The 576,716-nt window shown below is 43.2% G+C and overlaps 6 protein-coding genes and 1 long non-coding RNA gene across 14 annotated transcripts; 4 read left to right on the top strand and 3 right to left on the bottom strand.

The window, feature by feature from the left end:
- Window positions 1–51,118: 51,118 nt before the first annotated feature.
- On the bottom strand, window positions 51,119–52,313 carry LOC141107923 (uncharacterized). Its single transcript, XR_012235989.1, has 4 exons — window positions 52,146–52,313; window positions 51,905–52,037; window positions 51,473–51,772; window positions 51,119–51,318 (listed from the first exon to the last, which is right to left on the bottom strand). It is a non-coding gene; the product is annotated as an uncharacterized lncRNA (long non-coding RNA).
- Window positions 52,314–83,457: 31,144 nt separating this feature from the next.
- SMU1 (SMU1 DNA replication regulator and spliceosomal factor) lies at window positions 83,458–147,335 on the top strand. The gene is made up of 12 exons (XM_073598690.1): window positions 83,458–83,614; window positions 99,855–100,065; window positions 101,846–101,998; window positions 104,627–104,737; window positions 105,129–105,257; window positions 105,516–105,635; window positions 109,873–109,989; window positions 110,488–110,615; window positions 129,977–130,103; window positions 141,190–141,357; window positions 145,416–145,568; window positions 146,948–147,335. Exons 1-12 carry the CDS (start codon window positions 83,589–83,591, stop codon window positions 147,044–147,046), a joined length of 1,542 nt encoding a protein of 513 aa, XP_073454791.1. The 5' UTR covers window positions 83,458–83,588; the 3' UTR covers window positions 147,047–147,335.
- A 54,163-nt stretch (window positions 147,336–201,498) lies between these two features.
- On the bottom strand, window positions 201,499–229,093 carry DNAJA1 (DnaJ heat shock protein family (Hsp40) member A1). Of its 2 annotated transcripts, none has more exons than XM_073598700.1 (9): window positions 228,944–229,093; window positions 215,973–216,145; window positions 215,008–215,188; window positions 214,345–214,449; window positions 213,418–213,645; window positions 208,788–208,902; window positions 206,191–206,306; window positions 205,985–206,085; window positions 201,499–202,403 (listed from the first exon to the last, which is right to left on the bottom strand). In XM_073598700.1, the coding sequence occupies exons 2-9, from the start codon at window positions 216,102–216,104 to the stop codon at window positions 202,176–202,178; spliced, it is 1,206 nt and encodes a 401-aa protein (XP_073454801.1). In that variant the 5' UTR covers window positions 216,105–216,145; window positions 228,944–229,093; the 3' UTR covers window positions 201,499–202,175. The 2 variants fall into 2 exon arrangements, with proteins under 2 accessions (XP_073454801.1, XP_073454810.1); XM_073598709.1 differs by lacking the exon at window positions 228,944–229,093 and adding an exon at window positions 228,773–228,887.
- APTX (aprataxin) lies at window positions 229,093–294,715 on the top strand. Of its 3 annotated transcripts, none has more exons than XM_073598733.1 (8): window positions 229,093–229,245; window positions 251,759–251,893; window positions 254,948–254,989; window positions 264,226–264,531; window positions 264,681–264,740; window positions 266,417–266,643; window positions 266,741–266,844; window positions 293,541–294,715. In XM_073598733.1, the coding sequence occupies exons 2-8, from the start codon at window positions 251,822–251,824 to the stop codon at window positions 293,690–293,692; spliced, it is 963 nt and encodes a 320-aa protein (XP_073454834.1). In that variant the 5' UTR covers window positions 229,093–229,245; window positions 251,759–251,821; the 3' UTR covers window positions 293,693–294,715. The 3 variants fall into 3 exon arrangements, with proteins under 3 accessions (XP_073454834.1, XP_073454825.1, XP_073454842.1); XM_073598724.1 differs by having other exon boundaries at window positions 254,943–254,989; XM_073598741.1 differs by lacking the exons at window positions 229,093–229,245; window positions 251,759–251,893; window positions 254,948–254,989 and adding an exon at window positions 260,125–260,206.
- Window positions 294,716–298,556: 3,841 nt separating this feature from the next.
- ELP1 (elongator acetyltransferase complex subunit 1) lies at window positions 298,557–455,431 on the bottom strand. 2 transcript variants are annotated; one of them, XM_073598669.1, is made up of 37 exons: window positions 455,286–455,429; window positions 448,570–448,741; window positions 443,165–443,317; window positions 440,769–440,850; window positions 434,896–434,976; window positions 432,120–432,205; window positions 428,932–429,031; window positions 423,741–423,831; window positions 421,892–422,015; window positions 418,027–418,117; window positions 406,532–406,762; window positions 405,494–405,664; window positions 404,785–404,878; window positions 400,522–400,683; window positions 398,953–399,059; window positions 397,810–397,913; window positions 396,079–396,132; window positions 395,874–395,979; window positions 377,674–377,789; window positions 375,509–375,582; window positions 363,564–363,642; window positions 363,403–363,482; window positions 354,784–354,921; window positions 342,428–342,513; window positions 337,851–337,996; window positions 337,417–337,540; window positions 335,185–335,282; window positions 334,420–334,621; window positions 329,586–329,647; window positions 327,142–327,204; window positions 325,179–325,239; window positions 315,016–315,129; window positions 312,619–312,730; window positions 312,405–312,532; window positions 309,983–310,137; window positions 301,326–301,404; window positions 298,557–298,851 (listed from the first exon to the last, which is right to left on the bottom strand). In XM_073598669.1, the coding sequence occupies exons 2-37, from the start codon at window positions 448,717–448,719 to the stop codon at window positions 298,784–298,786; spliced, it is 3,972 nt and encodes a 1,323-aa protein (XP_073454770.1). In that variant the 5' UTR covers window positions 448,720–448,741; window positions 455,286–455,429; the 3' UTR covers window positions 298,557–298,783. The 2 variants fall into 2 exon arrangements, with proteins under 2 accessions (XP_073454770.1, XP_073454778.1); XM_073598677.1 differs by lacking the exon at window positions 354,784–354,921 and having other exon boundaries at window positions 455,286–455,431.
- Window positions 455,432–461,765: 6,334 nt separating this feature from the next.
- TBC1D2 (TBC1 domain family member 2) lies at window positions 461,766–544,833 on the top strand. 4 transcript variants are annotated; one of them, XM_073598632.1, is made up of 14 exons: window positions 461,766–461,868; window positions 482,787–483,235; window positions 491,888–492,032; window positions 494,366–494,498; window positions 505,041–505,132; window positions 505,744–505,934; window positions 510,211–510,591; window positions 511,365–511,475; window positions 518,636–518,826; window positions 519,053–519,523; window positions 522,481–522,601; window positions 531,510–531,695; window positions 536,855–536,976; window positions 544,187–544,833. In XM_073598632.1, the coding sequence occupies exons 2-14, from the start codon at window positions 482,813–482,815 to the stop codon at window positions 544,386–544,388; spliced, it is 2,769 nt and encodes a 922-aa protein (XP_073454733.1). In that variant the 5' UTR covers window positions 461,766–461,868; window positions 482,787–482,812; the 3' UTR covers window positions 544,389–544,833. The 4 variants fall into 4 exon arrangements, with proteins under 4 accessions (XP_073454733.1, XP_073454749.1, XP_073454741.1 ...); XM_073598648.1 differs by lacking the exon at window positions 461,766–461,868 and adding an exon at window positions 461,879–461,897; XM_073598640.1 differs by lacking the exon at window positions 461,766–461,868 and adding an exon at window positions 461,949–462,098.
- On the top strand, window positions 472,065–473,584 carry LOC141107731 (uncharacterized). Its single transcript, XM_073598659.1, has 2 exons — window positions 472,065–472,511; window positions 472,780–473,584. The coding sequence occupies exons 1-2, from the start codon at window positions 472,065–472,067 to the stop codon at window positions 473,302–473,304; spliced, it is 972 nt and encodes a 323-aa protein (XP_073454760.1). The 3' UTR covers window positions 473,305–473,584.
- Window positions 544,834–576,716: the final 31,883 nt, after the last annotated feature.

Here is a 576,716-nt window from a genome sequence, read left to right as displayed (position 1 = left end):
ATAGGAGATGACTAGACTGCGGATGCGACTGCAGGAAATAAAACAGAGACTGCGGATGCGACTATAGGAAATGACTAGACTGCGGATGCGAATATAGGAAATAACTAGACTGCGGATGCGACAACAGGAAATAACCAGAGACTGCGGATGCGACTATAGGAGAAGACTAGACTGCGGATGCGACTAAGGAAATAACTAGACTGCAGATGCGACTACAGGAAATAACCAGAGACTGCGGATGCAACTACAGGAGATGACCAGAGACTGCGGATGCGACTATAGGAAATAAAACAGAGACTGCGATTGCGACTATAGCAGAAGACTAGACTGCAGATGCGACTACAGGAAATAACCAGAGACTGCGGATGCGACTATAGGAGATGAATAAACTGCGGATGCGACTATAGGAAATAAAACAGAGATTGCGGATGCGACTATAGAAGAAGACTAGACTGCGGATGCGACTACAGGAGATGACTAGACTGCGGATGCGACTACAGGAGATGACTAGACTGCGGATGCGACTATAGGAGATAACCAGAGACTGCGTATGCGACTATAGGAGATGACTAAACTGCGGATGTGACTGCAGGCAATCAAACAGAGACTGCGGATGCGACTATAGCAGAAGACTAGACTGCGAATGCGACTACAGGAGATAACTAAACTGCGGATGCGACTATAGGAAATAAAACAGAGACTGGGGATGCGACTATAGGAAATAACCAGAGACTGCGGATGAGACTATAGGAGATGCCTAGACTGATGCGACTATAGGAGATGACTAGACTGCGGATGCGACTATAGGAAATAAAACGGAGATTGCAAATGCGACTACGGGAAATAATAGGAGAAGACTAGACTGCAAATGCGACTACGGGAAATAACCAAAGACTGCAGATGCGACTATAGGAAATAACTAGAGAATGCAGATGCGATTATAGGAAATAACTAGACTGCGGATGCGACTATAGGAGATAACCAGAGACTGCGGATGCGGCTATACGAAATAACTAGACTGCAGATGCGACTACAGGAAATAACCAGAGACTGCGGATGCGATAATAGGAGAAGACTAGACTGCGGATGCGACTATAGGAAATAACCAGAGACTGCGGATGCGACTATAGGAGATGACTAGACTGCTGATGCGACTATAGGAAATGAAACAGAGATTGCGCATGCGACTATAGGAGAAGACTAGACTGCGAATGCGACTACGGGAAATAACCAGAGACTGCGGATGCGACTATAGGAAATAACCAGAGATTGCAGATGCGATTATAGGAAATAACTAGACTGCAGATGCGACTATAGGAGATAACCAGAGACTGCGGATGCGACTATAGGAGATAACCAGAGACTGCGGATGCGATTATAGAAGATGACCAGAGACTGCGGATGCGACTACAGGAAATAACCAGGGACTGCGGATGCGATTGTAGGAGATAACCAGAGACTGCGGATGCGACTATAGGAGATAACCAGAGACTGCGGATGCGATTATAGAAGATGACCAGAGACTGCAGATGCGACTATACGAAATAACTAGACTACAGGAAATAACCAGAGACTGCGGATGCGACTATAGGAGATGACCAGACTGCAGATGCGACTATAGGAAATAAAACAGAGACTGCGGATGCGACTATAGGAGATAACCAGAGACTGCGGATGCGACTATAGGAGATGACTAGACTGCGGATGCAACTATAGGAAATAAAACAAAGACTGCAGATGCGACTATAAGAAATAAACAGACTGCGGATGCGACTATAGGAGATGACTAAACTGCAGATGCGACTACAGGCAATAAAACAGAGACTGCGGATGCGACTATAGGAGATAACCAGAGACTGCGGATGCGGCTATACGAAATAACTAGACTGCAGATGCGACTACAGGAAATAACCAGAGACTGCGGATGCGACTACAGGAAATAACCAGAGACTGCGGATGCGATAATAGGAGAAGACTAGACTGCGGATGCGACTATAGGAAATAACCAGAGACTGCGGATGCGACTATAGGAGATGACTAGACTGCTGATGCGACTATAGGAAATGAAACAGAGATTGCGAATGCGACTATAGGAGAAGACTAGACTGCGAATGCGACTACGGGAAATAACCAGAGACTGCGGATGCGACTATAGGAAATAACCAGAGATTGCAGATGCGATTATAGGAAAAAACAGAGACTGCGGATGCGACTATATGAGAAGACTAGACAGCGGTTCCAACTACAGGAAATACCCAGGGACTGCGGATGCGACTATAGGAAATGACTAGACTGCGGATGCGACTACAGGAAATAACCAGAGACTGTGGATGCGACTATAGGAAATAACGAGAGACAGAGGATGTGACAATATAGGAGATAACCAGAGACTGCGGATGCGACTATAGGAAATAACCAGAGACTGCGGATGAGACTATAGGAAATAACCAGAGACTGCGGATGCGACTATAGGAAATGACTAGACTGCGGATGCGACTATAGGAAATAACTAGACTGTGGATGCGACTACAGGAAATAACCAGAGACTGCGGATGCGACTATAGGAAATAACGAGAGACAGAGGATGTGACAATATAGGAGATAACCAGAGACTGCGGATGCGACTACAGGAGATGACCAGAGACTGCGGATGCGACTATAGGAAATAAAACAGAGACTGCGATTGCGACTATAGCTGAAGACTAGACTGCAGATGCGAATACAGGAGATAACCAGAGACTGCGGATGCGACTATAGGAGATGACTAAACTGCGGATGCGACTGCAGGCAATAAAACAGAGACTGCGGATGCGACTATAGCAGAAGACTAGACTGCGAATGCGACTACAGGAGATAACTAGACTGCGGATGCGACTATAGGAGATGACTAGACTGCTGATGCGACTATAGGAGATAACTAAACTGCGGATGCGACTATAGGAAATAAAACAGAGATTGCGAATGCGACTATAGGAGAAGACTAGACTGCGAATGCGACTACGGGAAATAACCAAAGACTGCAGATGCGACTATAGGAAATAACTAGAGATTGCAGATGCGATTATAGGAAATAACTAGACTGTGGATGCGACTATAGGAGATAACCAGAGACTGCGGATGCGACTATAGGAAATAACTAGACTGCGGATGCGACCATAGGAGACATCCAAAGACTGCGGATGCGACTATAGAAAATAACTAGACTGCGGATGCGATTATAGGAGATGACCAGAGACTGCAGATGCGACTATAGGAGATAACCAGAGACTGCGGATGCGACTATAGGAAATAAGCAGACACTGCAGATGCGACTATAGGAGATAACCAGAGACTGTGGATGCGACTACGGGAGATGACCAGACTGCTGATGCAACTATAGGAGAGGACTAGACTGCGGATGTGACTATAGGAAATGAAACAGAGATTGCGAATGCGACTATAGGAGATAACCAGAGACTGCGGAGGCGAATATAGGAGATAACCAGAGACTGCGGATGCGACTATAGGAAATAACCAGAGACCGCAGATGCGACTATAGGAAATAACAACTGCGGATGCGACTATAGGAAATAAAACAGAGATTGCGAATGCGACTATAGAAGAAGACTAGACTGCGAATGCGACTACGGGAAATAACCAAAGACTGCAGATGCGACTATAGGAAATAACTAGAGATTGCAGATGCGATTATAGGAATTAACTAGACTGCGGATGCGACTATAGGAGATAACCAGAGACTGCGGATGCGATTATAGGAGATGACCAGAGACTGCGGATGCGACTATAGGAGATGACCAGAGACTGCGGATGCGACTATAGGAGACAACCAAAGACTGCGGATGCGACTATAGAAAATAACTAGACTGCGGATGCGATTATAGGAGATGACCAGAGACTGCAGATGCGACTATAGGAGATAACCAGAGACTGCGGATGCGACTATAGGAGATAACCAGAGACTGCGGATGCGACTATAGGAAATAACCAGAGACCGCAGATGCGACTATAGGAAATAACAACTGCGCATGCGACTATAGGAAATAAAACAGAGATTGCGAATGCGACTATAGAAGAAGACTAGACTGCGAATGCGACTACGGGAAATAACCAAAGACTGCAGATGTGACTATAGGAAATAACTAGAGATTGCAGATGCGATTATAGGAATTAACTAGACTGCGGATGCGACTATAGGAGATAACCAGAGACTGCGGATGCGACTATAGGAGATAACCAGAAACTGCAGATGCGACTATAGGAAATAACTAGACTGCGGATGCGACTATAGGAGATGACCAGAGACTGCGGATGCGACTATAGGAGACAACCAAAGACTGCAGATGCGACTATAGAAAATAACTAGACTGCGGATGCGATTATAGGAGATGACCAGAGACTGCAGATGCGACTATAGGAGATAACCAGAGACTGCGGATGCGACTATAGGAGATAACCAGAGACTGCGGATGCGACTACAGGAGATAACCAGAGACTGCGGATGCGACTATAGGAAATAACTAGACTGCGGATGCGACTACAGGAGATAACCAGAGACTGCGGATGCGACTATAGGAAATAACTAGACTGCGGATGCGACTATAGGAGATGACCAGAGACTGCGGATGCGACTATAGGAGATAACCAGAGACTGCGGATGCGACTATAGGAGATAACCAGAGACTGCGGATGCGACTACAGGAGATAACCAGAGACTGCGGATGCGACTATAGGAAATAACAACTGCGGATGCGACTATAGGAGATAACCAAAGACTGCGGATGTGACTACAGGAAATAAAACAGAGACTGCGATTGCGACTATAGCAGAAGACTAGACTGCGGATGCAACTATAGATGACTAGACTGCTGATGCGACTATAGGAAATAAAACAGAGATTGCGAATCCAACTATAGGAAATAACCAGAGATTGCAGATGCGACTATAGGAGATAACCAGAGACTGCGGATGCGACTATAGGAGATAACCAGACACTGTGGATGCGACTACAGGAAATAACTAGACTGCGGATGCGACTATAGGAGACAACCAAAGACTGCGTATGCGACTATAGAAAATAACTAGACTGCGGATGCGACTATAGGAGACAACCAAAGACTGCGGATGCAACTATAGGAAATAAAACAGAGACTGCGGATGCGACTATAGGAGATGACTAGACTGCGGATGTGACTGCAGGAAATAAAACAGAGACTGCAGATGCGACTATAGGAAATAACCAGTGACTGCGGATGCGACTATATGAGAAGACTAGACTGCGGTTCCAACTACAGGAAATAACCAGAGACTGCGGATGCGACTATAGGAAATAACCAGAGACTGCGGATGCGACTACAGGAAATGACTAGACTGCGGATGCGACTATAGGAAATAACTAGACTGCGGATGCGACTACAGGAAATAACCAGAGACTGCGGATGCGACTATAGGAGAAGACTAGAGTACGGATGCGACTATAGGAGATAACCAGAGACTGCGGATGCGACTATAGGAAATATCTAGACTGTTGATGCGACTATAGGAGATGACCAGAGACTGCGGATGCGACTATAGGAAATAACCAGAGACAGAGGATGTGACAATATAGGAGATAACCAGAGACTGCGGATGCGACTATAGGAAATAACTAGACTGCAGATGCGACTACAGGAAATAACCAGAGGCTGCGGATGCGACTACAGGAGATGACCAGAGACTGCGGATGCGACTATAGGAAATAAAACAGAGACTGCGATTGCGACTATAGCAGAAGACTAGACTGCGGATGCGACTACAGGAGATGACTAGACTGCGGATGCGACTATAGGAGATAACCAGAGACTGCGGATGCGACTATAGGAGATGACTAGACTGGGGATGCGACTATAGGAAATAAAACAGAGATTGCGAATGCGACTATAGGAGAAAACTAGACTGCGAATGCGACTACGGGAAATAACCAAAGACTGCAGATGCGACTATAGGAAATAACTAGAGATTGCAGATGCGATTATAGGAAATAACTAGACTGCAGATGCGATTATAGGAGATAACCAGAGACTGCGGATGCGACTATAGGAGATAACCAGAGACTGCGGATGCGATTATAGGAGATGACCAGAGACTGCAGATGCGACTATACGAAATAACTAGACTACAGGAAATAACCAGAGACTGCGGATGCGACTATAGGAGATAACCAGAGACTGCGCATGCGACTATAGGAGATAACCAGAGACTGCGGATGCGACTATAGGAAATAACTAGACTGCGGATGCGACTATAGGAGATGACCAGAGACTGCGGATGCGACTATAGGAGACAACCAAAGACTGCGGATGCGACTATAGAAAATAACTAGACTGCGGATGCGATTATAGGAGATGACCAGAGACTGCAGATGCGACTATAGGAGATAACCAGAGACTGCGGATGCGACTATAGGAAATAACCAGAGACTGCGGATGCGACTATAGGAGATAACCAGAGACTGCAGATGCGACTATAGGAAATAACTAGAGATTGCAGATGCGATTATAGGAAATATCTAGACTGCGGATGCGACTATAGGAGATGACCAGAGACTGCGGATGCGACTATAGGAGACAACCAAAGACTGCGGATGCGACTATAGAAAATAACTAGATTGCGGATGCGATTATAGGAGATGACCAGAGACTGCAGATGCGACTATAGGAGATAACCAGAGACTGCAGATGCGACTACAGGAGATGACTAGAGACTGGATGCGACTATAAGAGATGACTAGACTGCGAATGCGACTACGGGAAATATCCAGAGACTGCGGATGCGACTACAGGAGATGACCAGAGACTGCGGATGCGACTACAGGAAATAAAACAGAGACTGCCGATGCGATTATAGGAATAGACTAGACTGCGGATTCTACTATAGCAGATAACCAGAGACTGCAGATGCTACTACAGGAAATAAAACAGAGACTGCGGATGCAACTATAGGAAATAAAACAGCGATTGTGAATGCGACTATAGGAAATAACTAGACTGCGGATGCGACTATAGGAGATGACCAGGGACTGCGAATGCGACGACAGGAAACAACCAGAGACTGTGATTGCGACTACAGGAAATAACCAGAGACTGGGGATTTCACTATAGGAGATGACTAAACTGCGGATGCGACTATAGGAAATAAAACAGAGACTGCGGATGCGACTATAGGAGATAACCAGAGACTGCGGATGCGACTATAGGAGATGACTAAACTGCGGATGCGACTATAGGATATAACCAGAGACTGCGGATGCGACTATAGCAGAAGACTAGACTGCGGATGCGACTACAGGAGATGACTATACTGCAGATACGACTATAGGGAATAACCAGAGACTGTGGATGCGACTATAGGAGATGACCAGAGACTGTGAATGCGACTATAGGAGATGACTAAAGACTGTGGATGCCACTATAGGCAATAACTAGACTGCGGATGCGACTACAGCAGATGACCAGACTGCGAATGCGACTATAGGAAATAACCAGAGACTGCGGATGCGACAGGAAACAACCAGAGACTGCGATTGCGACTACAGGAAATAACCAGAGACTGGGGATTCGACTATAGGAGATGACTAGACTGCGGATGCGACTATAGGAAATAAAACAGAGACTGCGGATGCGACTACAGCAGATGACCAGACTGCGAATGCGACTATAGGAAATAACCAGAGACTGCGGTTGCGACGACAGGAAACAACCAGAGACTGCGATTGCGACTATAGGAAATAACCAGAGACTGGGGATTCGACTATAGGAGATGACTATACTGCGGATGCGACTATAGGAAATAAAACAGAGACTGCAAATGCGACTATAGGAGATAACCAGAGACTGCAGATGCGACTATAGGAGATGACTAGACTGTGGATGCGACTACAGGAGATAACCAGAGACTGCAAATGCGACTACAGGAGATAACCAGAGACTGCGGATGCGACTATAGGAAACAACCAGAGACTGAGGATGCGACTATAGGAAATAACTAGACTGAGGATGCGACTATAGATGACCAGAGACTGCCGATGCGACTATAGGAAATAACCAGAGATTGTGGATGCGACTATAGGAGATAACCAGAGACTGCGGATGCGACTATAGGAGATGACTAAACTGCGGATGCGACTACAGGCAATAAAACAGAGACTGCGGATGCGACTATAGCAGAAGACTAGACTGTGGATGCAACTACAGGAGAGGACTAGACTACGGATGCGACTATAGGATATAACCAGAGACTGCGGATGCGACTATAGGATATAACCAGAGACTGCGGATGCGACTATAGTTGATGACTAGACTGCGGATGCGACTGCAGGAAATAACCAGAGACTGCGGATGCGACGATAGGAGATGACTAGACTGAGCATGCGACTATAGGAAATAAAACAGAGACTGCAGATGCGACTATAAGAAATAACCAGAGACTGCGGATGCGACTATAGGAGATAACCAGAGACTGCGCATGCGACTATAGGAGATGACTAAACTGCGGATGCGAATACAGGCAATAAAACAGAGACTGCGGATGCGACTATAGCAGAAGACTAGACTGCTGATGCGACTACAGGAGAGGACTAAACTGCGGATGCGACTATATGATATAACCAGAGACTGCGGATGCGACTATAGGAGATGACTAGACTGCGGATGCGACTATAGGAAATAAAACAGAGACTGCGGATGCGACTATAGGAGATGACTAGACTGCAGGTGCGACTGCAGGATATAAAACAGAGACTGCAGATGCGACTATAGGAAATAACCAGAGACTGCGGATGCGACTATAGGAGAAGACTAGACTACGGATGCGACTATAGGAGATAACCAGAGACTGCGGATGCGACTATAGGAAATATCTAGACTGTTGATGGGACTATAGGAGATGACCAGAGACTGCGGATGCGACTATAGGAAATAACCAGAGACTGCGGATGCGACTATAGCAGAAGACTAGACTGCGGATGCGACTATAGGAAATAAAACAGAGACTGCAGATGTGACTATAGGAGATGACTAGACTGTGGATGCGACTACAGGAGATAACCAGAGACTGCAGATGCGACTACAGGAGATAACCAGAGACTGCGGATGCGACTATAGGAGATGACTGGACTGCGGATGCAACTATAGGAAATAAAACAGAGACTGCAGATGTGACTATAGGAGATGACTAGACTGTGGATGCGACTACAGGAGATAACCAGAGACTGCAGATGCGACTACAGGAGATAACCAGAGACTGCGGATGCGACTATAGGAAACAACCAGAGACTGAGGATGCGACTATAGGAAATAACTAGACTGAGGATGCGACTAAAGATGACCAGAGACTGCCGATGCGACTATAGGAAATAACCAGAGATTGTGGATGCGACTATAGGAGATAACCAGAGACTGCGGATGCGACTATAGGAGATGACTAAACTGCGGATGCGACTACAGGCAATAAAACAGAGACTGCGGATGCGACTATAGCAGAAGACTAGACTGCGGATGCGACTACAGCAGAGGACTAGACTGCGGATGCGACTATAGGATATAACCAGAGACTGCGGATGCGACTATAGTTGATGACTAGACTGCGGATGCGACTGCAGGAAATAACCAGAGACTGCGGATGCGACTATAGGAAATAACTAGACTGCGGATGCGACTACAGGAAATAACCAGAGACTGCGGATGCGACTATAGGAAATAACTAGACTGCGGATGCGACGATAGGAGATGACTAGACTGCGGATGCGACTATAGGAAATAAAACAGAGACTGCAGATGCGACTATAGGAGATAACCAGAGACTGCGCATGCGACTATATGAGATGACTAAACTGCGGATGCGACTACAGGCAATAAAACAGAGACTGCGGATGCGACTATAGCAGAAGACTAGACTGCGGATGCGACTACAGGAGAGGACTAAACTGCGGATGCGACTATAGGAAATAAAACAGAGACTGCGGATGCGACTATAGGAGATGACTAGACTGCGGATGCGACTGCAGGATATAAAACAGAGACTGCAGATGTGACTATAGGAAATAACCAGAGACTGCGGATGCGACTATAGGAAATAACCAGAGACTGCGGATGCGACTATAGGAAATAACTAGACTGCGGATGCGACTACAGGAAATAACCAGAGACTGCGGATGCGACTATAGGAGAAGACTAGACTACGGATGCGACTATAGGAGATAACCAGAGACTGCGGATGCGACTATAGCAGAAGACTAGACTGCGGATGCGACTATAGGATATAACCAGAGACTGCGGATGCGACTATAGGAGAAGACTAGACTACGGATGCGACTATAGGAGATAACCAGAGACTGCGGATGCGACTATAGCAGAAGACTAGACTGCGGATGCGACTATAGGAAATAACCAGAGACTGCGGATGCGACTATAGCAGAAGACTAGACTGCGGATGCGACTATAGGATATAACCAGAGACTGCGCATGCGACTATAGGAGATGACTGGACTGCGGATGCAACTATAGGAAATAAAACAGAGATTGCAGATGCGGATGCGACTATAGGAATTGACTAAACTGTGGATGCGACTACAGGGAAAAAAACAGAGACTGCGGATGCTACTATAACAGAAGACTAGACTGCAGATGCGACTACAGGAGAGGACTAGACTGCGGATGCGACTACAGGAAAAAAAACAGAGACTGCGGATACGACTATAGGAGTTGACTAGACTGCGGATGCAACTTTAGGAAATAAAACAGAGACTGCAGATGCGACTATAGGAGATGACCAGAGACTGCGGATGCGACTATAGCAGAAGACTAGACTGCGGATGCGACTACAGGAGAGGACTAGACTGCGGATGCGACTATAGGAGATAACCAGAGACTGTGGATGCGACTATAGGAGATGACTAAACTGTGGATGCGACTACAGGCAAAAAAACAGAGACTGCGGATGCGACTATAACAGAAGACTAGACTGTGGATGCGACTACAGGAGAGGACTAGACTGCGGATGCGACTATAGGATATAACCGGAGACTGCGGATGCGACTATAGGAGATGACTAGACTGCGGATGCGACTATAGGATATAACCAGAGACTGCGGATGCGACTATAGGAGATAACCAGAGACTGCGGATGCGACTATAGGAGATGACTAAACTGCGGATGCGACTACAGGCAATAAAACAGAGACTGCGGATGCGACCATAGCAGAAGACTAGACTGCAGATGCGACTACAGGAGAGGACTAGACTGCGGATGTGACTATAGGAGATAACCAGAGACTGCGGATGCGACTATAGATGACTAGACTGCGGATGCGACTATAAGAAATAAAACAGAGACTGCGGATGCGACTATAGGAGAAGACTAGACTGCGGATGCGACTATAGGAAATAAAACAGAGACTGCAGATGCGACTATAGGAAATAACCAGATACTGCGGATGCGACTATAGGAGAAGACTAGACTGCGGATGCGACTATAGGAAATAACTAGACTGTTGATGCGACTATAGGAGATGACCAGAGACTGCGGATGCGACTATAGCAGAAGACTAGACTGTGGATGCGACTACAGGAGAGGACTAGACTGCGGATGCGACTATAGGAGATAACCAGAGACTGCGGATGCGACTATAGGAGATGACTAAACTGCGGATGCGACTACAGGCAATAAAACAGAGACTGCGGATGTGACTATAACAGAAGACTAGACTGCGGATGCGACTACAGGAGAGGACTAGACTGCGGATGCGACTATAGGATATAACCAGAGACTGTGGATGCGACTATAGGAGATGACTAGACTGCGGATGCGACTATAGGAAATAAAACAGAGACTGCGGATGCGACTATAGGAGATGACTAGACTGCGGATGCGACTGCAGGAAATAAAACAGAGACTGCAGATGCGACTATAGGAAATAACCAGAGACTGCGGATGCGACTATAGGAGAAGACTAGACTGCGGTTCCAACTACAGGAAGTAACCAGAGACTGCGGATGCGACTATAGGAAATAACCAGAGACTGCGGATGCGACTATAGAAAATGACTAGACTGCGGATGCGACTATAGGAAATAACTAGACTGCGGATGCGACTACAGGAAATAACCAGAGACTGCGGATGCGACTATAGGAGATGACTAAACTGCAGATGCGACTACAGGAGAGGACTTTACTGCAGATGCGACTATAGGATATAACCAGAGACTGCTGATGCGACTATAGGAGAAGACTAGACTGTGGTTCCAACTACAGGAAATAACCAGAGACTGCGGATGCGACTATAGGAAATGACTAGACTGCGGATGCGACTATAGGAAATAACTAGACTGTGGATGCGACTATAGATGACCAGAGACTGCGGATGCAACTGTAGGAAATAACCAGAGACTGCGGATGCGACTACAGGAGATGATCAGAGACTGTGGATGCGACTATAGGAGATGACTAGACTGCGGATGCAACTACAGGCAATAAAACAGAGAATGCGGATGCGACTATAGATGACTAGACTGCGGATACGACTATAGGAGATAACCAGAGACTGCGGATGCGACTATAGGAGATGACTAAACTGCGGATGCGACTACAGGCAATAAAACAGAGACTGTGGATGCGACTATAGCAGAAGACTAGACTGCGGATGCGACTACAGGAGAGGACTAGACTGCGGATGCGACTATAGGATATAACCAGAGACTGCGGATGCGACTATAGTTGATGACTAGACTGCGGGTGCGACTGCAGGAAATAAAACAGAGACTGCAGATGCGACTATAGGAAATAACCAGAGACTGCGGATGCGACTATAGGAAATAACCAGAGACTGCGGATGCGACTATAGGAAATGACTAGACTGCGGATGCGACTATAGGAAATAAAACAGAGACTGCAGATGCGACTATAGGAAATAACCAGATACTGCGGATGCGACTATAGGAGAAGACTAGACTGCGGATGCGACTATAGGAGATAACCAGAGACTGCGGATGCAACTATAGGAAATAACTAGACTGTTGATGCCACTATAGGAGATGACCAGAGACTGCGGATGCGACTATAGGAAATAACCAGAGACTGCGGATGCGACTATAGCAGAAGACTAAACTGTGGATGCGACTACAGGAGAGGACTAGACTGCGGATGCGACTATAGGAGATAACCAGAGACTGCGGATGAGACTATAGGAGATGACTAAACTGCGGATGCGACTACAGGCAATAAAACAGAGACTGCGGATGCGACTATAGCAGAAGACTAGACTGCGGATGCGACTACAGGAGAGGACTAGACTGCGGATGCGACTATAGGAAATAACCAGAGACTGCTGATGCGACTATAGGAAATAACCAGAGACTGCGGATGCGACTATAGGAAATGACTAGACTGCGGATGCGACTATAGGAAATAACTAGACTGCGGATGCGACTACAGGAAATAACCAGAGACTGCTGATGCGACTATAGGAAATAACCAGAGACTGCGGATGCGACTATAGGAAATGACTAGACTGCGGATGCGACTATAGGAAATAACTAGACTGCGGATGCGACTACAGGAAATAACCAGAGACTGCGGATGCGACTATAGGAGATGACTAGACTGCGGATGCGACTACAGGAAATAACCAGAGACTGCGGATGCGACTATAGGAGATGACTAGACTGCGGATGCGACTGCAGGAAATAAAACAGAGACTGCGGATGCGACATTAGGAGAAGACTAGACTGCAGATGTGACTATAGGATATAACCAGCGACTGCGGTTCCAACTACAGGAAATAACCAGAGACTGCGGATGCGACTATAGGATATAACCAGAGACTGCGGATGCGACTATATTAAATGACTAGACTGCGGATGCGACTATAGGAAATAAAACAGAGACTGCAGATGCGAATATAGGAGAAGACTAGACTGCGGATGCGACTATAGGAGATGACTAGACTGCGGATGCGACTACAGGAAATAAAACAGAGACTGCAGATGCGACTATAGGAAATAACTAGACTGCGGATGCGACTACAGGAAATAACCAGAGACTGCGGAAGCAACTATAGGAGAAGACTAGACTGCGGATCCGACTACAGGAGATGACTAGACCGCGGACGCGACTATAGGAAATAACTAGACTGCGGATGCGACTACAGGAAATAACCAGAGACTGCGGATGCGACTACAGGAGATGACCAGAGACTGCGGATGCGACTATAGGAAATAACCAGAGACTGTGGATGTGACTATAGGAAATAACTAGACTGCGGATGCGACTATGGGAGATGACCAGACTGCGAATGCGACTATAGGAAATAACCAGAGACTGCGGATGCGACTACAGGAAATAACCAGAGACTGCGGATGCAACTACAGGAGATGACCAGAGACTGCGATTGCGACTATAGGAGAAGACTAGACTGCGGATCCGACTTCAGGAAATAAGCAGAGACTGCGGATGTGACTACAGGAGATGACTAGACTGCGGATGCGACTATAGGGAATAAAACAGAGACTGCGGATGCGACTATAGGAGATGATGACTAGACTGCGGATGTGACTATAGGAAATAACCAGAGACTGCGGATGCGACTATAGGAAATTACTAGACTGCGGATGCGATTACAGGAAATAACCAGAGACTGCAGATGCGACTATAGGAGATGACCAGAGACTGCGGATGCGGCTACAGGAATTAAAACAGAGACTGAGGAAGCGACTATAGGAGAAGACTAGACTGCGGATGCGACTACAGGAGATGACTAGACTGCGGATGGAACTATAGGAAATAACCAGAGACTGCGTATGCGACTATAGGAAATAACTAGACTGCGGATGCGACTACAAGAAATAACCAGAGACTGCAGATGCGACTACAGGAGATGACCAGAGACTGCGGATGCGACTATAGGAAATAACTAGACTGCGGATGCGACTATAGGAGATAACCAAAGACTGTGGATGCGACTATAGGAGATGACCAGACTGCGAATGCGACTATAGGAAATAACCAGAGACTGCGGATGCGACTACAGGAAATAACCAGAGACTGCGGATGCGACTACAGGAGATGACCAGAGACTGCGATTGCGACTATAGGAGAAGACTAGACTGCGGATCTGACTACAGGAAATAAGCAGAGACTGCGGATGCGACTATAGGAGAAGACTAGACTGCGGATGCGACTATAGGAAATAAAACAGAGACTGCAAATGCGACTATAGGAGATAACCAGAGACTGCGGTTGCGACTATAGGAGACGACTAGACTGCGGATGCGACTACAAGAGAGGACTAGACTGCGGATGGGACTATAGGAAATAACCAGAGACTGCGCATGCGACTATAGGAGATGACTAGACTGCGGATGCGACTATAGGAAATAAAACAGAGACTGCAGATGCGACTATAGGAAATAACCAGAGAATGCGGATGCGACTATAGGATATAACCAGAGACTGCGGATGCGACTATAGGAAATAACCAGAGACTGCGGATGCGACTATAGGATATAACCAGAGACTGCGGATGCGACTATAGGAAATGACTAGACTGCGGATGCGACTATAGGAAATAAAACAGAGACTGCAGATGCGAATATAGGAGAAGACTAGACTGCGGATGCGACTATAGGAGATGACTAGACTGCGGATGCGACTACAGGAAATAAAACAGAGACTGCAGATGCGACTATAGGAAATAACCAGAGACTGCGGAAGTAACTATAGGAGAAGACTAGACTGCGGATCCGACTACAGGAGATGACTAGACCGCGGACGCGACTATAGGAAATAACTAGATTGCGGATGCGACTACAGGAAATAACCAGAGACTGCGGATGCGACTACAGGAGATGACCAGAGACTGCGGATGCGACTACAGGAAATAACCAGAGACTGAGGATGCGACTATAGGAAATAACTAGACTGCGGATGCGACTATAGGAGATGACCAGAGACTGTGAATACGACTATAGGAGATAACCAAAGACTGTGGATGCGACTATAGGAAATAACTAGACTGTGGATGCAACTATAGGAGATGACCAGAGACTGAAGATGGGACTATAGGAGATAACCAGAGACTGTGGATGTGACTATAGGAAATAACTAGACTGCGGATGCGACTATGGGAGATGACCAGACTGCGAATGCGACTATAGGAAATAACCAGAGACTGCGGATGCAACTACAGGAGATGACCAGAGACTGCGATTGCTACTATAGGAGAAGACTAGACTGCGGATCCGACTACAGGAAATAAGCAGAGACTGCAGATGCGACTACAGGAGATGACTAGACTGCGGATGCGACTATAGGGAATAAAACAGAGACTGCGGATGCGACTATAGGAGATGACTAGACTGCGGATGTGACTATAGAAATAACCAGAGACTGCGGATGCGACTATAGGAAATAACCAGAGACTGCGGATGCGACTATAGGAGATGACTAGACTGCGGATGCGACTACAGGAAATAAAACAGAGACTGCAGATGCGACTATTGGAAATAACCAGAGACTGCGGATGCGACTATAGGAGAAGACTAGACTGCAGATGCGACTATAGGAGAAGACTAGACTGCGGATGCGACTACAGGAGACGACCAGAGACTGCGATTGCGACTATAGGAGAAGATTAGACTGCGGATCCGACTACAGGAAATAAGCAGAGACTGCGGATGCGACTACAGGAGATGACTAGACTGCGGATGCGACTATAGGGAATAAAACAGAGACTGCGGATGCGACTACAGGAGATGACTAGACTGCGGTTCCAACTACAGGAAATAACCAGAGACTGCGGATGCGACTATAGGAAATAACCAGAGACTGCAGATGCGACTATAGGAGATGACCAGAGACTGCGGATGCAACTACAGGAGATGACCAGAGACTGCGATTGCGACTATAGGAGAAGACTAGACTGCGGATCCGACTACAGGAAATAAGCAGAGACTGCAGATGCGACTACAGAAGATGACTAGACTGCGGATGCGACTATAGGGAATAAAACAGAGACTGCGGATGCGACTATAGGAGATGACTAGACTGCGGATGTGACTATAGGAAATAACCAGAGACTGCGGATGCGACTATAGGAAATAACCAGAGTCTGCGGATGCGACTATAGGAGATGACTAGACTGCGGATGCGACTACAGGAAATAAAACAGAGACTGCAGATGCGACTATTGGAAATAACCAGAGACTGCGGATGCGACTATAGGAGAAGACTAGACTGCGGATGCGACTATAGGAGAAGACTAGACTGCGGATGCGACTACAGGAGATGACCAGAGACTGCGATTGCGACTATAGGAGAAGATTAGACTGCGGATCCGACTACAGGAAATAAGCAGAGACTGCGGATGCGACTACAGGAGATGACTAGACTGCGGATGCGACTATAGGGAATAAAACAGAGACTGCGGATGCGACTACAGGAGATGACTAGACTGCGGTTCCAACTACAGGAAATAACCAGAGACTGCGGATGCGACTATAGGAAATAACCAGAGACTGCAGATGCGACTATAGGAGATGACCAGAGACTGCGGATGCGGCTACAGGAAATAAAACAGAGACTGAGGAAGCGACTATAGGAGAAGACTATACTGCGGATGCGACTACAGGAGATGATTAGACTGCGGATGGGACTATAGGATATAACCAGAGGCCGCGGATGCGACTATAGGAAATAACCAGAGACTGCGGATGCGACTATAGGAAATAACTAGACTGCAGATGCGACTACAAGAAATAACCAGAGACTGCGGATGCGACTACAGGAGATGACCAGAGACTGCGGATGCGACTATAGGAAATAACCAGAGACTGAGGATGCGACTATAGGAAATAACTAGACTGCGGATGCGACTATAGGAGATGACCAGAGACTGTGTATGCAACTATAGGAGATAACCAAAGACTGTGGATGCGACTATAGGAAATAACTAGACTGGATGCGACTATAGGAGATGACCAGACTGCGAATGCGACTATAGGAAATAACCAGAGACTGCGGATGCGACTATAGGGAATAAAACAGAGACTGCGGATGCGACTACAGGAGATGACCAGAGACTGCGGATGCGACTATAGGAAATAAAACAGAGACTGCGATTGCGACTATAGGAGAAGACTAGACTGCGGATCTGACTACAGGAAATAAGCAGAGACTGCGGATGCGACTATAGGAGAAGACTAGACTGCGGATGCGACTATAGGAAATAAAACAGAGACTGCAAATGCGACTATATGAGATAACCAGAGACTGCGGATGTGACTATAGGAGACGACTAAACTGCAGATGCGACTACAGGCAATAAAACAGAGACTGCGGATGCGACTATAGCAGAAGACTAGACTGCGGATGCGACTACAGGAGAGGAGTAGACTGCGGATGCGACTATAGGATATAACCAGAGACTGCGGATGCGACTATAGGAAATAACCAGAGACTGCGGATGCGACTATAGGAGATGACTACACTGCGGATGCGACTACAGGAAATAAAACAGAGACTGCACATGCGACTATTGGAAATAACCAGAGACTGCGGATGCGACTATAGGAGATGACTAGACTGCGGATGCGACTATAGGAAATAAAATAGGGACTGCAGATGCGACTATAGGAAATAACCAGAGACTGCGGATGCGACTATAGGAGAAGACTAGACTGCGGATGCGACTACAGGAGATGACTAGACTGCGGTTCCAACTACAGAAAAATAACCTGAGACTGCGGATGTGACTATAGGAAATAACCAGAGACTGTGGATGCGACTATAGGAAATAACCAGAGACTGCGGATGCGACTATAGGAAATAACCAGAGACTGCGGATGCGACTATAGGAAATAACTAGACTGCGGATGTGACTACAGGAAATAACCAGAGACTGCGGATGCGAATATAGGAGATTACCAGAGACTGCGGATGCGGCTACAGGAAATAAAACAGAGACTGGGGAAGCGACTATAGGAGAAGACTAGACTGCGGATGCGACTACAGGAGATGACTAGACTGCGGATGCGACTATAGGAGATAACCAGAGACTGCAGATGCGACTATAGGAAATAACTAGACTGCGGATGCGACTACAGGAAATAACCAGAGACTGCGGATGCGACTATAGGAGATGACCGGAGACTGGGAATGCGACTACAGGAAATAACTAGACTGCGGATGCGACTATAGGAGATGATTAGGTAGCCAGTTTTAAAATGTAAACTTTCAGCAATGCACAGCTATACAGGGGGGTAAACAACATTGTCAGGGATGGTTTAGCATAAAAATGAGTCTACAGGCCGTGTATATAGGCAGAAAGACCTACCTGGCCAGCCAGGCTCACCTCCCGCTCTCAGAGGTCCGGGGGCGGAGCTTTAGGTGGTAGGGGCGGGGCTTTCTCCGGTAGGGGACGGTGCTTTCGCCGGTGTTCTGCCGAGAAAGTTCCGCTCGGCGTATAAGTTCCCCCCTCTACTGCGCCTGCGCAGTAGGTATCGGCGGAAATAGCCGAAGCAGAACAGCTGAAAATCAGCTGTACACGGCACCTGTAAGAGGGCCGCTCGCCACGCTTCGGGCATGGCCTCGCTGCGCTCGGCACTTTTAGATTCCCCCTCTAGGTCCACTTGGATGCTGGGGAAGGAACCTGGACCCAGAGCGCAGGCGCCGTGTACAGCTGATTGAAGCATTTGAGCTTCGGCTATCTCCGGCGGCTGAGAGTAGTATGTACTGCGCAGGCGCTGCGCCTGCGCAGTACAGGGGGGGAACTTATCCGCCGAGGGAACATTCTCGGCAAGACACCGGTAGGGGACGGGTTTTTTGTGGTCCAGGGCGGAGCTCTCAGAAGAGACGCTCTAATTACATACAGTCAGACTCAGATTACATGTGGAGGGGCAGGGTCAGAGCGTCAGTGGAGCTCCCTGCCCCGCCCCTCCCTGCTGACAGAGTCTCCTTCAGCCTAAGCCGAGCCCTGCTCAGGCAGCGGCTATCTGAACACCGGCGCTGCGCTCCAGCAGGCTGGCCGCGGCGCCAGGTGCTGTAATTAATCTGGGAGGATGGGGGTTTTCGTGCGGGGCGGGGGCGGCTTTTTTCCACTGCAGACTGAGCCTCTCATGGGGCCCCTCCTGACGTCGGGCCCTCGGTCGGCAACCGAGTCCCTGAATGGTCAGTCCGCCCCTGCATACACTGCTTGGGCTATAGTCCAGCACAGTTGCTGCTCTTAATGCCCAGCCTGATGCAGCAGTAAAAATGTGTCAAAGGAAATGCCTGTGTCACCAAACCTCTTAACGCCACCTTTTGCTCTTGTGTTCCTCCACAGCCTGCAGTAACACAAAAGGTGCTTTTAAAACCTTGCCTCCTCGTGTTGGGCGTCGGAGGACACCGACCCTGCTAAGCCCCGCCCCCTGCGTTGCCTACGGCTCTTCCCCTTTTTCTTTAAAAGAAAGCTTTTTCCCGCGCAAGCGGCGGACTACAGGTCCTCTGGGACCTACAGGAAGAAGCAGCATGGCGCGAGAGGGTCTGCAAGCCGCCGAGTGGCGCGCCAGTTTTCTCCTGTCTTTTTTTTTTCAAAGGAAAACTTAGAGCGCTTCTTCCCCCATGAAGAGGGGGAGACTGTCAGCACAGGGGGCGATAGTTGGGGAGAAGAACCCCCCTCAAGCTAACCGGAGGTCCTGCTATCTGGCTGGTGGAAGAAGCATCTCAGCTCCCTGACACATTGTGTTCTCTCAGCGTGAGGCAGTGAGTGCTCAATACAGCCCCCAGTGGTGACACATAGGCATGACAACATTCACTGATCTTAAAGGAGACATTCAAAAGAAAAAAGAAGAAAATTCAAAAAATTTCTTAGAAAACTCCACTTATCTTTCCCACCGCAGGGTTTTTTGTGATAAACCAACAGACACAATCTTCACCCTTCACGGTGGGTTCCGTTAAACCTTCAGGAGCTGGGGATCCTCAGGAAACCCACTATCCTGGACCTGTAACAGCCCGCCAGTAAAACGTTATGGTCTTACTACCAAAATTACTGGATCCCGGGGTCCAGCTCTCTAAAAAGAGAAGCATTTACAGGATAAAAACCTTGTTTCTTCGGATACGAGGCCTGGGCATCCTTCAATTTGGCCAGAAAAGACACTTTGAATGGATCTGGTCAGCATGGCTAGCCCTAGCAATGATTGCTCCAGTGAAGCTCAGCACAGCACATCTTTATTTGTGACCAACACCTTAAACACTGGCGAAAAAACTGAGGTACTCCCAGTAGTGGGAGGGGTTATATAGGGAGGGCACTTTTTGTTTTAGGGCGTGCCAGTGTCCATCACCTGAAGGTGGCCTATAATCCACATAGTAACTACTATGGCTCTGTGATTTGTGATGTACGATAAGAAAACATATTTCTCAATTTACATGAAGGTCAGGATACTATAACCCAGCCAGCACAGAGTTCTCCCTTACATCAGAGTCTGCAGGATGGTGACCAGAGACCACCTTCCGCAGAGCGAATACAGTAAGGTAAGGTGGGGATTACTAATATAGGGAGGAACCTTTATATCGGTGCCCCCTTACATTATTGTATTCACTCCCCTTTACATCAGTGACCCCCCTCAGACTGGCCTGGCGGCGCTGTCACTGACCTCCTCTCAGGTGCATCGTGCAGGGCTCAGTCAGATGGCTCCAGCTCGGCGGCTCTGGTTTTATTCTATAGTCTCCTCTCCACAGTCCACACGTGTCTGTCCCTTCCCGTAACCCCCATCCCGGCGGTGCTCCCACTCTTGACTCCTTTCTAGGATCCCCTCAGAGACTGCAGACATGATAAAAGACGAGATGGTCAGAGGCTGCAGACATGATATAGGAGGTGGACAAAGGCTGCGGACATGATATAGGAGGTGGACAGAGGCTGTGGACATGATATAGGAGGTGGATATAGGCTGCGGAGTGTGGACATGATACAGGAGATGGACAGAGGCTGCGGACATATTACAGGAGGTGGACAAAGACTGCGGACATACTACAGAAGGTGGACAGAGGCTGCGGACATACTACAGGAGGTCGACAGAGTCTGCAGACATACTACAGAAGGTGGACAGTGGCTGCGGACATACTACAGGAGGTGGACAGAGGCTGCGGGCATACTACAGGAGGTGGACAGAGGCTGCAAACATACTACTGGAGGTGGACAGAGGCTGTGGGCATACTACAGGAGGTGGACAGAGGCTGAGGACATACTACAGGAGGTGGACCGAGGCTGCGGACATACTACAGGAGGTGGACAGAGGCTGCGGACATACTACAGGAGGTGGACAGAGGCTGAGGACATACTACAGGGGGTGGACAGAGGCTGCGGACATACTACAGGAGGTGGACAGAGGCTGCGGACATACTACAGGAGGTGGACAGAGGCTGCGGACATACTACAGGAGGTGGACAGAGGCTGCGGTCATGATGGTGTCCTCCTCACCCCCTCACAGTAGCCTCCTCCTCTGCCCACCATCATATTACTTCTCCACATCATCAGTGTGCTGTGTCCTCTTCCTGTGCCCCTTTCAACTCTCCACAGGTCAGGGCAGTTTCAGTCACTCTCCTCCTCACCGTTACCCCTGGCTGCTCGACTCCTCCGCCTATGATGAGTGCTCTGAAGGACAGGAGTTGCCGACCGCCGTGGTCTCTCTCGCTCGACCGTTTATTCAAAAATGGCCCCGGGCAATTATGTTACTGCGCATGCGTCGCCCGGCCGAGCGCGTACAAGCTTTCTGGAGCCCGGCCAGCTTTGGAATGGCGCATGTGCAGTTGCATGGTTGGCTCAAGGCCATCTTTTTTACGGGCACCGGTGCCCGTAATGGACTACGGGCGGTTGGCAACACTGGTTGGATGTAGTGGAGCAGGATGGTACCATATCTTGGAGTCTGTGGCAGCCAAATGAAAAGAGAGGACTGAGACCAATACCCGTTGGATTTTGCTCCAAACAACTGACAGGGGCACAGAAGAGATACACGCCCCTAGAGAAGTACCTGTTTGGGATCTACACAGCACTTTAACATGTAGAGACCATTACAGGAAAGGACACAGTCACCATCCATACTGCATTGCCAATAGCAGGATGGGTGAGAGATAATGGACTGACCATTAGGGCAGCTGTAGCCCAGTACCAGACACTGATGAAATGGAAGTGGTACCTTCAAGAAAGAGGGGGTATTGCAGTTGGGGATGTTAAAGACATTTCAAAACAGTGCTTGTTAGCAGGGCTTGTTACTTTTACCAGCCAGAAGAAGAAATTCCTGTGCTGCAGTCATCCCCCATTCAAGAGACTCCACCCTTTGAGTTTCTGTCGGAAGACATGAAAGAGTCAGCGTGGTTCACTGATGGTTCAGCCATAGTTGGCTCGTCTGGGTGAAAATGGGCAGCAGCAGCCTACAACCCAAGTACAGACACAGTCCTGCAGGAGACCCGAATTGGAGGGTCCAGTCAGTATGCAGAGTTGAAAGCTGTAGTGACGACTCTTCAGGAGGATCCTTCTACCCATGTCACTATCTACACTGACAGCTGGGCGGTTTTTAAAGGACTGACAACTTGGATGCCCACGTGGAAGTCCAATTATTGGATGATTCATGGAAAGGTGATGTGGGGAGACAAGGAAGTGTGGGACTACATCTGGAAGGAAGCTCACTCCCGCACCATAAAAGTGGGGCATGTTGATGCACATGTGCCCCTAGTCCCAGACTTTGAGAATTATAATAGAGTTGCAGATGAAATTGCCAAAGTGAAGGCAGTTGTGCCAATTGATCATGTCTTGATGAACTTGGCCAAGTGGGCCCACAAGCAATCTGGACATTTGGGGCAGAAAGCAACATATGAATGGGCACAGCAGAGAGGATTGCCTATATCCATGGAAATGATAAAGACTGTAATAGGGAACTGTACAGTGTGTGGAGAAGTACGACAATGGGCATTGCAAAAGTACTCCACCGGGTCGATTAAGAAGGGTGAAAGGCCTGCGGAGATCTGACAGCCTGACTTCATCGGTCCCCTGCCCCTGGGAAAAATGGACTGAGATATTGTTGCACTGCAGTGGACACCTATTCAGGACTTTTGCTTGTTCAAACCTTCCAAAATAAACAGCAGTGATCTTCTGGGTAATATCAGTATATTTTCTCTCTTCCCTATTTATGTTCTTTGGGAGGGTCAGAAGTGGATACAGTCAGGTGGCAAAGTGTTGGTCAGAGATCCAGGCAAGAAGCTAGTTAGAGGAGACATTGTAGCTGAAGGGCCGGGGTCTACTGTTTATGTATTAATAGAAGAAACAAATAATCCGCTTTGTTTTCCACTCCACAGGCTGTCTCCGATTTGATCCATAGGAAGACCAGAGAAAAGTGATGGACAGAATGATGGAAGATCACAAGAGCCGTGGAGAGCAAGGTCTTTGATGTATTACAAGCCTGGACTTGTTTCTAAAGAACTTTAGAATGGACTTTCTAATGAACTTTTAGCCAAAGACTGAAAGACCCTCTCAGTGACAGACATATGGGAGGGGGTAGCATTCAACAAAATTAATGTGTAGAATGAGTTATTAGTAATGAAGAGATTTTTTGTTGTGTGTAGTCTGAGAGAAAAATCAAAGGCGGAATGTGTTGCGTTTGATATAAAATATACGATTTTTCTATAAGACTGTGATAGAAAAGCAATCAGACTAGTTTTTAAAAGAGATCAGGTTTGTGACAGAAACCATGAAATCAGCCCGAGACAGAAGTACAGTTAAATCACACTTGTTTAATAAAAAAGTAAATAGAAGAAACATAGTCAAAACATAGCCAGAGTTCAGGAACCAGAACGGATAGTCAGACAAGCCAAACGTCAGGGAGTCGGAAATGAGTGTAGTAAAACAGCAAGCAGGATCTGGACCCAGAAGGGATGTCAGCCAAGCAAGTCTTTTAACAGGAATGCAGGAGATAGTCTCTGTGATGTTGACTAAGGCAAAGGCAGAGATCCTCTGGGCTGGACGGCTTAAGTAGGCAGGACTGACGAGCAGGATATCATCAACAGCTGAGTAACTGTGGAGAGATCGGAGCTGGCAATTAGACAACAGATGAGCGACCACCTCAGAGAAGGAAGGGCTTAGCCCAGCCCTGACAGTTTGAGGATGTTTCTCAAACAAATGCCTTGGTAACAATGGGAACTGTTGACAGTTGGCAGTTCGGTTGCTAAAGTAAACGAGTTTGTAATCATTGTCAACAAACTAGTAAGTAAAAGCCGAAATAAAAGATTCAGTAGAGACTGATACTGGAGGCCACTCAACATGGATTAACACCAAAAGACTCTAATCTGTAATAAGCAAACAAGAAGTTGCCTGATCTCCAGAAGCCTCGTTGTCAATGGAGATCACGAACGCAGTAACTGGAGCTAAGTAATTTTTAAGTGTATTTCTACTGTTACAGACCATAGGCTGTTTATTTGCTTGGCATTTTGCTTGTTATAGATACAGTATCTGTCGGTCTTGTACTGTATTCCTAATATTGTAATAGTTTTGTATTTACAGCATTTTTGTATAGTAAAAGCACATTTACACACTGCAGAGGTGTCAGCTTCCTTGTTGTGAATGTTGTGAATGTGTTTTTCTTTACCATAGAGAGGATCCTGCAATCATCCACCTCTGTTGTCTTCCGTGGACGTCCAGTCCTTTTTATGTTGCTGCGGTCACTAGTGCTTTCTTCTTTCCTCAGAATGTACCAAACTGTTGATTTGTTGCTGCTATCTTTCTGATTGATTTGTTTTGGATTTGTTTTGTTTTTGAAGCCTGATTCACTTGCATGGACAGCTCCTTTGAACGCATGATGTTGGTTCACAGCAATAGATTCCAAATACAAATATCACACTTAGGCCCCTTTCACACTGGGGCGGTGGGGGCGTCGGCGGTACAACAGCGCTATTTTTAGCGCTGCTGTACCGTTGTTCTTGCAGCTGTATTCGGCCGCTAGCGGTGCAGTTTTAACCCCCGCTGGCGGCCGAAAAAGGGTTAAAATCCCTCGTACAGCGCGGCTATAGCCGCGGTATTGCCGCGGTATAGCCGCGCTGTCCCATTGATTTCAGTGGGCAGGAGCGGTGAAGGAGCGGTGAATACACCGCTCCTTCACCGCTCCAAAGAAGCGGTTTGCAGGACTTTTTTCCCCGTCCTGCCAGCGCACCGCTTCAGTGTGAAAGCCCTCGGGCTTTCACACTGAACAAACAGCGGAGGCTGTTTAGGGGCGGTTTGCAGGCGGTATTTTTAGCGCAATACCGCCTGCAAACCGCCTCAGTGTGAAAGGGGCCTTAGAATCAACTCCAGATCTTTTACCTACTTAATTGATGAAGAAATAATGAAGGAGTAGCCCACACCTGGCCATGAAACAGCTGTTGATTCAATTACTTTTGGTCCCTTAAAAAAAGGGGATATTCTTAAGGATAAGTTCACCTTTGTTCACTTTTTTTTTCTTTAAATTCTAGCTCCCCTATGTAAAAATATAGCATTCATGTAAATTTTTGCAAAAATATCATTAAAGGGGTTGTAAACCCTTGTGTTTTTCACCTGAATGCATCCTATGCAAATTATATAAATTTGGTAAATCTAAATGAGATTGTACAATCAGACTGTATATTGTATGGCCATGTTTATACACCTAAAAGTACTAGTTGCGCTTTCAGTGCCATTAATTGTTAACGGCACACCAAACACAGAAGCAAACACACACATTTTGCCATGTAAAAAACAAGGGGCAAATTCTGCAAAACGCACAGTAAAAAGCACGCAACCCACAAAACACCAAAATGTCCCATTAACCACATGTAGTGCAGCCAATTGAAATCAACAAGCTGCCCTATGTGTGTCAAAGGAAAAACGAGACACAAAACATGCGTTCCCACTATGCTCGATGTGAATGGGGCCTGAAAGTGAAATTGGTGCGGTAACACAAGAACAATGAGGCTCCATTCACATCTGTGCGTTTCCTTGCATTTCAGATATGCACTGCACCAAAAATCACAGTAAAAAACCCACCAAGCTCCGCTCTAAAATAGTTCTGAAGCTTCTTTGGGGGGACTGCTGTGTGTAGGGCAGCCTATTCAGGTGGATGGGCTGCCCTATGTGTGATGAGTAAAAATGCTCCAAACCCCCTCTCCCCTCGCTAAAAAAAAAAAAAAACGCATGTGAGAATGCTAGTTCCATGCAGAGATGTGAACAGTGTTTGACAGCTGAGTGTTTCTGTCCACTCCCTCCCATGTACTTGTATAGAGATGGCCATACACTATGCAAACTGATTGTATATTGTGTATTTTGTGAGAAGGGTGATCACTGATTGATTGCATTTTATTTAAAAAACGTGGAGGGTGGATGATGCAGGATGTGTGATAATGAGGTCAGCTGGTCAACTCCTTCCAGTGTCATGATCTATAGTCTGTCCAGGAAGTAAGACATTACAAATGTATACATCTGGAAACATTATATAACTATAGCTTGAATATGTTTTGGTAAATACCTGAAAAAAACAAAAATTGTGCCTGTGTCCAAATATATAGGGACCTAACTGTATATGCATATGTACATGTTTATGTGAATGTGTGTATGTGTATCAGTGTGTGTATGTATACATGATCCCCCATAAAGGTGTGATGTGTCCAGGTGTGTGGGGGGCCCCAGGAGCCAGTCTGGGCACATGGAAAATTAGTTGTCCCTGTGCAGATTGTAATGTGTGCAGACAGACAGATCCTCCCCATCATTAGACTGGGCTTCTCTACATAAGCCACCACCCACACCCTGAGCAGCCTCTGCACTGCCGGGGTGAATACAAAAGACAGTCAACCTGGCAGCCCGCGGCTCATTGGTCTCCAGATCAACCGCGGGCAGAGGGACAGGTGGGGGCAGTGTCTATCATCCTCAGGTAAATGGAGCCTGGGAATGCTTCAACCGCACTTTGTTGAACATGTTGAGGACCCTTGAGCAGGGCTGGCACCAACATGTGGGCAATGTCATCTGGGTCTACACTCATACTGTCCGCTGGGCCACTGGATACAAGGCCCTTTTTCCTGATGTTTGGGCATAGCTGGCAGCTGCCAGTGGACCTTTTGCTGGAAACTATGGAGCCGATCCTTATTCAAACACCAAACAACTGGGTCCAAGAGGGCCAAACAAGTGGTTTTTGACTGTCATAGAGACATGACGGGTGAAGCTACCCTTGACTTGCTACTGTTACGGCCAGGGGACAGAATGCTCGTCAAAAATAAGTTTCACAGAATAAAAAAGAACTAAAAATAGATCTTTTTCTTCTATTTTTTGCTATTTTATTCTGTGTGACAGTTTGTCATTCTGTACTTGTAAAGAAAATAAATCTTTAAATAAAATTTGATTACAAAAAAAAACAAGTTTGAGAGGGGCAACAATTTGGAGCACTGCTGGAAGGCTTATCCATGTCTGGTCAAGAAGCAGCCTTTACCATCCTCACCTTTGTATGATGTTGTGGCTGAGGGCCCAGGAAACACTCAGAGACACCACCTCTAAAACTTGCTGAGGCCCTGTCTGTTGAGTGGGGATTGTTCTGCTAAATCCACTGCTGACTGGGGGGGGGGGAGTTAGTACTATTTACATTCCACTAGTACAAGACGTTCCTCTAGAGTGGTACTTGCCCCTATAGAGGCTGGGCGCTTGGACTCTGAGTGTCCTGAGGAATCTGTGGACATTCCTGTGGACATTATTGTAGACCCTTTAGACGACACTGCCGCAAACCGAAGTGAGAGTGTCAATTTTCTGTTGACCTTGTATACACTACTGAGGACGCTGTTGCTGGCCTGGGTGAGGGTGTTATGTCTACCCATGATAACCCCAAGCACCTGAGGCCTCTGAACAACTTGAAGCTGTTGAGAACTCTCATGTTAATCTAGACGATAGTGGCGAGGCCAGTCATCCAATTGGATCCCACAGAGAACAGTTAACTGCCAGATATTTTGATTATGTAGCATGAATTTTTTTTGTTTTCCGTCAAATTTTCCCACTGTATTTTTGCTGTTGTTGATGCCAAGGACTACATCTGTTAAGGAAAGGGGGGAGTGTAGGCAGGTGCAGTTTGTCCTCCATCCTGTATGTGGTACTGTGCCACTGTGCAGATGGAGTAGGGGCTGGGAGGAACAGGGAAGCGCCAGGGAAGTGGTGATCCAATTGGACACTGCAACACTGAGTGACCTCTGGAAGCCATTAATAATATATATCAGTGCCCTGCTGCATTTGCTGGAGTAGCAAAGTGGCTAGGTTAGGGAAAGAAACACTGCTTGCTGGGACAGTGAACTAGCTCAGGCAAAGGTTCCTGTTAGAAAAGGGATAGATTAGGGACACTGCTGTCTGTTGTGTCATCCTCTGGACTTGCACCGCTCTTCCAATTGCTGTTTGCGCTGCCACCCTGCCAAACAGCCACCTCCTGCACAGATGCTGCTCTGATAATGTAAGCCATACCGAAGTGACAACCTTGCTGCTGGAAAGTTGCCACTAACATTGGTAAGAACTTCCGCACCTGTGCTGCCAGTGTTACTGGGGTTTATTTACTAAAGGCAAATCCAACTTTGCACTGCAAGTGCACTTGGAAGTGCAGTCGCTGTAGATCTGAGGGGGATATGCAAGGAAAATAAAAAACAGCATTTCTGTTTGTACATGATTGGATAATAAAATCAACAGCGCTTCCTCTCATTTCAGATCTTCCCCTCAGATCTAAAGCAACAGTACTTCCTAGTGCACTTGCAGTGAACTTGTAGTGCAAAGTGGATTTGCCTGTAGTAAATCAACCCCACTGTGTTGCTGATACCATACTGTTTGGAACTGTTATGCTCAGTACCTTGCCACTGTTACTGCAGACACACTTACTGCCATTCTTTCAACTTGGGTGACAGACGCGAGTAGAGGAGAGCCGATTGGCTGCTCTCCTGACGGAGGGGGGGGGTCTGTGCTGATTGTTTATCAGCACAGCCCCCCCTTGGATCCCGCCCAGGACCACCAGGGAAGCCGCCCAGGACCACCAGGATGGCCACCACACTGGACCACCAGGTATGCCCCCTAGACCCCCAGGGAAATACCAATCTGTGCCCAGGTAGCTGCCAATCAGTGCCCACTCCAATGCCTACCACTGCCAGTGCCACCAGGGATGCCTATCAGTGCCTCATATCAGTGCCGCGTATCAGTGCCGCCCATCAGTGCTGCCTATCAGTGCCACCCTATCAGTGCCCATCAGTGCTGCCTACCAGTGCCCATCAGTGCCGCATATCAGTGCCTATCGTCAGTGCCCGCTCATTGGTGCCACCTCATCGGTGCCATTGTATCAGTGCCTGTCAGTGCCGCCTTATCAGTGCCCATCAGTGAAAGAGAAAACTTACTTATTTACAAATTTTTTTAACAGAAACAAAAGCAAAACTTTTATTTTTTTTCAAAAGTTTCTGTCTTTTTTTATTTGTTTAGCAAAATATAAAAACCACAGAGGGGATCAAATGCCACCAAAGAAAGCTCTATTTGTGGGAACAAAATGATAAAAATTTAGTTTGGGAACAGTGTAGCATGACTGCGCAATTGCCATTCAAACTGCGACAGCGCTGAAAGCTGAAAATTGGTCTGGGCAGGAAGGTGTATAAGTGCCCTGTGTTGAAGTGGTTAAGCAAGGAAATGCAAACTTTTTTTTTTTTAATAATTTTTTATTGTGCACATAACAGAAGAAAGCATGCATCACATGATTGGGGTATTGCCCACATTATCGGCTGTATGCCATCACCCAATACCCAATTACCACCTTACCAAATTACAATAATTAAGCCAGACAACTTGTTTTTGGGTTAAAATGGCCATAGCAGCCTCTTTATTACACAAAAAACAAACCATAACAAAACTTTAATAAAAGAAATAACTGACTTGAAAAAACTGCATAGGATTATTGAAGGCACCCTTGACTGCTCAAATTTCTGTATCTGGCACTACCTCGCCTATTACGGCCCCCAGCCGTGCTTTATGCCAGCTCTGGGACAAATTTAGGCAAATTCACCAGCCAATACAGCCAACTATTACTCCCGCTCTTATTAGGGCAGGTACACCCCTACCATAGATGGGCCCAATCCATCTTTTTCCAAAGAAATTCACTATCCCCGCCTTCAAAAACCCTACGACCTCTGCCAAGACGCCCGGCGTGAAACCTTACGCCTGGGCGGCCCGCCACACCCACAGAGCTCTTTTAATGCCATCTTGCAAGCCCAGGAACCAAAGATCAATCCCTACTGCATTCAAATGAACCCCGTCCCCTCTCAAGTACAATCACGGATCCTGCTCCAATTCCCTGTGACGAATCGCCAAACCGCCGTTGGGGACAAAAAATTTTGCTACAGCCTTATTGATCTTGATCCTGGCTCTATTAATCCGCTCCACAGATACAGCCAAACGCCAGGAGGCCCTGGCCACCATGTCCGACCACACTACAATTGTGTCCGGGAACAGGGTACGCAATCTTAAGAGATCATATTTAATGTCTCTGCATAATTCCCTGGACGCCCGGAGCCCCAAATCATTTCCTCCCACATGAAGTAGAAGCACGTCAGGGGGCCTGTCAAGCCTGGCATAATGGTGCACTTCTGGAAGAACCCTCGACCACAACATGCCCCTGACCCCGATCCACCTGATCCTGACCTGTTCTCTGGAGGATCCCAACTGACGACCATCCTGCCTAACCTCAGCCCTATTAGCCCCCCAGAAAACGTAAGAATGGCCCAGGATCCACACCAAACATTCCGAACCTGTAAAGTAACACAAAACATAAACAACACAAATCCCCAGCACCAAAACACACGACAAGAAACCAACAATTGAACACCCACAACATGTAAGAAAAACACAAGAAACAGAAACACACGTAAAACATGATCACCTTCCCCCACTTAACCGTGCTTACCTACGACCTATCCAATTTCACAATAGATGAGGCCGCACATACAGTCGAAAACGTTGTGACTCCCATCTACCAAGTTGATGCACTAGCTTGTCTTTCAGGCCCCATCGGGCCGCTTCGGTGGCCGCTCCAATTCTGAAAGAATGGGAGGAGTAATTCTGTGTCGAAAAAAACCCGCAGCCAGGAGACACTTCTTGAAAACAGCCCCAAACTGAAACCTAGACAATGCAAACCCGTTACTATGTTGGAGCAAAGGACCGCGGTCTGTGCCCCTGACCTCCAACCATTCCCGAACTGCCCGAACAGGGCACAAGGGCAAGCCCCTTACCTCCCCCAAAGTAACCCATGCACCTTTACCACCTTGGTCAGTTTTGGACCTGCGAATTAAAAGAGACACCACTTCACCCCTAAGTACCACATCAGCCCAGTCCAAACCACCACCACCCCGTTTTGACTTGCACACCAATTCTCCAATTCTGAACGCCCCAAAAAACGCCAAAATAAATGCCATTCTAAAAAGCGCAGCCTCGTAAGGCGAGGAACAAACCTCACCCATGACACCTATGATAGCCCCTAGCATGCTGAATGAAACCAGGCGGCGGGAATCCCTTGTGTTCTTACCCCACCTGTAGCCCCGCAAAACCCGTTTTACCAAAGCATGCTTGGTAACATCCCTAACCCCAGACAATTGAAACCAAACAGCCAAGCCTGACATTTTCTGACCCAATTTGGATGCGGAAACTCCACCTTCCACATTCCTGCCAATGAATTCTAAGACCAAGCACAAATAGTCACCCTCGCTAGCACATCCACCTACCTCCCGTTCGAGTGCAAGCCACTCCCCCCAAACCTTCTCATATGCGGTCCACGTAGCAGTGCACACCGAATCCTTGATGAGCCTTGTTACCGTTCGAATGCGATGTCCCATAAGTGGTCTGGGCAAGGCCTGCCATGTCGCTCCGCTCCCGGCGCCAACATTCTGAATCTGTCCCACTGTAAGCGAGACAAAGCATCAGCCACATTATTGGTGACACCCGGCACATGAACAGCACGAACGTAACAATTCAGACACAAACATAACAGCACTAAATGCCTCAGAAAACGCACCACCGGTGGGGAAGAAGCAGAAATTTTGTTAATAGCCTGTACAACCCCCAGATTGTCACAGTGAAAAAGAACCCGTTTGTTCCTAAATTCCTGCTGCCAAATTTCCACCGCCATCACAATGGGAAATAGCTCCAACAGCACCAGATTACCCAGTAAGTCCGCCTTGCACCATGAGTCCGGCCATTCACCAGCACTCCACTGACTCCCTAAGATTGCTCCATAACCGACTGCCCCAGCCACATCCGTATAAAGCTCCAAGTCGCACGCAGAAACCATTTCATCCATCCACAATGACCTACCATTGAACTGTGCCAGGAACAACTGCCATACCCGCAAATCGTCTCTGTGTGCCTTAGACAAACGCACAAAATGGTGCGGTGCCTTGACCCCCGACGTAGCCGAAGCCAAACGCCTGCAGAAGATCCTGCCCATGGGCATAATGCGGCACGCAAAATTCAACTTGCCCAACAATGACTGCAAGGAACGCAAGCGAATCTTGTTGCTGCCGAGGGCAAAGGACACTGCTGCCTCCATGTCCTCCACCTTATCAAAGGGGAGCCGGCATTCCATGCGCACCATGTCAATCACAATCCCCAGAAATTTCAGCGTGGTGACCGGCCCTTCAGTTTTTTCTTGCGCCAAAGGTACACCGAATAACTCAAAAACGTATTGCAACGTGGCCAACAGAATATGGCACCCCCTGCCCGTCGAAGGGCCAATCACCAAGAAATCGCCCAGGTAGTGAATTTTGGAATGCAAACCGGACACATCCCTCACCACCCATTCCAAAAAGGAGCTGAATGTTTCGAAAAGTGAACAAGATACGGCACAACCATAGGCAGGCAGAGATCGACAAAATAATGACCCTCCCACATGCAGCCCAACAAACGGAAGCTGTCGGGATGCACCGGAAGAAGGTGGAAAGCCGATTCTATATCCGTCTTCGCCAAAAGAGCCCCCTTGCCGAACTTCCGAACCCAACTAACCACCTTGTCAAAAGATGCGTAAGAGACCGTACAAAACTCGCGGTCAATGGCATCATTAACCGACAAACCATGCGGATATGAAAGGTGGTGGATCAACTGAAAAGAATTGGGTTCCTTCTTGGGAACCACTCCCAACGGAGAGACAACCAACTCCGCTACAGGTGGGTTTCGAATGGGCTTGCCATCCTACCCAAAGCCACTTCCTTAGCCAATTTCTCCGACACCACCGAAGGGTGTTGTCGTGCCGACAACAAATTAGCAGGGACAGGAGGAACACCAGATAAAGTGCAAGGGATCCTAAAACCTACAGAAAAACCATGTAAGAGAAGCCGTGCCGCCGTTTGATCAGGATACCTACTTAGGAATGGAGCCAGTTTTTCCACCTTCACCGGCGTCCTCCCTCTTGCCAGCTTCACCAGACTTACCTTTGTTTTGTTTGAAGCATTTCGCAAGTGGATGAGATCCCCTGCAGCCTGAGCACTCATGTCGGAACCGGCATGATCCCCCGAATCTACAGTTCCCTTCATTGAACTGCCAACAGAAACCTTTCCGCTTTCCGGCCGATGGCGACGCGGTTCCTGCTCCCCCACCAGCCCCCCCTGAAAAGGGGGTGTTTGTCGCCCTCGCCTGGGTCATCAACTTCATCCACAAGCTGATATCCTTGTGGTCCCACCTAATTGATGGCCTGAGCGCCTTGCGTTGACGGAATTGTTCATCGTAACGCAACCAGGACACTCCCCCGGACACCCTCTGTGCCTCACCAATAGCATCCGCGTAACAAAACAGCGCGGAGCACTGATCTGGAGACTTCCCGCCGATGACACTGGCAAGAATATTGAACGCCTGTAGCCAATTCCCAAAAGTCCTGGGAATAAGCCGGTACCGCCTCTTCTCCTCTTCCTCCTTCTTACTCTCGTCCGGCTTGACCTTGTCCAGGTTAAACTTTTCTAGAGGTAACAGGGAGAATATCTCCACGTACTCACCTTTCCAAATCCTGTCACGCACTTCCTGTTTTAAGTGAGATCCCAGCGGTCCCTCAAAGCATACATATACTTCGCATTTAGCCGCGTCCGCTAATTGCACACCCTCGGTGTCCCACGTGGACTTCTTACCCTCCTCAGCCGCCTTGACTGAGCTCTGCGATGATGCCTCTGCAGATGACGTAGCCACCACCGCCTGCCCTGCCCCCTCCTGGGGGGACGTCACCGATACCCCTCCCGCTAGCCCCCCAGGCGAGCCCTGGCTGGCCACATCCCCTGATGAAATTATCGGAGACTGCGCAGCTGTCCATGCCGACGCCGGGGAAACAACCCCAGTCGCACTAGAAACCGTGGAAACAACCCCAGTCGCACTTGTCCCCGTGTCGCACCTGGCTAGCACCTCACTGAAACCTGCCATGAACGCTTGTAGCAGTCCAGCCACACCAGTCATCCCGGCTGCCATTGCCGGCACCACCGACGGCACCCCTAGCAATGACCCCCCCCTCACAGCCGTGTCCTGCAAAGCTATCTCCCGAATAGCAGAGTCTTGCCTTATGCCCATCACAGCATCCCCCCCATAGTTCGCTGTCCTTCCTCAGCCACAGAGCCCCCCTTCTCCTGTACCTGTCCCTGTGACAACATTCCTGCACTGACATCTGACACAGATGACATAACAGCAGACACATAAGACACACATGGATGATACTTACCAGGCTGCCCAGACCGCTCAGCCGTCACTCCGGATCCCTGCAGCTGATCATCCTCTCTTCTCCTTGGGCCCGGCATCTGCCCCCTCCTCTCCTTCCTCAGACGCTGACAGTTCTCCCTCCGACCGCTCTGCCTCTTCATGTATCACGCCCGTACTGCGTTCCGCTGACAGGCGCCGGCCGATGACGTCACCGGAGGCCGCCGCTCCGTTCTCCCTCGAGTTCCTCCTCCCCGTTGCGCTCTCTGCCTAGGGCTTGTGACAGAAGCTGTGCGCAGGTCCCGCTGAGCTGTAGGCTCGACGCCGGCTCCCCTCTGGTAACCTCCGCTTCTCCTGTTAACAGACCCGGCCATCCCAGGCATCAGGCCGGCACTGGGTGAACGCACTCTCCCCCGCAGGGCTGCGTTAATGGAGAAGGGGGGTGGGATTGTGTGGCTGACCCACTTCTTGCCCCCAGGGGACGCCTATGATGAGGATTCCTCCCAGCTCCTTTAGCCTGCTGAGAAGGCGTTCTCTTGGCTGCGGAAGCTGAAGGCTCCATTACTGGTCTCCCAGCGCGGCGACACCCCTCGGAGTCATTTCAGGGCTCAAACGCTCAGGAGGCCTTGACCTCCTAGCGCGTGTAATAGAAGGGGCAGGTGTAGCAATTACCTGCCCCGACTCCGGCAACAGTCCAGACAACTGATCATGTAGCCATTGTGGTCCATTGGCAACCGCCGCCACACGAATCCTGGCCAGCATATTGTCAAGATCCTCCATCTTAATTCAGTTAACTGCCAGACACAGCTAAACACTCAGAGAATCTCCTCGGTTGCTGTCCAAATTCCAAGTGATACTGACAGACCAACACCCACCTAGCAACCCATTAGGACCACCCAGCCACACCCTGCCCCACCCTATGATCCTCCAATGGGTACCTCTTATCATATCTCTCCTGATACTTGACCCTCCTACCAACTGTATCACTTTCTTAACAACCCCCACCTTGCTATAGCCTTATAGGGAAAACCCCATCATGCTGGCCCTACTCTTATGCTGCGCTTCAGCTCCAGGCCTATACTGTAGATAGGGTTACATCATCAATTACAAAGCAGAAATCACATGCCCATTACACCACCAGTGCAGATATCCATCTACCCTTCATACTCCATTTGGGTCTCCGACCCTATTCTACTTTTGTAGTATATGTGCATTTTTATTTATTTTTTTTCAACAAAACAAGAAAGAGAAATTTCTCATAACAATAAAACATCACACCCCCAATCTCAGTCCTCCACCCGTTGCTCTCCCAGGGAGAGACGACAGACCCCTCTGCACACCTCAACCAGAAAAGAGAAAAAAAAACCCTCCCTCCCTGGGATGTCTGCATTCAATGTTTTGTGCAATAATACATGAGAATACATGAGAATCCATGCCCTTCCACAGTAAGTGGAGAATGTCTCCTATCCTCCCTTCATCCTCTGTTTGACAACAAAAACAGTCCTTACTATCTAGTGTTCTGTGGCTCTTCCTCCTCCAGTGTGTTTTCAGAGTCCACCCATCTAAACCATACCTTCCTAAATTTCTTGGGAGCTCCCCTAGCTTCATAGGTCATCTTATACATCATCACGTCCGTATTTACTATTTTTATCCACATTCCCAGAGTCAATTGTTCATCATGAATCCAGCCTCTGGCAATGAGTTTCCTAAATGTATGGAGGAGGAAGGCACTTTCCTACACATGGTGTGTTGAGTTTCCTCACCCCAAAGTATAGAATCCTAAGGAACAATTTAGTGCATGCATTAATCTCCTCCTGATCAAAGACCCAGAGGAGGCAACGTAGAGGGGAGCAGATGTTAGGCAAAGCAAACTTATCAGAAATAAATTCAGTCACCTGCGACCACAGTGGTCTCACCTTTTTGCACTCCCACACCATGTGTAGGAAAGTGCCTTCCTCCTCCATACATTTATGACATACAGCAGTTTCCTTTCTTTGCATTCGGTAGAGTCTAACTGGTGTATATTACTGTTGATGAAGATACCGAAACTGAATAATTTTGTCCGTAGAGGAGATAACCGACACCAAATATGTGTCCAGAACCTCCTGCCACAGTTCCTCCGACAACTCCGGGACAATCATCTCCCACCGCGCCTTGGTCCTAGCCGTTAACATCTTTACCCCTGGACCCACTGCCCCATAATATCTAGAGCAGGGATCCTCAAACTACGGCCCTCCAGCTGTTGCAGAACTACACATCCCATGAGGCATTGTAAAACTCTGACATTCACAGACATGACTAGGCATGATGGGAATTGTAGTTCCTGAACACCTGGAGGGCCGCAGTTTGAAGACCCCTGATCTAGAGATTCACTACGATGGATCCAGGTCAATCAGAACCTTCTCCAAGTCCATGTTCTGAACCAGAATTGTATCCCTCCCAAACTGGGCGTTTGCTGCATGTCTCAACTGCGTATATCGAAAAAGCCAACTTTTGGGTACTTCAAATTGTTCTCTCAATATCATATTTTGCCCAGGTCTTTTGTCAATCAGGTAGTTTTAAAAACTCCCCCAAAGATCTATTACACTATAAAGGGCTATTCGGAGACAGCCATGAGGGTGTATCCTTCCGCCATTGGGAGCACAAGTGAAATACTTTCCCAGGCAGTGCCATAACTGATCCCACCCTCCTCCCCGGAATCCCCTTCCTATTATAGAGCATATTCTGCAAGGTTTCTTGAGAGGTAGCAACTGCTGCCTCCAACAATGTAGTGGCATTAGGCTTCTGTTCAACACTAAACGCATTTAGCTCCTTGAGGCGATTCAGTTCGCATTTGCAGCGCTTTACAAATCATTCATTCATTCATACATTCATTCATGCATTCTGTGGAAAAAGTCGCCAGTGCAAAAAGGCCACAAAATAGGAGAGGAGATCAGGAAGGGCCATCCCTCCCACTGTAACTGGTAACTTCAATATCACCAGGGATACCCTGGGTGCTTTAGAGCCCCAAAGTAATCCCACAACGATAGAGTCAATGTGTCTGAAAACCCGTAGTGTCACAAAAACCGGGGAGTTCTAGAGAATGTAAAGAAACTTAGGAAGGAAGATCATCTTAAACAAATTTATCCATCCCATCAAGTTGATTGGTAAATTCCGCCACCTCTGCACCCTTTCTCGAAAACTTCCCACAATAGGCAACAAATTGTTCTCCAGGTACCCAGAGATGGGAAGCTGCACCTCAACCCCCAGGTACCTGAAAGAGGTGGATAAAGGGATGGGACAATCCGGCGGAACTACCACCGCCTCATCAATAGGGAAAAGGGAGGATTTTTTCCAATCTATGCGAAATCCGGAGTAGTCTCCAAACTCCTGAATCCTTCTTAGTGTCTAAAGAGGCCACCATTCTAGTCCCGGAGTTGTCATGGACAGTTTGGAGATTCACAAAGAGTCTTCTAATGTTCATCTGTGCACATCTGTGTTCATCTGTCCCTGGATAAATCCCGTTTGATCTGCATCAACCAACTTTGGGATGACTGTAGCCTGCCTGCAAGTATTTTGGCCAGGATCTTTGTGTCAACATTCATCAGTGAGATCGGACGGTAGGAGTCACATTCTCGGGGGTCCTTCCCCCCCTTAGGAATCAGAACAACCAAGGCCTCCCTCATTGATGGAGGTAGTCTACCGTCCAATCTCGCCGCATCGAACACCCTAAGCAAGCGAGGAGCCAGACCATACCTAAAAGTATAATACCACTCAGAGGGGAGACCATCTAGACCAGGGGACTTCCTAGGAGGGAAGGAGGCAATTGCCTTCTCCCCCTCCTCTACCGTAATACTAGATTCCAAGGCATTGCTGTCTTCCTCTGTCAGCTTAGGTAGATCAATGTCATTATTGTAGGTCAGTAAATCCTCCGTCCCCAGAGGAGCACAAGACTTGTATAATTCTGCATAGAATTGAACAAAAGTCTTCAAAATATCAGCTGAGTCACAAACTTCCAGCCTGCAGTTGTCATAAACTGACTTAATACACACCGGAACATATTCCGGCTGCGCCAAGTATGCCAGGAGTCTGCCATTCTTGTCGCCAAATTCAAATATATGCCTGCGTTGAGCAAGGCTAAGTTTTGTGGAACGCTCAGTAAGGACTGTCTTGTACTCCCTAGTTCTCATGTGCAAAGTCAACAACCTCTCACTAGTGGGATCCCTAATATATTCTGCTTCTGCTAACGTCACCTCCATTTCTTTACACTGTATTGTAGAAGCTAACTGTTTCTTGAACCCATGTGCCTCTGCTATGAACACTCCTCTCAGTATGGCCTTAAAAGCCTCCCACTGAAGAGGAGATGACCCAAAGGTACCATTTTCAACCCAGAACTGTTTAATGGCCTCTGTACACTTAAGCTTTATATATTCCTCCTGAAGCCAACTAGCCTCCATCCGCCACAAGCGTATACCTGGTTTTGGTCCTAACATAAGTTCCAATAACATGGGAGAATGGTCCGATAGGGCTCTGGGTAGATAGGAAACCTTCCCAGCCATATCCATTCCCTTCCCCTCTGTCAGGATAGTGTCTATTCTGGAGAGAGTCTTGTGCGTGCCTGAATAACAGGAGTACTCCCCAACATCAGGATGATGAAACCGCCAGACATCTCTAAGTCCATGAGTAGACATCCACCCCGCAAGGGGGGCTGGAGTGTCAACTGCTGCCCCCAATCTATCCAAAGTTGGTGCAGATACAGAATTGAAATCACCCAAAATGAAGATCCTTCCCTCCGCTATCTCATAAATAGCCTGTATCATGTCATCCAAATGAGCTAGCGAAAAAGGAGGAGGGTCATATATGTTTACAATTGTTAGTAGTCTATTCATCACCTGTATCACCAATATAACATACCTCCCTTTAATGTCGGTCTGGACTGCATGAATGGATATAGGCATAACCTTAGTAACTAAAGTAGAAACCCCCCTCGCATAGGAGGAGTAACTGGCATGGTAAAGCCCCCGCAATGCGAGCCCTTTTCAGAGAGAGGAGCCTGGAGCCTTGGAGATGTGTCTCCTGAAAAAGTATTAGGTGAGGCTTGTATTTTTTAATGCAGTCAAAAACTAACGAGCGTTTAAATTTAGCATTGAGGCCCCTGACATTCCAGGCCAAAATCTTAAGATTTACCTTCATAAGTTAAAGATATGAGAAAACGGGGTGTCCTTCCCCCCTTGAGATAAAGACGGCCAAAAAAAAAAACTAGGCTCCAGGCTTCTCCTCCCACAAATACAGAGCACAGTATTCATGACCCCTTAACAGTCCCCCTTTAATCTCACCGAATGCAGACAATTCCAGCCAAATACAGACATAAAATCCCCAACAAACAGAAAGGTTGAGATCCCTCTTTTCGCAGTATACTCTCCGGTCCCTTTGGGGGTGCCTGGCCTGGAATACGGTGTGCCTGTTCAATGGCAAACATTTTTGTGAAAGTGCCAGGATCCATGTGATCAATCAGCCATTTCTCTAGAAACTCTTCGGGGTGCCTCCCCTCCGCTCCCTTGGGGAACCCCACCAGTCTTATATTATTCCTTCTCATGCGGTCTTCCATGTCAGCCATCTTTAAAGTGTGTTCAGACAGGGTCTTTTTTGTCACCTGCGCAGCTGTGTCTAAAGGCCTGATAATGTCCTCCAGAGAAGCAATGCGGCGGTCAGTAGCCTGCGCCTTCTCCCGCAGCTTCTGCATGTCATTTCATAAAGGAGAACTCCACTTTGAGCTCCTCAAAGTGATCGATCAGCTTGTTCTGGCAGCCCTGTATTGCAGCCATAATCTGGGTCAGGGGCAGCTCACCCCCCCCCCTCCACTCCCTTAGCAGTTCTGTCCCTGATGTCTCTCAGCCTCTCCAGCGATCTCCCCCTTCTCAGCAAATCACCCCTCTGGGGCTTAGGAATCACCCTGTCCGGGGGGGGAGATGCCTGCTGCGGGTCCTCCCCGGGTCTCTGGAGCGGCGGCCATTCCTCCTCCTCCTCCTGTGAGCCAGCGCCATTTTTAGAGCCCCAGGCATACCGCGCCAGCCGCTCTCCCATCGTTTTGGGCCAGGGGGCCCGTACTTCACCATCCCTGGAAGTTTCTGAGGGGTCCCTGCACACATCCCCAGCAAATCTGTAAAGGATTCGGGTGCCGCTAGTCCAGGATCACAGCAGGATTACCAGTCTGTAGACGGAGCTCCGGTCCTGCACTCCTCACATACCGCGTGCTGGCTCCGCCCCTAGGAAATGCAAACTTACCTTTTGTGGAGTATTCTGCTAGTAGTACTGTACCCTACGTGCTTAAGCTGCAATGGTAGCGAGTTGGGTGTTTGTAGGCCGTGGTTGCGATACTTCTCTTTGTGTCCGCAGCAAAAACTATCCAACATATTACTATTTAAGTGTGTAGGGAAGCGCTGCAAACCCCCTGCAACCGCGTGCAATGTATGTGCTTGCTGCACATTTCTTTGGCAAAAATGGGGTTTAAACAGGCAGTGATGAGGCATCACATCACTTCCTCACTGCCTGTCAATTTAAAAGTTATCTGAATGTGGATTGCTTTAGTGGTGGGTTTAAATTAATGTCTAACTCTCGCCTTAATGGCATGTTAATATTATTATAATACTAAAAGGTTATGGTTTTTATTGCATAGTTACATTGTTCCATCTAGGCACAATTTAAGTATGCTTATCTCATACCTGAGAAATCCCTGTAGAAGCTGCAGATCGCTGAATGGCTGTGCATGGTCTTATGTCTTATGCCTGTATGTGTACTCCATGTATAGCATTCCCGAGAGCAGACTTTGCAATCAGGGAATACATTAGTATACTTTATGTGGGTTTACGCAAGTACCACCCTATACCTGCATATAGCTACCTAGAACCATTCATGTCAGTGGGTAGCTGTATGCAGTATCTGGGCTTCCCAGGCATAAGCAATGTTTCCATCGTACATGGCCTCATATGCAGTATGCATGAGACCAAATAGTGCAATTGTTCATATGAGAAGAAAAAACATGAAAGGTAAGCAGTAGTGGCAGTAAACCAACAAAGCGTATCAGGGGAGGCTGGTTTACCACCTAATGCATAATTTATCCATATGGGTTGTTCTTTCCTTCTCTGCAGTCCATCTCTGCCTGCCACAGGTGCTGCTGATTCCTTCCAGCGTCCCACAAAGTTCCCATTAGTCCTCCTTGCCGGTGGGTTGGGCCAAAGTCTGGCTGATAATGCAGCTATTCCTTCCTCTCCCTGCTGCACTGTACTGTCAGCAGCAGGAAGAATTCCAAGGCCGTGTGACTCCAACACCTTAAAGTTGCCACCAGCCGGTGTTCTGACATATAGTGTCCTCCTATCAGATAGTGTCCGCCCCGTACTGCGCAGGCGCAGCGCCTGCGCAGTACGGAGCAGCAGGAGATGCCGAAAATGTCCGAAGTTGATCAGCTGACCATCAGCTGTACACGGCGCTCGGGCACCTGTTAGCGATGGCTGTGTAAGAGGGCCGCTCGCCACGCTTCGGGCACGGCCTCGCTGCGCTCGGCAACTATTTATTCTAACTCTATGTCCATGTGGATAGTAGGGAATGATCCTGGACATAGGGTAAGAATAAATGCGCAGGCGCCGTGTACAGCTGACGATCAGCTGTTGAACTTCGGAGACTTTCGGCGTCTCGTTTGTCCTCCGTACTGCGCCTGCGCAGTACAGGGCGGACACTTCTGGATAGGGGACTGTATTCGACAAGACACCGGGACACTCTGGAGTGGAGTGGGATGGGGGGGGGGGGTTGAACCCCCATATCCCCCCCTCTTATCTACATCCCTGGCAATCGCACAGATAGTGTTTCTCCAGGATGATCTGTCTTTTGTTTGGGTCTTCAGTAAATGACATATTTATAATATGTGACTATATCTGGGCAAATAATTGCTGTTTGTTCACTACCCCTTTTAACTTTTTTGAAGCATAATTGTCTTTTTCAGTAATTTGTTTCTTATTTCTTCTGATTACATGTCCAAAATGAGACATATATATGACCAAAAATTCTGATTTTGTACTTTTAGGTACATCTGTGTCTTCTTCATCATGAACACTAAGAGCCGGTTCACACTAGAAGCGGCACGACTTGCAGATCGCCTCACCGAGGCGACCTGCACACGACTGCCACGGCGACTTGCAAGACGACTTCTGTATAGAAGTCTACGTAAGTCGCCCCCAAAGTAGTACAGGAACCTTTCTTCTAAGTCGGAGCGACTTGCATCGCTCCGATTAGAACGGTTCCATTGTACAGAACGGGAGGCGACTTGTCAGGCGGCTAGGTCGCCTGACAAGTCGCCCCCGTGTGAACCGGTTCTTAAAGGAAATTTAGCAAAGAGTGTAATGCAGGTCTGTGCTGCATCTGAGGTCTGTCTTTGGGTACAAAAAAAGGAGAGGGTGGGGGAACCCGTACAAGTTTTTAGTAAAAAGCTACTGTATTTAAAAATGATCTACTTCTAAACTTCTCTCTCCAAAAAACACAGATGAAAAGATCTTGCAAGAGATGAGGTATTATTTTCAATTTATTTTGACAGCCTGTGTCTTCCACCTTCCCACTCTTCCCATGTTGCTGCCTCTGTCAGTGTCTTCAGCATTCCACTTTCAGATGCCTGGCTGTGTCACCAACAACTGAACCTGGTTACATGCAATTTTTTTTTTTTTTTGATAATACAGATGCTATCTAGAGTACACAATATGGTGAAATTGATCAGACAGGAGGGAGAGTAAGGTTGCATAGAAACAAAGTTGACATATAAAAACAAATCATAGGAGATCATCTCTTATGATTTGTAGGTTAATAAGCCAAATGTAAATCATGATCTATTTCCCAATCTATGCTGATTTTATGGTCTAAAATAACTTTATTTTAACAGGTCACTGGTATGATGCATGCCATGACTTCCCATGAGCAACTTGCTGTAAAAAAATGTATTGATTAAACATAACATGATGTGTTTTGCAATCTCATTTTACCTTTTTTTTTTTTTTTTTTTTATGTGAAGCCATGGTAAAGTTTACTTAGTCATACTGTATGGTATGTTTGGTTTAGAATCTCTGTATGGTTATCGTTGCTGTCTGTGTCTCTTTGGGGAAGTTTCCCCTTGCTTCCTCTAACAGTAATACAATATAGCACCTGCATGTTAAAATCAAAAGGTAGCGATCGTGGAAACCTAGGGGTTGATTTACTAAAATTGGAACACTCAGAATCTGGTGCAACTGTGCATGGTAGCCAATCAGCTTCTAACTTGAGATTGTTCAATTAAGCTTTGACATAAAACCCTGGAAGCTGATTGGTTTCTATGCAGAGCTGTTCCAGATTTTGCATGCTCCAGTTTCAGTAAATGCCCCCCTGATGTCTACAATTTTTCTTTACACCACAGCAGTGATGGCTGGTGGGTTTTTCTTTTGGGGGGTGGCAAACAACCCTCCCCCCCGCGGGTGGGTGGCGGCTCGGCACTACCACTCCCCCCATGTGGCACTGCACCAGGCGGGTGGCGGGCCAGCACTTACCCGATCTAGGTGGCGGGCTGTATTGTCCTCTAGCATGGTCCGCCCGCCGTGCGTGCGGCGGGGTGCGGACAGCAGCTCCAATGTCCCCTCCTCCAGCAGATTCCTCCACCATGTTACTCCTCTCTCTTCTGCCTAAGCGCTAGGCATCCAGTAGGATCGTCTGGCCTTTGGCCAATCGGGAAACAAGCCTCAAGACCTGCCTCCTGATTGGCAGGGAGAAACTTTAGTGTGAAAATAGCGAAAATTAATTTGCTATCGACACACAACTGGGTGGGCTACGAGCGCAGTTCTCTGCGCCCCGAGCCTACCCTTTTTTGAAGCCTATTAGAGCCTTTGACTCTAATCACGTGCTTCAAAAAAACACCCACCCCACATTGGAATCCATAGTCTGGCGCCCTGATATGTAGATGGATGGGGAGTGGCGCCCATGTGCCGTCTATGGACTGGCCACCACTGGGTTTCTTGACACATTCCTAATTACATATGAGTTGTGGTAAGGCATGTCTCCTATTAAGTATACTGTAGTCAAAATAATGAGGCTCAAGGAAAATAAGAGAGAAGTGTCAAAGCAATTGTAGTATAACTCTTAAAATATCCCGAAATAAATTGGTCCTTTGGACCGTAAGCAGGGTCAAGTGATCCCACAGTACAACAGATCACGATACTGCAAAACACAAGGAATACTTTCTTATACTTCTGGATATTATAGACAGCAAAAAATAGTTCTTGTGTGCAGGTGCTGGGGCCTAAGGCAGCTGTAAGGATACAGCCATCAGCCAGCAGGGGTTCTTAAAGCAGAGTTCTAGCCTGTAAAAAAAACTTCAAAGTTAGCAGCTACAAATACTGTAGCTGCTAACTTTTAATATAAGGACACTTACTTTACCAGGGATCCTGCGATGTTGGCAACCCAAGCCAATTTGTCCATTGGCTTCGGGTGCAGGCACTGGCATTGCAAGTAGGGTAAACTGGCAGTGAAGCTTTCAGGCTTTACAGCCGGCTTCCTACTGCAAATGCGCGAGTCGCGCTGCGCTTTCTGAATGGTCCTGTCCTCTTCCTCCCAGAAGGCAGCGGGGGAAGGAGGAGGACATGGTTGCACCCTGCATCAAATGCTTATTTGCAGAAGAAAGATTATATAAAAGGGAATAACAGACATACAGTGCATCCGGAAAGTATTAACAGCACTTCACTTTTTCCACATTTTATTATGTTACAGCCTTATTCTAAAATGGATTAAATTCATTATTTTCCTCACAATTTTACAAACAATACCCCATAATGACAATGTGAAAGAAGATTGTTTAAAATCTTTGCAATTTTATTAAAAAACAAAAATTTCATCACAAGTACAAAAATATGGAGAAGATTTTAGAAAAACACTGGGGGATCCTACATCAAGATCCCCACCTAAAAACTTCTCTTTCTGCCCGCCCAAAAGTTATCTACCGTAGGGCCCCTAACCTAAAAAATAAGATTGCACCAAGCAAACTAAAATCTACTCCAGTCATACTATCTGTACCTATGCTAATCCCCCTGGTGGGTATGTATCAATGCCGTAAGGCTTTATGCAAAACCTGCACATTTGTCCAACACGGACAGAAATCATTTACCACCAAGGGCAAGACCTACGTACTTAAAGAATTCTTCAACTGCTCGTCCGACTTTGTCATCTATGGCCTAACTTGTCCTTGTGGCCTAATTTATGTGGGCCGAACAATTAGGACCCTGAGACAAAGGTTCGGCGAGCATAGAAAACTTGTTGAAGGGGGCACGGACCCCCATAGTGTCCCAAGGCATTATGCTATGGCCCACCAGAGTTCCACGGTAGGCTTTAAGGTCTGGGTTATTAAACAGATCCCCAGATCCCTTCCGGCTGAGGAGAGATTCAAGAAACTCTGCGCCCGTGAGACCTACTGGATCTACACCTAAGATGTACTTTTGCCTGGGGGTATAAACTAGAGTATTGAGATTGCTACCATTCTATAAACCCATTATTGCTGTTTTTCATGAATTATGCTATGCCCTTTAGCTTTTTTCTGTGAGTATTCCAATCTGTTATGATTGGATTAGTTTTCCTATCCCCGTATCTATATGCGCACGTGTTTGAAGATAGGGCACATTAGAAGATAGGGCACATTTGCTCGATGCTACTGAAGCGAATGTACTCATGCGCACATATTTGGCCGAATTGTACCATATCGCTTACTATAAAGTCTAGTGTATTGTAATTTTATTTTTTATTTTTATTTACTATATATATTTTTTCATTTTTATTTTTAGGTTTATTTTCATTATTATTATTATTATTTTTATTATTTACATTTATTATTTTTATATTTATTTATTTTCGATTTTATTTTTATTATTATTTTTATTTTCATAATTTTTATTTTTATTTTTAATTTTATTTTTATTATTATTATTTTTATTTTTATATTTATTTATTTATTTATTTATTTTTTATTTTTCTTTCTTCTTCTTTCTATTTTTCCACCCCCCTAGTATTTTATCGTGACCTAATTCTTTCATATATATACAATTTATTTTCATATATATACAATTTATATATTGCCTATATGCGCATAGAGAGATAGGTACATATATCTCCCTCTACTTATTGTTTCTTCATTACTTTTTATTGTATATTCACTTGGTATATTGCATTGTGACTCTGAGAGTGCTTTTAAATAATTGTTGTTTTTAAATAACTGCTCATTTTATATAATTGCTCATTTTTTAAATGATTGCCCATTCCTTTCAAATAATTACTAATTTTTTAAAACATTTTTATATATTTTTTAAATAATAGTCCCTTTCAAATAATTGTTCATTTTTAAATTACCCATGGCCGATTCTACCTTTACATGAAATTGCATTTGCTTTGTAATGTGTGTACTATGGCCCCTCCTTCCCTTCCCCCTTGTCCATTTAAGCCAGTTACACGATCCCTCTATAGCTTGACGAAGGAGCGCGGCTACCAGAATATCGTAGCCCGTACGCTCAGGAAACGTGTCGCCTACCAGTGACGCCACGGCTGTGCGCCTGCTTTCCACCTGCGTTCCAGGCCTCGTTCGGAGATACATCGCTACCGCGGCCGGCTTCAGCGGTGAGCCATATGCACACTAGCAGGCACCACTGTGACCTACCTGATGAACAGCCCCATGATGGATCCCCCTTCTGGCTTTTCAGATGCTCTTTGTAACACTATCGAAATGTTTGTTGTTTGCACATTGTTTTTTTAATAATAAACGACTTCCCTACTACACCCAGAGGCGCCTTCCCCCTTGATTTTTTCTATAGATCTTGGAGCTTGGTTTCACTTTCAACTCTCTGGAAGGCAGCCCTGTTTGTGGATTTAGCCCGGGTTCACACCATAATTCACTGCGGACCGCACAGGAGCGCTGTGCGTCCCTGTTCACCGTTTCAGGGACGAATCAGGGCCGATTCTATGCCTGAATTCGGCCCTGAAACGCAGCCAAAGACGCACAGCGTTTTTGTGCAGTGCGCACCGCAGCCGCCCCAGAGATATGTGAACCGGCTCCATAGGGAGCCAGTCACATTCTCCTGCTATGCGAATTAGATGTGCGGAAACGCACATCTAATTCGCATAGGTGTGAACCCGGGCTGACACCAACACCCTCTCCTATAGACTTTTTATACAGACTTTAATGGACTATATATACTAATCCCTTTTCTGTCTATACATTGTATATATGGTGTTATAATTGTGATCGTTTGCTGCTTACTGTGATGTTTTTTGGGCATTCCCCAGTTCTTTGCGCCTTTCCTCGTATATAAAAAATTACAAGTACATAAGTATTTGCTCAATACTTTGTTGAAGCACCTTTGGTATCAATTACAGCCTCAAGTCTATTTGAGTATGATGCTACAAGCTTGGCACACCTATTTTTGGGCAGTTTCTCCCATTCTTTTTTGCAGGACCTCTCAAGCTCCATCAGGTTGGATGGTGAGCAACAGTGCACAGCCATTTTCAGATCTCTCCAAAGATGTTCAATTGGGTTCAAGTCTGACTGGGCCACTCAAGGACATTACCTTAGCCAATCCTTTGTTATCTTGGCTGTGTGCTTAGGGTTGTTGTCCTGTTGAAAGGTGAGGTCCAGAGCGCTCTGGAGCAGGTTTTCATCGAAGATGTCTCTGTACATTGCTGCATTTATCTTTCCCTCAATCCTGACTAGTCTCCCAGTTTCTGCTGCTGAAAAACATCCCCACAGCATGATGCTGCCACCACCATGCTTTACTGTAGGGATGTATTGGCCAGGTGATGAGCGGTGCCTATTTTCCTCCAGACACGACGCTTGCTATTCAGGCCAAAGAGTTCAATCTTTGTTTTATCAGACCAGATAAAATGGTTTTATCAGACCATTTTATCTCATGGTCTGAGAGCCCTTCCGATGCCTTTTACCAAACTCCAGGCGGGCTATCATGTATCTTTTACTGAGGAGTGTCTTCCATCTGGCCACTCTAGCATACAGGCCTGATTGGTGGAGGGCTGCAGAGATGGTTGTTCTTCTGTAAGGTTCACCTCTCTCCACAGAGAAATGCTGGAGCTCTGTCAGAGTGACCATCGGGTTCTTGGTCACCTCACTCACTAAGGTCCTTTTCCCCCAATCGCTTAGTTTGGCCAGGCGGCCCACTCTAGGAAGAGTCCTGGTGGTTCAAAACTTCTTCCATTTATGGATGATGGAGGCCACTGTACTCATTGGGACCTTCAATTCTGCAGAGGTCTACAGACACTTCCTTGGACTTCATGGCTTGGTTTGTGCTCTGACATGCACTGTTAACTGTGAAAACTTATATAGATAGGTGTGTGCCTTTCCAAATCATGTCCAATCAACTGAATTTACCACAAGTGGACTACAGTCAAGTTGTAGAAACATCTCAACAATGATCAGTGGAAACGATGCATCTGAGATCAATTTTGAGTGTCATGGCAAAGGCTATGAATACTTATGTACATGTGATTTCTTTTGTTTTTTAATTATTATTACATTTGCAAAGATTTCAAACAAACTTCTTTCACGTTGTCATTATGGAGTATTGTTTGTAGAATTTTGAGGAAAATAATGAATTTAATCCATTTTGGAATAAGGCTGTAACATAACAAAATGTGGAGAAAGTGAAGCGCTGTAAATAATTTCCGGATGGTGAGCTTGGTGAGCTTTTTGAGGAAGAGTGAAATGAAAAGTATGATTAGTTCTTATTTATTATATTTCCCTCAGAGCCCCCACCACATCCAATGGCCCACCAATGCCTTTAGCCTCTCCTTGGGATAAGGCCTTCTCAAGGTCTGCATATTAAGCACCTATATCTTGTAAGAAGACAAAATACCAGAGTATTCAGTTACAGTCTGTCAAGAGCATGCAGGTGGAATGTTGGGTAAGCCTCTGCAATTCTTGCAAACAAAGCTCTGCATGCAACTATCTTATTAAATGTGGACTTTGAGGCAAAAGTTCTGCTTGTTTTTATCCCCCCCCCCTCCACAGCCACATTTGGCACTCTTTTTAGGGGGTACCTGGTTTTGAAAAGGTATCCGCTCCCACTTCCGGTCTGAGATGGAAGTTCAGTCTCTCCTCCTTCCCCCGCAGTCTTCTGGGACACATCACAAGCCCCAGAAGACTGCGCAACCATTCACAAAGTGCAGCGCGGCTCGCGCATGTGCAGTAGGAAACCAGCTGTGAAGCCACAAGGCTATTGTGTCACTAAACCCATATCCCTAGTGAAATAGAAAAAAAATCACTCAAAAAGAGTGTGTGTCCTCTGTGGGAATTTACATTGGGTTGCTGGCACTCAATATTGGTACGAGAGTAAAGAACGAATTTCTTAAAAAATATATTTATTTATTTATTTATGAAAGCTATAAAATTACTAACTATGACATATACCAAAAACATCTAAAATGGATGCACAATGAGGATGTTGGAAATATACACGAGACATTAAACCAATTGTATCGGAAAGTAATAATACACAATAGAAATAACCCAACGTTTCGAGGTGTTTTGGAAGTAAACCTCTTCTTCAGGGGTAGTGGGTTTAATCACGTCAAAGTGTGTGTCTACAATAGAACAATAGAGCAAAAAGAAAAAAGAGAACAATATCTGTAAGTATGTACAGTGCAATAAGTAATAAAATATTAACAGTGAACATGGCCAAATTGAACAAATGCATAATAACCATATTACACAAAAGGTACATATATAGGTACTGACCATGTATATTATGGATAGACTCTCCAAGACATCTATAGCATCCAGTGAGAGATCGATCTGCCATAGCTCCACAGAGACCAGGAGACAAAAGAGACAAAGATAGGTGGAAGTAAGGGGGGAAAAAGACCAAGAGGCAGAAGAAAGCCCCAAAGATAGACCCTAGATCCCCCAGATGGGCAGTGGGCCACAGCTGTCACAGCAGTTCCACAAAGGGCACCCCAACAATGCACGTCCCACTCAGTAAAGGGGGTAAACCAGGACCAAAGATAAAGGAAATGGTTCTCCACCTCTTCCAAGTCACTAGAAGAAATATATAAAAAAAATATATAAAAAGGTTGCCATGTAACACAATCTAATAAGCCTTGCGGGTACATGTAACAAAAAATATATACATATGTCCAATAAAACTTGGTAAGTTAAATCAAGACATACCCTCAGTCCTGACACGCAGTGTATGTAACCACAGGTATAGAGAGACAAAAAGAGACCATGCTTGAGTGATCAGTCTAAGGATAGAATGAAGGTTATAACATAACCTCCTTCAGCGATGTTAGGCTTCAGGAATCTGAAGAAATCAAACACAAAAGAGCAAAGTATTAGCTCTCCACATCAGTGCTGAGCTTATATAAAGATCATAATTCGATCAAACAGTTTTGTCAGCTAATGAACTTACCAAGCTGGTTTCAGTGTCACACGCTACTCCATGGTTTGCTGCAGGCAGGAGCAAGTGTTTGCAAGGCACCTGTTTAAATACAAGTGTCATGCAGTAAAACGGCCCTGTGATAGGTCAGCTGTTATGTGAGGGAAGTACAACAAAAGACATGCTGGAATTGGCTGGATGCCCCCCAAGTGCAGTGGAGAGCGGCGCCACCCCCCCCCCCCCCCACACACACCACCCGGTAGATTGCATACAGAGGCACGTCCAATTAGGACGCCGCTATGGCGTGCCTATGTCACGCGGCTCCGTGAAAGCCAGAGCTGCATGGCACATAGGTGATGTTGCCCCCTCGTCACCGTCTCGCGATGCAGACCTGGTGTGTCCGTTGGCATGGTAACCAGCCATACAGACTGCCGGAATGGAAGGGAGGCCGAGTACGCCTAACAGGCACACACCGCCCCCCACCCCCACCCCCCCGCGCCGAGTGGAAACTAAAATGACAGCAGGAATTGAAAAGGAGAGATTGAAAAAAACAAAACAAACAAACCTACCCACCTTTGAAGTCCCCTGATCCATCAGCAGCCGAGGGGGACCAATCGCCCAATTATCTGGATAGGATTTCATGAAAAGACAATTATACCAAAAAGAGGATTTTACATCTATTACAGTGATACATTGTATTACAGATTCTGAAGATACATCTTACATAGTATAATGAAAATTAAACACCCAAAGGATATTCAAAAATAAAAAAATAAATAAAATAAATAATTATAAAGAAAAATTAGAAATAATCAGAGAAAACCACTGGGTACGCATAAGCCCTTAATTGACAGAGGATTTTCTTTATATTTTAGTGAGAGCCCAGGTGATGATTATATATTGCAATTAGGGCTGCGGAAATTAATGATTAATTCCTCGATTAATCGTTCATTTTTTTGATTGATCAAAATTTTTTTGATCGGTAGGCTGCCTGCCCTGGGGATATTTTGGGCCCAGCTGTGGCTGCAGCGCAGCGCTCCGCTCCCTCCTCCTCCACTATATGTCATACACAGTCTGCAGGCATCTCCCGCTGTGTCTCCCAGCTGAGTGTAAAAACTTTGGCCGCTCTGTGAGAAAGTCCAGCCCTCCTCCTAGATCAGCTCGTGTGATAGACGCAGTGTTCTGTCTATCACACAAGCTGATCTAGGAGGAGGGCGGGACTTTTTCTCACAGACTTTTCTCACAGCGCGGCCAAACTTTTCACACTCAGCTCCGAGACACACAGAGGGAGATGCCCGCAGACTATGTAATCCAGGCACAGGCACTGACTACAGTGAGGCCGCGATTATGGGCACGGTGAGACAGCATTATGGGCACTGTGAGGCTGCGATTATGGGCACGGTGAGGCTGCGATTATGGGCATAGTGAGACTGCATTATGGGAACGGTGAGGCTGCGATTATGGGCACGGTGAGACTGCATTATGGGAACGGTGAGGCTGCGATTATGGGCAAGTTGAGACTGAATTATGGGCACGGTAAGGCTGCGATTATGGGCACGGTGAGGCTGCGATTATGGGCACGGTAAGGCTGAGATTATGGGCACGGTGAGGCTGAGTTTATGACGTGTGACGTCCTAGCCATGCCCCGTATGTCCAGCTTCAGCCGTTGCCATAACAACGGTGCTAAATCAGCTAAAAGTAGTTGGATCTGTATGTGCGTTATAATTAATCTAAATTAGTCGATTAATCGATTTAGAAAAAAAAAACGATTAATCGCACACGAAAATTTTAATCAGTAACAGCCCTAATTACAATTTATTTCATAGATTGTATAGGTCAATGTTCAACAAACCTATTCAAAAAGGCCCTCTCATTCAAGGGGTTCCGGGTTCCCACTCCGGATGAGAAACCCTCCAAGAAAGGCCTGTATGAAATTGCTCCATTCAAGCCAGGTGGTTTAGTCGCATTTAAGCGAAATATCCACCTCTGTTCTGACTGCAGGAGTAGTTTATTAGTGTCCCCACCCCGTATCCATCCTATCCGATATCAGGAAGGATATCTTAGGAGTAATGCCATCATGTAGGTGTGTGACATGTCTTCCTAGTGGGAGACTAGGATTGCATGTCTTCATTGACAAAATATGTCAGTAGGCACGACGCCAAAATGGCTGGATAGTTTTGCCTACATAAAAACAAAAACAAACACGCCACAGAAGGTACACGACGCCCGCTGTCTGGCAGTTGGCATAATGTTTCGGGCGATATCATTCCCCATGGGGGACTATCACATTGTGTGCCGTATTCGTATAGCGGGAAAAAGTTGCAGCCACCCCAGGTAAACGTACCTGGGTATTTGCACGGATCTTTTCGACCTAAATTGTTGAACTCACTGGAAACCAGGTGATCTTTAAGGGATCTTGCCCGCTTAAAAATAAATGATGGATTTTTACTCACAAATGGGCCTATGATCGGGTTCATTGATAGGACATGCCAGTATTTGTTAGTAATTCTTTTAATTGTTTCATGTTAGTTGGATTGGTTTTCCTATTTTTCGATGATGGATTATATAGCAGATCCTTTCTCGGTCTCAATATGGCCCTATTGTATGCCTTTTTGAGACAGGTTTTTGAATAACCGCGTAGAAGTAGTCTCTCCCTTAGAGAGTCGGCCTCACTTTTAAACCTTAAATTGTCAGTACAATTTTTACATATCCTGAGATACTGCCTAAAGGGAATGGATGCCACCAGAGCTTTCGGGTGAAAGCTGCTGGCATGCAGTATGGTATTGCCCGAAGTTGGTTTTCTATAGAGGCTACTACCCATTTCATCTTTGTTGATCTTGACATCCAAAAAGGTTATAGAAGATTTATTCCATAACATTGTGAACGTCAAGTTAAAGTTATTTTTATTGAGTTGAGTCAAGAAACAAATCTAACTGGTCATGTGAACCTTCCCATATGAGGAAAATGTCGTCGATAAACCTATATCAAAGACTGATATTCCTCATAAATGGAGCCATCACCTTGGATTGGCCAATCATTCGTTCCCACTCCCCAAGGTATAGATTGGCATACGACGGGCACACGAAGTTTCCATTGCAACACCCTGTACCTGGAGGAAGTAGGAACCATCGAAAGTAAAGTAATTGTGTTGAAGAATAAACTCAAGGGAGCCCAACAAGAATTCCCTATTTTTTTGGTTGAATCTATTATCCTGAGAGATAACATGTCTAATAAATGTTAAGCCCTTATCATGAGGTATGGAGCTATATAATGCCTCCACGTCGATCGCCACTAGGATCGACATGGAGGAAATACACAAGCCATCCAAAACCTGCAACAGGTGCAGGGTATCCCATAAATAACTCGGGAGATTGATTACATATGGGCGTAAGTGCCCATCAACAAAGGTACTGAGATTCTCGGTCAACGACCCATTGCCAGATACAATGGGTCTGCCCGAGGGGCATTTCATGCATATATGCAATTTTGGCAGAGAGTAGAACATTGGAATTTTGGGTTTTTTCGTCCTAATAAATTCCCATTCGGGCTTTGTAATGATATGTTGACCAAGTGCAGAGTCCACCAAGGAATAACATTCCTGGTTAAATTTCTTGATGTTATTTGCATTGATTTTGCAATACCATTTTTTGTTTTCCAATATTTTCATGCACATGTCAACATACCCAGTGTTGTCCATAATAACAATATCACCCCCCTTATCGGAGGGCTTTATTGTTATACCCGAATGTTCCTTGAGTGTTTTTAAAGCTAGTCTTTCATCTCTTGATAGAATGCCCTGATCTGAATTATTGATCTTAATTTTGCATATCTTAGTACCTACTAATTTGACAAATGCCAGCACGTTTGAGCTGGTATTCAATGGCGGGAATTTGTCAGATTTCTTTTTGAATGTGGGCATTGGAGGGGTTCAAACTGCTCCAAAAGATGTTCCAAAACGATTTGATCAGTCAGATCAGGAACCTCATTCTCTTCAAGTAGGCTAACTAGTACATCAAGAGCCTTAAGCTCTTGTGATTCAAAGTTTGGTTCGGTGGGTATCTCCCTTGAGTACATTTGTTTGAGGATTAACTTACGGCGAATAGTTGGAGATCCTAGATGGCCTCAAATTTATTTATATTCTGATTGGGACAAAAACTTAAACCATGTGAGAGGACCTGTGATTCCAGATCAGAGAGCACATAGGTAGATAGATTTACCACATTTGGGTCCAAGGTTGATATTTCACAAGGAAATTGGGATTTGCTTACGCGATCTTTATTTCATTGTGATTCTGCACTAGTGGCTCCTCTGACTGAACTTTCATCCTGTATAACATTGGATGGTGGTGCTTTATTACCTATAGTAGATAATCTGGGAAAAAGTAAATTTGTATCCAAGTGGGGCCGTGTTAGTACAGTGTTCCTAAAAAGTGAAGCGCCTGCACCCGAAGCTGATTGCAAAATTGGCACAGGTGAGGACATCGCTGGATCCCTGGACAGGTAAGTGTCCTTATATTAAAAGTCAGCAACTATAGTAAAAAAATCTGATCAAACTTTGTACAGGCCACAACAACACCCATGTGAATGAGCCACAAGATCTCTCACACAGAGCTTTATTTATTACATTAATACAGTTTTATCTTTTAGATTTATCAGAGATTTTGTAAGTTATGTTGTGTCTGCTAAAAATTATTTTATTGTATTTTTTGTGAAAAGGAAATAGTCAGTAAACTTGCAGAAAAAAAGGCAGCTAAACGCGATATGATTTTAAAAAACATGCATAAAAACGCAGGTAAATGCATATCAGTTTTTACCTGCATTTTTTATTCACACAAGTGTGACTTAGCCCTAAGTGAAAAGTAGACATAGTGGAATGGACAAATGTTGAGTACTTGACCAGAGTAAAACTAATCACATTTATGGTTTCATATTGTGAGAAAAGAAAATCTGAACCCTGGTTATGGCAAAACTGTTTACTTAGGACTGGGGGGGTAATCTGTCTTCCGGTATTCAGTAAAGGTACTGAATGTTGTTAAGAATTATTTAATCTTTGCAAATACAATGTTGCCACCCAGTGGTGAGTTCACAAACAAAACTTTGCTCATTAGGTTTACCTGCAAGTCCATTTTAGCACTCTAAAATGTGGCACTATATATTTTGAAAAAAATTTAGAGAAGCCTCACCTGAGTGTGACCCTTAAAATCATTCCCATTCTTCCAATTTGGATACACCGATATTGAATGTTTATGCTTAATGCAAAATAAAAACAAGTAGCTCAATTGTGCTACTAAAATCATAATTGATGAAAAGATGAAATTGGTTCCTTATGGTGTGATTTACACAAGAATCTATGTATCTAAATCCAAATGTCTTTTTTTTTTTTTTAAAGGCGTAAGGAAGGCTTTAAACCTCTCTTAAAGTGGTTCTAAAGGCAGAATGCATTCTATGCATTAAGATAAAAAACCTTTAGCGTGCAGCAGCCCCCCTCAGACCCCCTAATACTTACCTGAGCCCTATCTCGATCCAGCAATGTTGTACGAGAGCCTCGGCTGCCAGGGACTCTCCCTCCTAATTGGCTGAGGCACAGCTAATGTTAGTCAAAGTCAGTGAGCCAATGAGTAGACAGGGGGCGGGGCCGAGCTGCGGCTCCATGGCTGAATGGACACACAGAGCAGCAGATGGGCTTGGGTCATAGCAAGCTGCTTGCTGTGGTGGCAGGAGGGAGGGGCCAGGAGCACCGGCGAGGGACCCAAGAAGAGGAGGATCTAGGCTGCTCTGTGCAAAACTACTGCACAGAGCAGATAAGTATAAAGTGTTTGGTATTTAAAAAAAAAACAAAAAAAAACAAGCACTCTAATATCACTTTAACCGCTTCCTGACCAGCCGCCGCAGTTATACTGCGGCAGGTTGGCTCACCTGTGTGAGCCGTCGTAGCTGTACGTCGGCTCGCAGGGTCGGGATAGCAGGCGCGCACAGCGGGGGTGCGGATGCTCATGGCCGACGGTTGCGATGACCGCCACTCATTCTCCATTGTCTGTGTGGACCCCAAGGGCCTGTCCACAGCCTGAGAACATCAGGCAGTGGAGGAGAGCATTGGCTGCTGGAGAGCGAGATGAAAGGTAAATAATTCACCTTACTCATCAAACTCTAGTCATAATGAGCAGGTGAAAGAGGTAATAAGTGTCATGCCGCACATCAATCACACACCAGTCACAATGCCCATCATTCAATCAAACTCCACTGTTTAAGAGAAACTTTGTATTAAAAGGATTATAGTGGCTACCATTGTCAACTTCTTCAGAAAATGCTTGTTGCCTAACTGCTATAGTATCTCTGGCTTCATACTTCCCAAGTCACTGGTCCAGCACAATTAACACCAAATCTGAAAAATAGTAAATTATTCGCGTTTGGATCACACAAAAAAATATATGTAATATGATTAGCAGCGAGCAGAATTTGTTAATCACATATTAACAAATATTATCTTAATATGCAGCGCTAAAAAATGTCCAATTCATATGTCCATAAAACACAAATATATCCAAAGAGATAGAGGAGGATCCCATCACTGGCTTTAGTGCAAAGATGATGATCTTAATCAGCACCTCTTTTTTTTTTTAAATCTGCTTACCAGATCATGTTGACCCTCAGATTATAAAGCAGTCAACTGCGCCTTTAAGATATCTCCTTTATGGGTCACACTCTGATCCCAATTAGGTTTAGGCCACTCCATCCACAGCAAACCTTCAGCTCAAAAAGAATCACCAGGAACTGCCAGAGCGCCAACTAAACAGTACATCACTTGCTATATCTCAAGGTATGTAGAGATACACCTCGCAAAAGCATAAATAAATCCCCATTATATAGCAATTTACTAAAAAAACGATTTAAAAAGTAATACACTCGGATTAAAACAAAGAAAAAGAGCTTTAGAGCCCATTCACACAGGGGCAACACAACTTCCAGCGCGACTTTGGGAGGCAACTTGGACACAACTTGAGTATGAATCACAGCGCGACTTGGGGTGACTTCAGCCCGACTTGGGGCGACTTACAACACGACTTGAAGTCGCCACCAGGACAGGGAACTTTACAAGTGGTCAATCAGAGCTTATCAGCTCTTGTGACATGATTCTTGTTCCTGTTTTCTTCCTTGTTCCCTGTTCCCTGTTGTTCTTTGTTCTGTGTCTGTATTCCTTTCTGTTTCCTGTAAGCTTCCTATAAAGTTGCCTCACTATGAACGGTGATCCGACTTGGAGGCGACTTCCATTGAAATCAATGGGTACAAGTCACCTAGAAGTTGGATTGAAGTAGTACAGGAACCTTTTCTGAAGTCAGAGCGACTTCAGTAGTGTGCATTAAGGTAGCTCTCATTAACTTACATTGATTTTATCATGTCGTGCGAGTTGGGGCGACTTCAAGTCGGATCCAAAGTCGCCCCTGTGTGAATGGGCTTATACTCATCCAGCAAAATGGCTATGGCATCAGGTGTGATGGCGTCACACACATATGCCGTACTCACACCATATGCCGCGGCCATTTTGTTGGATTAATAAAGCGCTGTTTGTTTTAATAAGGGTGTAATACTTGTTAAATAAATAGTTTTTTAGTAAATGACTACACTGTGGAGATTTATGGACATCTTTGGTAGGTGTCAGGGTAATAAGTAGTTTGTAAGGCAGAGTTCAGTAGTTTATAAGGCAGAGAACTCTGTCTTATAAACTATGGAACACAGTCTTACAAACTAGTGAACTACGTGTTATAAACTAGGAAACTCTGAAATTTGTGTTACCAACTATTACTACTACTAAACTCTGCCTTACAAACTACTGAACTCTGTTACAAATTATTGAACTTTGCCTTACTAACCACTGAACTCTGAATGCAGAGTTCAGTAGTTGGTAAGGCAGAGTTCAGAATTTTGTAGTTTGTAAGGTAGAGTTCAGTAGTTGGTAATGCAAATTTCAGAATTCAGTAGTTTGTGATACAGAAAAATAAAAAGCCTTACAAACTACTGAATTTTAAATGCTGAGTTGACAGATCAGTAGCTACCACTACTTAAATCCAGTTCAATAAAAAGAATATTACACATCCACAATTCAAAGTACAAGCAAAATGTGTTAAAATGTGCAACAGAGCAATGTTATCACCCAGTAAGATGTAAGTAAAAAAAAAGGTGCCAGAAACTGTACCAGGTTAAAAGCAATTGTGCCTTACTACTTTTTTAAATTAAGTTTTTTATACAGTACAAACATATAACACAAGGAACGGAGCAAGCAACATACCTACTCCGCCAAATGGCCATGCAGGGCCAATACCTGCGAACTAACATAGTTCAACTATCCAGAAACAACAATTTCTCGCCCCCCTTCCTCCCACCCCCCAAACTCTGACCATCAGCTCAAGTCCAAGAAATTAAAAGCATAAACACCCAGAAATGTAACAATTTAACAAAGTGTTACCATGTCATGCATCAGGCAGGGTGCTTAACACTAGCTGAGGAGATAGATAGGTAAGCACATATTCAGGAATTCGCCATGAGATCCCATGATTATCCACCCCATGTCATCCAATATTGGGGACTATATCACCCAACTATGCATATGTATTTAACCAACAGTTGAAGAAGAGTCAAGCCATGCCTGCCATACTTTATAGAATTTTTTTGTGCAACCCCTTGCCCTATAAGTTGCTCTATAAGATGAATCACAGAGTTTATCAGTCCCTTCCAATATGACAGAGTAGGAGCACCTGTCTTTTTCCAGTGCAGTAGGATAGCTTTCCTACCATAAAATAACCCTATATTTAGCAAGGTACGATGTGCCAGAGAAGGAACCAACTCCTCTACCAAGCCAAGAAGAGAAACCCTAGGTGACATAGGGATTGGAACACTGAGAACCTCAGAGATACAGGAGGTGATCCCAGACCAGAAACTCTGGATCTGTGAACAACTCAAAAGACATGTTCCGCATTGGCTGGGGAGAATGAACATCTCCAAATCTCACCATTAGAGGAGGGGTAAATGCGTGCCCACCTAGCCAGTGTATAATAAATTTGATGTAGGAATTTAAACTGGATCAGAGGGTCCCTGGCAGACACCAAGTGCTTAAAGGGGTGATCCCACATATCATCCCAATCTTCCCCCTAGATACCTTATTTCTCTCTCTCACCGTTCCTGGCATATGGATACGGCTGGAGGTATCTTTTTAAATAGAGATTTGTACGTTGCTGATAATGGTTTAATTAAGTCCTCATCTGACAAAAGATCTTCGAGGGCTGAAGGGAGATACTCCACCTTTCGGCTACAGAACTGCACCTGAAGTGCTTGGCGTAGCTGCAGATAGCGAAAGGAGTACGAGTTAGGTAAGTTATGTCTTGCCTTTACTTTATCGAAAGTTATGAGGTCACCCTCCCTTTTGATGTCTCCCAACAACTTGCTCCCTGGCAAATCATGGGATCTGCCAGGGAGCAAAAATGAGGGAGATTTGGATTCATTCACAGGGGAGCCGAGGGTGTAACTCCAACATAACTAGGAGATACCAGGGTTGTGGTAACTTCCCAAGCTTTGATAGTCACTTTCATTGACTCAGTCAGAGGTAGGATGTATTTTGGGCCCCTATACAATGCCAGCCGTAGACTCTCATAGGACCCCAACTGTGGCAGAATCCCCGTCATCTGCCAACAACCAACGCCTAGCAAAAACCATCTGACCAGCCAGGTAGTATTTTAGCCATTCTGGGAGCGCCAACCTCCCTGCCCCCAGGGTTCCTGTAGTACTTTGATGCCTATACGAGGTGACTGGGAGACCTTAGAAATGACCCAATTATACTGTTCAGTTCTTGAAAATATGCTCTGGGAATTAACAGTAGGGAATGACGTAAGAAGTATAGAATTACTGGCAAATCTTAATTTTGAGGAGATTGTGATGCCCTAGTAAGGATAAGGGCAATCGCTTTCATACCTGAGTTCTTTAAATGAGCTGTGCTATCAGCGGAAGAAAGTTTAGGGACATGTAATCTTGAATGTTGGCCATAATTTTAACACCCAAATAAGTGATAGAGTAAACCCACCACAGTGGAAGGCTACTATCTGCTAGTTTCTTTGCTTCAGGACCCAACGATAGTATGGATGACTTGCCCCAATTCACCTGGAGGAAAATGTGTTAAGTATCGACAAGGTCACTTGGAGAGATGGTCTCGGGTCCCTGAGGTCTCTGAGGCAGGTCATCAGCGTACAGTGCAAGACATTCTTGAATATTTCCCACTCTAATTGCTCCTACCTCTTCGGACCGCCGAAGTGCTCTTGCTATGGGCTCCATCATTAAAGCAAAAAGGGGGAAAAATGGGGAGAGAGGGCAACCTTGCCTAGTGCCCCTACCTATGGCAAAGAAATTAAAGACGGAGAATCCAAGCAAAATTGCCGTCCAAGGGTCACTATACAGCAAAGTGATCTAACGTCGGAAATTAGGACCAAAACCCATATTCTCCAACACCGTATGCATATATTGCCAGTCGACAGAATCAAAAGCTTTTTTGATATCTATGGAGACAATAACTTTAGCTGTGGAGTCTGGGGTATCTAGCTGCAGTTGCGTGAACAACCTCCTCAAAGTTGTGTCCGTCGACATCTCAGGTATGAAACTTGTCTGGTCAATGTCCACCAAGGACGGGATGACCTTGGCCAAACAGGATGCCAATACTTTAGTGAGGATCTTCAGATCCATATTGAGCAATGCTATAGGACGATAGGAAGAACATTTCTGTGGGTCTTTACCCGGTTTCAAGAGAAGAACCATATAGGCCTCCATCATTGAAGTCGGAAGGGCCCGGTGATCCAAGCAGTGAGCGAAAAGCATATTTAGTCTAGGAGCTAACTGCTTCATGTACAATTTGTAGAAGTCCGCTGGGAATCTGTTCAGACCTGGAGTCTTCTGGGATGGAAAAGCTAATATGGCCGCTTCAATTTCCAATACTGAAATACTATCATCCAGGAGATCAATATCAGAATCTGACAGTCTAAGAAGGGAAAGCCCATTCAGCAACTCGTCCAAGTCATGAGGGTCATATGAGGGGATAGGAGAATATAAGGTAGAGTAATAGAGCACATATTCCTCCAAAATACTGGCCGGGTCTGTAACCAGTGTCCCACCTGCATTTTTGATAACAGGTATGCTGACTGGAGTTTTTTGGCCAAGAGTTTGCCATTCTTGTCACCTTTAGCAAAGATAGACTCCGCCCACCACCCAGACTCAGTATGAGCAAGATTCGTAAAATGCAGTGACAAGGAACGCCGCATCTCCAGCAGGGATACATAAGTAGCATCTGATGGGGAGTCGGCATGCACCCTCGTACTCTCTCTTTTCTTAGCCAGGAGAAGCCCACCCTCTTGATTGTGTTCCTTCCTGGCTGCTTTAATTGCAGAGATACACTCTCCCCTCGCCACAACCTTGAAAGCATCCCACAACAATGGTGGCTTGGCTGAGTCCGCATTGGTTGACCAGTATGTCTCAATGGAGGATTGTACTTGGGAGGCCATCTGATCTTCCTGCAACCAGCCTGGCGACAGCTTCCAGCCTCCCCCTGGTTGGGAGAGTCAGGGTGACAGAGAGTGGGTTGTGATCAGATGTCCCCCCAGCCAAATATTCTGAATCATGCAAATACATTAGCAAGGGAGTATTGCCAAATGTCAAATCAATTCTAGCTGAGGATTTATGCGTGGCAGATAAATGAGAACATGACGTGACATTCGGATGCTTCCAACGCCATAGTTCAGTCAGACCTGACATGTATACCCAGGAGCAGAGGTCTATCGAGGATGGCCTACTGGCATTGGATGAGTCCAATACAGGGTCTAAAATGGCATTAAAATCCCCCATGAATAACATGGGTAGATGGTCATAAGGTGCCAGTGTAACCATCAAGTCATACAGCAATTGTGCTTGGAAAGGAGTGGGTAAGTATATCTTTACAAGCAAATTTTATGGTAATAGATGTCCAGTATCACAGCCACATATCGACTCCCCTGACCCATAAACACCTGGTGGACTGTACATGGGACAACCTTGCTGACCAAAATGGAAACCCCGCTAGCATACGTGGAATAAGTAAGTAGAGTGAAATGCCTTTTGAATCCATGGTCTGTGTAGGGACAGAATTTTACTCCCCTCCAGGTGGGTCTCTTGCAGGAGGACGACATGTGGCTTAACATGTTTAAGATACTGGATACACCGCCGCCCTCTTAAATTTGTTATTTAAACCCCTCACATTCCAAGATACTACCTTAAGCCTGCTATCCGTTGAAAAAACTTAAAGTGTAAGGAAACAAATAGTGACATGCTAGTGACCAAGAAATAGGATAATAAAACTCACAGAAAGACATGCATTTCCTAGCTATGTTTGGCTCAACATTCCTTTAGAGATCATGGAGCTGATCGGTAAAACCCTGCTGTTATACCAGAACTAAAAAAACATCTAAAAATCGTCCAGTATGCAGCCAGAAACTAAAAAACCTGGAAGGATCCAACTGTTGGCGTTGAAAGTTTGGCATTTCTAGATGAAAACTGGCATCTCCAACACGAGACTCCTTGCCAAACAAAGGGATAAAGCGGTTCAACTTTCTAACCGCAGGGCAAATGTGTATAACATAGCAAAAAGGAGTGCAAAGAGACTTCCTGTCCTGTACACACAATAGGATTTTCCGATGGAAAATGTGTGATAGGACCTTGTTGTCGGAAATTACGAGCGTGTGTAGGCTCCATCACACATTTTCCATAGGAGACGAAAGCTATTGGCTACTGCCCCGTTTATAGTCCCGACGTACGTGTTTTACGTCACCGCGTTCAGAACAATCAGATTTTCTGACAACTTTGTGTGACTGTGTGTATGCAAGACAAGTTTGAGCCAACATCCGTCGGAAAAAATCCATGGATTTTGTTGTCGGAATGTCCGATCAATGTCCGACTGTGTGTACAGGGCATAACAGTTCTGAGATGGTCTGCACTCTGCGAACTTCCAGGGCAAAAAGCACATGCAGAGAGCACAATTCCGGCACCTTCAGTAGGAGGAGAATTCAAAAACTAGTAGAGAAATCAGCAGGTGTCGTGGAAAGAAAACATACTCAGAAAGACATCATGGGTTATTATTTAGCCAGTCACAGGCCTCTTGCGGGGTATCAAAAAATGTAAGTGTACCCTTCCTTGTACTGCACCCAAAGTCAGCTAGGGTAGAGCACTGTATTTTAATTCTTTTGATCTTAGCCTCCTCCTGACATCCGTGAAGGAGCAACGTTTTCTCTGTGTCTCAGCAGAGAAATCAGGGAATAGCATGATGTGTGCATTTTCAAACTTCAAATCCTGATGCTTTCTTGCTTCAGCTAGCAGCATGTCACAGTCTCTGTAATTGAGAAACCTGACCAGGAAAGGCCACGGTGGTGAGCCTGAGGGCCTCGCTCCTGTGGGAACTCTGTGCACTCTCTCTACAACATATGTGGGTGGGAGATCTTCCAAAGAGAGCAGAGTTTTAAAGAACTTTTCAGTAAATGTGGTTGTTGCGGCCCCCTCAGCCCCTTCTGGCAACCCCACCACCCGCACGTTGTTCTTTCCTCTGTCTGTCCTCAGCATCATCCGCTCTATGTTGGAGTGATCTTATATCTCTGAGCTTGACTAGTTGGGAGCCTTGGGTGTGGGAGCCATCTTCCACCTCAGAAATGTTATCCTCCTCCATGGTAAGTCTACCTCTGATGTTATCCAGATCATGTCTGATGAGGTTGCATCTGGAGGCCAGATAATCAATGCGGCCATGAGCTGAGATTTTGCCGCCGCAATGGCTTTCGGATCAGTTTGGTAAAGGCCTCAGCATCCACCTCAACCTCCGGTGATAGCGGCGGGGAGAACCCCGATTTTTGGGCCACGCTGCTCACCTGCTACTCCATCCTCGTGTTCTGCAGCCTGGGGCTGGACACATGAACCAAGATGGCATGGACAGAGCTAACAGCCATGCTGTGCTGGGAATGGAGCTGCTGATGATCTATTGGAGGTTGTGAAAGCGGCTCTTTAAGCTTTTTGGACGCCGAGGATGGCATCCCCTTGTTCACTGAAATCCCGGCTAGTGTAGTAGGGCTAAAGATCCGGATAAAAGTCGGTTAGATAAGCCTAAAACAGGGAAATTTCCAGGAGGATAGCAGGAGCTCTGAGAAGACACGTCCTACCCCGAACACATCCGGTCAACCCCCCCCCCCCCGTGCCCTACTACTTATGCCTGCGCCACACAATACCTTATACCTCCAAGAGCTCAGAGGAGCTCTTGTGCAACCTTCTCCCAGTCATCTTCTCCAGTGCGTGCCCTCTGTGTCAGGGCTGGGCTCAGCCCTCCCCTCTTAGTGCTCAGCTGTTGGTTAATTGCCAGCACTCATCGTTCCACAGTGTCTCACCTGGTGATCATTTCCTGTTCCTCAGCCAGCCCCTTCTGGCTATTTAAGTTGCTTGGTTCATTTCTACCATGCCTTCGTCTTGGTCAATGTATCTGAAGATTCCCTGCTGTGTTCCTGTTAAAGACTTGCCTGGCTGACGTCCCTTCTGGTTCCTGATCCTGTTTGCTGTCTCTGACTATGCTGATCTCTGGCTTCCTGATTTACTGGCTTGCACTGCCTACCTGCTTTGATTACTGAACTCTGGCTATGTTTTGACTACGTTTACTCTTTGCACCATTTTTACCACTATATTAAAAGGTGTGATTTTTACTGCATTTTCTGGCTCCGCCTGATTCATGGTTCCTGACACTCTATACACATCCCTGCAAAAGAGTGGTACCCTGAGTTCCCAGAAAGTACCTGTGCAATGATCCCAGTAAGCTGTATGGGGCCTAGCAACTCATGACATCATAGGTTGGCAGAACGCAGGAGGTCGGCTCGCACAGCGTACTGTAGTTGTGCAGCTCTGATGCTAGTTTTTAAAAGCACCAGACCAGCATTGCTGTGAAAAAAAAAGAAAAGAAAAAACTGAGGCGGCATGGGAACATATTTACTGCAATTGGCTGCTTAGTTGGGGCAGTTTTTTATACCGTGGCACCAAGAGGACTTTTCACAGTAACCTGGTTGAGCAACGCTGATATATACCATAGTTTGTAGACTGTCAATTTCACACAAACTAAAAAACATACTCCTATTTGTTTTTATTTATTTTTAATTACCAAAAGTTATATAAAATTAATTCATTTGGATACAGTGATGCATGACTGAGTAATTGTTAGTCACCATATCACAGTGCTGAAAACTAAAAACGCCTGGACAGGAAGGGGGTTTACCATGCTTGGCTTTTCGTGGTTAAAGCTGAATTCCAGAAATTCTGCCACTGTGTCTGGCATACTATGAGTTAAAGCAAATCTTCACCCTCAGATTTAGGTTCCCTCCTCTCCACAAACAGTAAACTTTGTTTTCGTTTTTTTTTGTTTATTTACGTTATTTCTGTGAAAACACTTCTGTCCCAACCCCCCATGCACGTCACTTGTCTAGGAGAATGACATGCACTGTGCTCCCTATGCCTTCTGGGATATGGGACAGGCATAGTCCTTTATTGATAAAGGAGGAGGGGGTGGGTCTAGTGGAGTATCATCCGGTGGCCCGCTGACTGAATATGGAAAGCCAGCACCCTCCCGATGATGTCACAAAAATTGATGGCGGCGTGGGACCGAGCGGTGGCAGAAGAGAAGAGGATTCTGCAGGACAATGCTGGGCGGGTGAGTATCTGAAATAGCCAAAACCTGCAAGTAATTACTATGTGGGTTATAGGCCACCTTTAGGTGATGGATACTAGCACACCCTAAGACAGGAAGTCCACTCCCTATATAACCCCTCCCACTACTGGGAGTACCTCAGTTTTTGTAGCAAAGCAATATACGTGTATTAAAAAAGGGGGGGGGGACCTCTGTGTCCCATGATGTACTCCAAGAAAAGAATTTTACAGGTAAGCTGTTATAAAAATCCTATTTTCTTTATCGTTCATCACGGGACACAGAGCCATAGTAATTACTATGTAGGATGTCCCAGAGCAATGCCAACTGAGGTGAGGGAGACACAACAAAAGTAGAGCACCATGAGACCAGAGGATTTATACTGCTGCCTGCAGCACACTGCGCCCAAAGGCGATATCCTCATGCCTTTTTACATCAACCTGATAGAATCTGGTGAATGTATGTACAGAAGACCAAGTTGCAGCCTTGCAGATTTGAGCCATGGAGGCTTGGTGATGCACTGCCCACGAAGCACTAACAGCCCTGGTGGAGTGCGCTTTGATTTGAGAGGGTGGAATCTTCCTCTTCAAACCATAAGCTTGAACAATTACTTGCCGAATCCATTTAGAAATAGTAGATTTTGATGCTGCCTGTCCTTTTTTAGGACCCTCAGGCAAAACAAACAAAGCCTCCGTTTTTCAAATCTGAGCATTCGCCTTCAAGAAGACTTTGAATGCTCTCACCTCATCAAGAGAATGTAATGACTTTTCTTCCGTAGAACCGGATTCTGGAAAAAACGAAGGTAGAACAATATCCTGGTTTAAATGAAAACCTGACACTACCTTCAGTAGAAAGTTAAGATGAGGACACAATACTACTCTATCCTTATGAATAATTAAATATGGCTCTTTACAAGAAAGAGCAGCCAACTCTGACACCCTTCTTGCAGAAGATATGGCTACCAGAAAAACTAGTTTCCTTGTCAAAAGGACCAAGGGAATATGACGTATCATTTCAAAAGGTTGTTTCAGTAATGCCAACAGAACTTAATTCAAATCCAAATTAAGCCGCGTTACCCCCTGTATAAAGCTACAGACCAAAGAATGTGAAGCAAGTGGTCATTAAAACAATACCGATAAGGCCGAGACCTGGTCTTTGATAGTACTCAAGGCCAGCCTCATTTCTAACCCCACCCGCAGAAAGTCAAGGATTCTACCTATGACATACTTTCTGGGATGCCAACCCTTGGATTCACACCAGGAAACATATGCCTTCCAGACTCTAAAATATATGATTCTAGAGGCCAGCTTTGTTGCATTAATCAAGGTAGATACCACTGAACCTGACAGCCCACTCTTCTTCAGAATGTGGGTATCAATAGCCAAACTGTTAAATTTAGCTTTTGTAAGGTAGGATGGAATACCGAGACTTGTGAGAGTAGGTCTGGACGTGGTGGTAGGGTCCATGAATCCCCTACCGCCATCCTTATGATCTCTGCATACCAAGATCTTCTTGGCCACAAGAATCACCGACTTCCCTTCCTGCTTGTTCCTGAGAAGAAGTCGTGGAAGCAGCAGAATAGGAGGGAATGCATAAATCAGTGAGAACTGATTCCACGGGACCACCAAGGCATCTGTTCCGCATGCTAGTGGATCCCTTGTTCTTCACACAAAGTTGTCGATCTTCTTGTTGAACATGGACACAAACAGATCTACGTCCGGGATCCCGGGATTCTTTTTTGCTTTGACTACCTGAATCAGTTCCTTTATGGCGCTGATCTTTGCCTGGGGCAAGAAAAGCTTTTTCTGGGCTGCAACTATGATCAGACCTAAATACAGTATTCTAATCTCCTTGACGGTTTTAAGGAGGATTTCTCTAGGTTGAGAATCCAACTTAGGTATTCCAGGTAGTCGACTGTGGTGACCATACTTTGGTCTAAGCGGGCTACCGACTGGTCTATCGAGAGCAAATCGTTTAGATAAGCTATAATCGTTATACCTTGGGCTCTTAATCTGGCTAGAGGAGGGGCCAGAACCTTTGTAAAAACTTGAGGTGCAGTAGCTAGACCGAAAAGCAGTGCTACAAACTGAAAATTAAGATTTTCTACCTCGAAACATAGATATTTCTTGTGAGCGGGGAAATTCGGCACATGGAGGTATGCATCCTTGATGTCGATTGACACCAGAAGTTCTCCTCCTTGTAGGATGGAGTCTACTGATTGGATTGACTTCATGCGAAAAGAGCAGATATTCAGGAACCGGTTTAGATCGTTGAGATCTAGAATGGGTCTGACATTTCCATATGGTTTTGGCACCGTGAAAAGGTTTGAATAAAACCCCAATCCCTGCTCTTGCATGGGGACCACCGAGATCACTTTTTGAGACAAAAGACGGTCCAATGCTTGAAAGAGAGACTTCTTTTTCTTTGGATCCTTGGGAACGTTTGATCTGAGAAAACGAGGAGACGTGGCCTCTCGGAACTCTAGCTTGTACCCTAGAGCTATTGAGGAAGTCACCCATTTGTCCCAACACTCTTCCTGCAAGACCCGTGAGAACTGCAGAAGTCTTCCCCCACTCAAGCGAGCGGGGGCGCCGACTCAGAAAGGAGGCTTTAGTATTTTGTTTTGTAGGTTTCCTCCCCCAGGACTTCTTTTGTCCCTGGGGTTGACCCTGAGGTTTACCTCTTGAACCTGACAGTGGAGGCCGTCGTGACTGCCCGGAGGCTGATGCCCCTGGCACTGGAGAAGGAGCTTGTTTAAATTAAATACGTTTACTCCTTTTCCTAACTGGCAAAAGGGTACTTTTCCCACTAGAAATTTTTTGTATGTATTTATCCAAATCATCCCCAGCCGTTCACTGCGGAAAGGGAAACTAGCCAGGAGCTTTTTGCAAGGCGCTTCAGCTGACCAATTTTTCAACCATAGTATTCTACGCATATGTAGCCTAATCGTAAGGCGCGAGGCCTGAAGAATAGAATCTCTCATAGCATCTATTGCAAAACATAAGGTACCTGGTAGCTCGGCTAAATCCTGAACCTGCTGATCAAGGATAACCTTGAGCGCCTGTTTAAACTGGTCTTTCAAGGATTGACATACACCAATAGCTGCCACCGCAGGTTGAGTCACTGAACCTGCCAGAGAAAATGCGTTTTTTAACAGGAATTCCAATTTTTTATCCGTTGGAGCATTTGAGCATTGTCTACCGGACAAGTCAAACTTTTATTCACAGAGGATATAGCAGCGTCAATTGCTGGTATCTCCCACTTTCTAGTGAATTTTTCCTCCATAGGATAAAGTGTTGAAAACTTTTTGGGAGGAAAAAAAATGCTTATCTGGGTGATCCCACTCAGAATACATAAGCTGTTCCAGCAATGAATGGACAGGAAAGGCATGCACAGCTTGAGGAGGCTTTAGCAAACCCAAACAAGAAGTGGGCTTATCAACCGACTCAGTTAAGGGTAGCATAAAAGAGAAGCGGTACCAACTCAGTAAGAGATTGCACCATCAATCTCTTAGATTGTGAAACTGAAGGAGGTCCTTCCACGTTTGACCCCTCAAAAGAGGGGTCATCAGCCTCTTCATGGTCCCCTGTGGGAAATTCGTCTTCTCCCGCCCCCAGTTCCTCTGTTTGAGGGTCCCGGGTAGTGGAAGGGGACCTGTCGCGTTTTGTCGCACTCTGGGAAGATGCGATTAAAGCCGCTAACCTTTCCTCCAATCCTATCATGTCTGAGGAAAAACCCTCTAGTAATATAGACAGGGGCTGCAGTGTTGGAAACAGTTGCAACATTTGACGGCCCCGATGTCTTACTCTGACCACCCACCTCAGATCTCTCAAGGGAGGGTGCCATTGTAGAGAGGAGACTAAGCTCCTTAGAGCTTGAGGGAGACACTTTTGAGCCCTTTTTTGGGGTGTTTCTACCTCCCCTTCTGACCATAGCCCGATGCACAAATGCAGAGGTACTACCAGAAGAAATTGCACCCACTGCTTGAGCAAATAGTCCAGCAACTGCCGCTGCTATCAATGCTCAGCCTGATGCTTCAGTAAATGTGCAAGGGAATGCCTGTGTCACCACTTACATGCCCACTACTGCTCTTGTGTCCCTCCGTCAACTGCTGTCAGCAAAATGGAGCTTTTTAACCACTTAAGGACCGAGCCTCTTTCAGAGATTTGTTGTTTACAAGTTAAAAACAGTTTTTTTTGCTAGAAAATTACTTAGAAACCCCAAACATTATACATTTTTTTTCTAACACCCTAGAGAATAAAATAGCGGTTGTTGCAATACTTTCTGTCACACCGTATTTGTGCAGCGGTCTTACAAGCGCACTTTTTTTGGAAAAAATACACTTTTTTGAATTAAAAAATAAGACAACAGTAAAGTTAGCCCAATTTTTTTTTATACTGTGAAAGATAATGTTAAAGGTAAATTGATACCCAACATTTCACGCTTCAAAATTGCGCCCGCTCGTGGAATGGTGACAAACTTTTACCCTTAAAAATCTCCATAGGCGACATTTTAAAAATTCTACAGGTTGGATGTTTTAAGTTACAGAGGAGGTCTAGGGCTAGAATTATTTCTCTCACTCTACCGATCGCGGCGATACCTCAGATGTGTGGTTTGAACACCGTTTTCATATGCGGTCGCTACTCGCGTATGCGTTCGCTTCTGCACGCAAGCTCGTCGGGACGGGGCGTGTTTAAAAAATTTAAATTTTTTTTATTTTACCTTTTATTTTTTATTTTTACACTGTTTTTTTTTTTTTTAAATTGTCACTTTTATTCTTATTACAAGGAATGTAAACATTCCTTGTAATAGAAAAAAGCATGACAGGACCTCTTAAATGTGAGGTCTGGGGTCAAAAAGACCTCAGATCTCATATTTAGACTAAAATGCAATAATAAAAAAAAAAAAAATTTAATTAAAAAAAATGGCAAAATGGCCCTTTAAGAGCTGTGGGTGGAAGTGACGTTTTGATGTCGCTTCCGCCCAGCAATTGTATGGAGACCGGTGGGGGCCATCTTCCCCTCACACGTCTCCATACCTGACAGGAGAACAGACGCGATCTCCACCGCCGCTGCCGCCGGCTCTGGTAAGCGGCGGAGGGCACCGGATCGTGGTGGGAGGCCCCTCTCCCGCCACCGATAGAAGCGATCTCGTGGTGAATCCGCCGCAGAGACCACTTTTATCTTGTAGCGTACCACCCGCTGAAGAAGAGGATCCCGGGGTTTTGGCAGCTAGCTGCTGCCATAACAATGATATCCTCCTTCAAACGACGGCGGGCGGTCCTTAAGTGGTTAAATGTACTCCTGCGCTGGGTGTTGCCGCACGCTAACGCCGCGCCAAGCCAGGCCCCCTTTGTCTTCCTCCCCCCTCCTCTTTTCAAAAAGAGCGTTTTCCCAAGCGAGCACGGGCTTCCGATCCGATGGGATCGGCGTGTGTGTGTGTGTGGGGGGTGAGGAGGAGAGCTGTGACAAACCAACGTGCAGGGGCGGTGGAGAATGAAGCGGCATCCCCCAATCGTTCTGGCTACCCCCTACCTATCTAGGGAGAGGAGGAGCACTTCTGCAAAGGTGGGGTTTTTTTTTTTAAAGAAATCCCCCTCAACATCTTACCGAAGGCCTGGGATTGCTAACCGGAGGAAAGTCTGCAGCTTCTGCTGACACAGAGCGATCTAAGGAAAGCATGACAAGGTAAGTGCTCTATACAGCCCCCAGTGGTGACTTTAGGCATGACAATATTTACTTTTTAAAGGAGACAATCCATAAGAAAACTTTAAATTTCTTAGGAATCTCCATTTAACTTACCCTGCCGCATGGATTCTGTGGTAAAACCGACAGACCCAACCTTCACCCCTCATGGTGGGCTCCGTTAAAAAAACCTTTAAGGACCAGGGCCCCTTTTTATCAGGGGATCCACACCCCTGGATCCGTAAAGCACCCTGCCAGGAAAACTTTATGGCTGAAAAAACCAAAGCACTGGATCCAGGGGTCCAGCTCTCTAAAAAGAGAAGCGTTACGGGCTAAACCTCATTTCTTTCTCTGCCACGAGGCCCGGGTACCATTCAATCTGGCCTGAAAAGACACTTAGAATGGATCCGGTTGCATAGCTTGCCCCAGCAAAGGATTATTCCAGTGGAGCTCAGCACAGCATATCTTTACTCGTGACCAACACCTAAGACACTGGCGAAAAAACTGAGGTACTCCCAGTAGTGGGAGGGGTTATATAGGGAGTGGACTTCCTGTCTTAGGGTGTGCCAGTGTCCATCACCTAACGGTGGCCTATAACCCACATAGTAATTACTATGGCTCTGTGTCCCGTGATGTACAATAAAAAAATGGGGGGAGGGTGAAGATCTGCTTTAAGTCCAACGAGGTACACACCACTTTGTGGACTTATCCCTTTTATTTACAACTGACAGTTTTACGGAGCTCTGGGAGTACAGCGATTGCTATACTCCTGGCACTCTGACAGGAGAGGCGCTGTGTTCTTAGCAGCTCTGCCTGCCCCTCCCCTCTGCTGCCCATTCACAGAAGCCTGTGTAATTTGGAAATGGGTTTAGATATTCCAAAAAAAAACAAACACAAGAGGGCGCCTCCATCTAGGTGTAGCAATATATTAAAAAAGCATAAAAGACAATAAAAATGCACCTACTAGATCAGTGTTTCTCAACTCCAGTCCTCAAGGCGCACCAACAGGTCATGTTTTTAGGATTTCCCTCAGATGAAACGGCTGTGGTAATTGCTAAGGCAGTGAAAACTGATCAAATCACCTGTGCAAAATAGTGGGAATCCTGAAAACATGACCTGTTGGTGCACCTTGAGGACTGGAGTTGAGAAATACTGCACTAGATAACTTCCTATCAAACCATAGGATTCCTATCCTACCAAGTTTCCTATGATTTGATAAAGGGACCCTCCTGTTTGCCCTGAAACATGTAGCCACATCCCCTCCACTTGCTGTCATCACCCAACCAAGAGAGGTGCTGTTTGGAGCCGCAGCCATCTTTCCACTCCTGGAAGCGGCTGATGCTTATGTTTCAGCCTGAAGTCTGACAGCTGCACTTCCATCAATAACTCTGCTTCAACTAGCCACATACCTGCTGAGCTCTGCAGCCTCATGGTGATCCTATAGAGGTCTTCAGTGCCTTGCAAAAGCATTCACCCCCCTTGGCATTTTTCGTGTTTTGTTGCCTCACAACCTGGAATTAACATAAATTGTTTGAGGATTTGCATCATTTAATTTACAGAACATGCCCAGAACTTTGAAGATTTTTTTTTTATTAGTGAACAACAAATAGGACAAAATAACAGAAAAAGTCAATGTGCATAACTATTCACCCCCCTAAAGTCAATACTTTATAGAGCCACCTTTTGCGGTTATCACAGCTCCAAGTTGCTTTGGATAAGTCTCTACGAGCTTGCCACATCTTACCACTGGGATATTTGCGCATTCCTCCTTGCAAAACTGCTCCAGCTCCTTCAAGTTGGATGGTTTGCGCTTGTGAACAGCAATCTTTAAGACTGACAACAGATTTTCTATTGGATTGAGGTCTGGGCTTTGACTAGGCCATTCCAACTCATTTACATGTTTCCCCATAAACCACTCAAGTATTGCTGTGGCAGTGTGTTTGGGGTCATTGTCCCGCTGAAAGGTGAACCTCTGTCCTAGCCTCAAATCACACACAGAGTGGTACAGGTTTTGCTCAAGAATATCCCTGTATTTAGCACCATCCATCTTTCCCTCAACTCTGAACAGTTTCCCAGTTCCGACTGCTGAAAAATATCCCCACAGCATGATGCTGCCACCACCATGTTTCACTGTGGGGATGGTGTTATTTGGATGATGTGATGTGTTGGGTTTGTGCAAGACATAGCGTTTTCTTTGATGGTCAAAAAGTTCAATGTTAGTCTCATCAGACCAGAGCATCTTCCTCCATACATTTTGGGAGTCTCCCACATGCCTTTTCGCAAACTCAAAACGTGCCATTTTGTTTTTTGCTGAAAGTAATGGCTTTCTTCTGGCCACTCTGCCATAAAGCCCAACTCTATGGAGTGTACGGCTTATTGTCGTCCCATGTACAGATACTCCAGTCTCTGCTGTGGAACTCTGCAGCTCCTCCAGGGTTACCTTAGGTCTCTTTGCTGCCTCTCTGATTAATGCCCTCCTTGACCAGTCTGTGAGTTTTGGTGTGCGACCGTCTCTTGGCAGGTTTGCTGTTGTGCCATGTTCTTTCCATTTGGTTATTATAGATTTGATGGAGCTCCTAGGGATCATCAAAGATTTGGATATTTTTTTATAACCTAACCCTGACTTGTACTTCTCAACAACATTGTCCCTTACTTGTTTGGAGAGTTCCTTGGTCTTCATGGCAGTGTTTGGTTAGTGGTGCCTCTTGCTTAAATGTTGCAGCCTCTGGGGCCTTTTAAAAAGGTGTGTATATGTAATGACAGATCATGTGACACTTCGATTGCACACAGGTGGACATCATTTCACTAATTATGTGACTTCTGAAGGTAATTGGTTGCACCAGAGCTTTTTATGGGCTTCATAACAAAGGGGGTGAATACATACACACATGCCAATTATCAGTTTTTTATTTCTGAAAAATAGTTTTATGTATATATTTTTCTAATTTTACTTCACCAACTTAAACTCCTAAGGTTTGACCTCATATTATATGCCTTTGGTAAATCTGAAGAAAAAACTCAGCAGAAAATCTGATAGTGTGTATGGGGCTTTATACTATTGCATTCTGATCCATCACATATAATTCAGATTAAAAAAAAACATTGAACTAAAGGCTGTAATGTAACAAAATAGGTAAAAAGCCAAGGGGGTGAATACTTTTGCAAGGCACTGTATATTTGGTCTATGACAAGCATTGATCTACTTTTATCCAGTGAGTGCATTTTTATTGATTTTTATTGTCTTTTATGCTTTTTTAATATATTGCTACACCGAAATGGAGGCGCCCTCTTGTGTTTGTTTTTTTATATGTGCATTAGGATCTCAAGACCTAATATGAGAGGAGCTGCATCCATTTTACCTGGTGTTCCCTACTACTCTGCTGGCCCTCTTATGTGCCCTGTTTAATGACGGTTGGGTTCCAGTCAGCGCAATAGCTTATTCTTTTTCTTTGGTATCAAATATTACAAAGCACTCTGTGACTGGGCAGGAAAAGGGGATGGGTGGGCACAGCGGCTGCATGCAATTCTGCAGCCTCATGAGCTGAGACCAGAATGTCCAGAGTCCGAGTGCCTGAAGTACACTGATAGCTGTACTCCCAGTGCTCAGGAAAAATGTAAATAGTAAATTAACCATTTCCTGTCCACTGTATGTATATATACAGTAGGGCTGGGGAAAAAATCGATTTAAATCTTGAATCGAGTTGAGAGGTCAAATCGATTCAAAATTTAAGCAAATCGATTTTTTTTTTTTTTTTCACCGCGCCGGTCCTGAGGCGCTGCGGGCATGAGTTTATACGCAAGGGCGCGGCGGACTAGGCAGAAGCCGCGGCCTCGCCAAAAAACTCATGTCCGCAGCGCCTTAGGACCGGCGCGGTGTCCAAATCGTGAATCGAGTTTTTTTTAAGAAAATCGAAGATTTTTTTTTTTTTTTAAAGAAAATCTCCCAGCCCTAATATACAGTATCTCACACCAGTGAGTACACCCCACACATTTTTGTAAAAATTTTATTATATCTTTTCATGTGACAACACTGAAGAAATTACACTTTGCTACAATATAAAGTAGTGAGTGTACAGCTTGTATAACAGAGTACACCCCTAAGTGAAAATGTCCAAATTGGGCCCAATTAGCCATTTTCCCTCCCCGGTGTCATGTGACTCGTTAGTGTTACAAGGTCTCAGGTGTGTTAAATTTGGTGTTATCGCTCTCACTCTCTCATACTGGTCACTGGAATTTCAACATGGCACTTCATGTCAAAGAACTCTGAGGATCTGAAAAAAAGAATTGTTGCTCTACATAAAGATGGCCTAGGCTATAAGAAGATTGCCAAGACGCTGAAACTGAGCTGCAGCACGGTGGCAAAGACCATACAGCGGTTTAACAGGACAGGTTCCACTCAGAACAGGCCTCACCATGGTCGACCAAAGAAGTTGAGTGCACACGCTCAGTGTCATATCCAGAGGTTGTCTTTGGGAAATAGACGTATAAATGCTGCCAGCATTGCTGCAGAGGTTGAAGGGGTGGGGGTGCCTGTCAGTCCTCAGACCATAAGCCGCACACTGCATCAAATTGGTCTGCATGGCTGTTGTCCCAGAAGAAAGCCTCTTCTAAAGATGATGCACAAGAAAGCCCACAGTTTGCTGAAGACAAGCAGACTAAGGACATGGGTTACTGGAACCATGTCCTGTGGTCTGATGAGACCAAGATAAACTTATTTGGTTCAGATTGTGTCAAGCGTGTGTGGCGGCAAGCAGGTGAGGAGTACAAAGACAAGTGTGTCTTGCCTACAGTCAAGCATGGTGGTGGGAGTGTCATGGTCTGGGGCTGCATGAGTGCTGCCAGCACTGGGGAGCTACAATTCATTGAGGGAACCATGAATGCCAACATGTACTGTGACATATTGAAGCAGAGCATGATCCCCTCTTCAGGGACTGGACCACAGGGCAGTATTCCAACATGAGAAGGACCCCAAACACACCTCTAAGACGACCACTGCCTTGCTAAAGAAGCTGAGGGTAAAGGTGATGGACTGGTCAAGCATGTCTCCAGACCTAAACCCTATTGAGCATCTGTGGGGCATCCTCTAACGGAAGGTGGAGGAGCACAAGGTCTCTAACATCCACAAGCACCTTGATGTTGTCATGGAGGAGTGGAAGAGGACTCCAGTGGCAACCTGTGAAGCTCTGGTGAACTCCATGCCCAAGGGGGTTAAGGCAGTGCTGGAAAATAATGGTGGCCACACAAAATATTGACACTTTGGGCCCAAATTGGACATTTTCACTTAGGGGTGTACTCACTTTTGTTGCCAGCAGTTTAGACATTTATGGCTGTGTGTTGAGTTATTTTGAGGGGACAGCAAATTTACACTGTTATACAAGCTGTACACTCGTTACTTTACATTGTAGCAAAGTGTCATTTCTGCAGTGTTGTCACATGAAAAGATAAAATATTTACATAAATGTGAGGGGTGTACTCACTTTTGTGAGATACTGTGTGTATATATATATATATATATATATATATATATATATATATATATATATATATATATATATACCGTATTTATCGGTGTATAACACGCACCCCAAGTTTAGGAGGGAATTTTAAGAAAAAAAATGTTTTAAGGAAAAAAACTTACATTTAAATGCCCATCAATGCAGCCTTTCACAGCGTCCATCTGCATGCTTGTCCAGTGTCATTGGTGTCATTTGCAGCCTTGCAGTCATTTGCAGCCTTGCAGTCATTTGCAGCCTTATCGGTGTCCATTTGCAGCCTTGCAGCTTTGTCAGTGCCCATCTGCAGCTTTGTGTCCATTTGCAGCCTTGCCCAGGCTGCAGTTAAACTGCAGTGACCTGTCAGTGTCACTGCAGTTTGAAAATGGCGCCGCCCGCGCCGAAATACATAGCTCCGCTCACAGTCACACCCAGTCCCGCCCTATGATGGACACAGGGACTGGGCGTGACTGTGAGCGGAGCTAGCCAAACCTAGCACACTCGGCTATCTGTATATGGGCGGCGCTCGCTCCGCTCACGGTCACGCCCATCCCGGGCGGGACTACGAGTGGAGCCGAAAGTGGCCGAAGAGACGCCGCAAGTCACGGCTATGTATTTCGGCGCCGGCAGCGCCATTTTCAAGCTCGGCCGGCGATCACTCCGCTCACGGTCAGCGGGGGATCGGCGTATAACACGCACCCGCGATTTTCCCCTGATTTTAAGGGGAAAAAAGTGCATGTTATACGCTGATAAATACGGTATATATACAGTGGGGCAAAAAAGTATTTAGTCAGCCACCAAATGTGCAAGTTCTCCAACTTAAAAAGATGAGAGAGGCCTGGAATTGTCATCATAGGTATACCTCAACTATGAGAGACAAAATGTGGAAACAAATCCAGACAATCACATTGTCTGATTTTTGAAAGAATTTATTTGCAAATTATGGTGGAAAATAAGTATTTGGTCAATATCAAAAGTTCATCTCAATACTTTGTTATATATCCTTTGTTGGCAAGGACAGAGGTCAAACATTTTCTTGAAGTCTTCACAAGGTTGTCACACACTGTTGCTGGTATGTTGACCCATTCCTCCATCCATCTCCTCTAGAGCAGTGATGTTTTGGGGCTGTCACTGGGCAACACAGACTTTCAACTCCCTCCAAAGGTTTTCTATGGGGTTGAGATTTGGAGAATGGCTAGGCCACTCCAGGACCTTGAAATGCTTCTTACAAAGCCACTCCGTTGCCCGGGCGGTGTGTTTGGGCATGCTGAAAGACCCAGACACATTTCATCTTCAAGCCCTTGCTGATGGGAGGAGGTTTGCACTCAAAATCTCACAATACATGGCCCCATTCATTCTTTCATGTACACGGATCAGTCGTCCTGTTGCCTTTGCAGAGAAACAGCCCCAAAGCATGATGTTGCCACCCCTATGCTTCACAGTAGGTATGGTGTTTTTTGGTTGCAACTCAGCATTCTCTCTCCTCCAAACACGACGAGTTGTGTTTCTACCAAACAGTTCTACTTTGGTTTCATCTGACATTCTCCCAATCCTCTTCTGGATCATCCAAATGCTCTCTAGCAAACCTCAGACTGGTCCGGACATGTACTGGCTTAGGCAGGGGGACATGTCTAGCACTGCAGGATCTGAGTCCCTGGCGGCGTAGTGTGTTACTGATGGTAGCCTTTGTTACGTTGTTCCCAGCTCTCTGCAGGTCATTCACTAGGTCCCCCCGTATGGTTCTGGGATTTTTGCTAACCGTTCTTGTGATCATTTTGACCCCACGGGGTGAGATCTTGCGTGGAGCCCCAGATCGAGGGAGATTGTCAGTGGTCTTGTATGTCTTCCATTTTCTAATTATTGCTTCCACAGTTGATTTCTTCACATCAAGCTGCTTGCCTATTGCAGATTCAGTCTTCCCAGTCTTGTGCAGGTCTACAATTTTGTTTCTGGTGTCCTTCGACAACTCTTTGGTCTTCACCATAGCAGAGTTTGGAGTGTGACTGTTTGAGGTTGTGGACAGGAGTCTTTTATACTGATAACAAGTTCTGGCTCTCACAGGTCTTTGAGAGCCAGAAATCTTGCTTGTTTGTAGGTGACCAAGTATTTATTTTCCACCATAATTTGCAAATAAATTCTTTCAAAAATCAGACAATGTGATTGTCTGGATTTGTTTCCACATTTTGTCTCTCATAGTTGAGGTATACCTATGATGACAATTACAGGCCTCTCTCATCTTTTTAAGTGGGAGAACTTGCACAAATGGTGGCTGACTAAATACTTTTTTGCCCCACTGTATATATATACTGTATATACATCTTCAGAGAGGAAGGGTGATATCTAGGCAATTGCTGCAGTTGCTATACAGCTGCTGGATCACTTTTACAGACGGCGGAAGGGGAATACCATCTTTTCCATACTCTACCAATCGATCAGGGAGCCTGGTACTTCTTCCGCTAGTTGTGCTGAGGAGAGGAAAGGGCCCCCCTAGCCCCCTGCTTATGCGCAAATGTAAGCCCCCCCATGCATATAAAGAGATAAGTCCACCAGGTGGCTTGCACCTTTAGTTAAATGTTACACTCATACTTAGGGTGTAACATGTAACATAATTACCTACTGCCACCCTGACCTAATCCCCCATTGTGACAGCAGGCAGGGGATCCTCTCTCCGTATCCACTGTCACCATTTAAAAACAGTGCAGCAGTGCGGGGCTTCGCCCACACAGCCTCATCATTCTTTCACAGAATTCTGTGAATGAATGAACTACAACTACCATCTGCCAATGCAGCTGATGGCTTGTAGTTCTCATTGAGCGTCCTCATAAATAAGTAATCTTCCTGAACTATCAGAGGTATGGGCAGAGTGTGTACCGACATTCTGCAGGATCCTGGCACTGCATCCGTGATCTACTGATCATAGTTGCAATGCTTTATAAGCTCCTAAGAAAAAAAAATGAACGTACGCTTTTTTTAACCTAAAAAAAAAGGGGGCATTTATTTATTTTTTTAAAGGTGAACGTAGCCTTTAACTCCTAGTAACCCAGCATATTTTACTAAGTAGCTGAATTTCTGGAGTTCAGTTTTCAAGTGGTTCTAAAGCCTTAAGTATTTTACCTAAGTAAAAAATCCCCCCTCCCCCCCAGACCCCTGCTATACTTATCTAAGCCCGATCTCGATCCAGCACTGTACCCGAGAGCAGTGTCTCTCTCTCTCCTCATAGGACAAATAGGCAGCAGCAGAAGCCATTGCTGCTGCCAATTAAATTCTGTGATGAGGGAGCGGGGTTGCTGGGCCGATCCACCCTGTCTGTGTATATGGACACAGAGAGGGTGGTTTGGGAGCAAGCCTGCATGAGTGCCCAATGGAAAGCAGCTTCCTATGGGGGCACGTGTCGAATAGGAGGAGCAGGGAGAGTCAGCAGGGGACCTCAGAAGAGGAGGTTCAGGGCTGCTTTGTGCAATACCATTGAACAGATCAGGTAAATATAACGTTTTTTATTTTACTTAACTGCTTCCCACCCGCCGTATAGTAAAATGATGGACAGGCAGGAGCACTCTCGTTCTAGGAGGACGCCCTCCCATTCTCAGTGTGCAATCGTTGGTGCACCGTATCCATGGGACACAGTTCATCACTGATCACGGCAAAGAGCCTATGACGTAGGCTCTTTACCATGTGATCAACAGTGTAAACAGGACATGCCGGTTATTGGCATTCCTCTCCTCACGCTGACAGCGCGTGAGAACGGGACAGCCGGTAAACGGAGTTCCTCAGTGGGGACATCTGCACTGACAATCAGGGCACTGATCTTCAGTGTCCCGATTATCAGTGCAGCCCCAACAGTGCCTACCAGTGCTGCCAATCACTGACACCTATCAATGTCCATAAGTGCTACCTATCAGTGCCACCTATCAGTGCCCATCAGTGGAGAAACATTACTTATTTACAAAATATTATAACAGAAACTAAGAAAACTTTTTTTTTGGTCTTTTTTCGTTTGGCAAAAATAAAAAAACCCAGTGGTGATTAAATACCACTAAAAGAAAGCTTGATCTGTTTTAAAAAATAATAAATATGTCGTTTGGGTAGAATGTTGCATGACCGCACAATTGTCATTCAAAGTACGACAGCGCTGAAAGCCGAAAATTGGCCCGTGCAGTAAGGGGGTGAAAGTGCCCTGTAGGCAAGTGGTTAAAAAAAGCTTTATTATTATTACGTTAAACACTCACTTTACAGTTCTATTTGTGGCTTTATAAATGCAGCCAAAACATGTTGCAATGGGAAGAGCTCATGCTTATAATCTCGATAACTATGCCCCTTACAAAAAGATATTTTAAAATAACCAAGTAAAACAAGCCCATAAACTTGCAGCAGCAGTCACGTCTCCAAGCTTTACTCCTTCTCCCTCAGGCTCACCTTTACCTCCGTTTAGCGCCCTCTTCTGTTCACAGCGAATATCCTCAACGTGGCTGAAAAGCGGAAGTGACGTGTAAACCTGCAGACGGCGCAGTTGAGGTGACGGAAGGTGTGTGGTTTTCGGGTTGAGGTTTGCTGCTGCCTAGAGAGAAACTGCCGCAAAGATGTCCATCGAGATCGAGTCGTCCGAGTGAGTAAATTGGGGCGGTGTGATGGATTCTCCGATCACGTCGTGTTTGTGTTCGGGGAGGACCCGTCTGCTTCATGACTGGGGCTGGAATCGGCTCTGTTTAGGATCCTCTCGTGTGTGGTGTGTGCTTGGACGGTTGTCTGGGAATGGTTAGAGATCAAGCACATAAAACAAAAAAAACTTTCTGATATTCTGGTGAAAATCATGAAATTTTATTGGAATGTCGCCATCTTTCTGAGTAATAAGGAAAGGCAAAATAAAGCTGTACTCCAGGGAAAGATAAAAGTGCTCCTTTATTATGGGGCTGCCCCCTGGTGGTTTATGTCTAGAGGGCCTGAAAAAGCAGTCACACTTCATCCTCCACTCTCCGCACTCTTAGGCTAGGTTCACGTCAGTGCGGTTCTGCGCGGCACCTTTGTGTGGACACAGCGTATGGGCCGCAGTGCCTGCCGTTTCCTGCAGACCGCAGTTCACAAAATCGCCTACAGGTACGTGATTTTGCGCAGCCAGGCCGCCCAGCCGCAGTATATGTGAGGTGGGCAGTCTGGAAGCGGTTAAAGCCCCGCGCTTTGTGTGCGATTTACATGCACCCGCACTAATGTAAACCTAGCCTTAGGGCTAGATTACACTAGAGCGGCCCTCTGAAGAGCAATATGTTCAGATCACTCTTAGCATTTGATAGGCATTGTATTATTATTAAACAGGATTTAAGATAGCGGCAACAGTTTACGCAGCGCTTTATAATATAAAAAGGAGACAATACAGTTATAATACAATAAAATACAAGAGGATTAAGAGGGCCCTGCTCAGAAGAGCTTACAATCTAATAGGGTGGGGCAGGTGGTACAAAAGGTTGTAACTGTGGGGAATGAGCTGATGGAAGTGGTAAAAGATTAGTTAGAGACGTTATGGGTTTTCAGGGATCGCCTGAAGGTAGTAACAGTAGGGGATAGCCGGACAGGTGGAGGTAGCGAGTTCCAGAGGATGGGAGAGGCTCTGGAGAAATCCTGGAGACAAGCATGAGAGGAGTAAAAATGGAAATATTTGCCAGCACACCATGGAAAGTTCCATGGTGTGTTGGCAAATATTTCCATTTTGACTTGAACTAGTATCCAGCTGGTTGTTGCTGCAGCACCCACATTTCATGAGCTCATCCAGGAAAGTGTGCGATGGGAATATGAAGTACTAAGCATGAGAGGAGGAGACGAGAGAGCTTGAGAGTAGGAGGTCTTGAGAAGAGCGGAGAGGACGATTTGGGTGATATTTGGAGACAAGATTGGTGATGTAGCTCAGGGCAGAGTTGTGAATGGCTTTGCATCTTCACCTCCTGCTTTAAAGCGGGACTAAACCTATCGATTTAACAGCTTTTAAAAAAACGTTACTTTCCAAGCATACCGGGATTGCTAACTGTCACATTTGCTTGTGCTCTCAATCAAACGTCTGCACCTCCCCATCTTGGCTCTCACCGTACTGTTACACAGGCACGCTGTATACAAAATTACACTGATGTAAACGGCAGGGTGGGAGCTGGGAGGTACAGCCGATCTGCACTAAAATACCTCATTGGTCGAGGCCAGGAGTGCTTGCAGGACCCGTGCTGCATACTGCCAGGGGTATGCATCACAGGTTTTACAACCCGACAATACTTTGGCAGAGAGACTGTCCCTGTGGCAAGTTTGATGACTCTAGCTGCAGGCAGGTAAAAATGGCCGTATGTGGCCCATGGGCCGTACTTTGGGGTCCCCTGATCTAAACCATTCCATTGTTGGTCTGGCTGTATGTTTAGGATCATTGTCCTCTTGGAAGGTGAACCTCCACCCCAATCTCAAGTCTTTTGCAGACTCTTAACAGGCTTTCTTCTAAGATTGCCCTGTATTTGGCTTCACCCATCAACTCTGATCAGCTTCCCTGTCCATGCTGGGGAAAAACATCCCCACAACATGATGCTGCCACCACCATGTTTCACGGTGGGGATGGTGTGTTCAGGGTGATTTGCAGTGTTAGTTTTCCGCCACACATAGCGTTTTGCTTTTAGGCCAAAATGTTCAATTTTGGCCTCATCTGACCAGAGCACCTTCTTCCACGTGTTTGCTGTGTCCCCCACATGGTTTCTCGCAAACTGGACTTCGTATGGCTTTCTTTGGGGCTGGGTTTACACTAGTGCGAATTGGATGCGGGTTTCCCCTGCATCCAATTCGCATGTCAGGAGACTGTGACCAGCTCTCAATGGAGTCGGTTCACACAGCTCCGGGATGGCTGCAGAGCAGTTTGCAGAAGAGTCCTGTGTGTCTTCTGGTCCGTTTCAGCCAAAATTCTGGGCCTGATTCATCCCTGAAACGGAGAACAGGGACTCACCAGATCCCTGCTGTGAGCCACTCCGCACAGCAGTGTGAACTAGGGGTGCGCATCTTCACTGGCCTCACGATTCGATTCGATTACGATTATCAGGTCCACGATTCACGATGCATCACGATTACTGCGTGCGGTTTTCATCCAAAAAAATTAAGTAGTCAGAAGAACTCCATTTTTTAAATTTTATCTGTTCTTAAAAAAAAGACAACACTCCTTGCATGTAGCAAAGTGTAAACAGTGCAGACAACTTAAAGAGGAGCTCCAGACTGCCCCCAAATGACTACAGAAGATGGTCAGAGACTGCAGACATAATACAGGAGATGGTCAGAGACTGCAGACATGATACAGGAGATGGTCAGAGACTGCAGACATGATACAGGAGATGGTCAGAGACTGCAGACATGATACAGGAGATGGTCAGAGACTGCAGACATGATACAGGAGATGGTCAGAGACTGCAGACATGATACAGGAGATGGTCAGAGACTGCAGACATGATACAGGAGATGGTCAGAGACTGCAGACATGATACAGGAGATGGTCAGAGACTGCAGACATGGTACAGGAGATGGTCAGAGACTGCAGACATGGTACAGGAGATGGTCAGAGACTGCAGACATGGTACAGGAGATGGTCAGAGACTGCAGACATGGTACAGGAGATGATCAGAGACTGCAGACATGGTACAGGAGACGATCAGAGACTGCAGACATGGTACAGGAGACGATCAGAGACTGCAGACATGGTACAGGAGACGATCAGAGACTGCAGACATGGTACAGGAGACGATCAGAGACTGCAGACATGGTACAGGAGACGATCAGAGACTGCAGACATGGTACAGGAGACGATCAGAGACTGCAGACATGGTACAGGAGACGATCAGAGACTGCAGACATGGTACAGGAGACGATCAGAGACTGCAGACATGGTACAGGAGACGATCAGAGACTGCAGACATGGTACAGGAGACGATCAGAGACTGCAGACATGGTACAGGAGACGATCAGAGACTGCAGACATGGTACAGGAGACGATCAGAGACTGCAGACATGGTACAGGAGACGATCAGAGACTGCAGACATGGTACAGGAGACGATCAGAGACTGCAGACATGGTACAGGAGACGATCAGAGACTGCAGACATAATACAGGAGACGATCAGAGACTGCAGACATAGTACAGGAGATGGTCAGAGACTGTAGACCTGCTGGACATGGTAAGGGAGGTGCCAGACTGTCCTATCCAAGATGAATAATACCCCGCCCCCCTCACCACTAACCTGTCCCCATATAATACGATTACCATAGCGCTCCCCTGCCCAGTGTCACCACAGACCAATTCCCATCCTTCTTCCCCCACCTCTACACAGTGAACATGCAAATAGGGCAATAAATCAAAAAATTGTGTGCAGAGCTTTGTGGTGATAATAAATGTACAAAAAATCTTACTTATTCAAAGTAATTCCAGTGCTGAGTGTTCTCTGCTGTGTTCAAATAATTCACCAGAAATCAGGAATGGCACAGCAGAGAACACTCAGCACTGGAATTACTTTGAATAAGTAAGACTTTTTTTGTGCATTTATTATCACCACAAAGCTCTGCACACAATTTTTTGGATTTATTGCCCTATTTGCATGTTCACTGTGTAGAGGTGGGGGAAGAGCAGAGGTGTCCTCCATGCGGCCCCCTTACCTGGCTTGACATGCCGCGGCTCCACTCTCCTCCTCGGAGCTCCGTGCTCCACAAGCTGGCCACCGCCACTCTTAGCAGCAGCAGCTCCATGTCCCCGCAAACATCCATACAGCGTCGCTCCTCGCAGGGCAGCAGGGGGATGACGTAAGTCAGAGGCAGCATGAAGGATAAGCCGGCGCGGCTTACTTCCGCGGCTCTTCAGCGGCTTTCGGCTCCCTTCGGTCGCGGAGGCGGGGCATAATGCGGCGCGAGGATGACGTCATCCTCAATCGATGCCTTAAAGCTATAGCATCGATGCCGCATCGTGGAAGGTCGGATGCCGATGCATCGATTCGGCGATTAATTTCAGCAGCCCTAGTGTGAACCCAGCCTCAACAATGGCTTTCTTCTTGCCACTCTTCCATAAAGGCCAGATTTGTGGAGTGCACAACTAATAGTTGTCCTGTCCTGAGCTGTGGATCTCTGCAGCTCCTCCAGAGTTACCATGGGACTCTTGGCTGCTTCTCTGATTAATGCTCTCCTTGCCCAGCCTGTCAATTTAGGTGGATGGCCATGTCTTGGTAGGTTTGCAGTTGTGCCATACTCTTTCCATTTTCAGATGATGGATTGAACAGTGCTCCGTGAGATGTTCAAAGCTTGGGGTATTTTTTATAACCTTACCCTTTTAAACTTCTCCACAACTTTATCCCTGTGTTTTTCTTGGCCTTCATGATGCTGTTTGTTCACTAAGGTTCTCTAACAAACCTCTGAGCACTTCCCAGAACAGCTGTATTTATAACTGAGATTAAATTACACTCAGGTAGACTCTATTTACTAACTAGGTGACTTTTGAAGGCAGTTGGTTCCACTGGATTTTAGTTAGGGGTACCAGAGTAAAGGTGGCTGAATACAAATGCATGCCACACTTTTTAGATATTTGTAAAAAAACAAACTTAAAACCATTTATCATTTTCATTCCACTTCACAATTATGTGCCACTTTGTGTTGGTCTATCATATAAAATCCCAATAAAATACATTTACATTTTTGGTTGTAACATGAAAAAATGTGGAATATTTTTCAAGGGGTATGAATACTTTCAAGGCACTATAAATCCCCTTTCTTCCCCATTCTGATGCTTGGTTTTAATTTCAGCAAGTTGTCTTCACTACGTCTAGATGCATAAATGCAGTGAGTTGCTGCCATTTAGTTGACTGATTAACAATTTGAGTTGCCAAGCAATTGAACAGGTGTACCTAATAAAGTGGCCGATGAGTGTATTAACCACTTCCGGACCGCCGCACACCAATATACGTCCTTATTTTGAAGGGGGTTATTGTGGTTACAGCTAGCTGCCATAACCACGATATCCTCTGCTTCAGCCGGCGGTCCGGTTTTCGATAGGAGCGGTCTATCCGCAAGATCACTTTTATCGGCAACGGGAGAGGGCCTCCATTGCGCTCTGGTGCCCTCCCCCGCTTACTGGAGCTGTTGGCAGCGGCGGAGGCGATCAGATGTTTCTCCTTCCTTGGTATGGAGACGAGTGAGGGGAAGATGGCCCCCACCTGTCTCCATAACATTGCAGGGAGGAAGCAATGTCAAAACATCACTTCCGCCCATAGCTCTTAAAGGGCCATTGACAAATTTATTTTTATTGCGTTTTAGTGTAAATATGAGATCTGAGGTCTTTTTGACCCCAGATCTCATATTTGAGAGGTCCTGTCATGCTATTTCTATATTACAAGGGATGTTTACATTCCTTGTAATAGGAATAAAAGTGACACAATTTAAAAAAAAAAAAAAAAAAAACAGTGTAAAAATAAAAAATTAAAAGGTAAAATATAAATAAGAAAAAATTTTTTTAAACGCGCCCCGTCGAGCTCGCACGCAGAAGCGAACGCATACGTGAGTAGCGCCCGTATATGAAAACGGTGTTCAAACCACACTTGTGAGGTATGGCCACAATCGGTAGAGCGAGAGCAATAATTCTAGCACTAGACCTCCTCTGTAACTTAAAACATGCAACCTGTAGAATTTTTTAAACGTTGCTTCTGGAGATTTTTAAGGGTAAAAGTTTGTCGCCATTCCACAAGTGGGTGCAATTTTGAAGTGTGACATGTTGGGTATCAATTTACTCAGCGTAACATTATCTTTTACAATATAAAAAAAAAAAATGGGCTAACTTTACTGTTTTATTTTTTAATTCAAAAAATTGTATTTCTTCCCAAAAAAGTGCGCTTGTAAGACCGCTGTGCAAATACAGTGTGACAAAGTATTGCAATGACCGCCATTTTATTCTCTAGGGTGTTAGAAAAAAAATGTATAATGTTTGGGGGTTCTAAGTAATTTTCTAGCAAAAAAAACCCAAAAAACAGTTTTTTAACTTGTAAACAACAAATCTAAAAAAGAGGCTCGGTCCTTTAAAGTGTAAGTAAACCCTCCTATCATTTTCATTCAAGGAAGCTGCCATCTTTGCCTTTGTTTAATCTACAACTGCCATGATGCTTCACATGTGATCAGTTATGACACCAGCCATTGGATCGCTTGACAGTTTGGTTGAAAGCACAACCAATGTGAGTGTTACATTTCCGGCACGTGCCGGAAATGAAACAGTTTTATGGATGGGTTTACTTCCGCTTTAAGTGGTTAAAGGGGTTGTAAATGTTCAAGTTTTAAAAAAAACAAACACATCATACTTGGCTCCGCTGTGCAGTTGGTTATGCACAGAGTGACCCCGATCCTCCTCTTCTGGGGTCTCTTTGCGGCGCTCCTGGCTCCTCCTCTTTTCGAGTTTCCCGTCGGAGAAGCGCTCTCCTACGGGACACCCATGCGGGCGCTCTCCTGTGTCCTGCTGCTGCGCCTGACAGACAGCAGGAATCGGCTCTGCCCCCGCGTCATTGGATTTGATTGACAGCAGCGGTAGCCAATGACTGCGCTGTTATCAATCTATCCAATCAGGACACGAGACGCCGGACAACAGGGAGGGGGATGACGTGAGACGTCAGACGGCTGAGGGGAAGGGAGGAGCAACGGGCGTGCCGCCCAGCTGAAGCTCTGGCGGACCTCCTCTCCCCTCCTCAGAGCGGGATGACCGGACGAGACGCCTGAGCGAGGAGCCACGGGTGTAGCGTGCAGGGTGACGGCACGCTGAAAGCCGGTGGGCCCCCCGCTGGAGGAAGACAGTACACGGACGAAGAGACAGTCTCTGATGCCGGTTCAGTGAGCTCCGCTCTCCTCTCCCGCCCTCCCTCCTTCACCCCCCCCTGCATACAACATCAGCTTCAATTCAAGCAGATAGACGCTGTAGGAAGCAGGCGTCAGAAGCTGGGAGCCTCACTACGGGAGTGACAAGGAAACAGCCGAGCCCCGCCTGGTAACCTGGAGTGGTGACAGGGAGCCATATATGGAGGTGGTAAGAGACAACTAATACCTAATAAAGCCAAAGGTAAGAATGCCTTAGAGATAAGCCTGGTGAACTAAGCCTGCAGCTATCCTGTAAGAAACACCCGAAAGAGTTCATCCTCTAATACGGTAATAGGCTGGAGGGAAAAGAGGTTTCTTTATACCATGTTACACATCTCCACTGCATAACTATACCTAAACCTAATATAAAGTGCAACATTGTCAAGGGGGGCTGCGTTGGAGCTGCTGAGATACTGGGGTGAAGCAGTGGACTGTCGTGTCGGTTCCCTTTCCCCATATCGGTAACATACTAATACCTATTACAGGACTGTGATATCTTCAAGTCTGTATTTCAATGTCTAAGTACTTATAAGGCGGGCATAGTTTGGCGGAAAATATACCCAGGAGCCCTCTGCACTAGTTCCACATGTAGGTACGATTTTAGCCCAGAGATACAAGGCATACCCACTGTATCAACCCTACACCACTTCTACATCAGCACTCGCACTTTAAATACAACTTTCCTGGTTCCCCAAAAAAAAAAAAAAAAAAAAAAAGGAGGAAACCTAGGAGACTAATCGGCCACGGTTAATAGCGGGCTTAGCGATCAAACTCAGAAGGACTGGATATCGATAACAGAAATATGAGTCGCAGTTCATCTAAAGCCGGGAGGGGGGGCCCACCAAAAACCCCAAAAGATAACCTAGCTGGGAGCAATCCCGCCAGTACTATCAAGCAATATATGGTTAAAGGGGAGAGTCCGGTGAGTTCCCATCTAGAGTCGCATAAGGCATTTCTGGCTGATAAAAAGAAGAAGGGACGAGGCGAGAGGGAGGACCTGACTCCAGACCATTCCAGAGATGAGCCACTGACCGATGACACGTTGGAAGCATCTAGAAGCTGTGAATATAGCCATGATTCACAGCCCCCCTCGAAGGGAGACCTAGCAGAAATGCTTAAAGCGCTTGAATCATCAATTAAGGCGGAGATCACTCTGTTGAGGTCTGATTTAGGTAACCTCCTGACAAGAGTGGAAGAGGCTGAGGATAAGCTTGATAGGCAAGGGCGGGAGATCTCCGGACTAAAAGAACAACTTAAAACAACTCAACAAAACCAGATAAAAGCCTGTTATAGGCTGGAAGATCAGGAAAACAGGGATCGCAGACAAAAACTGAGACTTAGAGGGATTCCAGAAAATAGGGGTGAAGATCTGAGGCAGACGGTGGCGACTATCTTTAGTCCACTCCTGGGGCTAGGAAGAGAAGACTTCCCAAAAATTGAGCGGGTACACCGGGTAGGCAGGTTAGACACCAGATGGACTGAAAGAAGCCGAGATGTAATCGTGAGGTTTAGATTTTACGAAGACAAGGAAAACATCTGGCATAAAATCAAGGGTCATGCCCCACCGCAGTTTGAGGAAGCAAGAGTTCATGTTTTCTCTGACCTAGCCAAAGGTACACTGGCAAGAAGACGACACCTAAAACCCCTATTAGAGCACATGGTGAACCAAAATATTAAATATACATGGGGATTCCCAGCCTGTCTAGTGGGTACGAGAGATGGGAGAACCGCAATACTTAGATTTCCAGGAGAATTAGATGAGTTCTGCGAGAAACTGGGGCTACAGGCGCCTCCAACATTGGACTGGTCCATGGAACGTTGGATTGAACTGAGCATGGGTTGAGGGAATTTCCCGGCGGGAGGGGATAGAGGGGAGAGGGAGTAAAAGGTCATGTAGGGCAACAAAGTTTGTTGTTAGGGTAAAATACAAATCTAGAGACGGTACGCCTAAAACTCCACCTTCAGAGGAGGAGACCAATGGTGGGCCACAATGATTGTGACCCTCAATGGTCCAAGGGTTCGTTAGGGACCAAATGGGGGGGTGGGGGGGAAGGGGGAGAACAGGGGGAGGGTACTGGGGAGGGAGGGGGGGGGATGGTGGGGGGTGGGAGGTACCGGAGGGGCGGTGGGGGGGGAATGGTGAGGGGGTGTTTTTGGATTAGCGAGGTAGGTTTAACCTTAACCCCAAGAAAAGGGGGAACTCTCCAGGGTCTAAAGAAAAGGGATATTCCGAGAGGTCTTAAAAAGAGCGATGGCAACAATAAAATTTACAAGTTATAATGTTAAAGGTTTAAATTCACTTAAGAAAAGACTTAATATCTTTAATGAGTTAAAATTACTGGGACCAGACGTGGTGTTCCTTCAGGAGACACATATTTCACTCCAATCGAGACTTAGATTGTTTTCTAGGGAATTCCCGGTCTGGTTTCAAGGAGACACTATCTCAAATAGGTCACGGGGAGTAGCCATTGGCTTTGCAAAGAATACAAGGTTTGAGCTGGAGGAAAGGCTAGTAGATCCAGAGGGAAGGTTTTTGTGCCTAAGAGGTAGATTAAATGAGGAAAAATATACGCTAGTCAACATCTACGCTCCTAATAAAAATCCGTTGAAGTACCTGGCTAACATATTGGGGAAAATAATGGAGTTCAGGAGAGGGCACTTGATTTTGATGGGGGACTTTAATTTTTGCCTTAACCCGAGCATCGACAGCACGGCCCGCCCCCAGAGGAAGGACTGTACTTACTTAAAGAAGTTAAAGCAAAGGCTCTCCTTCTGGCACCTAGTGGACATCTGGAGGGTTCAACATCCATATAAAAAAGATTATACGTTTTATTCCCCTGTACACGGGTCCTATTCGCGGATTGACTGGGGCCTAATCGAGCATAGGGGTATTGATAGGGTTAAGGGATCCACGATAGGAAACATAACCTATTCAGACCATGCTCCCATGACCATAGAAGTGATGTCCGAAAGAGAACAAGCCGCGAGGGGACAGTGGAGGTTAAATGAGGAGCTGATAAGTGATGTCGAGGGGTATAACAGAATCAGACAGGAATTAGAGAACTTCTTCGAGATTAATGATACAGGAGAGACTTCGGAGGCCATATTATGGGAGGCTCATAAAGCCTATGTTAGAGGAGTGCTTATTGAAATGGGTACGAGGAGGAAAAAGAACAGACAGGAAAAAATCAAAAAATTAACTGATGAGCTCACGGAACTAGAACAAATACATAAAAAAATTTCCGGTCAGCGACCCCAAGAGATACATCATCGGATGGTCATTAAAAGATCGGAGCTAAAAACACTACTGGAACAGGAGTCTAGAACATTACTAAATAAGATAGCCTGGGAAAGATATAGATGGGGTAATAAACCCAGTAAGCTGCTAGCAAAAAGGGTACAAAAGGAAAAAACTAGGAATTTTATAGAAAAAATTCAAACTAAAGAGGGACATATAGAGTATTCAACTAAGAAGGTGGCAGAAACTTTTAGAGATTATTACAAGGAGATTTATTCAGCTCCCAAGCAAGACACTCCCTCTATGAACAAGATACTAAGAAATAACAACTACATTAAAAAGGCGGCGCTCCCCAAGATATCTGAGGAAGATAGAGAACTGCTAGAAAGACCAATCTCTGAAGAAGAAATAAATAAAGCTTTGGCAGGAATGGCACTTGGGAAAAGCCCTGGCCCAGATGGCCTAACAATACTCTATTATAAAACATATAAAGAGGTCTTAGTACCAAGGCTATGTCGCTATTTAAATGGGTTGGGCGATAGATTTGAGATGAGCAGAGACGCATTGAAGGCATCTATCACGACAATATTGAAAGAAGGGAAAGATAAATTACTGTGCTCGAGCTACCGCCCAATCTCCCTCCTGAATAACGATACAAAAATCCTCGCAAAAGTCTTGGCAGAAAGACTGAAGGAATTTATGAACCTCTTAGTTGATCCAGACCAGGCGGGGTTTGTCCCTAATAGGGAGGGAAGGGATAATGGGATTAGAGCCCTTCTCCTGACCGGGAAAATGAGGGAAGATGGACCCCCAGGACTACTCCTGTCTATTGATGCCGAAAAGGCCTTCTACAGGGTAGACTGGGGGTTCATGTTTCAGACTCTAGAGGCAGTGGGTCTGGGCCCTAAAATGATCAGTAAGATAAAGTCCCTATACCATCATCCAACCGCGGTAATTAAAGTCAATGGCACTGTTTCTCAACCCTTTGAGATGGAGAGGGGCACGAGACAGGGTTGCCCCCTGTCGCCGCTTCTCTTTGTCTTAGCCATGGAACCCTTTTTGGCCTCAATTCGAAGAGACCCTGATATTCGAGGAGTTGTGGTAGATGGAGAGGAGCACAAAGTCGCAGCATACGCGGACGATGTGCTATTTTTTATAACCGACCCCACCACGACGATGCCAAACATATTAAAAGCAATAAGGAAATACGGAGAGGTATCCAACTTTCAAATAAATATGAATAAATCAGAAATATTAAATATAAATATAAGTATTTCAGGGATAGAAACTCTAAAAAAAGAATTTAGTTTTAAATGGACCAAAGAACTAAATATCTGGGTATTAAACTAACTAATTCAATCAAGAAGACGTTTAACACCAACTATATGCCCCTACTAGACTCAGTAAGATCAGAATGTAATAGACTTTATTGCAAAGCCCTGTCCTGGATCGGTCGCATCAACGTCATTAAAATGGTTTTATTACCCAAGATTACGTACCTCTTTCAGATTCTACCAGTCCCACTGCCTCAGTACTATCTGAAGAGGCTTAGGAAAATTCTCATGACCTTTATCTGGAAAAAGAAAAAACCGCAAGTCTCATTTCAGACATTAAAACTAAGAAAATTGGATGGGGGCCTGGCTGTCCCCGATGTGCAGTTGTATTATAAGGCCGTAGTGCTATCTAGGATTGTAGAATGGGCGACAAAAAGTAAACGGAAAAAATGGGTGAAATTAGAAGCAGATTTAAGTAAAACACAATTAGGCACTATAGTTTGGAACCCCCCACACTTTAGATCACTGGCAGATAGTACACACATAATAACTAGAAATGTCTTCAAAATTTGGGACGGGGTCTACAAGAAGGTGAATGGGAAGTATAATTCACCCTTGATCACTTTAATAGACAACACATTGTTCACACCAGGAATGGAGAGTATAGGAGGAAAGGAAGCACTTTGGGGGAAAACACAATTGAGAGAAGTCACGAACGAAGGTAAAATCTTGTCTCTCCAACAGCTCACACATGGTAGGATCCCACGGGGCTTGGATAGATGGCGATATCTCCAATTAAAACATTTTCTGAAAAGGCTCCCGCAGCCAATTAGGTCGGGAGAGCAACTAACAGATTTTGAAAAATTGTGTGATAAGGAGGCGCCAAGAAATATAGTCTCCCAGATTTATAAAATTCTGTTGGCTTCAGAAAAATTGGAGTTACCGCCATATATAGTTAAATGGGAGAAGGATTTAGGCACTAAAAAGCACACAGATACAATTAAAAGAATTTTCAAAATGAGCGCCAATTCAAAAATAGATTCTCGAACGGCCGAAATGAATTACAAATGCATCAGTAGAAGCTACCTGACCCCTGAGATATTAAGTAAATATCAAAAAGGGCCAGCCACCTGCTGGCGAGGCTGCCAGGCTATTGGAACAATGGGACATATGTGGTGGGGCTGTCCTACAATCCAAAGCTTTTGGGGCAAAATATTGCCTCTTATTAAGGAAATTACAGGAATAGAGGTAGCAGATGACCCCTGGGAGGTCCTATTCCTCGGGGGACTAAGGGACCCAAATAACTGCAAACAGTCCTTAGTTCCACTGCTCCTGAATGCGGCAAAACGAACGATCCCAAGGAACTGGCAGAAGAGGGAAAGTCCTGAGCTATGGGAGTGGTTCGACGCAATTGAGGAGAGTTGCAATATGGAGACACTGGGGAGTAGATTGGAGGACTTAAGGAGTAAAAATTCGGACAGATGGGACGGTTGGAAAAAATTCAAAAAAACTTGGAACTACGCCAAAGAGATCCAATCTTTAGCCTAATAATGAATTAATAATAAAAAAAAAAAAAAAGGACACGAGACGCCAGCCAGAGCTGGTGTGCTCGTTCCTGTTGCGGGAATTACGGGGCTCAGGTAAGTATAAGGGGGGCTTGGGGGCGCTCCTGCAGTAAAGAAGGTTTTTCACCATAATGCATTAAGGTAAAAAACGCTAAGGGTTTACAACCCCTATGAGTGTAATTAAAAATATAGCTCTCAAGGAACTTTAAAATCGAAGGTTCCTGTTTCACATGCTTATGCACAAATACTAAGGTCAGTTAAAGTGGAACTAAACCCTCCTATTCTTTACAGCCAAGAAAGCTGCCATCTTAGCCTCTGTTTGATCTTGGGTTGCCACAGTGCTGCACATGTGATCAACGAAGACACCAGCCATTTAATGGCTTGACCGTTCGTTTGAGAGCTAACATAAGCACACTAGTAACTGTGGCAGTTATCATTAATGGTATACCTTGAATGTAACTATTTTGGGAAGCCGTTAGATCTGTGGGTTTAGTTCTGCTTTAAGACCCTATGAACCTACCAGCATGTCCTTCTAGTGTGGGAGGAATCCTTGTAAGCACAGTCCATGCAGATAGTATTCTGGCCAGGCTTTAAACTTTGGATCCTAGTGCTGCAAGGCAGAAGTGCTAACCCTTAGGCCACTGTACCGCCCTTTTTAACTTATGCTATTCTCAAATAGAGTTTTTGGGTTACTGTCTGTTGAAGCGTCCCCTACTCTTTCTAACAGGGTAAAGAGAACATTAAAGTGTTTGTTAAAAAATAGAGATCCTGGTCCCTTAAAGCTGATTTAACAGACAGTGCTTGTGCTATGTAATCTGCCCCTCTCTAAACTGTAAAAAGTGGTCAGTGCACGTGCCTTCGTCATCAGCAGCCCTGCTTTCCTCTCTCTCCCCCCTCACCCCCTCCTCCCTGCCTGTCAGCTCTGTGTCTGTGTCTCTGTCTGCGCCCCCATCCCCGCCGCTATTAGTAAAAATAAGTTTAGAATTGGTCACTGCCAGCCCCTGTATTGTAGTTGGGCATAGCACACTATAATTCGTTTTATAAAAACGAGGCTTGTAAATAGGGCTGGGAAAAAAATCGATTTGAATCTTGAATCGAGTTGAGAGGTCAAATCGATTCAAATCTTCTTCAAATCGATTTTTTTAGATTTTTTTTTTTTTTTAACAGCACCGCGCCGGGCCTGAGGAGCTGCGGGCACGATTTTTCAGGCGAGGCCGCGGCTTCGGCCTAGTCCGCGAGGCCCGACGCTGTGCATGGGTGGGTGGGTGTGTAGGCGGGGTAGTGGGCGAGGCTGTTGGTGGAACGCCGCTGTGTATTGGAGGGCTGTGATATCAGGAGGAGGAGGGGGTGGGGGGATCACAGGGACATTCCCGGGCTGCAGAGAGAGAGCGAGAAGGGAGGGTGAGTCAGAGCTGCCTGTATGGTGTATTTCATGAGATAGTGATACTGATAGCCATGTGATGATCACTGCCAGAAAGAATAAACCTCAGAGGAGAGAAGTCACATCCCATCACATCCCATTTCCATATATTCACCCTTCTTAAATATCATTACATAGCACTGTGCTCAATATATGAAAATACCCCCATATGGCATCACACAGCAATGTGCTCATCACTGTATACTGACACACTACATCACTGAATACTGACACACTACATCACTGAGTAATGTAGTGTGTCAGTATACGGTAATGTAGTGTGTGTCAGTATACGGTAATGTAGTGTGTGTCAGTATACGGTAATGTAGTGTGTCAGTATACGGTGATGTAGTGTGTCAGTATATACAGTGATGTAGTGTGTCAGTATATACAGTGATGTAGTGTGTCAGTATATACGGTGATGTAGTGTGTCAGTATATACGGTGATGTAGTGTGTCAGTATATACGGTGATGTAGTGTGTCAGTATATACGGTGATGTAGTGTGTCAGTATATACGGTGATGTAGTGTGTCAGTATATACGGTGATGTAGTGTGTCAGTATATACAGTGATGTAGTGTGTCAGTATATACAGTGATGTAGTGTGTCAGTATATACAGTGATGTAGTGTGTCAGTATATACAGTGATGTAGTGTGTCAGTATATACAGTGATGTAGTGTGTCAGTATATACAGTGATGTAGTGTGTCAGTATATACAGTGATGTAGTGTGTCAGTATATACAGTGATGTAGTGTGTCAGTATATACAGTGATGTAGTGTGTCAGTATATACAGTGATGTAGTGTGTCAGTATATACAGTGATGTAGTGTGTCAGTATATACAGTGATGTAGTGTGTCAGTATATACAGTGATGTAGTGTGTCAGTATATACAGTGATGTAGACTTGATGCACTTTAATATAATAAAAAAAAAAAAAAATCGGATTCGAATCGTGAATCGAGTTTTTTATAAAAAAAATCTCAGATTTTTTTGGGGGGGAAAATCTCCCAGCCCTACTTGTAAATACCAATTTAGCACGATCTTCAGGCCGGTCATGTGACTCTCGGCTGGTTTGCAGGGCTACTGCAGGAAGGGCTGAGCGGCCATGTGATCTCCCTGACTGACATCAGAGGGAGATCTTTGCCCCTCCTGCAGAAGCCATATATCGGAGGTATACAGTGGCCGCGAGTCACGTAACCAGCCTGAAGATCACCCTAAATCCGTATTTAAAGGCCTAGTTTTTTTTTTTTTTTTTTTTTTTTTTTTTTTTTTTTTTTATACAGTGTGTGCTATGCCAGGCTCTGATAGAGGGGCTGGCACAGCTTTACACTTTTGGGTTCACAAACACTTTAAACTGATGGAGGTTCTAACCTTAATCTCCACTGTATACAAAATGAAAATTTTGACTGAAGATCTACTTTGGACTAAAATGTGTTAAGGACGGTTTAACAAACAAAATTGCTTTGTCTCCTCAGCGTCATACGTCTTATCATGCAATACCTAAAAGAAAATAATTTGCATCGTGCGCTGGCTACATTGCAAGAGGAAACAACAGTGTCTTTAAACACCGTGGACAGTATTGAGAGTTTTGTGGCAGACATTAACAGTGGGCACTGGGATACAGTTCTGCAAGCCATACAGTCACTTAAGCTGCCAGACAAGACACTCATAGATCTATACGAACAGGTAAGGTTTTAGTCTCCCCTGCCCTCCAATGCACCTTTTTGAGAACAGATCCTAGGTTACACAAGCCGTGGAATGACAGCTGTGGCCCTGAAAGCAACATATTACACAGGGATCATTAGTGGCAGGAGGGATCAGGGATTGGATATTCCACAAGTTTGTCCTGCTTTCACTGTGGAAGCAGTTTCCTGTGGCTCTAGAGCCCTTTGCCGACTGTTGAAGCTGGCAGCAAGCCCACAGCTGTTGCTGCATTTAAGAATAATATACAAAGATCAACCAGGCGTAGGCTTCAACCTGCTTTTGGCTGAACATTTGTATATTATTCTTAGACATTATTTGACCAATACCCTGACTCTCTATTGGCAGTGGTTTTTGATTCCTTTAACCCATTCAGTTATATACCTCATACTGCCTGTGGGTTTAAGTGTACTTCAGATTTGCACCAGTATCTGATTTTTACATTTATTTTTCAATACTCGTGAGCTTGATTTAACCACATTAAACATTTAACCTTTCTGTCTATAGATGTACCTTAGAAGGCAAAAGGTCTAAGTAATTTTATCAAGGCTCACATTTTGTTTTTTTTTAATCTTTTTGTTCTGTATTAAATCTAGCTTAGCTGGTAGGGGCAAAGTGGGCTATTTTTTTTTTTTTGTCTGTCACACAGGGAGTGCGTTGCTCTTATTGTGTCTGCCAGCTCAAACTTGCTTTCTGAGAAGGAGCCGTGAGCTAGAGCAAACATGGTGTGGCATTGGGGGGATTTAAATCAAGTGCTAGGTGCGTTTACAATGAGTTGTGCCAGTCCAAAACTGTATTTTAGTGTGTGGGGTGGACCACTTTTATTAAATATAGGAAAAGTTCACAAGCACAGTAGTTTCCCAAGCAGGGGTTTCTTCCACACCATAATCCAAACAATGAAAATGCCGAGCCATCTTGTTTGCTTGTTGGCAGCACTGCTGCTTTTCTTACAGGTTTCCCTTGACTGTGTTGTCCAGCTATCCTGGATCACTTGGCTCTCTTACCCTTTAGACTCAGGGCCTTGCTGCATGGTCCACTTCTGGCCTATGGATTTGGGTTCCCCTTGCACCCTGATAAGAGCCGACCTGACTCCTGAAAAAGAGACCTCGTGTTTTCTGTCTGGGGCACTTCTGACCCCTCGGTGAGACCCTCTGTCTTGTGGCTTCTGTCTGGGGCATCTTTGGCTCCTGGGTGAAACCCCTTTGTCTTGTGACGTCTGGCTGGGGCCCCCTGGGTGAAACCTTCTGTCTCTCACACTGGGAGTGGTCTCCAAACTGGAAGCTCTAAGTATATAACGACCTTGCACGCCTGTGTATTCAGACAAATTGCAGGTGTCTAGCAAAACCCGGACACCGGTTTGAAAGTTCAGATTCAGAACTATAGAATCCGGAGAAAGCCAAATACACAGCTTTCTCCACTCAGAAATATTTCACATGTGTACTTTCATTTTGAAATATGAATGTAGAGGAGCCCCTTTAGAAATATCAGAATTTTGGGTGTTTTGTTGAACTAAAAGCTGGTGGTGATGGGCTTTGGGATATATCGTTGTTCTCTTTTCTTAGTTTGCATAGAGGTGCTCCCTTGAGGAACCGGAATAGAACGTGATATATATCGATATGTGATATGTTTACTCTGTTAATGCAAACTTATGTAATTTAAAAAAATATACATTTTTACATGTGTTTATATTTTTATATATATTTTTGTTTAACATCTTACTGATGTATGTGATATCTTACTTTTTTTCGTTTGTCACAATTTCCAGGTTGTATTGGAATTGATTGAACTCCGTGAATTGGGAGCTGCTAGATCTCTCCTGAGGCAAACTGACCCCATGATCATGTTAAAACAGACCCAGCCTGAAAGATACATTCACTTAGAAAACCTCTTGGCTAGATCATATTTTGACCCACGTGAGGTAGGTTTGATCAAAAGTAGGTTGACTTTTATATAGGTATATTTTAAGAATTGTACAACTGACATATAAGAGCCCCTTGTAACCAATCGGATTTCTGTGTTGTCATTTTTAATCACTTGACCTCTGGAAGATTTCACCCCCTTCATGACCAGGGCATTTTTTTGCTATTTATCTCTATGCTACTTTAACTGGTAATTGCGTGGTTACGCAATGCTGTACCCAAACGAAATGTATATAATTTTTTTTTTTCCACAGAAAAAGAGCTTTCTTTTGGTGGTATTTGATCACCACTTAGTTTCATTTTGTTGCGATAGATATAAAAATTATTTTTTTTTATACTTTATATCTCTATCTCATATACACACACAGACTTCTCTTTTAAGGACTCCTCAAAATTACATTTCAGTTCTGGATAGATGCTAGGCAAATTAGGCAACCAACCAACTTTTATTTTTATATTTTAAGGTTTTTCCAACAAATGTTTCATGTGAGTGGCGCAAGAGGTTTTTTTTTTTTTTTTTGTTTTGTTTTTTTTTTCATTAATTTTGTTTCTTATCATCCGCCTACAGCTGTTTCAACATGAACATACAGGAGGCTTTATAAAATTTGGAGGTAGAGCAGGAAAGTGCACATGGCACCTATGAGGCAAAGTGGGGTTATCTCTGAGATGTTACCATCCAGGTGTAACGGGCCATGATCACCTATCTCAAATAACAGGTGGACTGAACCTTTTTAAAATGATCTCTGTAAAAGAACAAGATGTCTACAAAGTAGTAAGACTTTTGCTTAAAACTACTGTAAAAATATTAAATACGTTAAAATTTGTCAGCCCATTAACCACTTGCAGACCACACGCAATGTACTGCAGATGGTCGGCCCACACAGGTGGTACCCGCATGTCTCTGCCTACTTGCGGGTTTAGTCGTCAAAACTTGGAGATCAATTCGTAAAAGCGACACGCTTTACACATACTAAGGCACACATTTAACACCTTGATCGCCCTAGACATTAGTCCCTTCCCAGCTACTGTCACTAATACAGTGACAGTGTATAATACTATCACTGTATTAGTGTCACTGGTGATGTCAGTTAGTTAGTCCCCCCCAGAATCGCATCAGTTAGTGTCAGATTTCCCGCTGCACTATTGCAGTTCCATCATAAGTCGCTGATCACCGCCATAAGTAGTATATAAAAATAAAAAATTCCGGTGTGTGTAATAAATATAAATAAATATATATATATATATATATATATATATATATATATATATATATATATATATATATATATATATATATATTTATATTTATTTTTATATCTCTATCTCTATCACACACCATAGTTTGTAGGCACTATAAACTTTCACGCAAACCAAGCAATATAATACACTTATTTGGATTTTTTTTTTTTAATCAAACATGTAGTAGAATACATTTTGGGCAACATTCATAAACCATTTTTTTTGGATGTGTTTTATAACCGACAGTAAAAAAAAAAAAAAAAAAAATTTGTGTGCGTTTTCCAAGAATCATACTTACCTAGATGGATGCAGCATCAGACCGATGCTGCACCTGTCCCCCGCCTACTCGAAGACTGAGAACCGAGTGATCAAAGACCACTGATTGCTTAAAGGATAACTAAACCTTCGTTAAAAAAAAAATAAATAAAAATAACAAACATGTCATACTTACCTCTTCTGTGCAGTTGGTTTTTGCAGAGTGGCCCAGATCCTCCTCTTCTGGGGTCCCTCAGCGGCGATGCTGGCTCCTCCTCTTCTCGAGTGCCCCGTTGGAGAAGCGCTCTCCCTTGGGGCACTCATGCGGGGGCGTTCCCGTGTCCTGTTGCTGTGTCTATTGACACAGATATCAGGTCTCGGCTCCCGCGTCATTGGATTTGATTGACGGCAGCAGGAGACCATGACTGTGCTGCTATTAATCTATCCAATTAGGACCTGAGTAATGTAAACATTCCTTGTAATAGAAAAAAAAAGCATGACAGGACTTTTTAAATGTGAGATCTGGGGTCAAAAAGACCTCAGATCTCATATTTACACTAAAATGTCATTAAAAAAAAAAAAAGCGTTGGGTGAAAGTGACGTTTGATGTCGCTTCCGCCCCCCAATGCTGTGGAGCTGAGCGGGGGCCATCATTCCCTCATTCGGCATCCAGGCAGTGAGGGTAGAGGACGTGATGGTCTCCGCCGCTACTGACGGCTCCGGTAAGCGGCGAAGGCAACCGGAGTGTGGCGGGAGGAGGCCCTCTTCCACCACCGATTTAAAAGTGATCTTGCGGCGAATCTGCTGCAGAGACCACTTTTATCTTAAAGAGAAACGCACGGCGTTCCTGAAAATACAGGGGTTATGGCAGCTAGCAAAGTATCAACGTACAGTTATGGCGATTTGCGTGAAGTGGTTAAAATCGGGTCTCCCATCTTTCCAGACAAGGATGTGTGGTGTCAGAACTGTTTAAATCTCATGACTGGGTGGACACAAATGCATATCCTTTGGCAGGTAAAACAGATCTCATTGGTTGGCTTGAGTCATGTTAGAAAAAATATAAACTCTTATATGACTAATGGTTAGTGCCTAAAATGACAAGTAAATTGAATATTTTTGTGTGCTTCCCAAAGGCTTATCCTGATGGCAGCAGCAAAGAAAAGAGAAGAGCAGCAATAGCTCAGGCCCTTGCTGGAGAAGTGAGTGTAGTGCCTCCATCACGTCTCATGGCACTCCTGGGACAGGTAATAACATATTGATGCCAACAAATAATCATATGTTTTTTTTTTTTTTTTTTTTGTTTTTGTTTTTTTTTTCCATTTCAAACTTTATCAATCAAATACATACTTGGGGAAAATTAAGAATGCGAGCCTGCTTTCACATGAATCTATGGTGTTGTAAATCTATTGTATTCTTAGTTGCTAGATATCTCTATCCTCTTTGTGATTATACGATTTGTCCTTTAAAATTAAATGTGTTTGGAATGCACAGTGCTATGACATAACATACATTTTATTACCTTTGGAAATTCTTCTCTTTATTAATTTTCTGTTGTAATTTTGGTTAAGAATAATTGTTCTCTATAGTAAGAGTGAATATTGGTCTTTGATTTCACCACCTTCATTACCTTCTCAGGCATTAAAATGGCAGCAGCATCAGGGACTTTTGCCCCCAGGAATGACCATTGATTTGTTTAGAGGTAAAGCAGCTGTGAAAGATGTAGAGGAGGAGAAGTTCCCCACTCAGCTCAGCAGGCATATTAAGGTAAGGCTGGCCAGGCATTTTGTTTTGTTTGTCATTTGTAAACTCTGGTGCCTTCATGTCCTTTTGAGTACCTATGAAGTACCCTTACACCTGCAAAATGGAGATTGGCAGTAGATCATACACGTATGTATGTAATGTAATTTCTCATCAAATGTATGTGTAATATAAAGATTCGCTTCTGGGGTGTGTAATTTTTTATTTTTTTTATTATTTATTACTTTTATATTGATAACACTGTTTAATTTTGTGTTTTTACAGTTTGGTCAGAAATCACACGTGGAATGTGCTCGCTTTTCACCCGATGGTCAGTATTTGGTTACCGGATCTGTAGATGGGTTTATCGAGGTGTGGAACTTTACTACAGGAAAGATCAGAAAGGCAAGTGCTATTACAGATTTCTTTTTCAAAGAGTACAGTGGTATAGATTGTGTATTGACAGCTTCATAGTTAGTCGCACCCTTCGTCACTGTCAGTTTTATTGAACACCTTGGTTGAAAATGTTAACAAAATATAACTTGTCTACAGAATACTGCTAGTACCAGTGTTCATTTTGACGTCAACTTTCGATTTAGTTTTAGTCATTGTCTTTCGCCTTAAATGCTATTTTAGTCAACGAAAATCTCCAGTTCATTTTAGTAGACTAAAATCTTATGAGTTTAGTTAAATTGTAATGCATTATTTAAGCATTTCTCTAGAATTGGCAATCTCATATACTCCTGGAGTTTAAATCTAATTACATGTTATTTATGGTATTAAGGCTCGAACATGCACTACAGACACAGATTTAGCCGTTGTAAGATAGAACGTCTTTATAAATACAGGTTTCGTTACAAGAATATTGCTTTTTTGACAAACAGAAGTGCAACTTAAAAATATAAAAAGCCCCCAAAATCTCTATTGGCTGTAAGGTTATTGTACATAGTACCTGAATATGTTACCAACGTTAAATATTGAGAAAAAATATTTTTTTTTCTTTCAGCAGCTTAGTAGATGCCCCCTACTTTATGTGGTAGTGCAGTGTTTAATTTTGACGTCAAATTTCGATTTAGTTTTAGTCCTAGTCTTTTGACTAAAATGAAATTGTTTTGGTTTTAGTCGACTAAAATAGTGTTCATTTTGTCGACGAAATTAACACTGGTTAGTACATGAATTCATCCCATACAATTATCAAAATAAACAATCACTTGAATCTAAGAAAATGAAATCACAGATATAACCATTTTCATTTCTGTAGAATTAAAAATAAAAGCTCTTGGCTTTCGTTGAGGGACATGGTGAACTGTTGAGTATACACCCTGCCACTTGGAGGTTGGATTGGTCCCTTCTGCACAGCCCCGATTTATCATGGTGTTCTAAGTAGATAGGGTGTCCTTTAGCTGTTGTGTGGACAAGACGTCCTCAGCCTTCTTTGGCCCAAAGGTCTTGCAAGTGGCAGTGTGATCAGTTGGAGCTAACATGGCTAATAATTGCCTGTAAAGTGTGCAGTATTTCTCCCATTGTATGGGAAGGGAAAAATAATCTTTACTCACTGTAAAAAGTGTTTTTCCTTAGGCCCCTTTCACAGTTGTGCGACTTTTACTTTGGACATCAGAATCGCTTGAGAAGTCGTACCCAATGATAACTATTGACATCTGTGCGACTTCAAGTTGCACTGACTTCAGAGTAGTCCCAGTACTACTTTGATGCGAGTTTAGGCCCCCACCACCATCTTCCGCCACTCTCCCGTCCCACCGGGAGGTCCGAGCAACCAGCTGGCTGAAGACCCGAACAAAGAGGATGCTTCATTCGGGTCTCTGATCTAGTAACCCGGAAGCGATGTCATGACATCACTTCCCGGATTACTGACATCTTAAAGGCGGCAGTTTTAAAATATAAAGTATTCAAAAAATGCCAATCTTGATGTTTTGAATACTTTAAAATACAGAGGAGGGGTTTGGGGTCTTATAGACCCCCCAATCCCTCCATAAAGAGTACCTGTCACTGCCTATTGCTGTCACAAGGGATGTTTACATGTGATAAAAAAACCTAAAATGTAAAAAAAAATGTAAAATGACAGTGTGTAAAAAAAGAAAGAAATGTACAAAATATCGGCAAAAAATATCGGCTATCAACAGGAGAGGTGGCCGAAATATCCGTATCGGCACCGAAAAAATGGTCTCAGTCGATCCCTAGGCCTAAAGTAGTTCATTTGGAGTCACAGGCCCAGCGCATATCAAGTCCTGGGTTTTCAGGCCATAGGCTTATTGTTTTTATGGCTACGTGAAATTACATTTTGAATTCTAGCTACTCCTGGGGTCAACTTATGCCCTGTAGGAGGGTCTAAGAGCGCTGCTTCTTAGAGTCTAACCACATACTGTGTTCCCCAACAAACTACTAATGAAAGGGATTCTATGGTGAGTACACAAATCCTTATTTTAAAAGAATGATGTTTTACATAAGCAAGAGTGTGATCGGACCCCTAGGACTCGGAATAAACTAGGTATAATAAGTGGGGCAGTTTCAAATCTGCTACTCCATAGGTAGTCAGGTGGTACTTATAGTGGATCTTTAGGCCAGAATAAAGATGGGCGAACATTAGGGGTGCGCATCTTCGCTGGTCTCACGATTCGATTACGATTATCTGGTCAACGATTCGATTCGATTCCGCAATGCATCACGATTACCGACGAGCTCCCACTTCCGCTTGGGCTGCCTAGGCGGCCCTTCTTCCCTGCAATCTACTGGGACACATCACAGTTCCCAGAAGATTTCCCGGCTGTGCAGGACAGCGCAGTGAGACATGCGCACCTGGCTGTGAAGCTGCAAGCTGTCACAGCCGGATGCCCACAGTAGTATTGCCAGCGCCGTGGACAGGCAGGGGAGAGAATGGAGGGTTTGGGTGGCCACGTTGCTGGATTGTGGGACAGGTGAGTGTCTTATTAAAAGTCAGAAGATACACTTTTTTTGTAGCTGCTGACTTTTAATAAACAAAAAATTAACTAGGCGGCCCCTCCCTGCCAGCGATCTTCTGGGTCCCAGAAGATTGGCTGGCCAATGGCAGAGCGCAGTGCGGCTCGTGCAGTCTGCGCTCGGCTGTGAAGCCATAAGCTGTCACGGGCAGGTGTCACTGCCCACAGTAGATATGACGGCGCCGAGGAGAGGGAGAGGGAGAGGAGCAAGGCTCCGTGAGGCCGCATCGATGGACCGTGGGACAGGTGAATGTCTGATTATTAAAAGTCAGCAGCTGCACTTTTTGTAGCTGCTGACATTTAATAAACTAAAAAAACGGGTGGAACTCCACTTTACGTAGTGCACTAATCCGGTGCACTACAAGGTATAGAAATTCACACACACGGCTGCTGGGAGGTCAGGAGGGATTACAATCCACAACTGACAAACAGCCCTGTGAAGTTCCTGTTCCTGTCCTGGGCAGAGAAATAATGTCGCACAGCACATGTAGGAGACAGTGTAAGTAGAATACAAACACACTTGTACTCTACATACAGCTGTTAAAATACCTGTGTGGTAAAAAAAATGCAGTTAAAATCCATTAAGTGCCCACCGCTGTATCTGCATTTTAAAATTTATGCAGCTTCATATCTTATTTTTGTCTGTGTAAATATATATAACTGTGTTTTTGTCAAAATGGCTTTTGTTAATAAATACAATTGTAATCCATTAAGTGGTGATCGCTGTGTGTGTGGTTTTTTTTTTTTTTTAAATATATGTAGCTTCATACCTTGTTTTTTTAGTCTGTGTGTAAAACTGTATAAGCCAGTCATGTGACTGCTCAGTCCAGCCCGCATCTCTCTCCTCTCAGTCTCAGGTCTCTGACTCTCCTGACGTCAGTGGGAGTTCTCACCCCCGCCCACCAACTGTAGCTATCAGATCAGAAGAGAGGTGGGCGGGGCTGACGTCAGGAGAGACAGAGAGGAGAGGGGTGGGCCAGACCGAGCAGTCACATGAGCGCCGGGATATACAGTTATATACACAACTAAAAACGAGGTATGAAGCTACATGTATTTAAAAAAAAAAAAAAAAAAACACATACAGCGATCACCACTCAATGGATTACTATTGCATTTAATAGCAAAAGCCATTTTGACAAAAAACGCTCGGAGTACACTTCCGGGAGGGGCGGGGCAAGTCGGGATGACGTCACACCCCACATCGATTTTTCGGGGGGCTTGCATCGATGCCGCATCAGGGACCCCTGAATCGTGATGCAGCGATTAAATTCCACACCCCTAGCGAACATGCAGGAATTGTAATGCAGAAGAGATATGCTTTGTCTCTTCTGCATTAGTTACTTTCCGGTCTTTCTGCCCCTGTACAATGAGCCTCACTGTACAGATTCAGTAATGCCAAATCTAAATGAACTCTCATGCATGCGCAGGAGTGACGTCATCCTCGCTTGGCCAATGACAGTGGCCGATGATTGAGACCCAGAAGCTGGCCCCCCAAAGGTATCAGTGGCCGGGTTGGGAGCTTGGGCAAGCCGAGGTGAGAATATTTCTGCTTTTAAGTCTAACAAACGTTGGAAAAACCTGAATATCAAATGTGTCAGTGGACAACTTACTGAATTCCTGATCTTGGATATAGGTTAGAATTCTAAAAATGTGTTTTGTTTTTTCAGGATTTGAAATACCAGGCTCAAGATAACTTCATGATGATGGATGATGCTGTATTGTGCATGTGCTTTAGCAGGGATACTGAAATGCTGGCTACAGGAGCACAGGATGGAAAAATCAAGGTAAAGTTATAATCCGCTGCAAAGTAAGTGGCCAGTTCTTAACAGAGGGTGGATTTTGCTACTCAGTCAGTTCTGTACTGGGAAGAGTTTACTATGCACCGTGTCTGCATTTTACCAGTAATTCATGAAAGGCAAGCCACGATGTGGAGCCTGCAGAGTAGTGTCCATTGAGTGTTTTCTGCTTCCCAATGCAGAGAATGCTCTATGGTTGGAGTAGAGTCTGTCGCATAATTGACAGGCCATGTATCCAAACTCATTACCTTCTGACTTTTTTCCCTTATTTTCCATTTGTTTTTATTAGGCTTTACTTATAGGAAATTTGTAAAGCACTGCACAGGTCTTTTATAAATGCTTGCATTGGTGGAATGTGTGTAGCAGCTGTATGGCTGCAATAAGACCATACTGCTTTTTTAGAACATGGCCCTTAGTGTTTTAGAACATGTCAAGATTTTGCCTGAAAAACTTCTTTTTTTTTTTTTTTTTGGAACTCTACTACAGGTGTGGAAGATTCAGAGTGGGCAATGTTTAAGGAGATTTGAACGTGCGCACAGTAAGGGTGTGACATGCCTTAGCTTCTCTAAAGACAGCAGTCAGATCCTCAGTGCATCTTTTGACCAAACTATCAGGTAACATACAGTTTTTTTCTGTTTGCTGTCTCTTATTGTTTTGGTCCAAAAAAAGGTTTTATTTTAAAGTAATATCTTTGCCAAAATCCTGTTTAACCACTTGCGGACGGGCAGCCCTCACAGGCAGTGATGTACCCGTACGTCGCTGCCTACTTCCAGGTTTAGCCCCCTTGCCGGTACACTCAGCGATTGCACACAGTAGGAGTCTGTCATCAAGTCCTGGCCAATGATTCACGGCCGGGGCCTGCTGATCGGCTGTGTGCAATCACAGCCCTGTGTTGACAATCAACACAGAGCTCTGTACAGAGGAAGCAATCTGTCAGTTTCTTATGAGGGAGGTCAAGGCCATAGACTGTTCGAATCTGGGCCCGTTCAGCAGGAACTGGACGATTATTTGAACTGTGTGTGGGCAGGCTGAATGTATCAAGTTCATCGATCAACTTGGGCGCAACCAGCATGCTTGGTTTACCTGCGATTGTTGCTAGCAACTGCTACAGCTGCTAGCAATAATCACTGTCTTCTCACGGTGGGCATGGATTCCCACATCAACACTGTATTGATGGGGAAATGGAGAACTTTGCTCCATGTATGGCTGGCCTAAGGGACCTGTTAGTAAAAAGCAGCACACTGTACACACATTACACCTAATTAGGCACACAGTCCCTTGATCGCCGTAGATGTTAATCCCTTCTCAGCCAGTGTCATTACTATAGTGACAGTATATATAGTATTATCACTGATCACTGTATTGACCATTTCCAGACCGCCTAACTGTAAATATGCGTCATTACTTTGACGTTAATTACTGGGGTTATGGCAGCAGCTAGCTGCCATTTGCCATTACCCCAGTATTTTTGTAGACAGCAGGCGATCCGGCCTCCCATTTAAAAGTTGTCCCAGCAGCGGGTTCGCCACTGGATCACTATTATAGGTGGTGGGAGAGGTGCCACCCCACTGTTGTGCGGTTGTTTCCCCGATTCCCGGGCTGTCAGTAAAGGGGGGAAACCATCCGAGCAACGTCAAATTTCACTTCCGGCCTTAAAGGGCCCCCTTTTTTTTTTTTTTTTTTTGTTCGTGTGTGTGTAACCGTAAAATTACTTTTTATTTTTTGCTTTCAAGTGTAAATATGAGATATGAGGCCTTTTTGACCCCAGATCTCACATTAACAAGGCCCTGTCCTGCTTATTTCTATTACAAGGGATTTACTTTCCTTGTAATAGGAATATCCATAATCAAAAAAAAATGGTTTAAAGGGACAGTGTAGCAAAAGACCTCCTCTGTAACTCTAAACGTAACCTGTAAAAAAAAATGTAAGCGTCGCCTATGGAGGTTTTGTCACTATTCCACGAGCAAGTGCAATTTTAAAGCGTGACATGTTGGGTATCTATTTACTCGGCGTAGCATCTTTCACATTCTACAAAAAAATTGGGCTAACTTTACTGTTGTCTCATTTTTTTTTTATTAAAAAGTGTATTTTTTCCAAGCATATTGTGCTTGTAAGACCGTTGTGCAAATATATGGTGTGACAAAGTATTGCAATGATCTCCATTTTATTCCCTATTGTTTCTGCTAAAAAATTATATATAATTTTTATATATAATTTCACAAAAGTACACCCCTCACATTTTTGTAAATATTTTATTATATCTTTTCATGTGACAACACTGAAGAAATGACACTTTGCTACAATGTAAGTAGTGAGTGTACAGCTTGTATAACAATGTACATTTGCTGTCCCTCAAAATAACTCAACACACAGCCATTAATGTGTAAACCTCTGGCAACAAAAGTGAGTACACCCCTAAGTGAAAATGTCCAAATTGGGCAAAAAGTGTCAATATTTTGTGTGGCCACCATTATTTTCTAGCACTGCCTTAACCCTCTTGGGCATGGAGTTCACCAGAACTTCACAGGTTGCCACTGGAGTCCCATTCCACTCCTCCATGATGACATCACGAAGCTGGTGGATGTTAGAGACCGAGCGCTCCTTCGCCTTCCATTTGAGGATGTCCCACAGATGCTCAATAGGGTTTAGGTCTGGAGACATGCTTGGCCAGTCCATCACCTTTACCCTCAGCTTCTTTAGCAAGGCAGTGGTCGTTTTGGGGGTGTGTTTGGGGTCATTATCATGTTGGAATATTGCCTTGCGGCCCAGTCTCCAAAGGGAAGAATCATGCTCTGCTTCAGTTTCAGTACATGTTGACATTCATGGTTCCCTCAATGAACTGTAGCTCCCCAGATCCGGCAGCACTCATGCAGCTCCAGACCATGACAATCCCTCCACCATGCTTGACTGTAGGCAAGACAAGCTTGTCTTTGTACTCCTCACCTGGTTGCTGCCACACACGCTTGACGCCATCTGAACCAAATAGGTTTATCTTGGTCTCATCAGACCACAGGACATGGTTCCAGTAATCCATGTCCTTAGTCTTCCTTCTGGGACGACAGCCATGCAGACCAATTTGATGCAGTGTGCGGAGTATGGTCAGGCTAACCCCCCCCCACCCCTTCAACCTCTGCAGCAATGCTGGCAGCATTTATACATCTATTTCCCAAAGACAACCTCTGGATATGACGCTGAGCACGTGCACTCAACTTCTTTGGTCGACCATGGTGAGGCCTGTTCTGAGTGGAACCTGTCCTGTTAAACCGCTGTATGGTCTTGGCCACCATGCTGCAGCTCAGTTTCAGGGTCTTGGCAATCTTCTTATAGCCTAGGCCAGCTTTTATGTAGAGCAACAATTCTTTTTTTTCAGATCCTCAGAGAGTTCTTTGTCATGAGGTGCCATGTTGAACTTCCAGTGACCAGTATGAGAGTGAGAGCGATAACACCAAATTTAACACACCTGCTCCCCATTCACAGCTGAGACCTTGTAAAACTAAGGAGTCACATGACACCGGGGGAGGGAAAATGGCTAATTAGGCCCAATTTGGACATTTTCACTTAGGGGTGTACTCACTTTTGTTGCCAGCGGTTTAGACATTAATGGCTGTGTATTGAGTTATTTTGAGGGGACAGCAAATTTACACTGTTATACAAGCTGTACACTCACTACTTTACATTGTAGCAAAGTGTCATTTCTTCAGTGTTGTCACATGAAAAGATAGAATAAAATATTTACAAAAATGTGAGGGGTGTACTCACTTTTGTCAGATACTGTGTATATATAATGTTTGGGGATTCTAAGTAGTTTTCTAGCAAAAATATAAATTTTAGCTTGTAAACAACAAATGTCAGAAATAGGCTTGGTCCTTAAGTTGTTAATGTCTCTAGTGATGTCAGTGGCAGTTAGTCAGTTCCCCCCAGTGTCAATTTGTGTCAGATTGTATGGCACACTCTCTCTCAGTCCCATTAGAAGTTGCTGATCACCGCCATTAGTAGTATAAAAAAATGTATATAAATTCCAGTTTATAGCCCATAGTTTGTAGGGGCTATAACCTTCATGCAAACCAAAGACCTGTAGCTGAATACATTTTGGCCTGCCTGCATATTATTATTATTATTATTATTAGTATTTTTTTTTTTTTTTTTTTTTTTTTTATAGCAGAAAGTAAATATATGTGTGTGTGTGTGTGTGTGTGTATATATATATCTCTCTCTTTATAAAAAATTTAGTTTGGGTACAGCTTTGCATGACCGTGCAATTGCCAGTTAAATAGTAGCGCTGTGCTGAATAGCAATAAATGTCCTGAACTTTCCGGAGGTCAAGTGGTAAACATTCTTCCCCTTCTTTTTTTTTTTTTTTTTTTTTGTGTGTGTAAATTTTAAGGATCTGTTCATATGTGAGTGATTTGAAATAGTGGCAGATCGCGGAATGCCGTGCGATCCCCGACACTTCCAGTGGCACCCCAATCACTGTAAAATCGCTAAAACAGAAGCTCTTGTACTTTTGGGCGACCGGTGTCCCGCTGTTCTGTTTGCGGGATTGTTGCCCGATTCGCGGCAAAATAGTACCGTGATCGGTGTGCCATTGCAAGTGCAAGGGATCGCATGGGCGTGCTGTATTTTGCCGCTTTTTCAAATCGCGGACGGAATCGTGGCGATTCGGAATGCCAAGACGTGAACGGAGCCTTAGGCCCCTTTCACACGATCAGCCTGCTTGGATCTGGCTGTCTGTTTTTTTTTTTTTTTTTCAGGCGGGCCACCCATTGACTTGTATGGGCAGGCGGATGTCAGCGGAGATTTGTCCTCTGACACCCGCATGCCATCTGATCCGACAAGATCTGCTCAAAACAGATGAATGGCGATACGTTTGCCATCCATCGGATAAAAACAGGCTGTCCGTTTTCATCCAATCTCCCCATAGCGAACCAGCGGGGCTCTGACAGGTCTGTCTTAGCACAGTGAGTGGAGGCGGTCCTGTCATCCGCCTGCTCAGTAGGGATCAATGGAGCAATCCCCCGCTTAGCTAGCGGAGTCCTTCTAGTGGATCCGCCCCGTGTGAAAGGGGCCTTACAGTGTTGTGTATTAGACCCCTTTCACACTGGTGCGCTTTGCAGGCGCTATAACTCTAAAAATAGCGCCTGCAAAGCGCCCTGAAAGAGCCGCTGCTGTCTCTCCAATGTGAAAGCCCTGAGGGCTTTCACACTGGAGCGGTGCGCTGGCAGGACACTCAAAAAAGTCCTGTTAGCAGCATCTTTGGAGCAGTGTATAGACTGCTCCTAAAACGCTCCTGCCCATTGAAATCAGTGGGACAGCGCGGCTATACCACCGGCATAGTGCTGCTGCAACAGCGCTTTGCGGTGGTTTTACCCCTTTCTCGGCTGCTAGCGGGGGGGTAAAAGCGCCCAGCTAGCAACTGAATAGCGCCACGAAATTGACGGTAAAGCGCTTCTAAAAATAACGGCGCTTTACCGCCGACGCACCCACCGTCCCAGTGTGAAAGGGGCCTTAGGAATCAAGGTTATGATTACAAACTTCAGTCAAAACGAATTCAAATGTTACTGTTGGGCCCCTTTCACACATGCTGTTTCCGTTTGTCCGTTTTTCATCCATCCGTTGATGGAAAGATGGAAAAACTAATGTAAATGGATGATGTTCCGTTTACATCAGTTTAAATCCGTCATCATCCATTTTTTGAATTTGATCAAAGCTCTATTTTGCTTAAGTTTAACCACTTAAGGACCGCCTAACGCCGATTTACGTCGGCAAGGCGGCACGGGCAGGCAAAATCACGTACATGTACGTGATTTGCCTCTCGCGGGTGGGGGGTCCGATCGGACCCCCCCCCGGTGCCCGAAGCGGTCCCGTTCTGTTCCCCGGCGATCCGAGATGAGGGGGAGGCCATCCGTTCGTGGCCCCCCCCTCGCGATCGCCGCCGGCCAATGGGAACACTCCTTTGCTGCTGTATGCTAAACAGCAGCAAAGGAAATGATGTCATCTCCCCTCGGCTCGGTATTTTCCGTTCCAGCGCCGAGGGGAGAAGACATCAATGTGAGTGCACAACACACACACACACAGTAGAACATGCCAGGCATACAAAACACCCCGATCCCCCCCCCGATCGCCCCCCGATCCCCCCCCAATCACCCCCCCCCCCCTGTCACAAACTGACACCAGCAGGTTTTTTTTTTTTTTTTTTTTTTTTTTTTCTGATTACTGCATAGTGTCAGTTTGTGACAGTTACAGTGTTGGGACAGTTAGTATTACCCCCCTTTAGGTCTAGGGTACCCCCCTAACCCCCCCTAATAAAGTTTTAACCCCTTGATCACCCCCTGTCACCAGTGTTGCTAAGCGATCATTTTTCTGATCGCTGTATTAGTGTCGCTGGTGACGCTAGTTAGTGAGGTAAATATTTAGGTTCGCCGTCAGCGTTTTATAGTGACAGGGACCCCCATATACTACCTAATAAATGTTTTAACCCCTTGATTGCCCCCTAGTTAACCCTTTCACCACTGATCACCGTATAACCGTTACGGGTGACGCAGGTTAGTTCGTTTATTTTTTATAGTGTCAGGGCACCCGCCGTTTATTACCTAATAAAGGTTTAGCCCCCTGATCGCCCGGCGGTGATATGCGTCGCCCCAGGCAGCGTCAGATTAGCGCCAGTACCGCTAACACCCACGCACGCAGCATGCGCCTCCCTTAGTGGTATAGTATCTGATCGGATCAATATCTGATCTGATCAGATCTATACTAGCGTCCCCAGCAGTTTAGGGTTCCCAAAAACACAGTGTTAGCGGGATCAGCCCAGATACCCGCTAGCACCTGCGTTTTGCCCCTCCGCCCAGCCCACCCAAGTGCAGTATCGATCGATCACTGTCACTTACAAAACACTAAACGCATAACTGCAGCGTTCGCAGAGTCAGGCCTGATCCCTGCGATCGCTAACAGTTTTTTTGGTAGCATTTTGGTGAACTGGCAAGCAAGCACCAGGCAGCGTCAGGTTAGCGCCAGTACCGCTAACACCCACGCACGCACCGTACACCTCCCTTAGTGGTATAGTATCTGATCGGATCAATATCTGATCCGATCAGATCTATACTAGCGTCCCCAGCAGTTTAGGGTTCCCAAAAACGCAGTGTTAGCGGGATCAGCCCAGATACCTGCTAGCACCTGCGTTGTGCCCCTCCGCCCGGCCCAGCCCAGCCCACCCAAGTGCAGTATCGATCGATCACTGACACTTACAAGGCACTAAACGCATAACTGCAGCGTTCGCAGAGTCAGGCCTGATCCCTGCGATCGCTAACAGTTTTTTTGGTAGCATTTTGGTGAACTAGCAAGCACCGGCCCCAGGCAGCGTCAGGTTAGCGCCAGTACCGCTAACACCCACGCACGCAGCATACGCCTCCTTTAGTGGTATAGTATCTGAACGGATCAATATCTGATCCGATCAGATCAGATCTATACTAGCGTCCCCAGCAGTTTAGGGTTCCCAAAAACGCAGTGTTAGCGGGATCAACCCAGATACCTGCTAGCACCTGCGTTTTGCCCCTCCGCCCGGCCCGGTCCAGCCCACCCAAGTGCAGTATCGATCGATCACTGTCACTTACAAAACACTAAACGCATAACTGCAGCGTTCGCAGAGTCAGGCCTGATCCCTGCGATCGCTAACAGTTTTTTTGGAAGCTTTTTATTGAACTGGCAAGCACCAGCGGCCTAGTACACCCCGGTCGTAGTCAAACCAGCACTGCAGTAACACTTGGTGACGTGGCGAGTCCCATAAGTGCAGTTCAAGCTGGTGAGGTGACAAGCACAAGTAGTGTCCCGCTGCCACCAAAAAGACAAACACAGGCCCGTCGTGCCCATAGTGCCCTTCCTGCTGCATTCGCCAATCCTAATTGGGAACCCACCACTTCTGCAGCGCCCGTACTTCCCCCATTCACATCCCCCAACGAAATGCAGTCGGCTGCATGAGAGGCATTTTTATGTGCTCCCGAGTACCCCTACCCAACGAACCCCCCCCAAAAAGATGTTGTGTCTGCAGCAAACGCGGATATAGGCGTGACACCCGCTATTATTGTCCCTTCTGTCCTGACAATCCTGGTCTTTGCATTGGTGAATGTTTTGAACGCTACCATACACTAGTTGAGTATTAGCGTAGGGTACAGCATTGCACAGACTAGGCACACTTTCACAGGGTCTCCCAAGATGCCATCGCATTTTGAGAGACCCGAACCTGGAACCGGTTACCGTTATAAAAGTTAGTTACAAAAAAAGTGTAAAAAAAAAAAAAATATATATAAAATAAAAAAAAATAGTTGTCGTTTTATTGTTCTCTCTCTCTATTCTCTCTCTCTATTGTTCTGCTCTTTTTTTACTGTATTCTATTCTGCAGTGTTTTATTGTTATTGTTATTGTTATTATGTTTTATCATGTTTGTTTTTCAGGTATGTAATTATTTATACTTTATTGTTTACTGTGCTTTATTGTTAACCATTTTTTTGTCTTCAGGTACGCCATTCACAACTTTGAGTGGTTATACCAGAATGATGCCTGCAGGTTTAGGTATCATCTTGGTATCATTCTTTTCAGCCAGCGGTCGGCTTTCATGTAAAAGCAATCCTAGCGGCTAATTAGCCTCTAGACTGCCTTTACAAGCCGTGGGAGGGAATGCCCCCCCCCCCCCACCGTCTTCCGTGTTTTTCTCTGGCTCTCCTGTCTCAACAGGGAACCTGAGAATGCAGCCGGTGATTCAGCCAGCTGACCATAGAGCTGATCAGAGACAAGAGTGGCTCCAAACATCTCTATGGCCTAAGAAACCGGAAGCTACGAGCATTTTATGACTTAGATTTCGCCGGATGTAAATAGCGCCATTGGGAAATTGGGGAAGCATTTTATCACACCGATCTTGGTGTGGTCAGATGCTTTGAGGGCAGAGGAGAGATCTAGGGTCTAATAGACCCCAATTTTTTCAAAAAAGAGTACCTGTCACTACCTATTGCTATCATAGGGGATATTTACATTCCCCGAGATAACAATAAAAATGATTTAAAAAAAAAAAAATGAAAGGAACAGTTTAAAAATAAGATAAAAAAGCAAAAAAATAATAAAGAAAAAAAAAAAAAAAAAAAAAGCACCCCTGTCGCCCCCTGCTCTTGCGCTAAGGCGAACGCAAGCGGCGGTCTGTCGTCAAACGTAAACAGCAATTGCACCATGCATGTGAGGTATCGCCGCGAAGGTCAGATCGAGGGCAGTAATTTTTGCAGTAGACCTCCTCTGTAGATCTAAAGTGGTAACCTGTAAAGGCTTTTAAAGGCTTTTAAAAATGTATTTATTTTGTTGCCACTGCACGTTTGTGCGCAATTGTAAAGCATGTCATGTTTGGTATCCATGTACTCGGTCTAAGATCATCTTTTTTATTTCATCAAACATTTGGGCAATATAGTGTGTTTTAGTGCATTAAAATTTAAAAAAGTGTGTTTTTTCCCCAAAAAATGCGTTTGAAAAATCGCTGCGCAAATACTGTGTGAAAAAAAAAAATGAAACACCCACCATTTTAATCTGTAGGGCATTTGCTTTAAAAAAATATATAATGTTTGGGGGTTCAAAGTAATTTTCTTGCAAAAAAAAAAAAACTTTTTCATGTAAAAAATAAGTGTCAGAAAGGGCTTTGTCTTCAAGTGGTTAGAAGAGTGGGTGATGTGTGACATAAGCTTCTAAATGTTGTGCATAAAATGCCAGGACAGTTCAAAACCCCCCCAAATGACCCCATTTTGGAAAGTAGACACCCCAAGCTATTTGCTGAGAGGCATGTCGAGTCCATGGAATATTTTATATTGCGACACAAGTTGCGGGAAAGAGACAAATTTTTTTTTTTTTTTTTTTTTTTTTGCACAAAGTTGTCACTAAATGATATATTGCTCAAACATGCCATGGGAATATGTGAAATTACACCCCAAAATACATTCTGCTGCTTCTCCTGAGTACGGGGATACCACATGTGTGAGACTTTTTGGGAGCCTAGCCGCGTACGGGACCCCGAAAACCAAGCACCGCCTTCAGGCTTTCTAAGGGGCGTGAATTTTTGATTTCACTCTTCACTGCCTATCACAGTTTCGGAGGCCATGGAATGCCCAGGTGGCACAAAACCCCCCCCAAATGACCCCATTTTGGAAAGTAGACACCCCAAGCTATTTGCTGAGAGGTATAGTGAGTATTTTGCAGACCTCACTTTTTGTCACAAAGTTTTGAAATTTGAAAAAAGAAAAAAAAAAAAAGTTTTTTCTTGTCTTTCTTCATTTTCAAAAACAAATGAGAGCTGCAAAATACTCACCATGCCTCTCAGCAAATAGCTTGGGGTGTCTACTTTCCAAAATGGGGTCATTTGGGGGGGGTTTGTGCCACCTGGGCATTCCATGGCCTCCGAAACGGTGTTAGGCAGTGAAGAGTAAAATCAAAAATTCACGCCCTTAAAAACGCTGAAGGCGGTGATTGGTTTTCGGGGCCCCGTACGCGGCTAGGCTCCCAAAAAGTCCCACACATGTGGTATCCCCATACTCAGGAGAAGCAGCTAAATGTATTTTGGGGTGCAATTCCACATAGGCCCATGGCCTGTGTGAGCAATATATCATTTAGTGACAACTTTGTGCAAAAAAAAAAAAAAAAAAAAAAAAAGTGTCACTTTCCCGCAACTTGTGTCAAAATATAAAATATTCCATGGACTCAATATGCCTCTCAGCAAATAGCTTGGGGTGTCTACTTTCCAAAATGGGGTCATTTGGGGGGGGGTTGTGCCACCTGGGCATTCCATGGCCTCCGAAACTGTGATAGGCAGTGAAGAGTGAAATCAAAAAGTTACACCCTTAGAAATCCTGAAGGCGGTGATTGGTTTTCGGGGTCCCATACGCGGCTAGGCTCCCAAAAAGTCCCACACATGTGGTATCCCCGTACTCAGGAGAAGTAGCTGAATATATTTTGGGGTGCAATTCCACATAGGCCCATGGCCTGTGTGAGCAATATATCATTTAGTGACAACTTTTTGTAAATATTTTTTTTTTTTTTTTTTTTTGTCATTATTCAATCACTTGGGACAAAAAAAATAAATATTCAATGGGTTCAACATGCCTATCAGCAATTTCCTTGGGGTGTCTACTTTCCAAAATGGGGTCATTTGGGGGGGTTTTGTACTGCCCTGCCATTTTAGCACCTCAAGAAATGACATAGGCAGTCATAAACTAAAAGCTGTGTAAATTCCAGAAAATGTACCCTAGTTTGTAGACGCTATAACTTTTGCGCAAACCAATAAATATACGCTTATTGACATTTTTTTTACCAAAGACATGTGGCCGAATACATTTTGGCCTAAACGTATGACTAAAATTGAGTTTATTGGATTTTTTTTATAACAAAAAGTAGAAAATATCATTTTTTTTCAAAATTTTCGGTCTTTTTCCGTTTATAGCGCAAAAAATAAAAACTGCAGAAGTGATCAAATACCATCAAAAGAAAGCTCTATTTGTGGGAAGAAAAGGACGCAAATTTCGTTTGGGTACAGCATTGCATAACCGCGCAATTAGCAGTTAAAGCGACGCAGTGCCAAATTGGAAAAAGACCTCTGGTCCTTAGGCAGCATAATGGTCCGGGGCTCAAGTGGTTAACACAAAAAAAACCGGATCAGACAAAAAACGGATGTAAACTGACAAATGGATAGTTTTGCATCCGTTTTTGCATTGGTAGTAAAAAAAACTGATAACCTGATGTGTAAAAGGGGCCTAAAGGAGAAGGCCTTGTGCAAACGGTATTACAAAGGGGACACTACATATGAAAAGTGAGGGAGATGGTGGCTGGTGCAGACAGGACTTGGTTATTTGGTAGGGAATGGCTATGATAAAGAGTGAAAAGGTCACAGACAGTGCGAGTCTGAGAAGAGAATTCCACACAATGACAAAGCTTGACCCTAGGTTCACACTACTGTGTTTGCGCTGGCGTGCTGTGCCTATGTTTCCGCTAAAAAAAACACCTTTTCTAAAACATGACTGCAAGGAAATTGCACAGTCTTTTTGGTTGCGGCAAGAGATGCAATTCCTGCACCCACAGCCACATACATAGGTGTGGGCCAAGATCGGGATATGAACGAGTAGAGTTACTACTAGTAGTAGAACTTGGTAACTACTACTATTGGTGGTAATAGTTACTACTACCACTAGTAGATACTACTACCGGTAGTAGTGGTGGTAGTTACTATGTGTAGTAGTGGAGTAATAGTAGTTACTACTTCCAGACTAGTTGTGGTTACTACTTGTAATGGTACTTTTAGTAGTGGAAAGTACTAGTAGCCACTACTAGTAGAAGTTAATAGTTACTAGTTAGTAATGGTTACTAGTAACTACTACTAGTAACTAGATGTAAAAGTAGTAGTCACTACTACAACTAGTAGCTACTATTAGTTACTAATAGTGGTAGTTGCTACTATTAGTTACTACTCCCAGACTAGTAGTGGTTGTAACAATTAATAGTACTTACTACTAGTAGTAGAAGTTTGTTGCTAGTAGTAGAGAAGAAGTTACTATTCGTAGCAGTAGTTAGCTAGTAGTTACTACTAGTTAGTATTAGTAGTTACTAGTAACCACTACTAGTAGAAGTTAGTAGCAGTGGTAGTAGTTACTACTACTAGTTGGTACTAGTATGTAGTATTAGTACTAGTATTATGTAGTACTAGTAGTAACTACTAGCTTACTACTAACTTCTAGTAACTACAACTACTTTTCTATTACTATTGGTAGTAGTATAAGTTACTAGTAGTAGTTACTACTGATAGTAATTACTAGTAACCACAGGTTGGAAGTAGAAGTTGCTACTACTAGTTAAGGTTATGAGTAGTAGTTGTTACTACTACTGGTAATAGTTACTATTGGTAGTTACTACTGGTAGTAGTTTCTACTAGTATAAATTAGTAGTTACTAGTAGAAGAGTGGTAGAAGTTACTACTAGTAGTAGAAGTTACTAATAGTAACTACTAGTACCATTAGTTTGTAGTGGTTACTGGTAGTAGCAGTAGTGGTTGTAATAGTTAATAGTAGTATTTTCTTTCTCGAACATCACGGGACACAGAGCCACAGTAATTACTGATGGGTTATATAGGTATCACTGGTGATTGGACACTGGCACACCCTATCAGGAAGTTCAACCCCCTATATAATCCCTCCCCCTTGCAGGGATACCTCAGTTTTTACGCCAGTGTCTTAGGTGATGGACGTGTAAAGATGTCCTGTGCTGAGCTCCAAAGGGAATATCCTAAGATCCTATACTGGGGCAAGCCAGGCCAACCGGATCCATTCAAAGTGTCTTTTCATGGCCGAATTGAATGGTACCCGGGCCTCGTGTCCGAAGAAACGAGGTTTTACCCGTAATGCTTCTCTTTTTAGAGAGCTGGACCCCGCAGATCAGAAAATGGCTTTAAACTTCCTAATTTCTGGCGAGGTGCTTTACGGTCCCAGAACTGTTGGATCCCCCTACTGATGGGGGCCCCAGTCTCTGACGGTTTTTTCAAACGGAGCCCACCGTGAGAGGTGAAGATTGGGTCTGTGTAAACAGCACCCTGCGGCTGGATAAGGTAAGAGGAGATTCCACAGAATTTTTGAGTTCTAGTGGCTTTTCTCCTTTAAGATAAATGCATGCTATGCCTATTGTGACCACCGGGGGCTGCCAAGAGCACAAACCTACACATGCTGAATGTCTGTCTCAGGTGTTGTAATCGCTGTGTATGTCCCAGCGTCTCAAGCAGGCTGCAAACAGGTAAGGTGGAAAGGGGGATTTCTCATGTTTGAATGTTCCCCCCCAGGCTAGAGAGGGGCCACAGGGGTCTAGAAAGTGGTTATACCACCCGGGCTCTGCGGCCTAATGGCCACCATCTCTCAAGATAGCCATTCAGGCAGATCTTGTTACCAGCCTCCCTCCCTCCCCCCCCCCCCCCCCCCCCCCCCCCATCCCCAGCCTTTCTCCGGAAGCATGATAGGAGAGTTGGCAGCGCGGGAAGCGCTCGTTTTTTTCAAAACTCGAGGGGGGGGGGGGGGGCGGTAGAGGAGGGGGCGGGACGTCAGCACTGAGTGCTTAGACTCCCCACTCAGGCCAGCTGCAGGCTATTAAAGGCACTCTGTACAGGTGCACTCAGCCTTCTGAGAGACACAGAGCTGACGGTCGCATGTAAGGTGGGACACAGGCATTCTCCTAGGCAGCATTTACTGAAGTAACACCAGACTGAGCATTGGGTAGCAAGGCTTTTAGCCAGACTACATCGCTCAGCAGGCAGTGTTCATTTGTATACCTCACACCTTGTTGCTTTGCACTATGGGTAGAAGAGGTTCAAGCACCCCAGGAACCAGAGACACTAGGGGATCTCGTTCAGGTTCTGAGGGCCCCCTGTCGGCAGCATCCTCCCCCCCCTAAAGATGGGCCAGGGGCGGCTAGCCAGGGAGAGCCATCGGGGTCAGGGGCTACACCTGCTTCTGGCACTTCAGCCCCTGTATATATTACACAAGAGGTTTTTTCCTCAACCATTAATGGTCTAGAAGAAAGATTAATGGCCGTGATTACGTCTTCACTCAGTGGAAGAAAACGCACTAGGCTTTCCTCTGTTCCCCAAGACCCTTAGAGGAGCTCTGGGATAAAGGAGATGAATCCCTTTCAGAGGATCGGGATGGGATGGATGATTCCTCTTCGGAGGATTCAGGTGGAGAGGGACCCTCTGTGCCCATACCTGAAACTGCTAAAGAATCCTCTTCTGCTTTGGGGTCACTGAAACCTTTCCAAGCAGCACATGCTTTTCCTGTTCATACTTTACTTGAAAAGCTTATTTATTCTGAGTGGGATCACCCAGACAAACGTTTTTTTCCGCCGAGAAATTTTTCAACACTTTATCCGATGGAAGAAAAGTTTATTAAAATGTGGGGAATACCGGCTATTGATGCCGCCATTTCCTCCGTAAATAATAGCCTGACTTGTCCTGTAGACAATGCTCAGATGCTCAGGGATCCTGTAGATAAAAGGATGGAATCCCTATTGAAGGATGTTTTCTCCTTAGCAGGATCAGTGGCCCAACCTGCAGTAGCAGCGATTGGAGTCTGTCAATACTTAAGAGACCATGTTAAGCAGGTCATCAAAGTATTACCTGAACAGCAGGCCCAGGGGTTTGCTAACCTTCCAGCGGCTTTATGCTTTGTGGTTGACGCCATTAGAGATTCTATCGTGCAAACCTCCCGTCTTTCACTGGGGTTGGTGCATATACGTAGAATCCTATGGTTGAAAAATCGGTCAGCCGAAGCACCATGTAAGAAGCTACTGGCTGGGTTTCCATTTCGTGGTGCAAGGTTGTTTGGAGAGGACTTGGATAACTATATCAAGAGAATCTCTTGTGGGAAAAGCACTCTCTTACCTGTCAAGAAGAAGAGTAAGCGTCCCTCTTTCAAACGGACTCTTTCCCCAGCGCCGGGGGCTGCAGTCTCGACGGCCGCCTCCATCGGGGTCCAGAGACAAGAGTCAACCCCAGGGACAAAAGAAGTCCTGGGGAAAGAAGCCTACTAGGCAAAACACTAAGACCTCTGCATGAGGGGGCGCCCCCGCTCACTCGAGTGGGGGGAAGACTGTGACAGTTCTCAGAGCTCTGGCAGGAGGACTTCCAGGACAGATGGGTAATCTCCACGGTAACCTTAGGGTACAAGCTGGAGTTTCAGGAATTCCCCTCTCCTCGGTTCCTCAGATCAAATGTTCCCAGAGACCCAGAGAAGAAGCAGTCGCTCCTTCTAGCGTTAGAGCGACTTTTGTCGCAGGAGGTCATTATGATAGTTCCCGCAAAGGACCAGGGATTGGGCTTCTATTCCAACCTTTTTACGGTCCAAAAGCCAAATGGGGATGTCAGGCCCATTCTGGACTTAAGGGATCTGAACCGATTCCTAAGGATTCAATCCTTCCGCATGGAATCAATTCGAACAGTAGTTCCCACCCTGCAGGGAGGAGAATTTCTGGCATCAATAGACATCAGAGATGCATATCTGCATGTGCCCATTTTTCCTGCTCATCAGAAGTTTCTGCGCTTCGAGGTAGGAGGGCGCCATTTCCAGTTTGTGGCTCTGCCTTTCGGGATAGCCACTGCACCTCGAGTGTTCACAAAGATCTTGGCTCCTCCTCTGGCCAGATTAAGGGCTCAGGGTATAGCTGTCATAGCATACCTAGACGACCTGCTCTTGATAGACCGGTCGGTAGCCTCTTTGAAGGGAAACTTGAGGACCACGGTCGGGTATCAAGAACACCTGGGTTGGATCCTCAACTTAGAAAAGTCTTTCCTAAAACCAGTAAGAAGACTGGAGTATTTAGGTCTGATTATAGATACAAGCCAGGAGAAGATATTTCTACCCCAGGCAAAGATCACTGCTTTGAGAGAGCTAATTCTGACAGTAAGGACCAAGAAGGGTCCCTCAGTCCGCCTTTGTATGAGGCTACTAGGGAAGATGGTGTCTTCATTCGAAGCAGTTCCCTATGCTCAGTTTCACTCAAGAATGCTGCAACACAGTATTCTGTCGACCTGGAACAAGAAGGTTCAGGCATTAGACTTTCCGATGCACCTGTCGCATGCGATGCGTCACAGCCTCAATTGGTGGCTCATACCCGAAAACCTGCAGAAGGGGAAATCCTTTCTACCGGTTACCTGGACGGTGGTAACAACAGATGCCAGTCTGTCAGGTTGGGGAGCAGTTCTGGAACAGGCTGCGGTCCAAGGGGTATGGTCCAAGACAGAGAGGACCTTACCCATCAACATTCTGGAGATCCGGGCGATACATCTAGCTCTAAAAGCCGGGACTATCAGGCTACAGGGTTGTCCGGTCAGGATCCAGTCCGACAATGCCACAGCAGTGGCTTATGTCAATCATCAGGGAGGCACCCGGAGCCGAGCTGCTCAAAAAGAGGTGAACCAGATCTTAGCCTGGGCAGAGATGCATGTGCCATGCATATCGGCAGTTTTCATCCCGGGAATAGAGAATTGGCAGGCGGACTATCTAAGTCGCCAGCAGTTACTTCCAGGGGAATGGTCTCTGCATCCCGACGTCTTTTGGGCCATATGCCAAAGATGGGGGGTTCCAGATGTAGATCTCTTTGCATCCCGATTCAACAAAAAGATAGACAGATTTGTGGCAAGGACAAAAGATCCTCTTGCATGCGGGACGGATGCGTTGGTGATTCCGTGGCATCGGTTCTCACTGATTTACGCATTCCCGCCTATTCTGCTACTACCACGACTCCTTCGCAGGATCAGGCAGGAAAGGAAGTCGGTACTTCTGGTGGCCCCCGCTTGGCCCAGAAGGACTTGGTATGCAGAAATAGTAAGGATGACGGTAGGTTCCCTGTGGACACTACCGGAACGCCCAGACCTGTTATCTCAAGGTCCAGTGTTCCATCCTGCCTTACAAACGCTAAATTTAACGGTTTGGCTATTGAGACCCACGTTCTGAAGAGTCGTGGGCTCTCAGGTCCTGTCATATCTACCTTGGTTAATGCAAGGAAGCCAGCTTCCAGGATGATTTATCATAGAGTCTGGAAGGCTTATATAACCTGGTGTGAATCCAGAGGTTGGCATCCCAGGAAATATGTCATAGGTAGAATCCTTGATTTTCTACAGATGGGATTAGAGATGAAGCTGGCCTTGAGTACCATCAAGGGCCAGGTCTCTGCTTTATCAGTATTATTTCAGCGGCCACTTGCTTCGCATTCTTTGGTCCGAAACTTTATGCAGGGGGTGATGCGTCTTAATCCTCCGGTTAAAGCGCCCCTAAACCCCTGGGACTTGAATTTGGTCCTGGCTGTGTTACAGAAACGGTCTTTTGAACCAATAAGTCAGATTCCTTTGGTCTTGTTGACAAGGAAATTAATTTTTCTGGTGGCCATCTCTTCTGCTAGAAGAGTATCAGAATTAGCAGCTCTTTCCTGTAAGGTGCCTTATTTGATTATACACAAGGATAGAGTGGTACTACGCCCTCATCCTAGTTTTTTTACCGAAGGTGGTTTCTGATTTTCATTTAAACCAAGACATGGTTCTACCTTCCTTTTTTCCAGATCCCTGTTCTCCGGAAGAGAGATCTCTACATTCGTTGGATGTAGTAAGAGCAGTTAAGGCCTATCTAGGGGCAACTACTCAGATCCGCAAGACGGATGTTTTGTTTGTGCTGCCAGAGGGTCCCAATAGAGGACAGGCAGCAACAAAAGCTACCATTTCTAAATGAATTCGACAGTTGATCATTCAAGCTTATGGTTTGAAACAGAAGATTCCTCCGTTTCAGATCAGGGCACATTCCACAAGGGCTATTGGTGCTTCTTGGGCAGTGCATCACCGGGCCTCTATGGCTCAAATCTGTAAGGCCGCAACCTGGTCTTCAGTTCATACATTCACCAGATTCTATCAGGTGGATGTGAGAAGGCATGAGGATATCGCCTTTGGGCGTAGTGTGCTGCCGGCAGCGGTAAAGGGTCCTCAGGTCTGATTGCACCCTACTTGGTCGTGGTTCCCCCCCTCAGGTAGCATTGCTCTGGGACATCCCATCAGTAATTACTGTGGCTCTGTGTCCCGTGATGTTCGAGAAAGAAAATAGGATTTTTTAAAACAGCTTACCTGTAAAATCCTTTTCTTTCGAAGGACATCACGGGACACAGAGGTCCCGCCCCTCTTCTAATACACTATATTGCTTGGCTACAAAACTGAGGTATCCCTGCAAGGGGGAGGGATTATATAGGGGGTTGAACTTCCTGATAGGGTGTGCCAGTGTCCAATCACCAGTGATACCTATATAACCCATCAGTAATTACTGTGGCTCTGTGTCCCGTGATGTCCTTCGAAAGAAAAGGATTTTACAGGTAAGCTGTTTTAAAAAATCCTATTATTGCTGCTAGTCCCAGACTAGTAATAGTAGTTTAGTAGCAGTGGTAGTAGTTCATTGTAGTTACTGGTGATAGTAGTTGTAGTTACAACTAGTAGTAGAAGTAGTAGTTACTACTATTAGTAGACACTAGAAGTATTAGGAGTTACTACTAGGGTTTATGATGGTTAATTGTAGTGTTAGTAGTTACCAGTAATAGTTACTACTAGTAGTGGTAGTAGTTGTTGTTTCCAGTAGTAGTAGTTGTTACTACTTGTTGTGGAGCTTTTACCGCCATTCATTTCCCTGTGGCAGCAGTACAAGATATGAGGTGTGGTTCTTAATGGTACTGGAGGAACCTGACACATTCTAAGATACAAGTAAGCTTGCATAAGGCCTCTTTCACACGGACGGCTGTCCTGCCGCTGTTAAAAGCATGTTTTGATATTTTGAAATTCCAAGACTCCAGGCACAGCGTTCACTTGCAGTTGTACATTGCAATTAGCTGCGTTTACATGCGGCTGCGTTTGGAACATTCTTGACATTTCAGATGTCCTTCCTGTTTTTCTTTCCTTGTTGCTGCTGCTATCCGCAGGAGAAATAGTACACTGCGATTATCTGTGATTGTGTGCAGATAGCTGCAATAAATGTGTCCTGGATGCAGACAAATTATTTTTTTTCTATCTGTAAAAAACCGTGTGTAACAAAACTGTTGCTAAACACAGTGTGTGAATGGGTACATAGGATAGCATTGTGTGAGTTTACATGTGGTAGATAACTTCATCTATCCGCAGCTAAAAGCTGAATTCTATCTCCCCCTGTGAAAGGGGCCTAATTCTTCCAGTCTAAGACTAGCCATAGATGATGCAATTTTGGTTGCAAAAAAAAAACATTCAGTGTTGATGGGGGAATCCCTCCTGCAGCGCTATTGTGTTCTGCCAGCGGGAAGCCAAAACACCATGAGTACTGCTAGCGGCAGATTGTATCTAAACTCTGAATTGATAGGATTTTACTGTTTTAATTTTACAATGTGACTCATCTGTATGGTAATAAGTTACAATGCTCTTTCTTTTATGTAGAATCCATGGCTTGAAATCTGGCAAAACACTTAAGGAATTCAGAGGACATTCCTCGTTTGTGAATGAGGCCACATTCACACAGGATGGTCACTATATCATCAGTGCATCATCGGATGGCACAGTAAAGGTATGGACAATATCATGCTATAAATCCTAAAACAAGATTTCTCCTTTTCTCCTTTTTTCCTGAGAGAGAAAAAAAAAAAGGCGGGTGCTTATTGAATCAGAATTGGCCATTAAAACATACCTTATGAAATCAAGAGGTGCCATTGTCACTGTGGTTAGATAGTAGGTGAGGTTGAAAAAAGACACAAGTCCATCAAGTCCAACCTATGTGTGATTATGTGTCAGTATTGCATTGTATATCCCTGTATGTTGTGGTCGTTCAGGTGCTCATCTAATAGTTTTTTTAAACTATCGATGCTGCCTGCTGAGACCACCACCTGTGGAAGGGAATTCCACATCCTTGCCGCTCTTACAGTAAAGAACCCTCTACGTAGTTTAAGGTTAAACCTCTTTTCTTTCTCGTACATCACGGGACACAGAGCCTCAGTAATTACTGATGGGTTATAGGGTATCACTAGGTGATTGGACACTGGCACACCCTAACCAGGAAGTTCAACCCCCTATATAATCCCTCCCCTTACAGGGATACCTCAGTTTTTACGCCAGTGTCTTAGGTGTTGGATGTGTAAAGATGTCCTTTGCTGAGCTCCAAAGGGAATATCCTATATCCTATACTGGGGCAAGCCAGGCGAACCGGATCCATTTCAAAGTGTCCTTTTTAGGCCAAATTGGATGGTACCCGGGCCTCGTGTCCAAAGAAACAAGGTTTTACCTGTAACGCTTCCTCTTTTTAGAGAGCTGGACCCCGCGTTTCAGAATTTGGTTTTCCTAGCCTTCTTTCTGGCCGGGTGCTTTACAGGCCCAGAACTGTGGATCCCCCTATCCGTAGGGGGCCCCAGTCTCTGAAGGTTTTTCCAAACGGAGCCCACCGTGAGAGGTGAAGATGTATGTCTGTATAACAGAACCCTGCGGCTGGATAAGGTAAGGGAGATTCCACAGAATTTTTTAGTTCTAGTAGGTTTTTAGTAGGTTTCTCCTTTAAAGTAAATGCATGCTATGCCTATTGTCGCCACCGGGGGCTGCCAAGAGCTCATACCTTCTCATGCTGATGTCTGTCTCGGTGTTTCACACTGCACAGCTCCTCCAGCCGAGCTCCAGGTAGGATGGGATGGGGGCTCTCCTCCGGGTGATTCCCCCCAAGAATAGGGGGGTCTGCAGGTGGTCTGTGAGGCGGTAGTATACCGCACTGTCGCCGCCGCCGCCATTGCCACGTGAAGGCCCCATCACTGCCGGCCTCTCTCCCTCCTTCCCCAGCCTTTTCCTCCATGCTTGTCCAGGAGGGTCGGCTCGCGCGGGAAGCGCACTTTTTTTGCGAAAACGAGAGGGGCGGGGCGTCAGCGCAGCCTCAGCATGCTCAGACGCCCACGTTGCCGGCTGCATGGCTATAAGAGGCACACTTTACAGGTGCACACAGCCTTTGAAGGGACACAGAGCTGACGGTCGCATGTAAGGTGGGACACAGGCATTCGCCTAGGCAGCATTTACTAAGGAAATACTAGACTGGGCATTTGGTAGTAGGGCTTTTGCCGGACTACATCGCTCAGCAGTCAGTGTTCATTTTGTGATACCCCCACCTTGCTTTGCACTATGGGTAGAAGAGGTTCAAATACCCCAAGAACCAGAGGCTCTAGGGGATCTCCTTCAGGTTCTGAGGACCCCCTTTCTGCAGCATCCCCCCCCCCCCCCCCCCCCCGAGGGGCCAGGGACGGCTAGCCAGGGAGAGCCGTTGGGGTCAGGGGCTACACCTGCTTCTGGCACTTCAGCCCCTGTATACATTACACGGGGGGTTTTTTCCTCAACCATTAATGGATTAGAGGAAAGATTAATGGCTGTGATCACATCTTCACTCAGTGGAAGAAAACGCACTAGGCCTTCCTCTGTTTCCCAGGACCCTCAGGCAGAGGATCTCTGGGATAGGGGAGAAGAATCCCTTTCAGAGGATTGGGATGGGACGGATGATTCCTCTTCTGAGGAATCAGGTGGAGAGGGACCCTCTTCGGCTTCCCAGGAGGAGAGAAGGTCTTAGTACAGATCCTTGCTGGATTGGTCCGCTCCACATTTAAGTTGCCCGTATCTGAATCAGTTAAAGAACCCTCTTCTTTGGGGTCACTGAAACCTCCTCAAACAGCACATGCTTTTCCTGTTCATAATTTACTGGAAAAGTTCCTTTATTCTGAGTGGGATCACCCAGATGAAAACTTTTTCGGCGGAAAAAAACGTTTAACACTTTATCCTATGGAAGAAAAGTTTATTAAAATGTGGGGAATACCGGCCGTTGACGCCGCCATTTCCTCCGTAAATAAAAATCTGACTTGTCCTGTAGACAATGCTCAGATGCTCAGGGATCCTTTGGATAAAAATATGGAGTCCCTGTTGAAGGATGTTTTCTCCTTAGCAGGTTCAGTGGCTCAACCTGCAGTAGCAGCGATTGGAGTCGCTCAATACTTAAGAGACCATGTTAAGCATGTCATCAAAGTTCTACCTGAACAGCAGGCCCAGGGTTGGCTAACCTTCCAGCGGCCTTATGTTTTGTTGTTGACGCCATCAGAGATTCTATCATCCAAACCTCTCGTCTTTCACTTGGGTTGGTGCATATGCGTAGAATCTTATGGTTGAGAAATTGGTCAGCTGAAGCACCATGTAAGAAGCTTCTGGCTGGGTTTCCATTTCATGGTGCAAGGTTGTTTGGAGAAGACTTGGATAAATATATCCAAAGGATCTCTTGTGGGAAAAGCACTCTCTTGCCTGTTAAGAAAAAGAGTAAGTGTCCCTATTTCAAACAGACTCTTTCCCCAGCGCCAGGGGCATCAGCCTCCAGGCAGTCGCGACGGCCTCCTCCGTCTGGGTCAAGAAACAAGAGTCAACCCCAGGGACAAAAGAAGTCCTGGGGGAAGAAGTCTACTATACAAGACACTAAGGCCTCTTTATGAAGGGGCGCCCCGCTCGCTCGAGTGGGGGGAAGACTGCTACAGTTCTCAAAGCTCTGGCAGGAGGACTTCCAGGACAGAAGGGTAATCTCCACGGTAACCTTGGGGTACAAGCTGGAGTTCCAAGAATTTCCCTCTCCTCGTTTCCTCAGATCAAGTGTCCCCAGAGATCCAGAGAAAAAGCAGTCGCTCCTTCTAGCGCTAGAGCGACTTTTGTCGCAAGAGGTCATTATGGTTGTTCCCACGAAGGATCAAGGATTGGGCTTTTATTCCAACCTTTTTACGGTCCAAAAGCCAAATGGGGGTGTCAGACCCATTCTGGATCCAAGGGATCTGAATCGATTCCTAAGGATTCGGTCCTTCCGCATGGAATCAATTCGGACAGTAGTCTCCATCCTGCATCGAGGAGAATTTCTGGCATCGATAGACATCAGAGATGCATATCTGCATGTGCCCATTTTTCCTGCTCATCAGAAATTTCTGCGCTTCGAGATAGGAGGGCGTCATTTCCAGTTTGTGGCTCTGCCTTTCAGGATAGCCACTGCACCTCGAGTGTTTACAAAGATCTTGGCTCCTCCTCTGGCCAGATTAAGGGCCCAGGGTATAACTGTCATAGCATACCTAGACGACCTGCTCTTGATAGACCGGTCGGTAGCCTCTTTGAACGGGAACTTGAGGACCACAGTCAAGTATCTGGAACACCTAGGTTGGATTCTCAACCTAGAAAAATCTTTCCTAAAACCAGTAAGAAGACTGGATTTGGGTCTGATCATAGATACAAGCCAGGAGAAAGTATTTCTACCTCAGGCAACGATCACTGCTTTAAAGGAGCTGATTCTGGTAGTCAGGACCAAGAAGGGTCCTTCTGTCCGCCTTTGTATGAGGCTGCTAGGAAAAATGGTGTCTTCATTCGAAGCAGTTCCCTATGCTCAGTTTCGTTCAAGACTGCTGCAACACAGTATCCTGTCGGCCTGGAACAAGAAGGTTCAGGCATTAGACTTTCCGATGCACCTGTCTCATGCGGTGCGTCAGAGCCTCAATTGGTGGTTAATACCCGAAAACCTACAGAAGGGGAAATCCTTTCTACTGGTGACCTTGACGGTGGTAACAACAAATGCCAGTCTGTCGGGTTGGGGAGCAGTTCTGGACCAGTCTGCGGTCCAAGGGGTATGGTCCAAAAGCGAGAGGACCTTACCCATCAACGTTCTGGAGATCCGTGCGGTATATCTAGCCCTAAAGGCCTGGACTCTCAGGCTACAGGGTTGCCCTGTCAGGATCCAGCCCGACAATGCCACAGCAATGGCTTATATCAATCATCAGGGAGGCACCAGGTGCCGAGCTGCTCAAAGAGAGGTGAACCAGATCTTAGTCTGGGCAGAGAAGCAGGTGCCATGCATATCGGCAGTCTTCATTCCAGGGATAGAGAACTGGCAGGCGGTCTATTTAAGTCGCCAGCAGTTACTCCCAGGGTAATGGTCTCTGCATCCCGACGTCTTTTGGGCCATATGCCAAAGATGGGGGTTTCCAGATGTAGATCTCTTTGCATCCCGATTCAACAAAAAGATAGACAGATTTGTGGCAAGGACAAAGGATCCCTTGCATGCGTGACAGATGCGTTGGTGATTCCGTGGCATCGGTTCTCACTGATTTATGCATTCCTATTCTGCTACTGCCACGACTCCTTCGCAGGATCAGGCAGGAAAGGAAGTCTGTGCTTCTGGTAGCCCCCGCTTGGCCCAGAAGGACTTGGTATGCAGAAATAGTAAGGATGACGGTGGGTTCCCAGTGGACCCTACCGGTACGCCCAGACCTGTTATCTCAAGGTCCAGTGTTCCATCCTTCTTTACAAATGCTAAATTTGACGGTTTGGCTATTGATACCCACATTCTGAAAAAACGTGGGCTTTCAGGTCCTGTGATATCTACCTTGATCAATGCAAGGAAGCCAGCTTCCAGAGTAATTTATCATAGAGTCTGGAAAGCTTATGTATCCTGGTGTGAATCCAGGGGTTGGCATCCCAGGAAATGTGTGATGGGTAGAATTCTTGATTTTCTACAATTGGGATTAGAGATGAAGTTGGCCTTGAGTACCATCAAGGGCCAGGTCTCCGCCTTATCAGTATTGTTTCAACGACCACTTGCTTCGCATTCTTTGGTCCGAAACTTTATGCAGGGGGTGACGCGTCTTAATCCTCCGGTTAAGGTGCCCCTAAACCCCTGGGACTTGAACTTGGTTCTGTCTGTTTTACAGAAACAGCCTTTTGAACCAATACGGCAGATTCCTTTGGTCTTGTTGACAAGGAAGTTAATTTTTCTGGTAGCCATTTCTTCTGCTAGAAGAGTATCAGAATTAGCAGCTCTTTCCCGTAAAGAGCCTTATTTGATTGTACACAAGGATAGAGTGGTACTGCGCCCTCATCCTAGTTTTTTACCAAGACATTGTTCTGCCTTCCTTTTTTCCAGATCCCTGTTCTTCGGAAGAAAGGTCACTATATTCTTTGGATGTAGTAAGAGCAGTCAAGACCTATCTGGAAGCAACTGCTCAAATTCGCAAAACGGATGTTTTGTTCGTGCTGCCAGAGGGTCCAAATAGAGAACAGGCAGCTTCAAAAGCTACAATTTCTAAATGGATTTGACAATTGATTATTCAAGCTTACGGTTTGAAACAGGATTCCTCCGTTTCAGATCAAGGCACATTCCACAAGGGCTATTGGTGCTTCTTGGGCAGTGCATCACCGGGCCTCTATGGCTCAAATCTGCAAGGCCGCAACCTGGTCTTCAGTCCATACATTCACCAGATTTTATCAGGTGGATGTGAGAAGGCATGAGGATATCGCCTTTTGGGCGTAGTGTGCTGCAGGCAGCGGTACAGGGTCCTCAGGTCTGATTGCACCCTAATTGGTTGTGGTTCCCCTCAGATAGCATTGCTCTGGGATGTCCCATCAGTAATTACTGAGGCTCTGTGTCCCATGATGTACGAGAAAGAAAATAGGATTTTTTATAACAGCTTCCCTGTAAAATCCTTTTCTTTTGATGTACATCACGGGACACAGAGGTCCCGCCCCTCTTCAAATACACTTTTTTTATTGCTTTGCTACAAAACTGAGGTATCCCTGTAAGGGGAGGGATTATATAGGGGGTTGAACTTCCTGGTTAGGCTGTGCCAGTGTCCAATCACCTAGTGATACCTATATAACCCATCAGTAATTACTGAGGCTCTGTGTCCATCAAAAGAAAGGATTTTACAGGTAAGCTGTTATAAAAAATCCTATTTTCTTCTCATTTTAATGAGTGGTCACGAGTCTTGTTAAACTCCCTTCGGCGAAAAAGTTTTAGCTCTATTGTGGGGTCACCAGTACGGTATTTGTATATTGAAATCATATCCCCTCTCAAACGTCTCTTCTCCAGAGAGAATAAGTTCAGTGCTCGCAACCTTTCCTCATAACTAATATCCTCCAGACCCTTTATTAGCTTTGTTGCCCTTCTTTGTACTCGATCCATTTCCAGTACATCCTTCCTGAGGACTGGTGCCCAGAACCGGACAGCATACTCTAGGTGCGGCCGAGCCAGAGTCTTGTAGAGCGGGAGAATTATCGTTTTATCTCTGGAATGAATCCCCTTTTTAATGCATGTCAATATTCTGTTTGCTTTGTTAGCAGCAGCTTGGCATTGCATGCCATTGCTGAGCCTATCATCTACTAGAACCCCCAGGTCCTTTTCCATCCTAGATTCGCCCAGAGGCTCTCCCCCCAGTGTATAGGTTGCATTCATATTTTTGCCACCCAAATGCATTATTTTACATTTTTCTACATTAAACCTCATTTGCCATGTAGTTGCCACCCCATTCATTTGTTCAGATCTTCTTGCAAGGTTTCCACATCCTGCGGAGAAGTTATTGCCCTGCTTAGCATAATAACATAATGCATAGGAAATTGAAGCTATACCAGTACTCACTGCAAGCCATCAGATATTGTTGAATGGAGGAGGTGTTCTTTCCGATTAAATTCAAGATGAAATGTTATATGAGACATAAGTTCTGTAATGTGCTTGGAGAGAATACTGTTTAGTCTGGACAGTACAGGCCACAGTGTGTTACATATGAAATGTGTTCACATATTTGTTGTGCAGTCTGGTTTCAGTAACCTCCAAGAAAGCTCAGGGAACCTTTTTATGAGTGGCCTGGGAAGTGCATACTCCATCCCTGAATGAGACCTGGAGTATGAAAGGTAAAATCTGCAATGACGGGTTCCCACTAAGGTTGGCTGCAAAATGTATTCAAATAGGTTGCCAGCTTGTAGAAGCAGGAGTTTTCTCTTCCCGTTTTTTATTTCTGTATGTTGATATAAACTAACTGAACATATGTATTGACCTGTACTACCTACCCACATTATATGTATTACTTTGTACAGAACCACAATAGTAACTGTTTTAAAATGCAGTAGGGAAATTAATTATTTGATCTTCTGCAGATTTTGTAAGTTTTCCCACTAACAAAGAAATGAAGGCTCTATAATTTTTATCATAGGTGTATTTTAAATGATAGAGACAGAATATCAACCAAAAATCCAGAAAAAACACGATACAAATGTTATTGAGTAAAAGAAGTATTTGACCCCCTACCAACCAGCAATAATTCTGGCTCCCACAGACTGGCTACAGTATGTGGTACACAGATTAGTACTGTCAATTTAAGAAGGTGCTCCTAACGACAACTCGTTATGTGTATAAAAGACACCTGTCCACATAATTTCTCTTTTTTCAAACCTCACCGTCATGGGCAAGACCAAAGAAGAAGCACAGTAAGGTCATGGAGTGGCCTAGTCAGTCTCCAGACCTTAATTCTATAGAAAATGTATGGAGGGAGCTGAAACTTCAAATTGCCAAGCGACAGCCAAGAAACCTTAAAGATTTAGACTCCTTTCACACTGAAGGCGTTTTTCAGGCGCTAAAGGGCTAAAAATAGCGCCTGTAAAACGCCTCCCCTGCAGTCCCAATGTGAGAGCCCGAGTGCTTTCACACTGGAGCGGAGCACTTACAGGATGCTGGAAAAAGTTCTGCAAGCAGCATCTTTGGAGTGGTTTAGGAGAGCTGTATACACCGCTTCTCCACCGCCCCTGCCCATAGAAATGAATGGGCACCGCTGCCAAAGCGCTTCCGCAGCGGCGCTTTTCAGGCGAATTTAACCCTTTCTAGCGGCCGAAAAGCGCTGCTAAAACTAGCGGCGCTTTACCGCTAACACTGCCGCGCTGTGAGTGTGAAAGGGGTCTTGGAGAAGATCTGTAAAAGAGTGGATCAAAATCCCTCCTGAGATGTGTGCAAACCTGGTCACTAACTACAAGAAATGTCTTACCTCTGTGCTTGCCAACAAGGGTTCCTCCACCAAGTACTATGTCTTGTTTTGCTTGGGGATCAAATACTTATTTTACTCACTGAACTGCAACTCAATTTATAACATTTGTGTTGCGGTTTTTCTGGATTTTTGGTCGATATTCTGTCTCTATCATTTTAACCACTTCCGGACCACCCGCCGTCATTATACATTGGTACTTTGCCGTTTGAATACCGTTGTTATGGCAGCAATTAGCTGCCATTACCCTGGTATCTTTAAAAACGGCAGGCGGTCTGCTTTCAGATAAAAAATGGTCTCTGCAGCAGATTCGCCACGAGATCGATTTTATCAGCGGCGGGAGAGGTACCCACCACCAGTGTCCCGAGTTCAATCTGCTCTTGTCCCCTCAGAGGCATGAAGTTGAGTGAGGGAATGATGGCCCCTACTATACTCCATACCATTGGATGACGGAAGCAACGTCAAAGATCACTTCCGCCCAAGGGTCTTAAAGAGGAGGACTTTTTTTTTTTTTTTTTTATTGCATTTACGTGTAAATGTGAGATCTGAGGTCTTTTTTGACCCCAGATCTCACATATAAGAGGTCCTGTCATCCAAAAATGTTTTTCTTTTTTTAAGGGACAGTGTAAAAATAAAAAGTCAAATAAGAAAAAAACCCCAAAAACTTAAAGCGCAAAAGTGAACGCATACCTAAGTCACGCTCGCATATGTAAACGTTGTTCAAACCACAAGTGTGAGGTATCACCGCGATCGCTGGAGCGAGAGCAATAATTCTAGCATGAAGAACTCCTCTGTAACTTGAAACTGGTAACCTGTAGAAATGTTTAAACTTCGCCCATGGAAATTTTTAAGTGTTTGTCGCCATTCCATGAGCAGGCGCAATTTTGAAGCGTGACATGGGTATGAATTAACTCGGCATAACATCTTTCACAATATTAAAAAAAATTGGGCTAACTTTACTGTTTTCTTATTTAATTCAAAAAAGTTTTTTTTTTTTTTATGCATTTGTAAGACCGCTGCGCAAACGGTGTGACAAAGTATTGCAACAACTGCCAGTTTATTCTCTAGGGTGTCTGGGAAAAAAAAAGAGAGAGAGAGGGAGAGATATAGAGGGGGAGGGAGGGAGAGAGAGAGAGCTAGAGATATATATATATATATATAGAGATCTATATATATATTTATATAAATAATGTTTGGGGGTTCCAAGTAAATTTTCTAGCAAAAAAACCCTGATTTTAACTTGCAAACAAGTGTAAAAAACAGGCCTAGTTCTTAAGTGGTTAAAATACACCTATGATAAAAAATATAGAGCCTTCATTTCTTTGGAAGTGGGCAAACTTACAAAATCTGCAGTTTTCCCCATTTACGGGCAGGGGGTTTATCAAAATATGGAAGCCCCCTTTAACCACTTTAAAGTGATACTTAAGTCCCATTTTTAAAAATGTAACAATAACAAATATGTTATACTTACCTGCTCTGTGCAGTGGTTTTTCTTATTATGGGGGCAGCTGAGCCGCTGCTCGGCGTGTCCGTTCAGACATGAAGTCGAGGTTCAGCCTCTGTCTCCTCATTGGCTCACTGACTTTGACTGACAGCAGTGGGAGCCAATGGTGCCATGCTGCTGTCTCGGCCAATGAGGAGGGAGAGTCCCGGGCAGCCGTTACTCTTGTGCAGCATTGCTGGATCGAGATGGGCTCAGTTAAGTATTTGAGGGGCTGCTGCACACTGAAGGTTTTTTTATTTTAATGCATAAAGATGAAAAAAAACTTCTGATGTTAGAAACCCTTTAATACCGGGCCATAGCTTTAAAGACAGCTACTGCGTGGCTCTTCAGACAAAGCTGATCGCGGTAAAGCACCAATCACAGCTGGTCTTTACCTTGTGATCAGCTGTGATTGGACACAGCTGATCACATGTAAACAGACTTGCCGGTTATCTGCAGTCTTTTCCTCACGCTGTGTCTAAGCAGCAAACCTGACAGATTGTTTACACTGATCATCAGTGCAGCCTTACCAGTGCCCATCTGTGCAGCCTCATAAGCGCACATCAGTGAAGAAGAAAAATTAGTTATTTGCAAAATTTTATAATGGTAACTAAGAGGTCCCTTCCCCTGACACCCCCCCCTGTTTTTGTTTTAGCAAAAAATTTAAGCCCCAGTGGTGATTAAATACCATCAAGAGAAGCTGCCTTTTTCACTTTCTTAAATAAAAATAAAGTGAAAAAAAAAATACCACAAAGAGAAAGCTTCATAAAAATGATACTCCATGTGGGTACAGTGTTGCATGACAAATGTCATTCAGGCTCGGCTGAACACTGCGGGTTCCCACATCGCGCCCAACTTGCTGGCAGTTCACACTGCCATATGCAAACTGCTAGGAGTGTCAATAGAGAGTTAATGACACCCCCAAATCGGTTCGCATATTGCAGTGCTAACTGTCAGTTCAGACAGGAATTGTATAACATAGGTCCGATTTGGTCCGAATGCGATGTGAATTCAGCCATACAATCTGTATGGCTGAGTTTGCATCGAACAGATATCCCATGTGAACTGCAGTGCGGTACGAATCACATCCAATGTCGGACATCGCACCAGTGTGAACCATGCCTCAAAGTGCGACAGTGCTGAAAACTGAAAATTGGCCTGGGCAGGAAGAGGGTGAAAGTGTCTGGTATTGAAGTGATTAACATAAGAGGGCCACCCGATATCCTCTTTCTCCACACTGTGTGAACGAGTAAGGGGTAATGCTATTCATAATGAGACATAATCAATTATAACACTTGTTTGCTTTTTTTTTTTTTTTTTTTTTAACAAAGATGTGGAACATGAAGACAACCGAGTGTGTCAATACTTTTAAGTCACTTGGAAGCACTGCGGGAACAGACATCACAGTCAACAGTGTCATTCTCTTGCCGAAAAATCCAGAGCACTTTGTCGTGTGCAATCGCTCAAACACAGTTGTGATTATGAATATGCAAGGACAAGTAAGTGGCATGTGTAAATGTCATCACACGTTACTGTAGTATGTAAGATCATAAGCCTGATCAATTTATTTGGCGACAAAATGTAACATTTATGATTGCTCTGCAAAGGATGGCGGCGATGATTTACCAATGGCAAGCAATCCTATTTAGGAATTCATAATTATCATATATCTGTTTAACTGGTTAAGGACCGGAAGGATTTGCCCCCTTAATGACCATGCCTTTTTTTTTGCGATACGGCACTGTGCCGCTTTAACTGACAATTGCGCGGTCATGCGTCATTTGTACCCAAACAAAATTTTATATTCTTTTTTTTCCCCCACAAATAGACCTTTCTTTTGGTGGTATTTGATCACCACCTGATTTTTATTTTGTACAGCGATCAGTGCTAAAAATAGCCATTGATTACTGTATAAATGTCACTGGCAGGGAAGGGGTTAACGCTAAGGTGCGATGAAGGAGTTAAGTGTTCCCTAGGGAGGCGTTTCTAACTGGGGGGGAGTGTAATGACTGCAGGAGAGAGATCGCTGTTCCTTATCACTAGGATCAGCAGATCTGTCTCTCCTCCCCTGACAGAACGGGGATCTGTCTGTTTACAGATCCCCATTCTGTCTCGGGAGGGATCGTGGGTGGCCGGTGGACATTGTGGCTGCGGGCCACGTGCATCAGCTGCCCGCACCCCCTGGAGCTCTTAAAGCGGCCGACATACAATGATGGCGATTCGCCCAGGAGAGCCAACCTACCGCAGTACAACTGTGGCGGCTGGTCTTAAAGTGGTTAAACAATGAGAGATTATTGGTTTCTAAAGTGTACACTCTAGCAGTGTTTGCCAACCTTTCAGACCTCTCAGACCACTAAACTTCACAATTTTGAATTCTGCGGACCACTAACAAATTCTAACACACAATTCTCCAGCTCTCTGATTGAATTGATTGGGTCTATCTCCTCACACAAGACCATCAAAAAAAAATAATGTTATGGCAAATGGATTCTGGAATTTATACAATTTAAAGGCTGCGCTGCTAGTGCAAATACATGATCATATTAACTGAAAATACCATAATTATGAATGAACACAAGTGAATTGTTTCATAACAAAAAAAAAAAAAAAAAAAATGCACATAAATCGCATGCAAAAAAAAAAAGAATCGCATGCAAAAAAAATGAGTGGAACATTCAGTAAACAAAAACGATTAAGTAGAGTCCATTTAGTCATAGATTGAAATGAACTGTAGGTCTTGTGGGTGTAGAAAATGGTTGGATAGAGGGAGAAAGACACCCTTCCTTCAAGTGATATAAAGATTATCTCCGTAGGGAGCGTGATGTTAAAATAGAGAGAAGATCCTCCACCTCAAGTAAGGTAAGCCCCTTACCAGATCCAAAGATCTCCTTGCACAGAGATCATGCACACATGTGGCTGTGTCCCCCAGCCACTGGGTCTCTGTCAGTGCGCAGATCGGAAGCCACCTCTCCAGGAAATCAATCCAAACGTGATTTATCCGCTCACAGACCATGGATAAATAGGAAAGAAATGCTCCATAGCGTAATGCAGTTAAAATCCACTTTAATTTATAAAAGAAAAGCACTTACAATTTGTGCAGTAAAGATCGCTTATAAAAACATGTAGCGCCGGCCGGCTTCAGCTGTTGCCCGTTTCTTCCGGGTTCAGCGTGGTATGGTGGTGACGTCAGCACGCCGCTCCTCCCTACGCCGTTTCGACAAATCTGTCGTCTTCCTGGAATTGTTTGTTAAATGTAATGGCGTGCTCATCATGGGATTGTAAAACAGTCATCGCACTACAAAATGCCCAATACTTTGGGACAACTGATAATCCTAATAGTTTTTTTTTTTTTTTTTTTTTTTTTTTACCACTCAGCACTATATGTAGTAATTGGCATCATTCAGTCAGCTGTAATAGAAAGCTAAAATATTGTGAGTGAAGCTTGCCTTCGGATAGGCCTGTTAGTGAGAAAAAAAATCCAGTAATCCTTTGCATGAGGCAAACTGCTGCCTAAAGCAAATATGTTGGCATTTCTGTTACTGTACCTGCAGCTGTCAGTAGCATGGACCTTTTCATCATTAGTAGCATATAGTATTTTTAAACCAGGATGATATTTACATAATGAGGAAATGTGAAAAGTACTGCTTATAAAGAGGCTAGTGTAGTGTTAATTACTCCCACTTTTTTTTTTCCCACTATTTAGTTGCAAAGTTTCAATGCACTTCTGACAGATGGTCCCTTGTGTGCTAGGTTCCTATACTTATACTAACAATAGAAGCCCATAGGAGATTTCTGATAGGGGTAATTTAAAGTTTAAAACTTCCCTATGAACAGTACTCTGCAAGTGAAGACCCATTGGGTAGTGGGCACAGAAATTACACACTGTTTACCTCATTAGGGTTGCCACCTCATCCCTTTAAAACTGAGCACATATTTATTACACAGTTTCTGTGGCTAATATGTGTTCGGGTTTAAAGGGATGAGGTGGCAAACCTATGCCTCATAGTGGATATACAGTGCTCAGCATAAATGTGTACAACCCAACAGAGTTGTCAGAAAACCTTTACTTTCCTTTCAAAATCAACATTTTCTATGGGACACTATACTACAAAATACTCCCACAAATTCAGGCCATTGATTGCAACCAAGATTTGTTAATTTGCACACACAAAGTATTCAAGACCATGTTGCAAACATTTACAAATCCTCAATAACAAGAATTCAACTACAGGTGAGTCTATTTATTAAACAGGTGTCCAGCAGACAATAAACAAAAACCCCTTCCCATTTCATGTCAGCAATGGCACCACATAGAACAGAAATGTCACAAGGCCTGAGACGGAAAATAATTTCTTTGCACAAGAAAAAGCAAAGCTTTACTTATCAGTCAGAATACTGTAGCAGAAGTGACAAAAATTTACCGTCCACTGAAGTTTCCACCTCAACAGGAGCGTCTTCTGATGAGAAAGGTTGAAGAAAATCACCATGCCAGTTCACTGCAGTTAGCTAAAAAAAATTAGAAAGCCAAACTGGGGTGATTGTTTCCCGTGACACAATACGGAGTACACTGCAGAGGAATGGCATGCATGGGTGTTGTCCACAAAGGAAGCCTCTCGTGCACAAAAAAGCTAGCCAAGAATTTGCCAGGGCTCAAGCTAAAAAAGACTACTGAGACTCTGTACTCTGGAGTGATGAGACCAAGATAAATGTTTTTGGAACTGATGGCTTCAAACTGTATGGCGTCGCAAAGGTGAGGCGTACAAAGAAAAATGCATGGTGCCTACAGTGAAACATGGTGGTGGCAGTGTCCTCCTTGTGGGGGCTGCATGAGTGCTACTGGTGTCGGGGAGCTACTTTTGATTGATGGTATCATGAATTCACAGATGTACTGCTCTATATTGAAAGAGAAGATTCTACCATTACTTCGTGCCCTTCGACGTTGCGCACTTTTCCAACATGACAGTGATCCAAAACACACATCTAAGGCCACTGTTGCATTTCTGAAGAACATGGTGAAAGTGATTCAGTGGCCAAGTATGTCTCTTGATCTGAACCCAATCGAACACCTATGGGGAATTCTGAAGAGACAAGTTGAGAATCACTCTCCATCCAGCATCTAGGCTCTAAAAGAGGTTCTTGAAGAATGGTAAAAGATAGATGCAATATGTCGCCAACTTGTTCATTTCATGCCTAGAAGATTTGGTGCTGTCCTTACAAATCATAGAGGTCATACAAAATACTGGATGTAGTAGTTTTTGTTGTGGCATGTATTCATTTTTTTTCATCAACTAATTTGAGTAAAACTGAAGATTTTGTAATCTAAGTTGTATTATTAACCTTGCTTTCATGTAATTAGCTAAACGAATGTTCTATAAAACTCAGTTTTTTGTTAAAATTTTTGAAAATTGTTCTTGTGTTCATTGAGATATTGATAAAAATCTTACTTTTCCAAAGGGGTGTACTCATTTATGCTGAGCACTGTATTTCACCAGTTCTGATAAATATTTGCTTGGTGTATCCTCTTTGCTAAGAATCTATTTTCCCCATGTTCCATCAGATTGTTAGAAGCTTCAGCTCTGGTAAAAGAGAAGGTGGTGACTTTGTGTGCTGTACGCTATCGCCCAGAGGAGAGTGGATCTACTGTGTCGGAGAGGATTTTGTGCTATACTGTTTCAGTACAGTAACTGGCAAGCTGGAAAGAACCTTGACTGTGAGTATAGACTTGATTGGTTCATATGCTATAATTATCTGTAAGCAATAGGTCATTACTTCAGTGGCCTGTTACTGTAGATGACCACAAAAGGCAGAGGTGCTAGCCCTTTCCCACACTATGCAAAACAAAGTTTTTATTGGAGTTTTTGGAGGTCAATTTAGCTTTTTGACACATATGCCTTTTGTAAGAATGTAATATTACTTTTGCAGTTGCACGTTATTTTATGCTTATGCTACATCATCCTTTTGCTGTCATAACCCTCTGGTGCCAGTATGCTACATTTAGACTGCCTGCAGTTAGCCATAATTATAATTAAAAAAAATCTATATATGTATATAAGACAATCATACGTACACTATGAGACAGACATTTCTGTAGTAATTCTTTCTTTTGTTGGAGATCTGAAACACCCAGCGTTTAATGCAGAGGAGGAATTCCTAACCATACCCACTTTAGGCTCGTTGTCTGTCATAAAGTTGAATGTAAAAATGGTGGTCCCTTTTTATATTTTTTTTTTTTTTTTATTGCTGTCTCACACCCATCTAGGAGGTGTTAATTTTAAAGGAGGTCTTGTGATAGAATTATTGCTCTTGAATGTTCATGGCGATACCGCTCCATTTACATATGCAGGCACGACTATGCGTTTCCTTCTGCATGTGAGCACAAGGGGACGGGAGCGCTTTTAAAAAGTAAAAATGTGTTTATTTTATTTTTACACTTTCCCTTTTTAATTTTTTATTTCTGATCACTTTTATACCTATTACAAGGATTTAAACATCCCTTGTAATAGAAATACGGTATAACAGGTCCTCTTTACGGAAAGATCTGGGGTCTATAAGTCCCCACAACTCTCAATACTGGAAAGCCTGAGAGGGAAGAAAAATCAATCTCAGGCTTTCCAGCCAAAAAAAAAAAAAAAACATGTTTAAAACTTGTTTACATCTGCAAAAGCTGGAAGTCGCTTCCGGCCTCTGAGGGTCATAGAGATGGCCAGGGTCCATCTGGTCCACGGCCAGCTCTATGGTAAACTGCCTCCGGCAGATTTATTCTCCGGCTCCCCGATTGCACTGGAGAGACCCTCCCGCCGCAATCTGCAAAAGCAATCAAGCAGCTAAACAGCTGCTAAGATGGCTTTTACATGTGAGGAAATCGCCAGCTGAAAAAGATATCTGTAGCTGCAGGCATCATTCAGATATCTCCACTCAAGGTCCAGGAAGTCATATGACATCCTATGGGTGGGAAGTGGAATACAGGAACTGTTTTCTAATAGCATATTTTATAAACAAAAAAAAAAAAAATACATGGAGTATGCTTTTTGAAAGCACTGGTTTTGTTTATAACTACATGTAATGTTGTTCTGCCTTTTATTATTTCAGGTCCATGAGAAGGATGTCATAGGAATTGCACATCATCCTCATCAGAATTTGATTGGCACTTATAGTGAGGATGGACTTCTGAAACTCTGGAAACCTTAATACAGAAGAATACCTTTTCTTTAATAACAGACTGTTTAGGCTGTGCCAGTATGGTTTTTAAAACCTGTAATTATATTTTGTGTTTGCTTATACAAAGAATGTGTTTGCTTTATTTGATATGTCTTTATATGGATCTGTTGACTTATTTTCAATGTGGCATAATGCAAAATGTTTAGGATTCATGCTGATGATAATTTTTTGATTTGAGTTGGGACATTATGTGAAATTTTGTACATTTTAACCTTACTTTTGTGCTACATTTTCCAACTCAATAAACTGTTTTTTTTTTCAAATGAAAAGTCTCTTGCGTGTCTACTTGCTAACTATGGCATCCCACAGTCTTTCTAACTTCTCTTCCTCCTAACTTGGGTCAGTGGTGCATTTTAAACACATCAGTTGTACATTAACGTATCGCTTCTAAGGCCCCTTTCATACGGGCACCTCCTTGAAGCAGAATCTGCTTGCTCAGAGCAAGCGAATGACAGGTCTGTGTCCGCTCCACTATGCAGAGTCGACACAGACACAATTCCACTTTCCTCTTGAGGAAATCAATCCGATCCGCCAGACAGATGGGGAATAGGACCACCATCTGTTTTTTGCGGATTGGATGGCGACGGGTGTCAGCGGACATATGGGCGCTGATGTCTGCAGCTCCATAGAAGAGACTGGAGGGTTCAATCAGGTCAGTCTGAAAAACTGACAGGCTGACCTGATCCCCCGTGTAGAAGGGGCCTAAGCATCTAAAAAAAAAAAAAACTGTTTATAGGCTTAAAATTCTCACTAGTAAGAGTGAACAAGCCAATTTGACTAAAGTTGCATATAGTCATGAATAGGTTGACAACATCCATCAAGTTCAATTAGAAGACCAAAAATAAATTTCGGGGGGGGGGGGGGGATTGGATACCCCATGGATCAACCTTCTGCAAAGTTATATTTCTGCTTTTTTAGGAAATACTACCTGTTATTAAATAGCAGTCCTTAAGCTCAGATTAAGTGACTTTTGCCTAAACGAAGATTATCGTAAAATATGGAACTTCGCGGAACATTAGGTGTCCTGAAGAAGATCTCCATTTTACAATTAATGTATGGTGGCGCCATTCAATTCACCTTGCTGTGTGCATTTGTGCGCAGTCATGTTGGAGCAGGAAGGGGCCTTCCCCAAACTGTTCCCACAAAGTTGGGAGCATGAAATTGTCAAAAATGTCTTGGTATACTGATGCCATAAGAGTTCCCTTCACTGGAACCAGTTGGGCCAAGCCCAACCCCTGAAAAAGAACCCCAAACCATAATCCTGTCCCCCCCCCCCCCGCCGCCACCAAATGATTTGTACCACTGCACAAAGAAAGGTCAATAAAAGACTCGGATGAGCGAGTTTGGGATAGAGGAGCTTGACTAGCCTACACTAGTCCTGACCTCAACCAAATAGAACACCTTTGGGATGAATTAGAGCTGAGACTGCGAGACAGGCCTTCTCCACATCAGTTCCTGACCTCACAAATGCACTTCTGGAAGAATGGTTAAACATTCCCACAGACGCATTTCTAAACCTTGTGGACAGCCTTCCCAGATGAGTTGGTATAGCTGCAAAGGGTGGGCCAACTCGATATTGAACCCTACGGACTAAGACGCCTTTAAAGTTCATGTGCATGTAAAGGCAGGTGCCCCATTACTTTTGACAATTGTCTGTGTGTGTATATGTATGTGTGTATATATATAATATACTCATAAGTTAACATACCCTGGCAGAATTTATGATTTTTCTCAAGTCATCTTCCAGGACGGCACACCTGAGAGATGAGAGGCTCCTCCCGACAGGAAACACAATCAATCAACAGCTGTTTTAAGTCCACACCCTTCCCCTTGATCCTCAGTTTTTGATTGTGTTTCTCCCTACACAGCGAAACTGTTTGTTTTTTTCCAAATGACCGAAGCCTGGGGCTGGTGGTCTCCCCCTGGGAGCCGGACCAAATGCCTGGGAAGCCTCTGGGTCTGGCAGGATATATTTATCCTTCCCGGGGGGTTCCCCTATCCTTTCTTCAGGGGGGGCAGCAAAAACTGGGAAAGCCCCCCTGATAGCTGAAGGCCCCTGGGTACAGTGGTGTACCCAGAACTTCAGGGGCCCTTATCCTGTCTCCCCCCTTACCTGTCCGGGCGTCTGTTCAGACGGGGGTGCTGGCCGTCGGTTCTTTCCAGGGGGATCGTATCCCCTGACTTCTGGGCCCCTGGTAGCTCCCGTGGGCTGCTGGGGAGGGCACCGCCTGAACGACTCGCGTTCTTACCCAGAAGGGAAGGCTGAGAGTCAGCAGGAGCAGGCGCCCACATACTCCTTTCGAGGAGGCACCAATTCACTATGGTAATTGTCTGCCTAAACCACTTCAGATGGGAATGAGGAACGTATGGCATTGCCCCCCCATGTGTATATACTGACTGGTACAGTGCAGGACACAGCCTAACCTTGCAGCTCCCTAAAGGGACAGCAGTTGGAGAGGGGGGCACTTTGGTGGCTATCCTCCTTGCGTGTGGACCATAAGGATGGAAAAGCAAGCCCGGTGGCTGTGGCAAAAGGGGGAAGACGACAACGGTGAGTCAAAAATCCCCAATCCCAGCCAGATGGTTTCTGGGCATTTGAGATCATCTCCCCTGGGGTCTGGATTCAAATAGCCCAGAAGCTTTTGCTAAGAACACCAGCCACAGCTCCCTCTTACATCAATGATGCTGTATGGTGGACAAGTGGTGCAGAGGAGCGAATGTGCCTAAACCACCTCAGATGGGAAAGAGGTAGGTAAGGCATTTTTTTTTCCCCTTCCACCTATATTTAGTGAGTGGTGCAGTGCAGTGCAGGGCCTGGGGTCTGCATAACAGAACAGCCCAGAAGCTACTGCTAAAAACCACCAGCCACAGCTCCCTCTTATAGCAGAGACACTGTGGTTATCACAATAGTAGGTTGCCAGCCTCTCCCTACATACCCGGTTGTGGTACATTAGTAGGGGTGAATATAGCAAAGGGGGTGACCTGGTAGAACAAAGAGTTCCTTACTGGCCAGGTATACCACTGAACAAATTATTAATGGTGCAATGGTTGAAGGATTCAGGAGTAAACTCCCTTGCTCAGCAGGTGCACTAGGTTATCTGGCCCTATTAGCCCAGCTGCTAGGAATCTGAAGTTGCTCCAAGATGCTTAAAAGCTAACCTAACCTTCAACAATGTGGCAGGGACCAAGCTTCTGTGTGGCACAGTAGGGGTTCCCTTGTGACAGATCCTCCTTTTGGGGGTTGCTTGCTATGGGTAACTTTTCATAAGCTCCAACCTCCCACTCCACTCTTACATTGTGGTTATATTTTAATGCAGGGGGTAAGAAAAACCTTTTTGTTGGTTTGGGCTACAGTCCACTCAGTGACAGATCTAAAAGCGATTTACCATAAATCGTTATCCTATATCCTTTGAATAAGGATTTTCTGTGCAAACATGCGAGAGCTAGATGGCTATATGATTGCTTGTTTAAGGCCTGCAGGTGGCTATTTACCTCCAGGCTAAATTGGTAACCACCCTTTCTAGGGGTCTTAAATTGGTCCCTAGGGCTGGGCTCATTGAGACTTTAGTTACTAATCAGCCCCACCCGTGTATGAGCTGGCTAGCGTTTGCTCAATCTACGGAGGTAAGGTAGGACAACAGCTACTATAGTAAGGTGTCCAACCATTTTAGGATTGGTTCCTTCACTGGTGGTGAAGGATTAGTATCTACAGCCCAGGCTAGGCCTATGAAATAAATTGCCCCTGTTTTGGTTATTTCATAAAGGGATACACCATGACTCCTTGGCTGCTCACCAGTAGACCTCAGTAGTGAAGGTTTGTCCTTGCTGGGGTGTTTGGTGGCACAGCAGAAATACACATTGAGATTTGTGACATCTCTGCTCATAAGGGGTATATTGCTGTACATCAGAAATGCACTGCACTGAAGCTTGTTGGGTGTCCTTTATGTCCTAAAGGTACTGCTTTGTTTGGCTACAGATCAGAAAAATACAACAGGGAAGGTGGTCTGTACTTTCTGGTTTTGTGCCGCACGGCAGAAACGCACATCATTGAGTCTGGTAAAGACATCTCTGCTCATAAGTGTTATATTGCTGCACATCAGACCTACACAAGATTGAGGTCTGTCTGTGGGGGTTTTGTGTCCTGTATTACTGCCTTATTGGTTGCTTATCAGAAAGGCAGCAGGAAAGATTGATCGTCCTGATTTGTCGGGCTCCATAACAGAAGTACAAATTGAACCTGGGCCAGGGGTAGTACATATACTGCCTTTGGTAATCGGTACAGCACCACAAAGTGGCGTCGTGCTGATTCAGACAGTGCTATTAACGGCAATGGCTGCCGATTTTAGGCATGCGATTTGACATGTTGAGTCGCATGCCAAATCGCTTAAAGATAGATGTGCTATCTCTATTCAGAATTGTTAGATTGTTGCACATCAGAGATATACACGACTGAGGTCTGTCTGTGGGTCCTGTATTACTGCCTTATTGGTTGCTTATCAGAAAGGCAGCAGTGAAGATGGATGGTCCTGATTTTGTTGGAAAATACAAAATTGAACCTGTGCCTGGGGTAGTACACATACTGCCATTGGTAATCAGTGCAGCACCACAAAGTGGCCCGTACTGATTCAGACAGTGCTATTAACGGCAATGGCTGCCGATTTTAGGCATGCGATTTGACATGTTGAGTCGCATGCCAAATCACTTGAATATGGATGTGCTATCTCTATTCAAAATTGTTGCACATCAGACACATACAAGATTGAAGGTTGTCTGTCCTTTATGTCTTACATTTACTGCCTTATTGGCTGCATATCAGAAAGGACACAACAGTGAAGGTTGTTTGTCTTTTTCTGATTTTGTTTTTGCTGCTCAGCAGGGAGACACATTGAGCGTGATGGCATCTCTGCTCATTATTGGTATATGCTACACATCAGACATACACAAAGATTGAACATTGTTTGTGTCCTGTATGTCCTATATTTACTGCCTTATCGTCTGTATATCAGAAAGGCACAGCAGTAAGTGGTGTTTCTCATTGATCTTCCTTGCTGTTTCTTAGGTATACACAGTAGGGGGTTGTTGGCTGCACTCCTCCAGGGAGCCACAGCATGGGGACCCCTTGTTTGTTCAACCTGAAAACTGCTTTTCCTGCAACCTGTGTAATCTTGAGGTCTGTGGTTCCGTAAGCAGGGACTGCTGGAGACGCTGCGACCTGGAGTCGCACAGTCACGAATGGTAGCCTTTGGAAGCCATAGTATATGACTTCTCAGGCGTCTTGCAGTCCCAAGTGGCAGGTTGGGTCGCACGGGTGTGGGAACCCTAAGCTTATCTGTCCCTCCTGCTGAGGTTTTGCTATGCAGCAGGGATACTCATTGTGGAGTTATTGCCTTATTTTGCAGTAGACCAGAAAGATCGCAGCTGTAAAGGCTGTCTGTTGTTTCTTTGTTTTTATGTTGCTGCACAGCAGAAATACTCAACATTGAAGCTTGTTGGTGCTTTCTGTTTTATATTGCCTTACCTTATGGCACTTCAGAAAAACCCAATGCTGTAGGTTGCTTGTGTTCTTTCTGTGTTGGTTCTATGTAACTGCACTACAGAACTGCATAACAGAAAGGATTGTCTTATAACTGTGCTTGGTGGTTCGTCATAAATACGCAACATAGAAGTTTGGGTCTTTCTGTCTTCTCTTTAAGGCCTTGTTTTGCTGTACATCAGTAAAACACCATTGTAAAAGGGGGTTCCCGTCCTTTTTGTATTTACCAGTTATGACCTAGCTAGCTGCACTTCAGAAATGCGCAGCATTTAAGGTGTGTTTGTGTCTTAATGTTTACATATTGGCCGCACATCAGAAAACCAGACTGTGAGGTTCAGATTTGGGTCTCTTCCCATGTTTGATATGTTGGTTTAGCTAGTCACACTCAGATACACAACATTTTTGTCTGTTTGTGTCCTTTCTGTTTAAATCTATTGTGCTATGTCCACAATCTATGATTTTTTTCTTTTTATTTGTGATATTAATAATACATGTATCACCTTTTGTATTTCAGCATTCTCTTCCGTGGAAGGGCCAGGAGTTCTGGCTGCAAATGTCACATGTCAGAAAGCCTCGACCCCTTACTTTCAGGGATGCCAGAGCCATTTCCTAGGGTTGAAGCCCGGTAGAGTTATGGGTCACTGGAGGAAGGCGATAATGAGTCGCCCTGTAATAAGAACTTAGGAAGTTCGGTTCAGAGGAGTTTTATGGCCTGAAGATGAAGTATAAAGACGTATACCCGACCAAATAGGTTACAGCTCGGTGCATGGCCTTCATTTTGCCCTTCTAGCAAAACTAGATGTAGCAGTATGAGTGTTCTCCTCCTGCTACGGATGTTAATCTCCTGAGTAGGCTCTCAGGCATAAGTAAAACTATAGATTGGGCATGCCTTAAACCCAGGGGTTAAGTTTTTGTTAATCTATTTCCCTTAAGTAGGTTTCCCTTCAGTCTTTGCTGACGTAAAGATAAAAATGAACAAAAAAGGTTGTCTGTCAGGGGCCCCCCTTTTGGCAGTTTTATTTCCCTGGACAGGGTTGGGTTAAGACAGGCTCCCTTATTGATCAATGTAGTGTCCTTGTCTTACAACACAGCTCTCCGATTAATCTTTTTAGTGGTTCTAAGCAGCACCTATAGGCAGAATAGGCCATTGTTGTTAGATGTGTGACAGGCAACATTGAAAACCTACAAGTTTAACATGTTTTCTGATTCCATCTTTAAGAGCCCACTCCACCTAGATCCTGCATCCGAAGCAGAGAAGGCAGGGACACCGGTGGAGTAGACCGGCAGATCAGCCGCATGATCCAGCTAAGATACCTTCATCAAGCATATGGAGTGAAGGTAAAGCTCACTGCAGAACCGAGGTTCGCCAAGAGGGTCTTGCAGTGGTCCCACCCTAAAGGTAGGCCTGAGCTACTTGATTATCCTCTCAGGTGTGCCGTCCTGGAAGATGACTTGAGAAAAGTACTAGTTACTTACCGGTAACTGTCTTTCTGGGAAATCTTCCAGGACGGCAGGCCTACTTCCCACCCGTTGGAGGAGGGAAAATTTTAGAACACTAGAAGGTGAGTACCTATGAGGAATGATTTCCCTTGTGAAACAGGTTCAGGAGTTACTTCTCTACAAACTGAGGATCAAGGGGAAGGGTGTGGACTTAAAACAGCTGTTGATTGATTGTGTTTCCTGTCGGGAGGAGCCTCTCATCTCTCAGGTGTGCCGTCCTGGAAGATTTCCCAGAAAGACAGTTACCGGTAATTAACTAGTACTTTTTTGGCCATTTTTCAGAGAATATGAATGATAACACAAAAACATTTTTCACTCATTGTTAATGTTCGGCTGAAGCCATTTATTATCAATCAACCGTGTTTACTCTTTTTAAATCCATAATGGCAACAGAAAGTACCCAAATGACCCTGATCAAAAGTTTAAATACCCTGGTGATTTTGGCTATAACATACACACGAGTTGACACAAAGGGGTTTGAATAGCTTTTAAAGGTAACCAGCCTCACCTGTGATCTGTTTGCTTGTAATTTAGTGCGTGCGTGTGTATAAAAGGTTAAGGCGTTTCTGGACTCCTGACAGACCCTTGCATTTTTCATCTAGTGCTGCACTGACGTTTTTGAATTCTGAGTTCTAGGGGAAAGCAAAAGAATTGTCAAAGGATCTGCGGGAAAGGGTAGTTGAACTGTTTAAAATAGGAAAGGGATATAAAAAGATATCCAAGGAATTGAGAATGCCATTCAGCAGTGTTCAAATTCTAATCAAGAAATGGAAAATGAGGGGTTCTGTTGAAACCAAACCACTGTCAGGTAGACCAACTAAAATTTCAGCCACGACTGCCAGGAAAATTGTTTGGGATGCAAAGAAAAATGCACAAATAACTTCAGGTAAAATACAGGACTCTTTGAAAACATGTGGTGTGTCTGTTTCAAGATGCACAATAAGGAGGCACTTGAAGAAAGATGGGCTGCATGGTCGAGTCGCCAGAAGAAAGCCATTACTACACATGCCACAAAGTATCCCACTTACAATACGCCAAACAGCACAGAGATGAGCCTCAAACCTTCTGGCACAAAGTCATTTGGAGTGATGAGACCACAATTTAGCTTTTTTGGCCACAACCATAAACACTACATTTGGAGAGGAGTCAACAAGGCCTATGAGGAAAGGTATGGAGGTGGATCGCTGATGTTTTGGGGATGTGTGAGCTGCAAAGGCACAGGAAATTCGGTCAAAATTGTTGGCAAGATAAATGCAGCATGTTATCAAAAAATACTGGAGGAACATTTGCATTCATCAGCCAGGAAGCTGCGCATGGGACGTACTTGGACATTCCAACATGACAATGGTCCAAAACACAAGGCCAAGTCGCCCTGTCATTGGCTACAGCAGAATAAAGTGAAGATTCTGGAGAGCCAACTCAGTCTCCTGACCTCAATATCATTGAGCGACTCTGGGGAGATCTCAAACGTGCAGTTCATGCAAGACAGCTCAAGAATTTACAGGAACTGCCAAGAGGAATGGGCAGCTTTTACCATCTGAGAAGATAAAGAGCCTTATCCAAAAATACCACAAAAGACTTCATGCTGTCATTGATGTTAAAGGGGGCAATACACGTTATTAAGAACTGGGGTACATAAACTTTTAATCAGGGTCATTTGGGTAGTTTCTGTTACCAATATGATTTAAAATGAGTAAACACAGTTGACTGATAATAAATGGCTTCAGCCAAACACTAACCATGAGTGAAAGAAAAGTTTTTGTGTTATCATTCATATTCTTTGTAAAATGGCCAAATCATAAATTCTGCTAGGGTATGTAAACTTATGAGCATGTGTGTGTGTGTGTATATATATATATATATATATATATATATTCGTAAAAGTGAGTACACCCCTCACATTTTTGTAAATATTTTATTATATCTTTTCAACACTGAAGAAATGACACTTTGTATAACCGTGTAAATTTGCTGTCTCCTCAAAATAACGCAACACACAGCTATTAATGTCTAAACAGCTGCCAACAAAAGTGAGTACACCCCTAGGTGAAAATGTCCAAGTTGGGCCCAAATAGCCATTTTCCCTCCCTGGTGTCATGTCACTCATTAGTGTTACAAGGTCTCAGGTGTGTTAAATTTGGTCTTATCGCTCTCGCCCTCACTGTGTCTACTGGTCACTGGAAGTTCAACCTGGCACCTCATGGCAAAGAACTCTGAGGATCTGAAAAAAAAAAAAGAATTGTTGCCCTACATAAAGATGGCTTAGGCCAGTGATGGCGAACCTTGGCACTCCAGATGTTTTGGAACTACATTTCCCATGGTGCTCAATTACACTGCAGCGTGCATGAGCATCATGGGAAATGTAATTCCAAAACATCTGGGGTGCCGAGGTTCGCCATCACTGGCCTAGGCTATAAGAAGTTTGCCAAGACCCTGAATCTGAGCTGCAGCACGGTGGCCAAGACCATACAGTGGTTTAGCAGAACAGGTTCCACTCAGACCAAGCCTCGCCCTGGTCGACCAAAGAAGTTGAGTGCACGTGCTTAGTGTTGTATGAGTGCTGCAGAGGTTGAAGGGGTGGGGGGTTGGCCTGTCAGTGCTTAGACCATACACCCCACACTGCATCATATAGGTCTGCATGGCTATCATCCCAGAAGGAAGCCTCCTCTAAAGATGATGCACAAGAAAGCCTGTAAACCGTTTTCTGAAGACAAGCAGACTAAGGACATGGATTACTGGAACCATGTCCTGTGGTCTGATGAGGCCAAGATAAACTTATTTGGTTCAGATGATATCAAGCATGTGCGTGGCACCAACCAGGTGAGGAGTACAAAGACAAGTGTGTCTTGCCTACAGTCAAGCATGGTGGTGGTGGGAGTGTCATAGTCTGGGGCTGCATGAGTGCTGGGGAGCTACAGTTCATTGAGGTAACCATGAATGCCAACATGTACTGTGGCATACTGATGCAGATAAATATCAATCAGCGCAATTACAATCATATAACTTCAAGCTGCTGAACACTCGGGTCAAATAATCAAATCCCACAAAGTAATCATATAAATAAGAACAGTGCAGCGCCAAATCTAAAAATATCAAATAACAAATCACAAGCACCAGTGATAGGTGTCCATATAAAGTGCTGATGTTGAACAATCATAAAGGTGACTTCGTGAAGAACCTCCACCGCTGGTAAAATTAGCAGCTCATTTCCCAAAGTGGACCCCTGTAGGAATAGGAAGGTCACAGGCCCTTCCCCAAATGGGGTGAGTAATGCTGTAGAATCACCAGGATAGGCTTATAGGAGAAACAAATCCTCTGCACGTTCCAAATCCCTCCAAGCACAAAAGAACATACTCTCTGGTGTCACGATTAAGCATGAAATAAAGAGAGTATATATTGCTCTCTGCTAGAATGGGTTTTTATTGCGTATAAAAAGAGAATATGCCTGTATACTTGGCACTGGGTTGAAAGTTTTATTCTCTTTTTATACGCAATAAATATCCATTCTGGCAGAGAGCACTATATACTCTTTTTTTTTCATGGTTAATCGTGACACCGGAGAGTTTGTGCTTGGAGGCATTGTGTGCCCTAAAATTAACTTAAGTTTTCTTTTAGGTTTCCAGTGCGGAAACTGACTTCATGGTGTGAACTAGAGCCATTGGAAACCATGGAAAACACTGTGCATGCATTTTTAGTGAAGAAAAAAAGCGCACGGAACTGCATCTGGTGCGAACTGGCCCTTACTGAGATTTTGCATTTTATAAACTGTTGTGCTAATCTCATGTGACATAAAAATTTGGAACTACCCCAAATGTATTCTCTAGGTGGTGTCCGTTTTCAGAAAATAGATAATGGTTGGAGGTTTTAAATAATCTTCAGGACTAAAATAATTTTTTTAATCATGTAAACCAAAAATTTAAGTGGATGTAAACTGATCAGTTTTTTCCTTGAAAAACGTGACTGAATTGATGAAACAAACGGAAGGCCTGTGTGAAAGGGGCCTAATTCAATTCAAAAAGTGAAACTCGTATACAGTAAAACCTTGGATTACGAGCATAATTAGTTCCGGAAACATGCTTGTAATCCAATGCACTTGTATATCAAAGCAAATTTCCCCATAAGAAATAATGGAAACTCAGATGATTCGTTCCACAACCATTTATTCAGAAGGCCTTCAGTTTATAGTCCATATAAAAAGAATATAGCAATGTGATAGGTTGTGTAACCATAAAATGTCCATCCACAAATGGCAGCCTCCACAAGGGAATTAGAAGCAAAATCCAGCTACAGAGTCTAAAAGAGAAGAGAGGCGCCTCTAAAGCCGCGTACACACGATCTGATTTTCCAACGGAAATGTGTGATGACAGGTTGTTGGCGGAAAATCCGACCGTTCCTATGCTCTATCGGACAATTGTTTTTAGATTTTCCGCGGACAAATGTTGGATGGCAGGCTTTAAAATTTTCCGTGGAGAAATGTCTGTTGTCGGATTTTCCTAGCGTGTGTACACAAATCCGTCGGACAAAAGTCCAAAGTACAAACACGCATGCTTGGAAGCAAGGATGAGCCGGAAGCAGTCGGTCTTGTAAAACTAGCATTCGTAATGGAGAAATCACATTCGTGTTGCTGAAAATTATGAAATCTAGAAATGCAGCGCACATTCTCTTCTTTATAATAGGATAATAATGAAGCTGCTTTGCTGGTGATACTGACGGAGTTATGCCAAACGTATTTAAAAATGTTTTTTTTTATAGTGATATCAAGAAGAATTTATTTTATTTTATTTTTTTTTTTGGGGGGGGGGGGGGGTCAAGTTACCACAACACCATTATCCCATAATTTTTCAGATCAAAGATACAACTATGTTGGTTTTCCTTGTTAATTGTACATTGTGTTTTTTAAATGTACCTGCCTATTCCCAAACTGTCATTTTAAGTAAAACACATAGCCAAGTATTTTTCAAATTAATTTTTTTTTTATTTAATAGGGATCACAAGAAGGTCTTATAAAAATCAAGAGGAAGGCAGCGATGAAATAAAACTGTTGGGATTGGTGAAGCCTTTGTACCCCAGAGCAGACCTCAATTCTGTGAAGAGCAAAATTGGAAACCTGAGGAGTACATTTAAAGGGAGCACAAGAATGTCCTTAACTCTGAGAGATCGGGAGCAGTAGTAGATGACCGGTATGTCCCCAGGCTGTGGTATTACCACAGCCTGCGGTTTTTGACAGACCAGACCGAACCCAGGCCATCGCTGTCAACGCTGCCTTCCACATCGGCCAATTTTTTTTCTTGTGCATTATATTCCAAAAATAAAATAAAGTAGACATGTTCTCTGCCATCCAAATCAAAATTCAATAACTTAACCAAAAAGTGCATTCTCTGCATACAAAAAAAGAAAATTCTAACTAAGCTCATAATTTTAAAAAAATCATAATTTAAAAAAAAAAAAAAAAAAAAAAAAAAAGCAAATTAAAAATTGTATGGATGAAAATCCCCAGCCCAGTAGGCTTGCTGGGTGTCTTGGGGCTGGAACTGCCATTGTCCGGCATGCTGCTGTGGTGGCTGTGGAGGTGGTGGAGGTGAGGCATGCAAATCAGAGATATGGGCTTTTGATGTAATTTCTCCCCTCCCCCCCTTGTTGAGGATCTGGAGGATTAGTTCCTCGCACATCCTCCTTTGCTCCACATTCATATCTCTCAACTTATTCGCTGTTACACAGCCAAATGCCTCAGCTGCATCTGGGGCCATACTGATGGCCATTGTTGCGTGGCTAAGGAAGGCAGCTGTGGCCTCGTCCAGGTTCCTGCTCTTCCTGGCCCTTTTAGCAGGAGGGGAGGGATCTGGGATTCTGTATGGATGCTGGCCACTGGCACCTCCAAACTGCCACTTTCCTGTGTATGAAAATGGGACATAGTTTTTTTTTTTTTGGTCATCAATCACAAATTTTGAGCTCATGACTGTTGCAAATTGAATGTGGAGAAATAGAAAAGACTATCATTCTGTCCCCAGCATTTTTCCTTCTTGTCCCAATCAATTTTAGCGACTACTGTCTATTGATATGGAAACCGCTTTGTTAAGGCAGAATTTTTTGAACAATAATGTCTATTTATGATCATTCTATTTTTGGATACAAATATGTTCAACAGTGCTATATCTGGGTCAAGCTGGGCTCCTCCACATCTTCATCCTGTGTCGAAGGGCCAGGGTGGACCTCAGGAGCTGTGGCCACATCCGATGTGGAAGTGAGTGTTGAGAATGATGGCTTGGGTTGGTTTGGTCGGACAAAAAAACGCAGGCTGTTGTAGTACCACAGCTTGGAGACATATATGTCATCTGCTGATGCTCCCTATCTCTGTGATTCCTGGACCTTCTTGTGCTCCCTATTAAACGTACTCCTCAGGTTTACAATTTTGCTCTTCACAAAATTGATGTCTGCCCTGGGGTACAGAGGCTTCACCAATTCCAGAAGTTTCTCCATCACTGCCTTCTTCTTGATTTTATTAGAGTAATCCCTACTTTTCACCTTCCACAGACAGGGAAACTCCCGGTATTGGTCGATAAATTGAGGCAAAAAGTTGGGTGCAGTGAATTTATCCACCATTTTCAATGATTTCTCTGATGCTTGCAAGACAGAACACAAGGCAAACCATAATGTCAGGCTTAACTCATAATCTGGTCCCAATACAGGCCTTAATCTAAGCAGCATAGGCCACTAACCAATGATGCAATTTACAATTGTACCTTCGTTTTATGGCTCCTTTTGCGTGTTGGCGATGGCGATCGTTCGTCCTCCACTCCCAGATCGTTCCTACGGCCATTACATTGACCGCACGTTATGGCATTATATACACTGCGCATCCGTGAAACTCCACTCTCACTGCATCATGACGCTGGGGCGTGACCATCTCTCTTCTGCATGCGACACACACGGCGGAACATTCGGGAGTGACAGCATGGCGGATTCCAAGAATTTGAGGTAGGCCCGCGGTGGTGGAGCTTATAGGAGGCACAAAGCCACCCCCATGAGTAAGGATGAGATGGTGGAGATGGTGCGCATCTTTAAGAAGCACGACTACGACTGCAAGCTGCGCAACTATGAAAGGCCCAACAGCCAAAAGGACCTCATTTTGGAGAAGGTCATCGCCGTTTTGGAGGGAGAATTTTCGTTGCAACGAACGAAGGACCAAACCTGAAAGCGATGGTCTGATCTAAAGCACTGCGAGCAAGAACAGATGGAGTCCATCCATCACATAATCAAAAAAAGTAAGCAATATTTGTATCTAACCAATATGTATATGTGTAAATTAGCTGTCTGTATATGTGCTTTCTCCAAGTAGGCCTTGAAAAATCGAGTTAATGTTTTCTGTAATCTTTGTCTGAATTTGTTTTTTAAAGATGAAATGAAATATAAAGCAGATATGAAAATTCCTTTTTTTGGGGGGGGGGTTTGCCATTGATTTATTTTTTAACCACTTCCCTCCCAGCCTATAGTAAAATGACGGCCGGGCGGTGGTTGCATTATCCTGACTGGGCGTCATATGACGTCTAGCAGGATAACAGCCGCCGCGCGCCCGTGGGCGTGCATCGCGGTGATCAGTGGTGCGGTGTGTTAGTCTGACACACCGCTACACCGATCTCGGTAAAGAGCCTCCGTCGGAGGCTCTTTACCATGTGATCAGCTGTGTCCAATCACAGATGATCACGATGTAAACAGGAAGAGCAGTTGATCAGCTTTTCCTCACTCGCGTTTGACAGACGCAAGTAGAGGAGAGCCGATCAGCTGCTCTCCTGACAGGGGGGGTCTGTGCTGATTGTTTATCAGCGCAGCCCCCCCCCTCGGATCCCGCCCAGGACCACCATCATGCCGCCCAGGACCACCATGATGGCCATCCACACTGGACCACCAGGTATGCCCCCCCAGACCACCAGGGAAATGCAAATCTGTGCCAAGGCAGCTGCCAATCAATGCCCAGGCAGCTGCCAATCAGTGCCCACTCACAATGCCTACCACTGCCAGTGCTACCAGAGAAGCCTATCAGTGCTGCGTATCAGTGCCATGTATCAATGCCCATCAGTGCCGCCTATCAGTGCCACTCATAAGTACCCATCTTTGCAGCCTTTCAGTGCCCATCATTGTCGCCTATTAGTACCCATCAGTGCCACCCATTAATGCCCATCAGTGCTGCATATCAGTGCCACCTACCAGTGCCCATCGTTGGTGCCCATCAGTGCCCGCTCATTGGTGCCACCTCATTGCTGCCACATTATCAGTGCCCATCAGTGAAGGAGAAAACTTACTTATTTACAAAATTTTATAACAGAAACAAAAGCAAAACTTTTATTTTTTTTCAAAATTTTCGGTCTTTTTTAATTTGTTTAGCAAAAAATAAAAACCGCAGAGGTGATCAAATACCACCAAAAGAAAGCTCTATTTGTGGGAACAAAATGATAAAAATTCTGTTTGGGTACAGTGTAGCATGACTGCGCAATTATTTAAACAGCGACAGCGCAGAAAGCTGAAAATTGGCTTGGGCAGGAAGGGGGGTAAGTGCCTGGTAGTGAAGTGGTTAAACTATTTTTTTTCTGTTCTTTCAACAGGGAGGAGCAAAAAAATGAGGCTACAGACAAGCCACCAGAGGGGACGACGGGAAGCTACCCTCACTCTGGCCCAAACAGGGGAGACAACAAGGCCATCTCCCACCCCCCCCCCACCCCCCCAAAATCGTAAGTGCCAAACATGCTCATTTAGCCACCAACAGGGGTGATTCTAGGTGGGCCAAACGCCATGGGCTTAGTGCAGAACTTAAGGAGTAAAGAACACTTTCTGGTTGCTGCCTGGCTCATCAGTGCCCATTAATGCAGCCTTGCCAGTGTAGACATGGGTAGAGGAGAGGCCCCGGGGATCACAGTCACACAGAGTCACGCCTGCTAGAATGATCCTCATATATCTCCTATCCCATAGGAGACAAGAGGGGTGGGGGGCAACTGCAAGAGTTTTTCAATGTTAGCACTTGTCCAGTGTTAGCCCTCTGTAAAGTTACATCACCTTTCCTTTTTAGATGCATTTTTAAGGGGAAAAAAAACACAGTGCAGCATGGTGTAGTCCATTAGTCATGAGCAAACATTGTCCCCAGTGCAAGATTGGTCAACTAATGCAGCAAAATGGATGCTAGGAACCAATGTGACTTGGGGTGGATTAATTAATGGTGTATTATTTCTTTTTAGAGGAAAGTGAGTGTGTTCAGCTGAACCAGGATGTTGGTTTTGAGGCGTGGGATCTGACACCTGGACCCAGTATAGACATTCCACTTGTTGATGTAACATTCCCTGACGCAAGTCAGACAGAGGGCCAAAGAGACCCAGAAGTGGAAGAAACTATTTGTGAGCCTCTTGTTTGCGCAAGTAAGTATTCTTTGAATCTGGCTTCAAATGTGTCTACATGTCAAGTGTTTAGATGTCCAAACCAAACACCCACTCCACACATTAGCAAACTATGTAGTGCATTAACATTAGGATGGAGAAGGAAGAGGTGGAAGGAGCCAGCAGTGTTGCTAGGTACCCGAGTTTTCTAGACACAGGCACCAGGGCCAAGATTACATAGTAGTTGCAGCGTGTACATTCCTAGTAGTGTAGGTGTACGAAGGGCAAGCAGGTTGCAAGCTACAATAGATTGGGTACGTAAGTATTTACACAAATTGACTAGTAACTTGACCATATTTCACTATGTAGGGCCTCAGCCACTTGACCATCGTTCCCTGAATACTTTTTTCTCTTCTTACAAGGTCACGAACTTCCAAGATGCACAATTGGCCGAATGAGTGCAGATATGATACAGTGTTTAAATGATCTTGAGCAAATAAAGGAGGCTGCCACTGCTTTACAGAGAAGAATACATGATTATGTCGACATGCTTGCCAAATTTTAAGTTCATCTGGCCTGAAGTTTTCTTCCACTTGTTGGCTCCTGTTTGCACTTTTCATATTTCATGTTTTTATGACTTTTAAGCCCTGGTTCACATTGATGCTACTTGGAAATCGCGCTCCTTCACTTGAAGGTGCACGATTTCCAAGTAGCAAGGTCATTGCGATTTCATGTGCTACTTGATAGACATTTGTGTGGCTTCATGCCCAGATGTCTATCGGCAAAAGGAGTGCACAAACTCCTTTTGCAAATTGGTGCAGCGCCGCTAATTCAGGGTTGCACCGATTGAAACAGTGCCATTGCCTCCAATAGGCTGCGACTTATGCGATTTTATCTCTCAAATTGCATGCCAAATTGCTCCAATGTGAACCAAGGCTTTAGTGTCCGAGGTCAGTGTTTTTCCACTCCACTTCTCTAGGTGCACCACCAGGTCCTGTTTTCTGTATTTTCCTCAGTATAAAAACTACTATGTAAATTACTAACCTTGAAAATTACATCATCACCTGTGACAAAAGCAAAAAATATAGAAAATATGACCTGGGAATGCATCTGGAGAAGGAGAGTTGGGAAACACTGCCCTAAGTAATGTTAATTGTAATCTTTATGTGTTTTTATGAGTCGCAAAGTCAAAATTTGAAGATGCCCATAAATGGTGACAAAATATTCTTATTTCCCTCATGATCCTATGCCTAAAATGTGTGTCTTTCCTTACATCTAGTTTGCTAAAGCCACAAAACACACAGTGGGTCAACATTTGCTAGCTCCCATCATGGGATATCAATGGACCCATTTTGGGGGTGCAACCCCTTCCTCTTACCTACTTTAGTTATGAGGAAGGGGTTGCACCCCCAAAACGCTGCCATTTATACCCTGTGATGGGAGATAACACATGTTGACACACTGTGTGTTTTGGGGCTTTAGAAACTAACCTGTTTGTACCAACACACATTTTAGGCAGGGGACCATAAGGGACATTTAACAGTTATGCCTCTTCGTGGACGTGGCTTCAAATTTTGGCTTTTAGAAGGGTGAGATCACTCCATCTGAGGAAGGCAACATTAACACAGTCTTGTGATACTAATGTCTCATATATGGCCTTCACTTTACCAAACTTGAACTTTGTAAGTTCCTGAGTTGGGGATGTGTATCTTATGTTTTCAAACATGCCTGTTTAGCCCCAAAAAAGGCAAAATAATGTCAAACATACATGTTTATACACCAAGATGTTGGTTTGTTATAAAACCTTAAAACGCACATTTGAATGTGCTTTGAGTAAAATGTTTTTTACTAAACAATGTGTGGCTTACTATCTCAATGCTCAATACCAGTGTATTTGTTAAGTTGGTGTAGTTACAGTGACAATATGCTCTAAAATGTGCCAAAACCCAGGCAATTTTATGGCCTCAAAGAAATTAAAGGAGTTGAAAAAGCATAATGTTTTCAAACTTAATGCATTAGATACATTAAGAACAAAAACATTGTGTGTGTATAGTAGACCCACAGCACAACATAATAGCTGAAGAAGAGATTGTCATCACATGTAGCAAATAAGGTACGTTTGTACTATTGTCTAAAATGGACAAAAAAAAGGCCATTTGACAACCTATTTTACAGATAAGAAACACAGACAACAGTAGTTCAAATGAAATAGTATTTTATGAAAAAAATAAAATTATGATTATGGATCAGCTACATTTTGCTGCCAAGACACTGCCCCTCTACCCACAAAATAGTCCATATATTTTTGGCGGATGTTTCAGGAATTTTGGGAGGGCAACCCAGCACGGGCAGGTTCGAGAGCCGTCATGTTGCCCCCTACGGACGAGCTGCAGCCTCTTCAGCTGGGCCTGACACTGCGGGGTCAACATCAGCTGGCAGTAAGGAAAGGTAGCTGCTAGCATTCCTCCGTAAAAAATTGTGGAGGCTGCAACAGCACAAAACAACATAGTTTGTTTTATATTGGGCCAGGTTGATGGGGGTTAAAAAGAGCCTGAAACAACTTGAGAGGATGCCAAAGGCATTTTCAACCACCCTTCTGGCATGAGAGAGCCTGTAGTTGAAGTTTCTCTGCTCTGGGGTGAGGTTCCTCATAAGAAGGGGCTTCATAACATGTTCCCCCAGAGCAAAGGCCTCATCTGCCACAAAAACAAAATTGAGGCCCTCAACATTGTCCTAAGCAGGTGGCAAATTTAAGGTGCCATTCTGGAGCCAATGATAGAACTCCGTCTGCATTATGACACCTCCATCCGAGTTGCAGAAGTTCTTCCCAACATCCAAATAAAGGAACTCATACGTTGCAGAAACAACACTATGCTGCATAGCCCTTGTAATTGTAGTAATATGAGCCCAAGTTGGGTGGTGAGACAATCCTCACATGTTTCCCATCAATAGCACCTCCACAGTTGGGAAAATCCCACTGATGCTGAAACTGGCCTGCAACATCCTGCCATTGCTGGAGGTTGGAAGGAAACTGTGGAGTCAAAAAATAAAGAAGATATTACTACTTTTGCACATAACTTTGCAAGCAGATTTGACAAAAACATTCTTGGCCAACATAAGCATAAAACTGAAAAGAGTATTTAAAGACAAAGGTCAACTTATCAGATTCATCACCCCCTCTGGTGGCCCATTCAAAAAATGTTATGGTGTGGGGAGGTAATGGGTAGATGTTTTGTACAGCTAACCCTCTCCACTTCCATGAGAGCTGAAAGCATAAATAATGTGTGATACCTTGGCCAGCCCCTCCTTACACTATTGGCAGCCCAGTGGACAGGTAAGAAGTGTCATAATCTAAAAATATGGATACACACTGTCCAAATTGAAGCACATTTTGCCATTCATAAATTACCTATCAAGATAATATGAGCCAAAAACTTTCTACGTTACAATTTGAAGGTAATCAGGCAGGCCCTTGCACTACATGCTTTGGTGAATTCATCCAGAAATATGACCACAAAAAAGGTATAGTGTGTATGGGTCAGCAGATAGAGTATTGGTATTGGTTGACTTAGCATTTGGGGGGGGAGAGGATTCCAAATGAGTTTGTGCCCCAAAAAAATGGCCTCTTGCACTCTGCCTGAATTTGAGCACAATAACATTTGGACACATTTTAGGGGGTGTTTAGGGTAAGCACGAAAATACATTGTTAAGTTACTAGGCTAGGTGTGTATGGACCAAGGATAGCATGTTGGGGAGGTTAGTGAAGGAAAATATGCATTAAGGACAAAAAAGAAGCATTAAAAGCTTACAGCATGCATGAGGACAAAGAGGACATTCACAGCATATTACAATAATGGTAATTATGGAATCAAGAAATGAATACAATACATTAGCAATCATTAAATACATAGAATGTGATGTTAAAGGCTAAAACTTACCCGAATATAGTCCTTCTGCAGGACTTGAATAATGGCAGAACAGGTCTCTGGAATAATGAGTCCCAGAGCCTGGGGGGAGATCCCAGTCTTAAACTTGAGGTCCTGGAGACTTCTCCCCGTCACCAAGTACCGCAAGGTGGCTATGAGCCTTTGCTCAGGAGTAATGGCAAGCCGCATGCATGTGTCCTGCTTCTTAATATAGGGGGTCAGCAATGCCAAGAGACGGTGAAAGCAGGGGTCCGTCATCCAGAGATAATTCCTAAAATCATTAGGATTATTCTCCTGGAGCTCCCGCAGCAAAGGCATATGAGAGAATTGGTCACAATTAAGCAACCAATTCTTGGTCCAAGAACAACTCCTCCTCCTGTTCCTGGACTGGACTTGGGTCAAAGCAATAACTCCAAGGCCAATGATAGCACGATCTCTCCGACGTGAACGCAACATGGCTAGTTGACGAACGACCGTTCAGAAACAAACTGACAAGCACAAACTGAAAAGCATGAATCGACTCTCACCAAACTTCTACTAACATGAAATTAGCAGAAAGAGCCTCAAGGGTGGTGCATGACAACTGAACTTCCTCTTTATCGGCTTGTAGTACATCTAGTACGTCACTACGTTCGGGATTGTTGGCCAACAATTTTGTGCCGTTTGTATGAAAGATAAGGTTGGGGCCAAACCAGTCCGTCGTACACACAAAAATCCGTTTGTGTGTACGAGGCTTAAGTGTAGTGATATAGTTACATTTAAAGAAGGTACAACATTTAGCAACTCACATGGTTGTTTAACCACTTGCCGACCGCTGCACACCGATATATGTCGGCACAATGGCAGCGGTGGGCAAATTGGCGTACCTGTACATCCCCTTTAATTTGTGGGGCTAGTGGGCGCGCTCGCACCCGCCATGTACAGCGAGACTGTGCCCGCAGACTCGATATCCGCTGGTGTCCCGCGATCGTGTTACGGAGTGGAAGAACAAGGCATTTCCCTGTTCTGCCTAGTGACATGACAGGGATCTACTGCTGAAGATGTGCAATCCTAAAAACTCAAAAAAAGCACATAGGAGTGCCAGCATGTGCCCAAATAAACTAATGAGCTCAAAACAGTGCAAATATGCAATTTGTGAATGTGTAGTCCATGAAGTGCAAAAAACCATGCGAACAATCAAATCAAACAAACAATAGATTCCTCCACAGGATGTGTTTATAGAATGAAAAGAAGAGGCTTCATGGTGCAGTACTCCAATTTAAAAGTATTTATTCTGTAAAAATCGTAGGCACTGACATCCAAATAAAACGGTTCTCAGTGTATTTAAAACCAGCCGCGGCTCATGCCAGCCCGCTGGTGCGCAGTGACGTCAAGATCTGTAACGCCGCCCGACGTGTTTCCCCATACAAGGCTTCAACTAGGAAAGGATTTTATAAGAATAAATACTTTCCCGGCCCCTTACCATGTGATCAGCTGTCAGCCAATGACAGCTGATCACATGATGTAAACAAAAGATCGGTAATCGTTTTTTTTTTCTACTCACGCTGGCAGCGTGAGTAGAAAAAAAAGCCGATCACCGGCTCGGATGTAAGGGACATCGGTCCCCAAGTGGAAGAGGCACATCTGCCTCATCAGTGCCACCAAATAGTGCCACCTAACAGTGCCCACAGTGCTACCTAACAGTGCCCACAGTGCCACCTAACAGTGCCCACAAGTGCCACCTATCAATGCCCACAAGTGCCACCTATCAATGCCCACCTGTAGTGCCAATCAGTGCCACCTGGCAGTGCTGCCCATCACTGCCACCTGGCAGTGCTGCCCATCACTGCCACCCATCAGTGCCCATCACTGCCGCCCATCAGTGCCCATCACTGCCGCCCATCAGTGCCCATCACTGCCGCCTCATCAGCGTACATCAATGAAGGAGAAAAATGACCAGTTTTAAATTTTTTAATTCAGTTTTTTACATTTTTTTAACAAAAAGTAAAAACTGCAGAGATGATCAAATACCACCAAAAGAAAGCTCTATTTGTGGTGAAAAAATGATGAAAATTTCATTTGGGTACAGTGTTGTATGACCGCGCAATTGTCATTCAAAGTGCGTCAGCGCTGAAAGCTGAAAATTGGTCTGGATAGGAGGGGGGTTTAAGTGCCCTGTAAGCAAGTGGATATACATACACAGTTTTGTTTGTTTATTGGGTTTAGCGCAGATATCCTGCTATATATATCTTTAGGGATCTACTGCTCCCTGTCATCGGGAGCAGTGATCGCTGTCATGTCAGTGGTAGCCCATCCCCCCACAGTGATAATCACTCCCTAAGACACACTTAACCCCTTGATCGCCCTCTAGTGTTTAACCCCTTCCCTGCCAGTGTCATTTACACAGTAATTAGTGCATTTTTATAGCACTGATCACTGTATAAATGACAATGGTCCCAAAATAGTGTCAAAAGTGGCCGATATGTCCGCCATAATGTCGCAGTCACAATAAAAATCACAGATCGCCGCCATTACTACTGAAAAAAAAAATAATAGTAAAAATGCCATAAATCTAGCCCCTATTTTGTAGACGCTATAACTTTTGTGCAAACCAATCAATATACGCTTGATGCGCTCGTGGAGTGCAGCGTGAAAGGGATGATGTCGATGGTGGTGCAGGGGATGGTCTATGTGGACAGCTTCCCCCCCCCCCCGGATGCCTACGTACTTAATCATCAACCATGTGACTTGCTAAATGTTGTACCTTCATTAAATGTAACCATATTGCTACACAGAGGCGCCTCTGTTCTGTTTTATAATTAGTTGTGACATGACGCTACTTGTATATCAAGACATTGCTTGTATATCAAGTCAAAATTTATTTTAAAAAATTAGCTTGTATTGCAAAATGCACTCAAACCAAGTTACTTTTAAACTAAGGTTTACTGTATTTTATATAGATGTGTTACACACAGAGTGATATATATCAAGCATTTCTTTCTTTTAATTTTGATGATTATGGCTTACAGCTAGTGAAAAACCCCATATTCAGTATCTCAGAAAATTTGAATACTACATAAGACCAATAAAAAAAAGGATTTTTAATACAGAAATGTTGGCTTACTGAAAACGATGTCCATGTACAGTATAGTATGCGCTATACCAATACTTGGTTGGGGTTCCTTTTACATGAATTACTGCATCAATGCAGCATGGCATGGAGGCGATCAGCCTGTGGCACTTTTGAGGTTTTATGGAAGCCCAGGTTGCTTTAATAGCAGACTTCAGCTGGTCTGCATTGTTGGGTCGGGTGTCTCTCATCTTCCTCTTAATAATACCCCACAGATTCTCTATGGGATTTAGGTCAAGTGAGTTTGCTGGCCAATCAAGCCCAGTGATACCATGATCATTAAGGCTGGGTTCACACTAGTGCGAATTGGATGAGTCTTTCCTTCGCATCCAATTGGCACAGCAGGAGCTTGTGACCATCTCTCTATGGAGCCAAAAATTCAGGCTGAAATGGTGAATGAGGACGCACCGGACACCTGCTGTGAGCAGCTGCATGCTTATATGTGAACCCAGTATAAACCAGGTATTTGTACTTTTGACACTGTGGGCAGTAGGGTTGGTCCCGATGTTTGAGTCGAATGTACATTCAACTTGAACATCGTGTGTTCACTGAACAGTGCCCCATAATGCACTGTGCTCTCACAGTACATTGGTTGCTGATTGGCCAAAGCATGTATCTGACCTGTATGCTTTGGCCAATCACAGTACAATGTACTGCGAGAGTCATGATTGGCCAAAGGCAGGGTGCACAACACTTCTGCGTCACCACTGATCCCATTTTAATTTTTTTCATTAATAATTTTTTTTTTTTTTGCAGCATCAGGTTCTGTTGCTGCATTATTAGTAATCTCCCTCCTGTGTAGCAAGTGTAGTGCTTTTTTTTTTTTTTTTTTGGCACAGCAGCACTAATAATATTTAGGGCATAATTGCTGTCTTCTGCTTTGCAGGTGTTGCTTTTTCTGCGTCAACAGTGGTTCCCTTTTGTAATTTTTTTTTGCTTTTTGCTTTTTTTTTTTTTTTACCGCACAAACACATACACATATTTGGCCAATTTTTTCGACAGGAAAAAAAATTACATGTTCAAAAGAACATTAATGCCTCATAGAATATACGTTGGGGTGTTTGCTTTTCAAAATGGGGTCATTTAATTATATCTGTAATTTATGCCCCTAGAACACCCAACGGTGCTCCCTGCATGTTGGGCCTCTGTATGTGTAAAAGTCTCACACATGTGGTATCGCCATATGCAGGAGGAGTAGCAGGATGTGTTTTGGGGTGTAATTGTAAGTTTTCATATGCTGTGTGAGAGAAATAACCTGCTAATATGACAATTTTGTGGAAAAAAAATCCTATTTTGTAAAGAATTGCAGGAAATACCCCCAAATGACCCCTTTGTGGAAAGTAGACGACATTTCAAGGTATTTAGTTAGAGGCATGGTGAGTTTTTTGTTTTTGTTGTAATTTTTGCCCACAATCCTTTGCAAAATCAAGATTTTTTTTTCTTTTTTTTCCACAAAATTGTTATATTAGCAGGTTATTTCTCACACACAGCATATTCATAGCACAAATTACACCCCAAAACACATTCTACTAATCCTCTTGAGTACATCGATACCACGTTTGAGACTTTTACACAGCGTGGCCACATACAGAAGCCCAACATGCAGGGAGCGCCATCAGGCATTCTTGGAGCATAAATTACACATATAATTTCTTGACTACCTTTTGCACTTTTGAAGGCCCTGGATCACCAGGACAATGGAAACTCCCCAAAAATGACCCCATTTTGGAAAGAAAACAACCCAATGTATAATCTATGAGGCATATCGAGTCTTTTGAACATGTCATTTTTTTCTACAAGTTTTTGGAAAATATGTAAAGAAAATGAAAACGCATTTTTTTTTTATATAACGTTGTCCATTTACACAATGTTTCTAATACATAGCATGTACATACCAAAAATTACACCTCAAAATAGATTCTCCTCCTGAGCACGGCGATACCACATGTGTGAGACTTTTCCACAGCGTAGCCACATACAGAGGACCAACATGCAGGGAGCACCGTCAGGTGTTCTAGGGGCATAAGTTTCAAATCTAATTTGACTACCTATTACACTTTTGTGAGGCACTGTAGTGGCATGGATGATAACTGATGTGGCATGGATGAGCATGAATGGGGATGGATGAGCCGTGGATGGGGATGGCTAAGCATGAATGAGTATGGCTAAGTATGGCCAGGTACGGATGGGTATGGCTGGGTACGGCTGAGTATGGCTGAGTACGACTGAGTATGGCTGAGTATGGATGGGGTTGGATGGGATGGCTGAGCATGGATGGATGAGTATTGCTGAGGATGGATGGATGGCTGAGCATGGATGGATGGATGAGTATGCTGAGTATGGATGGCTGAGCATGGATGGATGGATGAGTATGGATGGCTGAGTATGCTGAGTATAGATGGCTGAGCATGGATGGATAGATGAGTATGCTGAGCATGGATGGCTGAGCATGGATGGATGAGTATGCTGAGTATGGATGGGTATGCTGAGTATGGATGGCTGAGCATGGATGGATGGATGAGTATGCTCAGTATGGATGGCTGAGCATGGATGGATGGATGAGTATGCTGAGTATGGATGGGTGAGCATGGATGGGTGAATGAGTATGGATGGATGGATGAGTATGCTGAGTATGGATGGCTATTCTGAGCATGGATGGCTGAGCATGGATGGATGGATGAGTATGCATGGCTGAGCATGGATGGATGGATGGATGAGTATGCTGAGTATAGATGGGTGAACATGGATGGATGAGTATGCTGAGTATGGATGGGTATGCTGAGCGTGTATGGGTATGCTGAGCATGGATGGCTGGGGATGGATGGATGGAATGGGCACATATCAGTGCTGTGGGCACTACACATCCAGCCTACAGCACTGCTGCCACAGATCTCTCCCCTCGCACTGTACCAATAGGTACAGGGAGGGGAGAGATGAACCGGACGTGACACCGGTTTGTTTACAAGTGATCACTCTATCATTTGATGGATCGATGACGTGGTAAACAGCCGCTATCAGTTGCCGTTTACCGTGATGCGTCGGGTCCTCTGGAGCCGGTGGTCACGGATGTTCCCAGGTGCGCGCCCCAGGGGGCACGCGAGAGCGGGATTCTGGGAGGACGTCAATGTACGCCCTCCCAGAGTTATCCGACTGTGCTGCAGCCATCATTCAGCTATAGCGCGGTCGGCAAGCGGTTAAATACCACCAAAAGAAAGCTATATTTGTGTGAAAAAATGGGTACAGTGTTGCATGACTGAATAATTGGCAAAGTGTGAGAACACTGAAAGCTGAAAATTGGCTGCGTTAGGAAGGGTGTTTAAGTGCCCAGTGGGAAAGTGGTTAAAAAAGGATTTGTCAAAAACTGCTGGTCTTTATTTTCTTGGTGAATTGGTCGGGATCTGGGGGCCCCCTTGTTAAAGAGGGCTTCCAGATTTCGATAAGCCCCCCCCACCCACCGAGCAAAGGTTGTGGAGAAGAGGCCCTTGTCCTCATCAACATGGGGTCAAGGTGCTTTGGGGGGCCATGCGGCCTGATATGATTCAGGATGGGGGGGCGCTTGCTCGCCCCCCCCCTTTCCTGGCCTGCCAAGCTGCATGCTCAGATAAGGGCCTGGTATGCATGGGATTGGGAGGGGAGGGAACCTTATGCTGTATTTTTTTTTTATCTGTATTGCCGGGTGCCTCATTTTTTCCTTTAGAAATGTCAGTTTTGCTGCAGCAGGTCCTATACATCGTACAGATGCGTCACTTTACAGGCAGACTAAGGGGACCCTCATGATATTTAATAGAATTTTTCATCTTTATTGTTTCACTTTAAGAATCATTAAAATCGCTGCTCCTTTAAAAACAATTGTTTTAGAATTTTATTTTTTTGCATTGATAAGTTTCCTAGGGCAGAATTGCAGGAAATACCCCCAAATGACCCCTTTGTGGAAAGTAGACGACATTTCAAGGTATTTAGTTAGAGGCATGGTGAGTTTTTTGTTTTTGTTGTAATTTTTGCCCACAATCCTTTGCAAAATCAAGATTTTTTTTTCTTTTTTTTCCACAAAATTGTTATATTAGCAGGTTATTTCTCACACACAGCATATTCATAGCACAAATTACACCCCAAAACACATTCTACTAATCCTCTTGAGTACATCGATACCACGTTTGAGACTTTTACACAGCGTGGCCACATACAGAAGCCCAACATGCAGGGAGCGCCATCAGGCATTCTTGGAGCATAAATTACACATATAATTTCTTGACTACCTTTTGCACTTTTGAAGGCCCTGGATCACCAGGACAATGGAAACTCCCCAAAAATGACCCCATTTTGGAAAGAAAACAACCCAATGTATAATCTATGAGGCATATCGAGTCTTTTGAACATGTCATTTTTTTCTACAAGTTTTTGGAAAATATGTAAAGAAAATGAAAACGCATTTTTTTTTTATATAACGTTGTCCATTTACACAATGTTTCTAATACATAGCATGTACATACCAAAAATTACACCCCAAAATAGATTCTCCTCCTGAGCACGGCGATACCACATGTGTGAGACTTTTCCACAGCGTAGCCACATACAGAGGACCAACATGCAGGGAGCACCGTCAGGTGTTCTAGGGGCATAAGTTTCAAATCTAATTTGACTACCTATTACACTTTTGTGAGGCACTGTAGTGGCATGGATGATAACTGATGTGGCATGGATGAGCATGAATGGGGATGGATGAGCCGTGGATGGGGATGGCTGAGCATGAATGAGTATGGCTAAGTATGGCCAGGTACGGATGGGTATGGCTGGGTACGGCTGAGTATGGCTGAGTACGACTGAGTATGGCTGAGTATGGATGGGGTTGGATGGGATGGCTGAGCATGGATGGATGAGTATTGCTGAGGATGGATGGATGGCTGAGCATGGATGGATGGATGAGTATGCTGAGTATGGATGGCTGAGCATGGATGGATGGATGAGTATGGATGGCTGAGTATGCTGAGTATAGATGGCTGAGCATGGATGAATAGATGAGTATGCTGAGTATGGATGGCTGAGCATGGATGGATGAGTATGCTGAGTATGGATGGGTATGCTGAGTATGGATGGCTGAGCATGGATGGATGGATGAGTATGCTCAGTATGGATGGCTGAGCATGGATGGATGGATGAGTATGCTGAGTATGGATGGGTGAGCATGGATGGGTGAATGAGTATGGATGGATGGATGAGTATGCTGAGTATGGATGGCTATTCTGAGCATGGATGGCTGAGCATGGATGGATGGATGAGTATGCATGGCTGAGCATGGATGGATGGATGGATGAGTATGCTGAGTATAGATGGGTGAACATGGATGGATGAGTATGCTGAGTATGGATGGGTATGCTGAGCGTGTATGGGTATGCTGAGCGTGTATGGGTATGCTGAGCATGGATGGCTGGGGATGGATGGCTGGAATGGGCACATATCAGTGCTGTGGGCACTACACATCCAGCCTACAGCACTGCTGCCACAGATCTCTCCCCTCGCACTGTACCAATAGGTACAGGGAGGGGAGAGATGAACCGGACGTGACACCAGTTTGTTTACAAGTGATCACTCTATCATTTGATGGATCGATGACGTGGTAAACAGCCGCTATCAGTTGCCGTTTACCGTGATGCGTTGGGTCCTCTGGAGCCGGTGGTCACGGATGTTCCCAGGTGCGCGCCCCAGGGGGCACGCGAGAGCGGGATTCTGGGAGGACGTCAATGTACGCCCTCCCAGAGTTATCCGACTGTGCTGCAGCCATCATTCAGCTATAGCGCGGTCGGCAAGCGGTTAAATACCACCAAAAGAAAGCTATATTTGTGTGAAAAAATGGGTACAGTGTTGCATGACTGAATAATTGGCAAAGTGTGAGAACACTGAAAGCTGAAAATTGGCTGCGTTAGGAAGGGTGTTTAAGTGCCCAGTGGGAAAGTGGTTAAAAAAGGATTTGTCAAAAACTGCCGGTCTTTATTTTCTTGGTGAATTGGTCGGGATCTGGGGGCCCCCTTGTTAAAGAGGGCTTCCAGATTTCGATAAGCCCCCCCCACCCACCGAGCAAAGGTTGTGGAGAAGAGGCCCTTGTCCTCATCAACATGGGGTCAAGGTGCTTTGGGGGGCCATGCGGCCTGATATGATTCAGGATGGGGGGGCGCTTGCTCGCCCCCCCCTTTCCTGGCCTGCCAAGCTGCATGCTCAGATAAGGGCCTGGTATGCATGGGATTGGGAGGGGAGGGAACCTTATGCTGTATTTTTTTTTTTATCTGTATTGCCGGGTGCCTCATTTTTTCCTTTAGAAATGTCAGTTTTGCTGCAGCAGGTCCTATACATCGTACAGATGCGTCACTTTACAGGCAGACTAAGGGGACCCTCATGATATTTAATAGAATTTTTCATCTTTATTGTTTCACTTTAAGCATCATTAAAATCGCTGCTCCTTTAAAAACAATTGTTTTAGAATTTTATTTTTTTGCATTGATAAGTTTCCTAGGGCAGTACCCAGGTCCCCATACCCTTTTTATGGCAATAACTTGCATATCAGCCTATAAAATTAGGACTTTTGCTTTTTCATGTTCGTGTCCCATAGACTTTAATAGAGTTTGCACGTTCAGTAGAACTTTTTCCCTGTTCGAGATGTGGTGCGAACTGAACAGGGGGGTGTTTGGCTCATCACTAGTGGGCAAGTGCCAAGTCCTAAGGTGCCGTCAAGGAATAGGAGACACAAGACCCAACAACGCAGATGAGCTGAAGGCCACCATCAAAGCAACCTGGGCTTCCATAACACCGTAGCAGTGCCACAGGCTGATCGCCTCCATTCCATGTTGCATTGATGCAGTAATTCATGCAAAAGGAGCCAACCAAGTATTGGTATGGTGCATACTATACCGTACATACATACTTTTCAGTTTTTGTATTCAAAATCCTTTTTTTTATTGGTCTTCTGTAATATTCAAATTTTCTGAGATACTGAATTTTGGGTTTTCACTAGCTGTAAGCCATAATCATCAAAATAAAAAAAAATAAAAAAAGCAGGAAATGCTTGAAATATATCACAATGTGTGTAACGCATCTATATTTTATATATGTGTGTATATGTATATATAAAAAAATAAATAAACACGTTCCGCCATCGAGAAGGTGTTTCAGTCTTTAGCAAAAATTCATTAGACGCAAGTCAAGGTTTGTAACATATCCAACATCAAAGTCCTTGCCCTCTATAGCTCTGGTAGGCATCAGTCTTTCTGTCCACCATGAAGCCACTTTCTCCGGCCTTCCTATAGATCTAATCAGACAGACTGTTGAGTGGGAAACAGCAGATTATCTGTGCCTTCCAATAATACATAAACAGTAGACCCTGACCCTTCAGCTACAATTTCTCCTCTCTTGCCTGGATCTCTGACAAACGCTTTGCCACCTGCCTGAACCCACTTCTGATCCTCACAAAGAACAAAGGGAGGAGAGGAAATGTATAATATTTCCCAGAGGATCATTGCTGTTTATTTTGGAAGGTTTGATGTTTTGCAGCCTCACTTTACAGTCTTGTTGAGAAGTGTCCACTAACCAGAATCTGAGCCACTGTCTTGAAGCTCATCTGCCAATGCAAATATAACTTCAAACCTTCCTACCAGATTCTAGATAAGCTTCAGCTTTGTCTATGTCACTTTTGGTTTCTATGTCATGGGAAGTAGTAACGTTGTACCCGTTAAGCCTTGTTCTCTCAGGAATCCTATGTAGATACTAAACTCTGCACCCCAGCTGTGGAATCTCTGCCCCAGCCCCCACCATCCTCTTATATGGTGGACTTTTGGCTATTGGCCTAGAATTTAACAGAACTGCATGTGTAAGGACCCAATCCCACTCACTTATTATCTGTGGGTGTAAGCTTGCATATCTGGTCGTTCAAAAGCCAGTTGTATCTTTCAATCAAAGCAGCGGTCTGTGGATGGTATGGGATCTGGCACAACCAATACACTCCAGAATCTTTGGCCTACTGTTGATCATGTGAAGTGTGAGCCATTACTTGTTTGGGACAGCCATAAGCAACAAGTTTTTGAAGCAGTTGAAGCTTGATCTGCATGTTTGCAAAGATGAACAAGCAAAAGTCCTGAATAGGTGTCCACCGCCGTGCAACAATTTTTGTTTCCCTGGGGCATAGGACTGATTAGGTCAATCTGCCAAATAGCTGCAGGCCTCTCATACCTCTTAATCAGGGATCCTCAAACTACGGCCCTCCAGCTGTTGCGGAACTACACATCCCATGAGGCATTGTAAAACTCTGACATTCACAGACATGACTAGGCATGATGGGAATTGTAGTTCCTGAACAACTGGAGGGCCGTAGTTTGAAGACCCGTGCTCTTAATCCACCTGCTAGAGTACTATTGCAATGACCAATGTTGCACTTCTCCACACACTGTGCAGTTAGTTTCCTATTACAGTCTTTAATATGTCAACGGATATGGGCACTCCTCTCTGCTGTGCCCATGCATATGTTGCTTTCTGCCCAAAATGTCCAGATTGCTTGTGGGCCTAGTTCAATTGGCACAATTGCATTCACTCTGGCGATTTTGTGTTCCAGTTATAGTTCTGAAGGTCTGGGACCAGGGGCACATGTGCATTAACATGCCCCACTTTTATGGTGCGGGAGTGAGCTTCTTTCTAGATGTAGTCTCAGACTTTCTTCCTTCCACAAACCAGCTATCCAAGATTAATCCAGTCATTGGACTTCCACATTCCCCAGGAGCTTCCCAATGATGCACATACCGCAAAATGCATTGAGGCAGCGCTGTCACCACCACTAACATCACTTCTGGGCATTTGGAATGCACACTAGCTCCATACAAAGGGTGATGCTGGATGATTTTGAGGTAGTTTGTGTTAGTGCTCAGCAAGCACTTTTTAAATACAAGTAACTATTTATTTTAGCCCCCCTATTTGAATAAAAATACTGCATCGTGATCGAAATATTTTTTTTTTTTGGGCTTGTGGATTACTATACGGTGAGAGAGTATTCTAGCTGGAGCGTGATCCAAAAATCTTCATATGAGCATTTAAAGAGTGATTTAGGCCTTTAGTGGCCATTTTCAGTTGGTGAGTGTGCACTTCTCACACGTGGTGGAGTACTTAAAGCGGAGTTCCACACAAAAATAGAACTTACGCTTTTCCAGTTCCTCCCCCCTCCGCTGTCACATTGGCACCTTTCGGGGGTGGGGGGGCAGATACCTAATACAGGTATTTTGCTCCCACTTCCGAACATAGATACCCGAGCCACCCACAGGTATCTACGCCACTTCCTGTCACCCACCGCTGTATTCTGGGAGACACACAGGTCCCAGAAAACAGCAGGGACCAGTGGGATAGCTCAGCGCGAGTCACGCATGCACAGTAGGGAACCAGGAAGCGAAGCCACAAGGCTTCACTTCCTGATTCCCTTACCGAGGATGGCGGCAGCCGAGGGATAGATTGGTGCTGACATCGCGCCCTGGACAGGTAAGTGTCCATATTTTAAAAGTCAGCAGCTGCAGTAGTTGTAGCTGCTGACAAAAAAAAAAACAAACAAACCACAAAACACAAAAAAACCCCAACACGGCGGAACTCCACTTTAAATGGAAGGGAGGTATTTCATGTCACCTAAACCGCTTGCCGAGCAGCCGCCATCATGTTCCCGCGAACTGTCGTAGCTGTACGTTGGCCCTTTAACCACTTGCCTACAGGGCACTTACTCCCCTTCCTGCCCAAGCCATTTTTTACCTTTCAGCGCTGTCGCACTTTGAATGACAACTGCGCAGTCATACAACACTGTACCCAAACACATTTTTTATCATTTTCTTCACACAAATAGAGCCTTCTTTTGGTGGTATTTAATCACTGCTGGGCTTTTTTTGTTAAAAAAATTTAAACAACCCAAAATTAAAAAAAAAAAAAATTACTGTTCACTTTTTTTCTGTCAGTAAATTTTGTAACTAAGTAATTTTTCTCCTTCACTGATGTGCACTGATGAGGCGGCACTTATGGGCACTGATTGACAGCAGTGATGGGCAGCACTGACTGGCATCGCTAATGGGCACTGATAGCTGGTATTGGTGGGCACTGAGTTGTGACACTACATTGTAATCAGGGCACTGATGATCAGTGCCCCGATTACATTCCTAGATGTCCCCCTGTGTGGAGATACCGCTGATAGTGTGAGGCGAGGAGAGCCAATTACCGGCACTTCCTTGTTTACATGTGATCAGTTGTGATTGGACACAGCCGATCACATGGTTAAAAAGCCACGGACGCGGCTCTTTACAGAGATTGGGGTTGCGCTGTGTCCTAGCAGCACAGCGTGGCCACGATCGCCGTGCTGCGTGCCCCTGCGAGAGAGGCCATTCTGGGATGCCGTCATCCCAGAACGAGAGCCGCACAAATGACGGTGGGGCGGGCGGCAAGCAGTTAAGCGGGGATAACAGGTGCGTGCGCGCTGCACTGCGGGGGTGCCGATGCGTGTGGTCAGCGGTTGCAATGACCGCCGGCCACGAGAGCCGGAACAGGGACGTACGTATGTGTGTAAACAAACAAATCTCTGTTCTGTGAGGAGAGACAGATCGAGTGTTCCTACTAACTAGGAATAACGATTTGTCATCTCCTCTAGTCAGTCCCATCCCCCTACAGTTAGAACACAGTTAACCCCTTCCCTGCCAGTGACATTTACACAGTAATCAGTGCATTTTTATAGCATTGATCACTGTATAAATGGTCCCAAAAACGTGTGAAGTGTCCGATCTGTCCGCCATAATGTCACTGATCACCGCCATTACTAGTAAAAACAATAAATTAAATAAAAATGCTATAAATCTTTCCCCTATTTTGTAGACGCTATAACTTTTGAGCAAACCAATCAATATACACTTACTGCGATTATTACCAAAAATCCGTAAAAGAATACATATCGGCCTAAACTGAGGGAGAAAAAAAAATTAATGTATAAGAACTAGTGCGCAAAAAACCACAATGTGAACAAAAAACTCTGAAACTGACGGTAAAATACCCGATAAAGAGCTGCCAACATAGATGGGTCCACTCAGTTCCCCCAGGATAGAATATTAAATAGAAATATGTGGCGCTACTCCATCAATCAGTAACAATCAGATAATCCGAAATCACAACTATACTCATCTAGGATATAGGATAAAGTTGGCAAAGTGGGCTCCACCACATATAATCAATGCCAGAAAAAATATTTTATGACCTTAGGATAGATATCACCCTACAGGAGTTAATCAAAAAAGAGATCAGTTCTACAATGTGAAAATAAATAAGTGAATACCAGCAATTAAAATGCTCAATAAAATATAAACTGTCTCAGTGCTCAGTAAAATAAATATAAACTGTATCAGCCACCCCTCATCAAGTGACAATATAAAATAAACCTGTGAATATAATGAACTGACTTCCCAGACTGGATGAACACCTGAAAAAAACCCTAATCATAAACAAACAGCAGCCAATAAAGCTAACAGTGTATCACAGGCAGCAGCTGAAGATCAAATAATTTCTAGTGCTGATGTCAAAAATAAGTGAATCTAAAAGTGAACCAATAAATAGATATAATGAACTGACATAAAGTGCAAAAAAATTTCTAAGGTCAGCAAAATTTCCATATAATCCACAATATAAAAAAATGAATTCCAAAATAGTGATGCAGTCATAACATAATAAACATTCTAGTGCGTTATAGGTGAATGATTAATAAAAAAATAAAAAATAGAATACAATGGGACAAATAATCCCACAACAGAGATGCTGTCCCAAACGGTGACAATAGTGCAATTTAGTCCATACAGAAAGTGCAATTGTGATGGGTGATTTCCACAAAAAACAGTCTTTGAATAAAGTGCAAAATGTGCAGTGACTGGTGCTTTTCTTCTATGCACGTTCTAGTGCATATCCCAAATGTTTCCCCCAGCCTCTCACCTCCAGCAGCGGCCCCCAATGGGCCAAGTAGAGCGGGTAGATATTCTAGGAGAGGATGTGTTTCCTGCAGCGTTTCTTTAACATCAATGAGTCTGTCTCTCTGTAACTCCTCCCGCAGCTCCCAGCAATCCCAGCAGTTATTTAGAAACAAAGGAGAGGTCTCATGGTGCAGTAATTAGATACAAATTTTATTGAAAAACATCTAAAATCACAGCGATCAGTGGATGTGTAGAGCTTCCGGGTTCGGCCGTCCCCGAGAAGCGTAGGCACCTGACTCCTCCTACCCTGACGCATTGCGTCACACCACGTGACTTTATCAAAGGGATGAGGAGTCCGGTGCCAGCCATTCAGTTTATATGTGCGCCGTTGACATAGCAACGGATAAACAACACTTGAAACCGAGCTTGCGTGTATAGTGCCGCACAATAGGAGGGTGTAAATAGTATACTCAATCATAACAATAAAAAACATGATCAGCGAACATCATCCCCTAATTCTGAACTACAATTAAAATAGCATATATGGAAACATAATTATTAAGATAATAAACCTTGTGGGTTCCTATAATAAACATTAGTAATTCATAAAGTCACAGGGTCATCATCGCCATCTTGTGGTGACTCGGAATATCAACCATAATAAATTCTCAGGGACCATAAAATTGAACTAGAATATATATATATTCCATTAAAAGCACTGGTCAATATGTCAATCCAAACAAAACAAATGACCAGCCCGTCAAATGCAAATACATAGGAATTGTTAAAAACTTCTGAAGAAATATTTAAAATGAAAAAAATAAAGATAAGGATAAAATAAAAATAAAAATAAAATAAATGAATATCTTCAATGAAAAAAGTAAAATAAGCATATAATTAAAATTAAAATTAAAATATCCAGAGGTATAAGATAAAAGCTAACGTGCTAGTCAATAGGATCACAAACAATATTAGATCTAAAAAAGGGGGAGCAGATGGAGCAAGTGAGCATACCAGACCCCATATCCAAAATTAAACACGTACTATGTCAAAATGTGGATAAAATTATGTAGGACCACTAAAAATTGGAGATAAAACAATTTAAATCGAATTCCACGTTATGTCCTAGGGGCGATAAAGTCTGTAATTCATGAATCCATCTGGATTCCGCCTGACTAATTCTGATGATTTTATTGTCGCCCCTCCAATGAGGTTTATACTTTTCAATCCCACATATTCTTAATGATGAAGGGTCACTATTGTGATATTCTAAATAGTGTCGAGATAGACTGTGCTTGTCAAATCTTTTTTTGATATTTTGTACATGTTCTTTCAGTCTAATCCACAGTGCCCTCTTTGTTCTGCCAACATATTGGATATGACAGGGGCACTCCAGGAGATAAACAACTCCTTCACTCCTACATGAGATAAAATCCTCTATCTCATAGTTCTGTGTTGTAACAGTGGACGTTAAACTTGATTTTTTCTTTTTATCTTCTTTTGTGTGTCTGCATGCATAACAGTTTTTACATGGGTAAAAACCCTTTCCCTCAAAAAAGGAGAATTTTTTCTTTTGGGGTGGGTCTAAGACATTTTTAGCTAAGCGATCCCGCAATGTCGGGGCTCTCCTATATATAAATTTAGGTATATTTGATAGAATGGGGCCCAGATGTCGATCTGTCTTGACAATGTCCCAATATTTTTTAATAATTTTTTCAATTTGTTTATATTGCATGTTATAGTCCATAATAATGGGTACATTGTCTTGCTGAGTAAGATTTTTTTCTTCATCCTGTATCAATTTTTCTCTCTCCAGACGTGTAACATCAATAATTTTTTCTTCGATGAATTTGGCATCGTATCCTTTCTGGATAAATCTTTCTCCAACCATTTTAGCCTGTTCTATAAAAACTTCTTTTTTAGTGCAATTTCGCCTTAGTCTTACCAACTGCCCCTTAGGTATATTATTCAACCATAATGAGTGGTGACAGCTGTCCAGAGGTAAATAACTGTTTCTATCCACTGCCTTGAAATAAGTTTGAGTACATAATTTAGTTCCTTCTTTTTTAATTTCGAGATCTAGAAAATTAATTTTCTCGTTACTGATCTCCCAGGTCAATTTTATGTTTTTATTGTTATTATTCAAATAAAAACAGAAATCACTAAGGCTTTCTTTGTTTCCCCTCCAAATAATAAAAATATCATCAATAAAATGTTTATATACTAGCAGCTGGTGTGGTCGATTGCTATACAGTACTTCTTCCTCCCACTCTGACATATACAAGTTAGCCACGCTAGGTGCATATTTAGCGCCCATTGCAATTCCCCGTATTTGTTTGTAGTAGTTCTTATTATGCCAGAAATAGCTGGAATCCAGACTATATTTTAGACAATCTAATAGGAATCTTCTTTGTTTACATTTTAAACCACTAAATTTTCTTAAGGCCCACTTAGTTGCCTGTAGAGCTTCATCGTGATTGATGATCGTGTACAGGGATGAGACATCGGATGTTGCCAGATATATAGGTCCATCACTCAAGGTCACATCATTGAGGAGTTGGATAAGGTGCTTGGTATCTCTCAAGTATGATTTTGTCATCTTCACTACTGGTTGTAAAAACCAGTCAATGTATTCGCCTATTCTTGCACTTACTGAGTTGATCCCATTCACTATAGGTCGTCCTGGGGGTTTATCCTTATCCTTGTGAATCTTTGGCAACGTATAGATTATAGGTATCTTGCAAGTTTTCGGCTGTAAGTAGAGAGCCTCCTTTTTATTTAGGAGGCCCTTATTAACACCTTTCTGGATAACTTTTGCCAATTCTTTTTTAAAACTTAACGTTGGGTTACTTAATAATAACCGATAGGTATCTTTGTCATTCACTTGTCTATTCAACTCTTCGTAATAGTCATCCTTGGATTGGATGACAATTGCTCCTCCTTTATCGGCCTGTCGAATTACAATATCTTTTCTTGTTTCCAATTTCTTTATACCATTCTTTATACTTCTTGGATCCTGCACGTTTTTCACTTTTAATTCTTGTAAATCTTTTAAAACCATTTTTTTAAAAACTTCAATGTGTCCATCTTTACCAGCAGGTGGATTAAAAAGAGATTTGTTCTTTAAATTACTAAATACAATTTCATTATTATCTGGTATAGTTTTTCTTCTTTCTAATGGATTACTGATCATGTATTTTTTTATATTAAGGCTCCTGATAAACTTGTTAATATCCACATATGCATTGAATTTATTCAAATTCTTCCTTGGGGCGAACTTTAATCCCTTATCCAGTACTTTTATTTCTTCTGGTGTTAGTTCTACCCCACTGATGTTAATGATGCCCTCCCCTATTGTTCTCTTTTTCTTTTGCTCCTTGATTCCTGCTCGGCATCCTCTTCTCGTTTTTCGTTTTTTCCTTTCTTTTTTTCCACAGATCTTCTTGGGGTATTTCTTTGATATTCCCCCCTGTCTTGGTCCCTTTTGACCTTCTTGTCTCCTGTCTTCTCTCCTCCTTGTTCTCCTGTCCGGGCTGGGATTCGGGGTACGCCTGTTCTGTCTCCTTGGGGGATCCTCGCGGTACTGACGTCTTGGCGACACTCGATGGCGTTGATCTAAAAAACGATACGGTGTTCTCTCTCGTTCATGCCTTTCCGATTGTCGTTGTTTGTAATACCAGGGTGACCTCCCTCCATCATCATACCTTTGTAATTGTTCATATCTATTATATGTAGGTACAGCATAATGATCAAAACGTGGAGGGGAATCCCTTCTTCTCCTTTCATCTCTCTCATCCCTCAAAGGTCTTTCATCTCTTCTTACTCTGTTTGGGTGATAGTTATTTCTGTCACCATTGTTCTCATAGTTTTGCCACCTCCGATAGGGAGATCTTCTATCCCATGGGGACTGATGGTAGGGTCTTCCTTGGTAATTATTCGGATTTCCATTATTTTTCCAGAATGGTTTATTCCAATTATTGCCTTTCCACCTTTGTTTCTGTTGGGGGGTGTTATAAGTGTTGTAGTTGCCCTGAATGCCCCTAATGGGCAGAGGCTCCTCATTCTTCCTTTCATTTACATTCTCTATCACTTTTACTTCTTTTAATAGATATGAACAATTACAAAGGTATGATGATGGAGGGAGGTCACCCTGGTATTACAAACAACGACAATCGGAAAGGCATGAACGAGAGAGAACACCGTATCGTTTTTTAGATCAACGCCATCAAGTGTCGCCAAGACGTCAGTACCGCGAGGATCCCCCAAGGAGACAGAACAGGCGTACCCCGAATCCCAGCCCGGACAGGAGAACAAGGAGGAGAGAAGACAGGAGACAAGAAGGACAAAGGGACCAAGACAGGGGGAATATCAAAGAAATACCCCAAGAAGATCTGTGGAAAAAAAGAAAGGAAAAAACGAAAAACGAGAAGAGGATGCCGAGCAGGAATCAAGGAGCAAAAGAAAAAGAGAACAATAGGGGAGGGCATCATTAACATCAGTGGGGTAGAACTAACACCAGAAGAAATAAAAGTACTGGATAAGGGATTAAAGTTCGCCCCAAGGAAGAATTTGAATAAATTCAATGCATATGTGGATATTAACAAGTTTATCAGGAGCCTTAATATAAAAAAATACATGATCAGTAATCCATTAGAAAGAAGAAAAACTATACCAGATAATAATGAAATTGTATTTAGTAATTTAAAGAACAAATCTCTTTTTAATCCACCTGCTGGTAAAGATGGACACATTGAAGTTTTTAAAAAAATGGTTTTAAAAGATTTACAAGAATTAAAAGTGAAAAACGTGCAGGATCCAAGAAGTATAAAGAATGGTATAAAGAAATTGGAAACAAGAAAAGATATTGTAATTCGACAGGCCGATAAAGGAGGAGCAATTGTCATCCAATCCAAGGATGACTATTACGAAGAGTTGAATAGACAAGTGAATGACAAAGATACCTATCGGTTATTATTAAGTAACCCAACGTTAAGTTTTAAAAAAGAATTGGCAAAAGTTATCCAGAAAGGTGTTAATAAGGGCCTCCTAAATAAAAAGGAGGCTCTCTACTTACAGCCGAAAACTTGCAAGATACCTATAATCTATACGTTGCCAAAGATTCACAAGGATAAGGATAAACCCCCAGGACGACCTATAGTGAATGGGATCAACTCAGTAAGTGCAAGAATAGGCGAATACATTGACTGGTTTTTACAACCAGTAGTGAAGATGACAAAATCATACTTGAGAGATACCAAGCACCTTATCCAACTCCTCAATGATGTGACCTTGAGTGATGGACCTATATATCTGGCAACATCCGATGTCTCATCCCTGTACACGATCATCAATCACGATGAAGCTCTACAGGCAACTAAGTGGGCCTTAAGAAAATTTAGTGGTTTAAAATGTAAACAAAGAAGATTCCTATTAGATTGTTTAAAATATAGTCTGGATTCCAGCTATTTCTGGCATAATAAGAACTACTACAAACAAATACGGGGAATTGCAATGGGCGCTAAATATGCACCTAGCGTGGCTAACTTGTATATGTCAGAGTGGGAGGAAGAAGTACTGTATAGCAATCGACCACACCAGCTGCTAGTATATAAACGTTTTATTGATGATATTTTTATTATTTGGAGGGGAAACAAAGAAAGCCTTAGTGATTTCTGTTTTTATTTGAATAATAACAATAAAAACATAAAATTGACCTGGGAGATCAGTAACGAGAAAATTAATTTTCTAGATCTCGAAATTAAAAAAGAAGGAACTAAATTATGTACTCAAACTTATTTCAAGGCAGTGGATAGAAACAGTTATTTACCTCTGGACAGCTGTCACCACTCATTATGGTTGAATAATATACCTAAGGGGCAGTTGGTAAGACTAAGTCGAAATTGCACTAAAAAAGAAGTTTTTATAGAACAGGCTAAAATGGTTGGAGAAAATTTATCCAGAAAGGATACGATGCCAAATTCATCGAAGAAAAAATTATTGATGTTACACGTCTGGAGAGAGAAAAATTAATACAGGATGAAGAAAAAAATCTTACTCAGCAAGACAATGTACCCATTATTATGGACTATAACATGCAATATAAACAAATTGAAAAAATTATTAAAAAATATTGGGACATTGTCAAGACAGATCGACATCTGGGCCCCATTCTATCAAATATACCTAAATTTATATATAGGAGAGCCCCGACATTGCGGGATCGCTTAGCTAAAAATGTCTTAGACCCACCCCAAAAGAAAAAATTCTCCTTTTTTGAGGGAAAGGGTTTTTACCCATGTAAAAACTGTTATGCATGCAGACACACAAAAGAAGATAAAAAGAAAAAATCAAGTTTCACGTCCACTGTTACAACACAGAACTATGAGATAGAGGATTTTATCTCATGTAGGAGTGAAGGAGTTGTTTATCTCCTGGAGTGCCCCTGTCATATCCAATATGTTGGCAGAACAAAGAGGGCACTGTGGATTAGACTGAAAGAACATGTACAAAATATCAAAAAAAGATTTGACAAGCACAGTCTATCTCGACACTATTTAGAATATCACAATAGTGACCCTTCATCATTAAGAATATGTGGGATTGAAAAGTATAAACCTCATTGGAGGGGCGACAATAAAATCATCAGAATTAGTCAGGCGGAATCCAGATGGATTCATGAATTACAGACTTTATCGCCCCTAGGACATAACGTTAAATTGTTTTATCTCCAATTTTTAGTGGTCCTACATAATTTTATCCACATTTTGACATAGTACGTGTTTAATTTTGGATATGGGGTCTGGTATGCTCACTTGCTCCATCTGCTCCCCCTTTTTTAGATCTAATATTGTTTGTGATCCTATTGACTAGCACGTTAGCTTTTATTTTATACCTCTGGATATTTTAATTTTAATTTTATTTATATGCTTATTTTACTTTTTTCATTGAAGATATTCATTTATTTTATTTTTATTTTTATTTTATCCTTATCTTTATTTTTTTCATTTTAAATATTTCTTCAGAAGTTTTTAACAATTCCTATGTATTTGCATTTGACGGGCTGGTCATTTGTTTTGTTTGGATTGACATATTGACCAGTGCTTTTAATGGAATATATATATATTCTAGTTCAATTTTATGGTCCCTGAGAATTTATTATGGTTGATATTCCGAGTCACCACAAGATGGCGATGATGACCCTGTGACTTTATGAATTACTAATGTTTATTATAGGAACCCACAAGGTTTATTATCTTAATAATTATGTTTCCATATATGCTATTTTAATTGTAGTTCAGAATTAGGGGATGATGTTCGCTGATCATGTTTTTTATTGTTATGATTGAGTATACTATTTACACCCTCCTATTGTGCGGCACTATACACGCAAGCTCGGTTTCAAGTGTTGTTTATCCGTTGCTATGTCAACAGCGCACATATAAACTGAATGGCTGGCACCGGACTCCTCATCCCTTTGATAAAGTCACGTGGTGTGACGCAACGCGTCAGGGTAGGAGGAGTCAGGTGCCTACGCTTCTCGGGGACGGCCGAACCCGGAAGCTCTACACATCCACTGATCGCTGTGATTTTAGATGTAAGTTACTATGTTTTTCAATAAAATTTGTATCTAATTACTGCACCATGAGACCTCTCCTTTGTTTCTAAATAACTGCTGGGATTGCTGGGATTGCTGGGAGCTGCGGGAGGAGTTACAGAGAGACAGACTCATTGATGTTAAAGAAACGCTGCAGGAAACACATCCTCTCCTAGAATATCTACCCGCTCTACTTGGCCCATTGGGGGCCGCTGCTGGAGGTGAGAGGCTGGGGGAAACATTTGGGATATGCACTAGAACGTGCATAGAAGAAAAGCACCAGTCACTGCACATTTTGCACTTTATTCAAAGAAATCACCCATCACAATTGCACTTTCTGTATGGACTAAATTGCACTATTGTCACCGTTTGGGACAGCATCTCTGTTGTGGGATTATTTGTCCCATTGTATTCTATTTTTTATTAATCATTCACCTATAACGCACTAGAATGTTTATTATGTTATGACTGCATCACTATTTTGGAATTCATTTTTTTATATTGTGGATTATATGGAAATTTTGCTGACCTTAGAAATTTTTTTGCACTTTATGTCAGTTCATTATATCTATTTATTGGTTCACTTTTAGATTCACTTATTTTTGACATCAGCACTAGAAATTATTTGATCTTCAGCTGCTGCCTGTGATACACTGTTAGCTTTATTGGCTGCTGTTTGTTTATGATTAGGGTTTTTTTCAGGTGTTCATCCAGTCTGGGAAGTCAGTTCAATTATATTCACAGGTTTATTTTATATTGTCACTTGATGAGGGGTGGCTGATACAGTTTATATTTATTTTACTGAGCACTGAGACAGTTTATATTTTATTGAGCATTTTAATTGCTGGTATTCACTTATTTATTTTCACATTGTAGAACTGATCTCTTTTTTGATTAACTCCTGTAGGGTGATATCTATCCTAAGGTCATAAAATATTTTTTCTGGCATTGATTATATGTGGTGGAGCCCACTTTGCCAACTTTATCCTATATCCTAGATGAGTATAGTTGTGATTTCGGATTATCTGATTGTTACTGATTGATGGAGTAGCGCCACATATTTCTATTTAATAGAAAAAAAAATTAGCTTTTTTTTAAAAAAATTGGATATTATAGCAAAAAGTACAAAATATTTTTAAAAATTGTCACTCTTTTTTGTTTATAGCGCAAAAAATATAAACCAATTGTCAGTCGGTAAAGCGACGCAGTGCGGTATCGCAAAAAATGGCCTGGTGATTGAGCAGCCAAATCTTACGGGACTTTTTGATCACTTTTATTCCTATTACAAGGAATGTAAACACCCCTTGTAATAAGGAATATGGCATGATCGGTCCTCTTTACAGTGAGATACCACTATGATCGTTCTTATGGTGTAGGGAATCGCCGGCTGAAAAAGCCGATATCTGAATGATTCCTGTAGCTGAATTCAGATAACCCTGCACAAAGCCCAGGACGTCATATAACGACCAGCCGTTGGCAAGTGTTTAATAGATCCACCCACATTTGTTTCTTAGAGATACAGTAACTAGCTTAGTTCTCTTGTTTTGGTCCCTTCTGGCTCCCCCAACTGGCTTTGAAAAGGTAGTGACGTCAAGAGTTTTGCTGTTTAATCCCAGGACTCCCAGCAAGAACAATAAAAAGGAACCTGAAAATTAAGTGGCATATAATTAAAACAGTTTAAAGCACAGAGCAGATGCAAAAGGGTTCCATATCTGAACCCTACCATTCTGGAAACCAAGTCAATCCAGTCATACATGCCATCTCACAAAACCTGACAATACCTATTATACTCCACGAGAAGGTATGGTCCAGGTCACTAGGATTAACATAGACTACCCCATCTGTCATGAGGTCTGAGTAGAACGGTGAAAAATTCACAGAAAACCCTACAGTGCATGGCCTGAAGCAATTGTGGTTCATGGGTTAACACTCCCATAGCCACTGCTGCATTGCCTGACAAAACACTGTCTGCCCCTTCATCCCACAAATATAGGAGCCAACTCAATAGGTTACCCGGACCTATGATTTTATGGTTGTGCCAGCTCATGGAGTTCAGTTTGTTTAAGCTCTCTTACTTCTTCAAATTCTACATCTCTGGGGTTGCGGTAATGCACCTCCCCATTTGCCATATCCTCTCTATCATGTTGCCTTTGCCTAGTAATAGGTCTGGCACACCCTTCTAAGCTAAAATCTACAAAATGATCTGAGACTTTATCACCCCAAGTCTTATTCAAGGGAGAAGCATACTTTGAAAATTCCTTAGCAACAGGCTCCAACTCATTTTCTCTGGTGTAGTATTTGCACACACCCTTCTGGACACCAGAAACCTTTGCAGCATTGTTTTTCCTGAACAGCTTTTTTTACTTTGCTCAAGCAACAGAACACGCCACAGAAAAAAAATGTCTGCTTTAGTTGTACTTTAGCACAAATCCCCAACACGAGCTCCCAATTGTTTTTCGCTTTGTGCCTTTTAAGGTTCTTGCGTTAGAAGCAAGGAAGCCTAAACCTCTGTAGTCTATTAATGTGCTTTTAATAAACAAAAATGCTGTACATAAAAACTATTAGTTATAGGAATACAGTATAATACTGACAGATATAGACACACTAAAAATGCAACTTACTTCCTAGTGAATAACCATGAACTATGGTCTGTATACAATAGAAAGTTGCAAAAAAAAAAAGTTAGTTACTTAGACCAGGTTATATAGCAGCTTCATGATCTCGGAAGGCAACGAGCCCCCAGGTGTACTACTCTACAAGCAGTTGCAGTAAAACGGGAAAAAAAAAAATCAGCCGGTGAAGTCTCTTCTTGATGTTACATCATTAGAGTCCCCCTGTCAGCTCAACCTGCCAACCTTTTATTTGTAAAGTTTGGGGTAGACAATCCACAGTGGCATATTAATTTTCTCACTCTTTTACACTGATGTCATATTGGTGAAACATTTTCCAATTCAACCTCTAGCTGGCACTGTTGTATCATACGCCCAGGGTCATATGTCAAAAGGTCACACTATGTGTCATGGTGTAAAAAAAAACCAAAAAAAAAAAAAAAAACAAACAATTCTTATTTTATGCTCACTGTAAAAGTGTGTAAACAGAGTAGCACCAACTAAACATCAGAATATTGGTCAGAAAATTATAATACACATACATATATACACACACATACATATACACACACACTCTCAACACAAATAATCAAGTGAAAAGATCGATGTTAAAAAAAAAAAAAAAAAAAAAAAAAAAAGACAAAATGGTACTATTTGTACTGAAATAAAAAATGTGTAAAATGTGACAATGAATTAATAAGCGTTTGGTGGTCACTAATGCCATTAGTCTTTGGTGCACTTTGCTGGAAAAAAAATAAATTTAAGCAACAGACAGCATGGATTCACGAAAGACAGAAGTTGTCAAATAAACCCAATTTCTTTTTATGAGGTGATATGTAAAACCTTGGACAGAGGGGTGGCTGTGGACATGGCATACTTGGATTTTGCAAAAGTGTTTGACACAGTTGCCAACACACGGCTCATGTGTAAGGTAAAGTCTACAGGCTTGGAAATATCAGTTTGTAAATGGATAGAAAACTGGCTAAAAGACAGACTTCAGAGAGTAGTGGTTAATGATTCTTACTCTGAATGGTCTAAGGCAGAGGGGCCAAATCCAGCCCACCAGGCCTTGTCATGTGGCCCACACAGCGGCCGCTACCTCCTGTTCTCACGGCTGACTATTCATTCCGCTGTCACCCCAGGTATCTTAGGCAACAAGCATAAACATTTCCGGCTCTAATATCTTCAGTCCCGCATGCTTTGTGTGAGCTGAGCGCAAGCGCCGCTTTTTGGTCTCCTAGGCAACAAGGGTAAACATTTCCCCCTCTCCTCAGTCCCTCCAGTGGAGCCAGCTTTGTGAGCATGTGCGGTCGGTCCGGCATAGCTTTCAGTGGAGAAGGTTCAGGACAGATCTGGCATCTGTTTCTATTCCATGCATCCCTGATGGTGAGCTTTTGGGGATTTGCTTTATCAAATAGTGGTAATGGAGAGGGAGTGTTGTAAAAAACCTTGTACAGCCTACACACGAATGCAGTTGCTTTTGAGCTGGGAGGGGGGTGGGAGAGATGTTGCCTGCTGTGCACAGCATACCCCTGAACTCTGCCCATAGCATAACCCAGATACAAGAGGCCTTTTGAGGGCAACCATATTGCTGATACGGCCCTCGATGGAATAGAGTTTGACACCCCTGGTCTAAGGTTATCAGTGGTGTACCCCAAAGGTTCAGTGTTGGGACTCTACTTTTTAATATCTTTATAAATGATATAAGGCCTGGGATTAAAAGTACCATTTTAGTCTTTGCAGATGACACCAAGCTATGCAGCAGAACAATGTCCTTATAAGATGTCTCCATTTTAAAAGCCAACCTAAAATTTGGGGTAAATTGGGAAACTAGGTGGCAAATGGGGGAGGGACTTTGTAGGCATAAGGGTATATATTTGCCACAAACTGGTATAATAAACTAGAAAATGCATTTCCTGGGGAAAATGCGTGGGAATGCTGAATTGCTAAATGCCCCCCCCCCCCATCACATTGCACCATCAAAACTGCCACGATCATATTGCGACGTTTAAAACTGCTCCATTAAAATTGCCCCCATCAAAACTGCCCCATCATATTGCCACCATCATATTCCTCTATTATAAATCAGTACATGGTGTGTCTATCCCCTCCCCCGGGCTCTGTAATCAGAGCTGAGATGCTCCAGCCACCTCCCCCCTGTGTATAACAGAAGCTTTGGTAACCATGGCAACAAAACCAGCACAGTACACTCTGTTTAATGGCTAAAATTTCCTGAAATGACCACTAAACAAACAGCTTTTTCACAAGATATCAAACTGAAAAGATATAGCCAGATACCTGAATATTTTGTGAACATTTTAAAGTTTGTTTGGTGTCTGTAGGTGAAAGTATGAAGGAGCTGAAACTTTTGGGAGCGGAAGAAAATTTTAAGGATCTGAAGCATGCTCCCATTGACTTCAATGTTAAAAAAAAAAAAGTGTTAAAAAGCTTAATATTTTAAAAAGTATAAATAGTAGAAAAAAAGTTGAAAAAGTCCCATCATCAGCTGAAAGAGATGAACATTTTAATAGTTGAATGGTTTTAATAGCTGAAAGTATGCAGAAGTTACGCAGAGCCAAAAAACGTACGGAATAAAATTAACGAATAAAAATAACTAGAAAATGCATTTCCTGGGGAAAATGCGTGGGAATGCTGAATTGCTAAAACAGCCCCCCATCAAAACTGCCCCCATCATACTGCCTTTAAAACTGCCCCATCATTTTGCCACCATCAAAACTGCCCCATCATATTGCCGCCATCAAAACTGCCCCATCAGAATTGTCCCATCAAAACTGCCACCATCAGAATTGCCCCATCATATTCCTCTATTATAAATCAGTACATGGTGTGTCTGTCCCCTCCCCTGGGCTCTGTAATCAGAGCTGAGATGCTCCAGCCACCTCGCCCCCTGTGTATAACAGAAGCTTTGGTAACCATGGCAACAAAAGCAACACAGTACTCTGTTTAGTGGTCATTTCAGGAAATTTTAGCCATTAAACAGCTTTTTCACAAAAACTGTAAAAGATATCAAACTGAAAAGATATAGCCAGATAGCTGAATATTTTGTGAACATTTTAAAGTTTGTTTGGCGTCTGTAGGTGAAAGTATGAAGGAGCTGAAACTTTTGGGAGCGGAAGATTTTAAGGATCTGAAGCATGTTCCTATTGACTTCAATGTTAAAAAAAAGTGATAAAAAGCTTAATATTTTAAAAAGTATAAATAGTAGAAAAAAAAAAAGTTGAAAAAGTCCCATCATCAGCTGAAAGACGCACATTTTAATAGTTGAATGGTTTTAATAGCTAAAAGTATGCAGAAGTTACGCAGAGCCAAAAAACGTACGGAATAATAAATAAAAATTAATAAAATTGAACAACAATAGTGGGACTGCTAAACCATTCCCACTAATAAATAAAATTGAATAATAGTGGGACTGCTAAATCATTCCCACTAATAAAAACTAACAACAATAGTGGGACTGCTTAAGCAGTCCCACTAATAAAATCGATCAACAATAGTGGGACTGCTAAAGCAGTCGCACTAAATACATAAAAACGAAAAACAACAATAGTGGGACTGCTGAAGCCTTCTCACTAATACATACATACACACCCCAAGAGGTTACGAGTAGAAACTAGAAAATGCATTTCCTGGGGAAAATGCGTGGGAATGCTGAATTGCTAAAACGGCCCCCAGCAAAACTGCCCCCATCATATTGCCATCAAAACTTCCCCATCAGAATTGCCACCCTCAAAACTGCCCCATCAAAACTGCTCCATCATATTGCCACAATCAAAACTGCCCCATCATATTCCTGTATTATAAATCAGTACATGGTGTGTCTGTCCCCTCCCCCGGGCTCTGAAATCAGAGCAGAGATGCTCCAGCCACCTCCCCCCCTGTATAACAAACTTTGGTAACCATGGCAACAAAAACACAGTACTCTGTTTAATGGCTAAAATTTCCTGAAATGACCACTAAACAAACAGCTTTTCAACAAAAACTGTAAAAGATATCAAACTGAAGAGATATAGCCAGATAGCTGAATATTTTGTGAACATTTTAAAGTTTGTTTGGGTCTGTAGGTGAAAGTATGAAGGAGCTGAAACTTTTGGGAGCGGAAGAAGATTTTAAGGATCTGAAGCATGCTCCCATTGACTTCAATGTTAAAAAAAAAGTGTTAAAAAGCTTAATATTTTAAAAAGTATAAATAGTAGGAAAAAAGTTGAAAAAGTCCCATCAGCTGAAAGACGAACATTTTAATAGTTGAATGGTTTTAATAACTGAAAGTATGCAGACGTTACGTAGAGCCAGGGGCATAACTACCACCATAGCGACCCATGCGGTCGCTATGGGGCCCACAGCCGAGTGGGGCCCAGTGAGGATAAGAGCACCGCTGGCACAGTCTCCCAGCCAGGGGAAGAGAGAGGAAAGGAAGAGGCGAGCTGTCCGTATCAGCAGAGAGCTGACTTGCCACTAATAAATAAAAACCGAATAGTGGGACTGCTGAAGCATTCCCACTAATCATGTTGCTGACTAACTGAAAAGGAGTTGGTCTATTCAGTTAAAAACAAGGTAATATAAAAGTGTCATCCCTGACATTGGTGAATACCCAATATTATTACCAAAGCAGGATGACCAAGCAAGTACTGTCCTGGTGGAAATGGTCCTGGGGGCCAACACCAACTCAGGGTGTATCAGATCAGCTCAGAGATTACTCAATTTGCTTGACTAGTTTTGCGCTAGGATGTGATTCTTCGGGAGCTAATCCTGTAATCTAATCTTTGTGGACAAGATATACAAAAGGATCAAACAATAGGTGTTGTACTCTTCATAAATATGATGCAATATAAAGCATTAAAAAGTATATAAAAACACAACACACACTATAAACATTGAATGCTAATTGAAAAATCTTTTTACCTTTTGTAAAAAGCAGCATGGCTGGGCAGATGTCAAGACATGAGGGCCACACAGGTCATTCAGGGCAAATACAGGCGTGCACCATAGGCTGCAATTGCCAGAACCAGGGGAATGATAGTAAATGGGAAAAATGTAAAAAGTAGGATGCGCCTGAAAGGTGCACAATTAGATGGAACACATAGATCATATAGATTATATATGGTTTTTGATTTTCTTCTTCTTTGATATCCATAGACAATTTTTAGGACGTGGCATAGTATACTTTATCGTCCACAGTAAGAGCCTGTGCTAACACCACTTCTTAAACTAGGTGGCAAATTAGGTTTATTGTTGATTAATGTAAAAGTTTTGCACTTGGGGGTCAAGACTATACATACATCATACTAAGGGACTCCATAGTGAAGGATCTGGGGGTTTTGGTAGATCATAAACTTAAAGCGGAGGTTCACACAAAAATGGAACCTCTGCTTTTCTGAACCCTCCCCCCCTCCGGTGTCACATTTGGCACCTTTCAGGGGGGAGGGGGGGTGCAGATACCTAATACAGGTATCTGCACCTGCTTCCAGGGATAGACTCCTGTGGGAGTCACGCCCCCTCCCCACTGTCTGAGAAACACACAAGTGCCAGGAGATAGCGGGGACCAGTTAAGACGCACAGCACGACTCGCGCACGCACAGTAGGGAGCCGGGAAGTGAAGCTGCAATGCTTCACTTCCCGATTCCATCACCGAGAATGGCGGCGGCAGCAGCCGAGAGATTGGTCGGCTCCGGCTGCCGACATCGCTGGACTCCAGGACAGGTAAGTGTCCGTTTATTAAAAGTCAGCAGCTGCAGTTTTTGTAGCTGCTGGCTTTTAATATTTTTTTTGTAGGTGACTCCCTCTTTAATAACGTGCAATACCAAGCTGCGGTTTCCAAAGTGAGCAAAGTCCTTTCTTGTATTGAGAGATATAGACACACATCCTTTTTCCCCCTGTACAAATTAGTAAGACCTTATCTAGAATATGCAGTTCAGTTTTGGGCACCAGTTCTCAAGAAAGAATTTTGGGGAACTGGAGAAAAAGCAGAGAAGGGCAACCAAACTGATAAGAGGCATGGGGGAGCTCAGCTATGAGGAAAGATTCGAGGAACTGAATTTATTCTCTCCTGAGAGGAGGAGGTTAAGGGGGGGGATATGATCAACATGTACAAATACATAAAGGGGTCCACATAGTAAACTCTGTGTTGAGTTATTCACTTTAAGGTAATCTGAGGACCAGCGGGGACCTCTTTACATCTAGAGGAAAAGAGATTTCTCCAACTACAGAAAGGTTTCTCCAGAGTCGGAGCTGTGAAAATGTGGAATAGACTCCCTCGAGAGCTGGTTCTGGCCAGCTCAGATTTGTTTTGTTTTTTTTAAAGCAAAGGATGGATTCTTTCGTAAATGTACATACTATGACCGGGTACTAACATTTATAGGTAAAGTTGATCCAGGAAATATCAGATTGCCACTCGGGGATGAGGAAGGATTTTTTCCCCTAGCTGTAGCAAATTGGAGCATGCTTTTCACCTTCATCTGGAAGAACTGTGGGCATAGGATTGGGTATATGGGATTATTAATTTTTTTTCCTCTTTTTATTGATTGAACTAGATGGACTTGTGTATTTTTTCAACCCAACTATGGAACAAAAAGTCCATAAAACAAAAAGGTGAAAACATTCAGCCATCCACCAGCTCTGTGAATGTATCTTGGGGGGGGGGGGGGGGGGGGGGGGGAGAGAGAAAAAAAAAACCACCCCACACACAACATTTGCCCTTCACCACAAATGAAGTTTGCCTCTTACAAATTGTAAAAGATCCCCACTCACAGAGATCAACCAGTCACGTAGTCAACAGGCCACCAGGCATTCAAAAGACAAATAGCAAAAACACCAACTTCCAAAATGTCATAGATTGCACATTCTATTTGTTCTTGTACTCAAAAGGGAACTGGCAAGTCAGAGGGCATTCGGGTTGCAAAATGCAAGTGAAGCTCTCACCAATATAGTGACATTCTGGGGAAGAAAAATTGTCTGCCACGTCCTCCAATACTGCTTTAATATCCTCATTCCTGGTTTTCAGCAGCCTCAGGCTGAGAAATGGGAATAGGAGAAAAGAGGCGTGGCACTGTTCAGCCCTGGACAAAGATGGCTATATTGAGGCTGTAATTTTTCTAAGAGCCCTTGCACACTGGGGCGGCGTCGGCGGTAAAACGCCGCTATTATTAGCGGCGTTTTACCGTCGGTATGTGGCCGCTAGCGGGGCGGTTTTACCCCCGCTAGCGGCCGAGAAAGGGTTAAATACCACCGCAAAGCACCTCTGCAGAGGCGCTTTGCCGGCGGTATAGCCGCGCCGTCCCATTGATTTCAATGGGCAGGAGCGGTATACACACCGCTCCGAAGATGCTGCTGGCAGGACTTTTTTTACCGTCCTGCCAGCGCATCGCTCCAGTGTGCAAGCCCTCGGGGCTTGCACACTGGAATGAAAGCAGCGGCACTTTCGGGGCGGTTTGCAGGCGCTATTATTAGCGCAATAGCGCCTGCAAACCGCCCCAGTGTGCAAGGGCTCTAAGGAAAGATGACCAATGAAGAGAATTCTGCTTTAGTCAAATAGGCTGCATGTTGCTTACCTGAAAGAGCTAGAATCAGATGCTCCGACTGGTGTTAAGAGCTGGTTCTTGCTCCAAAGCAAGAAAACGCATCTCCACTCTGAGGCTGAGTGGATTTGTAACCTGTTATGTCCCAAGTATGGGTGTAGTATGTTACAAAAGGCAAACTTATCCTTTAGTCTGGGGGGGGGGAAGCATTTTCTCCATAAAGATTAAAAAGGTCCCTCACCTTCAGCCACTAAACAAAACTGAAGACTCAAGATTGGGGTAGTGTTATAGTGGTGGAGGTGCCCTGCCAGACACCTATATCCCATGGTGTGTGTGTGTGTGTGTGTGTGTGTGTGTGTGTGTGTGTGTGTGTGTGTGTGTGTGTGTATACTCTTGCCTGTGTCCTGTACTAAAAAAAAAAAAAAAAAAATCCTTGTGCAATAAAAAAAAAAAAAAAATATATCTGGGGTTTGTACACATGGGATGAAAGTCGGCTGATTCCTGCCAAACCGACCAGTTTGATGATTTTCATCCCTTGTGCAAGTCCAGGGCACACCCCTAACTGTACAGTAATATATTTTCTTAAATCCCTTTACTAAAGCAGCAAACTATTAAATCTAAAGTTAATTTAAAGAGCAGAATAAAAAAAAAAAAAAAAAAAATGCAAACATGATTAACCACTTCAATACAGGCCCCCCCCCCGACCAATTCTCAGCGCTGTTGCATTTTGAATGACAAATGCATGGTCATGCAACACTGTACCCAAACAAAATGGTTACAATTTTATCCCCACAAATAGCTTTCTTTTGGTGGCATTTTATCACCTCTGGGTTTTTTTTTTGCTATAAAAAGCTGAAAATTAAGGAAAAACAAAAGGATTAGTGTTTTACAAAACGTAAATAGTAAGTTTTCTCCTTCAATAATGGGCACTGAAACTGCACCGAGTGCCATCCCTGGTAGGGGCTGGACTGATAATGAATCAGCACAGACCCCTGTCGGGAGAGCCGCCGATCGGCTCTCCTACTCACGTCTGGCAGTGCGAGTGGCTGATAAACAGCTCTTCCCATCTACACTGTGATTGGACAAAAGCTGATCACATGGTAAAGAGGTGCAGTGGTAAAGAGCCTAAGTCGATCGGAGATGTGGTGGGTCAGACTGACACCACACTTTAGCAGCTTAGCCTGCTGGACGTCATGATGCCTAGTCAGGATAACTGAACCACTTCCCAGCCATTCTGCATACAGCGGGCGGGAGATGGTTAAGCAGATTTTTTGTGATATTAGTCCTCTAACAGTAAAACACAATGTTACAATTTTAATTTTATCAGGTAGACCTTTATTAAATACAGTGCAATATGACTATGTTCACACTCACTTGCAAGGGTGAAACTTCTGAAGCATGTACATATTCTTCATCACCAAATGTTAGTGAACAAAAACCAGTAATGATAAATTAAGACTGTACAAGACAGGTAAATGAAGGCCATAAAAATGGACTGAACACACATATACATCAACTGAGAACTTGTCTATTTAAACTAAATCTAAACGGAGCATGAATTTTACTAAGATTTTCAAAGTCCGCTGAAGCCATTGTAAAAGTAGAAGTGAAAGTTAAATGACGTTGTCAACAAAAGTTTATAAGTTATTAATACACAAGGGTAGATTGTATAACAAAAATGAACTTTTCTGTATGAAGCTATGGAAGTTTGAAACTTCTCAGAATCTTTTATTGATACACATTTGATCAGATATTAAAACATGAAGGTAAACTGAGTGTCCGCATTTAAAAAAAAAAAAAAATTGATTCAATAAATTTCACAACAGAAGCAACCTAGAATTCACTGCTCCACAATGATTTCTAGGCATCTTCAAAACAAAAAGTAAATGCCGGCACCAAGTGGACCTCAAGCCAAAAGAATGCATTGCATTTTTTTTTTTGTTTCCCAGCATTAAGTTCCCTGGAGCATTAACACAAGTTACACTTGACCTAAGAAGTCTGGCACTGTACGCCACCTCTTGGGTGGCCATCATCATCATCGTCATCACGATAAGCCTCGCCATTGTAATGTGAACGCCTCTGTTGAGATGGGTCAAAGTCCATGAGTTCAGCTTGCTCCATATCCTCAGTCTCTTCAATGGCTTTTCTTGCAGGTAGGAGGCTTTCAAGCATGGGTAGCTTATCTGGTGAAATGAAGCCACTGGATGGAAAATTGACCTAGAAAAGTAAAATCACAGTATTGTACATTTAACAAAGGTTTAGATCCATTAAAAAAGGGAACTTTCCATAGATCTTAAAATAAACATAATAATTCACAAAAGTTTAGCACAGTCACATCAAATCGCTTATGCACAAGTTTGCTTATGTCTAAATGGGTCTCTAATCATCACTCTTCAGCGTTTATAGGACTTGAGTACCAAAGCAGTCCATCCAGTGCACCCCCCCAATTTTAAAAAATGTGTCAAGTATAGATCTAAGTTTGCTCCAAACATGTTTAAATTGTTTAAATTCAACTTACTACCTTTGCTGGAAATTTGTTCCACACAACTATTTTTGAAAAAAAAAAAAAAAAAAATTGAAAATGCCTAATGTTGAAAATAAAGTCGCCCACCCCACCCCCAAACCTTCTTCACGCTTTTAAACATTTGGTCCTAATTCACACTGAACATAGCTTTGAAATCGTGTGACTTCATCTGAACTCGCACGATTTCAAAGCTACATTTCAGTCAGACTTCAGAGGCGACTTAAAAAGACATTGGTGCTGGATCATGCACAGATGTCTATTAGGCCCCTTTCACACTGGGGCGGTGGGGGCGTCGGCGGTAAAACAGCGCTATTTTACTGTAGTTTTTGCGGCTGTATTCGGCCGCTAGCGGCGCAGTTTTAACCCCCGCTGGGGGATGAAAAAGGGTTAAACCCGCTCGTACAGCGCAGCTATAGCTGCGCTGTCCCATTGATTTCAATTGGAAGGAGCGGTGAACACACCGCTCCTTCACCGCTCCAAAGATGCAGCTTGCAGGACTTTTACCGTCCTGCCAGCGCACCGCTTCAGTGTGAAAGCCCTCGGAGGCTGTTTAGGGGCGGTTTGCAGGCGGTATTTTTAGCGCAATAATGCCTACAAACCACCCCAGTGTGAAAGGGGCCTTAAAGTTTCCAAAAGTAGTGCAGGAACTACTTTTAGAAATCGGTGTGACATTGCACTGATTGGGAACGCGTCTATTATCAGCAATAGGCTGCGATTTGATCTGTCAAATTGCGCTGATGTGAACGGGGGCTTAAAGTATATATATGACTCCTTACCTTGCAAAAAACCCACCCCGTTTAACCATTTCAATACTTGACACTTAAGCCCTTCCTGTCCAGCCCACTTTTTTAGCTTTCCGCACTCACTTTGAATGACAATTACATTGTCATACAACACTGAACCCAAATGAAAGGTTTAGCTTTCATTTGGTGGTAATCAAATCACCACTGGGTTTATTTTTTGGAAAATAAAAACGAGGAAGGACTGGAAAATAAAAAAAAAAAAAAAAAAAAAAAAGTGTTTTTTCTTTATGAAGAGATTTGCAAAATGTAGGTAAAAAAAATGTAAACCGATACATGTCTTTGAGAAAAATAACCCAAATTATTGTGCATTATTATTTAGTCTGTAAGGAGGGATAGAGAAATGAGATACACATATACGTCCATATATATTTGGACACAGGCACAAATTTTCATACTTTTGGCTCTGTATTCCACTAGAATAAAATTAAAACAATTTAAAATGAATTTGAAGTGCAGACTTTCAGCTTTAATTCAAGGGGAGAATTATTTGATCCCCTGCAGATTTTACAAGTTTGTCCACTTGAGAAATGAAGGGTCTATAATTTTTTTTTTAATCATAGGTGTATTTTAAATGACAGAAATTCAACCAAAAAGCCTGAAAAACATAGAAAAAGGCTATAAAGTTACAGTTCAGTGAGCAAAATAAGTAATTTGATCCCCAAGCAAAACATGACTTTGTACTTGGTGGAAAAACCCTTGTTGGCAAGCACAGAGGAAAGACGTTTCTTGTAGTTGGTGACCAGGTTTGCACACCCCTCAGGAGGTATTTTGGTCCAACTTTCTATATAGATCTTCTCTAAATCCTTAAAAAGTGGATGTAAACCCTCATATACCCAGTGAAGTGAACAGCCTCAGATGATACAAATCTCCCAACATAAGTTTTACATGTATATCTGCTGCCTTCAGCTTTATATACTGTTTAGAAAGTGCACATCATATTGAGATTTTCTCTTCCTGGTTAGCAATGCAGTGAAGCCTGGGTATAAAGCCAAATCAGCTGATTGGAGGAAAGGCACACACCCCCTCTCATAGGTAGAGACTTCCAGCTCTGTTGAATAGTTCAGGGCTCTGCTAATCTATAGCATCCACTCCAACACAAAACTCAGGCTGCTTTTATCATATGTGACAGAACTTGTCAGGCTGATAACAGTAAAACTGAGCAAGAGACAGCTACAGGAAATAGTGCTTTGAAGAAAGATAAAACACTGCAGATATGTGCCCAGCTCAAAATTTAATGAATCCATGTTAAACGTTTCTTGGCAACTCAAAGTTTCAGCTCCCTCCATAAATATTCTATAGGATTAAGGTCTGGAGATTGACTAGGCCACTTCATGACCTTAATGTGCCTCTTCTTGAGCCACTTCGGTGCCTTGGCGGTATGTTTTGGGTTATTTTCATGCTGGAAGACCCATAGTCAGTGTTCTGGCTGAGGGAACAAGGTTCTCATCCAAGATTTTACAATCCATTGGCCCCTCAATGCTGCAAAGTCGGCCTGTACCTTTAGCAGAGAAACCGTCCCAAAGCATCACGTTTCCACCTCCGTGCTTGACTGTAGGGATGGTGTTCTTAGGGTCATAGTCAGCATTTTTCTTCCTCAAAACATGGAGTCGAGTTAATGCCAGAAAGCTTAAATTTGGTCTCATCTGATCACAGCACTTTCTGCGCATGTGCCTTTTTGAGGGGGAAGAAAAATGCTGACTGACCCGAAGAACACCATCCCTACAGTCAAGCACAGAGATGGAAACATTATGCTTTGGGGCGGTTTCTCTGCTAAAAAGGTAGACTTTGCTGCATTGAGGGGGCCAACGGATGGGACCAAGTGTTGTAAAATCTTGGATGAGAACCACCTTCCCTCAGCCAGAACACTAAAGGTAGGTCATGGATGGGTCTTTCAACATGACAATGACCCAAAACATACCGCCAAGGCAACAAAAGAGTGTCTCAAAAAGCACATTAAGGTTATGGAGTGGTCTAGCCAGTCTCCAGACCTTAATCCTATAGAAAAATGTATGGAGGGAGCTGAAAAATAGCTCAAGCTCTGTCAGAGTAGATGGAGAGCATCTGAACAGCAATTTTCAAATTTTGCCAGATTCTCAATAGTCAGAGACCCTGGTTACCCCTGCAAACCAACCATTTAATCTAAATCAGCGGTCTCAAAACTACTGCCCCTTTGTTGCCTCTATCCGGCCCTTGGGACAACGTGCCTCCAACTAACACCAATGATGAAGCACAATTCCTCCCATAGATGCAAACCATGTGGCACTATTCCTCCTCCTAAAACCTACAATGGGGCACTATTTCCCCCTTACAATCAATAATGGGGCAGTGTTTACTACCACCGATGCCAGGACATTTTCTACTCACACTGGCCAGTCTGGGCTCCGCAAAGCCTGAAGGACAGTAAGCCTGCCCTTTGATTAAAAAGTTTGGAGACACCCGATTTAAAAACGGAACAACCTTATTCAACCTACCTGGAATTCAACTATAAGGCGACCCTTTTCGTATGGTCGGCGGAAGAAGGGCATTCCTTCATTTAGCACACATTTAATGTCTCCATGTTTGACTACTTGGCCTGCAAACCAGATACAAAAAATAAATGTTGTAATAATAAAGTCCATAATACTGTTAATTGTTGGTTTAAACATAACCATTACGCTAATGCTCAGGACAAACTTACCAGGATGAGAAGTAATAATAATGGTCCTGTTGTCCAAAGTTACAATGGGTTTCTGAAATCCACACAGAGCCTCTACAAGCTCTATTTCCATGTGCATTAACAGATCTTCTCCTCGTCTACAATATAGAGCAAAATATAAAATGCAATAAACTGGAAAGTCATCAGGAGGGGGGGGGGGGGGGGGGGGGAGGAAGAAGGACACACTGCACGATTCTGGCCAAAATGAGAATCACGATTTTCTTTTGCTTAGAATAAAGATCACGATTCTTGAGGGGCAACATCTTTCACATTATACAAATATAAAAAAAGTTGGACTAACTTTACCGCTTTTTGTATATATATAAAATTTGGGGGTTCTAAGTAATTTTGTAGCAGAAAATAATGATTTCACCTAGAAACCAAATGTCAGAAAGGTTTAGTGTTTAAACTTCATTTACACACAGTGAAGAATATAGCAATACTTGGCAGACTGCCTTTTTTTTCTTCTTTTGACAGCTGTGGCTTCAGAACAGAGAATTCTCTGCATAGAAAGAATCAGGAGATACTTTTTCAAAATTGCAAAGGGGGGGGGGGACATACACACCTCACAAAACTGTGCGTAAACGTGTGCATGATCGCTACAGAGCCGCAAAGAAATCACAGTAGCTTTGCAGCTCCGTTTGAGGAACCATATACGGCATCCCGCCCAGATGGTCACCTCCTGATGGTGAGTGAAAGCTGCTAGTGATTGCCATAGAAAGCTTGGAGCAACAGTCATATCTGCACGTGGTACAGTCACTATTAAAGGTGGAAAACACCAAAGTATTAAAAAAAGGCACAGATCACAGACTGAAATTTGATTGCTTTACTGGCTTACAGTGCCTTGAAAAAATATTCATTCCCCTTGACAAAATGTGGAAAATATTAAAAAAAAAAAAAAAAAAAAAAATTTTATTGGTCCATCACATAAAATCCCAACACAAAGTTGAACATAATTGTGACGTGGAAGGAAAATAAATGTGAAAAGTGTGGCATGCATTTGTATTCAGCCCCATCAAAACTTTGTAGAACCACCCATCACTGCAATCACAGCTGCAAGTCTTTGGGTCTAGACTTTGGGCCATTCGAACACATGAATATGCTTTGATCTAAACCAGGGATCTTCAAACTACGGCTCTCCAGCTATTGGGGAACTACATGTCCCATGAGGCATTGTAAACCTTTTACATTCACAGACATGACTATGAACAATGGGAATTTTAGTTCCTGAACAACTGGAGGGCCATAGTTTGGAGACCCCTGATCTAAACCATTCCATTGTAGCTCTGACTATGTTTAGGGTCGTTGTCCTGCTGGCAGGTGAACCTCCGCCCCAGTCTCAAGTCTTTTGCAGACTCTAACAGGATTTCTTCTAAGATTGCCCTGCATTTGGCTCCATCCATCTTCCCATCAACTCTGACCAGCTTCCCTGTCCCTGCTGAAGAAAAGCATCCCTACAGGATGCCGCTGCCACCATATTTCACAGTTGGGATCGTGGGGGCTTGGAAAAACAGCTGTATTTATAGGGAGATTAAATTACACACGGGTGGACTCAATTTTTTTTAAAACCATTTATCTTCTTCCTTCCACTTCACAATTATGTGCCACTTTATGTTGGTCTATCACATAAAATCCCAATACAATACATTTACGTTTTTGGTTGTAACATGACAAAATGTGGAAAACGTCAAGGGGCATGAATACTTTTTCAAGGCACTTTTTCTGTGTGTCCACAGATGAGTTATAATAACAGTTTAAAAAGAGGAAGTAAACCCTGGTGGGTTTTACTTCCCATTTCCCTGCAAAGGTAAAGCATAATGGGCTACTATGCGTCACTTACCTGACAACGAAGCCCACGATGTCTGTTGTCCCCACTATCAGGGAGCGTCCATCTTCGCCCCTCTTCCTTCTGGGGTTGCAAACTCTGGCTCTGACTGGCCGGAGTCATGCGACGTCACTCCCGCGCATGTGCACGAAGCCGCCAGTCAAGGCATGACCCCTAATAGATGTGCCCTTTCTAAAGTGCGCATGCGCTGTAGTAATTGGCGCTCGGGTCTTTCGTAAATATCTATCCTTAATATAGGCTTACCTGTAGGTAAAAGTGGTTGTACAGGGTGTATAACCACTTTAAAGGACTTATTTAATATTTTGTTTGTATATGGTTTGCAGGAGGCACTGCATCATTTGTTTTAGGATTTACACTAAGGGTTTGTATATTTACCTTGCTAGCTGCCTGCACCTCCAATTGCTGACTTGCTCTCATATTGACCCTAAATCATGTGCACTTTCCTCCTACCAAATACATGTCCCTTAGATTGGACAGAATGTGTGGGAATAGGGAATGCAGGGAAGTTTTGTCGTAGCAGAGGAAAGGATGCTACATACAGGTTACAAGCATTGCCCACTCCCTCCATGCATTTAATAATCTTGTGTATAATTAAGCCTGTGACCACGGCCAACATTCTTTTGTAAACTAGGAGGTTTTAAACAGAAGATAAAATACACAAATACAGGCTTATACTTCAGACATTAAAGTCAGTAAAGTAAAAAATCTCAGATACAGTTTAACAGTCCTTTACCTTGTAAATATGGCATTATCCTTCTGGTCAAGTACAATAATAATATCTCCTGGCTCCAGACCAGGTTCTTGGTCTCCTTCACCAGCAAATGTGATTTTTTGACCATCCTTCATACCTGTAGTAATAAACAGTACAGGATTTACCTTACAAGATGTCCCCAGCATAAACGTTATACCTTACCTAACACTTGTGTATATCGTCGCAACATAGTACATGTCTGATAATATAGGACTTTCACTCCCGCTAAAATTAAGCCAGCAATAGACAGCTTCTTTCCTGCAACCACATTGTTGACAAGGATATCCCTCCGACGGAGCCATTGTGTTGTCCCGGCATGTAGAGGTGCACCAAAATTTTGGTACCAAAACTCAGTTTTGGCCAAGAGCATCCTGAAATTTTGGTACACCTCTACATGCGATTATAGCTCCCTGCCAGGAGAACACCTCCACGGGAGGGATATCCCCATCAACACTGACCGATAGGGGAATCAAGTGGGTTTTGGGGGATATAGAGATAAATTGTATTATAAAAAACTTACTTTAACCACTTCAATACAGGGCACTTGGTACACCTTCCTGCCCAGACCAATTTTCAGCTTTTAGTGCTGTCGCAGTTTGAATGACAATTGCGCAGTCATCCATCACTGTACCCAAATTTTTATCATTTTGTTCCCACAAATAGAGCATTCTGTTAGTGGTATCACCTCTGGTTTTTATTTTTTGCTAAACAAAAAAAAAAAAAAAAAAGTTTTGCTTTTGTTTCTGTTATAAAATTTTGTAAATAAGTTCTTTCACTAATGGGCACTGATAAGGCGGCACTGATGAGGTGGCACCAATGGGCAGGCACTGGTAGGCAGCACTGATGGGCACTGAAAGGCTACAAAGATGGGTTTTTGGGGGTGGCACTGATAGGCATTGTGAGTGGGCACAGATTGGCAGCTGCCTGGGCATTGATTAGCATTTCCCTGGGGGTCTAGGGGGGCATACCTGGTCGTCCAGTGTGGATGGCCATCCTGGTGGTCCTGGGTGAGATCCGAGGGGGGGCTGCACTGATAATCAGCACAGACCCCACCACAAACCCCCCCCCCCCCCCCCCCCGTCAGGAGAGCAGCCAATCGGCTCTCCTCGCGTCTGCCAGACGAGTGAGGAAAAGCCGATCACCGGCTCTTCCTATTTACATCGTGATCAGTCGTGACGAGACACGGCTGATCACGTGGTAAAGAGTCTCCGTCAGATCGCTGTGATGCGCGCCCCTGGGGATTTTTTGCCATTTCCGGCACCTTATTCCTCCAGCGGCAATAACATCATTTTCGGGAGGGGGAGGGTAAGGGGCTATGAGTGACAACAATCCACGCAACACCCTGCACAAAAGCTTTTATCAAGAAAAAAAAAAAATCTATGTGCAGTGGGAGGTGATTAAGTACCTTCAAGGGTAAAATTAAACGGCCAGGTTGCCCTTTCCGCATTCTGAGTGGACGATCAGGAACGCCCTCAGAACGAGTGCTTGCAGCGCTGAGGCTCAATCCTGTGATCATTATGATCACAGGATCCAGCTGAGCAGAGATTGGGATATGGGATCTGTAATTGGCCCACCCGATCACATGACGGCTGTGTCCAATCACAGCCGTCACAATGTAAACAGAGATGCGTGTTTGTGGAAGTTCTCCCCACTAAACAAATAAAAAAGTTCTCCCTGTTGAGCTCAGTGCGGGCGGGGGGGAATCTGCAGCTCTATGTGTGAGAATGATTTTATACAGAGCCGTTACAGATCCCAACAAACAGTACACCAAACACCACTGATACCCCCCCTGTCCCCATACACGTCAGTGTCCTGTGCACAAAACATCTGTCTGCACCCCCCATCACCGTCAACATCAAATAAACCCTGATTTGGGTTATTTTTACCAACTGCAATGTAGCATCATTTTTGGTCAAAGTTTATGAAGAGAATTTTACAAATAAGAAAAATGCATTTTTTTGCTTTAATTTGTATCGTAAAATATAAAAAACAACAAAACAAAAAAAACACCAAACAAACACACACACTCCCAGAGAGTCACCAGGGCATCCATTACCAATGCCTGAAGATGCCTAGTTTGGGACACAAATTTGTCTACATGGTTGTAGAATCTTGATGCCAAGAGAGCCACATCTGGTGTCTGCCACTGCAGACAATCTCTGCAAAACACATCCAGTTAAAAAGGGCCTGTCTCCTGGATTCATCTGCATTCTGGCTGCAGGGGGCCAGAATGTAAAGTTCGACCCAAGATCAGATCCACTGCTCCCTGAGCAGTGTGACTTGTCCCCATTTGATGGTTGGTGTATGCCACAGACAAGGCATTACATGACTGCATCCTGATGGGGTGACCCCAAAATGTAGAAATGAGCAGTGTATGAATTGAATGAATAGAATTGCCTAAAGTTCCAGGATGTTAACTGGCACCTTCTGCTTTGACTACCACTTTCCCTAAAATGATAGGTCCCCCAAAAACGACTCCCTAGTTCAACAGGCTAGCATTCTCAGTTTCCACCATTTCAGAGCTGGCCTGGCTTTATTAGGGGGTCAGACGTATTGGCCGATCCAGGGCAGATACCAGCTTTCCCAGCACCTTCATGCAAGGCCAAATCGAGGGACTTTATGACCTCAGGGACACCACCTAGGACCAAAAGGACAGGCACTTTTGCGGTGTCTAGGACTAAGTGCCAAGTACTTCAGATGTTGTGTTCCAATAATGCATAGGGTATGGCTGAGCAGATCATTTTGGGGGTAAAACACCTGGTGAGCCCAACCCTGCATAATCACTTCTTGCAATGTAGGATGCACTGAAAAAGGATTTAGGATTTTGTCCGTCAGGACCCAAAAATCAGAAACCTCCGGAGAAGAGGATTCTGGAAGTGGTGGACATTGTGCACCATTGTCCTCTAGAAAGCTCAGGAACACAAAATCCCCTTTTGTGAGGACTCCAGATTCTCAGCAACTTAACATCATCTAGTTTTATTGAACGATCACAAAATTACAATTTAATTCATTTCTAATTTACTGCAGTTGAACTGCAGTGACATGAGGGGAGGTATGAAAAAAAAACACAGCATGTCTGCATTTTTACAAAAAGCACTGCAACCCACCTCAAGGCAGGGTTGTAGTGTAATGTAAATTAACAGAGCTCAAAATGAAGTGGTGGGAACAAGCCTTGAAGCTACCACAATTTATGCAGAGTATGCCCAGTGAAATAATGAGCAGCAATTCACTACAGACAGTTCAGCTGAGGAAAAAAAAAAAATAAAAAAAATAATTTACATGAGGAGGGTTTTAGTGTAGAGCATAATTTTCTAGTTATGGTTGGAAATCTAACAGCATTGATCTCCTAGCACTAAAAAGCCAATGTATCAAAAAGCCAAGGCTATATTCACAGTACAGTTATGTTGGGAAAAATTACATCAGCACTTAAAAAAACGGATGTATAGTCAAATTTTTATCTTAGCTACAGGTAAGCCTATAAGGCGGCTTACCTGTAGGGAAAAAAAAAAAAATCCCTAAACCTGTACGGTTTAGGAGCTATTCCCCTTGCAATGAGCCGCTGACTGCGGCGGCACATGTGCACAGGGGATTCTCGGCTGAAAGCCCGGCAGATGCCGGACCTTGCCGGAAAGAAGTCTCCCGTGCGCATGCGTGGGAGTGACGACATTGCGGCTCCGGCCACTCACAGTTCTGTAGCCGCGATACCCAAAAGACACGCTGAGGCAACATGTCAGCTACCTCGGCGTGTACCAGGTGAGATACCAATGCCTCGTTCTAAGGTATTTCATAATGAGCTAGTATGCGGTGCATACTAGCTCATTATGCCCTTTTCCTTACAGGTGTATAAAAAAAAAGTGTCAGCGGGTTTACTACCGCTTTAAAGTGCAAGTTCACCTTTACAGAAAATCTGTAAGGTGAACACTGGAGACCCTTCCCATCGGCACCTGCTCCCACTAACCTGGAGTCCAGGCGATCTCCTGTTCTGACAGATCGCATAGCTGCTTTACCAGTCTAAAGATTTTAAATCCTAGCGGTTCTCTCACCTGCGGTGACAGGACGGGCTACGCAGGTTCTGATTGGTCAGTGCCACAAACGTGACAACGCCAAACAATTAAAATGCTCCTATACATACCTCATGACACGGTAAGTTTAGAAGATTGAGTCGCTGGGGATTTCTAAGCCCTGGACCTGTGAAGTGGCGACCTGATGTGACAGTGCGGGTGATCGCCGGTCTCCAGGTCAGCGGGACTGGTGGGGATGAGGAGAGGGTCCTGTGCAAGTTCACCTTACAGATTTTTCTTTAAAAAAGTATTCTCAGGAATAGTTTGTGACCGCAATGTGTCACTGGAAGAATCTAAAGTTTACTGACAGATAACAAAAAAAAAGCAACAAATGGTACAATCTGCAGATATTCTCAAGAAAGCAGAGTCAAGCACCTGAACTGTTTTTACAAAGGAAAGTTTGCACACTGGTGCATGGCCAATTTTAGCAATGTGCCCCTCTCTTTCTAGCATTAAACAAAAAAAAAAAAAAAAAAATAGTTCCTATAAAAAGCAGTTACACTTCTGGTAAGTTTGTAGTTTCTGTGCGAGTACTTCTCAAATCCACTAACCTTTGTCAATGTGAACTTCAAGAATCTTTTTCTCTCTGACAATTTTTCGCCCATTGCAACTCTTGCACCGGTCTTTTGGATTAATCCTTTCACCTTGTCCTTGGCACTCTGGGCATACAGACTGGATCTGCTGAACCATTCCAGGTCCTATTTGATGGATCCTGATCTGCATACCACTACCTCTGCAGTTAGGACAGCACTCCACAGCTCCTTTTCTGCCACCACGACCTAAATAAGAGCAAATAAAAAAAAAAAAATAAATATTAAAAATAAATAAATATAAAAAGCATACCCCACAAACTAGATACACACTACAATGGCAAGCAGAAATAGCATTTAGGAGGAGAAAAACGAAAAAAAAATGCTGGAGGATCAACTAGCTGGCTGAAATACACCCATGATTGATTGTGCACAGCATTACATCTGCAATTAACAGAAGCTGACAGCAACAGCCAAAGTGGCTCTTCATTCTTTCGGCACTTCCCCTACTCTCCACCCCTCCTATCCTTAAATAGCACTGTCTTTTTTGGGGTGTTTATTCACCCAAATTTTTTTTTATTAACATAAAATCTCTATCGAGCAGCCATACAGCTTTACATTTGATGCCAAACATGTTTTCCAGTACTTAGTTGTCCCCTTGCTTTATTCCAGACAAACCTGATACATGCTGGTGATCTAAACATACATTTATGGGGAAAAAATTAAATAGAAATTTGACAGTAGAAGTAACAATCACAGTTTCTCTCCATGTATGAAACAGCTATAATACTGTTTGAAAATTATTCACTTGTAAATCTTAAAGCAGTAACAAGATTATGCCTCTTGGGTACTAATAGTATAAGGTCATATTCATGTAAGAAAAAAAAAAAAAAATTCTCATCTGCGATGGCAAGGTTGTTGCATTTTAACCATTTTATACCCACATACCTTCACATTTGTCACATATGGTATTCTTTTGCAGAGCCAATTTTCTTGTTGCCCCATTATATAGATCTTCCAGTGAGACTGATAGCTGGTGGACTACATTTTTACCTGGAAATAAAATAAAACACCTTCAGTATACAACCCAACAGCAATGACTTAATTATTCATTTGCTATGGTTAAAGTGATTGTAAAGCCAAAAAAAAACCACCCCATACACCTGCAAGACAAAGGCATAATGAGCTAGTATGCATCGCATACTAGCCCATTATGAAATACTTACACCTTAGATCAACATTGTTGCAGCGGTCCCCGTACACCGCTGTGACATGTCTCCCGGAATTATTTCCAGGTTTGTGGGCTCTGGCGCTGTGATTGGCCGGAGCCATGATTGCGTCACTCCCGTGTGCATTGTGGTGACGTCACTCATGCACGCAGGAGTCGCCGGTCACGGCCCAGGCCCTTTAGAAATGGCACGATCAAGCCATTTCTTCAGTGCATATGCGCCGATGACAGCGCAAGCGTATAGGGTAAATATCTCCTAAACCGTGCAGGTTTAGGAGATATTTACAATACCTACAGGTAAGCCTTATTATAGGCTTACCTGTAGGTGTAAGTGGTGTAACAGGATTTACAACCACTCTAAAAAGTTCATGCACACCAATTACCTCTTCTTTCTCTCTGCATTCTTCCTCCTCCTCCAAAGAACATGTCAAAAATATCCATGGGTGAACCAAATCCACTTCCTCCCATGCCTCCTTCTTTAATAGCCTGTTCTCCACCTTTGTCATACAAGTCCCTTTTCTTCGCATCAGAAAGTACTTCATATGCTTGTGAAATCTGTTTGAACTGTTAAAAAAAAAAAAAAAAAAAAAAAAAATGTTCATAGTTGGCACATGTAATCGAACATTTCAACTTCTGGTGCAGTCAGCAAACGCAACACTATTCTGTCATATTAGTTTAGCAGCACCAAGGAAGCAAATAAGAGAAGTACAATATTAGGGTTTGCAAAGGCCAAGTTCACCTTTTGAAAACATAAAATGCACATATTTTTACAGGTAAAAAATATGCATTTATTTCTCCTGCACACACTGCCTAGGGCTCTCTGGCCGTACCTCTAAGTGCAGACAGTTCCTGAACTGTTGGCAGTGTGAACGAATTACAGGCATACTAATCAGTGAGCCCTCATTCAAACTACGAATCCATCTGCTGCGGGGGGGCAGACTGGACATGTAATTTTTCATACAGATTCCTATGCCCCAAATTTAAATTGTGACAGCAGGTGTTGGGAGAAGACCCCCCCCCCCCCCATCTGCTGTCACAGTGGAAAATTAGGGGTGTGACCTAGTAACATGTCACACCCTAAATACGCCCACAACTTTAAACTGAGAAAAAAAACCCACTATCGCAGGCTGAAGACAAAGCATTTCCAAAGTTACTTGTGTTATTTTGAGTCATCAATTAGCAAGAAACTGTCCTGTTTTTCACTGTACTGCTAAAAAAGAAAAAAAAAAAAAAAAATGAATAAAATACTACCAATTATCACATCTATACTGTGATAGTACTGCATTAGGAAACTGAACAATGCATATATAGAGCAATAGAAAAGCACTTCTGCTTCACATAAATTTACCTTTTCACCTTCATTGGGGTTCTTATCTGGGTGATACTTGAGCGCAAGTTTTCTGTAGGCTTTTTTCAGTTCATCTGGGGTAGCATTGGGTTTAACGCCCAATACATCATAGTATCCAGTTTCTAACACCATTTTTCAAAGTGCGAAGAAGCAACAGTTTCTTCAATGCAAACCTAAAATAAAAAAAAAAAAAAAAAAAAGAAGGAAGAAAAATTACAATATCTGACAAACTGCAATAAAGCATTTGTGAAGAAATACATAAATCCACACACAACACCAGAAATGTATTTTTCCATAGAATAAAAAATAAAGTAGCTTTACGTTTTTAATGAGCTATCGGACTGCACAGCCTCCCTTCATCTTCCCCTTTGCATGGACAATATCTCAATTATCAATGGACAGACAACCAAATAATCTCAATCACAGCAATTATGTTTTTAAAGCAAGGTTCAAGCTTGGAGCCCCTATCAAGTAAAGCAGGGCTGGAGGCAGGGTGGCAAATAAAGAGATGCAATGCAGGCTTTCCTTTGGCACAGTGGCCTGTCTCTCCAAGCAGCAAACTGTCCACGCAAGCACAGATCTGCTTCCAATCTTGGCATGGTTTGGCTGAAAGGTGGAAGAGAACTGGCAGTATTATCAAGTTATTAAGAATTTAACCATTTGCAAACTGCCTAACTGTAAATATAAGTCATTAATTTGACCTTAAATACTGGGGTTATGGCAGCAGCTAGCCACCATAACCCTGGTATATTTACAGCAGGCGGCTGGCTTTCATATAAAAGTGATCCCAGCGACATTTGCCACGGAATCACTTTTTCCAGTGACTTCTGGGTTTACTGGAGCCAACGGTGAACCCGGAAGCGATCCAATAGGTGGCTGGGCAGGAAGTCAAGAGTGCAAGATAGCCCTCAGTTGGCTCTATGCCCTCTAAGGTCTGGAGCGATGTCTGATGTCACGTCTGCCCTTCTGCCTCACGGGCTTAAAGGGACCCCCCCCCAGGTCAAAATTACTGTTTTGTTTTTAAAGGGTGAATGAGAGATGGGGTCTTTCTGACCTTAGATCTCTCAATAAAAAAGGACCTGTCATGCTTATTTCCATTATGAGGGTTGTAATGGGGGGTGTTGGGGGGGTATCATTTTAAAACGCCCCATTCCTGCGAGCTTACGCGCAGAAGCGAACCCATACGCAAGGCGCGCCCATGTGTAAATGGTGTTCAAACCACACGTGTGAGGTATCACCGTGATCATTAGAGCGAGAGCAATAATTCTAGGGCAAGACTTACAACTCTAAACAGGTAACCTGTAAAAATGGTTAAAGCGTTGCCTATGGAAAATGAAGTACAGTAGTTTGTTGCCATGTCACAAACGTGCGCAATTTTAAAGCATGACATGTACGGTATCCAATTATTGGGCGTTACATCTTTTACATTATACAAAAAATAATTGGGCTAACTTTACAGTTTATTTTAAACATTAAAGTGGTTGTACAGGCAGAAGGTTTTTTTGTTTGTTTTTTTTTTTTATCTTAATGCATTCTATTAAAGTGGATGTAAACTGGATTTGTTAAATTTGAGCTGGGCACATATCTGCAGTGTTTTGTTATTGCTCTTCTATGTCCTGTAGCTTTGTCCTACTTCTTTCTTCTGCTATCAGACTAACAAGATAAAGGCAGTGAGAGTTTTGTATTGGGGAGTATGCTATAAATAGATTAGCAAAGTCCTGAATGATTCAAGGGACAGATCTGAAAATCTCTATTTATGAGAGGGGGGTGTGTGCCTTTCCTCCAATCAGCTGTCTTGGCTGTATGCCCAGGCTTTACTACAGTGCTAACCAGGAAGAGAAAATCTAACACGGTGTGCATTTTCTAGACAGTATACATGTAAAACTTATGTAGGGAGGTTTGTCCCTGTGCATCATCTGAGGCTGTTCACTTCACTGAGTATATGTGACATCCAATATGAAAAAACAAAAAACAAAAACATCTATGTCCACAAGTTCCTCAGCTGTCCGGGACGCTTCTCCTGATTGGCTGAGACAGCAGTGGCGCCATTGCCTCCCGTTGCTGTCAGTTAGCCAATCAGAAGAGCGAGCGGGCAGGGCCGATTTGGGTCTCAGCGTCTGAATGAACACAGCTGCGACTCGGGTGCCCCACATAGTAAGCTGCTTGCTGTGGGGGCACTCGACAGAAGGGAGGGGCTAGAGAGCCAAAAAGGAGGAGGATCAGGGCTGCTCTGTGCAAAACCAACTGCAAAGAGCAGGCAAGTATAACATGTTTTCTTTCCCCCTCAATAAAAACAAATATGAGACTTTACAAACACTTTAAAGTGTGTTTTAAAATCAAAAGACCACTGCGCAAATACAGTGACCTAAAATATCACATTGCAACAACCTCCATTTTATTCTGTAGGGCCTCAGCTAAAAAATAAAAAGTATATAAATGTAAAAAGTATATAATGTTTGGGGGTTCCAAGTAACTTTTTTTGCTAGAAAAAGATTTTTACTTGTAGAGTACGCAAATATCAGAAAAGGGCCTAGTGTTAAAGTGGTTAAATGAAAAGAAAGCTTTACACAATGTATAAAATCAACTTTAACCACTTCAGCCCCGGAAGGATTTACCCCCTTCCTGACCAGAGCACTTTTTACAAATTGGCACTGCGTCGCTTTAACTGCTAATTGCGCGGTCATGCAATGCTGTAACCAAACGAAATTTGCGTCCTTTTCTTCCCACAAATAGAGCTTTCTTTTGATGGTATTTGATCACCTCTGCCGTTTTTATTTTTTGCGCTATACACGGAAAAAGACCGAAAATTTTGAAAAAAAATGATATTTTCTACTTTTTGTTCTAAAAAAAATCCAATAAACTCAATTTTAGTCATACATTTAGGCCAAAATGTATTTGGCCACATGTCTTTGGTAAAAAAAATGTCAATAAGTGTATATTTATTGGTTTGCGCAAAAGTTATAGCGCCTACAATCTAGGGTACATTTTCTGGAATTTACACAGCCTTTAATTTATGACTGCCTATGTCGTTTCTTGAGGTGCTAAAATGGCAGGGCAGTACAAAACCCCCACAAATGACCCCATTTTGGAAAGTAGACACCCCAAGGAAATTGCTGATAGGCATGTTGAGCCCATTGAATATTCATTTTTTTTGTCCCAAGTGATTGAATAATGACAAAAAAAAAAAAAAAAAAAAAAATTACAAAAAGTTGTCACTAAATGATATATTGCTCACACAGGCCATGGGCATATGTGGAATTGCACCCCAAAATACATTTAGCTGCTTCTCCTGAGTATGGGGATACCACATGTGTGGGACTTTTTGGGAGCCTAGCCGCATACGGGGCCCCGAAAACCAATCACCGCCTTCAGGATTTCTAAGGGCGTACATTTTTGATTTTACTCCTCACTACCTATCACAGTTTTGAAGGCCATAAAATGCCCAGATGGCACAAACCCCCCCCAAATGACCCCATTTTGGAAAGTAGACACCCCAAGCTATTTGCTGAGAGGCATGTTGAGTCCATGGAATATTTTATATTTTGACACAAGTTGCGGGAAAGTGACAATTTATTTATTTATTTTTTTTTTTTTGCACAAAGTTGTCACTAAATGATATATTGCTCACACAGGTCATGGGCATATGTGGAATTGCACCCCAAAATACATTCTGCTGCTTCTCCTGAGTATGGGGATACCACATGTGTGGGACTTTTTAGGAGCCTAGCCGCGTACGGGACCCCGAAAACCAATCACCGCCTTCAGGATTTCTAAGGGTGTACATTTTTGATTTCACTCTTCACTGCCTATCACAGTTTCGGAGGTCATGGAATGCCCAGGTGGCACAAACCCCCCCAAATGACCCCATTTTGGAAAGTAGACACCCCAAGCTATTTGCTGAGAGGCATGGTGAGTATTTTGCAGCTCTCATTTGTTTTTGAAAATGAAGAAAGACAAAAAAAAAAAAATTTTTTTTTTCTTTTTTTAATTTTCAAAACTTTGTGACAAAAAGTGAGGTCTGCAAAATACTCACTATACCGCTCAGCAAATAGCTTTGGGTGTCTACTTTCCAAAATGGGGTCATTTGGGGGGGGTTTGTGCCACCTGGGCATTCCATGGCCTCCGAGACTGTGATAGGCAGTGAAGAGTGAAATCAAAAATTTACGCCCTTAGAAAGCCTGAAGGCGGTGCTTGGTTTTCGGGGTCCCATACGCGGCTAGGCTCCCAAAAAGTCTCACACATGTGGTATCCCCGTACTCAGGAGAAGCAACAGAATGTATTTTGGGGTGTAATTTCACATATTCCCATGGCATGTTTGAGCAATATATAATTTAGTGACAACTTTGTGCAAAAAAAAAAAAAAAAAAAAAAATTTGTCTCTTTCCCGCAACTTGTGTCACAATATAAAATATTCCATGGACTCGACATGCCTCTCAGCAAATAGCTTGGGGTGTCTACTTTCCAAAATGGGGTCATTTGGGGGGGGTTTGAACTGTCCTGGCATTTTATGCACAACATTTAGAAGCTTATGTCACACATCACCCACTCTTCTAACCACTTGAAGACAAAGCCCTTTCTGACACTTTTTGATTACATGAAAAAATTATTTTTTTTTGCAAGAAAATTACTTTGAACCCCCACACATTATATATTTTTTTAAAGCAAATGCCCTACAGATTAAAATGGTGGGTGTTTAATTTTTTTTTTTCACACAGTATTTGCGCAGCGATTTTTCAAACGCATTTTTTGGGGAAAAAACACACTTTTTTACATTTTAATGCACTAAAACACACTATATTGCCCAAATGTTTGATGAAATAAAAAAGATGATCTTAGGCCGAGTACATGGATACCAAACATGACATGCTTTACAATTGCGCACAAACGTGCAGTGGCAACAAAATAAATACATTTTTAAAAGCCTTTAAAAGCCTTTACAGGTTACCACTTTAGATTTACAGAGGAGGTCTACTGCTAAAATTACTGCCCTCGATCTAACCGTCGCGGTGATACCTCACATGCATGGTGCAATTGCTGTTTACATTTGACGCCTTAGCGCGAGAGCAGGGGGGACAGGGGTGCTTTTTTTTTTTTTTTTTTTTTTTTTCTTTATTATTTTTTTGCTTTTTTATCTTATTTTAAAACTGTTCCTTTCATTTTTTTTTTTTTTTAATCATTTTTACTGTTATCTCAGGGAATGTAAATATCCCCTATGATAGCAATAGGTAGTGACAGGTACTCTTTTTTGAAAAAATTGGGGTCTATTAGACCCTAGATTTCTCCTCTGCCCTCAAAGCATCTGACCACACCAAGATCGGTGTGATAAAATGCTTCCCCAATTTCCCAATGGCGCTATTTACATCCGGCGAAATCTAAGTCATAAAATGCTCGTAGCTTCCGGTTTCTTAGGCCATAGAGATGTTTGGAGCCACTCTGGTCTCTGATCAGCTCTATGGTCAGCTGGCTGAATCACCGGCTGCATTCTCAGGTTCCCTGTTGAGACAGGAGAGCCAGAGAAAAACACGGAAGACGATGGGGGGGGGGGGGGGGGGCATTCTCTCCCACTGCTTGTAAAAGCAGTCTAGAGGCTAATTAGCCGCTAGGATTGCTTTTACATGAAAGCCGACCGCTGGCTGAAAAGAATGATACCAAGATGATACCTAAACCTGCAAGCATCATTTTGGTATAACCACTCAAAGTCGTGAATGCTGTACCTGAAGACAAAAATATGGCTAACAATAAAGCACAGTAAATGGTAAAGTATAAAAAAATTGCATACCTGAAAAGCAAACATGATAAAACATAACAACAATAAAACATTGCAGAATAGAATACAGTAAAAAAGAGCAGAACAATAGAGAGAATAGAGAGAGAGAGAATAGAGAGAGAACAATAAAACGACAACTATTATTTTTTATTTTATATTTTTGTTTGTGTTTTTTTTTTTTTTTTTTTTTTTTTTTTTTTTTTTTTTACACTTTTTTTGTAACTGTAACTTTTATAACTGTAACCGGTTCCAGGTTCGGGTCTCTCAAAATGCGATGGCATCTTGGGAGACCCTGTGAAAGTGTGTCCTAGTCTGTGCAATGCTGTACCCTACGCTAATACTCAGCTAGTGAATGGTAGCATTCAAAACATTCACCAATGCAAAGACCAGGATTGTCAGGACAGGAGGGACAATAATAGCGGGTGTCACGCCTATATCCGCGCTTACTGCAGACACGACATCTTTTTTGGGGGAGTTCGTTGGGTAGGGGTACTAGGGGGAGGACATAAAGAAAATGCCTCTCATGCAGCCGACTGCATTTGGTTGGGGATGTGAATGGGGGAAGTACGGGCGCTGCAGAAGCGGTGGGTTCCCAATTAGGATTGGCGAATGCAGCAGGAAGGGCATTATGGGCACGACGGGCCTGTGTTTGTCTTCTTTGTGGCAGCGGGACACTACTTGTGCTTGCCACCTCACCAGCTTGAACTGCACTTATGGGACTCGCCACGTCACCAAGTGTTACTGCAGTGCTGGTTTGACTACGACCGGGGTGTACTAGGCCGCTGGCGCTTGCCAGTTCACCAAAAAGCTACCAAAAAAACTGTTAACGATCGCAGGGATCAGGCCTGACTCTGCGAACGCTGCAGTTATGCGTTTAGTGTTTTGTAAGTGACAGTGATCGATCGATACTGCACTTGGGTGGGCTGGGCTGGGCCGGGCGGAGGGGCAAAACGCAGGTGCTAGCAGGTATCTGGGCTGATCCCACTAACACTGCGTTTTTGGGAACCCTAAACTGCTGGGGATGCCAGTATAGATCTGATCGGATCAGATATTGATGCGTTCAGATACTATACCACTAAGGGAGGTGTACGGTGCGTGCGTGGGTGTTAGCGCTACTGGCACTAACCTGACGCTGCCTGGGGCTGGTGCTTGCCATTTCACCAAAACGCTACCAAAAAAACTGTTAGCGATCGCAGGGATCAGGCCTGACTCTGCGAACGCTGCAGTTATGCGTTTAGTGTTTTGTAAGTGACCGTGATCGATCGATACTGCACTTGGGTGGGCTGGGCCGAGCCGGGCGGAGGGGCAAAACGCAGGTGCTAGCAGGTATCTGGGCTGATCCCGCTAACACTGTGTTTTTGGGAACCCTAAACTGCTGGGGACGCTAGTATAGATCTGATCAGATCAGATATTGATCCGTACAGATACTATACCACTAAGGGAGGCGTATGCTGCGTGCGTGGGTGTTAGCGTTACTGGCGCTAATCTGACGCTGCCTGGGGCGACGCATATCACCGCCGGGCGATCAGGGGGCTAAATCTTTATTCGGCGGGTGCCCTGACACTATAAAAAATAAACAAACTAACCAGCGTCACCCGTAACGGTTATACAGTGATCAGTGGTGAAAGGGTTAACTAGGGGGCAATCAAGGGGTTAAAACATTTATTCGGTAGTATATGGGGGTCCCTGTCGCTATAAAATGCTGACGGCGAACCTAAATATTTACCTCACTAACTAGCGTCACCAGCGACACTAATACAGCGATCAGAAAAATGATCGCTTAGCGACACTGGTGACGGGGGGTGATCAAGGGGTTAAAACTTTATTAGGGGGGGTTAGGGGGGTATCCTAGACCTACAGGGGGGTAATACTAACTGTCCTAACACTGTAAATGTCACAAACTGACACCAATACAGTAATCAGAAAAAAAAAAAAAAAAAAAAAAAAAAAAAAAAAAAAAAAAAAAAACCTGCTGGTGTCAGTTTGTGACAGGGGGGGGGTGATCGGGGTGTTTTGTGTGCCTGGCATGTTCTACTGTGTGTGTGTGTGTTGTGCACTCACATTACAGTCTTCTCTCCTCGGCCCGGAACGGAAAATACCGAGCCGAGGAGAGATGACATCATTTCCTCTGCCTCTGTGTACAATACAGAGGCAGGGAAATGATCCCATTGGCCAGGAGCGATCGCGAGGGGGGGCCACGAATGGATGGCCTCCCCCTCACCTCCGATCGCCGGGGGAGATTTGCCGACCGCCGCTGGCACCGGGGGGGGGGGGGGTCCGATCGGACCCCCCACCCGCGGGCAGGCAAGGACGTACATGTAAGTCCTTTTGCCTGCCCGTGCCATTCTGCCGACGTATATAGTCGTGCGGCGGTCGGCAAGTGGTTAAGCTACTTTCACACTGAGGTGCTTTACAGGCACTACAGTGCTAAAAAAAGCACCTGCATATCCTCTCCAGTGTGAAAGCCTGAGTGCTTTCAGGCTGAAGCGATGTGCTTGCAGGACAGTAAAAAAAATTTTTTTTTTAAAAGTCCTGCAAGCAGCATCTTTGCAGCGCTGTAGGAGCGGTGTATACACCGCTCCTAAAGCGCCCCTGCCCATTCAAATCCACAGGGCAGCATTGGCAAACTGGCGCTTTGCAGGCAGTTTTAACCCTTTATTGGCCACTAGTGGGGGTTAACCACCCCTCTAGCGGCCAAACAGCGCCACTAAAACAGCACTAAAAATAGAGCCGCTTTACCGCCGATGCCCGCTCCAGTGGGAAAGTAGCCTAAAGGTTTTTTAGGGTTCACATACACTTTAAGAGGATCTTGACATGCATGGAAAGCCAAGACAGACACCTGCTGAAATCTATCAGTAATTAGATGGCAATCCTGCCCTTGTCCATGCAAATTAAGATCAGCTGGTTCAGTCTCAACTGATGGCCTATAAAAAAAAAAAAAAGGTTACTCATTACCAAGGTGTCACCCAAGAAACCGCATGATGGTCGAATGGCGATTTGCCAGGGGTCACTGAATCCTGGGCTGTTCCTGAAGCCGCACCACTCTCCCAGCCGCCCTGCTGGGCTGTTCCTGGAGCCAGCAGCCGCCCATTTAGTTCACGGCATGGCTGGGGGGCAGAGACTGGAGGTCAGCTGACTGGTGAGGAATGTGAAGTGGGAGGGGCAGGAGACCCCATCTCCTGATTTCGGCATAGGTGTCACTGCAAAGTCAGACAGTGAATCTGGACACACAGTGGAGTAATACTACCTGTGATTATAGTTGCCATTAAAAGTCCCCACTACAGTTCTCAGATGAGCAGATGACCTTGATCAAGAGCACCCAAGTTGGCTGATCAGAATCAGAACTCCCCCCAGCACTGCCACTCATCCCAACTCCTCCCCCCCAGATCCTGGAACTCCATCAGTCAGCCTTAGACAGACATGAGAAGTTAGCTGAAGGCTCCAGGAGTCTCGGGGAGCATGAAAACTTGTCACAGGAAGGGTATCATGTAATAGAAAAAGGGGGCTGACATAGCGCCATACCTGTCCCCCATTGGGTGGTTTGAACCCAACAAGCCTTGTTGACTTAGGTGGTATATGCCCCGCCAAGTCAATATTATCTGGTAAGCCTCCTCCCCCTCTCACAGTGGTGGTCCCACCACTTGGTAAATTTTATCAAAAGGGTCGCAGCACGAGAAAGGTTGAGAACCATTGCTCAAGACCTTCAGAACCCTATTGTTGCAAAAACATACTGATGGCACTGGTTACAGAAGAATTTCAAGGATCCTACCAATGCATTAACACCTACAACATCATCACAGCCCCAGAAAAACAGCAAATAAAGTTTCCCAAACCTTCCCCGTTCATTTCCTGACTCTTGGAGTATGCATGCATAGCCCTCCCAAACTCCCTTGCCACACACAAAAAGTCTATGGCAAGAGGCCTGCTAAACCTCTTAGAAAAGCCTTTATCAGCATGAAGGGTATACCTACACTGTCCAAAGTGAGGAGACATTGGTTAATCTTTGCAGAGTGATGGATCCCATGTGGTCAGTGTGCAGAGACGCCACCGGAGCAGCACCCAAAAAATAATGCCTATCACTATATTTAGCACAGACTAAAGTGATTTTCAAAAACCTCAGCAGCCCTCCAGATAGAACCAAGCTGGACCAACATAAGCAAAATTCTTGGAGTACTACTTTAACCGGTTCCTGACCAGCCGCCACAGATAAACTGCAGCAGGTTGGCTCTCCTGGGTGAGCCATCGTAGCTGTACATTGGCTCTTTAAGGCGGTGTAGGAGGTGCGCCAGCGTGTCCCCAAAGCGAGTGCCTGGCAGGAGCGATGACCGCCGGGCACCCGAAAACTGGGATCTGTGTGTGTAAACACACAAATCCCAGTTCTGTCAGGGGAGAGGAGGCAGATCGTGTGTTCATACTAAGTATGAACACCGATCGGTCTTCTCTCCTAGTCAATCCCATCACCCCCACAGTTAGAACACACCTAGGGAACAGTTAACCCCTTGATCGCCCCCTAGTGTTAACCCCCTTCCCTGCCAGTGACATTTATACAGTGAATCAGTGCATTTTTATAGCACCGATTGCTGTATAAATCTCACTGGTCCCAAAAATGTGTCAAAAGTGTCCGATTTGTCTACCACAATATCACAGATCGCAGCCATTACTGGTTAAAAAAAAAAATGCTATAAATCCCCTATTTTGTAGACTCTATAGCTTTTGCGCAAACCAATCAATATACGCTTATTTTGATTTTTTTTACCAAAAATATGTAGAAAAATACATATCGTCCTAAACTGGAGGAAAAAATAAATAAAATTTGGGATATTTATTATAGCAAAAAAGATAGAGTTTTCAAAATTGTCGCTCTTGTTTATAGCGCAAAAAAACAAAAAAAAAAAAAAAAAAAACGCAGAGGTGATCAAATACCGCCAAAAGAAAGCTCTATTGGTGGGGGGAGGAGAAACATTTTGTTTGGGTACAGCGTCTCACATTTATCAGTTAAAGCAACGCAGTGCCGTATTGCAAAAAATGGCCTGGTCAGGAAGGGGGGGTAAATTCTTCTGGGGCTGAAGTGGTTAAGCAGCTCATCCACGGCCCCCACTGACGAATCCCCACTAGAGGACATAAGAGCTCGGGCCACCTAACTGCTTGCTGCACAAAGGCCACATATATATGGCCTCTGAAACAAGCCGTTATATTAGTATAATTGCTGCATTGTATTTTTTACAGCTAGTGATCAGCTTTCCAGTAAAAATGATCCAAACAGCTTTACAGCCACCTGATCACTTGGATAGCACTCAGAGGGTGCCCTATGTGAGGGCATCCTCCTGTGCACAACCCTCTTCAGATCACCCCACAGATTTTCAAGCAGATTCAGGTCTGGGCCATTCTAAAACTTTAATCTTCTGGTGAAGCCATTCCTTTGTTGATTTGGATGTATGCTTTGGGACGTTCTCATGCTGAAAGATTAATACTGGCCATACACTATACGAAAAATCGGCCGAAATTCGGTCATTTAGACCATTCGTTTTTCAGCCAGTTAATGGGCACAACGGAACAAAAAATTTATTTATGCCCACTGAACGATTTATTGGTCATTACATGATAGCACCATCGTTTGCGCTCATGGCCGAACGTTCGTTTTTCGAAAATAGGTTCGGACGATTTTTCGTATAGTGTATGGCCAACATTAGTTGCTCTTCATGTGCAGCCCACACATGCAAACTTTTTTGAAAAGGTTTAGGCATCTAAAATAGCCTTGTAGGAGGTGGTAAATGTCTTTTTGCATGTGTGCAAGCAAGGATGTGGCATTCCCTTCCACAGGCGGTGGTCTCAGCGGGGGGGGGGGCATTGATAGTTTTGAAAAACTGTTAGATAAGAACCTGAACGACCGCAACATACAGGGATATACAATGTAATACTGACATATAATCACACACATAGGTGGACTTGATGGTCTTTTTTCAACTTACATGTCTACTATGTAACAGGGCACAGAAGACCAAGGTTTTCTTTGAGCCCCTGCAAAACGCATGAAAAGGGAAGAAAAAAAAAAAAAAAAACACCACACACACGGTGTAAATGAGGCCTAAAGGTGAAGGCAAATCTAACCCCACCTATCTTTTTCAGCCATGGAAACTGCCATCTTAGCTTCCGTTTGATCTGCAGTTGCCATGGTACCACGTGATCAGTTATGACATCAGCCATTTGATTGAGGGCACAATGTGACAATCACATTCCTATCACTCTTTTTTTTTAAACCGTTAAATCAATTGCTTTTGTTCTGCTTTAACTACACCTTTAAAAACAATTAGCAAAATCCCACAAGACAGTATTGTAATTTTGGTGTATGCAACTCTAAGACCCCTTTCACACCGAGCCGCCTAGGGCGTCAGCGGTAAAGCAGCGCTATTTTTAGCAGCACTATTCGCTCGCTAGCGGGGCAGTTTTAACCCCCTGCTGGCAGCCAAAAAGGGTTAAATCCGCCCACAAAACTCTGCTCCGGCGGTATCGCAGCGCTGCCCCATTGATTTCAATGGGGAGCAGTGGCGAGTTCACCGCTCCAAAGAAGCTGCTGGCAGGACTTTTAGTGACGCCCTGCCAGCACAGTGCCCCAGTGTGAATGGAACCTCTTTTTTTCAGGCACTATTTTTAGCGCTGTAGCGCCTGAAAAATGCCCACAATGTGAAAAGGGGTCTTAGGACTGGATGACTCCACAAAAAGCCATGTGTGCTGGAGATAAGCCACTTCAGTCATGTACATTACACAGCATAGACGGCCAGACGATGAATCCCGGCCTGTAACGCTCTCTCCTAGCGATCAGGGGTCTCTAGGTTGTCAGCAGTCCTCCGCCGCTAAGCATTGTGGGTGAGGAGCGAGCGGTCTATGGGTGAGGAGCGGCCCTATGAGCACACGCCGACCCTCTTCTATGGCAGCTCGTTATTCCCTCACTATAACAAAGGTGACCCGCCTCCAATAGGCCGCTATCCCCCCATTCACACACGGTATACCTCTTCTCACACACATGACAGCTTACCTTTGGCGCAATATTCCACATATAAATAGGAATCAGTAGAAGAGCGATATTGTGGAAACGTTAGCAAAGGTCACGCACCGAGACCGTTAGACACAGACAACCGCTTCTAATAAATAACCTCCGTCCCTCCAATATTATTTCACGAGCGCCCTCTCGGACTACAATACTCACCGAGCGAGACAGCCGTGCCCGTGCCTTTCCTCTCACTAGCAGCTTCTGGAAAGATCGAACGCAAAAGCCGCATCCGGGAGCTTATGCAAAAGAGGAGGCGGGGCCGGCCAGGGCTGACGTTATTATTCACCGGAACAGGTGTGCTTCTTACTTCGCGTGGAACGCAGCGTTGTGCGTGCCTGGCAGCGGCGTGACGTCGCTGTGAATTGTACGCTTACACGTGGCTTGCAGCTTGGCTAATGCGCTAACGGGTTGAGTAAAGCCAACGTCTTTATGTCATCAGCTGGGGCGCTACACATTGGGTAAGAGGCTACACGATATGGACTATAGTATGGAACAGGCACAAAGATATATATATTATTCTCAGGGTGCTGCGTGTTGTATGGAAGCTTTCTGTAGCTCCTGTACAATCATTTAGCAAGGTCCAATGACACCCTTATTGCATACCTCCCAACTTTTTGGGATGGCAATGAGGGACGCCTATTAGCAAAATGACATAGGCAAAGGACACACCCCCTGCCACGCCCCCTTACGGAAGAATTCTACCAAAAAAATGATTAGTTAAAGTCGCAAGTGTTTTTATTTACCGCCATTATTCCTTTATATGGCTCTTAAAATTTACAAATGCAGCAATTTAGAATTTGGATGAAAGGTTTAGCACTGGGAAACACTTTTTGAACAATAAAAAGTGCATTTTATATATACCTGTATGGATCAGACCCAAATGAGGAGGAAAGAGGGACTTTGCTCAAAATCAGGGACAGTTGGGAGTTATGCTTATTGGAAACTGTATTGGAAGATAACGTTTTAAACTGTATCTATACTCCCCCTTTTTTTGTTTTTGGATACAGTGGGGAAGGAAGGATTAGACCACCTGTTGGGTTTTACTGCTATCCAGGGCTCCATTAGGGACATTTCCCCTCACTTCCTGTTCTGAGGGCAATGTTTTACTAGACAGGAAGTGAGGAAAAATCTGCTACAAAAAAAGAAAGAACAAAGGTTTTAAGATTCTTCTGGTAGTGAGTTTTTGTTTTGTTTTTTTTTAGCTTACAGAAGTAGTAAAGTCCAGTAGTAAAGTTTTTTTCTTGCCTACAGGTAATTCTACAATAAATTCAGGGGTGTGCTGCGTGCAGGCTTCAGGGATGCGTTGCGTGCAGTGTCCAGGAGTGTGTTATGCACAGAGTGCAGGGTTCAGCTCTCTTTCACAGGCTGTCCACATCTAACTTCCACCTTCGCTCTGACCTCTGCACTACTGTCACCCATCCTCTACTTCTGCATACATCTCCTTCCACAGCCCTCACCCCCCCCAAAAGCTTCCTCACTTCTCACCTACCCGGCCTGGCTCTAGGAGCTCCTGGCAGCAGTGCCGGGACAAGGCCATCCAGTGCCCAAGGCAAAAATACCAAACTGCGTGCCCCCCCTTCGCTTAGGGTCAGGGCACCCAAATCTCTGCCATAAACCATTGCGCCCAGGGCAACTGTCCCTCCTGCCCTCCACTTGTCCTGGCCCTGCCTGGCAGTATAGGTGGCTCTGCATCTCTCTCTCTCTCTCTCTCTCTCTCATTTGCAGAGAGATCTTTGGTCAGCATCTGTCCCATTGGTCTGGCATCTGTCCATGGATAGGTTTTTGGTGGAGAAGTCCTTGACGCTAGTGTAAAAGAGACTTTAGAAATTTCTGCTCACTTCCTGTTCTAGGGATAACCTTTTAACCAGACAGCAAGTAAACAAAAGCCAGATGTTCTAATCATTCCTACTGTATCCAAAACTTAAAAAGGTTTGGGTATAGATACAATTTTGGGATCATGCACACAGGCGTACTATGCCTTACATTCAGATCTGTAACTTATATGAATCTGACCGCAGTCGTATTTCCTGCTGTGGGCCCATTCACACTGCTTTGTTTTGGTAGCATTTAGCTGCATAAACTAAAACTAGAATGATTAGCGTTCATATTCCGATTTTGACTGTATTTTATGCTGTATGCATGTAAACATTTGTGCTACCATTCACATGTGTACAACATAAGGCCTTGTACACGCAGGGCGTACATTACCGCATGGCCATGAAGGGCTGTGTTTACCTGCACAGGCTGTGCAGCTCTATTGCTGTCAGTTGGGGTGCAGCAGCTGCACAGACACAGATGCTGCCCCCATTTTGACAGTCACACGGATGCACGTCCCTGATGCATTCAGGGCCTAATTGGGACCCCATGTTCCACTGCTGCCTAGTAAATTCAGGGCCAACACCAAAATATCGATAATGCATAGGCAGCAAAGAAACACCAATAACCTTGGCCTTTAGTCACGCTATATCATCACTGCAGATTACATGTTATTGATGTTCACATCTCCCCCCGAATGTGTCATCCATGTAGCTCAAGTGAAGAATGACCTCTGCCTTCAGTCATTTTGCTCTTGCATTATATTAGAAAAATAGACTTATGTGCTACTCAGTGTGTAGATTACAAAATAAATAAAAAATGCAGCAAAGGTGAATATAAGTGCGGTGCAATTTTAAATGATGTAGTAAAGCTGCTAAGCTCCTGTAGTGTCACTAACACCAACAATACTAAATGTACATATTAATGGAGCAGCGCTTAATCACAAATAACACCAATAATCATACAGTCATAATGAAGGAATATATACAAAACATGGGAAAAATAATTTTCCCCCTTTCGTCTTTCAGGACAGCAACCTTTGAGAGACCTCGGCTTCTCCCTTCTCAGGAAACACCTCCTCCACAAGAGCTTTAAGCCACTCATCCCCTCCAGCCCGTCAGTTTCAGTGTTTCCTCCAGCGGGGAGACACCGCTAGGAACCAGGGCCATTTCAGCTGGGGAGGCTGAGGCCGGTGTTGTCCTGGAAGGGAGAGACAGAGGTCTCTCACGCACGGCAGCTGGGCTGGGGAGCCAGTTACCTGAGTAGCGCTGTATCGCACCCGGTCCTCTCTTGGGGGAAGGTGGAGGCCAGGGTGCTTGCTTTCCGCTGCCTGGGAAAGGTGATGGTGGAAGTATCAGAGTCCCCCTCGCTCTGTGGTGGCCATCGTGGAGCTCGATGCTGGGCCGCATGGTGGGTGACGTCAGTTCCGGTGGGGGGCAGGCACTTCCGTTTGACCCGTGGCTTCTGGCTGCGGTGGGATGTAAAGCGAGTGGTGTGACGGCTGGTGTGGGCGCCATAGCAGCTGTAGTGACAGCAAGAGGAGCAGCTTGAGGCGGACCACGTTCCTATCTGGTCTGGAGGGATGTCGGAGACTGATGTTTCCCGATCTGCGCTGGGTGACGCCAACACCAGCCACTCTGGGGTAAGGAACCCTGGGGTGGTGTTCCCTTACCATTTTCCCGTTTAGCTCCACAGGTGAACCCCTCTCTTTGGTGGTCAGAGGGGAGGAGATGTACTTCTGAGACCCTGGTGGTGGTCGGTCCTGGGGGGGGGTACACTCCTGGTGGCGGTTTCTACGTTGCGTTGGCAGATTCTGATGGCTGTGTCTGGGGGATCTTTTTTTGTCGTTAAAGAGCAAGTCCACAGAAAAGTCTAGGTCCCCACACAGCTCCAAGAGGAAGTGCCCATCATGTAGGACTACTATGGGGGATTCCTAGCCCAAGGTTCTGTGTAGGGAATGCATAGAAGGTTTAGTAAAGGAACATTCTGCAGAGAGTAGGTGGATGGTGAATCTACCAGAACCTCCCGATATAAGCTCTCCTTGGAGGAAGTGGAGGAGCTCTTGGGAGCCATCCACACCACTCTGGAGATCCAGGAAGTGAAAAGGCCTCTGTCGCTCCATGATCAAATGCATAAAGGTCTTGGAGAAAAGAAGAGGAGGGTCTTTCCAGTCCATGAAGTCCTGGTGGAAGCCATCAAAGAATGGCGAGACCCAGAGCGGAAGTCTTTTATTCCAGGGCCCTAAAAACGTAGATTCCCCTTTGCGGACGATGAAACGGCAGTCTGGAATAAATCACCTAGGCTGGACACAGCTTTTTCTCAGAACCTGGCCTTTGAAGATATGGGGGTGTTAGCAGATCCCATTGACAAAAGAATGGGCTCCCTCTTTAAGAAGACGTGGGATTTGTCCCTAGGATTTCTTAAGCCTGCCATGGCAGTCACAGTGGTGGCTCGCAACATGGAGCACTGGCTGATGCACATAAAAGCACTTATTGAGGCTGGAACTGCAAAGGAAATGATTCTCTTCTTTTCCTATGCTTTGAAAGGGGGTAGCATACATTGCAGATGCCTTTGCAGAGTTGGTTCACATGTCCGCTAGGTCCTCCGCCCTGGCCAATTGAGCCAGAAGAACTCTCTGGCTAAAAACCTGGAAAGGGGACAATGCGTCCAAAGTAAAGCTTTGCGGAGTCCCCTTCACGGGGGATTTACTGTTTGGTCCGGATTTGGAGGCTGTCCTTGATTGGACAGCCAGCAAAGAGAAGGCTTTTCCCCTAAAGAGGAAGTTGGGGGAACAGTCTAAGACGAAACCTCTTAGACTGTTTCCAAGGGCGGAGGCTCAGAAAAAAGGTTGGACCAACAAGGGCAGAGGGCACGGGGGAGTTCGTGTTTCCTCCGTCGGAGGAACATGTTGCCAGGAACCAGGAGAAGGACTATATCTCTCAGGGGCTGCCTGAAGGGAGCGGAGCTGCACAGGGGGACCGGGTCCTATCCAGCAGTCTCCAGGTTAGTCCTTACCTTCTTATTTTTTGGGGCTCGGGTATCGTCCAGCTGACAGGAGCAGACCCGTTGCCCCCCTCTTTTCAGCGCTGAGGTGTGCCAGTGGCAGGGTGACCCAGGTTCCCCCCAGGAGCGGTGTAGATGGATTCTTCCATCCCAGCTCCTTGCTGTAATGGCGGTGGGGGTCGGAGACGCCATTTGCATCATTTCCGGCGGAACCGCGTCGTCGCTGTGTGCCGAGACTTCCAGTTCCAGGTCTCTAAAGGCACAAGGAGAAGGGGAAAGCCCGCGCTGAGCCTACAGAATCCTGATCAGCGTCCAGCTATACCGGACTAGCGGGGGGGGGGATCCGGAGCTCGAGAGGGGGACCATGGAGGCTAATCCCCAGGACATTCTGGTGGATGCAGGCACCAGCCAAACAAAGGTAGGCTGCTGGGCAAGCCCTTACCGTGTTTTTTTCTGGGGTTTTGCTGTAAGGCTGGGATTTGTAGTACCCCATGGTGGTGGATACCTCACAGTCCCGGGTATATACAGCGGTGGTTACAGCATGGGTATTTTTAATCAGGGTTAAAAGGTTTTCTGATGCTAAGATCGTTTATTCTTTATTTCAGGCTAAGGAGGCCCCAAGGGAAGACAAGTCAGGTCGCAAAAAATGCCCTAATTGTGGAAATAAGTTGTCCACAGGCTCTAACAAAGCCTTATGCAGACAGTGTATTGCAGGCTTACTTAAAACAGAGGCAGACTTTCCCTTGGCAAAATTCCTTGGCTCCTTTAAAGATGAGATGGCCTCAACCTTTAAATCTCTCCAGGAGTTGATCGCAGATGTAAACACGTCTGCTTCCACCAGTAGAACAGCTGCGATTCCCTCCTCACCATGCCTTACAACACCCAGCTCTGGGGAGCCCTGTACAGTCAGGGAGCATAGCCCCGCGTTAGTTAGCCCTGAATCCTTTGACGCAGACTCAGACCAGAATGAGGATCAGGCTGTAGCTAACAAAGCAGCAAAATACAAGCTGTCTCTTGAGGAAGTAGACGAGCTGTTGAGCATCATTTATGATACGCTGGAAACTGATGAGAAAGAAACTCAATTGACCAGACATGATAAAATGTATGAGGCTCTGGGGAAAAAGAAAGCTAAGGTATTCCCTATACATAAAGTGCTTTCTGACCTTGTCCACAAGGAGTGGGCCGAACCAGATAAAAAAAAGTCTTCTTTCCTAATTCCCTTAAAAGAAGATTCCCTTTTGATGAGAGCCCAGAGGCGGTCTGGAATAAAAATCCCAAACTAGACGCTCCTCTGTTCAAAGTCTCAAAACAGTCTGACCTTGCTTTTGAGGATATGGGGCATTTAAAGGACCCAATGGACAGGAGAACAGACATAGTCTTAAAGAGGGCCTGGGATGCTTCTATGGCAGGCTTAAAACCAGCTCTAGCCACTTCTTGTGTGGCTAGAAATCTGGAGTTACATAGTTACATAGTACATAGTTACATAGTAGGTGAGGTTGAAAAAAGACACAAGTCCATCAAGTCCAACCTATGTGTGTGATTATGTGTCAGTATTACATTACATATCCCTGTATATTGTGGTCATTCAGGTGATTATCTAATAGTTTCTTGAAGCTATCAATGCTCCCCGCTGAGACCACCGCCTGTGGAAGGGAATTCCACATCCTTGCCGCTCTTACAGTAAAGAACCCTCTACGTAGTTTAAGGTTAAACCTCTTTTCTTCTAATTGTAATGAGTGGCCACGAGTCTTATTAAACTCTCTTCTGCGAAAAAGTTTTATCCCTATTGTGGGGTCACCAGTACAGTATTTGTAAATTGAAATCATATCCCCTCTCAAGCGTCTCTTCTCCAGAGAGAATAAGTTCAGTGCTCGCAACCTTTCCTCATAACTAAGATCCTCCAGACCCTTTATTAGCTTTGTTGCCCTTCTTTGTACTCGCTCCATTTCCAGTACGTCCCTCCTGAGGACAGGTGCCCAGAACTGGACAGCATACTCCAGGTGCGGCCGGACCAGAGTCTTGTAGAGCGGGAGAATTATCGTTTTATCTCTGGAGTTGATCCCCCTTTTAATGCATGCCAATATTCTGTTTGCTTTATTAGCAGCAGCTTGGCATTGCATGCCATTGCTGAGCCTATCATCCACTAGGACCCCCAAGTCCTTTTCCATCCTAGATTCCCCCAGAGGTTCTCCCCCCAGTGTATAGATTGCATTCATATTTTTGCCACCCAAATGCATTATTTTACATTTTTCTACATTGAACCTCATTTGCCATGTAGTCGCCCACCCCATTAATTTGTTCAGGTCTTTTTGCAAGATTTCCACATCCTGCGGAGAAGTTATTGCCCTGCTTAGCTTAGTATTGTCTGCAAATACAGAGATGGAACTGTTTATCCCATCCTCCAGGTCGTTTATGAACAAATTAAATAGGATTGGTCCCAGCACAGAACCCTGGGGGACCCCACTACCCACCCCTGACCATTCTGAGTACTCCCCATTTATCACCACCCTCTGAACACGCCCTTGTAGCCAGTTTTCAATCCATGTACTCACCCTATGGTCCATGCCAACGCACCTTATTTTGTACAGTAAACGTTTATGGGGAACTGTGTCAAATGCTTTTGCAAAATCCAGATACACCACGTCTACGGGCCTTCCTTTAGCTAGATGGCAACTCACCTCCTCATAGAAGGTTAATAGATTGGTTTGGCAAGAACGATTCTTCATGAATCCATGCTGATTACTGCTAATGATATCATTCTTATTACTAAAATCTTGTATATAGTCCCTTATCATCCCCTCCAAGAGTTTACATACTATTGATGTTAGGCTAACTGGTCTGTAATTCCCAGGGATGTTTTTTGGGCCCTTTTTAAATATTGGTGCTACATTGGCTTTTCTCCAATCAGCTGGTACCATTCCAGTCAATAGACTGTCTGTAAAAATTAGGAACAACGGTCTGGCAATCACCTGACTGAGTTCCCTAAGTACCCTCGGATGCAAGCCATCTGGTCCCGGTGATTTATTAATGTTAAGTTTCTCAAGTCTAATTTTAATTCCGTCCTCTGTTAACCATGTAGGTGCTTCCTGTGTTGTGTCATGAGGATAAACACTGCAGTTTTGGTTACTGAAGCCCCCCGATTCACTCGTGAAGACTGAGGAGAAGAATAAATTCAATACCTCTGCCATCTCCCCATCCTTTGTAACCAGATGTCCTTCCTCATTCTTTATGGGGCCAATATGGTCTGTCCTCCCTTTTTTACTGTTTACATACTTAAAGAATTTCTTGGGATTTTTTTTGCTCTCCTCCGCTATGTGTCTTTCATGTTCTATCTTAGCCATCCTAATTGCACCCTTACATTTCTTATTGCATTCTTTATAAATTCTGAATGCTGTGGATGATCCCTCAACCATGTATTTTTTGAAGGCCTTCTCCTTTGCTTTAATATGCATTTTTACATTGGAGTTAAGCCATCCAGGATGTTTGTTCGCTCTTTTAAATTTATTACCCAATGGGATACATTGGCTAATGCCCTTATTTAATATGCCCTTAAAGCAAACCCATCTCTCCTCTGTATTCTTTGTTCCTAATATTTTATCCCAATTTATGCCTTTTAGCAAGGTTTGTAGTTTAGGGAAGTTGGCTCTTTTGAAATTCAGTGTCTTTGTGTTCCCTTCATGTCTCCTATTTGTGTGATTTATACTGAAACTAATTGACCTGTGATCGCTGTTACCTAAATTGCCCCGTATTTCCACATCTGTTATCAGGTCTGTATTGTTGGTAATCAGTAGATCTAGTAATGTTTTATTTCTAGTTGGTGCGTCTACCATCTGACCCATAAAATTGTCCTGCAAGACATTAAGGAACTGGCGAGCCTTAAATGAATGCGCGGTTCCCTCCGCCCAGTCTATGTCTGGATAATTAAAATCCCCCATTATGATAACACTTCCCATCCTTGCTGCTAATCCAATTTGTGATAGGAGATCCGTCTCCCCTTCCTCCCTCAGGTTAGGGGGCCTATAGCATACTCCCAGTATTATTTTCCCCTTAGCTTCATCCCTTTGGAGCTCTACCCATAAAGATTCCACCTCCTCCCTAGCCCCCTCAGTGATGTCATCTCTCACATTCACTTGTACATTATTCTTGATATATAGGCATACCCCTCCCCCTTTTTTACCCTCTCTATCCTTGCGGTATAGGGTATACCCTTGAATGTTTGCCAACCAATCATGAGAGCTGTTGAACCAGGTCTCTGAAATTCCCACAAAATCCAAATCCTCCTTGTACAACAGTATCTCTAGTTCACCCATCTTGTCCGCCAGGCTCCTGGCATTGGAGTTCTGGTTATCTCAACTAGAAGAACACCTAAAAGCAGGCATGCCTAGGGGGGAGCGCTTGAAAACCTTCCCTATGCTTTTCAAGGCAACAAGTTTCATCTCTGACGCTTCTACTGATTCCGTAAAATTTACGGCTAAAACTACAGCGCTTTCTGTCGCAGCCAGGAGGTCAGTATGGATGAAAACTTGGGGGGGGAGACACGGCGTCCAAAACACTCCTGTGCAGTGTCCCTTTTACAGGAGACTTAGTCTTTGGGCCTGAATTAGATACCGCCTTAGAAAAAACGGCGGATTAAAAGAAAACCTTTCCCACTAAAAAGAAAAATTTTCAGAGGAAATTTTTTTTGTCCCTCAAAGGAACCCTCCAAGTCAGAGAAGGAGTTCAAACCTAAAAAGCACTGGACAGGACAAAAAGGGAAAGGAAAAGGGGGCATACTTTTTAACCGCCCCAATCAAAACCCTAAACCCCAGTGACATCAGGTTCCCTGTGGAAGGAAGGTTAATGAATTTTCTCCCGCAGTGGGAAAAGATAACCTCAAACGAGTTTGTCTTAAACATTATAAAAAGAGGGTTGTCACGGAACGTCCCACACTCCGCTTGAGTGCTTCCGTAATATACCACTTCCTGCCAGTCTGTATACAGATATTCCAACCTCTCTGAGCACAAAACAAGGCGACACTTGCTTGTTGCTACCATGAACTGTTTTATCTAGAATCAAAATTACAAGACTTTATATGCCGTTGGAACCTCCTCTAACAATACAACTGTAACCTAATTAACATAATTAACATGAGCTAATTAACTCAAAAATGTACCCAAACCAGATGACAGACTTGTGGGCACCGAGCTTCACACAGTAGTATAAACACAATAGCTGGAGCTAATTACAATTAACAATACAAACAACAATCTCCCCCCTCCTCAGCCTATTCTTCAACAGTTCGGCTCCTAGCCAGTCCTGGAGGCTAATGTGATCAGCTCACTCAATTAACAGGTTGAGTTCAGAATCAACCAAACCAATAATAGTCTCCACATACATCCTGGGAAATATTGTGGACAAATATTACTGTCCCATTTTAAGTAGTCCAAGATATATTTTCTCACTCACCCTGTGCCAGGATGGCACAGGGTGACTTAGACATAAGATGTATTCTGAGTTCCACGGGCCCTCCCGTCACATCTCTCCCCTTTCGGCAGGAGACTAACACAGGAGGAGACCCCAGACGGGTTGACTCCGAAGTTAGTAAGTAGTTCCAGTCCTCTACTGCCTGTACCCACACAGTACCCCAAATAAATGATTCCAAACAGAGTATTACTCACCCAGCCAACCTCTGCCTCTCTCAGAGAACATATCTGCCGCTGGGGAGAGGCCTGGACTGGCCCTTCTCCCTTGAGTCCTTTCTGCCGCTGGAGAGAAGACCGGGGGACTGAGCTCACTCCATCCTGCTGTTGGGGATCTGGGCCGACTGCCCAGCATCCTTGGGGTATACAGGTGGGAACTGAAGCCCCATCCACCGACACCAGATCAAGCTGCAGTTGTGAGGTGATGACTGCATTCTCTCCTTGGATCCTGATCTGCAGATCGCGATAGACTGCCACCTCCTCAATTTGGGCCTCCACAATTGCTGCAGGTGTGGGGCAGAGGTCTTGGACCCTCTGTCCGGTTGCCAGCACTTCTGCTGGCGATTTGCTCGGTGGTTCCTCCTCTACAGAAACGTCTATCAAATCCTCAGTCTCTGGAATTGCTAAAAGTGTGGGACAAAGGTCTTGGACCCTCTGTTCAGTTACCAGATCTTCAGCTGGAGAAGTTTGTTGTAACTCCATAGATGCTGCTGGCAGAAAATCACATGTCCCTGTCAGTGTTGTGGGAGAAAGGCCGACTACCTCTTCTCTCAAGAAGGCCGAAGCCACTGTTGGTGCTGGGCAGAGCACAGTGAACTTTGGCCCTGATAGCAGCTCTTCTACTGGAGGCTCATCAGGTTGTTCTTCCTCAGCAGAAAAGTCTATCAAATCCCATGTCTCTGCAACTGATGTCTGGGGATAGAGGTTCACCATCTCCTGTCCGTGGAACTCAGAAGATGCCATCAGTGCTGAGCAGAGCGCAATGAAGTTTGGCCCTAATCCCAACTCTTCTGCTGGGGGCTCACCCGATGGTTCTTCCTCAGCAGGAAAGTCTATCAAATCCCCTGTCTCTGCAACTGGTGTCTGGGGATGGAGGTTCACCATCTCCTGTCCATGGAATCCAGAAGATGCTATCAGTGCTGGGCAGAGGTTAGCAGAGCTCTGCCCTGTTGTCAGCACTTCAGGTTTGGGGATGGCAATCTCCAGATTTTCCACTGCAGATTCTCTGGCATGCTGCTGGACAGGCACATTCCTCCATCCAAGATCATCCCATGCAGAAACAGGATCATCAAGGTCAGTCAGCACTTGCTGCATCCGCCATAAGACCTCCGCCTCCATAGCTGCGGGGGCAGGTTGGCAAAGCACACTATTGCTCTGCCACATTGCCGACTCTTCAGCCAGGATTTCAGGGTTGTCAGCTGGTATTTCCTGATAGTTCCAGGCAAAGGGAGCCCAGCCCTGGCACTGAGCAATGTCTAGCAGCCGTCTGTAGGCGATCTCTAGCTCCCATTCCTGAACGGCCAGAAACTCCAAATCTTCCTGTGCCCAGTGCACTTCCGAAATGTTCAGTAGCCCTTCTCTGAAATCCATGATTTCGTCCACCCGCCATTCCAAATCACTCCCAAAGTTAGAGTCCCCTGTCAGCTTCACATACAACAGTCCCAAGCCGCCGTAGCTTAAGCCTTCCATTGGGCTGTCATCCGCTATCCAGGGACATGCTTGGGATACATGCCACCGGAGGGCTCTGTAGCTCTCATCCAGCTTTATCTCTGCCCAGACCAGCCTGCTTAATTCATCTGTCTGCTTCTTGTGTGGTTTTTCTCCCAAAAACCGCACCCGCAGTCCGTACTGCGACCAGTACCTTTCCTCGATGGAGGGGAGAACTTTTCCCTGGTGTCACTGCTCACGGGCTAGCGCTTCCTTCCAGAGTTTGCAGCGAATAGAATCACACCATCCCAGCAGGACCTGCTCTGATACTGGTCCTCTGTGCTGTATCTGCATCTCTCGCAACCTCCTTCTGAATTCCTCATCCATGGTGGCTGGTATCTGTACCTCTCCTCTCCTGCTATCTGGACCTTGGATCCAGATGAAAGTTTGGATGTCCCAGACTGCAGGAAGCTTTCCCGATGCTTGTCACCAATGTCACGGAACGTCCCACACTCCGCTTGAGTGCTTCTGTCATATACCACTTCCTGCCAGTCTGTATACAGATATTCCAACCTCTCTGAGCACAAAACAAGGCGACACTTGCTTGTTGCTACCATGAACTGTTTTACCTAGAATCAAAATTACAAGACTTTATATGCTGTTGGAACCTCCTCTAACAATACAACTGTAACCTAATTAACATGAGCTAATTAACTAAAAAATTTACCCAGACCAGATGACAGACTTGTGGGCACCGAGCTTCACACAGTAGTATAAACACAATAGCTGGAGCTAATTACAATTAACAATACAAACAACAATCTCCCCCTTCCTCAGCCTATTCTTCAACAGTTCGGCTCCTAGCCAGTCCTGGAGGCTAATGTGATCAGCTCACTCAATTAACAGCTTGAGTTCAGAATCAACCAAACCAATAATAGTCTCTACATACATCCTGGGAAATATTGTGGACAAATATTACTGTCCCATTTTAAGTAGTCCAAGATATATTTTCTCACTCACCCTGTGCCAGGATGGCACAGGGTGACTTAGACATAAGATGTATTCTGAGTTCCACGGGCCCTCCCGTCACAAGGGTATGCGCTGGAATTTCACAGCGATCTACCCTCAAAGTTTCTTGTGACAAAACTTCCAAGACACTCAGAAAAGGCCAAGGCCTTACCTTTGCTAATAGGGGAAATGGTGGATCAACACCAGTCCCTATTCAGGAACAGGGGGACGGTTTTTACTCGCACATCTTTGTGGTGAAAAAGCCGTCAGGGAAGTTCAGACTAATCATGAAGCTCTGAACCTCTCCATCCGTTACAAAACATTTCGGATGGAGTCCATTTATTCAGTACGAAATCTCCTCCAAAGAGAAGTGTTTATGGCTACCCTGGATTTAAGGGACGCCTATCTACATATCCCAGTAAGGAAGGAAGGCCAGAAATTTCTTCGGATGGCGATTCAGATAGACACAAAAATTTATCATTTTCAGTGCAGAGCACTTCCATTCAGACTGTCATCCTCCCCGAGAATCTTTACCAAGGTTCTCGAGGAGGCACTAGTTCCGTTAAGACTTCAGTCAGTCTCGATCATTCCATATCTAGACGACCTGCTCCTCACGGCCCACTCAGAGAAACAACTTTGTCAGGACTTGAGTTAACACAGCTCAGCCTGAGTCAATTGGGGTGGATAATCAGTCTGGAAAAGTCCAAAACTTCCCCAACACAGGAAATTCTGTACTTGGGGTACAAGGTCCCGTCGGTAGAGCAGAGAATAGTCCTGCCGGAAGAAAAGATATTGAATCTATGGCAGAGAATGTCTTTTCTTCAAAGCAGTACCAAATGTACAGTGAGGGAGGTGATTTTGGTCTTAGGACTTATGACAGCAGCCATTCCGGCCGTACAATGGGCCAGGTTCCACCAAAGAGACCTTCAGAGGTTCTTGGAAAAGTTAAAAGACAGGGATCTGGAAGAAGAGATTTCAATCCCCGCCAGAGTGAAATGCTCCCTCTGGTGGTGGAAGGACACAGAAAATTTAAACAAAGGGGTTCTCTTGATCTCTCATATCATATCCATACTAATTACGGATGCGAGCAGCTGGGGTCAGGGAGCCCATCTCAACTCAGGCTGGGCCCAGTGCAGGTGGATGTCAGAGGAGGAACTTCTCTCGTCCAATTGGAAGGAGCTAACAGCTATCCTCAGAGCTCTACTAGCCTTTCAGAACACATTACAGGGTCAACATCTACAAGTCCACTCAGACAATATGACGGCTGTAGCTTATATAAACAAGCAAGGAGGTACCAGAAGTCCTCGACTAATGTTGGTGGCCAGTCACATATTTCAATGGGCAGAATCCAATCTAGCATCCATCTCTGCAATACACCTGAAAGGGGAGCTGAACAACACTGCGGACTTCTTGAGTCTACAACGAGTTTCGAATCAAGAATGGTCTCTACACCCGGAAGTGTTTGATTACATAGCAGCTTACTGGGGAAAACCAGTAGTGGACCTATTTGCAAACAAAGCGAATACATAAGTTCCCAATTTTTGCTCACTATACCCAGGAGATCAGCCCTTGGCAGTAGACGCCTTAGACTCCATGGAACTTCAGCTTGGCTTATGCGTTTCCTCCGCTTCACCTCATCCCGAGGGTTCTAGCGAAATTTCTAGCGGAAGAAACGTGTTTAATCTTAGTAGCACCGTTTTGGCCCAAGAGACCATGGTTCACAACGTTACTACGGTTGACAGACCAACCTCCTCTGAGACTTCCCTGCAGACAAGACCTTCTGTCTCAGGGACCTCTCTTTCATATGCAAGTAACCATGCTGAACCTCTTAGCGTGGTTACTGAGGAAGAAATATTGAGGAGCAAAGGCCTGACTAAAAGAGTGATTCAGACCTTGCTACAAAGTAGAAAACCTGTCACCCGAGCTATTTACAGGAAAGTCTGGAGAAAATTTAACAGCTGGCTGAATAGCCGAGGTGAGGTAAACATGGATACAGCAAGTATCCTACAGTTTCTCCAAGAGGGGATAGACAAGGGACTAATGCCTAGTACTATTAAGGTTCAGATAGCTGCCTTAAGTGTATACTTAGAGAAAAGGCTACAGGAATATCCTTTCATCGCTAGGTTCTGTAAGGAAATCTCCAGACGCAAACCAGTCAGAGTTAATATAGCTCCATCCTGGGATCTATCAACTGTTCTAAAGGCCTTTTTGGAGTCACCTTTTGAACCTATCTCAGATGCCTCTCTGATTACATTCAAGACAGTACTTCTTGTGGCAATCACTTCAGCCCGTAGGGTTAGTGAAATCCAAGCCCTCTCCATCAGAGAGCCATTCCTCCAGATTCTAGAGGACAGAGTCATCCTAAAGACGGACCCTGGGTTCTTACCAAAGGTGGCATCTAGTTTCCATAGGTCACAAGATATTGTCCTCCCTTCTTTCTGTCAGAATGCTTCAAATGAGAAAGAAAAACAATTTCATTTATTAGATGTGAGGAGGTGTATCCTAGAATGTCTAAGGGTAACCAGTCCATTCAGAATTTCAGATTCACTTTTTGTTCTTTTTTCCGGACAACATAAGGGGCAAAAAGCTTCTAAAGTCACCATAGCTAGATGGATTTGGCAAGCTATAGCAGAGGGATATAAGAAAATAAACAAAGATCCTCCTGGGGGTATTAAAGCCCACTCCACAAGGGCATTGTCGGCATCCTGGGTAGAAAGAGCTGGTGCCACCCCAGAGCAAATATGTAAAACAGCCACATGGTCAAGCTTCTCACCATTATCGACTAGACTTAATGTGCAGTCAGGATCAGGCTTTTGGGAGGAAAGTCATCCAAGCTGTGGCCCCCCCCTAATCTGGTGAGTACGTGGGGATCCTCTCAAGGGCTGTCCTGGAAGACAACTGAGGAAAACTGGAGTTAGACTTACCGGTAACTCCTTTTCCAGTGGTCTTCCAGGACAGCATGATCCCACCCTTTTTTGATTTATGTTGATGTACTAACGGTATTGCCTGTTATGGTTATATTTTTCAGTTCCATCCTTCGGTTCTTGGTAAATGACTGACCAGGGACCTGAGGGACCGCCTTTTTGAACTGTGGCAATGTGTTTCCTGGGTCGATGGGAGGGACTACATCTCTCAAGGGCTGTCCTGGAAGACCCCTGGAAAAGGAGTTACCAGTAAGTCTAACTCTAGTTTTCTCCCTCCTGAACAGCCCCAAAAGACCCAATGACAGGTCAACCCCCGGTGGGAGGAAGACTGGGGGCTTTTCTCCCATAGTGGGAGTCGGTCACCTCCACTCAATTCATCCTAGGAATTGTAAGGAGTGGGTACAGACTGGAATTTTCAAGACACCCCCCCCCACACACACACAGGCTTCTCGTTACAGACCTGCTAAGGTGTGCAGAGAAGGCAGCGGCACTGCTTTCTTCCCTGGAAGAACTGGAACAGCAGGAAGTAGTATTGAGGGTTCCACCAGGGGGGCACCAGGAGCAGTTCAATTTTCAAATGGGCCGAAGTCAGTGTTGTCCCTCTTAGCGGTACATCTAAAAGGGGAGTTAAACCAGCTGGCAGACTTCCTCAGCAGGAGGACGCTGAGGGAGAGCGACTGGGTCCTGAGTCAGAACACTTACAAGATGATTACCCAAAATTGGGGGGTCCCATGTGTGGACCTTTTCCGCTTCAAGGGAGAATGCAAAAACTCCTCACTTCTCTCTGAACTGGGGGACGGGCAATAGGGGTGGGCGCGCACTCTCAGAGCTGGTGTTTTACCAAGTGCTATGGCTTCCCCCCTCCTGCACTGTTGCCCACAGTCTTGAGGAAATTCCAGACAGAGGACACAACCCTGATCCCAATAGCGCCACACTGGCCCAGGGTGCCATGTTTTTCTGTCCAAAAAGATCTGGCGGTGGAACCTCCTTGGATATTGCCGGATAAGACCTCCTTTCTCAAGGTTAAATTTACTGTCCCTAGGTGGAGAGGTGGAATCTAGCAGCCTGGCTACCGAGGAGGAAATGCTGAGGAGTAAGGGGTTCTCTGAACGATTGGTGGCGAACCCTTCTAAGTTGTAGGAAAAAGGAGACGCGCGCTATTTAAAAGTCTGCAAAAAGTTCAATTCTTGGTGCGCAGAGAGCTCCTTTAGCATTCACAGTCCAGTAGCAGTACTGGAGTTCCTGCAAAGTGGGGCAGACAAGGGGCTGGCTCTCAGCACTCTTAAGGGCCAGGTTTCTGCTCTAAGTGTTTTTTTTTTGTTTTTTTGTTTTTGTTTTTTGGAACAACAGCTAGCAGTGAACCCCTGGATAAACATGTTCTTTAATGCTTTAAGTAGGCAGAGACCAGTTAGCTCCTACCCCTTATCCATGTGGGATCTCTTTCTGGTGCTGCAGGCTCTAACAGGGGAACCCTTTGAGCCTATAGAGTCTTGTGCAGTAAAATTGCTAACTCTCAAGACTCGATTAGTGCACCTTTTTTTCAAATTTTTCTGGATCTGGTAGTTTTTAAAACCGATCCGGCCTTTTTTGCCAAAAATGGCTTCCAGATTTCACAGGGGCCAGGAAATCTGTCTACTTTCTGTTCAAATCCTGTGAGGGAACAGGAGCATGTTTTTCACAGGCTAGACATTAGGAGATGCGTCCTAAGGTACTTGGATAGTACAGAACAGTTTAGAAAGTCTAATTCCTTTTTTTGTTTCATTTTCAGGGGCTAGGAAGGGGTCCAAAGCCTCTAGGCGTACAGTAGCCAGATGGCTGAGGTTAGCCATCAGGCATATATGGCAAAAGGGGTGGAGGACCCGGAAGGTATCAGGGCTCATTCCACCAGGGCCATGGCAACATCACAGGCAGAGTGGGCTGGTGCTACACCTGAACAGATTTGTAGAGCTGCGACAGCTGGACTTATCTGCCCAGGACCAGGCCTTCAGGCATAAAGTTCTGCAAGCAGTAGTCCCACCCTAGGGTAAGTGCTTGCTTATCCTCTCAAAGGTGGCTGTCCTGAAAGACGAAAGGGGGAAAATTAAAGTTACTTACCGGTAACGTCTTTTCCAAGAGTCTTTCAGGACAGCACCGGTACCCACCCAAATAACAATTCGCCACTAGGATATGAGAGCATCAGGAAAATGAAGGTTGGTATGATGTGTTCTTGTGTCTCCCTAGACTGGTCGGAGGTTTTCATGGAAAAACTGATGGGCTGGAGGGGATGAGTGGCTTAAAGCTTTTGTGGAGGCGGTGTTTCCTGAGAAGGGAGGAGCCGAGGTCTCTCAAAGGTGACTGTCCTGAAAGACTCATGGAAAAGACGTTAACGGTAAGTAACTTCGATTTTTTTAAATAATAAAAATAAATCAAAGAGTCCAGTGCAAAAAATGTGAATATCAATAATGTCCAGTCCTTCTTCAATAAGATGGTGAGTGCTTAACGGACAGATCCCAGTGTTAGCGATCATACATTTGTGCTGAATCCCAAAATAGAGCGAAAACTCCACCACCATGTGCAATGCAAAGGTAATGCGCATCAAACTGCCAAAGCAATCTCCATATGCTATCCTCCGTCATTGGTCTTCGCACATGTAACAAGGAAAAACAGCTCCTCATGGTGTAGTATAAGGCCTGGTTCACGACTCTGCATTTTTATTTATTTTTTGGTGCGTTTTGAGTTTTGCAGAAACACACTACAGTCCATTTAACATGGTTTGCTATGGATGTAGTTCACATCTGTGGAAAGGGCCAGGGACATTTTTCTAGTTTTTGGTTCCATAGACTTCAGTGGATTAAAAACGTGTGCATTGAAAAACGCAAAATGCACCTGGACTATGCAAACTGCAACCTGCATAGTTGTGAACCAGGCCTAAAGCAGTCGTTTTATTTAAACAAATTTAGACTTACATTTAAAAACGTAGATGTACGAATAATCACACAAACATGTGGTCACACATCAGCGAGACACTGGAATAGGAGAACTTCTGGTTTTCGTCCGTAACCGGAAGTGATGTCATCTGGTGTCTCGCTGATGTGTGATCAGATGTTTTTGTGATTATTTGTACTGCTACATTTTTAAATGTAAGTCTACCTTTGTTTTAATAAAACTACTGCTTTATACTACACCATGAGGAGCCCTTTTTCCTTCTTACATGTGTGATGACCAATGACGGAGGATAGCATATGGAGATTGCTTTGGCAGTTTGATGCGCATTACCTTTGGCATTGAGGTGAGCGATCATTGCACATGGTGGTGGAGTTTTCTCCCTATTTTGGCATTCAGCACAAATGTATGATCGCAGACACTGGGATCTGTCTGTCAATCACTCACCATCTTATTGAAGAAGGACTACACATTAATTGCTATTGATATTTCCATTTTTTTGCACTGGACTCTGAGTTATTTTTATTATTTGAAAAATAATTTTTTCCTATATGTTTTGTATATATTCCTTCAGTATGATTATTGGTGTAATTGGTAATTTAGCGCTGCTCCATTAATATGCACATTTTGCACTTGCATTACCGCTGCATCAGTAGTGTGTAATCAGTAGCGGTGGCACAGAATGTATAATTCTCAGCTCTTACAGACATAAGCAGGTGTCCATAGAAGTTCAGATGCACTATGAATACCTTTTACACAGGATCTTGCAGCCAGTAAATGAAAACGGCTCTGTGCACGAGGCATGCATTTACACAAAGTTTTTGGCACTCTTTGCAAATTCACCTGATATTTTTCCAGCATGCTGCATGCACTAAAGAGCTCATTTGTGACCTTACTGTGCAACGAAGGTCCGGTGAATATTTTTATTTTTTTTTTTAATTTTTATTTTGCGCTGTGGACTAAGTAGGGAAAGCTTAAAGCCTCTATCCATTTTTTTTTTTAATTTCTGGAAGGATCCAAAATTGCTTTGACACCAGAATAGGAATAAAGGGCAAATCTTTCAATGGGGAGACCCTGAGGGCCTGGTATAGATTGTGAGGGAACCACATGCGTTTCTTGTCTTCATTTTTTTACTGTTGGCTCTTTTGTTTACATCTTCCTGTCAGCAGGAAATCCCCGCTGACAGCAGGGATGAGTCATGGTTGTTAGGACACCGGTGGTTGCTGACTCCTTTACAACCAGCAGCCCTGAGCTAAACTGCCACATTTAACAGTGGTAAGAATACCACTAAATGTTTCAGCTCCCACTGCAACTTGTCTGCAGTAAAATAAATTGCAAATACATCAAAATAAAAAATAAACTTGTGGTATTTAAAGTGGGGTTCCACCCAAAAAACAAAAATACCTGTAAAAATTCTAAAAACAAAAAAACAAAAAAACATTTGGATATTTTTTTTTTTCACTTACCTCCAAATGCCTGTTGCTAGGTGGTCCCTCGTAGTCTGCCTGTTCCTTTGCCTGGGCTGGTGACATCACATCCCCCCAGGCACAGGAAGGGCTCCGCTCTGCTCCCTCCCTCCTGTCAATCATCTGGGACCCAATACAGGTCCCAGGTGATTGAGCGGCCAATCACGGCGTGCGGCGCTGCTCGCGCATGCGCAGTGGGTGCCAGGCTGTGAAGCCACAGCCCGGCGCCCACAGTTGAAATGCCGGCGCCGACGAGCGGAGGGGGGGGACGAGCGGGGCTTCGATCCCCCGCATCGCTGGACCCAGGGACAGGTAAGTGTCCAATTAAAAGTCAGCAGCTGCAGTATTTGTAGCTGCTGACTTTTAATTTTTTTTTTTTTTTGACGGCCCCCCTGGGTGGAACTCCTCTTTAACATGCCTTTTTTTGTGAATTGCACGTTCCTGAGGTAAATACTGCATGAGTTATTTTAACGCAAATAATCGTGCAATGTTTAACTCTTATGCCCCGTACACACGGTCGGATTTTCCGACGGAAAATGTGTGATAGGACCTTGTTGTCGGCACGTCCGCCTCTCTCCTCCTCTCTGCTGACGTCAGCACGGTATTCTCAGCCACGCTCGCTTTGCTGCCTCGAGCGAGAAGAGAGAGAGAGGAGAGAAGCAGCCGGTCACGTGAGCGCTGAGCTGCGATAAGGTAGCAGCTTACTTTTAAAATATAGTGAACCTGGCAAAGCATTCATCTTGGTATTTATGGGAGGAGAAGTGCCCCATCACTGGTGTTCCTGGGGGGGGGGGGGATAGTGTCCCAGCATTGCCCCATCATTGCTGCTCCTTGGGGGGGTAGTGCCCCATCATTGCTAATGCTGGGGGGGATAGTGCCCCATCATTTCTGTTCCTGGGGGGATAGTGCCCCATCATTGGTGTTCCTGGGGGGGGGGATAGTGCCCCATCATTGGTGTTCCTGGGGGGGGGGATAGTGCCCCATCATTGGTGTTCCTGGGGGGGGAATAGTGCCCTCATCATTGGTGTTCCTGGGGGGGGGGGGAATAGTGCCCCATCATTGGTGTTCCTGGGGGGGGGGATTAGTGCCCCATCATTGGTGTTCCTGGGGGGGGGGGAATAGTGCCCCATCATTGGTGTTCCTGAGGGGGGGGATAGTGCCCCATCATTGGTGTTCCTGGGGGGGGGGAATAGTGCCCCATCATTGGTGTTCCTGGGGGGGGGGGGGGGAATAGTGTCCCAGCATTGCCCCATCATTGCTGCTCCTTGGGGGGGTAGTGCTCCATCATTGCTGATGCTGGGGGGGGATAGTGCCCCATCATTTCTGTTCCTGGGGAGATAGTGCCCCATATGTGCTGTTCCTGGGGGGGGAATAGTGCCCCATCATTGGTGTTCCTGGGGGGGGGATAGTGCCCCATCATTGGTGTTCCGGGGGGGTGAATAGTGCCCCATCATTGGTGTTCCTGGGGGGGGATAGTGCCCCACCATTGGTGTTCCTGGGGGGGATAGTGCCCTATCATTGGTGTTCCTGCGGGGGGGGGGGATAGTGCCCCAATCATTGGTGTTCCTGTGGGGGGGGGGGATAGTGCCCCATTATTTGTGTTCCTGGGGGGGAATAGTGCCCCATCATTGGTGTTCCTGGAGGGGAATAGTGCCCCATCATTGGTGTTCCTGGGGGGAATAGTGCCCCATCATTGCTGTTCCGGGGGGGGGGGGGGGGGGAATAGTGCCCCATCATTGGTGTCAGTTTGAGAAATACACAGACCTCTCCCACCCACACTCTGGTCTGGAGCCGCCATCACTCCTTCCCACACTCCGGTCCGGTTCCTCCAGCCCGCTATGGTCCGCTCCCTTGCCCCAGCCCACTCCCCCCTTTTGGGTCTGGTTCTTTGTCCAACCAAGCTCCCTTTCTATTGCACCCCCCTCTGGTCCGGTTCCTCTCCCACATGCCTCTCTTCCAAACTCCCTCCCAACCTACTCCCTCTAACGCTTGGTCTCCAAACTAGCTAACTCCCTCCAACCCTCCAGTACGGTCCCCCCCTCTCCCATTCAGGGACAGCCCCCTCACTGCATTGTCACTAATGAATGAGGAATTTACTTTAATAGTTATGTTGTGATGCAGTTTGAGTGTAACACTCAGTTTTGTCATTATTATTTTAAATAAACTAATTTTTTTTTTTTTTTATGATTTTATCCGATTAATCGAAAAAATAATCGGCCGATTAATCGATTATGAAAATAATCGTTAGTTGCAGCCCTGCTCAGAATAAATAAAGAGATGAAAGCTATTGGCTACTGCCCCGTTTATAGTCCCAACGTACGTGTTTTACGTCACCGCGTTCAGAATGATCGGATTTTCCGACAACTTTGTGTGACTGTGTGTAAGCAAGACAAGTTTGAGCCAACATCCGTCGGAAAAAATCCTAGGATTTTGTTGTCAGAATGTCCGATCAATGTCCGACCGTGTGTACGGGGCATAAGTGAATTGAGCCCTAAGGCTAGTGATATGAGCTGCATGGGGTGGAACCGGAATGCTACTATTAACCTTCTTAGAGATAGAATCTACTCAGGTCAACAGCATCCATCCATAACAGAAAAAACAATTGCCAAAAAGAAGAAAAAATACTTGCTCAAAAATGTTCTAAATGCTTAATATATGCTTTATTGTTGTTGTTGTTTTATTATTATAAATTTTATTTCAATGATCAACATTAGAATTTTTTAACAGTGAAAATGTTGGAGTGCTGGCTAGTGGGTATGGAAAAGACCTGTAGTAGAATCAAACTACCACATGCTGTGCCAGTGGTTATTGGACGAGGACCGGAGACACAGATTGTGGACAAAAAATGTTCCAGACAGCAAGGTAACATGCTAACATTTTCAGAATAGTATGGCGCTAAGATATACTGATGGCAAATTTCGTCTGGTTCATCAAGAAAATCCTGAAATTCTCACCATATACGCCTAACTTTAGGAGAACACTGTTGCCCACTTGTAACTTCAAGTGAACTTGTATACTAAATAAGAAGAGCAGCTTCAATGATAAAAAGCGAAGCACGGGAGGGGTCAGGCATGAGCTCATTTAGAGACTAACATAATTTGAACCCCAAGTTTTAGGGCTACCAGGACATACCGCAAAAAAAGGTATGTGCAGCCCACTCTAGACCCAATATTACATTTCTAATATGATCACAGGTTCGCTAGAATATTCAAAAATTATCTTTCTTTTTTATAAGGCTAACTATAATAATTAGTGTCGCTAATCAAAACCGCCCTCTCTAAACGTTTTTTTTTTGGTGACCATGTTCACCAGTACAAACAGTGATGAATATTGCCAATGGGGTACTCAGACTGCAATAAAAACTTTCTAAAAAAAAGTTCTGACCCTTCCCGCACCCATCCCCCAAAAAAACAAGCATGTAACAGATAATTCTTGCTCACCATCACTAAACCACCCCTTAGAAGAAACCCTTAACCGTTCTGGAGTTCTGTTGTCCAGTTTCTTGTACTTTCGTGTGAATGGTTAGCTGTATTAATGTGTTGCTTCTTTTCGCAATGTTAAGTCTGAATGTGATTATAGCAAACGAACTGTTCACTTGGCTCACTGGTATGCCTTTTATTATGTACAGAAAAAGTAAGGGCGCAATAAAGTTTGTAAAAATCCTTGAAGTGTATATAACTCGAGAACGATTACCTTTTTCCCTCTGTAAAACTTGATTTCCAGGTTTGTTGAGGAAACAGTCTCTTGCACCTCATCTATATAGCAATTCGTATCCTTGCTTCTGTAGATCAGGGGCGGATCCAAATTGCCTGCAAAAAATGTTTTTTTTTCTTTGCGGGCAATTTATCAGGGCAGTGGCTGGTGTTGGGGCTTCAATCATCACGACACCATGGTTGATATGTTGTCAGGATGATTGCAGCACATTATTTCTATTATTAAATTGTTATATAAAATGAAATAGTTCAACTCACCATAATGCAGAATTAGTGGGAGCCCCGAGTGTGTCACTTGCCATGTCACCTGCCACCAGATGCAGCGTGTTCCTTGTCACCAGATGCGGATTGTCACTTGCCACGTCACCTGCCACCAGATGCGGATTGTTACTTGCCAAGTCACCTGCCACACATTGCGGATTGTCCCTTGCCACCAGATGCGGATTGTTACTTGCCAAGTCACCTGCCACACATTGCGGATTGTCCCTTGCCACCAGATGCGGATTGTTGCTTGCCATGTCACCTACCATAAGTTGCGGATTGTCACTTGCTGTGTCACATGCCTGCTAAGGTGTGGATTGTCACGTGCTGTGTCCCAGAGTGAAGGCAGGCAGCAGAGAGATGATGTAATCTGACAAAAAACAAGGGGTTAATATGGCGCACTCTGGATGTGGCTGTATACAAATAACTGAAAAAAGGGGGGGGGATGTGAACAGGTAAAGGGAACTGGTAGTAGATATGGGTATTTCAGAACAAATCCATAATAAATATGTCCATGTAAGGATGATAAGTTGCTGAATATATAGAAGGCAGCCAGTCCATAAAAGCTAGAAGAGGCTCTGGAACAAGACAAAAGGAAAAAAGAATGGCGCCCTCTAAATGCAGCGTGTTTTACAATAAGTTTAATATAAGTGGATTAAAAACACTCACATGGGAACAGTAAAATTCCAGCATGTAAGAATACAATGGTTCATCCGCATGGTCCCCGAATGGTATAAAGTTCACGGGTTGATAAAAGCAATCCTCAGCTGTCCGGTCATACTACATGTGCACAGCGCTTCCGGGAGGCTACGACGTAGATCGTAGATGCTCCATGGTGTCGTGATGTCGTCACATCCGGGAACGGGGTCGGCGGGTGGTGCTTCGTGTTCAGAGCATGCGTGCTCCTTCCTCAGGCTTTGCTGGTGGCCATCTTGGGGAACTTATACCATAAGGCAAGGGGGAGGATTTGACAGTGATTAGGAGGAGGACCGGACTGTGATTTAGTAAACCCGCCCTAGTAACCATGGTGACAGTGATAATAAAAACAAAGCCTAGCAATAAGGCAATGCTGTCTGTATCACGGAGGGGACGAAGCTGTGTTATCTTCAACTAGGTATTAAAATTAATATTAAGATATTAGATTTACAAATATATATATACCATGCGGATGAACCATTTTATTCTTACATGCTGGAATTTTACTGCTCCCATGTGAGTGTTTTTAATCCATTTATATTAAACTTATTGTAAAACACGCTGCATTTAGAGGGTGCCGTTCTTTTTTCCTTTTGAGATGATGATCTCTCTGCTGCCCGCGGCTGCACAGTGAGGGCGGGAACTGCGGTGATGCAAGGCGGGCGGTGAGAGATGTCATCTTTCTGCTCCCCCGCCCGCTGACTGGCCTGCCCCTCCACTTACCTGCCAACTGGTCTGTTCCGTTGATAACCGCCGACCGGTCCGCCCGCTCACGCGCAATTGCTCAATTGCTCCCCCCCTCTGGATCCGCCCCTACTGTAGATATTGTTGTAGGTTTTGCAAGCAATTTCTAAGACATTAAGGGAGGAACTTTGTTTCCACTGTAACCACCTAATCAGATTTTCAGTAAGAAAAGCTGCCACCCCAACATTCAAAAGCTGAAACGACTATAGCAGAGCGATGCCTAAAATCTATCTTTATGCTCTGGGTGGACATCTAGTATAAGCAGTGATCAATCATATTTGCTAGGGATTGGAATTTTGGCATGTTACATAGTTAATAAGGTTGAATAAAGACACCAGTCCATCCAGTTCAACCTGAGGAGTGTTTGATATACATAATTTTATTGCCAGGGTTGTAAGGAAGAGAAGTGTGAATTCTTAGTAGTCCTAGAGGATCCTAGTCTTAAAATTATTAGTTATCCTAACATATACGGTATGTTTTTTTCACTTTTTTTGCAGTGCAGCTGACATCAGATTGCAACAAAGGTTATGTGAAGGTCAAGCAGGTAATTCTTCATGTACTTTTCTCTTGAGGCTGTAATTCTAAAAATGTATTTTACTTACTATAGTGCAGGGGTCAAAGTTTTTTCAAAGAGGGGGCCAGATTTGATGAAGTGAACATGTGTGAGAGCCGACCATTTTGTCTGACATTCTTTGAACCATTAAAATGAAATGCAAATTACCTAATACACTGCCCATCAAGAATTTGCTTGCCTTTGTGGCTGTGGGTGGTGAAGAGTCTAAGGATAAGCTTGGGCGTGTTATTTGGATATATCGTATTTATCGGCATATAACATGCACAGGTGTATAACGCGCACCTTCACTTCAAGAGGGACGTTTCAGGGAAAAAACGTACATTTTAAATAAAGAACTGTGAAGCAAAATAAAGGTCAGTGCCCATCAATGCAGCCTAATCAGTGCCCATCTGCAGCTTCACCATTGCCACAAATGCAGCCTCACCATTGCCACGAGTGCAGCCTGATCTATGCTCATCTGCAGCCTTGGAGGGGGCGGGATGAGCGCCAACAGATTACATACAGGAGAATCTCCTGTTTACTTGGTGGCCTCTTTAATACAAAGTCCCGCCTCCTATGATAGACAGAGCAGTAGTCCAATGCCAGCCCAGGAGACAGGACTTCCTATTACAGAGGCCGCTGCGTAAACGGGAGATTCTCCTGTATGTAATGCCAGAACTGAGCGATAAATACGGTATATTCCTTTTGTGGCCTCGGCACTCGAGGATTCCTTGGGGGGGGGCCCACAAAAGATATAAATTTCCAAATTACCAGTAGGGCCGTATTAAACTGGAACTCGAGCCACAATTCGCCCATGGGCCAGGCTTTGGACATGCCTGCTATAGTGTATAAGTTTCAGTTCTATGAAGTTCAAGAAACCATAAATCTATTATAATGCAGGCTAAATAACAAATTCTTATTATGTAATATGTGTTAGGTATATATGGTCTACATACAATTTGCAATTTAAGATAACAGTTTAAATTAAAGTGGGGTGCCACCCAAAAAACAAAAATACCTGGAAAAAATCTAAAAAAACAAAAACAAAAAAACATTTGGATATATTTTTTTTTTTCACTTACCTCTAAATGCCTGTTGCTAGGTGGTCCCTCGTAGTCTGCCTGTTCCTTTGCCTGGGCTGGTGACATCACTTCCCCCCAGGCACAGGAAGGGCTCCGCTCTGCTCCTTCCCTCCTGTCAATCATCTGGGACCCATTACAGGTCCCAGGTGATTGAGCGACCAATCACGGCGCGCAGCGCCGCTCGCGCATGCGCAGTGGGTGCCAGGCTGTGAAGCCACAGCCCGGCGCCCACAGTTGAAGTGCTGGCGCCAACGAGCGGAGGGGGGGGACGAGCGGGGCCTCGATCCCCCCGCATCGCTGGACCCAAGGACAGGTGAGTGTCCAATTAAAAGTCAGCAGCTGCAGTATTTGTAGCTGCTGACTTTTAATTTTTTTATTTTTTTGACGGCCCCCTGGGTGGAACTCCTCTTTAAATAAGCCGGGAAGTGTAATATATATTTATAAAATATTATGTATAAAATGTTTGTGCTACTTTGCAACTTTTGCTCTCCATTCCTAGAAGTGTAGATCCCCAGACAAACAAAAAGCATAATAATATATATATATATTTTTAACCACTTAAGAACCAGAAGATTTTTCCCCCTTAATGACCAGGCCATTTTTTGTGATAAGGCACTGCTTCGCTTTAACTGACAACTACGCGGTCGTGCGACACTGTACCTAAACAAAATTAATGTCCTTTTTTCCCACAAATAGAGCTTTCTTTTGGTGGTATTTGATCACCTCAGCGGTTTTTATTTTTTGCGCTATAAACAGAAAAAAAAGCTACAATTTTGAAAAAAAAATATTTTTTACTTTTTGCTATAATAAATATCAAAAAAAAAAAAAAAAAAAAACACAATTCTTCCTCAGTTTGGGCCAGTATGTATTCTTCTACATATTTTTGGTAAAAATTGACTGGTTTGCACAAAATTATAGCGTCTAAAAAATAGGGGATATATTTATGGCATTTTTATTATTATTATTTTTTTTTTTTTTTTACTAGTAATGGCTGATTTTTAGCGGGACTGTGACATTGTGGCGGACAGATAGGACACTTTTGAAACTTTTTTGGGACCATTGACATTTTTACAGCGATCAGAGTTAAAAATAGCCATTGATTACTGTATAAATGTCATTGGCAGGGAAGGGGTTAACACTAGGGGGCGATCAAGGGGTTACATGTGTCCTAGGGAAGTGTTGCTAACTGTGGGGGGAGTGTACTGACAGGGAGTAGAGCGAGATTGCTGTTCCTGATCACTAGGAACAACAGATCTCTCTCTACATCCCTGACAGAACGGGATCTGTCTGTTTACATTGACAGATCCCTGTTCTGGCTCTCTGAGGAAGGATCGCGGGTCGCCGGCGGATATAGCGGCCGCCGGCCACGTGCATCGGCTTCGGCAGTTAGCACGCGTCCCCTATAGCTTTTAAAGTGTCCGCAGTACAGCTACAGCGATTCACACAGGAAAGCCAACCTGTCTCTGTATAATGACAGCGGCTGGTCGAAACAGATCCTGTTCCCTTAAAGCATATTATACAGCACAGTGCTTGTGCTGTGTCATTTGGACCCCTGTATACCCTAAAATACTTGGCTGATCCTGCCTAGCTATGCTACGATACCGTGGTCTATTTGCGTGATTCCATCATCTGCAGCCTTCTCTTCTGTGTCTGTTTCCTGTGTCCTTCTCCTCCCTCCCCTCTCTGCTCGTACAATGTGCCCCCCCCCCCCCTCTGCTCCTGCTGCTCTACGTGCTCTCATATCTTCTATTACATCATCCCATCCTCTCTGCACCATCAGAAGTTTTCCTGTGCCTGTGTTCTGTAAAAATACTGCACAATTCTACCTGTATGACTTCCGCTCACGCTGCTTAGCTGATTGTAGGCGACTCGGCGCTCTGTGTCCCCTCTCTCCATCTCCTCCCCGGCTGACATCAGTGGGAGGGCTTGGCCCCGCCCACTGAAGCTATGAGCCGGAGACAGAACAGGGGAGAGGAATCAGCTGAGCGCTCGGAGCGGAGCTCATACAGGTAGAATCGTGCAGTTTTTTTTTACAGAACACAGACACAGGAAAACTTCTGATAATGGTGCAGAGGATGGGCTGATGTAATAGAAGCAGATTAACAACCACTTTAAAGCCTGGACAGTTGAAGCTGCCTGTAAAAAGCACTTCACATGTATGCCGTTTCAAGGAGGATGTCTGCTTGGAGAGGCACTTGACCAAGTCATAAAAGATGTCACAAGGAGGGAAGGTTTTACTATCACAGCAGAAGACTTGAACTTACCTGTGACCTGGGCTTTTGTTCTCAGACAATAGGTGCAAGAACTCCCCCTTTCCGAGGCACCCCTTTTCTCCACCCCTACCCACCTCCAAGTACCGTCACTTTTAGACAATATAGAACCAAGTATCATTTTGAGGTGCGAAGTAATGTGTATGGAATTTGTTAATGATATCAGGAAAAGCAGTAAAATAGATCCCCTGCAGCCAGTAACAATAGATCCCCCTAACAACAATGGAAACAAAATTTCCCCGCCAGCAACAATAGACTTCCCGCAGCATCAACAGATCTCCACACAGCCAGCATTAATAGTCTGTCTGGCTGCCATCAACAATAGACCCCTCCCCCAACAGTGGATCTCTTTCAGCAACATAAGACCCCCCCCCCAGCAACAATAGGTCCCCCACCAGAAACAATGACCTCGCCAGCAACAATAGACCCCCCCTTGCAAAAATAGGTCCCCAGCAGTGAGCATTAATACCCTGCAGCACACCCCAGCACCCCTTGCCATTACATACAGTCAGTCCAAGAGGTGCCGGAACTGCGTTCCCGCTTAAAAAAAAACCCTGCCTGTGACTCTGTATCTTGCAGTACAGTACAGACACAAGTCACCCTTCCTTCCATTCTGTGATCACTCTGCATTGTTTGCTACAAAACTGAGGCCTCTCAGACTGAGGTAGGGTTATAGGGGAGGTGCCCAGGGGGGCTCTCTAAAGCTTGCCGGTATCCAATGATATGAGCCTATAACCAAGTGTTTGAATACTTGTGTCCTGTAATGTACTCCAAGATATGGGATTTACAAGCAAGTCAATATTCCTCTATTTTACTTTACAGGTACATTTTGAAAATGCCATCAGCCAGCAATTTTCTTACAGGGGGAGGAAGGATCCAAAAAGTTTCTTTGGATTCTAACTCTCCTGAACCTATGTAGGTTGTTGCTATTAAAAAGATCCACTAGGATCTACTTAGGAGAAAGCGAAGATGTTCAAAGAACTTATGTTGTCTATATTGTAGGGACTCTGGGCATTACACAGTTAATTATCCTATCAAAGTGAAAAGAGCAATTGCGACTGATGTTATATTGCTTGAACAAATAAACCCCATTACCCAGTCTTTGATTCATGAAGCAAATAAAGTCTATTCTCTGCTATCCCACTGTCATCGCAGTGAAACGCCTTGCTCTGCTACTCTACTTTACTCTCTACTTTTATGGAAATAGAATTCACCCACAGCAATAATATTCAAATTAGAAATAAATCTGTCCCAATTGATTTGGAGTTCATAGTTCACTTTTGTCTTCAGGACCTGTTACCTATGAAACGGTTCCTCTGGTATCCCGATTTGAGACTGACCATTGTGAGATTTTCAGCTGATTGTGGCCCAAATTTCCTGTCATTCTGGGCATTCCTTGGTTTTCTACCCATAATCTCCCCATTCACTCCGGGGGCATGGACTATAAATTTTACGCCCCCCCCACCATTGCAAGGAACATTGTAGTAAACCTTGTTGAATGATTTCTTCACCAATCAAGGAATCACAAATGACGTGGTCACTACCCAGTTATGACAACCTGCCTCCACAATACAATGAGTTCTGAGATGTCTGTGATAAAAAGAATGCTGATCAATTACCTCCTCATCACCTGTATGATTATCCCGTTGAACTGCTCCCAGGGACAGAAATACCTTCTGGTCACCTTTTTAATCTGTCAGAACATGAATTAAAGGATAAGCTCACCTTTTTATTTAAAAAAAATAAATAAATGCACATATATTTGCAGGTAAAACATTTTTTCACTGGAGCTGGTTGGGAAGGCTGCTGAGAGACACAGATCACTCCCTACTTTTCATATGGGTGACATGGTTTGGGTATGTACCAACAATTTGAAGGTTCATGCTCCATCTGCTAAGTTGGGTCCAAAGCTTATGGGACCTTTCCAGATCTCTGCTTAACCACTTCAATACCAGGCACTTAGACACTGCTTAACCACTTCAATACCAGGCACTTAGACACCTTCCCGCCCAGACCAATTTTCAGCTTTCAGCGCTGTCGCAATTTGAATGACAATTGCGCGGTCATGTTATACTGTACTCAAGCAATTTTTTTTATAATTTTGTACCTACAAATAGAGCTTTCTTTTGGTGGTATTTGATCACCTCTGCGGTTTTTATTTTTTGCGCAACAAATAAAAAAAGACCGAAAATTTTGAAAAACAAGTTTTTCTTTGTTTCTGTTAAAAAATGTTTGTACGTTTTCTTTTTCAATGACGGGCACGGATACGGCGGCACCGATGGGCACCGATGAGGTTGCACTGATGATGGGCACTGATAGGCGGCACTGATGGCACTTATAGGCGGCACTGATGGGCACTCGTAGGTGGCATTGATGGGTACTTATGGGTGGCACTGATAGGTGGCACGGATGGGCACTGACAGGTGGCACCGATGGACACTGGGTGGCACTGATGACACTGATTGATGGCACTGATGCCCCTATGGGTGGCATTGCTGGGCATCACTGCAATATAATGGTGCCAATCAGTGCCCATTTGTGGGCACTGATTGGCACAGATTGGGCACTGACTGGGCACATGTGGATGGCCATGGGGTACATACCTGGCCATCCACATGTTGCCCCCTTCCCTGGTGGTCCTAGTGGCGATCCCTGGTGGACCAGTGTTTTCATCTGAGGGGGGGCTGCGCTGATAAACAATCAGCGCAGACCCCCCCCTGTCAGGAGAGCCGCAGATTGGCTCTGCTCTACTCCCGTCTGTCAGACGCGAGTGAGGAAAAGCCGATCAACGGCTCTTCCTATTGACATCGTGATCAGCCGTGATTGGACGCGGCTGATCACGTGGTAAAGAGCTTCCGCCGGAGGCTCTTTACCAAGATCGGTGGAGCGGTGTGTCAGACTGACATACCGCTCCACCAATCGCCACGATGCATGCCCCCGCGGGCACGCAGCGGCATGTTATCCTGCTGGACGTCATATGACGTCCAGTCAGGATAACTGAACCACCGCCCGGCCGTCATCTGCTATGGGCCAGGCGGGAAGTGGTTAAATAAACCCAGTCACATTTTGCTTAAAACTTCCTGACAGTATGAAGTTTCGCCAAGTTTTCACATATCACTATTTAATCTGTTTCATGAAAATATTTTAATGGAAGAATTCTTACACCTCCCCAACCTGATGAGGTACAGGGTGAAGAAGAATTTGTGATTGAAAGAGGTCTTTAGAAACAAATTACAATCTACAAAAGGTCCACGCTGCTCACAGGTGAGCTGGCTCCAACAGCATGATCTCCTCGCTGCAGGGTGCTCGCCCAGTCGCAGCTGAAGCAATAATTAAAGGAAAATCCGGATGGCTACTCACCAAACTGAGGTCCAAATGCCTTTATTCGCGTAGAACCATGAAGGACATGAAGAGCACTATATGTACACATTCTTGGGAACCTGAGCAGAATGCTCATGCTCCCAGACTGACAAGAGTTCCACCAGAGGTTTCCTCACAAACTTGGCCCTAAGATGCCCAGGGGCCATTTTGGAAGATGGGGACTACTGGGGTCTGCATCTGAACCTGCAACCTCTGCGGTGTCTGGCTATAGCTTTTCTCACTGTGCCACCTGCAATGTTGTACAATCTTGCCTTGTACCTTCTGATGAATTTTTAAATCTTTGCTTCTCCCATGAACATCAGATTTAAGCCATGTCTCGGCACTTCCTTTTTGCCAGATTACTGTGCTTTTCTCCAGCCAATATCTTGCTCCTTTCACTCCTGCTGCCGTCGATATATCTTCACTGCCACTCTTTACCGAATTTTGGCTTGTTTCTGAACTACGCTTCTGCTTGATCACAAGCTGCAACCATTTTTTATTGACCTTTGACTTGTTTCTCGACTATGCTTCTGCTTGATCTCAACCTGCAACCACCTGGTACTGACCTTTGGCTTGTTCCTTGTCTACACTTCTGTTTGATCCCTACCTGCTACCAGACCCTGGCCTGCTCACCTACTGATGGAGCGATCCTGAGGACAGCAACCTGGCATTAGCACACAGCAAAACCCTGCTGTGTGCTAATCTTCACCCAGCTCTGGTGAAGATTGGTTAGGGCTTAGACCCCGTGCCTTGGGTGAGTCCGTATCATCTGCCAGGGTGACCTGCTTGTGTACCTATCTTGCTGGTTGATCGGAACCTCTCTACTGTTATAGCTACTGGTCCCTGAGCCTGACCCATGACAGTGACATATTGTCTTCCAGAATGGATGTTTTTTTATGGGGGTCTGGCTCACTTTTTACACATTTAGTGTATGTTTTTCCACCTGTTTTTTTGGATGTATACTTCTATTGCAAGAAGACATTTTGGTGGGGGGGGACCTAATTCAGACCTCCCCACTATTAGTGACCTTTTACTAGCTGTTAAAGCAGATCTTTATACATCTTTGTTTTATTTGCTCAAGGTTTTGTAATTCTGTACAGCCAAAATTGTGAATAACACATCTGCTACACTGTAGAACAAGCACAGTTATACTACTCTTTCAGCCATGCAATTTTTATTTTCCCTCCACACTGCTTACTAAACGATGCATCAGCATCTTTCACTCTAACTAATTAGCAAGAATGAAATCCAGAAAGCCATGGAATTGAACTGGGAAGTAATAAAGCAAAACCAGAATGTAGTAGTGGGATCTTTCCGGGCTGCACAGTATGAATGAAAGGATTGGCTACGCAGTGTAAATCGTAGGATTGGCTGCTGCACAAAAAATGTAAAATCCTTTGGCCGTTAAACTGTACGCTTGTATACCTTTTTAGCCATTTGCCTGGATTCCACTTTGACATAGACACAATCAGCATGGCAGGTAGCCTGTTTGACTTTTCTATTTTTTATAGTGGGCAGTGGCTGTTGAGTGCTGCACTGCTGCCACAGGGCAGTATTACTGTTAAATTCAACCTCCTTCCCATAAAAAAAAAAAACACTTAATTTGTGTAGCTTTGGTTACTGTATAAATGAATAGTTGTTCAAGCAGACATTCTGACTACCCTAAAGCTGGCCATACACTAGGTTTTCGAACAAGCGCTTGTATGAACATTCATAGGGAAATTCGCTCAAGTACAAATGATGACTCAATGATTGTCATTAGAAAGTACTTCAAAAAAACTTTTGCTTTGAACATTTAATTTTGGAGCAAATTGACTTTCTCAAAAGGAAAGGCCTTCACAGTTTTTTGGGAACACATTTCTTTCTCATCTTGTCTAAGTATCTTTAGCATTTGGTTTCTGTCTTCTTTTTTTTTTCCAAAAATGAGAGCCCATTCACACTGCCCACACACTAAACTAGAATGGTTTAGTGTGTTCAGCTGTCCCTTTTGGGTGCATAGAGGAGTGGTGTAATGCTCGTTTTTTTTATTTGACAACTTTTTTTTTTTTAAGTGTACAAAGTGACATTCTGCTGTACAGTGACATGCCGTGCCTTCCAGTGATAACCATGCTATCACAGCTCACTGCACCTCTGGGCTGTGTTGCAGTGTGAACAGGACACATTGAAAACCAGTTGTTTTCTATGTGCCCTAGAAGTGACTTCATGTTTTTCTAGTGGGAAAAAAGCAGTTACCACACTGTGTGAATGAGCCTTTACTGTGATATTGTGTTGTATTATATTAGGAGCTTGTTTGTCTGCAGTTTTGTAGGTTTTCATTGCAGTAGTTGCTGACACATACAGTAGGGTAGGAGAAAATTCATCATAACATGCTTTCTGGTGTTATGGATGAAAAGAATAATGACATTAGAGAAATGAAAATCTGGCACTGCCTGTGTATACTGATCACAACCTTTTAATAAGACAAGTTCCTGATTCATATAGCTTATTTTAGGTTGTTTTTTATTTTTATTTCTAGATAGGAACTAACCCAACTAGTATTGACAATGTGGACATTCCGAAAGATCAAGGAGTAAAGCTGAAGCCTGGCCATGTCTTATATGTGGTAAATAAGCTGTATCCTTACACTGTAGAATTTGTAAGAGAATCAGGCCAGTCTGATTCCAGAGACCAACAGAAGAAAGGCGCCAGCAAGAGGCCCCATGAGAATTCTCAAAATAAGAGCATAGAAACAAAGTGCTCAAAAATGCAATCTAACGACACGCTGGATGTTAACAAGAGTGCAGATGATACTTCAGCTGAGCAGCAACAACATGCTTCTCAGGTACCTTTTTCATAAAACTTGTCTCTTTATAGTTACTGTGCTGTCACTCTGGTACTATTATTGTAACTTACTTTGCCTTGTGTGCTTTCTTCGTGTATGATTTATGTTTATACTTAAAGATTGTTCTACACTTTTTTTCCTCTCTGTAGTCTGCAGTAGGACACTGGAGTCAAGGGCTAAAGGTTTCAATGCAGGATCCCAAGATGCAGGTATATATTAAAGAGAAAGCTATCCTTTATTTTTATTGACTAATCCTAATCTATTAGTGAAAAGACAGGTGCATTAGTGGATGACACATTAAATCTGAAGCAAAGTATGACACCAGAGCAAAGGCATGCCGATTTGTTCTGTGCTTTTTCTTATTTAGGGAGGCATTTAACTGCTTGCCGACCAGCCGCTGTCATTATTCTGCGGCAGGTCGGCACGATCCCGTGAACCGTCGTAGCTATACGTCGGCTCGCGGGATCAGAGTAGCAGACGCACACCCGTTGCACAGCGGGGGTGCCGATGCTCGTGGCCGACGGTTGCGATGACCGCTGGCCACGAGCTATCGCGAGCACGAGGGACAGAACACGTAAGTGTGTGTGTAAACACACAAATCCGTGTTTTGTTCTTAGAGGAATGACAGATCGTGTGTTCCTATTAGCTGGGAACCACGATCTGTCACTTCCTCTAGTTAGGCCCCTCCCCCATCAGTTAGAATCCCCTCCCAGGGAACACAGTTAACCCCTTGATCGCCCCCTAGTGTTAACCCATTCACTGCCAGTGACATTTTTACAGTAATCAATGCATTTTTATAGCACTGATCGCTGTATTAATGCCAAGCGTCCCAAAAATGTGTCAAAATTGTCCGATGTGTCCGCCATAATGTCGCAGTCACGATAAAAATCACAGATCGCCGCCATTACTAGTAAAAAAAAATATAATACTAAAAATGCTATAAATCTATTTTGTAGACGCTATAACTTTTGCACAAATCAATCAATATACGCTTGTGTTTTTTTTTTACCAAAAGTATTTAGAAGAATACATATCAGCCGAAACTGAGAATATTAGCATATATTACAGCAAAAAGTACAAAACATTGTTTTTTTTCAAAATTGTCGCTTTTTTTTTGTTTATAGTGCAAAAAATAAAAAACGCAGAGGCGATCAAATACCACCAAAAGAAAGCTCTATTTGTGCAAAAAAAGGACGTCAATTTTGTTTGGGTGCAGCGTCGCACAATTGTCAGTTAAAGCGACGCAGTGTCAAATCGCAAAAAAATGGCCCGGTCATTCTGCAGCCAAATCTTCAGGGGCTGAAGATTTGTTAAAGAACTGCTTTTTCATAGAATATGTCATGTCACAGTATACATTCTACCTTACAATAAAGATGGTATATGACCCAAAAACTGGTGAAGTATTGATGACTTTAGAGCTGCTCGACAGCTCAGTGTTTAGTCAGTGTTACCACCACTCATCAGTGTTTCACATTGAAAGGAGGTAATTCTAACCGAATAACAAGAGCAGAAAAACCCTTAGAACTTCCAACTTTAAAGGCCCATTCACATTAACACAATGCATAAAAAAAATGCACCTTCACCATTTCCCCAATGTAGCATACCACAGCATCCTCTATCAGAAAAAAAGTTTGGGTTGGAGATTCTCCAGAGTTCAGAGATGACTGGGGATGAGGGTATTTTTTCTCTGTTGGTGAACACTGTATTGTTCCTTTCATATTATCTATTGTCTAAAGCTGTATCCTTTTTCAGGGTGTTCTTTTTTATTTCTGATATAATTGTACATAACTAATAGCAGCATTTTGTCAATTGGAGTAAAGAGCTTTATGTTGCTAAAAATCACCTTGTTTGAGTATTGTTGAATATTCTTCTTGTTTTGATAAAGGTCTTCAAAAATGATAAAGTAGTGGTAATCAAGGACAAGTACCCCAAGGCACGCTACCACTGGCTTGTTTTACCATGGCAATCCATCTCCAGTCTAAAAGCACTTCGATCAGAACATTTAGATTTGTTACAGCACATGTATGAAGTTGGGGAGAATATTATACAGGAACATTCATCTCTGAGTAGAGCAAAGTTTAGGCTTGGGTACCATGCTATTCCAAGCATGAGGTAAGATATTTTGTATTTTTATGAGGGTAACCTGAAATATTATTTCCAGTCATTTTCCTCCAGTATGCAAGTAATAGTTTATTTTTCTTCTACATAGCCATATTCATTTACATGTCATAAGTCAAGATTTTGATTCTCCTTGCTTGAAAAACAAGAAACACTGGAATTCTTTCACTACAGAATATTTTTTAGATTCTAAAGGTAAGAGTTGCCCTTTTCAAGGAATATTAGAACTTTTTTTTAAAGTTAATGACAGTTGCTACTACTGTTACATTTTACCTGATGACTTTTAACAACCAATCCCTAATCACCTTATATACCAGCTGATCATAAATGTTTTTGGAATTCAGTATGAACGTTTAGATTGTAAAAATGTCTGAAGGTTAAGTTATGCTTTTTGCAAATGCAGGATGCAATAAAGTAATCCTTTTTTTTAAACATTTAAAATGAAAAGTTGTTCCTTTGAACAGACTTCATAGAAAACTCCTCTGTGATCCGCTGCTGTGCCAGCTTTACTTTATGACTTCAAAGCTAATCTGTTATCTGTCATTCTCCTACCCAATGAACATGCTCTTATTAACTACTTAGTGTTTCTAAATCCGCAACAATAAAATCAGTCTGTATATGCAGTAAAGCCTGCTTGTTATACTCACTGTGGAACATACAGGGTTAATCCTCTGCATTATGTAAAATGGCTGTTTGATCCTGTCTTCCCTGTTCCTCCCCTTCTTCCACAGTCCGCAGTCTATCTGCTGATAGGACAGTGAGAGCAAAATGAAAAATCTTCCTACAAGCTTTAACCACACACTGATAGAAGTCACAAGACTGCTCTATACTGCTGATGAGAAAATGTATTTAACAGTTTATATTTACTAAAATAATTGCATTTCCATGTTATGTATACTGTGGGAGACCAGAGTTAATGCAGGATCCTGGGTTTAGTAAGGCCTCATGTACACTGCTGCTGGTAAACGGACATTTAGAGGCAGTTGGATGCTTTTTTCAGCTGCCCCTGAACTCATTCAATGTTATCTTATCAGTACATGTACACAGGTTCATTTAATATCATTTTTAGGCAGTTGAGTTTAGAGACCTTTTTTGAAAAGCAAAAAAATGAGTTCAGATGCTGAGTTTAGAGGCATTTCAAACGCTAAACGCAGTAACACGCATTTAGCCATGTTTCGTTTACAGACGTTTTTCATTTTTGGCTATTTTGAAAAAAAAATATTTTTTTTTTCCAAACGCTTCTAAACGCAAACGCGGCATGTAAACGCGGCAAAGCGGACGTTTTAAACGTGGGTTACTATCTGTCAAGTTAAATCGTTCACGAGAGGTTTTAAAAACGTCCCGTGTACATTAAGCCTAACACTTTAAGCCCTCTTTTTGGGTTGTGGAATGCCGGTTTGCACGGCTTAGTTCTGAAATTGGGCTGGAAAAAAGCAGGATCTGCTGGCTAATAGCAGGGTCTTGTGGTATCTGCTGTAAGGCAGGACTTTCACTTATTGGCCTCATGTACACTGCTGCTGCTAAATGGACGTTTAGGAGTAGTTAGGCATTTTTTTCAACTGCTCCTGAACTCTCCTCTGTTATCTTATCAGTACATGTACACAGGGTCGTTTCTAGGCAGTTGAGTTTAGAGGCCTTTTTTGGAAAGCAAAAAAAATGAGTTCAGACGCTGAGTTTAGAGGCATTTCAAGCGCCAAACGCTTCTAAACGCGGTAACTCGCGTTTAGTTTACAGGCGTTTTTCATTTTTGGCTATCTTTCAAATGCTTCTAAACGAAAACGCAGCTAAACCCGGCATGTAAAAGTGGCAAAACGGACGTTTTAAAGGTAAATCGTTCAGAAGAAGTTGTAAAAACGTCCCGTGTACATTAAGCCTTATGCCCTGTACACACAGTCGGATTTTCCGACGGAAAATGTGTGCAAGGACCTTGTTGTCAGAAATTCCGACCGCGTGTGGGCAAAATGGATTTTCCTTTAGTAAATAACCCCCATAGTGTCAGAAAAAAAGTTGTAATCAGCAAGCTGATTTCTATAACAAAATGTTTGTTACTTGTTTTTTTTTACTTTGGTAAAAATTGTATCATATGTCACTGCTGTATCAACTCCATATGTAGCCATGTTCACATTATTTTGATGTTTATTTAGCCTTTAAGTATTACGTAAATTATGGGTTCCCTTATCTCTACAAATTTGGTCCTCTTGCAGTTTGTGGTGTGAAAAGTTCTGCTCTGCTAGCTGTGTGCCTGATTATTACCTCCCGATTGATTAATTGCCATATTCCATCCACACCCAACACAGTATAAAACAAGGCCTTCTTTAGACCCCTTTCACACTGAGGCGCTTTACAGGCGCTATAGCGCTAAAAATAGCGATTGTAAAGCACCTCTTTTGTCACTCCAATGTGAAAGCCTGAGGGCTTTCACACTGGAGTGGTGCGCTGGCAAGACCTAAAAAAAAAAGTACTGCAAGCAGCATCTTTGAGGCACTTTAGGAGCAGTGTATACACCGCTCCTAAAGCACCCCTGCCCATTGAAATCAATGCCCATTGAATCATTTTAACCCTTTTTCGGCCGCTAGCAGGGGTTAAAAGTGCCGCTAGCGGCTGAAAAGCTACACTAAAACGCCCGACGCCCGGGCGCTTTGACTGTGAAAGGGTCAACATCAACAGCAGACTACTTTACAAAACACCAGACTGCAGGTGACCTCATTTCCAAATCGTCTCACCTTCCTCTCTGAAACATGTACTCTTTACCTCTCCTTTTCACAATTGCAGCCTCTCTCCTCAAGCTCTCTTTTCTTCACCCTTCTTCTCCACCCCACAATCTGTACATATCACCCTCACTTCTCCCCTCTCCCTATTACTGCACTCATCACCTCTTTCTAACACTAAGCCTATATACTAACAAACCCCCCAGGATGCTGAAGCATGTCCCCTCATACAAATTGTATTCTCATATTACCTCCTTTACACTTCTGCTTCTCCTAACCTCTGGAGATATTTCCCCAAACCCTGGGCCTCCCTTATTAAACTGTACCCAACACACCCATCACCCCACACCCTCTGGCAGTAGTCGCAGTCTACGCAATTTAGTCTCCATTCCTCTTCCCAAAACCAGCCTCCCCTTCTTCTGTGCCCTCTGGAACGCCCGCTCTGTCTGCCATAAACTCACTGCTGTTCATGACCTCTGTCACTAATTCCTTTAATCTACTTGCTGTCACCGAAACCTGTCTCCATGAATCCGACACTCCTCCTGCTTCCCTCTCCCGCGGTGGCCTTCTCTGGACTCGCTCCCCTAGACTTAATGGACACAAGGGAGGTGGAGTGGAATTCCTCCTATCCCCACAGAGCACCTTCCAGGTTGTTCACTCTGCTCCCTTTTTTTTCTATCATTTGAAGCTCACTGTATATGTCTATTCTCTCCAACTTCCCTAAGAATTTATGTGACCTATCGGCCCCCTGAGCCATTATCAACTTTCCTTGATGAGTTTTCTGCCTGGCTACCCTTCTTTCTTCTAAAATTCCCACAATCCTTCTCTGTGATCTCAACATCCCTGCTAATACAAACACTCCTGCTACTTCTAAACTTCTTAGTCTAACCTCATTTGACCTGAAGCAATGGGTACAGGCTTCTACTCTGATGGCAACAGCCTTGACCTTTTTATTCTCCTACCTATGCACTCCATGCAACTTCTCCAACAATCCTTTTCCTCTCTCTAACCACCATCTTATTAGTTTTTCTCTCCCTGTCTTTCACCACCCTTCCCTCCAATTGCCTAACCATCACCCGTAGAAACCTTCGCCGCTTCAACCCATCTCTCCTCTATTCTGCTACTGACCACCTCTATGACAAAATCTCATCCCAACCAAGCCACTTCCATCTAGAATACATCCCTGTCCTCCACCCTGGACAAGCTTGCTCCCCTCACTACACACAGAATCAGGTCTCAACCCCTACAACCCTGGCAAACAGATGACACCAGAATTCTCAAAAAACGTAGTCATGCTCTTGAGCGTCTTTGGCACAAGACTAATGCCCCGTACACACGGTCGGATTTTCCAACGGAAAATGTGTGATAGGACCTTGTTGTCGGAAATTCCGACCGTGTGTAGGCTCCATCACACATTTTCCATCGGATTTTCAGACACACAAAGTTTGAGAGCAGGATATAAAATTTTCCGACAACAAAATCCGTTGTCGGAAATTCCGAACGTGTGTACACAAATCCGACGGACAATGTGCCACGCATGCTCAGAATAAATAAAGAGATGAAAGCTATTGGCCACTGCCCCATTTATAGTCCCGACGTATGTGTTTTACGTCACCGCGTTTAGAACTATCGCATTTTCCGACAACTTTGTGTGACCGTGTGTATGCAAGACAAGTTTGAGCCAACATCCGTCGGAAAAAATCCTAGGATTTTGTTGTCGGAATGTCCGAACAAAGTCCGACCGTGTGTACGGGGCATAAGTCTCTCAAAGACTTCAACCAATACAAATCTGCCCTCCAAAAATACAATTCTTTCCTCCACACTGCCAAGCAGACCTATTTTACCACTCTTATCAACACTCTCTCATCCAGTCCCCTTCAACTCTTTTCTACCTTCAACTCTCTACTTCGTCCTCCATCCACTGACTCACGCACTGCCCAAGAGATTGCTAATCAGTTCAAAAATAAGATTGATACAATTTGTCATTGACACTCCCCTTATTCAAACCTGCTACTATAAACAAAGTTGCTAAACTCCTAACGCTCACCTAACCACCTGTCCCCTGGACCCTATTCTCTCTCAAATACTACGGTCACCCTCTGACTCTATCCTACACTCTATAACCCACAGCTCCAATCTCTCCCTCTCTTCTGGCATCTTCCCCAATGCTCTAAAACACGTATTGGTTACCCCCATACTTAAAAAAGCCATCCTTGGACCTTACCAATCTTAACAATCTACCCCGTATCTCCCTGCTCCCCTTTTCTTCTAAATTACTTAACCACTTGCCGACCGCCTAACGCAGATATACTGCGGCAGAATGGCACGGGCAGGCAAAATCACGTAACTGGTACGTGATGTGCCCCCCGTGGGCGGGGGGTGCATCGCGCCCCCCCGTTGCCCGAGGTGGTCGGCATCCTTAGGGGAGCGATCCAGGCTGAGGGGGAGACCACTCATTCGTGGCCACCCCCTCGCGATCCCTCCCAACGAATGAGAATCTTCCTCTGCTGCTGTATAGTAAACAGCGGCAGAGGAAGTGATGTCATCTCTCCTCGGCTCGGTATTTTCCGGCGCCGAGGAGAGAAGACATCTGAGTAAGTGCACAACACAACACACACAGCAAAACACACCAGGCACACATTACACACCCCGATCACCCCCACCCCCCCAATCACAGTGACACCAAGCAGTTTTTTGTTTTTTTTTCTGATTACTGCATTGGTGTCAGTTTGTGACAGTTAGAAGTGGTAGGGCAGTTAGTGTTAGGCCCCCTTTAGGTCTAGGGTACCCCCCTAATAAAGTTTTAACCCCTTGATCACCCCCCGTCGCCAGTGTCACTAAGCGATCGTTTTTTTGATCGCTGTATTAGTGTCACTGGTGACGCTAGTTAGGGAGGTAAATATATAGGTTCGCCGTCAGCGTTTTATAGCGTCAGGGACCCCCATATACTATCTAATAAAGGTTTTAACCCCTTGATTGCCCCCTAGTTAACCCTTTCACCAATGATCACCGTATAACTTTTACGGGTGACGCTGGTTAGTTAGTTTATTTTTTATAGTGTCAGGGCACCCGCCGTTTATTACCTAATAAAGGATTAGCCCCGATTGCCCGGCGGTGATATAATTTAGGTTTTAGGGTCAGATAGGGTCTGCGTCACCCCAGGCAGCGTCAGGTTAGTGCCAGTACCGCTAACACCCACGCACGCAGCATACACCTCCCTTAGTGGTATAGTATCTGAACGGATCAATATCTGATCCGATCAGATCTATACTAGCGTTCCCCAGCAGTTCAGGGTTCCCAAAAACGCAGTGTTAGCGGGATCAGCCCAGATACCTGCTAGCACCTGCGTTTTGCCCCTCCGCCCGGCCCAGCCCACCCAAGTGCAGTATCGATCGATCACTGTCACTTACAAAACACTAAACGCATAACTGCAGCGTTCGCAGAGTCAGGCCTGATCCCTGCGATCGCTACGTTTTTTTGGAGCCGTTCGGAGAACTGGCAAGCGCCAGCCCCAGGCAGCGTCAGGTTAGTGCCAGTAGCGCTAACACCCACGCACGCACCGTACACCTCCCTTAGTGGTATAGTATCTGAACGGATCAATATCAGGCCTGATCCCTGCGATTGCTAACAGTTTTTTTGGTAGTGTTTTGGTGAACTGGCAAGCACCAGCGGCCTAGTACACCCCGGTCGTAGTCAAACCAGCACTGCAGTAACACTTGGTGACGTGGCGAGTCCCATAAGTGCAGTTCAAGCTGGTGAGGTGGCAAGCACAAGTAGTGTCCCGCTGCCACCAAGAAGACAAACACAGACCCGTCGTGCCCATAGTGCCCTTCCTGCTGCATTCGCCAATCCTAATTGGGAACCCACCACTTCTGCAGCGCCCGTACTTCCCCCATTCACATCCCCAACCAAATGCAGTCGGCTGCATGAGAGGCATTTTCTTTATGTCCTCCTCCCGAGTACCCCTACCCAACGAACCCCCCCAAAAAAGATGTTGTGTCTGCAGCAAGCACGGATATAGACGTGACACCCGCTATTATTGTCCCTCCTGTCCTGACAATCCTGGTCTTTGCATTGGTGAATGTTTTGAACGCTACCATACACTAGTTGAGTATTAGCGTAGGGTACAGCATTGCACAGACTAGGCACACTTTCACAGGGTCTCCCAAGATGCCATGGCATTTTGAGAGACCCGAACCTGGAAGCAGTTACAGTTTTAAAAGTTACAATTACAAAAAAAGTGTAAAAACACAAAAAAATATATAAAATAAAAAAACAAAAATAGTAGTTTTATTGTTCTCTCTCTCTCTATTCTCTCTATTGTTCTGCTCTTTTTTACTGTATTCTATTCTGCAATGTTTTATTGTTATTATGTTTTATCATGTTTGCTTTTCAGTTATGCAATTTATTTATACTTTACTGTTTACTGTGTTTTATTGTTAACCATTTTTTTTTGTCTTCAGGTACGCCATTCAGCTGCCGCGCGGATTTATTTATCTTGACAGCAACAGCGTTTGCTCCCACGATATATAAAGCCGTGACTCCAGCGGAGGTGATATATGCCGGAGCATGGGGGCAGCAGGGGCGTAGGAGCGATTTGCTCCTAACTTTTGGGGCGGATGCCCCCATGCTTCAGCATATATAAATGGTGCATGTATGCCCATCATTAGAAGTGGGTGGATGAAGGGAGGTATTCTAATGGTGGGCATACCCACCAATCAATCTCTCTTTTTCGTTCAGCCCGCAGGCTGCATGAAAAAAAAAAAAAAAAAGATTACAATATATGCCCAACAAAGACCAGCAGCATACTGGTATGTTGCTGGACTTTGAGTGGTTATACCAGAATGATGCCTGCAGGTTTAGCTGTCATCTTGGTATCATTCTTTTCAGCCAGCGGTCGGCTTTCATGTAAAAGCAATCCTAGCGGCTAATTAGCCTCTAGACTGCTTTTACAAGCAGTGGGAGGGAATGTCCTCCCCTCCCACCGTCTTCCATGTTTTTCCTCTGGCTCTCCTGTCCCAACAGGGAACCTGAGAATGCAGCCGGTGATTCCGCCAGCTGACCATAGAGCTGATCAGAGACCTGAATGGCTCCAATCACATTACAAGCATTTCATGACTTAGATTTCGCCGGATGTAAACAGCGCCATTGGGAAAGCATTTTATCACACTGATCTTGATGTGGTCAGATGCTTTGAGGGCAGAGGAGAGATCTAGGGTCTAATAGACCCCATTTAAAAAAAAAAAGAAAAAAAAAAAGAAGAGTACCTGTCACTACCTATTGCTATCATAGGGGATATTTTACATTCCCTGACATAAGAATAAAAATGATAAAAAAAAAAAATATGAAAGGAACAGTTTAAAAATAAGATAAAAAAGCAAAAAAAATAATAAAGAGAGAAAAAAAAAAAAAGCACCCCTGTCCCCCCTGCTCTCGCGCAAAGGCGAACGCAAGCGTTGGTCTGGCGTCAAATGTAAACAGCAATTGCACCATGCATGTGAGGTATCACCGCGAAGGTCAGATCGAGGGCAGTAATTTTAGCAGTAGACCTCCTCTGTAAATCTAAAGTGGTAACCTGTAAAGGCTTTTAAAAATGTATGTAGTTTGTCGCCACTGCACGTTTGTGCGCAATTTTAAAGCATGTCATGTTTGGTATCCATGTACTCGGCCTAAGATCATGATTTCATCAAACATTTGGGCAATATAGTGTGTTTTAGTGCATTAAAATTTAAAAAAGTGTTTTTTCCCCAAAAAATGTGTTTGAAAAATCGCTGCGCAAATACTGTGTGAAAAAAAAAAAATGAAACACCCACCATTTTAATCTGTAGGGCCTTTGCTTTAAAAAAATATATAATGTTTGGGGGTTCAAAGTAATTTTCTTGCAAAAAAAAATTTTTTTTTTCATGTAAACAAATAATGTCAGAAAGAGCTTTGTCTTCAAGTGGTTAGAAGAGTGGGTGATGTGTGACATAAGCTTTTAAATGTTGTGCATAAAATGCCAGGACAGCTCAAAACCCCCCCAAATGACCCCATTTTGGAAAGTAGACACCCCAAGCTATTTGCTGAGAGGCATGTCGAGTCCATGGAATATTTTATATTGTGACACAAGTTGCGGGAAAAAGACAATTTTTTTTTTTTTCTGCACAAAGTTGTCACTAAATGATATATTGCTCAAACATGCCATGGGCATATGTCAAATTACACCCCAAAATACATTCTGTTGCTTCTCCTGAGTACGGGGATACCACACGTGTGAGACTTTTTTAGGAGCCTAGCTGCATACGGGACCCCAAAAACCAAGCACCGCCTTCAGGCTTTCTAAGGGCGTAAATTTTTGATTTCACTCCTTGCAGACCTAGCTTTTTGTCACAAAGTTTTGAAAATTGAAAAAATACATACAAATACATTTTTCTTTTCTTTCTTCATTTTCAAAAACAAATGAGAGCTGCAAAATACTCACCATGCCTCTGAGCAAATAGCTTGGGGTGTCTACTTTCCAAAATGGGGTCATTTGGGGGGGGGGGGGGGGGGGGTTGTGCCATCTTGGCATTTTATGGGCTTCAAAACTGTGATAGGTAGTGAGGAGTGAAATCAAAAATTTACGCCCTTAGAAATCCTGAGGCGGTGATTGGTTTTTGGGGCCCCCGTACGCAGCTAGGCTCCCAAAAAGTCCCACACATGTGGTATCCCCATATAGTGACAACTTTTTGTAATTTTTTTTTTGTCATTATTCAATCACTTGGGACAAAAAAAATTAATATTCAATGGGCTCAACATGCCTCTCAGCAATTTCCTTGGGGTGTCTACTTTCCAAAATGGGGTAATTTGGGGGGGGGGGAGGGGTTTGTACTGCCCTGCCATTTTAGCACCTCAAGAAATGAGATAGGCAGTCATAAACTAAAAGCTGTGTAAATTCCAGAAAATGTACCCTAGTTTGTAGACACTATAACTTTTGCGCAAACCAATAAATATACACTTATTGACATTTTTTTTACCAAAGACATGTGGCTGAATACATTTTGGACTAAATGTATGACTAAAATTGAGTTTATTGTAATTTTTATTATAACAAAAAGTAGAAAATATCGGGGGTTTTTTTCAAAATTTTCGGTCTTTTTCCGTTTATAGCTCAAAAAATAAAAACCGCAGAGGTGATCAAATACCATCAAAAGAAAGCTCTATTTGTGGGAAGAAAAGGACGCAAATTTCGTTTGGGTACAGCATTGCATGACCGCGCAATTAGCAGTTAAAGCGACACAGTGCCAAATTGTAAAAAGTGCTCTGGTCAGGGGGTAAATCCTTCCGGGGCTGAAGTGGTTAAACGCCTGGTTTACAACCGAGTGACCACTTCACTAAGAAGAACCTTCTTGACCCCCTTCAATCTAGATTTCGCCCTCAACACTCCACAGAAACTGCTCTTTTAAACCTACTAACCGCAAAAACCAACAAACACTACTCTGTACTCCTACTTCTGGACCTTTCAGCTGCCTTTGATACAGTTGACCACCCCCTCCTCAAAAAAAAAAAAAAAAAAAAAAAACTTTACTACTTTACTTCCTCAGTCTCTGTGACTCTGCTCTTCAGTGGCTCTCATCCTACCTATCCCAACGCGCCTTCAGTGTCACTTACAATTCTACTTCCTCCTCTCCTCTTCCCTTCTCTGTCGGGGTCCCCCAAGGTTCTGTTCTTGGACCTCTCCTATTTTTAATCTACACCTCTTCCCTGGGTCAGTTTATTGCCTCCCACGGCTTTCAATATCATTTATACCAAACTATCTCTAAACTACGTCCCTTTCTAACCAATGAAACCACAAAGCTTATGATTCATTTCCTGGTTATCTCTCGCCTCGACTTCTGCAACTCCCTCATTGTCTTACCTTTAAATAGACTACCCCCCTTCAGTCCATCATGAATGCTGCTGCCAGACTCATCCACCTTACAAACCGCTCAGTGTCCGATACCTCCCTCTGCCAATCCCTCCATTGGCTACCACTTGCCCAACAAATTTAATTCAAAATACTAACAAGTTACAAAGCCATGCACAACTCTGCCCCTAGCTACATCACTAGCCTAGTCCCAAAATACCAACCTAATCGTCCTCTTCGTTCCTCCAAAGACCTCCTGCTCTCTAGCTCCCTCATCACCTCCTCCCATATTCGCCTCCAGGACTTCTCCCGAGCCTCTCCCATCCTCTGGAATTCCCTACCCCAATCTGTCAGACTGTCTCCAAACCTATCCACTTTTAGGTGATCCCTGAAAACTTTTCTCTTCAGAGAAGCCTATCCTCCCTCTACCTAACAACTGCACTTTTTTATTTTCTTCATCAGCTCACCCCCCCCACAGCCATTACCCTTTGGTATCACTTGACCCTCCCTCCTAGATTGTAAGCTCTAACGAGTAGGGCCCTCTGATTCCTCCTGTATTGAATTGAATTGAATTGTCTGCCCTAATGTTGTAAAGCACTGCGCAAACTGTCGGCGCTATATAAATCCTGCATAATAATATCATTTGATTTTAAAACATTACAGAAAAAAGGTTTTAACTTGTCCTTAATCGTTTTAGTGCCTTGGCTAAAGTAGATATAAGGGCAAAACTTTATCTTAATCATACAGTACGGAACACAGGCAACTAATTCGTACACCATGAGTTATAGCTCCATACCTTCAGGTGATTGTATTGAAACGGAAGTCCTCCTCCCTATAACCCTCCCCAACTCCACAAGTCTTCAGTTTTTTGCTAGTGTCTATAGGTGATGGACTACTTCTTCCTTCTGGAGAAACCAGCTTTACTACTTTATTTTCTTTTTCTTTTCCTAAATAATTCTTTTGTCAATTTCAGTGTCTACAGAAGCAGTGTATCCAGATTGGATCAACCTAAGTAGAACAAAGGGAACCGTACCTAGACCCCATACTGTGGGGACAGCCTGTAATGTTGTTTCAGGCACCAAATCCTGCGTGGGCAGGATGCTATAGAGGTCTAGGGCCATCACAATGGGACCTGGTCCCTAAAGACCCCCCTAGGGGTATGCCCACCGTGACTTAAATGCCCACCGGGTCTTAATTCATCTTTGTCCAGAGCCCAAAAACCTATCCCCCAAGAATCCTACTCTCATTTGTCAGAGAATTGGACCCTGATATGCCATTCCAAGATGATGCAGAATCAGAGGAGAGTGAACAGGGTGTAGTTTAAGTACTCTTCCCTCACTAATTCATTACTTCCAATGTGCAGCCCTCTCCACAGTGTGCACAGACTCCTCAGGTCACCTCAGCAGCTTTTTTCCATGGGAGTCATTGTTCCCATTACAATGATGTAAGAGGTTTCAGGGCTTTTACTCTAACTTGTTCATGGTCCCAAAGCCAAAAGGCAAGGTCTATCCCATTCTAGACCTTAAGGGCCTCAGCAAATACCTGAAAAGTCCACATGTAGTCGGCTAGGTCAGTCATTACCTTCCTTCAATGAGGGGACCTCCTGGCTTCTCTGGACATCAAGTATGCTTACTTGGATTTCCCAATTTTTCCCTTACATTAACACTTTTTCTGTGTTTTGCCCTGGACGGGCATTATTTTCAGTTTGTGGCACTTTCTTTTGGCCTGTCCATGGCTCCTTGGGTTTTCACAAAGGTCCTGCCTCCAATTAACCTCTAACTTCGTTCCCAGAGTGTTCACATTGTGGGGTATCTGGATGGCTTTATCTATTAGACACTGTCTTACAACATTCAGAGGATTGCTTAACTACTGCAGCATTTTCTTCTCAACCTCCAGAGGTCTGCATCTGAACCAACACTTAGAGTACTTGGGTCTTGTCCTGGACACAGCTCTGACTTAAGTGTTTCTCCTGCTGGCGAAGATCCCGATTTAAAGATCCTGTCATTAACTCTCAGTATGGTTTTGCATGAGGGGTCTGGGTCTGATGGTGGCTTTTTTCGAAGTAGGGTTGTGTGCCCAGATTCACTTCAGGCTGTTACAACACAGCATCCTATTTCTATTCTCTGGAGTAACCAATCGGCAGAGGCCAGTCTTTCTCTGACATTGTATATATTCAGCCCGATGCTTGAATCGGGAAACTCCTTTCGATGTAGATGGTGATCACAACAGATGCCAGCCTCTAGGGCTGGCAAGCAATACTCAGATGGTGGCAGTCTAGGAACCTTGACCAGTGAGATAATCCTGACTTCCCATCAACACCCTAGAGCTCAGGGCTATTCTCCTCTCCCTTCAGATGTGGAAAAACTGCCATCAGGGTCTGCTGATGCTCTTTCAGTCAAACAATGCCATGGCAGTGGCATTCATCAACCACCAGGGCAGACCAGAAGTTGCACAGCTCAAAGGGAGCAAACATGATTCTGCAGTGGGCAAAAAGTTACATTTTGTCGTCCGCTGTGCACATTATAGGTGTGTAAAATTGACAGGTGAACTTCCTCAGCCAGAACAGCTAGACTTGGGAGAATAGACCCGGGACCCAGAGGCATTTCAGGTCATTTGTAGGAGATAGGAAGATGCCTGGGGAGCGTCCAGATTCAACCACAAATTGGAAAGATTCATGTCTCGGTCACAGGACCTGAGGGTTTTTGCAGTGGATGCTCTGGTGACCCCTTGGGATAATTTCTCCTTGATATATGCTTTTCCTCATGAAAATATTCTATGCCTGCTTCACAGGATTGAGGGAATTCTTGTGATGCTAATTGCCAAAAACTGGCCCAGAAGCTGGTGGTATTCGGACATCCCCCTTCCTATCAGACCACCCTGATCTGCTGTCTCAGGGTCCAGTGTTTCATCCTGCTTCTCATTCGCTGTCTTTGTCAGCCTGGCTGTTGAAACCCAAGTCTTGAGAGATAGGGCTACAAAAGAAACAAATACTCCTTCGCAAAGCTGTGTTGGCTAGATGATCCAAACGATCAAATTGGATAATCGCTTTCGGTCTTGCTGCCCTCCAGGATAGGGATATCCTAGTAGTAGACAAAAACACAAAGAAAAGTGGGCGCACCAGCCTAGTGCATTATCTTATGGTACATTTTTTCAAAAAACATAATGAAAACTACTCACAAAAGTGGGAGACATTCACGCTTAAAAAGGTCTTTGACATATGGAAGTCTGTCTACTGATTGCAGTCTCTGAGTCCTGGAGAGTGGACATGCGAACCGCTGCTGGCTGACGCGTTTCGAAGGGATTCCTTCTTCATCAGAGGCTCTTGTGAGTGCTCTTTTGTGAGTAGTTTTCATCTTGGCTCAAAGGATGAAAGTAATCAAAAACGGGTAGGTACTCCTTCCACTGTGCTGCTTCAAGCTTTAAATCCACAATGACTACTGGTAAGTTCAGCAACACATGAAAAAAATGAAACCACTCCACCCCAGCTAGCATTGAACTCACATTTAATGAAATTTTAAAAGCATTAAAAATTACATGACAGTCTTGCTCAGTAGTAGTAGTAGTCCACCGCCAGGCTCCACATCTACTAGTTTCTCCATCTGGAGGAATGAGCCCTGCGGCTATGGCGGGATTAATTTATAGTGTCAGATATAAAAAGAAATGTCAATTGCCTTGTTTGAATACAGCTGCGGCGTTTGAAAGACGCCCGCACATGCTCAGTGTTAGGCCTCATGTTAGCACTGCTCATTGAAAGACTTACATCGCGCTATTATGACACACTTCCGGGTTAAAGTAATCAAAAGCAGGTAGGTAGTCCTTCCACTGTGTTGCTTCAAACTTTAAATCCACAATGACTAACGGTAAGTTCAGCAACACATGAAAAAAGACGAGAGAAAGTGCCTCCTATAGTGCAGTATCCGAGGAGTTCAAAATGAAACCACTCCACCCTAGCTAGCATTGAACTCACATTTAATGACATTTTTTTAAAAATTAAAAATGACATGACAGTCTCACTCAGTAGTAGTAGTCCACCTCCAGGCTCCACCTCTACAAGTTTCACCACCTCCCACGTGGCTTCATCTGGAGGAATGAGCCCTGCAGCTATGGCGGGATTAATTTCTAGTGTCAGATATAAAAAAATGTCATTTACCTTGTTTGAATACAGCTGCGGCATTTGAAAGACGCCTACACATGCTCAGTGTAAGGCTTTATGTTAGCACTGCTCATTGAAAGACTTACGTCGCGCTATTATGACACATATATCCGGGTTAAACCGGAAGTGGTCATAACGCAACTACTTCCGGTCACAAATTGAATACACACAAGGGCTTCAACAAAATGGCTGAATTTAGGGGACATAAAAATCAAAAGTAGAGGTAAAACCTTCAATGGAATATAAAACTCAGCCAGATAATTATAAAAAAAACATAGACAATAAAATATGCTTAGCATCATCAATGGCTAAAAATAATAAACACAGCATCTAGTAATATGATCATAATGCATAATAGGATACAGCGATGTATAACAGGCTCACTAATCGAAAATGTTGTGTCCCAATGGCTGTAATGTTTGCATCTCATGTATCCAAAAAGACTCACGCTGACTCAGACTTGACCTTATTGGTGCCCCTCCATTGTGGGTGGTATTTTTCTATCCCCCTAAATAAGAGGGAGGAGGGGTCTTTATTATGGTGGGTTGCATAATGCCTGGATATGCTATGCTTGGGATACCTTTTAATTATATTTTGTACATGTTCCCGAATTCTTTTCCACATGGGTCGCCTCGTGCGACCTATGTACTGAATTTGGCAAGGGCACTGTAGGGCGTAAACTACACCCTCAGTACGGCATGTAATACAGTCCCTTATTTTGTACTCCCTTCACGTGGCTGTGGCTAAAAATGTATTCATTTTGGTATTTAATCGTTTTGTCCGAACGCATGCATAACACTGTCTGCATGGAAAAAAGCCTTTACCTGAGAAGAAAGTAAAATCTGGTGTTTTGGGAGGGTCTACTACATTCTTAGCGATTTTGTCCCTTAAAGTTGGAGCTCGTCTATACATAAATTTTGGGTTAGATGGTAATATTTCTTTAAGATGCTTATCTGTGGTAAGTATGGGCCAATGTTTTTTGAACACCTTTTCTACTTTTCTGTGTTGTACTCCATAATTAAGAATAATGGGCATATGGTCTTGGAAAATATTTTGTTTTGGCTTATCTTTTATTAGCAAGACCCTATCTATTGCATTCACCATTACTAATTGATGATGATCAATGTGGGCTTCCTGGTAACCTTTTTTAAGGAATATTTTGCTGATTAAATCAGCCTGTTCTCTGTAGTCTTCTTCATTGTTGCAATTTCTCTTCAGCCTCATAAATTGACCTTTCAGTACATTTAGTAACCATGGAGCAAAATGGCAACTTTTGATAGGTATATAACCATTCCTGTCCATCGAAATTGGAATTAAACGTCTAGAGAATAGAAAAAATCTCGTTATTAGACCAGCAGATAAGGGGGGGGGGCTATTCATTCAAACCAAAGATGTGTACCAGTAGAAGATAGTGAAACTTATATTCCATTGAGAAGTAACCCTACCAGAAGCTACAAAAACGAATTGGAATATCTTGTGGACAAGGGCATAAAGAAAGGTGTGCTGAACAAAAATGAGAGTAGATATTAGTTAGCTAGTACCTGCAAAATCCCAATCATATATACAGTCCCCAAGATGCACAAGGATAATAAGAAACCGCCCGGACGCCCTATTGTCAATGGAATACAATCAATAGAGGCAAGGCTGGGTCAATATTTGGACCATCATCTGCAACCATTAGCACAGAAAAACAAAGCATACCTGAGAGACACTAAGTACTTTATTCAATTATTGGAAGAAATCAAAATCGAAGGTCCATGTATACTTGCTACAGCGGACATCAATTCTCTATACACAATTATTGGGCATCAGGAAGCGGTTAAGCACAAACAAGTGAATTTTCAAGGAAACAATGGACTTTTTTGTTGGGGAGTTTAGAATATTGTTTGTCACACAACTACTTTTGGCACAACAGTAATTATTTCAAACAGATTAAGGGTATTGCCATGGGGGCAAATTTGCCCCAAGTGTGGCCAATATTTTCATGGCTCAATGGGAGGAGAAGGCCATCTATGAAGACACGCCGAAGGAACTGCATCTATACAAACGATATATATTGATGACGTTCTCATAGTCTGGAGAGGCACGGAAACGACATTAATGCGCTTTCTTAACAAGCTCAATCAGAATAATCAGAGCATATTTTTCAAATGGGAACACGATACCAACAAATCCATTTCCTTTTCCTGGATCTCACAATATCAGTGACAGAAGGTAAATTCAAAACTAACACCTTTTTTTAAAACGGTGGACAGGAATGGTTATATACCTATGAAAAGTTTCCATTTTGCTCCATGGTTACTAAATTTACTAAAAGGTCAATTTATGAGGCTGAAGAGAAATTGTACCGATGAAGAAGACTACAGAGAACATGTAATCAGCAAAAGATTCCTTGAAAAAGGTTACTAAGAAGCCCATATTAATCATCAATTAGTAATGGTGAATGCAATAGATAGGGTCTCGGTAATAAAAGATAAGCCAAAACAAAATATTTTCCAAGACTATATGCCCATTATTCTTAATTATGGAGTACAACACAGAAAAGTAGAAAAGGTGTTCAAGAAACATTGGCCCATACTTACCACAGATAAGCATCTTAAAGAAATATTACCATATAACCCAAAATTTACGTATAGACGAGAACTTTAAGGGACAAAATCGCTAAGAATGTAGTAGACCCTCCCAAAACACCAGATTTTACTTTCTTAGGTAAAGGCTTTTTTCCGTGCAGACAGTATTATGCATGCGTTTGGACAAAAAGATTAAATCCCAAAAAGGATACATTTTTTGCCACAGCAACAGGAAGGGAGTACAAAATAAGGGACTGCATTACATGCCATACTGAGGGTGTAGTTTACGCCCTACAGTGCCCTTGCCAAATTCAGTACATAGGTCGCACGAAGTGACCTATGTGGAAAAGAATTCAGGAACATGCACAAAATATAATTAAAGGGTATCCTAAGCATAGCATATCCAGCCATTATGCAACCCACCATAATAAAGACCCCTCCTCCCTCTTATTTTGGGGGATAGAAAAATACCACCCACAATGGAGGGGCACCAATAAGGTCAAGTCTTTGAGTCAACGTGAGTCTTTTTGGATACATGAGATGCAAACATTACAGCCATTGGGACACAACATTGAGTTTGACATTAATTGCTTTATAAACGATTTTTAAGGTCATTTTTTTTTTTAAAGTTACCAGCATTTCTAATATCAGTATTTTATTTTCCTCTCTGTTAGGATGTATATATAAGTTTTTTTCCTTGTCAAAAGAAGTTTATTGAGTATACAATGTTATAAAGATACATAGAGTAAGTTTACAAGGATCTATAAAGTAAGCTCATTGTTTTACAGTAGGGTTTATATAGGTAAATATCATGAAATTTCAAATATTAAACATTGGGCTCACGTAAACCTAAATTAAAGATATATATCATTTCCTTAGTTACTTTTGTAGGTATTTAAATGATTTATACCTACTATACATATTGTTTACAAGTAGAGTGTATATAGGTCAAATAAATTCTGATAATGAGCTTTAATCGTAAGGTGGAGAAAAGGAAAGAGAAAGAAGAAAAAGGGTTGAAAGGTAGAGGTATGGTCCACAAGGTTGTCCCGCTCGTCAGTTTATTATTCTTTTTAGTTCTCTTTGAAGCCTTAGAATGGGTGTCTCTGTAAGTCATTTAATCTGTTACCATGGCAACAGGACAGAGTCATTGAAGTTTGACAGGAACTTTTGTTTTATCCAAGGATGCCAAAGTTTTTCAAATTTTGGAATTTGGTTTTGATCGATGGCTACCATCTTAGCATGGGACATTGTATTATTCATTCTGTGAATTGTTTCTGCTAGTACCAATGTAGGAGATTTCCATGCCTTGGCCACTGTTTGTTTTGCAGCCGTTATTAGTTGGATCATAAGTTTGAATTGAGAGAGTGTTAACCATTCCGGTTTTAGATTAAGTAAAGTTAAATATGGGTCTGGTTGTATTATTTTTTTAAATATTTTAGATGCAATCACGAAGACTTCCTTCCAGAAGGTTTGGATTACTGGGCACGTCCACCATATGTGTAAATATGTGCCTATTTCTGGGCATCCTCGAAAACAAAGAGCTGAGGTATTAGGTGAATATTTTGCCACTCTAGCGGGTACAAGGTACCAGCGAGTTAGGACTTTATAATTTGTCTCCAGTGCTAAGATGTTGGGCGAAGATGACTTAGATGTGAGCCATATGTTAGACCAGTCCGTGTCTTCTAAAGTTCGTCCCAGGTCCTCCTCCCACCTCTGAACGTAAGAGGGTCTATTAAGATTTGCTACTCCATATAATTGATTATAAAGTGATGAAATTGTACCTTTAGCAAATGGATCTTTTGTACAGATTGATTCAAAAATGGATAATTGGGATAATGGTGCATCCCCCTTTAGGAATGGTGTATAGAAATTTTTGATTTGGAGATATCTAAATATCTCAGAGTTTGGTAGATCATATTTTTCTCTAAGCGATGGGAATGAAAGGAATGGTTTAGATGCTATGAAGTCATTTAGTGTCTGAATGCCTGATGTTGTCCAAGCTTTAAAAGAATTTGGGTAGATCCATGCCGGATAAAAGGCCGGATTTCTGATAAAAGAAAGGAGAGGATTGTGTGGAGATTGTAACTGATATTTGGTTTTTAGTTTATCCCAGAGAGATAAGAAGTGTTTAGTTATGGGATTATGAATTTTAAAGCGGTCTTTAGGATCAAGCCATAATAAATTTGATATTAATAGAGGGTCATTTTCTGAAGCCTCTATAAATACCCATAATGGGATTTCCTGTTTTGCATGGTATTTGGACAGACTGGCCAAATGTGCTGCTCTGTAGTAGTTAGTAAAATTAGGGTATCCCAGGCCTCCTTTATTTTTGGGAAGATGTAGTGTGTGTGTATAGGTATACGTGGTTTAGAAGAGCCCCATATAAACGAAGTTGCTCTTTTTTGTACTATTCTCAAAAAATAGGAAGGAATTGGAATAGGGAGGACTCTGAATAGATAAAGCAATTTGGGTAGAATAGTCATTTTGATTGCATTAATCTTCCCTATCCAGGATAAAGGAAGTTGCGACCATTGTTTTATTAGATTTGTGATCTGTCTTAATACAGGAGGATAATTGGTTGAGAATAAGTCAGAATGAGATGCTGTTAAATTAATTCCAAGATATGGGATTGATTTTTCTGCCCATGTGAATGGGAGTGCAGCCCTAGCCGGGATCAATTCCATGTTTGTGAGTGAAATATTAAGCACTAGGCATTTCTTAGGATTACTCATAAGGCCGGATAGGGCTGCAAATCCATCAAGAGCTGGTATTAAGTTAGGACCAGAGACCTGTGGTGATGATAGAAAAAGTAATATATCATCTGCAAATATACATAATTTGTGTGTAATACCTCCTACTTCAATGCCAGTTATAGTTTGGTTTGTTCTGATGTATTGGGCCATGGGTTCGAGTATAAGGGCAAATAATAAGGGAGATAATGGGCAACCCTGTCGGGTACCTCTTTCGATATTAAAGGCTTCAGATTTGTATCCAGCATATTTTATATAGGCTTTGGGTTTATTATATAATGCTTTGATCCATGTTAAAAAGTGGGGTCCAAAACCCCATTTTTGTAATGAATATTGCATATATTGCCAGGATACTGTGTCAAATGCCCTCTTAATATCGAGAGATAGAAAACATAAAGGGATTTTCCGTTTTTTAGCAATATGTGCCAATAACACTGCCCTGCGTATATTATCGCCTGCCTGTCTATTTGGCATGAAGCCTACTTGATCTCTATGTATTAATTTTCCTATAATGCTATTGAGGCGTTTTGCTATTATTTTTGCTAATAATTTAATATCAAGGTTTAACAGAGAGATAGGCCGATAATTCACACAGGAAGTATCATCAGAAAGGGGTTTTGGGATCATACAAACAATTGCCATTAGTGTTTCTTGCCGAAAAGAATGTCCATCTAGAAGTTTGTTAAAAGATTCAGTGAGAATGGGAGAGAGTATTTCTGAGAATGTTTTATAGTATAAAGCCGAGTAGCCGTCTGGGCCTGGTCTTTTGTTAAGTTTTAGGTCTTTTATGGCGTTAGCAACTTCATCTATAGTTATAGGCTCATCCAAACTGCTTTTTTGATTCTGAGATAACTCAGGTAAGGTTATTTTTGAGAAGAAGGATTCAGCCTCTGTAGGATTAAATTCATTGTTTGTCTTGTATAAAGTTGCGAGATGTGAGTGAAATTTATGGACTATTTTAACTGGATTACAAGTGTAAACATTTTTTGATAATTTCAAACGTATTGGTTTGAAAGATTTGTTAGTTGAATTTAATGCCCGAGCCAAATATGTACCTGGTTTGTTTGTATTCATGTAGAAATTGTGTTTGGAGCGTTTGAGGGATTTATCAACTGACTCAGTGAGAAATAGATCGTATTCCAATCTAGATTTTTCCAGATGAGATTTTGTACTCTGAGATGGATTATCTTGAAATGATATGTAGGCTGCATTAAAATTGAGTTCTAGTTTTTTTGCTAGATTTTTGCGTTCCCGTTTAAATAGTGCCATTTGTCTTTGTATTGTACCACGCAAGACAGGCTTATGAGCTTCCCACAGTGTTATTGGGGAGATGTCTGTTGTATTATTAATTGATATGTATTCCTTTAAAGCTTGTTCAATGGCCATCTGATGTAGTGGGTGTTTGAGCATTATGTCCGGTAAGTACCACGTTGGGTCATGCGCTTTTGGTATGGCTGAGGCTATAGTAGTGTATACTGCATTATGGTCAGACCACGGAATCGGAATTATATCTGATGCAATAATTTCTGGTATCATTCCTATTGTTAGAAAAATATGATCTATTCTGGTGAAGGTTTGATGAGGGTGCGAGAAATAAGTGAATTTCTTTTTCATTGGGTTACTTTCTCTCCACGAATCTACCAGATTGTATTTGGAAAGAAGTTGAGAAAAAGGTAATCTAGAGGTTATTTTGGATGGTGTAAAAGGTGATTTATCTAGAAATGGGAGGAGGACCTGGTTCGAATCCCCACACATTATCACTGTTCCTATTTTGTGTGTATTAATCACTTGTAATATATGTGAGAGGAATGGTGTAGGTTGTTTGTTAGGAGCGTAGTAGGAAATCACCGTGATTGCTGTATCCATTATCTAACCCATGAGTATCAGGTATCTACCTTCTGGGTCTTTAATTTCTGATGATAAGGTGAATGGTGTGGATCGGTGAAATGCAATTAGAGTTCCCCTTTGCTTGGTACAGGCAGAAGCCGTGTAAATTTGTTGATAAAAAGGAGAAATATATTTTGGAGTAGAATCTTTGGTGAAGTGTGTTTCTTGGAGGCATACTATGTGAGCCTTCTTGTTATGGAAAGTACGGAAGGCTTTGGTCCTTTTTTGAGGGACATTTATTCCCTGAACATTCAGGGAAAGTATATTTAGTGGTGCCATGGCAATAGATCAAATAGTTTTGACTTACTTTTTGTTATGCAGAGCTGACTGCGCAGATCAACCTGTGTGGACTGAAAAGATGAATAGATAGAAAAGAAACCAGTGAATTCTGGAGTAAAGAGTAAACAAAAAACATATGAGATTAGATGATACATTGTATAAATTATTTTTTGCAAGTAATCACAATTTACCCGTGAAAGAGAATAAATATCTCTCTCAGGGGAATAAGTGCCTTCGTCACACTCCCACATAATATGGTTGGGAGAATGAGGAGGGCTAATGGGGTACACGGATCTTCCGCTTACAGGAGAGAAGTGCTATGTCAAAAGACATCAAAATGATGTTTCATTAATTGGAGTGCAGAATATAGTTTTTGTTGAAATTATTTATTCCAGGGTGGTTGTATATGGTTAGTCTTGCCCTAGGCTAAATAATTCAGTTAGAAAGGTACTGTTAATAACTTTGGTATTGATGAAGATAGTTTGAAATATTTTGGGATTTTAACCCTTTTAGAGTAAACAATTACATATTTTATTCATATATAACCGTTTAGATATGTTAACTCATAAAATTGAGGTTGTATTGCTTCAGATTAGAATAAACAAAAACATTATTCTAGGAACTAGTTAGGTAATAATATATTTGTTTTAAGAAAAGAAAGAAAAAGCTTCCATTACTTCTGGATTATTGAACATATTTGTCCTAAAAAGTAATAAATCTATTGTTATTACCTGATAATATATAACTGAACAAGAATTTCCTTATTTCACTTATATATTCTAAGGCTATATGAATCAGAAGTAATAAGAAATATAACTGGAATGTAACATGATCCCACACAGTGTGTGACTATCAGAATGCAGTTACATTCAGTTATAAATACAGGTTTTTTATAGAGAACCATCTCTTAGTATAATAAATGAAGAGATATCAGGAATTAGGATGTCAGTCCATTGAATCTTCTTGGTCCATGGATGATGTGGCATAACGGCCTCTTTTGTGAGAATGATGATTCCCATTTTGTTCTGGAATTTTCTGGGTGCTGCCTGAAGGTGAAGATGATGCCATTCTTCTGCGTGTGGGAGTGTTGCTGCTTGTGGGTTCTGTCAGATTTAATTTTAAAAGGGTTTGTTGTAGTTCATCTGCTGATCTGCTTCTGTAAATTGTACCTTGGCGGTTAAATCTGACTGAAAAGGGGAAGCCCCATTGATACATAATGTTGTGGCGTTGCAGTTCCATTAGTTGGGGTTTCATGGATCGTCTTTTAGTAATAGTAAGTTGGGATAGGTCAGCAAAAATTTGATAATTGTGTCCTTGAAAATTAAGTTCCTTTTTTTCTCTTGCAGCAATTAGTATTTGTTCTTTCGTTCTGTAATAATGAAATTTTGTGATTATATCACGTGGGGGTCCATCTTTCTTTTTGGCTGTGAGGGCTCTGTGTACTCTGTCCAGTTCTAAACGTTCAATAGGGATATCTGGCTTTAGTTCTTGTAATAGAGCAGTAATAGTAGATTGCAGGTCTGTCACAGTTTCAGGTATTCCCCTTATGCGCAAGTTTGAACGTCTGGCTCTATTTTCGTAATCTTCGAGCTTAGTTTGAAGTATTAAATTCTCTTTTTTTAATTGTTCCAATTCTGTTATATTTTCTTGGGTTGTAATTTCAATTTCATCGATTTTTATTTCTAAGGCTGCGGTGCGGTTTCCCAGCTCTCTTATTTCTTTGGTTAGGCTTTTTGTTATTTGGTCTGAGGTTTGTTTTAAAGCCTTATGAAGCATCTTTTCAAATTGTAATAATATTACTGGGGATACTGAGGAGGCTTGTGGAGAAGTTTGTGAGAGGATTAGTTCTGTATCTGACTCAAATGGAGAGTCTTGCTGTGACATTTTCTGTCTGTGAGAGTGCCCTGATGCTGTATCTTGTGAGGTGACTGGAGCTGCTTCAGCTGCAGCGAGTGCCTGTGAGCTCTTTGTGAGGTGATTTTTATTTCTGCCACGGTTTCCTCCCAGTACCATATTTCCTTCCCAAACTTTCACAGTTTGTTCCCTGGGGCAAAAAGGTTCAAATGGATACCTTTTGAGCCTGCAGGCTCCGCTTTGTCCTTCTCTTCTCTCCTCAGCGGTGTGGAGCTCTAACAATGCATGTCTGCTCCGCTAGGCTCCGCCTCCTGCCCCCCTCGTATATATAAGTTTTTTCACCTGCGCATTATCCTGCTTTTTTATTATAATTGATTCCCTAGAGACAAAGGACATTTTAATATAGGAATTATGGACATTTTTGATTGGTGATCCTGTTATACATCGCTGTATCCTATTATATATTATGATCATATTACTAGATGCTGTGTTTATTATTTTTAGCCATTGATGCTAAGCATATTTTATTGTTATTGTCTGTTTTTTTATAATTATCTGGCGAGTTTTATATTCCATTGAAGGTTTTACCTCTACTTTTGATTTTTATGTCCCCTAAATTCAGCCATTTTGTTGAAGCCCTTGTGTGTATTCAATTTGTGACCAGAAGTAGTTGCGTTATGACCACTTCCGGTTTAACCCGGATATGTGTCATAATAGCGCAATGTCTTTCAATGAGCAGTGCTACCATGAAGCCACTGAACATGTGCAGGCGTCTTTCAAACGCCGCAGCTGTATTCAAACAAGGTAATTGCCATTTTTTTTATATCTGACACTATAAATTAATCCCGCCATAGCCGCAGGGCTCATTCCTCCAGATGAAGCCACATGGGAGGTGGTGAAACTTGTAGAGGTGGAGCCTGGCGGTGGACTACTACTACTGAGACTGTCATGTCATTTTTATTTTTAAATTTCATTAAATGTGAGTTCAATGCTAGCTGGGGTGGAGTGGTTTCATTGTTAACCCATCGGATACTGCACTATAGGAAGCACTTTCTCTCGTCTTTTTTCATGTGTTGCTGAACTTACCGTTAGTCATTGTGGATTTAAAGTTTGAAGCAGCACAGTGGAAGGACTACCTACCTGCTTTTGATTACTTTCATCCTTTGAGCCACCAAGATTCTCTGACAATCCCTGGGAGGGAATGTTTACACAGGGTGCAAGGCATGTTTGACCCCTTGCAGGGTCGTTTAAAGGAAGTGAGCGAGCATTGCATGAGGTGGTGGAAGCACTCCGTTCATGGAGGTTGTCTGAAGATATCACACAAGCTTGTTTTTGTTATTTTTTTCTTTTTTTGCACAACGTGGATTCATTCATTTTATGTTTTTGGACTTTTTTCATATTATTGCAATATCAGTGTTTCACACCATATTAGTGCGCAACTACCTCCATTTTCATAGTCCCATGCATTGCTCAGGTGTGATTTTGGCCTATTCTTCAACACAGTCTTCAAATCTTGAAGGTTCTGTGGGCCTCTTCTATCTTTTCTTCTAACTCTGATCTTTAGTTCTTTCTATAGATTCTCTATTGGATTCAAGTCAGGTAATTGGCTGGGCCATTGTAGCAGCTTTATTTTCTTTGAAACTAATTGAGAGTTTCCTTGGCTTTGTGTTTGGGATAATTGTCTTGCTGAAATGTCCACCCTCATTTCATCTTCACCATCCTGGTAGAGGGCAGCACATTTGTATCAAGAATGTCTTGGTACATTTTTCCATTCATCCTTCCTTCAATGGCGTAACGTTTACCAGTACCGTATGCTGAAAAACAGCCTCACACCATGATGTTCCCACCTTCAAACTTCACTGTTGGTATGGGGGTGTTTTTGGGATGATGTGCAGTGCCGTTTGACCTCCAAACATGGTGTGTATTATGGCATCCAAAGAGTTCAATTTTGGTCTCATCTGACCAGACTATATTCTCCCAGTATTCGACAGGCTTGTCTAAATGTTGTGCAGCAAACTTAAAACGAGCTTTAATATGCTTTTTCTTCAGCAATGGAGTCTTGCGCAGTGAGCGTGCATACAGGCCATGGCGGTTGAATGCATTTACTTGAATGTGTTTTTTTTTTTTTCTTGCCAATTCCAGGTATTTCTGAAGCTCAACACAGATGGTCCTTGGCTCTTGGACAACTCATCTGATAATTCTTTTTACTCCTGTCAGAAATCTTGCAAGGAGCACCTGGTCGTGGCCAGTTTAGGGTGAAATGATGATCTTTCCACTTCCGGATTATGGCCACAACAGTGGTCACTGGAACATTCAGGAGTTTAAAAATCTTTCTGTAACCAATGCCATCAGTATGTTTTGCAACAATAAGGTTGCGAAGGTCTTGAGAGTGCTCTTTTCTTTTACCCATCATGAGATGTTTCTTGTGTGACACCTTTTTATAGGCCATCAGTTGAGCCTAAACCAGCTGATATTTCCATTGATAAGGGGCAGGATTGCTTTCTAATTACTGATAGATTTCAGCTGATGTCTTGGCATTTCATGCCTTTTTGCACCTCCCTTTCTTCATGTGTTTAATACTTTTTTTCCTTGTGTCATTCCATTTTATTACACATAACGTAATTTCTGAACTTATTTGTTTTGGTTTCTTTGTATGTATGAATTGCATGGGTTGTTACCAACATGGTGAAAATTTCATGTAAATAGCACCTTTAGAAATACATTTACCTAGAAAAATGGTGACATGTTCAATACTTATTTTATCCGCTTTAAGTCTAAAATTTTGTTTTCTTAATTATTGTGTTTTTATGAATTTATTTATAGATGTAATTGACATGATAAAAATAAAGGGAAGAGTGGAGGTAAAAGAAGGAGCATCCGAGCTCCTTAAATCTTCTCTTCAGTGTAATGTGTGCAAAGTTCAGCAAGCCACTATTCCTCAGTTAAAGGAACACCTGAAGAAGCACTGGACCTAACATCGCTACAGAATCCATATTATACAGACCTCCTGTACATATTTCAAGTTTTGTTTGCCAGCCTTTTCTAATATTAGTGTTGTGAATTTAATTACTATGTTTTATGCACGTATGCTAAAATATAATGATCTGTAGTTATTCTAAGTTTCTGCATATTTGTAAGGTCTTGTGCACATGGAGTTTACCCACACGAGGATGCATAGGTGTTCTTGCATCCTCGTGCGTGCAGTTACGATGCTGTGGCCACACAGACATAGCTGCTGTTACTAATTCCACATCTGTGTGAATACGGGTAGGTTGCCTCGTCTGAACGAGGCCTAACAAACAGCTGTACTTTTAATTTATGCCCTAAACCAGTGTTTCTCAACTCCAGTCCTCAAGGCGCCCCAACAGGTCATGTTTTCAGGATTTCCCTCAGATTAAATGGCTGTGGTAATTACTAAGGCAGTGAAACTGCTCAAATCACCTGTGCAAAATAATGGAGAGCCTGAAAACATGACCTGTTGGGACGCCTTGAGGACTGGAGTTGAGAAACACTGCCCTAAACAATAAGAAACCTTATACTGAAACATATTGTATTGTGATTGTTTGCAGTTACTACATGTAATGATAGGCAAAAATCTTATAGTAAATGCTGTTTCCATGCAGGCCAAACTGTCCAGCAAAAGTGACAGTAAATGATACAAATAATGACACTGTCATGGGTGCTTGAGCAGTCTCCGTAACAATATTAAACCTTATGATAGTATGCTATATTTTCCTTTTCCCCCTTAAGTATTGCCCATGAACCCGAGGTCTATTTTATAACTGCAGCCAGCACCTTATTTCTCTACACTGTGCTTTACATTCATATACTTAATACAGCTCCACGCTGTGCCGTACATGAAATCTCCATATACTGTATGTTGTCGTTGACAGAGAGGAATTATTTGTACCACTATTTAGTTTGTTAGTTTTCACCGAGTGTGTCTTTTTTTTTTGTTATCCATTAAATAAATTAAACTCGGAGCTGTTAATTCAGAATCGATAAACCCAACTGTTTTTTTTCCAGACTATACCTACTACTTGGTGCTTTTTTTCATACACGTGTCACCTTCTACAGCAATTGTTCTCACACTGCTTTTTTTTTTTTTTTTTTTGGTCAGGTGTAAGAGAGCCCTACACATGCATTGTAGTGGGTGGAGTATAATTGGAAAATGCAGATATAGAGACCGCAAAGCAGAGTAGAAGGTAGACAAAGTGGTGTAGGCAAATTTATAGAAGGGGTTTACAGTAGTATTGAAGAGTGCATATATGGTTAAATAATTAACAGTAAAATTAAAATGGTGCACAGTGGAGTGAATCAGGGTTAAGCAGAAAGTGCTGTAAAAAGGAAGAGTCATCTTACCACTCTTTAATGAGAAGTTTATTATAAAAGTTAGTCATTAAGGGTACAATGTTGGATCCCGATGCCCTAGAGATCCTCTCCACTATACACGGTTCTTTTAATGGGCATTGTAATTGATAACTTACCTTGCACGGTAAACTGTGGGGTTAACCCTGAGATATGTAATCAATTTTACTGATGATAATTTTTTCATGCAGTTGATCTATGCCTGTTGGCATGCGTTTTGTTATGCTGTTTTGTCTAATAAAAACATTTCTGTTAAAGCAAGAGTCAGAAGCCGACAGCCGTAAACCCTAGAACCTTGCAGAGCTATTATAGTTTGTTAATATGCTAAAGTCTAACTTCAGCTTTGCTATCACTTTAAAGCGGAGTTCCACCCAAAAGTGGAACTTCCACTGATTTGTCTCCTCACCCCCCTCAGGTGCCACATTTGTCTGACAGGTATCCTGTTCCCACTTCCGGGAGTCTGGGCCACGGCCCACGACGTCACTGCTCAGCTCTGTAGTCCTCCGCCTGGCCAGTAGGGGAGAGGAGCGGAGCCTAGTGCATGTGCAGTAAGGTTCCCAGCGTGAAGCCGTAAGGCTACACTGCCGGGTTCCCTTACCTGCAATGGCCGCAGCAGCACCCGACAGCTGATGGAAAAATCAGCTGCGGTGCCGACAACGCTGGACTCCAGGACAGGTAAGTGTCCTATTATTAAAAACCAGCAGCCCAGTATATGTAGCTGCTGGCTTTTAATTTTTGCAGCAGTAGGCAGAACACCACTTTAAAGAGTTTGTTTGGGCCAAATTGCTTCAAACGCTGTCGGCCTTGTATAAATTGTAAGTAGCATTAGCTATGTACAGTAAGTATGCATAATTGTGGTTGGCGACAGTATAGGGCCTGTCCAGTATGCTGCTGGGACAAAATAGCATCAACACTGCTCAGCCATTTATAGGAACCTTTGTATGTTTATGAATGAATAGCTGAGGTGAAGATTGTAATGTCCTCCATCCATCCATTTATGGATAAAAATACAATACATCCTACATACAGTTTAAATAGCAGTGACAGCGACTGAGTAATTTGTAAATAAAATAGTTTATTTGGGCCAGCATTGGCCCCAAATAAACTATTTAAAATAACTATGCTGGAGTTGGGCTTTAACAGCAATCAGTAGTATTGCCTATGTAAACCTATAAACTTTTATCAAGTTAGATATAAACTTTGCCATTTAGATGATAAATTGGAAGAAATATCTGTGACGTCATAGCTCCAATTCATAAAATAACAGCATTTGCCAGCTCCAGCAGGAAGAGTAAAGCAGGCGTGCACATTACATCCTGTATTCACACTGCACAGCCATTGGAATTGTAGCAAATGGACATGATTGTGGGCAAATATTGTGAATGTGCTCATGACATGCCCACAATATAATATACTACGACGTTATATGACCGTTTTATTTAACAATAGAACACACTAAAAGTTTTTATTTTAAAAAGCCCCTTACCTGTTCCTCAATATCACACTTGGCTGTGTGCCTAGTGCTCCTTTTACATTCACAGGCATAGAGACCTAACACAGACTAGGAGACTCCTAGCCTGTCAGTTACTGTATGAGGACACCGGAGAAGTCTTGCCAGGACTCTCAAAAGATGCTGCAAAAGTGGGCAGCTCAGACTGGGAGCTTGAGATTCCTGGATCCACCAATACAGCGAGCGGGAGTAATTACATCATCTCTTACTGCAAAGAACAACAATGGGAAATGGAGGATAGCGGGAATAGCAGACAGGGGTCTTCTATTGCAGATATTAAGGGAACTGAGGCCCGCAATTCAAAAAATGCTTAAAGGGTAAGTTCAACTTTGTACACTTTTTTTTTTCTAAATTCCAGCTCCCATATGCACCAATATAGCATTCATGTACTTTTTTTGCAAAAATATCAACATTTTCCATTAAATCTACAGTCACTTTTCTTGCGCTTATTTATGAATCCAGACATTTCCATTAGTAATGTCTTTCTTCCTCACAGACTAGAGATCATGACACAGGAAGGATTTGACCAGCTGACCTCATTAGCACACACCCTGCACCAGCCACCCTCCCATTCCCAGCTGCATGTTTTTTTTAAATGAAATGCAATCAATCAGTGATCACCATTCTCACTAAATACACAATATACAATCAGATTGCATAGCTGTAGACATCACAGGGCATGTAACCTGTACCAACTTAGCCACACCCCAGCTCAGCAATAGTGTTTTGCAATATGTGGACAGGAAGGGAACTGTCATTCATAAGTGTGTATACACCCACATGTGTGATTTTAAAGTAATGTAGGTTACTGAGATGCAAACAAGGAGGAAATGACTGGCTTAGAAAGGCACTGAAAATGGAGCATGCTTATTAGCTGTGACAATGGCCGCTCTACACAATCTCAGACTGCAGCGGGGACACAAATAGGAGGGAGGGACAGCAAACAGCAGGATCAACCAGGTTTTTGCAGTATACAGAAAAAGAATCCTCTAGTCAGTGGCTAAGTGAGTATGAATAAAAAGTAATACAGCATGTATTGACAGTTTAATGATTTGGGTTTACTGACACTTTAACATGTTAAAGTGTACATTAGATATTAGTGATTGGGTTTAAATTTGCTTTTAAGAGGACATGATCTCTTGAAGAGAGTAAAAGGCAGACGAAGAGCACATGACTTGTAACCAGTGGCTTTCCTGCAGCTGATAATTTCCCTATTACTGACTTGTCATGCCTTGTTCTGCTCTGTGTCTCTGTATGGAGGGGAGGTGGCCACCTTGGCAGAGGAAGGACTTGGCTTCCTTATGGAAGAGCTTCACCAAGAACAACAGTAAGCAGCACAGTAGTGACATCACCAAATCTCACTCTAAATCTTCTGACACTAGCAGTCAGAGGCAGCAATGCCTTATTTTGCACAAGTATAACTATGGCTCTTAAGGCACTCGAGTGCCTAAGTACACTTGCATACCTTGAAGTTAACTGCCATTTTTTAGGAGGAATTCAAGACAATATGTAACAGTGGAATTCCCTCTTGCATGCCGTGTGTTCCAGTGTCAGTCTGCGGCGACTGGAGGGGAGAAAAGAGAGCTTCCTCCTCTTCCCTGCAGCTGGCTGACACAGGGGAGATGGATCATGTGACCAGAGTGCACTGAAAATAGGTATATGCATCTTTTTTACACTGGTTAGTCAGCATAGGTGTTAAGAGGGGGAAAGGAACAATTTAAAAGCTAGTTAGGTGTGAGCTGGAATTCCACTTTACGCAGTAGCCACAGAAGTGTCAGTTGACCTAAAAATCCTGTTCTAGTGCATTTCAGGGTTGTTACTATTTTTGGAGCAGTGAACCTAAAGTAAAATATTGACTTTAGCTCTGCTTAATCAGTTCAAGAGTGACGTACAACACGATTCAAATGCGCCTAAAATACTCATAGTTGAAGCAAAAAAAAAAAAATCCTCACATTATGGTCTATTTAGCATAATAATTGTTTGTGTTTATTCACTACTGAACATTAATATTAGATTGCAGAAGGTATGAAGTAGCCATATTCTTTGCCAAGAAAATGTTATAATATTATGGCTAGCAAGACTGAATACTGTATTGCCTAAAAGTAGTGCATGGTGCATCTTGGTGTATATCTTCTGAAGTAGCTGCATTCTCTTTGTTTTTCCCCTAAGACTTAAGGGGTGACCAGTCTTAATCAAGCAGATCAAGCTTCCACTGTGTGGTTTTACAAAGCTTGGGAGCTGTAGTCAGTTCAGAATCTGAAAGACAGAATGACAAAAACATACAGATCGGGTAAAGAGAGAGAATTTTGTTTTACAATCCAACACAGGTTGTTTTAAAAACAAAGACAATCTATTACCAAAGACAAAATTATCATTCAGAGCCCTTTCAAACTGGCTTTCAGCCACATTAGTGGTAAAGTGCAGCTAGTTTTAGCAACGCTTTTTGGCCGCTAGCGGGGCACTTTTAACCCCCACTAGCGACCGAAGAAAGGGTTAATGGCGCCCGAAAAGCCCCACTGCTTTGGCAGCACTGCCCATTCATTTCAATGGGCAGGAGCGGTGGAGGAACAGTTGTATACACCGCTCCCGCATCACCCCAAAGATGCTGCTTGCAGGACTTTTTCTAACGTCCTGAAAGCACTCGGGCTCTCTCGCACTCTTGGGCCCAAAAGCGACTGAAAAACGCCCCAGCGTGAAGGGGGTCTAAAAGATTGCCCATAAATGCATTCTCACCTAAAACATATAAAAAAATGACTGCATTGACAACTTGAACTTCAGTATGTTACCTAATATTTAGGCAATGTCCATGTTAGAATGAGACCATAACAAATTCATTGAACATAAAGCGGTGTTCCAGCCGCAATTTTTTTTTTTTTAAAGTCAGCAGCTACAAACACTGTAGCTGCTGACTTTTAATAAGGACACTTACCTGTCCAGGGAGCCCGCAATGTCGGCCCCCCGAGGCCGATCCGTCCATCGGATTGGGTGCCGGCACCGCCATCCTAACGAAGGGAAACAGGCAGTGGAGCCTTGCGGCTTCACTGCCCGTTTCCTGTCGCGCGGCGTTTTGTGAATGACCCTGTTGTTTTCTGGGACACACACATGTCCCAGAAGACAATGGGGCAGCTTGCCGAAGAGGAGGAAGCGCCGCGGGATAGGAAGAGGCAGATTAGGAAGACTGCCTAGCAACAGGGGTTTCTGGTAAGTAAAAAAAATGTTTTTTCCAATTTTTTTTATATATTTTTAGAGAATGTTAATGTAATTTTTTATTTTAGGGTGGACCTCCGCTTTAACCACTTAAGGACTAGCTTTGTTTTGGATTTTAGGTGTTTACATGTTTAAAACAGGTTTTTTTGCTAGAAAATAACTTAGAAAAAAAACAATATATAATGTTTGAGGGTTCTAACACCCTAGGGAATAAAATGGCGGTCATTGCAATACTTTTTTTCACACCGTATTTGCGCAGCGGTCTTCTAACCGCACCTTTTTTTTGGAAAAAATTCACTTTTTTGAATAAAAAAATAAAACAGTAAATTTAGCCCAATTTTTTTTTTATATTGTGAAATATAATGTTACGCCGAGTAAATTGATACCCAACATGTCACGCTTCAAAATTGCGCCCGCTCGTGGAATGGCGTCAAACTTTTACCCTTAAAAATCTCTATAGGCGACGTTTAAAAAATTCTGCAGGTTGCATGTTTTGTGTTACAGAGGAGGTCTAGGGCTAGAATTACTGCTCTTGCTCTACCGGTCGCGGCAATACCTCACATGTGTGGCTTGACCACAGTTTTCATATGCGGGCGCTACTCACGTATGGGCGGAGCTGGCGTTATGACGTCACTTCCGCCGTCCTATGGTATGGAGACGGGTGGGCGCCATCTTAGCCTCACTCGTCTCCAGACCGAGGAAGTGACAGGTGCCGATCTCCTCCGCCGCTACCGACGGCTCCGGTAAGCAGCGGAGGGCGCGGGAGGGGGATGGCACCTCTCCCACCGCCGATAACGGTGATCTAGCAGGGAATCCACTGTAAAGACCACCATTATTGGAAACACGACTGGCTCCTGTAAAGATGGATACCTTGGTTGTGGCAGCAGCTGCTGCCGTTACCGACATATCCCTCTTCAAAGTGCCAACGTATATGTACAGGAGCCGGTCGGTAAGTGGTTAAAGGGGTTGTAAAAGCAGAAGGTTTTTTATCTTAATGCATTCTATGCATCAAGATAAAAAGCCTTCTGTGTGCAGCTCCCCTCTCAGCCCCCATAACACTTACCTGAGGTCCCTCTCAGGTCCAGCGATGTTTACAAGTGTCTCAGCCATCCAAGATCCTCCCTCCTGATTGGCTGAGACACAGCAGTGGCGCCATTGTCTGCAGATGCTTACAATCAAAGTCAGCTGGCCAATCAGGGGAGAGGGGGCGGGACTCCATGTCTGAATGGACACAGGGAGCTGTGAGTGTGCTCGGGTGCCCCCAAAGCAAGCTGCTTGCTGTGGGGGTACTGAACAGCAGGGAGGGGCCAGGATCACAGAAGAGGGACTCGAGAAGAGGAGGATCCGGGCTGCTCTGTGCAAATCCACTGCAACAGAGCAGGCAAGTATAACATATTTGTTATTTTTATAGGAAAAAAACAAGACTTTACAATCACTTTAAGAGTGGTCCAAGGGTATTATCCATTTTTTCTTTAGATAAAATAAGAATTGATCTAATAAGAACACAGAAAGTAAACTCTTACCTTGTTCTGTTGATTTTATGTTTTTCTGTTGCTGATATGAAGTCATTATACTATTAGCAGTTGCATGAGGACCTAGGACCTGTAATAAAAATAAGTATTGGGTATATTATGTAGTTTGAAGCTGACTTCATTCTCATTTCTTTCACTATACATACGGTATCTCACAAAAGTGAGTACACCCCTCACATTTTTGTAAATATTTTATTATATCTTTTAATATGACAACACTGAAGAAATGACACTTTGCTACAATGTAAAGTAGTGAGTGTACAGCTTGTATAACAGTGTCAATTTGCCGTCCCCTCAAAATAACACCACACAGCCATTAATGTCTAAACCGCTGGCAACAAAAGTGAGTACACCCCTAAATGAAACTGTTCAAATTGGGCCCAAAGTGCAAAGTGTCAATAATTTGTGTGGTCACCATTATTTTCCAGCACTGCCTTAACCCTCTTGGGCATGGAGTTCACCAGAGCTTCACAGGTTGCCATTGGAGTCCTCTTCCACTCCTCCATGACGACATCGTGGATCTGGTGGATGTTAGAGACCTTGCGCTCCTCCACCTTCCGTTTGAGGATGCCCCACAGATGCTCAATAGGGTTTAGGTCTGGAGTCATGCTTGGCCAGTCCATCACCTTTACCTTCAGCTTCTTTAGCAAGGCAGTGGTCGTCTTGGAGGTGTGTTTGGGGTCCTTATCATGTTGGAATACTGCCCTGTGGCCCAGTCTCCGAAGAGAGGGGATCATGCTCTGCTTCAGTATGTCACAGTACATGTTGGCATTCATCATTCCTTCAATGATCTGTAGCTCTCCAGTGCCAGCAGCACTCATGCAGCCCCAGACCATGACACTCCCACCACCATGCTTGACTGTAGGCAAAACACACTTGTCTTTGTACTCCTCACCTGGTTGCCGCCACACATGCTTGACACCATCTGAACCAAATAAATTTATCTTGGTCTCATCAGACCACAGGACATGGTTCCAGTAATCCATGTCCTTAGTCTGCTTGTCTTCAGCAAACTGTTTGCGGGCTTTTTTTGCATCATCTTTAGAAGAGGCTTCCTTCTGGGATGACAGCCATGCAGACCAATTTGATGCAGTGTGCGGCGTATGGTCTGAGCACTGACAGGCTGACCCCCCCCCACCCCTTCAACCTCTGCAGCAATGCTGGCAGCACTCATGCATCTATTTCCCAAAGACAACCTCTGGATATGACATGGAGCACGTGCACTCAACTTCTTTGGTTGACCATGGCGAGGCCTGTTCTGAGTGGAACCTGTCCTGTTAAACCGCTGTATGGTCTTGGCTACTGTGCTGCAGCTCAGTTTCAGGGTCTTGGCAATCTTCTTATAGCTTAGACCATCTTTATGTAGAGCAACAATTCTTTTTTTCAGATCCTCAGAGAGTTCTTTGCCATGAGGTGGCATGTTGAACTTCCAGTGACCAGTATGAGAGAGTGAGAGCGATAACACCAAATTTAACACACCTGAGACCTTGTAACACTAATAAGTCACATGACACCGGGGAGGGAAAATGGGTAATTGGGCCCAATTTGGACATTTTCACTTAGGGGTGCATTCACTTTTGTTGCCAGCGGTTTAGACATTAATGGCTGTGTGTTGAGTTATTTTGAGGGGACAGCATATTTACACTGTTATACAAGTTGTACACTCACTACTTTACATTGTAGCAAAGTGTCATTTCTTCAGTGTTGTCACATAAAAAGATATAATAAAATATTTCCAAAAATGTGAGGGGTGTACTCACTTTTGTGAGATACTGTATATGTATTCCATCATAAAACACAGTTCACCCCTTCATGAGATCTGTAAAGCAGAACTTTACCATTTGTGACTAGGGTGATAAAGGTTGGAATACTTTAGTACTAGAGCTGAGCCGAACATGCCTGGGTTCGGCTGTACATATCAAAAGTCTGAATGCCAAATCTGCCCCCTATTGAGGTCAATGGGAGCTGAATCTGTCAAACCATTTTTTCCATTTTGTAAGGCTAATGCCGCGTACACACGGTCGGACTTTTCGTCTACAAAAGTCCGACGGACGCCGACGGACTAAAGCTGGCTGACAATCCGATCATGTGTGGGCTTCCCCGGACTTTCAGCGGACTTTTCCAGCCTCAAATCTGACGGACTTTAGATTTGAAACATGCTTCAAATTTTTACGTCGTAACTACGGCGGACCCAGAAATCCGCTCGTCTGTGTGCTAGTCCGACGGACAAAAACCCACGCTAGGGCAGCTATTGGCTACTGGCTATGAACTTCCTTATTTTAGTCCAGTGTACGTCATCGCGTACGAATCCGTCGGACTTTTGTGTGATCGTATGTAGGCAAGTCCGTTCGTAAGAAAGTCTGCCGCAAGTCCGTTCGTAAGAAAGTCTGCCGCAAGTCTGACAAAAGTCCGTCGAAAGTCTGTCGGACAGGCTGTCGGACTTTTGTAGACGAAAAGTCCGACCGTGTGTACGCGGCATAATAGACAAGGAATTGGCAAAGTGTATAGTGGGCTAGGCACTTCCCCAGGGGGCATGTACCAATGCAAGAAAACGTTTTGCAAACTGAATTTAATAATATATATACAAACACACACACACACATATATATACACACACATACATATATATATATATATATATATATACACACACATACATACATACATATATATATATATATATACACACATACATACATACATATATATATATATATATATATATACACACACATACATATATATATATATATATATATATATATATATATATATATATATATATATATACCTTTGAAATGGTGCATCTCTACCAAGTAAACCAGGGGTAGAGATGCACTTTGAGAGATGGAGATCTACCTGGACAACACTGAAGAGATCAAAGATCACCAAGGTGCAGCCCCCCCCCTCCTTTTTTTTTTATTATTTAACTAGTAAGCCCCGCATGAAAAATCTACTAAAACTAATACCACTGTAAATATATAAACTTACACTAAGTTAGCTTCAGTGAGACACCTGGAATTCACAATTTTTTATTGTGCTAGAGCAACTTTTGACTAATTTCAGGCCTGGTTACCTGCTCTGATTTCTAGCCAGTGCAAATAGTTTGTATGGCAGTGTACAGGGGTCGGTAGTATGTACGGTGGTGCACAAAGGTTGGTAATATGTAGGTCGGTGCACAGAGATCGGTAGTAGGTAGGGCGGCAGACAGAGGTCGGTAGTAGGTAGGGCGGTGGACAGAGGTCAGTTAGGATGTATGGCGGCGTACAGAGGTCGGTAGGATGTATGGTAGGGGTCAGGAGGGGATGGTAAAGGGAGGTCAGGAGAGCATGGTACAGAGAGGTCAGGAGGGCAAGGTATAGGGGGGTGGGGGGGGGGGGGGTCAGAGGGGAAAGGTGTCAGGAGAGTATGGTACTAGGAGATATGGAGGGCACAGTAAAGGGAGATCAGGAGGAGTGGGGTCTCAGGAGGGTATGGTATTGGGGGGGGAATCAGGAGGGTATTGTATTGGGGGGTCAGGAGGGCTGGAATGTCAGGAGGGTATGGTAATGGGGGGGATCAGGAGGGTATGGTATTGGGAGGGGGGGGGGGTGTTAATAGGGCTGGGGTGTCAGGAGGGCATGGTTTTGGGGGGTAGGGAATCAGGAGGGCTGGGGTGTTAGTAAGGCTGGAGTGGCAGGAGCGTATAATATTGGGGGTGTCATTAGAGCTGGAGTTTAAAGAAGTTTTATACGCGCAGGGAAAGTGCTGTGGCCTTGATCCCTGCCGCCTCTCTCACCTTCCTCTGGATCGGTGAGGAGGGCCGTTGGCAAGGATCTTGAAGCTTTTCCAGAGGCTTTCCCCGCCCCGCAGCCGCACGTATGCAAGGGGCACGGGGCTGCCTCTGCAGCCTAGAACTGGGTGAGCGCTGCGCAAATGCACCGCTCTGGAGCAAGGACTGAGTCGGCGGACTCGGCAACAGCGGGACGTCTTCGCGGTCTACCCATCACCTGTCGATGGTCAACAGGTAGTCCGCGATCAACGGGTTTCCGACCCCCAATGTAAACAAATTAGTATAGCAAAAGTGGAAACTACAAAGGAAACAAAGTAGTTTAAAATGCAATTGATTCACATTTCCAAACAAGCTTCCTGTATGGGGACCCCCCCCCCAAAAAAAAATAAGGATGAGGGTCTGGTATGTATTTTAGGGTGGTTCCAATTGCATTATTTACCTTTGTCTGTCACTTTTGCTATACATGGCAGAAAAAAAATATGAGCCAACAAAATATGAGCCGTGCAAGGCTTGAATTTTAGCAGATTGTCAGCACCACCTTGCTCAACAAACTTGGATTACAAAATTGAAGGAGCTGCATGAAAAGCTTTAAAGGGGAGGTCAGCTGAAAAAAAAAAATTAAAAGACAACAGCTACAAATACTGCAGCTACTGACTTTTAATATATGGACACTTACCTGTCCAGGGAGCCCGCATTGTCGGCAGCTGAAGCCGATCTGTCCGTCGGCTGCCGCCGCCATCCTCGGTAAGGGAAGCAGGAAGTGAAGCCGTGCGACTTCACTTCCTGCTTCCCTACTGCGCATGCATGAGTCACGCTGCGCGTCCTCACTGGTCCCTGCTGTCTTCTGTCTCCCAGAAGACAGCGGGGGAGGACAGAGTAGGTCACTGTGAACGCCGCGGTGATCTATGCCAGGGTGGGAGCACATACCTGTATTAGACAGGTATATGCTCCCTCCTCCCCCCTGAAAGGTGCCAAATGTGACACCGGAGGGGGGTAGGATTCCAAAAAGTGAAAGTTCCATTTTTAGGTGGAACTCCACTTTAAGCTTAACAGTGAATACAGCCATCAGCTTGCAGTGGTCAATCCCTGTGGCAGGGAGTGTTGGAGGGTGCTGGTTGCCATGTCACAGTTTTAGTTTAGCCATCTTGGTTTTTTTTTTTGTATTATATTAAGTTGTTCTACTCCAGGGGTAGGCAACCTTTTAAACACAGTGTGCCGAAAAATGTTTTCAAAGAAATTGAGCGTGCCGATTTTATACCAAAAAAAAAAAAAAATCACACTCTCAATCACGAAAAGCATTTTTTATAAAGTAAATGCTGTAAACTACTTCAGTAGTAGTGAGAAATTAACATCCTGCACTATCACGCCTCAGATCCGCCCCAATTCATGCAACTCCACAATTCAGATCAGCCCCAATTCCTGCAACTCCACAATTCAGATCAGCCCCAACTCCTGCAACTCCACAATTCAGATCAGCCCCAACTCCTGCAACTCCACAATTCAGATCAGCCCCAACTCCACAATTCAGATCACTGTCCCCCCTGCACATTTGCCCCACCACTGTACCACCCTGCTCTTCTGTCCCACCACTGTAACCCCCTGCTCAATTGCCCCACCACTGTATCTCCTTGCACATCTGCTCCACCCCCGTACCCCCATTCTCTTCTGTCTCACTGCTGAACCATCTTCTCATCTGTCCTAACACTGAACTTATCTGATCATCTGCCCCACCAATGTACCTCCTGAACATCTGTCCCACCTCTGTACCCCCCTGCTCTTCTGCCCCACCAATGTACCTCCTGAACAACTGTCCCACCTCTGTACCCCCCTGCTCTTCTGCCCCACCACTGTAACCTCCTGCTGATGTGTTCCACCAATGTATATCCTTTCTCCTCTACACATCTGTCCCACCTCTGTACCCCCCCCCCCCCCCCGCGCTCCACCGCTGTAAACCCCTGCTCATCTGTCCCACCAATGTACCTCCTTTCTCCTCTACCCCGCCACTGTACCCCCCTGTACATCTGCCCCACCTGTGTACCCCCTGCTCTTCTGCCCAACCAATGCACCTCCTTTCACATCTGCCCCACCACTGTACCCCCCCCTGCTCTTCTGTCCCACCACTGAACCCCCTTCTCATCTGCCCCATCACTGTACCCCCCTGATTTTCTGTCCCACTGCTGAACCCCCTTCTCATCCCTCCCACCACTGTACCTCCTGCACATCTGCACCACCACTGTACCCTCTTGCTCTTCTCTCCCACCACTGTAACCCCCCTGCTCATCTGCCCCATCATTGTACCTCCCTGCACATCTGCCCCACCACCGTATCCCCAAGCTCTTCTGTCTTACTACTGAATCACCTTCTTATCTGTCCTAACACTGAACCCATCTACTCATCTGCCCCACCACTGTAACCCGCTTTCTCATCAGCCCCACCAATGTACCTCCTGCACATCTATCTCACCTCTGTACCCCCCTGCTCTTCTGCCCCACCCCTGTACCCCCTGCTCTCCTGCCCCACGACTGTAACCTTCTGCTCATCTGTCCCACCAATACACCACCTTTCACATCTGCCCCACTGCTCTACACCCCCCCTGCTTTTCTGTCCCACCACTGAACCCCCCTGCTCATCTGCCCCACCACTGTACCCCTCTGCTCATTTGCCCCACCACTGTACCTCCCCTGCTCATCTGCCTCACTGCTGAACTCCCTTCTCATTCCTTCCACCACTGTACCTCCCTGCACATCTGCCCCACACCTGTACCCTCCTTCTCCACCACTGTACCCTCTTCTCATCTATGATGTGTGATACACACAGTGGTGAAAGGAAGCAGAGATGAGACACATCTACCTGTCCGGGCACACTCATCCTGCTGATCCACCTCTTGCATCCAGCATGTGATGTCACATACAAGCATCTGGAATGGATGCGCAATAATGAGCTCAGGTCAGGGGTATTTTCTGAAAGCAGTGGGCCTGTGTGCAGGATCATAAGTTGGGCCTCCGCAGCTGAGAAAATGTTTCTGTGCCGCAGCAAAAGTTGGGTGAGATTTACATTGCGCTGAATACTGGCTGTGGCTTAAAAGGGACACAGAGTGCCGGGGTTCAGTAGTAAGTGACACAAAGGTTCAGGAATAATTTCAACAAAGTTCCCAGAAGCTCAACAGTAATTCCACAAACTGTCACCTGATTGTGGTTTTCTCAATCACAGTGAAATCTCTTCTTTCTGAGATTGGTAGTGGCAGCCAAGCGAGTCATCTTTCTCCAGATGGTGGGAGGGGCTAGCAGGACTGTGACTGGCTTCAGCAGTGGCCAATCACAGTCCTCCTCCTCCTGGAAACAGAGACCGCCCCCCCAGCAGAACTGCACCCAATCTCTTCCTCATCACAAAAATTGACAATCGCAGCTACAGAAAAGTTAGAGAACCAAAGTTTCCCATCTTTTACAGTGTGTGGGGGCACAGTGTCTCCCCCTCAGCGCAGGTGCGGTGTGTGAAACTCTGAAATTGGAATGCATGCATGTCCCACTGACATTCCCTGTACTGTTCTGCTGATGGGGAGGGAGTCGGGTGCCGGAAAAAGAGGCTTAACGTGTCGGGGGGTCGCCTACCCCTGTTTTACTTAAGCCTGTGTATGTCCAAGAGGCTTTTTTTTTGCATTAGTATTAATAATAAGTCAATACACAGAATTTGCAAAAAAAAAAAAGGAAAAACCCTGGGGCAGGAACAGTGGATTCCTGGCACTGCGACTCACACCATAGCTAAAAGCCCATGCAAATGCAGCCTTAAGTTGCTGGCCCTCCTTGTTCATAACAGCAGACAATTAAGTGACCACATTAAAGTTACAGCGCATGAGAATGTGTACATTCTGTGGTTCTTTGAACAGGAGGATGTAATTACACAATTGACCCGAAAATAAATAAAAAAATAAATAGAGGTCCTGTTTCCTGTTTTTAGCAGGTTAAAGTCTGTGTCTGTCTCCATGCGCCCCCCCCCCCTGCTGCTGTTAGTAAACAACTAGAATTTAAAAAAAAAAAAAAAAAAACGCTGCCAGCCCTCCTCTTAAGCTGAAATCCTGCACTGTTTAAGTGTTTGTTAGAAACAAAGCCTATAAATACCCTTTTCTGCTGTATCTTCAGGCCGGTCACGTGACTCCCAGCCGCTCTGCTATTCCGATCCAGGACTACAGCGGAAGGGGCTGAGAGGCTAGTTTGGCGGTCATGTGACTCCTGGCTGACGTCAGAGGGAGAGCTCGGCTCCTCCCTCCGTAGCCCTGGATCGGAGTATTAGAGCAGCCGGGAGTCACGTGACCGGCCTGGAGATACATCACAAAAAGGTAATTTAGGGTTAAAAACCCTTTAAAGCAACTCTGCATTTAGGAAATATTAATAAAACAATAAGCAAGCTTTGCAGGAGACAGGATAAGGTTGCTGCTCTTGGTTAGTGTCACCCACTGCCCCAATCCATCACTGGTGCCATCAACATACTTATACTTTCAGGTTTGGGGCATGTTTGTACATTCCCCTGTGGTTCCTATAATAAAGTGCTGAGCAATGAAGGGGCCTATAGCTAAGCTTCAGCTTTTCCACAGGTCATTTTCATTATGAATTATTCAAAGTGGTTCTAAAGGCAAAAGGTGGGGCAGATGCTGAGGCATTTAGCGAATTATAACGCTTTTCACCTTGGGTGTATGGGATACCTAAATATTGCTTTGGCCAAGGAAAAAAGTCCCATTCAAACTACAGCCATACGTCTTTGGGATTCAAAGCAAAAACAATGTGCAAGATAAGAAATATTCACTAGCTTTCTGAAAATTGGTTAGGGGAAAACCTATTTCCTGTCTACAGAAACCCATACCCTACACAAGCAGGAAACTTACCGGTGTTGCTGCATTTGACTGGCTATTAGGAATCCAGATTTCAGGTATTGATATCTCTATCAACTGAAGTAATTCATGATATGCTTTTTGAAGATGTCTGGCTTCAGTATCATAACCAAAGAGGACATGCACTTTCAGGAGACAGTTCACCTCGGCTGCAGAAAAACAAGTTTTCTAATAAGGTACACCACCAACCAAGGTAATAAACACACATGTGCCACTTTTAGTAAAAACAGCAAGCCAAAGTGTCTAGGGCAGCCTTTTTCAACCTTTTGAACACAGAGGAACCCTTGAAATAAATTTTCGGTCTCAGGGAACCCCTGCTAAAAATGTATATATCTACAGCACATGATACATTAGTGTGATGGTCAGTAGGAAGAATGCCCCTTACACTGTGGTCATTGAGAATTACCCCCTTACAGATAGCTAAAAAAAAAAACTATATATAAGTTATAATAAATAGCTTAGGAAACCCCCTCTGGCGAAACCCTAGTTAAGAAACCCTGGTCTAGGGCAGTATTGTCTAACTGGTCTCCCTTCTAGTTTGCCCTTGTTTTCAGTGGGTAACAATGCTTTGTTTTTTCCACTCATTTATCAGTTTGTGAATAGAAAGAATTAGCAGTAAGCCTACAATATTCTACTTGGCATTACTGCTGTTAACATACTGTAGGCATTTCTAAAGATCTTAGATTTTCAAACTTTAATTGGAAATAGCTGATCAGCAAGACCCCCTTCCCTAGTGTCTTTAAAGCCCAATGCCAGCTAAAACTTTAGAGGGATCAGGGAAGAGTTAAGCCTCTGTCAGGTTTTATCTGCAATCTGCATCCCTATTGGTGAAGATTTCTTCAAATTTCCTGCAAATACGCATGTAAATATGCAGTTCAATGCAAATACCCATTTATGTATGCAGTTCCATATTCATGTACGCAGTTCTATATCAACACACATGTATGCAGTTCATATGCAAAAACCGCATGTATGCAGTTCATATGCAAAAACCGCATGTATGCAGTTCATATGTATGTATGCAGTACAAAGGTGTTACACATTTATGCAGTACAAAGCAAATATGCATGTATGCAGATTAATGCAATTATAAATGTATGCATGCCATAATATCATATTCATGCCCACCTGCACTTGGCCCCATACTAGGTTTTTCAGGACTAGCCAAGCACATCCAACACATCCTAAATGCAGCCTCTATGCTGCTTCACTGCAGCCTAAATGTAAGCTCCTGCAGATCAAATGCAAGCTACTCTGGAGACACAACTCCTTTAAGTGCACTGATACCTGTACGGGGGTGTATTGACCAACAGTTGTACAAGCCCCCCCGGATTAGGCAAGTATACTTTTATGCAAATTATGCACCAATACAGTATATAATTGCGCTGTCTGGTCTCCCAGCTCTCCCATAGGTAGTACTCATACCTCATTATATTAGCCATAGACTGCTTTGTGTCTCTAGAAGCCTTGCTGATTCTTCAGCCCACTTGAGTTTTCAAACATAAAAAATGGCTGCCCTTCTACTTCCTGCCTATACTGAACAAGAGAAGGCTACACCGAATGAGCCTGCGCCCTCTAGACTGCAAATGCAAACTTATCATTCCCGCCGCTGGACTCTGAATCATAACAGGATAGACTGTTCACCCATCATGGCGAGCTCTGTTATAAAATACCTTCAAGGACTCGGTCCCCCTTAAACTGGGGTCCACTCCCCTGGACCTGTCTGGCACCCTGCTGGAAAGAACAAACACTGCACAGGGTTTCATTGCACAGGGTCCAGCGCTGCAAGGCTGCATTACAGGCAAGCCTCAAAGATTCTTCTCTCATATCCACCGAGGCTCGGGTACCATGCATTTTGGCTGATAGCTTTTCAAATGGATCTGACTGAAGTCCGTGATTCCCATTAGAACCATTCTGGATGTCCAAGTATGCTCCACGAGCACATGTAGGACATCAGTGACCCCCACCTTACAGACACTGGCGGAAAAAATTGAGGTACTTCCTGTATAGGAAGGGTTGTATAAGGGAGCACTTCCTGTTTGATCTGCCAGTGTCTATTCACCTATAGGTGGCGCATAACCCAGATAGTAATGATTATAACCTGCTCTGTGTCCTTCGATGTACGATAAAGAAATGGACTTTAGGAAAGGAGAAAATCCTTTTATAACAACATTTCAGTAATGTTATTCAAAGCCCAAGGAAACAAGGCATGTGATGCTGCAGCTTTTCTCATATGGCAGGTGCTGAAGGTAAGCCATTAATGTGAAATACGATAAGAAAAGCTAAAACGATAAGAAAAGCTAATCACAAAAAAGAGGCCTGCTGGGCTTTTCTGTATTCGGGACCAACCTCCACTGCCTAAGGAACTGTCTAATTATGAAATTTCAAACAACAAAATATGGGTGCATACACTCACTTTTCATTTTATCCACTGTGCGGAGAATTTCTCCAAGTGCCTCTACTAAAGCCACATCTTCTAGGGGACTTCCTTCTTTTAGGCTGTGCTTTTTGCGCTCTGCTTTTCGACGGTTTTTTGAAGTTCTTCTACATGTGAAACAATTAAGCCTCCAGTCACAACACTTTCGCAGTGTGTAAAACTATCTTTATGCCTATGGTAAAAAGCCACTTACGAGGAGATTCTGGAATTACTGTGAGAATATTTTCCACTCATGTCACTTGTAGTCATGATGCTGCTCGTGTCGGAAAACAGATCTGATTCTGGACCTCCAGGGATCTCATCATCTAGAAAGGGAAGAAAAAGAAAAACAATTTTACTGATGATAAATGTGTTAATCTTACTATATCTCATAACCATGCCCAATAAAACATAGTATACTGTGAATGAGGAGGAACTTAAAGTGGTTGTAAACCTCATACATGAAATATGAACAAAGCAGATCATTCTATTTCTGTCTGCTGCTTCGCTCCTCTGCTATGAGCAATAGTCTCTTATGACAAGATTTCCTGAAACCAAAAGAAAAAAAAAAAAAAGGTGACAGAGGAGGGATCTCCAGCTGATTGACAGCCTCAGGCCAAACCACATGTCAAATCGGAGCCTATTGCCGGCAATAGTCCCAAAAAGTCAGTGCGACGCTGACTTTGCGGCACTGCACCAATTTCCAAATATAGTTCCTGCACTACTTTTGGCAACTTCAGGGGAGATTTCAATAGACATCTGTGCATGAACCCTCACAGATGTCTTTCAAGTCGCCCCTGAAGTCGGACTGAAATGTGGCTTTGAAATCGTGCAAGTTCAGATGAACGCACACAATTTCAAAGCTGTGTTCAGTGTGAACGAGGACTTAATGTCTTAGGTGTCTTTGAAATGTTTAGGGCATTCTGCTGGTAGATGGTTTTTGGTCTATTTTAAAACACAATTTAATTTAATTTGTACTAAAGAGTTATACCTACTGTACAATTGTCCATCAAAGACAAGAACGTCAGGAGTCAGAATTCTGCCTTTATAAGCTTAGATTTGAAAGGATAATAGGTTGTCAGTGTCTTGCTAGATTAATATATAATCTTCATATAAAGTTATTGGGCTCAAACTGCAACTGGTATTAGAATTTACTGAGCAACATTTCTGCTTACTACAGAGAAATGAAGTAATCAGCAAGCTCAGTGTTATATTTACCATCTGGAGTAGAGTTACTGGAGTCTAAATTTGGATGTCCACAAGACACTGAGTGGCTGCATAGTCTGATATGTATAGCATAAATGGTGAATTCACAACCTGCCTGGCCAGGGGGCTTTTGCCATTATGACCAATGAAACTCATCGGATTGCAAGGCAATATGTAAGTCAGTCCCTGCGAAATAATGTGCAATCCCGAGACTACAAGACCTGAGGCTGTTTCTGTAATCTGTCATCTGTTATGTTAGGTAACTTATTTTTCATTCTTTTTAAGCAAGTGTGTCTGTTCTTTCAATGGATCTATGTCAGGACTCCAATATGTTTATGAAACAGATGGTGCTAACAACCCAATAAATTCAGAAAATCCCCTGAGCAAACAGGTGCATGATCCACAGTCACACAAAGGTATCAATTAGGTCCAGATAGATGATCCATGATCCGCAACTCTGTGTATTGTTCATAAAAATCTTCACTTTATTAACTACTCCACAGTAACACAACCTTAGTATAGCAAGTTGACGCATTTCAGCCTCAATTGGCCTTAGTCATAACAATGACTAAGGCCAACTGAGGCTGAAATGTGTCAACTTGCTGTACTAAGGTTGTGTTACTGTGGAGTAGTTAAAAAAGTGAAATTCATCAATCTGGAATTTATTGATGCAGCTATATCGAGAGACTTAAATTGCAAATATAATCAGTTTGCTTGGGGTCGCTGCAAGTGAACTGAAGATGAACACTGTCAGGCAATTGGAGATAACTTCAAGATCTGATCACTAAAATAATGGTTTAAGAGCCAAGCACTACAGTCGTAGCAGTAATGAGATTCTTAATTTCACATCATGAGATAAAACGACAAGCGCTACAGGACAAGTAGGTGAAGCATAAAGGTAAGCAGTATATAAAGTGTTTCTGTGCCCCTTGTCGATGATAAAGCAGTAAAGTATCAGTGAAGAGAATGACTTAATATTTGTATGGTTGTCTAAGGAGGCGAGTTATTAAGGTGCTCTTGAAGATTTAAGAGCTTATTCACACCAGATGCAGTGGGATACATTTTTGATTGCACTCCAACTGAATAGACTGTGCAAACTCCAGGTTATCCTATGGGCATAGTTCACACTATTACAGTGCAGTGAAAAAAAGTACAGCGTGCTGCATTATTCTGCACTGCAGATGCACAGAAATGCATGAAAATGCACTGCAATGCAGTACAGTGCACATAAAAGACCAAAGAAGAAGGAAGGAGTGACCTCAAAGGAAATGCAAGCTTGGGAAAAATGCACAGCAAATGCGCCTCAAATGCATGTCACTGTAAATGCAAGAATGTGCAGTTTCTGGTGTGAATGGGGCCCAAAAAGACTGAAAAATATATATACAAAATAATTCACATCAAATACCCAGCAAGCCTTGTCGAGCTTTCTCCTTCAGTTCTCGTACAACAGACAGGCGCTGTTTGTGTCGAGCGAATGTTGTTTTCTGGTTGTCCAGGAATATCATGTGACTCTTCTGAGCTGAGCAAACAATGAATGATTATTTCAATAAACAGTTAAGGAGATAAAATCATATCCAGGCATTGTCATTAAAGTTTTCAACGTACCCATCCGAGTGACGGTTTCATTTTTCCACACATGTAAATATTTGCATTTGTGGCTATAAAATTGCTTAAAAACCCTTAGAACATGTTTTCCGAAAGTAGAGGCTTTGTAGAATAAAAAGATTTTTTGGCTGCATTTCTTTTTATCACAATATTTGCGTACATTTACAGGAAAAAAAATATAATAAAATACATTTTAGTGCAAACACACAATATAATACCCAATTTTTTGTTAAAATATAAAAGGTGTTGCGTTGAGTAAATACCAAATATGTCAAGTTCTAAAATTGCGTGTGCTCGCGATATCATGAAAAAGATAGTACACAAAAATCTCCTTAGGTGATGTTTCAAAAACCTTTACTGCTTATCAGTTTAGAGATAACAGCGATTTATGGCCTTAGAATGAATGCTCTCACTCTGTTGGTGGTGATACCTCTAGTGCAGTGTAACTGAGGTTTACATACAGATGTGCACCCTGTGAATATGTTTACATTTGCAGGTGTGTGCAGGGCAATGGGGGTTACATTTATTTAAAATTAGAATTTAACTTTATTGCTATCACAAGAGGGTTAAAAAGCCCCCATGTAATAAAATTGGGCAGGTGACAGGTACCCTTTATCAAGACATCAAGGGTCTATCAGTCTCCCCAATGTCTTCTCTGCCCTCACAGCAGCTATTCAAGCACAGATCATGCTTGAATAAATGCTTACCTGACGGTATCAGCAAGGGAATGACAGCTCTGAAACTGGAAGACAGGATATCATTATTGCTTCCGACTTCACTCACTGCAGAGGAGATCAAAGAATGGATGCCCCTTAGTTGCCTCCCACCAGCCATCCTGAAGCCCATCAATATAGTAACAGCAGGAGAGCCTGAAAACCACAGGAGTTACCGCACCGCCGGCACTGTAAAAGTGGTCATGTGGCTATACAGCTGGGAGCCAGCTAAACAAAATGAGCACAAGCTTACTGCTTGTGCTTAACCTTGGTTCCTGGCTAGTGAAACATTAGGAACTGCAGCGAGGATAACAATAACCATCCCATGTCTAACCAATCTCCACTCTTAGGTTTGTTAGGACATTAAATCCTTTCTTTTAGTGATAGGCGTGTGTGTGCTATATTGTATTTTCTCCTGGTCAGAACAGATATTTCTTCTGTTTTCTTCTGGTAGTTACAGTCCCTGATACATAAATTTATCTGGAATAAGGGTGGTTGCCGGGTGGTCTGTTCTATCTTATACAGGTCCAAATGGCGAAGTGGGCTGGGAGTCCCACATTTCTTGCGATACTATAGGGCGGCACAGCTGGTCCAATAATACCAAATTGTTGCTGAAGGATACAGACCTGAGTCCAATTAGAGGCGCAAGTCCGACCATTTCATTGGATCTTCTAATGTGGCTCCCTGCAAAGCAGCACCGGGCAGTGTTGAGCCCATCTTTATCCCACTCTTTGAGTCTGTGGGACACAGCATGCAGGTTACATCCCTTAACCACTTAAGGACCAGCCTCGTTTTGGATTTTAGGTGTTTACATGTTTAAAACAGGTTTTTCTGCTAGAAAATTACTTAGAACCCCCAAACATTATATATGGTTTTTCTTCTAACACCCTAGAGAATACAATGGCGGTCATTGCAATACTTTTTTTTGCACCGTATTTGCGCAGCGGTCTTATAAGCGCACTTTTTTTTTGGAAAAAATTCACTTTTTTTGAATAAAAAAATAAAACAACAGTAAAGTTATCCCAATTTTTTTTTATATTGTGAAATATAATGTTACGCCAAGTAAATTGATACCCAACATGTCATGCTTGAAAATTGCGCCCCCGCTCGTGGAATGGCGTCAAACTTTTACCCTCAAAAATCTCCATAGGCGACGTTTAAAAAATTCTACAGGTTGCATATTTTGCGCTACAGAGGAGGTCTAGGGCTAGAATTATTGCTCTCGCTCTACCGGTCGCGACGATACCTCACATGTGTGGTTTGACCACCGTTTTCATATGCAGGCGCTACTCGCGTATGCGTTCGCTTCTGCGTGCGAGCTCGTCGGGACAGGGGGGTTTTAAAATTATTTTTTTTTATTTTTATTATTTATTTTACAATATTTTATTTATTTTTACACTGTTTAAAAAAAAAAATAGGATTTTTTAAAACAGCTTACCTGTAAAATCCTTTTCTTTCGAAGGACATCACGGGACACAGAGCCACAGTAATTACTGATGGGTTATATAGGTATCACTGGTGATTGGACACTGGCACACCCTATCAGGAAGTTCAACCCCCTATATAATCCCTCCCCCTTGCAGGGATACCTCAGTTTTGTAGCCAAGCAATATAGTGTATTAGAAGAGGGGCGGGACCTCTGTGTCCCGTGATGTCCTTCGAAAGAAAAGGATTTTACAGGTAAGCCGTTTTAAAAAATCCTATTTTCTTTCTCGAACATCACGGGACACAGAGCCACAGTAATTACTGATGGGATGTCCCAGAGCAATGCTACCTGAGGGGGGGGGAACCACGACCAAGTAGGGTGCAATCAGACCTGAGGACCCTGTACCGCTGCCTGCAGCACACTACGCCCAAAGGCGATATCCTCATGCCTTCTCACATCCACCTGATAGAATCTGGTGAATGTATGAACTGAAGACCAGGTTGCGGCCTTGCAGATTTGAGCCATAGAGGCCCGGTGATGCACTGCCCAAGAAGCACCAATAGCCCTTGTGGAATGTGCCCTGATCTGAAATGGAGGAATCTTCTGTTTCAAACCGTAAGCTTGAATGATCAACTGTCGAATCCATTTAGAAATGGTAGCTTTTGACGCTGCCTGTCCTCTATTGGGACCCTCTGGCAGCACAAACAAAACATCCGTCTTGCGGATCTGAGTAGTTGCCCCTAGATAGGCCTTAACTGCTCTTACTACATCCAACGAATGTAGAGATCTCTCTTCCGGAGAACAGGGATCTGGAAAAAAGGAAGGTAGAACAATGTCTTGGTTTAAATGAAAATCAGAAACCACCTTCGGTAAAAAACTAGGATGAGGGCGTAGTACCACTCTATCCTTGTGTATAATCAAATAAGGCTCCTTACAGGAAAGAGCTGCTAATTCTGATACTCTTCTAGCAGAAGAGATGGCCACCAGAAAAATTAATTTCCTTGTCAACAAGACCAAAGGAATCTGACTTATTGGTTCAAAAGGCTGTTTCTGTAACACAGCCAGGACCAAATTCAAGTCCCAGGGGTTTAGGGCGCTTTAACCGGAGGATTAAGACGCATCACCCCCTGCATAAAGTTTCGGACCAAAGAATGCGAAGCAAGTGGCCGCTGAAATAATACTGATAAAGCAGAAACCTGGCCCTTGATGGTACTCAAGGCCAGCTTCATCTCTAATCCCATCTGTAGAAAATCAAGGATTCTACCTATGACATATTTCCTGGGATGCCAACCTCTGGATTCACACCAGGTTATATAAGCCTTCCAGACTCTATGATAAATCATCCTGGAAGCTGGCTTCCTTGCATTAATCAAGGTAGATATGACAGGACCTGAGAGCCCACGACTCTTCAGAACGTGGGTCTCAATAGCCAAACCGTCAAATTTAGCGTTTGTAAGGCAGGATGGAACACTGGACCTTGAGATAACAGGTCTGGGCGTACCAGTAGGGTCCACGGGGAACCCACCGTCATCCTTACTATTTCTGCATACCAAGTCCTTCTGGGCCAAGCGGGGGCCACCAGAAGTACCGACTTCCTTTCCTGCCTGATCCTGCGAAGGAGTCGTGGTAGTAGCAGAATAGGCGGGAATGAGTAAATCAGTGAGAACCGATGCCACGGAATCACCAACGCAACCGTCCCGCATGCAAGAGGATCTTTTGTCCTTGCCACAAATCTGTCTATCTTTTTGTTGAATCGGGATGCAAAGAGATCTACATCTGGAACCCCCCATCTTTGGCATATGGCCCAAAAGACGTCGGGATGCAGAGACCATTCCCCTGGAAGTAACTGCTGGCGACTTAGATAGTCCGCCTGCCAATTTTCTATTCCCGGGATGAAAACTGCCGATATGCATGGCACATGCATCTCTGCCCAGACTAAGATCTGGTTCACCTCTTTTTGAGCAGCTCGGCTCCGGGTGCCTCCCTGATGATTGACATAAGCCACTGCTGTGGCACTGTCGGACTGGATCCTGACCGGACAATCCTGTAGCCTGATAGTCCAGGCTTTTAGAGCTAGATGTATCGCCCGGATCTCCAGAATGTTGATGGGTAAGGTCCTCTCTGTCTTGGACCATACCCCTTGGACCGCAGCCTGTTCCAGAACTGCTCCCCAACCTGACAGACTGGCATCTGTTGTTACCACCGTCCAGGTAACCGGTAGAAAGGATTTCCCCTTCTGCAGGTTTTCGGGTATGAGCCACCAATTGAGGCTCTGACGCACCGCATGCGACAGGTGCATCGGAAAGTCTAATGCCTGAACCTTCTTGTTCCAGGTCGACAGAATACTGTGTTGCAGCATTCTTGAGTGAAACTAAGCATAGGGAACTGCTTCGAATGAAGACACCATCTTCCCTAGTAGCCTCATACAAAGGCGGACTAAGGGACCCTTCTTGGTCCTTACTGTCAGAATCACCTCTCTCAAAGCAGTGATCTTTGCCTGGGGTAGAAATATCTTCTCCTGGCTTGTATCTATAATCAGACCTAAATACTCCAGTCTTCTTACTGGTTTTAGGAAAGACTTTTCTAAGTTGAGGATCCAACCCAGGTGTTCTAGATACCTGACCGTGGTCCTCAAGTTTCCCTTCAAAGAGGCTACCGACCGGTCTATCAAGAGCAGGTCGTCTAGGTATGCTATGACAGCTATACCCTGAGCCCTTAATCTGGCCAGAGGAGGAGCCAAGATCTTTGTGAACACTCGAGGTGCAGTGGCTATCCCGAAAGGCAGAGCCACAAACTGGAAATGGCGCCCTCCTACCTCGAAGCGCAGAAACTTCTGATGAGCAGGAAAAATGGGCACATGCAGATATGCATCTCTGATGTCTATTGATGCCAGAAATTCTCCTCCCTGCAGGGTGGGAACTACTGTTCGAATTGATTCCATGCGGAAGGATTGAATCCTTAGGAATCGGTTCAGATCCCTTAAGTCCAGAATGGGCCTGACATCCCCATTTGGCTTTTGGACCGTAAAAAGGTTGGAATAGAAGCCCAATCCCTGGTCCTTTGCGGGAACTATCATAATGACCTCCTGCGACAAAAGTCGCTCTAACGCTAGAAGGAGCGACTGCTTCTTCTCTGGGTCTCTGGGAACATTTGATCTGAGGAACCGAGGAGAGGGGAATTCCTGAAACTCCAGCTTGTACCCTAAGGTTACCGTGGAGATTACCCATCTGTCCTGGAAGTCCTCCTGCCAGAGCTCTGAGAACTGTCGCAGTCTTCCCCCCACTCGAGTGAGCGGGGGCGCGCCCTCATGCAGAGGTCTTAGTGTTTTGCCTAGTAGGCTTCTTTCCCCAGGACTTCTTTTGTCCCTGGGGTTGACTCTAGTCTCTGGACCCCGATGGAGGCGGCCGTCGAGACTGCCTGGAGGCTGAAGCCCCCGGCGCTGGGGAAAGAGTCCGTTTGAAAGAGGGACGCTTACTCTTCTTCTTGACAGGTAAGAGAGTGCTTTTCCCACAAGAGATTCTCTTGATATAGTTATCCAAGTCCTCTCCAAACAACCTTGCACCACGAAATGGAAACCCAGCCAGTAGCTTCTTACATGGTGCTTCGGCTGACCAATTTTTCAACCATAGGATTCTACGTATATGCACCAACCCCAGTGAAAGACGGGAGGTTTGCACGATAGAATCTCTAATGGCGTCAACCACAAAGCATAAGGCCGCTGGAAGGTTAGCAAACCCCTGGGCCTGCTGTTCAGGTAATACTTTGATGACCTGCTTAACATGGTCTCTTAAGTATTGACAGACTCCAATCGCTGCTACTGCAGGTTGGGCCACTGATCCTGCTAAGGAGAAAACATCCTTCAATAGGGATTCCATCCTTTTATCTACAGGATCCCTGAGCATCTGAGCATTGTCTACAGGACAAGTCAGGCTATTATTTACAGAGGAAATGGCGGCATCAATAGCCGGTATTCCCCACATTTTAATAAACTTTTCTTCCATCGGATAAAGTGTTGAAAACTTTCTCGGCGGAAAAAAACGTTTGTCTGGGTGATCCCACTCAGAATAAATAAGCTTTTCAAGTAAAGTATGAACAGGAAAAGCATGTGCTGCTTGGAAAGGTTTCAGTGACCCCAAAGCAGAAGAGGATTCTTTAGCAGTTTCAGGTATGGGCAACTTAAATGTGGAGCGGACCAATCCAGTGAGGATCTGCACTAAGACTTTCTCCTCTTGGGAAGTCGCAGAGGGTCCCTCTCCACCTGAATCCTCCGAAGAGGAATCATCCATCCCATCCCGATCCTCTGAAAGGGATTCATCTCCTTTATCCCAGAGCTCCTCTGTCTGAGGGTCTTGGGGAACAGAGGAAAGCCTAGTGCGTTTTCTTCCACTGAGTGAAGACGTAATCACGGCTTTCCTCTAGACCATTAATGGTTGAGGAAAAAACCTCTTGTGTGATATATACAGGGGCTGAAGTGCCAGAAGCAGGTGTAGCCCCTGACCCTGATGGCTCTCCCTGGCTAGCCGTCCCTGGCCCATCTTTAGGGGGGGAGGATGCTGCCGACAGGGGGCCCTCAGAACCTGAACGAGATCCCCTAGTGTCTCTGGTTCCTGGGGTGCTTGAACCTCTTCTACCCATAGTGCAAAGCAACAAGGTGTGAGGTATACAAATGAACACTGCCCGCTGAGCGATGTAGTCTGGCTAAAAGCCTTGCTACCCAATGCTCAGTCTGGTGTTAGTAAATGCTGCCTAGGAGAATGCCTGTGTCCCACCTTACATGCGACCGTCAGCTCTGTGTCTCTCAGAAGGCTGAGTGCACCTGTACAGAGTGCCTCTAATAGCCTGCAGCTGGCCTGAGTGGGAGTCTAAGCACCTGTGCTGACGTCCCGCCCCCTCCTCTACCACCCCCCCCCCTCGAGTTTTGAAAAAAACGAGCGCTTCCCGCGCTGCCGACTCTCCTGTCATGCTTCCGGAGAAAGGCTGGGGATGAGGGGGGGGGAGGGAGGCTGGTAACAAGATCTGCCTGAACGGCTATCTTGAGAGATGGTGGCCATTAGGCCACAGAGCCCGGGTGGTATAACCACTTTCTAGACCCCTGTGGCCCCTCTCTAGCCTGGGGGGGGAACATTCAAACATGAGAAATCCCCCTTTCCACCTTACCTGTTTGCAGCCTGCTTGAGACGCTGGGACATAAACAGCGATTACAACACCTGAGACAGAGTCAGCATGTGTAGGTTTGTGCTCTTGGCAGCCCCCGGTGGTCACAATAGGCATAGCATGCATTTACCTTAAAGGAGAAAAGCCACTAGAACTCAAAAATTCTGTGGAATCTCCTCTTACCTTATCCAGCCGCAGGGTGCTGTTTACACAGACCCAATCTTCACCTCTCACGGTGGGCTCCGTTTGAAAAAACCGTCAGAGACTGGGGCCCCCATCAGTAGGGGTATCCAACAGTTCTGGGACCGTAAAGCACCTCGCCAGAAATTAGGAAGTTTAAAGCCATTTTCTGATCTGCGGGGTCCAGCTCTCTAAAAAGAGAAGCATTACGGGTAAAACCTCGTTTCTTCGGACACGAGGCCCGGGTACCATTCAATTCGGCCATGAAAAGACACTTTGAATGGATCCGGTTCGCCTGGCTTGCCCCAGTATAGGATCTTAGGATATTCCCTTTGGAGCTCAGCACAGGACATCTTTACACGTCCATCACCTAAGACACTGGTGTAAAAACTGAGGTATCCCTGCAAGGGGGAGGGATTATATAGGGGGTTGAACTTCCTGATAGGGTGTGCCAGTGTCCAATCACCAGTGATACCTATATAACCCATCAGTAATTACTGTGGCTCTGTGTCCCGTGATGTTCGAGAAAGAAAAAATTGTGTCACTTTTATTCCTATTACAAGGAATGTAAACATCCCTTGTAATAGAAAAAAGCATGGCAGGACCTCTTAAATATGAGATCTGGGGTCAAAAAGACCTCAGATCTCATATTTACACTAAAATGCAATAAAAAAAAAAAAAAAAAAAAAAAAGTCATTTAGAAAAATGACATTTGAAAAAATATGCCTTTAAGAGGCGTGGACGGAAGTGACGTTTTGACGTCGCTTCCGCCCAGCAGTGTCATGGAGACGAGTGAGCGCCATCTTGGCCTCACTCGTCTCCAGACACACCACGGCACAGGACGCAATCGCCTCCGCCGCTACCGACGGCTCCGGTAAGCGGCGGAGGGCACCGGATCGCGGCGTGAGGGGGGGGGGCCCTCTCCCGCCACCGATAAAAGTGATCTCGCGGCAAATCCGCCGCAGGGACCACTTTTATCTGAAAGCCGGCCGCTGCACGAAAACGGGGATACCGGGGTTATGGCAGCTATCTGCTGCCATAACAACGATATCCCCGTTCAAACTTAGGACGTGCATAGTCGTGCGGCGGTCGGGAAGTGGTTAAAAACCCCCATCTGTCAGCAGTCCCACTGTTCAACAACCCTCAATTCCTACCGGGCCAACAGATCACCCAATTTACATGGTGGATCAACAAGGGTCTTTACAGAATTGCTCACTTTATAGATAATAAAAGGGATAAGACGACTTGAATATTTTAAGGAAACCTTACAAATGCTCCCCACAGAGACTTATCGCCTGTACCAAATTATCTGTTTCATGAGAACCTTTTTGAAAGACCAGGTGGATATAACCACTAGGACCCTTTTTGAAAACCGTTGCTTACAAGGACCTGAATCACGGGGAGGGATAACAGAGTTATATACCCTATTCAATAATCCGGGTAACAAACCTTCCTACCAAACGACTTGGGAATTAGACCTAAGGGAAATACTGGAAGAGGAGGTATGGACAAAATGGTCAACCATGGTGCACAAAGGCATACTCAACACATCATTGGTAGAGGCAAACTTTAAGGTGCTAGTGCATTGGTACCTTGTCCCTTCAAGGCTAGCAAAACTATACCCTGGTACTTTACCCCTTTGCTTTCAGGGGTGCGGACAGGAAGGAGATATGTATCATGTCTGGTGGTCTTGCCCGAAGGTCCAACATTTTTGAATCAGAATATTCAACCTGATCTACTCAGTGACAGGACAAAATATACCTAGAGAAGCCAAAGCGGGGTTGTTTACTGACCTGTCGGAGGAGATCCCCAGACGATCTCTCATATTTTTCATTCTCCTAGCGGCTAAAATAACTATAGCACATGCATGGAAATCGCCTGTAATCAACGTTACCTTGGTAAAACACAAGGTGTCCTGGATTATGATCGATGAAAAACTGGCCAGTATAAGACGAGATAAGTAAGCCATGTTTGAGAAGGTGTGGAATCCCTGGATTGCTTATCTCTAAGCTCCCTGAATGCTGGGTTATTTGTGATGAGGGGCCAGGGTCGGGGGGACCCATCCCAATCTGTTCTACTCAATTTCTTCGTTCCCTTTTTTTTCTCCCTGCTCCCTCATTTTTTTAGGCGTTAGGTCGGTTATACCATGATGATGGAGGGAGGGGAGGGGGAGGGGAGAGGGGAAATTATGATTTTGTAAGATGCTATCAGGGGACAAGGATGTCTCTCTTGCCAAAATACCACTTTTCTTACTATGTTTTGTTAATATGTATTTGATAAGGGCCACCACTGATCATATTGTATATAGAATCCTTGTTTCAACAATTTTCTGATGAATATCTGGGCATAATGTTCTGTATGCTGTTTTGAAAATGTAATAAAAACTATTGGAACAGATAAAAAAAAAAAAAAACTAGGCAAAGACTATTTTTTTAAAAATGAAACTGCTAAATGATGCTCAGGTATGTATTATCCATAGAATGCATTTACCTTCAGTTATTGCAGGCTTCACGTTTGTTTCTATTATATCGAGACGTTTATATTTGTGTATCTAAGGGTTAAAAAATAAAAAAAGTCACATTATCTAGTTTAACCTTTAGTTTCTGCAATGCCCTTGTTTTACAAAGAACTCCTTTTACCACACAGTTTAAAGCAGAACTTCATTCTCTCAATCAACAGTGACCATTTTTAATCCGTATACTGCTAGCATTAGTAAATAGATAGGAAAGTATATCATATTTACTTTTTTTCACATTTCTTCAGTTACTTCCTGTTTTCCATGCATAGGCAAATGATGTCATACATCCCAGGTCTCTTTAGGAGAAGAGAAGGGGCTTTCTCAGCTAACACACCCTTCTGCATGCATGCTTGAGCTAAGAGCAGATGGATTCCAGGAAATAAATGCTACATGAATCATCTGCCCTTACTCAAGATGGCCACAGCCATCTAGGGGGTGTTTTTCAAAGTGATTTCTCATCAAAATAAAGCATGGAATCATGCATGGATGGGTTAGTATGCTTTGAATACTAAAAAGTTAATAGTGTTTTTAGTTTGTGGTGCTCAGATGCAGTGTAGTTCTGCTTTAATGTTGGTTGTCTAGGCACACAATAGCATGTGCCTAACAGAATTCATTCCACTTAGAATTAACTTGGGAAAAAATATGCATAAATTGCACAGAGATGCATGACTTTGTCACTTTATAAAGTCAGCTTTGCACCAACTTGTAAATGCCCATGGAGGGAATCAAACCCTAATATACCTAAAGCAGAAACTATGAGGGGTCAGGGTCCCACCTTTGTTTTTTGTTTTTTCACAGCATGTTTTAACCTCAATATTAGTTTTGGATTCATAGTTCCATAGTTAGGTTGAAAAAAAAAAAATTAAAAAAAAAAAAGACACAAGTCCATCTAGTTCAACCAAAAAAACAACCCCCCCCCAATAAAAAAATAAAATAGACTTCTATGGAGGCTTTGGAGACGCTGTGAAGTACCAGGAAAGGGACATGGGGTATAATATTTGAAGCAAACACAACGTGTGAAGAGGACTGTAAGGTCACCACTTTATTTAGGGACAGGTGCTTTGATTGGCATTCAGAGTGCTTTAAAAAAAGTGTGTCCAATTCCACATTTTGAAGGAAGAGCAAGACCACTTTCACACTGTGGCAATTTTCAGGTGTTTTAGCACTAAAAATAGCGCTTGTAAAGCACCTGAAAACTGACTCTCAAGCCTAAGGGCTTTCACACCGGGGCAGTGCGCTTGCAGGACGGGAAAAAAAGTCCTGCAAGCAGCATCTTTGGGGTGGTGTATACACCGCTCCCAAATCGCCCCTGCCCATTGGAATGAATGGACACTCCTTCCAAAGCGCCTGAAAAGCGATTTGGAAGCGCCGCATCATAGCACTTTTAACCCCTTCTTGGGGGGTTAAAAGCGCCCTGCTACCGCCCGCAAAGCGGGGCTAAAGTGCCGCTATAACAGCGGTAAAGCGCCGTTAATACAAGCAGCGCTTTAATGCCAACGCCAGCACCACCCCAGTGTGAAAGTAGCCTTAACGAGCCCTTACAATAAAAAAAGTTTTAAGAATACTGCACATCTGGATACTGGCAGATATGTATAATATAAAAGACAATACATCACTTGTTGATGTCCTATTTGGTTCTCAGAATCGAATTATATACCTGAGTCAATGAAGCCAACAAGGCAGCAGAGTAGTAATTTAATTATTTATTACAGGCATTTAAGACAGCCATAGGCAGTTAGAATCTTGGCCGGTTCAGCAGGAAGCGGCTGAGATTCGAAACATGTATGGCCAGGCTGAATGTACCCAAGTTGATCAATCAACTTGGGTACAACCAACCTGTCGGATTTTACATGTGATTATTGTAGGAAATAAACTTGCTCTGTCTATGGCCGGCCTTATATAACGTCAACAATTCATCTTTTTAAACATTCCTACCAGTCGCAAGGCTTCATCCCAGAAGGCTCCTTCCAACAGCAATAGAATTGCTTCTTCATAATCCTGAAATAAATAGAGCATTATTAACAGAAAGCAGCAACTATTGCACTGTTCTTATAAAAGAAAGAAAAAAAAAAAAAAAGGAAAGCTTGTGAAACCTCTTAATGTACACTGTTTTTTTTTTGGTTTTTGTTTTTTTTTAGCTAAAAAAGCATTGGGTAAACTGAATTATATGTACACACAGTAACTGCCTTTGTTGATGGTTTTTTTTCACATCAGGCAGGGTTTGTATTCCTTTACAAACCTATTGGAGTGCAAAACCCTCATGAAGCAGGTCGACTGCAGGTGAGAAGGAGGTCGACTGCAAGTCAAATACAGCTGCATCTCAATCAAATTTCATCAACGCAACAACCCCAAAGCCCTTCAACACAGGCCCTAAAGCTTCCTAAACAGCTAAATGAAAGGGAACATTATATCAAGAACTGTATCTATTATCACCCACCTAGACAAAAAGGATGAGCCGAACACCCCCCCGGTTCGGTTCGCATCAGAACATGCGAACAGGCAAAAAATTCAGGCGAACACCGTTAAAGTCTATGGGACGCAAACACGAAAAATCAAAAAAGTGCTAATTTTAAAGACTTATATGCAAGTTATTGTCATAAAAAGTGTTTGGGGACCTGGGTCCTGCCCCAGGGGACATCAATGCAAAAAAAAGTTTTAAAAATGGACGTTTTTCGGGAGCAGTGATTTTATTAATGCTTAAAGTGAAACAATAAAAATTAAATATTCCTTCCTATAGTATGCCTGTAGAGTGGCGCAGTTTTCCCATGTTTAGAATAGTACCGCAGCAAAATGACATTTCTAAAGGGATAAAAGACATTTAAAACTGATCGCGGCTGTAATGAATTGTCGGGTCTCTGCAATATAGATAAAACTCATCCCCCCCCCAGTCCATTACCAGGCCCTTTGGGTCTGGTATGAATATTAAGGGGAACCCCGTACCAAAATTGTAAAAAAAAAAAAAAAAAAATGTGTGTGTGGGGGGGGGGGGGGGGGGGGGTCCCCCCCAAAATCCATACCAGGCCTTCAGGTCTAGAATGGAAATTAAGGGGAATCCTTTGCCAAATTTAGAAAAAAAAAATGGCATAGGGGTCTCCCCCAAAATCCACACCAGACCCTTAGCCAAGCACGCAACCTGACAGGCCGCAGGAAAAGAGGGGGTGGACGAGAGAGCACCCCCCCTCCTGAACCGTACCAGGCCACATGCCCTCAACATGGGGAGGGTGCTTTGGAGTAGCCCCCCAAAGCACCTTGTCCCCATGTTACCCTTGCCCGGTGGTTGTGGGGGTATGCGGGCGGGGGGCTACTCCAAAGCAGCCTCCCCATGCTGAGGGCATGTGGCCTGGTATGGTTCAGGTGGGGGGGGCGCTCTCTCATCCCCCCCTCTTTTCCTGCGACCTGCCAGGTTGCGTGCTCGGATAAGGGTCTGGTATGGATTTTGGGGGGACCCCTCTCAGTTTTTTTTATCATTTTGGCACAGGGTTCCCCTTAAAATCCATACCAGACCTCAAGGGTGTGGTATGGATTTTGGGGGGGACCCCTACGCCATTTTTTTAAAAATTTGGCGCAGGGTTCCCCTTAATTTCCATACCAGACCTGAAGGGCCTGGTATGGATTTTGCGGGACCCCCACACAATTTTTAAAAAAAATGTTGGTTCAGGGTTCCCCTTAATATTCATACCAGACCTGAAGGGCCTGATAATGGACTGGGGGGGGGCCCATGCCATTTTTTTCAATGAGTTTTATCTAAATTGCCGAGACCCGACATACTTTAGACACCCCCCAGGCACAATATTTAAAGGAACATTCCATTTTTATTATTTCACGTTAAGCATTATTAAAATCAATGCTCCTGAAAAAACGGCCGTTTTTAAAGCTTCTTTTTGCATTGATACATGTCCCCTGGGGCAGGACCCAGGTCCCCAAACAATTTTTATGACAATACCATGCATATAAGCCTTTAAAATGAGCACTTTGGATTTTTCATGTTAGTGTCCCATGGCTTTCGAATTTTCCCATATTCCCATATTTTCGCATATTGTTCGGTGTTCACTGAACGTCCGAACAACCAAAGTTCGGGCCGGAACTTATGCTCGGGCCGAACCATTTCCCCATCCCTAATAGACAAATCCAACTGGCTTTCAAAAGAAATACATTTTGCAAATAGAAGTCATAAATGATCCCCACCATATAACATATATAAAAAATTCCCAAACATCTATTATTATTACCTTGCAAAACCACAAAATCACCGTAAATTAATTTTATATACTGTTGTATATCCCATGTCCTGTATATTTTCACACCTTTTCAATGCTGGTTATAGGAGAAACATTTATTCTTTTGTCCAAAATAACAACATAATTAAAAAGAGACTATACCTCAGCATACTGTTCCAGAAGTAATGCTGCATTTTCATGCTTCCGCTGCTCTACCAGTTTGCCTGGATGGAAACAACAAAAGCACTAAATTATATACAGGACCATATACAGTAAACTACTTTATCCACTTGACCTCCAGAAGATTTACCCCCCTTCAGGACTAGGCCATTTGTTGCTATACAGGACTGTGTTTACTTTAACTGACATTTGTGTGGTCATGTAACGCTGTACATACATGAAATTTTTTTCCCCACAAATAGAGCTTTGTTTTGGTGGCATTTGATCACAACTATGTTTTCTTTTTTTTGTGCTATAACAAAACCAAAAAAAAAAAAAAAAAATTATATATATATATATATATATATATATATATATTTACTTATTACATATACACACACACACACTGTATATATGTCCGTTTAACAGCAGCAGTGTATATGGGGCCTAAGGCCCCATGCACACGAGACGCTGTTAAATGCGCGTTCATAGGCAGTTGGACACTTTTTTTCAACTGCCCCTGAACTCATCCAATGTTATCCTGTGTGTCCATGTAAACAGTCTCGTTTTTTAGCATTTTTAGGCAGTTGCGTTTAACCTCGTTTTTCCAGAAGCAAAAAAATGGGTTCGGATGCATAAGTTTTCCATGTTTCAGACGCCAAACGCGGCTAAACGCCAGTACCGCGTTTAGCCGCGTTTGCGTTTATAAGCGTTTTTAAAGGTGCCCTATTTTTTTTACATTAAAAATCTCAAAAATGATGGCAAATGATGAAAAATCATTAAAAAAATACATTTTAAACAATTGTAATAGCTTGCAATGATTCATAGACCATTTATATACCCTAATGAGCCCTTGATCCAATCCAATACACCACTAGCATTGCTGTTATCCGAAGTATAATTGGAATTTGACCCATATGTCGTTAGATTTGAACAAGCAACTTGTGGCAGGTGACGTGGCAAGTGGACAATCCACAACTTGTGGCAGGTGACGTGGCAAATGACAATCCAACTTGTGGCAGGTGACGTGGCAAGTGATGTGGCAGGTGACGTGGCAAGTAGACAATCCACAACTTGTGGCAGGTGACATAGCAAATGACAATCCCCAACTTGTGGCAGGTGACGTGGCAAATGACAATCCCCAACTTGTGGCAGGTGACGTGGCAAATGACAATCCCCAACTTGTGGCAGGTGACGTGGCAAATGACAATCCCCAACTTGTGGCAGGTGACGTGGCAAATGACAATCCCCAACTTGTGGCAGGTGACGTGGCAAATGACAATCCAACTTGTGGCAGGTGACGTGGCAAATGACAATCCAACTTGTGGCAGGTGATGTGGCAAGTGACGTGGCAGGTGACGTGGCAAGTGGACAATCCACAACTTGTGGCAGGTGACGTGGCAAGTAGACAAGCCACAACTTGTGGCAGGTGACGTGGCAAGTAGACAATCCACAACTTGTGGCAGGTGACGTAGCAAATGACAATCCCCAACTTGTGGCAGGTGACGTGGCAAATGACAATCCGCAACTAGTGGCAGGTGACGTGGCAAGTGACATGCTAAATAAGTACACTGTTGCTACTCACTCTGGTCTCACAAAATGGCTGAAAGAGTTATATAATACTGTTTTTTGAGCTTGGGGAGGGTCTTGATGTTATCTTAACTAAACGCTTCTAGATGCAAACGCGGCATGCAAACGCGGTAAAACGGGCGTTTCTAAACGTCGGTTTCAGCTTTTAAAAACATGCTTTCAGCAGAGTTTGCACCGGCGTCTCGTGTGCATGGGGCCTAAAAGGGATGGAGGCACATGTATTGCTGCTATGCATCCCACTATTTATTCATGTTTTTTTTGGTTTTTCTTTTCAGTTAGCAGAACCCACCTGTGTCTTTATCAGTTTAGATAATCACGACCATATAACATACTATCATGCAGTGGCGGCCCATCCATTGGGGCGCCCGAGCGCCACCCCCTCTATTCACCGCCGCCACCCACTATTCATGCGTCCAGCCCCTTTCAGGAAACCAGGTGCATGAATTTCAGCGACGGGGGGTGTTTTTTTTTTTTTTGAAGCACCTGATTAGAGCCAGAGGCTCTAATAGGCTTCAAAATAGAGTGGGCTCATGGCGCAGAGCATTATGTGGGCCCTCATTTACAACAGTGAATCGGTCAATTCGGCCAATCAGAAGCAGGTCTGAGACCTGTTTTCCAAATGACCGAAAAGAGAAGAGTTCCACTTGGCCGCCACAGAGGAGGGGGAAACAGAAGCCGCCACAATGCCTGTGGAGAGCAGGCAAAGGGGAAGCTGCCGGTGAAGCCCGGGAGAAGCGCTGCCCACCATAGATGGGGTAAGTGCACCTGTGCCGTTGCGCATTGGCGCCACGCTTACCACGCATGGCGTCGGTCCGACGTCATGGTGACAGGGCGGCATCTCCATCCTATTGGCTGATTCATGGGAGAGGTGTCTGGCGCCAAATTGCGGGCGGCGGCCGCTCTGGCGAGGACGCCTCTCCGTACTTGTCACGCCAACGTGATGCTGGGGGTGGGGCCCCGGGCTGCGCCAGACGCATACAGTTTCCCTATGGAGGTTGGTTTATCCTGCTGGCTGTTTTTCTGGGCCCATCACACAACATATGTGGACGATGATCCCATGGGGACTTACAAGGTAACCATCCAGGGCCTGCTCACTTATTAGTGGTTCTTCCTAGTCACATATTTATCTTTAGGCTGTTCAATGCTCGTTCCCATTTTGGGAACCTGCATGGTGATTTCCATGCAATACTTTCATCGCTATTCCCTGCCTTTTTCTTTGTCCTCCCTCCAGGGCAAATGCATGGTGGGTTCCAAGCAAATACTCCATCGCCACTTTCATCCTCCATTTCACACCAGGTCTATGTTTCACTCAATTGCCTTTTTATTTACACTCGCCTCCTTTTTGTTTCAAGTTTTTCATCATCATTGATTCACTTCACTTATGGCAGCAGCATCACTTATTCACACACAGCTATATTATGCATATTTTTAATAACCTTCTAGACACGTTGAATGCACATGCTGTGTGCCATTAGTGATTCCAGCATTGAAATTCCCAGTCTCCTGGGACAACACTGTATGTGTCCGACTCTCCTGTGGGCCCTCACCACCACAGCTCCCGGGACAGACACCCTTGGCCTTCAGTACCGTATAGTAGGACCTAGAGCAAATCTATATGCAAGTTTCATAGGGATGGACTTTTTTCCACTCTTATCCCCCTGTGTTGTTCCTTTTCACTAGACCCCAATAATGACTATACTGGTCTCTTTTTATATCTTTTGCAGACACATTTTATGCATTCACTCCTGAGGAAGTGGAATAGGTCCACAAAATGCGTAGAGAAATTCCAGATGCATATATGTTTTCAAGATACGGTGTATACATTTTATTGAAATTTTACTTTAGATCCTACCATGCAATTTTTGTTTTTAATGGCCATACCATAGTATGAAGCAAGATTGGTTTTCAATATTTTAAACTGCCAATATCTCTGTATATAGAATTATTATGTAACATTTGTATGTACGTGAAATAGTTTTTTACGTCTGTACGTACAAGGTGTTATACCACGAGATATGTACTGCTGAATAAATGTCATGATGTTTACTATTTTTGTTGGTTGCTTTCATGTGACTCATTCAAAGTCCCAAACCCTCCTATGGTATACATACTGGAATTTTTATAGATTTTTTTTTTTTATACTAGTTATGGTAGCGATCAGCGACTTATAGCAGGACTGCGATATTGCTGTTAACAATCTGACACTAATTGACACTTTGTGGGAACCAGTGACACTAATACAGTGATTAGTGCTAAAAATATACACAGTCACTGTAGTAATGACACTGGCTGGGAAGGGGTTAAACATACGGATGAGCTCAGGCGTGTTCGCAACTCCCCATGCCGGCCAGGAAGCTGACACACCACAGCGCTAATCACAAGTAATGAGATATTTCCCAATCTATGCAGCCACAGATCGGAAAATGTCTGCCTATGATTAGCAGTACGGAGTGTCAGCTTTCTGGCGGGCGTGGGCACATGGAGTTGCGAACACGTCTGAGCTCATCATTAAACATATAGGGCGATCAAAGGGTTAAATGTGTGCCAATCAGTGTTTTTGTGTACAGAGTGTGCTGCTTTTACTAAGGGATGTACTGGATTTTATTCCCTGCTTTGCAAGGCAACAAAATCCAGCACACCCCTGCAGAGAGGATGGAGCTCTGCACTGTTTATATAGGCAGAGCTCTGTCCAGTGTGTCTCCTCTGCAATCAGTGGGTGCTGTGGACATCCATTGGCCAGCACCCGTTGATCGGCTTTTGCTGTGACCACAACAGAAGCGGCACGCGCGCCCCCTATGCGGAGGTGCAGAATCAAGTATATATACGTGATTCTGCACAGAACATCCACCCTAGAGCAGTAAATCTGCTATAGGGCAGTCAGCACGTGGTTATATGATATGTGCTATACAAACTTCCACGTTTTTGATAAAGTTTTGATAAGCGTTCACACGGTGTTGCTATGTGATTGCAGGCACCTTCCACATTTGGTTCATCATGGTTTCCACATCATTTTATTAGTGAATTTCCCCACATCTATAAATTTTCACATGAAAACAGCTGTTTGTGTATTTTCGAATCTTAGCAAGCCCATAAGTATTCAATATATAGTTACTAATGGTAGGTATTTTGAAAAAAAAACTAAACTGCAGCAAATAAATGGTGATATGTGATTGAGAATGTAGGTTTAAGTACACTTTCAGCATAGATTTACTTAAAAGACTTTCCCATTAGAGAAGGGGTAACTCACTTGCCACACTCCGAGCTAAGGAAGCCATTTTTTCCTCTGGGTACTGCAGCTGGGAAGCTATGCACAGTATCTGCTGCCAGCTACTACATGCAACGAAAGCATCAAGAGCCTTCTCCAAACTTCCACAACGAGCAAAGATGAGACCAGCTTGTTCATATTGATGTTTTGAAAATAAATGATCCCCATAAGCATCATTGATAGACTGTAAAACACAATTCATGGAATTCTTAGAAAGTAATAACATACAGAAATGCGGTTACACGTGCATTATGGATTTTGCAGTACAGCACAGATGTGGAGCATACAGTAAATCAAAGAAAGTTGTGTGGAAGATTAAGCTCAAAGTGACACTAAATATGCTTATTCTTCTAAAATCATCCATATACTTTAAAGTAAACCGGTCATGAGGGGAGCAGAACTGCCAATGTTTACCTATTTCTGAAAATGCTATTACACTTGCGCTCTAGCTTCAGTGATATACTTTCTTTGAACAAGTACAATTATTGAGAAAGTTACAGGAAAAAAAAAAAAAAAAAGAAAACACGTCCTTATCTGTATACTTTCAGGTAAGGAAGTACTGAAAAGAAATGTAAATCAATGGCAGCTGACAGATTTCTCTCATAATGGTTTTCCTTCATTATAGTATCAAAACGATTTTGATACAGTATAAAAAAAAAAAGAGTAGGCAATCCCAGACATGATCCAGAGATTCAAAGTAATGATGAATATTTTGTGATATACAGTACCATGCTGTTACTAACCAACCTTATATTCAGTAGATCCAGCTGGATATAGTTTCAAGGCTTCAGTGTATAGATTCTGATCTTTAACCAAGTTCAAAAATTCCACAAAATGCTCTGGGCCTAAAAAGCAAATATTAAAAAGGTTAACGTAGATGGCAGGAATAAACAATGAAAAATAGGATGTGGTAGGTACAGTAAAGAAAATAGCCCTTTGCAGCAATCGCTTATTTTTTTTTTTTAACAAATTTGCTGTTAAATATCGTTTAACCAGTTTTACTACTACATGGCAGCACATCTGCGCCAGATCATGTATATTTTCAGGTAGGGGGCGTGCAAATGCGTGCCGCTGGCGACTCACTCCCGCTGTGATTACATACGGCAGAGCCTATTGGCGGGTACCGCAGACTCGATGTCCAGTGGCACCAGGCGATCATCCTGCAGAGTCAGAACAGCGGTCTGCCTATGTAAACAAGGCAGAGCGCAATTCTGACAGGAGAGAAAGGCAAGGATCCTGTGTTCCATTTCTTCCCCCAGTAAAAGCACCTCCCACAGCGTAGTAAAACACTGGTTAGGCACACAATTAACCCTTTGATTACACCTGTTAACCCCTTCCCAGCCTGTGTCATTGATACAGTGTCAGTGCATATTATTTTAGCACTGATTACTGTATTGGTGTCACCTGTCCCCAAAATGTGTCAAAAGTGTCAGTTAGTGTCCAAATGTCCACCACAACATCGCAGTCCCGCTATAACTCACTGATCACTGCCATTACTAGTAAAAAAAAAAAAAAATCAAAATAAACACAATTATCCCATAGCTTGTAGACACTATAACTTTTGTGCAAACCAATCAATATATGCTTATTGGGATTTTTTTTACCACAAATATGTAGCAGAACACATATTGGCCTAAATTTACAAAGAAAATTTTTCTTCTAGTTTTTTATTGAATATGTTTTATAGCAGAAAGTAAAATTTTTTGTCTTTTAGCTTTTCTTGTTTTATTGTCTTTTACCTTTTTTGTGTATAGTGCAAAAAATAAAAAAAAAACGCAGAGGTGATTAAACACCACCAAAAGAAAGCTCTATTTGTGGGGAAAAAAGGACATGCGTTTTATTTGAGTACAGCGTCGCACGACCGTGCAACTGTCAGTTAAAGTAACGCAGTGCCGTATCTCAAAAAATGGCCTGGTCATGAAGGGAGGTAAATCTTCTGGACATCAAGTGGTTAAGCGTTTTATTCTGCCGTCATGTGGCCACCAATACCTTATTTAGGCTTCTTCCTTCACGGGCAGTGGGAGGGTTCTGCTATAAGGGGAGAAGCCGTAAAGTCAATGAGACTGCGCTGACCAAAATCCATTTCGTCTGTCCTGAAAGCACCGACAGAAAAGAGGGAGAAGAGCGAGAATCTAAAATTTTCTGGATGTCTGAAGCGGCTGTATTGATAGCTTGGCAACCCTGGAGGTAGGTAAAACAGGGACCGGGGGTGGGGAGGGTTTCCGTGTTAGTTCACCTTTACAATTTTTCTGTAATGGTAAACACTTTAAGCCTGAAAGCGGTGTCAGCATTTTTTCCTGCTAGCAATGCCTATAGGGTGGTGGCATAAATGTGGCAACACTCAGAAAAATGGGAAGAAGCAGATCAAAGGGGTTGACAAGCTGCTATGAATTAAGCAGCACTATCAAATCATTGACAGCCCTCCACAGGAAATGATGCATTCACACCAGCACAGGCAAACAGGTAAATATGCAAAACACATGAGAAATGTAAAAAGATAATAGATTGCTTACTGAAAAACAGGATACGTATTTAGGACAATTTTTCATTTTAGGTGTAGCGCTACTTTAACTTATCCTGAGTTTAAAAATCTTTACTTTAGAGATGCCAAAAAGTGGACAAAGCATTCTTTACTGTAGACTATTCAATAATAAAATGTTTATGCCCTGCAGACAATTTTCGAAGGGTCCTGAAGCTTGTATGTGGTCTCCGACATTGCTTTGGAGATGTTTATGCAGGGATAATCAGTTGGCTTGAAACATTTTTTAAATCAACTATCATCGTTATAAACTGGTCATACCAGTCCAAATGAAAATTTTCAAGAGATGATAACACAACATTAATTGATAACACATGGGTGAAATGGTTCCATCATGACTAATAAAGTGAAATTTTGCAATTTTTGTCAGAGGTAAGCCCCCCCCCCACCACCACCACCACAGAGAAGATCTTGGCTGATAATACAAATAAATATCCTACCACATTGGCTGAGGTGTCCCAGAGCTTTCTTGTATCTTTTAAGATGCTTATCTATAGTGTATCTTTGGTAATTAGACTCCATCTTCTTCAGCGAGTTTAGAAAAGGAAGATACTCTTTAGGGTCCTATGAAAAAATCCAAAGAGAAGAAAAACTATTGGAGCTTCATCGGAAAAGAACAAATGATAAGCAAAAACATGTGTTGGTTTTAGTCCTTGACTAGTCATTATTGAAATTATCAAAAAATTGAACCAGCAGTGCTTGGTGACTCTCCGTATCAGATATTCGTGACTGCTGTGTTATTTTTCAGAACATCAGTTTCACTTTCCAATATACTTTTCTTGCATGGGCAAATTGGTCTACAGTTCTGTATATTCATATGCTTGCAAAGGAAAAAACTTGCAATGGGGACACACAACTAAAATTTGTTACCAACCTTCTGCGATTTCTCTGCCACCATAATGACCAAATCAAAGTCATATGTTCCAAGGGAGTGATCATAAAGCTCATTGACATCCACAAGAAATAGCAGGTATTTTAGCGCTTCCTCTGCACTGACATCTTCATTAGATGATGGATTCTCTATAAAATAAATATGGGGTATCAAATACTTCATTATGTAAACCATAGGTGCTCAACCTGTGGCCCTCAAGTCCCATCATGTCTCTGTCTTTGGGGCCCGGGCTTGTAACTGTCAGCGGCTTGCAATGCCTCATGGTATTTGTAGTTCTGCAACAGTTGGAGGGTCACAGTTTGAGCATGCAGTAAACGATCAACAAAAGTATTTCAAAACTAATCCTGACTTATGTAGAACCCTCTAGTGTTCAGTCTAAAGTAGGAAAATTTACTTCTGACTCATGGTAGTTGTGCGAGTCTGGTAATTGGTTTGGAGTTACTGTAGGTCAGGCTGCAGGGCTCTACAGGTCAGGCCTCTGGTATCTCCCCCTGGTTCTAAAAGTTTGGAGAAGTTTCAAGAAGCTAGCGGGTGGAGTCCAGGAGGTCCTGATCTGCATATTTATAGGAATCTGGTCAATCCCCAGACAGGAGGCCAGGGTGGCTGGTTGGGTCAGCCCATAAATATTGTGGAGCCTGGACAGCAAAAGGTAGTTGGGTGTAAGATGGAGTGAGAAAGCTGTGTCGTTCAGCAAGGGAGGGGACCCAGGGGCTGAGGCTGGGAACTGAGAGAGCAAGGAGGACAGAGGGTCTCCAACACCCTACAGTCTCTTCTAGGAGATACCCTGGCTTGCATGGAAGCACCTAGACAGCAAGAGGCCTGAACAGTAGTCTCTTCTGAAGCAGCAGGATTTCCAGGGACAGTGTGAGTACTTCTACACCCCCAGGGCTGAAAATGTTTAAACCTGCCAAATGCAATATCCAGAAAGCTTTTCTGGGACTGTGCCAACAAGCTACTACCCAGTACCTTGTCCTGGGACAGTTCATCAAGCAGCCAGGTGGGTTGATATTTTCAAGAGTGGGGACATAGAGCTCCGGCAAGTTGGGACTTTGCTAAAATTCCACCCAGGGGACACAGAGCTCCTAGAAGGGGTATTTCCTTTGCCAAGTCCAGGAAAGACTGTTGCTGTTCCAGAAAGAATGCAGTCAAGGATTTGTTCACTTTTTTTGGTGTGCATAGAGAAGGAAGTTGTCCTCACCATTGTTCTTTAACCACTTCCCGACCGCCGCACGACTATGTACGTCCTAAGTTTGAAGGGGTACATCGTTGTTATGGCAGCAGCTAGCTGCCATAACCCCGGTATCCCCGTTTTCGTGCGGCGGCCGGCTTTCAGATAAAAGTGGTCCCTGCGGCGGATTCGCCGCGAGATCACTTTTATCGGTGGCGGGAGAGGGGCCCCCCCTTCCCGCCGCGATCCGGTGCCCTCCGCCGCTTACCGGAGCCGTCGGTAGCGGCGGATGCGATCGCGTCCTGTGCCGTTGTGTGTCTGGAGACGAGTGAGGCCAAGATGGTGCTCACTCGTCTCCATGACACTGCTGGGCGGAAGCGACGTCAAAACGTCACTTCCGTCCACGCCTCTTAAAGGCATATTTTTTCAAATGTCATTTTTCTAAATGACTTTTTTTTTTTTTTAAATTGCATTTTAGTGTAAATATGAGATCTGAGGTCTTTTTGACCCCAGATCTCATATTTAAGAGGTCCTGCCATGCTTTTTTCTATTACAAGGGATGTTTACATTCCTTGTAATAGAAATAAAAGTGACACAATTTTTTTTTTTTTTTTTAAACAGTGTAAAAATAAATAAAATATTGTAAAATAAATAATAAAAAAAAAAATTTTTAAAACCCCCCTGTCCCGATGAGCTCGCGCGCAGAAGCGAACGCATACGCGAGTAGCGCCCGCATATGAAAACGGTGGTCAAACCACACATGTGAGGTATCGCCGCGACCGGTAGAGTGAGAGCAATAATTCTAGCCCTAGACCTCCTCTGTAGCGCAAAATATGCAACCTGTAGAATTTTTTAAACGTCGCCTATGGAGATTTTTGAGGGTAAAAGTTTGACGCTATTCCACGAGCGGGCGCAATTTTCAAGCATGACATGTTGGGTATCATTTTACTTGGCGTAACATTATATTTCACAATATAAAAAAAAATTGGGATAACTTTACTGTTGTTTTATTTTTTTATTCAAAAAAGTGAATTTTTCCAAAAAAAGTGCGCTTATAAGACCGCTGCGCAAATACGGTGCAAAAAAAAGTATTGCAATGACCGCCATTGTATTCTCTAGGGTGTTAGAAGAAAAACCATATATAATGTTTGGGGGTTCTAAGTAATTTTCTAGCAGAAAAACCTGTTTTAAACATGTAAACACCTAAAATCCAAAATGAGGCTGGTCTTAAAGTGGTTAAAGTGGTTGTAAAGGTAGAAGGTTTTTCAGCTTAAGGCATTCTATGGATGAAGATAAAAAGCCTTCTGTGTGCAGCAGCCCCCACTCAGCCCCGCTAATACTTAACAGAGGTCCATCTAGATCCACGATGTTGCAGGGGTGTCTCAGCTGCCCGGGACTCCACTCCTCATTGGCTGAGGCAGCAGCACGGCGCCATTGGCTCCCGCTGTTGTCAAAGTCAATCAGCGAGTGTAAGGCGAGAAAGGGGGCAGGGCCAGGCCGCAGCTCTGTGTCTGAATGGACACAGGGAGCTGTGGCTTTGGTGCCCCTATAGCAAGCTGCTTGCTGTGGGGGCACTCAACAGGAGGGAGGAGCCAGGAGAGCCGAAGAGGGATGAGGGAGGAGGATCTAGGCTGCTCTGCGCAAAACCATTACACAGAGGAGGTTAGTATAACTTATTTTTAACTAGGTTCACACTTGTGCGATGCAGGAACCGGGGCGATTCCAGCGCCAGTTCTCGCATCGCATCCCTCCCGCAGGCAGTTCACACTGCCTTCTGTCAGCCGCTGTGGGTGTCAATACAATGTTAATGACACCCCCAGAACACTTCACAGATTGCAGTGAAAACTGTGGAATCAGATTGCATGGGTGAGAACACCCATGTGATCCGATTCCAGTGCGGGAAGAAAAAGTCCCTGCACCTTTTTCTGTGCGAATCCAATGTGAATTCAGCCATACAACTGTATGGCTGAGCCCGCATTGCTCAGCCATCGCATGTGATCGGCACCTGAGATTGCACTAGTGTGAACCTAGGCTCATGTAAGAAAGTACCTTGCTAGATGAGACATCTAGCAATTTGAGAAAGAAGAATACAGCAGCAGCCTACTTCTCTCATAAAAACCTAGGGCAGAAAAAGAGCATAGAATCTACCTCTTCCACTAAACAAACAAAAGAGGAGATTCCTTTTACAGCATAACTCAAAAAAGACAAACACATTTTTATTTCAAACATCATATTGGCATCTGGAGGTCTACTGTGTCCCTCAGTATGCAATAATTAAAATACAGAGAGATATATTGAATTACTGTCGTCATTATACATATGCTGTATATTAATACTTCATCTGTGCAGGATTAACTGCACCATCTTGCTGTGCACCTCTAAGCTTTACTGATTGCTATCTTACTTTGAAAATGAATAAATATAAGATTTAAAGGAAAAAAAAAAAATACAGACCATACATTCTCTTGCGCTTCAATGGTATTACCTCATGGAAAGCCTATGGACAAAGTTCTGTCTGTGGATTTTCTTTAAAAAAATACACTTTCTGTATGGCTTATACTCCAATCCAAACTCTAGCCCAAACTTTTTCTTTAATTTAGATAGAGGGGAAGGGTTTAAATCTTAGTCAGGGTTTTCTTGTCCACTGTGTACTCATTGAGCATTTCTCCTCATAAGAAACCATTGTTCTGGGAACTCACATAGTCACTATGTTGTCTTCAAAAAGGGACCCTGCGAAGCCCCGAAATGTTGGTTTCTTATGCCTTATGTGATGCAGTCTTCAAAATAAACACATGAAATGCACCTATTTGAAGTGACATCTTTGCAATAGGTTAACTTTAAAGTGGAATTCCGGGATAACTGGGATGCAGTGGCTGCTTCAGTAGAGAGAAGAGGGAGCTCTGACAGCAGCTATAAAACCTGGCGAGTTGATGTCACCCATTGGTTTCAATGGTCCATTCATTGTCAGCACTCCCTCCTCTCCCCTGCAGCAGCACTAGCTGACAGGGGGAACGGCATCACGTGACTGGAGCAGAGGGGCCTAAAAATAGGTTAATATACACATCTTTCTTACACAGGTTAGTAAGCATAGGTGTTGGTAGTAGGGTTGCCACATCATCCCTTTAATCCAGGACACATATTAATTACACAGATTCTGAGGCTGATTTCATGCAGATAAGGCACCAAGTGAGTTTAATTACCACCTTAATCAGCCACAGAACCTGTGTAATTAATATGTGTTCTGGATTAAAGGGATGATGAGGCAACCATAGTTGGTAGGCGGGTAGGACAGTTTGAGTAGTTTGGGTTATCCCGGAATTCTACTTTAAAACAAACACACAAAAAAACATTCTTTAATATTATGACTAGATCTTTATTCTTTAGTTTTTACCTCTGAGTTCATGTACTTTTTGAAGAGCGATTTCCAATTCCGGGATCGTTTTACGGACATAAGATGTGAGGATTGATAAGAAGTATCTTAGGGGATAAAGGGAGAAGGATTATTTATATTGTCAGATGCAATGTGTTGAAGTCTAGCAACAGAGAATCAAAAACACAGGCAAGCCTTCAGAAAGCATGAAAAACAATGCAGAAAGATTTTTGTTCTGTATTTTCCAATAAGGTTAAGATGTTGCATATAACAAACAAATCGCAGCCTGTGGCACTGCTGAGGTGTGATGGAAGCCCAGGTTGCTTTGATAGCCTTTAGCTCATCTGCATTGTTGGGTCTGGTGTCTCTCATCTTTCTCTTGACAATACCCCACAGATTCTCTATGGGGTTTAGGTCAGGCAAGTTTACTGGCCAAGTAAAAGTATAAACAGAAAAAGCATTTCTCCTGCACTCGTGCAGGCGGTATTAATGTAAAATAGTAGTAGTTTCGAATAGTAACTAGTATAGGACGATCATGTGTGTCCTGCTGCCTAAACTGACCAGGGGTGGTCCGAAAGAGGCTGAGTGGAAATAAGGGGATGGAAGGTGCGTGATCTAACACATGAATCAAAGTGATATAGTTTAGTCATAAACAAAATAGATGAGTACAAAGAAATTACTACGAATTCATACAAACTACGTTACAAGATATTCATTAAAAATTAGTTACGCCCATACAAGGGCAAATGATCAAGGTGGGATTCTCTATGGGGTTTAGGTCAGGCAAGTTTACTGTCCAATCAAGCACAGTGATACCAGGATCATTAAACCAGGTATTGGTACTTTTGGCAGTGTGAGCAGGTGCCAAGTGCCACTGGAAAATGAAATAAGAATCACCATAAAGCTGGACAGCAGAGGGAAGCATGAAGTGCTCTCGAATTTCCTGGTAGAGGGCTGTGCTGACTTTGGACTTTATAAAACAGTGGACCAACACCAGCAAATGACAATTTCATTTGGAAATCAAGGTCCCAGAGTCTGGAGGAAGAGTGGAGAAGCACATAATCCAAGTTGCATGAGGTCCAGGGTGAAGTTTACACAATCAATGATGATTTAGGGACACCAGAGAAACACCAGACCCAACAATGCAGACAAGCTGAAGGCCACTATCAAAGCAACCTGGGCTTCCATAACACCTTAGCACTGCAACGGGCTGATCGCCTCTATGCCACACCGCATTGATGCAGTAATTCATGCCCTGACCAAGTATTGGTATAGTGCATACTATACTGTACATAGCCTTACTTTTCAGTAAGCCAACATTTCTGTATTTAAAATCCTTTTTTTAAAAAAGTCTTATACAATATTCTAATTTTCTGAGATACTGAATTTTGGGTTTTCACTAGCTGTAAGCCATAATCATTAAAAAATAAAACAAACAAATGCTTGAAATGTATTACTCTGTGTTTAACGCATCAATATAAAATATACAAGTTTAACTTTAATTGAATTACTGAAATAAATGAAACTTTTTGATGATATTCTAATTTTTTGAGCTGCTAACCTGTATATAGTGTGCACACGAGAAGCAATGTGTGCAACACCCTGCACAAAAGGCCTTAACAAAGGAATTAAAGGAATTAAATAAAGAGTAAAGTCAGAGACCAACTAAGGAGTTGAGACTGAAGGAGATCTGCGGCCTCCAATAGGACTGAAATTCTGCCCATTAAAAAAAAAAAATGGTGGCAGACAACTCCTCTCTAGAGGAGAGGTGTGTGCCTGAGGGAGCAGCAGAGTTCTGGGAAGAAGGCAGAGAATCAGACTGGGGTGAGTGGTCAGAACAGACTGGACAAGACAGAAGAGAGACAGAAAGAGACCCTATAAACAACCCTTGTCTATGTGTTTATGATCTGCCATGTGTGGTGCCAGGTGTCCCAAAATGGGTCACATCCTTCTTTGCTGCAGAGAGGGAAGGGTGCAGGTTTCTGTGTCAGGCACTATAGGCTACTGGAACCCTGGAAGCATCCGGGGTTTGCTGTGCTGTACTTTAGGAGTCAGGTGCAGCGTCCATCACCCAAGGATACTAGCGAAAGACTAAGATTTGCTGGGTTTTGGTAGGGGTTATAAAGCGGCTGTCCCTGCAACTTTTTTTTGTCAGTGTGAAGGTAGCTGTATATAACCCATGATTAAAACTGAAGATCTTGTGTCTTGCACTGTACAGTTAAGAAAAATTTGGTGTACTTAGGGTAGCCTTTTTTCCCATAATAACAAATATATCAATGTGTCGAGATAAATTAATTGATTTACCATTTAAAAACTAAAATAGGATTTTACAGCTTACCTGTAAAATCCTTTTCTTGGAGTACATCACGGGACACAGAGCACCATAGTAATCACTATGTTGGTATATAGGCACCCTAAGGTGATGGACACTGGTATACCCAATACAGGAAGTTCACTCCCTATATATCCCCTCCTCCTACCAGGAGTACCTCAGTTTTTGTAGCAAAGCAATATACCTAAACCCCAGAAAGAGGGGAGGGACCTCTGTGTCCCGTGATGTACTCCAAGAAAAGGATTTTACAGGTAAGCTGTTATAAAAATCCTATTTTCTTTATCATACATCACGGGACACAGAGCACCATAGTAATCACTATGTGGGATGTCCCATAGCAATGCTATTTGAGGGGAGGGAGACACAACCCGTAGGGCACCCCCAGACTTGAGGGCCTATACTGCTGCCTGCAGCACACTGCGCCCAAAGGCGATATCCTCATGCCTTCTTACATTCACCTGATAAAACTTGGTGAATGTATGTACTGAAGACCAAGTTGCGGCCTTACAGATCTGAGCCATGGAGGCCTGGTGACGCACTGCCCAAGAAGCACTAACCGCCCTGGTAGAGTGCGCTTTGACTTAAAAAGGTGGAATCTTACCCCTTAAATTATAAGCCTGAATTATAACTTGCCGAATCCACTTAGTGACAGTGGATTTCGACGCTGCCTGTTCTTTCTTAGGACCCTCTGGCAGTACAAATAAGACATCAGTCTTCCGAATCTGAGCAGTTGTCTTTAAATAGACTTTGACCGCTCTCACCACATCAAGACAATGTAGTGACTTCTCTTCCCTGGAACACGGTTTTGGAAAAAAACAATGGCAGGACAATATCTTGGTTCAGGTGAAAACCTGAGACCACTTTTGGCAAAAAAAATCTGGATGAGGGCGCAACACCACTCTGTCCTCATAAATAATCAATTATGGCTCTTTACAAGAAAGAGCAGCCAAATCCAAAACCCTCCTTGCTGAGGATATAGCAACAAGAACACCAGTTTCCTTGTCAGAAGGACTAAGGGAATATGCTGAATCGGTTCAAATGGCTGTTTTTGTAACACTGACAAAAGTTCAAGTCCCAAGGGTTCAAAGGTGATCTAACTGGCGGATTAAGCCGCATCACCCCTTGCATAAAACCCCGGACCAAAGAAAGTGTAGCAAGCGGTCTTTGAAATAAGACCGATAAAGCTGAGACTTGGCCCTTAATAGTACTCAAGGCCAACTTCATCTTTACCCCTAATTGTCGAAAGGCAAGAATTCTGCCTATGATATACCTCCGAGGGTGAGGGTGGAGGAAACATAAGCCCTCCAGACTAATATCTAGTTCTTGCATTAATCAAGGTAGAGATAACTGACCTGGAAAGCCCACGTTTCTTCAGAATGTGGGTTTCAATAGCCAAGCCGTTACATTTAGAGTTCGTAAGGTAGGATGGAATATCGGCCACTGTGAGAGCAGGTCTGGCCGTAGTGGAAGGGACCATGGAACCTCCACTGCCATCTTTACGATTTCTGCATACCAGGACCTTCGGGGCCACGCTGAGGCTACCAGAATTACTGGCTTTCTTTCCAGCAGTGTTAATTTTAGTCTTAGGATTAAAATGGCATTTTAGTTTTAGTCCCATTTTAGTCTTCTGCAATTGTTTTAGTTTTAGCCGTATTTAGTTGACTGAAATGTCCTACGTTTTAGTCGACTAAAATCTCCAGTACATTTCAGTAATTGCAATTTAGTTTTAGTCATAGTCTTTTGACTAAAATGGCATTTTAGTTTTAGCCTCATTTTAGTCTTGACTAAAATGGCTTTTAGTTTTAGTCGTATTTTAGTCATCTCAATTGTTTTAGTTTTAGTCGTATTTTAGTTGACTAAAATAGTATTCATTTAGTCGACTAAAATGTTTTAGTCATTTTAGTCGACTAAAATGTTTTAGTCGACTAAATTAACACCGCTTTCCAGCTTGATCCTGCAAAGAAGTCGTGGCAGCAACTGAATGGGGGAAATGCATAAATCAGTGAGAACTGATCCCACGGGGTCACCAACGCATCTGTTCCGCATGCAAGTGGATCCCTCATCCTGGACACAAAGTTGACCAACTTTGTGTTGAACCTGGACGCCAGAAGTTCTATGTCCGGAGTCTCCCATTTCTGGCAAACAGCCGAAAAATGTCGGGGTGAAGAGACCATTCCCCCCGGGAGCAACTGCTGGCGCCTGCCAATTCTCTACTCCCGGAATGAAAACTGCTGATAGGCACGGAACATTCCTCTCTGCCCAAGTTAGGATATGGTTCACCTCTCTCTGTTGCAAGACTCCTGGTGCCCCCTTGGTGATTGAAGTAAGCCACAGCTGTGGCATTGTCGGATTGGATCCTGAATGTCCAGGTCTTTAGAGCCAGACCTGCTGCCCATATCTCTAGGATGTTGATGGGTAAGGTCCTTTCTGTCCTTGGCCACTGTCCCTGGACAGTTGTCTTTTCTAGCACTGCTCCCCAGCCTAAAAGGCTGGCATCTGTTACCACCTTCCAGATAACTGGTCTGAAGTATTTTTCTTTCAGCATATTCTGGATTAGCAACCACCAACTGAGGTTTTGGGACACCCTTAGGGACAGCCGCATTGGCAAGTCTAAAGCTTGAATTGTTTTGTTCCAAGCAGACAGGATAATGTTTTCCAACAGTCTCGAATGGAACTGGGCATAGGGAACCGCTTCGAATGAAGCCACCATCTTTCCTAACAACCTCATGCAAAGGCGAATGGAGGGATCTCCTTTTGACCTGACCATCTGCATCAGCTCTCTTATGGAGTTGATCTTTGCCTGAGGCAAGAACACCTTTTTCTGAGCTGTGCCTATGATCAGACCCAAGTACTCCAGCCTTTTTAATGGTTTTAAGGAAGACTTCTCTAGGTTGATAATCCAACCTAGACTTTCCAGGTAACTGGTTGCAATGATATGTAACGTGAAAAAACTGGTTGCGCTGACCCCAAAAATATACAAATGTGAACAAATATAAAGTAGCAGCTAGCACACAAACAAACCAAGTTCAATGAATATAAGAAACATAAGTGCAGCGCTAAAAAGTGGGTGAATCTTAACATACAGTCAGGTGACTACAACCAAATATAGAGTGGGTTAAAACTAAATATTGGTAAACCCTGGTAAGGTGCATGTAAGTGTCCAAACAAAAAAGGGAAAAATATATAAAAAAATGTCCAATAACAATATGTTGTGCTCCACGAACTGCAGTCACAAGCTGAAGTCAGTGCATAAATAAAATCTTCTCAAACAGCTGAAGTGCTTGGACCCATGGTGTAGACTAGAGACTGTAAAGTACATCAATCATGGACAGCACGGCAAAACATCTAGAATACTCTTACCAGAGCGAGTAGGATGTGTCAGCCGTATAGCTGTACGTCTATCAGGGCTTATGGAGGTAGCCTCCCATATAGTCTTCTCCAAGAGTTCCCCCTTCGATCACAATCTCCGATCGACCAGGTTGTTCATAGAGTCGCGGTCACTGGTAGCCAATACAGTCAACGGTGGGGGTGGACCATCCTCTCATACGTTCTCAGGTTCCAGATAGGTTCAAAGGGGCCAATCAAGGATAAGAACATGAAGGAGAAAAGGGAAAAAGGGGGCTCCACATGGCGCAGGTCAAAAAATATAGGGATTTATTGAATAAAAAACCTTACAGATTAAAAGTGATCACAAGATAAAAAATGATTGGCAATGTGGAAAGCTGAACGCCCTACGCGTTTCGACTAAAAAGCCTTTAACTGGGATTTTAGTCGAAACGCGTAGGGCGTTCAGCTTTCCACATTGCCAATCATTTTTTATCTTGTGATCACTTTTAATCTGTAAGGTTTTTTATTCAATAAATCCCTATATTTTTTGACCTGCACCATGTGGAGCCCCCTTTTTCCCTTTTCTCCTTCATGTTCTTATCCTTGATTGGCCCCTTTGAACCTAAGAACATGAAGGAGAAAAGGGAAAAAGGGGGCTCCACATGGCGCAGGTCAAAAAATATAGGGATTTATTGAATAAAAAACCTTACAGATTAAAAGTGATCACAAGATAAAAAATGACTGGCAATGTGGAAAGCTGAACGCCCTACGCGTTTCGACTAAAAAGCCTTCAACTGGGATGCCCCAGTTGAAGGCTTTTTAGTCGAAACGCGTAGGGCGTTCAGCTTTCCACATTGCCAATCATTTTTTATCTTGTGATCACTTTTAATCTGTAAGGTTTTTTATTCAATAAATCCCTATATTTTTTGACCTGCGCCATGTGGAGCCCCCTTTTTCCCTTTTCTCCTTCGTGTTCTTATCCTTGATTGGCCCCTTTGAACCTATCTGGAACCTGAGAACGTGTGAGAGGATGGTCCACCCCCACCGTTGAGTGTATTGGCTACCAGTGACCGCGACTCTATGAACAACCTGGTCGATCGGAGATTGTGATCGAAGGGGGAACTCTTGGAGAAGACTATATGGGAGGCTACCTCCATAAGCCCTGATAGACGTACAGCTATACGGCTGACACGTCCCACTCGCTCTGGTAAGAGTATTCTAGATGTTTTGCCTTGCTGTCCATGATTGATGTACTTTACAGTCTCTAGTCTACACCATGGGTCCAAGCACTTCAGCTGTTTGAGAAGATTTTATTTATGCACTGACTTCAGCTTGTGACTGCAGTTCGTGGAGCACAACATATTGTTATTGGACATTTTTTTATATATTTTTCCCTTTTTTGTTTGGACACTTACATGCACCTTACCAGGGTTTACCAATATTTAGTTTTAACCCACTCTATATTTGGTTGTAGTCACCTGACTGTATGTTAAAACTGGTTGCAATGCACACGTTTTGCTCCAAACGAGCCACCAACTGATCTATTAGCAATAGATCATCTAGATACGCCAAGACTGTTATGCCCTGTGCTCTTAACCTGGCTAGAGGTGGGGCCAGAACTTTTGTAAACACCTGGGGTGCTGTAGCTAGCCCGAAGGGCAAGGCTACGAACTGAAAATGCTGCTGTTCTACCTCGAACCGCAGAAACCTTTGGTGAGTGGGAAATATAGGGACATGCAGATATGCATTCCTGATTTCGATAGATAAGATAGAAACCACTGACTTGATCGACTCCATGTGAAAGGAGCGGATCTTCAGGAACTGATTTAAATTCTATAGATCTAGAATGGGTCTGACATCTCCTTTCAGTTTTGGTACCGTAAAGAGGTTTAAATAAAACCCCAAACCTTGCTCTTCTGTCGGGATTTGTATGATCACCCTGAGCCAGTAATCGGTCTAGTGCCCGAAACAGAGATGACCTTTTCCCTGGATCTTTGGGAACGTTTGACCTCATAAAAACGAGATGGTGGAAAGTCCCGAAATTCTGGTTTGTACCCTAGAGACACCGTGGAGATGACCCATCTGTCCTGAATTTCCTCTTGCCGGACTTCTTCGAACTGCAGAAGTCTTCCTTCCACACTGGCGAAGGGGAGCGCCCCTTTATAATGAGGCTTTGGAATTCTGTTTTGCAGGTTTCCACCTCCAGGACTTCTTTGGTGCCTGGGCTTGACCCTAAGGCTTTCATGTAGAGTCTGACAGTGGAGGCCACTGCCTAGAGGTGGATGCCCCTGGCGCAGGAGAAAAAGTCCGCTTAAATGAAGGGCGTTTATTCCTTCTCTTGACTGGCAAACTTTTCCCACTAGAAATCATTTGGATGTATTTGTCCAAATCATCCCCAAATAGCCGGTCCCCATGAAAAGGAAAACCAGTCAGGAGCCTTTTACATGGTGCTTTGGCTGACCAATTTTTTAACCACAGGATTCCACACATGTGTACTAGCACAAGCGCAAGGCGGGACGCCTGGTGAATAGAATCTTTAATGGCATCTATGGCAAAACATAATGCTTTTGGTAGTTCGGCCAAATCCCGGGCTTGTTGTACAGGAACCTCCTTAAGAGCCTGTCTAAACTGGTCCTTTAGGGATTGACAGATGCCTATTGCAGCGACTGCAGGCTGAGTAACCGCACCTGCCAAAGAAAAAGGATTTTAACAGGAATTCCAACCTTTAATCTGTTGGATCCTTAAGCATTTGTGCATTGTCTATTGGACAAGTTATCTCTTTGAAGGGAAAAAAATGTTTATCCGGGTGATCTCATTCAGTATAAATAAGCTGCTCCAGTAATGCATGGACAGGAAACACATGCAAAGGCTGTGAAGGTTTTAAGGAACCCAAAGAGGAAACCGAACTTTCAGCTGACTCCGTTAGGGGTAGCTTGAAAGTGGCACGAGCCATTTCCATAAGGGACTGTACCAGCAATTTCTCTGATTGTGAGGCTGAAAAGGGTTCATCCACCGTTGTTTCCTCCGCAGAGGAGTAATCGGGTTGTCTTTCCTCCTGATCGCCTGAGGGTAATACCTCATCCTCTACCCACTGTCCCCTTGGTAAAGGGTCTAAGGTGGGGGAGGGGGATCGAACACGCTTCCTATTCTTTTGGAAGAGGGATGCGATTAAAGCCGCTAACCTTCCTCTAGGCCCTGCAGGGCGGAGGATAAGGCATCTTCAGTCACATATACAGGGGCTGAGATGTGAGAAGCAGCTGCACCACCAATTGGTTCCAATGACTCACCCTGGCTTGCCACATCTGGTATTTCAGGAGAGGATGACAGTGTGGAGGCACGACTGGAGTTCCCAGCGTCTGAGGGTGGAATTTTTGGTACTTCCTTTGTGGTGTCTTTTTTGGGAGCATAGTGCTAAGCACAAAAGCAGAGGCACTAAGTAAATGCACTATTTACTGAGCAATAGTCTAGCAAAAAACAATGCCGCTAATAAAATTCAGCTTTGTGCTGAGTAAAATGTATTTCCTGTACTGGAAATGCCTGTATGCATTTGCCTTATGTGCCCCCAGCACTCCTGCATGCCAGACTCCAGCTCCTACCTGTTTGAAGAGTCTGTTTCTCTCTGTCTCTCGGCGTCCCCAGCGCCTGCGCTGTGTGCTCCTCGTGGATGCTATGTCCCGCACACGGTGCCATGCCTAAGCCACGTCCACACCGCTCAGTAACACACCCTCCCTCTGTTTAAAGCTAGCCATAGGGCGCGGACAGCATTCTGGTCTGCCAGTGCAGACCCAGCGAGAGGGGAGGGCTGGGGAGACGGGAAGTTTAAAACTTTTTTGGGCTTCTGTAGGGAATAAAATGCCAACATAGGGAAGTCCCCGCCACAACCCCGGGGGGGGGGGGGGGGGGGGGGGGGGTGAGTACAAACTACTGTTGTACCTCCCAGCCCCTCTAGTTCCCCCAGGCGGGAAAAGAACATGCTTGTTGAGAAGACTTTGCTCTTAGATGAGAAATCCCCCCTGGCTGCTGAGACCACACACACACACACACATACATGCTGTGTAGCTGGGACACTGAGCTGACCGAGAAGCAACGTACCAAGGTATGTGCATTTTACGCCCTCTAGTGGAGACTTTAAGGCATGACAACATTTTGCTCATGGAAGAAAAAACCATAGGTGGACTTTTTACAGTTCCTAGGCTTCTTCTGTCACCTTATCCTCGCCGCAGGATACTGCTGTAACAGACAGCTCTTCACCCATCACAGCGGGCTGCGTTAGCAAACCTTCAAGGACTGGGTCCCTTTTTATCGGGGTTCCACTCCCTTGGACCTGTATTAGCACCCTGCCAGGAAAAACTTTAGGTAATGTAAGCATGACCAAAAAACCCTGGGCCCCGGGGTCCAGCCCTGCAAGGAGAGACGTTACAGGCAAAAACTTGCGCTTCATATACAAGGCCCGAGTACCATACACCTTGGCCTCAGTGGCATTTTGGATGGATCCCTCCAGTGGAGCTCTTCAGAGCACATCTTCACTCGTGACCAAAACCTTAGACACTAGCGAAAAAACTGAGGTACTCCTGGTAGGAGGAGGGGTTTTATAGGGACTGAACTTCCTGTATTGGGTATACCAGTGTCCATCACCTGAAGGTGCCTATATACCCACATAGTGATTACTATGGTTCTCTGTGTCCCGTGATGTATGATAAAGAAAGAGGGTTTTCACCCTAAATGAAATTCCTTTAGTAACAGCACAAGGATGTGAAAAAATAATCACTTGATCCCTCTGGAGGATACTGTACTTGGGCTCCTAGGTGCTGCTTCAATCATCATTGAGTATGGGTATCACAAAAGATAGACTTATTGTTGGGTACACATTAGCCCAACCAAGATGTTACAGCACACCTTCTACATTATGTAACGGATTGCCAGAAAAACTCCAGGAACCAAGAAGGAAACCATTGCTGTGCAAGCACACAGAACCAAATTTAAAATGGCTCATGCTCCTCTTGGAACTGATAAGGATACCACAGAGCTGCACCATAGTAGCACAAGGGTGTATCAGTCATGTGACATGTGAAATAAAAAAGTTTTCAAATTACATTTTTTTAGAGCAGTGTTTTTCAACCTTTTTTCAGTCAAGGCACCCTGTAAAACTATGCACAATCCCGGGGGAAACACCAGTCTGAGGGCTTGTTCACACCAGGTGGTGTGTCCGAGCATGCTTTTTTTTTTTGATAGGCGCAAATGTACACACATTTGCTCGAGGCGTGGTACCCACATGCAACTGCAAAAGGCATCACATATTTGTGCAGTACAGGAATACGTGCAATTTTGCACGTGTTACCTCACTGCACCTGGTGTGAACAAGCCCTAAAATGTAGACCGAGCAAAATTCAGTGGTCTTAGATTGCAACTCCTACAAATTCCCCCCTCTAGCACAACCCCCCCCATTCCTCCTCCTAGCACAAACCCCCTCACCCCCCCCCCCCCCCACAATACCAACCCCCGTTCCCAAATCCCCACTCCTAGTGCACACCCCACTCCAATCCCCCCTCCCTTCTAGCACAAATCCCCCTACACAATCCCCTCTCCTAGCACAACCCCCCCCCCATTCCCAAGTCCCCATTCCTAGCACAAATAACCCCCCCACCCTCTTTGCACAACCCCTCCACCTAGCACAAACCCCCACAAATCCCCCCTTCCAGCACAAACCCCCTGTTCCCAAATCCTCCCTCCTAGCACAAACCCCCTCAAATCGCCCTCCTAGCACAACCCCTCCCAAATTCCTCCTTCTAGTACAATCTCCCCGTTCCCAAATCCCCACTACTAGCACAAACCCCACTCCCCTCTCCCAGCACAATTCTTTCAAATCCCCCCAAATCCCCCCTCCTAGCACAAATGTAGGCTGTGTGTGTTAATTCCTGTGCAATGCGAATCTGCTAGAAGAGAGAGAGAGCACAGCCTGTACATTGCTCTCCTCCTTCCTGCAGCTATGTTTAGTATTGCCAGGGAAAAAAAGAAAGCTGTAGTGCCGCCCGACACGTCCTTAACAACTGATCACGTCATCGGTTGATAGGACGCAGACGGGCAACCCACACAGCTTTCTGCTTTGCTGGCAATAATACACATAGCTGCAGGGAGGAGAAGAGAGCCGTACGTGCCAAGCTCTCTCTCTCCTCGCAGAGTCGCACTGCATGGGAGTTAAAGTAGAGCTCAGACCGGGATGTTGCTTTGACACCCAAGGACTCTTTGCGGCATCCCGGCTGAAAAACCCTGTTCTAGAGTATGGCCAATTTTATTTATACTAATACTAAATAACCTAAAATACAACCACAATTCCCAAACCTAATCCAAATTTAGAATTAGGGTTGTACCAGCTTTTTGCTGCCCTGTCCCAACTTGTTTGAGACCTGTTGCTGCCATCAATTTCAAAATTACCTTATTTTTTTTCTTAAAATTGTACATTTTCTCAGTTTAAAACAATGAATATGTTTTCTATTTTTCTATTGTGCGATTATAAAATGTGGGTTTATGAGATTTGCAAATCTGTTTTTATGTAGATTCTGTTTTTATGTAGATTTTACATAGTGTCCCACTATTTTGGAACTGGGGTTGTAATTTAGTGCATGATGTCTTTAAATAAATAATTTCACACTTCTCTATCAGTCTCAGATATGATTTTATACATTAATAGTAAGAAAAAGAAAAAACCTTCACAACATACTTCTGAAGACTCAATTTCTCAATGGCCTCTCTGATGGCATCACATACAATATCAACTTTTTTAGCTCTAGATGTCTGGGAAGATGGCGGGGATAAAGGCGTATGACTGGGATACATCGTCTTTGTCACATCTTCTTCTCTGAGAACAAAGTTATGTCATTAGCAAGAACTCGAACAATGACCACAATGATTCAAAAAATAAAATGTTTGCTTTATTTTCCTAATCTCTTTATCTTGTTGCCTATTTTTTCAAAATGTCTTTGGGTAATGTGCAAGGGACCATTACAACAGAAGTATAACTAATAGCAAAACCATTTTTATTTAGTTTTAGATCAGAGAGGGTTCAGAACTTCTGTTATGTTTTTATCTCTGTGGAATATTCGCCCTATTTGTCCTGAAAGAGAAAGTTAAAGTCACAAATTTGGGTTGTAGAGTAATAGAGCGGAAATCCTCCAGTGGGGACTGTTCTGGTGACTACCAAGGATTCCCTCACTTTGGAGCGATTTCCTCTCACTTCCTGTATTGGCAATGGGACAGGAAGTGAAGGGAAATCAGATGGCAAAAAAACAAAACAAAAACAAATAACTAACACTTGTTATTACCTTCCCTTACTTTATCCAAAATGGAAACTAAAAAATTATGCCTTTAGTTGTAAATCAGCAGATTTGGAAAAAACTGGCCAGCCACTGTATTTTCACAGTCTATGTGGTACTTGCAAACTATGCTGTAAACAAAGGATGGGTGTATTTGTGTACGAGTGTGTACAACCAAACACCAATCCCTCATTCATGCTAGCACTCCTCTGTTTAGCTCTTCTAAATGAAGAAGTTATCTGGGAAATACAAACATCTTTTATGCTTTGCCAATCACATTTTCCGAAGTTTAGATGTTCCTGTTTTAAAGCAGGTTTAGCTGAGCTTGGAGTTTCTAGTCGGATCCTGGATGCACAGAATTCTTTTTTTTATCTGAATGCAATTAAATTGACTGCGCCGAAAAGTAGGTAAAACACTCAGCCTGAACTGCACCATTTAAAAAAATCATTACATGCATTTAGAAATGTCCTTTAGCCCTGGTCCACACTGGTGTGATGCTGCATTTGCGGCACTCACCGATTTCAAAAAGTACCGGTAGTTTCTGTACTACTTTTTGCAATTTCGGGCTGCTGTTTACACTGACACCTGCACAGATGTCTCTGAAATTGCGGGCGAAATCGGGACTGACATGCGGGAGTGAAATCGTGGAAGTTCAGCTGAACTCGCACGGCTTCATTCCCGCAGCTCAGTGTGAACCTGAGCTTAAAGGCATAAAAATGTAGATTTGACATTGCCAATGTGCATGAGGCCTAAAGCTGCAAAGTTTTATGCACTGCTGTTCAAACTTGCAAAGCGGCAATCTTAGAAATGAGACAGGTGAAGGAAATTAGATTTTTAGATAGTTTAGCACCTGCCAGCAAATTTAGATCGTGAACAATGATTAACCAGTACAGCTCTTTGGACGTACTAGGTACGTCCTAACAGTGAACCCTTAATCACAAGCTGGTGGCTTGAAAGTGATGCAGCTCCAATGAAGTGACCCCCGCGCGATTCCTGGGCTCTCCTGCCCTTACCTGGAGCCCGGAAACAACTGCCAGCTAGGGGAGGGAGAGCGATGTGAGACTGAGGCAAATCCATGTCTCAATCTTACATGTAAACAAAGAAACGGGAAGCGACATTACTTCCGGTTTTGTGCTTGGTTAGATGGTGTGTAGGGCAGGGGGACATTGGGGTCTATTAGACCGCTAATGTCTCCATAAAGAGTACCTGTCATATGCCCAATGCCATCACATAGGGATTAACCCCTTGCGATAGCAATCAAGTAAAAATAAAACATTTGAAGAAAAAAAAGATGGAAAAAGTAAAATAATAACACACATTAAAATTAAGAAACAAAATTGCAGCAACCCCGTTGCCCCACACACATGCGCAAACAAAAATTCAGGGTGTGCACACGCATGTAAACCGTGGTCGCACAACACGTGTGACATATCGCCGTGAATGTCAGAGTGAGAACAATAATTCTAGCACAGGAGCTCCTAGTTAACTCTAAACTGATGAGCTGTAAAGGCTTTTAAAGCATCACCTATGGTGATTTTTGGGCACTGTCGTTTTTTGAGATATCACAGACACGCAATTTTAAGACATAGAATGTTTGGTATCTATTTACTCTATGCAACCTCATCTTTTATACTACAAAATGGGTTTATATTGTGTGTTTTTGCACTAAAATCCATTTTAAATATATTTTTTTCCTTAAAATGTACGTTTAATAAACAGTTGCACAATTATCATGCGACATAAAAATTTGCATCCATCACCTTTTTATTCTACAGGACCTCTGCTTTCAGAAGATTTTTACATGTTTGGCAAAAATTTAATATAAAGTTTCTCTGGAGCTGAACTGGTTAAAGATAAAAAAAAACGTTGGACAAGTATACTCAAGTGTACAAAGGTGTTATTAAAATGTCTGCATAATAGTTTAGAAGAATTCCAAGTACTGTATGGATATTTTTAAAGGTCCATTTTGGACCAATGTAACTACAGTGAGAGAAAAAAAGTATTTGATCCCCTGCTGATTTTGTACATTTGCCTACTGACAAAGAAATGGTCATGTCAAACATGGAAGTGGAAACATTGTGCTTTGGGGGTGTTTTTCTGCTAAGGGGACAGGACAACTTCACCGCATCAAAAGGGACGATGGATGGGGCCATGTCCCTTCAAATCTTGGGTGAGAACATCCTTCCCTCAGCCAGGGCACTGAAAATGGGTCCTGGATGGGTATTCCAGCATGACAATGACCCAAAACACACAGCCAAGGCAACAAAGAAGTGGCTCAAGAAAAAGCACATTAAGGTCCTGGAGTGGCCTAGCCATTAGCCAGACCTTAATCCCATAGAAAATATGTGGCGGGAGCTGAAGGTTTGAGTTACTAAACGTCAGCCTCAAAACCTTACAGGGGTTGTAAACCTGTGCATCCTATGCATTAAGGTGAAAAAACACCTGGCAGTGACCAGCAGCCCCCCAGACCCCCCATTTTACTTACCTGAGCCCTGGAACTTGACCCACAGGGACGCGCTGTCTCTCTGCGCGGGGTTCTTGGCTCTTGATTGGATAGACTGATAGCAGCGCAGCCATTGGCTCCCATCAATTAAATCCAATGACGAGGATGTCGGGGCCGAGTCCTGCATTCGGCCTCTATGGACGCAGAATGCAGGATTCGGGAGCGCGCCCGCAAGGTAAACCCCGGGAGAGCGCTTCTCCCAGGGGGTTATCTGATGTGGGGAGGAGCCACGAGAGCCACCGGGGAACCCCAGAAGAGCAGGTTCGGGGCCACTCTGTGCAAAATGAGCTGCACAGTGGAGGCAAGTATGATACGTTATTTATTTATTTTATTTTTTTAAACAAACCCTTATAATCACTTTAATACCTTGGAGAGGATCTGCAGAGGAGTGGGACAATATCCCGCCTTAGCTGTGTGCAGACCTGGTGGCCAAGTACAAGAGACGTCCGACCTCTGTGATTGCCAACAAGGGGTTTGCCAAGTACTAAGTCATGTTTTGCAAAGGGGTCAAATACTTATTTCAACCAGTAAAATGTAAATCAATTTATACATTTTTTGAAATGCGTTTATCTGGGTATTTTTGTTTTTTCTGTTTCTCACTGTTAAAATAAACCTACCATTAAAATTATAGACTGGCCATTTATTTGTCAGTGGGCAAACGTACAAAATCAACAGGGGATCTAAACACAAGAGGTCAGCTGTTCAGCATCAGCACCATTCAGAATGTTTTGCATATATTGAGTGGATGAAGTGGAAAGGCGGGGCAGTAATATTAGGCTCTCCACCTCATCCAATCAGAGAACGCTTTGCAGTCACTAAAAGAATTCAAGCCGTTCTCTGAATGGCGCCAATGCCGAGCGATCTTTAGAATGCATGGGGCATCCAATTGACATGGGGCCTAGCAGCAAATTGAAATCATAGGAGTATCAGTATTTACTGCAGTGATTTCTATCTCCCAGGGTCCAGGGATGTGGTATATACTGTAAATAGTTACATTGGTCCCAGCTGGACAAATGTACCTATGCTTAAATATCGATCGAATAGGAGAGGCCGCCTTTGAGAACGTCCAATGACGAAACGCGTAAGCCAGGGGTACGCTTTGACGTCATCTCTGATACAGAAGTAGGAAGCCTGGAACGCAGGTGGCACGCACTGCTATTGTTTTAGCTATCCCATATTGTGGATGGGAACTATTGTTTTTAACCTAATTATTTTTAATAAAACCTCATCTTAATTACTACACAATGGGAGCCCTTTTCTTCCTCCCTCTGAGGACCTATGCCTGAGAAAGCTGTGGGGTGACCCCCAGGAGATGCTGACCAGTGTGTAAAACCTCCACTGTGTGGAAACATCTACAGCAGCTTATTGGACCACTATTGGGAACGCTGGGAGAGCTGAGGAGGTAGTTCATCCACGGTACCCACATATGCCTAATACCCCTGCAGGGGTAAAAAAGTCTGGTAAGTGGGGACCCAACAGGGGGAGCACTACAAGTCACTTGGTTTGCTGAGCACTGAAGTCACCTTTAATAGCTGGAATTAGCTACCCTGGAATCAGAATTTTTATCCACGCTTCATATTCACCCGTATTTGGGACTTTGTAGGCTGTATTTATATATACACACTGTGTGTGGGACTTTTTACATATATTGCTAAGTTCTACGTTTATATTTGGGACTTTATTATTTAGTATTGGTTTATTTTTTCACGTCACCTATTAATACAGTTTTGGTCATTTTTTAAATTCTTTTACTGGCATTCTGGCCTTTTAAGTTTACGTTATTATTGCACTTCTGTATCATGTGTTTAGTTTGACACTCTACTATACATGTGTGATCATTTATTGTACATATATGGGCTTATTTAGACATATATGCACCAGCACATTCCTCTCACATTCAATTGACCTGCACACTCACATACATCTAGCTATACTGGGATAGGCTCTCCCCTTCTTCCTATAGGGTGGGCTTACAGCTAACTATCCCCATACCTTACAGGGTAGCGCCAATTACCCCACTTTTTATTTATTTACAGATTAGGAGAGGTTTACAAAATTCAATCACAATAACAAGGCAGTGCAAAACAGGAACAGTGGAACATATTTGATCAGTGGTGAGGCAAGGTCCTCTACCACTCAAAGTTAAGGTGCCAAAATGTGCCCCATTTCAGCGCTAAGGCCCATTGAAGGATTAGTGATTTGACAGGTTATTAAACCTTGTCTGATCACTATTTTTTCAGAAAGTACTGGACAGTGAAGAGGCCTAAGGTCAATAGGACTGTGCCTGCATGTCCATACATACTGTGGTTATGGCGAAAGTGACAGCCATTATCTGTAGATAAAATGGTTAGCATTCGTTTCCATTAACCCCTTTGTGCCGACTGTCTCCCGGCCCTTTAAGAGTTCTAAAAGCCAGGAGGTGGAGGCGGGCATTCGAGTCATGTGGTCACTGTGATTTGCTATCACAGCAGTCACATGATCGGAAAGCTCCTGATCAAAAGTATGCATCAGGAGCTTACAGATCCCCTCCGGCTTCCAGCCCCCTGGAACTCTTAGCACAGTGAGTTATTTTAACAGGGCCACAGTCACTCTGCAGTCTTCTTCTGCAAAAGAGATAATTTTATTCTGTGGTTTGTGAACATTCAGGTCTGGTATGTGAATGTGTCTCACCTTGGTGAGCAGAGCTAAAAGCCACTTTAAAAGATATCATTAAGAGTTCTGCTCTGACATGTAAGCTGGCTTGATCATCTGTTACTCTTTGATCAGATCATAAAAGGATTTGTTAACCAACATGATTTACTTTTTATAATTCGCTCAGTCTCCTAGTGATATATGATATGTTATTTCAGCAGCAGGAGGGGGGGCACGGGCCCTGACGCAGGAGCCGACAGGCAGGGAGGGGGGGGGGGGGGAGGACAGGAGAGGGCTGCCGATGACGGAGGAATGTAAACTGACCACGGTGTCAGGGCTCAGCAGCCCTGATACACGCTGGACTATCTAATCTATCTAGCATTGTTTCCAGTTATGGACTACAAAATATCGCCCCCTGCTATGGAGAAGAGAAGAGAAGTGTTATGTAGTCCTAACACACTCCCTTTCCTAGGGTGACAATGCTGCTCAATACGGTTGTCACCCTAGGACAGGAACAGAGTTCAAGGCAGGATTACCAGGGTAAAATAAAGAGAAAAAAAAAAGAAGTGTGAAAAAGAAAAACTAATGCAGCCACCACATCCAAAGGCAGCCATATATAGATTGAAATTTGGCCAGTTCAGTAGGGAACTAGACACATTTAATTCCATATATGGGCAGTCTGGTTGTACAGAAGTTGATCTACCTGTCAGGTTGTTCCCAAACTATAATTTCTGCCAGCCATAGCCGGCAACACTGATCAGTGTGTTCTGATGGCGGGGAAGGCTCCCCACCATCAGAACACGATAGCACAGTGAGAGTAAATCCCCCATCCAGATTGAGTGTGTGTGTGGATGGGGAAATCGGATCATTTTGTTTTGTTTAACCTGCTGGTTGAACGAAAAAAAAAAAAAAAAAGATTAATATATGGCCAGCCTAAGGACCGGTATGCTGCCGTAGTATAATTTTCTGTTTTTGGGTTTAGATACACTTTAAGCCATAAGCCAAAATCAAGACATGTGCAGAACTGAAAAATTTGTTTAGTTTGGTATAGATTCGTTATGTTACTAATTTAGTTTCCTTTTGGATTTCATTTAGTTTGGTTTCAAAATTAGTTTTGTTACCTTTTTTGTAAAATTTCGTTTTGTTTTCGTTAAAATTAGTTTCATTTAATAATGTTTTAACGAATTCCAACTTTTCAGAACGATTAGAATTCGAATTGGTCGAAAAACAATCGACCTATCCGAATTGAGTGTAAAGAGCTGGTTGTTAGGCAGCGGGCTTTCCCACTTACAGGTGAATATAAAGATAAAGAATACCAGCATTTCCTAGCAATAGAAAAATGTTTTTTTTAAAAAAAAAAAAAAAAAGCAAAACACGGTATAGGCTCCCCCTCCACCCCCTTGGGTCTGGCATGGATTTTAAGGGGATTTTCAGAAGCATGCAGGTCAGGAAGGGGGCACCCCCCACTCCTAAACCATACCAGGCCACACACCCTCAACATGGGGGGGGGGGGTGCTTTGGGGTGGGGGAGCCTCCCAAAGCACAATGTCCCTATGTTGATGGGGACAAGGGCCTCTTCCCGACAACCCTGGGCTGTGGTTGTCGGGGCCTGTGGGCAGGACCTTCTTGGAAACTGCAAGCCCCCCCCCCAGATCCTGCCCCCCCCATGCGACTATGTGAATGGGTAATTGAGTACATCGTACCTCTACCCATTCACCATAAAAGTAAAAAACACAGGAAACAGTTTTTGACAAGGCCTTCATTAAATAAAAAAATAAAAAAAATAAAAAACAGTGTGCCTCGATGTACATCCATGGTCAATCACGACACCCGCCGGAACCGTAAAATAGAAAAAAATAAAAACGCTACGCTTTGACAGTTCTTATATAGGTAAGGGGCGGAGCCACCCGGCTAGGTCACGCAGAGGCACCCCCGTCTGGCGTCACGTGACATCAGAAAGGGGCGGTGCAACCAGTAACGTAGTTGGGTGGCCCCGTCCCTTACCTATATAAGAACTTTTAAATCGCAGAGCGGGTATACAACGGGTAGTCTCCCAGCAGGCAGAGCGTTTTTTTTTTTTCATAAATTTCGGGTCCAGCAGGCATCGTAAATGAAAACCAACATGGGGACAAGGTGCTTTGGGGTGGGGGCGCTCGCTCGTGGACCCCACTCCGTTTTTTGTTTCCCCAATTCTGGCGTTTTTAAAACATTTTCTATTGCCAGAAAATGGCTGTATTCTTTATCTTGACATTTATCTGTCAGTGGGGAAGCCCGCTGACAGATCTCTCCTCATGGAGGTTAAGGACACGGCAGCCAGCTTCTTGGCCCGCTGCTAAACAACCAGCTATTACTTCACACAGAATTCAAATTGGTCGATTGTTCTTTGACCAATCTGAATTCGATTGTTCTGAAAAGTTGCAATTATTTAGAAAATTAATAAACAAAACAAATTTTTAAGGGATTTCAATGAAATTCGTTACTATTTCATTCAGAGATTCAAGTACATCCAAATCTCCAAATAACCAAAAATTCATCCGAATTTGTATGTGGACTGAAACGAACTGCACGTGTCTAGTGCTTCCCTACAACTTGGTCAGATGATTGCTAAGCCACTGTTCATGATATCAAAAGAAGTATAAAAAGAAAACAAGTTGAATGTAATGTATGCTGTAAAAGCAAAAATCAATCGCCAGTCCTAATTATAAGGGAGACTGCATTAGCGCTGTGATATTTTTATTAATTTTTCATTTCTACTTTTTAAAATAGTATTTTATAATAAAATCATAAAAATAAAGTTAAGTAGCAAGGTAACATTTGTGAACTTCATTTTCCTTATTGAGGTGACACTACACAGAACAACAATATGATAAAAAGAAAACTATATTATACTTACTTCAATTCAGTAAGAAACAAATTGATATGATTTACAGAGTCAATCTGCTTAACAAATATATCCACATTGTCCAGAAAAACCTGTAACACAATAGAACAAACTAAGTACAATACCGCATTCTAAACAAGAAAATAATGATCAAGTGTAGAAGATAGCAATACCTTTGGATTGTGATCATATATTAAGTTTAAGTTGATTCTCAGTTTTCTCATACATTCAAAAGCATCCTTAAACTGCAAACTAAAAAAAATATATAATTATCATGACATCTATAAATGATCTATTCACAAAATAAAGAGCTCAAATTATCACACAGTCTTTAGTTAGATCTATACCTTACAGTCAGTACCTTAGAGTAAGACGGAATTGTACTGACGACAATGCATTTGCTGTGGAGGCTGGTAAATCGCATGACAGGCTTTTGGAGAGGGGTTACTCCCACACCTCGCTGAAGAAGGCCTTTAGACAAGCCACTTCACGTACTAGGCTCTAGCTTTTGTATTCCCACAAAACCCCAAGTGCAGATAACCCTTTGTGAATCATCACTAAATATTGCAATCAGCATGTCCAAATCAGAAAAATTGTTTCTAGTGTAGCGGTTGGTTACCACTAGTTACTAACACCCACCAAATCACCCTGCTGCCAGACCCCCATCTATCACCTTTGAGACAATGAGCAGTCATTTGCATAGTTTTGTTGCGTTTATTGTGGGATACAGCTTGGTTGGGGTAAAGGAAGATATGGGATGCCCATAGCACTTATTGAATTGTCATCACATTTCTAGAACATTGATTAGCAGCTTCTAGCCCTGAAAAATGATGCAATTCTAATATTCACAGTCTATTTCCTCTGCATACAGTGGGGACGGAAAGTATTCAGACCCCCTTACATTTTTCACTCTGTTATATTGCAGCCATTTGCTAAAATCATTTAAGTTCATTTTTTTCCTCATTAATGTACACACAGCACCCCATATTGACAGAAAAACACAGAATTGTTGACATTTTTGCAGATTTATTAAAAAAGCAAAACTGAAATATCACATGGTCCTAAGTATTCAGACCCTTTGCTGTCCATTTCTTCTGATCGTCCTTGAGATGGTTCTACACATTCATTTGAGTCCAGCTGTGTTTGATTATACTGATTGGACTTGATTAGGAAAGCCACACACCTGTCTATATAAGACCTTACAGCTCACAGTGCATGTCAGAGCAAATGAGAATCCTAAGGTCAAAAGAACTGCCTGAAGCGCTCAGAGACAGAATTGTGGCAAGGCACAGATCTGGCCAAGATTACAAAAAAATTTCTGCTGCACTTAAGGTTCCTAAGAGCACAGTGGCCTCCATAATCCTTGAATGGAAGATGTTTGGGATGACCAGAACCCTTCCTAGAGCTGGCCGTCTGGCCAAACTGAGCTATCAGGGGAGAAGAGCCTTGGTGAGAGAGGTAAATTAGAACCCAAAGATCACTGTGGCTGAGCTCCAGAGATGCAGTCGGGAGATGGGAGAAAGTTGTAGAAAGTCAACCATCACTGCAGTCCTCCACCAGTGAGGGCTTTATGGCAGAGTGGCCAGATGGAAGCCTCTCCTCAGTGCAAAACACATGAAAGCCCGCCACATGAAGTTTGCAAAAAAAACACCCGAAGGGCTCCAAGATGGTGAGAAATAAGATTTTCTGGTCTGATGAGACCAAGATAGAACTTTTTGGCCTTAATTCTAAGCGGTATGTGTGGAGAAAACCAGGCACTGCTCATCACCTGTCCAATACAGTCCCAACAGTGAAGCATGTTGGTGGCAGCATCACGCTGTGGGGGTATTTTTCAGCTGCAGGGACAGGACGACTGGTTGCAATCGAGGGAAAGATGAATGCGGCCAAGTACAGGGATATCCTGGACGAAAACCTTCTCCAGAGTGCTCAGGACCTCAGACTGGGCCGAAGGTTTACCTTCCAACAAGACAATGACCCCAAGCACACAGCTAAAATAATGAAGGAGTGGCTTCACAGCTACTCCGTGACTGTTCTTGAATGGCCCAGCCAGAGCCCTGACTTAAACCCAATTGAGCATCTCTGGAGAGACCTAAAAATGGCTGTCCACCAACATTTACCATCCAACCTGACAGAACTGGAGAGGATCTGCCAATATCTGGTGCTGTATGTACAATAATGAGGAAAAAAAATGAACTTAAATGATTTTAGCAAATGGCTGCAATATAACAAAGAGTGAAAAATTTAAGGGGGTGTGAATACTTTCCGTCCCCACTGTATCTCCACTGCAGACTATTGCTCCTCTTCCTCTGCACTCACTCCTGCAGATTATCACTCCTCTAGATTTCTCTCTTCTTGTACAAATCCTCTACTACAAAACTGTTAGACTCCTGTTGCTTCACTTCCAGTAAGACAAGAAGGGATCACTCTGAATAACCCCAGCTTGCTGGCTATACATTGTTACTGTACTAAAGTCTCTTAATGGTGTTGCTTGAGCAAATCAATAAGCCAGAGGCATACAGTACCTCTCCCCGGTGGCTCAATGAATTTGGTAGCTACACAGTCTCTTGGATGACATTGCCAGAGTGCTTTACCGGGCCAGAGATGCTCGGTACCTCTTCCCGACGGCCTAGCACATGGTAATAAGCGGACTACTGTTCCCAGCCAGTCCATAACTGTAAACGCTGCATTTCCCGGCCCACAGCATTCCACACTACTCTCAACAATTCTCCTTTTGCTTCTTTCACACTGACCTTCTCCAAAGGGCAAGTTCTGTGTTCCCCGGTCACAGAACTTTGTTCTACTCTCCTCAGTCCTGCTGTTACTTCTCCTTCACTGATCTTCTCCAAAGTGCAAGTCCTGTGTTCCCCGGTCACAGCATGTGACCCCAGCTTATATGGGAGGCCTGCCCCCCGCCAATACCGAATGGCAATTGATCAGAGCTCCTCACATGAGCTACCTGCCAATCCAATTCAGGCCCGCCCTCCTCTTCCAGAACATTCTGGCTGAAAACAGGGGAGACGCCTCTGAGTAAGAGCACAGGTGGTCACACCCACCACTACACTAAACACTCCCAATCTCAAATCAAAACAAACAGGCCTAACTTAAAGCACAGGCCTAAATTTGCCTACACTGACATCTTAGACCCCAAAAAATCCAAAATCTAGTGCTACACTAGATTTTGGCATGTGCTTACTAAGGACCCATCCTTGGGTCGTTTAATTCCTGAGGTTCCCGTCTTTACATTTAAGAGGGCAACCTCTATTGCTTCTAAATTAATGAAGTGAGTTCAAGGGTGATCTGGGCGTTGAAAATTGCAAATAAAGAGGTATCCATATGTATGGTTCCTGTGGGTACTGCAAATATATGGATACCAGCAAAAAAAAATCCTGCCGGATGGCAAGGCCTTCATACCTAAACATTTTGAGAACTGCAGAACATTTGGTGTGATTTATCAGCTGAGATTCAACTTTGGTTGCTTCTATGTCAGTAAGACTAAACTTGATTTTTGGAAGCGAGCTTACTGACATATGAGCAAGCAGACATGCAACCCTGATCTAGTCCTGGGTAGACATACCACTATTGTCCACCAAGGCAAATTTCCAAAGATCAAATTCTTGAACTTAGATCGTATTCATCCCAATCCCAGAGGAGGACACTGGAACAAAAATCTCCTACAACTTGAATTGCGCTGGATATATATGTTGAAGGCTACCCATCCACCGGGACTGAATGAGGCAGTTTGTTTCAAGCCCTTCCTTGAAGGATTCACCTCAGGAGGGATGGAGAAATAGCCACATAATGGGTCCCATCTATGCAAATTAAAAATTCAGTGTATATACCATTCACCTTCCTGTCTAATCTATCTTAGTCCATTCTCTATGCTGTCTGTTTGCCTCCTCTGCTGTGCTGTCTGCTATAGAGGGGATCATTTATTCATTTGATCACATTTTGATTGCTGTATCACATTTACCTGTATAGTATTCTAAAGTTTGCTCAGTCATATTCTGCAGGTTTATCTATTGCTGCCACATTCAGTACCCGTCATCCCCTCCACGATCTGCTATCCTTCACTATTAGATACCCCTATGGATCATGTGATTGCGGCAATCCTGTGACGGTATTTTGTCACATTTGGATTTCATAAGACATAACTTGTCTTTTATGTGCCATTTTCAATTTTCCAACCTGACCGAGTTACTATATGTTTTTTGCTTTTTTATTGGTTGTGGTTTTTGATTTGCGTGTGCCCGGCACGGTGAGCTCGCTTTTCAAGCGTCCTTTTTAGGAGTGAGATGGTATTCTATCAACATTGTCACTCCCCCTGTGTTTCCAGGGCGACCAGTGTGTTCGCCTGAAGACATTTCCGTGCCGGTGGGCTGCGTGCGCGTCGCTTCATTCCGCAGCGCGTGCACATGACGTCATGTCGCGTACACGCTGTGGGAAGGCCCGGCGCGGACGCGGCTTAGGGGGCCTGTATGGAATCTGATTTCCATACCAGCTGCTCAGCTGTTTGGCATGATGGACAGTACGCCCGAGTTTAGCCTGCATATAAACACTCAGATATCACAGGCATACAAGCACAGCCAACAGGTGGAAACATCCGGAGTCGCTGAAAGGAGACCCAACACGTTTATAGTGAGTCTTTTGTAGATCTCTGTTATACTCATATTTTTTCCTACATCTTCCCTCTGGGCTATTTTAGCATAAACTTAACGATTAGGGCGGCTACTCACGCTCATTACATTTTTTGTCTCTTTTTCCCACATTGGGATTTTGATCAGCCTTTTGGGGTATTTGTGTTTGGATCTTTTCCCAGCCTCTCCCGATATTTGTGTCCTTCTCAGCCTGGTTGCCAGCAATTTTTGATGTATTTTATTGCAGGTATGTTCGTCCACAAGTTTTCTTGTTTGAACTATGGATAAATCTATATACAATATTTTTTCTTTATTCATATACACGTTTTATTACTACATCTTTTTCAGGAATCCTGCTTTACAGGCCCCAGCACACGTGATTTTCTCCAATCTAGGACCTAAGTCCCCCCTTCGTTTTCTCAATTTTGGGGCATGGTCCACATATACATTCTCTTCTGATACCGAATCTGGGTTTGAGATACCTCTTTTAGAGTTTCATTCCAAGCAGGGACAATGTGGATGGGATGGCGGAGTGACTCCACGTGACAGGGTCTCTCTCTTTTTTAAAATGGATTTGGACGATTTTATGTATGTGCAATTGAATAAAATGTAAGTCAATAGTACTTTTCCTTATGGGCAATGTAATTTGGGTTAAATATGTTAAATTGATTGTTGACTATTTGTATTTTATAGATTACATATTTCCTGTTAAACCCAGATGAAGGAGACTACACTCATCTCTGAAACGCTTTGGGTATAGGAATTCTGTATCACCAATGTGTACAATTTTGATGTCTCCATGTCCAAATTTTGTCTAACATTACATGTATTTTTCTATATAGTTATTGAATAAAATTATTATTTTTTCTACACTGTGTGTTGGTAATGCCTAAAAAATCCCACCCCTAGGGGTCCCTCTCTATTCCATTTTTCATGGGATGTGGCACACTTTGTAAATCTTCCATATCAGAAATGCAACTATTACAAAAATGGAAAACTCAACACATCTCTCCTGGGGCGTGTGGCCTCAGTCAAGATGACCATCCTCCCTAAACTCTTATACTTATTTCAAACACTGCCTATTCCCATCCCCTATGCGCACTTGAGAACACTCCAAGCGGATTTGATACTCTTTGTTTGGAACTATAAGAGACATAAGATTAGAGGTCGACCGATATATCGGCCGATATTTGGCTTTTTTTACTTAATCGGCATTGGCGGATTGTGCTGATAAAAAAAGCCGATTATAACTTCAGCGGGACTTGCAAATGACTTCTGTAATAGAAGTCAATGCAAGTTGTCTGAAAGTTATCTGTGGAGAGGATTCTCTCCTCCCTGGGCAGCCTGCCAAGTCTGATAAGAAGATACATTGTATCTTTTCATGTTCTTTTATCAATGAGCTGAAGTCTGTGTGGAGGAGTTCTCAGTTTAACCATTTAACCACTTCAATACCAGGCACTTAGACACCTTCCCGCCCAGACCAATTTTCAGCTTTCAGCGCTGTCGCAATTTGAATGACAATTGCGCGGTCATGCTACACAGTACTCAAACAAATTTTTTATCATTTTGTTCCCATAAATAGAGCTTTCTTTTGGTGGTATTTGATCACCTCTGCGGTTTTTATTTTTTGCGCAACAAATAAAAAAAGACCGAAAATTTTGAAAAAAAACACGTTTTTCTTTGTTTCTGTTAAAACTTTTTGTAAATAAATACGTTTTCTTCTTCAATGACGGGCACTGATATGGCTGCACTGACGGGCACTGATACGGCGGCACTGATGGGCACAGATGAGGTGGCACCGATGAGGTGGCACTGATGAGGTGGCACTGACGGGCACTGATGATGGGCACTGATAGGCGGCACTGATGGGCACTGATGGGCACCGATAGGTGGCACTGGTATGCGGCACTGATGGGCACTCATAGGTGGCACGGATGGGCACTTATAGGCGGCACTGATGAGCACTCATAGGTGGCATTGATGGGCACTCGTAGGTGGCATTGATGGTTACTTATGGGTGGCACTGATAGTTGGCACGGATGGGCACTGATAGATGGGCACGGATGGGCACTGACAGGTGGCATGAATGGACACTGATGGGTGGCACTGATGGCATTGCTTATTTGCAGTGATGCCCCTAAGGGTGGCATTGCTGGGCATCACTGCAACATAATTGTGCCAATCAGTGCCCATTTGTGGGCACTGATTGGCACAGATTTGGCACACTGGGCACATGTGGATGGCCATGGGGTTGATACCTGGCAATCCACATGTTGCCCCTTCCCTGGTGGTCCTAGTGGCGATCCCTGGTGGTCCAGTGTGGTGATCTGCGGGGGGGCTGCGCTGATAAACAATCAGCGCAGACCCCCCCTGCCAGGAGAGCCGCCGATCGGCTCTCCTCTACTTGCGTCTGTCAGACGCGAGTGAGGAAGAGTCGATCAACAGCTCTTCCTATTGACAGCGTGATCAGCCGCGATTGGACACGGCTGATCACGTGGTAAAGAGCCTCCGCCGGAGGCTTTTTATCAAGATCAGTGTAGCGGTGTGTCAGACTGACACACCGCTCCACCGATCGCCGCGATGCGCGCCCCCGGGGGCGCGCTGCGGCATGTTATCCTGCTGGACGTCATATGACGTCCAGTCAGGATAACAGAACCACTTCCCGGACGTCAATCCGCTATAGGGCGGGCGGGAAGTGGTTAAAGACTAAATCTTTTCTGACACTTGTTGCTTACAAGTAAAAATCCTGTATTTTCTGCTAGAAAATCACTTAGAACCCCCAAACATTATATATATATATATTTTTTTTTTTAGCAGAGACCCTAGGGAATAAAATAGCGGTTGTTGCAATGTTTTATGTCACACGGTATTTGCGCAGCGGTCTTTCAAACGCAATTTAAAAAAAAAAAAATACACTAATGAAATAAAAAAAAAAATAAGCAGTAAAGTTAGCCCATTTTTTTCGTCCAAAAGTTTTGATTACCTGTTTTTGTGTATTTAATATTTAAGATATCTTTATTTTTATTTTTTTTATCTAAATTATACATACAAGTGAACTGATTGGAGGTTTGTTTTGTTTAATAAATGTTTAAATGTAAAAAATTTTCTGTATTACTTAAGGCTGCTATCACACTGGAGCGGGCATGCGTTGACGGTAAAACGCTGTTAGTTTTAGCGGCGCTTTACCGTCATTTTAGCAGCGCTATTCGGCTGCTAGCGGGGCGCTTATAACCCAGCTAGCGGCTGAGGAAGGGGTTAAATGCGCCCCTGAAGCGCTGCTGCCAAAATGCTTTGCAGGCGCTTCGGCAGCGGTGCGCATTCATTTCAATGGGCAGGAGTGGTGGAGGAGCGGTATACACCGCTCCAAAGATGCCGCTTGCAGGACTTTTTTTAAACATCCTGCCAGCGCATCGCCTCAGTGTGAAAGCACTCGAGCTTTCACACTGAGACTGCAGGGGAGCCGTTTTACAGGCACTTTACAGGCACTATTTTTAGCCCAAAAGCGCCTGAAAAACGCCCCATTGTGAAAGGGGTCTAACTGCTAGATTTTATGAGATGAAGGGAAAAAAAAAAGAAAAAAAAAAAAAATCTGCCTAATATATCGGCCCAAAAAAAATCGGCATCTTATATCGGCCATCGGCCACCGCGATTTCTAAATATCGGCATCGGCCAGAGAAAAACCCATATCGGTCGACCTCTACATAGGATTCCCCGTTCAGTATTAATGGCGTCCAGATCTGATGGGGGACTAGCGTTCCCTAACCTTGTAAAATATTACCAAGCAACCCAACTATGAGTCATAACCTCCTGCTTCCCTCAACGTTCTTATTATAAGTGGACAGAGATTGAAAAAAATATGGCTGGCACCCATACACCCGAACAGTTTGCTCTGGAATGCGAGTGCGAGGTGGACCCGGGTAGGCTCTTGGGATCCATGTTTCAACTCAGATCGCTCTGGCGCAAACTATCTCACGAACACGAGCTCTGCAAAATCGCTCCTAACCTTCTTTATCTGCAACCCCAGGCTGCCTGCTAGTTTCACTCACCAGATGTCCTCGCCTTGGGCGACACGGAACTTATTCCACCTTGGACACTTGGTAGACCCTAGAACTTGTAAACTACTATCATTTGCTGAACTTTAAAACAAATATGGAGTTACCTGGCCGGGTGTTCTATGGATATCTTCAAATACATCACTATGCCTAATCTGGACCCAGGCGGCTAAGAGCTCCTTTTGCACGCTTTACAAGGAAAATGCGTATAATATCCTTTACTTTTGGTACCCGACTCCAGACGTGCTTCACGCCATCTATCCATCTAGCTCTGATCGATGCTGGCGTTGTCAAAGGGATAAAGGTACTCTTTACCGTATCTATTGGAGCTGCCCCGATAGTGGCCTTCTGGCATTCAACACAGCACCTGCTATTCCGCCTATTTGAGGTGTCGGTTCCCTTGACGCTAACATTTTTCCTGCTTGGTGTATCACCACTACAAATTCCCAAACCGTACAAGAAACTACTTAGACACATCCTTACCACTGCACGCTGTCTGGTTGCCCTCAACTGGAAGTGGAGCTCCCCGCCTTCCCAAGACGCTCTGTATGCCAGAATAAAAGACATGGAGCTAATGGAAAGAATGACAGCTAGACTACAGGATAGTTTGAAAATACATAAGGTCTGGGAGCTGTGGCATCTTCAAGAGGACCTTTCTTGAGCCAGTGGATGAGCTAATGTGTTCTTTTTCTGTCATTCTTTAATTTCCCCTTTTCCCCAAATCTCTCCTTTTCCCTATCTTTCTTCTTGTTCTTTTCTCACACTCTCTTTTCCACTTCAAAAGTTTTTATCACAGCTGTGGTACACTCCATATTACCTGACAGTTCATGGCATGACCTAGCAAGGAGATTGCGCCAATTGTTACTACATTGCTTGAATTTGCTGTACCCATGTTTCAGTATTACTTGGAGCTTACTTTGTTCTGTTTTTGTCCTATTCTCTGCTGAGATAACAAATAAAAACTGTTATTTGAATAAAAACATATAGGTGGAGACAAGTCTATTGCATGAATGTTTTGCTATGCAATATTTAATAAATCAATCCCTGTTTAAAATAATCCAGTAGCCTTAACTGACTGTTGGTTAATCCCAGACCTAAACACGACAAGGTTTAGAATTCTTCCTACATTTCATAAATTTCAAGCTCTTTGGATCTGCCTTTGAATTTACACACAAATGAAGCTGTTATGTTGGGTCACCAAAAAGAAAAACTTACAGACTGTTGTACTAACACAAGTGATGTTAGTGCGGCGATCTCCCCCGCTGAGCTATTGTGTTCTGACTACGGGGACGCCCCCCCCCGTCAACATGGTGCATTAACACCAAATGCATGAGTACGCATGCAAAGCACCGCTTGAAGCATTTTTTTCAGCTGGGTCTACCTTCCCTGGAGTAAAGACATCCAGCAGAGGAAGAAGAAAAAATATATACGGTATACATCCTGCATGCATGAGGCCTTTCCCTAGCACTGAAATGAACAGACAATGTGCTTTATTGTGCACTACATTTTAATGAGACGATTGAATCAACTATTGAATGATTAGCAGTGCCAATACAAGTTCTCCAATTACAGATCAAATCTATACACATACAGCAACACGTGACATCTTTATTAGATACTTAAAAACCCAAATGTTTGGGTCCCACGTATATTGTAAACCAAACAACTATTCAATTTTATCTTGTTACACAGTTTTTTTTATTTAGTTCATAGTCAATGATTGGATTGCCCTGACATCCATAAATTGAAAGAATGCAACCATATAGTATCGTTCTTCATTCTGGCTAATTGTACGTGCTCATAATCACGTTATCAACTGGAAAGACAAATATATACATTTGGATGTTTAATTTTTGCAACTGGTCTTAACCATCAATCTATTCCTTCCAATAACATATGACTAATTTGAAAACGAAGGTACGCTTTACTTCCCTAGCATTTGAAGAGCAGTTAAAGAGTAACTCTACTTTTGTTGAGAAAAAAAAACATTCCCCTCTGGGTGATCCATGTACATTACAAGGATTTTAATAAACTTCGTTGCAGATTCCTACCTTTTATTATTTATTTCAGGTACTTCTATAGCGCTGTCAATTTACATTGTACATTCACATCAGTCCCTACCCTCAAGGAGCTTACAATCTAAGGTCCCTAACACACATTCCTACCTACTAGGGACAATTTAGACAGGATCCAATTAACCTACCAGCATGTCTTTGGAGTGTGGGAGGAAACCGGAGTACTCGGAGGAAACCCATGCAGGCACAGGGAGAACATGCAAACTCCAGGCAGGTAGTGTCATGGTTGGGATTCGAACCAGCAACCCTTCTTACTGCTAGTTGAAAGTGCTATCCACTACACCACTGTGCCGCCTACCTTTTGTTATTCTGAAGAAATCACTTGCGTTTGTTTGTGTCCACGTGGTAAGTGAATCTAATGGGAGTGGTTTCATAATTATCCATCAGCTGCTGCACTTGCAGGGCTTTAATGAGAAAAATTGCAGGGTCTGCATCCCTTTAGGCCGACCTCACACCTATGCAGGTTGCAGTTTGCATATTTCAGGTGCATGTTGTGTTTTTCAATACACATTTCTGAGCCATTGAAGTCTATGGAACCAAAAACCAGAAAAAAGTCCTTGGCTCTTTCCATAAAATGCACAGGTGTGAACTACATCCATAGGAAACCATGTTAAATGGACTGTAGCGTGTTTCCGCAAAACTGAAAATGCATAGGTGTGAACCAGGGCTTAGATGCGATTTCCTATTGGGAGTATCTCACCAAAAATGACATTGTTGTTGAAGGGGATTGCACAAAATCTGATTTGTATCTTAGTGCGGACTTCTGGGGAAATTGGTGAGCCAATCATACAAGCAGGAAATTATGTTTCTGGGGGCCTTCTATACACATTCTGTGTACAGAACACCTCCAGGCTGCCATATTGCATTTTACAGAAAATAACAAAGCTGCAGATTGAAAAGCAAAGGTAATTTTCAATAACAATATGACTTGTATCACAATTGTATATGCTATATTATTATTTGCCATTTTTTCCCCCACAAAAGTGGAGTTACCTTGTAAAGTGAAAAACTAATACCTGCCACCCCAATAGGCATCTACCCATATCCCCCCTACAACATTATGTGAACAGCAGAAATAACAGTTGATGGAAGCAAGATAATTTCCCATTGTGGTTACTTAGGATTTTTAACTACTGTTCAGATATAGGAATCTATAACTTGCTTTTTAAAAGCAGCCACGCATAGAACCTATAACTTCACCTTTGCACATGTATCATACAAGTGCAGGAAAAAAATCAAATCGCATTTTCTGACAGAAACAGTAGTATTTTTTCCTGAAATGATATTGCACTGCATTTTAAAAAACACATTATGTAGCTTTGTAAATGTCCTAACTACTTAGTAGTTGATAACTCACCTATCCAACCACTTCCGTGTCTGTGCAAGGACAAGAGCTCTATGGTGAATAGTTTCTAAATTTCCACGTGGCATCTGTTAGAGAAAATAATGGGCATGGGACATAAATCAAAAAAGCCACTCAAACAAAAAACACACACACACACAATCAAATCCAAATTAACACATTCTACAGGGTAAAAAGTTGTGGAAAAGTTATGAGCCGTTAAATTTTTATCCACTGCAGAAAGTAGTTGGAGTTGTTTGATCAAGTTCACAATGCATTTGCAGAATATAACTACAGTGGTAGTGATATACTGTATGCATCTAAAGGCTACCCCCCCCCCCCCCTTTTAGTAACACGTTACACCTGTATAGGGATCATGGGTTTAATGCTTTGCAGGCTCATGTGAAAAAAAATAAATGCACATGTTTCCTGCAAAATCATCAGGATTTACGTTTTTTTTTTTTTTTTTCAAAGTGAACTTAGCTGTTAATTACATCTCCAGACTTGCCAAAATGTGGCTGGACACACAAAGCCTAATGTGCTTGTTGTGCCAGGTTTGCCATTTACCTATATTGCTGCTTGGGAGACAGTGCACCTATACTAAGTAAATTATTTTTCTGTGTAAATTATTTAAGGAAAAGAGGTTGCAAACACAAAACAGGTATTTCAAGTCTGCACAGAAACACATTACCTTTCGTATAAAAAAAACCCCACAAAGATATCATCAACCATAGCAACAATATATTAGGTCAGCTGATGAAGAATGTTTAGAAGTCATTCATGAATTAGGGATAATAGAAGACAAGTTTTTATCCTTACAATTTAGCTAAATGCAACACTTTTATAAAATTTTGGACAGAGAGGGGAGGGAATAGAACACCCGATGGGTTTTTAATGCTTTCTGTCCCCCTGTTGGAGAGTTTCACCCTCTCTGTCATGTTTACTATCATCATCGAAAGTTTAATAAAATCCCACATTTTGGTTTGTACTGAAAACCACTTTGGAGCAATTTCCTTTCACTTCCTGTTGTGGCTATGGGACAGGAAGTGAAGGTAATCTCCCAAATAGGACAAATAAAAATCCCGACGGGGTTATAATAGATCCATTCCATAGAGACCATTGATACTACCTGCAGCTCAGCAACTGAAAGCCCGGAAGAGCACGACATATGCACCCGTGATCCACTGATCGTGGGTGCAATGCTTTGCAGGCTCCTGGGTAAAAACATAATACATACACATTTTTCTACTCGCAAAAACTGCATTTATTATTTTTTGTTAAAGCTGAACTTAGCCTTTAAATAACCCGTACTAAAAGAAATTTGGAGGCTGCCTTTTCTGACCTCTTTTTGAAATTGTGAATTGCCTGGTTGTCTATGGCTTCGATACTTTGAGTCACTGACCCAGAACAGCAAAAATGAATTACTTATCTGCACGCTTGTTCCAAATCTGTGATCTAGCAACTAACATTGTAATAAGGTCACTAAAAGCAGCATACACAATTCTCATCAGTGCACAAATATATAAGGCTTGACTATTAATGGGATCCCTAACCATTAGACCCCTTTCACAGTTTCACAGTTGTTTTTCAGGCGCTAAAGGGCTAAAAACAGCACCTGTAAAGCACCTGAAAAACGCCTCCCTTGCCACCCCAATGTGAAAGCCTGAGTGCTTTCACACTGGGGCGCTGCACTGGCAGGACATTAAAAAAAAAGTCCTGCAAGCAGCATCTTTGGGGCGGTGGAGGAGCAGTGTATACACCACTTTTCCATCGCTCCTGCCCTGCAAAGCTCTTCAGAGCTACACAGGCACATTTAAACCCTTTCTTTGGCCGTTAGCAGGGGTTAAAAGCGCTAAAACAGAGGTAAAGCGCCGCTACAACTAGCGGCGCTTTACCACTAACAATGCCAACGGCGGCTCAGTGTGAAAAGGCTCTAAAAGGAAACAGTTGGGAACAGAACCCTTGGAAGGAGTAGATTTCCCCTTGCATCATGTTGGCTAAAGATACACTTTAAGAAAAATAAATTACATCACACTACATACACAGATACACCAACATTGAATACTTCAACATCATTTAACTAATCAATATTTTTAACTACACTAGAAGTGCAAATAAAGTTACTACTACTATATGAAATTATATATCACAATTTCTTTCAAAATAAAATTCAGAATAACCTGTAAAATGACTTTGGTATCCTGTGGAACTACTGTAACAAGTCGAGATCCTCTTTCCACTTTTCGAATGGTCTCATCATTTGAGCTCGATGTGTTTCCCAAGACTGCTTCCAGCGCTGTGCAATAAAATAGACATAAAGCATGTGTTATTATTGCTTGTAGGGCATCTTCAAAATAAAAAAAAATAAAAAATAATGCATTTGTACAACACTATATTTTCATCTCAGAATTTGATCAAAAACGTAAGTTTTTTTCATGATTTTTCCATGACCATCCAGCCCTGGTGTTCAACACCCAGCCCGCCAGCACTCTGCATGCAGGACGTGGTGTGTCTTTTGCTGTGTCACCCACTTGAAGCAGTGGCAAAACCTGACATGTTGGACATCAACTTGAAGCCTTCTAGATTTACAAAGTTGACCCCCACTGCTATTCAGCCACTATCTCAAAAGAAAACATTCAACAGCTAACTACATCAAAAGTAAACATAATCTGTTAAATGTTGACGTGATAAAGCACGCAAAGCCTGGATTCTTACTCTACTTGCTTCAAGTGGACCAAGTGCCAGATACTTTAGTTCACGTTGTATGTATACTAAAAAAATATGTTTGTCTAACTATGCACACTGAGCTTTCCCCGGTGATACCATAATGTTCCTTTCTGGCCAGATGGTGCCCTCTTTGTTTGGGCATCATCCAGGAGCACACTGGACTAAGCCCTGAGATGACAATTCTGTAAATCCTGGTAACTTCACAGTAGCCTTTAGATAGGATAAAAAGGTAGGCGCTGTAGGAACAATCCTCTTTGTATGTTAGTTATAGTGCCTTCAGTGGCAAAAATTAATTTGCCCTAGGAGTCAGACATTGGTTGCTATTGCGTTTTGTGTTAAGTGCGTTTTGTGTTAAGTTGTGTTGTTAGGTCATATTGTGTTTATTTAAGCCTGGGTATGCCCAATAGGCTTTGTTTTGCATAACTATACCTTTTTAAAATCCAATAAAAAGAAAAAAAAACAAAATTATATTATAATATATATATATATATATATATATATATATATATATATATATATATATATATATATATATATATATATATATATATATATATATATAAAAATGAACAGTTTTTTTGGAAAATCATTCTGTTGCTGTAAATTTAACCTGTCAGGAACTTTATTTCCACAACTCATTTTGGAAAAAAAAATACATCCACTGAGTAAAAACCGGCATACACACGTTCATTTAATTAACAAAGTTTTTTTTTTTAATATAATCATACACTAACGAACCATATTCTTGGGGTGCTGGCTAGAACAAATTCCCCCCCCCCATGCTGGTTCATGTATATGTAGATGCTATTATATTTAAGCAAAAAAGTAACCCAAAGATACCGTTTACAGTGCTATTCACTTCAAATAGGGGAGAAAACCCCTTCATAGTTTAATGTGCATGTAATTTGAGAGCACAGTGAGGAAGAGGAAGTATTTTTATGCAGAGACTACTTGACCTGGGATGCCTGGGCTGTGAGCTTTGTAACAATAATTTATTAATTGTGGGAAGAATTTGATATTTTTGCTTAAAATATTAATGTAATTTGGTAGTGCAATACTTATTTACACTTAAAGTCCCAATTATCTCTCCTTTCTACAAACAAATTTAGGGATGGAGGCACGGCATGTGTGTTTAAGCAAGCGTGTTAAGTCACATCCAATTCACTGTCTGACCATATTTGGGTGGAAAACACCAAATATTTTCCTTTAATTACTTCTTAATCCCTCGTCTGGCCCAGCATAGGTTTGATGGGGGCCAGGTGTCTGTCTTTCTGCCTCCGGAGTTGCGATATACGGCAGTCCGTTCCTCCCCCTCACCAATTGGTTGGGGCGGGGCCTGGCCTCCCACGCATCAACGTCATGCATTGCCGCTGCGCATGAGGCATCACTGACGTCTTTGACATTCCTTTCCATCTCTGGCCGCAGGCCACGCCTCCCTCGTGCTGCTTGGCCAATCTAGCATGGCGCTGACGGGCCCCGCCCTGGACGGGGAGTATTAAGCTACCTGGGACGACTGGCGGTCTGCTTGATTCACTCACTTGGAAGCACACGCAGATTTGAGCTGGTTTACACATACCATTCACAGATCAACATTGGGGCTAATTCATTCCCCTATTCACATTTTACCAGGAGTTTTGTCATCACTTTTTGGTATGTTTTTCATTTTTATCATTTCTACTTTATTTTTATTTGGGTGTAATTATACACACACCCCCGTATGTAGTCCCCTTGTTGGGTACACTTAGAGATATCTTCACATTTCCACATCCCCACTAATTAATTTATTATTTATCACATATTCCCTACAGGACACTATGCACGTTACGGGCACATACACCACACTGGATCATGCTATGACCACCCTGTCGTCCCTTGGGTACTCTCCTTGGTCCTTGGGGGGTCCCCCCGTCTCAACCCCGGGGGAGATGCTACACCCGGTATCCCCACTCTCCTGTGCGACATCGGGCCCAGCTTTGAGGCTGTGCAGTAAGTTATCCACTCTTGTTCCCATTTGTTGGAAAATATATATACCCTTATATTCCCCCCTTTTACTAGAGGACATCCCTAACAACCAATATTTATCTCCCTTTCTAGCATATTACATCATCACAATAGATACCTGGTCTCATTATGTACTTTTATCCTATATATATTTTTCCCATCTATTTATCAATTGTATTGCATGCTATGAGCAGCATAGTTTAGTGTAAGTCATGTGACTACATACATATATACACATTATATATATATATATATATATATATATATATATATATATATATATCAATGTTTTTCTCAATAATCTGGAATGAATTTTTAGTTTGCAACAATAAATCATGTATTGTAATTTCATTCATGTATTGATTTTGTCTCCATTTTGAAATGGCAGGCCTCACTTAAAGTCCCAATTATCTCTCCACCAATTTAAGGATGGAGGCACGCCATGTGTGCTTAAGCGAGCGTGCCAGGTCACATCCAATTCATTTATTTACATAAAGTTTTTACTTTAACAATGAGTCCTCCAAATACTATCCTTTGATAGTTCCAGAAATCAAGGGCATTGGGATGAAAAATCAGTCTTTTACGAATACTCTTTTGAAAACAGCTGGTGTTACCATAACTATGCAACAAGCATACATTGTAGGAGAGTTAGATGTCACAGGTGCTACACTCAGTATACACATAAGATCAGCGGTCTACAAACTGTGGCCTTTGCTTGCCTTTATCTGGCCCTTGGGGCACTATTTCTTCCACTGACACTAAACACGAAGCACTATCCCCCCCCCCCCCATTAACACCAACAATGGTGTAATATCCCCCCCCCACTGACACCAACAATGGTGTACTATCCCCCCCCACTGACACCAACAATGGGGTTCTATCCCCCCACTGACACCAACAATGGTGTATTATCCCCCCCACTGACACCAACAATGGGGTACTATTCCTCCCACTGACACCAAAGATGCGGAAGTCTCCCACTGACACCAATGATGGAGCACTATTCTCACAAAGACACCAATGAATTAATTTTTTTTTTTTTTTTTTAACTCCCACTGACCACCAAGCCTGTGGAATTGCTTACCTCCCCCAATGCCAGAGAGCAGGCGTGTGTCAGAAGCTCCGGCCATCCAGCCACCCATGACTCCTCCCCAGACTCCCCAGGAGAACAGAACCGGGATCCCCAGCAACCTGTACCAGGAACCTGAACGGGACCACCCGGACCCTACTCGCCTCAGCTGAGCCCCCAGCTCTTCATCGTGCCGTCCACGGCCATCCAGACACCTCTACTTTAGCCGCCAGCCTCATCGGATAGCCTCACAAGACAGGCCGCGGTTCCGGCCCAGTGCCGGCCTGCCGCTTCACCCCCGCTTCTCCCCCTCCCACCCTTGATCGGCAGGCCCGCGCACTCCCTCCAACCGGACCCAACCCACCTTCACGGACAGGACCATAGCCGCATCGGGAGCCTGAGCATCTGGACAGCCCGCGGCTCGTTGGCCATCTTGGTCCACCCAGATGCGGCCGCAGCACTCCACCAGCCACCCAGAACTCATCCCCGGAACCCGGTCTCAGCCGACCCCCACTCAGCCCCAGCTCACCAGGGCACCATCCACAGCCGCCGTCCAGTCACCCCTTCTCTAGCCAGCTAGACACGAGGGACAGACCGCGGCTGCGGCCTAGCTCCTGTTTCAGGGGGCCACCCCCACTTCTGTTTCAGGGGGCCAGCAGCCCTTTCCTACCCTGAACACCTCCCCCTCCGCCACCGGACCTCACCGTAGAGGCACTGGGGGACACAGAGAGCCAAGACAACCACGGCCCAGGCCCATCTCCGGCGTCCATCTTAATCCACCCAGACGCGGCTGCAGGACTGGTAAGTAGTGGCCTAGGTTCACCCTAGCGCCCTTTCCTTCTGTTCAAACAGCCTCCCACCCCCCTCATCTTCCTCCCTTCTCTCTCCACCTCTGGACTACCCCGGTCAGGTAAGTACTTAATGGGGCACCACCCATTAGCAGTTGATCCAGGGTCCTCAGGTCCGATCGCCCCTCAGGGGGTCAGGAAGGAATTTTTTCCTCTGCTGCAGCAATTGGCCAGCACAGCTAGGGGTTTTTCGCCTTCCTCTGGATCAACGGGAGGGTGGTAGGTCAGCGGGGGCCCCCCTCCATCACCACTACCTGAACTTCGGACCATCATCAACACCATCAGCAACATCACCCCTTTATCAGCGGCAACCTTCAGGACCATCATCTTCTCAGCACCTCATCGTCGCTTTATCAGTATCATTAGCGTATCATCCTATCAACATTAACTTTTTTTCTCACCATGTGCAACTTCAAATACTCAGCGGACGCCCTCCACAGGCTAAGAAATACCACCTCAACATTACCAACCTCCATTCAAATACTAAAAAAGGAACAATTACTAAGGACCAACCTACAATCAGCCATTAAACACAGGAAATCACCAATTCAACCACAACAATTAGCATGCGCCCTGATCAACACCAGATTTTCAGTCAAGCACAAACTGGAAGTCCACAACTTCATCACCCAAAACAACATAGATTGCCTGTTCATCACGGAAAGCTGGCTAACACCCGACTGCAACGTCATCCTAACTGAATTGGTGCCGGAGAACTACAGCATATTCTAATTGAGCATAGAATAGGAAAAATAGGATTTTTTAAAACAGCTTACCTGTAAAATCCTTTTCTTTCAAAGGACATCACGGGACACAGAGCCACAGTAATTACTGATGGGTTATATAGGTATCACTGGTGATTGGACACTGGCACACCCTATCAGGAAGTTCAACCCCCTATATAATCCCTCCCCCTTGCAGGGATACCTCAGTTTTGTAGCCAAGCAATATAGTGTATTAGAAGAGGGGCGGGACCTCTGTGTCCCGTGATGTCCTTCGAAAGAAAAGGATTTTACAGGTAAGCTGTTTTAAAAAATCCTATTTTCTTTCTCGAACATCACGGGACACAGAGCCACAGTAATTACTGATGAGATGTCCCAGAGCAATGCTACCTGAGGGGGGGGAACCACGACCAAGTAGGGTGCAATCAGACCTGAGGACCCTGTACCGCTGCCTGCAGCACACTACGCCCAAAGGCGATATCCTCATGCCTTCTCACATCCACCTGATAGAATCTGGTGAATGTATGAACTGAAGACCAGGTTGCGGCCTTGCAGATTTGAGCCATAGAGGCCCGGTGATGCACTGCCCAAGAAGCACCAATAGCCCTTGTGGAATGTGCCCTGATCTGAAACGGAGGAATCTTCTGTTTCAAACCGTAAGCTTGAATGATCAACTGTCGAATCCATTTAGAAATGGTAGCTTTTGACGCTGCCTGTCCTCTATTGGGACCCTCTGGCAGCACAAACAAAACATCCATCTTGCGGATCTGAGTAGTTGCCCCTAGATAGGCCTTAACTGCTCTTACTACATCCAACGAATGTAGAGATCTCTCTTCCGGAGAACAGGGATTTGGAAAAAAGGAAGGTAGAACAATGTCTTGGTTTAAATGAAAATCAGAAACCACCTTCGGTAAAAAACTAGGATGAGGGCGTAGTACCACTCTATCCTTGTGTATAATCAAATAAGGCTCCTTACAGGAAAGAGCTGCTAATTCTGATACTCTTCTAGCAGAAGAGATGCCACCAGAAAAATTAATTTCCTTGTCAACAAGACCAAAGGAATCTGACTTATTGGTTCAAAAGGCCGTTTCTGTAACACAGCCAGGACCAAATTCAAGTCCCAGGGGTTTAGGGGCGCTTTAACCGGAGGATTAAGACGCATCACCCCCTGCATAAAGTTTCGGACCAAAGAATGCGAAGCAAGTGGCCGCTGAAATAATACTGATAAAGCAGAGACCTGGCCCTTGATGGTACCCAAGCCCAGCTTCATCTCTAATCCCATCTGTAGAAAATCAAGGATTCTACCTATGACATATTTCCTGGGATGCCAACCTCTGGATTCACACCAGGTTATATAAGCCTTCCAGACTCTATGATAAATCATCCTGGAAGCTGGCTTCCTTGCATTAATCAAGGTAGATATGACAGGACCTGAGAGCCCACGACTCTTCAGAACATGGGTCTCAATAGCCAAACCGTCAAATTTAGCGTTTGTAAGGCAGGATGGAACACTGGACCTTGAGATAACAGGTCTGGGCGTTCCGGTAGTGTCCACGGGGAACCTACCGTCATCCTTACTATTTCTGCATACCAAGTCCTTCTGGGCCAAGCGGGGGCCACCAGAAGTACCGACTTCCTTTCCTGCCTGATCCTGCGAAGGAGTCGTGGTAGTAGCAGAATAGGCGGGAATGCGTAAATCAGTGAGAACCGATGCCACGGAATCACCAACGCATCCGTCCCGCATGCAAGAGGATCTTTTGTCCTTGCCACAAATCTGTCTATCTTTTTGTTGAATCGGGATGCAAAGAGATCTACATCTGGAACCCCCCATCTTTGACATATGGCCCAAAAGACGTCGGGATGCAGAGACCATTCCCCTGGAAGTAACTGCTGGCGACTTAGATAGTCCGCCTGCCAATTCTCTATTCCCGGGATGAAAACTGCCGATATGCATGGCACATGCATCTCTGCCCAGACTAAGATCTGGTTCACCTCTTTTTGAGCAGCTCGGCTCCGGGTGCCTCCCTGATGATTGACATAAGCCACTGCTGTGGCATTGTCGGACTGGATCCTGACCGGACAACCCTGTAGCCTGATAGTCCAGGCCTTTAGAGCTAGATGTATCGCCCGGATCTCCAGAATGTTGATGGGTAAGGTCCTCTCTGTCTTGGACCATACCCCTTGGACCGCAGCCTGTTCCAGAACTGCTCCCCAACCTAACAGACTGGCATCTGTTGTTACCACCGTCCAGGTAACCGGTAGAAAGGATTTCCCCTTCTGCAGGTTTTCGGGTATGAGCCACCAATTGAGGCTCTGACGCACCGCATGCGATAGGTGCATCGGAAAGTCTAATGCCTGAACCTTCTTGTTCCAGGTCGACAGAATACTGTGTTGCAGCATTCTTGAGTGAAACTGAGCATAGGGAACTGCTTCGAATGAAGACACCATCTTCCCTAGTAGCCTCATACAAAGGCGGACTGAGGGACCCTTCTTGGTCCTTACTGTCAGAATCAATCTCTCAAAGCAGTGATCTTTGCCTGGGGTAGAAATATTTTCTCCTGGCTTGTATCTATAATCAGACCTAAATACTCCAGTCTTCTTACTGGTTTTAGGAAAGACTTTTCTAAGTTGAGGATCCAACCCAGGTATTCTAGATACCTAACGTGGTCCTCAAGTTTACATTCAAAGAGGCTACCGACCGGTCTATCAAGAGCAGGTCGTCTAGGTATGCTATGACAGCTATACCCTGAGCCCTTAATCTGGCCAGAGGAGGAGCCAAGATCTTTGTGAACACTCGAGGTGCAGTGGCTATCCTGAAAGGCAGAGCCACAAACTGGAAATGGCGCCCTCCTACCTCGAAGCGCAGAAACTTCTGATGAGCAGGAAAAATGGGCACATGCAGATATGCATCTCTGATGTCTATTGATGCCAGAAATTCTCCTCCCTGCAGGGTGGGAACTACTGTTCGAATTGATTCCATGCGGAAGGATTATATCCTTAGGAATCGGTTCAGATCCCTTAAGTCCAAAATGGGCCTGACATCCCCATTTGGCTTTTGGACCGTAAAAAGGTTGGAATAGAAGCCCAATCCCTGGTCCTTTGCGGGAACTATCATAATGACCTCCTGCGACAAAAGTCGCTCTAACGCTAGAAGGAGCGACTGCTTCTTCTCTGGGTCTCTGGGAACATTTGATCTGAGGAACCGAGGAGAAGGGAATTCCTGAAACTCCAGCTTGTACCCTAAGGTTACCGTGGAGACTACCCATCTGTCCTGGAAGTCCTCGTGCCAGAGCTCTGAGAACTGTCGCAGTCTTCCCCCCACTCGAGTGAGCGGGGGCGCCCCCTCATGCAGAGGTCTTAGTGTTTTGCCTAGTAGGCTTCTTTCCCCAGGACTTCTTTTGTCCCTGGGGTTGACTCTAGTCTCTGGACCCCGATGGAGGCGGCCGTCGAGACTGCCTGGAGGCTGAAGCCCCCGGCGCTGGGGAAAGAGTCCGTTTGAAAGAGGGACGCTTACTCTTCTTCTTGACAGGTAAGAGAGTGCTTTTCCCACAAGAGATTCTCTTGATATAGTTATCCAAGTCCTCTCCAAACAACCTTGCACCACGAAATGGAAACCCAGCCAGTAGCTTCTTACATGGTGCTTCGGCTGACCAATTTTTCAACCATAGGATTCTACGTATATGCACCAACCCCAGTGAAAGACGGGAGGTTTGCACGATAGAATCTCTAATGGCGTCAACCACAAAGCATAAGGCCGCTGGAAGGTTAGCAAACCCCTGGGCCTGCTGTTCAGGTAATACTTTGATGACCTGCTTAACATGGTCTCTTAAGTATTGACAGACTCCAATCGCTGCTACTGCAGGTTGGGCCACTGATCCTGCTAAGGAGAAAACATCCTTCAATAGGGATTCCATCCTCTTATCTACAGGATCCCTGAGCATCTGAGCATTGTCTACAGGACAAGTCAGGCTATTATTTACGGAGGAAATGGCGGCATCAATAGCCGGTATTCCTTACATTTTAATAAACTTTTCTTCCATCGGATAAAGTGTTGAAAACTTTCTCGGCGGAAAAAAACGTTTGTCTGGGTGATCCCACTCAGAATAAATGAGCTTTTCAAGTAAAGTATGAACAGGAAAAGCATGTGCTGCTTGGAAAGGTTTCAGTGACCCCAAAGCAGAAGAGGATTCCTTAGCAGTTTCAGGTATGGGCAACCTAAATGTGGAGCGGACCAATCCAGTGAGGATCTGCACTAAGACTTTCTCCTCTTGGGAAGTCGCAGAGGGTCCCTCTCCACCTGATTCCCCCGAAGAGGAATCATCCGTCCCATCCCGATCCTCTGAAAGGGATTCATCTCCTTTATCCAAGAGCTCCTCTGTCTGAGGGTCTTGGGGAACAGAGGAAAGCCTAGTGCGTTTTCTTCCACTGAGTGAAGACGTAATCACGGCCATTAATCTTTCCTCTAGACCATTAATGGTTGAGGAAAAAACCTCTTGTGTAATATATACAGGGGCTGAAGTGCCAGAGGCAGGTGTAGCCCCTGACCCCGATGGCTCTCCCCAGCTAGCCGTCCCTGGCCCATCTTTAGGGGGGGAGGATGCTGCCGACAGGGGGCCCTCAGAACCTGAACGAGATCCCCTAGTGTCTCTGGTTCCTGGGGTGCTTGAACCTCTTCTACCCATAGTGCAAAGCAACAAGGTGTGAGGTATACAAATGAACACTGCCCGCTGAGCGATGTAGTCTGGCTAAAAGCCTTGCTACCCAATGCTCAGTCTGGTGTTACTTCAGTAAATGCTGCCTAGGAGAATGCCTGTGTCCCACCTTACATGCGACCGTCAGCTCTGTGTCTCTCAGAAGGCTGAGTGCACCTGTACAGAGTGCCTTTAATAGCCTGCAGCTGGCCTGAGTGGGAGTCTAAGCACTCTGTGCTGAGGTCCCGCCCCCTCCTCTACCGCCCCCCCCCCTCGAGTTTTGAAAAAAACGAGCGCTTCCCGCACTGCCGACTCTCCTGTCATGCTTCTGGAGAAAGGCTGGGGATGGGGGGGGGGGGGGGGGGAGGGAGGCTGGTAACAAGATCTGCCTGAATGGCTATCTTCAGAGATGGTGGCCATTAGGCCGCAGAGCCCGGGTGGTATAACCACTTTCTAGACCCCTGTGGCCCCTCTCTAGCCTGGGGGGAACATTCAAACATGAGAAATCCCCCCTTCCACCTTACCTGTTTGCAGCCTGCTTGAGACGCTGGGACATAATCAGCGATTACAACACCTGAGACAGAGTCAGCATGTGCAGGTTTGTGCTCTTGGCAGCCCCCGGTGGTCACAATAGGCATAGCATGCATTTACCTTAAAGGAGAAAAGCCACTAGAACTCAAAAATTCTGTGGAATCTCCTCTTACCTTATCCAGCCGCAGGGTGCTGTTTACACAGACCCAATCTTCACCTCTCACGGTGGGCTCCGTTTGAAAAAACCGTCAGAGACTGGGGCCCCCATCAGTAGGGGGATCCAACAGTTCTGGGACCGTAAAGCACCTCGCCAAAAATTAGGAAGTTTAAAGCCATTTTCTGATCTGCGGGGTCCAGCTCTCTAAAAAGAGAAGCATTACGGGTAAAACCTCGTTTCTTCGGACACGAGGCCCGGGTACCATTCAATTCGGCCATGAAAAGACACTTTGAATGGATCCGGTTCGCCTGGCTTGCCCCAGTATAGGATCTTAGGATATTCCCTTTGGAGCTCAGCACAGGACATCTTTACACGTCCATCACCTAAGACACTGGCGTAAAAACTGAGGTATCCCTGCAAGGGGGAGGGATTATATAGGGGGTTGAACTTCCTGATAGGGTGTGCCAGTGTCCAATCACCAGTGATACCTATATAACCCATCAGTAATTACTGTGGCTCTGTGTCCCGTGATGTTCGAGAAAGAAAAAAAGGAGGAGGCCTAGCAGTGATCTTCGAATCTCACCTTGCACTCATCAAACCAACTTTACAGAACTCAGTGCCTTTCATGGAGACACTCACCCTACATCTTCAAACAACACCCCAAGACACCAGTCACATACTACTATGCTACAGACCACCAGGACCTTACACCTTCACTGAATTAATTTCAACATACACTATGAAAAACAAAAATGTTCTGGTGCTTGGGGACTTCAACCTCTGGGCAAACTCTACCCAAGACCCCATCGCCACCGCCTGCATTAACCAACTGGAAGAACTAGGTCTGCAGCAACTGATAAATGCTCCCACGCATGGGTCAGGACACATTCCGGACCTCATCCTCAAACAAAATATGGACATCAACATATTAGACAATGTACCGCTACCATGGACAGACCACCACGCTATCAAATTTAAAATCACCACCAACACCACCTTCCAAAAACCATAACACGCAATAACAACGATCTGGACCAGATCTCAGAAGAAACTATACTCCGAACTCTTCAAAACCACATTATCAACCAAAATAGCAATACTAAATTTAAACCACTCAATGGAACAAACACTCAACTCCTTGAACAAGCATTACTACAAACAACAGACGCAGTGGCTCAAAAACGTAGAACACTCATCCGCAAAAAGAACTCTGGATGGTTTAATGGCACTCTTACTGTACTGAAGCAGGAACGCAGAAGAGCTGAAAGAGCCTGGAGAAGGAAAACCACACAAACTACAAAGCACTCACTAGGAAATATCACATAGCAATCTTCAAAGCGAAAAAAGAACATTTCTCAAACAGCCTTAAACCGCCCTCGGGAACTTTTCAAAATAGTCACGCAGACTATGAACCCTACCTGCCTAGAGCCCCCAGCATACAAAACTCAAGAATTCTGCAATGAGTTATCAGATTCTTTCATCGACAAAAATCGACAACATTCGGAAAACAATTCAACAGAAAAAAACAACCAACCTCATTCAACTTGCCTAGATACAATATTACACATTGTCTGTCTTGTTGTATAACTATTTTTATTTTTAATTGTATTGCTTCATTATGTTTCTTGCTGTACAAGAATGACCTCCCCCGTCAGGTTCCTGTGGTTTTGCTCTGCCCCGAGCCTTCTCTCTGTGGCGGACTCATGCTCGCCCTGGCAGCCTTAGAGCTGCTTGCGTCTCCATGTCTGGGAACTTGATTCCCTTTGACAGGAGCGCGCGCTTGCGCAGTAGCATGTGACATTGCACCTGCGCAGTGCGGGCGAGCAGACCCGGTGACGTCGGGGACCGCCTCCCGTGCCGTCCCTGACTTCCGGGTTGGGGCGCTCTTATAGCGGCCGGTCATGGCCGCTACTTGAGCTTACAGCCCCTGGACGCTGGCGAACTGAGGACCACTGCTGTGGGTAAGCGCTGTCGCCTCCCCCTTTTCCCCTGCCCTCAGGCAGATTTCCTTTCCTGTTTGCACTCTCTGTTGAATCGTTTATCCCTGCATACCCTACTTACAGCATGTTCCCTGTATATTTATCCATGCTTATACTCCAGTACCCACTTTATTACCTTGTCAATCTATCTGACTTCTCAGTCTGTAACTTGAACCCTAGCTGGTTGGTTTTTTATGACTGGTGAGTCAATACCTATATGACGCCGGTAATATGGTAATTTTACTATCATGCTTGTTACAGCTGCCATTGCAACCTCTCTCAGCGCATACCAATATCCCCAGCCTACCCGGGGGGGGACCTTTACTACTAACCCAACAGCAGCTGGTGGCCTCATTTCATCTACCATACGATTTCTTGCATTTGGTCCTCATTCTAGTCCATGCGTTTATAACATACAAGTACTTTAGGGGTGAGTGCCAGTTCCATACTTTTGCGTGCCATCTCTCTCAATTCCTTTTCTCCTGCACACTCAATTAGCAGAGATTTCCCTCCACTGACCTCACTGTTCCCCTCTCTTTTCCCCTCCAATTTTCCTCCCCCCCCCCCTCTTTTCCTCCCCCCCCTCCTCCTTTCCCCCCCTTTTACCCTCCCCACCTTTTCCTCCCCTCCTCCCCCCCCCTTCCCCTCCTTCTCTCCTTCCCCTCACTATTTTCCTACTCTCACACCCTTCTTGGTTTCTCCTTTTTCTTGCACACTGTTTCATTTTAGAGGCACACCACTGGCACCCCCTCATCTTACCCCTCTTTTTGATTGATTCCCCAGTCTATTGACGTACTTTACCTTATCATCTAAATTTTATTTATTCAGGGGCTGTTTAGTTATCCCCTGTGTTCGCCGCAGGGGGAACCACTTGGGGCCGCGTATACCCACAGGTAACTATAGAACGGGTGAGCTCATCCTTTTTCTATCCATATTGTATATAACTGTGTAACGTATTGTTTAATGTTTTTGCTGCATTGATAAAAAAATTTTTTTTGTGTAACCTTTGTGTGTTGTACTTACCACAAATATTGTATGTTGTATCACAGATATTGCTCTCCTGAGGAAGCGGTAAAACCGCGAAACCGGTCGAGAATTCAAGCTCTATTTGTGCCTACTATCATTATGAGTTGTAATCCAATTGGTTGTATTTACTGCTTCCGTTTCTAAATTACAACTGTATGTGACATTGTTACAATCTTTTAACCATGTTTTCTATTAAAATGGAATTTTTATATTATATTATTGCTTTTTTTCTCTATCCCTTTTTATTATAATTTCGATCACACCTGGTACCGTAATAGTCCCCCTTCCCCCCCCCCCTCTTTAGGGGTTGTTGCTCTCTTGCATGGGGTATTGAGATACTGGCCGACAGAGGCAGCTAACTGCGACCTCTCTCTACCTCAGGCTCTTGCTTTTGTACTAAAGCAAAAAGAGAAAATCGATACGAACATCACACAATCACCACATTTTTTGCTGATCCCAATCACCACTGACACCACCAAAAACATCATCAGAAGTCTCCGAGACAGCACATCACCAAACGACATCCTTCCCACAAAACTCCTAAAAGAATGTTCCAACATCTTGGCCCCTACTATAACACATCTCATAAATCAGTCGTTCATAGAAGGGATTGTTCCTATCACCCTCAAGCAAGGCATCGTCAAACCCCTCCTAAAGAAGCCCAACCTCGACCCTAAAGATCCTAACTACTGCAGACTGGTAACAAGCCTCAACACCATCTCCAAGAATATGGTAAAAGCAGTAGTATAACAGCTACAACTCCATCTGTATACACACAAACTCTTGGACCCACTGCAATCAGGCTTCCGCTCAGGCCATGGCACAGAAACGGCACTTCTCAAATATGGGACGGCGCACTCGAAGCAGCAGATGACAGAGAATCATGTCTCCTGGTACTGTTGGACCTCAGTGCAGTATTTGACACAGTGGATCACAACACCCTACTCATCCGCCTCACAGAAGTAGCAAGAGTCACAGATTCAGATCTACCATGGTTCGCATCCTTCTTACAAAACACAGACAGTGAAACTAGGAGCCTTCACCTCCGAAACTTGGGCAATTTCTTATGGAGTCCCTCAAAGTTCACCCTTATCACCAGTGCTCTTCAACATCTACATCCGTCTACTCTTCAAAATCATCAGAAAATCGGACCTCTGCTTTGAATCATACGCTGATGACACCCAACTCTACTTTCGCATTACCGGTCAAAAAGACCAATATCAGCGACTAGAAAAATGCCTCACATTGATAGACGACTGGATGACCACTAGCTCCCTCAAACGCAACGGATCCAAAACAGAGCTGCTTCTCCTCCACGCAAACTGAAATACAAAAACTAAGACCCCTTGGTTGGACACCACCCACCATCCTTGGACAGACCATCTCCCCAAGCACCAAAGCCAAAAGCCTCGGAGTCATCTTTGACTCAGAAATGTCGATGGATGCACAAAAAGGATCAGTAGTCAGTGGATCTCACCATCTCCTCGGCCTACTACGTAGACTCATCCCCTTTATTCCAGAAGAGGACAAAGCAGCAGTAGTTGGAACAATCATCAATTTCCGACTCAACTACGCAAACTCCCTCTACATAGGACTACCTAAATATCAAATTGCACACCTACAAGTCATCCAAAACACGGCAGCAAGACTGGTAACAGGAAAAAAACCTTGGGAATCCATCTCCCCATCCCTGAGGATCGGATCACATTCAAGACCCTTTGCCTTACCCACAAATGCACACAAGGTAACGCTCCTTAATACCTATGCGAGAAAATAAAACACTACACACCTAATCGCAGTCTTCGATCAACTAACCAAAACCTCCACCTCATCCCCAAGTCCCGCTACAAATCAAAGGGAGAACGAAGATTCGCAGTCCGAGGACCACGGCTATGGAACGCACTACCCACCAACATCCGCATGGAAGAAAACCATCAGGCCTTCAGAAAAAAACTCAAGACCCATCTCTTCTAAGAAACAGGACAACACAGGACGCTATACAAATCTTTCATTCATTCATTCACATTTTCTACTCCCACTGGCCACAGTCCAGCCCTTCTAAAGTTTGGCCCTTGGCCACTACAGCTAGACAGAGCTTAACCCCACTATTCCAAAATACACCAAGAACTTCATAACTAGAGGTTGACCAATATATCGGCCGATATTTGGCGTTTAATTAATCGGCATCGGCCAATTGTGCTGATAAAAAAGGCAGATTATAATTTCAGCGCAACTTGCAAATGACTTCTGTAATAGAAGTCAATGCAAGTTGCCTGAAGTCTTCTGTGGAGTGACTTCTATCCTCTCTAGGCAGCCTGCCAAGTCTGATAAAAAAAACTAAAAAGATACAATGTTTCCACTTGTCAATGAACTGAACTGTGTGTGTAGGAGTTCTCAGTTTAACCATTTAAAGACTAAATCTTTTCTGACATTTGTTGCTTACAAGTAAAAATCCTGTATTTTCTGCTAGAAAATCACTTAGAACCCCCAAAAATGATATATATTTTTTTAGCAGAGACCCTAGGGAATAAAATAGCGGTTGCTGCAATATTTTATGTCACATGGTATTTGCACAGCGGTCTTTCAAACGCAATTTTTTTTGGAAAAAATACACTAATGAATTAAAAAAAAAAAAAAAACTAAGCAGTAAAGTTAGCCCATTTTTTTTCATCCAAAAATTTTGATTACCTGTTTAAATGTAAGAAATTTTCTGTATCACTTATTAGGGCTGCATTCACACTGGAGCAGGCAGGCGTTGACGGTAAAATGCTGCTAGTTTTAGCTGCGATTTACCGTCATTTTAGCGGCGCTATTCGGCTGCTAGCGTAGCGCTTATAACCCAGCTAGCGCCCGAGGAAGGGGTTGAATGCGCCTGTGGAGCGCCGCTGCCGAATCGCTTTGCAGGCGCTTCGGCAGTGGTGCGCATTCATTTCAATGGGCAGGAATGGTTGAGGAGCGGTATACGCCGCTCCAAAGATGCTACTTTCAGGACTTTTTTAACATCCTGCCAGCGCATCGCCTCAGTGTGAAAGCACTCGGGCTTCACACTGAGACTGCAGGGGAGCCGTTTTGCAGGCACTTTACAGGCACTATTTTTAGCCCAAAAGCGCCTGAAAAACTCCCCAGTGTGAAAGGGGTCTAACTGTTAGATTTTATGAGATGAAGGGGAAAAAAAAAAAAAAAATCGGCTTACCATATCGGCCCAAAAAAAACAAAACAAAAAAAAAAAACGGCATCATATATCGGCCATCGGCCGCCGCGATTTCTAAATATCGGCATCAGCCACAGAAAAACCCATATCGGTCGACCTCTATTCATAACTGCAAAAAAACACAGTAATGCCCATCTCTCTTAACTGTCGATGCGGTAGATCATCTTCATCAAGCCTATAGGTGGGCTTTAGGAGAAGCTACAAGTCATCTTCCGGCACTAGAAAAGCTTCTTTTGAACCACTCTCTAAAATGATACACAAAATCCAGTATATATCAGTTCCTCAGAATCATGCATGCAATCATGTATGGTCTATTTAACCACTTCAGCCCCGGAAGGATTTACCCCCTTCATGATCAGAGCATTTTTTGCGATTCAGCACTGCATCGCTCTAGCAGACAATTGCGCGGTCGTGCGACGTTGTACCCAAACAAAATTGACGTACTTTTTTTTCCCACAAATAGAGCTTTCTTTTGGTGGTATTTGATCAACTCTGCGGTTTTTATTTTTTGCGCTTTAAACAAAAAAAAGAGCGGCAATTTTGGAAAAAAAAAAAAAAAAAAAGTAATATTTTTTACTTTTTGCTATAATAAATATCCCCCCAAAATATATATAAAAAACGAATTTCTTCCACAGTTTAGGCCAATATGTATTCTTCCACATATTTTTGGTAAAAAAAAAATAAAATATTGCAATAAGTGGATATTGATTCATTTGCACAAGTTATAGCATCTACAAAATAGGGTATTTTAGTAGTAATGGCAGCGATCTGCGATTTTTAATGCGACGGTGACATTGCGGCGGAAAGATCGGACACTTGACACTATTTTGGGACCATTGACATTTATACAGCGATCACAGCTAAAAATAGCTACTGATTACTGTATAAATGTCACTGGTAGGGAAGGGGTTAAACACTAGGGGGCGATCAAGGGGTTAAATGTGTTCCCTCAGTGTGTTCTAACTGTAGGGGGGGTGGGCTCACTAGAACATGACAGAGATCACTGCTCCCGATTACTGGGAGCAGTAGATCCCTGTCATGTTGATAGGCAGAACAGGGAAATGCCTTGTTTACATAGGAATCTCCCCGTTCTTCCTCTCCTTCCAATCGCGGGCCGCCGGTGAACATAGAGTCCATGGGACCCACGGGCGCACGCACCCGCTAGGCGAGAAATACGAAAGGACGTTTTGCGCACCCGTGCCATTCTGCTGACGTAAATCGGCGTGCGGCAGTTGGCCAAGTGGTTAAAGAGTAGTCTTGCCAAGACCACATTGAAACTAGCAACTGTAATATCAATATTTATTGCCTCATTTCCCAGCAAGGCATCACATAAAATAAAACCCCCGGAACTTGGTGAAAGACATACGTCAATAACTAACAAAGGAGGAACTGTACATTCTTCAGAGTTGGAAACTTGCCTTTTAGCGACGTTTCTCTCAAGGATACACACCTACATGTGTGAGAGTGGGTAGTTAGAAGTAGGAAGTCATCATATATTGCAAAGGATGTGATATTGGTAGCCATCTGTCAGGATAAGGTAAAAATGTTTATTAACCAGATGTAAAACCAACCCGCAGCTAAATGATTGTAATTAAAAAGTAAAAACTAAAAAAAAAAACTTACCACCAAATTATCAATAAATAAACGTGACCTATCAGTTATACCTAAGACAACTTCCTGAAATGCAAACAAGACAAAAAATATTTGGATTATAAATTCTACAATTATACATACAACTTAATCAAAGAAACGTTATTATTAATTTATAAGAATCTCATTGCGTGGCTCATAATAAAAAAAAAGAAGTTCTTAAAGCATGTTAAACCGCATAGTGCTTGTGCAGTGTCATTTGGCCCTCTCTATACTGTAAAAAAACCTGGTTAATCCCGCTTGTTCTTGTGTCCCTCTTAGTGTGCGGACCCCGATAATCATGGCTGCTGATCCGCGATACCGTGGTCATTTTAAAACGCAGTCTTTCCATCTCCCCCCCCCCCCCGTGCCTGTCAGCTCCTGTGTATGGGCAGATATCCAAACCCACCCCTCCCCTCCTGCCGCTACTCTGTGTGGCAGTAAAGTTAGTGCTCACAATTACTACCAGCCCTTCTGTTAAAACAAGATATAATACACAGTATATATATATTTTTTAATTCTGCAGGTAAATACTTTATTCCACATCGCAGATGTATGGTCACGTGACCGCCCGGCTGATGTCAGAGGGTGATCTCAGCCCCTCCCTCTGTAGTCCTTAGATCAAGGAAGGAGAGCGGGGAAGGAGAGCAGTGGGCGGTCACGTGACCACACATCATCAATGTGAAAGAATTTTAAAAACAGGAAAAAAAAACATACACTGTGTAGATAAACGGCACTTCCTGGTTACCATGTGATGAGCTGTGATTGGCCTACGTCATAGGCTCTTTAAAGGGATCGGAGATGCGGGCGGGCGCGCTAACGGCTTATCCTGCTGGACATTATATGATGCCCAGTCAGGTTAATACAACCACTTTCTGGTCGTCATTCTGCTACATGGCGGGCTGGAAGTGGTTAAAGTGTTACTAAACCCAGGACCCCTGCATTCACTATATCTGGTCTCCCACAGTACACAGAACATGGAAATGCAATTGTTTTTGGAAATTTATACTGCTAAATACCTTTCCTCATAAGCAGTATATAGCGGTCTTCTGACTTCAGTGTCTGGTTAAAGCTTATAGGAGGAGTTTTTATTCTACTCTGACTGTCCTATCAGTCTGCAGGACCCCTGACCCTCTGTCTGGACAGTGCTGATTGGCCCTGTGCTGATCACATGCACTCTCCCAAGAAAAAAAAAATCTTTAGCAAAACACACCAAACTGAGCATGTGCAGCTTGTCCCCTAGCCTCTGTTCTATCAGCAGATAGATTGGGGACTGTGGAAGAAGGGGAAGAACAGAGAAGACAGGATCAAACAGCCTTTTTACACAATGCAGAGGATTAACCCCTTAGGTTCAACAGTGAGTATAACAAGCATGCTTTACTGCATATACAGACAGATTTTACTGTTGTGGGTTTAGTAACGCTTTAATTGTCATTAGAGTATGTTAATGTCAAGTAACCTAAACTAATATAAAAAAAAAAAAATGTACATTCTATTTACATCCATAATCTTCATCTAGGGCATCTTCATTCCTATGACTGGTCTGTACATATTAAAGAGCATCCAGAGGAGCTTAGACAGAGATTATATATATATATATATATATATATATATATATATATATATATATATATATATATATATATATATATATATATATATAATGTGTTAAGTGTTTTTTTTTTTTTTTTCAATATAGGTTACACAAATCAAGAACGGTCATACCTCCCCATTAATAGTGGTTATTTCAGTTTGGATACAAGGATGCTGAAACTTAACATCTTGACCAATATCATCTTTCCAGGGCTCAAGAACAGGTGTGGGTGACTCTGAAAGGAAAAAGCTGTTGTTATTTTTGCAATCGTTCATTCTAAATTAGATTTTTGATTAAAAGAAAGGTACGGTATGTTGAAACTGAACCTACATAATAAATTATTGGGGAATTTATCAAAACTGGAATGGAACACAAATGCGATGATCACTGACACTTCTTCCTTCAGGTCTCTAACTGAAAGTCTATACAAAAAGGTACAGACAGAGAATGGGAGGAAGAGTCTGCAGGAACCTGACATCCATTAATCCCAGGTGCAATACTTTGTAGGCCTCTGTACAAAAACCCTGCAAAAATATGTGCAATTATTATTTTATATAAAAAGGTGGACTTACTTTTTAAAGGGAACATGCTTACAGGAGAGAAGAGCACATGCATGACTTGATCAGTGTTCTGATTCTTCCACATTGTCAAGTCACAGATTGAATTTGGTCTGGATAAAACCAAATGATGATGTTCCAGCCTGAGGAAGGGTGTTTTGTACTTTGCCCCGAAAGCTATGCTATGTGTAACATGACATGTTACTAATGTCTTTTTTAGACTCATAATAAATTTTAAGTGCAGCAATCCTTGTTTGGATTTTTCTATATATGACCAGTGGGGCGGTCTGATTGTTATGCACTTCATCTGAAACCGTTGTGCCGTTCGCCGCACCTGTTTTGTGTGTGTGTGTGTGTGTGTGTGTGTGTGTGTGTGTCTACTAAAATAATATTTTTAAGGATAACATATTAAAAAAAACATTGCTTGTGGATATACTCTAATCTAAATACAAAGTCTAATGGACTTTTAAAAAATGTAGAATACAAAATCCATCCTGATGGTTTATCCTGTACTTTGGGTTCTTATTACAGCCATTCAGCAAGGAGGCTAACTGAACTAAAAGCAGCAACTCAGTTTGTAACCAAATCAGTATGAACATATAGTTTCAAGAAACATTATTGTATAAATAAACGTTTATCTGTCCCCCAGATGCTAAATTAACAGTGCAAAATGAATACCTAGATAATACTTTAACACCCAATTTTTAATATACTCACTAACACAGTACTTCCAGACTTGGCCATCTGCGGTTTGGAAAGCGCAGGTCTTTGTTTTTGTACTATAGCACATAGTGATAACACGTCCATTAACTATGCCACCTTGCCTGTATGCAGGAATATAATAATAAAAATATTTTTAGCACAGCTACCAAAATATTATTTCAAGAGATAAAGTACATCCAACTGTGCATTTAATTCTCTGCATTGTGTAAAAAGACTGTTTGATCCTGTATGCACAGATCCTCCCTTCCACTGTCCCCTGATAATTTCCTGATAACACAGAGCCTGAGTCAGGCTGCACATGCTCAGTTTGGTGTGTATTGCTAGAAAGGTTTTTTTTTCTTGGGAGAGTGCATGTGATCAGCACAGGACCAATCAGCCATGTCCAGACAGGGCCAGGGGTCTTGCAGTCTCATAGGACAGCCAGAAAACTCCTCCTACAAGCTTTAACCAGTGCTTGACTGGGCACTTATAGAAGTCACAAGACCGCTCTAACTGCTGATGAGAAAAGGTATTTAGCAGTTTATATTTACTAAAACGATTGCATTTCTATGTTCTGTGTACTGTGAACCATGGGAGACCAGATATAGTGAACGCAGGGTCCTGGGTTTAGTAGCACTTTAAGAATAGAAAAATGTAAATAACCACCACTAACCAAGGTGCAAAGATTCTGGATAAGGGTTTACAACTTTATTTTTACCCTTACCCAAGTCAAGCTCACTAAATCCCCTAAACACGCCCTGCTGGGGCTTTAGGGCCTCAAAAAGCCAGAGAAGGCTTCTCACTTTCATATTCATCTCTGCCAGAATCACTATACAGGCAGAAATTGGAGGTCAGCTGCCATCCCATTTGACCAACTTAAGCACAAGGTCGCCTGGCTCATGATAAATGAAAGTCTCTCGGCAGTCTTGAATGACAAAATAGTGGCCTTCGAAAAAGTCTGGGGCCTGTGGATCAGATACTTGACTGGAGATCCCTGTACGGCTCCGAGCTGAGGAGCCTTTGAGCGGCAGGGACCAGAGCTTGGGGTCTTCCCACTCCCCCCCTTTTCTTTTCCCTCTATTTTATATCTTTTTGGTTTCATAAGGAGTTTGACGAGTACTATCTGAATGCCAAGAAAGAGGTACCCAGTGTTCTCACTCGTATGACCAAACATGGGGTACTCTGCAACTGATATAATGTCTACATGTTTTACTATTGTTATATCTGATGTGAAAACGCTAATAAAAACATTAAAACGAAAGTTCAGTGCTACACCCGGATAGATATTTTCCCTGAGCCAGAAATGGACGTGAACCATCTGAATATGCAAGGTTGGTTTCTGAGTGTACGATGCACAAACCCAGGAGGCATAGTTCACAGGGTAGTAGAAAACCCCAACTACAGCCTTGTAGGCTTGTGCATCTCCAACCTGCAGCAAAGGGGTGTGCACCCATATGTAACAGAAATTCAACGAATAATTGAAGCGTTAATTCCAAAAAAAAAAAAATTAGAATTGTAGCCAAACCGTGAAAGCAAAACCAAAAAAAAAAAAAAAGACAGCAAAAAGAAAGCCATACTGCTTACCGGGGATTAATCATTTGTTCATTCTCTGATGGTACAGTAACGTGGTAAATTGTTGACTGAGAGGAAGTCTGCCCTTGGCTGATAAGCAAGAAAGTGTCATCCTGCACCCACGTCAAATGGTGGAAAAAAAGAGGCTGCATGTTTTCTGTTGGGACATGTAACCTGCACACAATACGATTCTGTTAAAATCAGTTTTATGGTTAATAACTCCGCTATACTTTTTATTATTTTACCATTACTCAAATTATCTTACATCCCAACTTTCTTACAGTTGTCAAAAGTTAAAAGGGATTTTACAAGGGTACAGACAACATTAGAAATCTGAAAAGACATCCAACACTTCTCTGACAGAAATAGATGAAGAAAACATACACTATTAGGGAAAATTGGGCACCCTCTTAAAGTGGAGTTCCACCCAAAAATGGAACTTCCGCTTATCCAGTTCCTCCCCCCCTCCGGTGTCACATTTGGCACCTTTCAGGGGGGAGCAGATACCTGTCTAATACAGATATTTGCTCCCACTTCTGGCTAAGTCCATGTTCGGCCCCTCTTGTGTCCCCCCCCCAGCTGTCTTCTGGGAAACACACAGGTCCAAGAAGACAGCAGGGACTAGTCAGAACATGCAGTACAACTCGCACACGCGCAGTAGGGAACAAGGCTGTGAAGCCGCAAGGCTTCACTTCCTAATTCCCTTACTAAAGTTAGCAGAGCCTGCCCCCGAAGCCGAGGGACGGGTCCGCTTTGGGTGAGGACATCGCGGGCGCCCTGGACAAGTGTCCTTATTTTAAAAGTAAGCAGCTGCAGTATTTGTAGCTGCTGATTTAATTATTTTTTCCGGCGGAACTCCGCTTTAAGCTTGTAACCACTGGACATTTTTTTTTTCTTACCTGCAAGGTAAAGCCATAATGTGCTAGTATGCATTGCATACTAGCACATTATGTGAAACTTACCTGAAAACAATGCATTCCAGCGACGCAATTTCATCGCAGTTCAGCAGAAACTGGCCAAATTTTGATCAATGGGTAGGCTGGTGAATCGATTTTAGTCTAACCAGCCTGTCGTTTATTTTCATACGATTACTGCCACCAGCTATAGTCAGGAGCAGAATCATTGTGTTCTATAGGCAGGGAAACCTTCCGCTGTCAGAATACAATAGTGCAGCGAAAGGGATTTCCCTATTAACACTGACTGTGTTGATGGAGGAATCAATCGATTTTCTTTACTTTAACCCTTGGTATATATATATATATATATATATATATATATATATATATATATATATATATATATATATATAAATAAATAGTAACCTAAAAGAAGAATGGACATTCCAATATTTATATTTTCTCACAAGAAACAAACTTTGAAACAAGCTTTCATTGACCTCTGTAGCTGCAGCCACTGTGGAGCAATTCCTCCTCAAATTAACAAGCTTTAGTTGTGCATGTTGAACGCTCATATTTTATTAGGTATGCTGTATTCGCTTTGGTATGTATATGTGTGTGTGTATATTATATATATATATATATATATATATATATTACACACACACACAGTGCGTTGAAAGAGTATTCATGCCCCTTGAAATTTTCCACATTTTGTCATGTTACAACCAAAAACGTAAATATATTTTATTGGGATTTTATGTCATAGACCAACACAAAGTGGCACATAATTATTGTGAAGTGGAAGGAAAATGATAAAATGGTTTTCAAAATGTTTTACTTTGTGCAACCACCTTTCCCTGCAATTACAGTTGCAAGTCTTTTTGGGTAGGTCTTTACCAGCTTTGCACATCCAGGGAGTGAAATTTTTGCCCATTCTTCTTTTCAAAATAACTCTAGCTCGGTCAGATTGGATGGAGAGCGTCTGAACAGTAATTTTCAAGTCTTGCCACAGATTCTCAATTGGATTTAGGTCTGGACTTTGACTGGGCCATTCTAGCACATGTATATGATTTGATCTAAACCATTCCATTGTAGCTCTGGCTTTATGTTTAGGGTCGTTGTCCTGCTGGAAGGTGAACCTCCGCCCCAGTCCCAAGTCTTTTGCAGACTAACATGATTTCTACTAAAATTGCCCTGTATTTGGCTCTATTCATCTTCCCATCAACTCTGACCAGCTTCCCTGTCCCTGCTCAAGAAAAGCATCCCCAGGGTTCAGGGTGATAAGCAGTGTTAGTTTTCTGCCACACACAGCGTTTTGCTTTTAGGACAAAAAGTTTAATTTTGGTCTCATCTGACCAGAGCACCTTCTTCCACACGTCTGCAGTGCCATCCACATGGCTTATCGCAAACTGCAAACGGGACTTCTTATGGTTTTCTTACAACAAATGTTTTCTTCTTGCTACTCTTCCATAAAGGCCAGATTTGTGGAGTGCACAACTAATCGTTGTCCTGTAGACAGATTCTCCCACCTGAGCTGTGGATCTCTACAGCTCCTCCAGAGTTACCATGGGCCTCTTGGCTGCTTCTCTGATTAATGCTCTCCTTGCCCGGCCTGTCAGTTTAGGTGGACAGTCAAGTCTTGGGAGGTTTGCAGTTGTGCCATACTCTTTCCATTTTGGATGGTGGATTGAACATTGATCCGTGAGATGTTCAAAGCTTGGGATATTTTTTTTTTTTTATAACCCAACCCTGATTTAAACTTCTTTACAAACTTTATTTCTGACCTGTCTGGTGTGTTCCTTGGCCTTCATGATGCCGTTTGTGCACTAAAGTTCTCAAACAAACATTGGAGCTCCACAGAACAGCTGTATATATACTGAGATTAAAAATTACACACAGGTGGACTCCATTTACTAATTAGGCGACTTCTGAAAGCAATTGGTTCGACTAGATTTTAGTTAGGGGTATCAGAGTAAAGGGGGCTGAATACAAATGCACGCTACACTTTTCAGATACAGATTTGTGAAAACTATTTTTCATTTCCTTTCCATAATTATGTGCCACTTTGTTTTGGTCTATCGACTAAAATCCCAATAAAATACATTTACGTTTTTGGTTGCGACATGCCTCTTTCAAGGCAATATATATATATATATATATATATATATATATATATATATATATATATATATAGCACGCATTAGGTTTTTCTGCTTTAGTGCAAGCGTTTGTTTTTTGGTTCAGTGATCAATGTAGATATTGTATTTCAGGGCCGAAACTGGGGGGGGGGGAATATGCCCCGGTGGTGCCACCATCAGGAGTAGTGACATTGGTATCACTACTCCTGTGCTCGGCGTGGCCCGTCTGGAGGGTTGGGGACAAGCCAGGACACCTCCGGAACGATGCAGAGTTTAGTACACAAAAAGCAAGCCAAACCACCAGCGCAATAAGCAAATTAAGTGGCATAGTATAAACGCTGGAATACGCTTTGTGTCCTGCTTTTAGAGATATGCATAGGAGCAAGTGCTTACAAGGAATTAAAGACCAATTTGCTTCAAAACTCATATGCTCTAAACAAGGTAGCCAAATTGCTTCAAACCTCTTTAAAGTGGTGTTCCGCTCGCAAAAAAATAAAAAAATTAAAAGCCAGCAGCTACACATACTGCAGCTGCTGGCTTTTAACAATAGGACACTTACTTGTCCTGGAGTCCAGCGATGTCGGCACCGCAGCTGATGTTTCCATCAGCTGTTGGGTGCTGCCGCCGTCATTGCGTATGAGGGTACCCGGCAGTGTAGCCTTACGGCTTCACGCCGGGAACCCTACTGCGCATGTGCGAGGCCCTGCTCCTCTCGCCTACTGGCCCGGCGATGTCACGGGCCGCGGCCCGGACTTCCACTTTTGGGTGGCACTCCGCTTTAAGGAGTTCCTGAAAAAAAGAAAAAAAAAAAAAAAAGGTGTCTCTCTTGTAGGAATCATACCTATTAAGATCTAATATCCAGTTGGAAAGGGTCAGGGTGCGAAGTTCACTTAAGGGCAATTTGCCTACGGGCCACAAAAAGCGCACATACAACAGTGATCCAAACTGGTGAATTAAGCGCGGCTTGGGGTAGCGCCACAATAGGTGTATCAGAGACCCTCAAATGACCACATCTTAGACATGCCGGGTCAGATCTATATGTACAAACCTAAGGAAAACATTAATGTAGTTTTAATTTGTACTCTGACACATATCTTCCCAACACTATTCCAATAAAGAAATGGATTAAAAGGCATGTTGGAGTATACAAGTTTATCACAATAAGGAATGTTGTTGACTCCAAACAAAAATCAGCACATAGATGAAATCACAGGAAGTCACAAGTCACCAGAACCTACCTGAACTCCTTTTCTAGGATTGGAGTCTTTGTAGATGCTTTGAATCCATTTCCTCCTACTATTTTTATAACAGATTCCTTAACAGCATCAATTCCTATAAATACATGAAAATGAATTATAACACTTATTGAACTTAAAGTATAACTAAAGGCAAAACATTTTTTTTTTTTTTTTTTAGGATTGGATAGAGTATAGAGGATTTAGAACGCTTTTCAGTTTGAATTGCTGTCTGTGCCCCCAATAGGGAGATTTACTTTCTCTTTTTGTCCTGTTCACCATTATCATAAAAAGTGAAAGTAAAAGAAAATCCCACATTTTGGGTTGTCCCCTGTAAAGTAATAGAGGAGAAGTCTTCCAATGGGGACATTAGTTTTGGCAATTTGGGGGTCCCAAAGTAATGTCCTTAATTTGCAGGGATTTCCTCTTGCTTCCGGTTTGGCTATGGGATAGGAAGTGAAGAGAAATCTCTGCAATGAGACACAGAAATTTGAACGGGGTTCCAAAAAAAAAAAAAAAAAAAGGCTTTGCCAGTAGTTCTACTTTAAAGCAGACCTGGGAGAGAAAAAAAATAATTACATACAGTTCATAAAGCAAGGAAAAAATGTTAGCGACGATATAATAGTGGAGGTTAGAAATACAGTGCATGGTGAAAAGTCCATTTAAGGATAGTTATATTACTGCATAAATATAGTTAGTATTACCAACCCACCATATCTGAAGATGTAAACTGTATTACTGTTGTCAAGTACCGCCAGGTCACTACTCTTCTCAGGATCCATGTGGAAGGCAACCTCATTCACTGAACAAGTGAACTGCATGTGAAATGTGTACATTGGAGGAGGGACCACGGACTGGACAAAAGAGTTCACCAGGACTTTATCTGCACAATAATTAGAATGTCATTGAATTTTTGCTGCATAACAATTAAGTCTCAGCATACAAAATACAAGGGGCAATTTATAAAATAAATATGTCTCATTGCTCCTGTCTTGCTATATGGCAAAGATAATAAACATCAAGTATTTCAGTACATTTAGAAATAAAAAAAAAAAAAAAAAAAGCTTTTGCAAAACGAATATATTCATGAGTAAAAAAGAATCCGAAAAGAACACTACTAAACAAAACGTGGAAAAGGATATGGCAGTGCAAAAAGCAATAATAATGTGGAAATTTAAGTAACATATAGCACACAAATTGAATGATAACTTTTAACTCCTTGCAAATGCGTTACAGTATTTTATATAGTATTTGCTGTTTCAGTTTGGTCTGTGTGCTTGTTTTGACAGACAGAGCACAAAAACCATGAAGCTCATTGCATTTTTTCTTTCAGCCTGCTAAGTGAACCTAAATACACAATGGCTTTTTCTTCTCCCTACTTAATTTTTTTAAATAAAGCCAAGAAAGGATTGCTGCTTTCTTTGCGTTTTCTGCTCACACTAGAGTGGGATATAAATGTTACAGGGGACATGGCTATCAGCACTGTCACTAGTGCACCAAAGCCTGTAGCTTATCAATCAGTATTTGGTCACACTCAGCCCTGTCCACCGTTTTCTGGATTGACAGCACTTCCTCCGTTACTGAAACCTTCCAATTCTGAACTGCAGTATGTGAGAGGGGGAGAACACAAGATACAAATAAAGTAGAATTTGGCTCATATTGTTTTCACACCCAGAACTTACATATTTTTCTATTAAAATGCTTATGATTGTATTTAGAAACAAAGTAATAAACATGGGACCAATCCTACCTCCATCAATAACAGCCACGTCAGCCTGACATCCTGGGCTCTGCCCACTGCTGCGGTCTGTGCTCCAACACCAGTCGTACTGGAAGTACTGCCATCCAACGCACACCACGTGTAGCCTGTATGAGATCTCAGGATCCCAAGCCACAGATACAACTTTACTGTCATCATTATTCCCAAAATGTAAATTTTGTTTGAGGTACCAATGATAATTTCCAACAACCCACAGCTGAACTGCAAAAAAACAGAAAGAAAAACATTCAAAGTCGTTACCATGTTGCTGCCTTCAAATGACAAAAATGTACTGCTGTGCTTACTCTTGTAGTGACTGGGGAATCGTGTTTGTTTGTAAAAAATGTTTCACATATACACAGTTGTTGGTGTACACACAGGGCAATATAAAAAACCAAGTTAGACTTACCGGTAACTTGTTTTCCAGAAGTCTTTCAGGACAGCACCTGAGAGATAGCGACTCCACCCACCGGAAACAGGAAACACCTTCTTCCTCCAAACTTTAAAGGGAGGCGCCTCCCTACCATACCTCAGTTGTAGTAGAGAAGACCTCCGGCCCCGGCTGGAACACATAAACACATACGTTAGTCACAGCATAGTATATACAATACAATAGGGCGGGATGTTGCTGTCCTGAAAGACTTCTGGAAAACAAGTTACCGGTAAGTCTAACTTGGTTTTTCCCAAGGCGTCTTTCAGGACAGCACCTGAGAGGATAACAGAGACTTACCCCCTTAGGGCGGGACAACAGCTTGCAGGACCTTTCTGCCAAACGCCTGATCATTAGCAGATGTGAGGTCCAGCCTGTAATGTTTCACGAATGTGTGAAAACTTGACCAAGTTGCCGCCTTGCAGATTTGTTCAGGGGTGGCACCAGCTCTCTCTGCCCAAGTGGCCGCTAATGCTCTTGTTGAGTGTGCAGAAATTCCTGCAGGAGGAGACACGCCTGCATGCGAATAAGCCTCTGAAATGGCTAGCTTCAGCCACCTTGCTAAAGAGATTTTAGAAGCCTGGCAACCTTTCCTGTTGCCTGAAAATAACACAAACAGAGAATCTGAACGTCTAAAGAGCTTTGTCCTTTCCAGGTAACATAACAAAACTCTTCTAACATCCAACATGTGAAAACAAGTCTCCTTCTCCCCTACTGGGTTGGGGCAGAAGGTCGGAAGTACAATGTCCTGAACACGATTTTGTACTGAAGCTACCTTTGGTAAGAATTTCTGATCTGTTCTAAGTATAACCCTATCTGGGAAGATAGATAAATAGGGTTCCTTAACTGATAAAGCATTAAGCTCACTGATCCTTCGTGCAGAGACCATGGCAATCAGAAACACAGACTTAAAAGTGAGATATCTAAGTGGCGCTTCTTCCAAAGGTTCAAAGGGACTCCTTGTTAGAGCCTGGAGGACTATCGACAGATCCCATTTGGGAAACAACCTAAGTGGTGCTGGTCTGGATCTCGTAAGGGATCTGAAAAATCTGGTTACCAATGGATCTGAGGCCACAGATCTTTCTAGGAACACTGCTAGCGCAGCCACCTGTACCTTCAAGGTACTAACTGCTAGTCCCTTGTCAGCACCAACCTGTAAAAATTCCAGAATGGTAACGAGACTCCCTGGGTCCTGGTCAGATGAATTACACCACGTATTGTAAACCTTCCAGACCTTGGAATAGATATTTCTAGTCACCCTTTTCCTACTGGATAATAGCGTAGAGATTAACCGGTTGGAAAAACCTTTGCTCCTTAAGAGCTGCTCTTCAGATACCAAGCAGTGAGCGCCAAAGTGGCTACCTCTGGGTGATTTACCGGTCCCTGAAATAGTAAATCGTGCCTGAGGGGCAGATGCCAATAAGGCCTGACCGCCATTTTCAGAACGGTTGAAAACCAAGCCCTTCTTGCCAAAAGGGCGTGATTAGGACAACCGGTACCGTTTCCCTTTGAATTTTTCTTAATACTAAGGTAATTAACTGAAATGGGGGGAAAGCGTAGCAGAGATGGAATCTCCATGGATACGCCAAGGCATCTGTTCCTAGTGACCCGTCGTGATTGCTTAGGGAAAAAAAATTGCGGAACCAAGGCATTCTCCTTTGAGGCGAACAGGTCCACCTCTGGCAGCCCCCACTTCTCGACAATCATGGCGAAAACCTCTGGGTTCAGCGACCATTCTGCTTCCCGAATGGGGTTTCTGCTCAGGAAATCCGCCACTCCGTTCAGGGATCCCTTTAGATGGACTGCTGATAACGACAGCAAGTGTCCTTCTGCCCAACGGAGAATGCTCATGGCTAGTACTTGCAGCGATTTGCTCCTTGTACCTCCCTGCCTGTTTATGTAAGCCACTGCCGTGGCATTGTCTGTTAGTATTTGAACATGCTGGGCCTGAAGCCCCTGAGCAAATGCTTCAGAGCCAAGTCGATCGCCTTGAGCTCTCTCCAGTTTGAGGACTTGGTCGCCTCTTTCCTGGACCAGTTTCCCTGAGTGAAACCTTTTTCTAGGTGGGCTCCCCAACCCCAGGAACTGGCATCGGTTGTCAGCCTTTTTTCGATTGGAAAGGCCCAGACCAACCCCTCCGATAGGATATCCTGCCTTTTCCACCACCATAGTGACCTCTTCACTTGGGTTGGAACTCTTACCTCTGAGTCTAGGGATTCTAAATTGTGATCCCAAGATCTCAGAAGAAAAAGCCTGCAGATGTCTGAAGTGTAGTCTTGCCCACTGAACAGCTGGCATTGACGAAGTCAGAACCCCCAGGGCTGACATGACCAATCTTACCGTCAGCTGCTGGTTGGTCTGCAAAAAAGACACTGTATCCTGGATTTTTCCTTTCTTCTCTGAAGGAAGAAAAAATTTTTTGGCTTACCGAATTTATTATATACCCTAGAAACCGAATCTCCTGAGATGGTTCCAGGGAAGATTTTTGGAGATTTAGGATCCAACCTAGAGACTCCAAATGGCTGCATGCTCTGCTTAAATTGCTCCTCAGCTCCTCTCTTGAGGGGGCGAAAAATAGCAGATCGTCTAAGTAAGGAATTACTGCGATTCCCTGAAGACGCAGCGGAGCTAGGGCCTCTGCCATTACTTTGGTAAAAATTCGGGGTGCGGATGATAGCCCGAAGGGTAGGGCTCTGAATTGCAGATGCTGAATTCTGCCTTCCAACCTTACCGCCAACCTGAGAAACCCCTGGGACTGGGATGAGATTGGAATATGCAGGTATGCATCTTTTAAATCCACTGACGCCATGAAACAACCTGGAGTCAGAATATTTCTGGCGGTGAAAATTGAGTCCATCCTGAACCTTCTGTATTTGATGGCTCTGTTTAGTGGCTTTAAATTTAGAATTAAACGAAATCTTCCTGTTGGTTTTTTTACCAGGAAGACATGTGAATAGAAGCCCTCGTGCCATTCCTCTGGTGGCACTGGGATTACTACACCCTGTTGCATTAGTTCCTCCAGAGAGGATTTCATGGCCAGGGCCCTCATTGGATCTCGAGGAGCATTTGTTACCAGAAACCTTCTTGGGGGGCTTCTGGCGAACTCGAGAGTATAACCCTGCGAGAGAGTGGTCAGAATAAACTGATTTGTAGTTATCACTGACCACTGCGGAAGAAACTCTCGTAATCTTCCGCCGACCCGCAGAGATGAGTCATTGTGAGTTTTCGGCCTGTGAAGGAGGACGGAAGAGAATTCCACCTTTGCCCTTCGCCTTCTGCGCAGACCAATTTTTCCTCCTGCCCTGAAACTTACTTTCCTGCTGTTGCTGCTGAGTTTTTTGAGGTCGAAAAAGACGTTTTGGGGTCTGCTTTTTCTTTTTGACCGGAAAGGACTTCTTCTTATCGGCAGTTCTGTCTAGGATATTATCTAGATCTGGGCCAAAAAGAAGGTCACCTGAAAAGGGGATACCACAAAGTTTACTCTTTGAAGCTGTATCACCTGGCCAGGTTTTTAGCCATAAAGCTCTTCTCGCAGCATTTGCTAAAGCTGCAGACCTAGCTGACATCTTGATAGCTTCAGCCGAAGCATCAGCAATATAAGCAACCGCAGAAATCAGGGTAGGAAAGGAATCTAAGATCTCCTGCTTGGGGGAATCTGCCACTATATGAGATCTAAGTTGGTTCACCCAGTATTCCAGATTCCTGGCTACACAGGTTGTGGCCATTGCTGGTTTTAAATTGCTCATGATTGATTGCCATGATCTTTTGAGCAAAAGATCCATGCGTTTGTCCATTGGATCCCTTAGAACACCCATGTCTTCAAAAGACAGGTCTGTGGATCTTGAGACCTGTGAAAAGGCCGCATCCAACCTGGGCACCTTATTCCACACCGCAGAAGGGTCCTCCTCAAAAGGGAAGCGCCTTTTGTGGGCTCTGGAAAAAAAGGGCTTTTTCTCTGGATCTTGCCATTCTTTAGTAATGGCGTCAGAAATGACCGAATGAACTGGAAATGTTCGCCCCTTAGGCTCATTTAACCCTGCATACATGCGGTCATGAAGAGATAACTCCTTCTTTTCCTCACTTAAGCCAAGTGTAACATGGATAGCCTTAAGGAGTCCGTCTACCTCCTCTAGGGAAAGCTTAAATTTGGAAGGAGCCACCTCCGCTTCCTCACCCTCCTCCTCCGAATCCTTAACGGAAGGAGTAGGGGACTGCTCTTCCCTGATAGGGGGGCCTTCAGGTAAAACTTCTACCATGGGGAAAGAAATAGAACCCTGGGAAGCCTCAGAAGTGGATGGCTGACTAGCAGCTGGATTAACTAAAGAGTCACGAAAAGTCTGAATCGTGGCGTATAGTTCCTTCTTTACAGAGGCAACCAGATCATCACAAACCGAAGCTGATTCCTCCTTAACTAAAGAAGTGATGCATGTACTGCATAAGACTTTTTTTCCAATTTTCTCCCATTTTGGCCCTGCAAGAAGGACATCTCTTTTTTGGGTCAGAGCTTTTAGCCTGTGAGAGAAAAAACAAAAAAGGGAAAAAAACCAGGGGACCTTTTAGTGAGACCCGGTCTCAGCTACACAAGAATCACCCACAGGTGCACTAAGAAGAAACCAGTCAGCCTCCAGTGCCCAGACAGGCCCCTTGCCACTAGGGGGTAAGAAAAAAGAAAATAGACCAAACCCAGGAAAAGGAAGAAAGGCAGACTTAAACTGCTGCTCCTACCTGAGCTTTACTGGCGCCTGTGCCTGTCCCCACCGCTGCAGACGCTGAGTCCTCCATCTCTGGTGTGCAGCTCTCCACCTGTGGCTTCATATGCCGCTTCCGGACTCCCATAGTGCATCTGCACTGGACCGGAAGCGGAAGTAGGCGCCAGTTCCTGTCCTCCCTCCTCCCCTCTCGCATCCACGCCGGAAATGACGCTTCTGCTGACCCAGTGACCCGCCTTGTCACTTCCGCCGCGCCTGCCGGCCAAAAAAACATGGCGGCGGCGCACGCGCACCGCCGCTCCTATGACCGCGCGGATCACCGGGTCTACGGCTCTCCCCGAGCACCAGGAGGGGAAGAGGAGCCCGATTGCTACCGCTGCCAAGGCTTGGGTAGGCCGGGAGGACAGCGGGTCTCCAAAAAGGAGGAAAAAATGAAAAAGAAGCCCTGTCTCCCAGGCATCTGAGAGACCTTGACTCCCCTTCAAAAAGATGTTCCCTCCGGGCCGGAAGAAACACAAAAACTGAGGTATGGTAGGGAGGCGCCTCCCTTTAAAGTTTGGAGGAAGAAGGTGTTTCCTGTTTCCGGTGGGTGGAGTCGCTATCTCTCAGGTGCTGTCCTGAAAGACGCCTTGGGAAATAACAGTTTGAATGGTTAAAAATGTAAAATAAAATTAAAGCGTTTGTTAACCTAAAAAAAATTAAAAAAGGATCCTGTAAAAAATACATTTTTCCTCAGTTTAGGCCGATATGTATTCTACATATTTTTGGTTAAAAAAAAAAATGCAATAAGCGTATATTGATTGGTTTGCGCAAAAGTTATAGCATCTACAAAATAGGGGTTAGATTTATGGCACATTATTATTATTTTTTTTTTTTTTTTTACTAGTAATGGCGGTGATCTGCGATTTTTATCGGGACTGCGATATTGCGGCGGACAAATTGGACACTTTTGACACATTTTTGAGATCATTGACAATTATACAGTGATCAGTACTATAAAAATGCACTTATTACTGTATAAATGTCATTGGCAGGGAAGGGGTTAACACTAGGGGGCAATCAAGGGGTTAACTGTGTTCCCTAGGTGTGTTCTAACTGAAGGGGGGATGGGACTGACTAGGGGAGGAGAGAGATCGTTTTTCATATTTAATACGAACACACGATCCTCTCCTTTTCCCTGAGAGAATCGGGATCTGTGTGTTTACACAGATTCTGGTTCTCGTTCTGTCATGAGCGATCGCGTGTGCCCGGAGGTCATCGAGCCTGCCGGGCACTCGCATCACGCCTCCTACAGCGTCTTAAAGGGCCGACGTACAGTTAAGGTGGCTCGCCCAGGGGAGCCAACTTGCCGCGGTAAAACTGCGGCGGCCGGTTGGTAACCAGTTAAAGCATGTTATATAGCACACTGCTTGTGCTGTGTCATTTGGCCCCCTGTAACACCTGGCTGACACCTGGCTGGTTCTGCGCTCCCCCTGTAAACTGACAACAGGGGTGATATAAAGATGAGATAGTGGCATAAAAACCACTTTAACCCAAAACTAGTGGAATTACAGTGCCTTGAAAAACTATTCACACCCCTCGAGATTTTCCACATTTTGCCATGTTACAACCAAAAACGTAAATGTATTTTATTGGGACTTTATGTGATAGACCAACACAAAGTGGCACATAATTGTGAAGTGGAAGGAAAATGATAAATGGTTTTCCAAATTTTTTACAAATAAATAATTGAAAAATGTAGCAAGCATTTGTATTAAGGCTGCTTTTACTGGAAATGGAAAAAAAATATGGCACAACTGCAAACCTACCAAGACACGGCCGTCTACGTAAACTGACAGGCCGGGCAAGGAGAGCATTGATCAGAGAAGCAGTCAAGAGGCCCATTGTAACTCTGAAGGAGCTGCAGAGATCCACAGCTCAGGGGGGAGAATCTGTCCACAGGACAACTATTAGCTGTGCATTCCACAAATCTGGCCTTAATGGAAGAGTGACAAGAAGAAAGCCATTGTTGAAGGAAAGCCATAAGAAGTCCCATTTGCAGTTTGCGATAAGCCATGTGGATGGCACTGCAAGCATGTGGAAGAAGGTGCTCTGGTCAGATGAGACCAAAATTGAACTTTTTGGCCTAAAAGCAAAACACTGTGTGGCGGAACACAAACAGTGCACAACACCCTGAACACACCATCCTCACTGTGAAACATGGTGGTGGCAGCATCACATTGTGGGGATGCTTTTCTTCAGCAGGGACAGGGAAGCTGGTCAGAGTTGATGGGAAAGGTGTATGGAGCCAAATACAGGGCAATCTTAGAAGAAAACCTGTTAGAGTCTGTAAAAGACTTGAGACTGGGGTGGAGGTTCACCTTCCAGCAAAACAATGACCCTAAACATACAGCCAGACCAACAATGGAATGGTTTAGAACAAAGCATATTCCTGTGTTAGAATGGCCTAGTCAAAGTCCAGACCAAAATCCAATTGAGAATCTGTGGCAAGACTTGAAAATTGCTGTTCACAGATGCTCCTATTCAAATCTGACAGAGCTTGAGTTATTTTGCATATGGGGGAAGAATGGGCTAAACATACCCAAAAAGATTTGCACTGTAATTGCAGCGAAACGTGGTTCTACAAAGTATTGACACAGAGGGGCTGAATACAAATGCACGCCACACTTTTTAGATATTTGGGGAAAAAAAATTGAAAACCATTTATCATTTTCCTTCCACTTTACAATTACAGTATGTGCCACTTTGTGTTGGTCTATAACATAAAATCCAAATAAAATACATTTACATTTTTGGTTGTAACATGACAAAATGTGGAAAATTTCAAGGGGTATGAATACTTTTTCAAGGCACTGTACAGCTATGGCAGCACAGGCTAGCTGTTTTGAGGTTTGCTCTACAGGGGGACCCAGTTGGTGCTCCAGGCATCAGAGGTGGGCTGGGTCAGGTGGCAGATGCAGTCAGTGTCCCTGTTGCTTGTTTGGGGTACCTATCCATCCAACTTATGACACCTGCCAAGTTTTTTCCTAGGTTCTGGCTCAACATGCTGCAAAGTTTATTCCAGTACCTGGTGCCGGTAACTGACTTTAGATGTTACAAAGCCTCATATGACACAGTCGCACGTCGCAAGGGTAGTCTATGAAAAACATTTTCAATGCGCCCTGTGGTGCCCCGTCTGAAAAGGTTAAAGGAGAAAACTGATCTGAGCTCTGAAGGAGTTTGAGGGGCAGGGGGGAACCTGTACTGGGGTCAGATGTTTTCTTTCTAACACTAATTCTGTGAATTTTTTCAAGCAACTGATCCTTGAAAAAAAAAAAAAAAAAAAAATGTATAGATAGATATATATATATATATATATATATATATATATATATATATATATATACACACACACACACACTCACATACATATATCATATTTATCGGCGTATAACATGCACCCCAAGTTTAGGAGGGAATTTTAAAACTTTTAGGAGTAAACTTTAAGGAAGAAAAACTTACATTAAAATGCCCATCAATGCAGCGTTATCGGTGTCCATCTGCAGCCTTGTCAGTGTCAGTGCAGCCTTGCCCCAGTGTTCATTGCAGCCTTGTCAGTGCAGCTTTGCCCCAGTGCAGCCTTGTCAGTGCAGCTTTGCCCCAGTGCAGCCTTGTCAGTGCAGCTTTGCCCCAGTGCAGCCTTGTCAGTGCAGCTTTGCCCCAGTGCAGCCTTGTCAGTGCAGCTTTGCCCCAGTGCAGCCTTGTCAGTGCAGCTTTGCCCCAGTGCAGCCTTGTCAGTGCAGCTTTGCCCCAGTGCAGCCTTGTCAGTGCAGCTTTGCACCAGTGCAGCCTTGTCAGTGCAGCTTTGCACCAGTGCAGCCTTGTCAGTGCAGCTTTGCACCAGTGCAGCCTTGCAAGTGCAGCTTTGCACCAGTGCATCCTTGTGTGATCGCCGCCGACATACACAGCTGTGCGTAAATTCAGATATGGCGCTGAGACTGCAGGGATTCGTCGGAGCCGAGATACACATACCCGAGTTTCCTAGGCTTTGTGTATCTCGGCTCCGACGAGTCCCTGCAGTCTCGGTGCCATATTTGAATTTACACACAGCTGTGTATGTCGGCGGCGATCGCAGCAAGCACCGCGATCGCTCCGATCCAAACAAAAGTGGCGGGGATCGGCCTATAACACGCACCCACGATTTCCCCCTGATTTTAAGGGGAAAAAAGTGCGTGTTATATGCCAATAGATACGGTATATATATATATATATATATATATATATATATAAAATTAATATTAACTACTGACACCATGTTTGCTTTCTGACTACTAATGTTGGAGCAATTTTTACTCCCTCTAATGCTGTTTTTTCCCAACCCATAATGCTGAGGCATCTTCATCCCATCAATCACTGCCACAAGGCAATTTGTTTACACTGATCGATAATGCCAGGCATTTTCTCTTCCACTAAACAATAATGTCAGACATTTTTTTCTCCCACTGAAGAAAGATGCCAGGCAGTTTTTATCCCACTGACCAGCAACAGTGCAGCATTTTTTTTCTCCTACTGACCAATAACACCAAGGCGTAACAAGAACCTTCAGGGCCCCGATGCAAGAAACCATAAAGGGCACCCCTGACCGCTGGGGCCCTTTAATCTGGTCTGGATTTGAGTGCCATAGATTGCAACGTTAAAGCAGAATTATAAGCACAACTTTTTTTTCATTTTGGATAGAGTAAGGGAGGGGTATAACCCGTCAGGATTTTTTTTGCCACCTGTGTCCATTGAGGAGATTTACCTTCACTTCCTGTCCCATAGACAAAAAAAAAGGAGGAAATTCCTGCAAATTAAGGGAATTCCTTAACTCCAGCTCACCAGAACTAGTGTTCCCCCATAGGAAGATGACTATTACTTTTCTGGGGACAACCCACAATTTGGGATTTTCTTCTATTTTCACTTTCAATGATAATGGTAAACAGAACAGACATCGAAAGTAAATCTCACCTCCCACACAGACAGCAATAAAAACTGACAAGTGTTCTAATCCCTCTCCACTCTATCCAAAACTAAAAAATATGTTTTGCATTTAGTTATATTTTAAATCACAAAAGTTGCAAGGAAGTTACAAGGAAATCACAAGCAAGTCTCACAACTGGGGTTGCAGAAGTGTGAACCGAGCCTTATGGTCCCACAGCCATCTTGGGGTCCCTGCATGGTGGTGGAACGCCAAGTCCCAGTTGCATGTGCAACCTCTAAAAACCTGGTAGTTCTGCATTACCGGACGTTTTCCCCACTGACCACCAAGGTAGGATAATTTTGTTTTCTTTTCACTGACCAGCATTGCAAGGGGTGCTGTGTTACATAATTCTGTTACCTTTCCAATGCAGGTGAAATTGTCATGGTCATTGCAAAGGGGCCCTCCCGACCCTCACTATATCCACTTTGTCAATACTCTGGGGGATCAGATTTCTACTGAAAGCAGAAGAATCGGGACATCCATCTGATGCTTGCATGTATTTTAAGATGCCATCTAATATACCTTTTGGACAAAGTCAGAAGATACTTCTCCCTTCTCACTGCAGCATTCCCCTTAATGATACAAGATCTCTCTCTACAGCTGGCTACTTATCAGAACATTTTGTTTCGTCATTATTACAAATGAATTGTCCTCAGTAAATTGTCTCCATGCATTTTACATACATATAGGACCAGTGTTTCTCAACCTTTTTTCAGTCAAGACACCCTTTAAAATTATGGACAATCTTGAGGCATCTATCCTAATAGTTTTACATAATACATCAACACCCACACATGTAGGACACCCAACGTTTGAGATGATTTATTCTTCCAAATCCAATACACTTTTGCACACTGGTACTGATTAGTATTCCAATGTTTCTCTTCTCCCTCAGTTTTTCTCCATCCCTCAGCTAAAGTGACCCCAGAGCTGACAGAAAAGGGGAAGGGGAGGGGTCATTGGTTGTTAGGACGCCGGTGGCTAGAAGGTCATAATGGTGTGCAATGAAATCCTGTAGCTTTGTGTAACTAAAAGGCAGGCTGCATCCATCTGCTGGCTTGTATACAATTTTGGGGCAATTTTTATGCATTTTGCCAAGGCACCCCTGAAGAAAAACGCAGGGCACCCTGGTTGAAAAAGGCTGACCTAGACAATGTACTAAGGACAATATGTTAGTACTTCCAACTATATAAAGCTTCCTGGTTGAGAAGGCATAGTTGCTTTTAGAAAAATTTGTTTTATATACATTGACAGATATATACAGGTAACCCCGTTTACCACCTGCCAGCCCACTTTTTCTTCCTCTCATCTTAGAAAAAGGAGTTTTTATCACTTCATAGAAAGTTACCATAAGTATGAGGTTTTGTGTCATCCTTTTCAATGTCTTGAAGCCAGACTGCTAAAACTGTTGAGTCTGAATTCCACAGAAGTTCTTTCGCCTGTTAAAGACAAATCGAGTGTAAGGAGCTACATAGCATTGTTTTTGTGTGCATAACATAACCAAGAAAATTGCATTTTCAAAAATCCAGTTCATTCTAAAGAAGTTATCGGATCACTTCAAATGAACCAGTAGTTCATAGATGCTTTATTACAAAATTTATATTGGTATTTAAGCCCAGCTATCTCATAACTGCCTTGTTCTCAGCTTTAATACCCGTGTCTACAGACAAATCTCACAATTACTACTTAAGGTGATAATAAAGCTTTGGATTTTTTTTACACTAAAATAATAAACATGTCCTTTAAAGAAATGGAACAGCAACCACTCTCTTACCCAATTGAGGGGGAAGATCAGGTTGAGGGCGTTTATTCCCTGTGGCAGGTAGGAGAGCCCAGAGTATCTTCCGGTATCCATTACTACCAGTGAGATTGCCATTGCTGTCCCATTATATCCACAAAGGCCCATATTGACCACCTTAATTGGGGTCATAACCATTTCAATATACCCATGGACTGTGGCCGTTTTACGTATAAGCTCTTTGGAACTGGTTTACACATTTGATGGATTTTTATTGCATTGCACAGAATTTCATTTTTATCAGCAACTTTGAATTTACTTATTTGCACCATGCACTTTATTACACATAATTGTGAGTGCTATTCAGAGCAGCCAGGTCTGTGCAGCAGCACAACGTATGTTTCTGGTACTATATGTTCCATGATACCTTTCAATCATTTTTTGAAAATGTGCTACTAATTTACCCACTTGCCGACCGCAATACATATATATACCTTGCGGTCTACATGTAGCTTACCGGGATTATGGCTGAAGATCTCAGCCATAACCCCAATACTGTTTTTTTCTGCAGGCGGCCGGCTTTCTCATAAAAACTGGTCAAAGTGGCTCATGAGCCACTGGACTGGTTTCCGAAGCAGCGGGAGGGGATCTCCCCCCTCCTGCCGGTGTTTCTCGGGCTTACCGTTTCCACCAAGAAATGATCTGATGGTGCAGCCGGCTGCTCCAACAGGCGATCAAAGATTTAAAACTCTTTAATCAACTATGGCCTTGGAGGACTGGAGCGACATCATGAAGTCACTTCCAGTCTAGGCTGGAAGGAAAAAAAAAAAAATTTAAAAATATTTAACCCTAGATCTCTCCATAAAGAGGACCTGTCATCCTTATTTCTATTACAGGGTATGTTTACATTCCTTGTAATAGAAATAAAAGTGATAGGAAAAAAAAAAAAAAAGGGACAGTGTAAAAAATAAAAAGTAAAATGAATAATAATAAAAAAAAATTTTAAGCGCCCCCATCCCTCTGTGCTCATGTGCAGAAGCGCACGCATATGTAAACAGTATTTGAACCACCCATGTGAGGTATCGCCGCAAACGTTAGGGCAGGAGCAATAATTCTAGCTAGCTCCAGACCACCTCTGTATCACTAAACAGGTAATCTGTAAAGGCGTTTAAAGCATCGCCTATGGAGGTTTTTAAGTATCGTAGTTTGTCGCATTCCACGAGCATGCACAATTTTAAAGCATGCTATGTTTGATATCTATTTACTTGGTGTAACATAATTTTTCACATTATACAAAAAAATTGGAGTAACTATTGTGCTTTGTTTTAAATTCGTTAAAGTGTATTTTTTCCCCAAAAATAGCATTTGCAAAACTGCTGCACAAATACCGTGTGACATAAAAAATTGCAACAATCACCATTTTATTCCCTAGGGTCTTTGCTAAAAAAAAATTTTTTTAAATTATGTAGAATGTTTGGGGGTTTTAAGTTATTTTCTACTGGGCAAAACCTTTTTTTTCCATTTTGGATAGAGTAATGGATAATTATAACCCCTGTCAATTTATAGTTGTGCTCATAAGTTTACATACCCTGACAGAATTTATGATTTCTTGGCCATTTTTCAGAGAATATGAATGATAACACAAGAACATTTCTTTCACTCATGGTTAGTGTTTGGCTGAAGCCAATTATTATCAATCAACTGTGTTTACACTTTTTAAATCATAATGGCAACAGAAACTACCCAAATGACCCTGATCAAAAGTTTACATACCCTGGTGATTTTGGCCTCATAACATGCACACAAGTTGACACAAAGGGGTTTGAATGCCTATTAAAAAGGAAACCATCCTCACCTGTGATCTGTTTGCTTGTAATTAGTGTGTGTGTGTGTGTGTGTGTGTAAAAAGGTCAATGAATTTCTGGACTCCTGACAGACCCTTGCATCTTTCATCCAGTGTTGCACTAACGTTTCTGGATTCTGAGTCATGGGGAAAGCAAAAAAATTGTCAAAGGCTCTGCAGGAAAAAGTAGATGAGTCAACAAGGCCTATGATGAAAAGTACAGAGGTGGATCGCTGATGTTTTGGGGATGTGTGAGCTACAAAAGGCACAGGAAAAGGCTACAAAAGGCCACTCTGGGAAGATCTCAAACGTGCAGTTCATGCAAGACAGCCCAAGAATTTACAGGAACTGGAGGCTTTTTGCCAAGAGGAATGGGCAGCTTTACCACCTGAGATGATAAAGAGCCTCATCCACAAATACCACAAAAGACTTCAGGCTGTCATTGATGTTAAAGGGGGCAATACACGGTATTAAGAACTGGGGTTCATTTGGGTAGTTTCTGTTGCCATTATGATTTAAAAATAGTAAACACAGTTGAATGATAATAAATGGCTTCAGCCAAACACTAACTATGAGATAAAGAAATGTTTGTGTGTTAACATTCATATTCTCTGAAAAGCGGCCAAGAAATCATAAATTCTGCCATGGTATGTAAACTTATGAGCACAGCTGTATGGGGGGGGGACTTCCCTTGACTTCCTGTCCCACAGCTAAAACAGGAAGTGAAAGGAAATCCCTCCAAAAGGAAGGAATCCCTTGTTACCAGGATCACCAAAACTAGTGTCCTCATTGGAAGATTTCCCCTCTACTCCTGTTCTAGTGACAACCCAACATTTGCGATTTTCTTTTACTATCATGCTGGTTATTAACAGTAAACACAACAAATAGAGAGGGTGAATCTCCCTAACAGGGACACAAGACAGCAATAAAAACCTGACAGGTATTCTAACGCTAACTTTGTGTACAAGATGTTGTATATATCGAATTTAACCACCTTAGAGCTGTGGTGCAATGTTTAGTGTTTTTGTCCGGCATACAATGGAGCAGGAGTTCAAGGATGCTTTTTTGCTGTTTTGAAAACTATTAAAAGCCAAAACTTTGCTAAAAAAATACATTGCACAGTTAAAATGCAATTTATTTTTTCTTAAATAAAATAAAAACTTTATATTTTATTTTTTTATAAATCGCTACCCAGTCTTGAACTCCATACATACTCCATACATACACACACAGGTCTAATTCAATAACCATTAGACTACACAATCTCTCAATTATATTGAGCTTCAGGAAAGCCAAAGCCGCAACAGGACCAGACAAGCTTTCATTCCTGCTGACAATGATCACGAGGACAGAGAGAGTAAATCTCCCTACTGAGAACAACAGTAAAAACTGGAAAAGGGTACTGACCCCTCACTACTTTATCCAAAACTAAAAGTTTTGGCATAAAATATACATTAACTCTGTAATGTATTCTACAGCACCTGTTCACCACATGTTTAGCTTTTAAGAATATTCAGAATTTTTCAAAAAAGTGCCTTGAGTTCACGTCCATTTTTCTAGTTTTTCTTTTTCATTATTCCTGTATATTATTGTGTTACTTCATAGCTAGCTAGTTGCTAGGCCGCAACATACCTGAACTTCACCTTTTGCAAAAGGTAAGGTAAACTCTCCATGCACAAGCCCATTTTTCTCAAAGAAAATGACATCATGTTTGTTGGGTTTGCTCTGTGTAGAAGCAATCAGACTTCCAGAAGGTCTGTAATTAAATACAATATAAAAGACAGGCAACTGATTATAGTAACTTCAAATTAGTTCCATAAACAAGCCCCTCTCCCAGACACACCCTCAGCACTCTTGGTTTACCTACCCACTGTCAGAAGAAAGTAAAGTAGCAGTGGGGGGGCACTCATGCAGGCTCACTCTCTAACCTCGCTATTGATACAGACAGCAGGACTCGGCCCCACCTCCCCTCACTGTTTTTTATTGACAGTAGATGGAGCCAATGGCTCCTGCTGCCTCAGCAAAGCTTGTGAGCCAGGAAGTAAGGGGAGAGAAGAGCTGCAGACGGGCACAGCGCTGGACCTAATGAGGGCTCAGGTAAGTAAAAAGGGGAGAGGGAGGACACTGATGCCTAAACATTTACCTTAATGCAATTCTGCAGCTTCCAAACTTTAAGCTTCTGATTGCCCAAAAGAGGCAAGAAAATAAAACACAAATAAAGCATTATTACATTACCCTAAAAAGTATACCATTAGTCTCTGTTCGGCATCTGTGCTCTGCATGCAGGGCAGCCCATTCATTTAAATGGTTTGCCCTACCCATGAAAAATGCCAGGGAAGAAGCCCCTGACCCTTTTTTCTATTTACGCCACATCAAGCCACATTTTGCTGTGAAACCATGCAGTTTGACCCGTGTTTTCAGTAAAAGGAACTTCCCTTCTAGACTGTTGTCACCAAAAGATTTACCCTTACGTCTTGTTCTGGAAGATCTACCCTCACCTCTTACTTTGGTGACAACTCTAAAAATGTTATATTTCCCATCACTTCCTGTCTCAATGACAACGGTCAACAGGAAAACTAGGGAGGGTCAACCTACAACCCCCCCCCCCCAAGAGAAGTAAACATAAAAAGTTGAAAGTGGTTCTAATCTTTCATGTTTTATAAAGCAAGTCGAACATGTGAAAACAACCATAAGTCATATAGTATAGTTTAATTAGCTCTATTCCTCCCCCCCACAAAAAAAAAAAAAAAAAAAAAAAACTGTATAAAAAATGTACCCGACATATAAAGTTTATTGGCTTGAGCTTATTTCACACAGTTGATGTTTTAAAAGGACAGGGTCGTCTTTACAGAAAAACGAATAAAATGTAGATATTTTTGCAGAAAATAAAATATTAGTTTTTTCCTGCAGGAGCTTGGAAAGCATTGCACCTGCGGTTTCTGTTTGAAAGCCAGAGAATGTCAGTGGACTACAAGAGCAGTCATCAGCACATCCAGAACCCATTGAATCTACAAATCCGTCAGCTGTGAAGGCAGACGGTACTTGAATTTTATTTGTGCTTTGTGGGCGGAGCCCGCTGTTTTTAAAAAGTGACAGTGGAGGGGGGGGGATCAGGGGCAGGAGCTGCTACATGTTCCAAATGTGAACTTAGCCTTTAAAGCTCAGTTTTCTATCCAATGTCAAAATCTTATGTTTACCCCTTACCAGCCAACTTGGGCTTAAAAACTGCTTAAAATGGAACTTTACCAATTACAACTTCATTTAAAAAAAAAATAAGGTTCTCTAAGCTTAAATTTGCACAATATTGTGGTGACGGCTACAGAAGCCCAGTTGGAGCTGGGATTTTGGACTAATAAGCAAGCCATAAATAGAATGGGTGGATTGTTTCCATCCACTTGATAAAAACGCGATTATTTTGGAATAAATTTACAATGCAGGATCATACTGAGGATAAAGTCTAGTGAAGAGGAAATAAACTTACTTCCAGCATAGCGACTGTTCCAAGCCTTCCACTGCTTCACTGGTAGACTGCAGGGAGAGTTCTCTGTTCCACACCCTGATCTTGCGGGAGCCTGGGAAACCATGCAAAGACATGCAACAATGCAGTAATACTTTTTGACACGTGCTTTTTTCTTTTTTTTTTTTATGTGCCTGTATGTGGGGGCAGGGGACTTTTAAACGTTTTTTTTATTGTATTATTGAAACTTTTTTTGCTTTTTTAACTGTATTGGTGTTACAAGGGAGCTGATAAGTCCCCTATGTGATAACATAGTGCAGGTGACAGGTTCTCTTTAGCGGTATATCATTATTAGACCCTTAAAATGCCACCCCAGACTCTCCTTAACCAAAGCACAAACTGTGTGCTCACACTGCTGTTTTCCCCACAAGATTCGCAGAGGATTTAACAGTTCTGAACCCAGGTTCATTCATTGCAGTGAAAGTCAGTGAATAGACATTCGCTAATCTCTCGCCACTCACTTATCCTAAATGTTTTGGTATTTTTATTCCTTAGGTCCAGGCTTACAAGTTTAACAAAAAATAAAAATTTCAGCTGCAACTGCAGCCTTAGTTTGCTTACAACATGCTGTTGCTGTCTTATAACAGTTATGTCGGCAAAAGTAAAAGGGTTAAACATATTCCAGGGAGTGCTAAAAGTCTGGATTTTTAATATTTCATTTCTAACTATTATAAATTATATTAGAGTTATATAAAGTTATATTATAACTTTAATTTTTTAAGAAAAGAAAGCGGGCTGAAAGGAAACCCGAAAGGGTAGTCACACAAGGGTTACCCAGTAAGTATAAACACGGATTTAACAACTAAGCAAATACAGGGAAACGTATTTTTTTACAAAAAAAAGATTAAAAGAAACCTCCACCAATACCACTGTTAAAATTACAACATTGTCAAAGCCAAAACTAGCAGCTGTTTACACCGCATATACCAACAAGCATGCTCACAGTGAAAATATGCCTCCTTTCAAAAGAGGACAAGGATGGATTGTTGGGATATACCCCTTATAGACTATGCAACTAAGGGTCATGCGAAGGCCACCTAAGCCCATACACAAATGCTGCAGGTGATCCCAGCTTTACATGCTATTGACTGTCTTTAAGCCCTATCGTGTATACCATCCTCTGCATCTGAGCCACGCTGAGCTCTGTCCCATGGTATAGTCTTTGGCTGAACAGCAAGACTGACACTCATCTGGATTCAATCGTCTTGAGTGTACTAGTGCTATTAGTGACCATGAGCTTTATCCAATTCTCCCAATGTGTTAGTCATTTAGAGAAAGGTCCCCATTAGCCCCAGTATTTCACTGAGGTTTTAAACTAAACTCTGGGATCGCCTGCAGCATCTGTGTAAGAGTTTGGGTGGCTTTCACATGACCCTTAGCTGCATAGTCTATAAGAGGTATATCCCCGTGATCCCAACGATCCATCCCTGTCCTCTTTTGAAAGGAAGCCTACTTTCACTATGAGCATGCTTGTTGGTGTGTGCAGTGTGAGCAGCTGCTAGTTTTGCCCTTGACAACGTTGTCATTTTAACAATGGTATTGCTGGATGTTTTTTTTTAATATTCTTTTGTATTTGCATAATTGTTTAATAAAGCAGTGTTTCTACATATTGTTTGACCCGTGTGTGACTACCATTTTGGGTTTTCTTTCAGCCCCCTTTCTTTTTATGTGCATGTTTTGGGTCACTTGGGTCACACAGTGTATTCCTGGTGAGTCAGTACACATGGCATTTTGGTAACTGCACTATTACCTTACCTTTCAGTAGAGAGTAGTGGTTAATGATTCTTATGCCCCGTACACACGGTCGGATTTTCCGACGGAAAATGTGCGATCGGAGCGTGTTGTCGGAAAATCCGACCGTGTGTAGGCTCCATCGGACTTTTTCCATCGGAATTTCCGACACACAAAGTTTGAGAGCAGGCTATAAAATTTTCCGACAACAAAATCTGTTGTCGGAAATTCCGATCGTGTGTACACAAATCCGACGGACAAAGTGCCACGCATGCTCAGAATAAATTAAGAGACGAAAAGTATTGGCTACTGCCCCGTTTATAGTCCCGACGTACGTGTTTTACGTCACCGCGTTTAGAACGATCGGCAATTCCAACAACTTTGTGCGACCGTGTGTATGCAAGACAAGTTTGAGCCAACATCCGTCTGGAAAAATCCATGAATTTTGTTGTTGGATTTTCCATGTGTACGGGGCATTACTCTGAATGGTCCAAGGTTATCAGTGGTGTACCCCAAGGTTCAGTGTTGGGACCCTTACGTTTTAATAAATTGAGAAACGATATAGGGTTTTGGATTAAGAGTACCGTTTCTAGGTTTACAGAGGACACCAAGCTATGCAGTGGGATAACATCCCTACAGAATGTCTCCAATTTACAAGTCGACCTCAATGCACTGTTTAATTGGGCAACTATGTGGCAAATGAGGTTTAATGTTGATTAATATAAAGTTATGCACTTGGGGGCTAAGAATATGCATGCATCTTACAGTGCCTTAAAAAATTATTCATACCTTGAAATTTTCCACATTTTGTCATGTTGCAGCCAAAAAGGTAAATGCATTTTATTGGGATTTTATGTGATAGACCAACACTAAGTGGCACATAATTGTGAAGTGGAAGGAAAATGATAAATGGTTTTCAAAATTTGTTACAAATAAATATCTGAAAAGTGTGGAATGCATTTGTATTCAGCCCCCTTAACTCCGATACCCCTAACTAAAATCTAGTGGAACCAATTGCCTTCAGAAGTCACCTAATTAGTAAATAGAGTCCACCTGTGTGTAATTTATTCTCAGTATACATGCAGCTGTTCTGTGAAGCCCTCAGAGATTTGTTAGAGAACCATAGTAAACAAACAGCATCGTGAAGGCCTATGAACACACCAGACAGGTCAGGGATAAAGTTGTGGAGAAGTTTAAAGCAGGGTTAGGTTGTAAAAAAATATCCGAAGCTTTGAACATCTCACAGAGCACTGTTCAACCCATCATCTGAAAATGGAAAGTTGGCACAACTGCAAACCTACCAAGACATGGCTGTCCACCTAAACTGACAGGCCGGGCAAGGAGAGAATTAATCAGAGAAGCAGCCAAGAGGCCCATGGTAACTCTGGAGGAGCTACAGAGATCCACAGCTCAGGGGGGAGAATCTGTCCACAGGACAACTATTAGTCCTGTTTGCAGATTGCGAGAAACCATGTGGGGGACACAGTAAACATGTGGAAGAAGGTGCTCTGGTCAGATGAGACCAAAACACTATGTGTGGTGGAAAACTAACACTGCACATCACCCTGAACACACCATCCCCACAGTGAAACATGGTGGTGGAAGCATCATGTTGTGGGGATGCTTTTCTTCAGCAGGGACAGGGAAGCTGGTCAGAGTTGATGGGAAGATGGATGGAGCCAAATACAGGGCAATCTTAGAAGAAAACCTGTTAGAGTCTGCAAAAGACTTGAGACTGGGGCAGAGGTTCACCTTCCAACAAGCCAAAAACCCTAAACATACAGCCAGAGGTACAATGGGATGGTTTAGAGCAAAGTATATTCATGTGTTAGAATGGCCCAGCCAAAGTCCAGACCTAAATCCATTTGAGAATCTGTGGCAAGACTTGAAAATTGCTGTTCACAGATGTTCTCCATCCAATCTGGCAGAGCTTGAGTTTTTTTCCAAAGAATAGGCAAAAATGTAACTTTCTAGATGTGCAAAGCTGGTAGAGACATGCCCAAAAAGACTTCCAGCTGTAAATGCAGTGAAAGGTGGTTCTACAAAGTATTGACTCGGGGGGGGGGGGGGGGGGGTTGGGTCGGGTCGGGGCTGAATACAAATTTTTTAGCGGGATTGCGGAGGACAGATTGGACACCTGACACTTTTTTGGGAGCCAGTGACATTACTACAGTAATCAGTGCTAAAAAAATTTAGATACTGTACTAAATGACACTGGCAGGGAAGGGGTTAACACCAGAGGCACTTAAAGGGTTAAGTGTGCCCTTAGGGGGTGCTTACTGTGTGGGGGATGGACTCAATGGATGAACACAGATCTATGTTCCCGATTAGCAGGAATACAAGATCACTGTGTTCACTCCTGTCAGAACGGCGGTCTTACATCGGCAGACTGCCGTTCTATCTCTCTGGGGAGCGATCGCAGGTGGCCATCGCGTACGCCAGACCCGCTGATTGGCTCTCCCTCTTCTCCCTCTGGCCAATCAGTCAGCGCCCCCCGGCTGGCTGTTGCACGAAATGACGTACAGGTACATCGTTTCAGGTAATAGAGCCGACCGGTCGCAGTATATGTACTGCAGTTAGTTGGCAAGTGGTTAAGGTCATCACAGAGGACAAGGGGGCACTCATTTTTTCTGGAGGAAAAGTGATTTCTTCTCCAAATATGGAAAGGCTTCTTCAAGTAAGAGCTGTGAAAATATGGATTAGACTTCCTCAAGAGCTGGTTCTGTCCAGCTCAGTAGATTGTTGTAAAAAAAGCCAGGATTCTTTCCTAAAACGTACATAATATAACTGGATACTAAGATTTATAGGTAAAGTTGATCCAGAGGATATCCGATTCCCTTTCGGGGATCAGGAAGGAATTTTTTTTAAAGCAAAATGGATCATGCTTCATTGGGGTTTTCTGCCTTCTTCTGGATCAACTGTGCGTATAGGATTGTGTATATTGGATTGTATGTTTTTTTTTATTCCCCCTTTTGTTGGTTGAACTAGATGGACTTGTGTCTTTTTTTAACCAGACTATGTAATTTAGAGAAGTCCTGAGGTACTTTTATCTTTTGTTTATGGCTTTTTTTTAACAGCACAGCTCTGACTAGTGCTTCTTCAGCACTTTATCCCAAAATAGTTTTGATGGTTTCCTGGGTATCATGACAGTGATAATAATTTTTTTATATAGATTCTCCTGGGGCCTACCAAATACAGGGGAAGAAACAGAGCAAAAATTAAGCACAAACTATTTACAAAACACATGGACAATGAAAAGGACATCTTCATGAAAATGAATGGGCTCAACATTTATTTAGTTTACCCTATAGAATCATGGCTTATTTCAACCCAAAGCTTATTGAAAAAAAACTTCCATTGTAAAAGTTAACAAAAACGGGTACTTTTTCTCCTTTAGAGACTTTATAACAACAACTATGATTACCTGTCTGTGGACAAATGGTACTGACAGCAAAGAGCTGCCCATCGCCTCTCCAAGTGATGCGAGATTTATGGTCATCCCAGGGTAAAGCAGGCTGAACACTCTGTAATGTGAGAAATATACATTAATATACTGCATATTAACTAGTCACTCGAAGGCCAAGTCCATCTAAGCTAGAATACAGCAGCATTGCTTGGAGCACCACATGGTACAACACATTTTTACATCACACACTTGCCATTGCAAAAATTACCTAGCTTGGTTTGTGGGCTAACCAAATCCTCCTTTATCTTCCAAGGAAAAAGTTAATGGGGGAGCGGACTACATTGTTCTTTGAAAAACCAAAATAGAGTAATGGACATCTCAGAAGTTTGGAAATGAAACAAAAGATTTCACATTTCAGCTCCTGAGGTCAACACTAACCTCTGATCATCTTCTTTTTAAGCTTTCCTTTCTCAGTTTCATCAGTTCCCACGATCGCTACCCCTGCATCCTGGTTTTCAGGTGCCTCAACTCCCTCCTTTGTAAGGTCTATGAAGCCACCTGTTCGTATGCACTCCCACAAAGAATTACAGGCTGATGTCAGCATGCTGCCTGCGGCCGACACGCACAGGCCACCAAGGAACAATATACAGAAAGAGACATGCCTCCGCTTCTCCTCCAAAAAGACAACACCATGTTTGTTCAGGCTTCATGCAGGGCCAGCATTTACTTCCTGGACTAAAATGTCAGCATGCTGCCTGCCCTGACATGGGCAGGCAGCCAGGGAACACTGAACACAAAAGGACATGCCTCTGCTCCCCCTCCTGCAAGTGATTGACAGTGGCTGACATGAGTCACGCTTGCTCAGTGGCACTATGAATTACAGGACATGTAGCCCTGAGCAGGAGGATCCAGTTATTTTTACCAAAGTTATTAGTGAGCACTCCACAACAGGAAGTTGGGGGAAGTAGAAATAAGAAGTCAGAATCTGCAGCTGTAATAACTTTAAACTGTAGGTGTTTCTGGAACGTTCAGGAAGAAATTATTTAATATACTGAGCTGATACAAATGCATTTATGGGGAAAAAAAACTGAGCCTTTGGTACTACTTTAAGTTAGCATAAGATTGGTAATATCAGCAAAAGTTTAATAAAAATAAATAAATTAAAAATCCCTTATGTTTAAATACAGAGAACAGATACATATAGAATTACAGTTACCAAATGCTTTCTAATTATTTAAGCCAAACTCAATTTCATGGTGGGCTGCATCAGCAGTACAGTTGTACTCAAAGGACTGGTTGTATCAGGAGTGCGCTACTTACAGGGCGCTGCCTACAGAGCTCAGGGGGGCGCTGCCTACAGCGTACAGAGTCAGGTACAGAGTTCATTTATGCAAACTTGTAAAAGGTACTAAAAGGTCCACTGACCATAGACAACTGGACACATCCTAATATACTAATATGCACACTCACCCTTCCACACTGATGACAGACAATTTTTTGTGTAGTTCAGTGAAGTAATTCAATGCACTACATCGCATGAGGTTCCTACAACTTAAAACGTTACTAAACCCAGGACCCTGCATTCACTATTATTTTAGTAAATATAAACTGCTAAATACCATTTTCTCATCAGCAGTATAAAACAGTTTTGTGACATCTATCAGTGTCTGGGTATAGCTTGTAGGAGGAGTTTTCATTCTACTCTGACTGCCCTATGAGGCTGCAGGACCCCTGACCTGTCTGGACAGTGCTGACTGGCCCTGTGCTGATCACATGCACCCAACCAAGAAAAAAAAATAAAACCTCTCTAGCAATACACACCAGACTGAGCATGTGCAGAGTGACTTCAAAGGCTCTGTCTTATCAGGAGATGGATTGGGGACAGTGCAAGAAGGGGAGGATCAGAGAAGACAGGATCAAACAGGCTTTTTACACGATGCAGAGAATTAACCCCTTAGATTCTACATGGAGTATAACAAGCATGCTTTACTGCAAAACAGACTGATTTTACTGTTTTGGGTTTAGTAACACTTTAACTGAGAAACAAAGTGTAATAGAAGTAACAGAGTGCTATTTGCATAAAAGTCCAGTGCTTTGATTTAACACAATGGGGTTGATTTACTAAAAATGAGGTGTGCAAAATCTGTTGCAGCTTTGCATAGAAACCAATCAGCTTCCAGGATTTTCTTTCAAAGCTTAAACAAGCCGAAAATAGAAGCCAATTAGTTACCATTGCACAGCTGCACCAAATTTTACACTCTCCAGTTTTAGTAAATCAACCCCTCTGTGTTTACTGTATCACGCAGTATATGAGTGACAAAGAACTCATTCATACAAGCAGAAAAAAAAAAAAAAACGCTGCTTACTACAGATAGTTTTGTACACATCTAATTGCAGTAATCAAAGCACCCATACATACAGCCACATCGACATACAAAAATATTAGCTGCATTTAGCCACGCACAAAAAAAAGTAGAGCACAGTGCCAGATTTTATGCATGTAAATCTGCAGATTTTACACACATGCACGCATAAACGTGAGTACTTTAGGTATGTATTTTATGTAGGGTCTTAAAGTTCTGCCAGCAAGTACCTTTGCTTTCATGAAGAAAAAATGCATCAAAATGCAGTGGTTTTTCTGCCTGTGTGAATGAGCCCTAAAGCTTACAAAATGCAGTCACTGTTAGGCATTTCTCTTTTGCCGCGTACACACGCTCGGAATTTCCGACAACAAATGTTCGATGTGAACTTGTTGTCGGAAATTCCGACCGTGTGTATGCTCCATCAGACATTTGTTGTCAGAATTTCCAACAACAAAAATTTGAGAGCTGGATCTCAAATGTATTCCAAGAGTGTGTACACAATTCCAACGCACAAAATTCCACGCATGCTGGGAATTAGGCAGAAGAGCCACACTGGCTATTGAACTTAATTTTTCTCAGCTCGTCGTACGTGTTGTACGTCACCGCGTTCTTGACGTTCGGAATTTCCGACAACATTTGTACGACCGTGTGTATGCAAGACAAGTTTGAGCCAACATCTGTCGGGAAAAAATCCAGGATTTTGTTGTCGGAATGTCCGTGCGTGTGTACGCGGCATTTCTCTTTGTCTCCAAGAATGAGGCTTTGATCCTTCTGCAGGCTTTTTGACATGTACAGATCATGGAACCCCATTTCAACAGTTTACTAGTCATTGTAACACTCTACCTTTACTTTCCGCTGTGCTGCTTGTTTTCCTTCAGAGCCATGAAACTGGGTCTCTTTCTTGCCCCAACCAACAGTGATAAATTTTCCTGTTGAAACAAATACACACTGTTTTCATTTTGAAAGCCACATACAGCAACTCAGAAAAGGGAGTACACCCATCACATTTTTGTAAATATTTTATTCTTTCTTTTCATGTGACAACACTGAAGAAATGACACTTTGCTACAATGTAAAGTAGTGAGTGTACAGCTTGTATAACAGTGTAAATTTGCTGTCCCCTCAAAATAACTCAACACACAGCCATTAATGTCTAAACCGCTGGCAACAAAAGTGAGTACACCCCTAAATGAAAATGTCCAAATTGGGCCCAATTAGCCATTTTCCCTCCCCGGTGTCATTGATTCGTTAGTGTTACAAGGTCCTAGTTGTGAATGGGTGTGTTAAATTTGGTGTTATTGCTCTCACTCTCTCATACTGGTCACTGGAAGTTCAACATGGCACCTCATGGCAAACAACTCTCTGAGCAGTTGAAAAAAAGAATTGCTCTACATAAAGATGGCCTAGGCTATAAGAAGATTGCCAAGACCCTGAAACTGAGCTGCAGCACGGTGGCCAAGACCATACAGTAGTTTAACAGGACAGGTTCCACTCAGAACAGGCCTCGCCATGGTAGAACAAAGAAGTTGAGTGCACGTGCTCAGCGTCATATCCAGAGGGAAATAGACGTATGAGTGTTGCCAGCATTGCTGCAGAGGTTGAAGGGGTGGGGGGTCAGCCTGTCAGTGCTCAGACCATACGCCACACACCGCATCAAATTGGTCTGCATGGCTGTCGTATCAGAAGGAAGTCTCTTCTAAAGATGATGCACAAGAAAGCCCACAAACAGTTTTCTGAAGACAAGCAGACTATGGACATGGATTACTGGAACCATGTCCTGTGGTCTAATGAGACCAAGATAAACTTATTTGGTTCAGATGGTGTCAAGCGTGTGTGGCGGCAACCAGGTGAGGAGTACAAAGACAAGTGTGTCTTGTCTACAGTCAAGCATGGAGGTGGGAGTGTCATGGTCTGGGGCTGCATGAGTGCTGCTGGCACTGGGGAGCTACAGTTCATTGAGGGAACCATGAATGCCAACATGTACTGTGACATACTGAAGCAGAGAATGATCCCCTCCTTTCAGAGACTGGGCCGCAGGGCAGTATTCCAACATGATAACGACCCCAAACACACCTCCAAGATGACCACTGCCTTGTTAAAGAAGCTGAGGGTAAATGTGATGGACTGGTCAAGCATGTCTCCAGACCTAAACCCTATTGAGCATCTGTGGGGAAGGTGGAGGAGCGCAAAGTCTCTAACATCCACCATATCCGTGATGTCGTCATTGGAGGAGTGGAAGAGGACTCCAGTGGCAACCTGTGAAGCTCTGGTGAACTCCATGCCCGAGAGGGTTAAGGCAGTGCTGGAAAATAATGGTGTCCACACAAAATATTGACACTTTGGGCCCAATTTGGACATTTTCACTTAGGGGTGTACTCACTTTTGTTGCCAGACATTAATGGCTGCATGTTGAGTTTTTTTTGAGGGGACAGCAAATTTACACTGTTATACAAGCTGTACACTCACTACTCTACATTGTAGCAAAGTGTCATTTCTTCAGTGTTGTCACATGAAAAGATATAATAAAATATTTACAAAAATGTGAGGGGTGTACTCACTTTTGTGAGATACTGTACATGAACATAATTATAGTGGGTATAAAAAAGAATCACCCCCTTTTGTTGCTGTGCAGCCTGTCCAGCTGTATTTACTAGTGCCCTTTATAACATCAAATAGAAAAGTAATAACACCAACATGTCAGGAAAAAAAAAAAACACACCTCAAAAACAGAATCACAGTTAGAAAAAGATCTTACCCCTTATGTCAGTATTTTGTTGGACCGCATTTTGCTTTAATTACAGCCTTTAGTCTGTTGCGATGAGACTAAAATTTAATCATTTGACCTCAACACCAAATGATATGTCTGGTGGAAATCCAATACAGCTCATCATCCAAATAACACCATTCCTATAGTAAAGCATGGAGGTGGTAATATCCTGTTATGGGGGTGTTTCTCTGCATCAGGGAGTGGAGCACTTGTCAGGATAGAAGGAAAAATGGAGAGGGCAAAATACTTTCAAATTCTTGAGGAAGATCTGCTGCCCTCTGCCAGAAAGTTGTCAATGGGAAGAAGGTTTACCTTGCAACATGACAATGACCCAAAGCACACAGCAAACATGACCACACAGTGGTTGAAGGATATAAAAGGTGTCCTTGCATGTCCTAGGCAGAGCCCAGATTTAAACCCCATTGAAAATCTGTGGAATGATTTGAAGACTGCAGTCCACAAACGGTCACCATCAAATTAAACTGAACTTGAGCAGTCCTGCAAAGAAGCGTTGGTCTAGATGTGCAAAGTTAGTAGAGACATATGCCTACAGACTAAAGGCTGTAATTAAAGCAAAAGGTGGTTCAACAACATACTGACATGGGGGGGGGGTGATCCTTTTTCCAACTCAGTGATTCGGTTTTGAATTTTTTTCGGACATGTTGCAGTTATACGTTGCACTAGTAAATACAGCTGGATAAAGCAAAAACTGTGTCTGTCTTCATTTTAGGCTGCAAAGTAACACAATGTGATTTCAAAGGGGGTGATTATTTTCTATACCCACTGTATGTCAATACAGAGGTCTTCATTTTGTTTGATGAGGGCAGCAACATCCTCTAACAAACATGTTACCTTCGCCAAAATCCTCTTGATGAATCGGTATTTCAGAAATTGGTTCAAAGTCTTTTGTCATCAAGATGAGTGTTTGTTGGCCTTAAGAAACAAAAGTAATTAATTACATCGATTAACAAATTTCCCTATTAAATGTTTTACATCAAAATAATGAAACTGAGAACCACTTCTGTTTTTCTCCTTTTACATTATTTACATTCTTGCACTAGGTCAATTACTTGAACTGACTTTAAATCCTGTTATAATAATACAACAATACTGATTTTTTTTTTTAAAGCTTAGGTCTACTTTATTAGCCTTCTATTTATTCTCAAAAATAATTAAACACTACAGTACAGTGCAAATTTGAAAAAAAGATTTATATATTTTTTATTTAAAGTAAACTTGTATTTAACAGAACCATGAAGGCCGTCCCTGCTGAACTCCTTCTGAAAATAACAGTTGAATGGCAGTTTTGCTGACTCACTGGTTTTCGGACTTTTTCAACCTGACCAGGAAAATGTATGACAGCCAGGAAACTTTAGTGTATTCAGAAGGAAAATGCAGAAATGGCAGCTTCCATATTTTTTTCATGACAAGTTTTCTTTAGCCACTTGCCGACCCACCACAGTACATATACTGCAGCGGGGCCGCATGTGCAGGCCCCGTAACCTCATGTACATCAGGTGCCTGCTTCGATCTCAAGAGCGCACTGCACCCCCTCCCCCCGCAGGATTGGTACTCGGGATCCAATGATGTGATCACTATGCAATTCATTTATAACAGCTGTGTTTTCTATGCTGCGATTGGCCCACAGCTATCACATACCTGAGTCAATACCAGCACCCTGTACCATGAGATTAGCTGTAGCCAATCACATATCACTAGTGATCATAGCTGTCATAAATGGTTAACCTATTCATGACAGTTCAAAACTTTGCTGTCACAACGATCGTCATTGTAACAGCAAAGTATAAAAAAAAAAAATTAAACAGATCCTTGATTACCCCCCAGAGTAGTACAGTGTTACTATGGTGCCACTAAACTACTTAGATGAAAGTATGTAAAAAAAAAAAAAAAAAAAAAAAAAAAAAAAAAAGAAGGAATAGTAAAAAATAAAAACAATTTGAAAAAAAAAAAAAGAATGTTTAAAAAATAAAACCAACAATTTGAAAAAAAAGAAGGTTTAAAAAAAATTATATACAGTGGGGCAAAAAAGTATTTAGTCAGCCACTAATTGTGCAAGTTCTCCCTCGTAGCCTCCCTGGCGGTTTTCCCGAGTGTGGCTCGGGGTTAAAATTCAGCACCATTAGCGGTATCCCCGAGCCACACTCGGGATCGCATTGCAGGATCCTGGGGCGGCGTTACTTACCTTGTCCCCGGGATCCTGCGATGTCCCCCGCAGTGTCCAAGGGCTCCGTCCTCCTCCGAAGCCTCTCCGTGCCAGGCTCCGTTCCCTGCGAGCGGCGCGACGCACGGGGGCGGAGCCTGGCGGGAAATTCAAAAAACTGTCAAAATCATAACACATACAGTACTGTAATCTTACAGATTACAGTACTGTATGAAATGATTTCACATCCCTTTTGTCCCCAGTGCTCTGGCCCATGCCCTGCATGCAGTTTTACATGATATACACTGTTCTTTCTGCCTGGAAACTGGAGATTGTCCATAGCAACCAAAAAGTGTCCCTTTACGTCAAAAGTGGCTTTAGACCAGCTAGAAAACAGCGATAGTAAATTAGAACACTTGCAGAATTGAGCGATAGTGAATTGTGGGGAAATTTATTTTATTACTATTTTTTAAAATTTTTTTTAATTATTTATTTTTATTTATTATATTATAATTTATGTTTTTGTGTTTCAAACTTTATCATACCCGGGATATCTACTAGACTCTGGTTTGGACAGATTTAAGTGTGTTATTGTTAAGATTTACAGACCTACAATATAAAACGCCAAATTTCCATGCAAAATAATGGTACCGCTTTCAGCACCTAAACTCCGAAATAATCATACCGCCAGGGAGGTTAAAAAGATGAGAGAGGCCTGTAATTGTCATCATAGGTATACCTCAACTATGAGAGACAAAATGTGGAAACAAATCCAGACAATCACATTGTCTGATTTTTGAAAGAATTTATTTGCAAATTATGATAGAAAATAAGTATTTGGTCAATATCAAAAGTTCACCTCAATACTTTGTTTTATATCCTTTGTTGGCAATGACAGAGGTCAAACGTTTTCTGTAAGTCTTCACAAGGTTGTCACACACTGTTGCTGGTATGTTGGCCCATTCCTCTATGCAGATCTCCTCTAGAACATTGATGTTTTGGGGCTGTCGCTGGGAAACACGGACTTTCAACTCCCTCCAAAGGTTTTCTATAGGTTGAGATCTGGAGAATGGCTAGGCCACTCCAGGATCTTGAAATGCTTCTTACGAAGCCACTCCTTCGTTGCCCGGGTGGTGTGTTTGGGATTATTGTCATGCTGAAAGACCCAGCCACGTTTCATCTTCAATGCCTTTGCTGATGGGAGGAGGTTTGCACTCAAAATCTCATGATACATGGCCCCATTCATTCTTTCATGTACACGGATCAGTCGTCCTGTTCCCTTTGCAGAGAAACAGCCCCAAAGCATGATGTTGCCACCTCTATGCTTCACAGTAGGTATGGTGTTCTTTGGTTGCAACTCAGCATTCTCTCTCCTCCAAACACGACGAGTTGTGTTTCTACCAAACAGTTCTACTTTGGTTTCATCTGACCATATGACATTCTCCCAATCCTCTTCTGGATCATCCAAATGCTCTCTAGCAAACCTCAGACGGGCCCGGACATGTATTGGCTTAAGCAGGGGGACACGTCTGGCACTGCAGGATCTGAGTCCTTGGCGGCGTAGTGTGTTACTGATGGTAGCCTTTGTTACGTTGGTCCCAGCTCTCTGCAGGTCATTCACTAGGTCCCCCCCGTGTGGTTCTGGGATTTTTGCTCACCGTTCTTGTGATCATTTTGACCCCACAGGGTGAGATCTTGCATGGAGCCCTAGATCGAGGGAGATGATCAGTGGTCTTGTATAGAGGTCGACCGATATATCGGCCGGCCGATATATCAGCCGATATTTGGCTTTTTTTACTTAATCGGCATCGGGATTGTGCTGATAAAAAAAGCAGATTATACCTTCAGTGGGACTTGCAAATGACTTCTGTAATAAAAGTCAATGCAAGTTGTCTGAAGTTTTCTTCTCTCCTCCTCTGGGCAGCCTGCCAAGTCTGATAAGAAGATACATTTGTATCTCTTTCAGGTTCTTTTATCAATAGACTGAACTCCGTGGAGAAGTTCTCAGTTTAACCATTTAAAGACTAAATCTTTTCTGACATTTGTTGCTTACAAGTAAAAATCCTGTATTTTCTGCTAGAAAATCACTTAGAACCCCCAAACATTATATATATTTTTTCTAGCAGAGACCCTAGGGAATAAAATAGCGGTTGTTGCAATATTTTATGTCACACGGTATTTGCGCAGCGGTCTTTCAAACGCAATTTTTTTTTAAAAAATACACTAATGAAATAAAAAAAAAGCAGTAAAGTTAGCCCGTTTTTTTTCGTCCAAAAGTTTTGATTACCTGTTTTTGTGTATTTAATATTTAAGATATAGTTATTTTTTTTTAATCTAAATTATACATACAAGTGAACTGATTGGAGGTTTGTTTTGTTTAATAAATGTTTAAATATAAAAAATTTTCTGTATCACTTATTACTTAAGGCTGCTTACACACTGGAGCGGGCATGCGTTGACGGTAAAACGCTGTTAGTTTTAGCGGCGCTTTACCGTCATTTTAGCGGCGCTATTCGGCTTATAACCCAGCTAGCGGCCGAAGAAGGGGTTAAATGCACCCCTGAAGCGCTGCTGCCGAAACGCTTTGCAGGCGCTTCGGCAGCGGTGCGCATTCATTTCAATGGGCAGGAGTGGTGGAGCAGTGGTATGCACCGCTCCAAAGATGCTGCTTGCAGGACTTTTTTTTAACATCCTGCCAGCGCATCGCCTCATTGTGAAAGCACTCGAGCTTTCACACTGAGACTGCAGGGGAGCCGTTTTACAGGCGCTATTTTTAGCCCAAAAGCGCCTGAAAAACGCCCCAGTGTGAAAGGGGTCTAACTGTTAGATTTTATGAGATGAAGGGAAAAAAAAAAAAAAAAAAAAAAGAAATCGGCCTAATATATCGGCCCAAAAAAATCGGCATCATATATCGGCCATCGGCCACCGCGATTTCTAAATATCGGCTTTGGCATCGGCCAGAGAAAAACCCATATCGGTCGACCTCTAGTCTTGTATGTCTTCCATTTTCGAATTATTGCTCCCACAGTTGATTTTTTCAGACCAAGCTGCTTGCCTATTGCAGATTCAGTCTTCCCAGCCTGGTGCAGGTCTACAATTTTGTTTCTGGTGTCCTTCGACAGCTCTTTGGTCTTCACCATAGTGGAGTTTGGAGTGTCTACATTTCAAAAAGGGGAGAGTTTGGGGAAATTTGTACTGTCCTGGCATTTTAGGGGCTCAGGAAAAATAAGATAGGCCGTCAGTACATCAGAATTAGTACATTTTCAAATATATATACCATAGTTTGCAGACGCTAGAACTTTCACGTAAACCAATTAATATACACGTATTGGGATTTTTTTTTTTTTTTTTTACCAAAGACATATAGTAGAATAAATTTTGGTCTAAATTTATGCCTAAATTTGTTTTTATTGGATAGGTTTTATAACAGAAAGTAGAAAATATAAAACATTTTTTCATTTTGTTTTTTTTTCCCCCATTTATAGCTCAAACAATAAAAAACACAGTGGTGATCACACAAAGCTCTATTTGTGTGAATTTTTTTTATAAAAATGCCATTTGAGTACAGTGCTGCATGACCACACAATTGACAGTTAAAGTAGCACAGTGCTAAATAGCAAAAAATGCCCTGGTCATGAAGGGGGTACAAAGACATGCTGGTAGGTTAATTGGATCCTGTCTAAATTGTCCCTAGTATGCATAAATGTGAGTTAGGGACCTTAGATTGTAAGCTCCTTGAGGGTAGGGACTGATGTGAATGTACAATGTATATGTAAAGCGCTGCGTAAATTGACGGCGCTATATAAGTACCTGAAAAAAATAAATAATAAATAAGGGGGTAAAACCTTCAGGGGCTCAAGTGGTTAAAGGTTACTGTAGGTAAATTTGTGCTAAACATACAAATATCTATAACTTTACCACAGATTCCTGATCATCGAAAACTCCAGTTTTGACTTTTTCGTATGACAATCAGGCCATCTACATGGCAAAATTCCCTCAATAAATAATTTTAAAAAATATTGTCAAATGTGAAAATGTACCAATCAGGTAAAAGATCTATCCAATAGTTCACTGGAGTTTATATAGGAACATGCATATTCCTCTGTAACATCTAATGCTACCACAATCTGTCTGTTGACTTACGTGATGCAAAACTTCCATGTGTGTGTGTGTGTGATCAAAGTTAGGATACCTTCCCAATTTTCAATAGAATATCCAATCATCTATTATGTATCTATTTGGCTAAAAATATGGTATAGCCTTGATATGAACAAATCTGTTTGTTAGAGCATTCCTAACTTTTTGCTAGCCAAAATACAGAAGTTTATCTTATTTCTAGCTATATACTGTAAACACTTAACAGCATATGGGTTAATTGGCCCTAGTATATGAATTTGTGTTAGGGATCTTAGATTGTAAGCTCCTGGAGGGTAGGGACTGATGTGAATGTACAATGTATACGTAAAGCGTTGCATAAATTGACGGTGCTATATAAGTAACTTAAATAATAATAATAATAATAATAATAATAATAATAATAATAATAATAATAATAAGGGTATACCTGTCACAAGGAGAACAAGCTCCTGATCAGGGCTCCAACTCATAGCAACAATGCCACTGTCCACACTCCCCACACACTCGAGCTGCAAAGGAAAAAAAAAAAAAATATAGAAAGATTTGGAGAAATAAACATCCATTTGAATTTATGCACGTTATCTGTGCCAGATATGTCACACAGTTGCCAGTAAAAATTGTTGTTTAAAAGATGCAAATGTGTTGTTGGCAGATTGATGACGAAGTTAGAGGTAAAAAATAAATAAATAAATGCCTATTTTTGAGGTTTTTAGCAGTGAATGCATGATTTGTTTTTCAAAGATTTAACATTTTAAAGCAGGATTCCGGCCAGCTAAAAAAAAAAAATTTAAAGTCAGCAGCTACAAAACACTGTAGCTACTGACTTTAAATAAGTAGACTTACCTGTCCTGGGTGCCCGCGATGTCGGCCGCCTGAGGCCGAACCGTCTCTCGGCTCTCGGGTCCCAGCACCGCCATCCTAGGTAAGGGAAACAGGCAGTGGGGCCTTGCAGCTTCACTGCCAGTTTCCTACTGTGCACGCGCGAGCGGCGCAGCGATCTGTGAATGGCCCCGTGGTGTTCTGGGAACACACACAGTTCCCAGAAAGCAATGGGGCCGCTCACCGAGGAGAAAAACATGCCGTAGAATAGGAAGAGGCAGATTAGGAAGACTGCCTAGCAACAAGGGTTTAGGCAAGTATAAAAATTTTTTTTTTTCCAAATGTTTTTTTTTTTTTTTTTTTTAGGAATTTTGGTGGCATTTTTTTTTCAGAGTGGCCCTCCGCTTTAAGGAGCATTATGATGCCAATGGCAGCCTGCATGCCTTCCAGCAATGAAAAATGGTGCTTTGATAACGGCCCCTCCCAATACATGGGTTCCTAATGAGAATGGCCCTCATATTGTAAAGTGCTGGGCAAACTGTTGGCACTATATAGATCCTGTTTAAGAATAATAATTGGGGGCACTGAACTCTTCAGCATACACCATTCCAGTAGGGGTGCAAGCATAAAAGAGGTTATATACAAACCTCCACCTTTACCCTCTATTAAGGGCAAGTAGGTTGACAACTACCTTAGTGTTGAACAGGTAAAGATATCCTTCTTGATATATGGTTACTAGTGTATACAGGTGTGCAAACTGTTAAATAACAAATAAAAAAAAGGAAAGGATTTCATTTTATTGACAATGGAATATGGTATTTCTGAGAAAGTTGGAGATCAGCAGGTAACGGAAAGAGTGAATAGTTCAGAAGACACCATATTCCATCGAAAAACAAGTGCTACATAACCCTGTAAATCGCACCAGCCAAAGCGTTTTATTCATACAGCATATGCGCAGCCAATATCTTAAAAAAATATGCAACTTAGAACTTCATAAAACATGAAATCACATATGCATCAGATATACTAAATGTCTTTCACAGGAGTACTTTGCGAACATGATGGATATCCAATCAATCTAAAAGTGGTTTTATATAATTGATAAATGAATCAATTACAATGATGAGGAAAGTATTGGTCAACAGGAGACCAACAAGAGAAGAAAGGATACGATTACAATGTACAAATATATCAACGATGACTCAAATAACTGTGATAAATGGTTTACTCTATGGCACCCGTGGACACAAGGCCAAAATTCGAGGTCAGAATAGAAGAGGTTTAACCTTAGTTTGTGGAAAGGGTTATTTACTATTAGAGCAGTAAAAATTGGAAACTGCATCCCCCTAGAAGTGATAGTAGCTGGGAGTGCCAACGTCAAAAAAACTTAGATGTCTCCTTCAGGAAGCAGAATATACAGGACTATGGGAATGGTTAGAGAGTAAAAATCACATACTCACACGCAGGTTGAACCAGATGAGCCTGGTTTTTTTTCCAGTCTTACGAACTATGCAACATTAGTTATCACATCATAATGAAAAAAAACTTTAAACTTCTAGGCTAAGTTCACCTTTTATGAAAAAAAAAAAAAAAAATGCATACATGCACATCTTTTTGCAGGTAAAAAAAAATGTGCATTTATTATTTTTTTACTCTGCAGCCTGTTGATCGTGGGTGCAATGCCAGGATCCTACAGGCACTCAGTAAAGCTGTCTGCCCATACTTTATACGGGCAGACAGTTACTGTATGGCAAGAAGGATCAATGGACTACAAGAGCGCTCACCAGCACCTTTATAGTTCATTGATAACTACAAGCCATCACCCACTGCGGCTGACAGTACTTGCAGTTCATTCATTAACAGAACTCTTTAAATGAATGGTGCATTTCTGACAGCGGGTGCTGGGAGAAGATCTCCAACCTGCTGTCACAGGGAGGAGGCAGGAGCTGAAACATGTTACATGTACCAAAGGTGAACTTATCCTTTTAGAATGAAAATAATTACCTGGCCAGTGCTGAGATTACATAAGATGACATCCCCTGTGGCAGTGGCAAGACACAAGGACTGCTGATCAGGGACATCCTGTATACCAACCACCTGACCACTTCCATCTTCTGGCAGATAACTCTCAGATGTTAGGGAGACATCTGTAATTATCTAAAAATTAAAAACCAGTGTTGATATTAAAAAATAAACATGTGAATTTCTAAATAAATTAAGAGATATGATAAGCTAGGAGAGAAGATATGTAATATAATGAGCAGGAAAGCTGAATGTCTCTACTAGCAATGAAGTACTGTATAATGAGATCAGATGCTCCACCAAAGCAGGAATTAGAAGAATCAAAGAAGGTAAATATAGGACTATAAATTACACTTCCTACACCATGATCCCATTTTGCCTGTTTAAAAAACTATTGAAGAGAAACATTTATTTAAGACTAGGTTCACCTTTTATAAAGAAAATAATAAATGCATTCAGTGGATTGCGGGTGCATTGTCAGGCACCTGCATACTCCTCCTCCGGCTCTCTGACCATACCTCTGTATGGACTGTCAGTGGAGAGCAGGAGGAAGATTCTGTGGACTACGAGGGCACTGATTATAACACTCGTAGTCCATTACAGGACTTTCATTTTATTCACAGATCAAAGAATGAAACAAGCGGCTCTGCCAGGAGAGGTGGTGGAGGGTTCATCTGAGAGTGGAAAGGTCCATATGAGAGCAAGAGAAGAGGTATTTGCACCATTTTACAAGCCTTCAAAGTTGAACTTCGGGGGAAATAACTAAATACATAGATAAAATACATATATAGGAGGTGCTTTACTTGTCACAGGAATTGTAAATTTTGTCCAAATCAGAGTGTTTCTTAGCAGGACAGAAAACCAATTTTTCTCTGCCACAGTTATGTAAGTCTAGCCATACATTATGCAGTTTTCTTACCTTCAACCCATGGTTGTCAACACAGTCAGTATTGATAGGGGAAGCTCTCCCGCTATCGTGTTCTGCTGGCAGGGGAGCTTTACCCACTGGCAGAATTCAGTGATCAATGCTGTAGCTGCCAGCAGTGATCGCACACACACAAAAAAAAAAAAAACGTTAAAAATCATATCACTGCTAAAATAGGCTGAATTTCGCTCTGTCTATGGCTGACTTAACACTTACAGGTCTTAAACCTTCGCCAACCTGTGAGTGGACAGTGAAAGGAACAACAGCCAACAGAATGAGTGCCTTGAAAAAGTATTAATACCCTGGGATATTATGTGATAGACCAACACAAAGTGGAACATAATTGTGAAGTGCAAGGCAAGTGATAAATGGTTTTCAATTTTTTTTACAAATAAATATCTGAAAAAAAGTGTGGTGTGCATTTGTATTCAGCCCTCTTTACTCGGATACCGTTAACTGAAATCTAATGGAACCAATTGCCTTCACAAGTCACTGAATTAGCAAATTAGCAAATAGAGTCCACCTGTGTATATACAGCTGTTATGTAAAGCCCTCAGAGGTTTGTTAGAGAACCTTAGTGAACAAAAGGCATCTTGAAAACCAAGGAACACACCAGACAGGTCAGGGATAAAGTTGTGGAGAAGTTTACAAGCAGGGTTAGGTTATAAAAAAAATATTTCCCAAGCTTTGAACATCTCACACGGCACTGTTCAATCCATAATCCAAAAAATGCAAAGCGTATGGCACAACCTACCAAACATTGGCCCGTCCACCTAAACTGACAGGCCATGCAAGAAGAGCATTAAATCAGAGAAGCAACCAACAGCCCCATGGTAGCTCTGGTGGAGCTGCAGAGATCCACAGCTCAGGTGGGAGAATCTGTCCACAGGACAACTATTAGTTGTACACTCCACAAATCTGGCCTTTATGGAAGCGTGGCAAGAAAGCCATAAGAAGTCCCGTTTGCAGTTTACCAGAAGCCATGTGGGGGACTCAGCAAACATGTGGAAGAAGGTGCTCTGGTCAGACGAGACCAAAATTTAACTTTTTGGCCTAAAAGCAAAATGCTATGTGTGGTAGAAAACTAACACTGCACATCACACTAAACATACCATCCCCACCTTGAAACATGTTGGTGGCAGCATCATGTTTTGGGGATGTTTTTCCTCAGGAGGGACAGGGTAGGTTCGCCTTCCAGCAGGACAACGACCCTAAACATACAGCCAGAGCTACAATGGAATGGTTTAGAGCAAAGCATATTCATGTGTTAGAATGGCCCAAGTCCAGACCGAAATCGAATTGAGAATCTGTGGCAAGACTTGAAAATTGTTGTTCACAGACTCTCTCTATCCAATCTGACGAAGCTTGGGCTAAATTGCAAAGAAGAATGGGTAAACATTTCACTCTCTAGATGTGCAAAGCTGGTAGAGATATACCCAAAAAGGACTTGAAGCTGTAATTGCAGTGAAAGGTGGTTCTACAAAGTATTGACCCACCATGAGCTCAGCGAGTGTGATCGCGGGTCCTGAGGACTCGATATCCGCGGGGATACCCGCGACCGTCTCATGGAAAGGAAGAACGGGGAAATGCTTGTTTACATCAGCATTTCCCCGTTCTGCCTAGTGACACTGACACTAATCACCGCTCCCTGTAATCAGGAGCGGTGATCAGTGTAGTGTCACACATAGCCCCCTCCCCCCCTACAGTTAGAATCACTCCCTAGGACACACTTAACCCCTACAGCACCACTTAGTGGTTAAGCCCTTCACTGCCAGTCACATTTACACAGTAATCAATGCATTTTTAATCGCACTGATCGCTGCATAAATGTGAATGGTCCCAAAATAGCGCCAAAAGTGTCCGATCTGTCCGCCATAATGTCGCAGTCACAATAAAAAATAAATAAATTAAAAAATCGCCGCCATTACTAGTAAAAAAAAAAAAAAAAATATTAATAAAAATGTCATAAAACTATCCCCTATTTTGTAGACGCTATAACTTTTGCGCAAACCAATCAATATACGCTTATTGTGATTTTTTTACCAAAAATATGTAGAAGAATACGTATCGGCCTAAACTGAGGAAAAAAAAATAGTTTTTTTTTATATTTTTTGGGGATATTTATTATAGCAAAAAGTAAAAAATAATGCGTTTTTTTTTCAAAATTGTCGCTATTTTTTTTTGTTTATAGCGCAAAAAATAAAAAATTTTGTTTGGGAGACACGTTGCATGACCGCGCAATTGTCAGTTAAAGTGACGCAGTGCCGAATCACAAAAAGATATCGGGTCTTTTGCCAGCCAAATGGTCTGGGGCTTAAGTGGTTAAAGAGTTGTACAAGTGCCAAAGAATCGGAAAAAGAAAAAAAAGAAAAACAAAAAAAAAAACAGTTAAGGGTCTTTAAAGGCAACTTTGAGAGACACTGTGCTAGATTTCTCAATGGACATCCAAGACCATATTGGAAGGAGATGTAGGTAGAAAGGCATTATTTGCAAAGAAAAACAGCCCAGTTAAAAGAAAATGAACAGAGGAACCCTTGAACCTTAGAAGTAGTCCTGTCTTCATTTAACTTCAGTGCATTTAAAAACTCCAGCTTAGTTATCGCTAACACTGAATATACTACATCCAGAGGGATGATACAAATCCAAGCTGTCTTCATGACAGATTTACTGTCAGCAAAAGATCAAAACTGCAATAAAGACATCTAAAGCTAGCCATACACTGTTCCAATTTCGGACAGCTCCTGATGAACTGGCCAAAATTTGCTTAGTGGATGGCCTTGCTGGCTGCCTCCTGCTTGACATTTTCAAAGGTGTTAGTTGGAAAAACTTTAGTTGAACAACAGCTGTATCCAATCAAATACAGCTGCAGTTCAGGTAGTCTGACAGCTGATGCTGGTGGCTGTCCCAATACAATAGCCTAGCAGGGGAAATGGCCCATCTGTGCTGTTGGTGTGAATGAGGGATCTGTTTTTTTCCTTCAGTCCACAGGCTGAATGAAAATAAATGGATTACCATCTTAAATGGACGGTTTCACCTTTACTAACATGTTATGTTATATGTTACACCCTTATTTAGGGTGTAACATGTATCATGTTGGTATTCACAAGTCCCTCACCCCCACAGCCCTTTCCCATTGTGACAGAGAGCAGGGGTTCACCTCCCTGCAGCCCCTGTCACAGCCGTGTCATTCATTCACAGTGATCTGTGAATTAATAAACTACAAGTCCAATCTTCCACTGCGGCAGATGGACTTGTAGTTCAACGTATCAGTGCCCTCATAGTCCATTCACACTTCCTGCAGCTCAGTAACTGTCTGTCCATATAGGAGTACAGGCACAAAGTCGAAGGCAGTGTCTACAGAACCCACAATCCACTGATGATGGGTACAATGCTCTGCAGGCTCCTGTGTATCTTTTTTTACCTGCAAAATCATCTGCGTTTATTTTTTATTTACAAAAAGTGAAATTTGCCTTCACGATTTTTAGAATCCCTAGCAGCCCTTTGGATATAGCACACACAGCTTTACACATATCTAAAGTAAAAGTTCCACATGCACAGCTCCTGTTATATCCAAAAGGGGGACAACATTTAGATTTAATCATTTTTATCAGTCTGTGGTCTCTTCTTAAAGTGGAACTCCAGATAAAATTTGTTTTAGCTTTGGACCTAGTTTGGAAGGGCAAAAACCTCAGGTTCTTATTACCATTTGCGCCCCAATTCAAGACACAACAAGAAGGGAGAGGAAATTTCAACAAAGTGAGCAGAAATCCTAACTTTGGCAGAATTGGCACCCTCAGTGAAAAATGTCGTCTCTTCCTGAGTGGCATGACAAAACAATAAACACCTAAACCTACTTTAGAAATCTTACCAAAGCCTACCATTCCACCATGTCTAAGGCCTCTTTCAGACGAACGATCTGTTAAGGTCCGCCTGTCAGTTTTTTAGGCGGACCTGAGCGGACCCTCCATAGACATCTATGGAGGGTCGGATGTCAGCGGTGACATGTCCGCTGACATCCGACCCACTCCGATCCGAAAAAGTGTAACGGAGGAAAAACCTACTTTTCCATCCGTGATCGGATCGGGTGACGACGGACTCTACGGTCCTTCGTCATCCGATCCCCCATAGGGGAGAGCGGCACTGTGACAGGTCTGTCGCTGCACAGTGTGCAGCGACGGACCTGTCATCTGCCTGCTCAGCGGGGATCCACGGAGCGATCCCCGCTGAGCAAGCGGATGTTCACGGGGCGGATCATCATGGATCCGTCCCGTGTGAAGGAGCCCTAAAGTGATCCAGAGCAGGATTTTTTTTCAATTTTCATGCAAGCCTTTATCCTAACTTTCTGCAAGAGTAAAAAATTATCTTAATGGGATCTGAATACCTGACCAGGGGGATTCGGTGTCTTCTGTTCTGCAAACCAGAAACAAATCAACATACAATGAATACATATGATATCAGTTACCTGTTCTGTTTTGGGGTCTAACTCCACAAAGCCATAATTTGAACCAATGAGAACTGTTCCAGTGTCAGTGCGTATGGAGCTGCATTGTGGGATACCCATTCCTTGAGCTGATCTGCACTGCAGAGTATTGAGTAACTTAAGGTTTCGCATTTTGACGATGTTTACCAAAGAGCTGCAGAAAGAGAAAATAATATCATGTTGCATTATATGATATTAACTGGTTTAGATTATTAAATATGTTAACACACCTCTGAAAAACCATAGTAGAGAAAACCATGAAGGAATTTTGCCAAGATTAAAGTATATCTAAACCCAATAACAAAAATATAATATATTTCAGCTTACCAGTCTTTAGATGCGGTGGCTGCACTAGTTTTCAAAAAGTTTTTTTTTTTTCATTATTTTCACCGGGTGATCTTGACAGTTACACATTTCCCGTCCTCACTCATTGTGCTGTATCTATGGAGGAGTAGCATTGTCACCCTAGGCTGCTCTCTTGATTTGGACTACAAACACCTCGCCCTCTGCTCACCTCTATTACATAAAAGGAAGGAGGTGGTTTGAAGTTCATAGAAGATAGCTTAAAAATTTGATAACCTGTTTCAGCCCAAAGAAAGTTATAATGATACTAGATTTTCATCAACAGGTATTTTCTGTACATGAAGAAAATGTACTTAGCCTAAAAAAAAAGAAAATGAATGCAGCCACCACATCTAAGAACTGGTAAGTTGCAATATTACATGTTTTTTGTTATTGGATTTAGATATACTTTACAATAACTGGATATATACTAGAGCTGCACGATTAATCATTAAAAAAAAAATCGTGATCTCGATTCAACCCCCCTCACGATTGCTATACAGAATTTCCAGATTCATTCATGTAACAAGTATAGAGAATTCTCTGCTCACTCAGCTGTCAAAAGAGAAAAAAAAACTGGGCAGCCTGCCAAGTTTTTCACAACATTGTCTGCTGGTAGAGAACTATAAGCATTGCAACATTTCCTTCTTAGATCAAAGGAATGAACTTCAGCCTGTAAATGAGGGAACTTTAACCACTTAAAGACTAAACCTTTTTTCTGACACTTGTTTCTTACAAAGTTAAAATCTGTATTTTTTGCTATAAAATTACTTGGAACCCCCAAACACACACACACACACTATATATATATATATATTTTAGCAGAGGCCCTAGGGAATAAAATGGCGGTTGTTGCAATATTTTATGTCACGCTGTATTTGCGCAGCGGTCTTTCAAACGCAATTATTTGGGAAAAAATTCAATGAATTTAAAAAAACGAAACAGTAAAGTTAGCCCAATTTTTTTTTTGTATAACGCGAAAGATGATGTTACGCTGTGAGAATCGTGATCTATATTCTAAGCAAAAAAATCGTGATTCTCATTTTAGCCAGAATCGTGCAGCTCTAATATATACAGTTGTGCTCATGAGTTTATATACCCTGGCAGAATTTATGATTTCTTGGACATTTTTCAGAGAATATGAATAACACAAAAACTTTCACTCATGGTTAGTGTTTGGCTGAAGCCATTTATTACCAATCAACTGTGTTTACTCTCTTTAAATCTTAATAACAGCAGAAACTACCCAAATGACACTGATCAAAAGTTTACATACCCCAGTTCTTAATACCGTGTATTGCCCCCTTTAACATCAATGACAGCTTGAAGTCTTTTGTGGTATTTGTGGATGAGGCCCTTTATCTTCTCAGATGGTAAAGCTGCCCATTCCTCTTGGCAAAGAGCCTCCAGTTCCTGTAAATTCTTGGGCTGTCTTGCATGAACTGCACATTTGAGATCTCCCCAGAGTGGCTCAATGATATTGAGGTCAGGAGACTGAGATGGCCACTCCAGAACCTTCACTTCATTCTGCTGTAGCCAATGACAGGTCAACTTGGCCTTGTGTTTTGGATCATTGTCATGTTGGAATGTCCAAGTACGTCCCATGCACAGCTTCCTGGCTGATGGATGCAAATGTTCCTCCGGTATTATTTGATAACATACTGCATTCATCTTGCCATCAATTCTGACCAAATTTCCTGTGCCTTTGTAGCTCACACATCCCCAAACATCAGTGATCCACTTCCATATTTCACAGTAGGAATGGTGTACCTTTCATCATAGGCCTTGTTGACGCCTCTCCAAATGTAGGGTTTATGGTTGTGGCCAAAAAGCTCAAATTTGGTCTCACCACTCCAAAAGACTTTGTGCCAGAAGGTTTCAGGCTTGTCTCTGTGCTGTTTGGCGTATTGTAAGTGGGACACTTTATGGCATTTGCGTAGGTTATGGCTTTCTTCTGGGGACTCGACCATACAGCCCATCTTTCTTCAAGTGCCTCCTTATTGTGCATCTTGAAACAGCCACACCACATGTTTTCAGAGTCCTGTATTTCACCTGAAGTTATGTGTGGGTTTTTCTTTGCATCCCGAACAATTTTCCTGGCAGTTGTGGCTGAAATGTTAGTTGGTCTGCCTGACCCTGGTTTGGTTTCAACAGAACCCCTCATTTTCCACTTCTTGATTAAAGTTTGAACACTGCTGATTGGCATTCTTAATTCCTTGGATAGCTTTTTATATCCCTTTCCAGTTTTATACAGTTCAACTACCTTTTCATGCAGATCCCTTTGACAATTCTTTTGCTTTCCCCATGACTCAAAATCCAGAAACGTCAGTGCAACACTGGATGAAAGATGCAAGGGTCTGTCGGGAGTCCAGAAACTCATTGACCTTTTATACACACACACTAATTACAAGCAAGCAGATCACAGATGAGGATGGTTACCTTTAATAGCCATTCAAACCCCTTTGTGTCAACTTGTGTGCATGTTATCAGGCCAAAATCACCAGGGTATGTAAACTTTTGATCAGGGACATTTGGGTAGTTTCTGTTGTCATTATGATATAAAAAGAGTAAACACAGTTGATTGATAATAAATGGCTTAAGCCAAACACTAACCATGAGTGAAAGAAATGTTTTTGTGTCATCATTCATATTCTCTGAAAGATGGCCAAGAAATCATAAATTCTGCCAGGGTATGTAAATGTATGAGCACAACTGTACATACAAAAAAAAAAAATAATGAAAATAGAAAAAAAAAAAAAAAAAAAAGCAAATATTGCCAGGTAATAAAACCCAAAACCTCAAATGTTAAAGTTGTATTAAACCCCAAAACAAAAATGTAATATTTTAGCTCAAGAATAGATGCAGTGGCTACATTAGTTTCCTTTTTTAGACTTCTTTCCTTTATTTTTACCCGGCAACCCAGTGGGTAAGGCTGCATTTACACCTAGGCGTTTTGAATCACAGACGGAATCACCGCAATTTTAAAAAGCTATGCTTAAATGACAAATCGCACAATGCGCATTTCAAATGTCATTAATTTTAATGACACCTACAAACGCAGTTCAGTTCTGCTGTGATAAATCACACTGCACGGCATGAAGCTCGTCACCCAAAAAAGGATCCGGGGCTTCTTTCGCGTGACAAGCTTTGCACAATGTGGTCTTCTGCGATTGCAGCGTGATTTATCGAGTGACACTGTGTTTTAAGGTGGCATTAAAATAAATGTCACCTGAAATACGCATTGTTCAATTTGTCATTTCAGCAGAACTTTTTGAAATCGTGGGTAGAATCACAGTAATTCCGCCCGCGATTCAAAACGTCCACGTGTGAAGCCTTAAGCCTCGTACACACGGTACGATTGTTGGCCATCCGATTGTCTGATTTTTGTCTTAAGGGCGCGTGCCAGGATCTTGTCTTGCATACTAACGTTACACAAATTGTCGTGCAACAAACACGAATGTAGTGACGTACTACGAGGAATTTCAGCTCTTGAGCGCCAACCCTTTGGGCCCCTTCTGCTCATTTCGTGTTTGGTGAGCATTGATTCTGAGCATGCGTGTTTGTACTTGTGACATTTGTGTGACGGATTTGTGTACTGACCATATGAAAATCTGACGTCAAACTGTTGTCCACTGAAAATTTACTAGCCTGCCATCCAACATTTGTTGGCGGAAAATTGGACAATTGTCAAAAGGAGCGTACTAATGGTAAGATGTTAGGACAACAGTCTGTCAACGGACAATCCCCTGCCAACAATCGTACCGTGTGCACGAGGCTTTAGACTGTTATTTTTCAACTGACCAAAGCTGTCCAGATAAATTAGCAGTTAGAAGGATGAGATTAACTATTTACCACTGACAGTGTTGCTTAACCATCTCAATACAGGGCATTTTCACCCCCTTCCTGCCCAAGCCATTTTTCAGCTTTCAGCGCTGTCACACTTTGAATGACAATTGCGTGGTCATGCAACACTGTACACAGATAAAATTGTTATTTTTTTCCCCACAAATAGAGCTTTCTTTTGGTGGTATTTGATCACCTCTGCGTTTTTTTTTTTTTGTGCTATAAACAAAAGAAGAGTAACAAGTTTGAAAAAAAAAACGCATTATTCTTTACTTTTTGCTATAATATTCAATTTTTTTTTTCTAAAACAAATTTTTTCCTCAGTTTAGGCCGATATGCAATAAGTTGCAATAAGCATATATTAATCGGTTTGCGCAAAAGTTATAGCGTCTACAAAATAGAGGATAGATTTATAGCATTATTATTTTTTTTTTTTTTTTACTAGTAATGGCGGTGATCTGCAATTTTTATCGTGACTGCGATATTGCGGCGGACATATCGAACACTTTTGACACATTTTTGGGACCATTCATATTTATACAGCGATCCGTGCTATAAAAATGCATTGATTACTGTATAAATGTGACTGGCAGGGAAGGGGTTAACACTAGGGGGTGATCGAGGGGTTAATCATGTTCCTAGGGAGTGATTCTAACTGTAGGGGGAGGGGATTCACAAGGGGAGGAGACCGATCAGTGTTCCTCTGTACTGGGAACACACCATCGCTCTCCTCTCCTGACAGGACCGTGGATCTGTGTGTTTACACACACAGATCCACGGTCCTGCTGTGTTACCGGGCAATTGCGGGTGCCCGGCGGACATCCCCAATGACACGGCGGGCGCAATCACCGCCAGCGGCGCACGCGCGCCCTCTGGTGGCCCGAGAAGGCGAGGGCGTCATACGACGCCCTTCCAGAACGAGAACCGCGCTGCCTGGCCATCATATAACAGCCGGCGGGTGGCAATTGGTTAAAATAATCACCCTTTATTTATGTAAAACCTTTATCCCAAAACAAGAAAAAAAAAAAACCTTGCTGTAATTGATTAGAAAGTGTTACCTGGAGTTCAGCTTTAATTTGTTAGTCATGTCCATCTATAGCTGGGTTCACACCTATGCAAATTGGATGTGGGGATAGCAGGAGAATGTGACCGGCTCACATATCTCTGGGGCGGCTACACTGCACGGAAACGCTGTGTGTCTTTGGCACTCTTTCAGGGCTGAATTCAGGCAAAGCTTCGGCCCTGATTTGTCCCTGAAATGGAGAACAGGAACGCACAACATTTCTGTGCAATCCGCGGCCGGTTTAGGTGTGAACTGAGCCTAAATCTGCTAGTCTAACACTAGCCTCCTCCCAGACCCACAATGCTGTTGTCCAAAAGGTATCTCCGTTGCACCTTCATCCAGAGTGGAGACTCCCTAAGACAAGAAGTGTGTTAGTGGCAGGATCACCAGGTAAAAAAAAGCCTAGAAACAATAGAAAAAAAAAAGAAAAAAAAGAAAACGAATGCTAACCTGCAATATATTCCTTTTTTTTTATTATGGATTTAGTACCACTTTAAAGATCTTAGCGGACTCTGAAAACTGGTGATTAGTAATGAATGATTTGAGAATAACGTAAAATTACTGCAGTGAAAATATATATTATCCCAGTGTGGCACAAACACATTTCTGAACAGGAATCAGGGATAATGTGCAGCTGACACTGGAGAGAGTACAGCACTGAGAAGTTTCAGTTTACACCCGACTGCCTCCGATCCGTCTGTTTTTAGCAGATGCGATTGTATGTAGGCAGGTGTAAACTGACGTTTCTGTTTACATCCCGCTCCATAGCAGAGAACAGAGGTTCTGATTGGGTCCACCTAAAAAATGGACAGGTGTACCTGATCAGAACATTTGTGTGAACAGGGCCTAAATGGCATGCCCTTAGGGCTCATTCACACTATACATGCATAAAAAAAATTATGAAAAGAATGTACAGATTTGACGTGCAGACATGCGCTGACCCCACTTTTTAAGAACACTGACATCAGTTAATGTGCATTTTCATCCTCTATTCTGTGTCATCACATTACTTTCACTTGTGCTGCATTTATGTGACAGCCAGGCACAGCAACCACGTGACTGGGAAGACTCCCCTGCCTTCTGATGTTATGCTCACTTAAAGAGCCACTGGGAGGGGACTTGAAGGGGTTAAAAAGCAGCCTTTACGTTCTCAAACGTGTGTACACAGATCAGCCCCTGGCTGTTCCTCCTCACATTATAAGCCTCTGTAGTTACACAGGACAGTGATCACTGGTAGAGAGGAGACTGAGGAAATGCTCCCACCTGCCTGCAGCAGACTCACATACAAGGTTATTTCTAACTGCACTTTAAAAGCAAGAAGCTACAGCGCAGTGAAATGGCAGCGTGTTCTATTGTTCAGAAACAAGCCCGACACACCAAAGCAGGAATGATTGCAATGCCTTATGACAGAAGCTGTATATTGTTCATGAACGAACAGGACATCACATACCAGAGCTCGGTGCACTATCCACGTTTCCTGCTTCCCATGCAGTGCCAGAAGCCCACCATTCACTGCAACACACTCCTGTCCGCTTCTCAGCTCCCAGCGCTGTCTCTTATTCTGAACGGCTGAAAGCTGGTGAGACATGTTTCCGAAGACCAAGGCTTCGTGATGATGAGCCCATAGGCCAAACCAAAATGGCTCCACCAAGTGGAGACAGAATTTATCATACTACTTGTGCTCTAGTACGCTTATGTGACGTAATTCCGCCTTCCAATGTCTAGAAGGTCGGGTGGCCATGTTTGAGATGGGCAAAAAAAAAACTTAAAAGAGTTTTTGGGGTTTTTTTGGAAAGGGAACAGGTTATCCTTTAAACGAAGACTGATATATACAAGAGTTATGTTTCTTCTTTAAACCTGGCACTGTTATTATATATAGAATAGAGGTGCACCACTCCCAAAAAAGTAAGTAGAAAAAATGTTTTATATATATATATATATATATATATATATATATATATATATATATATATATATAGGGAAAAGTGGGGGGAGGAGGAAAAGAAATTGGTAGGGACTACTCCAATTGAGTCCCCCCTCACCACCCCCAAAACTAATTGGACTATTCCTGTACCTCATACAACAATACAATTATGAGTAAAATTTAGATTTATTCTAGAAAAGATCAATTTTAAAACATCTATATAGTCAAAATATAGATCTCACAAATAGCTGTTGTTTACAGTACAAAAATAACATATTAAAAGTGCCCACAAAGGTGGTTGGAGCTGTTGTTTAGAATACTTGGGAACGTGCCCTCAACAGTTTCGCGGATTGACCGCTTCTTCAGGAGACGTCCAAGTGAATTCTCTAAATTCACCGCCAAAGTAGGCAGAGGAGGCCTCCTTTGGCGGTATCATTCACCGCCTATCTAGTGGGCTAGGCGCAGGCGCGGATTCAGGTACGCGCCTGCGCTCTAGGAGAAAGTCTGACCTGGAAGTAATGTTGCGGACGTCTTATCGCCGCACATCTTCCGGGTCGGGGGTATATAAGGCCGCCGGTATGGCGGCAGAGACTAACACCCGGCAGGATATCTAAACATGGATTAACTACAAAGTAAGTTGACTCAGGAGCGTTTGCTATATCCTTGCCCTTCTTGATTTTTTCTTGTTATTTATTAGTACTTATCTCTACCTCAAACAGCATGACGGCATCCCTTTCTTTGTCTGTCCAGGCCCGCTGTGACCATACTAATGGTCCCTGCTGCATTCATCTGTTATATTTCAAGTCCTGGCAAGCTTTAATGCTCCACTTTACAACAACGATTCTAATTTATGATCCTCAAATACCAATCCTGCCCAAGGTGTTAATTATTGGACCCTCATTGATATCTTAGCAATGGTGGGTGTTTTTTGAGTTTTATTGGATATACCTTGGGTGGAGGGTTGTCCCTTCTCACCCCCCTTCCTCCACCTTCCTTCCTTCTCCCTCTCTCCCTCCCCCCCTTTTTGTCTCTCCCCCCCTCTCTCCCCTCCCCCCTCTCTCCCCTCCCCCCTCTTCTCCCCCCCCTCTTCTCCCCCCCCTTCCCCCCCTTTTTCCTCCCCTCTCCCCTTTCACTTCCGTCCCCTTTCCCTCGGCCCCCCCCCTCCCCCCCCCTTTCCCCCCCCCTTTTCTCCCCGTTCTTCCCTCCTCCTCTGGTTCCTCTTTCTTTCCTTCCCCTTGCCCCCCTTTTTCCCCCCTCCCCCGTTTTTTCCCCCCTCCCCCTCCCCCCCTTCCTGTTTCCCTCTCCCTTCTTCCCCCTCTCCCCCCCTCCCCTCTTCCTTCCCCCCTTTCCCCCCCTCCCCTTCCCCTTTTTCCTCCCCCTTTTTCCTCCCCCTCTTCCCCCCCTTCCCCCTCCTTCTTTCCCCTTTCCCCCCCCCCTTTCTCTCCTCCCTTCACTTCAGTTCTAGTTTTATTTCACCCGGGTGGTCCTTATTTACCCACAATCGATCCATACTTTTATCTTCTAATATACTTTTCATCCTTTTCATACATCAGTGTCCTCTGCCGTAAAAAAACCCCCGTGCTCGCCCCCGGGGGAACGCCCGTTCCTTTGGGCGTCTCACAGTACCGTTCAAGCCCGGGTCGGGCAGTGGTTGGTGAGTTTTTTTATACTTATCTGAAATGAATTATCACTCCAATGTTATGTTTCTGTCAACATATTTATTGTCATTTATTGTTTATGTAATTGTAGCTATTTGATCCTTAGAGAATTCACTTGGACGCCTCCTGAAGAAGCGGTCAATCCGCGAAACTGTTGAGGGCACGTTCCCAAGTATTCTAAACAACAGCCTCCAACCACCTTTGTGGGCACTTTTAATATGTTATCTTTGTACTGTAAACAACAGCTATTTGTGAGATCTATATTTTGACTATATAGATGTTTTAAAATTGATGTTTTCTTGAATAAATCTAAATTTTACTCATAATTGTATTGTTGTATGAGGTACCGGAATAATCCAATTAGTTTTGGGGGTGGTGAGGGGGGACTCAATTGGAGTAGTCCCTACCAATTTCTTTTCCTCCTCCCCCCACTTTTCCCTATATAAATATCTATTAAGGATGAAGGTACCCAAAAAAATACTTACCTATTACTACTGATATGGCAATTACTTTACTAAATAGTAATTTACTAAAGAGACATTCTGGAGGCAGTGGAATCGCCTTCTGAATACCTATGGCTGGTTAGACATAATCCTTTATGTTAGAAAAAGCAATTTGTCACAGTTGAAGGAAAGCTGTGTGTGTATATATATACACACACACACACACACACACATATATATATATATATATATATATATATATATATATATATATATATATATATATAATATATATATGTGTGTGTGTGTGTGTGTATATATATACACACACAGCTTTCCTTCAACTGTGACAAATTGCTTTTTCTAACATAAAGGATTATGTCTAACCAGCCATAGGTATTCAGAAGGCGATTCCACTGCCTCCAGAATGTCTCTTCACAGCAAATCAGCAGTTTGTAAGGGGACCAGCATGTCACACAGCAAGTCAGGCATTTGGCTCATGTTTGCAACCAGGCCTTAAAGCAGAATTTCACTCTCTCAATAAACATTGACTATTTTTAATCCTTCTGCTGCTAGCATTAGTAAATAGATCAAAAAGTGTATCATATTTACTTGAAACTTTTTTTTTTTTTTGCTTTTTTTTTAGTTATTTCCTGGTTTCTGGCCTAGGCTAAAATACATCCCAGGAGTCTTCAGTTGGGGGGAGGGGCTTTCTCAGCTAAGCACACCCTCCTGTCTGAAAGCCTGAGCTAAGGGCAGATTAATTTCAGGAAGTAAATAATACTTCAGTGCCCCTACTCAAGATGGCCATGGCCAGTATTGCTGGGGGGGGGGGGGGGGGGGTGTTTTTCAAAGTGATTTCTCAGCAAAATAAAGCATGGGGACATGGATAGATGAGTGTGTGTGTTTGTTTTGAATATTAACCTCTTCCCACTGACCTGGCACATATATGTACTGTTGCCACATTTTCTTCAAGCCAAACCCGCACACTTTAGCAGCCTGGGAGCAGGCTTGGCATCACTGGGATGATGATGTTAGCAATAGCAATTTGACCAAAAACACTCACAGCTTTCGGACAGCAACAGATTTTGTGTATCTTGGTTACCTGGGGAGCTACAGCCCGGTCTGACTAATGTGTCCAGGTTTCAGCACGCCTGAAACCCGGACACGCAATTCAAAACCCAAACTGTCTGGGTGAATCCCAAAAAGGGGGCAACCCTACATATATGCAGCCTCTCTGTGGGTGGACTTTAGCATTGAGCAGCTCCATTTATACGACCCTAGGTAAACACTTTACTGTGCTAAGAGCGCGCTCTCAGCACAGTAACGAACAGGTACCAGAAAGCTTTCGATGCATACTTGCGATCGGAACCTTTCCGATCACATGGTCAATGTGACTGCCAATCAGTCCCCGCCTTTAGATCTACTTGAAGGATAAGTTCACCTTTTGTAACATATTATATGTTACACCCATATTTGGGGTGTAACATGTTACAGATGCACTGTCCCCCACTAACTCCAAACCCCCGAGTCTGACAGCTAGCGGGTGATCTTCTCCCTCCTGCTAGCTGTCATAATCTGAAAAAGACACAGCAATGCTGGGCTCTGCCCGCCAGCCGTGTCATCCATTTACAGTCTTTTGTGGTATTTGTGGATGAGGCTCTTTATCTTCTCAGATGGTAAAGCTGCCCATTTCTCTTGGCAAGAAGCCTCCAGTTCCTGTAAATTCTTGGGCTGTCTTGTATGAACTGCATGTTTGAGATCTCCCCAGAGTGGCTCAATGATATTGAGGTCAGGAGACCGCCATTCCAGAACCTTCACTTTATTCTGCTGTAGCCAATGATAGGTCGACTTGGACATGTGTTTTGGATCATTGTCCTGTTGGAATGTCCAAGTACGTCCCATGCGCAGCTTCCTGGCTGATGGATGCAAATGTTCCTCCGGTGTTATTTGATAACATACTGTATTCATCTTGCCAACAATTTTGACCAAATTGCCTGTGCTTTTGTAGCTCACACATCCCCAAAACATCAGCAATCCACCTCCGTACCTTTAATCATAGGCCTTGTTGTCTCCTCTCCAAATGTAGCGTTTATGGTTGTGGGCAAAAAGCTCAATTTTGGTCTCATCACTCCAAATGACTTTGTGGCAGAAGGTTTGAGGCTCGTCTCTGTGCTGTTTGGCGTATTGTAAGTGGGATACTTTGTGGCATTTGCGTAGTAATGGCTTTCTTCTAGCGACTTGACCATGCAGCCCATCTTTCTTCAAGTGCCTCCTTATTGTGCATCTTGAAACAGCCACACCACATGTTTTTCATTTTGGCGCAGGGTTTCCCTTAAAATCCATACCAGACCTGGAGGGGACCCCTACGCCATTTTTTCTTTAATTTGGCGCAGGGTTCCCCTTAATTTCCATATCTGACCTGAAGAGCCTGGTATGGATTTTAGGGGCACCTGGTAATGGACTGGGGGGGGACCCATGCTCTTTTTTTCAATGAGTTTCATCTATATTGTCAAGACCCGACAATTCATTACAGCCGCTATCAGTTTTAGATGACAATTTTTCCTTTAGAGCCCTTGCACACTGGGGCAGTTTGCAGGCGCTATTGCGCAAATAATAGCGCCTGCAAACCGACCTGAAAGTGCCGCTGCTGTGTATCCAGTGTGAAAGCCCCGAGGGCTTTCACACTGGAGCGGTGCGCTGGCAGGACGGTAAAAAAAGTCCTGCCAGCAGCATCTTCGGAGCGGTGAAGGAGCGGAGTGTATACCGCTCCTTTACCGCTCCTGCCCATTGAAATCAATGGGACGGCGCGGCTATACCGCCGGCAAAGCGCCTCTGCAGAGGCGCTTTGCGGTGGTATTTAACCCTTTCTCGGCCTCTAGCGGGGGGGAAAACCGCCCCGCTAGCGGCCGAATACCGACGGTAAAACGCCACTAATAATAGCGGCGTTTTACCGCCGACGCCGCCCCCCGCCCCAGTGTGCAAGGGCTCTTAGAAATGTCATTTTGCCGCGGTACTGTTCTAAACATGGGAAAAATGTGCTACTTTACAGTCATTCTATAGACACAGCCCAGGCACGAAGTTTAAAGGAATATTTCATTTTTATTGTTTCACTTTAAGCATTAAAAAAAAAAAATCACTGCTCCCGAAAAAAGGGCCGTTTTAAAAAAATGTTTTTGCATTGATCCTTGTCCCCTGGGGCAGGACCCGGATCCCCAAATACTTTTTTTGACAATAACTTGCATATAAGCCTTTAAAATGAGCACTTTTGGTTTTTCATGTTCGTGTCCCATAGACTTTAACGGTGTTCGTGTGTTCTTCCAAATTTTTTGCCTGTTCTGGTGCAAACCGAACGGGGGGTGTTCAGCTCATCCCTATTGTTAGGTGTGGTTAGGATAGGCTTCTCTGAAGAGATAGGTTTTCAGGGATCGTCTAAAAGCTTTTAAAATGAGCAATTTCATTTTTCATGTCCCATAGACTTGAACGATGTTCCGGCTGCTTTCGAATTTGCAGCGTAACACCGCATATTGTTCCCTGTTCGACTCAAACATCAGGCTCATCCCTACTTAACAAGTGTATTTTCATTCTCTCCATCTGATCATCTCTCACAGCTATTACCTTTTGTTCCACTTGACCCTCCCTTCTAGATTGTAAGCTCTAAGGAGCAGGGCCCTCTGATCCCTCTGTATTGATTTGTATTGTAACTGTACTGTCTTTCCCCATGTTGTAAAGTGCTATGCAAAATGTTAGCGCTATATAAATCCTGTATAATAATAATAATAATAATTTGCCAAGTTTGTCTCACTTAAGTGCAAACTTATCATTTTTTCAAATATTTTTTTTTAATACAAAATGTATTGATCAACACTACCAGCACGCTCAGGTTTTCTGTTTTTCTAATTCTGTTGCATAACTGTGACCTCCTGTTGCCACGAAAGCTGTATTTGTTGTGACTACGCATATGCGGTTATAGCGGACATACCAGCATTCCAGAAAAAGCTGTATCAGGTAAGAAGCAAAACCGAAGACGTATGTCTGTAGGTATATTTACCATGATAACTTTCTCTTATTGTACAGTGATTTAAAAATCAGACAACAAAACCTACAATCACGTGCTCGTATTTTTCAAAATGCAAGTATACCACAATTGCTTAATAGCAGAGGTCAACAGGCACTGGCTTGAAGAGCTGCTGGGCCCTCCCCAGACACTGGGAGGATTTCCTAAGGGAGACGTCATGGTATGTATGGCAAAATCTAGCTGTTGGGACATAGACTGACTATGATACATGCTAAAGAATATGACTGTCAGTAGAGGCACCCTGATTTCTGTATGCACAGTGTCATGAGACCAGATATACCAGGCGGATGGAATCTATCTGGAGAATATAATCCTGTATTAACTTGCTGAGCTGATTCACAGCTCTGATCAGGAAGTCAGTGAGCTTTGTGGATCTACGAGAAACAGCATTGCTGTGCTAACCGGGTATGTCTGCCTTGAAAGTCTAATAGATTCAGCCATTGACCTTTTATCAGGCTTGTGTTAATGTATTATTTATGTTATTTTGTTATTATTATGCTATTGTTGTTTCTTATTATTAATTATAATATTATTATGTTTATCTTTTTTAATGTAGTATTTATTTTGTGCCAAACCGCTGTTTGCGTAAATATGTAATGCTTTGTCTTCTCTGTTCTGATAAGCACTCGTATTGGTGTTTACAACTTTCTATGAGGTTTATTGTTTGCTGATTAATATTTCTCTAATTGGTTATTTTCATTCACCAAAAACACACACCTTTCTGTTTCTAGATCTTGGTGATTATAATACTTCCTTCTTAGAAGTATTTCTTTTTAAAGCAGTGGCGGCCCGTCTATTAAGGGCGCACGGGCGCCGCCACCTCTCTCACGCCACCCCCCTATATGTATAACGGATAGATTCGTGCACAGCGTGAATCTATCCATGGCCGCCACGGCCACCCCCTATTCAGGCGTCCGGCCCCTTTCAGGACGTGGGCGCCTGAATTACAGCAGGGATGTATTTTTGAAGCATAATAGGCTCTAATAGGCTTCAAAATAGGGTGCACAGAGCATTGCACTTGGAGCTCACCCAAGTGTGTTAGAAAAGTAAATTAATATTCGCTTTTCTAACACTGAACCGCCTCTCTGCCAATCAGGAACCGTGGGTCTATTACCCGTCACCTAATTGGCTGAAAGGACAGGCACTCCTATTGAACGCCTAGCGGGAAGAAAGAAGAGGACACAGATCGCTGCTGCCTGACCCCCTGCCTGCCCCAGAGCTCACCACCGTCACTTGCTGCCTGACCTGCCACCAAGATGGGGTAAGTGCCAGTCAGACAGCAGGCGGGCAGGGGTCATAGTGGCTGCATTTGATGTCACAGTGGCTGAAATTGATAGCACAGTGGCTGCATTTGATGGGCACAGCGGCTGCATTTGATGGGCACAGCAACTGCATTTGATGAGCACAGCGGCTGCATTTGACGGGCACAGTGGCTGCATTTGATAGGCACAGTGGCTGCAATGGATGGGCACAGTGCCTGCATTTGATGGCACAGTGGCTGCATTTGATGGCACAGTGGATGCATTTGATGGCACAGTGGCTGCATTTAAGGGGCACAGTGGCTGCAATTGGTGGCACATAGACTGCATTTAAAGGACACAGTGGCTGCGTTTGATGGCACCGTTGTCACTTTTGATGGGCACTGTGGCTGCATTTGATGGCACAGTGAGGCCGCAATTGATGTTTTTATTTTTCAGATTTTTTCTGAATTTTTCAGTTTGATGCGCCCCCCAAAAAATGTTGAGCACCAGCCGCCACTGTTTTAAAGGTTAAATTAAACTAAGAATAATAATTTCTCTTGCACACTGTCAGTATCTGTAGTCCTGTAATACTGGAATATTCAGGAGCATGTCTCACTTCCTGTGAATGACCACAAAGCTTAAAGAGACCCTGTTGCAAAAAAAAAAAAAAAAAAAAGCTTAAAAAATGCACAATAGTAAAATAAAATTGTAAAACTTGACTAAGCTGAAGTTTAGACTGCTTATGTTATGCTATTTCCAATTCTTCACCTTCCTCTGAGCAACATGTTTTTCACAAAACCTGTTTTCATTATGTATCTCAACCACTTCAACTTCAGAAGATTTACTACTTTAACTGACAATTGCGCGGTCATGCGACGCTGTACCCAAATAAAATGTATGTCCTTTTTTCCCTCAAATAGGGCTTTCTTTTAGTGGTGTTGTATTGTATTGGTATACCTCTGCATTTTTTATTTTTTGCGATATAAACAAACGACCTTCAATTTTGAAAAAAAAAAAATAATACTTTTTACTTTCTGCTCTAAGACATATCCAATAAAAAAATGTAAAAAAACAAAAGATCAAATTTCTTCATCAATTTAGGCCAATATGTATTCTGCTACATATTTTTAGTAAAAAAAAAAAAAAAAAGTGTATATTGATTGGTTTGTGTAAAAGTTATAGCGTCTGCAAACTAGGAGATATATTTATGGAATTTTTATTTATGTATTTTTTTTTTACTAGTAATGGCGGCGATCAGCGACTTATATTGGGACTGTGATCTTGTGGCGGACAAACCGTACACCTGACACTTTTGACACTTTTTTGGGAACCAGCGACACCAATACAGTGATCAGTGTTTAAAAATATGCACTGTCACTGTACTATTGACACTGGCTGGGAAGGGGTTAACATCAGGGGCGAGCAAAGGGTTAACTGTGTGCCTACCTGGTGTTTCAGTGTAGTGAGAGAGGTTCTTTTACTAGTGGAAGGCATTGATCTGTGTTCGTGCTCTACAGGAACACGGGATCCATGCCTTCTGTACTGACAGAACGGCAATTTGCCTTGTTTACATAGGCAGATCGCCATTCTGCCTGTGTACAGAACAATCAGTGAGTGCCGGCGGACATCGGGTCCGTGTGACCCGCTGTTTAGATTTACAGCGGGAGCAAGCTGTAGGCGGAATGCACTTGCGCACGATACCCGGAAGTGTAGAATCACTTATATACAGTATATGTGATCCTGCGCTGCGCTGCCACATTGTCGCAGTAAATGTGCCACAGGGTGGTCGGCAGGCGGTTATTTTAGACCTAGATACACTGGGGTTGAGTTACTAAAACTGGAGAGTGCAAATTCTGGTGCAGCTGTGCATGATAATCAATCAGCTCCTAAATTCAGCTTGTTCAATTAAACTAGATGTAAACCCGATTCATGAAATTTAATACTTAGTAGTATAGTGTCTTAACGGATCAATTTCTTTGATCTGATCAGATCTATATTAGCATCCCCAGTAGTTTAGGGTTCCCAAAAACACAGTACTGTATTAGCGGGATCAGCCCAGATACCTGCTAGCACCTGCGTTTAGCCCCACCGCCCAGCCCAGCCCACCCAAGTGCAGTATCAATCGATCACTGTGTGCTTACCTGGTGTTTCAGTGTAGTGGGAGAGGTTCTTTTACTAGTGGAAGGCATTGATCTGTGTTCGTGGGATCAGCCCAGATACCTGCTAGCACCTGCGTTTAGCCCCACCGCCCAGCCCAGCCCACCCAAGTGCAGTATCGATCGATCACTGTCACTTACAAAACACTAAACGCATAACTGCAGCGTTCGCAGAGTCAGGCCTGATCCCTGCGATCGCTAACAGTTTTTTTGGTAGCGATTGAAGCAGGCTCTGACAGTCAGGTACTCTTTTTGCCGGTGAGTCGCACTAGTTGTACCAGTAAATTTAGAGGCCACAATGTCCAAGCAAAGGTACACTAGTGAAGAGGCCTACACGTTTCTGAGCATGGTAGATAAGAGTGAAGAGGAAGTCACCCATCTGTCAGATTCAGGCTCAGAAAACGAACTGGTAGACAGCAGCAGCACCCTGACAGATAGCTCTGACGACGGAGTAGTGGTCCCTGCTAAGTTCAGGCGTACCAGACCCGTTCTTCTGTTGTTGAGGTACAAGAACCGCAGAGCTCTCGTATGGAACAGACAGCCAGTACTAGTGCCGCTCATCCTTCTGGTGAACTGGCAAGCACCAGCAGCCTAGTACACCCTGGTCATACATCCAGCACTGCAGTATCACGTGGTGACGTGGCGAGTCCCATAAGTGAAGTTCAAGCTGGTGCGATGGCTAGCACAAGTAGTGTCCCGCAGCCACCAAGAAGACAAACGCAGGCCCGTCGATCCCATAATGCCCTTCCTGCAGAATATATCAATCCTAATGGGGAGCCCACCACTCCTGCAGCACCCGTACTTCCCCCATTCACTGGCCAACCCTGAATTCAGGTGGAAACAATTGATTTTACATCACTTGATTTTTATTTGCTGTTTTTCACTGAAGATCTCTATAGATCTATTGTGGACAAAAGCAATTTGTATGTATGCTGGTCAATTCATCGTTGCTAATCCCCATTTGACCTTTGACAGAGATTGGAAACCTATTACGGTTTCCGAATTTAAGACCTTCTTGGGCCTATCCCTCCTCATGGGCATAACTAAATAAAGTGAGTTGCGGTCATATTGGTCCACTGACCCAATTCACCATATGCCAGTATTCTGTGCATCTATGACCAGGGCTAGATATGAGCAGATCTTGCGGTTCATCCATTTTAATGACAATGAACTCTGTCGTCCTCAGGGTGACCCTGAATACGATCAGCTCCACAAAATTCGGCCCCTTGTAAACCACTTCAACCAACAGTTTGCAGCCTTGTTTTCTCCCGATCAAGTTGCCTGCGTTGATGAGTCCCTGATTAAATCTTCTGGCAGCTTGTCTTTCAAACAGTATCTTCCCAGCAAGCGTGCCAGATATGGGGTCAAGATGTATAAGCTCTGTGACAGGGCAACAGGCTATACCTATAGTTTTATGGTTTACGAGGGAAAAGATAGTCACGTAGAGCCGGAGAACTGCCCAAACTACATAGGGAGTGCTGGCAAGATTGTTTGGGACTTGGTGTCACCCTTATTCAGAAAGGGGTACCACTTGTATGTGGACAATTATTACATGAGCGTGCCACTTTTTATTCACTTGCTTTATCATGGAATTGGCTCTGCTGAATGCTTATGTGCTATACAAGGCTTCAGGATGAACTGGATCCTACCTTAAATTCCAGGAAGAGATCATCACAGCCCTTCTGTATTCAGACGGTGCTGTGGCTCAACTTCCCAATCCAAACGCAGTGAGCCGGCTGCATGAAGGGCATTTTCTGTATGTCCTCCCTGGTACCCTACCCAACGATCACCCCAAAGAAGATGTCGTGTCTGTAGCAAGCTCGGATATAGGCTTGAGGCACGCTATTATTGTCCCTCCTGTCCTGACAATCCTGGTCTTTGCATCGATGAATGTTTTGAACGCTACAAAACACTAGTGGAGTATTAGCATAGGATACAGTACGGCATATTCTAGGACACACTTTCATAGGGGCTCCAAAGATGCCATCGCATTTTGAGAGACCCGAACCTGGAACCGTTACAGTTATGCCCCGTACACACGGTCGGACTTTGTTCGGACATTCCGACAACAAAATCCTAGGATTTTTTCAGACAGATGTTGGCTCAAACTTGTTTTGCCTACACACGGTCGCACAAAGTTGTTGGAATTTCCGATCGCCAAGAACGCGGTGACGTACACCACGTACGACGAGACTAGAAAAGGCCGGTTCAGAACCAAGCGTGGCACCCTTTGTGCTCCTTTTGCTAATCTCGTGTTAGTAAAAGTTTGGTGAGAGACGATTCGCGCTTTTTCAGACTCGTGGCTTTCAGATAGTTTTCTGCCGTTCAGTTTGTGCTTGTGGGTTTGTATCTGCTCTTCAGTGCGTGCAGTCAGTTCGTATCGGAGTTTTCTGTGTGATCTTGCCTGCTCGTTGCTGTTTTTCAGGTCGCTCTTCACAGGCCTTGCTGTTCTTCAGTGCGTTCTGTTACTTCGTTCTGAGCAGCCGACCGTTTTCTAGCCATGTTTCGTATGCGTACTCCTCGTACAGTTCGTGCTGTGCGGGGGCTTGGTGTTGGGGTCCTGACCTTGACACAAGTCCAGTCCATGAACAGGGTGGGGGGGAGTTCATGGACCAAGAATTGGTTGCTTCAGCGTGACCAGTTCTCTCATATGCCTTTGCTCCGTGAGATCCGTGAGAATAATCCTGATGATTTCAGGAACTTTCTCAGGATGACGGACCCCGTGTTTCACCGTTTGTTGGCTTCGCTGACCCCCTATATCAGCAGGCAGGATACCTGCATGAGGCAAGCCATCACTCTGGAGCAGAGGTTGGTCGCTACCCTGCGGTATTTGGCCACAGGGAGAAGTCTGCAGGACCTCAAGTTCTCGACAGGCATCTCCCCCCAGGCTCTTCTTTGTGGACATTTACTGCTTGTGTTTGTTTGAGCTGACCCTGACAGAAATGTGTGGAGTGCAGAAAATGGCGTGATTGTGTAACCTTATACAAAGCACTATTGGCTGGTATTTACTAAATGCAAAGACACTTTTCACTACAAGTGCACTTGCAACTGCACCGAAACTGCACTTGTAGTGCAAAGTGGATTTCCCCTTAGGAAATAACCCCCATTTTCTCCTAAAACAACTATTACATCACCCCAAAAGTGTTGTAGTGTTGAGACAATAATCCACACATTCTTGATGAGCAATCTTTTTAATACCTGCACAATCACATGTGCATTTACCAAAGGTTTTTCTGACAAACCAACATGTTTGTTGTATAACAATTTTTGTGGTGTCATTATCCAAAATCAAAATGTCCATTTTATAGAAAACAGGCCTGTGTAAAACCAACAAGAAAGACACAAATCTTGATCTTACAAAGTTCACATTTGGTAGAACTGGAAGGCAATATCAGACAGGAGTATTTAGGAACTGTGTTTGATATTGCGTTCAGATGGGGGGAAATCACCCCTGGAAAAGCCAAATTTGGAAGATGCACACAAATTTCCCAATGTCAACATGTGCTAGCTGCCATCACGGGGATCAAGGGACGTGTTTTGGGGGAGAAAGCCCTTCCTCACCGCTACTTTATAATTGAGGAAGGGGTTGCACCCCCAAAACGCGTCCATTGATCTCCCGTGATGGCAGATAGCACATGTTGACACACTGTGTGCATCCTCCAAATTTGGCTTTGGGAAAAATCACAAAAACATTTAGCACATTGTAGCAGACAAAAGAAGAAAGTGATAATATTTTTTGCCGGGTCTATTAGACCCAGGTTTTAAGTCATGGAAATCTGCAGAACCCCTACTACTACATCATGTCCTCCGAGACAACACAATTAAACCACTAAGTATGATTCTAGCCCCTAAACCTGCTACATTTATGGATAAATGGAGATATCACCAATTACAACATTTTTTAAATTCCCTTCCTAAACCAATTAGAGATATTGAGGATTTGCATGCTATAGAAGAGATTTTCTATCCAAAAGATCCACCTTTACATAGCATATATCTATTTTACAAAGCTCTCATTGCTCTACAAAATCCCAACTTTCCACCTTTCCTTGCTAAATGGGAATCTGATTTAAATTCTTCCCTCACTGACAACCAAAAAACCAAGATTCTTCAATTAGTCCACACTTCTTCCATAGCCTCGAAAATGTCAGAGGTTAACTATAAACTGTTATCCAGATGGCATTACACCCCAGCTAGATTACACCAAATGTTCCCAGCCGGTTCCCCATTATGCTGGAGGAACTGTGGGAACAACGCTACTCACGCACACATCTGGTGGTTTTGCCCAATGATTCGACCTTTCTGGGATGCCATTCGTACTCTGATAACACAGATCTCAGATACGAATATACCCAATGACCCTTGGGCTATTCTCTTCCACTCTACAAATACCCCTATGAGATTATATAAACGTTCAATTATCCCCCACTTGCTGAACACGGCCAAAGCTTTAATCCCGACTTTATGGGGACAACCAACAATCCCTTCTGTTCGAGTTTGGCTACAAATGGTTGAAAACGTACATCTTATGGAGAGTATTACACACAACATCAGAGGTACCTCCAAGAAACATTCTATAACATGGGATTCATGGATAAAATTTCAATCCACTTCCACTTATAAAGACATTATAACACAAACCCCTTAAATTGACTTACTAAGAGTAGCTGTTTATATTCCGATGTTCAGGTTCTTTGCAATGTGATAACATGTGTGCCAGCAATTCATCCCTCCCCCCTTCCCCTCCCCATCCCTACTTCTTGCTCTCTCTTTCCCTCTATCCTCTCTCTCTATCTATACTTTTACTTTTCCTCTTACTCTTTACTTCTGCTAAACTAATACACAGATCACTGTTCATTATGTTTGACTTAAAGACTCAAAGACTGTGAACCTCCCCTTCTTTTTTACTTAAATACTGCAATAATACTCTTTATAAATGTATAGATACTTGCTGGGTATATGGTTCATATTTTACTGATATAGCCGATACAGTCTAAATCTAAATCTATCATTTTGACTTCTAAATATGTACCTTTTATGTGCATTATGTTTGTCTTTGCTCTGTTTTTCTTTAATAAAAACTTATTAAACAAAAAAAAAAAGAAGAAAGTGATTTGGAGGGGTTTTAAACTCGCCCCAAAACATCAATGATGTTTTTATATTTTGGAATAACATCATTGATGTTTTGCTTGATGTTTTCCAATTGTAAATTACACCCCAAGATCTCCCCGATCACGATCTGGGCACTTTCGGATGTGAAAGGATCTGGATCCACAACCTCACGATCACCTAAAAAGAGAGGAACCCAAAATAAATTAGTTTAAAAAAAAATGCTGCAATCCATCTCTTATCTGAGCCTGTGGTCGCAGACACTCACCTGTTGTGGTGACTACTTCCACCACGTCTTCTTCCTCCTGCTCATCTTGTGTTGGGGGATTTCCCCTTCTTCCAGAGGGGGGGGGGCTCTGGTCTCCTGGGATGAGGGGTGTCCTCCGAGTCTTTTCTCCCCTATGTAAAACAAAAATGGTATAATTAGCACACAGATATTTGATGTCAGAACTATAAAGATGAAACATTGCTTGGAAGTGGGGTACAATTGTCTATTTTAGCAGAGTTCCAAGATGTAGCTTTTTTAGTGCCCTTTGTCAAGCTGCAATACTTTACCTGTTTGGTAAAAGCTTCACAGATGTAGCCCCCCCTATAGTATACACTGGAGCACCTGTGTGGCCCCCCTAATAAAAATGGTGTTCTTGTGTCCCACACTATAGTGCTCCAGTGTCCAGATGTGAAAACAGCTGCTCAGTGTCCTCTACTTACACACAATCTAGTTTGCATTTCATTCTAGTAACAAAGCCATCTACACAACCCAATTCTTTGAAGACAAGTATAGGGCGTCAAAATGGTGGCCAAATGCATATGGCCTAAACAATGGTATTTTATCGTCCGAAATAACAATGTGTGATCCGAACGAATAATGTGCCCATGAACATGAAAGTTGCCATTTTAAACTGTACAACAGTTCCTAAAAGCACATGGAGCAGCACGAACGTAATAAACATAAAGAATAGGAACACAGCACAACTACTTACTTTTTTGCAGCACTCTCCGGATCTTTCTGTACTGCTCATGTTCTCGTAATTTCAGGTCCGACCACCGCTTCCTGAGCTGATCTTTCGATCGTCGTACCCCGAATTTCCGGTGCAGACTCCTGACCACTTTCGCCATGATCTTGGCCTTTCTGACATTGGGGTTGGGGTAAGGCCCATACTTTCCATCATAGTCGGCCTTCTTCAGGATGTCCACCATTTCCAACATCTCCCCAAAGGACATATTTGAGTCCTTTAATCTCCTTCTGGATCGGGACGTTTCAGGCTCCAGCCTTTCCTCCTCCTCCTCCTCCTCGTTGCTGTACTTAGCACTATCCTGCTGTCTCTCCGCGATGTGCTCTTCCTCCACTGCGCCGAACGAAAAGGGGCGGGGAATAGACTAGAAAGAACGTCAGGGGCGGGCGGAGTTATACGCATGCACAGTGTGTATAAATCGTAACGCGCGCGTCTTACGTACGATCTGTGAGCGGAGGAAGGAGCATCGGAGACGCCGATCGTGCTAACGAAGGTAGGATCTAAACTTGGGCCTATACTGCTTCGAAATGGAAGCCTATATTGTAACAAGATTAGGGGAGTTTGGCCTGACATTAGGCTTTGTCTTGTGTTGTGTCTTACAGAGAAAATGGATGGGTTCAACGACCACAATTTCCTGCCCCTGTTCATAGACAAGTACAGGGAGCTGACCTGTCTGTGGCAAGTGAGACACCCCCACTATAATCACAAACAGAAGAGGCAGGCAGCGCTGGAGAAACTGCTGGAGTTGGTGAAGCCGGTGGTCCCCACAGCAACCATCCCTTATTTGAAAGCTAAAATTGGTGGCCTGAGGAGCACTTATCTTAGGGAGCGCAAGAAGGTCACAGATTCCCAGAGGTCCGGAGCTGCAGCAGATGACATTTATGTCCCCAGGCTGTGGTACTACGAGAGACTGCGATTTCTGTCAGACCACACTGAAGTCAGGGAATCCCTCTCCACTCTTCCTTCCACTCTTCCTTCCACCCCACCTGAGGCTTCCGATGTCCAACCTGGGCCTTCCAGCCAGGAAGAAGTGGAGGAGCCCAGCTGGAGTCAGGTATAGCATTCTTCTACAGATTTCTGGTCAAAAAATAAATGATGTTTATTAGATGTTATTATTGATCACTAATTGCTGATTAAAAAAAGTGCTTTACATATCAATAGACAGTAGTGGGCACCCAAAATTGGGACAAGAATGAAAACTGCTGGGCTCAGAAGGATAGTCTGTTATATTTGTTAACATTGAATTAGCAGCAGTCAGGAGGTGAAAATTGTGTGTGATTGATGAATAAAAAACTAAAACTATGTCCCTTTTTCATACACAGGAAGACCTCAGCCAGGAGGAGGCTGTGGAATGTGGCAGTCAGGAGGAGGCGGGGATTATTAGTGTCAGCCAGGAGGAGGCGGGGATTAGTGGCAGCCAGGAGGAGGCGGGGCTAAGTGTTAGCCAAGAGAAGCCAGGGACAAGTCGCAGCCTGACTGAGTCTCAGGTCCCTCCCCTCCGCCTGCCATATAAACGAGCCAGGAAGGCCACTCCGAGTCCCGTGCAGGATTCAGCGTACAGGCTGATCCAGGAGGCTTCGGCGTCCCTCCGAGCCTTCCCCAGTCCTGAAGAGGCCTTTGCCTGCATGGCTGCCACAAAATTGCAGGGCATGCAGGAGGGTCAACGCAAGATCTCTGAGGACCTGATTTATAAAGTCCTTCGTAAGGGGTTGAGTGGGGAACTGACACACAAGACGGATGTCATTGAGAGGGACGATCCTCCTCCTCCTCCTCCTCCTCCTGCTGCCACAACTCCACCACCACAGCCAAAGCCTGTAAGGAAGCGTGGAAAGAAGACCAAAGAGTGATGACCCTGGGTTCAGTCTGGTCTGACAGAAGATGCAGTCTCTCGTATGACCACAGCCTGGGGACACAGATGTCATCTGCTGCTTTCCGGATCTCTGGGACTTCTGGACCAGACTGCCCTCCCTTAGATAAGGACTCCTCAGGCCACCAATTTTGCTTTTAAATAATTGATGTGTGCCCTGGGGGTCCAAGGCTTCGCCCACTTCTGCAGTTTCTCCAGCGTTGCCTCCCTCTTTGTTTATAGTTGTGAGCCCTTAATAAAATTTTTTTAGGGAAATTCTACTCTCCTGTGTGTGTTTTCATCCAAAAAGGACAGTTTGTTGGTGACGATTCAGGTACATTTCTAAAGTACAATGTGAAATTAACAAGGGACAACAACACCAAACAATCTCCTACAGATTAAATAGAACAACATATTAGTGGTGTTGTGGGAACTTGTCACCAAAAACACACAAACATTTTCGGGAGTACAAATCAAAATCACCAAAAAAAAATAAAAAAATAAAAAAGAGAAACACAAAAAAAGAATCTACATTAAAGTCCAAAAATAAAAAAAAATTTTGTTGTCAGATGTGAGAAATCTAAATATATTGAGGGAATCCCGATAAATAGTAACGAAATAAGTTTGTGAGAAGTGTGTGTGAATATGAGCATCAAAACTACTTAATTCTTGTCACATTATAAAGAAGAAGAGAGTGCGCTGTATTAAACCATTTTGAACATTGCAGCGTGACGAAAGTGCTGTATCCATTCCGAACGCTACGTTTACCAGAACGAGCTGTCCCGTGTCGGAATTTCTTCTGAGCATGCGTGGCACTTTGTGCGTCGGAACAGGCCACACACGGTCGGAATTGACGCGATCGGATTTTGTTGTCGGAAAATTTTATCTCCTGCTGTCCAACTTTGTGTGTCGGAAAATCCAATGGAAAATGTCCAATGGAGCCCACACACGGTCAGAATTTCCGACAACACGCTCCGATCGGACAATGTCCATCGGAAAATCCGACCGTGTGTACGGGGCATTACAGTTACAAATAAAAGTAAAAAAAAAAATACATATAAAATAAAAAAGCCCGAAATAGTTGTCGTTTTTTTGTTCTCGATTGTTCTCTCTCTATTCTGATGTTTTTACTGTATTTAACTGCAATGTTTTATTGTTACTATGTTTTATCATGTTTGCTTTTCAGGTATGTAATTATTTTCTATTTTACTGTTTACTGTGTTTTATTGTTAACCATTATTTTCTTTTCAGGTATGCCATTCAGCTGCAGCACTGATTCATTTATCTTGACAGCAACAGCGTTTGCTCTGTCAGAGGTGATTTCACCTCCGAAGAGTATATATGCCGAAGCATGGGGGCAGGAGTGGGGGGGCGATTTGCCTCTAACATTAGGGGCGGATTAGGGTCCTTAAGGCTTTCTAAGGGCGTAAATTCTTGATTTCACTCCTCACTACCTATAGCAGTTTTGGAGGCCATGAAATTCGCAGATATCACAAAACCCCCCAAATTACCCCATTTTGGAAAGTAGACACCCCAAGCTATTTGCTGAGAGGCACATTGAATATTTTGCAGATCTCGCTTTTTGTCACAAAGTTTTGAAAATTGAAAAAATAAAAAAAAAAATAAATAAATTTTCCTTTTCTTTCTTCATTTTTAAAAAAACAAATGAGAGCTGCAAAATACTCACCATGCCTCTTAACAAATAGCTTGGGGTGTCTACTTTCCAAAGTGGGGTCATTTGGGGGGGGGGTTGAGCTATCTTGACATTTCAGGGCCTCCGAAACTGTGATAGGTAGTGAGTAGTAAAATCACCATTTTACGCCCTTAGAAATCCTGAAGGCGGTGATTGGTTTTCGGGGTCCTGTACGCGGCTAGGTTCCCTAAAAAGACCCACACATGGCATGTTTGAGCAATATATCATTTAGTGACAACTTTGTGGGAAAAAAAAAAAAAATTTTAATTTTCCCGAAACTTGTTGCAAAATATAAAATATTCCATGGACTCAACATGCCTCTCAGCAAATAGCTTGGGGTGTCTACTTTCCAAAATGGGGTCATTTTGGGGGGGGTTGTGCTATCTTGGCATTTTATCGCAAAACATAGAAACCGCAGAGGTTATCAAATACCACCAAAAAAAAAGCTTTATTTGTGGGAAAAAAGGACGCAAATTTAGTTTGGGTACAGCATTGCATGAGCACGCAATTGTCAGTTAAAGCGACGTAGTGCCAAATTATAAAAAGTGCTCTGGTCAGTTAGGCTCGATTCACATCTATGCATGTTGCTTTTGAGCGTTTTTGGAGGTTTTTTTTTCATGCTTGCCACGTTTTTGAGCAGCGTTTTTGTAGCGTTTTTGCGGCGTTTTTGCTGCGTTTTTGCCGCGATTTGCGTTTTGCGTTTTTTTTTTTTTTTTTTTTTTTTTTTTTTATTTTTTTTTACAGTCTTAAAAAAAATTAAAAAAAAAAAAAAAACGGCAAAAACGCACCAAAAACGCTGCAAAAACGCTGCAAAAACGGTGCACTTGCGTTTTTGATGCTTGTCCATTGAAATCCATTACATGCAAAACGCTGCTTTTTGCATGAAAAAAAGTCCCCGACCCTTTCCAAAAATGCAGAGAAACAAAAAGGCATTGATGTGAACATGTTCCATAGGAACCCATGTTAAAAAATTCCCGTGCATTTCTGCAAAATGCAAAATGCATCAAAAAACGCGCTAGTGTGAATGGAGCCTAAGGGGGTAAAATCTTCCGGGGCTAAAGTGGTTAAGTTTTGACAACAAAAAAAAAAAAACCTGGAAGCTGATAGGGTTCTAGGCAGAGCTGCACCTGATTTTGCACTCTCTAGTTTTAGTAAGTCAATGCCTATATCTGTCAGTATCATATGTAATGACAAAGGGGTTTATTTACTAAAGTAGTAAATAAGCGATATTGCGCTAAGTGCATATAAAGTAAATCAAACTATGTAAGTGACACAAATGATCCGTGACTAACAGCAGCTCTCACAACAATGTACACTTCATAACACAAATTTAAATCAAAACATGTAGCGCTGTCGAACCATGATCTTAACCCCTTCCTGCCGAGCATACGCAGATGTGCGTACTCGGCTACCGGGGGTTATACCGGGATGATGCCCGCAGCTGCATCGGCTTTCCTGGTATAACAAACGATGTGGCTAAAAGCCGCGCAGCTGTTATACCGGAGGAGCGGAAGGGGACTCCCCCCCTCCCGCCACTCTCACCGGGCCTTCCGTTCCATCGGGAGGCCCGATGACCAAACGGCCACCTCCGGCGGCTGGGGACAGACTGGAACGAAGCTGTGAGCGGCTTCGTTCCAGCCTCCTAATAGTAAACACAGAAGCGACGTCACTTCCCGTTTACTCGGCTGCCAATGGCGCTGGTTTAAAAAAAATATACAGTATTCAGAATCACCGAAAACGTTGATCTGAATACTTTGAAGTGCAAAGGAGGGATCAGGGGTCTTTTAGACCCCCGATCCTTCCATAAAGAGTACCTGTCACCACCTATTACTGTCACAAGGGATGTTTACATTCCTTGTGACAGCAATAAAAGTGATCAAAATTTTTTTTTTAAAACACAATTTATTAATATAAAAATAAATAAAATAAATAAGAATTTTTTTTTTTTAAAGCGCCCCTGTCCCCGCGAGCTCGCGCAGCAAAGAAATGCATACGGAAGTCGCGCCCGCATATGTAAACGGTGTTCAAATCACACATGTGAGGTATCACCACGATCGTCAGAGCGAGAGCAATAATTCTAGCACAAGACCTCCTCTGTAACTCTAACCTGGTAACCGTAAAAAAAATTTAAAGCGTCGCCTATGGAGATTTTTAGGTACCGTAGTTTGTCGCCATTCCACGAGTGCGTGCAATTATAAAGCGTGACATGCTTGGTATCTATTCTATACTCGGCGTAACACATCCCAGCCTGCTTAATTGGATTCCACAGGTGTATACCCCATAGTTATCAACAGTCAAGGAAACTTGAATGTGTGACCGGACTCTGAAGTTTACGTGACTGATGATAACTGTGGGGTATACACCTGTGGAATCCAATTAAGCAGGCTGGGTAGTGGATGCGGTTGAGCCCATAGTGAGGGGTGAAAGCTCACTAATGCGCAGATAGACCCTGGGGGTTCTTGTAAGCAGATATACTTACCCTGTCTATTCTGTGTGGAGCTCCGGGTGTCTTCACAAATTGAACATTGGATCAGCACACGTTTTGAGTTCACCTTAGGGATGTGGAATTGGGATATTTGGACTATTAATCATTTTTCTTTTTTCCTTTTTTCATTTTTCACATTTTCAACTCTATTGCATTATATTAGATGTGTTTTTGCACTTTAATCACTAAGGTCATGATTTGACAGCGATACACGTTTTGATTTTAGTTTATTTACTAAAGGTAAAATCACTGTGCACTGCAAGTGCATTACAAGTACACTTGGAAGTGCAGTCGCTGTAGATCTGAGGGAGGCATGCAATGAAAACAAACAGCATTTTTGCTTGTACATGATTGGATGATAGACAACAGCAGAGCTTCCCCTCATTTCAAATCTTTCCCTCAGATCTACAGCGACTGCACTTCCAAGTGCACTTGTAGTGCACAGTGGATTTGCCTTTAGTAAATCAACCCCATTGGTATTGCTGACTTAACTAGCCCATAGTTAAAATGTTAACATTGCTTTGCTCTATAGGGGATAGGCTTCCAACAGTATTGTCTTCTAAGAACTATTTACTTTCATATTTATTCCAAAGGCAAAATTATGTACTTTGATGATAATAATTTTAAAATATACTGTATGTGTATTACTTAAGCGCTACTATGTGTGAGAAATGTGAATCAAGAAAAAACAATATAACAAAGTAAAACTAATGAACAGCTGCAACCATTGGGATAGTGATCTCACCCCTGCAGTTATAAAAATAGAATAAAATAATGGTGCGCTCATTCCATCTGTGCAAAAGAATGTGTGAATCCTACTAACTTCCATCAGAAACTAGTGAATAATTATAAAAAAATATGAGACATATAATAAAATTCTTAATACCGTGCTAATAAACACCCCAAAATATACACTTCCTTGATGACACTACTGATCAGGCAATGATCCTTCAAATGGTTAATTCCTCATCATAATGTTAACACATAATTGTGTGGAAATATAACATGAATACAGTCAGGTCCCACTATTATGGGAAAATGAAAGCGAAATAGTCCAAAAAAGTCCAAAGGTGAGTGTATATGCAAAAATTGCAGTGACTCCTGTAGACAATTCACTCTACACCCGTGCCAATAATGTGATGGGTGATTCCAACGACTGCCACCACCACCTTTAAGTGTAATGCCTGCTCACCTCCACAAATGATTGCTAAGGATCCAAAAAAAAAGAAAGGCTTGACTTGACCGTCAGTGGTCTTTTGTGGAGGTGAGCAGGCATTGCACTTAAAGGTGGTGGTGGCAGTTGTTGGAATCACCCATCACATTATTGGCACGAGTGTAGAGTGAATTGTCTCACAGGAGTCACTGCAATTTTTGCATATACAGTCACCTTTGGACTTTTTTGGACTATTTCCCTTTCATTTTCCCATAATAGTGGGACCTGACTGTATTCATGTTATATTTCCACACATCAATTATGTGTTAACATTATGATGAGGAATTAACCATTTGAACGATCATTGCCTGATCAGTAGTATCATCAAGGAAGTGTATCATTAATACCGTATATACTCGAGTATAAGCCGACCCAAATATAAGCCGAGGCACCTAATTTTACCACAAGAAACTGGGAAAACTTATTGACTCAAGTATAAGCCTAGGGTGAGAAATGCGCAGCTACTGTAAGTGGAAAAGAGGGTCAATAATGCCCATTTGCAGCCTCACTGTGCCCATTTGCCGCCATAGGTCCCCCGAACTTCAAACTCAGTAGTTAAGGATTCCTAGCTGCCCCCAAGCTGCAACCAAAATTTGGGGTCTCTGGACTCAAAGGGTCCTGAAATGACATTGCTGCAGATGGACACAGTTGACCGAATTTGGGGCCCCGTATCTCGGGGCCCCTTGGTGCTAGGAACCCCAAATTTGGTGTGCAAACCCAGTGGAGGTAACACTGCAACATATCCATAGCTGGGGTTCCTGAGATACAGGGCCCCAAAGTTGGTTTAGAAAATGTCAAGCACTTTTCTGCAGCAGAGAATGATATTTTCTGAACCGAACATGGGACCCCGTGTCTTGGGGCCACTTGGTGCTAGGAACCCCAGCTAGATATGTTGTAGATATGTTGTAGTGCTACCTCCACTGGGTTTGCACACCAAATTTGGGGTTCCTAGCACCAAGTGGCCCCGAGATACGGGGCCCCAAAATAGGCTCGGAAAATGTCATTCTTTGCACCAGAAAAGTGCTTGACTCGAGTATAAGCCGAGGGGGGCACTTTCAGCACAAAAAATGTGCTGAAAAACTCAGCTTATACTCGAGTATATACGGTATATGTATTTTTGGGTGTTTATTAGCACGTTATTAAGAATTTTATTATATATTTTATTATATTATTGTTTATAATTATTCACTAGTTTCTGATGGAAGTTAGTAGGATTCGCTTTTTCTCTTGCACAGATGGAATGAGCGCACCATTATTTTATTGAAATTTTAATCATTTTAAAATAACTAGTGGTATTGTAGACAAAAAGTACAAAAAGTACAACACACTGAAACTGTTTTTGATACAAAGCGTGTTGGTGTGTTTTCTAAGTAACATGACTTTATTTTTGTTATAAATAATTTTAATGTTAAACTGCAAAAACTAACAAAATAAACAAATGAAAATAATAGCATATGAATAGAAACATGTATAATTATGTTTTTTTTTCTTTTTTTAAGAGAAAAGAGTATTAGACCCCATTCAGTGTATCCCCACAGATGTAATTGGGAAGACTGTACAAAGCAAGCTTGACTGTCTGCTGTTTTCGCATGTATCCGCACATCGAGCAAATAATTGTGGTTAGGGTCAGATGATCGGCCCTCGACAACCAACACATTAAAAAAATTCTTTTGTTCCTAGGGGAAGGAACACACTTCATACTGGGTGAAGCGGAGTTAAATACCCACCTGCATCTACTTTGCAGTCCTGTTGACAGTAGTCATAGTCACTCAACAAAGCAAATAAAGTATGCTTTGTTGAAAGACTATGACTACAGTAAACAGGATTTAAAATTAGACCCAGAAAGGTATTTAACTCCACTTCACCCAGTATGAAATTTGTTTTAAAGTAAACCTGAGCAATTCAAACTCACCTCTCGAAGGGTAGGCAACCCTCGAAAGGTGGAGATCTACCTGAACAACATGGAAAAAAAATCATAGTTCACCTGGGTGCATCAGATTTTTTTTTTTGAAGGAGATAACCTAGCAAAGCCTCTTTAAAAAGGTTTGAATAGTTCAGGGGTCACTGTGGTGCATTGCCAACAATGCTGCATGCACAATTTTTGGTCCATCATGGTACAATGGGCAGCTCATTCAAATGAATAGCTTGCCCTAATGCAATACACATGGACGCACAACATAACGCACATTCCTTTATTGCATCCCAGTGAACCAGGCTTGTGTGAATTGGCCCCAAGTAACTCAGAATGCAGAGGTCATTAGTATGTAATGCAGAGTGTAAGGTTCAGAAGTATTTATTGTAGAGTGCAGGGGTCAGGGATAAGTAATGCACAGTGCAGAGGCCAGGAGTAAGTAATGCAGAGTTCAGAGGTTAATAGTATGTAACACACAGTGGAGGCTTCAGGAGTAAGTAACACAGAGTGAAGGGGTCAGTAGTATGTAATGTAGATTCAGGAGTAAGTAATGCAGAGTGTAGAGATCAGGTTCAGGAGTAAGTAACAGAGTGAAGAGGTCAGTAGTATGTAATGCAGAATGTAGATTCAGGAGTAAGTAATGCAGAGTACAGGGGTCAGGAATATTAATGTGCAATGCAGGGGTCTGGAGTAAGTAATGCAGAGTGCAGAGGTCAGTATTATGTAACACACAGCGCAGGGATCAGGCGTAAGTAACAGAGTGAAGAGATCAGTAGTATGTAATGCAAAATGTAGATTCAGGAGTAAGTAATGTGGAGTATAGGGGCCAGGAATAATTAATGTACAGTGCAGGGGTCAGGAGTAAGTAATGCAGAGTGCAGAGATCAGGTTCAGGAGTAAGTAACAGAGTGAAGAGGTCAGTAGTATGTAATGCAGAATGTAGATTCAGGAGTAAGTAATGCAGAGTACAGGGGTTGGGAATATTAATGTGCAATGCAGGGGTCTGGAGTAAGTAATGCAGAGTGCAGAGGTCAGTATTATGTAACACACAGCGCAGGGTTCAGGCGTAAGTAACAGAGTGAAGAGATCAGTAGTATGTAATGCAAAATGTAGATTCAGGAGTAAGTAATGTGGAGTATAGGGGCCAGGAATAATTAATGTACAGTGCAGGGGTCAGGAGTACGTAATGCAGAGTGCAGAGATCAGTAGTATGTAATGAACAGTGCAGGGTTCAGGAGTAAGTAACAGAGTGAAGAGATCAGTAGTATGTAATGCAGAATGTAGATTCAGGAGTAAGTAATGCAGAGTACAGGGGTCTGGAATATTAATGTGCAATGCAGGGGTCTGGAGTAAGTAATGCAGAGTGCAGAGTTCAGTATTATGTAACACGCAGCGCAGGGTTCAGGCGTAAGTAACAGAGTGAAGAGGTCAGTATTATGTAATGCAGAATGTAGATTCAGGAGTAAGTAATGTGGAGCGTAGTAGCCAGGAATAATTAATGTACCTTTCAGGAGTAAGTAGTTCAGAGATCAGTAGTATGTAAGGAAAAGTGCAGGGTCCAGGTATAAGTAACATAGAGTGAAAAGGTCAGCAGTATGTAATGCAGAATGTAGATTCAGGAGTAAGTAATGCAGAGTGTAAGGGTCAGGAATATTTAAGGCACCGTGAAGGGGTCAGGAGTAAGTAATGCAGTGTGCAGAGGTCAGTAGTATATAAAGCACACAACTACTACAGCAATCACTACTGTAATATGCTGGTGTATTTTGGTGCTGGGAGCCCCTGGTGCCACCCATAGACATGAATGGGTGTAAGCCTTAAAGTGGAACCTAAAGTGGCACTTGCATACAGATATAAGCCTGGGCACAGGTGCACTAACACAAATATCCAAATAACACACAAAAATTTGATTGGTGAAGAAAAGATGATAATTACTTTTCAATGATTAATTACTAATTGCCAAGGCTTCATTACAAGGCATGTACAACCTTTCCAGTGTGTTTTTAGGTACCCTTGTAAATATATCTATTGTAAACATATATGGTTGTGGAGGCAGCCATATTTATTCACAACATATGCAGACTCTGCTATTCGCTCCTCAGAGTTACACTTCTTTTACTTTTTCTCTATATATTGGCACATCAAAGACAAATTAGATCGATCACTTTTTTTATTCATTTTAGGAAGAACAAGAATGCATGTTTAACAGATGATAAAAATGTCTGGAAACGATCAATCGAATGACATTGCTGGGGATGAATTATCAGAAGTGAGAGATCAGGAAATACATTTAAATGAGCACATTATACCATCCCAGGTGAAATGTGAAGACATCCCGGACACGACATCTGAAGTTCTTTCTATTTCTCCCAACAAGGATGATGAAAAACTTAAGCCCAAACTGCTCTGTGGATATCTTTACAAATTGGGGATGAAAGGACCTCTTAAAGCCTGGAAGTATCGATTTTTCTCCTATGATGCCAAGAAGTGCCACTTGCTGTACTACAGGATGGCTTCAGATGTCGGTCCACTGGGAAGTATAGATCTTTGTACAGCTACATTTAATTTAAGTGTGGAAGCAGAGGAGGGAGTGTTTGAGATTAAAACGCCAGAAAAATCTTTTGTCCTAAAGGTATGAATAATGTGAATATATATCATTCAGAGCCTCAGTTCACATATATGCGGTGCAGGAAACACAGCCAATCCTGAGTGTTTAACTAATGACACCCCAAAATAGGTCGTAAAACGTAGTGTGATTGCAAGAATCGGATTGCATTGGTGTAGAGTGCAGGGGTCAGGAGTACATAATGCACAGAGTGCAGGGTTAAGTGTATATAATGTACAGCTCAGTGTAGAGTGCAGGGGTTGGGAGTACATAATGCACAGAGTGCAGGGTTTAGGTGTATATAATGTACAGCTCAGTGTAGAGTGCAGGGGTCAGCAGTACATAATGCACAGAGTGCAGGGTTTAGGTGTATATAATGTACAGCTCAGTGTAGAGTGCAGGGGTCGGGAGTACATAATGCACAGAGTGCGGAGGTTAAGTGTATATAATGTACAGCTAAGTGTAGAGTGCAGGTGTCCAGAGTACATAATGCACAGAGTGCAGAGGTTAAGTGTATATAATGTACATCTCAGTGTAGAGTGCAGGGGTCGGCAGTACATAATGCACAGAGTGCAGGGGTCAAGTGTATATAATGTACAGCTCAGTGTAGGGTGCAGGGGTCGGCAGTACATAATGCACAGAGTGCAGGGGTTAAGTGTATATAATGTACAACTCAGTGTAGAGTGCAGGGGTCGGGAGTACATAATGCACAGAGTGCAGAGGTTAAGTGTATGGAATGTACAGCTCAGTGTAGAGTGCAGGGGTCGGGAGTACATAATGCACAGAGTGCAGGGTTTAGGTGTATATAATGTACAGCTCAGTGTAGAGTGCAGGGGTCAGCAGTACATAATGCACAGAGTGCAGGGTTTAGGTGTATATAATGTACAGCTCAGTGTAGAGTGCAGGGGTCGGGAGTACATAATGCACAGAGTGCGGAGGTTAAGTGTATATAATGTACAGCTAAGTGTAGAGTGCAGGTGTCCAGAGTACATAATGCATAGAGTGCAGAGGTTAAGTGTATATAATGTACATCTCAGTGTAGAGTGCAGGGGTCGGCAGTACATAATGCACAGAGTGCAGGGGTCAAGTGTATATAATGTACAGCTCAGTGTAGGGTGCAGGGGTCGGCAGTACATAATGCACAGAGTGCAGGGGTTAAGTGTATATAATGTACAACTCAGTGTAGAGTGCAGGGTCGGGAGTACATAATGCACAGAGTGCAGAGGTTAAGTGTATGGAATGTACAGCTCAGTGTAGAGTGCAGGGGTCGGGAGTACATAATGCACAGAGTGCAGGGTTTAGGTGTATATAATGTACAGCTCAGTGTTGAGTGCAGGGGCCGGGAGTACATAATGCACAGAGTGCAGGGTTTAGGTGTATATAATGTACAGCTCAGTGTAGAGTGCAGGGGTCGGGAGTACATAACGCACAGAGTGCAGGGGTTAGGTGTATATATTGTACAGCTCAGTGTAGAGTGTAGGGGATGGGAGTACATAATGCACAGAGTGCAGGGGTTAGGTGTATATAATGTACATCTCAGTGTAGAGTGCAGGGTTCCGGAGTACATAACGCACAGAGTGCAGGGGTTAGGTGTATATATTGTACAGCTCAGTGTAGAGTGTAGGGGTTGGGAGTACATAATGCACAGAGTGCAGGGGTTAGGTGTATATAATGTACAGCTCAGTGTAGAGTGCAGGGGTCGGGGGTACATACTGCACAGAGTGCAGGGTTTAGGTGTATATAATGTACAGCTCAGTGTAGAGTGTAGGGGATGGGAGTACATAATGCACAGAGTGCAGGGGTTAGGTGTATATAATGTACATCTCAGTGTAGAGTGCAGGGGTCCGGAGTACATAACGCACAGAGTGCAGGGGTTAGGTGTATATATTGTACAGCTCAGTGTAGAGTGTAGGGGTTGGGAGTACATAATGCACAGAGTGCAGGGGTTAGGTGTATATAATGTACAGCTCAGTGTAGAGTGCAGGGGTCGGGGGTACATAATGCACAGAGTGCAGGGTTTAGGTGTATATAATGTACAGCTCAATGTAGAGTGCAGGGGTCGGGAGTACATGATGCACAGAGTGCAAGGGTTAAAGTGTTACTAAACCCAGGACCCTGCATTAGGGTGACTAGAGTATTCAGTACAATCAAGAAGGGGAAACAAAAGAGCAAGAGAGTTTACAGTCAGATATTGGTGGCAGGTGGTTTAATACAATGTTTATTAACCCCCTCCCACCCGGCCTTTTAAGTGTTCTGAAAGCTAGGAGGCGGGCATTCGGGTCATGTGACTTTTGTGATTGGCTGTCACAGCAGTCACATGAATGAAAGCTCCCAATCGCTAGTATGCATTGGAAGCTTTCCAGTACCTGCCGGCTACTGTGCTGGAAGTGCGCAGGGAGCGTTCTTAGTGCAGTATGTAGTTTTAACAGAGCCTCTTATACGGCCACTCGCCGTTAAGTCCCACGCACCGAGCGGCCGCATATTTGTCCGGCATTAAGGGGTTGCGCTTGACTGGTATTTTTGGTCATATATAGTTTCAAAAAGTTAAGAGAAACATTCCAAAAACAATATATAGTTCCCAAATATGACTGTTTATTGAGACCAAATTTTGTAGGATAACCATAAGTCTCTCCAGATTTTTAATAAAGCACAATTAATACATGAGAATCTCTTAATTGATATGTTACTAGTTGCCATTTGTAAAATTTAATTTTACCAAAACAAAAAGTCCCAGGAGGGTCAGCTATATATGCTGCAGGGAGTTTAGCAAACATCTACAGATCCTTATTGCTTGTGTCCTGTAGATACTAAGATAAGGCAGGCTTGTACACTTACTGGTAGTGAGAGTCTAGTGGGAGAGTCAGCTTCCTGTAATCACATTATTAGCCTCAGTACAGTGATAAGAAACATTACACTTTCTTGACATTCCTGCAGCAATTAGTCCGGTTGGATGAACTTGGAAATCTTGTCTGCAGAGTGCTATGGCCCTAAAGTACATGTAAACGCACACCTTGTAAAACAACCCATTCAGTTTAAAATAGAAATGACAGGCAAAACATTTGTGTATAGACATAAAACAATACTTTTTTCCCATTTTTTTTAAATGTAATCACATGCCCTCTGTTCTCAGCGGTATAAGGAGCTCAGAGAGCTAGGGGAGGAAAAACAGCAGCACACTGCAGTGAATGGCTGTGCAGGAGGGCGTCTCAGCACAAGTCCGATCATTGGAGGACAGGCAGGTTGCGTTCCCATCCCAGCCAGAAAACTGACCATGCTGTGCTCTCACACCTAGTGTGGTCAGTTGTTTTTTTTTTTTGTAGTGTGCTCAGTTTTTGATAGGAAAGCAGAGCTAGGGCTGGCAGGAACAACAGGTATTTCACACAAATGAAGCAATAAAAAGAGAAAAGGATACTTTCCCATACAAGTACATGGTACAGCAGGCACATATCAGGAATATGAAATGGGGTAACATATTCTTAACATGTGTCGAATTTCAGCTGATTTTTGCTGAATTTTGCTCTGTGCGTGACCTTGTTGGCAACACCAAGATCGACAAAAGTCAATTTTGCAATTGGCTTTTGTTGAAGGAGCTAAGTGGACTTTTTTCAGCCAAACAGCACCTGCATCCAGTGAGACGCTGGCATGCAGAAACTCAGCAGAATACAACAGCCCACATGAGAAGATTCATCCATCTGTCCCGTTAACCTTTCGCTGCACAAAAACAAATCTGAAATGCCAGCTTATGTTGCAAGGTAATTTGTGGAAAATTATGGCTGTCTGTAGGCTGTCAGGCTGTCTGAACTTAAAGAGGAACTGCAGTCTGCTCACATAATTTGTAATAAAAACATCTTTGCCATTCTGAAGCTTCCCTCCAACCACTTTGCATATTATTTTATATATACTGTGATTCTGTACTTGCCAAACATGCCGCAGAAATCTCCCTCCACTAAGTCTGGCTGCAACCATTTTAACTGTGGGCAGCTGAAGCTGCCGCCTGTTCACTTCCTGGATTTACACAAAGGCACAGCTCCAGCTCTGCAGCCTTCAGCTCTCATTGGCCCTCTTATAACTCATCCCCTCTCCCTTCCTGGCAAAGAGAGCTGTGCATAATGTCATAAGCCTAGGCTTTTTACCAGACAAACAGGAAGTTGGCTGTATAAGGTATTTACTGGCAGAAAAAAATGTTTTACTATCCAAAGTTAAAACAACAAGGGCAGGAGATTTAATAAGTGGAAAATTTAAAAAAATGACTGAAATTCCACTTTTAAGGTAATTTGAATAATAAATAAAGAGTGGCATGTGTGGCAATTAAAAATACTGTATATCTCTTTCTGCAGTTTCAGACCAATCAAATTGACATACCTTTATTTGATAGTGAGATAAGTTTCTGAACCTGATATATGTTTATTCCTTGGGAAAGGGGAAAGAGAGTTGGGGATTTCTTCTAAAACATTTCAGTTACATATATTCAGTGGTTGGTCAAACCAGTGGGGGTTCTTGAAACAAACTGACATCTACAAGGGACATATGTCAACTTTTATCAGTCAGCAGTGGTACATATTTTTGGAACATATAGAGAAGCAATAGAACCTCTGTCAGATTTTTAATGATGTTCCTGATGAGGAGAGTCACCCACTCTGTTTGTCCTAGTGACCACTGTAAGGGTTTGTTTTTGTCACATTCCCAGAGTGGTTTGTGTATACCGTTAGAAGCATTCTCAAATATATATATCTCATACATACACATATGAGGGCCAATTTAGACTGGAGCCAATTAACCTACCAGCACATCTTTGGAGTGTGGGAGGAAACCGGAGTACCCGGAGGAGACCCACGCAGGCACAGGGAGAACATGCAAACTCCAGACAGACAAGTGCAATGGTTGGGATTCAAACCCACAACCCTAATGACCACTGACATCATAATTGGAAGTTACTATTACTCCAACTGACACCAATGATGGGGATAATTTAGCTCCCACTTTCTCATCAGTATACCCCCCCAGTCTCTATTTTGTTTAAAACATAGCGAAGGTGCAACCCTACAAACCATATGCCATGAAACCACATACATTTGACTGACCATGCCCACTTTTCGCAATGCCCACAAGTGTTCTGTGGGTGGCGCAATGCATTTTTTAAAAAATCCTTTATGGTGGCCCTCTTAATTATTTTCAAATGTGGGCAACGCTGCTTCTGTTGTGTGTGTGCTTCCCATGCACATCTCTAGCGCTGGGGTATATGCCCCACATTTTGTGTGGAGTGGCCAAAGGCCTGAGTCCACAACTGCCTGATGTTTTATTTTTTTATTTAACAGTTCCAGTGCTGTAGTGTTATTAAAACATGCACTGTAACGCCAGCTCCTTCTGTTGTCAGATCTCACGTCAGAGCTGAGGGAGGGCTCTAGGCCACTCGTTGGCTTTAATCACATTACTGAGTGGAGGCCTTTCTCTCACAATGCCACTGTATTTGGGGTCTGGGTGAGTGGACAAAGGAGAGAAGAGTTTGGGAGGAGATTCGGTAGTGACAGGAAAGAGCTCTGTACAGAAGGAGAGGATTTGGGGGTGAGGGGGAGATGGCTCTGTACTGGGGGCTTGGGGTGAGAGCTCTAGAGTGGGTGGGAAATTGGGGATGAGGGATAATTTTTGGTTGTGCACTGGCCTGTATGTTACCTACTCCTGAGCCCTGTGTCCTATGTGATGCACACTCTGGAGCCCTTCACCCTATGCAACATGCACTATTGAGCCCTGCGCCTTGTGCACTCCAACACTCTGTGTAATACGCACCCCTAAGCCTTGCACTATTTATATTTTGTTGTACATTTCATACTCCTGACCACTGCACTCTGTAAGCTTGGCTATATATGACATACTCCTGACCACTGCACTTCTTATGCTATATTTTTCATTACATACTTATTATAAACAAAATCCACTAGAAATAGCCTCAATGTAAATAGTGGCTGCTGCATACAAAATAATGTGAACAATACACATATATATTACACACCCAGTGAATAGTAGTGCATGAGAAATGATCATAAAAAGAAATGGTCCATAATAAATGACGTCCAATAATGGATAAATGATCCGTGATAAAAAATCAGTTGACTGAGTGACTTGACACCACATCACGTGATAGAAAACGTGTCTTCCCCAATTGGATGTACACTCACCGACATTCTTTGCCTCACACTCTCATGTTTGGCAAAAAGAGCATTGCGCCCCTCAGGGTTGTGGATATCCCGTCAATCGATCCAAGCATCCAAAGACCAATAGGAATCCATAATATGCAAAGGAAAAAAGAACTCCAAATAGCGCAATTACATCAAGAAAACATAATTTATTAAAACCACAGAGGCCTAATGGTAATAGACTTACAAGAAGGCAAAATAAAAAGCGCAATGTTATGGTAAACAGACGCCAAACATATCCCAGTCATGGTGGACATAAGGATGGGCACTGTAGCATGTGGCTGTACGGCAACGGGAAGTGAGGATTACGTATCACCGGAAGTGACGCACCGTGTGTACTGGCTTGTTGGTTGGGTGAGATACGGTGCCCATCCTTATGTCAGCTGTGACTGGGATATGTTTGGCGTCTGTTTATCATACCAATGCGCTTTTTATTTTGCCTTCTGTAAGTGTATTACCATTAGGCCTCTGTGGGTTTTAATAAATTACGTTTTCTTGGCGTTATTACGCTATTTGGAGTTCTTTTTTCCTTTGCATATTATGGATTCCTATTGGTCTTTGGATGCTTGGATTGATTGACGGGATATCCACAACCCGGGGGGTGCAATGCTCTTTTTTGCCGAACATGAGAGTGTGAGGCAGAGTGTCGGTGAGTGTACATCCAATTTGGTAAGCGGAGACACGTTTTCTATCACGTGGTGTGGTGTCAAGTCACTCAATCAACTGATTTTTTGTCACGGATCATTTATCCATTATTGGACGTATTTGTTTACTTTCAGTATTCCTTTAAAGTGGCTGCTTCATTTATATTAAGTTTCTCTGTAGCGCAGTAATAAGATCTAGGGTTGTGGCACGTTGTGAGATCTTCTTTTGTATTACATACTTATTACCAAAGTGTTCAGTGTATCAACAATTGCTGGTTGCTAAGTAGCCACTGACTATTTTAAAAATGAAAGTACACTTGTGGCAAAGCTTTACTATCTAGCATTATAGCAGTTTATAGAGTACGAGTGCTTTCCTTTCATCCCACAAACTTGTTTCAATATTGTTTTCAAGTGTAGAAGATGCCCCATTCTTTTTATGCCAAGAGCAGCCATCGGAGCTGGTTGGCTCACATCGTTGTCCCCCATCCTGTGACATACATTTCTTGTAAAGTCTGCTTACTAGCAATTCTGATTTTCCAAAGCTATCTGTGGTCACCTTGGTACTAGTGCTCAAGTGACCAGTGACTTCTTTAAGTAAGCAAATTATGCATATGTGAGACTTAAAGCAGCCCATAGATGAGACGGTTTTCTTTCCTTCCACCACTGGTGGAAGGAAAGAAAATCGCTACATCCCCCCATCAACACAGTCAGTGTTGATGGGGGAATGCCTCCCGCAGCACGAATGTGTGTTGTTGGTGTGGGCAGCACAGGGATCCCTCCTGGCCGACAGAACACAATGATTACTGCTAGCGGCTATAGCTGACTTTCTTCCTGCCACCATGTGACTGTGCCTGATCAATCACCAGCATACCCCAGGCACTTACAAGGTAACAGCACTTCTAGATCTGCAGTTGTCAAAGTGCCTGTGTCTGCTTGATTGTAGACGATAGCAGCAGTAGGCCAGCAGAGAGGTTTCCTGTGCAACTTGTGTAACCATTACAAAGCCCCCAAACGATTTTGCTTTAGAAATGTAATTTCTGCAGTGGGTGGTTTCATTTTGGATAACACTGGATTTTCTGCTTACCAAAGCCAATACTTATGGAAAATATTATGCAGTTGTTATGATTGTACATAGTTACCTATCTTACATTTTAGAACTTTTTGTTCCTTTTTTTGAGACTTATCTACAATTCTAACGCTTTTCATTTTCCATTTTTGTCTGTCTTAAGCGTATTTCCTTATAACCTACTTTCTAAGAATCTTGATCTAAGTTTTTTTTTTTTTGCTGCTTTCTCAAAATTCTTATTTGTATTAAGATTTCTAGAAACTCTCATATACACTGGGATTTCCATTATAAGACTTTTAGAGAGGGAACTGATTGCATAACGATCTTGTATTTCCTGCTGTAGTTTTGACAATTAAGATGTGGTAAGACTTTCGTCATTATATCTTGTTATGACTATCAAAAAAATATTTTGCTTGTCAAATGATAATGTTCATTTTAGATTGTCTTTGTTCCTGTTGAGATATTCCACAAATTATTTTTTTTAATGAATGAACCCATCTAGAATTATAAAATATCATCTATATATCTTTGCCATGTTAATACATGGTATAGGTATACAGATAGCTCATTGTCACAAAAAAAGCTTCACCTCTTCCCCAGGTACAGGTTAGCATACAACAGAGCACTACTAGTGCCCATTTAGGTAGTGGTTATAATAGTAGTAATCATACAGATGCATGTACTTTTTCTTTTTTATGAAACTATACATTTGTTTTTGTTTTTTAGGTTTGTCAGTGACAGTTCTGTTTATTAAACTGTGCTTCTTAACTTCATTTAGGCAGCTAACAACCATGCAAAGATGTACTGGTTGCAGCAACTACAACTGAAAAGAAGAGGATTTTGTAAAAATGAACTAAAAATCAATCTTCAAAATGTTTTATCTCCCGAAATATTTGAGGTTAAGCCAGTCTCTAATAATATGGGTATGTATAAAATGTAGCTAGTGTTTTTAGTATGGGTAGGCTAGGCTAGGTAATGGTTTGTTCTTTTCACAATTGTTTATTTTCAGCATATCTGTCAGCGTTTCTAAAATGTCTGATGTGTCTTCTGCTTGAAAGAACGCACACATAAATTCTATAAGAGTTGTGGTCTTATAAGGGTATATGAACAAAATTGAAGTCCTCTTTTCTTTCTGATAGACCAATTTAGGTATATATCTTAGAGGAATTTTCAGGTAACTCTATCATAAAGTAGATCTCGGTAACTTTACAAGTCTGCATGAATAAATTCCTGATGTGTCACAATATACTTTGCCAGCATAATTTTTCAGAAAAGCTGTACATTTTATCTTTTAAAAGCAGCCCTTAAGCTCCAAACTGGTGAGCTGAGATGGTGCCATCAGTTTGATACATGCCGTCAGATTTTATCAGTCTCTTATATCTGAGTGATCATGTTGGATCATTGCAGCTGTCAGTATTGACACCCCTGGCAGGTGATGTGGGCTCACCCAAGGAACAGAGTCTAAAGGACAACTTTGGTATTATACAGAACCACTGAAGACATGGTGGGCGAGTGGCCCCTATGCTGCTTTTCTGCAACCTGACATAAGGTAGTGGTCCTCAAGATTGCCCCACCAAGGGGGCACTGGAACAGAGGGGTCAGAGACCAAGGCAGTCAAGAAGCATGAGAGTAGTTGGAATTCAAGCAGAGGTTGAGGCTGGCAGCAGGCTAGAGAATAGTCAGTACCCAGACAAAGGTTGAATCAGGCAGCAGGCAAGGTGATCATTGATGTCCAGGCAGAGTTTGAGGAAGGTGGCAGCCAAAAGGAAAACAGTAAAGGTCACAGTGGGGGCAGGAGACAGAGGCATGAGCAGAGTTAGGCAATCTGGGTTAGCAATGAGCAAGGCAGTACAACAGTAATCTCACACACTAGGTAGCTGTCAAGGAGGACTGTGTGCCTGCCCAGTGTCAGGGGTGCACACCAATGCATATTAACACATGTTTGACAGTACACGTTAATTTACGTAAAAGGTCAAACTCTGTTCTTCATTAGGCTAAAAACAACTTTATTATTTAAAGCGGGGTTCCACCCAAATTTTGAACAATATCTGTATGTATTCTCTTCCTTGCCTAGATGCTGACATGCTGTTTAAAAAAATTTAAATCGCCGTAATTACCTTTTATTTTTCTATTCTTCTTTGCACTTCCTGGTTCTCCTCCCGTGGGAGTGGGCGTGTTTCTAGCCTCTCCCAGACTCCTGGGAGCTAGTCTCAGGCTTCCCAGGATGCCACTGAGCATGTGCGGGAACGAGCGGTGAATGCTGGGAGCACAGCATTCACCACATCCAGTAAATAAATGCTTGTGGGCTTCAAATGCCCACAATGAAGATGGAAACCGCCTGCAGTGAATAATATAAGTTATTCTTTCCGACGAAATCTGACACAGGCGGACATATTACACACAATATGTGAGTATGTAATGCTGAGAAGAAAAGTTTGTGAATGAACTCAAAAAAAAAAAAAACGATAGATAGGTGGACCCCCGCTTTAAGTTCCAGCAAGAGTGTTGACAATCCAACCCACTCCTTCCAATGATGTGTTTTGTCCCCTAGTGGAGCTTAATCTCCAGATCAGTTTCCTCCCACACTCCAAAGTCATGCTGGTAGGTCAATTTGCTCCTTTCCAGACTGGTCTTGTGTCTGTGTGAGTTAGGGACCTTAAGCTAGGTACACACGGGCCATAAATGGACCGAAAACAGTTGGTTCAGCAGAAACTGGACGAATTTTGGTATGTTTGTACCTAGCTGGGTTAAACAAAAAAAAAAACCTGTTTACCCAGCATTAAATTGTTAGCTCCTTGAGGGCATGGACTAATGTGAATAAGCAAAATACATAAAAAAACTGCTTTATGGGGAAAAGAAAAACTGCATAAATTGTTGGTGCTTTACACAGTAAAATCCTATAATAAATATATAAATGTATCTGTACTAGCTTACCCCAGTAGGTGTGTGTTTGTAAAAAAAAAACCTATGCACTAGACTGGTAAATGCTGGAGAGCAGAGTTTTCTCAATATAAGTGTGGGTCTCCTAAAGCTCATAAATTCTGAATGGTATGTCCAGCATGCTGTTATTTCTTTTATTTTTATTTCTTTTCTTTTTTTTATTTTTATTTTCTCCCCCTATCCATGTCAGTTATCGAGACAGAAATTTAAAAATGTAAAAAAAAAAACAACTTTTGGATAATCTATCATACATTTATGGAATTGCTCTATTCTTTATATGTTTTTGCATTAATAGCAATAACTTTTTTTTTTTAAGGGGAAGATGATTTTTTGCCTCCAGTTCAAACACCAACTGAACTAGTAGGACTAACAGCGGCCTCTATGCCAGCCCCTCAGGAGTCAACTTCTATTCAAAATATCTCTCTAAAGCATCCATGGAAGGAAATACAGTACGTGGACATTATACTTTTTCCATAAATGAATAATAAAATCTAGGCACATACAAACTGCATGCTTTCGCTCTTAAACCCCAAGTTTGCATTTGCATATCAGTACAGCTATGTAAAGTGCTGATAAAACTGGGTTGAAGCAATGTTACTTGCAGGCATTTGATTTATGGGTTCATATTCTGATATGCTAAAATATTTGGTGTACACAATTTGTTATAATATTATTCTGAGAGCATAGAAACCTGCTAATTAGGTCTTGTGACAGACAGACGGTTTGTCACTGTGTAAGGCTAAACCCAGCAATACGCTGATTGAAATTCATCTGGTTCAGCAGGAACTTGCTAAATTTAAAACAGTGTGTGGCTGTCCCCGCTCAAAAATTTGATCATTTGATTGGCTTCTTTGATAGGGACATGTTGGAAAAATATGTTGTATCTGCAGCTGCTGATCAGTGTATTCTGACAGCTGCATGCACAACTGTCAGAATACAATGTTCCGGCAGTGGAGAATTCCTCCATCCACCTCATTTGTGCTGCCTGAACAAAAAAAGTAAGTGTATGACCAGTTTACACTAGCAGCAGGCCTTGTCGGCCCTCTGAAAAGCCATTTACATTTTAGCGGCATTTGACAGGTGGTGACAAGCTGTTTTAACCCTGTAAATGGCAGGTACCACGCCAATTGCACTTGGTTACGGCATGGCAGCACATTTGGCAGTGACCCTTTACTATTATAAATTAACAGGCAGTGTTGATTGTTGAGTCATAATAGTGACAAATCACTTAGCATAGAGAGGGGGCAGGGCTTTGTGCTGGCTGTACATCCCCCCAAACATATATATACTGTATATGTGTTTTGCAGACAATGGGGCCACTGCTCAGAACAGGACCAAGTGCTGCTTGGTCCCCCAGGGAGTTACAGTGCCTTGCAAAATTATTCACCCCCCTTGGCTGTTTACCTATTTTGTTACATTACAGCCTTTAGTTCAATGTTTTTTTTATATGAATTCTATGTGATGGATCAGAAGACAATAGTCTAAGTTGGTGAAGTAAAATTAGAAAAATATATACATAAAACTATTTTTCAGAAATAAAAAACTGATAATTGGCATGTGCATATGTATTCACCCCCTTTGTTATGAAGCCCATAAAAAGCTCTGGTGCAACCAATTACCTTCCGAAGTCACATAATTAGTGAAGTGATGTCCACCTGTGTGCAATCTAAGTGTCACATGATCTATCATTACATATACACACCTTTTTGAAAGGCCCCAGAGGCTGCAACACGTAAGCAAGAGGCGCCACTAACCAAACACTGCCATGAAGACCAAGGAACTCACCAAACAAGTAAGGGACAATGTTGTTGAGAAGTACAAGTCAGGGTTAGGTTATAAAAAAAATATCCAAATCTTTGATGATCCCTAGGAGCACCATCAAATCTATCATAGCCATATAGAAACAACATGGCACAACAGCAAACCTGCCAAGAGACGGCCGCACACCAAAACTCACGGACCGTGCAAGGAGGACATTAAGCAGAGAGGCAGCACAGAGACCTAAGGTAACCCTGGAGGAGCTGCAGAGTTCCACAGCAGAGACTGGAGTATCTGTACATAGGATGGCAATAAGCCGTACGCTACATAGAGTTGGGCTTTATGGCAGAGTGGCCAGAAGAAAGCCATTACTTTCAGCAAAAAACAAAATGGCACGTTTTGAATTTGTGAAAAAGGCATGTGGGAGACTTCCAAAATGTATGGAGGAAGGTGCTCTGGTCTAATGAGACTAAAATTGAACTTTTTGGCCATCGAAGAAAACGCTATGTCTGGCGCAAACCCAACACATCACATCACCCAGAGAACACCATCCCCACAGTGAAACATGGTGGTGGCAGCATCATGCTGTGGGGATGTTTTTCAGCAGCCGGGACTGGGAAACTGGTCAGAGTTGAGGGAAAGATGGATGGTGCTAAATACAGGGATATTCTTGAACAAAACCTGTACCACTCTGTGTGTGATTTGAGGCTAGGAGGGAGGTTCACCTTCCAGCAGGACAATGACCCCAAACACACTGCTAAAGCAACACTTGAGTGGTTTAAGGGGAAACATGTAAATGTATTGGAATGGCCTAGTCAAAGCCCAGACCCCAATCCAATAGAAAATCTGTGGTCAGACTTAAAGATTGCTTTTCACAAGCGCAAACCATTCAACTTGAAGGAGCTGGAGAAGTTTTGCAAGGAGGATGGGCAAAAATCCCAGTGGTAAGATGTGGCAAGCTCATAGAGGCTTATCCAAAGCGACTTGGAGCTGTGATAGCTGCAAAAAGTGGCTCTACAAAGTATTGACTTTAGGGGGGTGAATAGTTATGCACATTGACTTTTTCTGTTATTTTGTCCTATTTGTTTTTTGCTTCACAATAAAAAATAAAAAAAATCTTCAAAGTTGTGGGCATGTTCTGTAAATTAAATGATGCAAATCCTCAAACAGTCCATGTTAATTCCAGATTGTGAGGCAACAAAACCCGAAAAATGCCAAGGGGTGAATACTTTTGCAAGGTACTGTAATTAAAATGTAAAAGCATCTTTATTGATGCATCTTTAAACTTAGTGAATGGGAATACTTTTCCATTTCTCACACTTTTTTTTTTTTTTTTTACAAACTTTCATTTACACAAGCATTTCAGCTTAATAAAAATAAAACTTACTGGCTTTCATTGATGACCTCACTATTTGGAAATACTAGTTGCCTGGTTGTTCTACTCATGATTGGGCAATACTTTGAGTTACTGACCCAAAACAAGCATGGGGAAAAGAAATTCTGACACTTCTCTGACTTTCATTAGTTTGGGTTTTTTTACTTTGAAGTATAAAAGCCAAGCACAGTCGAGCAACTAGTATTTTTTTCAGGTGAAGCCAAAAATGGCAGCCTTCATATTTCCCTTATGACTGACAAACTAAAATGAAGGTTAAAGTGGATGTAAACCCTCACCAATACCCAGTGAAGTCAACAGCCTCACATGATACACAGAGATGAAACAGATCTCCCTACATAAGTTTTACATGTATATCTGCTCTCTTCAGCTTTCTAGACTCTTTAGAAAGTGCACATCATGTTAAAAATTTTTCTTCCTGTTTTAGCAGTGGGTGGGGAGTCTGGGCATACATGGTGTGTAAGCTGATTGGAGGAAAGGCACATGCCCCCCCCCCCGCACATAGGCAGAGGAACAAAGAAACTTGCAGAGCTGTGCTGTGAATAGACAAGCTCTCTGCTCATCTGTCTCTAAGCAACCTCTCCGACACAAATTTCCAGCTCCTTTTATCTCCTGTGTCAGAGAGATTGTCAGAAGTTATCATGCTGATAACAGAGGAACGTAGCAGCAGAAAAACATGGCATTTAGGGCTTTGGAGAGTGATACGTAAACACTACAGATATATGTGCCCAGGTCAAATTTCATGAATGGGGTTTACATCCACTTTAAGTACGTTAAACCACCTGACATTAAAGTAGAACTATAGGCAAAACTTTTTCATTTTGGATACAGTAAGGAAGGGTTATAACCCCTGTCAGATTTTTTTTTTTTGCCATCTGTGTCCCATTACAGCGATTTTTCTTCACTTTCTGTACCACAGCCAAACAGGAAGTGAGAGGAAATCCTTGCAAATTAAGGTAATCCCTCGGTGGACCCCACAGGCATAGACAGCAATAAAATCTGACAAGTGTTCCAATCCCCCCGCACTCTATCTTAACTACTTCCCGCCCAAGGTACGTCATATGACGTCCTTGAATTTGTGGGGGTATATCTGAATAATGCCTGCAACTACAGGCGTCATTCAGATATCAGCTTTTTCAGCCGGCGATTCCCTACACCATAAGAATGATCATAGTGGCTGTTCCACCTCTTGATCGTTCTTACGGGCGGCGAGAGGGGACATCCCCCTCCCGCCGTTCTCCGGTGCTTCTACCAACTCACCGCTTCCATCGGTGAGTCGGACACAGGATCCGCCGGCCCTAGATGGTGAAGATAGAGATTTCTGGTGGACCAGATGGTTGCCGGAGTCTCTATGATCGTTCGGAGGCCGGGCGCGATGTTATGACATCACGCCCTGCCTCTGTATTCAAACGAATGGTGCTACCTCGGCTGGGAAGCCGAGATCGTTTTATTTATTTTTTTTAATTCAGGCTTCCCAGCCTAGAGGTGAGATGTGGGGTCTTATTGATCTCACTGATCGTGCCATATTCCTATTACAAGGGATGTTTACATTCCTTGTAATAGGAATAAAAGTGATAGTTTTTTTTTTTTTTTTTTTTTAATGTCAAACTAAAAAAACAAACGTAAAATTAACAATAAAAAAAAAAAAAATTTAAAGCGCCCCTGTCCCCGTGTGCTCGCACGCAGAAGCGAACACATACGTAAGTCCCGCCCACATATGAAAACGGTGTTCAAACCACACGTGTGGTATTACCGCGAACGTTAGAGTGAGAGCAATAATTCTAGCCCTAGATCTCCTCTGTAACTCAAAACATGTAACCAGTAAACAATTTTAAAGCGTCGCCTATGGGGATTTTTAAGTATCGAAGTTTGACGCCATTCCATGAGCGTGTGCAATTTTGAAGCGTGACATGTTAGGTATCTATTTACTCGGCGTAACTTCATCTTTCACATTATGCAAAAAAATTGGGCTAACTTTAATGTTTTGTTTTTTTTTTCAAAGCGTGAAATTGTTTTTTTTTTCCAAAAAAAGTGTTCGAAAAGTTGCTGCGCAAATACCAAGCGAGAGATAAAGTTGCAACAACCGCCATTGTATTCTCAAGGGTCTTTGCTAAAAAAACATATATAATGTTTGGGGGTTCTATGTAATTTTCTAGCAAAAAAATGTAAATTTTACATGTAGGAGAGAAATGTCAGAATTGGCCTGCATGGGAAGTGGTTAAACTGGTTAAATTGGTCTGCATGGCTGTCGTCCCAGAAGGAAGCCTCTTATAAAGATGATGCACAAGAAAGCCTGCAAACAGTTTGCTAAAGACAAGCAGACTAAGGACATGGATTACTGGAACCATGTCCTGTGATCTAATGAGACCAAGATAAACTTATTTGGTTCAGATGGTATCAAGCGTGTATGGCAGCAACCAGGTGAGGAGTACAAAGACAAGTGTGTCTTTCCTACAGTCAAGCATGGTGGTGGGAGTGTCTTGGTCTGGGGCTGCATGAGTGCTGCCATCACTGGGGAGCTACAGTTCATTGAGGGAACCATGAATGCCAATATGTACTGTGACATATTGAAGCAGAGCATGATCCCCTCCTTTGGGGGACTGGGCCGCAGGGCAATATTCCAGCATGATAACGACCCCAAACACACCTCCAAGATGACCACTGCCTTGCTAAAGAAGCTGAGGGTAAAGGTGATGGACTGGCCAAGCATGTCTCCAGACCTAAACCCTATTGTGCATCTGTGCGGCATTTTTAAACGGAAGGTGGAGGAGTGCAAGGTCTCTAACATCCACCAGCTCCGTGATGTCGTCATGGAGGAGTGGAATGGGACTCCAGTGGCAACCTGTGAAGCTCTGGTGAACTCCATGCCCAAGAGCGTTAAGGCAGTGCTGGAAAATAATGGTGGCCACACAAAATATTGACATGGGCCCAATTTGGACATTTTCACTTAGGGGTGTACTCACTTTTGTTGCCAGCGGTTTAGACATTAATGGCTGTGTGTTGAGTTAATTTGAGGGGACAACAAATTTACACTGTTATACAAGCTGTACACTCACTACTCACTACTGTAGCAAAGTGTCATTTCTTCAGTGTTGTCACATGAAAAGATATAATAAAATATTTACAAAAATGTGAGGGATGTACTCACTTTTGTGAGATACTGTATATAGTCCGTAACCATAATGCAGACTTGCACATGTTTAGTCCTGAACAAGCTCCTCAGGAAACAAAACACTAAAGGAATTTTGTATCAAAGCACTAAGAAATGTTATTTCTTCAAACTTTCAAATGACCAGGGTAGATTTAAATCTGAATGATGGTTATCTGAGATAGAGAAAAAAAAACAAAACATTTCTTGTCACTGTAACAGTTTGAAGCAAACTCAGATTTCCATTGATATCAGTCTTTTTCGTTGTGGAAATGCTCATTACTTGTAGCTGTAAATGTAGCTGCAGTACATCTTTGCGGTTTGACCTAGTTAAAGTAACCTATATGTTTTTATTTTGTACATTTTCACTCCCTGCTTGCTATCCAACTCTACAAAGCGCCTGGGTTCAAATCTATTCACTTGCAGATTTGTGAGCTACAGAAATGAAAAAAATGCACTAGAGCTGCACGATTCTGAATAAAATGAGAATCACAATTCTTTTGCTTAGAATAAAGATCACGATTCGCTCACGATTCTGGGGGTAACATCATCTTTCACATTATACAAAAAAATTGGGCTAACTTTACTGTTTTAGTTTTTTTTTTTTTTTTTTATTCAAGTGTATTTTTTCCCAAAAAATTGAATTTCAAAGAGTGCTGTGCAAATACAGTGTGACATAAAATATTGCAACGACCGCCGTTTTATTCTCAAGGGTCTCTGCTAAAAAAATATATATGATGTATGGGGGTTTAGTAATTTTCTAGCAAAAATACTGATTTTATCTTGTAAGCAACAAATGTCAGAAAAAGGCTTATGCCCCGTACACACGGTTGGACTTTCCGACAACGAAACCATGGATTTTTGTTCGAAGGGTATTGACTCCAACTTGTCTTGCATACACACGGTCACACAAATATTGGCCAACAATTACGAACGTAGTGACTTACAAGATGTATGTGATATCTCCATTACGAATGCTAGTTATATCTCCGGCTCGTACTTGATACCGAGCATGCGTGGACTTTTGTGCGACGGACTTGTGTACACACGATCGGAAAGTCCAACAACAAACATTTGTTGGCGGAAAATTTGAGAACCTGCTAGCCAACATTTGTTGGCGGAAAGTCCGACAACAAATGTTCGATGGAGCATACACACGGTCGGACTTTCCGCCAACAAGCTCACATCCAACATTTGTTGTCGGAAAATCCGATCGTGTGTATGGGGCATTAGTCTTAAAAAGAGCAGCAAAGGATTTTATCCCCCCCCCCCCAATTATACTTACCTAGGTGGATGCAGCACCAGTCTGATGCTGCATCTCTCTCCCGGTGCCTTTACACTGAGAAGCGAGCGATCGAACATTACCAATCACTTGGTTCTGACAGCTCCCCGAGCAGAGAGCTGCTGACTGTCAATCAGCAACTCTCGGCTCTGCCTCCTCCACGCGCAGTGGAGCGATGAGCTGTGGAAGGGTGGGGAGCGGCCTTCTCAGAATCTCAGCGGCTCGCTGAGGGGCTGAGCGGGGTGTCAGTCCAGGCAACTGGTGGATCCAAACTTCCATTGTCGTGATGACACGGTGCCTGGTTGCATTCTGTAACATCAGCAGAGAGCAGACTTCAACCCGCTCTCTGCTGAAAATAGGTCACAGAAGTGCAAAATGAATTGCACTCCTGTGATCCATAGGAGAAGTACAACCAAACGAGCTTTGGCTATACTTCTCCTTTAAGTGGTTATAAACTGCCCTCATTTGCAGACCGAAGTTCATCCATTTGATCTAAAGGAAACAAATGATAAAATGTTTCTTTTTATCTCTCAGCGCTGAGCAATGTTGTGATAAACTTTGCCGGAGGCTCTTTTTTTTTTTTTTTTTGACAGCTCTGAGCAGAGAATGGCTTTGCACTTGTTACATGAATCGTGAAAATGCTGGATTAGGATCATGAGGGGGTTGAATTGAGATCGCAATTTTTCTTAATGGTTAATTGTGCAGCTCTGCATTGTACCTTTTGGACTGTGAACATAGAGCAAGATTTTTGTCCTTGGTTCAGAATGGTGAGCTATCACACTTTTCTAGCATCCCTTATTTCATACCTATAAAACATGATGCTGAATGATCATTGTGATAGTTATGTTGCTCTCCTGAGCAACCTTTCATTAAATATTTTATTTAAATACAGTAAAACCTTGGATTGCGAGCATATTTCGTTCCAGAAACATGCTTGTAATACAAAGCACTTGTATATTAAAGAGAATTTCCCCATAAGACATAATGGAAACTCAAATGATTCGTTCCACAACCATTTATTCATAAGTAACTCAAAACATGCAACCTGTACAATTTTTTAAACGTCGCCTATGGAGATTTTTAAGGGTAAAAGTTTGTCGCTATTCCACGAGCGGGTGCAATTTAGAAGCATGACATGTTGGGTATCAATTTACTCGGCGTAACATTATCTTTCATGATATAAAAAAAATTTGGTCTAACTTTATTGTTGTCCTTTTTTTTTAATTCAAAAAAGTGTATGTTTTCCAAAAAAGTGCGCTTGTAAGACCGCTGTGCAAATACGGTGTAACAGAAAGTATTGCAACGACCGCCATTTTATTTTCTAGGGTGTAAGAAAAAAAATATATATAATGTTTGGGGATTCTAAGTAATTTTCAAGCAAAAAAAATGTTTTTAACTTGTAAACACCAAATCTCCTTAACCACTTCAGCCCCAGAGGATTTTACCCCCTTCCTGACCAGAGCACTTTTTGCGATTCGGCACTGCGTCGCTTTAACTGACAATTGCTCGACGTGGCTCCCAAACAAAATTGACGTCCTTTTTTTCTAACAAATAGAGCTTTCTTTTGGTGGTATTTGATCGCCTCTGCGGTTTTTATTTTTTGCACTATAAACAAAAAAATAGCGACAATTTTGAAAAAAACGCATTATTTTTTACTTTTTGCTATAATAATTATCCCCAAAAAATATATAAAAAAACATTTTTTTTTTTCCTCAGTTTAGGCCGATTCATATTCTTCCACATATTTTTGGTAAAAAGAATCACAATAAGCATTTATTGATAGGTTTGCGCAAAAGTTATAGCGTCTACAAAATAGGGGATAGTTTTATGGCATTTTTATTGATAAGAAAGGTGCACTGGCCTGGGACTCGGGAAGCCACCTGAGAGAGCTGTATTTGAAAATCGCTCTGTAAGAAATGAAATGGTTTGCAAAAAGCTTGTTTTGTCTGAGAGAAGCCCATCCCTTACCTGAAAGGGATCTGTCCTGTGTAGTTAGGAACTTGATGATGAAGATTTATGTTCTGTTTTTGTTCTGTTTATTTATATTGAAACCTTTTAAAATAAAACAGATTACAAGTCAGAATTCTAAAGTGGTTCTAAAGGCCTAGAAGGTTTTTACCCTAATGCAATAAAGTGGTTGTGAACCCTCACATACAGTACTATATACCCAGTGAAGTGAACAGCCTCAGATGATAACCAGAGATGAAACAAATCCTCCTACATAGGTTTTACTTGTATATCTGCTTTCTTCCTCTTTCTACACTCTTTGAAAAGTGCAGATCGTGTTAGAAATCTTTCTTCTTCTTTCAGCAGCACATAGGGGTGGGTGGGGAGACTGGGCTTATACTGTGTGAGACCTGATCGGAGGAAAGGGGGAAAGGGACACTCTTTTTCAAAATGTTCAGTCTTTTTTCATTTATATCACAAAAAATTAAAAACCCCAGTGGTGATCAAATACTGCCAAAAAAAGCTCTTTTTGTGTGAAAAGAATGATATAAATTTAATTTGGGTACAGCATTGCATGACCGCACAATTACCAGTTAAAGTAGTGCAGTGCTAACTAGGAAACAAATGGCCTGGTCATGAAGGGGGTCATCAAGTGGTAACCTTTTCTTTCAAAGGTGGGTCTTGTCCTCCTCCTGCTTCCCTGTTGTTGAGTGAGTGCACTGCACAAAAAAAACAACATAGCGACCCAGGAGGCATTTGTTTTCTTTCAAGCCAAACTCATGTACGAAAGATCATCATTTGCATGCCTTTGCACCTGTCTTTACGTTACAGTAGCTCTCTGTAATGCACACCCATCAAGAAGGGCAACGGAAGCGTAGCACTAGCTTGTGCATTGCATAATACACTATAGATGGAAATCTGGTCTAATAACTCCAGTACTTGCACAGTACATGACCCTGAGCAAGTATGCATTGCAGAGTTGCTCATCTGCATGCTTGCTGCTGGTTAATGTCTCAGAAACAATAGCATACAGCAACTAGTAATTTCAGACAGGGATCAGTAATTGCAGTCTCAGTTTCATTATTTGAGGGGAGTGAAGAGTGAGCAAAAATAGTGACCTCGTCAATGTGGAGTTGGTACTTTAGCGTCCTAATTGGTGACGAGGCTGTATAGCTAAACTCCAGTGGAGGAAAGCAAGTTCCCCAGCTCAACTTTGTGTCATGGCACTAGAGTGGCTAAACAAATACTGGTATACGTGTATACCATTACACGTATATATTATATAAACACTTCACTAATGGAGTTCTTAGGGGAGGCAGCAGCCAGATTCATACCTAAGCGCGGAATTATAAATATTGCCTGGAGTTTAGTTTTCAGTAGCTACTGCTTTAACTCGATTGTCAAATAACATGATTATAGGTTAGATTTCTGTATACTGATTTTCTTTCTTTTTTTCCTAATAGGAATACAGTTCGTAGTTTATGTGTTACAAAGCCTTCTCCATTAACTAGCAGAAGTGTTTTTCACTTTGATGATTTAGAACCAGCCGCTGAAGGTAAATTGTAATATTTATTTTTTTTATCCATTTTAAATTCTCTTTCTAGAAAAAAAATGTGTTTAGGCAGGAAGCACATTAAAGAAGCCAAAATGTAGATTTCAGAAAATAATTGTTTGTTTTTAGCCTGCAACAATAGCAACCATTATGAGAACAAGCCTTTCTTGACACTTTTTTGCATCTAGCAGTGCGATTTTATACCTTCTTCATAAAATCCTGTGTACTTTGCAAACAATCCAAAAATAATGATGTTGTATTTTTTATTTTTCCATACATGAAAATTGGACATTTTCTGTTCTCTTTTGGTAAATGATTTTGGCAATTTCTGGAGAACACCTGAAGCTTCATTTATTATTACCCTCAAATTAGCATTGTGTGCTTTTATTATTATTTTTTGGTTGTTGGTATTTTTATTTGAGCAATTACCTCTCCCACATACACACTTTATACTTTTAAAATATATGTGTCGAACATTAACCTAATGTAATTTTATAATCGTTTTATAAATTCTTAGTACTGTCATAAACCAAAGTTCAATCTCCTGCTATTAAGTTATGGCGTTGGTGAGATGACAAAAATAACATATAATAAGTTTCTGTTTGGTTCTCCAGTAAGAGAAGCAGTAGCAAAGCAAGTCCCAAAGATGTCTCCATCATTAAACTTCAACAGGAAGGCAAGAAAACAAAATTGGAGCTCAACTTCTAGTCATGACAGTTTATTACCAGAAACCATCCATTTTGAAAAGATATCCAGTCCCCAACAACAGATAAAAGCATTGACGGAGGAGTTAAAGTCTCAAAAGGTGCACCTTTTTTATTTTTTTATTTCTGGTTTGGAGCCATGCAGCACTATTTTCTCTCTAATGCAGTCCTGATCAGAATAAATCAAAGTTTCTGAAAAAGTATAATTTATGGAAAAACAATAAATTGTTTAAATTAAATAAGAGCAGATTTTATATTATTAGCCTTTCCAAACAGAGAACTTTAAAGATTAAAGTGACAGAATCACTTGTCAATCAGCATTAAAGTACCCTTAGGCCTCATGCACATGGATGTCTAGAGGCTTCAAAACCCTCTAGCATATAAATTCTTGGTGCTTTCCTGTGGCTCAGCATCAGTGGCGGCTGGTGGTATATTTTTCTGGGGGGGGGCAAACAATGCATAGACCCCCCCCCGGTTGGTGGTCACTGGCCCCACACTTACCCCATCTAGGTCGCAACCAGCGCTTCCTCCGGGCGGCGGTTTCCCCTGATGTCAGCATCATGGTGGCTTCTGCCATGCGTCTCCTCTTTCCTCCTCCTAGGGGCCAATAGATCACTTCTCCTATTCGGTCAATCGGGTGGTGCTTCCTGATTGCAAAGGAGGAGAATCAGGAAGACAATAGCAAATATTAATTTGCTATTGCTTTTTTGAAGCCTATTAGAGCCTCTGGCTCTAATTATGTGCTTAAAAAAAAAACAAAAAAAAAATCGGAATCCATGGGTCCGGCGCCACACATGTAGATTAGGGGGCCACACGCACCGATAGGGGGGCGGTGCCCCTGAGCTTTGGATTATGGGCCGCCACTGTTCAGCATACAGCCGACCATACAAGTTAATGGCTGCATGTGGCGATACTTGTGTAAATATAAATGGCTTTGCATTGTTTACTCGCGCATTTGGGAAAAACCCAGGGGATTTTACTCTAGAGGACTTTGAAGCCTCTAGATACCCGTGTGTGTGAAACCGTAGATGATTTTTACCGGATGACAGCCATATATTGGCACCTTCAAATCCAATCAGATGTCCCTGTCTAATATTTCCCAAAGTAAAAGGCAATTTGCCAGGCTTTATTCAAAACTGAATTACTGTTGTTCCCTTAGAATAAGGCTGGCAATGAGGCTGTCTGCTAAGTGCATGGACATGTTAAGCTTTCCTGTTTAAATATGTCTTAAATCTGTAGCATGGTATGTTACAGCAATCTCTGAAGATGGGAGTGATCGCTTGCCTAATGCAAATGCATCCATCCTATCATCAATTGAAAAAACCTATAGCATAAAATATTGAGAGAAAAAACAAATGTCAGAAAAATGGGAGATGTTGTCCTATGCTGGTTAAAGGTCTTTAAAGGGTAACTCCACTTTAATGGGAAAAAAATAGCAAATGAAAGAAAAAAAATATAGCATATACAATTTCGACACAAATCATATTGTAATTCAATGTTATTAAAAATTACCTTTCCTTTTCCATCTGCAGCTCTGTTTTTTTCTGTAAAGTGCAATGCAATATGGCAACCTGGAGGTACGTCTGTATGGGCTTTCAGTTAGGCTGGCAATACATGGATCTAAATTCGACTATTTCAGCAGGAACGGGCCAAGATTTGATTCATGTATGGACAGGCTGATTGTACTCAAGTCGATTTATCAATGAACTTGGGTACAACTAGCCTGTCTGATTTTTTTCACACAATTACTGCCGGCAGCTTCAGCCATGAGCAGTAATTATTGTGTTCTGCCAGCCTAGGAAGACTCCCCGCCTCCCCCTTTTGCCGACAGAATACAAAAGCACTGCATTAGCCATTCCCCCAGCACTGACTGTATTGATTGGAGAATCAAGCAATTTTCTCTCTTTCCACCCATGGTGGAAATCAAATCATTTATGGGCTGCCTTAGAGAACTGGAGGATTGTCAACTGCTTATAAGTGTGCTGATTACCGCACTCCTGTTCCATTGAGAGCTACAAGGCTGCCTTGCATCCTATTATTTTGATTGCTCACGCAGATAGTGCTGGACAGTAACTCTCTTGATCCAGTAATTAGCTTCCCTATAAAGATTCATACAGGAAAGCTCTATATTGAATCCATTTAAGGTTCTTATATAACTGAAGCCACAATGAAGGGGGAGCTTTTTCTGACCCCCTAAACTCATTGACTGTTTTTTAGTATAAACAAATAAATTAATTTGGACCCTGTTATCCTTTTTGTCTGGTGCTCTGTGTAAGAATGACATGGTTGTGTGGGCAGAGCTGTGCCAATTTTAAAAGTGACTTGCTGCTGTGGGGGAGAATAATCCTGCACGCTGTCATGGGAAAGTACTCAGATGGTGGGGAAATGCTCAGCAACATGTTGCTTGTTATACAGGTGTAACATTTAATATGTTTTCAAGAAGGAGTTAGCCTTATAATTATTGCTTTCTGCCATGGCAATTTTTTCAGGACTGAATAGTATACTATATATGCATCTTAAAGGGGGTAATTATTTTTATATCATGACTTTGGGTCATGAATGACTGGCTTTACTTAAAACAGAACTTCACCCAAAGAGGGAAGTTCCACATGTCTGCTTCCTTCCCTCATCCTCCTGCCACAAGCACTCACAGCTGGCTTCGCAAAGTAAATATGCCAGCGCCTGGACCCAAAGACAGCCAAAGAGGCTTCTTGGGTGAGAACAGCCCTGGATCCCTGGACAGGTAAGTGTCCTATTAGTAAAAGTCAGCAGCTACTGAGATTCATCCATTCATGCTGTTTAGTGTGGATGGAGAAAACCTAGATTTCTTTAATTCAGCCAGCAGGCTGAACACAAGAAAAATATGGGTGTATGGCCAGCCTTACATTCACTGCACCTTTTATAAAATACTACATCCGCTTCTACCATGGTTCTAGATAAATGACTTTTCCACTTTCCAAACACAGGAGGGGTGCTAGGCCAGTTCGCCCGCTGTACATTCACAAGTAAAATACCTAGATGGCTGCACTCCCTTGTTCTTCAGAGCAACAATTTATGTATTCAAAAACAGTCCATAAAAGCAGCTCAATACAACAGTACACACAGGGGAGAGAAAGACAGGTAATGAATGTTTTACACTTGCTCTGCCTCTTCCAGACCTTCTTCTCCCCCGTATATACTTTTGTACCATTGAGCTGCTTTTATGGACTGTCTTTCAATAAATAAAGTGTTGCTCTGAAGAACAAAGGAGTGTAGTCATCCAGATTTTTTACTTGTTTTATGAAATACTGTTCATGGGTGAACAGTCATGCCCTGACCTCCTGCTGTGGCACTACTTTTGTCTGTTGCTAAACAAAAATTTGCTCAGCTGATGATGTGTGAGTTTTGCAACCAAAACCCACTCCACTAAAGCAGCCCATAAATGATTCCGTTTTTTTCAGTGTGATTCCTCACATTCGAGCTATCGTACTTTGACAGTAGGGAGCAGTGGCGGCCCATCCATAGAGGGCGCACGGGCACCGCCTCCCTTATCCTTGCATCTGGCCCCCTGATCTACCTATCAGTGGCACCGTATCATAAATTCCAATCGGGGGGGGGGGTTTGAAGCACCTAATTAGAGCTAGAGGCTCTAATAGGCTTAAAAAAAGGGTGGCCTCGGAGCGCAGAGCATTAAGCTCCGAGGCCACCCAGTTGTGTGACCATAGCGAATGAATTTTTGCTATTATCACGCTAAAGTTCCTCCCCGCCAATCAAGAAGCAGGTCTGTGAGACCTGTTTCCCAATTGGCCAAAGCATCAGGCGATCCTCTTTGGCAGAAGAGGAGACACACGGCGGAGGAAGCTGGAGGAGCGGACACAGGAGCCGCCGCGGCCACTGGCCGCACTCCGGGAGAGGACACCACAGCCCCATCACATAAGCGGGTAAGTGCTGGGCCGCCCGTGCGGGGGGGGGTGCTGTTTCGGTGCTGTGCCACACCAACAGGGGGTGTTTGTTTGCTGCCCCCAAAGGAAGAATCCACCAGCCATCACTGGTAGGGAGATTTGCCGTCAGAATACACTGATCAGTGCTGTAACTGGTGGAATAGATCGAGCAACCTTATTTGATAGGCTAGTTGTACAGAAGTTGATCGGAAGATAGACTTCTGCACAACCACTGTTCCCATACATGGCACAAAATGCGGCCTTCTCTGCTAAACTAAAATTGCGATCCATGTATGGCCAGCTTTAGGCAACATGTTACCCCATGAATTGAAAAATCTTTGAAATTAACTATTAGGCTTTCTCAAGCAGTTAAATGTAGCTTTTCCTTGTCTTTTACTCAGGATATTTTGTTGCAGGAATATTACATGTTTGCTCTTGTTTCTTTTGTTTATGCCAGGATCTTGTAAAGCTTCTGCACCGAGCTCTTGAATCTGCTCACCAGGAAAAGAGAGCCTGCAATGATTACCTGAATGCTGCAGATGAAAAGGATAGACTTGAAATGATACGTCACAAGATTAGGCAAATCGAGGACCTAAAACAACGAGTTGAGGCTCTTGAACAGGAGAAGAAAGATCTGGAACAGTGTGCTAGCTTCAAGGATTTCCACATAGACGAACTAAAAGAGCATATTCAACTGTTAATGGAGAAAAATAATGCAAAACAGCAAGTTATCTTGAAGCAAAATGAACAACTTCTCAGCCACAATGATCCAGATGTCGCAAACAGCATCTTAAATGAAACCCTACAGCAGCATTACCGGAAGATTGAAAGCCTAATGGTGAGATATATTTGAAACGCATCTTTTAATGAAATGCAAAGTGGCGATAAAACAACTTAAAGTGTATGTAGACTCTAACAATACATTTTTCTTATTTGCTCCCTTATGGTTTGTTAAATATATTGAAAGGGTTTTATAATATTTGTTCACCAAGTGCAATAAAAAAATAACTGTTCATTTAGCCAAAAAACTTGTGCGCTGATAACTTCCTGTGCGCTCTTCCTGTGCAGACAGCATTGTTCCAAACTATCTCTATTGACTACAAAGCACTTCCTTTATGTCATGGAGAAGGGGAGATGTTACATAATCCTAACACACTATCTTGTTAGGGTGGCAAAGCTTCTGCTCTTGGATACAGTATGGTTGTCACTCACCCAGGATGGGGAGTGTGTTTCTGGCAGGATCACTTGGTGAAAAGAAAAAAAAAAGGAAAATAATTCACAAATAAAATTAAGGAAAAGTAAGCTACAATACATTCAATTTTTGTTCTTGGATTTAGATATGCTTAAAGTGTTGGACAATGCAACCAAATTTGTGTCACAGGGCTCACCTGGTGGTATTATATCTGCTATCTTGTGTTCAAAGATATCACAAAATGGTAAAGTGTTATGTATTCACAAAAGCAAAAAAACAGAGCTGTTTGAATGTACTGTGGCCAGATGTGACAAAGACATGTGGCTTTTTGGTATCAAAAGCAGATCCTGGTTGCACAACATGATATACAAATGTATGGATAGACTGTAACCATTTAATTTCTTGTTTTCCATCCAAAGGATGACATAAATGCCTACAAAACACAGAACCAGTTTTTAAACTCTGAAATCCACCAAGTAACAGACCTATGGAGAAACACAGCTAAGAAAGAATCCGCTCTTCTAATGAAGGTAATAGTCTTGGTTTTTTGTGGCCTGGGGATTTCTTCCTAGGGTCAGCTCTGATTAAAATTGATATTTCAAGTTTGTATAAGTGCAGTTAGATTGCAATATGGTGGCTTGTTCTATCTTTCCACATCAACAATGATGAGATCTTCAACAAGGCCCCTACACTTTCAACCCATTTTTTCTGGGTATTGCAATGTCAAAATATGGTGTCATCCACCCTTGATACATTCTTCATTAAGTAAAATAACACACAACTGGGCAGTCTGGCTGCAAATTAAGTAATAAATGAGTTATCAACATGTCCTTTGAGTTTTAAAAAATATGAATATGTTATATAATGAAAATAATTTTAATAAATAGTTAATAATAAAAAGTTTACATTCACAAAATGTAATATGGCAAGTTTTTTTTTTTGCATTTGTTCTTTTTTATGGTTCAATAGTTTTTATTGAGTAAATAAACAATATTACAAAGACATTCACATTTTTTGGATGACTTACAAGAAACATCCAACAGGGTGGATTAAGGCATAAATGAGATATCCAACATGTTAGGTAAGTTGTATTTACCTATCAGAAATGTAAAATAAAAAGAACATACTATCAAAGGAAAAAGGGAACAATGGACTGTCCCAGTAAACCGGAGGCATTTATTCTTTTTTAGAAAGGGGTTCTGGGAATTTCTTGGAAGATTACATCCTTTGTGGTGTAGATCACCTAACAGGCTTGCAGTATGATCATTCTGAAACATTTACGCCAAGTTATAAAGCAGTGGGTGGGTTCTATTCCCCACTAGCAAAATACAGTGGGGACGGAAAGTATTCAGAATCCCTTAAATGTTTCACTCTTTGTTATATTGCAGCCATTTGCTAAAATCATTTAAGTTCATTTTTTTCCTCATTAATGTACACACAGCACCCCATATTGACAGAAAAACACAGAATTGTTGACATTTTTGCAGATTTATTAAAAAATGCATGGGAATTTCTATTCGGGTTTCTATGGAACATGTTCACATCAATGCATTTTTGTGCCTCTGCGTTTTTGGAAAGAGTCGGGGACTTTTTTTCGTGCAAAATGCAGCATTTTGCATGTAATAGAATTCAATGGACCAGCATCAAAAACGCAAGTACAGCGTTTTTGCTGCGTTTTTGCCGCGTTTTGCGTTTTTGGCTTTTTTTTTTTTTTTAGACTGTATACAGTCTAAAAAAAAAACTGTAAAAAAACCCCAAAAAAACTCCCGCAAAACGTGGCAAAAACGCTGCAAAAACACTGTAAAAAAAGCACCACAAAAAACACTACAGAAACGCTCAAAAGCAACATGCATAGATGTGAATCGAGCCTAAGACCCCTTTCAAACCAAGGCGCTTCAAAAACACCCTAAAACGCCTTAGCGTTAATACAGCGTTTTAGGGTCGTTAGCGGTAAAATTAACGCAACGCTGCAGGCGTTTTAACAGCGTTTTTCAAGCGTTATTGACGCATGTGTTATTGATGCTATCTTTCTGCTTGCATGTTTATCCTTTGTGATATCATGTAAAACAAGCAGTGTCATGTAAAGTAACAAGCAGTGTTTTGTTTTACTTCAAATCTTCATTTTTCTGGGATTAATTCTTTTTTTTTTGGCACTTTAATTTTGTTTTTTTGGCACTTTGATGGTCTGTTTAATCATTCTGACCTTCCCACAATTTCAGTCCTGTTGTTGTAGATGCTCTCTTTTCTGCTTGCATGTTTACCTTTTTGTGAGATCATGTGAATTTTCTACAGCTCAGGGCAGATTATAGGCACTCTTCAGGCATTTTTACAGCATTTTCAATTCATTTCAATTGAGAGGGGCGTTTTTGAAGCGCTTTTTTCAACGCCCAAAAGCTGCTCCAAAATGCTGCTTGCAGGACTTTTCTCAACGCCCCGCCTACGCAACGCCTCTGTGTGGAAGGGTCTATTGAGATGCATGGGGAGCGTTTTATGAGCGTTTTAATAGAGTTATTTTTAACGCTAAAACACTGCAAAAACGCCTTGGTGTGAAAGGGTTCTAAGGCTCCATTCACACTAATGCGTTTTTTTATGCATTTTGCATTTGCAGAAATGCATGGGAATTTTTTAAAATGGGTTCCTATGGAACATGTTCACATCAATGCATTTTTGTACCTCTGCGTTTTTGGAAAGGGTCAGGGACTTTTTTTCATGCAAACTGCAGCGTTTTGCATGTAATAGAATTCAATGGACCAGCATCAAAAACGCAAGTACATAGTTTTTACAGCGTTTTTGACGCGTTTTGCGTTTTTGACGTTTTTTTTTTTTTTAGACTGTATACAGTCTAAATAAAACGCAAAACGCAGTAAAACGCTGTAAAAACGCTGCAAAAATGCTGCTCAAAAACGTGGCAAGCACCACAAAAAACACTGCAGAAACGCTCAAAAGCAACGTGCATAGATGTGAATCGAGCCTAAGGCTCCATTCACACTAGCGCGTTTTTTGATGCATTTTGCATTTTGCAGAAATGCATGGGAATTTTTTAACATGGGTTCCTATGGAACATGTTCACATCAATGCTTTTTTGTATCTCTGCGTTTTTGGAAAGGGTCGGGGACTTTTTTTCATGCAAAAAGCAGCGTTTTGCATGTAATGGATTTCAATGGACAAGCATCAAAAACGCAAGTGCACCATTTTTGCAGCGTTTTTGCAGCGTTTTTGGTGCGTTTTTGGTGCGTTTTTGCCGTTTTTTTTTTTTTTTTTATTTTTTTTTTTAAGACTGTAAAAAAAAAAAATGAAAAAAAAAAAAAAAAAAAAACGCAAAACGCGGCAAAAACGCAGCAAAAACGCTACAAAAACGCTGCTCAAAAACGTGCCAAGCATGAAAAAAAAACCTCCAAAAACGCTCAAAAGCCTTATGCTGGCCATACACTATACAGAAAATCGGCCGAACCCATTTTCGAAAAACGAACGTTCGACCGTGACCGCAAACGATCGTGCCATCATATAATGTCCGATAATCTGTTCAGTGGACATGAATAAATAATTTTGTGTTCGTTTTTTTACATATACCTAGTGCAGGCAGTTCGGACGGGAAACACATTAACCTTGCAATTGATCGTACGTTCGGCAGAAATTTTCCAAACATGCCGTTCGTTTTTTTTCCACAAAAACGTCACAAACGATTATCGATTTGTACCCACTAACTTGCCGAAAAACGAACGAAGTGTCCATACGAACGATTTTTCGGCCGATTTTTCGTATAGTGTATGGCCAGCATTAGGCTCGATTCACACCTATGCATGTTGCTTTTGGGCGTTTTTGGAGGTTTTTTTTCATGCTTGCCACGTTTTTGAGCAGCGTTTTTGCAGCGTTTTTGCCGCGATTTTGCCGCGATTTGCGTTTTGCGGTTTTTTTTTTTTTTTTTACAGTTTTTTTTTACAGTCTAAAAAAAAAAAATTAAAAAAAAATTAAAAAAAAAAAAAAACGGCAAAAACGCATCAAAAACGCATCAAAAACGCTGCAAAAACGGTGCAAAAACGGTGCACTTGCGTTTTTGATGCTTGTCCATTGAAATCCATTACATGCAAAACGCTGCTTTTTGCATGAAAAAAAGTCCCCGACCCTTTCTAAAAATGCAGAGAAACAAAAAAGCATTGATGTGAACATGTTCCATAGGAACCCATGTTAAAAAATTCCCGTGCATTTCTGCAAAATGCAAAATGCATCAAAAAACGCGCTAGTGTGAATGGAGCCTAAGGCTGGATTCACACCTTTGCATTTTTAATGCTTTTTGCATTTTGCAGATTTGCGCTAGTGTGAATGGAGCCTTAGTCAGAAGTTGTACAAAAGATTTACGTACAAAATATATACTATACTTAGGCCTGGTTCACACCTATGCAGGTTGCAGTTTGCATATTCCAGGTGCATTTTGCGTTTTTCAATACACGTTTTTGATCCATTGAAGTCTATGGAACCAAAAACCAGAAAAAAGTCCCTGGCCCTTTCCATAAAATGCAGAGATGTGAACTACATCCATAGGCAACCATGTTAAATGGACTGTAGTGTGTTTCGGCAAAACTGAAAGTGCACTAAAAAATGCATAGGTGTGAACCAGGCCTAAAGGTACAAAAAAAAAAAAAAAAGCTGCAAGAAGGCAGGCTATTTATCGCAGAAGAGACATGCTAAATAAAAAAACTTTCCTGCCTGTCTTCCCTAAAAAGTACAGTGAGTTTTGCATGCGCAGCTCAGGGTACATTGTCAGCACAATGTCTGTGTGCTGAAATGACTGATCTCCTGCGCATTTGCAATAAAAAAAGGCAAAAACCTGGCACCTGGAAGAAGCCGAGGAGAAAATGTTGATGCTGGGGAGGGAACTGTGCATTTTAATCTGTTGGTGGGGAGTATTTGCAGCTTTAATACCACTTTAACCACTTGTCTACCTAAGGAGTTTTTTTATACACAGTAAAGTCTGCATTTTTTGCTGGAAATTACCTTAAACTCTTAAACAATTATCTATTTTCTGAAACCAGAGGCCTCATAGACTAAAACAAGGGTAGTTGCTTTTTTATGTTGCACGATATTTTTGCAACTGTTTGTCAAGCAGACATTTGCAAGAAAAAATACATCAAAATGAATTTTAGTGCAAAGACATGCAATATAATACCCAAAGTTTTGGTAAAATTTAAAAGAAGGGGTTACATTGAGTACATAAATAATAAATATGTCAAGCCTTATAACACCTATAACACACCTTATAACACACTTATAGCACCTGTAAAATTGCAAAATCCTTTGGTACCCAAAATTCCTCATAGGCTCCATATTCTCCCTGTTGTTCCCATGTCGATGTTCATGGTGATATCTCAGATGTGTGGCACAAATTTTTAGACCCCCATTGTAACCTCTTCCCTCCACTGTAAATAACCAAGCACAGATTGTGCTTGGTTAGCTGCTTCCTCAGCTACCATAGCCAGACAATGCTAGCTCTGAACGTGAACTAATACATAAACATATTACACACCACTTTCGGGTTCATTAGTCGTAGGGGGATCATTTGCAGCAATTTACCGCAGAGGAAGGGGAGGTCCGGGAACCTGGACGAGCGCACATTTCAAGCTCACGGTTACCTTGACACCTTGAATACCAGGACGTTTATAAAAAAAACTGCTGTGCCCAATGCTTCTGCATCACATATGTCATTTTTTCCAGTTTAAGCTAGTTAACTTGTTGGGTGAAAAATTTCTTTAAATTTTGTTGATCTATTTGATATAATTACACTGTTGGTTGCCTGTTCATGCCACTCCCCAAGGGTTGAAGGGATCTGTTTTATGGTAATAACTTTACCAATGAAAATCTAGAGGCCTATAGACTTCTGAACCTTCTAACGCCAAATACCTGCTACTTCCTGCTATAAAATGTTGGGATTTCTGGTGTAGCTATTACATAATAACTATTGCAGCAGATTATGCCAATTATAAAGAATTTTCCAGTGGGCATATTTGAGACATTTGATCTGGAAAACCTTGAATAATCTAGAAAGTTATAAAATACAGAGACATACAATTTAAAACACATTGCATTGAGCTGATGTTTTCTGCTAATGAAAAATGCCTTATTTATGAGAAAATACATTGCCCATCTTGGTCCTGTAATGCCCCGTACACACGGTCGGACTTTGTTCGGACATTCCGACAACAAGATCCTAGGATTTTTTCAGACGGATGTTGGCTCAAACTTGTCTTGCATACACACGGTCACACAAAGTTGTCGGAAAATCCGATCGTTTTAAACGCGGTGACGTAAAACATGTACGTCGGGACTATAAACGGGGCAGTGGCCAATAGCTTTCATCTCTTTATTTATTCTGAGCATGCGTGGCACTTTGTCCGTCAGATTTGTGTACACACGATCGGAATTTCCGACAACGGATTTTGTTGTCGGAAAATTTTATCTCCTGCTCTCCAACTTTGTGTGTCGGAAAATCCGATGGAAAATGTCCGATGGAGCCCACACACGGTCGGAATTTCCGACAACAAGGTCCTATCACACATTTTCCGTCGGAAAATCCGACCGTGTGTACGGGGCATTAGAGATTAAAGCTGAACTCCAGGCAGAAAAACATTTATTCAAATATATAACTTACTTGCGCTGCCCAAACTGTTATATAAATGTTATATAAATAACAATCTTGTCTAATAATATTAATTCTTGGCCAGAAAGACCATCCTGTCCAAATGGAAACCAAACAAACCTCCTACGATCTTGCAATAGAGATCCATGGTGGATTCAGATTTACCATTATATAAACTTACGTAGATGAGCCAAAAGTTCGAAAAGATCTGGGGTGCCTGGGTTAAAGCCTAAACTCCTGACAATCCTGGGGCTCTCGTCCTGAGCTAACTGAATACTGGGTGGTACTGATATGTCTTCCCCTCTCTCCCCCTTTCCTCCTCCCCCCCCCCCAGCCCCAGGGCGATTTATACTGTCTGCTTTTTTATTAAGCTAGATAGGGAATTAGGCCCGACATGAATATACTTGATTCTCTAGATGTAACACACTGTCTATTATAACATGCTTGTTTTGAGATATATCTCTTATACTGCACTGAACTAAACTTTGTGCCTTACTGTTCAATTTTCTTTTTATTTATTTATTTTTTTGTATGTATTGTTTATTTCCTTTTGAGATAAATAAAAACTTTTCTGTAAAAAAAATAAATAAATCTTGTATTATAATAATAATTGCCACAAAGGATATAAAAATATAAATCCATTCTGTATGCACCAAATGCCTTTGCATACACAGTTATTGCCTTGTAAAAGAAGCTGTGACATCATTTCTGTGTTGCACATAGCCTGTGCAGAGAAAGGACAGTGGGGGGGGGGGGGGGGGGACACAGCAGGCCCCACCCACTACAGGCTTCCTTTAGATAACTACAGAAGGGGGCGGATACAAGACCAGTCACCCTGTGCATAGAGAGAGAGCGGCAGTGAGTGGTCTTTATTACAGGAAGCTTCTATACAGGGGGACATTTTTACACTGGAGTACTGTACAGATCTGGAAGAAATACACAAATCACACCAACATTCAAGGAAGAATACACGTCTCTTGTATTTAGACATTTGCTTAACCTGGAGTTCAGCTTTACCTACTATTCAAATCCAACTGCCAACCCTTTTTTGTCTTGCAGTGCTCATACTTGGAAGCTAGAAATTGCCAAATAGAAAGCAAATATTTAATTGTGTTGAGAAAGTTGCAGGAAGCTCTGCCATATCTGGATGCTGAGTACTGTGAAGTCATAAAAAATCTGATAGAAGATGCCTTGCAATCTGACATGAAAAGGGATCATAACCAACTGAGTGTACATTTTCGTCCTCTCGGGTAGGTGACTATTTTGCATGTGACCTTGCTGGGCCTCTTTTTAATGGAGAAAATGTGCATGCAATGCAGAAATATACTGCATATATGTTTTTATATAATTTTGCCCTGACATTCACTTTCATTGGCTAATCCTGCCCTATTTGCATTCTATCACAGTTTGTATTGTATATGAATATAATCTTCTGCCTTTTATTTTGTAAAATTAAAATTGGTCTATATTTTTTAGTGAATATGATGACTATGGCTTTGCTATAATACCAGAATATGAGGTTGAACACTTGAAACTTTTAGCCAAAATTCAAGCATTAGAAATTCGATCCAATAAGCTTCTCACGCATGAGGTTGTGGACAAACCTTTAAGAATGAAATGGAACAGTATCGAGGAACTCAACCATTCTATGGAGCTGAAGAACTTAGTAAGGTGTGGAATCCCTCCAGAACACCGTAAACGTGTATGGAAATGGCTCACTGCTCAACGGATTCAGATCAGATCACACCATTATGCAGATCTTAAGGCAAAGTGTGAGAGTTCCCAGCATCCAGCCTCTCAGCAGATTGAACTTGATATACATCGAACTTTGACCAATAACAAGCACTTCAGTTGCCCTACATCAGAGTTTATTCAGAAGCTGAGGAGGGTGCTTCTTGCATACTCATGGCAAAACCCAACCATTGGGTACTGTCAGGGACTGAACAGGTAAGAATATACATAAAATGGCAACTACTGTGTTATGAAATGTGATTACATCTTTGCCTGAAAGCATGTCTTGCACTGTCTATTAAGCACACAGATTTAATGAACAGTACATCTAGATTAAATTTTATTAGGCAGATACTTTAAGGGTTCAGTCATACCACATGCGGTGGGACTGCGTTGGGAGGCTATTCCAGTGCAGTTCCACCACATAAGGCAAAATGTCTGGTCTTCCTATCTGCCCGGTTCACACCGCTGCCTTGCAGTGGTGTGTGGGCCGGCAGTTGAATGAGATGTCTATGTGACATTTCAATAAAGTTTGTTTAAAAAAAAAGGAACAGTGCAATGTGCACCCAGCACACCAACCGCTGCATTGTAACCCAATGGCTGGTGTGAACATACCCTAAAGGTAGCTTAATTGTGTCTTCATTGGCATTGTGAAGGCATTTTATTTTTACACTTGAGAAAGCATTGGAAGTGCAGATTAGAAAGTCAGAGTGAAGTCAAAAGTACTGACAATGACTACTTGTCAATGGTCAATGCCTCCTGTTTTACTGAAGTCATATGATTAGTAAGAGCCAGAAACTAGCATTTTCAGGAGGAATGGCAACCTCAGTAGTCTCATGGTGATGGTTTCCTTTAAAACTGAATGTGTGTTTAAAGATTCCATACTCCCATATAATCCAGTGTTGTTGATTTAACACAAAATCCTCAACTGATGGACTGTTCTAGTGTGCATAATAGATTTCTACTACCTTCAAAGCTTGAATATCAGTTGCACACACTTGGTCCTTTGTAGTGATGTAAGGTAGATCTAAATCCAATAACTAAAACCTCATATATGATTTAACATGTTACTGTAGTTTCTATTTTTTTTTGGGGGGGGGGGGTTTGATCTTTTCAAATCTGCAGCTTTCATTAAAATGTAACTTCCAAAAAGGCCAGCTGCTTGGCTGTCATGCTGGTGTTTTTTCTTCAGCATGTCCTGACCTGGGAGCTAAGTGTAGAGCTAAAGAATCCTTACTATACTCGAACTTTAATGTGCTGTGCGCTTATTTTGGGTCCCTGTCTCAGTTTTTAAAGTTCAACACAGCCAGGGGTACAACATTGATTTTCAGGAGTAGAGCAGCTACAGCTGCTCAGGGCTGCCGATAAGGGGGTACCAACTGTCCTCCTGAATTAGGCCTGGGCCAGCAGGGAAGCCCGGGCAGCAGGGGGAGTTGGATGTGAGCAGGGAGGGTGATTGGTGCGGTGGGGTAATTATTGAAAACACTTCCCTCTTTGCAGCAGCTGAATGCCAGCTTCTCTTCCTCTCCCTCCCGCCAGCTTTCAGCTGCTGCAGAGAGAGCTATACAGGGGATGGGTTCCAGTAATCCCCCCCCCCACACACACACACACCGTGCCAACCACCCTAACTGTTTGTAGGGTATGTTTGGAGCCTCCTGTTATTCTATGAGGACAAAGCAGCTGTATGAACACAGCCGAAGGTCCTTATTTGACAGGTGTGAAGCTGAATGGCCCTGAATGCACACTTTCTGTGTTTGGAGCTGTAGACCTGCACCCATCCCCCTTTTGAATTATGTGTTCTAACAGCCGTTGTGTAACCATAGCATAACACAGGGTCTGCACAGCTCCAGCCACATATAAAAAAAGACACTGATTCACACTATACCAACTCCAACAACCATGTGAACGAGCCAAAAAGACTTATTCACACACAGAGCATTATTTATTAACGCAATACAGTTTTACATGTGTTAGTAAAACCATACATATCATCACAACTACTTTGTGCATCCAAGAGGATTATACCTTGTTTTTTTTTTTTGCAGAACAAATTGGGCTTGTATTTGGTGGTAAATGGTAATAGATATCGCCCTGATTTATTTATTGTTATTATCAAGGGAATACTGGCCCATGCTATTTTTTTTAAAATGTAGCTGTATATTTCTTGCTACCAACATAACCTACCACCAAAGAACAATCCAAAATAAATTCTCCCGCTCCTGACGACTGCAGCAATACCGCATACTGTATGTGTATGTTAGGTACGGTTGTACCCGTAGTAGAGCCCAAAAACAATAGTGCGCATCTTGCTTTTTTTATCCTACCTAAAACACATTAGCTGACACCCTGTCCAAAAAATACTGTCTTTGACCCAAACGCTAACCCTGGCATTGACCTAGATCAAACCTAAATCAAACCTCTAGGTATTTTTCTTTAATTTGTTTTATTTAATTTTTTCTATCAAAGGGACAGAGAAAGATACAATGAATCTTTCTCATCCATTCACAGAGACTGAAAACACCGGGGCCGGCTTCACAGCCAATCTGAGGCTATCACAGTGATCAGGTGACCCGGAATCTGACTTTTTGGGTCCCCGGACATTAGAACGGGGCCTGGGGCTCTCGGTGAGACCCCAGTCACTGTGCTAGGAGGCACGGCTTCTAGCACAAAGGGAGGTATGCAAGAATGCGGCCCCATGTCAAAAAACCCAGTGCAGTGGGGCCGCATATTTGTGTATTGTCGGCACCAAGGGGTTAAAGGGGAAATTTTTTAATCCCTGCTTACATGATGCTGGGTTGTCCTCCATTCAGATACACCCCACCCAGCGGATCCAGTGTTCTCTAGCTGAGATCCACTTCTCTGCTGCCACTGCTCAGGTCCCTCTCTGCCATTTTCTTCTGTGACATCATTGGGAGGTGGCTGTCCCTTCTGGGTTCAATTAGGCGGCTCCTGATGATGCGGCGCTGGCCTGTCCCCCTATTAATGGAAGCCTATGCCTTCTGGGATATATGACGTGCATATCCCAGGAGGCACCAGTTGCACTGCACATGTTTCTTACCTAGGCGTGAATGGATAATAAGGGAGACCTAAACCTGGATTCCTGAAAAAAAGAAGGTAAGCAAAAAAGAGTGAAGATCCACTTTAATATAACCACAGCTTTAATTTTGTTGCAGGTTAGCCGCCATAGCACTTTTGGTTTTGGAAGATGAGGAGAGTGCATTTTATTGTCTAGCTGATATTATTGAAAACATAATGCCACCAGAGTACTACAGTAATAACCTAACAGGATCACAGGTAAGATGTTAAAAAAAAATGATAGCGGAAAGTACAAGAAAAAGGTTGATAGGGTTAAAAGTGCCTGTGTTGCAGCGCTGACAAAGCGCTTTTCAGGCACTTTGGCAGCGCTGCCCTTTTATTTCAATGGGCAGGGTGTTTTGGGAGCAGTGTATACACCGCTCCCAAACTGCCCCAAAGATGCTGCTTGCGGGACTTTTCAGAACGTCCCACAAGTGCACCGCCCCAGTGTGAAAAGTCACACTGAAATAAATGGGGAGGCGGTTTTCAGGCGTTAGAGGCTATTTCTAGCGCTAAAACGCCTGAAAACCACCTCAGTGTGAAAGCAGCCTTAGAGACAACCCATTTAAACACAGACAGGGGTGCTTACAATGGTCATTTTTTATTCATTTAACTGATGTAATAGCTAAAGTAACATTTTTCACGGCCGTGTGAATGAAGCCTTAGTCATCATGCATTGTATTTAAGGCTTCATTCACACAGCTGTAAAAATGTTACTGATGTTATTACACATGGGTTTACTAGGAGAAAAGTTCTTGCATAATGACCAGTAAAGTACTTGCGTATAAATGCGTAAAGACACATATGCTTACATAATGATAATTTATTTTTCTACTTTGTTAAGGCTTCATTCACACGGTTGTAAAAAAAATTCTGTTTTTACACATGCGTTTTCTAGGAGAAAAGTTCCTAATGATCAGCAAAACACTTGCGCATAGATGCGTTTGCGTACAAAACTTGTTTTTATGATTTATTCTTCCCCTTTGTTTAGACTTGAAGAGTAACTTCACTTTTGTTGAATAAACGTCAGGGCTGGGCTTTCAGCCCTCCGTTCTCTGTGCTCAGGTTGCTCAGCTCAGCTATCACTGTGCAGGTTTTCATTTTGACTGACCATAAGAATCTCACATTCTTGTCTGAGATTAAACGCTTATCTCCCAGAAGAGCGTGATGGGCTCTTTTTCTGTCAAGCTTCAATTATATAGTCTCATTCTTACCCAGTACTAAGAATGTAAAGGCTGACGCATTGTCGCAACAGTTTTCCTCCGCTTCCAAGATTGAGTCGGTGCTTGTTCCAGTAATATCACCCGACTGCATTCTGGCTACTGACTGCTCAGATCCAGTCCCCTCCCAATAAACCTTGTGACCGCTGCTTTGTCCCTGTGGGTCTTCGCACGGCTTTGCTCCAGACTTACCATTCTCCCAAAGCGGCTGGCCACCCAGGGAAAGATCAACTCATTTGAGCTATTTCTCAACATATCTGGTGGCCTAGTCTCCGAGCTGATGTACCCGCCTTTTTAGCCGCTTGTTCCATGTGTGCACAGAGTAAGACACCACAACACCTTCCAGTGGGCCTTCTACAACCCATAACCAATGGATAGAGGCCTTGGACCCACCTGTCTATGGATTTTATTGTGGAGTTAACCAAGTCCCGGGGCAGCACAGTTTATTCTTATTGTGGTTGACCGATTCTCAAAAATGTCACATTGTATTCCATTAAAGAAGTTGCCCACATCCAAAGAACTGGCATCCATTTTTGCTCAGGAAATCTTTCGGTTACATGGGCTACCCAAGGTTAACATCTCTGACGGGGTAATTTGTCTCTAGGTTTTGTTGAGCCTTTTTTACACAGTTAGGAATTCAGCTTTCGTTCTCCTCTGCATATCACTCACAGTCCAATGGGGCCGCAGAACGAGCCAACTAAGGCTTGCAGCAATTTCTACGCTGCTATATTTCTGACCACCATAACAACTGGTCAGACCTCTTACCTTGGGCGGAGTTTGCTCACAATAATGCCATCAATACCCCTTCCCGATTGTCTCCATTTATGGCGAATTGACTGACTCATTTGTTCCTCAAAGAATTCCTGTGTTAGAGGAGCATCTCCACGATCTTCGTTCCACTTGGGTGCAGGTCCAAGAGTCTTTGCAAGGTGCCAGTGAGAGGTAGAGAGTGACTCTATGCTTCATCAAATGATTACAACGACTCTTTAAATAACCTTTGTCTTAACAAAAATAGCATTATTTCGAAACACACAGTCTTTGATTTCAGCAATATGTGTAGGGAGAATTGGACTGGAGTTCAATGTAAAATTCGATTCGAATTTCAGTCCGAATTTCCAAAATTTGGACGAATTTCGTTATGTTATTCGGAGCATTTGATAATAATTTGTCTGAAATTTATTCGGAACAAAACAAACCACACATGTCTAGCGTATACATGCATTTACACGTGTAAGTGCGAAAAGTGCACGTTCTTAAGACTCGTACACACTATAAGAAGATTGAACAAATATTTTCATCCATAGGATTTTCGTATAGTGTGTACACAACTTTTGACAGCCGATTCCGAATTTTCGTCCGAAAATTCTCAAAGGGACAAACTCCAAATGTTTTCCCGTACAGGAACAGAACGAACAAGTTTTGTTTAACTACTTCCCGCCCGCCGGCCGTCAAATGATGGCTGGGTCTCACGGCTCTCGTTCTGGGTGTACGTCATATGACGGCCCTCCAGACTGACCACTCCCACGCGCCCGTGGGGGCGCGCATCGCGCGGATCGGTGGTGTGCTGTGTCAGTCTGACACACCGCTACACCGATCTCGGTAAAAAGCCTCTGATGGAGCTCTTTATCATATGATCAGGCGTGTCCAATCACAATGTAAACAGGAAGAGCTGTTGATCGGATTTTCCTCACTCGCGTCTGACAGACGCGAGTAGAGGAGAGTCAATTGGCTGCTCTCCTGACAGGGGGATCTGTGCTGATTGTTGATCAGCGCAGCCCCCCCTCGGATGATCACCCAGGACCACCAGGATGCCCCCAGGACCACCAGGGATGCCACCACACTGGACCACCACGTATACCACCCTAGACCACCAGGGAAATGACAATCAGTGCCCAGGCAGCTGCCAATCAGTGCTCATCCCCAATGCCTGCCAGTGCCAGTGTCATCAGTGATGCCTATCAGTACCCATCAGTGCCAAGTATCAGTGCCTAGCAATGCCGCCTATCAGTGCCACCCATAAGTACCCATCAGTGCATCCTTTCAGTGCCCATCAGTGTTGCCTATCAGTGCCCACCAGTGCCACCCATGAGTGCCCATCAGTGCTGCCTATCAATGCCCATCAGTGCTGCATATCAGTGCCACTCATCAGTGCCGCCTACCAGTGCCCATCAGTGCTTATCGTCAGTGCCCATCAGTGCCACCTCATCGGTGCCAACTTATCAGTGCCCAGCAGTAAATGAGAAAACTTACTTATTTACAAAATTTTATAACAGAAACAAAAGAAAAACTTTTTTTTTTTATTTTAGGTCATTTTTTAATTCCTTTAGCAAAAAATAAAAACCGCAGAGGTGATCAAATACCACCAAAAAGAAAGCTCTATTTGTGAGAACAAAATGATAAAAATTCTGTTTGGGTACAGTGTAGCATGACCGCGCAATTGTCATTTAAACAGCGACAGCGCTGAAAGCTGAAAATTGGCTTGGGCAGGAAGTGGGTGTAACTGCCCTGTATTGAAGTGGTTAATGTGTACTGTTTTCGTATGATTTTTGTCCAAGAAAAATCAGAAAAGAAAGACTGCGCATGATCAGAAACAATAAACAAACAAAAAAAACCTTTGGCGTATGAGAATTTTTGTACGAATATTCGTTCATCGGCTCTGCTTTGCTGTGAAGCATCGAGAAAAATCGGACGAACGTTCGCCCGATTTTCTTATAGTGTGTACCCCACTTTAGACTTTTGGATTCTGTGTTACAGATCTGAATGCAGAGCATGTTTACAGACCTGTGTGAATGGCTCCGTTGTGTTCAGATTCATAATTAACCACACCACAACTGTAAACTCACTGTACCCCCCTGCTCATCTGTCCCATCATTGTAACCCCCTGTGTATCTGCCCCACCACTGTAACCCCCTGTATATCTGCCCCACCACTCTAACCCCCTGTGTATCTGCCCCACCACTGTAACCCCCTGTGTATCTGCCCCACCACTGTAACCCCCTATGTATCTGCCCCACCACTGTAACCCCCTGTATATCTGCCCCACCACTGTAACCCCCTGTGCATCTGCCCCACCACTGTAACCCCCTATGTATCTGCCCCACCACTGTAACCCCCTGTATATCTGCCCCACCACTTTAACCCCCTGTGTATCTGCCCCACCACTGTAACCCCCTGTATATCTGTGCCACCACTGTAACCCCCTGTATATTTGTCCCACCACTGTAACCCCCTGTATATTTGTTCCACCACTGTAACCCCCTGTATATCTTCCCCATCACTTTAACCCCCTGTATATCTTCCCCATCACTTTAATCCCCTGTATCTGCCCCACCACTGTAACCCCCTATGTATCTGCCCCACCACTGTAACCCCCTGTATATCTGCCCCACCACTCTAACCCCCTGTGTATCTGCCCCACCACTGTAACCCCTTGTATATCTGCCCCACCCTTTTTAACCCCCTGTGTATCTGCCCCACCACTTTAACACCCTGTGTATCTGCCCCACCACTGTAACTCCCTGTATATCTGTGCCACAACTGTAACCCCCTGTATATTTGTCCCACCACTGTAACCCCATGTATATTTGTCCCACCACTGTAACCCCCCTGTATATCTGCCCCACCACTGTAACCCCCTGTGTATCTGCCCCACAACTGTAACCCCTTGTATATCTGCCCCACCACTTTAACCCCCTGTGTATCTGCCCCACCACTGTACCCCCCTGCTAATCTGTCCCACCACTGTAACTCCCTGCCCCACCACTGTACCCCCTGCTATTCTATCCCACCACTGTAACTCCCTGCTCCACCACTGTACCCCCCTGCTCTTCTATCCCACCACTGTAACTCCCTGCTCCACCACTGTACCCCCCTGCTCTTCTATCCCACCACTGTAACTCTCTGCCCCACCACTGTACCCCCCTGCTCTTCTATCCCACCACTGTAACTCTCTGCCCCACCACTGTACCCCCCTGCTCTTCTATCCCACCACTGTAACTCTCTGCCCCACCACTGTACCCCCCTGCTCTTCTATCCCACCACTGTAACTCCCTGCCCCACCACTGTACCACCCTTCTCTTCTGTCTGACCACTGTACCCCCTTTCTCCTCTGCCCAACACTATACCTTCATGCACATGTGCTCCACCACTGTACTCTCATGCTCTTCTGTCTCCCAGAAGCTCAACAGAAACTCAACAGTAAATCCACAAACTGACATCTGATTATAGTTTTCTCAATCACAGTAAAATCTCTCTTCTTTCTGAAATTGGTAGTGGCAACTTAAGCGAGGCATTTTCCTCCAGATGGGGGAAGGGCTAGTGGGACTTTGATTGGCTTTAGCAGTGGCATATCACAGTCCTCCTCCTCCTTCTCCTGGAACTGCACTTAATTTCTTCCCCATCCCAGGAGCTGGCGATCGCAGCTACAGCAGAATTAGAGAATCCAACAATGTTTCCCATCTTTAACAATGTGGGTTTGCAGTGCCTCCCCCTCAGTGCAGGTGCGGTATGGGGAATTCTGAAATTGGAATGCATTAGTGTCTCACTGACACTTCCCTGCGCTGCTCTGTAGATGGAGAGGGAGTCGTGTGCAGGCAAAAGTGGCTTGTGTCACCCATGCCGGGGGTTGCCTACCCCTGCCCTAGATCATATGAAAAGAAAAACATGATTACATAAATTACACACAGTATATGTGCCAATGTTTCCTAAAGTATTGCCCCCTTTTTGTAAGGCCAGTTCATTTTAATCACATTTTTTATTGTTTCAGAAGGTTACATCACTGCTTCATACGTCTTAATTAATTGAGCTTGCATTATTTCCAAAAGAATTAGAATGTGAGTGTATAAATACTTGAAAAGATCAAAAGCTATTGAAATGTAATTTTCCACTTGTTGTTGTTCTGGCAATTAAGTATACATTCGCACAGTAAGCTATTTGTTAATTTAAAAGTCATATAACACTGATATTTGCATTATAGTATTACCCTTTATTTTTGTGTTTTTAGCAGCGGTATTAATAAAAGTAAAATATGAGTCTACATAAGGAAGTTTGCAACAGCATTGCAAAACGTTGCATTACAACATCAACACCAGTTACTCAATGCCTATTAATAGACGTATTATACAGTGCAATATGAGGCTAAATAAGGAAGTTTGCAACAATTTGAGTTATTTGCTAATCCTCTTTATTGATCAAACAAAACGCTGTAAAGGAAAGGTGTGTATACTTACCTATTTGTAGCAAGGTCCCGGGCCTCCAGAAGCCTAATGGAGACCTCCAGAGTCAGGGAGAGCTGACATCCTCCTATGTAGAGTGGGTTACGAGGCATGGTGGGTGTAATGCAAGGTAGATTCATGGGCGCCAGACATTTCTTGAATGCAAAGAGATTTATTGTCTCTTAAACAGAACCGTGGGAGAGAGGGTTTAGGGCCAAGACACCCTTTAGTAGTTGCAATGTTAATTGGCAGACTCCGAGACTTCGGTAGACAGCCATGCAGGGAAAGGCACCCAGCCGGACACCACATCTGCATGTGTAGACACACTGTCTCCTATAGCAACAATCTTGAACAGTTTCTAACAAAGGTTACAATGAACTCTTCCACTTCCTCTACAACCTCCTATTGTAGATCTTCACTCAACTGAGCTCCCAGTCTCTCTCACTAGACTTGCTGATCCACTGCCACTGGATCTCCTGAGCTCTTCCAACCTTCTCTCTCAGTATCTTCCTCAAGCGTCACCCCTGCTTCCCTGCTGGGTCCCTAGCTTGGCATCCAAGATACTTCTCAAGCGTCACCCCACTGGCATGTTGGGTTCCTGGCTTGGCACACAAGGCTGCCCTGCAAGCACCACCTCCACTGGCTGGGTCCCTGGCCTGACACCTGCTGAAGTTTCCCAATTCTTCACTGACCCCGGTTGGCGACAATACTGCTCTGGTACTTGCTTCAGCTACTCACAGTGGTCCCTGGTAATAAGGTGGATGGTCCCTTAGTGGTGACAGCTTCCCCTCTACCGCTGACCACAACAGGTTCTCCAGCTGGCAGAACCGTCACTTCTGGTTTGACTGCAAGCTGCTGTCCCAACCCTACGCTGCTCTCTTGCTTCTGGATAGGCCCTCAGACAGCCTAGCAGCCAGATGTCCCCAGGATGGGCCTCAGGCTCTGGCCTAGCAGCCCAGGGCAGCACAACACACGTCCACCTAGACAGCCATCCAGAACCGCGATCACCTGACCGCACCCAAATAAATAGGCTCTCCCAGCAAGCCAAGGGACCAAATAAGATCCCTGCCCATTGGCTAAAATACCCCTTCTATTTCTAATCTGTCCTTGCAATGCCCTTGTCTTATCTAATGCCACCAGATACCCGGCCATCTAGTGACAGTAGAGAGAAGTGCAGCAATTCCAGAATTAAGGTGGAATTATTGGTCCCCTATCAATTGACCAAGGCGTCTCTACCTGGCAGGTAAATTTAGCCTAAGCATCAGGGTGCTACATATTCTAAGGGCCCTGGTCACTTGGTACCAGTTTCAAGGGAGAAGTGGGACAGCCAACGATGGATACCTCATAGTACGCGTATGGATGATGTCACCACCCAGGCATTGCAGCAGTTGTCGCTGCTCTCTTCTCCCCTGAAGCTGGTGCTGGAGGCTGATCACGTGACCGGAGCTTAGTGCCCTTAGATTAGGTAAGAATGCAGATCTTTCCTCTACAGGGTATAGGATTTAGGAGGGTGAGAGCGGGTTTAGCAAATATACCACATCACCACAGATATTCCCAGTAACTCCTTCCAGACCTCCTAAGACAAAAAGATACTGGCCAGTTTAAACTTTTCTGCTTATTTTCTCTTCCCTCATGATAAAACTGCAATCGCTAGTATCTTTTGTGCTCAAAGACATACTTAATTTTAGGATATGAATGTGCTGTTTCTGTGTGCCTTTCAGGGAGAGAAAACATTTTCAGCACTCAGATAATTTACTTATATCTAAAACTGGCCATAGATGGTTACATGAAAAAAACACATAAATATATCATTTATAAACATAAATGAGGTGGATGGAGGAATAACCCCACGGGGACATTGTATTCTGACTACATCGGCTGTTGTAAGAATACGCTGCTCAGTGGTTGCGGGCTGATTGGCTTATCAAGAAAAACATTTTAACATGACCCTCCTACAGAACTCGATCAAACAATCACCTTCTGTCAAGCTGGGATTACCACACACTGATTCTTACTAAACTAGCCACATTTCTATCAGTGTTCAACCAGCTTAAACACTATTAGGGCTCATTTACACTTGGTTCGGCTTCAACACACATTAACGGCTAGTTTACACTTGTTTCAAAACAAGGCTTCGGACATGATTTGTTAAAGCCCTCTGAACACTAGTCAAAGCGTCTTGTCACTAAATAAAATGGTTAGCTTACAGTCCTGTTTACACCTTGCTTTTGCTTTGCTTTGGCTTCGCTTTATATCCTATTGTCGCTTTAGTTGTGCTTCAAAGCATCTTCAAAGCCTCCATAGAAGTCTATGGCATAGCTCACTTGAAACCCCACCAAAGCCTCATCAAAGCCTCACCAAAGCCCCATAGAAGCTCCACCAAAGCCTCATCGAAGCCCCACTGAAGCACCAAGCAAAAGCAAGGTGTAAATAGGACTTTAAGCTAACCATTTTATATAGTGACAGGAGCTTTTTATTGGCGTTCAGAGAGCTTTAACAAAGCGTGTCCAAAGCCTTGTTTTGAAGCAAGTGTAAACTACCCCTTACTGTCTATTGTCACCCTAAGCTACGAATATATTTGAAGACACTGCATGCAAAAGAGTTTACTTAGTGCAGCAACAATATCAAATGAAAATGATCAGTTTGTTATATCACTCAGATAAGTGTTGACAAGGAACTCTGTTATGTCCTTAGGTTGATCAAAGAGTATTCAAGGATTGCTTTTTGGAAAAACTGCCTCGTTTGAATGCACATTTTCAGCAATACAAGATCGACCTCTCTCTTATCACTTACAACTGGTTTCTGGTAGTGTTTGTTGATAGCCTGGTTAGTGATATTCTTCTGAGAGTGTGGGATGCCTTCCTGTATGAAGGAACAAAGGTAGGAATTCTTCAGAGAACTAACCAAAATGAATACAATACTAATTCCTACTGTATTAAATTGTATTGTAATTGTACTGTGTGCCCTAAGCGCTGCGTAAACTGTTGGCGCTTTAAAAATCCTGAATAATAATAATAATACAAAGTGGTGTAGAAGTGCATGGCCAGCTTACCATTTGTGTACTACGTGAAAAATCATTTCTGTGGAGTAACTTCAGAAGGTACAGTATCTCACAAAAGTGAGTACACCCCTCAAATTTTTGTAAATATTTTATTATATCTTTTCATGTGACAACACTGAAGAAATGACACTTTGTTACAATGTAAAGTATTGAGTGTACAGCTTGTATAACAGTGTAAATTTGCTGTCCCCTCAAAATAACTCAACACACAGCCATTAATGTCTAAACCGCTGGCAACAAAAGTGAGTAAATGTTGAGTTATTTTGAGGGTACAGCAAATATACACTGTTATACAAGCTGTACACTTACTACTTTACATTGTAGCAAAGTGTCATTTCTTCAGTGTTGTCACATGAAAAGATATAATAAAATATTTACAAAAATACGAGGGGTGTACTCACTTTTGTGAGATACTGTATAGTGCCTTAGGCTTTTGAAATAATTTGTTGTATTCATAAAGAACTTTTGGAATGATATTCTGCTGAATGTTTTCATGAGAAAGATTAACTTTAAAACACTTAAAGTGACTATAAACCTATATCAGTAAAAACTAATATAAAATGTTGTATAATAAATAACGTATAATAATGTAATGTTGTTGTATTGTATGCTGATCACTCTCACTCAGCAACTTTAAGATTTGTCCTCTGTATTCTGAAAAAAAAACTTGCTGTTCTCTGTCCCTCCCTTCTGTCTGTATCCCCGTTGCAGCTGGAGATTCTGCAGAACAGCCGTTGCCACAGCTAGTGAGCATGGTTGGTTTTCAGTGTGTTTTTATTTTGAGCATTTTCTCCCTGAGCAGCCCACGTGACCATAGAGTCACACATGTGGGTGTATACAGAGATATAAAATACAGCTCACCCCCTCTCTCCTCCACACCAGCTAAACAAGTCTACACTATAGGGATGGGATATTACATTTTGATTGATGGAGACATCACTTCCTTATAATTCTAAGTACATAAACACAATAGACACAGGCTAGAGGGGCATGGAGCAGGCTGTGACTGTCAGAACTTCCCCCTAGATATCATTACAGTGTTTGTTAAAGTGATTCTAAAGGTTTGTTTTTTCTTAAAATGGTAAACATCCTATACTTACCTGCTCTGTTCAGTGGTTTTGCACAGAGCATCCCCGATCCCTGTCTTCTCGGGGTCCCCGTTGGCACTCTTGCCTCCTCCCCCTTGACCAGTGCCTCCAATAGCAAGTCCATGAGACACATAGAGCTTCGGCTCAGCACCGCCCTCCACTCTCTCCTCATTGGCTCACTGGCTGTGATTGACAAATCAGCCTTTACAACGACTTAATAGAGGCTCCTACTGATTAGGGATGAGCCTAACACCCTCCTGTTCGGTTCACAGCAGAACATGCGAACAGGCAAAAAATTTGGTAGAACACGCGAACACCGTTAAAGTCTATGGGACACGAATGTGAATAATCAAAAGTGCTAATTTTAAAGGCTTATATGCAAGTTATTGTCATTAAAAGTGTTTGGAGACCTGGGTCCTGCCCCAGGGGACATGTATCAAAGCAAATTTTTTTTTTAAATGGCCGTTTTTCGGGAGCAGTGATTTGTTTTATTGCTTAAAGTGAAACAATAAAAATGAAATATTCCTTTAAATATTGTGCCTGGGGTGTGTCTATAGTATGCCTGTAAAGTGGCGCATTTTTCCCGTGTTTAGAACAGTACCACAGCAAAGTGAAATTTCAAAGGAAAAATTGTCATGTAAAACTGATCGCGGCTGTAATGATTTGTTGGGTCTCGGCAATATAGATAAAACTCATTAAAAAAAAAAGCATGGGATCCCCCCTCAGACCATTATCAGGCCTTTTGGGTCTGGTATGAATATTAAGAGGAACCCTGAACCAAATTAAAAAAAAAAAAATTGCGTGGGGGTCCCCCTAAAATCCATACCAGGCCCTTCGGGCCTGATATGGAAATTAAGGGGAACCCTGCGCCAAATAAAAAAAAAAAATGGCGTAGGGGTCCCCCCCAAAATCCATACCAGACTTGAAGGGTCTGGTATGGATTTTAAGGGGAACCCTGCAACAAAATTTAAAAAAATGGCGTAGGGGTCCCCCAAAATCCATACCAGACCCTTATCCAAGCACGCAACCTGGCAGGCCGCAGGAAAAAAGGGGGGAAGAGAGAGCGCCCCCCCTTAACCGTACCAGGCCACGTGCCCTCAACATGGGGAGGGTGCTTTGGGGTAGCCCCCCAAAGCACCTTGCCCCCATGTTGATGGGGCCAAGGGCCTCATCCCAACAACCTTTGACCGGTGGTTGTGGGGGTCTGCGGGCGGGGAGCTTATCGGAATCCTGAAGCCCCTTTAACAAGGGGACCCTCAGATCCCACCCCCTTTATGTGAATTGGTAACGGGGTACAAATGTACCCCTACCATTTCACAAAAAAGTGTCAAAATGGTAAAAAAGACAAGAGACAGCTTGGGACAAGTACTTTATTAAAAAATAAAAATGTCCCACGGTATAAGTTCATGCCGTCCGACGGACCAAAAAAGAGAATAAAAAAAGCCGCAACCGAATCGCCTCCACGGGAGGCTCCCGACGCCTGACGCGTCTTCGCTGTGACAGCTCTTATATAACTGAGGACGGGGCCACCCGGTGAGGTAACCGGGTGATCACGCCCCCCTCTGACACACTGTCACAGCGAAGACGCATCAGTCAGCGGGAGCCTCCCATGGAGGCGAGTCGGTTGCGGCTTTTTTTTTTCTTTTTCGGTCCATTGGGCGGCGTGAACTTACAACGTGGGACATTTTTTATTTTTTAATAAAGGACTTGTCCCAAGCTGTCTCTTGTCTTTTTTACCATTTTGACACTTTTTTGTGAAATGGTAGGGGTATATTGGTACCCCTTTACCAATTCACATGGGGGGAGGATCTGGGGGTCCCCTTGTTAAAGGGGGCTTCCAGATTCCGATAAGCCCCCCACCCGCAGACCCCCACAAACACCAGGCAAGGGTTGTGGGGATGAGGCCCTTGTCTCCATCAACATGGGGACATGGTGCTTTGGGGGGCTACCCCAAAGCACCCTCCCCATGTTGAGGGCATGTGGCCTGGTACGGTTCAGGAGGGTGGGCGCTCTCTCATCCCCCCTCTTTTCCTGTGGCCTGCCAGGTTGCGTGCTCGGATAAGGGTCTGGTATGAATTTTGGGGGGGACCCACACTCCATTTTTTAAAAATTTTGGCGCAGGGTTCCCCTTAAATCCATACCTTGGGGGAGACCCCTACGCCATTTTTTAAAAATATTTGGTGCAGGGTTCCCCTTAATTTCCATATTAGACCCGAAGAGCCTGGTATGGATTTTAGGGGGAACCCCACGCAATTTTTGAAAAAAATTTTGTTTCGTGGTTCCCCTTAATATTCATACCAGAAGGGCCTGTTAATGGACGAGGGGGGATCCCTTGCTCTTTTTTTCAATTTTTTTCAATTATCTGTATCTATATTGCCGAGCCCCGACAATTCATTACAGCCGCAATCAGTTTTAAATGACAATTTTTTTTTTCCTTTAGAAATGTCATTTGCTATGGTACTATTCTAAACACGGGAAAATGCGCCACTTTACAGGCATACTATAGACACCCCCCAGGCACGATATTTAAAGGAATATTTCATTTTTATTGTTTCACTTTAAGCATTAAAAAAATCACTGCTCCTAAAAAAAAACGGACAATTTAAAAAAAAATGTTTGCATTGATACATGTCCCCTGGGGCAGGACCTGGGTCCCCAAACACTTTTTATGACTATAACTTGCATAAAAGCCTTTAAAATTAGCACTTTTGATTTTTCATGTTAGTGTCCCATAGACTTTAACGGTGTTCCGGCAGTATTCGAGTTTGCTCCGAACACCGCATATTGTTCGCTGTTCGGCTCGAGCATCGGACTCATCCCTACTACTGATGTTTCCCTGAACAACAGAAAGAGCTGGGGAAAGCCAGTGTCTGCTGTATAATGGCCATGAGAAAAGGTACTTAGATTTTTTATTTTTTTTTTAATTAATACAATTTCATTATCCATATATGTAAATAGAAGAAATAATATATAATAATAATAATAATAATATATATTAAATTGTCTTTAGAGAGTTTGAACTTTTGCAGTCAAACTTGAGAAATATTATTCAAATATATTCAAACTGATTGTAGATGCCTGTAGATTGTCAATCAGCTCCTGGCCACATCCACTCATGCTCACTGCTTTCTGAAATGACAGCACATGCTCTGTTGCTGCACACTGTGAGCTGCAGTGTCTGGAAGGGGGATCATATGAGACACAAAGGAAGGAGGAATTGGCTAACTCAGAGGGGGTAAAAGTTTTTGTTTACTATATGAGGCTTGTGCATTACATAGTAACTTGATTGGGACTTGTTTAGACTGCCATACAGGATCCTTTAGTTGTATTTTAAATGACATTAGTTGGGGTAGGGTTTTATGAAAATGTTAAAGCGGGATTCCATCCCTGAAAAAAAAATTAAAAGTCAGCAGCTACAGTATTTGTAAATAAGTACTTACCTGTCCTGGGTGCCCGCGATGTCGGCCGCCCGAGGCTGACCCGTCACTCGGCTCTCGGGTCCCGCCACCGCCATTCTAAGTAAGGGAAACAGGCAGTGGAGCCTTGCGGCTTCACTGCCACTTCCTACTGTGCACGCGCGAGCAATCTGTGAATGGCCCCATGGTTTTCTGGGAACACACACAGTTCCCAGAAGGCAACGGGGCCGCTCAGCTATGAGCAGAACACGCCACGGAATAGGAAGCGGCAGATTAGGAAGACTGCCTAGCAACAAGGGTTCAGGTAAGTTAAAAAACATTTTTTTTTCAAATGTTTTTTTTTATTTTTTTTAGGATTTTTGGTGAAATTTTTTTTTTCAGGGTGGCCCTCCACTTTAAGCATTACACGTGTTGCATCTTATGATTGACAATTATCAGCTGTTATTTTTTTATTTATTTCTAACACTTTGACAGGTCATTTTCCGTTATGCGCTTGCAATATTTAAATATAATGAGGAAGAGATCCTAAAGCTGAATGATGAAACAGAAATCTACCAATACCTTTCATTTTTCACCAAGACCATCTGTGATGGCAGGTAAATCAGAATCCTTACCAATTATTGTGTTGTTAAATATAGCAAAAAAGTATTTTAAGGAGTACATAGGGTATGAAAGTACTGCACCGACAAGGTGCTGATTAGGACTTGTCAGAGGGGTATGAGACAAATACTAGTGTATTCTTAGTAATAAATACATTCTTAAAGGCAAATGCATACCACACACCCATCTAGGTTGCCGTAAAAAAGCAACAGTTAATATGCAAGCATGTTTTCTTTGAGGCAGTCCAAACAATTAAACAAAAAGGCTGGTGAGGAGGTGCTCAAATAGGATTATTATTTTATTTGCTTCATGACTACACTGGTCTTTTTTAGATTCATGAGTATGCAGCCAAGACATTATACAGGATAGTTTAAGGCAAGCAAACATTTTAGATGGTTCAGACGAAATATACTGCACCAGTATTAAAGCTGAACTCCAGGGAAAACATGATTTACCCTTGCACTGGGACCCCCTCCCCACTGCAAGAGTTAAATGCTCTTTTTTATTTAGGGGATGATAAATAAGGTGATATACTTACCTTATTCCTTGTTGCTCAGGCGTATCCCTCTGTGACTGGTCCTCTAAAACCACAGGTTGCAGCTCTCTGACGTCACCCCGTACAATGCAGCACCAGAAGTCCTGCACTGTACAGAAAAATGTTGAGGGCCTGCCCACATTTCAGAGCATCTTACAGTGGAAGAAAGCACCAGATGCCAAAGAATAAAGTAGGTATGTCACCTTATTCATCATTCCATAGTAAAATAAGCAGGTTATTCTTGCAGTGGGGAGGGAAACCCACTACAAGGGTAAAACTTTTTTTACCCAAAGTTCAGCTTTATTTAAAAAAAAAATGAACCCTGTTTTATTTTAAATCACATGCACACTGGGCATTTAGTCCCAGTGCATTAGGGTCCAGCATGTAGGTGTCTGGGTTCTGGACATATGACCCTGGGTGCGTACTGCCCTAAACATACAGGGTTTGGACAAAAATATGGAAACACTACATGATTTGCAGGTGTGATTTGCAAGTGATCATATGTTTCATTTTGAAAGAGGAAGTGATGTAACATGGGATAGAAGGCAGCATGAACTCCAAACATACAAAGAACACTAGACACGCCAAGCTGGATTATTAACGGCCACAGCCTTGTTTATTGTTTTTCACAAATATAAACAATTAGCAATTCACCATAACTCTTTTAATCAATAAATACTTTAAAACTGTTAACGAAATCAGCCAAAATGATTGGAGTGCTCTTCAACTATCCCTCTGGTGACTGGCTAAAAAATTGCTCAGCCTCCTGCTTAAATAAGGGTCCTGGAAATTTCTGGAATATTCTTGGGGATCAGGTGACCCTAAATTACCTTTACTAGAGGACCCCCCAGAACTTCCAGAACATTCCCAATCAGCTGACATTTTTTGACCTATCACAAAACCTCCCCACTGAAATCAAACAATGGGGGCTTGAAACTCATAACGCCACCATCCCATGAAGGAAAGAGGGGTCCTTAAAACAGGCTATGCCAAAGGCGTTCCAACACCATATTAGGTAACGATTTTGTTATTTTACCCGATGTTTCCACATCCAGCCACAGCAGTTGTCAACCTCACATAGACTTTTACTGGCTGCTGGCAATGGGACTGGATGGTGTGCCAGTACTTTTTACTTATACCTAAATGCCAGAGCCTCATGCACCAGGGATAAATGCCCAGTGTGTATGAGTCCTTAGTAAAATAGCAAGTGAATGTACCCAATAGAGTCACAGGCAGCAATAAAACTTGACAGATGTTCTGACCCTTTGCTCTCCTTTCCTACCAAAGCAACAGAAGAAGAGAGTGGTGTGGTGATCCAGTGACCAGTACTACAGTACCGGTATCTGGCACTACTTCAGCAGTTCTTCTCACTGTGAGAAAATAGAGATGTGTGAGGATTACTGTGCTGTTTGCTGGGTGATCTGAAGTCTGACTTGGGACAGAAAACTGAACCACCAGTAACAGTGGAGGATGGCCTGCAGGGCATATGCCTCCCAGGTCCAGTCTACCATTTATAAAGCCACCCAATAGCAAGTTTGCCCCCTTTCCCCTTCTTTTATTCATTCCATTCCTGGATTGCACATCAGGATTATGAGACTGCATGCCACACACCTCCCAAAAACACTTCTCTCCCCAGATACAATATATAAAATAACGACTCAAGATACTACATTTTTTGGCAAATAAAATGGCTGCGGCGCTTTATTGTTTTTTCATATAAATTATCCTTCAATACTCTTTTATTACCAACCAAATGACTTCATGAATTCAAATAAACTTCAATTCTTGCTGCTCAATTTTTGGTACTCGAGCAGCAGTACCATATACATTTTTACACAGAAAATAAATAGTCCCCCCCCCCCCCCCCCCAGATGCCAGGGTGACCCAACCACATAAAGTGTTCGCCACTGGGGTGGGAAGGAGGGAGCTTTCTTCTTCCTGTCTTGCCGCCGGGAAAGAGGGAGAACTTTATCTCCCCAGCCCTTAAATAAACTCTCCCAAGTTATCCAGAAGATTTCCTGGCTTCCCATTGGTCCGCTAACCTGGTCCTAAAAAAAACTTAAAGGGGACAGCACCCTAATCACCTGCTGGTCTGAATGCTGTAATCCCCAAATAAATATATGAAATAATGCGACGGGGTGGCCACATTCTCAAGCAAGTGGGCCCATTTTGTGCCCTCTTTATACATTCCTACCAGTAATATGATTTGCATGATGCTTCTGTAACAATCCACTTTATTCTAACCTGCAAAAAAAAAGTTAAAGTATTTGTATTTCACAGAAGAGTTGGGTGGGTGGCAGTGATGTTGAACTATTTCACTGCTGGGCCCTGCCTAAGGTATCTGGGCCAGACTTTCTAATTTTTAACCTCTAACTTGTGTGGGGTTACAGAATGTGTGCAGTACCTATGAATACCAGTGTAAAATAGGGATGATGTGCTGCTGTACAGAAGTCATGTAGCAGTCAAACTCAGAGGAAAGTGGCTGGTGCTGGGCATGAAACTTATTGCCAGGATCTACATTTAATGGGCAGCGAAAGATGGGTAGGAAAAGATTAGGCGGGGGAGAGAGGCAGGCCGTGTGTCTGTGAACATATTGAGACAGGGACTGCATACTTTATTTACCAACTTTGTTAGCATTAGTGAGGTATGTCACATAATATGCAATGTTTCAAAACCTATGCAGGGTTTCTTTATTGGGTAAAATTGAAGCAATTTTGCCTGATGAAAGGATCCTGTATAAGGAAAACAGGAAACATAGCGCTTTATGTGACACACTGAAAGAAGTATCAAATAACCTGGTATGGAAGGCAGGTCATGGTGTTTTTTTTTTTTTTTTTACTGTACTTGTCATGTAAACAAACGCTGCTATAGGCTTGTCGTTATAGCTGCAATAAATATATTATTTTGTTTTACAGCTGCCATAGATAGATCACTTTGTTTTTTTTTACCGTTAGTAAAAAATGAAAAGTATAAAAGTTAAAACATAATAAAATATTTAAAGCAGCCTTGTTGCTAAAAAAACCAAAAAAAACCCACCACCTCCATTCTCCCCTTTGCAGAGCTATAGATGTTGCTGGTATCAGTCATTTTGGCAGTTTCATATGCCATGTCCCCCTGCCACAGGGTGGCTCTGCCCAACAATTACTAAATTGCTAAGGATTCCTATAGTGACATGGCAGCAGGCAAATGGAACCAAGGCATGTAAAGGACAAGTCATCCAATACTTCTGGAAAATTCAGATACCTGCATTCGCAATAGCTCTGCAAGACAGCAAAGTTTGTAGTTACCAACTGACAGGCTGACATGTATTCATATTCTTCCTTAAAGCGGTAGTAAACCGCAGGTGGTTAAAAAAAATAAATTACCCTGCAAGGCAATGTCATAATGTGCTAGTATGCATCTGACAGGCTGACATGTATTCATATTCTTCCTTAAAGCGGTAGTAAACCGCAGGTGGTTAAAAAAATAAATCAGTGCAAGGCAATGTCAGTATGCATCGCATACTAGCACATTATGAGAAACTTACCTTAGAACGAAGCCCTCCAGTGCCACATTGTGGACGCTGAGAGGACTGACATCTTTCCCCGGTCTTCCTTCCGGGTTTGCGGCCTCTGGCTACATGAGTGGCCGGGGGCACGATGACGTCACTTTGGGCATGCATGCGGGAGCCACCAGGCTCTGAAGGTCAAACACTGTAAGCCGGACCTTCAGAGCGCATGTGTCGGTGATGTCATGTCATATCACTGTGCAAGTTTAGGAGATATTCAGAGTACCTACAGGTAAACCTTATGATAGGCTTATCTGTAGGTACAAGTGGTGTAACAGAGTTTACTACCACTTTAACAACCTGCTTTTCTTGTATCTTTTTATTTTAGCGGCAGAGTTGCTTTAAAATACACACACAAAAAAACCCCATACATACACACATGCAGTCCACCTCCAAACACATAACATACAATGCACACCATTGTGACAAGTATTCACAGATCAGACCTTTATTGCACGGCATACATTATCCCCACATACTTTAGAGGTTTAAGAATATTGTTAGGAGCATTATTAGAGCTTTATGATCAATAAGGAAAGCAGTAAAGGTATTTATTGTAGTTTATTTACAATTTTGCGTACCTTTTTGATTTTCACTGTTTTGCAAAAGACCCAATTTTCCATTTATAAGTGTTTGTTACTAAAGTTGAATTAAAGCCTTTTTTTTTAAACAATAAGAGGTTGTATTTACCTGCTTTTTGCAATGGCAGAGCAGTTCCTTACCTCCTCTTTTGGAGTTCCCCGCTGGCACTCTCTGCACCTACATCCTGTGGGTACCCTTATAGCAATGCCATGCGCTATGGGGGCACCCATGTGGGTGTGCTGCCGAGTGAGGCTGTGTACGACCATGGACAGACACCACGTAGCCACGCCCCCCTCTTCACAGGATCTGACTGACAGCAGCGGGAGCTTATGGCTCCCGCTGCTCTCTACCTCCTGTGAGACCAGAAGGGTGAAGGAAGAAGAACTGCAGCTGGAACAACACTGGATCGCTGACAGGGCTCCAGTAAGTGTTTGGGGGAGGGAGAACAGTTAGTGAAGATTTTTTTACCATAATGCAGGGAATGCATTAACGTAGAAAAAAAACTGTTAGACTTTAAAACCACTTTAGCATTGTTTTCTCATTTAGATCCTGTTTGATATATTATGTTGTATATGAGCATCACTGTGCTGTGTGCAGGCATGTACTGGCCATTGGGACTACAGGGAGTTTCCCGGTGGGCCGATGGCTCAGTGGGCCGATTTCAGTGACAGTGGACCGCTGCCTCCCTCCAGTCCTCTGTCCCCCCCGCAGTGCTCACCTCCTCTCCCTGGCTAGTTATGCAGCGCACCTGAATACAGACATGATGCTCAGGAGTCAACACTTAGAAGCTCATCATACGATCTGGAAGGAGGGCGGCCTCACTTTCCTGCCTAATCTTGTTCCATTGGGGGGGGGGGGGGGGGGCACCAAACTGATTCTTTGCCCCAGGTGAAATAATGTCTAGCTTCCCCACTGGTACTGCCTATAAGAGAAATAATGTAGAACGGCTAATAGCTAGTGGGGGGGGGGGGGGCTTGGGTGGCAAGCCGGCATGGGAGAGACCTGTCAAAGTGGGCCAGTCTGGGTGAAGTCCAGGGCCAAATTTTTGTCCCAGTCCAGCCCTGGCTGTGTGTACATTATTATGACTTTTGTGCATTTTTATTAAAAGTATAAATTTACTAAATGTTTGTGCAAATATCATGCAATGTACAAAATCAACAACACCATCTGCAATTGTTCAGGTCCTATACTTTCAAAAAATGTTTTCAGGGATATTTTACAAATCCTTAAGGATGTAATGTGCAAGTGAAGTTTGTTTTATTTGTACTTTGGGCAGGTGTTTTAGCATGTTTTATTGTAAAGTATAAAACATACAAATCTGTGGAGCTTAAAATTATTATAGGATAGCAGCTAACACTATATTGCTGGGTACACTGAAAATCAATAAATAAGAAGGTGTAGCGCTAATTTAAAATAAAGTTTGTCAATGATAAGCTGGTAAAAAACGATCCAATCAAAGTCCACCACAAGATGAATCAAGAAATCATGGATAGAACAGCCGCCACCAGCACCCAATAATACTGACTCTTACCCTCAATAGAAGGGGTATAAGCGATGGATAAAATAAGTAATAACACCAACGATCCTCTGCACAAATTGGTCCACTTCACCAAGGTTAAACTGATCCACTTCCCAGGATTGGATAACAGAGCTCAAAAGGCCACCTTCATTCAGCCAGGAAATCAATGGACGGACTTCAGCATCAACATTGGTAATCACAGGGATGAAAAGAAGGGAACGCTCATTGCGCAGGCATCCAGATAAACAATTTATTGAGTAAAAAACAGGCTAATACACTCACATGATAAAAATTGCAAGCAAGCAAGTAGGCATATGGAAACGACCAGCATTTCCAACCGACAAGGTGGCCGCCGCGTCCTGGTCCACGTCCTACGTCACACGTCTTTGCTCCACCCAACGTTTCGTCATGAAATGACATTTCGCCCCTGATGACGCATTTTCATGATGAAACGTTGGGTGGAGCAAAGACATGTGACGTAGGACGTGGACCAGGACGCGGTGACCATCTTGACCTGATCTTTCCTCTTACCTCTTTCATGCAGTTATACATAAATCACCCAATCTGGCAACTAAAGCCTGCATGTTTTTATTCATTATGGGGGAAATAATCAGAGGATGGCTGTATTGTGCCTGTAAACATGGACACGTACGTTATGTAACTCTAAACCAGCCATTCTCAGGCATGGTTTCATGCAACCCTAGGGTTCCTCTGGAGGTTGCCAGGGGTTCCTTGATATGTGGCTAACTGACCTCCAATGTGAAGGTGCCACCACCAACGTAAGGGGCATTTTTCCCAATGACCACCAATTAACTAATCTTAGCAGGGATTTCCTGAGACCTGAAAATTATTGCAAGGGTTCCTTTGGGGTAAAAAGGTTGTGAAAGGCTGCTCTAAACTGTTTGAGATGCCTATGCTTATTTAGCACAGAACATAAGTTAATAATCTGTGCAAATATGTAAAAAAAATGATCCTTCAAATACCATTATGTATTGTATTACTTAGCATCTTTTCTCTTTCCAGAAAACTAATGAACATTGCCTTCAATGAGATGAACCCTTTCCCGATGAAGCATATAAGAAATCGTAGAGCTGTGCATTTGATGAAAGTCAAGGCAGACCTAGCTGAACTCGAAAAGATAAAACAGGAATATTTTAGGAAAAAGGAAGAGCTTGGAAGTGCCGATAATGACTTGGGAGTTAGTGAGGATGAAGATGATACTTGAACATTAATAAGAAGCAATTTCTAGTTGCTTAAAACGGGCATTAAAAACCAGTTTGATGCATATTATAATGACATTGATTAAAATATATGCCTCTAAAGATTCTCACTATATGCAAATTACTGTAAGCAAAACTACAATACATGATTGTTTTGTAACTCTGGATGCTGTATGTCATTCAAAGATATTTCAATATTTAATATTAGTCTGTAAGTACTGTAAATACTTTTTATGTCCCATTGTAAATTATGTATATAGAAAGAAAGCGCACATCCACTAGTGAACAGAAATTGTGGATGTGTGCTTTCTTTCTATATACATACACTTTTAAGCAGCAGCACCGTTCACATATTTTTTTTTTTATCCTTTTGGGTTAGTGTAAATATATATTTTTACCCATTGTAAATTTTGCTCATGTCACATTCTGTCCATAAAATATGAAATACTGTTTGAGCTTTATCATTTATACAAGGTAGAGTAACCAAAATGATGTTGGCAAAGATTTTGACAAACTTATATTTCTTATTTTCATTCAGTAAAACATCCACTTATGGTATTGCAGTTTATTATACATTTCAAAGCACCTGTTGGGTATCCAGTGAGCCACAATCCAGTCAAGTTCCTTCACCCCAAACTCACTCATCCATGTCTTTATGGACCATGCTTTGTGCACTGGTGCTCAGTCATGTTGGAACAGGAAGGGGCCATCCCCAAACTGTTCCCACAAAGTTGGGAGTATGAAATTGTCCAAAATGTCTTGGTATGCTGACGCCTTAAGAGTTCCCTTCACTGGAACTAAAGGCCCAAGCCCAACCCCTGAAAAACAACCCCACACCATAATCCCCCACCACCAAATGATTTGGACTAGTGCACAAAGCAAGGTCCATAAAGACATGGATGAACGAGTTTGGGAGTGGAGGAATTTGACAGGCCTGCACAGAGTCCTGACCTCAACCCAATAGAACACCTTTGGGATGAATTAGAGCAGAGACTGTGAGCCAGGCCTTCTCGTCCACATCAGTGCCCGACCTCACAAATGCGCTTCTGGAAGAATGGTCAAACATTCCAATAGACACACTCCTAAACCTTGTGGACAGCCTTCCCAGAAGAGTTGAAGCTGTTATAGCAGCAAAGAGTGGGCCAACACAATATTAAACCCTTTCGTTCCAACCCAGTTCAAACCCTTTCAACCCAGTTCATGTGTGTGTAAAGGCAGGTGTCCAAATACTTTTGACAATATAGTATATATGCAGTATAATTTAACAATACTAATGATCATGATTTATTATTAATAATGTGTCATGTCTTATTCAAAGTTAATTCCATACAATATGATACAAGTATCCAACTTAAAGTGATTGTAAACCATCACCTTGTAAAACAACCCTTTCAGTTTAAAATAGAAATGAATGGCAAAACATTTTTGTATAGATATAAAAAACATAAATACTGTAACTTTTTCCCCTTTTTTAGGTGATCACTTTCCCTCTGTTCTCAGCTGCATACAAGCTAGGGGGAGGAGAAGCAGCAGATACTAAGCTTCCCAGTAAATGGCTGTGCAGAGGGGGGCATGTCAGGACAAGTCTGATCATTGGAGGAGAGAACACTGAGTTTCCAGCATAGCTAGAGAACTGACCACGTTGTGCTCTCCTGCTTAGCGTGGTCAATTTTTAATAGGGATGCAAAGGGATTGGCAGGAACACCAGGGATTTCACATAAAGGAAGCCATACAACGAGAACATAATATTTTCTCATATAAGTACATGGTATAGCAGACACATATCAGGAATAAGTATCCAGAATATTTCATCCCTGCTTAACATATAACAATGATCACAGCCTCTCGCTGTACCATCAATACTTTCTATTATCTGGACTTTAAATGATTCTAAATGTGACTTATGGTGTGTTACAAAATGTCTTGCCACACTTGAGTTTTCCCTGTCCTAATATTAGAAGGATGATCCCTCATACAATTAGAAAAGTGTCTTGTTGTCCTACCCACACATTGTTTCTTACATGATACACAAGCAATGACGTACACTATATACTTTGGTAAGTCAATAATTGTTTGATCTCAAATCTTCTCCATTTGTGTATGACACTACTCTATGTTGGTCTCCTGAAAGAAAACAACTAGCGCAACAGGATTCCCCACATTTGTAAATCCCTGCAATCCTCAACCATGTCATCTTTCTCTTTTTTTGACTGAATTAGACTGGATGATACGATATTGCCTAATGTTGATGCCTTTTTTAGCCACAAAACGTATACCTGAGGATAACACTTCCCTAAGGTTGGGGTCTCCTGGTAGGATAGGTATATATCTATATACAGCCTTTGTTACCTTTTCAAACTCTAAGCTATATTAAGTGACAAAAGTGATTGGTTGAAATCTGTCACAGATATCATTTTTTTTTCTCTCTCCAGGAAGGACCCTTTTCAAGGGTTTCTTTCTCTGAGTATTTTTAGCACTTATTTAGGTACCTCTTATGGTTGATTGTACCCCCATTCAAAAGATCTCTACCCCAGAGCCAAATTTTCCACTTCAAAATCCGCTAAAGTGGAGCATTTTCAGTACATCTAGCTCTAATGAACTATCCAATTAGGATATCCTTTTTAACATGAACAGGATGACAGCTATTAGCGCAAAGTGAGTTCCTTGAAATAGGTTTTCTATAGGCTTTTACCTGAATCCTGTGATCTATCACAGAACCATTCAGTCAAATCCAATTCATTTATTTAAATCTTTTGTTCCTCAAAGGTCATATGTCTCCTTTAAAACGTTGCCATGATATGTTGGATTATTTAGGTTTAATTAGAGCTGTATATTCTGAGCTGCGTACTTTCCCCGGGATTACCCCTAGTATCCATGATTAAGCCAGTAAAAGTGAAACGCATTGTGACAGGTGGGATTCAAGAATGTGGATTGTGTGACCTGAATAAAATGGTTTTAAGGACAGTGAGGTCGCCAGAGAGCGACTTTTTCTTCAATCTTGGCATATACAGTACTTCTGTGGTGTCAATGTGCTGTTTTCTGTAGTCATATGAAATCATGCCTTAACCACTTGCCGACCGCCTCACGTCTATATACGTCAACAGAGCGGCACGGGCAGGCAAAATCACGTACCTGATACGTGATGCCTTCCCGCGGGCGGGGGGTCTGATCGGACCCCCCCCCGGTGCCAGCGGCGGTCGACATTTGTCTGGCAGCGATCAGAGATGAGGGGGAGGCCATCCGATCGTGGCCCTCCCCTCGCGATCGCTCCCAGCCAATGAGAAACATCCCCTGCCTGTGTATAGTACACACGGGCAGAGGATGTGATGTCATCTCTCCTCGGCTCGGCAGTTTCCGTTCCAGCGCCGAGGAGAGAAGACATCCGAGTAAGTGTAAAACACTACACAACACAGTAGAACATGCCAGGCACACTAAACACCCCCGATCCCCCCCCCAATCACCCCCCCCCCCCTGTCACAAACTGACACCAAGCTGTTTTCTTTTTTTTTTTTTTTTTTTTTTTCCTGATTACTGATTGGTGTCAGTTTGTGACAGTTAGAAGTGGTAGGGCAGTGAGTATTAGCCCCCTTTAGGTCTAGGGTACCCCCCTAACCCCCCCTAATAAAGTTTTAACCCCTTGATCACCCCCTGTCACCAGTGTCGCTAAGCAATCATTTTTCTGATCGCTGTATTAGTGTCGCTGGTGACGCTAGTTAGTGAGGTAAATATTTAGGTTCGCCGTCAGCGTTTTATAGCGACAGGGACCCCCATATACTACCGAATAAATGTTTTAACCCCTTGATTGCCCCCTAGTTAACCCTTTCACCACTGATCACTGTATAACCGTTACGGGTGACGCTGGTTAGTTCGTTTATTTTTTATAGTGTCAGGGCACCCGCCGTTTATTACCGAATAAAGGTTTAGCCCCCCGATCGCCCGGCGGTGATATGCGTCGCCCCAGGCAGCGTCAGATTAGCGCCACTACCGCTAACACCCACGCACGCAGCATACGCCTCCCTTAGTGGTATAGTATCTGAACGGATCAATATCTGATCCGATCAGATCTATACTAGCGTCCCCAGCAGTTTAGGGTTCCCAAAAACGCAGTGTTAGCGGGATCAGCCCAGATACCTGCTAGCACCTGCATTTTGCCCCTCCACCCGGCTCGGCCCACCCAAGTGCAGTATCGATCGATCACTGTCACTTACAAAACACTAAACGCATAACTGCAGCGTTCGCAGAGTCAGGCCTGATCCCTGCGATCGCTAACAGTTTTTTTGGTAGCTTTTTGGTGAAATGGCAAGCACCAGCCCCAGGCAGCGTCAGGTTAGTACCAGTAGCGCTAACACCCACGCACCGTACACCTCCCTTAGTGGTATAGTATCTGAACGCATCAATATCTGATCCGATCAGATCTATACTAGCATCCCCAGCAGTTTAGGATTCCCAAAAACGCAGTGTTAGCGGGATCAGCCCAGATACCTGCTAGCACCTGCGTTTTGCCCCTCCGCCCGGCCCAGCCCAGCCCACCCAAGTGCAGTATCGATCGATCACTGTCACTTACAAAACACTAAACGCATAACTGCAGCGTTCGCAGAGTCAGGCCTGATCCCTGCGATCGCTAACAGTTTTTTTGGTAGCGTTTTGGTGAACTGGCAAGCGCCAGCGGCCTAGTACACCCGGTCGTAGTCAAACCAGCACTGCAGTAACACTTGGTGACGTGGCGAGTCCCATAAGTGCAGTTCAAGCTGGTGAGGTGGCAAGCACAAGTAGTGTCCCGCTGCCACCAAGAAGACGAACACAGGCCCGTCGTGCCCATAATGCCCTTCCTACTGCATTCGCCAATCCTAATTGGGAACCCACCGCTTCTGCAGCGCCCGTACTTCCCCCATTCACATCCCCAACCAAATGCAGTCGGCTGCATGAGAGGCATTTTCTTTATGTCCTCCCGAGTACCCCTACCCAACGAACCCCCCCAAAAAAGATGTTGTGTCTGCAGCAAGTGCGGATATAGGCGTGACACCCGCTATTATTGTCCCTCCTGTCCTGACAATCCTGGTCTTTACATTGGTGAATGTTTTGAACGCTACCATTCACTAGTTGAGTATTAGCGTAGGGTACAGCATTGCACAGACTAGGCACACTTTCACAGGGTCTCCCAAGATGCCATCGCATTTTGAGAGACCCGAACCTGGAACCGGTTACAGTTACAAAAAAAAAGTGTAAAAAAAAAAAAAAAACACAAACAAAAATAAAAAAAAATAAATAGTTGTCGTTTTATTGTTCTCTCTCTCTCTATTCTCTCTCTCTATGGTTCTGCTCTTTTTTACTGTATTCTATTCTGCAATGTTTTATTGTTATTATGTTTTATCATGTTTGCTTTTCAGGTATGCAATTTTTTATACTTTACTGTTCACTGTGCTTTATTGTTAACCATTTTTTTGTCTTCAGGTACGCCATTCACGACTTTGAGTGGTTATATCAGAATGATGCCTGCAGGTTTAGGTATCATCTTGGTATCATTCTTTTCAGCCAGCGGTCGGCTTTCATGTAAAAGCAATCCTAGCGGCTAATTAGCCTCTAGACTGCTTTTACAAGCAGTGGGAGGGAATGCCCCCACCGTCTTCCATGTTTTTCTCTGGCTCTCCTGTCTCAACAGGGAACCTGAGAATGCAGCCGGTGATTCAGCCAGCTGACCATAGAGCTGATCAGAGACCAGAGTGGCTCCAAACATCTCTATGGCCTAAGAAACCGGAAGCTACGAGCATTTTATGACTTAGATTTCGCCGGATGTAAACAGCGCCATTGGGAAATTGGGGAAGCATTTTTTCACACCGATCTTGGTGTGGTCAGATGCTTTGAGGGCAGAGGAGAGATCTAGGGTCTAATAGACCCCAATTTTTTCAAAAAAGAGTACCTGTCACTACCTATTGCTATCATAGGGGATATTTACATTCCCTGAGATAACAATAAAAATGATAAAAAAAAAAAAATGAAAGGTACAGTTTAAAAATAAGATAAAAAAGCAAAAAAATAATAAAGAAAAAAAAAAAAAAAAGGCACCCCTGTCCCCCCTGCTCTCATGCTAAGGCGAACGCAAGCGTCGGTCTGGCGTCAAATGTAAACAGCAATTGCACCATGCATGTGAGGTGTCACCGCGAACGTCAGATCGAGGGCAGTAATTTTAGCAGTAGACCTCCTCTGTAAATCTAAAGTGGTAACCTGTAAAGGCTTTTAAAGGCTTTTAAAAATGTATTAATTTTGTTGCCACTGCACGTTTGTGCGCAATTTTAAAGCATGTCATGTTTGGTATCCATGTACTCGGCCTAAGATCATCTTTTTTATTTCATCAAACATTTGGGCAATATAGTGTGTTTTAGTGCATTAAAATTTTTTAAAAGTGTGTTTTTTCCACAAAAAATGCGTTTGAAAAATCGCTGCGCAAATACTGTGTGAAAAAAAAAATGAAACACCCACCATTTTAATCTGTAGGGCATTTGCTTTAAAAAAAATATATAATGTTTGGGGGTTCAAAGTAATTTTCTTGCAAAAAAAAATAATTTTTTCATGTAATCAAAAAGTGTCAGAAAGGGCTTTGTATTCAAGTGGTTAGAAGAGTGGGTGATGTGTGACATAAGCTTCTAAATGTTGTGCATAAAATGCCAAGACAGTTCAAAACCCCCCCAAATGACCCCATTTTGGAAAGTAGACACCCCAAGCTATTTGCTGAGAGGCATGTCGAGTCCATGGAATATTTTATATTGTGACACAAGTTGCAGGAAAGAGACAAATTTTTTTTTTTTTTTTGCACAAAGTTGTCACTAAATGATATATTGCTCAAACATGCCATGGGAATATGTAAAATTACACCCCAAAATACATTCTGTTGCTTCTCCTGAGTATGGGGATACCACATGTGTGGGACTTTTTGGGAGCCTAGCCGCGTACGGGACCCCGAAATCCAAGCACCGCCTTCAGGCTTTCTAAGGGCGTAAATTTTTGAATTCACTCTTCACTGCCTATCACAGTTTCGGAGGCCATGGAAAGCCCAGGTGGCACAAAACCCCCCCAAATGACCCCATTTTGGAAAGTAGACACCCCAAGCTATTTGCTGAGAGGTATAGTGAGTATTTTGCAGACCTCACTTTTTGTCACAAAGTTTTGAAAATTGAAAAAAGAAAAAAAAAAAAATTTTTTCTGGTCTTTCTTCATTTTCAAAAACAAATGAGAGCTGCAAAATACTCACCATGCCTCTCAGCAAATAGCTTGGGGTGTCTACTTTCCAAAATGGGGTCATTTGGGGGGGGTTTGTGCCATCATGGCATTTTATGGCCTTCAAAACTGTGATAGGCAGCGAGGAGTGAAATCAAAAATGTATGCCCTTAGAAATCCTGAAGGCGGTGCTTGGTTTTTGGGGCCCCGTACGCGGCTAGGCTCCCAAAAAGTCCCACACATGTGGTATCCCCATACTCAGGAGAAGCAGCTGAATGTATTTTGGGGTGCAATTCCACATATGCCCATGGCCTGTGTGAGCAATATATCATTTAGTGACAACTTTTTGTAATTTTTTTTTTTTTTTTTGTCATTATTCAATCACTTGGGACAAAAAAAATAAATATTCAATGGGCTCAACATGCCTCTCAGCAATTTCCTTGGGATGTCTACTTTCCAAAATGGGGTCATTTGGGGGGGGTTTGTACTGCCCTGCCATTTTAGCACCTCAAGAAATGACATAGGCAGTCATAAACTAAAAGCTGTGCAAATTCCAGAAAATGTACCCTAGTTTGTAGACGCTATAACTTTTGCGCAAACCAATAAATATACGCTTATTGACATTTTTTTTACCAAAGACATGTGGCCGAATACATTTTGGCCTAAATGTATGACTAAAATTGAGTTTATTGGATTTTTTTTAGAACAAAAAGTAGAAAATATCATTTTTTTTCAAAATTTTCGGTCTTTTTCCGTTTATAGCGCAAAAAATAAAAACGGCAGAGGTGATCAAATACCATCAAAAGAAAGCTCTATTTGTGGGAAGAAAAGGACGCAAATTTCGTTTGGGTACAGCATTGCATGACCGCGCAATTAGCAGTTAAAGCGACGCAGTGCCGAATTGTAAAAAGTGCTCTGGTCAGGAAGGGGGTAAATCCTTCCGGGGCTAAAGTGGTTAAAGCCCACCCCAATTTTCAAACCGAGGTGATATTGTAAGGTAGGGACTCCGAATAATATGTGGTGTAAATAGCATTTGTTATCTTTATTTATTCTTATATAAACTCTTATAGTGTTACTAAACCCAGGACCCTGCATTCACTATATCTGGTCTCCCACAGTACACAAAACATGGAAATGCAATTATTTTAGTAGCTATAAACTGCTTTTCTCATCAGATTCAGCAGTATAGAACAGTCTTACGACTTCTATCAGTATCTGGCTGAGCACTGGTTAACACTTGTAAGAGGAGTTTTAATTCTACTCTGTTCTATGAGGCTGCAGGACCCCTGACCCACTGTCTGGACAGTGCTGATTGGCCCTGTGGTGATCACATGCACCCTCCCAAGAAAAAAAAACCTCTCTAGCAATAACACCAAACTGACACACACAAACCAGAGCGCTATATGAAAAAGTGACCACAAGATGGTGCTGTAATGTATAGCTATATCAGTTCATTTCAATGGGATTGCAATACACACCAAACTGAGCATGTGCAGAGTGACTCCAAGGCTCTGTACTTTTTAGAAGATGGATTGGGGACTATAGAATAAGGGGAAGATAAGAGAAGACAGGATCAACAGCCTTTTTACACAATGCAGAAGATTAACCCCTTAGGTTCCACAATGAGTATAACAAGCATGCTTTACTGCATGTACAGACTGATTTTACTGTTGTGGGTTTAGTAACACTTTAAACTTATTGTGCATTGAACCGTCGGCCGCAATTCTACCACATACCTGACCCAGTAATTTGGTCCGCCAAAGGTATCAAAACAGTGGGGGGCATAACTAGAGAGGGAGAACTTTTAACCTTTGACCAACTAAAAAACAGACATGACCTCCCTAATTCATATTACTTTCATTTTTTCTTCAACTCCGCCATGCATTTCAGGTCCAATTTTGCCATATGGGGGTGGAGACTCTGCCTTCTGCTCTTAAAAGCCTATTGTCAGATGAGGAACTTTTCAAAACATTGTCGATGGCCTATAAAGAATTATTTAAAAAAAACACCACCTGCAGTGACTAAATGTAGAGAGAAATGGGTTTCTGAGGTACCTGATATTCAGGGAGAGGACTGGGATGACATGTGGGAACAGCCATTTAAACATCTTGTCTCAGCCAGGGATAAACTGATCCAGTTTAAATTTCTCCACAGAACCTACTACACACCTGCTAGATTGGCTAATATGTATCCTATGCATAGGCGTGCGCACAGGGTGTGCCAGGTGTGCCTGGGCACACCCTAATCGCCTTGTGTGGTGCATATTCCCCCCTGTTTAGACCACTGATATTTCATCCCCCCAAAAAATGTTACAAAATACATTAATTTATTTAAAAATAAAATAAAACTAATGACACTGTCTACTGCCCTACTGACACCATCAGTACATATACACATGCATATGTATTTGAGCTTTGGGGTGCACACCCTAATGCAAGAGGCTGCGCACACCTATGATCCTATGGCCTCAGCAGAATGCTGGCGATGTACGCACTCCCCTATGAATGCTAATCACATATTTTGGACCTGTCAACAGATCCAGAACTTTTGGTCAGAAATGACGTCCTGCATAGCTACACTCCTCACAATCCCTATCCCTATGTTGGCCAGGGTCTACCTATGGGGTCTGGTGGAGGAAGTGGTACCTTCCAAGGCCCATAGAACATTGCTTAATATTTTACTGTTCTATGCTAGAAAGGCTGTTATTTTACATTGGAAAAAGTCTGCTGCCCCCACATTGTCATTCTGGAAGGGCCTGGTCAACTCAATGGTACTATATTACAGAGCAATTGTATATAATGTGATGACTGCGCTTAAAGCAGGGTTCCACCCAAATTTTGAACAATATCTGTATGTATTCTCTTCCTTGCCTAGATGCTGACATGCCGTTTAAAAAAATTTAAATCGCCGTAATTACCTTTTATTTTTCTATTCTTCTTTGCACTTCCTGGTTCTCCTCCCGTGGGAGTAGGCGTGTTTCTAGCCTCTCCCAGACTCCGCACAGACTCCTGGGAGCTAGTCTCAGGCTTCCCAGGATGCCACTGAGCATGTGCGGGAACGAGCGGTGAATGCTGGGAGCACAGCATTCACCGCATCCAGGAAATAAATGCTTGTAGGCTTCAAATGCCCACAATGAAGATGGAAACCGCCTGCAGTGAATAATATAAGCTATTCTTTCCGACGAAATCTGACACAGGCGGACATATTACACACAATATGTGAGTATGTAATGCTGAGAAGAAAAGTTTGTAAATGAACTAAAAAAAAAAAAAACAATAGATAGGTGGACCCCCGCTTTAAGACAGTATATAGGTATGCAGCCCCCCTAAAAAGCTCCCTAGAGGGTGCTTCAAATATGAATAGATGGATAGAATGGGGTGATGGCGCTCCCTATACTTGATTAGGCGTGAGTAAGTATAAAAAGAAATAAATAGAAAATAAAAGCCAATATGCTGGCTCCACGGCGGAGGTGCCCCATCTAATTACAGGTTATGTGTATCACTCGGGGTGCTATTCCATAAATGAATAGGTAGAATGGGGTATAATGAACATAAGTGAGTGTAAAAAATATATAAAAAAATAAAAATAAAAATACAAAACTAAAAACTTTTAGTTTTTTATTTTCCTTTTTTTATATATTTTTTTAAACTAAGTGCACTCCTGGATCCAGAAGAGAAGTACGATCAATAGAGATTTGGCCATACTTCTCTTTTAAGATACAAAGGTATTACTTAGGTATCACTTGGAGATAGTTCACCAAAGGATGTATACAACTATGGATTTTGCTGTTATTACCCAACGGCAGTGAGAGATGATGATCTGATGTGCAATGTCCAGGTTTTGTTTTTGAACACTTTATAAATTTACCTAATATTGGTAAGAAATTATATAGGTGGAGGCATAAGAAAAAATTATGTATAGCAAAAGAAACAGCAATATCAAAATGTATACTATTCTCTGACTGCATTGTGTATTACCGGTATTTAAAAACTTGCGCGTATAGGAAAGACAGTAGCACAGCCAAGGTTTTATGCAGTGTAAGAAAAGCATATATATTATAAGTTGCATCAAATATAGCCTATTGTTTTGTATCTTTTTTTTTCAAAATGCATGCCTTTTTAACAAATTTTTGTAATGTATATTTTTTATTTAAACACATACACCAATGTATACTTTTTTACTTTATGACATAATATTTTTATTTTATATTTTTAGCAACAATTATGTTATAATCAAGGAACCTCACTTTTAAAGTCATTCATATTACAGAATGTAAAGAATGCAGCCGAGCATTGTTCTTTGCTATGTGTTTTTTTTTTGCCACACCTTGACATTTACTGAACTTCTTGAACATAATAGCACTTGTGCAACAGAGCAGCTAATTGCAGTTCACTGGTCACTAAGAAATTTTAGTTGAAATACAGGCTTTTCTTGAACTTTTATGAACTGTCACAATTGTAAAGTTTCCTAAAGGCTAGGTTTACATTTATGAAAAAAAAAAAATAAAATATATACACATATTTTTGCATTAAGAAAAGTCAGGCTCCTGAAAAACCTTTACTCCCGGGCCAATTACAAAAGTGACAGCTGCTGCGGGGCAGAAGAACCCCCTCACAATGTCATGGGGGGAGCCCTGGGGGGTGGAAGAAGACAGGTGCTTAGTAACATGTTCCTAAAGATGAACAATAAAAAAAGAGTAGTTAAAGAACCTGCCATATGTGGAATTGCAAACTGCTGGAAAACTGAATGTATAGGCAACTTCACGTGCACCCCCTGACATCACTGAAGGGTCACACGTGATATTTAATGTATGCAATGCTGAAAATTGTGAGAGACTGTGGGAAAACTATAGTAGATATATTATGGAAAAAAGGTTTAGCCCCAGGGATATTGCGGACACAGAGAGAAGTGCAAATAGGGTACGCCAAAGATTAAGTAAAAGATCTATGAGCTTTTATTGATACAAAAATACACAATACAATATAAATGTACAAAAATCACCTAAAAACAATGGAACAAAACACCTAACAATGGAATGAAACAGCCGCTAAACTTGGAACACACCGCAGATCAGGACTAGAGGTCAAGCTGATGGGGTGTGTATGCCAAGGTACTCAACATGTTTCGGAAAGCAAAGGAGGGATTTTTTGACATGTATATTTCCTTCTTCAGGGGTTACAAGAAGGCGTGCTGTTCCATTTCTAGTGAAAAAGAAGGGAGGGGGAGTATATCAGTATTGGAGTAACATATACTATTGATTACAATAAACTGATTAGGCATAGCAACAATGTGGTACATGTAATCGATGGAATAAATGTATCCTGTACTTACAGATCTGTGTTTTAGTTCAACAGTACAAGTCAGTAGGCGAAACGTCAGGCCCTGGATGTTGCTGAGTTGCACTTCCAAAATACATTCGTATAGTTTGGGGTGTTTGAAAAATCAGTCCCATGTAGCTGGGGTGCAAACTGGAACAGTTGCAACTAGATAGATGGAGACAGGTCCAGTAGTCGCCCTGAAGCGATCCAACAAAGCTCACGGGGATAACCCCTAACTAATGGAGATGGATGTCTAGTAAAAAATATAACAAAATATATGTACTGTATAAGGAAAGTAGTATAGCTATATATTAACAGTCATCCATTGGGTTAAGTGAACATAAATTAGTCACAACCCATAGGAGGGCAATATATTACAAGAATACAAGAGTGGCAGGAGCTGAGAAAGGAACAGTTTCCATTACCTGTGATTCAGATGTCATATCACATTCACAGAGATCCCTGGCATTTCCTGGCTGTGTAGCAATTAATGCTCACATTGACAGGCATATATACACCCAGGGATCAAAGACAAGCCAATCAGAGCTCTTTATTGTTAAGGTCATGGGGGGGGGGGGACACAGGTGTCAGGGATCATCAGCTGATGTCTCTCCAGATCACCTGTGCCTCAATTCCGATCCCTGTTTCCATCTCCAATGGACATCCCCCAGCCGATGCGGCGTCTGGCGGTGACGGCAGGCGTCGACACGGCCGCCAGCAAGGTGGTGGGCGGATGTGGACGATGGAGGTATCCAGTGCTCAAATCAAATCAGATCAACTGTCTCCACAGAAGCATTCGCCAATGCAACCCAGCAAGGGAAGCTGCCCTAGAATGGCATACAATACCACTATGGGGCCCCTGTGTGGCGGGGAGCCTCTGTGGGCCACCAAGGGCAGCACAATCTAGACCTGTAAAAAATATGAAGTGACAAATGCAGCAAAGTTTCCCCAAGGCCCTCGGTTATCGTCTGAACAGTTATATCTGTTATTTGACCGTATAGACTGATGTCTGTAACAAGAAAAAACAGAAAAGTGTCACAATATAATCAATCCAATACAATTTTTGAATATACTGATGCGCAATAACAATAAACAACAAGCCTGTAAATGTATAAAGTAGGATACAGAGAATAATACATGTAACCACATATACAAAATTATACTGTCACAATTAGAGACGGAAGAAAGGAAGGGGAGGATAAAAAAAAGGAGGAAAAGGGGCCACATATGTGTATTTACAAATCTTTGTCGTAGGATCCTGAGGTGAAGCCCGGTAAAAAGGGCTTGAGATTAAAGGCCTCATTGAGTCCTTGTTGTAGGAGGAGTTTATCAAGGTCTCCTCCACGAGAACTGGGTTATACTCGATCCAAGACCAATACCGTTATCTTGGGGCAAATACCATTGTGGGTCTGTAAGACATGTCTGCCTAAAGGTACGTCAGGGTTGCTGGTCTGCATAGCTTTGATGTGGCGATATAATCTTTGCCATAGTTTCTGTACGGTCTTACCCACATAAAAGCAATTGCAGCTGCATGTTACTAGGTAGACAACTACACTGGTTTGGCAGTTTGAAAAATGTTTGGGCATGAATCGCATTCCATTCGGTTGATATATATTTCTTCTGGGGTCCATGTATTTACAGTATGTGCATGAGCCACAAGGAAATGTTCCTTTTACATGGATCTCCTCTCTTTGATCCCTGAAACTCGCTTTTTACCAATAGATCACTCAGGTAGTGGCACGTCTATATGTTATGGTGGGAGCAGAGGGTGCATAAGGGTACATAAGGTTCAACCATGGGGTCTGAAGTCAAAAAGGTGCCAATATTTTCTACAAATTTGTGTTATTGAAGCATGATCAATCGAATAAGTGGTAATGATACGATTATGGGTCTCCGAGGGTTTCTTTTTAACGGTCAGCAAATCATATCTGTTTTTATTTTCTGCCCGCTTGAAGGCCTTCTTGAGGCATTTATGACTATGCCCCCTTTCCAATAGACATTGTTTCAAACTGTTTGCTTCTCGCTTGAAATCTGAATGATTGGAACAATTGAGCTTAATTCGTAAGTATTGTCCATAAGGGATGGACTCAACTAGGGGTCTGGGATGGAAGCTGGATGAGTGGAGGATGGTGTTGCCTGCAGTAGTTCTCCTGTATAGTTTACAAGATAACATATTTGTATCATTTTTAAATATCTCAACATCCAAGAATGTAACCTTGGATGGATCGGAGATCATAGTAAACTTTAGGTTAAATTCGTTTTTATTTAAAGCCGATAGGCACTCATCCAGCAATTTGGGAGGTCCATCCCAGACGATGAAGATGTCATCTATGTACCCGTGCCACATGACAATGTGGCACAGGTACATAGAGAGATCCCCGTCACAGAAAATAGTCCGCTCCCATTCCCCCAGGTACAGATCGGCGTAGCCAGGGGCACAGCAGGTGCCCCTGGCTACGCCCTGTACCTGGAGGAAAAGTCGATCATCAAATGAAAAGACATTATGTCTCAGTATATAATCCAAAGAAAGGAGTATAAAGTCAATAAATGAACTTTCATGGTGACTAGTTTGTGAAAAGACTCTTTGCATACATACAAGTCCCTTGGAATGGGGTATCGAACTATAGAGAGCTTCCACGTCGATACTTGCAAGGATGCAACCCTCAGAGACCTGTATGCCCTCAATAATCTGTAGCAAATGAATGGTATCACGTACGTATGAAGGTGTGGAGAGAACAAAGGGTCTCATATGCTCATCCACAAGGCGTGACAAATTTTCCATGATAGCCCCATTGCCAGAGATTATTGGTCTCCCTGGGGAATCTGTGGTGTGTTTGTGAATCTTGGGGAGCGAGTAAAAAGTTGCCTAGGGTAAGGAGTACGAATGAATTCAAAAGTTTGTTTAGAAATGACCTTGTTTTGGAATGCCTCATCCACAAATGCATAAAATTTGCTATTGAATGCCTCAGCAACATCAGGACCGACTGGGTGGTACCAGTCACGGTTGCTTAGGATTTTCATACACATATGATTATATTTGTCATTGTCCATCAGGACTATGTTTCCCCCTTTGTGGGATGCCTTTATAGTGATTTCATGATTGCTTAACAAACTTTTAAGAGCGATTTTCTTATTTTTTGTAAGGTTTTCTAGAGTAGGGGATGTGGATTTCAAACTCTTGATTTCTTGACAAGTCATTTTTAAGAATGTTGATACACCCTGATTGGTGCTGGGTGCAGGGTATAGCGAAGATGTTTTTTTAAGAGAGGATTTTTTAGGAATAGTTTCCCTGGAAGCAGTGGCTCCCTTGGGGAGGGATTCTAGATCAATAGTGTCAATAAGGTCCTTGGGTTCACTCTCCTCGAGTAACGAGTTGAGATTATCCAAGGCTCGCCTTTGACTTAGGGTTCGAAAACCCTCCATGTCAGGTTTGGTCTTTTCAAACATATTTTTTAAGAGGAGTTTACGTGTGTATAGGTGAAGGTCTTTAATCACTTCAAATTTGTCCATCTTGTTTATTGGAACAAAGGTGGGGCCTTTAGAAAGGACTGAGACTTCATCTTGTGTGAGGGAGTGAGAGGAAAGATTAAAAATATTAAGATTAGTGGGGTGGTATGCTGCTAGAGTGGCAATCGGGACAGGGGGATTTGGGAAGTTTCCCTGATTTTTAGGGAAAAACATAGTCAGAATTTTAGGGGTGATAAGAGTTGGCACATCCATTCCAATTGCTGGTCCTGCTCCCGCCTCAACATCCGTCACATCTTGCTGCTTCGGGTCATTTCCAACAATTGAAGAGGATGTATCAGTGTGGTGTTTTGGTGGGCGTTTATTAGTGCCATAGTAGATATATTATAGGATAATTTTAAGATACTACAGAACTGCCATAGAAAATGGTCAAAGACTCTGTACATGCTACAGGAGATGATCAGACTCTAAGGACATGCTACAGGACACAGTCAGAGACTGCAAACACAACACTGGTTGGAGAAATAGTTGGAGGGTGAAGACACGCTGTAGAAGACTATCAGAGGCTGGAAGCATGTTACATCAGACTGCTATTACTTCTATTAAAATTCTCAGGGATGCAACATATGATATTCCTTTCAGTAAGATCCATTATTAAAGAAAAAAAAAAAACATAAAAAGAAAAGCAAATGGCCAGCGCAGAAAAGTAAACAGGTGTGAAATAAACAAACCAATCCATTTAACTAGCAGAAGCCAATTATTATTATTACTTTAATATTTTTCCTCACTGTCTTCAGTAAGCAAAAATGCAGAGAAAACACAGACTACCGGATGCTGCCAACGGATTGCCAAACAGCAAGTACCAAAGGGCAGCATGAGGACCTAGGACCCCATTTTGGCCACCAGGGGCTTAAACCCCATTTTACATTAAAGTGGGTGAAAACTGGAATGTTGCATTTAACATTGGTAAGAGAACTCTGAGTACTTGGTTATGTCACAGCTATGCTGTTTTGCCTAACTTATTGACTCTGGTTGTTCTGGATCTTCTTTATAGGAAAGTCATTATTTATTTAGACAACATACAGTACTAGTCTTCTCTTTTGACCTTGAGTCTTGTGGCCATTTATCGGATCTAAGAATATGGGTTGTGCAATAAAGTAAAACCCCTTCCACACTCTAAAACCCTAATCCCCTTTAACAACTCTATTAACTGGTGAAAACAGTAAACAATAATACAAAGTTCCTTTTCTACACAAAACATTGAAATAAACACTAGTAACATAAGCAAAAAGACATAAAAGACTTCACAGGGGATATGTAAAAACCTAATAATAGGGTCCAGAATCCACACAATGTGATTATTATCAGCTCTGACAAAAAAACCCATAACATTTTCAAATCAAGAGCTTGTAAACAGTATCATAAAGTCCATAATCCATGCAAACTGATGTAATGAAGATCTCATAAACATTAGACACTGTTCCCACTGTCACCAGATGAAATCCGCACTCACCAGAAAGTGGAGATCACTATTACTAAAGGATTTACTCTTTTTTTGTTCCCTACATATTTGATGGTCATAAAAAGAGTTTTTCCATAGATGGAATGTATCCTCAATAAAAAACAAGCTGCACATAGTATAACAATTATTTTATATTTAAAAAGGTAAAACACTCCTGCAGAGAACCCACATGAACTGGTGATTCTACAAACACAATCCAGCCAGCATAAAGGGAAACCCAATACTCTGGTCTGTTTGCAGTGTGATGACATCACCATAGTTGCAAACAGTCCTAAAATGCGACCGACGTCCCGCTCAGAGCTTGTCCCGGGCAGAATCCCGAAAATGTAGCTCTGTCACGAACAACACTGAGACATGCTAGGAAAACTGTATTCAATAAACTGTGTTGAAAATGGTTGCGGCGCCTGGGTGAATCAAAACTGAGACACACTCACAGTCAGAGAGATATCCCACCTTCTCCGCCTCCAGGAAGTCAGGTGCTGCCTGCCGGTGATCATGTCCCCTCACTCGGGACTGACCAATTTACAAACAGGCAGGCAGCACCTGACTAAGTGTGTCTATGTTTTGATTCTCCAGGCGCCGCAATCATTTTCAATCTAGTTAACTGGCATGTCTCAGAGTTGTCTGTGACAGAACAAATATTGCGCCAGCCTGGCTTGAGCAACACCAGGTGTGAGGTGCAGGAGGAGAAACCATTTCAAGGTTTTTAAACTTTGTCAACTATCACTGGCAATTAAGCAAAAGATTGCTTGTTAGACATGTGCATTCCTCCTTTTCGTCCGAATGCATTTTCGTCCGAATTTCAGGCATTTTCGTTATGAGAGTGCAGAATCCGAAAAACAAAAGATCCGACATAAACAAATGATTTATTTTCGTTTTCGTTGCTACAACAATTCGATATAGATAGGAGATTCGACATGATGATGACAATAACAATCTGTGTCCATCAAACCTGTGGTCGAATGTGCCTAACCTTAACTCTATTAGTCCAAGATTATTCTACATAGAGAGAAAAGATTCGACATAGAGAGAAAAGATTCAACTTAGGGGAGAAAAGATTTGACGTAGGGGAGAAAAGATACGACGTAGGGGAGAAAAGATTCGACGTAGGGGAGAAAAGATAAATAAAAATAATGATGATGATGAATGTTATTGGCTGATTGTAACTAAAGAGGAGGAGCAGTAAAATAGCTAGAACTAAGTACACACGTACTTTGGCTTATGGTGTCTGTTGAAAGTTCTAAGAAGATTCGACGGAGCAGGTAAACTATACGGCGTCGTACAGTTTAGCTGCTCCGTCAAATCTTCTTTGAACATTTGACAGACACCATAAGCCTTCAATGACAGATTCGACCTTAATTTGGATTTTCGGACGAATGCAATTTTTAACGAAAAATGAAATAAATAAAAACGAATTTCGGGAGTAACTAAATAAATTTATTTTTCGGACGAAAACGAAATTCTGAAATGAAATATTTCAGTGTGCACATGTCTATTGCTTGTCTCCCTAACTCAGTCATGCAGAAAGGTCCAGTACTAAAGTTTGACCCCCAAAGGAAGCTCCAAATAAAAAAAAAAAAAGAAATACTCCTATCTTGGCCCTGTTTGTCTTCTGGTTCCCATTGTCAAACTGTCTTCCTTCTGGCTTAATCTTCTTCCTGTGTTATAACTTCACTTGAATGCTGCTTCCCTACCTCTGCTGGTTTGCAGACACTGCTGGTTAGAACAGGCACTTTGGTGCAGTAGCCACATGACATGCATCGTTTGGTTCACTGCCAACTGTTATGGTTTCTTCACTGAATGATTATTTCAAGATTACAGAACAAAAAACAAAAAAAAAATGTAATAATGTGTAAAAAGTATTTTTGTTACTAATTGATATTTGGAGAATTATCAACTTTTTTTTGTTAAATCTTTAACCTTACACTAATTTTAGGTAAGTTACATACAAAGAAGAACAATGAGTTGTCATATGAATATTTATGGACGTAGAGCAAATCCCCTGGTATTGTGCAAAGTGGATACAATAAACAAATAAAGCAATCACATTGGTTGTAATTTTTTTAATTTAATTCCAAGATTGAAATGCTGAAATAGTGGTGATGGTGCGAGTAAAACCTGAGTGTCTAATGGATAAGCTAGTCAATGTGGTCCAGTAGTGGATATTCATGTGGTTTTGTTTATACAGAAGCTGCAAGGGAATGTGGAAGGGAAAGGGGAGAGCTATAGCACGTAGGGGTTTAAATGGGTTATAGATGAAGAAAGTAGGTGGGAGAAGGGAGGGGAAGGGGAGAAGTGCAATGGACAAAAAAAGAGGTGGTGGTGGGTTATGTGGAAGTAGGGAGAGAAAGATTCCCCCTTCTTGGCAATGTTGTAATTGTTCTTGGAAGGATAGTGAGAAGGGTTGTTTGGGGGTGTTAGGAATGTTAAAACCTGTAGCCAAGGCTGAATAAGAATACAACTTTTTCCCAGAATTATCCTATTAGGAGGACATTCCCACCAAATGTGGGTCATATTCTCCTCTTAAGCATAGTAAGGAATCTCCAGCAGCAGTATAGGAGTGTAGAAAAATAGGTGTGGAGTATACTAGTAGAATGTTAGAATTTGTATGTTATTGTCCTGTGTTGAACAGGCCAAAGGCAGGATGTAAGTGGTGGAACACACCTTGTCCTAAATCTTAGTTTCTGGAGGGGGCCTTAGTTCCCTAGACCATTTCTCCATAATTAGGATATTTCATGTGTGAGGAATAGAGCTAAAGAAAGATTGCATTTGTTGATATAATAGCCATTAGGATGAGACTGATTGAAATTAATCTACGAATAGGCGGGGCATGAACAGTGGGTGAGATTTGTTAAAGCTCAGAGTGATTGATTTACCAAAACTTGGGAGTGCAGCTCTGCAAAGAAACCAATCAGCTTCCAAGTTTTAGCATAGGCACACAATGAATGTGGGTTTGAAATCGTGCGAGGTCAGTTGATTTCAGTCCGACTTTGGGGCAATCTGACAGACATTTGTGAGGGTTCATGCACAGATCTCTATTGAAATCACCCTGAAGTCGCCAAAAGTAGTGCAGAAACTACTTTTGCGAATCGGTGCGGCACCGCAAAGTCGGCGTTGTACCAATTCGGAAGGTGCCATTGTCGGCAATAGGCTATGATTTGGCATGCGTTTGGCATGTCAAATTGGCCTGGTGTGAACGAGGGCATATTGTCAAAGCTTAATTGAACAAGCTGAAGTTAGAAGCTAATTGGGTACCATGCACAGATGCGCCAGATTTTGCCCTATCTAGTTTTAGAAAATGAACCCCAGTGTGTCCACCGCTTGCTACATCCACTTAGATGCCATCACTGCCACAAATTCTACACTCCACCTAGTGCCCGATAAAAAATATTTCCCAAGTCAAGCACACTATCAGCCTATACTAGACACTAATTTTATTACCTTGAACAAAGGAAGTGGCAGTTTAAAGCCACAAAAAAAGTAATTGGATGTTTTACTAAAGCAGATGACTTGTGTTAATCCTTTGAATAACCACTTTGGGCACTTCTGCCAATTGAACTGCCAACAGGCTTTTTTTGCACTCACTCTTCTTTGAATTGTTACCATATAATATTTGTTTTTAGTTTGATGAAAGTAAGCTGCCCTGGAAGCTATGATTATTATCATACAATGTGCCCTTGTGTTTACAGTTTCCTGTGATCACTTTTAATTACATTTAAAGAAAGACTTTGTTTGCTAATTGTAGCAATTATCTGTTCCTAGAGAGGTCTTCAATTTCACCTATTTTGACTCTGACTTTCTTAAATGATAAGTAATTTAGTATATTACATACAGTATATCAGAAAAACTCTTTTGTATGCTTTATTTTAAATACAAAATAAAGGCCATGTCCCTGTGATGCAATAAAAAAAACTGTTTTTCAATGCAATAGGTGCTGTAGAAAAAAATTGTTATCCAATATGTCAAGAAAAAGGAGGAACTGGGACTTCAACATATTTTGAATGCTTTGGGCATGGTAAGCTAAACACATCTGCAACAAGATATTCAAGGATTTTGAACAACAGAAGCTAGAACTTTGGTTGGGTTGGAGGGAAGGAGCTGGAGAGCCCCAATTCATAAACTTGCATATCTCATTTGGTCTAAAGGGAATTTGATAATTCATGGTATTTAAGCCTAACAACAAAACTACATATTGCAGGTTACCAGTCCTTAGATGTCTCATTGCAAATTTTTAGTTTTACATAGTAACACAAATTATTCAACTTTTGAGGCCGGAAAAAGGCTAGCATTAAAAAGTAAGATCTCTGAGATGGAGCATCCACTCTTTAGTTCCCCTAGTCCAGCAGTGACTAGGCCTAAAGGCTTAAGGCCTTACAAGATAAAAGACATGACATGACCACTGTTTGGTTATCCATCTGTTCAGATACCCTATGCAACTTTAATGCTTGTAGACCCTTAGTAGCATTGCAGTAAGGGGGGGGGGGGCAATCAGAAACCCTGAAGTTTGTGCTATCCCTAGGCTCGGAAAACTGTATCTTAGGCCAGCCATATACGGAGCAAATTTCTTTCCTGCAACCACAGGTTGCAGGAAGAAGTTTGCTCAATGCCCCCATCAATGCAGACAGTGTTGATGCAGGAATCCCTCCTGCCAGGCCATTGCCTTCACTGGCTGCTACCGATAAGCTCAAGAGAACCCAGCAGACTTTTGATCAACTGGGTACAGTCAGCCTGCCCATTAACGGTTCAAATCTTGCCGCTTCCTGCTAAACTAGCCAAGATTCTAACCATGCATGGCCAACCTAAAGCCTCGCCTCGTACACACGGTCTGATTGTTGGACAACCGAGCGTCTGATTTTTGTCAAAAGGGCGTGTGCAGGATTTTGTCTAGCATACTAACTATCCGCAAATTGACAAACATGAACATAGTGACATACTATGAGAGTATAAAGAGGAAGTTCATTTCTCAAGCGCCACCCTTTGGGCCTCTTCTGCTAATTTCTTGTTAGTAGAAGTTTGGTGAGCGTTGATTCGCGATTTTCAGATCGTACAAAACAAATGCCTTTTAAAATACGTTTGGCATAACTACATGCAAAGCAGCTTCATTATTATCACATTAAAGAAGATGAGAATTTTGACATTTCATCAGTTGCCACGTCACGAATGTTAATTCTAGATTACGAACAGTAGTTTACAAGACCGAACTCTTCACAGTCGTTCCTTGATTCCGAGCAAGCATTTGTACTTTTGACTTTTGTGTGACGGATTTGTGTACTGACCATCCGAAAATCGTACATGGAGCCATCGTTCACCAAAAATTTTCTAGCCTGTCATCCAACATTTGTTGTCCGAAAATTGGAAAACAATTGTCGAAAGGAGCGTACTAACGGTAAGAATTTCGGACAACAGCCTGTCAAACGACAATCCTCTTCTGATTTTCGTACTGTGTGTACGAGGCTTTAGTTTCTTGAACTGGCTGATAAGGAATATCTGGATAGTGGCAACACACAAACCCATCCCCAAAAACAAAATACATGTTTCTTTTTTTTTTTACACAAGCCATTTTCCTAAGAAAAAAATGGTTTATTACTGTTATTACAACAGTGAATGAATTAAAAACAGAAACCTTATCTTTTTTTTACCTATTTTAATAATGGGTTACACCAAGATTCTGTTAAAATTCTAAATGTAATTAATTATAATTAATAACATCTACAATTTTGTTGTTAAAATCTGCTGATGATGACATCAAATAAATAGAACAGTAATCCTTTATAAATTTGAGATATTAATCTGGAAAATGGACTTTTGCAGTACAACCTGGCAACATTACAGTACATCAAATAGATGGCACGGGCAAAAAAAAAAAAAAAAAAGATTACAACTCAGTAAAATTCACATTTTTGCTACCTAATAACTAGGTAGTTATTGCTAACAGGATTGAAGAAGATATGCAGTTTTTGCAGTATTTGGCAATGGCATTTATGGCTGTAGTTATATCCTTTATCAGTGTGGTTACAGAAGAAAATATGAATTTTTTTTCTTTGTTCTGTCAATCTGCTTCTATTTCCTGCTTGTCAACAAAGATACCGATGTGGAAGCCGAAACCAAACTTAGCAAATAAAAACAGCGGAGTGAGTAACTGCAATAATACATCAGTATGTGACAACACAAGTTTAAAATGAGATCATGTGTGCTAAGGTGAAAGCCAGCTACTTAAACTGGCTGTAAACCTCAGACATGAAATATGAACAAAGCATATCCTTCCATAATGTGTACTTGCCTCAATTAAGAACACTAAGGAGTTTATTTACTAAAACTGGTGAGTGCAAAATCAGGCTCACTTCTGCATAGAAACCAATCAGCTTCTAACCTCAGCTTGTTCAATTAAGCTTTGGCAATAAAACCTGGAATCTAATTGTTTTCTATGCAGAACCTGATTTTTCACTCTTCAGCTTTAGTAAATAAACCCCTAAGTGTCTTTTCTGCTGCTTCGTTTCTCTGCTATCAGCATGAATCACTTCTGACAAGTTTTCCTGACGCCCAAAGAAAAATGGTGACAGGGGACGTACCTCCAGCAGATTTACTCAGCTCTGTTCCTGTGTGCTGTTTGGAAGGGGTGTGTCTCTTCCCTCCAATCAGCTCTCAGAGCTCTCCTCACAGAGCTCTGCAGAGTGTAACTTTAGCTCTCCGCCCCCCTTTTTTTAACTCTCAGACAAACTGGACTTTGAATGGATGTAGAAGACTGCAGATCAACAGGTACAACTTATGCAGGAGGATTTGTTTAATTTCTGTGTATCACCTGAGGCCAAACACTTCACTGGGTATATGTAAAGCCTCATACACACGATTGGACTTGCATCGGACTTTTACGTGGATTTTTGTCCAAATGGGCATTTGCTGTGAACTTGTTCTGCATACACACGGCAGAACATTTTCAGCCAACTTTTACCAACTCACGTGGTTTTTCAGCTCTTTACCGCTACCCATTGGGCAACTTCTGCTATTGTTGGCTGATGTTTAGTATTGGTTCTGAGCATGCGTGTTTGTACTTTGGACTTTATTCTGATGGACTTGTGTACACACGATCGGATTATCCTCCATCGGACATTTGTTGTTGAAAAGTTTGAGAGCATGCACAGCGAACATTTGTCCATTGAAAAAGCAACAACAAGTATCTGATGGAGCATACAGATGGTCGGATTGTCCAATAAAATAGGTCTGTCGTGCCGTTGTTGTCGAAAAGTCGATCGTGTGTATGGGCCTTAAGGATTTACAATCATTTTAATGTGCTGACTTCAACTATTTCTGTGCATGCAGTGATTTGCAGAACCTGCCCTTCAGTGTATGTTTCTTAGCACAGAAGTAAGCATTTACTTTGTCTCTGCTAAGAAACATTTCCTAAACAAGAGAACAGAAAGCCATGCTTGGTTTTGGAAATGCAAATCAATGACACCCAGGTGCCAAGTATAGTTAGATAAGGTGATTATGATGGTATTGGTATTGGTCATTAACCACTTCAGCCCGGAAGGATTTACCCCCTTCCTGACCAAAGCACTTTTTACAATTTGGCACTGCGTCGCTTTAACTGCAAATTGCGTGGCCATGCAATGCTGTACCCAAACGAAATTTGCGTCCTTTTTTTTCCCACAAATAGAGCTTTCTTTTGATGGTATTTGATCACCTCTGTGGTTTTTATTTTTTGCGCTATAAATGTAAAAAGACTGAAAATTTTGGAAAAAAATGATATTTTCTACTTTTTGTTATAAAAAAAATCCAATAAACTCAATTTTAGTCATACATTTAGGCCAAAATGTATTCGGCCACATGTCTTTGGTAAAAAAAATTTCAATAAGCGTATATTTATTGGTTTGCACAAAAGTTATAACGTCTACAAACTAGGGTACATTTTCCGGAATTTACACAGCTTTTAGTTTATGACTGCCTATGTCATTTCTTGAAGTGCTAAAATGGCAGGGCAGTACAAAACCCCCCCAAATGACCCCATTTTGGAAAGTAGACATCCCAAAGAAATTGCTGAGAGGCATGTTGAGCCCATTAAATATTACATTTTTTTGTCTCAAGTGATTGAATAATGATAAAAAAAAAATTTACGAAAAGTTGTCACTAAATGATATATTGCTCACACATGCCATGGTTATATGTGAAATTGTGCCCCAAAATACATTCGGCTGCTTCTCCTGAGTACAGGGATACCACATGTGTGGGGCTTTTTGGAAGCCTAGCCGCGTACGGGGCCCCAAAAACCAATTACCACCTTCAGGATTTCTAAGGGTGTAAATTTTTGATTTCACTCCTCACTACCTATCATAGTTTTGAAGGTCATAAAATGCCCAGATGGTACAAACCCCCCCAAATGATCCCATTTTGGAAAGTAGACACCCCAAGCTATTTGCTGAGAGGCATGTTGAGTCCATGTAATATTTTATATTTTGCCACAAGTTGCGGGAAAGTGACAAACTTTTTTTATTTTTTTTGCACAAAGTTGTCACTAAATGATATATTGCTCAAACATGCCATGGGCATATGTGGAATTACACCCCAAAATACATTCTGCTGCTTCTCCTGAGTATGGGGATACCACATGTGTGGGACTTTTTGGGAACCTAGCTGCATACGGGGCCCCGAAAACCAGTCACCGCCTTCAGGATTTCTAAGGGCGTACATTTTTGATTTCACTCCTCATTACCTATCACAGTTTTGAAGACCATAAAATGGCAAGATGGCACAACCCCCCCCCCAAATGACCCCATTTTAGAAAGTAGACGCCCCAAGCTATTTTTTGAGAGGCACGTCGAGTCCATGGAGGGTCATTTGGGGGGGTTTTGAACTGTCCTGGCATTTTATGCACAACATTTAGAAGCTTATGTCACACAACACCCACTCCTCTAACCACTTGAAGACAAAGCCCTTTCTGACACTTTTTTTTTTTTGCAAGAAAATTACTTTGAACCCCCAAACATTATATATTTTTTTAAAGCAAAGGCCCTACAGATTAAAATGGTGGGTGTTTAATTTTTTTTTTCACACAGTATTTGCGCAGCGATTTTTCAAACGCATTTTTTGGGGAAAAAACACACTTTTTTAAATTTTAATGCACTAAAACACACTATATTACCCAAATGTTTGATGAAATAAAAAAAAAATTATCTTAGGCCGAGTACATGGATACCAAACACGTGCAGTGGCGACAAACTAAATACATTTTTAAAAGCCTTTAAAAGCCTTTACAGGTTACCACCTTATATTTACAGAGGAGGTCTACTGCTAAAATTACTGCCCTCAATCTGACCTTCGCAGTGATACCTCACATGCATGGTACAATTGCTGTTTACATTTAACGCCAGACCGATGCTTGCGTTCGCCTTTGCGCGAGAGCAGGGGGGGACAGGGGTGTTTTCTTATTTATTTATTTATTTTGCTTTTTTATCTTATTTTTAAACTGTTCCTTTCATTTTTTTTAATCATTTTTATTGTTATCTCAGGGAATATAAATATCCCCTATGATAGCAATAGGTAGTGACAGGTACTCTTTTTTGAAAAAATTGGGGTCTATTAGACCCTAGATCTCTCCTCTGCCCTCAAAGCATCTGACCACACCAAGATCGGTGTGATAAAATGCTTTCGCAATTTCCCAATGGCGCTGTTTACATCCGGCGTAGCTTCCGGTTTCTTAGGCCATAGAGATGATTGGAGCCATTCTGGTCTCCGATCAGCCCTATGGTCAGCTGGCCAAATCACCGGCAGCATTCTCAGGTTCCCTGTTGGGACAGGAGAGCCAGAGAAAAACATGGAAGACGGTGGGGGGGCATTCCCTCCCACTGCTTGTAAAAGCAGTCTAGAGGCTAATTAGCCGCTAGGATTGCTTTTACATGAAAGCCGACCGCTGGTTGAAAAGAATGATACCAAGATGATACTTAAGCCTGCAGGCATCATTTTGGTATAACCACTCAAAGTCCAGCAACATACCAGTACATTGCTGGTCCTTGATGGGCATATATTGTAAACTTTTTTTTCATGCAGCCTGTGGGCTGAACGAAAAAAAGAGATTGATCGGTGGGTATGCCCACCATTAGAATACCTCCCTTCATCCACCCACTTCTAATGATGGGTATGCATGCATCGTTTATATAGGCCGAAGCATGGGGGCATCCGCCCCAAAAGGTAGAAGCAAATCGCTCCTCCGCCCCTGCTGCCCCCATGCTTTAGCATATATGCTCTTTCTTTCAACTGTGGTGGTGAAATCACCTCCTACAGCGCTGGAGTCACGGCTTTATGTATCATCGGAGCAAACGCTGTTGCTGTCAAGATAAATAATTCCGCGCTGCAACTGAACGGCGTACCTGCTAAGCAAATGATGGTTAACAATAAAACAAAGTAACATTACAGTATTAACAGTAAGACTTACCATACCTGCAAAGCAAATACAAAAAAAACATAGTAAAAAATAAAACATTTTTTAACGCAACCTGTGCCTAAAATATATATATGCCGAAGCATGGGGGCATCCACCAGCAAAAGGTAGTTGCTGCTCCTGTCAAGATAAATAAATCCGCTCTGCAGCTGAATGGCGTACCTGAAAACAAAAAAATGGTTAACAGTAAAACACAGTAAACAGTAAAGTATAGAAAAAATTGCATACCTATAAAGCAAACATGATAAAACATAATAACAATAAAACATTGCAGAATAGAATACAGTAAAAAAGAGCAGAACAATAGAGAGAGAATAGAGAGAGAACAATAATTACAACTATTTTTGTTTTTTTTATATTATATATTTTTGCGTTTTTTTTTTTTTTTTACTTTTTTACACTTTTTTTTGTAACTGTAACTTTTGTAACTGTAACCGGTTCCAGGTTCGGGTCTCTCAAAATGCGATGGCATCTTGGGAGACCCTGTGAAAGTTTGCCTAGTCTGTGCAGTGCTGTACCCTATGCTAATACTCAACTAGTGTATGGTAGCGTTCAAAACATTCACCAATGCAAAGACCAGGATTGTCAGGACAGGACAATAATAGCGGGTGTCACGCCTATATCCGCACTTGCTGCAGACAGCATCTTTTTTGGGGGGATAGTTGGGTAGGGGTACTCGGGAGGACATAAAGAAAATGCCTCTCATGCAGCTGGCTTACTGCATTTGGTTGGGGAAGGTGAGGTGGAGCACCGTCTGGATACAGAAGGGCTCTGACAATCTCTTCCTGGAATTTAAGGAAGGATCCAGTCCGTCCTGAAGCTCTGTATAGCACATGAGCGTTCAGCAAAGCCAATTGAAATAAATAAACAGACACTTTCTTGTACCAGCATCTGGCCTTACGGGCAATTAGGTACGGCGCCAACAACTGGTCGTTGAGGTCCACACCTCCCATATTTTGGTTATATTCGTGGACACAGAGGGGTTTCTCCACAACACCAGTCGCCGTAGTTATTTGGACCATCGTGTCTGCATGAAGGGAGGTAAGAACGAAAACATTCTTATTATCCCTCCACTTCGTAGCGAGCAAGTTATTACAAGCTGCTGGGGAAAAGCCCCGGTGATTAGGTCGCACGGTGCCACATGCTCTAATCTGCTGATCAAACAAGTGACTAAAAAGTGGCACGCTCGTGTAATAATTGTCTACATATAAGTGGTACCCCTTTCCGAATAAGGGTGACACCAAGCCCCACACAATCTTGCCAGCGCTTTCTATGTAGTCAGGGCAGTTTGTCGGCTCTACGTGATTATCTTTGCCCTCGTAAACCATAAAACTACATGTATAGCCTGTGGCCCTGTCACAGAGCTTATACATCTTGACCCCGTATCTGGCACACTTGCTGGGAAGGTACTGTTTGAATGACAAGCGGACAGAAAATGTAATCAGGGACTCATCAACGCAGACAACTTGATGAGAGTAAACAAAACTGCAAAACGTTGGTTGAATTGGTTTATGAGGGTCCGAATTTTGTAGAGCAGATCATATCCAGGGTCTCCACGAGGACGACAGAGTTCATTGTCATTGAAGTGCATGAACCGCAAGATCTGCTCGTATCGTGGCCTGGTCATGGAGGCAGAGAACAAGGGCATATGTTGAATTGGGTCAGTGGACCAATATGACCGCAACTCACTCTTTTTGTTTATGCCCATGTTGAGGGAAAGGCCCAGAAAGAGCTTAAATTCGGAAATCGTAATTGGTCTCCAATCTCTGGCAAGGGAGGACTGGGGAATAGTGGCGATGTGTTGACCAGCGTACAAATTGCTTTGGTCCACAATAGATCTATAGAGATCTTCAGTGAAAAACAGCAAATAAAAATCAAGTGACGTAAATTAAATGTTTCCACCTGAATGCCGGGTTAGCCAGTGAATGGAGGAAGTAGAGTGCTGCAAAAGTGGTGGGTTCCCAATGCGGATTGGCGAATGCAGCAGGAAGGGCACTATGGGCACGATGGGCCTGTGTTCGTCTTCTTGGTGACAGCGGGACACTACTTGTGCTTGCCACCTCACCAGCTTGAAATGCACTTATGGGACTCGCCACATCATCACGTGATACTGCAGTGCTGGTTTGAATACGACCAGGGTGTACTAGGCCGCTGGTGCTTGCCAGTTCACCAGAAGGAATAGTGGCACTAGTACTGCTCTGCTCCATACGAGGGACCTGCGGTTCTTGCACATCAAGGACAGAAGAAGTTTGGGGTCTGGTACGCCTGACCTTGGCAGGGACCACAACTCCGTCGTCAGAGCTATCTGTCATGGAGCCACTGTTCTCTACAGGATGATATTCTGAGCCTGAATCTGACAGATGAGTGACTTCCTCTTTTCCTCTTCACTATCTGTCATGCTCAGAAACGTGTAGGCTTCTTCACTAGTGTACCTTCGATTTGCCATTTTGGGCTCTAAATTTAGTGGTACACTAGTGAGACTCACAGGTAAAAAAAGCTCCTGACTGTTAGCGACTGTATCAAAACGCTACCAAAAAAACTGTTAGCGATCGCAGGGATCAGGCCTGACTCTGCAAACGCTGCAGTTATGTGTGTTTAGTGTTTTGTCAGTGACAGTGGTCGATCGATACTGCACTTGGGTGGGCTGGGCTGGGCTGGGCGGAGGGGCAAAACACAGGTGCTAGCAGGTATCTGGGCTGATCCCGCTAACAGGGCGTTTTTGGGAACCCTAAACTTCTGGGGACACTAGTATAGATCTGATCGGATCAGATATTGATCCGTTCAGATACTAAACCACTAAGGGAGGTGTATGCTGCGTGTGTGGGTGTTAGCGGTACTGGCACTAACCTGACGCTGCCTGGGGCGACGCAGACCCTATCTGACCCTAAAACCTAACTTGTATCACACGCCGGGTGATCAGGGGGTTAAACCTTTATTAGGTAATAAACGGCGGGTGCCCTGACACTATAAAAAATAAACTAACTAACCAGCGTCACCCGTAACAGTTATACGGTGATCACTGGTGAAAGGGTTAACTAGGGGGCAATCAGGGGGTTAAAACCTTTACTAGGTAGTATATGGGGGTCCCTGACCCTATAAAACACTGACGGCGAACCTAAATACTTACCTCCCTAACTAGCGTCACTTGTGACACTAATACAGCGATCAGAAAAACGATCGCTTAGTGACACTGGCGATGGGTGGTGATCACAGGGTTAAACCTTTATTAGGGGGGGTTAGGGGGGTACCCTAGACCTAAAGGGGCCTACCACTAACTGCCCTACCACTTATAATGGTCACAAATGACACTAATGCAGTAATCAGTAAAAAAAAAAATAAAAACTGCTATTGGTGTCACAGTGAGAGGGGGTGCAGGGGGGTGATCGGGGGGTGATCAGGGGGTGATTGGGGGGTGAAAAGTGTAACTAGAGTGTTCTACTGTTAGTGTAGTGTTGGTGCACTTACTTGGATGTCTTCTCTCCTCGGCGCCGACACGAGGAGAGATGACATCACTTCCTCTGCCGCTGTTTACATTACAGCAGCAGAGGAAGATTTTCATTCGTTGGGAGTGATTGCGAGGGGGTGGCCACGAATGAGTGTCCTCCCCCTTAGCACGGATCGCTCCCCTAACGATGCCGACCGCTTCAGGCACGGGGGGGGGGGGGGGGGGGGCGCAAAGCGCCCCCTGCCCGCGGGAGGCAAATCACGTATCAGATACATGATTTTGCCTGCCTGTGCCATTCTGCTGCAGTATATCTGCGTTAGGCGGTTCGGCAAGTGGTTAAAAGGCTATCTCTGACTTGGGTGCAATCAGTTATAGCAGCCATAGTATGGCAGTCACTGAAAGTGACTGAATAGCAGCTAATGAATCTGCCCACCATGTTCAGCCACTTTGGCCTTTCCATAGCCCAGGCAATGTTAGAATTATCCCCATGCACCAAAACAGTATATACAGTTCAATGAAAGACCCCATGAGAACCTGTGCAGTTTACAATTCTTTTATATCAGGTAGAAAGTAAAACTTGTATTAGGTGATTCATAAAGTGTATTTATGCTTTTTGAATTTCTCTTCTTTAGATAATCTATTCAGTTTTAAAAAGGTAATAAATAAAATATGATTAAAAAAAAGATCTATGGATTCTGACATTCAACCAAGGGTCCAGACAATTAAAACTCATGCAGTTTATGTACATGCAGGTAATCGCTAAAATTCACTTTAGTGCTGTAAAGGTCCCCATTCTCTTGTATGCATACTTAGACAAACTGAGAGTTTAAATTTCCACTACAGAGGTCATCTATAAATGATTTCATGCCCTTTGGGGGGGGGGGGGGTTGACTTTTGTAAAGATGTTTGATGAGGGGGACCATTGAATTATGCCATAAA

Source organism: Aquarana catesbeiana, linkage group LG01, assembly GCF_042186555.1.
Source record: "Aquarana catesbeiana isolate 2022-GZ linkage group LG01, ASM4218655v1, whole genome shotgun sequence".
In the NCBI taxonomy this organism is placed as follows: Eukaryota; Metazoa; Chordata; class Amphibia; order Anura; family Ranidae; genus Aquarana; species Aquarana catesbeiana.
The sequence above is the reverse complement of the archived record's forward strand: the minus strand, read 5'-3'. Positions and strand labels throughout refer to the sequence as shown.

Bases quoted from the DNA above. Each gene is read 5' to 3' on its own strand.
- SMU1 (XM_073598690.1), top strand. From the start codon at position 83,589: ATGTCCATCGAGATCGAGTCGTCCGA. The intron at 105,258-105,515 runs GTAAGGCTGGCC...GTGTTTTTACAG, and splicing joins AGCTCAGCAGGCATATTAAG to TTTGGTCAGAAATCACACGT. The intron at 130,104-141,189 runs GTATGGACAATA...TTTTTAACAAAG, and splicing joins CATCGGATGGCACAGTAAAG to ATGTGGAACATGAAGACAAC.
- DNAJA1 (XM_073598700.1), bottom strand. From the start codon at position 216,104: ATGGTGTTAGAAACTGGATACTATGATGTATTGGGCGTTAAACCCAAT. The intron at 215,189-215,972 runs GTAAATTTATGT...TTTTTTTAACAG, and splicing joins ACCCCAATGAAGGTGAAAAG to TTCAAACAGATTTCACAAGC. The intron at 202,404-205,984 runs GTAGGTTGAATA...TTACTTTTCTAG, and splicing joins GCCTTATAGTTGAATTCCAG to GTCAATTTTCCATCCAGTGG.
- APTX (XM_073598724.1), top strand. From the start codon at position 251,764: ATGTTGGAGTGCTGGCTAGTGGGTATGGAAAAGACCTGTAGTAGAATC. The intron at 264,741-266,416 runs GTATATATTAAA...GTTTTGATAAAG, and splicing joins TGCAGGATCCCAAGATGCAG to GTCTTCAAAAATGATAAAGT. The intron at 266,644-266,740 runs GTAAGATATTTT...TCTTCTACATAG, and splicing joins CATGCTATTCCAAGCATGAG to CCATATTCATTTACATGTCA.
- ELP1 (XM_073598669.1), bottom strand. From the start codon at position 448,719: ATGCGAAACCTTAAGTTACTCAATACTCTGCAGTGCAGATCAGCTCAA. The intron at 399,060-400,521 runs GTAAGCAGTATG...TCCTGCATACAG, and splicing joins GAACAAATGATTAATCCCCG to GCAAGGTGGCATAGTTAATG. The intron at 377,790-395,873 runs GCAAGTTTCCAA...TTTATTGCACAG, and splicing joins GAGAGAAACGTCGCTAAAAG to CGCTGGAAGCAGTCTTGGGA.
- LOC141107731 (XM_073598659.1), top strand. From the start codon at position 472,065: ATGGATGGGTTCAACGACCACAATTTCCTGCCCCTGTTCATAGACAAG. The intron at 472,512-472,779 runs GTATAGCATTCT...TTTCATACACAG, and splicing joins AGGAGCCCAGCTGGAGTCAG to GAAGACCTCAGCCAGGAGGA.
- TBC1D2 (XM_073598632.1), top strand. From the start codon at position 482,813: ATGATAAAAATGTCTGGAAACGATCAATCGAATGACATTGCTGGGGAT. The intron at 505,133-505,743 runs GTAAATTGTAAT...TTGGTTCTCCAG, and splicing joins TTTAGAACCAGCCGCTGAAG to TAAGAGAAGCAGTAGCAAAG. The intron at 536,977-544,186 runs GTAAATCAGAAT...TTCTCTTTCCAG, and splicing joins AAGACCATCTGTGATGGCAG to AAAACTAATGAACATTGCCT.